At 42.3% G+C, this 576,716-nt stretch overlaps 3 protein-coding genes and 1 long non-coding RNA gene across 16 annotated transcripts; 2 read left to right on the forward strand and 2 right to left on the reverse strand.

The window, feature by feature from the left end:
* Positions 1–16,511: 16,511 nt before the first annotated feature.
* On the reverse strand, positions 16,512–21,426 carry LOC121276503. The gene is made up of 3 exons (XR_005942668.1): positions 20,902–21,426; positions 18,491–19,115; positions 16,512–17,636 (listed from the first exon to the last, which is right to left on the reverse strand). It is a non-coding gene; the product is annotated as an uncharacterized LOC121276503 (long non-coding RNA).
* A 3,146-nt stretch (positions 21,427–24,572) lies between these two features.
* On the reverse strand, positions 24,573–106,013 carry pak1ip1 (PAK1 interacting protein 1). 4 transcript variants are annotated; one of them, XM_041183866.1, is made up of 10 exons: positions 105,783–106,013; positions 99,903–100,065; positions 86,930–87,050; positions 64,896–64,970; positions 62,845–62,897; positions 60,147–60,292; positions 53,925–54,022; positions 52,251–52,350; positions 44,030–44,141; positions 24,573–25,382 (listed from the first exon to the last, which is right to left on the reverse strand). In XM_041183866.1, exons 1-10 carry the CDS (start codon positions 105,876–105,878, stop codon positions 25,210–25,212), a joined length of 1,137 nt encoding a protein of 378 aa, XP_041039800.1. In that variant the 5' UTR covers positions 105,879–106,013; the 3' UTR covers positions 24,573–25,209. The 4 variants fall into 4 exon arrangements, with proteins under 4 accessions (XP_041039800.1, XP_041039801.1, XP_041039803.1 ...); XM_041183867.1 differs by having other exon boundaries at positions 43,959–44,141; XM_041183869.1 differs by lacking the exon at positions 44,030–44,141.
* Positions 105,971–205,086, forward strand: trnau1apb (tRNA selenocysteine 1 associated protein 1b). 7 transcript variants are annotated; one of them, XM_041183872.1, is made up of 10 exons: positions 105,971–106,249; positions 116,244–116,341; positions 124,484–124,583; positions 125,139–125,191; positions 137,313–137,444; positions 137,872–137,991; positions 149,204–149,399; positions 149,514–149,565; positions 163,984–164,102; positions 178,304–178,434. In XM_041183872.1, exons 1-9 carry the CDS (start codon positions 106,181–106,183, stop codon positions 164,055–164,057), a joined length of 894 nt encoding a protein of 297 aa, XP_041039806.1. In that variant the 5' UTR covers positions 105,971–106,180; the 3' UTR covers positions 164,058–164,102; positions 178,304–178,434. The 7 variants fall into 7 exon arrangements, with proteins under 7 accessions (XP_041039806.1, XP_041039805.1, XP_041039804.1 ...); XM_041183871.1 differs by lacking the exons at positions 163,984–164,102; positions 178,304–178,434 and adding an exon at positions 204,579–205,086; XM_041183870.1 differs by lacking the exon at positions 163,984–164,102 and having other exon boundaries at positions 178,304–178,688.
* A 620-nt stretch (positions 205,087–205,706) lies between these two features.
* Positions 205,707–452,195, forward strand: tmem108 (transmembrane protein 108). 4 transcript variants are annotated; one of them, XM_041184566.1, is made up of 9 exons: positions 205,707–205,856; positions 206,302–206,400; positions 274,688–274,773; positions 361,153–361,310; positions 361,467–361,594; positions 362,502–362,641; positions 367,140–368,321; positions 399,066–399,220; positions 451,883–452,195. In XM_041184566.1, exons 6-9 carry the CDS (start codon positions 362,584–362,586, stop codon positions 452,024–452,026), a joined length of 1,539 nt encoding a protein of 512 aa, XP_041040500.1. In that variant the 5' UTR covers positions 205,707–205,856; positions 206,302–206,400; positions 274,688–274,773; positions 361,153–361,310; positions 361,467–361,594; positions 362,502–362,583; the 3' UTR covers positions 452,027–452,195. The 4 variants fall into 4 exon arrangements, with proteins under 4 accessions (XP_041040500.1, XP_041040502.1, XP_041040503.1 ...); XM_041184568.1 differs by having other exon boundaries at positions 399,069–399,220; XM_041184569.1 differs by lacking the exon at positions 451,883–452,195 and adding an exon at positions 405,253–405,874.
* Positions 452,196–576,716: the final 124,521 nt, after the last annotated feature.

A 576,716-nucleotide genomic window follows, 5' to 3' on the forward strand; every position in this document is an offset into this window, starting at 1 on the left:
GAATGTCCCTCCTGTAACTGGCTAAGCTGCCTTACACCGGGCAATGTTGTTCAAGGTAAGTTAAATTTTAAGGACACTTTTTTAAACTTCTTTTTAAAAATATAGGACAATTTAAAAAGAGTTTCCCCAAAGTCTCCCATGAGCAATGTATCTGTATGTGAATGTGCTACTTTACTCTCAGAGTGAGTGACTCAATTTGAAATAACCCAGCAGCAAAGCCTTTTTACTTAAAATGAAAAAGTTAGTTCATTTCACACTATTGCTCTGGAAGTTACCTAAGTAAAGACACAAAAGGCATAAAGATTAGTTACAGAAGAAAATAAAAACAATACTCAAGTTTAGTCTCTATTGTTTAGTGCAGGCTTGGTATTTTGAAGTTGAGGTATTGTGAGGTCTGAAGTGAAGGTTTTGAAGTTATAGGATTGTCTCTGCAGCTGCAAAGCCTTCCACTGTCAAATGGTCAGAGGTTGCTTTCACAGGTAAGCTCAGTAGATGGAATCAGGTTTACAGGGAGGAGAGAAGGTTATTTGTTTCTGGTTCTGCAGGCCACTTTTAGCTGCCTGGTTACTTTAAAGCAGACCAGTAACTGCTTTTCTGGATGTCCCTCTTTGTCTTTCCCTGTTGCAAGCAGTTTCTCTTCAAGATATTTCTCTCATGATGTTTCAAGATGGTTCTGTTTCTCTAGGCCACTTACTGCCTTGGCAAGCAAACCAAGATAGCCACTATCTCAAAATTATCAAATCATGCTCCCAAATCAAGAAACTGGTTGGCCCATGTCTGGGGCGTATCTTAGCCATTGTCTTTTTAGCTGAGGTAGGTAGTTAAGTTTTAAATTCCCCAACCATGAACTTGAATGGACCAATTCTTTTATGTTTGATGAGATAGGAAGGAGCTGTTCACACTTCCAGGGTAAGCCATTGTCTGTTTGAGGACTCATTAATTTTTTTAACAGCCTCTTCATGTGTCTGCATGTCTGTTTGTAATCCAACTGGTGCCTTGTTTCTTGTTCTAATGATGCACACAGGCCATCGACATTGTAGCTGATCTAACTTTATTGATAACACACTTTTCTAACATGAACACATTTCTGCAGCATCTGTACTCTATCAAGACAGGCTCCAACATGTGCTGTCTAACCTTCAACCCCCAGGTCAGAGTACCGTATACTATCTCTAATACCGGAATCCACAACCACAATCAGCTATTATCATGACATTTCCCTTTTTTTTAGAAAAGAGTTTTATACACTCAAGTACACAAAGTCTCTTATCTATTCTTTCTCACTCTGTTTTGTCTTTTACTCATCTCTATATCTCTATGGTTTTTTTTCACAAATCTTCGACTGGATGTTCTGAATGCTGACAGGGGTGATTTTGAAGGACAAGGGGCCTTCTCCAGCTCTGTGTCACTATCACCCCTTGGATAGTTTTCAGGACTCTCAGGCTTTGTCTGGTTATCTGTTGCTTCACTGGTGCATTCTGGTTTTTGATCTTCAGCTACACTTTCTGGTTCAGAGCAGGGTTGCATTACATTTGCTTTCCATAACAATTTCTGGATTCTCCTGCACTGTTGTCCATTTGGAGTATGTAAAACTTTGGTTCTCCTGTGATTCCTGTGACAACAGCAGGATTGTAGAATCCTTCATGCTGATTCCTAACTGTCTCTCCCATGTTCAGGTCAGACAGAGGTCAGATCAAAGCACTGTTTCTGCTTCTGCTGTATCAGTTTGAGCATGTCCTCCATGCTCACTGGCTGTGGAAATAACATTTGGAGCACAGTTGGAATCTTAGTTCCTAGTCTTCTCCCCATCAGGAGCTGTGCTGGAGATGATTCAGTGCCCTCTAATGGAGTATTTCCAGATCCAGGTAGGAACAAAAACAGAAAAAGCTGGAAAAACTCAGCAGGGCCAGCAGCATCTGTGGAGAGAGATACAGGGTTAACATTTCGAGTCCGTATGACCCTTCTTCACAGCTGAAGAGAAGGGGAAATGTGCTTAAAGGAGGTGGGGTAGGTGGCGCTGGATAAAAGGCTAGCGGTAGGTGGTGACAAAGGAGAGAATGACAAAGATGTCAAGAACTAAAGGACAAAGGGAGTGTTAATGGTAGTAGTTAGTGCTAAAAAAGGTGCTGATAGTGGCATAAAGGTAAGAAAGCAGAATGTGATAATAGCAGAACAAGGGTAGCATTGTGTGAAAGAACAACAGAACAACATCCATCTGTGGATGAGGTTTCCAAAAAAATGCAAAGTCACTTAGCCATTAGGTTGGACAGGCAGCGAATATTTAATTGTTTACTTAATGGCCTTAACAGTCCTTTTAGTTGTTGGCGGTCGCAATGCCGGCTCTGGCGTGCGCCCGCTGACCAAACTATTGCGCAACTGCACGTTCGGCCGACATCAACATGCGTCATTTCACGCTCGAGCGGGCACGCATCAGCCCACCAAGCGAAAATTTCTGCCCTGTGTGGTTCAAATGGTTCTTTTTGTTATGATTTACTGTACTTTTGACACACTGGTATTCACCATTTCCCTAATTTGTGCTCCCATTCCGGGCCAATACATTACAAGCCAAGCTCTTCTCCTGCATGTTTCTTTGCTGAGGTGACTTTCATGTATGTGCTGCTGCATTTCCTTCCTCAGTGTTGCAGGAATTATGATCTTTTCTCCCTTGAAAAGTATTCCTTTTGCTACATGAAGTTCTTCATGAAAGTTTCAGTACTCTTGTACAGCAGAATGGGCCAGACAGTTCACACATTCTGCTGCAGTTTTCTCAGGGTGGCATTGTTCTTGGTGACTTCCCTGATTTCATCCTTTGGTTACAGCCACAGGTAAACTGTCAGCATGTGAACTTGTGCTTCCGTTTCTTTATCCTCTTCCTTCTTAATGGGTAGGTATGCACGTCACAGAGTGTCTGCGATGTACATTTCCTTGCCCGGTACTTCTGCAGATGCATTGGTAATCTTTGGATTCTTGGTAGTTCAGGGGCTTTTTAAGTGTGGTTTCCAAAGTACATCTTTGCCACAGACAAATTGGTGGAGACGTTCTTGCCAAACACAGTTGTTCATTTTTCTTTCTCTGTTTGGGCATACAGCTGCTGTGGTTCAGTCATTGCCTTTGAAGTATTCCACTGGTGCCTCATTTTGCCAAAGGGCAGCTCCCAGGCCAGTCTTTGAAGTGTCCACTGAGATCTTGACCCACTGACTGACATCATGATACTTTAACACTGGTGCCTGGGTCAATGTTCTCTTCAGACTGGTCAAAGCTTCCTGGTAACTTTGTTCCCAGTGCCATTCCACATCATTTTGTAGAAGTTCTCTGAGAGGTGCTGTCAGGTCTGACATGTTCAAAATGAATTTCCCAAGATAGGTCACCACTCCCAAAAACCTCTCCAAGTCTTTCTTACATTCTGGGTGTGGCAAGTTCACGACTGTTTTGATCTTACTCGGGTCCGGCTTCAGTTCCTCACTTGTTAGCACATGTCCCAAGTACTTGATTTCATGTAGACCTATTTCGCGCTTTTCCTTCTTCAACTTGAGGTTACTTTCTCTAGCTCTGGCCAACACTTGCCTCAGTCTATGTTTGGGTTCTTCTCGTGAGTCTCCCCAGACCAGCACATTGTCAATATAGGTTTCCACGCCCTCTAACCCTTCAAACAGTTGTTTCACTGTTCTGTGGAACACCTGCGGAGCGGAATTAATACCAAAAGGTAAGTGTAAAAGCCTGTATCGCCCATATAGTAGGAGATAGGAGTTGCATTCATCCAGCTGGACCTGCCAGAAGCCTGAACTCGCAGCCAAGACTGAATAGTATTTAGCATCAGCTAGCTTACATGTGATCTCTCCTACTGTGGGCAGCTGGTAATGCTCCCTTTGTACTGCCTGGTTTAGATCTCTGGGATCCACTCAGACTCGTAGATTACTATCTGATTTTTCAACAATTACAATTGGATTAACCCACTTTTTTGGTTCGTCAATTCTCTTGATGATGTGAAGTTTTTCCATTCTGCCCAACTCTGCTTTCAGCTGATCTCTCAGCATTAATGGCATTTTCCTGGGTGGGTGTAATTGGGTGTCACAGTTTCGTCAATCTTGATGGTGTGTTCTCCTTTTAGACAGCCAATCCCCTGGAACACATCTTTATACTCGCTCAGGATCAATGGTGACAGTCATTATTCTCTTGACTAGCTTCAGATTTTCACAAGCTTTGATTCCAAGAATGGGTTTTGCATCAGTTTTCACCACTATGAGTGGAAGTGTTTGAGACTGTTTTTAATGGTTCACTTTAATTGTGCACTTACCTTCTATAGCAATGTTTTCACCTGTATAAGTATACTGCTTCACTTTTGTTTTAGCTGTTTTACTTTGCTGATCTTACGATACAGGCTTATGGGAATGAGCACCTGTGTCAAGCTTGAAATTGACCATCATGCTGGCAATCTTTAAATCAACCTTCCATTCGCCTTCTTTGGAATTTACTGCACCAATGAAAAATTCAGTTTCAGTGTCTGTGTCATCATCTGCAATTGTGTGCACTTTCGTTAATTTAAACTAAATCATTCTGCTAAGGTGTGTATCACATTTCTTACACTGCTTTCCGTAGGCTGGACAACTACGTGGTAAATGCTCCATTCCATGTCGACTGCATTTAAATGTTTTAATAACAGCTTTGTTCTTTTTACTTTCAGGCAATCTATTTGTTCTTTCCTGGAACTGTTTCTGTTTAACTGCATCAAACTGCTTGATTGTGTGTGGCTTATCAGCTTCTGTCATCTGTTTAATCTGGCATTTCATTGTCTTTGCTGCTTTACAGATATTTATTGCTTTCTCCAGCATGTGATCGACTTCTCTCAAAAGCCGTTATCTCAGAGTCATTTGCAATCCTGCAAATGATTCTATCTCAGATGAGTGATTCTTCAAGTACTCCAAATTCACACAATTTAGCTCGTCTTCTCAGCTCAGTTACGTACTGACTAACGTTGTCACCACCTTGCATGCACGTAAAAAATCGGTACATTATGTTTTTTCTTGGGCTGCAGCAGGCTTCGAATTTTTCCATTATTTCTTTCAAGTCATTTCATTTCTCATCCCCTGCTACGTGAAGAAAGATTGACAACTATACCTGAGGGTCTTTTTTATCACTGCCTGTCACTTTGAGGAACAGCTTGAATCATTGCTGGAACCTCCTCCAGTTTTTGTTGAGATTGCCCTCCAAACTGAGCTCTGTCGGTGGCATCAGAACCTCCATTGTTGCATTTAGTTTACTTCTGACACTATGGCAGGATTTTATGTCTCACAGACGGGTCTGCGCCGGACCCAAATGGTAGTGAAATAATGTGCGATGACGTCGGGGGAGTGTCCCAACGTCATCATGCACTCTCGCTATCTTTTGGTTGGTGGGCATGTGCGAGAGGTGGCAGCGTGCCTGCTGACAATTAAGAGGCCTAAGTAATTAATGAATTAAATAGCATTTTTCGCTGCCTGCTCAACTATTCAGTTGATGGGCTGGCGAATAGGCCAGGCAGTCTTTGCATTTTTAACGAAACCTCATCCACGGGAGGGATGAGGTTTCCAACAATTACTTTAAAAAAAATTTTTAACGTCCTTTTTTACATTTCCCCCTTCATGTGACTGAGTCACATGTGGGGACATGTTTATATAATATGTTAAAAATTAATTTTTCATATTCAAATCCTTCAGCTCCTTGAGGCAGCTCTGTGCCTTCAGGAGGTTGTCAGTGCGTGTTCCCCCACGCATGTGCACACTTCAGCACTCGTGCTCCTCCCGCCCCCATCTCGGCAGCCCTAAGGCTCTCAGCAAGCCTTTTATGCTGGCTGGCCATTAATTGGCCAGCCAGTGTGAAATTGCAGTTGGAGCATGATCGCGGAGGGGGGGTGGTCGGTTTCATGGCAGTTCTTGGGCCCACCTGCCATGTCCACCCGATGAAGGGAAATTCCTGCTCCATGTCTTGTTTCTTGTTTTAATGATGTACACAGGCAATTGACATTGTAGCTAACCTAACTTTATTGATAACATATTGTCCTAACATAAATACACAGCTGCAGTATCTGTACTCAAGACAAGCTCCAACACGTGCTATCTGACCTGCAATCATTCAGGTCAGGTGGCCCTGTACAGTACAGAGTACCGTATAGTATCTAATACCAAAGTCCACGACCACAATCAGCTTTTATCATGACACTTGCAGCCTTCCGGAAGTTTGACAATATTGCAGTTGTAAAGTCAGGTGATTCTCGGCAGACAATTTAAGGCCCACCATGTCTATTTTTAAAGAAGTATAGTTTTCTTTTACAAAATCTATAACTTCACCACTACACACCATGACACATTGAACAGCCTTAGTTATGGAAGGTAAACTCCCAATCCAGTTCTGATGTTGGAATGAGGTAAAAGAAATTTTAATAGCCTTTTGAAAATATTGTTTACTTTATTTACAAATTTAGTGCCCATTTAGTGCCCATATATTGTTTACTTTATTTACAGATTTCATACCCATCATTTGTACAGAAATAGAATTGAATTGGGAGTGAAAGTAGACATGCCACTTTCAATATAGTAAAGCAATTTTAAAAAGTGTACTAAAATATATACTCAGAACAGTGTGGTACTGTAGACATTATTCAAAGAATTTACAGTCAGATCATACTTGGAGTAATGTGCCCAGTTTCAGTCAACATGTTTAAAAATAAAAAGGATGTACTTACATTGGAGATAGTGTGGAAGTGGACAACAAGATTGATCTCCTAAAGAAGATGAATTATGAAGGAAAATTAGAGAACAGTCCAGGAGAAGATTAGAAACCTTACTTAAGTATGTAAAATCTTGGGTGGAATTTTCCATGCCCACTGGCTTCAGGCGTGTTTGGTGGTGTGAACGGACAATAGGGCGAGAAGGCCAAAAATCTGTTGCATGACGTTGTGATACCAATTTGCAATCATCCACTCTGCCTGTCAATGGTGGGCCACATTTCCCACAGTTGGAAGTCAGGAACCTCATTGTAATACATCGGCATGTCATTATAAGCTCAGGCTGCCGGATTCATTCTTCCATGCTGGGTCATCTGAACATGTGTGATTGCTGACGTGTTTCACAACAGCCTATATAAGGCGTGCGCTTGGTGAGCTGCACTTCAAGGGGAACTTGGAGGTGACTGCACAATAACATTGCGTAGCGCTCATGAGGGTCACCTGTTTGACTTCAAGGTTAGGGCACGTTGGTGAGGGTGGGGGGTGGGGACCACAAGGGCTGCCCTGTGGTTGAGGTGAGTTTGGGGGAGGCGCAAGGCTGCTCTGCAGTTGAGGTGAGTTTGGGGGAGGCGCAAGGGCTGCCCTGTGTTTGAGGTGAGTTGGGGGGGTGGCAAGGGCTGCACTGTGGTTGATGGGGGTGCACAAGCATGTGCAGGGTTGAGCGGTGGGAAGTGGCCATGCACTAGGGAAACCTTGTAAACTGACCAGCTGAGACAGCTCAGGCGCATCCACATTGACATGCTTGGATTTGGGCCTCTAGCTTATCTGCCCACTCAAGTAAACAGAGGCATGAAATTGCCACCAAGTTCTCCAAATTTTTTCATCCCTCGGGCACAGACTGCAAACTAATGAGCGTTTTAGAACAGTTGGACACTATCTCCTTGCGAAAGCTGGCTATGGAGCAGTCACTGGTGGAGGTGCTCACAGCCCCTTGCAAAGGGGCTGTTTGGACCAGTCCCCTCCATGATTCAAGCTAACAGTGCAGCCTGACAGTGTGGGTTAGGAGAATGCCTGCACCTAAGCTGAGAGTACAGCATGCAACTGCAAAGGGCAAAGCTGCTACCAATCGGTCAGATTGAGTGGGGCGAAGGAGGGTGGGGTTTTGGGCAGCCATATACTCTGGCCATCCAAGTGTTGTTCAGCACTCTTTGGGATGCCTTAAGGGGCCTTCAGACTTAACCAAGAGAGGTTCTCAAAACATCCAAGCTAACCCACGCATCTCCCTCTTCCATCTTGCAGGAGTACATCAGGACCATGAAGCCTGGTGACTTAGTTGTATGTCTCATGGCTTATAGAGAGCGGAGACAAAGCAGAAGAGAGCAATGGAGGACCCTGACTGGGCAGAGGGAGGACGAACACCCTCAGGAAGAAGGGGTGGCTGGGGCTCCCACACACACTGCTTAGGAGCCACAGGAAGCCATCGCTGGTCGGCATCTAACTGGACCTAGGGTCGATAGGTGCTGCCTTTCATTCCTGCAGATGACCAAGAACAAGTGTCGCCGAAGACTGCACATGTCTAGGGAACTGGTCAGACACATCTGCCACCTGCTGTAGGATTTGGTGCCACGGGGACACGGAGGGGATCCACTGCCCATGGCCATGAAAGTGACTGCGGCGCTCAATTTTTACACCAGTGGCTCCTTTCAGAGCTGCACAGATGACCTCAGTTGGATATCACAAGCCTCCACCCACAAATGAGGTCATGGATGCCATCTTCACGAGGGCCCACAACTTTGTGCATTTCACCCAGGACCAGGAAAGCCAGGATGCAAGAGCGATTGGATTTGCCCAGATCTCAGGTTCCCACAGGTGCAGGGTGCTAGTGACTGCATTACAGTAATGTTAGATCTCCATCGCAACAAGTGGGCAACTATTTCAACTGCTTCCATTTGCTGAATGTGCACCACCACAAATTCATCCTGCAGGTCTGTGCACAGTTCCCAGGAAGCTCCTACATGACTCCTACATTCTCAATCAGTCACAGATCCCTGACATCTTCCAGGGTCCACAGAGGCTGCAGGATTGCTCCTCTGTGACAAAGGCAAAGGACGTGGCTGATGACACCCATGCAGCAGCCTCAGACTGCAGCAGAGTGAAAGTATAATGAAGCTCATGCTGCAATTCACACCCTGCCAGAGGAAACCATTGGGATGCTGAAAAGAGGTTGGAAGCCAGTGTCCAGTGGCGTACCACAGTGCTCTGTGCTCGGTCCCCTGTTATTCGTCATTTATATAAATGACATAGATGACTATGTTGGGGATAGGATTAGTAAGTTTGTAGATGACACAAAGATTGGCCGGGTGGTTAACAGTGAAGTTGAGTGTCTTGGGCTACAGGAAGATATAGATGGGATGGTCAAATGGGCAGATAAATGGCAGATGGAATTTAACCCTCTGGTGTGAGGTGATACACTTTGGAAGGAGTAATTTGACAAGGAAGTATTCAATGACACTAGGAAGTTCTGAGGAACAAAGGGACCTTGGCGTTTGTGTCCATAGATCTCTGAAGGCAGAGGGGCATGTTGGTGGGGTGGTGAAAAAGGCATATAGAACACTTGCCTTTATCAATCGAGGCATAGATTACAAAAGTAGGGAGGTCATACTGGAGTTGTATACTACCTTGGTGAGGCCACAGCTGGAGTACTGTGTGCAGTTCTGGTCGCCACATTATAGGAAGGATGTGATTGCACTGGAGTGGGTGCAGAGGAGATTCACCAGGATGTTGCCTGGTATGAAACATTTAAGGTTTGAAGAGAGGTTGGACAGATTTGAGTTGTTTTTGTTGGAGCAAAGGAGACTGAAGGGCAACATGATCGAGGTGTACAAGATTATGAGGAGCATGGACAGGGTAGATAGGGAGCAGCTGTTCCCCTTAGTTGAAGGGGAAGTCACAAGTGGACATAAGTTCAAGGTGAGGGGCAGGAGGTTTAGGAGGGATGTGAGGGAAAATCTTTTTTACCCAGAGGGTGGTGACGGTCTGGGATGCGCTGCCTGGGAGGGTGGTGGAGGCGGGTTGTCTCACATCCATTAAAAAGAACCTAGATGAGCACTTGGCACATCATAGCATTCAAGGCTATGGGCCAAGTGCTGGTAAACGGGATTAGGTAGGTAGGTCAGGTGTTTCTCACGTGTCGGTGCAGACTCAATGGGCCGAAGGGCCTCTTCTGCACTGTGTGATTCTGTGAGATTCCGGTGCCTGGACTGGTCTGGTGGAGCTCTGCATTATAGTTCGCAAAGGGTGTCACGCATCATTGTCGTCTGATGCACCCTTTACAACCTGGCGCTGTAACAGGGAGACGAGCTGGCTGAGGAAGAGATGGAGGAGCTGGAGGTTTCCTTGGATGACGAGGACATCAACAGAGATGAGGGTGAGGAGGTCCTCAGTAGTGACGATGACAGGGATGAGGCTCTCGCACTGGCTAAATGAGGCAGGTGCGCTAGGAGGGCCTCATAGCTGCCAGACTTGTGGAAGATGATGGCAACATGCAGTGGGGTGTCCCCGTAGATCCTCACATCGCGGTTGTGAATGTTTGACTCCAGTCTGGCTTATGGCAGCGCCAATACCCTCTGTGAGAATGCGCCTGTCATGGAGACACAGTGGAGGCCCTAATAGTCACCCAATCGCCCAACATGCAGTGAGAACACTCCATAGATCTTCACATGGCCTCAGAATGTCTGACTTCTGTCTGGCCGAGGGCAGCTCGCTTGCGCTCCATGAACAGGGCTATTTCATAGAGACGCAGCCATGAAACATTAGATGCACCCAATGCTGTGTCCACCTTCACTACATGAGCCCTTCAGGAGCTGGTGCACAGCATCAATGGTCGCAGACATTGGTTTGATGTGGGCCAGCCCCACCTTAAATGTCCTGGGAGCACATAGAGGCTATGCGAGAACTCTGCAACACCTGCCCGCTACATTCTAGCAGCAATGACTAGCACCGCCGAGGAGCAGGCATCAGTAATGTTTCCAGGGAGTGTGTGGCCGGACCATCATTTTGGGCTGAAGGCTGCACAGAGCACAGGGAAGAGGCCCTGGACTGAGACACCTGCCTTTTATCTTGTGCAGAAAGGTATCACATCTGAGTGGCCTGAACGCTATTCATCAGAACAAGGAGCCACAGGCAAGGAGACATTCTTAGGAGTTTATTGGCATTGGTGAACATTATGTACAACAGATCAACACCCATGCCCAGGCTGTGCAACTACTTTTACCTAACTTTCCTAACCCTGCCGCTACATCTTGGTGCTCCCCAGACATCCACAGTGGAGGTGGAGACAGCCTGCTGACTGCGCCGCACTGTCTGTGATGAGTGGCTGAGACTTGGAGGGCCCCGGCCTGCTTTTGGGGTTCTGCTGTGTGGCAGTGGCACTCTCCTCTGCCTGTGGTGCTGCAGCTGCTGAGGTCGCAGGAAGAGGATATTTGGATGGGCTGAACACTCCCGGAATTACCTAGATGGATGGGCACCTGCTGATCCTCCTCCTTCTGGGTGCCCGGGGACCCCAGGCTGACTCCTTGAGGAGCAGGGGTAGCTGGAGTGCAGGGGCAGCTGGAGTGGAATCGAGCTGCCCTGCACTTCTCTTGCATACGCAATGTTGGAGGCCAACTATGGCATCAGAATGGAGTTAAGCCCACGCAGCAGTGCAGAAGTGACGTCCTGAGCCAAGGTCTCCATGGCAGCCACCATTCTGCCAGTGTTGACCTCAGTGTGTTGTAATGTCGGTGCTATCACTACAGCCTGAAGATGGAAGGACTCCTCCATCGTGCCTTGCAATCTGAGGAGTGCAGCGGACATCCCTTCCTGATGTTCCCTAGGCTTGCCTTTGAAGCTCCAGCAACTGTGACATGACCGAGTCCAGAGGTTCATCATCTGACTCGGACTCAACAGGTTTCTGGCCTCCAGCAGTCCTCTGAATGCCGAGGACCTGGGAAGTCCCTGCTGCTGCCTGCTGTGGATCAGACTGTGCACTGTGCTTACCAGTATGTGATCCTGTGCTTATTCTAGAGCTAGGTTCCACCAAGGTGTGTGTCTCTGCACTGGTGGAGAGTGTGGGTGAACACTGTGATGGAACTTCGAGGAGGGTGCCTTCAGAGGTTTATCCGGTGCTTGATTGAAAGCCCTGGGTCATGGACTCTGTCGGTTGTTTGGCAGATGTGCCTGCGAAAGCAAGGGGAGATAATTAGTGCGTGGCAGTGGCCTGTGAAACAGGACACATCACTCACAGCATGGTTGTCTGATGGATGTTGCATTGCTGGACCCTCACTTGGTAGAGCACTGCCGACCTGACCGTCAGCACAGGACATGCTTGAATAAGACAGTTGGATGGTTCTGTTTTCAAAGTCGGTGAGGATCTTGATTTTGGGCATTCCTCCAATGGTCTGCAACCTCTCTGTCTTGTCCTTCATGGATACAGATGGAGAAAGTGTAAGCAGGACACCTGCCGGGCCAGATGATAGATGTAAACAAAAACAAACACAAAAAAACTGCGGATGCTGGAAATCCAAAACAAAAACAAAATTACCTGGAAAAACTCAGCAGTTCTGTCGAAGGGTCATGAGGACTCGAAACGTCAACTCTTTTCTTCTCCACCGATGCTGCCAGACCTGCTGAGTTTTTCCAGATGATAGATGTGCCTGGCATGTGAGTGGTCCCATGGATGGGCTGAGGGCAATGAGGGTGTGTGTGAGAGAGTGAATGGTGATGTCCCTTGAACTGGCAGTGAGTGAGGGCCCTGTGAATATGTGCTGGGTTTGTGAGTGTATGAGTTGAGAGTGATGAAAAGAGTGACTTACCCTGCTGGAACAGAGGAGATCATTCACCCTTTGTGGCACTGGGTGGTATCCTCTTCTGAAGGGCGTTGGCACTGACCACTGCCTCTCAAGCTTGATTAGTCAGGTTGCTGTCCATCCTGTGACTGGAGCAAGGGTACAGGACATCCCAGCCGGCCTCCACAGCATCCAGCAATTTCTCGAGGGACCTATCATTAAACCGGGGGGCTGCGGTTATTTTTCCTTTGCTGGCCATGTTTTCCGGGCAGCAGTGGTGAGCTGGTAGCGATAAGCGCTGTGCTGTTGGCTGCCTTTTAAACATGGCAGCCGGTGTAATGCAATGGGTGGGGGGGGGGCGGTGGGTGCGCGGGGGGTGATGGCGGGAGGGCATCGTTTTACCCGACTACTACTGCACTTAGTTTTGACATGTAGGCAGCAGCTTCCTTCAGTTCCTGAATTTAAAAAATCTGAACACAGAGCTGTCTTATTCAAACATGTCCCAAAGAAACTAAAGATTTGCATTTATATAGCATTGTTAATGACCACCAGGTGTCTCAAAACACTTTATAGATAATGAAGTACTTTTTTTAGAATTGTAATGTAGGAAACACAGCAGCCAAGTTGTGCACAGCAAACTCCCACCAACAGCAATGCGATAATAACCAGATAATCTGTCTTTCATTGGGGGATAAACATTGGGGAGAACTGCCCTGTTCCTTTTCGAAATAGTGCCATGGGGGACAGACTGATTGGGTCTTAGTTAAATGTCTCATCTGATGTCTCATCACTCCCTCAGTGCAGTGGACCGTCAGCTTTAATTTTCCTGCTCAAGCCCTGGAGTGGGGCTTAAACCCAGAATCATGTGACTCAGGCAAGAGCACTAATAACTGAGCCATAGCTGACACTGACACGTGGGCAAAGAAACATAGACATGCACATTTTCCTTCGTACAATTGGCTGTTAAAATTTTGTTTAAATAATGCCTAGAAATGATTCAAATTCCTAAATTTCATTAAGGTGACAGACTGTCATTCACCCAAGTTCCCAGTTGCACCATTATCAACTCACAGTTCCAGCAATTTGCAGTGCAACATTATTTGGAGCTGAGTGCTGAGGGAAGAAGTTCAACTCAAGGCCACTGAAAACAGTATTTAAAAAAAAGCTAACGTGACTGCCTTAACTTTGAGGTGAAAAGGTCATACACCTGGATGGTAAACCTCACAGTATACTGAGAGAGATTAGACAGGACGGAGGGAAACCGCCAACTACAGTTTTTCAAAAAAATATCTGGAAAGAGGAATTTTGCCAGGCAACTGAATGGTAACAAATATTACATTCCTGTTTAGAAAAGGGGAAGGAGTTAATCTGGTTTTATCTTTTTATTTGTTGATGGGATGTGGTCATCGCTGGCAAGGATTATTGTCCATTATTAATTGCCCTTGAGAAGGTAAGCCACCTTCTTGAAATGGTGCAATTATTGTGCTGATAGGGCAGGGGTTCCAGGATTATGATCCGGCAACAATGAAGGAATGGTGATATATTTCCAAGTTAAGATGGTGTTTGCTTTGGAAGGGAACTTGCATGTGGTACAGTTCCCATGTGTTTGCTGCCCTTATTTTTCTAGATGGTAGAGGTCATGGTTTGGAAGGTACTGTTGTAGGAGCCTTGGCAAGTTGCTACTTTTGATTGTACACACTGTTGCCACTGTGCTGGTGGTGGAGGGGTTGAATGCTTAAGGTGGTGAATAGGGTGCCAATCAAACAGGCTGCTTTGTCCTGGATGGCAATGCACTTCTTGAATGTTGTTGGAGCTGCACTCATCCACTCTTGGATTGTCTTTGTAGATGGTGCCCAGATTTTGGGGAATCAGGAGCTGAGTTACTCAACACAGAATTCCCAGCCTCTGACCTGCTCTTATAGCCACAGTATTTATATAGCTTTTCCAATTAAGTTTCTGGTCAATGGAAACCCCAAGGTGTTGATGGCAGGGGATTCAGCTGGATTAATTGCCACTTATAAGCTTAAGCTATTAGCAAACTCCTAGAACTGGATTTTCTAATGTGTGTTCCTATCAGTGGAAAAGCACTTCTACCCACAAAATGATCATACTGCTGACCCTATAACCTTAAACAGTCCAGCTTATTTGCATGAATATCGTGAGGGCCTAATTTGGAAAGGAGAGGGGGCACCAGTTCACAGCAATGGAGATGAGAAGCCTAGAAAACCAGGAAGGAAAAAAAATAATGGAATAATGAATGGCACAGAAAGAGTGGCAAGTAAATAGAGAAAAATAAAATGAAGCAGACTAAAATGACATTGAAATGTATATGTATTAACGTGAGGAGTGTTACAGGTGCAAGTTGTCAAATGTAGCTATAACGGAGACATGACTTGAACATGGACTAGAATTGGGACTAATCCTTCCTGGTTTAATAGGTTGGATATAGAGCAAAAAAAGGTGTAGTGGGATAGAAATACTGATTAAGGAACAGAAATGGAATTGTTATAAACATAGAAAATTATGGAAATGCACAGCAGATCTGGCAGCATTGTGGAGAGAGAAACAGAATTAATTTCAGGTTGTGACCTTTCATCAGAAATGTTCACTATTTTATTAAAGGCCCCCAAATAGTGAAAGGGGATAAAGGGAACAAATCTGAAGGCAGGTTTGAGAGAAATTTAAAGAATAGTAGAGCAGTAATAGTAGGGGACTTCATTTATCCTAATAGAGGCTGGGAACAAAACAGTAAATGGCAAGTAGGATGACCAATTCCTAAAGTGTGTGCGAAAATGTTTTCTTAATCAGTTTCGAGATCAATGAGGAATGAGGCAGTATTGGATCTTGTTCTGGGAAATGAAGTAGGGCAAATGGAGTGCTTTTCTGTGGGACAACATCTGGATAATAGTGATCAGATTTAGCGAAATTAAAGATGAAAATACCCAAAGCAAGAAAGGATTTAGCATAGATAGACTGGAAAAACGATATTGACCATGAAAACGGTAAATAAGCACCAGGAGTCCTTCAAGGCAGAGGTAGTTCAGATACAAACCAAGAAAATTCCCATTTGCAGCAGCCTGCACCTAACCCTGTTGAAACCATAGGGGTTGTGTCATGCAATCCCTGGATGGGGTGGATGGAATGGAAGAGGAAAGCTTTGCAGTTGCACAAGAATGTATGAAAAATGTTATATTGTGATGTTTCTATTGTTTAGTTCAATCCCCTAAATATTAATCTTATGTCTTTTAAATTGTTTAGCAATGAATAGGAAGACATGAATTGACAGGAACCAGTGGTGGGGAGGCAGGGGAAATTGTGCAAGAAGTGGTCATTTGTTTCAAGGACTGCTTTGTGCCAGTGGCATGATGGGCTTGGCAAGAGTGGATGTCAATTCACTGGTACAGCTTGAGTGAAGCTTGCATTAATAAGGGTACCCTGGACAGCAGGGCGAGCATCTAGTAATGCATTGCCCTTATCAATTTCCTACTCCTAGGACAGAATTTTAACTGTAGTGTGCCATTTTTAGCTGCAGAGCAGGAATGTGCACCACTTCCACTCTCTTGCTTATTGTTGATTCCCACCTAATTCTAATTAAAATTTAAAGCGCTGGTGCTGTGCATGAGAGACACACGCGGTCCTGTGATGGGAAGCTTTTCATTGGCAAAATCCACCATCAATCAACAATGCTGCAGCTAAAGGTGGGCTACAAAAGAGCCTCCTGGACAAACAGAGAGGTTCTGCATCACAGTCACAATTTTTCTGCCCAACCCTAATGCCATCAACATAAGACTTGTTAAGAGCACAAAAGTGGCACAGGTGGTGAATGAAAATATTTATTGCTTGTAAATACTGCATAATATATTGATTTTGCCATATTCATGTGTAAATAGTTATCATTTTTGGAGACTTTTTTTACTCTGAAAGCTAAATTCAATGGCATGCTTCAAGGTTAACACACACTGATGGTTTCAGAAGAGTAAGGGACATTGCCTTTATTAGGAAGATGTTTTGTGTTTCTGTGCAATGTTTATTGAATGTAAGTTTCCAATTTTGTACCCACCAGTTTGTAGGAAATGCACAAGATCCAGACTCAGTGATTCCCCCTGCACTCTAAAGTAGATTTGTCCAGATTACTCTCAACAGGTATAACTGAGATGGTATAGGTGCATTCAAAGCACTTTAAAGATGGAGCAGGGTCATGATAGGCTGACAGTTTTTGGCACAGATGTCAGTATTCCGGGGTCGAACTTTTCTAGGTAGCCTGTTCTAGATGGCAGAGGATGCAGGTTTACAGATGGGGAGTGGAGGATGCAAGGGAGGATGAGCGGGTAGGTCTACATCACAGGAAGGCAAAAGAGTTCTCCTGATGGGAAGACGGTCATGTAGCTGCCTCACACTTGGGCGAACCATGTATAGATCAGGTTGTCCCCGGTATCCCTTGCATGTCTCTTGATGGTTCTGACATACATTATAAGGTAATTCAGATTCATGGTCTCCTCCTCAGGCTCATACAATTAATCCTCTTTGAGGAGGAGTGATGCTTCTCACACTCATCCTGTTGTGTCCACATAGAATGGCCAGGTTGAGCAGTGCACAGCAGACCACTCTCATGACACTCTCTGTGCTGCATACTGCAGAGCCCCTCTAAGTTGTTCAAGGCAGCAGAAGCACATTTTCAGTGAGCCAATGGTGTGTTTGATGATGACTCTGGTGGAGGCATGAGCTTGATTGTATCGCTGCTGCATTTTGGGGAAGCCTCACTGGTGTCATCAATCATGTCTGCAATGGATAGTCCTTGGCTTGGGGTTCCCACCAAAGCAACATGGCTGCAGGACTTGCTAAACGATCCCAGCTTCTGGGACATCCTCAGTCATTGCCTCAGATCTCTGCAGTTAGTTAATTCTTGTTCTGAGGATGCATTGACATGCTAGTATCTGCCTTTGATGCCTTCCCTGGATGGCTGCATCCTGACCAGCCTCCCCCTCTGCTGCTGCCTGCTGCAGGAATTGTGGCCTCTATGGGCTGGCAAGAGCCCTCCTTTGGTGCATTCTCTCCTACTGTTCCCAAGGTTGCAGGAATATTGGTGAATGAGACACAGCAATTGAACTGTGCTAAGAAGACAGACAGTGAGATAAGAACATGTTTGTTCATGGTTTCCATTCATCAAACTAATGAGCAGTAAGTTTCTTAAGTTCTCACATTGTCCACATCCAAATCTTCACCCACCCAACACTGGCCTCCTTGCACTTCAATCTGCAATCTTGGCATCCCCACGTGTTTAAAACGAGCCAGAAAGGATGACAAGTGTAACCTTCCAAACCCCATCCAGTATCTTCCACCCTCCACCTTCATACTTGCCTCCACCAGCCTTGGTCTATCCAACATAATCTTGCACCTTTCCTCTGTAACCCTGAACCCTATCATAATTGACCTGGACATTCCATCTCTCACCCCCTGTGCCTAAACCTGTTCCCATCGAGATGCCCACTCTGGCTCTAAACCCTCCTGTTATCAGCCTTACTGTATTTGTCCACTCTGTGAGACGTTTGACTACCCAATCATGACACTGAACCGCACACCAACACCCCCCCCACCCCTCTAGTGAACCTGACTCCTCGTTAGGACTGTGACTCTTCCCTCCACCACCCAGCAATCTCAATTTGACCTACAGGACATCAATGTTGATATTACCAACCCTGTCCTTTAGGACCCTCATTCACCTCACCTACACTAATCGCCCACCCCATTACTATCATACCAAGGATGCTAGGTCCTTCCCTTCTCCACACCTCCATGCAACCTAATCCCATTCTTTGTCCTCCCTTGCAACCCTCCATATGTCCAAACCCCAACCTTTCAAAGCCCAATGCCAATTTGCTTTTGCTGGTCCAGAGCCTGCAGCAAAACATCCTTTCCACTGTTGCCTTCCCTTATGCTGCAGAGTTCAAGAAAGAAAACCACTAACCTCAAGTACAAGTGCACAAAGCTGAATGTTGCGCTCCACCTGTAAATGATCATGAACCGTGTGCCACAAGATTCTCGTGTGCAGCTAACTTAATCTTGAAAGTAAGACATAATAAAAAAAATCAATAAAATGAGTATTCAGAGCATGTAGATTTATTACAGGCAGGAACCCCGCCACAGGACCTGTGAGGCCCACCACACCACAAACACACCACTGACTCTGCATCTCAACCCAATGTCAGGAAATTGAAATTTCAGCTCCTGCCTAACTAAGTTCACATTTCCACCACATTTCTTGTTCTTGCAGGCTCCATAAAATTCCTGCTCCCAATCTTCCTCCTCCTCAGAAACATCTGAAGTGGATTGGAGCTCATTGCATTGTCCTTACTACAGGTTCAAACCTTGCTGCTGTGTAATATGCAAAGAGCAGCACACCATCACCATCCTGGACATCTTGGCTGGTGTGTATTGGAAATCCAACTAGGCATCTGTAGCAACTTCAGAGCATGCCAATAGCTTTGTAGTCATATGTAATTTGTTGTAGTGATGTTGGGCATCATTTGTTGGGTATCTGAGTAATGTCAACAGTCAAGCTTGAAGTATCCTTTGCCTTCCCTTAAGTCTGTCTGCAGGTCCAAAGACAACAGGGAACAAGATGAAAACATCATGGTAGCTCCCCAGAAATATTGTGTTTACCAGCTGCACATTTATGGAGTGGAAGTCTTAGGGTACACGTTATCTTTACAGTGTAGGAGGCCATTCAGCCCATCGAGTCTGCACTGGCTTGCTGAAACACCTAGTCCCACTCCCCTGCCTTATCCTTATAACCTCGCACATTCTCTCCTATCAGGCAGCAATCCAATTCTCTTTTTGAATACCTGACTCAAACCTCCTCCATCACCCTTTCAGGCAATTTGTTTCAGACTCCAACCACCCCCTGGTTGAAAAACCTTTTCCTCACATCACATTTACTCCTTTTGCCAAGTATTTTGAATCTGTGCCCTCTAGTTCTTGATGCTCTCTTGAGTGGGAACAGTTTCTCACTATTTACCCTGTCCATACTCTTCAGGATCTTGAATACCTCTATCAAGTCTCCTCTCAGCCTTCTTTACTCCAAGGAAAAGAGTCCCAGCCTTTCTAATCTATCGTTATTGCTACAGTTCTTTATCCCTGGAATCATTCTTGTGAATCTCCTCTGTACTTTCTCCAATGCCTTCACAACCTTCTTCAAGTATGGCACCCAGAACTGGATGCAGTACTCCAGATGAGGCCTAACTAGTGTCTTATACAAGTTATACAAGACCTCCTTACTCTTGTACTCAATGCCCCTATTAATAGAGCCTAAGATCCTTTCTCTGCCATCTTCAATGACCTATGTAAGTATACATCAAGCTCCCTCTATTCCTGCACTTCCTTTAGAGGCTCTCTGTTTTATACTGTATCACTATATTTTTCCTGCCAAAATGAATCACCTCACACTTCTCTGCATTGAACTTCATCTGCCACCTGTCTGCCAAATCCACCAACATATCTATGTCCTTTTGAAGTTCAAGACTATCCGTATCACAGTTGACAATATTTCCAATCTTTGTATCATCTGCAAATTTTGAAATCATGCCCTGCACACCACAGTCTAGGTCATTAATATACATCAGGAAGAGCAAGGGTCCAACACTGACCCCTGGGTAACTCCACTACAAACCTTCTGCCAATCTTAAAAACAACCATTTATCACTACTTTCTGTTTCCTGTCACTCAGCCAATTTCTTATCCAAGTGCCTACTTTCCCTTTTATCCCATGACCTAGACTTTTGCTCACAAGCCTGTTGTGTGGCACTTGTATCAAATGCCTTTTGAAAATCCACATCAACAGCGTTTCCCTTATCAACCTTCTCTGCTACCTCCTCAAAAAACTCCAGCAAGTTAGTTAAACATGATTTTTCCCTTAATGAATGCATGCTGGCTTTCCCTATTTATCTGGCACTTGTCTAAGTGACTATTGATTTTATCCCCAACCTGAGCCTCCTGAAATGTTCCAACATTTCAAGGATATTCAATTTTTGCTTGTTCACAATGTCACCTCCTGCAAGCTACATTCCGCTTCTGCTTTAAACTGACTAGATTGAGTGCAAATAAGCTGACGAGATAGATTGACTGTTGCATTGTTGGAGGTGTCATCTTTAGAATGAGACGTTAAACCAATCCTCACAGGTGGATTGAAAATATTCTTGGCATGATGCAAAGAATTACTGAAGAATATTCGCTGTCCTGTTAATATTTATTCTTCAAAAGAAAACCACTAAAACTGAACATCTAGCCATTTATCCCAATGCTGTTTGTGGGACCTTGTTGTTTGAAAAAAATGACTGTCATATTCCTCTACATTACAAGAATGACTTCAAAACTACTTACTACTGTGAAATGCTTTGGGACATCCTTTCGTTGTCCTGGATTAACATGGAAGATAAACATTTGCTGAATGAAGTTCTTGTCAAACCAATGCAATATTTATAGTGTTATTTTGGGCACTTCACCATTGGTGGCCAAACCTTCGAGAACAAGAACAAAAAAATAGGAGCAGGAGTAGACCATTTGGCCTGTCAAGCCTGCTCTGCCTGTTAATATGATCATGCCCGATTTAGGGCTTCAACTCCAAATTCCTGCCTGCTCCCTTAAATCCCTTAATTCCTTGTGAGATCAGCCTTAAATATTTTCAACAATGGAGAATCCAAAGACTTCTGGAATAGAGAATTCTAAAAATTCACAACCCTTTCAGTGAAGTAATTTCTCCTTATCTCAGTCCTAAATGATTGCCCCCTTATCCTGAGACTTTGTTGCCTCGGCCCCAAGCTCTGAAATTCCCTCCCTAAACCTCTCTGCCTCTCTAACTTTGTTTCACTCTCTAAAGCATTCCTAAAACTTACCGCTTTGACCAAGCTTTTGGTCATCTAACCTAACAGATCCTTATGTAGCTGTGTCATATTTTGTTTCATAATGCGCCTGAGAAGTGCCTTAGAATGTTTTATTACATTGAAGGCGCTACATAAGTTATCAGTGACATAATGAAGTATAACTTGGTGATATTGAGATTTCAATACAAATTGGTGCATCTAGGCACCAATAGTTTAGGAAAAGAATCGGGCAACTTATTATATTACCTGGGCTTACCATATCACCCAAGAGAATTAGGATAGAGGTATCAAACTTGGGGAGAGAGACTGTGAGGTTCTTGAGCAAATTAATATAGGGAGTGACATGGTATTGGAGGTGCTGGCAGGCTTAAAAGTGGACAAAACTCCAGGTCTGGATGATTTGTGTCCCAGACTGCTGAGGGAGGCAAGGGAGGAGATCGCACAGGCTCTGACCCAAATTGTTAATTCCTCTCTGGCCACGGGGGAGGTGCCAGAGGACTGGAGAACAGCTAATGTGGTTCCGCTATTTAAGAAGGGTTGTAGAGATAAGCCAGGGAACTACAGGCCAGCAAGTCTCACGTCAGTGATAGGGAAACTATTGGAGAAAATTCTGAAGGAGACAATCTATCTCCACTTGGAGAAGCAAGGTTTGATCAGGGATAGTCAGCATGGCTTTGTTAGAGGGAGGTCATGCCTCATCAAATTTGATTGAATTTTTTGAGGAGGCATGTAGATGAAGGTAGTGCAGTTGATGTAGTTTATATGGATTTCAGCAAAGCCTTTGACAAGGTCCCATGTGGGAGACTTATAAAGGCAGCAAATGCACATGGGATACAGGATAATTTGATGAGGTGGATTCAAAATTGGCTTAGTTGTGGGATACAGAGGGTGATGACAGAAGGATGCTTTAGTGACTGGAAGCCAGTGTCCAGTGGCGTACCACAGGGATCTGTGCTGGGTCCCCTATTATTTGTCATTTATATAAACAATATAAATGACGATGTGGGGGGTAGGATTAGTAAGTTTGCAGATGACACAAAGATTGGCTGGGTGGTTAACAGTGAAGTTGAGTGTCTTGGGTTACAGGAAGATATAGACATGATGGTCAAATGGGCAGATGGAATTTAACCCTGAAAAGTGTGAGGTGATACACTTTGGAAGGAGTAATTTGACAAGGAAGTATTCAATGAATGGTATGACACTAGGAAGTCTTGACGAACAAAGGGACCTTGGCGTGTGTGTCCATAGATCTCTGAAGGCAGAGGGGTAATGTTAGTGGGGTGGTGAAAAAGGCATACGGGACACTTGCCTTTATCAATCGAGGCATAGATTACAAAAGTAGGGAGGTCATGTTGGAATTGTATAGAACCTTAGTGAGGCCACAGCTGGAGTACTGTGTACAGTTCGGGTCGCCACATTATAGGAAGGATGTGATTGCACTGGAGGGGTTGCAGAGGAGATTCACCAGGATGTTTCCTGGAATTAAACAGTTATGAAGAGGGGTTGGATAGATTTGGGTTGTTTTCGTTGGAACAGAGAAGACTGAGAGGCGACCTGATCGAGTTGTACAAGATTATGAGGGGCATGGACAGGGTGGAAGGGAACAGCTGTTCCCCTTAGTTGAAGGGTCAGTCACGAGGGACATAAGTTCAAGGTGAGGGGCAGGAGGTTTTGGGGGGATGTGAGGAAAAACTTTTTACCCAGAGAGTGATGATGGTCTAGAATGCACTGCCTGGGGTGGTGGAGGCAGGCTGTCTCACATCCTTTAAGAAGTACCTGGATGAACACTTGGCACATCATAACATTCAAGGCTATGGTCCAAGTGCTGGCAAATGGGATTAGGTAGGTAGGTCAGGTGTTTCTCATGTGTCGATGCAGACCCGATGGAGGCCGTGTGTGATTCTGTGATTACTGCTACCAGAATTCCTCGTTCTTAAAAAAGGACAAATTGCAATTATTTGATTTTGTGAAGTACTGTGATTTAGTTTATAACATAGCGTTTTGTACATTAAACTTTCATTGAATTCATATGTAAAATGTACGGTTTGAATGGACTGGTGTATATATTAAATAATTAACTACCCTTTTCTCTATGAGCAACCATGATAAATACTGTTAAAAATTTATTAAACTGATAATTGCCCATGGGAAATAATACATTAACTTTTTGTTTAATGGCAATTATATGCATAGTGCAAAATGAATAACTGATCCTATGCTCAGTGCAATCTCATTGCTAACTTTGAATGGACATAACAAGTTAGTCAATATGCTATAGCATACATGTACATAAATACATATGATTGCACTGTTGGACTGCTCACTGCTGCACCATTGCAAATGAAATAAACCCTTAACATGTTTTCTCTGAAGTTATAAATGGTACATTGTGCAATGGCAAGTTCATGAGTTATGAGGATGTTGCCACCCATTAGTATTTAGTTCATAATTTCCTTGTCAAACCGACTTATGTGATACTTATAACAAATCACATTAATAATGTTGGAAACAAATCGCGTGAAACCAGCTATCAATTTTTATGGGACCTTTTTAGTTAAGCTGATTTCTTGAAAGGGAATCCATGAGTTTGAAATCAAAACATCGTCACATCTAATTGGGCTAATTTAAGAGAAACTAATTTAAGGGCCACCTAATCATAGACATTAAGGAGGAATGTGTTAGCAATTACCGGTGTCTCTCATTGGACCTAAGTTTATATCTTTCACAATTAAAAATTGTTGGATTGAGACAGCCATTTCCCTACAGAATGCTGATTGCCCCAGCATCAATCTCCAGTATCTTAGCCTCATGACCAAACAAAACAAAAATACCTGGAAAAACTCAGCAGGTCTGGCAGCGTCTGCGGAGAGGAACACAGTTAACGTTTCGAGTCCGAATGACCCTTCAACAGAAACGCTAACTGTGTTCCTCTCCGCAGATGCTGCCAGACCTGCTGAGCTTCTCCAGGTATTTTTGTTTTTGTTTTGGATATCCAGCATCCGCAGTTTGTTGTTTTTATTTTGAAGTTCGAGATTTGTGTCAGTGCAAGAATTACAGCTTGATGACAACACAAGACTGCTTCAGTGACTTAAAACTTCTGGGAATTATTCCAGCTTTCAGAATTGTCACTAAGAATTTGAAGTAAGGATCTGGACACATTTCACATAGCTGTAAGTAGTAAAAAAAAATGTTTATTAGTCTGGAGAAATATTTTAAATAACAATCTGAAACTTAGCATACTGACTACAACAAGGCATCACAGTAGGTGCGTGAGGCACACATTGTTTGGTTAAGGCAAGAACATTTAAATGTATTTTTAGCCAAACTCTGTACAAATGCCAAACAGGTGAGTTATTCTGCTTTAAACTGAGTGGGTGTGGGTGCGGGGGAGTCCTGTGGGAGGGTTGGTGTGGGTCTGTACAATAGTTACCTAGAAGTTAGAACAGGTTTTAATTCTTCTAACGTCTTCTGGGTAACTATTGGCATAACCCAGTCGGAACTATCTGAAGTTTGCAATTTAAGTCGCACTTTCGGATGGGTCCCAGTACAGGGCAATTGCCCATGGGAAGTTTGCACTTTCAGGCAATTGCCATGCCAGCCTTACCTGGGAACTTCCGAAGAGGATTCCCCAGGGCATCCTGGGGTATTCCCCCATTTTGACACTGGGGGGCTCAGCAGTTACAGCCCAATATCTCACTGAACTCCACATGTCCACTTTACAAATATAAAACTATAAAATGGGTAACCTGATCATCCATAGACAACACCTGGCTATATATTATAGTCACACAACAGGGAAGGGTTTCTTTCAAGCAGTTTTTTTTAAAAAAAATTTCTTCCTTCTCTCTTTTGTCTCAGCAGCCATTTTTCTCTTGCATAGAATTTGCTGCCCTCTCTTCTTCGGGTGTTCATCTCCATCCAAGGGAGCCACTTTTATTTTATTTTCCTTTTCTTTACAATGTTTATTGATAGCTGCATCCTCTGCAACAGAACAAATGTAGTGAAATAATTAGAAACACTAGGCAAATAGCCTTAAAATGCCAAATAATATTCAGTTACAGTATGAGGCTAGTTCCCCACATTTGGAATGTTAATATCATTTACGGTAGGTTTTTCCTTTTAATGCTGGAATTGTAGGTTTGTTATTTTGGTGATCATATATTAATGGAAATACAGATTACAATAAACAAATTAATACTTTCAGTTTTTAAAGTAGATATTGAAACGGTCGAGGAATCGCTGAAGAGGTGTTTGCAGTTAGATAGTACCAGGAGAAATTCGAAGGACAGAACATAGATCACTATTGACCTGACCAAGGCCTTTGACAGTCAGTCATGAGGGCCTTTGGAAGGAAATGGAGAAATTTGGTTGCCCTGAGAAATTCATCACAACGGTTCGACAGTTCCATGATGGTATGCTCGCATGTCACAGAGTTATAGAGTTCTACAGCACAGAAAAAGGCCCTTCAGCCCATCGAGTCTGCACCGGTCGAATGAGTACCTAACTATTCTAATCCCATTTCCCAGCACTGGGTCCATAGCCTTGTATGCCATTGCATCGCAAGTGCACATCCATTTATATATACCACAAACAGCAAGGGGTCCAACACTGATCCCTGTGGAACCCCACTGGTCACAGGCATCCAGTCACAAAAACGCTCCTCGACCATCACCCTCTGCTTCCTGCCACTCGGCCAATTCTGGATCCAATTTGCCAAATTGCCTTGGATCTCATGGGCTCTTACCTTCATTATCAGTCTCCCATGTGGGAGTTTATCAAAAGCCTTGCTAAAGTCCAAGTAGACTATGTCAAATGCATTGCCCTCATCTACACACCTGGTTACCTCTTCGAAAAATTCAATCAAATTGGTCAGACATGACCTCCCCTGAACATGCTGACTGTCCTTGATTAATCCCTGCCTCTCCAAGTGTAGATTAATTCTGTCCCTCAGAATTGCTTCCAATAGCTTCCCCACCACTGAGGTTAGACTGACTTGGCCTGTAGTTCCCTGGTTTATCCCTTCCTCCCTTCTTGAATAACAGTAAACACTGGCTGTCCTCCAGTCCTCTGGCACCTCTCCTGCGGCCAGAGAGGTATTGAAAATTATTGCCAGTGCCCTGCCATGTCCTCCCTTGCCTTTCTCAACAGCTTGGGATACATTTCATCCGGGCCTAAAGATTCAGCCACTTAGAATCTCCTCCCTTTCCATGCTAATTTCTTTAATTATATCACAGTCCTTCTGCCTGATTTCCATACCCATGTCGTCTCTCTCACTTGTGAACACCAACGCGAAGTATTCATTTAGAACCTACCTACATCTTCCGGCTCCACACACAAATTACCACTATGGTCCTTAATGGGCCCTACTCTTTCCCACACACAAATTACCACTATGGTCCTTAATGGGCCCTACTCTTTCCCTAGTTATCCTCTTACCCTTAATGTACTTGTAAAATAACTTTGGACTTTCCTTTATTTACCTGCCAATGTTTTTGCATGCCGCCTTTTTGCTCTTCTGATTTCCTTTTTAAGTTTCCCCTACACATTCCATACTCCTCTAGGGCTTCCGCTGTTTTGAGTCCTCGGTAGCTGCCATAAGCCTCCCTTTTTCTCTTTATCCAATCCTGTATATTCCTTGACATCCAGGATTCCCTGGATTTGTTGGTCCCACTCTTTTTCTTTACTGAAACATGTTGGCCCTATAGTCTCCCTATTTCCTTCTTGAATGAGTCCCAATGCTCTGACACAGATTTACCTCAAAGTAGCTGCTCTCAGTCCACTCTGGCCAAATAATATCTGATCTTATTAAAATTGGCCTTCCCCCAATTTAGAACTCTGAATTCTGGCCCATCCTTGTCCTTTTCCATAACAACCTTGACCTTTTCCATAACAACCTTGAATCTTATGGAGTTATGATCACTATCTGCAAAATTCTCCCCCACTGAGACCTCTACCACTTGCCCGGCTTCATTCCCTAAAATTAAGTCCAGGACCTTGTGTCTCTTGTAGGACCTTCTATGTACTGGCTTAAAAAACTCTCCGGGATGTGTCCTGGATGATAATGAGTCATCTGGCCCATTCCCAGTCACTAGTGGAGTTAAATAGGGCTGTGTGCTCATGTCAACCCTCAGCATGTTTTTCTCCACCCTGCTCTCTGATGCCTCCCATGATGGTGATCCTGGCATTGATATCAGATATCACATAGATGGGAAGCTGCTCAAACTGGATGGACCACCTGGAACACTGAAAACAACATGACACACCCTGTAAAGTTTTCCTTACTAACATCTGTTCCCAGGCAATAGTAAAGCAATAGCCTGACATAGTCATACTCATAGAATCATACCTTACAGTCAATGTTCCAGAGCCTCCATCACCACCCCTGGGTATGTTCTGTCTTACTGGCGGCAGCCCAGTGGTATACAATCAGAATGGAGTTTCCCTGGAAGTGCTCAACATTGACCCCTTGAAGTCTCATAGCATCATATCAAACATGGGCAAGAAAATCGCCTGTTTACTACCTACCACCCTCCCTCAGCTGATGAGTCAGTACTCCTCCATTCCGAACTGCACTTGGAGGATGCATGAAGGGTATCAAGGGCACAGAATGTACTCCAGGTTGGGGACTTCAATGTTCATCACCAAGAGAGGCTCAGTAGACCAACTACTGAACAAGTCTGCAGAGTCCTGAAGACACATCTGCCAGACTGTGTCTGCAATAGATGGTGAGGGAACCAACAAGGGCGTAAAACCTACCTGTTGTAGATGCATCTGTCCATAATAGTATAGGTAGGAGTGACCACTGAGGAGTCCTTGCGAAGATAAGAACTGTCTGCACACTGAGCATACTATCCATTTTGTTTTAACATCGTGAGAAATGGAATAGATTCAGATCAGATCTAGCAGCTCAAAACTGGGCATCCGTGAGTCACTGTGGGCCATCAGAACTGTATTCAACAACGATCTATAAACTTGTAGCCCAGCATATTCCTCACTACATCATTACTATCCAGCTAAGGGATCAACCCTGGTTCAATGAAGAGTGGGAGGAGCATGCCAGGAGCAGCATACTGAAAAATGAGGTGGCAAGCTTGTGAAGCTACAACACAGGACCTACTTGCATGCCAAACAGCAGAAGCAGCACGCAATAGAGAGCTAAGCATTCCCAAAATGAGGATCAGGAAAGAAGGGCCCAAGAGTAATTGATTTAAAAGGTTTAATTTAAAGGGATAAGTTACGGCAGGAGAGCTCAAAGCCATGTTGTGCTCCTCGTGCTCCATGCGGGAAGCCGGGAACATTTCCAGTGCCCGGGGCCCGCAAGTGTGCAGGAAGTGTGTCCAGCTGCAGCTCCTGGCAGCTCAGGTTTCAGAGCTGGAACGGTGGCTGGGGATACTGTGGAGCATCTGCAAGTCTGAGATCACGGATAGCACGTTTAGCAAGGTGGTCACACCGCAGCTGAAGGGACTTGAGGAAGGAAGGGAGTGGATGACCACCAGGCGGTCCAAGAAAAACAGGCAGGTAGTTCAGGAGTCCCCTGGGGTCCTGCTTGCAAATCGTTATTCTATTTTGCACTCCAGGGAGTGCAGACAGAGCCAAGCTTCTGGCACCACAAGCAGCCTGTCTGTACCGGAGGGGAGGAAGAGCAGAAGTAATGGAGGATTCTATAGTCAGAGGAACAGACAGGCGCTACTGTGGCCGTCAATGTGACTCCAGAATGGTGTGTTGCTTCCCTGGTGCCAGAGTCCAGGATGTCACTGAATGGCTGCAGGGCATCCTGAAGGGGGAAGATGATAAGGCAGAGGTCATAGTACATGTTGGTACCAATGACATAGGTAGAAAGAGGGATGAGGTCTTGGATCAAGAATTCAGGGATTAAAAAGGGTTGTAATCTCTGGATTACTCCCAGTGCCACGTGCTAGCGAGCTCAGAAATAGGAGAATAGGGCAGATGAATACATGACTTAAGAGTTGGTGCAGGAGGGAGGGTTTTACATTCTTGGATCACTGGGACTATCTCTGGGGAAGGTGGGACCTGTACAAGCGGGACAATCTACATCTGAATCAGAGCAGGACTAACATCCTTGCAGGCGGGTTTGCTAGTGCTGTTGGGAGGAGTTTAAACTAATTCGGCAGGGGGAGGGGACACAGAATGTTAACAGAATAGGGACACATCATAATACAGTAAGACAATCAAGTCAGAGGGAGTACAGCTGCATTAAGTTTCAAGGGAGTAAGGCAAGGCTGGATGGCCTCTAGTTTAATGCCAGGTGTATTACAGGTAAAACGGATGAGTTAAGGGTGAAGATTGACACGTGGAATTGCGATATAGCAGCCATCACTGAGACGGGGTTGAGGGTGGGATAGGATTGGCAGCTCAACATTTCGGGATATAGAATCTTCAGGCAAGACAGGGGAGGGGGTAAAAGAGGAGGAGGCATTGTATTATTAGTTAAGGAGTCAGTTACTGCAGTAAGGAGAGATGATATCTTGGAGGGGGCATCAAATGAAGCTTTGTGGGTAGAGCTTAGGAATAAAAAAGGGGCAGCCACATTGTTAGGTGTTTATTATAAACCCCCAGATAGTCAGCGGGAAATTTAGGAGCATATATGTGCATAATTTGTGGAGGTGTATAAAAACAATAATAGGGCAAATATGTTAGGTGATTTCAACTTTCCCAACATTAATTGGGATAGACATAGTATTAAGGGGCAGGATGGAGTGGATTTCTTGAAATGTGTACAGGAGAACTTTTTAGGTCAATACGAAGAGGGTCCAACAAGGGACGGCGCAGTGCTGGACCTAATTCTGGGGAATGAAGCCGGACACGTGGCTGAGGTGATGGTGGGGCAGCATTTTAGTGATAGCGACTACAATTTAAGCTGGTTATGGACAAAGAAATAGACAAGTTGCAAAAAAATGTTTTGGATTTGGGGAGAGCAGATTTTAGTAAAATAAGGCAGGATCTGGCCAAGGTAGACTGGGAACAGCTACTTGTGGGTAAGTCTACAGAGGGACAGTGGGGGGGAGGGGGGTTCAAAAAGGAAATGGGGAGGGAAGAGGCTCAACATGTTCCCTCCAGGGTAATAGGAAGGAGTAACAAGCCCAGGGAACCATGGATGACCAGAGATATTCAGGATACGATGAGAAGGAAAAGGGAGGCTTTTAGCAGGTACAAGGGAAGCAAACCAGCGCAGGCATTAGTGGAGTACAGAAAGTGCAGGGTGGAGCTTAAGAAAGCAATTAGGAGAGCAAAGAGGGGATATGAGAAAGGGTAAAAGTAGGGAAAATCCAAAGATATTCTATAAGTATATCAATGGGAAGAGGATAACCAGGGAAAGAGTAGGGCCCATTAGGGACCAAGGAGGCAATCTATGGGTGGAGCCAGAGGGCATTGTAGTGTTGAACGAATACTTCACATCCGTCTTCACCCAAGAGAATGAGGATGAAGGTATCGAACTCGGGGAGAGACTCTGTGAGGTTCTTGAGCAAATTGATATAGGGAGTGATAAGGTGTTGGCAGGCTTAAAAGTGGACAAAACTCCAGGTCTGGATGATTTGTGTCCCAGACTGCAGAAGGAGGCAAGGGAGGAGATCGCAGGGGCTCTGACCCAAATTTTTAATTCATTGCTGGCCACGGGGGAGGTGCCAGAGGACTGGAGAACCGCTAATGTGGATCCGCTATTTGAGAAGGGTTGTAGAGATAAGCCAGGGAACTACAGGCCAGCGAGTCTCACGTCAGTGGTAGGGAAATTATTGGAGAAAATTCTGAAGGAGACAATCTATCTCCACTTGGAGAAGCAAGGTTTGATCAGGGATAGTCAGCATGGCTTTTTGTCAGAGGGTGGTCACGCCTAACAAATTTGATTGAATTTTTTGAGCAGGTGACCAGGTGTGTAGATGAGGGTAGTGCAGTTGATGTAGTTTATGTGAATTTCAGCAAAGCCTTTGACAAGGTCCCACATGGGAGGCTTATAAAGAAGGCAAATGCACATGGGATACAGGGTAATTTGATGAGGTGGATTCAAAATTGGCTTAGTTGTAGGAGACAGAGGGTGATGACAAAAGGATGCTTAAGTGACTGGAAGCCAGTGTCCAGTGGCGTACCACAGGGATCTGTGCTGGGCCCCCTATTATTCGTCATTTATATAAACGACATAGATGACTACGTGGGGGGTAGGATTAGTAAGTTTGTGGATGACACAAAGATTGGCTGGGTGGTTAACAGTGAAGTTGAGTGTCTTAGGCTACAGGAAGATTTAGACTGGATGGTCAGATGGGCAGATAAGTAGCAGATGGAATTTAACCCTGAGAAGTGTGAGGTGATACACTTTGGAAGGAGTAATTTGACAAGGAAGTATTCAATGAATGGTATGACACTAGGAAGTCTTGACGAACAAAGGGACCTTGGCGTGTGTGTCCATAGATCTCTGAAGGCGGAGGGGCATGTTAGTGGGGTGGTGAAAACGGCAAACAGGACACTTGCCTTTATCAATCGAGGCATAGATTACAAAAGTAGGGAGGTCATGTTGGAGCCTTGGTGAGGCCACAGCTGGAGTACTATGTGCAGTTCTGGTCACTACATTATAGGAAAGATGTGACTGCACTGGAGGGGGTGCAGAGGAGATTCACCAGGATGTTGCCTGGGATGAAACATTTAAGTTATGAAGAGAGGTTGGATAGACTTGGGTTGTTTTCGCTGGAACAGAGAAGATTGAGGGGCGACCTGATCGAGGCGCACAAGATTATGAGGGGCATAGACAGGGTGGATAGGGAGCAGCTGTTCCCCTTAGTTGAAGGGTCAGTCATGAGGGGACACATGTGAGGGACAGGAGGTTTAGGGGGGGTGTGAGGAAAAACTTTTTTACCCAGAGGGTGGTGCCAGTCTGGAATGCACTGCCTGAGAGGGTGATGGAGGCGGGTTGTCTCACATCCTTTAAAAAGTCCCTGGATGAGCACTTGGCACGTTACAACATTCAAAGCTATGGGCCAAGTGCTGGCAAATGAGATTAGGTAGGTAGGTCAGGTGTTTCTTACGTGTCGGTGCAGACCCGATGGGCCGAAGGGCCTCTTCTGCACTGTGGTTCTGTGATTCTGTGAAAACCATTGGATCTGATCAAAGTTCTGCAGCCTTGCCACTCCCAGTTTTGAATGGTGTTTGACAGTTAAACAACTAACAGGAGGAGTTCTACAAATAGCCCCATCCTCAATGAAAGGTACATCAGTGCAAAAGACAAGGCTGAAGCATTTTCAACTATATTCAGCCAGAAGTGCCGAGCAGATGATCCATCTCTACCTCCTCCTGCTCTCAATCATCTGCAAAGTGTCATGAATGAGTAATTATATTATAGATTTTTGTAACAAGCGGTAATCTCCTTTTAAAAAATGGGCACAAAGGAGCTTTAAAAACATGGCTCCCAAAAATCACATAACTTCTCTGGTGGATTGAACTGCAATCAGCCAGATGGAGGAAACAGACTATACTCATCTCAAAAAACTTGAAAGTCAATGAGCCTCAAATAGAACACTGGGGTTTTCTAAAGTTGTGAAAACTCATGACTCCTCTGATACTAAATGGAAATTAACTTCTTTGCTTTGTGGAACAACAACTCATCTGAATTAACATATCAGCCATTCTTGCATTTTTGAACTGTATAATAGAGGCTGTAAGAAGCCATTTTGTGTGGCAGACAATATCAGCACAGAGCTCTTAGCTGAACCAGCCATGAGCCACACGGGAGAGCTGGGGTTTCCAGCTATTGGGAGTTAGAGTAAAGTATCCAGAAAAATTATCCCATGTCTGCTGAAAATAAATCAGGCAATCTCCAAGTGTCGGTCCCTGCAGTTTCCAGTAAAGAGAGGAGCCTTTATTCTCTCCCAGCATCTGCTCTGCTTATCAAGTCCACCTACAAAGGAAAACTCTCACTATCTGACTTCACAAGCCATCACAGCTGCTAAATCAAACCTCATGTTTCAACCCCTTCACTTTGGAAAGAAGGAATTCAAGCAACAGGTCCACAATGATATCTCACAGAGACTGATTGGAAATCTCATCCTTAAGTATCTTTTTTCTTCATCTGCATTTTAATTTTTGCATTTTTATCACTTTTACTTAAGGAGTTTTGTTAAAAACCTTTATCTTGAGAGGCACACACACACACGAGGCAAGAGTGACTGCCTTTAACATCAAGCAGCATTTCACCAAGTGCGGGATCAAGAAATCCTGAAAAAACTCTCTGAATCAGGGGAAAAATTCTCTACTGGTTGGAGTCATACTTAGCACAAAAGAAGACGGTTGCAATTGTTGGAGACCAATCAACTCAGTCCCAGGACATCATAGCAGGAGTTCCTCACAGTAGTGTCTTAGGCCCAACCATTAACTTCCAGTAAAGAGAGGAGCCTTTATTCTCTCCCAGCATCTGCTCTGCTTATCGAGTCCACCTACAAAGGAAAACTCTCACTATCTGATTTCACAAGCCATCACAGCTGCTAAATCAAACCTCATGTTTCAACCCCTTCACTTTGGAGTTTTGTTAAAAACTAACCCTTATCTTGAGAGGCACACACACACGAGGCAAGGGTGACTGCCTTTAACGTCAAGCAGCATTTCACCAAGTGCGGGATCAAGAAGCCCTGGAAAAACTCTCTGAATCAGGGGAAAAATTCTCTACTGGTTGGAGTCATACTCAGCACAAAGGAAGATGGTTGCAGTTGTTGAAGACCAATCAACCCAGTCCCAGGACATCATAGCAGGAGATCCTCAAAGTAGTGTCTTAGGCCCAACCATCTACTGCTGTTTCATTAATGACCTTCCTTCCATCATAAAGTCAGAAGTGAGCTGTTCATTGATGTTTGCACAATGTTCAGCACCATTTGCAACTCCTCAGATACTGAAGCAGTCTGTGTCCATTTGCAGCAAGACCTGGGATAATAAGTGGTGAATGACATTCATGCCACCCAAGTGCCTTAACATTCATTGACATTACAATAGCTGAATTCCTGACTAACACCATCCTGGGAGTTACCTTTGCTTAGAAACTGAACTGTAGTTACATGCGGTCAGAGGCTGAGAATTCTGAGGTGAGCAACTCATTTCCTGACTCCCCAAAGCCTGTCCACCCGTTACAAGGCACAAGTCAGGACATGATTGAATACTCGGCCACTTGCCAGGATGAGTGCAGTCCAATGAGTCCAACAACACAAGAAAATTGACACCATCCAAAACAAGGTAGCCTGCTTGATCGGCTTCCCATCCACCAACCTAAACATTCACTCCCTTCAGCATCGACATGCAATGGCAGCAGCTTATACCATATACAAGATACACTGCAGCAACTCACCAAAATTCCTGCTACAGCACCTTGCAATCCAGGATCTCTACCACTTAGAAGGACAAGGGCAGCAGACGCATGAAAATATCATCTGCAAGTTCCCTTCCAAGCCCACACCATCTTGACTTGGAACTATATCACCATTCCTTCACTGTCACTGGAACTCCCTCCCTAACAGCACTGAGTGCACCTATACCACATGGACTGCAGCAGTTCAACGAGGCAGCTCACCACCAACTTCTCAGGGGCAACTAAGGATGGACAATAAATGCTGTCCTATATCCACATCCCATGAAAGAATTAAAGAAAATCCTGGCTGCATGTTCCCAAATGACAAGACACATGCAAGAATTGCCAAAGCAAGTGTAGCCTTCAGCAGACTTTGAACATCAATCTGGGAACAAAGGAGTAAGTCTGGCCTACCAAATGAAGTTTATAGAGTAATAGTCCTGACCACCTACTCTAAGCCCGTGAGGCATTTACTGTGTACCAGGGTCATAACTAAAAGCTCAATCACTTTCACTTGAGCTGCCTTTGGAAGCTTCTGAAAATCAGATGGCATGACAAAACGCAATTTCAGGCCCTTATCCTATTTTGTTTTCCTTTTCTTTGCATGATTCAGTTTTTTTCAGTTTTCTTGCACTTATATATAGTATATACATTGCTGCCACTGTACTTCGATGGTGAAGGCAGTGAATGTTTAAGCTGGTGGATGGGACACCAATCAAATGGGCTACTTTGTCTTGGATGGTGTCACTTGGACAAGAAATTGGCTGAGTGCCAGGAAACAGAGTAGTGAAAAATGGATGTTTTTCAGAATGGAGGAAGATTTGTAATGGAGTTACCCAGGGGTCACTGTTGGGACCCTTGCTCTTCCTGATATATTAATGACCTAATGTGGTGTGCAAGGTATGATTTCAAAATTTGTAGATGATACAAAGATTGGAAACGTTGTCAAATGTGACGTGGATAGTCTTGAATTTCAATGGGACATGGACATGTTGGTGGATTGGGCAGACAAGTGCCGGATGAAAGGGTGGTGGAGGCAGGTTCGATCGAAGTATTCAAAAGGGAATTGGATTGCTATCTGAAAAGAGAGAATGTGCAAGGTTACGGGGATAAGGCAGGGGAGTGGGGCTAAGTGGAATGCTCTTTCAGAAAGCCAGTGCAGACTTGATGAGTTCCTTCTGCACTGTAAAGATTCTGTGGCTTTTCCTTTCAGACACAACTACCACACCCATCCTAGGCATGTCTTTTGATTCTTTGTTCCTTTTCTTGCCCCCATCATGCTTCCCTTTGGCCCTCCTTCTGTAATTCAATTTTTCCTGCCTCCCACTTGATCATAGACCTTCATTTCAGCCTTGTCCCACCTCCCCCTCCCTCAAATCCTATTACATCTCTAACTTTTCCCGGGTCTGCCGAAAGGCCACAGATCTGAGACATTAACTTTGTTTTTCTCTCTCTACAGATGCTGCCTTTCCAGCATTTTCTGTTCCTGTTTTAGGGTTAAATTAGGCTGTGAGATAAGTTACAGTAAAGACCTAAAATATTAAGCAATGCTGTTACTTACATCAAAGTTATAGACAATTGAGTGACATTTTAAGATTTGAATACCTAATTAGTTATTAAAATACAGTAGAAACAACAGGGTAGGTGATGTGTTGCAGCTGTAGCATGAGAATTCTGGTGGATATCAGGTGTGATCCACAACAATCACATATGCACATCCTGCAGCTACAGGAGCTTCAGCTCAGGGGTGATGAGCTGGAGTCCGAAGTTTGGATCTTGTGGTGCAAAAAAGTAAGTTATCTGGACACTTTGTTCCATGAAGCAATCACACCGTCTTGGTTAGCATTCTAGATTTGTTCCACAGGCAGGGACTGGCGGGGTGTGACTATGAAGATCCAGAAAGTAGCACCAGAGGAGCCTCAGCCTTGCACTTGTACAACAGGTACGTAGCTCTTGCAACCTGTATAGACAAGATCAGGGACTACAGGCAGGATGGGAAAACTGTGGCATGGGAGCCATTCAAGCTGGAGGAGTTAAAAGGAATATAGTATAGTGTAATTAGGGGGATTAGATACTGTTTCCTGCAGCCAAGAGAATAAGTCCTAAAAGCTGTGTGGCCAGGGTTAAGAATGTCTCCTGGGGGTGGAGAGGAACTTGGAGTGGGAGGGGGAAAGATTAATTGTCGTGGTCTACGTAGACACCAACAACATAGGTCCGATTAAAAAGGTTCTGCTGAAGGCATATGAGCAATAGGGGCTTTTTAAATTAAATTAAAGACAGAACTACAAAGAAAACAATCTGTGGGTTACTACCCGAGCCATGAAGAACTTGATCAAAAAGATCAGACAATTGGAAGCATAGCTTAGAGGTTTGGGGGGGAAGGAGGAGGACGGATCACGTTGGGACTTGCAGTGGGCCTGCGTCAGGGGTAGGGGTGGATCGGATGGAAGGGGTGGAGAGGAGGGAGAGTCAGGTAGAGGGGCAGGGGAGTAGTCAGTGTGAGCAACTGTGCAAGGTCAGTTTTAAAGTTGCCCAGGCGTTAGACGGTGTTTGTCTTAACATTTCCTGGGTAACTATCCAGGTAACTGAGTCGGAACCATCTGAAATCTCCGAATCGAACTCAGAGTTGGAGATATTTTCGGAGGGTCCCAGGGAACAGGGTAATTGCCCACCATAAGTTCAAACTTTCCAGGAATTTCATTACGTTGGGGCTTCCGAAGGGTCCCATAGTGCATCTTGGGTGGTGCGCTGGCCTCTGACTAACTGGACACTGGAAGATCTGGGCCACGAGTTGATGAGGGTAATGCATTTAATGTGGTCTACATGGACTTTGGCAAGGCTTTTGATAAGGTCCCTCATGGCAGACTGGTCAAGAAAGTAAGTGCCAATGGGATCCAAGGCAAAGTGGCACATTGGATCCAAAATTGGCTGAGAGGCAGGAAGCAGAAGGTGATGGTACAGGGATGTTTCTGTGACTGGAAGTCTGTTTCCAGTGGGGTTCCGCAGGGCTTATAAGAACATAATAAACAGGAACAGGAGTAGACTATTCGGCCCCTTGAGCCTGCTCCACCATTCAATAAGATCATGGCTGATCTTCTTGTGTTTCAATTTCCACATTGCCATCTAACCCTGATATCCTTTGATTCTCTTGCCTAACAAGAATCTATCAACCTCTGCCTTAAAATTATTCAATGACCCCGCTTCCACCACCTTCTGAGACAGAGTTCCAAATTCACACAACCATCAGAAAAAATTTCTCCTCACCTCAGTCCTAAAACGGTGACCCCTAATTTTAAAACAGTGCCCGTAGTTCTGGACTCATTCACAAGAGGAAACATCCTTTCAATGTCCACCTTGTCAAGGCCATTCAGGATCTGGTATGCTTCAATCAAACCACCCCTCACTCTTCTAAACTCCAGTGGAAACAAGCCCAGTCTGTCCAACCTATCCTCATAGGACAACCCACTCATTCCAGGTATCAACTTAGTAAACCTCCTTTGAATCGCCTCCAATGCATTTACATCCTTCCTTAAATAAGGAGATCAAAACCGCGCACAGTATTCGAGGTGCGATCTCACCAATGCCCTGTATAACTGAAGCATAACATCCTTACATTTATGTCCAATCCCTCTCGTAATGAAGGATAGCATTCCATTAGCCTTCTTAATTACATGCTGTACCTGCATACTAACTTTTTGACTCATGTACTAGAACCCTCTGTGCCTCAGAATTATGCAGCCATTCTCCATTTAAGTAATACTTTGCTTTTTTGTTTTTCCTGTCAAAGTGAACAATTTCACATTTTCCGACATTGAACTCCATTTGCCAGATCTTTGCCCACTCACTCTACCTATCTATATCCATCTGCAATCTCATGTCCTCTTCACAACATACTTTCCGACCTATCTTTGTGTTATCTGCAAATTTAGCTATCATGTCTTCACTCCCCTCATCTTAGCATCAATTTACATTGATGCAAATCGTAAAAAGTTGAGGCCCCAGCACAGACGCCTGTGGGACTCCACTCATCACATCCTGCCAATCAGAAAAAGACCCATTTACGCATACTCACTGCTTTCTGCCAGCCAGCCAATCTTCTATCCGTTACCCCCTACACTATGCGCTTTTATTTTCCTTAATAACCTTTGATGTGGCACCTTATCAAATGCCTTCCAGAAATCCAATTACAGTACATCTACAGGCTTCCCTTTATCCACTGTGCATGTTACTCCTATAAAAAAACTCCAATAAATTGGTTAAACATGATTTTCCTTTCATAAAACCATGCTGACTCTTTCCGATTGCCTTGAGCCGCCTCCAATGCAATTACAACCTTTCTTAAATAAGGAGACCAAAACCACACACAGTATTCGAGGTGCAGTCTCTGGGCCCTTGCTGTCTGTAGTGTACATAAATGATTTGGACTTAAATGTAGGGGGTATGATCAAGGAGATTGTGGATGACACGGAAGTTGGTAGGGTGGTAAATAGCGAGGAGGATAGCCGTAAACTGCATCTATGTCCCCTAGTAATTGACTCTTCCACCCTGGGAAAAAGCTTCTGACTATCTACTCTGTCCATGCCACTCATAATTTTGTAAATTTCTATCAAGTCGCCCCTCAATCTCCATCGCTCTAGTGAGAACAATCTGAGTTTCTCCAACCTCTCCTCGTAGCTAATAACCTCCAGACAAGGCAGCATCCTGGTTAACCTCCTCTGCATCCTCTCCAACACTTCCATATGCTTCTGGTAATGTGGTGACCAGAATTGCACACAATATTCCAAGTGTGGCCTAACCAAGGTTCTATACAGCTGCAGCATGACTTCCCAGCTTTTATACTCAATACCTCTGCCAATGAAGGCAAGCATGCCATATGCCTTCCTGACTTCCTGAGTTGCCATTTTCAGTGACCTGTGGACTTGTACACCCAGATCCCTCTGCCCGTCGATGTACTTAAGGGTTCTGCCATTTACTGTGTAATTCCTGCCTGTATTAGACCTTCCAAAATGCATTACCTCGCATTTGTCCAGATTAAACTCCATCTGCCATTTCTCCGCCCAAGTCTCCAACCGATCTATATCCCGTTGTATCCTTTGACAATCCTCTTCACTATCTGCAACTCCTCCAACCTTGGTGTCATCTGCAAACTTACTAATTAGCCCAGTTACATTTTCCTCCAAATCATTTATGTAAACCACAAACAGCAAAGGTCCCAGCACTGATCCCTGCGGAACTCCACTAGTCACAGCTCTCCATTCAGAAAAGCACCCTTCCACTGCTACCCTCTGTCTTCTATGACCAAGCCAATTCTGTATCCATCCTGCCAGCTCACCTCTGATCCCATGCGTCTTTACCTTCTGTACCAGTCTGCCATGAGGGACCTTGTCAAAAACCTTACTGAAATCCATGTATATAACATCCACTGCCCTTCCATCGTCGATCATCTTTGTCACTTCCTCGAAAAACTCGATCAAGTTAGTGAGACATAACCTCCCCTTCACAAAACCATGCTGCCTCTCACTAATTCGTCCATTTGCTTCCAAATGGTAGTAAATCCTGTTACGAAGAATCTTCTCCAATAATTTCCCTACCACTGACGTAAGGCTCACCGGCCTGTAATTTCCTGGATTATCCCTGCTACCCTTCTTAAATGCATGTAGACCAGCAATGGACTGGTCAGGTGGGCAGAGCAGTGGCAAGCGGAATTCAATTCAGAAAAGTGTGAGGTAATGCACTTGGGGAGGGCTAACAAGGCAAGGGCTTACACTATGAATGGTAGGACCCTGGAAAGTACTGAAGATCAGAGGACCTCAGTGTGCATATCCACAGATCCCTGAAGGTAGCAGGGCAGGTAGATAAGGTGGTTAAGAAGGCATATAAGATGCTTGCCTTTATTAGACGAGGCATAGAATACAAGAGCAGGGAGGTTATGCTGGAACTGTATAAAATGCTGGCTAGGCCACAACTGGAGTACTGTGTGCAGTTCTGGTCACCACATTATAGGAAGGATGTGATTGCACTGGAGAGGGTGCAGAGGAGATTTACCGGGATGCTGCCTGGGCTGGAGGGTCTGAGCTACGAGGAAAGATTGGCTAGGCTAGTGGTGTTTTCCTTGGAACAGCAAAGGCTGAGAAGGGATCTGATAGAGGTGTAAATAGATAGGGTGGATAGGAAGGCACTTTTTTCCGTTAGTACAGGGGTCAATAACCAGGGGGCATAGATTTAAGGTAAGAGGTAGAAGGCTAAGAGGAGAGTTGAGGAGAAATTTTTTTCACCCAGAGGGTGGTGGGAGCCTGGAACTCACTGCCTGAAAGGGTGGTTGAATCAGAAACCTGTAACATTTAAGAAGTATTTAGATATTCATATGCATTGCTATAGCCTCCAGGGCTATGGGCCAAACGCTGGAAAATGGGATTAGTGTAGTCAGATCTTTGTTGACCAACATGGACACAATGAATGGCCTCCTTCTGTGCTGTAAATGTCTATATGAGTTCTAATCTCACCACAATGACTGGTGAATTTCAAGTCAGTTAACTAAATAGATCTGGAATAGAAAGCAAGTACCAGTGTTGGTGACCATGTAACTACCAGAATGTTGGCATGAACCCATCTGGATCACTAATCTGATGGGCTTCACCCTGTGTGGCTTTCATGTGACTTCATAAACTAAGCAATGTGGTTGACCACCACCTTCTCAAGAGCAACTGAAGATAGACCAGGTTCGTCCCACTTGTTCACATGGGGGGCTACATTTCAATGTTTTTCTCACTCAAGAGGCTGATGAACAAGTTTTGGAAAGCTGAGGTTTGGCACAACATTAAACATGAAATTCAAAAAAAGTTGGAGATATGAAGAAATCAAACAACTTGCTGAGCGAAAATAAAGTAAGGTAAAAGTAATAAATAGATAATTTTATAAAATGAGTAATCAATAAGGATGACATTTAGAGTGTGAGAGAGTGTGTATGTGTGTGTATGTCTGGCTTATTCCCAGTCTCAGGGTGCTCAGTCAATGCACCCTTGCCCACACTGTGTGAATGGATGTGGGTATGTGTCAGGGTGAAGGTGAGCGAAAACCTGAGACTGGGAATTAGCCAGACACGTACACACACCCACCAGCAGCCGTCCTCCTGCCCCCCCCCCCCACCCCAGCCAGCAGCCACCACCTCCCCCACCAGCTGTCACTCTCCCCCACACCTGAACCTGGCAGCTCCCACCCATGCACCCCACCCCCCTGCTGGCAGCCATCTCTCCTGCTCTTGCCCCCTGGGCCTAGCAGCCAATTTCTCCTAGTGAGCCTATGAGCAGTATATGTGGGAGAGAAACGGCCTGTGATTGGAGCAGCAGGAACAGCTTCTTGCAGAATCTTCCATTCCACTCCACTTACCAACATGTTGAACACCAGGTCCGCAGGCTACGATTTGAGAGGCTATGAGGGCCGCATGTCGGACAAGCCTGGAATAAATAATAACTGCCCACATCCCATTGTCAGGAAGATATAATAATTTTCATTATGTTATTGTAGGATAGAGTAATAGTGGGGTCTGTGTGTATGGGTCTGCAAACGTGTGTGTACATGTGTGTGGTTTTAGTTGAATTACAGACAGCTGGTCTGGGTGTTTTGTTGTATCAGATGAGAAGCTAGGTTTGAAAGTAGCATGGGTGAAGTTTTAGAATGTGAGGTGTAAAGGGAATATTTGTATTTTTAAATACACCAGAGTAGCTTGAATTCAAAAGAGGGGGTGAAACGTTACACCTAGCCAGTAGAAGTTACTAAACAGTGTGTTTATTTTTCCCAAGGATTACTAGTAAAATTAGTACTATGATAGATTTTTAATATTAGAGAGGTAAAGTCCAAAGACATAGTGAAACAATGGGAATTTGCATTTAAAGGGGAAAGTATGTATAAAGGAGAAAAGGCTGTGTGTAAGGGCAGGAATTCTAAGATCTAACAATTGTGAAAAGCCTCTAGCCTCTGTGCCCAAACTGCTGTCTGCACTGAAGTTAAGAGAACTCACTTTGAATTAAACTGTTCAGGGTATTGTGTTACTTTGCTTGGGTCTTTTAAAATCTGTGTTTTTACTGTTGCCTTAATGGAGGTGTAACTGGGTGTTAGTTAATCAGGGGAGCTAGGAGTTAGTAGTAATTTGTAGGTGTTTAAAGTTATTGCTTTTATTAATAAAGGTTTAATTTAGTTTTGTAAAAACCCTTTAAGACTCAGTGGACTTATTACTATTGAATTCACAGCATGCATCATGCAATAAGTACAAATTGCAAATAGTTGTGGCAGCTGATTCAAGTTTCCCTCTGGGATTTGGGCAGCTTGACATTTACCATCTGCCTGCCATAACACCATGAATGAATAATAAAAAATTAAACTGGGATTGATTTTTGTGAGCTGAGCAGTCTGGCAAGATAATCACAGGGTTGTTAATCACTAGGTTGTCAGCATGTCTGGGGCAATACAACCTTGGACCATTCTATATGAAGTTCAACTTGGGCATTGCCGAAACAAACATGAAAATAGCATGAATACCCAAATACAGAGCAGTTTTTATTTCAATAGTAATTCTTTATGGGGTTACGGGGAAAGAGATAGGGACTAGATGAATTGGATAGCTCTTTCAAAGCATTGGCACAAAGATGATAGGCCAAATGGCCTCCTGTGTTGTACACGATTCTATCTAAGTGAATACTGAAAATAAAAAAAAACATATTTTCTGCTTGCCTTTATCTGCATATCCCTTGAACTACCGGAAACAAGACTGGTTAACTGGCCTTTAACAGGCTGTAAACCACCACTGAAGGTTGCTTTATCAACTTTTAAAACCATGAACTCAGAAGATTGTCTTGGTTGCAATTTACAACCAGGCTAATCTTTTGATAAAGTATTCTTGCACCAAATATATGAGTCACATCGCCCCCAACAACAGCAGAATTCTAATTGCATGAGATAATTTGTCCACGGCACAGTATGTATCAAAAATAGCTTTTCCTAATTGCTAATGAAATGTTTAAAGGCTGATGATCAATTTTTCCTTGCAGCTGAGGTTCCGTGCACATGTCGAACCTTCTAAGTTACTTCTTGTACATGGCTGTGCAGGAAAATTTAAAGAGCTGCACGCTTAAACAAATCATCTGTGCACTCCAAAGATTGGAGGGAACATTGCTGATAGCTTATAAAAAAAAATCTATGACCACAGGCACATGAAGTTCACTGACCCAAGTAAAGATTCCATTTTGTACTCAAAATTTAAATGCAGTAGATTCCCCCATTCCTTTACAGTGTCTACCTTGCTCTTCAACCTCTTGTGCAATACTTGCAGGGTTTGACAGCCACACAGCCAGACAGGTCAGCCGGGCAGAAGTATTTACTTCACTTAGCAGTAAAGGACAACTTGGAACCTGAAATGTACACAACAAAAAAGGATATCAATTGCATTCATCATTCACAGAGGTAGAAGAAGTCTTCATGTATACTGCTCCATTTGTAAACATCACTTACTTAAGTTCCCTCAAATCTGCGGGAGGGGAGTGATGTGCAACTCCTAAAATTCACACCTGAAATATTGACCCTCTTCTGACAATCAGCTTTTCAACCAATATTTTTTTCTTTTATCCCAGATTTCGTTAGTTTTCCCTTTGGTTTCTGAAGTCTTCTTTTGGGAGGCTCAGAGGTTCCTGGATCTTACATTTCAACAGAAAGTTCATGATAGTAGATGCTCATCCTGAAGAGTAGGAAGAGTCAGGAAGTGCAGGAGTCTTCAGAGTGTATGCCACTCTCAACTGTTACTCAACATTGGATACTGAGAATGACAAAACCTTCAAGAGAGTGTAGTAATGAGCATGGCACCAATGGGCAAAGAACTGAACAGGAGGGAACAGCAAGCTGTTCCATAGTGAGGGAACAAACGAGGGTTTCTGGAGCTGCCATCATGAGATCCACATGGTGTGCAGCCTCCCTGCTGCCAGGGTAAATTACATCATTGTGCAGATTATTCTTCAGGAGGAAGGAAGTGGGCAAGAAGTTATGGTACATGTTGGTACTAACCACAGAGGGGTCAGACTTTCAAGAGCTAGGGAGGAAGTTAAAAGATAGGACCTTGAGGTAGTAATATCTGCACTGCTCCCAATGAAACATGAGCTGGAACAGAAATAGGAAGATAGGGAGTGTCAATACGTGGCTTGAGGCATGGTGCAGGAGGGAGGGCTTTAGATTCTTGCAGTATTGAACCAGCAGAAGGCACCTATTCAAAAAGGATGGCTGCACCTCAACATGACTGGGACCAATGTCCTAGCAGGGAGGGTCCACTAATGTGGTTGAGAGGGTTTAACCTAAATTGGCAGGAAAATGGGTACCAACATACAGGATTACATAGGATATTCTTCACAGAAACAGGCTATTCAGTCCAACCAGTCTATGCCAGCATTTGCTCCTCTCGAACCTCCTCCCATCTTTCCTCATTTAAATCTATCATCGTAACCCTCTATTCCCTTCTCCCCCCCCTTGTCTAGCTTTCCCTTAGGTGCATCTCTATTATTCGCCTCAACCACTCCCTGTGGTAGTGAGTTTTGCATTCTCACCACTCATTGGGTAAAGTAACTTCTTCTGAATACCCTATTGGATTTCTTGATGTCTATCTTATATTGATGGTCCTCTAGTTACAGAAGTAGAAAAGAGGTGAGTAAAGGAGCAAGAGTGTTGGATAGTACTAGATAAGAAAGTAGAATATTAGATAGAAGCAGGCTAAGAAGGAGCATGAAGAATACAAAGTCAGGTTTACAATGCATGCATATAAATGCAAAAAGTGTAGCGAGTTACAATCCATGTGGTAACATCAGGGCAATATCGGAAGTGTGGCTTAAAAATGGTGAGGAATCAGATCTTAATATTCATGAATAAAAATATATTCAAGAAAGACTAGGAAGGAAAAAAGGGAGGTGGGATGGCAGTACTGATTAGGATAGACAATGTAGTGCTGGAAAGCGAGGATGTCTTTGGGAGTGGGGTAGGACAGAATCCATTTGGTTAAGAGTTGAGAGCAAAAAGAGTATAATCATACTAACTGGGGTATTCTATAGGCCTTCAAATAATGAGAGTTAAAGGGGAAAATCTGTAGGGAAATCACACAGATGTGCAGAGAGCGGTGATATTGGGGGACTTCAATTACTCAAATGTCGACTGGGATAATGTTAGAGTGAAGGGAAAGAAGAGGGAGGAATTTCTTAAATGTGTTCAGAAGAACTTCCTTGACTAGCATGTCAACAAAGAAGGAGGCACTGCTGGAACTGCGGCTGGGTATGAAGTTAGTCAAGTGGACCAAGTGTCCATAGGAACGATCATCGTATCGTAATGTAAAAGTTAATAATGGAGAAGAGCAAGGAACATTCTTAAAGTAGAACTTCTAAGTTGGAAAAGGGTGAATTTCAGTGGGATATGAGAGGATCTAGCAAGGATAAAACAGAACCAAAGTTTGACAGAACAAATGGTAACAGAATAAGCAATAACCTGCTCACTGATGCCCAGTTTGGGTTCTGCCAGGGTCACTCAGCTCCTGACCTCATTCCAGCCTTGGTTCAAACATGGACAAAAGAGCTGAACTCCCAAGGTGAGGTGAGAGTGGCTGCCCTTGACATCAAGGCAGCATTTGATCGAGTGTGGCATTAAGAAGCCCTAGCAAAACTGGAGTCAATGGAAATCAGGGGGAAAACTCTCCACTGGTTGGAGTCATATCCAGCACAAAGGAAGATGGTTGTGGCTGTTGGAAGTCAGTCATCTTAGCTCCAGGACGTTACTGCAGGAGTTCCTCAGGGTAGTGTCCTTGGCCCAACCATCTTCAGCTGCTTCAACAATGACCTTCCGTTCATCATAAGGTCAGAAGTGGGAATGTTTGCTGATGATTGCACAATGTTCAGCACCATTCACGATTCCTCAGATACTGAAGCAGTCCATGTCTAAATGCAGCAAGAACTGGACAATATCCAGGCTTGGGCTGACAAGTGGCAAGACATTCGTGCCACATAAGTGCCAGGCAATGACCATCTCCAACAACAGAGAATCTAACCATCACTGAATCACCGACTATCAACATCCCGGGGGGTCCATGACAAAGCAGTTCGCTTGACTGGCACCAAATCCACAAACATCCACCACTGACACACAGTAGCAGCAGTGTGTGCCATCTACAAGATGCACTGCAGGAATTCTCCAAGGCTCCTTCAACAGCACCATCCAAACCCACGACCACTATCATCTAGAAGGACAAGGGCAGCAGAGAGATGGGAACACCGCCACCTGGAAGTTCCCATCCAAGTCACTCACCATCCTGACTTGGAAATATATCATTGTACCTTCACTGTCGCTGGGTCAAAATCCTGGAACTCCCTTCCTAACAGAACTGTGGGTGCACATGGATTGCAGCGGTTCAAGAAGGCAGCTCACCACCACCTTCTCAAGGGCAACAAGGGATGGGCAATAAATGCTGGTCCAGCTAGCGAAACCCGATCCCGTGAATGAATAAAAAAAAGAACAATGGGTGGTTTTTAAGGAAGAGATATTTTAGGTAAAGGCTAGGTACATTCCAACAAGATCAAAAGGTAGGCAAACCAAAGCCAGGGCTTGGATGGCAAAGGAAACAGAGAATATGATGAAACCAAAAAAAGATTGATGCATGTCAAGAGAATTTTTCAAGTAAGACCCAGATCAATATAATGAGTTGAGAGGGGAAGCTAAGGCGACCATAAGATTGGCAAAGAGATAATATGGGATGGAATGTCAGACAACATAAAAAGGGAATCCAAAAATCTTCTATCTATATGGGGAGCAAGAGGGCACCCACGAAGCGGGGAAGGAGGGCAGGTGGACGAGAGGGAGGGAGCAGGCATGTGTGCACGAGAGAGAGGGCAAGTTCAAGAGCGAGAACGCCTTCCAAAGTACTTGCTGTACCTGCATGCTAACTTTGTGATTCATGTGCAAGGACACCCAGATACTCTGTACTGCAGCATTCTACAGTCTCTCCATTTAAATAATATTCTACTTTTATATTCTTCCTGCTAATGACAACCTGACATTTTCCCTTCATAATACTCCATTTGCCAAATTTTTGCCCACACACTTAATCTATCTATATCCCCTTGCAAACTCTTTGTATCCTCCTCATTACTTGCTCTCCTAACTATCTTTTTATCAGCAAATTTTGTTACCGTACAGTCGATACCTTCACCCAAGTAATTAATATGTATCATAAATAGTTGAGGCCCTAGCACCCTATCCGTGGCTCTCCAAAAGTTCAGTTTGCCATCTTGAAAATGACCCATTTAATGCCGACTCTGTTTCCTTTTAGACAGCCAGCCCACTGTCCATGCTAATATATCACCCCCAACACCATGAACTCTTATCTTATGTAGTAACCTTATCTTATGTGGCACCTTATCAAAAGTTTTATGATCCTTGGCCAGACTCTAGGTTGTGGGGAAGATTCGGTTGGGGACCAATAACGTTTTGTTTGAAGCAGATAAAGTTTGAGATTCAAGACACTTACTAAGTGAATAAAGCCACAAGATTCCATTGGAATCTTTGAAGATTAGAATAAACAAAAAATAAATTTAATTATACAGATTCAGAAAGATAAAACCATTTCTCTTATTCTCTAACATTCACAGTTAACTTCATGTGACTTAACAGGCAAATTGTAGTCGAGCACACAATACACAATAAATGACAGATGCAGCCAAAAATGGATTCTAGGGATTTTTCAACAACCGACCTAGACATCAGTCACGCCTTAAGCCAATCAATCTCACTGAAACCTCGTCTTTCTCACAAGGCTTTCCAGTATTCACATTTGAAGATCTTGCCTAGGGATTCTCCCCAACGTCGCTCCCGCTCAGATGGCTTCAACAATGGTCCACCCCTCAAGGTTTTAATCTCACTTTCTGACATTCCTTTCCCCTGGATTTCAGAGTACAGTCAAGGTTCACCCTCCAAGCACAATTTCAGATCTTTGGCTGTGCCCAGAGGAACGCCACCACTCCAATGGGCTACCTTTGTCCCGACAGCCTGCAGCAGGGAGTCACCAACCTTTGGCTGCCTTCTCGAATCTTCAGGGCTTCTCTTGAGCCTACTTCGCTTAAAATCTGTTCCCTGTAGTCTTTCTTTAATTTGGAGCCTCTTTCTCTGCTCCTTTCTTTTAAATTAATTTAATGGGACCTATTCCTGTCCCCCATATTTATCCCTTACTTGGGACTTCCTTTTGGGGTCTCTCCCTGTCCCCCTCCCATGTCCTGCTCCCTGGGACATTTACTTAACAATGGCGCTCTGCACCAGGTCACCTGACCTGGGTTTTCACACCATTCTTCTTTCATCCTTCTACGCAGGCATGCAGGGCCAGTGGTTGGTCTGAAGAACGTAAAATAACCGAACTGCACACGTGCTGCCAGTTCCTGGCTGACACATGCGTGGGAGACCTGAGGTTCGTCAGAAACTGGAGTTGCCAACATTCGAATTTCAGATTAAGTTAAGGTTTCATCACAATAGTCTTTGGAAGTCCACATACACTATATCTAGTGTTTCCCCTGCTTGTTACATCTTCAAAGAACTCAAACTCATGTTTATCAAACGTGATTTCCCTTTCACAAAACCACATTGACTCTGCCTGATTGTATTTTGATTATCTAAACATTCTACTACATGCCTTTTAATAACGTACTCTAGCATTTTCCCAGAGTGTCTAAGTCAGAATTGCCTATAGTTTCCTACTTTCTGTCTTCCTCCTTTCTTAAACAGAGGTACTACATTTGCAATTTTTCAATCTGTTGGGACCTTTGAAGAACCAATGAGATTTTGGAAGATTACAACCAATTATCTCTGCAGCTACTTCTTTTTGTCCCGAGGATGCAGGCCATCAGGTCCTGAGGCCTTTATTGCAAGGGGATTGGAGTACAGGAATAAAGAAGTCCTGCTACAATTGTACAGGGCTTTGGTGAGACCATCTCTGAAATAGCATGTGGAGTTTTAGTCTTCACATTTAAGAAAGGATATACTCGCATTGGAGCTGGTGCAGCGAAGATTCACTAGATTGGTCCCTGCCATGAGGGGGTTTGGGCCTTAATTCTCTGGAGTTTAGAAGAATGAAAGGTAATCTCATTGAAACCTACAAGATTCTGAAGGGGTTCTTTGAGGTGGTGAATGCGGAGAGATTGTTCCCGCTGGTTGGGTAATATAAAACACGGGGGCACAGTCTCAGGATAAGAAGCCAATCACTTAGGACTGAGATAAGGAGAAATGACTTCACTTCAAGGGCTGCGAATCTTTGGAATTCTCTACCCCAGAGGTTGTGGATGCTCCAACATTGAATACATTTAAGGGTAGGACAGACAGATTTTTGGTTCCTTGGGGAATTGAGGGATATGGAGGGCAGGCAGGAAAGTGGACTTGAAACCCAATATCAGCCGTGATTATACTGATGGCAGAGTTGGCTCGACAGGCCATGTGGTCACACCTGCTCCTCCTTCTTGTGTTCTTGTGGGACTTGTCAGCCGTAAGTACCATTAGTATTTCCATTACTTTTTCTCCAGTCATGGTGATTGTTTTAAGACCTCTCCCATTTGCCTCTTGATTTTCCACTATTCTTGAGGTGCTTTATGTGTCTTCTACTGTGAAGACAGATACAAAATACTGTTCAAAGCTTCTGCTATTTCCCATTAATTCCCCAGTCTCATCCTTTAAGGGTCCAATCTTCACTTTAATTACTCTTTTCCTTTTTATATACTTGTAGAAGCTTTTATTGTCTGTTTTTATATTTCTTGCTCATTTTCTCTCATACCCTGACTTTTTCCTCATTTTTTGAAGTCATCCTTTGCAGGTTTTTAAAATTTTCCCAATCTTCTGGCCTACCCCTTATCTTCACAACATTATACACCTTTTCTTTAAATTTGATACCACTCTTAAATTTCCTCAGTTCGCCAAAAGGCAGGTGTTACATCTCCTGCACTTGCATGGAAAGGTGTTGTGAGAAGGGGGGATGGGATGTTGAGGGTGATAGGAGAATGACCAGGATGTTACGGAAGGGGTCCAACGCCCCAAATATTCCTTTCGGATGAAGCAGTGAATTACATGCACTTCATTCAATTTAGTGTACCGTGTGCGCTACTCAATATTATCTCCTCTATAACGGGGAGACCAAACTCAGATTGGGTGACTGCTTTGAGGAACACCTCTGCTTAGTCGCCAAGCATGACCCCAAGCTTTCCGTGGCTTGCTATTTTAATTTTCCACTTTGCTCTCACACCTCTCATGCTGACACCTCTGCCTACTGCAGTGTTCCAATGAAACTCAACAGAAGCTTCAGGAACAGCACTTCATCTTTCAATTAGATACTTCTCAGACTTCTGGACTCAGCATTGAGTTCAGCAGTTTCTGATCACAATCTCTGCAGCTGTGCCCCCTCCTTTTCTTTGCAGGTTTCAGTCTTAACCTTGTTTTTCTCATTTTTGCTTCAGATGGCAGCTGTTCATCATTCTGCCATTTACACCTCCTCTGGATCCATCTTTTATTTCGTTACTTTACCACTTTGGCTATTCCTACCAACTTGTTTATCATTTAATGTATCCCATCTTCACCCCCATAAATGATCTTCCCTTTTGTTGGTTCTCCACTGGCCCCCATTTCACTCCCTATTACGTTAAGCTATTACGTTTTTAACTTTTTCCAGTTCTGATGAAAAACAAGATCTGAAACGTTAACTGTGTTTTTCTCTCCCCAGATGTTGCCAGAACTGCTGTATATTTCCAGTATTTTTTTGTTTTTGTCTCAGATTTCCAGCATTCCAGTATTTTACTTTTGAATTACTGCTTTGTGATGTTGACTGAGGGATAAATATTGGCCAGGACACCGGAGATAACTCCTCTGCTTTTCTTCAAAATAATGTCACATGATATTTTACATTAAGGCAAGCAGGCTGATGGGCCCTCAGTTTAATGTCTCATCCAAAAGATAGCACCTCCAACAACTCGGCATTCCCGGAGATGTGCACAGGAGCTTCAGTCTTGATTTTTGGCTCAATCCCTGGAGTTGTACTTGAACCCAGACCTTGTGATGTGCTAAGAATGGTATCAACTGAGCTTTGGCTGACATAGGCTGATAATTAGGCTGGATAGCTCTTTCTTGGTCAGCACAGGTACAATGGGCCAAAATGACCCTTTTGCATCATAAACATTTATGATTTTATGATATCTGAAGATTGTTCTTTCAGTGTACAATGATCAACTTCCAGACTGAAACATCCTAGAAGTTTCTCAAACAAATGGATCACTCTGGATGAATGAGTTTAGGTGGGTCGAAAGATTGTAGCTATATTAAAACCCCTAGAATCGCATAGAACCAGATCTTTGAAAGAAAACAGTTTTAAATTAAACAGTTCTTTGATGTTTCTGGCCCAGAGCTTCTCACCCTATAGCTCCCCCATCTTATTCCAGGGTACACATTAAGCATTCATAAAAATCATGACTGCCTACCTTTTTAATGTCTATCTGCCATAGTTTAATGTAACCATCACTGGATGCTGTGGCAAGAACATAACTCTGTGCCACTTGGAAAAAATGCATCACTTTCACTCTGAAAAGGAATTAAAATAATTGAAGTTAGCAATTTGTAAGACTCATTTATAACAGTAACTAAATAGGGAATCCAGTGGAAAGAAGAGATATTTCCACGGATGTTCAGGTTTAATAGGATATTACAAATAGACTCCTTCTTTGCAAAGCTGTCAATGTTATCAAAGTCACACTATGCCTAGGAGAATGGACAGCATTGTCCTTCCAACACAGGGTATTCCCATTCTGCACAGGATTAAATCTTTTAAGTACCAGCTTTGGTCTGTAGATGACATTCTTTGACTCGAATCAGAAGGTTGCGAGTTCAGGTTTCATTCCGGGCACTAGTGTATAGTATAGGTTGATACATAAACGTAGGTGGAGGGAATGCCACATTGTCTTTCATTAAACTGAAGACCTCTCTGTTCAGGTAAATATAACATATTCTTAACAATATTTGAAGAAAAGCAGAGAATTGTCCTGGTGCTCTGGCCAATTAACACCACCAAAAAAATGCAGTTTCCTTTGATCTTGCTGTATATAAGATTGGCTGTTATGTTTGTCTAAAAAGCAACACTGACTACATTACAAAAGAATTCCATTGGCTGTGAAGCCTTCAGGATGTTCAGAGGATGTGAACTGCACTGTATTCTTTCTACTGGAAAAGATTTTGTGGCAGCAGTGCCTAAAGTTAATGCTGCAGAATCACCAGGCATCAAAGCCAAAAATGGACTAATGGCTAGTGGCATAAATTACTAGACAGATAATTAAATATAAAGTTCACTAGCTGTATATTCGCAGTATGCCAACTAGGTGTCTCCAGGCAGCATCTAACGGTGACACACTGACTTTGGATGGCACTCTTTGAAATTCAATTAAGTACCTGCAAAGTGACTAACTTTCACATGTTATAGGAAAGTAGGGGATGTGGGTTAAAGGAGGTAGTTTAACATTAAGGAGTAAGAGATTGGCCTTCCTGGAGTACAAGAATTTAGCTATGGAGAGGGAGATGTAATATTGTTTAACATGAGGGAGATGTAATATTGTTTAACATGATCCAACGAAGCCTAGTGATGAATGACCAACGCTCAGTCATGCTCAACCTGCAGATCTCAAGGTGCAGAGTTGAGAAATTGCACTAGAGGTACAATGGAGTGGGAATGGGTGTCTTGGAGGACACAGGGGAGTCAAAACTAGAGCAAGGAAGCGTTTAACAGTAGCAGCAGTCTTGGTGACTTGAGGGATTGGGGGGGGGGGGGTTGGCTGGAAAGGGGACATTTAGAGTTTTAAATGGTACTAACCAGGCAGATTTCCCCCAGGGCAGAAGATAATGGTAAAGAGATTAGAGATGGGCAGGAGACATGGAATTTGCAGGATGTGAGGAAATGATCAGAGAGGCCTTATCAATATTGGAAACCTCCTATGAGATATTGACCTTGAGCAGGTGACCATTGCTGGGGAAGTTGATGTAAAGCAAGTGGTTCACTGAGGCCCAAGATTGCAGAAAAACCAGATGATGGTCGAAAAAGTGTGCTCAATTCAAAGATAAATAAATAAGATCAATGAACTTTAATTCCAAAAGAATTTATGCTGCACCTGATGTCATGAGCCTTGAATTCAGAAAGACACATTTTTGAGTTTGTATCAAAGAGTCTTACATGTTCTTCATCTCCAGCTATAGCAATGATAGCTTCCTAAAGACAAACAAAACATATTTAATTTTAATAGCACTGAGAACAGTTAAATATATTCAAAGATGGAGTATCTGCATCCCTCTGGAATTCCTTTGAGTGAAGAAATTTCTCCTCATTTCAGTCTTAAGTGATTGTTTCCTTATCCTGAGATTGTGCCTGTGTGTTCAAGATTGTCCAGCCAGGGAAAATAGCCTCTCAATGTCTATCCTGTCCAGTCTCTTCAAAACTTGGTATTTTTCAATGAGATCACCTCTCATTCTTCTCTCAATTCCAGAGAATATAGGCCTAACCTAGCCTCTCATCACAGGGACCAATTTAGAGAACCTTTGCTGTAATACCTCCAATGCAAGTATGTCCTTCCTTAAGTGTGGTAACCAAAGTTGTGCAGAGTATTCCAGGTGTTGTCTCACCAAAGCTCTGTGCAACTGTAGCAAGACTTCTCCATTCTTGTACTCCAACCCCCTTGCAATAAAGTCCAATATGACATTTGCCTTCCTAATTGCCAATTCAGTTTGAGGAATCCTCATTGACAGGCATGCAGATTCTAAGCCAGAAAGTAAAAATTAGGTTTAAATCATGTACTCAAAGTGGAATTAAAGATGGAGGATGACAGGTAGGATTGAGAGAGAGGTAAGAGAGACATAATATTTTTTTTAAAGTCATTTTATTTTTCATTAAGTCTCCAATACTAATTAACTTCTGAAAGACTGAGATACCACACTAATAAAATTAAATTATATATAAAATGCTGGAAAAACTCAGGAGGTCTGAAGCTCTGAAAAAGGGCCATATGGACTTGAAACGTTAGCTCTGTTTCTCTCTCCACAGATACTACCAGACCTGAGTTTTTCCAGCATTTTATGTATTGTTATTTCAGGTTTCCAGTATCTGCAGATCTGCAGTATTTTGCTTTTATCTTATGTAAAATTTAATTTTCTGGTTAAAAATTCACTTATTCCTAAATGCACCAGCCCTAACTTTTTATGGTATTTTTAGTGGGGCACCAGTCAGTAAGTACCCCAAGCTAATCCCACTGCATTGTTTTCAATGCTGAATCTCTCAGCAAGGGCTATGATAGTGCAACCTATAGAGGCACAGAATTCCAGAATCTCACAATGTCTCACCACTTAAAAAGATATTCTGCTTTTCTGATTTTCCTACTGAAGTAGAAACCTTCATGCTATTCCTCATTATATTCCTTCTGCCATGTTCTTGTCCACTCATTTCACCTGTTTATATCCCATTTGCAATCTCTTTGCGTCCTCCTCACAGCTTACTTTCCCATCTAACTTTGTATTGCCAGAAAACTTGGATACTTTACACCTCATCTCAGTCAATGATACAGATTGTAAACAGCTTAGGCCCAAAGCACTGATCACTGAACTAGCGTCTGCCAAGCTGTCTATTTCTATTCTACTTAGTGCCTGTCAAGCAATCTATGCCAGTATGCAGAATCCCATGAGTTCTAATTTCACTTAATAACCCCTTGGTTGACACATTATCAAAAATTTTCTGAAAATCTCAAGCACACCCTATCCACTGGCTCCCTCTTATCTACTCTGCTAGTTACCTCAAAAACTCAAACAGATTTGTCAAACATAAGTTCCATTTCACAAATCCGTATTGGTTCTGCCCAATCAATTCAGTGCTCTGTTACCAGGACCATAATATAAACCAGTAAATCCCAGACCATGAAAACCGATGCATTCAATATCCCTGTAGCTATCACTTTTGAAACCCTAGGATGTAACCCCATCGGGTCCAGAAGATTTGCCAACCTTTAATCCCATTAATTTCTCCAGTACTACTTCATTAGCAATACTAATTTATTTAAGCAACATATTCTCACTAGATCCTTGATTCCTCACTGTTTTTGGAATGCGCTGTGTCTTCTATCATGAAGACAAGTATTTGTGTAATGTCTCTGCCACTTCCATAATTCAGATTATATTTTCCATCTCTGTCTCTAAGGGACCCACACTATCCTTCACTTTTCCTTTTTACAAACCAATAGATGCTTTTACAGTCTATTTACAATGTCTCTTGTAGCTTACATTTATGTTCTCTTTCTTCTGCCTTAATTTCTTGGTTTTGCTTTGCTGAATTTTAAAATCCTCCCAATCCTCAAACTACTTCTGACAGCATTTTAAGTCTCTCCCTTAACCTAATACTATCTTTAACTTCTTTTGTTAGCCACAGTTGGACCATTATTCTTGGGGGGATTTTATAGGAATGTATATTTGTGCAAATTACAAATCCACTGACATAACTTTTAACTTAGTTTCCCAATACCTTAGCCAATTTGCCCCCCGGACCTACTTAGTTTGCTTTGTCCATATTTAGAACTCTAGTTTTGTACTTAACTAGATCACTCTCAAACTCAATCTTCACACAATATACATTTATTATTTCTATTCACAAACAGGCTAGTAACCAAACACTAATTAGTACAAAACAGTGTATTCAAAGTAATTTATAAATCTAGTTATCCTTCACATTATACATCACAAGCAGTAAATACACTTCCCCTTGACCATCTCTCAATATACACAGAATCTTGAAAGTTATTTTCATTTATATGGTGGAATAGTGTGACAATAAATTATTTATCACTGCTAAATTTCAGTGGCCACATATCTGCCCAACTACGAGCATTGCTTATGTTTATTTTGCACGAATGATAAATATTGGCACCAAATACTTTTAGACCATACTTGACAGGTTAGGTGCCTGATCAATTAGAGTCAAATTATCAACATTCAAGATGATAAGAGAGTGAAAATAGGAGAAATGTTAATTATTAGACAGATTTTCATCCTCAGACACATTATATGCTTTAAATTAATCTATTCCCATGATTTTACTAGTGGCTTCTACTAAAAAAAGGATGCTCCTGCTTATCACTGGGGAATTTCAATCCTAAGTCACTGCAGAACGACTTTTGTAAAAGAGCAGTTTGTTCCTAGTCATTTGAACACCCAGGTTTTCAGGGTTACTTAAAGCACTCTGCATAAGTATATGACAATTGCTTGCTTTCCCTCTTTGTATGGGATCATACAGATAATGTCCCAGACACCACCATCACCATCCCTGAGTATGTCCTGTCTCATTGGCAGGGCAGGCCCAGCAAAGGTGGCAGCACAGTATACAGTCAGGAGGGAGCTGCCCTGGGAGTCCTCAACATTGACTCGGGACCCTATGAAGTCTCATTACATCAGGTCAAGTATGGGCAAGGAAACCTCCTGCTGGTTACCACTTACCGCCCCCACCCCTCAGCTGATGAATCAGTGCTCTCCCAAGTTGAATACCAGTTGGAGGAAGCACTGACGATGGCAAAGGCGCAAAATGTACTCTGGGTGGGGGACTTCAATGTCCATCACCAAGAATGGCTTGGTAGCTCTACAACTGACCGAGCCCTAAATTACATAATTGCTAGACTAGGTCTGCAGCAGGTGGTGGGGGAACCAACAAGAGGGAAAAACATACTTGGCCTCCTTCTCACCAACCTGTCTGCTGCAGATGCATCTGTCCATGACAGTATCGGTAGGAGTGACCGCTGCACAGTCCTTATGGAGACAAGTCCTGCCTTCACATTGAGGATGCCCTCCATCGTGTTATGTGGCACGACCAGTGTGCCAAATGGGATAGATTTCGAACAGATCTAGCAACTCAAGACTGGGCATTCGTGTAGTGCTGTGGGCCATCAGCAGCAGAAGAATTGTACTCGAATACAATCTGTAACCTCATGGCCCGGCATATCCCCGATTCTACCATTAGCATCAAGCCAAGGAATCAACCCTGGTTCAATGAAGGGTGCAGGAGAGCAGCACCAGGCATACCTAAAAATGAGGTGTCAACCTGCTGAAACTACACCACAGCACTACTTGCATGCTAAACAGCATAAGCAGCAAGTGATAGACAGAGTTAAGCGATCCTACAACCAACGGATCAAATCTAAGCTCTGCAGTCCTGCCACACCCAGTTGTGAATGGTGGTGGACAATTAAACAACTCACCGGAGGAGGAGACTCCACAAATATCTCCATCCTCAATGATGGGAGAAATCAGCACATCGGTGCAAAAGACACAACTGAAGCATTTGCTACAATCTTCAGCCAGAAGTTCTGAGTGGATGATCCATCTTGGCCTCCTCCAGAGGTCCCCAGCATCTCAGATGCTAGCCTTCAGCCAATTCAATTCACTCCATGTGATATCAAGAAGCAGCTGAAGGCACTGGACATTGCAAAGGCCCTGACAATATTTTGGCAATAGTCCTGAAGATTTGTGCTCCAGAACTTGCAGTGCCCCTAGCCAAACTGTTCCAGTACAGCTACAACACTGGCATCTACCCGGTTATATGGAAAATTGCTTAGGTACGTCCTGTACACAAAAAGCAAGACAAATCCAAGCTGGCCAATTACAGCCCCATCAGTCTACTCTCCATCATCAGTAAAGTAACGGAAAGGGTCATCCACAGTGCTATCAAGCGGCACTTGCTTAACAATAACCTGCTCACTGTCGCCTAGTTTGGCTTCCGCCAGGGCCACTCAGCTCCTGATTGCATTAAAGTCTCGGTTCAATCATGGACAAAAGAGCTGAACTCCCAAGGGAGGTGAGAGTGACTGCTCTTGACATCAAGGCTGTATTTGACCGAGTGTGGCGTCAAGGACCCCTAGCAAAGCTGGAGTCAATGGGAATCAAAGGGAAAACTCTCTGCTGGTTGGAGTCATACCCAGCACAAGGGAAGATGGTTGTAGTTGTTGGAAGTCAGTCATCTCAGCTCCAGGACATCACTACAGCGGTTCATCAGGAAAGCGTTCTAGGTCCAACCATCTTCAGCTGCTTCAACAATGACCTTCCTGCTATCATAAGTTCAGAATTGGGGCTGTTCGCTGATGATTGCACCATGTTCAGCACCATTCACGATTCCTCAGATACTGACACAGTCTATGTCCAAATCCAGCAAGACCTGGACAATATTCAGGCTTGGGATGACAAGTGGCAACTAGTGTCATACCAGTGCCAGGTAATGACCATCTCCAATAAGACAGAATCTAACCATGATGTTCAATGGCATTACCATCACTGAAGCCCCACTTTCAAAATCCTGGTGGTGGGGGGTTACTGCTGACCAGAAACTGAACTGGACTAGCTATGTAATTACTATGGCTACAAGAGCAGGTCAGAAGCCAGGAAGCATGCGACGAGTAACTCCGCTCCTGACTCCCCAAAGCCTGTCCACCATCTACAAGGCACAAATTAGGAGTGTGGTGGAATATTCTCCACTCACCTGGATGAGTGCAGCTCCCACAACACTCAAGAAGCTTGATACTGTCCAGGACAAAGCAGCTTGCTTGATTGGCACCCCATCCACAAACACTTCGCCACCGAAGCACAGTGGCAGCAGTGTGTACCATCTACAAGATGCACTGCAGGAATTCACCAAGGCTCCTTAGACAGCACCTTCCAAACACACAACCACTACCACCTAGAAGGACAAGGGCAGCAGATAGATGGGAACACCACCACCTGGAAGTTCCCCTCCAAGTCACTCACCATCCTGACTTGGAAATGTATCGTCGATGCTTCACTGGCACTGGATCAAAATCCTGGAACTCCCTCCCTAACATCACAGGGACTGCAGCAGTTCAAGAAGGCAGCTCGCCACCACGTTCTCAAGGGCAGCTAGAGACAGGCCATAAAAGCTGGCCCAGCCTACATCCCGTAAATGAATAGGAAAATAGGATGGATGTGCAAGAGCCAGAGAAAGAAATCACAAGATTAAAAAAAGGACAGGGGAAAAGGGAAAGTGAGTAAAGGAACAAAGCAACAAATTTCAAATTGAGAAATTAAAAGCTACAAAGAAACAAATAGAAGCTAAAAACAACAGTGGAGAGGACAGATCAAGTGAAAAAAAACCCATCATTTTCCCACCCCTTCCAAAAGTATGAATTGCAAATTCTAGGGAATGTTTATTCGCTCGTTTCTAAAAAAAAACAAAATGAAAGGAACAAGATAAAAAAAACAAAATGAGTTTGGTTCTGACACAGAAGCTTCAAATATCATACTTAAACTTCAAATATAACGCTTAAGTTATGGAAGGTTGAGCACCAATGTGAACATACTGTTATAAATTTCACTGATGTGATCTTCTTTTTGCACATGATGGTACCATTGATGGAGGCAGTCTTCAGAGCGTAAATGTCCAACTGGTTATTTGAAACCACAATATAATTGTTTCCGCTTGGGGACCACTGGACAATTTGAGCATCTAAGTACCAAAATAAAATGAAATCCATGAACTTACTGATATTTGTAACAGAAATAAATGCTACCAAAAATGCTTCGAGATATGTCAATATTGATGCCAGCGAAAAATATTTGCCATGATTGCACTTGTGTACATAATCATAACTTCAGGCAGAGGAATATGGAGGGTCAGATGGTGTAGTGTGCAAATACATCATTTCAGCTCTGAAGTGTTGGCTCGAAATGTTTCAGATTGATGGGATGGAAGTTTCTTGTTTTCCGTTCAGTCTACATATGTGTCTCTGTTCCCTTCATCGTGTTTTCTCTGTTCAATCTATGTTGGTGTATATGTCTATTATCCAGTCCAGCTATGTGGCTTCCTCCATCTTTGGTTTGTCTCTACTTCTCTCTCTCTCACTCTCTCTGCCATCTGAGTATCTTCTCTTTTGTTTGGCTGAGCATCTCTTTATGATGTGTGTCTGCCTGTCTTTTTGTTTGGTTTGTCTAAGTATCTCTTACTCCTCCTCTCCACTCCCCTATTATCATAGCAAGTCAGTGATACAAAAGGTCAAACATTTGATTTATGGTCTATGCTAAGCATGCTAATGTCAGGTGGGGAACATTAGGCACACTATTATTAACCTGAGGTTCAGAGAAATGGGAACAGTAAGAGCGCCTGATCCTCAGTGCTGCCCAGTGAGAACTGCTGGAAAGGATGTGTCACATAAAAATAATGATGCCATCCACTTCTTAGACAAACCGAAGTAAGAGCGAGCGAGAGAGAACGAAAGGGAGCGAGGGAGACGGAGGCGGGCAGAGGGAGTGAGGCTGACGGAGGTGGGCATAGGGAGTGACGCATACCAGAAGCAACACATGCGAAGAATGATATGAAGAATGACCATTTCAGGATACTGAAGGATTGCTGTTATCCTTTAAACTGTACCTTACCTTCAGGGGAGCCAAAGGGTGTTGAAAAGAGACAAAACTGCATCAGAAAATGTCTCTTTGCCTATACTCAGCACAAGGGATTCTCTATGAAATATGTAAGGGCAATCTCAACCTAGATCTGTCTGCTCTAAATTGTAATGTGGCATTTTTAGCAGTCTTACCTAAAGAGATCAGGAGGAAAAATTATAGGAAGGATGTGATTGCACTGGAGGGGGTTCAGAGAAGATTCACCAAGATGTTGCCTGCGATGAAACATTTAAGTTATGAAGAGAGGTTGGATAGACTTGGGTTGTTTTCATTGGAGCAGAGAAGAGTGAGGGGCGACCTGATCGAGGTGTACAAGATTATGAGGGGCATGGACAGGGTGGATAGGGAGCAGCTGTTCCCCTTAGTTGAAGGGTCAGTCATGAGGGGATATAAGTTCAAGGCAAGGGGCAGGAGGTTTGGGGGGGATGTGAGGAAAGACTTTTTTACCCAGAGGGTGGTGACAGTCTGGAATGCACTGCCTGGGAAGGTGGTGGAGGTAGGTTGCCTCGCATCCTTTAAAAAAAGTACCTGGATGAGCACTTGACACATCATAATATTCAAGGCTATAGGCCAAGTGCTGGTAAATGGGATTAGGTGGGTAGGTCAGGTGTTTCTCACATGTCGGTCCGGACTCGATGGGCCGAAGGGCCTCTTCTGCACTGTGTGATTCTGTGAATTGGTTTGGGTAATGCTGCTTGAAGTGTTTCTACACAAACTACATCAATTGCATGGGGGCTGACAGCGTCAGCCTATCTCTGACCTTCTATCTTGCTCCACCCCCTCTTGAACAGTATAAAATCCATCACATTTCTACTTCTGTTTAGATCTGAAGAGTCATACGGACTTGTTTCTCTCTCCACAGAGGCTGCCAGACCTGCTGAGCTTTTCCAGCATTTTGTTTTTATTTCAGATTTTCAACATCTGCAGTTTTTTTGCTTTCATCAGCGCCAGCAGGTGCTACTCGTGCAGCCTGCGAGATAGTCTTCAATATAAATATCAATTAGAAAACCCATGAGGACTGCACAGGCAGCGAACAAACTCCACTCTCTCCCAATAAGAATGACTGATATGGGAAATATTAGCCTTTCACACTGGTACAATGGTGCTCCTTCACTATTAATGATTAATAAGACCCCACCCATAGACCCTTTGTCCATGGTAATCAATTAATATAGGTTATTTTACATACAAGACAACAACAGAGTTGAGGAAAAGGCTTCAAAAGCTGCCACCGCAGGATCACCTAGTGACAAGAGTCAATAACTATGTTATGAAGGTGACATAACAGAATTGAATGGGAATTGTTAGCATAGTCATTTACACAAACAAATATTGGAACAAAAGTGCAACCAACTATTGTGACAACAGGAAGTAATGCTTGCAGACAGGAAGTGCATGCCCTGCACAAGATATAAAAGCAAAACAAAAATCAAATACAGACAGACCACTAAGCACTTTATTGGGCAGAAGTTTAAATGTTCTATGCTTGTATCACAGCTTGAACTGTACAATATTGGACATAAAACATAAGCATGCATTCCAAGTTCCTTCATCTTTATGACCATAAAAATATTTAAATAAATTGCAGCCTAAACTTACTCTGCTTTATATTTTTGATGAATGCAGGTTTTCCATCAATTAGATTCCATGTTCTGTTGAAATAAAAGAACAATTTAGATAGATTACATTTGCATTGCTAGATATACTTAATTTCTTGTCAGTGTGGGCTAAGCTTTAACACAAGTGTATAGTTATCATGCATCTTGTCAGTAAATATATAGAACTTGTAGTACTACATTGCGTGAGTGACCAGGCAGTGTCAGATTACACCTTGGCTGCTGCAACGTCAACCAAAACATCCGCAGCTGAAAAGTATTGCATTCATGTTTTTTTCAAAACAGACACAAGGTAACAATGTTAATTCTGAGGACTAATGCTTCAAAAGTTTGTCAAAGAAATTACAGAGTACAGTAACAGTAGAAACCCATACCTGAGGTCACATGCAATCTAAAACAGAAACAGCATTCACCATTTCTAAAAGCCTACCATGGGAAGAAAATATTTCCCAGTCCACTCACCCAGCCCACACCATCAAGTCCCCGCATTTCTATCCAATCAGCTGCAGCTTAGTAATAGGTTCTTGACAACATAACTTCTGAGGGCCTGAATAGGATATGTTGACTCTCATAGAAGGGAAACCCCCAAACAACCAAGGTGAAACTGTGGGGAATTGTAAGAGAACTGTACACTATTACTTTGTTAAGCAGTACATTAAGCTGTTCATGAAAAAGAGCAGAGGCCACAATATTCCCTCCAAAACGAATGGAAACGCAGAATACAATTCCCGAGAAAGCAGTGACAATATTGTTACAAATGAAAATTTAATTCAGTCACTGTAAACCAGTACCTCTGGTAACAGCTTACATTATATCGTTCATTTAAGACAGTGAAATGGCAAGCTACTTTACCCTAAAAGGGATGGGGTGATTAGTATTTGCGAATTGCAACAGAAAATAAGTCTGAAGTAATGCATGGTCTACACAACAAAACGTGGCTGTTTTTGCTGAAGACAATATAGCACCAAATGCATTGCAACTCTGTGCTTTATCAGCCCATTAGTGAATCATAATAATTTCCATTCTATGACGGATCCATTATCTGGTCCATCAGATACAACAGCGCGGTGGTTTAAACCGCCATGTCATTTCCAGCAACAATTGTTTCACAAAATAACAGGTAAATTAACAATTAAATATATAAAAGCATGGGATTTGTAACCCATGTGCAGCCCAGAATTACAAACTAGCCTGGCTCAAGTCTGAGCCAGTTCAGTGTTCCACAGTTTGTGAGCAGTTCAAAGACAATAAACCTTAAATACTCATTTAGAAAAAGGGAATAGTGGTTAATGGATGTTTTTCATGCTGGAGGAAGATTTATATCGAAGGTAGCTGAAGGTTGGTGACTCCATGCTCCGTTGGGGCAAAGGTATCCCTTTGGAGCAGTAGTGTTCCACTCGGCACAGCCAAAGAGCTAAAGCTATGCTTGTGAGTTGGTGCTTTCGGGACGAAGACATCAGAGCGGTACACTGGTGCAGACATGATGGGACAAGTGGCCTTCTATGCTGCAACAATTGTGATTAGCCAAATCAGCCAGCATACTAAAAACACTTATGTAAGAGCTATTGCTTATCACAGCCATTATGTAGATTTAAGGGCAAATTGTGCACCATCATATTTCCACTATAAAAACCTTGGTACAGAGAATGCATTTTAGGAAGTCTTACAATGCGCAGCCCATAACCATTACAAGAAAGTAAGCTCTGCATGTGCAATATCCCAATATACAAGACATGCAGACAAAAGTTCATATTGAGAATGCAGAACCAGAAAATTACCCCCTTGGTAGAACACCATCATAGCAAATTATTTATAATGAACTTCAGATCTGCTGATACAGAAAGAGGAATCTCACTATAATGTCCCAGAACTTAACTATCAGCATTTAAATTACTTTTAAAACAACTACATTTTCTTCCTGAAGATAGAGAAAAATTATTACAGGGTCTTGGTTATGCATGTGCATCATTGCGGAGAATTTGCCATTTGTGTGCTTGTAATCAAACCTGCTTTATCTTTGATGTATACACATACCTTAATGTTTTGTCTGTTCCTACTGATAAGGCCAGCTTTCCAGATGGATGTACTGAGAGTGATGACACATGGCCTCTGTTTAAACAAAGCAACCAATTTAACATTGCATAATCCCCTCAAGGCATTTCATTTTTATACCTACTAATATCCTTTACCAACAGCTCAATCACCAGCTTAAACATCCACTGCCTCCTCCACAAGCTCACTATGGATGTAATGTGTACTATCTGCTGGATGCACCGCAGCAACCCCCAATGTTGTTTTGACAGAATCTCTCAACCCCATGATCCCCACCATCTAGCTAAGGGCAGCAATTGTATGGGACGTCATCACCATTAAGTCACCAGCCATCCGGACTTGGGCATATATCGCCATTACTTCATCGTTAAAAGGTCAAAATTATGGAACTTCTTACCGAATAGCACCATAGGAGTACCTCCACCACATGAGCTGCAGTGATTCAAGACAGTGACTCTCCGCCAGCTTCTCAAGAACAGTTAAGGTTGAACACTAAAGCTGGCCTTACTAGTTACTGTTGTACCCAAGAATTAACAAAAGAAACAAAGAAGATGTCGTAAAAGTGCGTGGTTATGGATTAACAATCTGCAGAAATGTACTGTAATGGTTTTAGGTCTCATCAGAGCCGAATATATAACTTTATGCACACAATATCTGGCAATACATCTTTGTCCAGTGGTCAAACAGAACATCTTTGTTACTCTAAATACCTCACTGAATTGATAGTAGCTTTGTGTCTCTTCGCTTTTGGACAGCAGAAGAATTAATACATCCTATGATTTCCAAATTTTCCAGAAAGTAGGTTTGTGAAAAGCAAAAAAATTAGGAATAGAAAGTCAATACAGCAGATCTTCTTTGATTGAAGAAATTTTAACTGACACCTTTGCCGATGCAAAAATAATAAAAAAGTGACCATCTACCAACTGTCATATAACTAATCTGGACCAGCACCCATAATGAGCACATCCACAATATTTAGACTACCTTCAGGTGTTTTCAGGAATTCATCTCTATCTCAATGCAACCAGAAGGTATTTTTCACAACTGCTCAAACCTATTAAACTGAGGTACTACCTTCTGAAACATATTCAGATGCTACATGCAAATCCATTTGCAAACAGGAACATGGGAATTGGACCAGGGTATTCAGCCTGTCGAACTTGTTCCACCGCTATTTAATGAGTTCATGACTGATCTGCATCCTATTTCCAACGTCTACTTTTCCTCCACCTCCACTATCCTGATGTCTTCAGCTAGCAGAAATTCATAAGTAGTATGAAGTCCAGCTCGATGGGAGTACTGCTTGAACAGAATACGTAACTCAGCAGATTTGTTCACTGAGGAAAATTTGCCACAATGAGGGAAGAGATGCTATTCTGATCTTATAAAAAAAAAGGAGTGGTCTGAGTGAGGGAACAGGAGACAGGAAGAACTGGGAGCTAAAGTCTAGAGGCATTAATTAGGTGAGCAGGGAGACATATATCTATATTGCAGAGTGACCGACCTGCAGCAGCAGCTGTGGCAGATCTGGTTGGAGACTGAGCGCAGCAACGAATGAGATAAAGCCAGGAAGAGAGCCACCAGTGAAATGAAATCTCTTGACAACAAAGGCAACATGTATAAAACAGCTATAGTGACATTCCAACCAGGGTAAGAGCCAATTGGCGAATAGCTAGTAAGTGTATCTAATTAGTAGTCTAGAAAGTGAAGTTATGGTAGGACAGGGAACCTCAGCCTTATGAAATGTACATTCTGTGCCAAGTGGGAAATCCTGGATGCTTCTCATGGCATGGATGGCCATGCACAGGAAGTGTCACCAACTTGTACAGCTCGAGCTCTGAGCTTTGGAGCTTGAGTAGTGGCTTGAGTCATGACAAGGTATCTGCAAAGCTGAGATAAGACTGCTGAATACTGAACAGTGTCATGATTTCTCTGGGGAGTACAGGTAGAGCTAAGTGCACAAGCTCATTGGGGGGTGGGGGGTGGTGCAGGGTGGAAAGACAGTGGAGGAGCAATTGTGGTGGGGAACTAAATAGGAAGCAGAACATATGGGTGCTTACGCAACTGCGGATGCAACTCCGGAACAGTATTGACCCTTGTGTCAGGGTCAAGGTCGTCACTGAGCGGCTGCAGAGCACTTGGAGGGTGGTCGGGAGAACAGTTAGAGTCATGGTCCATATCAGCACCAATGACAAAGGCAGAAAGAGGGATGAGGTCTTGAAGGTAGAGTGCAGGGAAATAGGCAATAAATTTAAAAGTAGAATCTCAAAGGCAGAAATCTACATTGTGCCATGTGCTACTGACCACAGAAATAGGAAGAGATAGATGATGAATATGTGGTTGGAAAGATGGTGCAGGAAGGAGAGTTTTAGATTCTTGACTGAGGCTTTGGGACTGCTTTTGCACAAGTTTGATGGGTTGCACCATGACAGGCCAGGACCAACATACTTGTAGGAGGTTTTCTTAGTGTGGTTAAGGAGTTTTTAAAACTAGCTTGACAGAACAAAAAAAGGCGCAGGCACAATACTGGGAATGTACTATCAACCCCCTAAACAGCCAGAGGGAGAAAGAAGAGCAAATACAACAGGACAGCAATAATGGGGGAATTTCAGCTATCCTAATATTAAGTGGGATAGAATTTGTGTGAAAGGCACAGAGGGACCAGAATTCTTAAAATGCATCAGGGGAACTTTTTTTGCCAGAATGTAACAAAAAGGGGGCGGTTCTGGACTTAGTTTAAGGGAATTGGGATAGACACCGTGTTAAGGGCTTGGATGGAGTGGATTTCTTGAAATGTGTACAGGAGAAGTATTTACATCAGTATGTAGAGGGTCCAACAAGCAATGCTGGATCTAATTCTGGGGAATGAAGCCGGACAGGTGGCTGAGGTGGTGGTGGGGGAGCATTTTAGTGATAGCGGTCACAACATGGTACAATTTAAGCTTGTTACGGACAAAGAAATAGACAAGTTGCAAAAAAATGTTTTGGATTGGGGGAGAGCGGATTTTAGTAAAATAAGGAAGGATCTGGCCAAGGTAGGCTGGGAACAGCTACTTGTGGAGAAATCTACAGATGAGCAGTGGGGGGCATTCAAAAAGGAAACGGGGAAGGTACAGGCTCAACATGTTCCCTCCAGCATGATAGGAAGGAGCAACAAGCCCAGAGAACCATAGATGACAGAGATATTCAGGATACGATGAGAAGGAAACGAGAGGCTTTTGGCAGATACAAGGGAAGCAAATCAGCTGAGGCATTAGTGGAGCACAGAAAGTGCAGGGTGGAGCTTAAGAAAGCAATTAGGAGAGCAACGAGGGGATATGAGAAAGTAAGTATATCAATGGGAAGAGGATAACCAAGGAAACAGTAGGGCCCATAAGGGACCAAGGGGGCAATCTAGGGTGGAGCCAGAGGACATCGGTAGAGTGTTGAATGAATACTTCACATCCGTCTTCACCTAAGAGAATGAGGAAGGAGGTTCGGAACTCGGGGAGAGAGACTGCGAGGTTCTTGAGCAAATTGATATAGGGAATGACAAGGTATTGGGGGTATTGGCAGGCTTAAAATTGGACACATCTCCAGGTCCGGATGATTTGTGTCCCAGACTGCTGAGGGAAGTAAGGGAGGAGATCGCACGGGCTCTGACCCAAATCTTTAACTTCTCTCTGGACATGGGGGAGGTGCCAGAGGACTAGAGAACAGCTAATGTGGTTCAGCTATTTAAGAAAGGTGGTAGAGATAAGCCAGGGAACTACGGGCCAGTGAGTCTCACGTCAGTGGTAGGAAAACTATTGGGGAAAATTCTGAAGGAGAGAATCTATCTCCACTTGGAGAGGCAAGGTTTGATCAGGGATAGTCAGCATGGCTTTATCAAAGGGATGTCATGTCTAACAAATTTGATTGAATTTTTTGAGGTGATGACCAGGTGTGTAGATGAGGGTAGTTCAGTTGATGTATTTATATGGATTTCAGCAAAGCTTTTGACAAGGTCCCACATGGGAGGCTTATAAAAGCGGCAAATGCACCTGGGATACAGAGTAATTTGATAATGTGGATTCAATATTGACTTAGTTGAGGGAGACAGAGGGTGATGACAGAAGGATGCTTTAGTGATTGGAAGCCAGTGTCCAGTGGCGTACCACAGGGTCTGGGTCCCCTATGATTCGTCATTTATATAAATGACATAGATGACTATGTGGGGGGTAAGATTAGTAAGTTTGCGGACGACACAAAGATAGGCTGGGTGGTTAACAGTGAGGTTGAGTGTCCTGTAGTCTTGGGCTACAGGAAGATATAGACGGGATGTTCAAATGGGCAGATAAGTGGCAGATGGAATTTAATCCTGAAAAGTGAGAGGTGATACACTTTGGAAGGAGTAATTTGACAAGGAAGTATTCAATGAACGGCATGACACTAGGAACAAAGGGACCTTGGCGTGCGTGTCCATAGTTTTCTGAAGGCGTAGGGGCATGTTAATGGGGTGGTAAAAAAGGCACATGGGACACTTGCTTTTATCAATCGAGGCATAGATTACAAAAGTGGGGACATAATGCTGGAGTTGTATAGAACCTTGGTGATACCACAGCTGGAGTACTGTGTGCAGTTCTGGTCGCCACATTATAGGAACGATGTGATTGCACTGGAGGAGATTCACCAGGATGTTGCCTGGGGTGAAACATTTAAGTTATGAAGAGAGGTTGGATAGACTTGGGTGGTTTTCGCTGGAGCAGAGAAGACCGAGGGGCGACCTGATCGAGGTGTACAAGATTATGAGGAGCATGGACAAGCTGGATAGGGAGCAGCTGTTCCCCTTAGTTGAAGGGTCAGTCACACGTGGGGACATAAGTTCAAGGTGAGAGGCAGGAAGTTTAGGGCGGGATGTGAGGAAAATCTTTTTTACCCAGAGGGTGGTGACGGTCTGGAATACACTGCCTGGGAGGGTGGTGGAGGCGGGTTGTCTCACATCTTTTAAAAAGTACCTGGATCAGCATTTGGCACATCATAACATTCAAGGCTTTGGGCCAAGTGCTGGTAAATGGGATTAGGTAGGTACGTCAGGTGTTTCTCACATGTTGGTGCAGACCCGATGGGCCGAAGGGCCTCTTCTGCACTGTGAGATTCTGTGAATGAAGCTGGGCTGGTGGAAGGGGTATCAGATGGCGAGCACTTATGTGGAAGTGATCATAGTTCAGTTATACTTATATTATGGAAAAGCACAATGATAGACCAGGAACAGAAGTTCTCAATTAGGAACGGCTTATTTCATTAAGATAAGATTACAAAGGGAATTAGGTAAGCAAAAGTGGGGAGGGGAGGGGGAAGGCATGAAAAAATATTGACAAGTAAATCATGTAAACCCAAAGATCTTTTAAAATCTTGTTCGAGGTGAAGAATCCATGTTCATCATTTGGGGTGTTTGGTAACGTTCCAGTAGGTACATAGGTGACTGATAAATCAGTCATACCTGGAAGGCTCTGCTACAAATAGGATAGGATACTGCAGGTGGTGGAGTTCTGAGTGAGTTGCTGGTTGGGGATCTCCTCTCCTTACACTTTCTCTCTAATTCAGATGTGCACTTGCTTTCGAAGGAGGCTGCACTGTTTTTTTTATTTGGTTGCACCAGATGCAGTATCAAAGAACAAAGAAAAGTACAGCACAGGAACAGGCCCTTCGGCCCTCCAAGCCTGCGCCGATCATATCCTGGATGAGCTTCTCCCAGGACTCAAAGTTGATATCAAAACCCAGAAGTGAAGCCTTCAGGTTTTCTTTGAAGTGCTTCCTTTGACTGCCATGAAAGGCGCCCTAGACTCAGTCTCTCAACAGAAGATTCGCTTTGGTAACTGAGTGCCAGGCATTCTGGCTACATGACTAATCCAATTCAGTTATAGCTGCTTCAGTATGGTGTGGGTGGCTGACATGCCAGCTCGGGTGAGCACCTCAGGTTTGGTATTTTGTCCTGCCATCTACTCTTCAGGAGCTTCCAAATGCAGCTGAAGTGGTTGAGCTTCTTGGCATGACACTGGTACAGTCCAGGTCTCGCATACATAGAGTAGCAGGACTATTTTAGTTTGGTAGACAGACTTACTCCTCTTTGTTCCCAGACTGATGTCCAAAGTCTGCCAAAGGTTACACTTGCTTTGGCAATTCTTGAATGTGCCTCACTGTTAATATAGGCAGCTTGAGAGAGTGTGCAGCTGAAATAAAAGTGAACCTATCCACTTGCTGGCAGATTCTGCTCATGGACAGAAACCTTGGGCTCAAGATAGGAATAAAAACAGAAAATGCTGTAAAAACTCAGCAGGTCTGCCAGCATCTGTCCCATAGAACCACAGAAAAGTTACAGCACAAGAGGAGCCCATCCGGCCCATCTTGTCCATGCCAGCCTGAGGACACCCAGGTGCCCTTTCTAATATCAACTTCCTGCACCCGGCCCATAGCCCTGCAGCTTACAGCACTTAAGGTGCAGATCCAGGTACTTTTTAAAGGAGTTTAGAGTTTCTGCCTCTACCACCAACTTGGGCAGCGAATTCCAGACACCCACTACCCTCTGCATAAAAAAGTTCTTCCTCATGTCCCCCCTACACCTTCTGCCACTTATCTTGAATCTATGACCCCCGGTTCTAGAATTCTCCACCAAGGGAACCAATTTTATCCTGTCCACTCTATCTATTCCCCTCATAACTTTGTACACCTCAGTCAAATCACCTCTCAGCCTTCTTTGTTCTAAGGAAAATAACCTCAACCTATCCAATCTCTCCTTGCTGCTACACTTTTCTAACCCTGGCAACATTCTTGTAAACATCCTCTGCACTCTCTCCAGAGCTATTACATCCTTCCTGTAATGTGGTGACCAGAACTGCACACAATACTCCAGTTGTGGCCTTACCAGTGTTTTATACAATTCCAACATTATATCTTTACTTTTATATTCTATACCTCTGCCAATGAAGGACAGCATTCCATATGCCTACTTTACAACCTTGTCTACTTGAGCTGCTGCCTTCAGTGACCTGTGTACTTGTACGCCAAGATCTCTCACTTCAAGACCTCTTAGTATATCCCCATTTATTGTGTAATCCCTGTAACTGTTTGACCTTCCCAAATGTATGACCTCACGCTTCTCTATGTTAAAATCCATCTGCCACTCCACCAACCCATCTATATCGTTTTGGAGATTATGGTTATCCTCTACACTATCCACTACTTGGCCAATCTTTGTGTCACCTGCAAATTTCAATTTCCCAATCGTGCCCTCCACGTTCACATCCAAATCGTTGTTATATCACAAACAGCAAGGGTCCCAACATTGAGCACTGTGGAACACCACTTGAGACAACTTTCCATTCGCAAGGGCATCCATCGATCATTACCCTTTGTTTCCTGTTACAAAATCAGCCTCTTATCCAGTTTGCCACATAACCCTGAATCCCATGGGCTTTTACTTTTCTGACCAATCTGCCATGTGGGACCTTGTCAAATGCGTTGCTAAAATCCATGTACACAACATCCACTCCACTACCTTCATCAACCCTTCTTGTCACTTCCTCAAAGAATTCAATCAAATTTATGAGGCAAGACCTTCCTTTAACAAATCCATGCTGACCATCCCTGACTAGTCCATGCCTTTCCACATGACAGTTAATCCTATCTCTCAGGATTGATTCTACTAATTTGCTCACCACCGATGTAAGATTAACTGGCCTATAATTGTTTGGCATTTCCTTTGATCCCTTTTTAAACAATGGAAGCACGTTTGCATCTCTGCAGTCCTCCAGTACCTCCCCTGTATCTAGTGAAGATTGGAAAATCATCCTCAGAGCATCTGCTATCTCCTCCCTGACTTCCTTCAGCAGCCTCTGAAACAATCCATCTGGTCCTGGTGACCTATCAACTTTCTAGGATTTCAACCTTTTGAATACTTCCTCTCTCTTTATGACTATCCCGTCCAATATCTCATAGTGTTCCTCCTGGACTACTATATCTACATCCTCCCTTTCCTTTGAAAACACAGAGACAAAATATTCATTCAAAATCCTTCCCACAGCCTCTGCATCTACACGCAAGTTTCCATCTTCATCTCTGATAAGTCCCACTTTTTCCTTAACTAACCTTTTAGCATTAATGTATTGGTAAAATATCTTTTGGTTATCTTTAACTTTACTTGCTAATCTTTTCTCATGCCCTCTCTTTGATTTCCTTTTTTACTCCGTTCCTGCACTTCCTACATTAGTCTAGGCTATCTGCAGTGCTTAGTTCTTTGTGCCTATTGTACACTTTCTTTTTCTGTTTGATCTTCCCTTGTATTCCTCTAGATAACCAGGGGCATCTAGATTTGGCAGTACCACTCTTATTTTTGTAGGAGACATGTCTACTTTGTACAATTAGGATCCCGCTTTTTAGTGCTTCCCATTGGTTTTCCACCGTTTTATCCTCCAGCAGTGCTGTCCTGTCCACCTCAGCCAAGTCCCTTCTCATTTCTGCAAAATTTGCCTTCTCCCAGTTCAAGACTTTCACTCCTGCCTTATTTCTGTCCTTTTCCATGGTAATGCTAAATCTAACTGACTTGTGATCACTATCCCCGATATGGTCACCAACTGTCACTTCGGCCACTTGCTCTTCTTTGTTCCCCAAGACTAGGTTTAGAATTGCATCTCCTTTCGTTGGGTTTGTCACTAATTGGTTGAAAAAATTTTCCTTGACACTGCATGAATTTTTCTCCCTCAGTGCCCCTTATATTGTTTGAACCCCAGTTGATATTAGGATAGTTGAAGTCTCCTGCTATTATTGCCCTCTTGTTCTTACAAGCAGAAATTTGCCTACATATTTGTTCTTCTATCTCCCTTTCACTATTTGGGGGTCTGTAGTGTACTCCCAGTAGTGTGACTGCCCTTTTTTTATTTCTAAACTCAATCCATAAAGCCTCGTTTGTTGACCCATTTAGCACCCTTCTCACAACTGGAATTGATTCTTTAACCATTAGTGTTACCCCACCATCCTTTTTTATCTCCAACTCTATTGCGTCTGAAAACTCTACAACCAGGGATATTAAGCTGCCAGTTTTGTCCCTCCTTTAGCTAGGTCTCCATTATAGCAATGACATCCTGCTGCCATTTGTCTACCTGTGCCCGTAACTCATCTACCTTGTTTCTAATACTCCTTGCATTGAAGTATAAACAGTTTAACCTCATCAATTTCCCTTGCTGGACACTTTTTAAGCTTTGCTTCTCCTGTAACTCCATGTCTATCACAACATCCCTAGCTAATATTCTACCTCCATTTTTCTGATCTGAATCTGACCTATGTGATCCTACTCCTGGGATCCCATCCCTCTTCCACACTAGTTTAAATACTCCCCAACAGAACTAGCAAAATCCCCCGTAAGGACACTGGTCCCAGCTCTGCCTGGGTGCAGCCCGTCCGGTTGTACAGGTCCCACCTTCCCCAGAACATGTCCCAGTGCCTCAGGAATCTGAATCCCTCCCGGCTACACCACCTCTCTAGCCACGTGCTCATTTGGTCTATCCTCTTATTTCTGCTCTCGCTAGCATTTGGAACTGAGATTACTACATTTGAGGTCCTGCATTTTACAGAGAGAAACTGAGTTAAAGTTTCAAATCCCATATGACTCATCTTTGGAACTGGAGAGAGGTAGAAATGAGATGGGTTTTTATGATGTTGAGAAAGTGGGGGAGGCGGGGTGCAGGTAGAGCAAAATAGAAGGTCAGGGCTAGGTTGGAGGGCAGGGTAGATGAAATGACAAAGATGTCATGCAGCACAAGAGAAATGGAGTGGGCTCGAGATATGGCTTTCCAGGAGCAGGCTGGTATATTCGAGTTTTCTTTGTTTTTTTTTATTCATTCACGGGATGCGGGCTTCGCTGGCTGGGCCAGCATTTATTGCCCATCCCTGGCTGCCCTCAAGAAGGTGGTGGTGAGCTGCCTTCTTGGCTGCAATCCATGTGGAGTAGGGAGATGCTGTTAGGAAGGGAGTTCCAGGATTTTGACCCAGGAACAGAGAAGGAACGGCAACATATTTTCAAGTCAGGACGGTGAGTGACTTGGGAGAACTTCCAGGTGGTGGTGTTCCCATCTATCTGCCCTTGCCCTTCTAGATGGTCGTGGTCGTGGGTTGGAAGGTGCTGTCGAAGGAGTCTTGGTGAATTCCTGCAGTGCATCTTGTAGATGGCACATACTGCTGCTACTGTGCATCGGTGGTGAAGGGAGTGAATGTTTTTGGATGTAGTGCCAATCAAGTGAGCTGCTTTGTCCTGGATGGTGTCAAGCTTCTTGAATGGTGTGGGAGCTGCACAATTGCTGTGCTGATCATAAGAACTAAGTTGTCACATGCATTGGAGAACAAGTCCATGTCACATTGCATATCCAGCTCTGAACCAGCAGCTAGCGCGCAGTCATAGGAAAACAGGAAATAGAAAAGCATGTCCTCGGTCTTTGCTTGGCAACATCTCAGATTGAGCAGCTTCACATGCGATCTGTGATTTAAATGCCAGAGTCACCATCGTGGAAAGCACTGGACAGCATGACAGAGAAAAACATGCTGAAGAGGGTTGGCACTAACACATTTTTATCTCCATTAGTGAACGGAAATGGGTCAGGAGGCTCATCATCATCCAGGACACGAGTGGGCATGCCACCATGGAAACTGTTAAACCACTGATGAATTTCTCAGGGCAGTTAAGTTTCTGCATTACCTTCCAAAGACCTTAATGGGGCTGTATCAAAAGTCTTGGTCAGGTCGACGAATGTGGTATAGAGGCCCATCTGTTCTTGGCATTTCTCCTGGAGCTGTCCAATTGCAAACACCACATCAGTGATCCCTCAACCTTATCTGAAACTGCAACAGCTCTCTGGCATCAGATCCTGGTTAACTTGTCGCACTAAGCAGTTGAAGAGGATTCTGGTGAATGTTTTGCCAGTGATGGAAAGGAGCTTGATTCCGCTATGATTTGCAAATTGGCATGATCTTGTTCTCCAATGCATGCAACAACCTAGGTCTTAAGATCAACACAAAGAAAACTGAAGGAATGTGCTGCTTGCTCCTGGAAAGCCCTATCGCTCACTCCTGTTGATTTCTGTTGCATGACATATTTGTCATTTATTCTATCCTGCCCTCTAACCTATCCCTGACCTCCTATTTTGCTCCACCTGACTTCCACCTTTTCCCCCCACTTTCTCAACAGCATAAAAACCCATCTCATTTCTATATCTCTCCAGTTCCAAAGATGAGTCATATTGGAGTAAAGGTGAGTTTCTGTTTGAGCAGGTGGATAATAGTAACATTTTTGCATTCTTTCAGGAGGTTTCCTTGCTGCCACAGACTAAAAGAGATCACTAAGCTTTATCACCAGACACTGATCTCCAGCCTTCTAGGTCACAGCAGGGTTAGAGTCAGCTCCTGGAGCTTTGCCACTAGACAGGAGTTTAATTATGTATACATAAAAATGAATGAACACAATGAGCAAGAGGTTAACTAAAGAAAGGCTAGGCCTTATTAGGACCATAAGCCTTATGGCATAAAGAAACCTTATGTTGAACCTTGTGTGTGAAGGTACAGGTGTTGGTATGGTTGTTAATAAATACTTTGAGTCTTTTTTCACAAAAGAGAGGGACGATACAGATATTGCAATTAGGGAGGAGGAATGTGAAACATTAGATGAAATTAACAGAGAGATGCAAAGTACTAAGGGCATTAATGTCTTTGAAAGGCCAAGATAAAATGTATCCTAGGCTGTTAAGGGAAGCTAGAGAAGTAGTGGAGGCTCTGACCATCATTTTCCAATTTCTTTGATGACAAGTGTGGTGCCAGAGGACTAGGGGGCAATTAATTCGAGTTGTACCACTGTTTATAAAAGAAGAAAGGGATAGACTGAGTCATTACAGGCCTGTCAGCCAAACCTTAGTGCTGGGAAAATTATTGGAAAAGATTCTGAAGGACAGGATAAACTTACATTTAGAAAGAAAGCAATTAATCAAAGACGGTCAGTACAGATTTGTCATATCTGACTAACATTAATTTTTTTTATAAGGCAAAGAGGGTCAATGAGGGTAGGGCATTTGATTTAGTGCAGATGGTTTTTAACAAGGCTTTTGATAAGGTTCCACATGGCAGACTAGTCACAAACTTAAAAGCCCATACCATGCAAGGCAAAGTGGCAAATTGGATCCAAAATTCGCTCAGAGGCAGGAAGCAAAGGTAACAGTCAGCGGGTATTTTTGTGACTGGAAGACTGCTTCAGTTGAGTTCTGCAAGACTCAGTAGTAGGCCCCTCACTTCTTATGATATATATCAATGATTTGGACTTGAACGTAGGGTTTATGATTCAGAAGTTTGCAGACAATACAAAAATTAGACATGCAGTTGACAACGAAGAAGAAAACTGCAGGCTACAGGAAGATGTCAATGGGCTAGTCAGCTGGGCAGAATAGGGGCAAATGGAGCTCAATCTGAAGGAGCGCGAGGTAATGCTTTTCAGGAAGGCTAATAAGACAAGGGAATACACAATAAATGGTAGGATACTAAGAAAGGTAGAGGAACGGAGAGACTTTAGAATACACGTGCACAGGTCCTGAAGGTGACAAGATAAGGTGGTCAAGAAGGCACACAAAATACCTGCCTTTATTAGATAAGGCATAGAATATAAGAGCTGTGAGGTTACGCTGAAACTATATAATAAACACCTGTTAGGCCACCTTTGGAGTACTCTGTGCAGTTCTGGCCACCACACTATAAGAAAGATGTGACTAAACTTTTTGCCTTGCACTCATCAGGACACATCATAAGAATTCCAATAGAAGGGGAAAACAACAATTTAAACTGTATTTGAAGAGAGTGCTGAGTGGTTGGCAAGTGGCATTGCCATGGAGAATGCATTAGTGATGGTGACTGACAATTAACTGCCAAGCATTGGCAGTTGCAAGATCTCGATAGTAAGAAGTCCAGTAACACTTTTGGGATTTTAAGAATTAAAAGTAAAAGTTTTATTAACAAATATAAAAGAAAATCGAAGCACACAAGATTAAAGTTACACAATTAAGGTTACTCTTACAAAATATTCCCCAAAAACTCTCTACTCGGTCAAACCTACAAGTAAACACCTTCTCAGCAACACTCAGTTATAGATGTCTACAATAAAATCCAGTAATATTACACAAGCAAACTGCTGTAGCTTCAATAAAGGAGTACCTCTTCCACTCTGTGGTGGAATCCACTTCAGAACAAACCTGTCTGTTGTAGCCCAAGACTTTTCTGGCTTGACTGGACGGGTGATTCAAACCGCACCCTCTCCCAGCCCAGAGCTCCAGTTATAGCTCAACAGCTCCAGCTATCTCCACCTTCTTTAGCTCAACAGCTATATTCAGTTGTCCACAATAACTCTAATATACCTTTTTCCCCGTTCATCTCTGTTCCATTGTTCTCACACCTTTTTGGAACTCAGACCCTTCCAAATATAAGGCCATTTATGTTTCCATCTTGTCTTTGCTTTCGGGTCAATAAAATACAATATCCCTTCTACTAATTACCTATTGAAAACTTGCAAGATGCAGCATTTTTCTTGTCGCCTCTGACTCCCCCTTGATATTCAAACAAACTCTCAACTTACTTAAAAATGGAAATGTTAGATTTAACCTATTGTGCCTCAAACTTAACACCCCTATCCTTTTCACATTTCCTAGTCCTCCAGACAACCTGACTCCTATCAAACACTTGCCCAACTTCATTATAAATCACACACAGATACCCAGCCTCCTTTAGAGAATAACACAATATTCCTCAAAATATTAAAACATCCATTCTCACAATAAGTTACGGTTGTTTTCTTTGGAACACAGGAAGCAGATCTAATTGAAGTGGATAAAATTATGAGGAGTTGAGATAGAGTGAAAGGAAGGCCTTATTCCAGTCAATTAGGGAGAACATAAACTGTGGGTATAGATTTCGGGTAAGAGGTCAGAGATTAAGAAGAAATTTGAGAAATAAACTTTTCACCCAGAGGGTGGAGAAGATTTGGAACTCACTGCCTGAAAGGTAGTAGAGGCAGAAACCTTCATAACATTCGTAACCTGCAAGGCTATGAACCAAGAGCTGGAAAGCAGGATTAGACTGGATGGCTATTTTTCAGCTAGTGTGAACTTGATGGTCTGAATGGCCTCCTTCCATGATGCAAATTTCTTTAATTCTATGATTTCTATCTATCTCAGACTTAAAAATCATCAGTTGGGCTAGCATCTACTGCTTTCTAATGTGTGTCCAAATTATTTTGTAAAAAACATAAGAAATAGGAGTAGGCCATACTGTACCTTGAGCCTGCTCTGCCATTTAATATAATTATGACTGAACTTGGGCCTCAACATTTTTTTTTTAAAAATCAACTTATTGATGGCCTTTTTTTTGATTTCTAAAACATTACCAATCCTCAGAATTTTATTCTTTGCAATATTATAAGCCTCTCCTTTTAACCTTACATGATTGGTCAATTATTTACTAATTTAGTTAGCTAAACTCATAGCAAATTACAGTGACCAAGTAGCAAATTACAGACTCTGAATTTGGAGACAAAAGAAGAACACACAGCAGCTACTGGAGAAAAGAATAACTAGCAGCACCTCCTTTACTCTCTGCACTGGATTCACACTTGCACCAAATTCCAGAATTAGCATTCGGTTCACAAAGTACTCTGTTGTCAGATCACCCTGTGCTTCCCCACTCAGCCCATTCCCAATTGCCCTTGAAAAAGTGGTGGTGAGCCACCTTCTTGAACACTGCAGTTCATGTGGTATAGGGTATAGCACTGTGCTGTTAGGGAGAGAGTTCCAGGATTTTGACCCAGGGACAGTATAGTGCCAGGTCAGGATGGTGTGCGGATGGTGGTGTTCCCATATGTCTGCTGGTTTTGTTTGACTAGAGAGTAAGGCTCACAAGTTTGGAAGGTGATGGTGAAAGAGCCTTGGTGACTTGCTGCTGTGCATTTTGTAGATGGTACTACACTGCTGCCACTCTGCTTTGGTGGCAGAGGGAATGAATGTATATGGGCTGCCAATCAGGTATCTGCTTTGCCCTGGATGGTGTTGCTGTACTCATCCATACAAGTAGGCAGTATTCCATCACACCTCTGACTTGTACCTTGTAGATGGTGGACAGGCTTTGTGGAGTCAGGAGGTGAATTACTCACTGATGAATTCTCAGCCTCTGATCTGCTCCTGCAGCCACAGCATTTATATCACGGGTCCAGTTAAATTTCTGGTCAATGGTGTCCGCCAGGATATTGATAGTGGGGGGTTCAGTGATAGTAATGCAGATGAATGTCAAGGAGAGATGGTTTTCTCTTATTGGAGATTGTCACTGGCCGGCACATGTGTGGCACAGATGTTACTTGCCACTTACCAGCCCAAGCCTAAATGCTGTTCAAAACCATACGGACACAGGCTGTTTTAGCATCTGGTACTTCATTAAAGCCTATTAGGGAAGCATCAACTGCACTGCCCACATCCATCTGCTGTTGCAATTAATTAGTTAATTATGATTTGCTCCTGGGCTTCCCAATGTTATTCAATGCTCATGCGAATTAATTGTCTCCTGGATTATTATTTGTAAAAGCTTTTTCACCACTGGTGTTAAACTGACTGACCTGCAATTGCCAGATTTATCCTTCCTCCCTTCTAGTGTTTTGGCACTGTTCTTACATCCAAGGGGACTGGGAAATTGTGGCTAGCGCCTCACCAATTTCTATCCTTATTTCATTCAGCAACTAGGATACATACCATTTGTGCTGGGTGATCTTTCCAAATGCTGCTCACCTTCCTCTTATCTTATTTTAAAAATCTATATTAAAAATTGCATTCAGTATTCCGTCTCCCTCTTCATTTACCTTAGCTTTGCAAAGTCCCCTTCCTTGGTAATAATGATGCAAATTATTCATTTAGAATCTCAGCCATGCCTTCGCCCTCCACAAATTGGTCTGCATTTGAGCCCCTAGTTGCTTCTCTGACACTTAGAAACGTAGAAAATAGGAGGGGTAGGTTACTTGGCCATTTGAGCCTGTTCCGTCATTCAATATAATCATGGCTGACCCCCATCTCAGCACCATAGTCCTGCTCTCTCCCCATGCCCCTTGATGCCTTTCGAGGCTAGAAGTCTAGACTCCTTCTTTCCTTCTTAAATCTATTCAATGACTTGGCCGCCATAGCCTTCTGTGGTAGAGAATTCCACCGGTTCACCGCTCTCTGAGTGAAGAAGTTTCTCCTCATCTTAGTCGTAAATGGTCTACCCCGTATCCTGAGACTGTGACCCCTTGTTCTAGAACCCCAGCCAGAGCAAACATCATCCCTGTATCCAGTCTGTCCTTCCTTGTCAGAATTTTATATGTTTCAATGAGGTGCCCTCTCATTCTTCTAAACTCCAGTGAATACAGGTCTAGTCAACCCAATCTCTCCTCATACGACAATCCCAGGAATCAAAACAATCTGTCGAAGGGTCATGAGGACTCGAAACGTCAACTCTTTTCTTCTCCGCCGATGCTGCCAGACCTGCTGAGTTTTTCCAGGTAAGTCTGTTTTTGTTTTGTAATCCCAGGAATCAGCCTGGTGAACCTTTGCTGCACTCCCTTTACGGCAAGCATACCCTTTCTTAGGTAAGGAGACCAAACCTGCACACAATACTCCAGGTATGGTCTCACCAAGGCCCTGCACAGCTGCAGTAAGACATCCTTGCTCCGGTGCTCAAATCCCAATGCAATGAAGGCAAACATACCATTTGTCCTCCTAACTACTGCATGCTTGCTTTCAGTGACTGGTGTACAAGGACACCCAGGTCTCTTTGTATAACAATATTTCCCAATCTATCACTATTTAAATAATACTCTACCGTTCTATTTTTCCGACTGAAGTGGATAACTTCACACTTACCACATTATACTGCATCTGCCATGTATTTGCCCACTCAACTTGTTTAAAATCGCCTTGAAGCCTCTTAACATCTTCCTCACAACTCACATTTCCACCTACTTTTGTTCCAGCAGCAAACTTGAAAATATTACATTTGGTTCCCTCATCCAAACCATTGATATATATGGTGAATAGCTGAGGCCCAAGCCCTGTTCCCTGTGGTACTCCACTAGTCACTTACTGCCACTCTGAAAAAGACCCATTTATTTCCACTCTGCTTCCTGTCGATTAACCAATTCTCAATCTATGCCAATATATTAGCCCCAATACTTTGTGCTTTAATTTTGCACACTAACGTCTTATGTGGGGCTTTATCAAAAGTTTTCTGAAAATCAAAATATACCACATCCACTGGTTCTCCATTATCTACTCTGCTTGTTAAGTCCTCAAAAAACTCCAGTAGGTTTCGCAAACATGACTTCACTTTCATAAATCCGTGTCAACTTTGGTCGAATCCCGTTGATATTTTGAGTGTCCTTTATAACAGACTCCAGCATTTTCCTTACTACTGATGTTAGGCTAACCAGTCTGTAATTTCCTGCTTTCTCCCTCCCACCTTTTATAAATAGTGGGGTTACATTTGCTACCCACCAATCTGCCGGGACCGTTCCAGAGTCTATAGAATTCTGGAAGATGACAACCAATGCATCCAATATTTCCACAGCCACCTCTTTTAGTATCCCGGATGTAGATTATCAGGCCCTGCGATTTTATCGGCTTTCGGTCCCACTGGTTTCTCTAGCACCATTTTTTTTTTACTAACACTAATTTTCTTCAATTCCTCCTTCTCACTAGACCCTTGGTTCCCTAGCAGTTCTGGGAAGTTAATTAATTCTGTCTTCACAGAGGAAGACACAAAGTAATTGTTTAATTGCTCTGCCATTTCCTTGTTCTCTATTATAATTTCTCCTGTTTTGGACTGTAAGGCCTACATTTGCCTTCACCAATCTTTTTACATATCATCGAAGCTTTTACAGTCTGTTTTTATATTCCTTGCAAGTTTACTCTCATACTCTTATTTTTCCCCTCTTAATCAAATTCTTGGTCCTCTTTTGCTGAATTCTAAACTGTTCCCAATCCTCAGGCTTGCTACTTTTTCTAGCAACTTCATATGACTCAACTTTGGATCTAATACTATCCTGAATTTCTTTTGTTAGCCATGGTTGGGCCGCTTTTCCTGTTGTGTTTTTGCGCCAGAAAGGAAAGTTGCAATGCATACATTTGTTCCTTAAATATTAGCCATTGTCTATCCAACATCATGCCTTTTAATGAAGTCTCCCAAACTATGCACTTGGGGAGGGCTAACAAGGCAAGGGAAAGAACTGAAGATCAGAGAAGATCAGACCTTGGTGTGCATATCCACAGATCCATGAGGATAGCAGGGCAGGAAGATAAGGTGATTAAGGCAGCGTATGGTATACTTGCCTTTATTAGCCAAGGCATAGAATCCAAGAGTAGGGAGGTTATGCTGGAACTGTATAAAACGCTGGTTAAACCACAACTGGAGTACTGTGTGCAGTTCTGGTCACCATATTATAGGAAGGATGTGATTGCATTGGAGAGGGTGCAGAGTACATTTATCAAAATGCTACCTGGGCTGGCAGGTCTGAGCTATGAAGAAAGATTGGATAGGCTGGGGTTGTTTTCCTTGGAGCAGCAAAGGTTGAGAGGGGACCTGATAGAGGTGTATAAGATTATGAGGGGCATAGATAGGGTGGATAGGAAGGCACTTTTTCCATTAGTAGAGGGGTCAATAACCAGGGGGCATTGATTTAAGGTAAGAGGTAGAAGGCTAAGAGGAGAATTGAAGAGAAATCTTTTCACCCAGAAGGCGGTGGAGTTTGGAACTCACTGTCTGAAAAAGTGGTTGAATCAGAAACTCTCGTAACGTTGAAGAAGTATTTAGATATTCACTTGAGTTGCCATAGTCCCCAGGGCTATGGGCCAAGTGCTGGAAAATGGGATTAGTGTTGTCAGATCTTTGTTGACCAGTGTGGACATGATGAGCCGAATGACCTCCTTCTGTGCTGTAAACATCTATGAGTCTATCGTAGCGAACTCACCCCTCATACCTTCATAGTTTTGTTTAGATTTAGGACTCTAGTTTTGGATTGGACTACTTTACTTTCCATCCTAATGAAGAATTCTATCATGTTATGGTCACTGTTCCCTAAAGGACACTGAATAACAAGGTTATTAATTAACCCCTTCTCATTGCTCAATACTAAATCTAGGATAGCCTGTTCCCTCGTCTAACTGGTCTAAAAAAAACCCATCTAGTACACACTCCAGGAATTGATCCGCCATAATATTATTGCTAATTCGGTTTGCCCAGTCTATATGTGGATTAAAGTCACCCATGACTACTGTTAGCACCCTTGTCACATACACCTCTAATTTCCTGTTTAATGCCATCCCTGACCTTACCTTTATTGTTGAGGCCTAAACTACCACTAATGTTTTCCTCCCCTCGTTGCTTCTTAGCTCCACCCAGACTGATTCTACATCTAGATTTCTTGAATCAATATCCTCTCTCATTATTGCACTGATGTCATCCTTAACTAACAACATCACCCCACCTCCTCTTCCTTTTTGCCTGTCCTTCCTAAATATTGAATACCATTGGATATTCAGGTCCCAGCCTTGGTCAACCTGCAGTCATGTCTCTGTAATCACAATCATATTGTACCTGTTAACATCTATTTGCACTGTTAATTAGTCTACCTTATTGTGAATGCTCCGTGCATTCAGAGACAATGCCTTTAGGCTTGTCTTTTTAACACCTTCACACATTTTTTGTACTAAGGCCTTATTTGCTGCTAACCCTTGTTCCCTCCGCCTTCCACTTTTGCTTTCTACTTTTCTGCCTTTCATTTCTATCTTTGTTTCCCTCTCCTGTGCCTCCCTGCTCAGGTTCCCACCCCCTGACACTCTAGTTTAAACCCTCCCCAATGGTTCTAGTGAATACCCAAGCTAGGATATTGGTCCCAGTCCTGCTGGGGTGTAACTTGTCCAGCTTATACAGGTCCCATCTTCCCCAGAATCAGTTCGAATGCCTCAGGAATCTAAATCCCTCCCTCCTACACCATCTCTCCAGCCACTCATTTAGCTGGTCTATTCTATCCTTATTTCGCTAGCACATGGCACTGGAAGTAATCTTGAGAGGATCCCTTTGAGGTCCTGCTTTTTAATTTATTTTCTAGCTCCTTATATTCTGCTTTCAGGACCTCATCCCTCTTCTTACCTATGTCAGTGGTGCTAACATAGACATCGACCTCTTGTGGTCCACCCTTTAGAATGTCTGCAGCCGCTCAGCAACATCTTTGACCCTGGTACAGGAAGATAGCATACCACCCTGGTGTCACATCTGCTGCCACAGAAACATCTATCTGTTCCACTTACAATAGAATCCCCTCTCACTATTGCTCTCCCACTCTTTTTTTCTCCCGTCCTGTGCAGCTGAGCTACTCGTGGTGCCACAGACTTGGCTCTTGGTTTTCCATAGGAATGCAGCATCTCCCCAGCAGTATCTAAAACGGAAAACCTGTTGGAGAGGGAGATGGACCCAGGGAACTCCTGCATTACCTGTCTAGTGTTTTTACTCCGTCTGGCGGTCACCCATTTCCTTTCTGCCTGTGCACTCTTTACCTGCAGTGTGACCACCTCATTGTACATGCTATCTATGAAGATCTCAGCTTTGCGGATGCTCCACAGTGACTCCAGTTGCAGGTCCAGCTCTGAAATGCGATTGAGTAGCTATAGCTGGAGATACTTCCTGCACACGTGGTCACCCTGGATACTGGAACTGTCCCTGACTTCTCACATTGCACAGAAGGAGCATTCCACGGGCCAAGATGACCTGTCGTGACTTGCCCTTAAATTACTCCCTTACTTTTACTTCCTCAACTTTAAGGAATATTAATTGTATACAAGGGACCTTACTACTTATACTTTAAACACTACTTAATATAAACTAGAGACCAATTTTTAATTTAAAGACTGGACAGAAAGAATACTCATCAGGTCCTACTTACCAAGGCTGCTGCTCCTATTCTGTTGACTGCTGGTCCTGGTTCCCCTTGGTCTTTAAGGCTGCCGCTCCTCTTGCGTAACCAAATGCCAAAAGCAAAGGAGCATCTCTTTATCTTCCTCCCCTAACTCTCTTAATCGCCCAACTCCCAGCACTCTATTCTAAGCCACATTAAGTTGACTGGCTTTATATGCTCCAGTTACAGAGGAACCCGTTTCAGCTGCTTCTTTAATTAACTGAGCCCAGCTGTTCATCCAATAGAGACCTTGTTAAAACTCTGCTTAGGGTTGGGAACTTTAGAATTTAAGCGGTAGATTTCAATTAAATGCTAACTACAAACAAAATTATTTTTTCATAAAAATATTAAAAAAAAAATCCTTACTCACCATCCACCAGCATCCAATCCTAGCTTTTACTGTTAATGCACCGATGAAGACCTTTGGATTCTCTTTAATCACTTTTTATAATCTCTCTTTGCCCCTCTTGTCTTTTTCACTTGCCCTCTGCATTTCTTTTTTATATTGTCTAGCTCTTCCTTGTATTTATCAAGTTGACATGTGTCATATTTTACTGCTTCACCTACTCTCTAACTTTTGGTTCCCCTCTCTTTCCCCCTTGAAAAATGTACCCAGACTGCATCTGAAGTATTTCTTCTTTAAAGGTTGCCATTGCACCATCACATCTCTGCCTGCCAATCTTGCAGTCTAATTTACTGGACGGCTGATATTTCCCCCAGGCTACAAAGCAACCTGAAATTTCCAGCAAAGGCCTCTAAGTTACCTCTCGGTCTGTGGCTGTGCAAAATAATTGAAAGGGGTCATACACGTAAACAATTCCTCCTTTACTCCATAACCCTCTATCCCCACATCTCCCATTCTATTTGTACAGCACCATTTTACTGCATTATGGAAGGTTGCCCAGTATAGTATAATAGTATAGAAACTTCAACACAATTTGAAATGTGAATGATAGCCCTCTCTGTCACGTACGTAATAAAATTACCATTACTAATCTGCATGAATGATTCTTACTTATGAGCTGGAATAGACTTCAGGCACTCCCATTTTTTTGTATCCCACACACAGATGATTCCATCTTCTGCTCCACTGAGTAAGTGTGTAGTTCCATAAAATTCAAGGCAGGTTATTGTACCTTTTCAAAAGAGAGGCCTAGATTAGATCAATATTGAGGCAAATACAATACAAAGTAGAGATCAATCATCACAAATAGTAGTCAATTATCAACATATCCCCAACAGAAGTGAACGCACTTTTGGCAGCATATCATTCAAACAAGGAAGCAAACTGTGTATTGTCTGATATTTTCAAAATCTATTTATACCACACCACACAATCTTAGTTATCTTTGGTCATCTGCCCAATGTGAAACTGAATCATATAGGTGGGTAAGATCCCTGGAAACTAGTCTCAAATCTTTTCTGCATTCCCTTTAATATCGTCACATTGTTCCAAAAGTGTTGGGCACAATACTCCAGTTGAGGCTGAACCAATGTTTTATAAAAGGTTCATCATAATTTCCCTGCTTTTGTACTTCAACAATTTCCGCACGTAAATCCCAAGATCTCTCTGCTGCTGCACCACCTTTAGAATTGTATCCTTCATCTTATGTTGCCTCACTTCATTCTTCCTACCAAAATCTATTACTTCAGGCATTAAATTTAATCTATCACATGTCTACCCATTCCACTAACCTATCTATGTCCTCTTGAGGCTTTGGCTAGTGGGATGACTGAAACCATAAAGGATGATGGTAAGTCCCAACCAAATCCACCTTCTCGCTCACCCCACAATCTCTTCTAAATTACAAACTGCAGGTAGTGTCAGCATCCACATCTTGTTTTCTCCCCTTTCCCTCACCCATATGTTGTGCCTTTATCCTTTTAGATATCTAAGAACAAGGTCAACAAATGGCAAGGGAGCGGAAGTGCAGAGGTACAAGTGGCTGAAGAAGAAACACGGTCATGTGATCTCACACTTGCAACCACCAATTTAGATACTGACATTGTGCATACTTTAGAGGGTAATATGGGTCTTCAGGGTGACAGCATTCATTGATGCATCATTGTCGCTCCATCAGTGCTCCCTGCTATTGGTGTCAGTCAGCCAGCCAGCCCAGACTATAGTTGCTCATGTCAGGTGGGTGATCTAAAGTCAGGCCTCCTAGACACAAAGTTGCTCAAGGGCATTCTGCAAGACCATCCACAGTTTTTAAAAATTCATTTTTCTTAATTACCTTCAGGTATGTAAGCACCACTGATAAAACCAACATTTTGCCCTAAAGAAGGTGGTTGTGAGCTGCCTTCTTAAACCGCTACAGGCCATATGGTGCAGGTGCACCCAAAGTGCTGTTAGAGAGGAGGTTCCAGGTTTACATCCCAGTGACAGTGAAGGAATGGCAATATAGTTCCAAGTGAGGACTCCATGTGGCTTGGAGGAGAACCTGCAGGTGGTGGTATTCCAATGAGTCTGCTGCCCTTCTCCTTCTAGATTGGGCAGGTGGGGGGCAAACCTTTCAGCCAAAAGGCCCATCCCCCCACCCTTTAACCTAAGACTCATACCCTTCAAGTGCCAGAATTAGGAACAATAGTCACAGTGAGGTCAAACTATTTTATATAGGTTTAGCAAAACTTCTCGGTTTTTGTATTCTATGCCTCTATTTACAAAGCACATTAAAGCTCAGGTGCACTTTACAACTACAGCCCTGTCAGACAATTATTTGCAACTTGGTCATTCATATTATGTAACCAGCTCTGCTTCTTTGAACTTGGGCCTATGTAATATCAGAGCAGCAACATTTAAAAGACTTGAACCTCACAAGCGCCGCAAACAACAATCCTATGTATAACTGAGAATAACTTGAACTAACAGTGACATGTTCTATTGGTATATGACTCCTGGTTTCACTTCCAAGTTTAAAAATGGCAAAACCTCCCAGTAAATTAGCACCAACCAATCCGCCTGCAATAATGTGTTATTTCTTTCCACAAACATAACTTTGTTAACAGAAAAATTACACTTTTACACTGAGCAATAAATATCTTCATTTTAAATTGAAACTAGCCCCACTTAGAAATGTCCAACATGGAGCACATAGTAAGAGAGAAAAAGGTACTGCAGGTGCTAAGAACCTGAAATATAAACAGAAAATGCTGGAAATACTCAGCAAGCCAGCCAGCATTTGAGAGAGAGAAAGAGGCGATACTTCAGGTCCATGATCTACATTAGTTCTGATGAAGGGTCACTGACCCGTTTCTCTCTGCACAGATGTCAGCAGACGTGGTGAGCATTTCTAACACTTCCATTTCCTATAGAGCAAAAATGCCAGCCCTCCAAAAAGCAATCAAACTTCCCATTCCCCTTCAGCAAGAAACACAACAGCAGGTGCCTGAGATTTGGTTTGGCATAAAAATAAACATCAAATTCAACAAAAGCTAAGGCATGAAGAACACACGTTTGTTTAAATGATCAATTCACAAGCTGTGAGTAATTAATAAAAATTACTAAAAAGTGCCAAGCAGCAGAGCTAACTAATAAAATCTTTATTGTCTTTTTGATCAAGAAGCAGAGTTTGAGAAACGCAGACTCAGCCTCAAGTCTTGGTAAGCAGGGAAGGGGGCGTGGACTGGAGCCAAGTTAAGGTGCTAGGTCTAATTAAAACTGACCCCGTGTTCACCTCTGATGGTGCACACTCTGAGCTGGCCTCGGCAGAATTCATATGAAAGTGGGGATGGGAAGTAGGTTGCCTTTCAGCCCAGGTTTTCCTCCTCTCACTGCCCAGTGTGTGGATTTTTTTTTAGGGTCAGCGAAAAAGTCGAAGTCGGGCGATCCAGAGGGTAGGGGTGGGGGGGGGGGGGGGGGGGGGGGGGGGGGGGAGAGATGGGTCGGTGTGAGCAAGAAAAGAAGGGGTGTCAGGGGGAAGAGGGCAGTTGGTGAAAAACAGGTCGAAAAAGAGAGGGGGGACCCGTTGGGCAGAAGAGGAGTTGCATTGTTCGTCCTATCAGGGCAGTGATAAGCAAGTCTATTGGTTAGCCAGTCATCAGTTTTCACTTGTTCCTGACACAGTCGATTTCATTAGCTTGTAGAAAAGTATCTTTTCTTTTGTTTCATGTCCTAGTTGCCTGTTAATTAAGGTTTGATTTTTTTTTTGTTTCTACCTAAGAAGTAAAAACCTTTGTTGCTTTTTGTAACATGCCCTTCAGTTATTTCCATTGGTTATTTCATTTACGGGGATCGTATGTTGTTCAGGTTTTGCTGCACATGGACTCTGGCTGCTTGTTCCCTTGACCCAATTTCCATTAAACTGTTGATTACCCAACCTTCCCTCCAGGCTCCCATGTTAGCTCGTATTGTAAATGCTTCTCTCTCTTCAAGTGTTGCCCCTCTCTCCTTTAAATCTGCTGTCAAACACCTATCTCCTTAAAAAAAAATCAAGCCTTGACCTCACAGTCATTGCAAACTAATGCCCCATCTCCAACCTCCCTTTCCTCTTTGAAGTCTTTGAACATACTGTCACCTCAAAAATTCATTCCCATCTTTCCTGGAACTCCATGTTGGAATCCGTCCAATCAGGTCTTTTAGCCCTGCCACCGTGCCAAAATAGCTCAATGGCACAAATGACTCTGACTGTGACAAAGTTAAACTCTCGCTCTCCATCCTTCTCCACCTGTCAATAGCCTTTGACATGGTTGATCACACCATCCTCATCCAACGCCTCTCTAAAGGGCGGGACTGCTCTCATCTGGTTCTATTCTTATCTATCTAACTGTAGCTACATTTGCAATGGCTTCACCTCCTGCTCCTGTATATCTGGTACCCTCCAAAGATCGATCTTTTACTCCCTCCCATTTCTCATCTACATGCATATTGTTAGTTTTCACACACACTGATGACACCCAGTTCTACCTCACTACCATTTCTCTCAAAATGTCCACTGTTACTAAATTATCAGATTATCTGACATCCAGTACTGAATGAACGGTAATTTCCTCCAAATAATTATTGGAAAAATTTGCCTCTGTCTTCAATCCCTGCTTTAAACTCCATCCTCTTGAACTCCAACTCCATCCTTCTCTCTGGCAACAGTCTGAGATTAAGCCTTGCAGCCTTGATGTCACATTTGATCATGGCATGAGCTTCCAACGTTACCAGACTTCACCCCTGTCTCAGCTCATCTGCTACTGAACCCCTCATTCATGCCTTCATGAGCAATATAAGTGACAGCCATTCGCTGACTCATTCCTCAGGGCAATGCCTTGACCAGAGTCAAGCTGCTTTGTTTAAATTTCAACAATGCTTGGCTGTTAACTGTCAATCACCATCACTGCTGCATTCACCTTGGTAATGCCACTTGCCAATCAATCAGCACTCTCTTCATATACAGTATAAATTGTTGTTTTCCCCTTTTATTGTTATTCTTGCAAAATGCCCTGATAAGTGCATGATGAAAAGCTTAGACACGTCTCTTTTTTCGGCAATATTCATGCCTTCGTTACCTCTAGATTTGACTATTTCAACACAATTCTGGGCGGTCTCCCACATTCTACCCTCTATAAATTTGAGGTCATCCAAAACTCTGCTGTCTGGGTCTTAACCCAGAGCAAAATCCATTCTCCCACTAACCTACATTGGTTCCCAGTCAAACAATGTAGTCTCCAATTTTACTTGCTCTGCCATTGGTAGCCAATGTTTAAGACACTCTTTAAAACCTACCACTGACGACTCTCTCCTTATGTTGCTTGGCACCATACTTTGTTTTATAATGCTCCTGTGAAGCATCCTGTAATGTTTCATTACCTTAAAGGTACCAGATAAATATAAGTTGTTGTTGTAAAACTGAATAAAATTCATTTTTGCTGATGACATGACACTTGGAAGTGTGGTAAACAGCAAGGGTGATAACAATCAATGGCAACAGGACACAGACTAACAGAATGGCAGTAAAGTGGCAGATGCAATTTAATGCAGAAAACTGAGAGGTGATACATTTTGAAAGAAGGGATAAGGAGAGGCAGTACAAATTTAATGGCATCGTTATAAATAGTGTGCAAGGACAAAGAGATTCAGGGTCCATGTGCATAGATGGACATTTTGAGAAAGTAGTTAGCAAAGCATATGTGACCTCGAGCTTCATATATATACCTATTGAGTACAATGGCAGGGAAGTTTTGTGAACCTCTATAAAGCTCTGGTTAGGACAGAAGAATATTGTGTCCCGTTCTGGTCAGCAAACTAAGAAAGGTGGGAATGTCCCTGACAGGGTGCAGAAGAGGTTTACTAGAATGATTACGTGGACAGAGAGAATTTAGCTATAAGGTTAGGTTGGAGAAGTTGGGGTTGTTGCCCTTGGATCAAAGGAGATTCAGGGGTGATTAGATAGAGGTGTAAAAGATTATGATAGGTTTGGATAGGTAGATAAAAAAAAGGTGCTCCTTTGCGCCAAATGGTCTAGAACTTGTTGCTGATGAGGGTGGTGGCAGCAGAGACCATTTTCAAAAAAAAATTGGACAGGCACTGGAGGGAAATATAACTTGCCAGGGCTATGAGGACTAAATGTATTGCCCCACATGAACTAGCATGAGCTTGATGGCACAAATAGACTAATTATGGTGCAGAAGGAGGCTACTTTACAGATGTCACCTGTTTCAGCCGAGGACGATGCGGACATGAAGAAATTCATGGCTACAGTTGCTTTCACAGCTTCTGATAGTGCTGTCCTAGCCTACTTTGAGCTGCAGGTCTGGTTGCAAGAGGTGGCAGAATTCTATGAACAATTCCTTTGCAAAGGGAGAAGTCACACACACTGCTCCTGGCTTAAGTGAAGGCAAGAGAAGGGCTTCTAGAAAACACTCGATAAATAAATCTTCCAATTGAAAACCTTTCCCATCACCTTCCTCCCCATCCTGCAAGCAGCCTGTCCTCTTCTCTATATCCCTTTTATGTTGCAGGCTAGGGGAACAGCAACCATAGAACCCGTGACAGAGAGGAAGTGATCTGCCCTGACCCCTCCAGTTACAACCAAAGCCTTCTCTATGTGCACTAATGCTCCTTGCAGGCTTTGACTTCATTCAACTCTTCAAAATGTCAAGCACTTCCATGAACTCAAAGACAGGAGAGATTAATCAGCATTTAACCTTCAAGTTGTTGCAAAATGATGCTATTAAATACTTCTGGCAAAAAAAATCAATGTTGCACAATGACTGATGTGCCTGATCTGATCTGCCGCATTTGTCCGGCACATGCTCATATTGCCTTCATCAAGAAAGCATCTAGTATAGATTGAGAATGAGAGAGGCTGGTGGCTCATTTGTAAAGATATTTGTAAAGTAGGTCCATTCATTGACCTTGGTCACTTGTTGCGAGGTCATTGAACTTTTTCCAGGCATTGCATCCAGGTCCTGGGAGATAGATTGTTGAGATTGATGGTGAAAACAAGCTTCTCCCACTACCTTCACAGTGTCAGTCTGGCCCCTTGTCCTCTGAGGGAAGGGGATTTTTCTCCTCCTGCACCACGGGCGCCAGTGCTGCATTGGAGAACCTTCAGGCAAACTCTCTGGTCTGTTGCGCCATTTCCACTCTGCCTTCTGCCGATTATCACACTGCTGTTTGTGGCAGTTTGCAGTGTGCAAATTTAGCTGCTGCATATCTTCAAAAATACTTCAATGGCTGTAAAATGCTTGGAGATGTCCAGTGGTTGTGAAAAGTGCTATATAAATGTAAACTCTTCTATAGCAACTTCCACCACCCATTGCAGGCAGAATGCACCTCCCCTTTAAGAAGTTTAGGTACTGCAGGCTTGCTTTGAGTGGTGCTAGCCCTGCATGAACTTGGGCCCCCGGCTGAGACTTGCATGTTGCCTGCGTTACTTTGAATAGGCACTGATTAATCACGGACCCTGCACCTGTTTTCAGGGCAATCAAATTTTTAATCCAACTTTTTTTTTCTGGGCTTCGCTGGCTGGGCCAGCATTTATTCCCCATCCCTAGTTGCCTTTGAGAAGGCGGTGGTGAGCAGCCGCCTTGAACTGCTGCAGTCCATGTGGTTTAGGTATGCCCACAGTGCTGCTGGGAAGAGAGTTCCAGGATTTTGACCCAGCGACAATGAAGAAACGGCAATATATTTCCAAGTCAGGATGGTGAGTGACTTGGAAGGGGAACATCTAGGTGGTAGGATTCCCAGGTGCCTGCTGCCCCTACCCTCCTAGCGGTAGTGGTCATGAGCTTTCTAAGGAGGCTTGGTAGTTCCTGCAGTGCATCTTGTAGATGGTACACACTGCTGTCACTGTGCATCGATTGTGGAGGAAGTGAATGTTTGTGGATGGAGTGCCAATCAAGTGGGCTGCTTTGTCCTGGATGGTGTCAAGCTTTGAATGTTGTTGGAGCTGCAATCATCCAGGCAAGTGGAGTGTATTCGATCACACTCCTGACTTGTGCCTTGTTGATGGTGGACAGGCTTTGGGGAGTCAGGAGGAGAATTACTTGCCACATGACTCCTAGCCTCTGACCTGCTCTTGTATTTATATGGCTAGTCCAGTTCAGTTTCTGGTCAACAGTAACCCCCCAGGATGTTGATAGTGGGCGGGGGGGGGGTAATGTCATTAAATGTCATGGGGCAATGGTTGGATTCTCTCTTGCTGGAGATGGTCATTGCCTGGCACTTGTGTGTCCCTGGTGTTATTTGCCACTTGTCAGCCCAAGCCTGAATATCGTCCAGGTCCTGCTGCATTTGGACATGGGCTGCTTCAGTGTCTGGGGACTTGCAAATAGTGAACATTGTGCAATCATCAGTGAACATCCCCACTTCTGACTTTATGGTGGAAGATAAGTCATTGATGAAGCAGCTGAAGATAGTTGGGCCTAGGACACTACCCTGGGGATTGCCTGCAGTGATGTCCTGGAGCTGAGATAACTGACCTCCAACAACCACAACCATCTTTCTTTGTGCTAGGTATGACTCCAACCAGTGGAGAGTTTTCCCCCTGATTCCCATTGACTCAGTTTTGCTAGGGCTCTTTGATGCCACACTCAGTCAAATGCGGCCTTGATGTTAAGGGCAGTCACTCTCACCTCACCTCGGGAGTTCAGCTCTTTTGTCCATGTTTGAACCAAGGCTGTAATGAGGTCAGGAGCTGAGTGGCCCTGGCGGAACCCAAGCTGGGCATCTGTGAGCAGGTTATTGCTGAGCAAGTGCCTTTTGATAACACTGTTGATGACCCCCTTCCATCACTTTACTGATGATGGAGAGTAGACTGATGGGGCACTAACTGGCCGGGTTGTATTTGTCCTGCTTTTTGTGTACAGGACATAACTGGGCAATTTTCCACATAGCTGGGTAGATGCCAGTGGTGTAGCTGTATTGGAACAGCTTGGCTAGCGGCACTGCAAGTTCTGGAGCACAAGTCTTCAATATTATTGCCAAAATATTGTCAGGGCCCATAGCTTTTGCTTTTACCAGTGCCTTCAGTCATTTCTTGATATCACGTGGAGTGAATCGAATTGGCAAAGACTGGGATCTGATGATGCTGGGGACCTCTGGAGGATGCCGAGATGGATCATCCACTCGGCACTTCTGGCTGAAGTTTGTAGCAAATGCTTCAGCCTCATCATTTGCACTGATGTGCTGGGCTCCTCCATCATTGTGGATGGAGATATTTCTGGAGCCTCCTCTGCCAGTAAGTTGTTTAATTGTCCACCACCATTCATGACAGGATGTGGCAGGCCTGCAGGGCTTAGATTTGATCTATTGATTGTGGGATTGCTTAGCTCAGTCTATCACTTGCTGCTTATGCCGTTTCGTACACAGGTAGTCCTGTGTTATAGCAACACCAGGTTGACACCTCATTTTTAGGAAAACCTGGTGCTGCTCCTGGCATGCCCTCCTGCACTCTTCATTGAACCAGGGTTGATCCCCTGGCTTGATGTCAATGGTGGAGTGGAGGATATGCCAGGCCATGAGGTTACAGGTTGTGTTTAAGTCCAATTCTGCTGCTGCTGATGGCCCACAGCACCTCATGGTCTTGAGTTGCTAAATCTGTTTGAAATCTATCCCATTTGGCACAGTGGTAGTGCCACACAACATAATTTTGGAGGGGGGGGGGGTTTTGGTGGTATCCTCAATATGAAGGCAGGGCTTCGTCGATACAAGGACTGTGCAGTGGTCATTCCTACTGATACTGTCATGGACAGATGCATCTGCGACAGGCAGGTTGGTGAGGAAGAGGTCAAGTATGTTTTTCCCTCTTTTTGGTTTCCTCACCGCCTGCCGCAGACCCAGTCTAGCAGCTATGTCATTTAAGACTTGGCCAGCTTGGTTAGTAGTGGTGCTACAGAGTCACTCTTGTGACCCCCATCCAGAGTACATTCTGCGCCCTTGTTACCCTTGGTGTTTCCTCCAAGTGATGTTCAACATGGAAGAGCACTGATTCATCAGCTGAAGGAGGGCGGTACGTGGTAATCAGCAGGACGTCTCCTTGCCCATGTTTGACCTGATGCCATGAAACTCCATGGGGTCCGAAATCAATGTTGAGGATGTCCGGGGCAACTCCCTCCCAACCGTATACCACTGTGCTGCCACCTCTGTTGGGTCTATCCTACTGGTTGGATGGTGATGGTGGCATCTGGGACATTGCAAGATATGATTCTGTGAGGATGACTGTTGCTTGACTAGTCTGAGAGACAGTCCTCCCAATTTTGGCACTAGTACTCAGATGTTAGCAAGGAGGACTTTGCAAGATCGACAGCGTTGAGACTGCCGTTGTCGTTTCCGGTGCCTAGGTCAATGGCGAGAGGTCCGTTTTTTTGTGACTTGGTGGTAGTTTGATACAACTAAGTGGCTTGCTACACCATTTCAGAAGGTGTTTAAGATTCAACATTGCTGTGGGTCTGGAGTCACATGTAGGCCAGACCAGGTAAGGATGACAGCTTTCCTTCCTTAAAGGACATTAGTGAACTACATGGTTTTTTGTTTTAAAACAATCAACAATGGTTTCATGGTCATCATTAGACTTTTAATTTCAGATTTTTATTGAATTCAAATTCCACCATCTGTCGTGGCAGGATCCGAATCCGGATCCCCAGAGCATTACCCCAGGTTTCTGGATTACTAGCCCAGCGACAATACCATTACCCCATCGCCTCCCCAATTGTCACCAAGTACACAAATATGATATTTGATTGCTTTTTAAACCTTCTTGAAGGCTAATTCAATTATAGAGACCCAGGAGTTCAGCACTCATATCCATTGGGGAATGGATTGACACTGCCCAAACAGATTCAGATAGGATCCTTAAAATCATTCATGGAGATGTTCATCCCATTACCAAACTTGGATTGAAGCCATAGTTCTAGAATTGAAAGGATAATATTTAAAAATGTATTTTCACCCCAAATTAACTGAGATAAAAAGGTGATAAAATTGGTGGAAAGAGATATTAGATAAATAGGAATCTAAATTAAAATCCCTGTCAGCCTTGCATCAGTTGGAACCAGTAGAGGAATATTACAGAGATAAAAACAAAAAACTGTGGGCTTTGTTCAGCAGGCTTCATCAAGCCCCCATGTCAGATTCCTGGAAAGTCCACAGTTATGCAGATGTCTTAAAGCTGTTTTACTTCACATCAGTGTACATTTTCTATAACATTAAAGAAATATACCACGCGGTCAGTGCAAGGAAGCACCACAAAAGTTGAAAACACTAAGAACAAAATATAGTTTGTCCCAGGAACGCAAGAGGTGCTCTGACTGCACCAATATTCTGTATCAAAAGTCAGCAGCAAACACCAGTAGACAAGCTTCATGTACATGTTTTGATGAAAGGTCATCAGTCTGAAATGTTAACTCAGTTTCTCTCTGAGTTAGCCAGCTGACCATTTCCAGCATTTTACACTTTTAGTTTTATATAATACTTCTCTGGCTTGTAGAATCTCCGAATGGCATCATCATCTGGAATTCTGAATATTTCATCAAGAAATCAAGACTCAAAGATAACTATAAATTTGCTGATCCAAGATTAATGGCACAGGTATTAGCTTTCAATAGACAGTACATTTTTTTATTCATTCATGGGAAGTGGTGGTCGCTGGCTAGGCCAGCATTTATTGCCCATCCCTAAAGGTCCTTCAGAAGGTGGTGGTGAGCTGCCGCCTTGAACTGCTGCAGTCCATGTGGTGTAGGTACACCCACAGTGCTGTTAGGGAGGAAGTTCCAGGATTTTGACCCAGTGACAGTGAAGGAACGGCAATATATTTCCAAGTCAGGATAGGGTGTGGCTTGGAAGGGGAACATCTAGGTGGCGGGATTCCCACATGCCTGCTGCCCTTGCCCTCCTATCTGTAGTGGTTGTGGGTTTGGAAGGTGCTGTCTAAGGAGGCTTGGTGAGTTCCTGCAGTGCATCTTGTAGATGGTACACACTGCTGCTACTGTGCATCGGTTGTGGAGGGAGTGAATGTTTGTGGATGGAGTGCCAGTCAAGCGGGCTGCTTTGTCACAGAGGTCTACAGCACAGAAAAAGACTCTACGGCCCATCAAGTCTGTGCCGGTCAAACAACTATACCTAACTATTCTAATCCCATTTTCCAACAATAGGCCCAATAGAGTCTTGGAGTCACTGTCCGACCTCACTGGCCCCACCCTCCCCAGATTACGTACTGTCCAATCCCACTGGCTCCATCCTTCCTGGGTTACTCACTATCCGATCTCACTGGCTCCGTCCTCACCGGGTTACGCACTGTCGGACCTCTCTGGCTGCATCCTCCCCAGGTTACCCTCAGCACCGGGAAGTGTGTTTAGTTGGAATGTTTTTCTTCACAGTGAAGGCCTGCCAACTGATACTTTGGTATTCTCCAACCTTAAATGGATAATTGATATTACCTTTCCAAATCCAAACTGAGCAATCAAGCATGGGAGGTGGTGGAGTAGTAGTATTGTCACTGAACTGGTAATCCACAGACCCATATTCTAGGGACCCAGGTTCGAATCCTGCCATGGCAGATGGTGTAATTTGAATTCAATAAATATCTGGAGTTAAAAGTCTAATGATGACCATGAAAACATTGTCAATTTGTCCTGGATAGTGTCAAGCTTTGAATGTTGTTGGAGCTGCAATCATCCAGGCAAGTGGAGTATATTCGATCACACTCCTGACTTGTGCATTGTAGATGGTGGAGAGGCTTTGGGGAGTCAGGAGAATTACTTGCAGCACAGTTCCTTGGCTCTAACACGCTCTTGTCGCCACAGTATTTACATGGCTAGTTCAGTTTCTGGTCAATGGATGTTGATGGGGGGTGGGTGGGGCGGGCGCAGGGGAGAGAGATCAGCGATGGTAATGTCAATAAATGTCATGGGGCAGTGGTTAGATTCTCTATTGTTGGAAATGGTCATTGCCTGGGCACTTGCTTGTCCTGGATGTTACTGGCCACTTGTCAGGCCAAGCCTGGATATTGTTCTGTTGTAGAGTCACACGGACTCGAAATGTTAACTGTGTTCCTCTCCGCAGATGCTGTCAGACTTGCTGAGCTTTTCCAGGTATTTTTATTTTTGTTTTGGATTTCCAGCATCCGCAGATTTTTGCTTTTATCTGGATATTGTCCAGATCTTGCTGCATTTGGACATGGACTGCTTTTGTATCTGAGGAGTCCCAAATGGTGCAGACATTGTGCAATCATCAGTGAACATCCCCACCTCTCACCTTATGATGGAAGGAAGGTCATTGATGAAACAGCTGAAGATAGTTGAGCCTAGGGCACTATTCCAAGGAACATTCCAGGACTCCAGTACTATTTCTCCAGGAAGAGATACAATGGCCTGAATAATCCCTTCTGTGTCATAAACTTTCTATGTTTTCTACATTGAATTGTCAATAACCTTAATGATCAATTCTTGAGTTACCTCTGGTTTCCATGCTTTAAAAAAAATCCTGTATCAGCCATTACACCATATCAGCCTGCAAAAAGATCAATGTCATAAAGCGTGAAAGTATAATTTTAACTCACCAGCATGGTACAATAATGACCCTTCATCAATTTTCTTTTTCATGTTATACAGCTGAATAGTTTCATCTTTACTGCCTGTTGCCACATATTGATCATTTACAGCCACAGTGGTTAAGGAGGCTCCATGAGCATGATGAGTAAAGTCAGGTTCTGGGTCCCAGCTCTAAAAGGATCAGCAATTTACAAGAGTACTCATTAATTCTCAACAACAGTGGACTCTTCCAGATCAAAGTTTTTCAAGTTATTTACTATGTACATCCACATGTGTGTGGTGTAGTTGATGTTGTGCATATGGACTTTGATAAAGTTGCACATACAGGCATGTTAGCAAAATTGCAGCCCTTGGGCTAAAGGGCCAGTGGCAGCATGAAAACAAAGCTGGCTAAAGGATAGTGTAATCGGGAATGGTTGAGAGACTAGAGTGAACAGCAGAGTGATTGGTACTATAACTTCTGATAAATATTAATGGTATTCAGAATATGGGGCACAATTTGAAAGTATGCAGATGATAAAACTCGGAGCAACAGTAAACAGTGATACAGCAACAGATTTAGGACATAGTTAGACTGGCAAAATGAGCCGCGCATAGGGTGAAAATTTAACACAAGTGTGAAGTGTTGCACTTTAGCAGTGATGCATTTAACACAGCAAGTTGTAATAAATCTGGAATGCACTGCTTGAAAGGGTCAATAATAACTTTCAAAAGGAAATTAAAAGGGGAAATTTGCAGGCAATGAGGAATGAGCAGGGGTATAGGGCTAACTGGATAGCTGTTCAAAAGATCTGGCACACCACGATGGACTGAATGACCTTCTGCTGGATTGTATCATCCCATGACTGTGAAGTAAAAAGGGGTAGCTTTAAGGTAATACTTTGCAGAATAAGGCAACAAAACAAATGTAGTAATCAAATAGGTTTATAAAATACAAATCAACAACCTAGAAGAAAAAAAGAAACAGTATGAGAACAAAAAATAAGTCACTAAACTGTTACGGTTTATGATTCTGCGGCCACTTTCTTCCATGAACGTGATCCAGGCATAAGCAGTCCGAAAATGCAATTAAGTAGAGTAGAAACTTGGCTAAAAGTGGTTAGCAACCTCAGCCCAATATTGATTTATTAATTCAGTTGTAGTGGTGTTTTAAATGCAGTGCAAATAACAATGAGGCTAACAGTGCTCACCATTATTAAAGTATTAATTGGATAGCAACATACAGTTAAATATGCAAATCAGGAACCATATGTCAGAGATGCCTTGCTTCTCCAGAAGCTGCGTGATAATTGTTCTTGCCACCTTACTCCTCATTGAAATGCAGGGGATGGTGTGTAGTTGCTGCGCTTATTTGGTATATACAGTACCTGCTAAACCCACCAAAGTTAGGGTTTGTCTGATCCAAAGTACCCCTTTAACACTCTTAATCACTGCTAAACAAGCCGTCTGGCACTGGAAATAAACTAACAGATACAGATAAAGGCTGTATTGCTGATGCTGGAAATCTGAAACAAAAGAATGCTGGAAAAACTCATCAGATCTGACAGCAACTGGTCAGGGGGTATGGTGAATACACAGCAGGGACCTCTCTGATGCAGGGGCCCCTGACCTTACCCTCACAGATGCTGAACGTTCAGTGCTCAGCAAAGGACTCCGTTTCATCCCCCTTACGCCCTCACCTCAATGAATTCCAGGCTTGGCATGATGCTGAACTCTTCTTCCGCCGCCTTCATCTCTGCGCTCACTTCCTTGGGCAGGAGTCCAACAAATCCTTTCACCACCTCCAGTATTCTTCCTCCACTTGGACCCCTCCCTCTGGCCTCTTCCTTAATGTCATAGAGGTCTACAGCACAGAAAAAGGCCCTTCAGCCCAGCGAGTCTGCACCGGTCAAACAAGTACCTAACTATTCTAATCCCATTTTCCAGCAGTAGGCCTATGCTTTGTATGCCATGGCATCGCAAGTGCACATCCAAATACTTCTTAAATGTTATGAGGGTTTCTGCCTCTACCACCCTTTCTTGCAGTGAGTTCCAGATTCCCACCACCCTCTGGGGGAAAAAATTCTTCCTCACAACCCCTCTAAACCTCCTGCCCCTTACCTTAAATCTACGCCCCCTGGTTATTGATCCCTCCACCAAGGGAAAAAGTTCCTTCCTGTCTACCCTATCTATGCCCCTCATAATTTTATACACTTCAATCATGTCTCCCCTCAATCTCCTCTGCTCCAAGGAAAATAGCCCCAGTCTATCCAATCTCTCCTCATAACGCGGATTCCAGAACAGCACGCAGTACTCTAGCGGTGGCCTAACCAGCGTTTTATACAGTTCTAGCATAAGCTCCCTGTTCTTATATTCTATGCCTCGGCTAATAAAGTCAAGTATCCCATTTGCCTTCTTAACCACCTTATCTACTTATCCCGCTACCTTAAGGGACAGGTGGACATGCACACCAAGATCCCTCTGATCCTTGGTACTTTCTAGGGTCCTACCATTCATCATGTATTCCCTTGCCTTGTTTGTTCTGCCCTAGTGCATCACCTCACACTTATCCGGATTAAATTCCATTTACCACTGGTCAGCCCATCTGACCAGCCTGCCTATATCCTCCTGTAATCTCATTATTTACCACCCCCCCAATTTTCATGTCAGCCACGAACTTACTGATTAACCCTCCTACATTCAAGTCTAAATCGTTTATATATACACTACAAACAGCAAGGGACCCAACACTGATCCCTGTGGAACCCCAATGGACACAGGCATCCAGTCACAAAAACACCCCTCGACCAAGACCCTCTGCTTCCTGCCAGTCAGCCAATTCTGGATTCAATTCACCAAATTGCCTTGGATCCCATGGGCTCTTACCTTCATTATTAGTCTCCCATGCGGGAGTTTATCAAAAGCCTTGCTGAAGTCCAAGTAGATTACATCAAATGAATGGCCCTCATTTACACACCTGGTCACCTCTTTGAAAAATTCAATCAAATTGGTCAGACATGATCTCTCCTCAACAAAACCATGCTGACTGTACTTGATTAATCCCTACCTCTCCAAGTATAGATTAATTCTGTCCTTCAGAATTGCTTCCAATAGTTTCCCCACCACTGAGGTTAGACTGACCCTCGTTTACTTTCTATTTCTGGTCTGTAATTTGTGTCTTTCACTGTGAAAATAGACACTGCATAGCCATTTAGTTAAGTACTGATCTTCAACTACTTCTGAAATTAAAATATTCCTGTAGCCAGATGCCACATTATAAATTGTATACAATAAGTCCTTATTTAAAGTTGTAGTTGCATTCCTGAAAATTGTGACTTTAAGTGAAATAACTTTAAGTGAATCATAGGTGTTGCCCTTGATCTTTTCATTAAGAACTGTCAGTGTGACATCGGCTGTCTCAATTTCTCTGCTCCTCTTACCTGCTCTAACCTGTCTCCTTCTGGACTTGCCTTTCTCTCAGGTCCAACCCCGACTTTGTTATCAAACTTGCCGACAAGGGTGGTGCTGTTTGTTGTCTGGAGTACTGACCTCTGCCTCGCAGAGGCTGAGTGCCAACTCGCAGACACTTCCTCCTACCTCCCCCTGGACCATGACCCCACCACCGAACATCAGGTCATTGTTTCCAGGACTGTCACTGACCTCATCTCCTCTGGAGATCTTCCTTCCACAGCCTCCAACATCACAGTCTCCCAAATTCAGACAGCCCGCTTCTACCTCCTCCCCAAAATCCACAAACATGACTGTCCCGGTAGATGGATCGTCTCAGCTTGTTCCTGCCCCATGGAACTCATTTCTTCCTTTCTTGACTCCGTTCTCTCTCCCTTTGTCCAGTCTCTTCCTACCTACAACCGTGATTCCTCTGATGCCCCACATGATATCAACAATTTCTGGGTCTCCTGGCCCTAACCTTCTCCTTTACACCATGGACGTCCAATCCCTCTACACCTCCAACACCACCAGGAGGATCTCCGGTTCTTCCTTGAACAGAGGCCCGAACAATCCCCATCCACCACCACTTTCCTCCGCCTGACTGAACTTGTTCTCTCACTGAACAATTTCTCTTTAAACTCGTCTCACTTCCTCCAAATAAAAGGTGTGGCTATGGGTACCCGCATGGGCCCCAGTTATGCCTGTCTCTTTATGGGGAATGTGGACACCCTGGTCCACTCCTCCATCACCCCCAACACCTCAACCTCCTCCCACGGCACCTTCCCATGCAATTACAGAAGGTGCTACACTTGCCCCTTTACTTCCCCAAGGGCCCAAACACTCCTTTCAAGTGAAGCAGCATTTCACTTGCACTTCTTTCAATTTAGTCTACTGCAGTCGCTGCTCCCAATGCAGTCTCCTCTACATTGGAGAGACCAAATGCAGACTGGGTGACTGTTTTGCAGAACACCTTCGGTCTGTCCGCAAGCATGACCCAGACCTTTCTGTTGCTTGCCATTTCAACACACCACCCTGCTCTCATGCCCACATGTCTGTCCTTGGCCTGCTGCAATGTTCCAGTGAAGCTCAACACAAACTGGAGGAACAGCATCTCATCTTCCGATTAGGCACCTTCCAGCCTTCTGGACTTAACACCAAGTTGAAGACCTTCAGACTATGAACTCTCTCCTCCATCCTCTCCCCTGTTATATATATTTATTGTTATTAAAATTTATTTCAATTTTTATTTATTATTTTATCCCCACCTTTTAGCCCATTTCTATCTTTTTTCCCCACACCATCCCCTCCCCCCACCCAGGCCATCTGTCATTTGCTCATTCTGCTTTCTACTCTTAATGTCACCATTGGCACCTCCTTTAGCCAGTATCACCACCATCAACACCCCTTTGACCTTTTGTTTATGACATCTTTTGCAATCTCTCCTTTGCCTCCACCCATCACTGGCCTTGTATCCAGCTTTACCTGTCACCACCTCCCTCCTCCTTAAACAGTATATATTTCACCATATTTTTAACTTCTCAAGAAGAGTCATACAGACTCGAAACATTAACTCTGTCTTTATCGCCGCAGATGCTGTCAGACCTGCTGAGTTTTTCCAGCATTTTTTGTTTTTGTAACAGAGTCCCATTCCTTCAATTTTATTTATTAGAGATTTTTTAAAAATTGCTCGATTGAGAGAGAGATAAAGGAGACAAAAAGCTTAAAAAAAGATGTTGGATTGAGAGAGATGAGATTATTTTTTGTCTTTTTTATTTTAATCCAATCTTTCTTTCTTTTGTATCTAATTTGAAATTGAACTCAAGATTACAATCACCGACCTGAAACGTTAACTCTGTTTCTCTGTCTCCAGAGTGCTGCCAGACTTGCTGAGCATCTGGTTTTTTATTCCAACTAATACTTCTTGGTTCAGACTGCACTGCTCATTACCGCTCTTTCAAACTGATTGGTACGGGAGATAGTTGCTTGTTCACACAGGTCTCAGATGCTAATGTGCTTTTTGGTTGAAAGGAACTTGCAATGTAAAAGCCAGTATGAGGGCTCCACCGCTAACCGCAAATTCTGGCCTACAGGCCAGGTTTCCAAAGCAATGGTCCATTCGTTAACATTGCATTGCCATTCAGGAGACATTAAGCACTTCAATGGTCCCAAAATTATTTGATTGTCAATACCTTTGAAGAGAGACTATTTTAGAATCAATAAAACACCAGAAACACAGAAAGACAACGAAGGACGGGCTACAGAATTAATCTATCTTTCTACACAGACCGAGGGTTCGCTCCCTCTCGGACAACACCAAGAGGGTCCGTTTCAGAATTGGAGCCGCACAACAGATGGCCTCTCAGCTAGAACCATATGACGGGCCTCAGGTTAACGTTGTTCTGAGCCAATCTAGATATTTATCGAGTCCACTTCCTCATGAACGACGGGAGCAGCCTTACCTGTCCTGGCCTCTTTATCCGATAACCGAAAACAATCTGCTCGTAGGAACCACCGATCAATACCACTTCACAGCCCATCCCCGCCTCACGCTCCATTTCTCGCTGCTCCCGCAACCAGTGACAAAGGACCCGAGGTCCCACAGAGTTTCGTCGGTGCGGGAAAATGACGTCAGTGGCTGCCCAATCCCAGTTACTGATCCAGCTGAAAGTTTATTTGACATTTATAGGTTGGGCAACTGCTCTGTCTGCTGCCAATGTCAGGTACAGAGGGTGATAATGGAGTTACCTCTGATCCGGGCGGTCTAAGAGCGCGGAAGAGTCACACTGCGCTCCGGCGATCTCAGCGGACGGAATAACGATTCCTCCTCGGAGGGAACGCGGACGATTCTTTTGATCGGATGTGCGGCCGGATTCGGGACGCTTTGGGACAGACTGACAGGGGCATGGCCACCCTGTGGATGGGCGACGTGAGTGTCTTTTCTTACTTTAATCGGCAGATGTGGCGGGCGGAAAACAAAATGCAACGAGGGTGAAGTGTGAGGCTTATGTCACAGTACAAGGAGTCGAGTGTAAGTTGAGCAGGAGCAGTACTGGCAATAAGGCCCAAGCTTCTCTGTCCCTTGGTCCAGTGGCAGTCCTCCCGCCTCTGTCAGAAGAATGTAGTCTCCAAATTGCACTTGCTACACGTGTGCGTTTCCCACCATAATCAAGTTGACACTTGAATGCCATGTTCCTTGGAGCATTGCACGATTGGGGGGGGGGGGGGGGGGGAATCTTGCATTTTCAAAGCGCCTTTCACGACCTTATGATATCCAAAGGGCTTTCATATCCAGTGAAGTACTGTTGTAGTGTCGGACTCATCACTATTCTAAGGTTGGAAACCCTCCTCCTCCTTCAGGTTCCATGCCCCAAGACTGCATTTACGACCATGGATTGGTTCGTGATTATGCTTGGCAAAATACTGCAGTGGCTTGCAGTTGCCTTCTGCAGTATGGTGGACCAGGAAACTTTCCCACTCTTATTGTCTGCCATTAGGCATATTTGAAGGATTTACAGACCGATGATCAACCTATTTGACCACATTATGAACACACCTTCTGTGGCATCAAGTCCTGAAGTGGGCTTGAACCCAGAGCTTCTGACTCAGAGATAGGGACATTACCACTGCACCACAAGACCTATTGTAGGAAATGAAGCAACACATTTGCACACATAAACTCCCACAAACAGCAACGTGATAATGACCAGATATTCTGTTTATTTGGTAGGGTTGATTGAGGGATCAAGACAGTGTGGATACCTCCCCTGATCTTTTACACCCACTTGGGTGGCCTCATTTTAACATCTCATCTGATGGTGCAACACTTTCTCAGTACTGCGATGCAGTGTCACCCTAGATTTCTATACTCAAATCTCAGATTGCAACCTGTGCCCACAACTTTCTGACTCAGAGGTCTGAGGCCAAATGTGGTACAGCAGATACTGTTGGAAATGTTGTCTTTTGGTGAGGTCTTAAACTGGAGTTTCTAGATCTTGTGCAGAAGAATATGCATGAGCTCCCTGAGTGCATCTTGCTTTTGAATTAGTATTCTGAATACTGGTGAGGTCCTGCTGCCTTCCTGTTGCCAAGGTCAAGAATATCACAAGAATTCACAACTTTCTGAGGGGTTGGATGAACAGTCAGAGCTCATGTTCAGATCAGTACTAGCTAAACTAGCTTGGCAGGGGATTGAGAACGTTAGCATTGATTCAGAAGGAAGAGGAGCAAAACTGGAAGTGCAAGGCTGACGAAACAAAGGCTAGAAAATAGGCAGCAAAGGAGTTTGATCCTGCTTAATGATTTATATATCAAAGCAAAGAGTCTAGTGGATAAGGCAGATGAGATGAGGCCACAGACAGACACTTGAAAATATGATATCAAAAGTGTGACTAAACATGTCTTAGAGAAGAACTGAAATGTCAGGTCAATATTCCTGGTTTACACAGAAAAAAGAAACTAGGAGTAGGAGTAGGTCATTCGGCCCTTCGAGCCTGCTCTGCCGTTCAATATGATCATGGCTGTTCCTCGATCTCAATGCCTTATTCCTACTTTCTCTCCATACTCCTTGATGTCCCTAATATACAAAAAATTTTCAATTTCTTTCTTGAATATACTCAGTGACCCGGCCTCCACAGCCTTCTGTGGTAAAGAATTCCACAGGTTGACCACCCTCTGAAAAAGTTTTCCTCATCGCTGTCCTAAGTGGCCTGCCCCGTATCCTGAGACTGTGGCCCCTGGTTCTCTACTCCCCAACCAGGGGAAACATCCTCACTGTATCTAGTCTGTCCAGCCCTGTTAGAATTTTATAAGTTTCAATCAGATCCCCTCTCATGCTTCTAAACTCTAGTGAATACAGGCCCAGTTGAATCAATCTCTCCTCATACGACAGTCCTGGTATCAGCCTAGTGAACCTTCGCTGCACATATGGCAAGTATATCCTTTCTTAGATAGGGAGACCAAACTGCACGCAATACAAGATTTTCGGCGTGATAGAAGGGGGATAAAAAAGGAGGGGGAGTAGAAACAGTCATAACTGTGAGGAGAGATGCTGGAAGAATCGTCAAACGTTGCCACATGAGTTAAACCAAAGAACTAAAAGCTACTGATGTGCCCTATAGGCCCCCAGACAGTCAAAGGGAGATAGAAAAGCAAATGTGTAGGCAAATACAATGGGGCAGTATTACTGGGGATTTCAACTACCTTAATATTAACGGGATAGAATCAGTGCAAGAGGTATAGTGGGTGCAGAATTCTTCAGAATCACAGAATTTTAAAAGCAAGAAAGGAGACCATTCAGCCCATCGTGTCTGCACCGGCTCTCCAAATGAGCATTATGACCTAGTGCCATTGCCTTGCCTTTTCTCCATACCCTTGCACATTGTTTCTATTCAAACAATCATCTATAACACCCTCTTGAATGCCTTGATTGAACCTGCCTCCACCATACTGCCAAGACTGCATGCCAGACCCGAACAACTCATTGCGTGGAAAGGTTTTTTCTCGCATCACATTTGCTTCTTTTGCAAATTACTTTCAATCTGTGCCCCCTCGTTCTTGATCCTTTTATGAGCAGGAACAGCTTCTCCCTATCTAATCTGTCAGCTCCCTCATCTCTATCAAATCTCCTCTAGTCTTCTTCTCTCCAAGGAGAACAGTCCCAACCTCTCCAATCTATCCTCCTAGCTGAAGTTTCTCATGCCTGGAACCATTCTTGTAAAATGCATTCAAGAATTTTTTTTTTTTAGGCAGTACATAGCAAGCCCAACAAGAGAAGGGCCGATCCTCGACTTATTTTTAGGGTAAGAAGCTGGGCAGGTGGAAAGAGTATCAGTGGGAGAACATTTTGGTGGTAGTAATCATAATTCAGTGAGATTCAGAGTTATGGAAAAGGACAAAGATAAACCTGCACTAAAAGTTCTCAATGGGAAAAAGCCAATTTTAAAAAGCTGAGATGTGATTTGGCAAAAGTGATCTGGAATCAGGTATTTGAAGGTAAATCAATGTCAGAGCAATGGGAGGCCTTCAAGAAAGAGATGAGGGATGGGACTCAAATCTAGAGTCCCCTGGGTGTCAAGGAGCACAGAGTAGGATATGACAAAAAAGGAAAGCTTATGTTAGGTAGTGAGAGCCCAATAAACTAGAAAGTCTAGGGGAATATAGAAAGCGCAGAGGTGAAATTAAAAAGAAAATCAGGAAAGCAAAGAGAAGATATGAAAAAATATTTTCATAAAAGTCAAGACATGGGCATAGTTCTTAATGAATACTTTGCATCTGTCTTCACTAAAGAGAACACGCATACATTGTAGTTAAGAATGTGTATGAAAGGATGGGATAACCATGGTGAGAGAAAAGAAAGAAAGACGTGCATTTATATTATGCATTTTACAACCACCGGATGGCTCAATGCAGCCAATGAAGTACTTTTTGAAGTGTAACTACTGTTGCAATATAGGAAATGTAGCAGTTAACTTGCACTCAGCAAGCTCCCATGAACATCAATGTGATAACGACTAGATAATCTCTTTTTTGTGATGTTGATTGAGTGATAAATATGGGTCAGGACACTGGAGATAACTTCCCTGCTCCATTGCTTGGAAATAGTGCCATGAGATCTTTTACATCCACCTGAGCAAGCTCATGGGGTCCTCTGTTTAAGGTCTCATCTGAGAGATGGCACCTCCATCAGTGCAATGCTCCCTCAGTACTGCACTGATGTATCAGCTTTGATTTTCACGCTCTCAAGCCCTGGAATGGGTCTTGAATGCAGATCCTTGTGATTCAGTGGCAAGTGTTCTACCAATTGAGCCATAGCTGACACTAAAGAGAGAGGGGAAATATTAAGGGGTTTAGTACCTTTAAAAGCAGATAAATCACCAGGCCAAGATGAAATATATCCCACAACAAAAACAAAAAATGCTGGCAAAACTCAGCAGGTCTAAATAACAGCATCTGTGGAGAGAAAGACAGTTAACGTTTCAAGTCTGTATGACTCTTCTTCAGAGCTTCTAAACTTCTTAAGAAGAGTCATACAGACTAGAAACATTAACTCTGTCTCTCTCTCCACAGATGCTGTTAGACCTGCTGAATTTTTCCAGCATTTTCTGTTTTTGTTTCAGATTTCCAGCATCTGCAGTATTTTGATTTTATCTGAAATATATCCAAGCCTGTTAAGAGAAGCAAGCGAGAAATTGGAAAGAATGTATTAATTAATGAGTATTAATCATTTGTAGAAAAGCACAAATTAATCAGGGACAATCAGCATGGATTTGTTAAGAGAGGTTGTGTCTGACTAACGATTGAATTTTTTTGAGGAGGGAGATGATGGTGTAGTGGTAAAGTCACTGAACTAGTAATCAAGAGGCCCACACTAATGCTGTGGAAACATGGGTTCAAAGCCCACGACAGCAGCTTGTGGAATTTAAATTCAGTTAATAAAATCTGGAATATAAAGTTAGTCTCAGAAACTCTCATCGATTGTTGTGTAAACCCATCTGGTTCACAAATGTCCTTTAAGGAAGGAAATCTGCCATTCTTGCCTGGTCTGGCCTACATGTGACTCCACACCCACAGCAATCTGGTTGACTCTTTAACTGCCCTCTGAAGTGGTCTAGCAGGTTGCTCAGTTCAGGGGCAATTAGGGATGGACAACAAATGTTTGCCTTGCCAGCGAAGCCCACATCCGGTGAAAGAATTTTTAAAAAGGCAAGTTGGTGAGTGGAGCAAGTTTGATGATGTCTATTTTTAGCAGCCTCCTATTTCTCATCTAAGTACTGACCCTGCATGACACCATCCAAAAGCTTTCGCATGTACGCTGATGACACTGAACTGTACCTCACCACCAGGTCTCTTGACCCCTCTGCTATTGAATTATTAGGAAATTAGGACAGTACTGGATGAGCAAAAATTCTTGCAATTAAATATTGATAAGACTGAAGCCAATGTTTTTGGTCCCCACTCTAACTCTTGTTCTCTAGGTAGCTACTTCATCCTCTCCCTGGCAATAGTCTGATATTAACACCAGTCTATTTACAAACTTGGTAATGCATTTGACCTGAGATAAGCTACTGGCCACATATTTGTGCCTTCGCTAAGGCCTCCTATTTCCACTTCCATAACATCTCTTGACTTTGCCCCTGTCTCAGCTGATCTGCTGCTAAAACTCTCATTCGTGCTCTTGTTACCTCCAGGCTGGACTATTCCAACCCTCTCCTGGCTGGTCTCCCACATCTACCCTCTGTAAACTTGAAGTTATCTAAAACTCTGCTGCCTGTGTCTTAACTCATATCAAGTCGCCTTCCCTTAACACCCCTGTGCTTTCTGAACTACATTGGTCAATCAACATCTTGATTTTAAAATTCTGATCCTTATTTTCAAATCCTTCCATGGCCTTGCTTCTCCATGTCTCTGGAACCTCCTCCAGTCCCAACACCCTCTGAGATATCTGCGCTCCACCAATTTTGGATCTTTGCCCATCCCTGATTTTAATGGTTCCAATATAGTTGGTCGTGCCTTCAATTGCCTGGGCCCCAGGTTCTGATTTTCCTCCCTACATCTATCCACCTTGATTTCCTCCTTTAAAACATTCTTTAAAACCTACCTTTTTGATCAAGCTTTTGGTCACCTGACCTAATATCTTTTTATGTGCTCTAGCATCATATTTTGTTTTATTATGCTCCCATGAAGCATCTTTGGACGTTTCATTTCATATATAGATTCATATGAACATTAATACAAATTAGGAAGAGTAAGCCATTTGACCCCTTGAACCTGTTCCGCCACTTGATAAGATCATGGCTGACCTGATTGTGGCCTCAACTTTACTTTCCTGTCTACAGCCTTGTCAGTCAAGAATTTATCTAACTCAGCCTTAAAAATATTCAAAGATTCTGCCAGCACTGCTCACTGGGGAAAAGGATTCCACAGACTAAAGACCCCTTGAGAGAAAAAAATTCTCTTCATCTCTGTCTTAAACGGGGGACCCCTTATTTTAAACTGTTTCCCTAGTTGTAGTCTCACCCATAAGAGGAAACATCCTTTCCACATCCACCCTTCAAGTCCCTTCAGAATCTTATGTTTCAGTAAGATCGCCTCTCATTCTTTTAAACTCTTTCTCAGAAGATAACTCTTTCATCCCAGGAATTAGTCGAGTGAATCTTCTCTGAGCTGCATCTAATGCAGTTATATCCTTTTTTAAGTAAGGAGACCAAAACTGTATACAGTGCTCCAGATGTGGTCTCAGCAACTCTGTAAAGAAACTTCCCTACTTTTATATTCCCTTCTCCTTACAATAAGCAGCAACATTCCATTTGTCTTTCTGATCACTTGCTGTACCTGCATACTGAACTTTTGGGTTTCATGTATCAGGACACCTAGATCCCTCTGTACCTCAGAGTTCTGCAATCACTCTCCATTTAAAAAATATACTGCTTTTTTATTCTTCTTGCCAAAGTAGACAAGTTCACATTTTCCCATATTCTACTCCATCTGGCAAATTTTTGCCCACGCACTTAACCTATCCATGTCCCTTTACAGACTCCTTATGTTGTCTTCACAACTTACTATCTATCTTTGTGTCATCAGCAAATTGGACAACCATGTATTTGGTCCCTTCATACAAGTCATTGACATAGATTGTAAATAGTTGAGACCTGTGGCACTCCACTACTAACAGCTTGCCAACTGAAAATTATCTCTACTCTCTGCTTCCTGTTAGCTAACCAACCTCTATCCATACGAATATGTTACTGCCTACACCATGAACTTTTATTTTGTGTATTAACCTTTGATGTGATTTCTTATAAAATGTTTTTTGGAAATCTAAATACACCACATCTAGAGGTTCGACTTTAATCATGTTGCTTGCTCCTTCCTCAAAGAACTCTAATAAATTAGGCAAACATGATTTTCCTTTCACAAAACCATGTTGACTCTGCCTGATTGCATTAAGGTTTTCCTAGTGCCCTGCCACAACCTCCTTGATAATAGATTCTAGCACTTTCCCTCTCTCAGATGTTAGGCTAACTGGTCTGTAATTTCCTGTTTTCTATCTCTCTCCTTCCTTGGAAGGAAGAGTTAAATTCGCTATTTTCCAATCCGACGGGACCTTCCCAGACTCGAGGGAATTTTGGAAAATAAAAACCAATGCACCTACTATTTCAGCAGCCACTTCTTTTAAGACCCTAGGATGAAATCCATCAGGTCCTGGGGACTTGTCAGCCTTTAGTTCCCTTTCCCTCGTGATTGTCATTGTTTTACCTCTTGATTTATAAGTGTTTCTGGGACGTTATTTGTGTCTTCTACAATGAAGGCAGACACAAAATATCTGTTCAGCACTTCCACTATTTCCTTATTTTCCATTATTAATTCCCCAGCCTCTCTTTCTAGATGACCAACACTCTCTTTAGTTACTCTTTTCCTTTTCAAATAGTTGTAGAAATTCTTACTGTTTTTATATTTCTAGCTAGCTTTCTCTCATACTCTAATTTCTCCCTCATTTTTTTAGTCATTCTTTGCTTGTTTTTAAATTCTGTCCAGTCTTCTGACCTTCTACTGATTTTTGCAGAATTGTACATTTTTCTTTCAATTTGATGCAATGGTTAGTTAGTTAGCAGTGGATGGTGCATCCTTCTCCTGGAGTCTTTCTTTCTTTCTTACTGGAATATATCTTTGCTGATTTTTATGAAATGTCTCCTTAAATGAGGTGTACAAGATTATGAGGGGCATGGACAGGGTGGATAGGGAGCAGCTGTTCCCCTTAGTTGAAGGGTCAGTCAAAAGGGGGCATAAGTTCAAGGTGAGGGGCAGGAGGTTTAGGGGGGATGTGAGGAAAATCTTTTTTACCTAGAGGTCTGGAATGCACTGCCTGGGAGGGTGGTGGAGGCAGGTTGCCTCACATCCTGTAAAAAGTACCTGGATGAGCATTTGGCACATCATAACATTCAAGGCTATGGGCCAAGTGCTGGTAAATGGGATTAGGTAGGTAGGTCAGGTGTTTCTCCCATGTTGGTGCAGACTCGATGGGTCGAAGGGCCTCTTCTGCACTGTGTGATTCCGTGAAATGTCTGCCACTGCATCTTTACTAACCTACTCCTGAATCTAATTTCCAAGTTCACTTTAGACAGCTGTGTCTCCATACCCTTGTAATTGCCTTTATTTAAATTTAAAACACCAGTCTTAGACCCACTTTTCTCGATCTCAAACTGAATGTGAAATTCAATCATGTTATAATCACTGCTACCGAGTGGCTGCTTTACTATGAGGCTATTAATTAATCATATCTCATTGTGCATTACCAGGTCTATAATAGCCTGCTCTCTGGTTGGCTCTAGAATGTGCTACTCTGAAATTGTCCTGAAAACACTCTATGAACTCATCTTCTAAGTTACCTTCGCCAGTCTGATTCATCCAACCTATATGTAGATTTAAATCACAGTACTTGGTATGCATGCGAAATGCTGAAACCTGCAAGGTCATGGATCAAGAGCTTGGAAACTGGAATCTGACTGACATGGACACAAAGGGCTGAAAATTTCCTTCATTCTATGAAGCTACAATCTGTGGGGAGGTTTGGCCCGTCAGAAGTGCCATTTCTTCAGATGAAACTTGACTCCAAGGCTGCACCTGCCTTCTTGGATAGGCATGAAGTATTCAGTGGCACTATTCAAAGATCAGGAAGTTCTTAGTGTTCTGATGAACCTTTATCCAACAAACCACACCACCAAAACAGATGATGCTTTTAGGATCTTGATGCACATTTTCCTATATTGCAACTTCAAAATATTTTCTGGTTGTGAGATGCATGGGACCTCCTGAACTCATGGAAGGTGCTAAATATAAGGATTTTTTTCCATTAATGTTAGTTTTCCACAGTCCTAATTAATGTATTGTTATGCTCACCACTGTTTTCATCTTCTTCTCTTCCTGTGGTACAGTTCTCAAAACTGTGTTCTCTTAAAAAATAAGGCCAACCCTCTAGTCTTCAACAGTCTTCTTATCTCTAACTTGTCTGTGCTCCCAAAGATCCGTGAATGGGTGCTCCCCATTTGAGTATTTACTTTATTAGTCCCTCCGGTTTGTCTCAGTAAGATCATCTTGTCTCTCTTCCAGTCCACCAAAGTTTACATTTGGTCCAGATTTCTTTTGTATCTTTTTCAATGTTGCCATTTTACATCTTGAAGGGCTACTTCTATATCTAGACAATCACCTGTGCATTGTCCCAAGGTTCTATCCTAGTTACCTTCTTGACTTGATTGTTTAGTCATCTCTCAAACGAAGCACACGTTCCCATTATCACTCCATTGGCTTGCTAATCACTAGCAGATTGAATTTAAATTTCCTTATTTGAATGTTCATTTTGCTCCAATGCTTTGATAACACATAGTCTGAACAAATCTGCCTGACTGCATGTCATTTGTCATTTTGTTCTCAACCTTACCTCAACATTACTTTACATATGTCCCAGTTGTTTGTATCTCTGCATAATCAATGTGGCTGTCTATCTCTATCTTCATTCAAAATGTATTTCTTTATGTTGGATCTCTCCTTACAATTTGCTTGACATCTGGCTGTCCCTTGTAAAATGATCTAAGTGCTTCCCCTTATGTGCAGGGTTCTGTACGAATGTATGTTTTGTTGTACCAATCCGTGCAGTTTCTCACTGATTTAAGTCGTTTCCACAAACCTGAGTTTCCTCTTGTACGTAGAAGGTTTAGGTTGTCATGCATTAAAATTTGTCCAGATATCTTTTAAAGAAACTTTTCTTTCATTCAGTCATTACTGAATTCTTTCATTCAGTCATTATGCCATACATTGATTTTTGGAACTTGGTGTAATTTTGTTTTTAAAACATAACTTTAAACAACAGTTGTTGCTACTTGTGGATATTAGAAACAATTTTATCATTTTTCTTTTCTCCTTTTTAGTTGGAACAGTATATGGATGAGAGTTTTATCAAGCAAGCCTTTTCTGCTATGGGTGAGCCAACCGTTAATGTGAAAATCATTAGCAACAGAATGACTGGGTAAGAAAAAGCTATAAAATTGAGTTTAATGTATTGGAGGTCTAAAATCCAGCATTATCATTGTCTTGATGCCTTCACTTATTAAAATACAAAATGGATTGAAGAATTTTAGTTACGAGGTAAGATTAGATAGGTTAGGGTTGGTTTCTTTGGTTCAGAGGAGACTGAGGGCAGACTTACTTGAAGTGGATAAACTTATGAGGGCCTGGATAGAGTGGAGAAGAAGGCCCCTTGGTTGAGGGGCCCATAACCAGGGGGTATAGATTTTTGCTTAAGAGGTAGGAGGTTTAGAAAGTTCAAGGTGAATTTTTTTCACTTAGAGGATGGTGGGACTCTGAAACTTACTGTTTGAAAGGGTGGTAGAAGCAGAAACCCACAAAAACATTTTAAAAGCATTTGGATATCCATTTGAAGTGCTGCAAACTACAAGGCTATGGACCAAAAGTTGGAAAATGGGATAAGGCTGAATGACTTTTTATTCAGCCAGGCTGAAATGATGTGCCAAATTTCAATGATTTTATGATTTTCTATCATGATTTTTTTTTGTTGCAGAATTCAGCCTGGAGTCCTGAAGAAGCAAATTTCTTATGACAAAATGCAATTGCAGCCATTCACTCCATTAATTGCTTAAGATATTTGATAAATAAAAGTTTCAAAATACTCATAGAGAAGCTCCAATTGCTAATTCATTATTCTGTGAAGTTTACAGAAATTTCAAAGCTGATTTTCCTGATGTTTTTCCCACTCTGCTCCCCTGGTAATGTCATTACACGGCAAAGAACAGGAAAAAGGGGTTTCAATCTGTTTTACCAGATTTTAAATTATCCCAGGAATTCCAGGGTTTAAAGGGGTGGGGCGGCAGTCCCACCCCCAATATGTTAATGAGGTGGAAGGGGCTTTTCCAATATCCCATTTTTTGTTTATCTGAAGTAACATTTGTTGTTTGAGTGTTGCAACAATAGGGCACATGGTGAAGCATGATGCTATGGTATTACTCCAGACCCCTGCCAACTGTTCGGCAAGGCATGGGCATATTGGTATCTAGACGCATCTGAGGTTCCTGATTCCCAGCAGCAGCTAGAAGTTTTCCGTCTTAGAAACCTGCAGCTTTACTTAAACTTCATATCCCTGCTGCCAGATTAGACCTTGCCAGAGGTAGGCCTTGGTGTCCTGGATCAGGTTAACAAACGTGGATAGAATTACCAACATTCTTAGCCCTGGACAGGAGTAGCACAATTGGGTTCACTGCTCCTGTCCAGTTCCAGGGCAACGTTACCAGGAAGGTCTACCCTTGCATTTTCAATAACTAACATATTGGCAACTAATAGGCATGATAAATCTCTGGTACCTTACTTTTTGTTAATTTTTCTGAGTGTACTGATTATCTCCAGCAACTGAAGGCTTTGCTAAAACATAAATTTAAACAACCTACCATTTGAGTTATACATTGACTGATTCTGAGTTGTTTCTGTGCATTTCCCTACAGTTGGTTGAGGCTGGAATGATGCCCTGTTCTTATGGTTAGGGAATATTGCACTGATAAAGAAATTTAAATTCCAAAAAGGAGTTATAAATAAATCAGGAGATACTTACTTCAGCTGGGTCTCTACCAACAACATAATTCTTCAGTGCATTGTTATGCTTCATTATGCAACAGATGTTCCTGCAACATAGCTGTCATGAAACTATTAACGTATATAGTATTATTGGAAAATATCTTTCTTTTAAAATAGAGGTTTTAGTCTCTGGGCGTGACTTAATTGGATAAATGCCAGCTATTCTGGGTGCTTTGATGTGTACTAGTTGTAAGATGTAAGAGGGGTAGAGTGCACTTGCATTTTTTGAATAGAGCATTCATGAAGTGGGGTGAAATCTTGCACCTAGCTAGCGGAGACCAAGCAATATGCTTGTATTACTAATAAAATTGGTACTATGAAAGGGAATTTATTGTTAGAAGAGGCAGAGTTGAAGAGGCTAGTGATACAATGAAAATTTACATTCAATAAGATGTGCTAGGTATAAGGATAGCAGTTTTGTGTGTGCAGGGCAGAGGCACTGTAAGATCAAAGTAGCTGTAAGCCTACAATGGTCTCCATAGGAACCACAGGAACCAAAGTGAAAGGAACCTCATTTTGAATTTGTAAGGTGAAAATGCTTTGCCTGGTGTCTGGTTAAGTCTATGCGTGCTGTTGCCTTAATGGAGATTAGTTTGGGAATTTGTTAAAAGTTATGATAGTAGTAATTAGTAGCCATGTGTATATATTTAACTTGTGTAAATTAATAAAATATTTCATTTAGTTTAATATAAAACCTCTTGAGAACTGGTGGTATGATTCCTGAATTTAGAGTTGCATCTCAAACATATCACTTAAAAATATAGGTTATGATATTTTTTTTAAGTTTCCCGCTGGGATTTTTAAATAACTCAGCTTTACTAACTTCTGGGTCATAACAATTGGGGGCTTGTCCGGGATAAAAATATTTCTAATTCCTGGATTGGTTTGGAATTGATGAATCTTAGGGTTACGAGTATGAGAGGCACTTTGAATTCAGGAATTGGTGAGATATTTTAGAAGCGGTGAGACTGCAAGATGTCTTTGGCAATTGCTAAGACTTGTCTGGGAGTAGGAGAGATAACTCTGATTAGGTTGGAAAAATGACATAAAGTAAGTTAACAGAATTGGCAGATAAGTTAAAATTGGGGTTACCTGAGGGTGCTAGGAAATCAGATATAATTGAAAGTACAGCACAGCATCTATATTTGGAAGTGAAACCTGACACTAGTGAGTCACAGCTGGAGGTAGTGAGACTTTAGTTGCAAATGAAAAAGCTTGAATTAGAAGCAAAGGACAGAGAAATGCCTTTTAAAAAGGAATTAAAAATTGTGAAGATAGAGAAGGAAGAAAGAGAAAAAGAGAGAGAATTCCAACTGCAAATGTTGGCAGTTAAAAAAAATATCAGTAGGTGAGGAAGGATTTATCTCTAGAGTAGAACTTAGTGAGGAGATGTTTAAATTTGTACAAGTTCTTCCAAAGTTTGAGGAAAACGACACTGAAGCATACTTCATTTCATTTGAGAAGCTAGCTAAACAGATGAAATGGCCACAGGAAAACTAGACATTATTATTACAGTATAAGTTGTTAGGTAGGGTGCTTGAGCTATATGCTTCGCCATCAGAAGAAATGTCGATGAATTATAATGTGGTGAAAAAGGCTATTTTGAGTGCATATGAGTTAGTTTTTGAAGCATACAGGCAGAAAATTAGGAATATGAGAAAACAGCCTGGGCAAACTTATATTGAGTTTGAAAGAGTAAAACAAAGTAATTTTGACTGGTGGATGCAGGCATTAAAAATAGAAACAACCTATGCAGATCTTAGGGAAGTAATTCTTTTGGCAGAATTTAAAAATTCAATCCCTTCAGTGGTGAGAACTCGTGGAGAAACAAAGGGTTTAGTCAAAGTAGAGGGCAAACAGCAGAGATAGCTGATGATTATTAGTTGGTTCATAGGGCTAAACCTTTTTTTCGTCACCCATTCAAATTGGAAAAGGATAAAATGTGGGAAGATGAAAGGAAGGCACTACCAGGGAAGAGAAGGAGTGGCTGGAAGTCCCCAAGAAATTTTTTCTCAGAATAAAAAGGAAGGTGCTGAAGGTAGACGTGACATTCGAAAAATGAGGTGTTTTCATTGTATAAAGTGGGGCACACAAAGTGAGTGTGTTGGGGATTACAGGAAAAATCTGTGGGAAATGTTAGGGTACAGAAAAGCTCTGGAAGTAAAAGTACTGTGGGTCCTGAGGCTTAGGCACAGGAGAAAACAGTCATTTGTGTACAGGATTGAAAATAAATTGAGTGAAGTAAATGATTTAATAAATACTCCAGATAGAAGAAAGAAGCAGAGGGTGTGTCATGTAAATATGCTTTAAAAGTACTTTGACAGGGAGGAGGCACAAAAAGAGGTATTAGTGGTGGTGATTGATGAGAAAGAGGTAGAAGTGCAGGACTCTGAAATTGATTTTCCTCTAATCAAACTGGATAGTGAGGGGATGCTTGAAAATTTAAATGAAATATTGAGTTACCTTCCAAGCAAGTGTATAAGTGATTTGGAAAAGCTATTGTCACATAAACCTATTTGTGGAAATAAGTTGGGAAAGACACATTTAGCTTCATAAAGATATAATCTTCAATAAGGTAACAACCTTATAGATTAAATCCAGCAAAGTTATCACAAATACAAAAAGAAATTTATTTCATGCTTCAAAATGATATCATTGAGTCTAGCTGCAGTAATTGGAGTTTGCCAATTGTACTGGTACCAAAACCGGATGAAACACAAAGACTGTGTGTGGACTATCTAAAGGTGAATGCGGTGACAAAAGTGGATTCATAGCCCATACCACGGTCGGAAAATTGCATTGATAAAGTGGGACAATCGAATTTTATCACAAAGATTGACTTGCTAAAAGGATAAAGGCAGGTGCTGTTGTCGGAGAGAGCAAAGGAGATATCGGCTTTTGTGACGCCAAATGGACTATATCAGTTTAAAGTCATGCCATTTGATATGAAGAATGCACCTGTGATATTTCAAAGACTGACAAAGTAATTGCAGATCTAAGCATCATAAGATCTATGGCTTATATTGATGATCTAATCGTTTTTAGTCAGACATGGGAGGAGCAATTCCAGCATCTGGAATAATTATTTACTCGACTACAAGAAGCTAATTTGGTGTTGAACTTAGCTAAAAGTGAATTTACAAAAGCACAAGTTATGTATCTAGGTTATACCATTGGACATGGGAAGGTGGCTCTGAGAGATGCGAGAGTCAAGGCTATCGCAGATTTCCCAGTGCCTATAACAAAATTAGAAGTTTTGAGATTTCTGGGCATGAGCAGGTTTACTGGAAATTTGCACCAACTTTTAGCCAAGTGGTAGCTCCACTTACTGAACTATTAAAAAAGAACAAGAAGTTTCAGCAGACACTGGAGTGTCAGACGTCATTTGATAGTTTGAAAACTGTATTAACTATTACACCAGTTTTGGCAGTATCCAATTAAGCCAAGCAATTCAAATAGACCATTGATCAAGTGATATAAGCATTGGGGATGTACTGTTACAAGAAAATGACACTGGAATTGAAAAACCGATAACATTTTTCATGGAAGCTGAATGTACAATTGAGAAGATATTCAACGATTGAAAAAGAGACTGAGTTTGGTGTTAGCATTGCAGTATTTTGAAATTTATGTTGCAAACAATGCATCAGAAACACTTGTTTATACAGACCATAATCCTTTGACATTTTTGGACAAATTTCAAGACAAAAGGGCAAGGCTTTTCAGATGGAGTCTATTACAACCATCTACAGCTTATACATATTGCTGGAAGGGAAAATCTGTTCGCAAGATGCGTTATCAAGAGTCTGAAGCTTAATGGAAACTTGGACATTTTTAAAACCCTGAACACTGAATTGGAGTGATTTCTGTTGATACCAAGGACTTGTGTATATATATTGTTATTTTAATGCATGCATCTGGTAATGTAATAGCGTAATTAATATAGGAGATACAAGGTATCTCTGACAAGTATAGGAGAACAAGAGAGAATCCAACCATCACCCCTTGTTGTTCAGTGGCATCACCATCACTGAATCCCCCACTATCAACATCCTCGGCGTTACCATTGACCAGAAACTGAACTGGACTAGCCATATAAATACTGTGGCTACAATATCAGGTCAGAGGCTAGGAATTGTGCGACGTGTAACTCACCTCCAGACTCCTCAGAGCCTGTCCACCATCTACAAGGCACAATTCAGGAGTGTGATGGAATACTCCCCACTTGCCTGGATGTGTGCAGCTTCCACATCACTCAAGAAACTTGACAACCATCTAAGACAAAGCAGCCTGTGTGATTGGCACCACATCCACAAACATTCACTCCCTCCACCATTGACGCACAGTAGCAGCTGTGTGTACCATCTTGCAGGAATTCATCAAGCCTTCTTCGACTGTACCTTCCAAACCCACAACCACTACCATCTAGAAGGACAAGGGCAGCAGATAGATGGGAACACCACCACCTGGAAGTTCCCCTCCAAGCCACTTACCATCCTGACTTGGAAATATATCGCCATTCCTTCACTGTCGCTGGGTCAAAATCCTGGAACTCTCTTCCTAACAGCACTGTGGATGCATCTACACCAAATGGACTGCAGCGGTTCAAGAAGGCAGCTCACCATCACCTTCTCAAGGGCAAGTAGGGATGGGCAATTATTGCTGCCCCAGCCAGCGAAGCCCACATCCTGTGGATGAATAAAAAAAGATAGTATGAGATCGGTTATTAAGATTAAGCCATCTTTTAGAATTATGACGGTTCATTTTTCAACAGGGAGGGGGGATGTCCTGAAGCTATTAATGTATATAATATTATTGGAAAACATTTCTGTTTTAAAATAGAAGTTAAGTTTGTGGATGTGTCTTAATTAGATTAAAGCCAGCTAGTCTGGGTGCTTTGATGTGTATTAGTTTTGAAATTTAAGAGAGGTAGGGTGCATTTGCATTTTTTTGAATAGAGCATTCAAGAAGTGGGGTGAAATCTGTCACCTAGCTAGCAGAGACCAAGCAATATGCTTATTTTACTAATAAAATTGGTACTATGAAAGGTGTTTTTATTATTAGAAGGGGTGAAGTTTGAAGAGGCTAGTGATACAATGAGAATTTACATTCAATGAGATATGCTAGGTATAAGGATAGGAGTTTTGTGTGTGCAGGGCAGATGCAATGTAAGATTAAAGTAACTGTAAACCTATAATGGTCTCCACAGGAACCAAAGTGAAAGGAACCTCATTTTGAATTTGCAAGGTGAAAATGCTTTGCCTGAGGTCTGGTTAAGTCTATGCGTGCTGTTGCCTTAATGGAGATTAGTTTGGGAATTTGTTAAAAGTTATGGTAGTAGTAATTAGTAACCTTGTGTATATATTTAACTTGTGTAAATTACTAAAATATTTCATTTAGTTTAATATAAAACCTCTTGAGAACTGGTGGTATGAATCGATAGAATGGACAGGATAAAATTGTTTCCCTTGAAGGAGAATTCTAGAACCAGGGGACATAGATTCAAGATAAGTTGCAGAAGGTGTAGAGGGGACATGAGGAAGAACTTTTTTACCCAGAGGGTAGTGGGTGTCTGGAATTCGCTGCCCAAGTTGATGGTAGAGGCAGAAACTTTAAACTCTTTTAAAAAGTACCAGGATCTGCACCTAAAGTGCTGTAAGCTGCAGGGCTATGGGCCGGGTGCAGGAAGGTGGGATTAGAAAGGGCACCTGGGTGTCCTCGGGTTGGCCTGGACAAGATGGGCCAAATGGCCTCCTTCTATACTGTAACTTTTCTATGGTTCTATGATCCTGAATTTATAGTTTCATCTCAAACATATCACTTTAAACAACTGTCAAACATATATTTTTAAGTTTCCCTCTGGGATTTTTAAATAACTCTACCAACTGCTAGGTCATAACAATAGCTTAGTAGAGTCCTTGAAAGGAGAGCATCCAGTACTAAGCTATGTAGACCAGGAAATGCCACAAGGCTATGATCCCCACATGTGCTAAATAAACTGAATTAAGCTGGAAAGGGGGACAAATTTTATCAGCACTCTTGGTGTGGAATGTGGGCTCGGGATTTCATTGCTGGACAATGTGTGTGTATGCATGTCAAGTGCAGGCATGATGATCTTGGCTGAAACAAAAACAGAAAATATTGGAAATACTCAGCAAGTCAGGTAGCGTCTGTGGAGAGAAACAGAGTTAAAGTTTCAGTACAGTGATCCTGTGTTGGCATCTTAGGTTTAAGTATCCTGTCAGCACTCATGTTATGAGGAATAGCTAGGTGGCTGAGTTAGTGGACAGTGTCTTAGACTTGTAAAATGCTACCCTAGAAAAATTTTATTCACAGGAAAGACTTTGCTAAGTGCTGTTACCAAAACTACTACAGATCATAATATGAATTTTTTTTGCGCTGCTTAATTAACATTCAGCTTTGAAGCCTTTTTAAGTATTGCAGTGAAAAAGAATTGTGATTGTATTGCTCTCCATGGATCTGTAGATGTTGGTACTCTGTACATTCATGTCTGGTTTGGTTTCAGAACACTCGCAGGATATTGCTTTGTGGAGTTAGCTGACCAAACCAGCGCTGATCGTTGTCTCCATAAACTGAATGGGAAGCCTTTGCCAGGTTCAAATCCGGTAAACCACTTCATTAGACATTTATCATTGTTGTATGGAGCCATGGCTCAGTTGGTAGCACTCTTGCCTCAGAGTCAGAGGTTGTGCGTTTAACTCTCACTCCAGGACTTGAGTACAAAATCAAGACTGACACTCCAGTGTGGTACTGAGGAAGTGCTGCACTGTTGGAGGTGCCATCTTTCAGATGAGACATTAAACTGAGGACCTATCTGCCCTCTCAGGTGTACGTAAAAGATCCCATGGTATTATTTCAAAGAAGGGCAGGGGAGTTACCCCCCAGTGTCCAGATCATTATTTATCCCTCAATCAACACCACTGAAACAGTTTATTTGATCATTATAACATTATTGTTTGTGTGACCTTGCTATTTGCAAATTGGCTGGCTGCATTTCCTATATTATAACAATGACAACACTTCAGAACTTCTTCGTTGGATGTAAATGCTTTGAGATGTCCTGTAATCATGAAAGGTGCTTTATTAGTGCAGTCTTTCGTTTTACTTATTTAAAAATTGATATCTATGTAATCTTAATTTTCCTTGTTTCAAATGTACAGCCCAAGAAATTCAAGTTAAATTATGCAACCTATGGAAAAAAACCAGATGCAGGGTATGTATTTTTTTGTCCGTTTTAACTTCTTTTTTTCTCCGTATTCCATTATTTTCCATTTACACCAAGTTTCATTAGGTGCAAAAGCAGACTAGTTGGAGACCTTTAATGTGAAAAAAACTACTCTAATAATGGAAGTCAAGAAAATTCTAATCCAATTGTAAAACTACAGCCCTTTAAAATTTGCAATTGAGTTGTACCAATGACGCAGATGTTCAGCACAATAGCAAAGTTTTTTTTGTTTAAAGTAATTTTTTAAGAACTCTTTTCACGGGATGAGTGCATCACTGGCTAGGCAAGCATTTATTGCCCATCCCTAATAGTCCTTGAGAAGGTGGTGGTGAGCTGCCTTCTTGAATCGCTGCAGTTCATGTGTTGTAGGTACACCCACAGTGCTGTTAGGGAGGGAGTTCCAGGATTTTGACCCAGCGAAAGTGAAGGAGCGTTGATCTGGTTCCAAGTTAGGATGGTGTGTGGCTTGGAGGGGAGCTTGGAGGTGGTCAGGTGGTGGTGCTCCCGTGCCCTTGTTCTTATAGGTGGTAGAGGCTGTGGGTTTGGAAGGTGCTGTCGAACGAGTCTTGGTGTGTTGCTGCTGTGCTTCTTGTAGATGGTACACACTGCTGCCACTGTGGTGGAGAGAATGAATGTTGAAAGTGGTAGATGGGTGCACCAACCAAGTGGAAGGCGTTGAGCTTCTTGAGCATTGTTGGAGCTGCATTCATCCATCACACTCCTAACTTGTGCCTTGTATATGGTGGACAGGCTTTGGGGAGTCGGGAGGTGAGTTACTTGCTGCAGAATTCCCAGCCTCTGACCTGCCTTTGTACCCACAGCTGGTCCAGTTCAATTTCTGGTCAATGTTAACCCCCAGGATATTAATAGTGGAGGATTCAGCAATGGTAATGCCATTGAATGTCAAGGAGAGATGGTTGGATTCTCCCTTGGTCATTGCCTGGCACCTGTGTGGCACGAATGTAGCTTGCCACGTATCAGTCCAAGCCTGACTGTTGTGATATTATCCATTCAGTAAAAAGTACTTTCAAATAAATTAACAAGCCCTACGTACTCTAAACTATAGACCATCCCCACACAATTTAGAATCTGTAGACTAGTACTGTACTAGTACTAGTTTATTAAATTTATATACATTTGCAATGTGTTACTATGTAAACCAGCAATGCACAATATACAAGTTATAAAGTAACACTGCACATGATACAAACTATGGACAGGCATTATATCATTTTTCTGGAGGGGCTAGAACATGCCATTCCTGCTTTTTTGGCTGTCAGTGACATTGTGTTGGTATGTCCTCTAAGTATTATAGTTCTACAGGAACAAAATGAAAACTGCACCTCCCATGTGTTAATTATATAAATTAAGGTTAAGTGTAGAGAGGTGGGGGACACTCATTGGATGGTTACTTGTGCACATAAAGAGACAGATGGTTTGTGTCCCGCATGGGAGAATGGTCAAGAGGATAAGAGCCCATTGGATCCAGGGCAATCTGGCAAATTGGATCCAAAATTGCCTTAGTGGCAGGAGGCAGAGGGTGATGGTCAAAGTTTGTTTTTGTGATTGGAAGTGATGACTGGTGTACCGCAGGGATCAGTGCTGGGACCCTTGCTGTTTGTAGCATACATTAATGATTTAGACATGAATATAGGAGGTATGATCAATAAGTTCGCAGATGACATGAAAATTGGTGGTGTCGTAAATAGTGAGTAGGAAAGTATTATATTACAGGATGAAATAGATGGGCTGGTAAGATGGGCAGAGCAGTGGCAAATGGAATTTAATCCTGAGAAGTGTGATGCCTTTTAGGAGGACTAAAACGGCAAGGGAATGCGCAATGAATTGGAGGACCCTAGGATGTACAGAGGATCAGAGGGAACTTGGTGTACATGTCCATAGATCCCTGAAGGCAGCAGCTCAGGTAGATAAGGTGCTTAATGAGGCATATGGGATACTTACCATTATTAGCCGAGGCATAGAATATAAGAGCAGGGAGGTTATGTTGGAGCTGTATAAAATGCTAGTTAGGCCACAACTGGAGTAGTGTGTGCAGTTGTGGTCACCACACTATCGTAAGGATGTGATTGCACTGGAGAGGGTGCAGAGGAGATTCACAAGGATGTTGCCTGTTTCAGCTATGAAGAGAGACTGGATAGGCTAGGGTTGTTTCCCTTAGAGCAGAGAAGGCTGAGGAGGGACCTGATAGAGGAATACAAAATTATGAGGGGCATAGATAGGGTAGCTAGGAAGAAACTTTTCCCCTTGGTGGAGATGTCAATAACCAGACGGCATAGATTTAAGGTAAGGGGCAGGAAGTTTAGAGGGGACTTGAGGAAAAATGTTTTCAACCAGAGGGTGATTCGAATCTGAGGGGGTGGTAGAGGCAGGAACCCTCACAACATTTAAGAAGCATTTAGATGAGCATTTGAAATGCCATGGCATTCAGGGCTACGGGCCAAGTGCTGGAAAATGGGATTAAAATAGATAGGCTGGCATGGACACAATGGGCCGAAGGGCCTGTTTCTGTGCTGTATACCTCTATGACTCTATAACTCTATGATAGCCTGCCTCTCTTCTGTGGTTACATCCATACCTGAATGTCCCTGGAGAGGGAACAGGGTCCACCGATACGCTTGAAGCCTTCCATGACCAATGGGCACTGGATAGGGGAGCTGGAGTGCATCATCGGGCATCAGAAATAACAATTCAAAAGTTTCCTTTAAAGTTTTTGTTCTCATTACAGTTCCCCTTTCACATGGGGATTTAAAGGGTATTTGGGTGCCAAAAAGAGGTATAAAGAGACACTTATTGAGACTGGTTGTACAGTTTGGAGTTGTACGTTTGTAGTGTCTCACTTTGTGAATAAATCAAAAACTTCTTGCAGGCCTAACACAAAATAACTAATTTTTTACATTATAAAATGTTTTGTATCTGTGATACTACTGTCCCTTTTATTCCTTGAGCTCTAACTTTGCTTACAAGTCTGTTGTGTGACACTTCTCAAATGCCTTTTGGAAGTCCATGTGCATGACATCAACTGGATAGGGGAGCTGGAGTGCATCATCGGGCATCAGAAATAACAATTCAAAAGTTTCAGCCCTCATCAGCCCTCTCTGTTATCTCATCAAAACACTCAAGCAGGTTAATTAAACACGATTTTCCATTAACGAATCCCTACTGGCTTTCCTTAATTAATCCACGTTTGTCCAAGTGACTGTTAATTTTGTCCTAAACTATCATTTCTAAAAGCTTCTGCAGCACTGAGGTTAAACTGATTGACCTGTAGTTGCTGGGCATACCTTTACACCATTTCTGGCTTGGCCTAAATAGCCAAGTGGTTATGGTACTGGGTTTGTAACCCCAAGATCAAGAGTTCAAATCTCACAATGGCAAACTATGAAACAATGTAACTTCATCTGAAACAGATGGAAACGGGTTTGTACTCGAAAGAGTTACTGGGTTTGTAACCCCAAGATCAAGAGTTCAAATCTCACAATGGCAAACTATGAAACAATGTAACTTCATCTGAAACAGATGGAAACGGGTTTGTACTCGAAAGAGTTACACCATTTCTGGCTTGGCCTAAATAGCCAAGTGGTTATGGTACTGGGTTTGTAACCCCAAGATCAAGAGTTCAAATCTCACAATGGCAAATTATGAAACAATGTAACTTCATCTGAAACAGATGGAAACGGGTTTGTACTCGAAAGAGTTACTGGGTTTGTAACCCCAAGATCAAGAGTTCAAATCTCACAATGGCAAACTATGAAAAAATGTAACTTCACCTGAAACAGATGGAAACGGGTTTGTACTCGAAAGAGTTACTGGCTTTGTAACCCCAAGATCAAGAGTTCAAATCTCACAATGGCAAACTATGAAACAATGTAACTTCATCTGAAACAGATGGAAACGGGTTTGTACTCGAAAGAGTTACTGGGTTTGTAACCCCAAGATCAAGAGTTCAAATCTCACAATGGCAAACTATGAAACAATGTAACTTCATCTGAATAGGAACAGATGGAAACGGGTTTGTACTCGAAAGAGTTACACCATTTCTGGCTTGGCCTAAATAGCCAAGTGGTTATGGTACTGGGTTTGTAACCCCAAGATCAAGAGTTCAAATCTCACAATGGCAAACTATGAAAAACTGTCAGAGAACCTATTTTTGCTTGGCCTGAATAGCCAAGTGGTTATGGTACTGGGTTTGTAACCGCAAGATCAAGAGTTCAAATCTCACAATGGCAAACTATGAAACAATGTAACTTCATCTGAATAGGAACAGATGGAAATGTGTTGCTTGGCCTAAATAGCCAAGTGGTTATGGTACTGGGTTTGTAACCCCAAGATCAAGAGTTCAAATCTCACAATGGCAAACTATGAAACAATGTAACTTCATCTGAAACAGATGGAAATGGGTTTGTACTCGAAAGAGTTACACCATTTCTGGCTTGGCCTAAATAGCCAAGTGGTTATGGTACTGGGTTTGTAACCCCAAGATCAAGAGTTCAAATCTCACAATGGTAAACTATGAAACAATATAACTTCATCTGAATAGGAACAGATGGAAACGTGTTTGTACTCGAAGGAGTTACTGAATGAATACAGAATGGAAACGTGTTTGTACTTGATAGAGTTACACCCTTTCTTGAACAAAGCTATAACATTTGCAACTCTCCAGTCCTCTGGCACCACCCTTGAGTCTAAGGAAGACTGAAAAATGGTTAGTGCCTCCATAATTTCTGCTCTCACTTCCTTCAAACCCTTGGATGCTTCTCATCTGGCCCTGGTGCCTTATCAACTTCAAGTACAGATAGCCTATCCAATACATCCTCCTTATCAAGTTAAACCCTTCAAATGACTGAACTACCTCCTCTTCCACTGTGACCTGCGCAGCATCTTCTTCCTTGGGAAAAACAGATGCAAAGTATTAATTTAATATGTCAGCCATTCCCCCTGCCTCCATGCATAAAATCCCCCTTTTGGTTCCTAATCGGCCCCACTCCTCCTATTATCGCCCTTATACTATTTATGTACCTATAGAAGACTTTTAGATGTTGGCATCTTCTCAGACTCACTCTTTGTTTCTCTTATTTCCTTATTCAGTTCCACTCTGAATTTTCTATATTCAGCCTGGTTCTCAGTTGTATGATCCACCTGGCATCTGTATAAGCACAGTTTCTGTTTCATCTTAATCTGTATCCCTTTTGTCTTCCAGGAAGATGTTTGCCCTACCTTTCCCCTTTATGGAAATATATCTCGACTCTACTTGAACTATCTCTTCTTTAGTTACAGTTTTGCCTGTTAATGTTTGATTTAAATTTATCTGGATCAGATCCTCCGTTACCCCATTGAAGTTGGCTTTCCCCAAGTTAATTATTCTTACTGTGGTTTGCTCTTTGTCCTTTTCCATAGCCAAGCTAAACCTGATGATACAATGATGATTGTTCCCTAAATGTTCCCCTTCTGATACATAATCTATTTGGCCCAGCTCATTCCCAAGAATCAGGTCCAGCAATGCCTCCTTCTTCATTAGACTGGAAACATACTAGTGTGGAAGATTTTCCTGAACAAACTCAAGGAACTCTTGACCCTCTCTGGCCTTTACTCGGGCCAAAACTTCTGTTCTCTGGGGTGTTGTACCTGGGGGCTACCCCAAAGATGCGCTGGGGTACCCACCCCACACTGGAAGTCCCCATGTAAAGATTGCATGGCAATTGCCCAGGAAGTTAAACTTCTGTCAGACAATTGCCCTGCACTTGGGTTTAATTTACAAACTTCAGATGGTTCTGATTGTCTTACAGTAATAGTTATCCAGGAAAAGTTAGAAGTATTAAAACCATTACTAACTTTTGGGTATCTCTTGTACAAACCCACCCACCCCTGCCCATCTCCCCCCAACCCCCACATGGGGCTCCCTTCACCCCCCACCCCTCCAAGGAACCCCTCCCCCCCCACTCCACGGTACCCCCCACAACTACGCCCCCAACTACACCCCAAGGCTGCCCTCCCAGTGCCCCCGACTACTTTGCCCATGCCCCAACTACAACCCCACCCTCCCAACTACCCTCTAACCCACTCCTACTGCACCCCATCCTCTCCGACTGCAGTCCAAGCCCTCTGACACCACCCCCACCCACCCCTCCAACACTACCTCCACCCCTTCCGCCTACACCCCCCCCCCCCCCCCCCAAGACTACCCTCCCATCCCCCAACTATCCACCCCACCTCTCATTCCAACTACACACCGAAAACCCCGGATGCCCTCCCCAGTACGCTGGACAACCTTACCCACCCTCAATTACCCTTGAACTCCCACTGAACACTGAACCACTGACCTCCCAACGGCCCCCTCCACACTGACCACCCGACCATGCCCCCCATCCCCAACATCTACTACCCTCTTACCTTACAAACTTACCGTCTTCCTGGCTTCTGGGCCGATTAGGCCTGTATTCACTGGAATTGAGAAGGGTGAGAAGGGATCTCATTGAAACATATAAAATTCTGACAGGGATGATATCTCCTCTGGCTGGATGCAGGGATGATATCTCCTCTGGCTGGGGGAGCGTCTAGAACAAGGGGTCACAGTCTCAGGATGCGGGGTAGACCATTTAGGACTGAGATGAGGAGAAACTTCTTCACTCAGAGGGTGTGAATCTATGGAATTCTCTACCACTGAGGGTTGTGGTAAGAAGGAAATAGATTTATGTCAAGGGGTATGGAGAGAGCACAGGAGAATGGTGGAGCAGGCTCGAAGGGCAAAATGACCTGTTGCTGCTCCTATTTCCTATGTTTCTCAAATTGACTGGACCTTCAAACCTACCAGATTATGGCAGCGAGTGCTGTAATAAAAGGGGCGTGTCTTCCTCCAACTCAGCTGCACTCAACACAAGGCCTCGGGAACCTGCTGCACTTTTCTCATCCAGCCTGAGTTGGAAGGTCAGGCCTCATTTTAGGGTAAATAACTAGGAGTGGAGTGACAATCTGACTCTGATTGCCATTCTACAGAAATTATGGCCCACTAGAAAAGTCAGCAATATGCAGCATGTACAGTGGGAGGGGAGGAAAGACAAAAAGGTAAGGTTGTGACAGGATGGAAGGCATCTCTAACTTCTTCCAGTTCTACTGCAAGGTAATCAACTTGAAACGTAGGCCTGAGTTTTTGTAAAAATGAAAAGCTTCTCTGTTGTTACTAAAATGGTGGTGGAGGTCCGAATTCATAAGTTCCGCCTTGGAACATGACACCTACTATTTTCACAGCAAGTGATGGGGGCAAGTTCAAAGTTGCACATACATGGTTCACAGAGACAACTGCACATGGTAAAGTGCAGCTGCCTCAGGCTGATTTGATTTTTGCTCGTGGGATGTCCAAAACATGACTTGTGCACTTCAGACCTGGTAGGAGAAAGTCTAAAGCTGCTGGAACTCTTTGGAAAGGTAGGGAACCCTTTTGGATATGGTCCCAGTACGTCTTTGTGGGAGGTCAGGTGCCCTTTGGGATTTTTAAAAGTAGACGTGAATGTATGTAAAAAGTGCATAAACCCATTGGAACTGTCAAGCCCATTTGAGCTGTCAAAAGGAGCTTTCAAGAGAGCTTTCAAAAGAACTGTCAACAGAGCTGTCAAAAGGAGGAGACGGTGGCTTGGTGATAATGCCACTGGACTAATAATCCATTAAGGACCAGGCTGATTCTCTGGGGGATATAGATTTGAATCCCACCATGGCAGCTGGTGGAATTTAAATTCAGTAAATAAGTCTGGGATTGAAAGTTTGTCTCAGTAATGGTGACCATGAAACCATCACCAATTGTCATAAAAACCCATCTGGTTCAGTAATGTCTTTTAGGTAAGGAAATCTGCTGTCTTTATCTGGTCTATATGTGACTCCAGACTCATATCAGTGTGGTTGACTCTTAACTGCCCTCTGAAATGGCTGAGCAAGCCACTCACTTCAAGGCCAATTAGGGATGGGCAATAAATGCTGGCCTTTCCAGTGACGCCCATGAAAGAATTTTAAAGAAGAGCCAGTAAAAGGAACTGTCAACAGAACTGTAAAAGGGAGTTGTCAAGCTGTCAAGGCATTTAAAACTCCTGCCGTTTATATATTTTTAAAAAACTGTCCGCTGTGTTAAAAAATTCAGTGCTTGCTATTTCATTCCACCTCTGCCTGAGGGTTATAATTACAGGATTAGAGCTGCATAACTGATTTCACAACCTTTCATTATCACAGTGGGGTGCCTGTCAGTTCACAATTTGATTGACAGCTCCAAATGGGGCTATGAATTCCGGCGCTCTTTTTAAAAATGTATTCGTGGAATGGGGGGAGCCGTAGCTAGGCCAGCATTTATTGCCCATCTCTAATTGCCCTTGAGAAGGTGGTGGTTAGCTGTCTTCTTGAACAGCTGCATTCCATGTGGTGTAGGTACACCCACAGTGCTGTTCAGGAGGGAATTCTAGAATTTTGACCCAGCGACAGTGAAGGAACGGCGATATATTTCCAAGTCAGGAAGTTGTGTGGCTTGGAGGGGAACTTTCAGGTGGTGGTGTTCCACTGTGTCTACTGCCCACATCCTTCTAGATGGTAGTGGCCTTGGGTTTAGAAGGAGGTGTGGTAAGTTCCTGCAATGCACCTTGTAGATGCTGCCACTGTGCGTTGGTGGTGGATGGAATGAATGTTGAAAGTGGTGGATGGGGTGCCAATCAGTCAGCTACTTTGTCTTTGATGGTGTCAAACTTCTTGAGTGTTGTTGGGTGCTGCACTCATCCAGGCAAGTGGAGAGTATTCCATCACCTCCTGACTTGCGCCTTGTTGATGATGGACAGGCTTTGGGGAGTCAGGGGGTGAGTTACTTGTTGCAGGATTCCTAGCCTCTGACCTGCTCTTGTAGCCACTGTATTAATATGGTTTGTCCAGTTCAGTTTCTGGTCAATAGTAATCTCCAGGATGTTGATAGTGGGGGATTCAGTGAAGATGATGTCATTGAATGTCAAAGGACATAAGAGATTAAAGGAAAATGTAGTGAATGGGTTTTTATCACAGAGTTTTTAAAAAAAATAGCGAGTTCACGACTAGATACTTAAGAACTTAATTTAATTGCAGCATGGGTCCTGGGTGTGCCCATGGTGGATATTGGGTGTATGATAGGTGTATGGGTAAAGGATAGTGTGTAGAGGGTCATAGGTTGTCTTGGAGGATATGAGGGGCCATGCGGGATGGGAAGAGTTGCATAGGTTGGCATAGGGAGTATGTGTGTGTGAGGAGGTGAAGACTGGAGAGCTGTTTTCTGCTTTATTATTTCTTCTTATTGCTTTGATGAAGTGCTGATGCACTGAAGCAGGCCTTCCGTCTAGCCTGCCTCCACACTGTTTCTGGGGTCACCTGCAATGATGCCTATAAAACCTGGCCTGCCCGCATTGAAAATCTGTAATTCTAGGGCAATTTTTCACTTGTTGGGTTTGCTGAGCCAGGAATTGCCCCGACTCTGCACTCTGGATGCAGGAGCGAGAATTCAGGCTGCTGACTTCATTTCTTTCTCCACAGATGCTGCCTGGACTGATGAGTATTTCCAGCATTTTTCTAGCATCTACAGTATTTTGCTCTTGTAATTTTTTCCAAGTTAATATTTTCCAGAAGTTTGTAATTTTAATGTTTTACTGCAACGTAGATGTTAATTCTAATTCCATATGATGATCTAGTGGAAATAGGAAAATGTTGACGACAAACATTATCAAATTATTTGCTAAATTCGATTGGATGATTCCATGACACATACTGGTTCATGAGCTTTCAAAAAAACAATTGAGGGATTTTATTGCTTGATCTTCTGCTTTTTATTCTTTCCTCATTGCTACTTTGTGCTGTTTTTGATTTGTTTGTATTTATTCACTTGAACTGCTATCTTAACAGAAGTGTTATTTTAATTCTTTCATGGAATGTGAGTGTTACTAGCTACGCCAGCACTTGTTATTCATCCTTAATTGCCCTTGAGAAAGTGGTGGTGAGCCACATTCTTGAACTGCTTTAGTTCATCTGGTTTTGCAGGTACACCCACAATACTATTAGGGAGTTCCAGGATTTTGATCCAGTGACAGTGAAGGAACGATAATATAGTTCCGAGTCAAAATGACTCACAGGTGTTTGTTGAAGGAACCTTGGCGAGTTGCTACAGTGCATCTTGTTTATTGTACACACTACTGGCACTGTGCTTCACTGGTAGAAGAGTGAATGTTTAACATGGTGGATAGGGTGTGAATCAAATGGGCTGCTTTGTCCTTTCTTTTTTTCTTTCACGGGATGTGGACTTCTCTTTCTAGGCCAGCATTTATTGCCCATCCCTAATTGCCCTTGAGAAGGTGGTGGTGAGCCACCCTCTTGAACCATTGCAGTCCATGCATCCTAAATGGTGTTGAGCTTGAGTGTCGTTGGAGCCACATTCACCAGGCAAGTGGAGAGTATTCCATCACACTCTTTGGGACAGGCTTTGGGGAGTCAGTAGTGAGCTACTCGCTGCAGAATTCCCAGCCTCTGACCTGCTCTTGTAGCCATTGTTTTTACGTAACTCGTCCAGTTCAGTTTTGGGTCAATGATTCAGCGATGATAGTGCCTTGAATGTCAAGAGTAGATTCTTTTTTATTGGAGACTTTCATTACCTGGCACTTGTGTGCTATGAACGTTATTAGCCCAAACTTGAATGTTGTCAAGGTCTTGCTGAATATAGACATGGACTGCTTCATTAACTGAGGAGTTGTGAATGGCTCTGAACATTGAGCAATCGTTTGTGAATATCCCCACTTCTGACCTTATGATGGAGGGAAGATCATTGATGAACCGGCTAAAGACACTAGGGCACTACCTCGAGGAATGCCTGTAGTGATGTCCTGGGATTGAGATCATTTGCTTTCAACAACCACAACCATCTTCCTTTGTGTTAGGCATGATTCCAACCAGTGGTGAGTTTTCTACCTATGCCCATTGACTTCAGTTTTGCCAGGACTGCTTGATGCCACACTCAATCAAATGCGGCTTTGATATCAAGGGCAGTCACTCACACCTCCCCTCTTGCATTCAGCTTTTTTGTCCATGTTTGGACCAATGTTGTAATGAGGTCAGGAGCTGAGTGACCTGGTGGAACCCAAGCTGAGTATCAGCAAGCTGGATATTGCCACATAAGTGCTGTTTGATAGTGCTATCCACAACACCTTGCGGCACTTTGCTGATGTTTAAGAGTTAGCTGGTGGGATGATAGTTGGCCGGATTTGATTTGTCCTGCTTCTTGTGGACAAAACATGACCCAGTTCAGCATTTTTTGCTCAATGGTTATCTCATAAGGCCACAATTTGAGGTGCAATGTCATTGGAAGGTGTAATTCAATTAACATTTTAAAAACAAAGATGCTTATTTTCCACCATTCTACCAAGCACAGCTGGAGTAATGAAATAGCTTCACCTGAATTGATGTGAATTTGCATGCATTTCAGAATTCAAGTCATTCAAGCCCCTAGTGCAAGGATACCCCTGATTTGCACCTCAAATCAAAGGAGGAAATTGGACTGCTGCAGGCCTGAGAGAATGTAATGGTCACTAGTTGCAGAATCTTTTGACGACAGTCTGATAAACATCAGCTAGGTGACTTCCTGATTGATTATACAGAAGTGTAATAAAAAAAACTCCATCTGGAGGTGTTGGGCATAACTTGTAAGTTGACTTGCCAGGAGATACTCCTGAAATCAGAAGACACTCCTGAATCACTTATACTCAATTTAAATGCCCCTGATAGTTTAATATGGTAGCTGTTTGTTCAGGGCAGTGGAGACCCCGAGAAATCTACACAAGGATTTAACTTTTGCTTTATACCCCACTAATATCTGTACCAAGGTGAAAAACAGAAAACAGATAACCTCAAGCTTTTATATACATATTAGTTTGAACCTTTGCATTTAATATGAGCATATTAGTGTTTTTTTATATAATGTTTACAATTAAACTTTATAGAAACACTTTCAAAGTGCATCATCTTTCTAAGGTCAATTGTTGGAATGCAGAATTTATTGCTTCTGTCACCCTTCACTCCAGCTGCATTTTCACTGCAAATATGTCTTATTCAACAGACAGGAATATTCCATATTTGTGGGTGATCTCTCTTCTGAAGTTGATGATTTTCATCTGTATGATTACTTTGTGAAAAAATATCCATCTTGTAGAGGTGGAAAAGTGGTGACAGACACATCTGGGAACTCAAGGTACTGTAACTGCTTTGTGATATCAATACTTAAAGTTCTTGTATACTTCTACAGAGACCTTAACAGGAAAGACATCTCAGCAAACTGCAATTATCAATGTAATTTATATGTTTTGGTATTAAACACTGAAATTTAGTTGTAACTTAATGATTATTAAATGGCCATTTTGTCATGTGCTATGAAACAGCCCGTTTTTATAAACCACAATGGCTAATGAAAATCATGCCATACATTGAATAAGAACGTTCTTTTTGTCCCAGCTAGGATTAACAAGGACACCAAATACTTGGACTGATGATACCTCAGATGTAAAGTAATAACTCTAATATTATGTGGATCAAACTATTTACAATCTGTTGATTCAAGTCAGTTCATTCCATGCAATGTGATGCAATGTAACAGTTCTTTGTTCTTTTTCCTTTATTAGAGGTTTTGGGTTTGTCAGGTTTTCTGATGAAGCAGAACAGAAAAAAGCTTTGGAAGAATGTCAGAACAGCAAAGGATTAGGAGGAAAACCCATCCGAATAAGTATAGCAGTGCCAAAAAGGTAAGCTGGCATGGGAAATGGAATAACAAATCTTAATAATGACTTGGATGGAGGGACCAAATATATAGTTACTAAATTTGCTGATGGCACAAAAATAGGTAGGAAAATAAGCTGAGAAGAGGACAAAAGGAATCTGGAAATATGGCTGTTAAGTGACTCGGCAAAAATTTGGCAGGTGGAGTATAAATAGAGAGAGAATGCAGAACTCTGCAGTACAGAGGGATCAGGGTGTCCTGGTACTGTACATGAATCACAAAAAGTTATTATGCAGGTACAACAAGTGATGAGGAAGATAAATGGACTATTGTCATTTACTGCAAGGGGAATGGAACATAAAAGTAGGGATGTTTTGCTACAGTTATCAGGGCATTAGTGAGATCACATCTAGAGTACTGTGTACAGTTTTGGTCTCCTTACTTAAGAAAGGACTTAATTGCATTTCAAGAAGGTTCACTTGACTGAATCCTGGAATGAAGGGGTTATCTTATAGGGAAAGTCTGGACAGTTACGCCTGTATCCATTGAAGTTTAGAAGAATGAGAAGTGACCTTATTGAAACATGTAAGACCCTGAGAGACTTGACAGAGTAATTGCTGGAAGGATACTATCTCTTGTGGAAGAGACGAGAACTAGGGGACGCAGTCTAAAAATATGGGGCCTCCCATTTAAGACAGCAATGAGGAGAAATGTTTTCTGAGGCTCCTAAGCCTATGGAATTCTGTTTCCCAGAGAGTGGGTGGAGGCAGGATCATTAAATTTTTTTAAGGCAGAGGTAGATAGATTCTTGACTAACAAAGAAGACAAGGGTATAGGGGGAGTTGAGGCCACAATTAGATCAGCCAATTCTTATCAAATGACAGAGTAGACTTGAGTGGCCGAATGACCTACTCCTGTTCCTAATTTGTATGTTCATAAGAAAGAACTAACCAGATTTCGGTTCACAAATGGGATTCAGATTATTAAAAATGCATCAGCATCATGGGTGACCAGAATAATCTTGAGCTCTGAGCCTCAATTGATTGAAAGGTTTATTTGGAGTAAGTTTCTGACAATCAGAATTTTTAAATTTTCTCTCTTTAAAAGTGGGCAGTGGGACACTGGAGGTGAAAGGAACATAAGAAAAAAGGTATTTTTAAAAAAAGGGAAAATAAACAAAATAAGGAGCTGTTGTAGTAAAAATGTAACTAATCTCTGCTCACAAGTGTTGTACTGGAGAACTGAGAAATCACTAAGTAATACCACTGTTTGAGAAGATAGGTGAAACATGATTCTGGGAAGTAAAGGTTGATAATTAAAATTACATTTTACAGATATGTACTCCCAGAGGGTAAGGCTGTACCAAAAGTCCATGTTTGAAAATCAATACCTTAGGTGGAAGAAATGTAGGAAAATTTTACAAACTAATCAACTGTCGATCATTTAGTGTGAGCAAAGGAATAATTCCCAAACCATTTTGGTTTATGGAAGGTTGTGAAACTGATCATTTTAATGAGTAGTTATAATGAGTAAATATAATGCCAAATATAGTGGACACAATGTTATTAATGGATTTTATGGTAGCATTGTCAGTGTGCAGAACATCCAACTCAAATTCAGAATGTTGTGGGTTCAAGCCCTATTCCGATTTAGGTGCATATAATCAATGCAGTACTGAGTATTTACATTGTTGCTAGTGTTCTATTTAGAATTTCTCCTGGAGTGGCTTCTCTTCCTGCTCCTGCAACGTTACCTCTGGAGGTTCCTAAGAATCTACCCTTGACTTTCTATTTCTTATCTGCAAGGTGCCTCTGGACAGAATCATTGAAAAACATACCATCAGATTCTATATGTGTGTGGATGATATCACTTCTCTCTAACCACCACCTCTCATGACCCTTCCACTACATCTGATTTTTCTTGTCTGTCATCCAAAATTGGATGAACAGATATTTTCTCCAATTAAGTATTGGGAAGACCATTTTGTCTTCAGCCCCCATCAGAAACTCCATTCCATTACCTAATTTCACCCTGCTATCTGGCCACTCCCACTGCCTCAGATTGTTTGTAAACTTGGTGCCTATTTAACTATGTCTTCTGCACTGAACTACCAACTGGAACCTCTGTAATATCGCTGCTTCAACCCATCTTCAGTTAAAACCTTCATTCCTGCTTCAGTCTTGACTATTCCAAAGCTCTCCTGGCTGGCTGTATGATTTGCATGAAGTCCCATTTGCTCATCAACCCTATGCTTGCTGATCAACACTGACTTTCAGGCCAGCAACGATCCAAATTTAAAGTTCTTATTCAAAATAAAAACACAAATTGCTGGAAATACTCAGCAGGTGAGGCAGCACCTGGGAGAGAAAAAGAATTAACCTTAAAGTCTGAAATTTCATTGTGGCAGTTTCATTGCCATCCTTGTGTTCAAATCTCTACATGGCTTTGCCCCTCCCTACCTCTGTAACCTCCTCCAGACCTACAGTCCTTCACTGTGTTCCTCCAAACAACCTAAAACCAACAAGGGAAACTGCCATGTTAGATTTAGTAATGACCAGCAAAGATGATCCATGCCTATAGAGGAAGGTTAACGTGGAAGTCCATGGTCCCCAATGCCCTCTCAAGCCATCATACCTGAAGAGAGAGAGAGAGAATAATCAGTGAGATAGATTTAGTTAAATGGTCAACCAGTGCATGAACATTTAGCTAATAACGATCATGATATGATCCAGTTTGACATAGCATTTGAAAGGGAAAAACATACGAATGAGGAGGAGTAGGCCACTCAGCCCCTTGAGCTTACTCTGCCATTCAATACGATCATGGCTGATCTGATTGTAACATCAACTTCATGGTCCCATCTACCCCCAATAACCTTGCACACCCCGCCCCCCTCACCCCGGTTATCAAGAGTCTAGCTACTTCTGTCTTAAAAATATTCAAAGACTCTGTTTCCACCACTTTTGAGGAAGGGAGTTCCAAAGAAACATTAAACAGTTACTAAAATTCTCGGGTGAAACAGAGATTGCCCCCAGTAAACTGGCCAAATCTGTTAATCAATAAAATGACAGAAGCTCAGTAGTTGTTTGACGTAGAACATAATGTGAATCAGCCAGTTTATACTCCTAAGAGGCAAGAGCCAAACATGCCAAATAAAAACATGCAAAACTAAACATGGAAAAGCCAACATTAGACAAATAAGCTGAATGGCTTTCTTCTGTGCTGTTATGCTCTATGACTCATACAAAGTGCCAGAAGTAGCATAGATTGGGGTGAATAGGATAAGCACAAAGAACAGCAAAGAGTCACAACACAGAGAATAAGAACCAAAAAAAGGATGGATCAGAAGAAACTTACAAAGGTAAATCAACTCAAATCTTCTACAATTAAATTAGAAAAAAAATGACCTGGTCAGGAGCACTGTGGGAATGGTGATATTGTCAATGAAAATAAGGAAATAGTGGCATGCTGAATAATTACTTTACATTGGTATTGACAACAGAGAAAGAGGTCAGCAAGTGGAAATTCCAAGGAAGTTAATATTAAATCAGTGACTCACCAAAATTAATATAAACAAAATAACAGTAATGAAGCAAATAATAGCACTAACGCGTAACAAATTCCACACAAGGTTTAGAGGACGTGAGAACATTGCAGATGCCCTAACAAGTTCCCTCTATTCAGGAACTGTTCCTTTAGATTAGAAGATTATGCATGTCATGCTGTTATTTAAGAAGGATGAGAGAGGAAAACCAAGGAATTATATTATTTAGTAATTACATTTGTTGTCGGAAATTACTAGTCTATAATAAGAATAGCATTGCTAAGCATCTTGAAAATTTTCAGCTGATCAGAGAGAGGCAGTACAGATTTATAAAGGTAGGTCATATCTGATGAACCTACTTGAATTTTTTGAAGTATTGGCTTAAGTAGGACAGGGAAATATTTATGGACCTTATTTATTTGGACATCCAAAAGGCAATTTTAAAGTTTGTCATAAGTGACTGTTAGCTGAAGTTGAATTCCATGAATTTAAGGCAATAGACCTGTTTAAGAAATTGGCTGAATGACAAGAGATATAGAGTAACCACCCATTGTCCCTACTCTAGTTGGTGGGATGTAAGTAGTAATGTCCTCCATCTGTTTTGGGGCCTCAACTATTTATTAACATCTTGGGTGATGGGATAGAAAGCCACATATTCAAATTTGCCAGTGACACAAAGATAGGTAGCATTGTAAGCAGTGTAGATGGAAGCATTAAATTACAGAGATATTGATGGATTAAGTGAATGGATAAAACTGCAAATGGATTTTGGTGTAGGCAAATGTGAACTCATTCACTTTGGATCTAAGCAGGATAGAACAGAGTACTTTCCAAATAATGAAAAGCTAGGAACACTGGAGGTCAAGAGAGATTTGGAAGTCACAGAATCACACAGTGCAGAAGAAGCCCTTCAGCCCATTGAGTCTGCACCGACACGTGAGAAGTACCTGATCTACCTACCTAATCCCATATACCAGCACTTGGCCCATACCCTTGAATGTTATGACATGCCAAGTGCTTATCCAGGTACTTTTTAAAGGATGTAAAGCAACCCGCCTCCACCACCCTCCCAGGCAGCGCATTCCAGACCGTCACCACCCTCTGGGTAAAAAAGTTTTTCCTCACGTCCCCCCAAACCTCCTGCCCCTCACCTTGAACTTATGTCCCCGTGACTGACCCTTCAACTAAGGGGAACAGCTGTTCCCTATCCATCCTGTCAATGCCCCTCATAATCTTGTAAGCCTCGATCAGGTGGCCCCTCAGTCTTCTCTGCTCCAAGGTAAACAACCCAAGTCTATCCAACCTCTTTTCATAACTTAAATGTTTCATCCCAGGCAACGTCCTGGTGAATCTCCTCTGCACCCCCTCCAGTGCAATCACATCCATCCTATAATGTGGCGACCAGAACTGCACACAGTACTCCAGCTGTGGCCTCACCAAGGTTCTATACAACTCCAACATGACCTCCCTACTTTGTAATCTGTGCCTCCATTGATAAAGGCAAGTGTCCCATATAGCTTTTTCACCACCCCACTAACATGCCCCTCCGCCTTCAGAGATCTATGGACACACACACCAAGGACCCTTTGTTCCTCAGAACTTCCTAGTGTCATGCATTTCATTGAATACTTCCTTGTCAAATTGCTCCTTCCAAAGTGTATCACCTCTTACTTTTCAGGGTTAAGTTCCATCCGCCCATTTGACCATCCCTTCTATATCTTCCTGTAGCCCAAGACACTCAACCTCACTATTAACCACCCGGCCAATCTTTGTGTCATCCAGAAACTTACTAATCCTACCCCCCGACATAATCATCTATGTCATTTATATAAATGACAAATAATAGGGGACCCAGCACAGATCCCTGTGGTACACCACTGAACACTGGTTTCCAGTCACTAAATCATCCTTCTGTCATCACCCTCTGTCTCCTACAACTAAGCCAATTTTAAATCCACCTTATCAAATTAACTTGTAGCCCATGTGCATTTGCCTTCTTTATAAGTCTCCCATGTGGGACCTTGTCAAAGGCTTTGCTGAAATCCATGTAAACTACATCAACTGCACTACCCTCATCTACACATTTGGTCACCTCCTCAAAAAATTCAATCAAATTTGTTAGGCATGACCTCCCTCTGACAAAGCCATCCCTGATCAAACCTTGTCTCTCCAAGTGGAGATAGATTCTCTCCTTCAAAATTTTCTCTAATAGTTTCCCTACCACTGACGTGAGACTCACTGGCCAGTAGTTCCCTGGCTTATCTTTACAACCCTTTTTAAATATTGGAACCACATTAGCTGTTCTCCAGTCCTCTGGCACCTCCCCCGTGGCCAGAGAGGAATTAAACATTTGGGTCAGAGTCCTTGCGATCTCCTCCTTTGCCTGCCTCAGCAGTCTGGGACACAAATCATCTGGACCTGGAGATTTGTCCACTTTTAAGCCTGCCAACACCTCCAATACCTTGTCACTCCCTATATCAATTTGCTTAAGAACCTTGCAGTCTGTCTACCCCCGAGTTTGATACCTTCATCCTCATTCTCTTGGGTGAAGAAGGATGAAAAGTATTAATTCAACACTCTAGTGATGTCCTCTGGCTCCACCCAGATTGCCCTCTTGGTTCCTTATGGGCCTTACTCTTTCCCTGGTTATCCTCTTCCCATTGACACACTTATCGAATATCTTTGGATTTTCCCTAGTCCAAGTACATAGATGATTAAAATTTGCACAGGTACATAAAATAATCAGAAAGGCTAATGGAATGTTGGCCTTTAGAAGTCTACAATACAAAGGGGTATAAGTCATGCTTAAGCCAAAAATATCCTTGTTAGACCACATTTGGAGTACTGCGAGCAGCTATGGGTACCACACCTTAGGAAGGCCTTGGAGGGAGTGCAGTTTATGACTACCGGGGGCTGGTCTTTGTGGGTGGGGAGCATACTGGTTGCACCCTCCCCAAAAGAAATGTTGGACCCGAACAGACTGACGTTAAACAAGGGCCCCCCACAGCCATAACAGGCCATTGGCAGGCCTACTGTGGGATCAGGACCCCATCCGCCAGTGAGAAGCTGGCAGTTCTTTTGTTCAGCAGCGCCACCAGTGAGATGATGACTACCATAGGAAATACACCCACCCAAGGCCCAGGATCATGGGGTGATCCAGGCCAGAGGTAAGTAATGGCAAGAGGGTAGCAGGGTGGCTCCCGGCAGGCCCTTCCTGATATCGGATCCCTTATTCAGGCACTGAGTCCCTTTGAATGAGGGTCCTCCAAGGAGACCACAAGCAACCCTGCATGGATTGCTTATCATGCTCCCCACATGGCGACAGGCCCACCTACTGCTGGTATACTAGCAGCAGCAGGATGCGGCCCTAGGGTTAGGGTTAGGAAAATTTGTCGAACTCATGGGAAGTTGTTATCCGTGGCCTGCCCTCACTCTGGTCTCGGCCTCCCACTATTCTGCAGAACTGTGTTGCCTTGGTGCTGCTCACTCGATTTGCACGTTCCCGCATCTCTCACGATACCTCAACACCCGCATCATCGCTTTGATTGTTTGAAAGCACAGAACCCTTAGGTAACTGGCATTTTTCATTAAAATTATCTGCATGTAGCAGATAATAGAAATTATGTTGGACATTATATTGCCCCATTTCCCTTCATATCTTTGATTAAGAAAAATCTATCAACCTCAGTTTTGCATTTAACAGTTGATCTAGCATTAATTGCCATTTGCACAAGAGTTCCAAACTTTTACCACCATTTGTGTGAAGAAATGTTTCCTAATTTCAGCCCTGAAAGGTTTGACTCTATTTTTAGACCATGCCCCCAGTACTGGACACACAGCTAGTGGATATCTCTCTCTCTCTCTAGCCTATCTGTTTCTCCTAATATCTTGAAAATTTCAGTCAAATTACCCCATAATCTTCTAAATTCCAGAGAATACAAGCTAAATTTGTTTAATCTCCCTTCATAACCTAACCCATGAAGTTCAGGTAAATCCGTGCTTGCACTCTCTCTGAGGCCAGTCCAACCTTACAAAGGTGTAGTATGCAGAAATACTCTCAGTATTCCAGGCGTAGTTTAACCAGCGCTCTGTACAACTGAAGCATGACTTGAACCCACTTGTATTCTATTCCTCTAGATATAAAAGCCTATTTGATTATTTTCTGTGCCTACAATCTACGTAACTGGACACTCAAGTCTCTTTATACCTCCACTATTTCTAGCTTTTTCAACATATATAAAGTGCCCTTTTCTATCTTGTTTAGGTCTAAGTTGGCTGATCTCACATTTGCCTACACTGAAATCCATTTGCCAAAGTTTTGCCCATTCACATAATCTATCAAAAACAGAATTACCTGGAAAAACTCAGCAGGTCTGGCAGCATCGGCGGAGAAGAAAAGAGTTGACGTTTCGATTCCTCATGACCCTTCAACAGAACTAGGTGAATCCAAGGAAGGGGTGAAATATAAGCTGGTTTAAGGTGTGTGTGTGTGTGTGGGTGGGTGGTGGTGGGGGGGTTTGGGATAGTATCACTTCTATCACTGCTTGCTTGTCCCTACAACCACACCACCCCCCTCCACTTCTCTTCCACCACCCAACCCCCCCGCCCCCCCCCCCAAACACACACACCTTAAACCAGCTTATATTTCACCCCTTCCTTGGATTCACCTAGTTCTGTTGAAGGGTCATGAGGACTCGAAACGTCAACTCTTTTCTTCTCCGCCGATGCTACCAGACCTGCTGAGTTTTTCCAGGTAATTCTGTTTTTGTTTTGGATTTCCAGCATCCGCAGTTTTTTGTTTTTATCACTTAATCTATCAATATCTCTTTGTAATGTTACACTTCTATCGACACTGCTTATACAATGCCACCTATCCTTGGGTCATCATCAAATTTGGATATGTGGCTTTATATTGCCTTAAATTCCATGCACTCCAACCTTTGCTAACTGTCTCTTATGAGAAACATTGGCCAGAATTTTCTGGACCCTCCCCAAGATCCCACTGAAGTCAACGGACATTTGAATGGCTTGCCACATCTGCCATGGGGGAACCAGCCGCGGCAGAGCCATAAAATCCCAGCCTTTATCAGAAGCCTTTTGCAGGTCCATTTGAATAACAACCGTAGACAACCCCCCCACCTCACTGTCCACTACTTTAGTCAGATCTTCAAAAGGTTCAGTCTGATTTTTAAAGCATAAGCTACCCTTTACAAATCCATGCTGGCTTTGTCAAGGGATATGGAGCAAAGTTAGTTAAGTGGAGTTGAAGTACAGTTTGGCCATTATCCAATTAAATGGCAGAGCAGACTTGAGGTCTAATAACCTATTTCTGTTCCCAGCTTTTTATTCAGGTGGATGTTATAGATCCTAATGCACTATTAGAAGAAGAACATTTTTGTGGTATCCTAACAGACATTTATCCCTCAGCCAAACAGATTAACTGATAATTTATCTCATCACCTATTGTGGATTGCATGATCTCACACTAAAGAGCTGGTTGTACTCTCATGTCAGAAAGATCTGCAATCAAGCCCTACTTTAGGACTTGAGCACATAGTGTAGACAATCCAGTGTAATATTCAGGGAGTGCTGCATTGGTAGAGTTATTGTCTTTCTGTATTAAACTGAGGCCCTGCCTACCTGCTCAAATGCACAGGATAAATCCTATGACACTCTTCAACATAGAGCAAGGAATTCTTCTAGAGTCCAGGCCAACATTCTGCCTTCGGCTGGAACCACCAAAGCCAAATTATCTGAACATGCATTAAATTGCTGTTTTGGGGATTTAACTGCATGTAAGTTAACTGTTGTGTTTACTTAAGTAACAGTAACGATTGCTCTTCAAAGGTAGATCATTGTTTGTGAAGTGCTTTAAGATGTGCCAAACACCCACAAAATTCAAGTAATTCTTTTAAAAAACTTTTTGCACTCAATGTCTACCTCAATTCTTCTCAATGCAGGGTTAACAATGCAGAATGCAGGGTCAACTTCCTGTACTCTGCCTAAACAAATATGCCTTGTAATTCCAGTTCCAAAAGAGGCATCCCAGTCAGACAATTAAGACATTTCTGTTCCTTTCACCAAGTACTGTTTTCTGAATCAAACAAACAAGTTAACACCAATTTATACAGAAAGATGAGCAGATTTGTGTCCTGCACCCCTGAATGCTTTGAATTGAATAGAGATTTTACAGACCATTTACGAATTTAGAGAATGAAATAGATTAGTTTTATAAACGATGTACTTTAAAATTCTAGCTACTCTATTTATACTTGGTATAATAGCCTGGATTTTGCACTCAGCAGCAAAGCAAGGATACTTGCTACTGACCTTGAAGAAAATTGCCTACAAAGATCTAGCGATCGCTGTGGAGGGAATTTCTCCTTCCCCACGGCGGTTTAAATCTAGCGCCAAATAGCAGCAGTGTAGCAGCTGTGATGGAAATAAGGTAGGCAACCAGTCAAATTAAGTATCCACACACAGCAAACCAGGAAGCCAAAAACACTTAAAATTCTTCATTTGTAATTTAGCTTTTTGAGAAAGTGAAATGGTGTTTGGCTGTATTAAGATAGAACACTTTTGAATTTTTGCGCTATTCTGCTCAAGTCCGAATTGATCAGTTTCAGTGGAGTAACAAGAGCAAATGCTGAAAGTTTTACTGTCATTACCACAACAAAGTCTGGGCCCATACTGTTGTAAATTGGAAGATTTAATGAGTTACAAACCAAATAATAATTAGCATTATCTTTGTTTTGACCCATTACGCACATAAAAACTTACTGGTCAGATGTTTCTGGTGTGTAAATAATCCATCCTTGCTCTGTTGAAGAGTCAAGCTGCAGTAGCCAGTTTGTGGCTATTCAAAGCACAAATCCCCATATAAGTTGGCTTAATTGAATACAAGCTTGTTTACAAGTTAGTGTGTTTGGTAAACTTTTGTTGGAGGAGAAAGGACCACAGCAGTTTAACATTGCATTTGCCAAAATAATGTGATGCCTAGTGTAATGATTATTTGGTGTAGGTAAGGTCATTATTTGTGTTCTTGAAAAGAATTGTCAAAGATAACTTGTACTGCCTGTGATCATATGTTAATATCTAGGAATCTCTATTGATAATGGCCTTGCGCAAACTGTCCTTTTAAACAACTCTGACTATTTTTATTAGTTGATGATACTTCTCAATTTAGATTAATAATGCATTTCAAATAAATCACAGCTGCAGATGATAAAAATGGTTGTTAGTGAATTGTTGTTTAATGATTCATTAAAAGATAAGGGATCACAGCTGATCATGTCTCCCCCTGTTTAACTGGTGAGTCTGTGTTTCATTCTTCACTTTAACAGTCAAAGATGGCTTTTTGCAGTAATCAGGCAGAGTTTGTAGGAGCCTCTCACAATGTCTGCTGGTACTGGCAGAGGTAAGTTGGAATTGGAATAGTGAAAGTTAGTTTAAATATGTGAGTACCTGGTCTCTAAATAATAGTGAGGGCATGTTGTTTCTTTTCCAGATTAGTGTTCCTAGCTTTGTCCTGTTGAAGTACATGACTGAGATCCTAACCTAGTTTTTGGAAACCTGTGGTCATGTGCTGCAAAAATCAATAATATTGATTTAGAGGTGATTGTTCTTTTTGTCATTTACTGGACTATAATTAAGGAATGTGACTATTTAATTTGGGCACTTTGTGTAATTTCAGTGCAAAGACCAAACCAGAATACCAACCAACTACCACATACAATTATACGCAATACTATCAACAGTATCAACAATATTACTCTCAGTGGGGGTATGATCCCTATGCCGGCTACAGTTATGGGTACCCGCAGTATAGCACCACTGAGGCACCAGCAATAACCTCTTCCCTAATCACAGAAATGACGCAACTGTCTGAGGTAAACAATTTTTGTCTTTTCCTCCTTGTGCCCTGCTCCATTCATGCTTTTCTGTCTCTGTCTGCCTGTGCTGAGTTTTGATGCTCCTTGATTTTACTGGAAAATATTTTTCAGTTTCAGCAAAATTCCACAATTACTGAGGAAACTGACGAGGAGCCCGTGGAAGGTAAATAAAATATTAAATGTAATATTTATTTATATCATGTAGGGTCCTTACAAGGATAGAAATACTTAATCCTGTTGATAGTAAATATGTTGATTTTCTAAATGTGATATGCTGTTTGTAGCTTGAGATTTTTAAATAATTGAAGGCCATTTCCAATTTGGATCTTGTGTGTGATTTGAATCAATACAATCTTGTGGATATTGGGGACAATGCAACCATACTTCTGACTACTGCTGCTTGTGTCAGTGCACTAACTGTCACGAAAGAAAGATTGCTATTTATATAGCACAGGATACCCCAAAGCACTTTACAGCTAATGAAGTAGTTAGGAGTATTGTAGGAAGCATAGCAACCAATTTGCACACAACAAGAAACTCCCACAAATAGCAATGTGATAAGGACCAGCTAAACTATTTTGGTCATGTTGATTGAGGGATATTTGCCAGCACACCAGGGATAATATCCCTTCTTTCCGGAACAATAAATGAAGCACCCCCTTGTATCTCTTCCTATTTACAGATAGTAGTTAGTGAAGATGTGGGCTTATTAGAGGCAGAGACAAGTGAAATTATAATGGAGAATAAGGAAATGGCAGAGATATTAAAGCAATGCCTTCTGTCTTCACTAAAGAATAGACAAAAATCATTGTGGAAATAATGGGGAACCAAGGATTTAGCAAGAACTTAAAAAAATCAGTATAAGAAATGGTACTGGAGAAATTAATGGGACTAAATTGGCAACAGGTTCCCTGGACCTGACAGCCTACATCCTAAGGTTTTAAAAGAAGTAGCTGTAGAGATAGTGGATCCACTGGTTTTGATTTTCCAGACTCTAGAAAGTTTCCAAGCCTTGGAAGGGAGCAAACATAACCCTGCTATTTAAGAAAGGAAGAGGAGAGAAAATAGGATAGTTAGCCTAACATCAGGAAAAAAATCTAGAATGTATTATTAAAGACTTGATGATGAGGCATTTAGAAAATCGTGTGTTTAAACAGTCAACGTGGATTTTTGGAAGAGAAATTGGTTGACAAATTTGAGTTATTGAGAATGTAACTAGAACGATGTATATGCAATATATATATTGTAATAGCCAAGCACTTTGTTATATTGTCTTCCTCCCCTCTATTGGGGAGGTGTAGATTTGCTTACAGTGAACCCACAAGGTGAGTTTTCCTCCGTGCAATACACAACAGAAAGATGATGATGCAGATGGAATTGCATTGTCTTTTACCTTTCATTTGAGAGACTGAAGAACATTTTTTTAGGAAGTTCAATCATTTTGAAAGATTGCTATCTGCACACCATGTCCAGGTGTAGCTCAGTCAGCATAGTACCTAACAAATAGGACTCGTGTAATTAAGAATGATGGTTACATATTTGATTGAAAGCAAATAATAGATGAGGATAAAGTCACCATATATATGGGGTCAGGTGCTTTTGAGTTATTTGTCAAATCAGTGTTGCCCACAAGACCCCACTGAGGAACATGCTGAAATTAATTAAATCTGAACTCCTACGTTACAAAATATAAAACTGCACTGAGCTATGGTCCGTCAAAGGAAGTAGTTGCTAAGTTAAAACATTGCAGATTACAATGAAACTTGCACCACTGAGTATGGTATGAAATTGAAAGCAACCTGAAGAGAGATGTTTGTAGGAGGCCTAAAGGACAATAAAATCCAGGCCAAGCTTTTAAGCAAAGGCAGTAAGCTGATGAGGCCACAGCCATGGAAATGGCAGAGAGTTACAAGTGAGTTCTTTCCAGATCCAGGCTATGGCAGCTATGTTCACCATTGCAGTCAGAAATTTAGATGTTACAGTTGTCATGGTAGCCATCAACCACCTAAATGCCCCATTTCCAGCCAGTGCTAGGCCTGTGGGGAAAGTCGATCATATTCAGATGGCAGGCTGGAAACAGTGTTTCTCTAGGTTACATTAAAGCACCAAGTCACAGCCATACACCAGGTCGGGATCATGGTAGATCTAAAGTTAGTTCAAGTCTGGATGTCCTCAAATGCGCATATGATAGATATGGAAATAGAAATTGTTATCGAACTGAAAGATCAAGACTTCCACTCTGAGCAAGAGAAACAGCACTTGGAAGATGAGAATAAAAGGACTGAACGTTTATTTCAAGTGCCCACAGTAAAGTTGAAGATTCGCAACTTACTTTCTTCATTGCTGCAATGGTGTCCGTTATCTTTGAAGGAAAGTACAAGAAATTGAAGTCCCATTTGCTTGTGCAAAACTGGTGTGAAACTGACTATTACTCCAATAACAGTCCATTGTTAAGTGTTTGGATGCATCAACATATTGTACCCTATTACTTGCTATTGATCGTAGTAGTAGGAGGGAGCAAAGTCTCCTTGATAGGAAGAAATTAGCCTAAAATGAGGTTAAACTGGGCCAAGTTATCTATGTAGGGATCAGAATACATCTGACATTGTGTGTTGTGGAGCAAGGAGGATTAAAATTAGTTATCACAAGGCTGAAGTTAAGATAAAGGACCATATACAGCCAACATAAGACGTAGAAGCAGAAGTCAGCCATTCAGCCCATCGAGGCTGCTCCGCCATTCAATGATTTCATGGATGATCTGATAATCCTCAACTCCACTTTCCTGCATTTTCCCCATAGCCCTTGATTCCCTTACTGATTAAAGATCTGTCTATCTCAGCATTGAATATACTTAAAGACCCAGTCTGTACAGCCCCCTGCGATAAAGAATTCCACATATTGTTTACCCTCTAAGAGAAGAAATTCCTCCTCATCTGTTTTAAATGGGCTCTGAGATTATGCCCTCTGGTCATAGACTCTCCCACAAGGGGAAACAACCTCTCAGCATCTACCTGGTCAAACCCCCTAAGAATCTTTTATGTTTCTAAATTCCAATGAGTACAGGCCCAACCTCTACCTCTCCTCATTAGAAAATCCCTCCATACCTGGGATCAACCTAGTGACCCTTCTCTGGACTGCCTGTAATGCTAGTATATGTTTAGGTAAGGGGACCAAATTTGTTCACAGTATTCTAGGTGTGGTCTAACTAGTGCCTTGTATAGTTTTAGCAAGACTTCCCTGTTTTTATACTCCATCCCCTTTGAAATAAAAGGCCAACATTCTGTTTGCCTTCCCTATTACCTGTTGAACTTGTATGCTAGCTTTTTGGGATTCATGCATGATGATTCCCAACTCACTCTGTGCTGCAGCCTTCTGCAGTCTTTCTCCATTTAAATAATATTCAGCTCCTCTATTCTTCCTGCCAAAGTGCATAACCTCACATTTTCCCACATTATATTTCACCTACCAAGTTTTTGGCCACCCTCTTAACCTGTCTATATCCCTCTGTAGATGCCTTGTGTCATCCTCACCACTTGTCTTCCCACCTATTTTTGTCATCTGCAAACTTGGTGACAGTACATTCACTTCCCTCATCTAAATCATTTAATATGTACTGTAAATAATTAAGGTCCCAGCACAGATCCCTGTTGCACTCCACTAGTTACAGATTGCCATCCTGAAAATGCCCCCCCTTATCCCAACTCTGTCTATGCGTTAGCCAGTCCTCTATCCATGCTAATATACTACCCCCCAACACCATGGGCTCTTATTAAGTAGCCTTATATGCAGTACCTTATTGAATACATTTTAGAAATCCAAATATATTACATCTACTGGTTCTCCTTTTATATATCCTGCTTGTTACCACCTCAAAGAATTCTAATAAATTTGTTAGGCATTATTTCTCCTCCTTCATGAAGCCACACTGACTCTTGATTGGATTATTTATTTCTAAATGCTCTATTACATTCTTTATAATTGACTAACGTTTTCCCAATTACATTTTTAAGCTAATTGGCCTATCGTTACCTGTTTTTGTCTCCCTTTTTGAATAAGGGTGTTATATTGGCTGTTCTCCAATCCTCCACAACTTCTCCAGAATCTAAGGAATCTTGGAAGAGTACTACTAGTGCATCCACTATCTCTGTAGCTGCTTCCTTTAATGTCCTCAGATGTAACCCATCAGGTCCAGGGGACTTATCAGCCTTTAGCCCCATTAGTTTTCACAGTATTTTTACTCTAGTGGTAGTTATTGTATTTATTTCCTCACCTTGATTAATTAGTAATTTTGGAATGCTATTCGTATCTTCTACTGTGAAGAAGGAAAGTATTTATTCAACTCCTCTGCCATTTTCTGGTTCCCCATTATTTCCCCAGCCTCATTCTCTAAGGGGCCTATGTTCACGTTGGCCTCTCTTCCTTTTTATGCATGTAAAGAAGCTCTTGCTGTCTGTTTTTACATTACTTACTAGTTTACCCTCCACGTTTATTTTCTCCTGTGGTTATCTTTTTTGATTTTTAAAACTTTCCCAGTCCTTTGGCTTACAATGTGGCAAAGATTAAAGTGGTATGTTTTTTAATTTGATACTGTCCTTAACTACTTTGGTTAACTATGGCTGGTTTATACCCTTCCTTGAATCCTTCCTCACTGGGATATATCTTTGAGAGCCATGATCTAATTTCTTAAATGTCTGCCATTGTTTATCAACTGTCTTTTCTGCTAAACTGCATTCCCAGTCCACTCCAACTAACTCTGCCCTCATTCCATTGTAATTATCCTTTAAGTTTAGCACAGTTGTTTCCGACCCAAGTTTCTCTTAGAACCATTGAAAAGTTACAGCACAGAAGGAGGCCATTGGCCCATCTTGTCCATGCCAGCCTGAGGACACACAGGTGCCCTTTCTAATCCCACCTTCCTGCACCCGGCCCATATTCCTGCAGTTTACAGCACTTAAGGTGCAGATCCAGGTATATTTTAAAAGAGTTTAGAGTTTCTGCCTCTACCACCAACTTGGGCAGTGAATTCCAGACACCCACTGCCTCTGTGTATATAAAAAAAAAAGTTCTTCTTCATGTCTCTCTCTTCCCCCCCAACCCCACCCCCCCCCCAACCCCCAACACCTTCTGCCACTTATCTTGAATCTATGTCCCTGGTTCTAGAATTCTCCTCCAAGGGAAACAGTTTTATCCTGTCCACTCTATCTATTCCCCTCATAATTTTATACACCTCAATCAAGTCACCTTTCAGCCTTCTTTGTTCTGAGGAAAATAACCCCAATCTCTCCTCGTAGCTACACTTGAACTGAATGAATGCTAAATTTTACCATATTTTGGTCACTGTTTCCTATAGGATCCTTTATTCTGATCATTTATTAAACCTGCCTCGTTACACATTACCAGATCCAAAACCGCTTGATTGCTGGTTGGATTAACAACATATTGTTCTAAGAAACTGTCATGAATATACTCTTATGAATTCTTGCTTGTGCCTATCTCTACTAATTTGATTTTCCCAATCTACATGAAGATTAAAGTCACCTTTTTTACATGTACCTTTTTTGGCAGTTGGAAACAGTAAGTGAAAAGTTATGAAGTGTGTCTCAGAAAGAGAAACACAAGCAAACTGGGAATCCATATTGATTTCTTTGAAGTGGAAAGGAAAGAGAACCTTGTTTTGGTTGATAGCAAGTGAATAAATATTAATAAAAGCAAAATACTGTGGATGCTGGAAACCTGAAACAAAAATAGATGGAAAAACTCATGTCTGACAGCATCTGTGGAGAGGAACATAATTAACATTTCGAGTCTGTATGACTTCATCAGAACAGTTCTGATGAAGAGTCATACTGACTCAAAACGTTAACTGTCTTCTCAGCAGATGCTGTCAAACCTGCTGAATAAATATTGAGACTGCCCAATACAACAAAAAAGCTAAAACTATTGAGGCTTTGAGAAATTGGTTTGCAATTTATGATTTCCCAGAGGTGTTGCTGTTAGGTGATGGTCCAGCATTCATGTCAGCAGAATTTGAATATTTTGAGTAAAAATGGAGTCAAACATTTAGTACCACCATAGCATGCTGGGTTATATAGAAAGAAGTGCAACATTATGAAGAGATCTTCACAGAAGTATTTGCTAGGTGATGAGCTAGGCAGTAATTAGATTAAGTGCTTCGACAATTTTGTTCTCTTACAGAATGTGCCACAGGTTATACGTCTTAGTGTTTAAACACACTCCTAGGACAAGGTGAAAGTAAGCACAAAAAAAAAGCAAGACCAAGTGAGTCATGATACACCAGGCATAAAACTTTGGAGTTCAGTGCTGGTCAGAACATCTGGTGAAAAATACTAGGATTATAAGGAAAAGTATGTGATTGGAGTTCTTATAAAGAGACTAGATGCATTCACATCCAATAAAGATTGGAGTGAGACTCCGTGTCATGTAGATCATTTGCTTGAAAGAGAAATCTGACAAAAGGAACATGAGAAACCACCTGTAGTCCAAATTTCTCCTACAGTCCTGGTATTATGGAGTCCCCCTGTAGAACAAAGTGAGTCAAGGTCTTTGATTATGTCACAGTCCCAACCATGAGGTGGCTTTGGTAGTCAGTCAGGTTCGACACCGATGTTGAAAGAGCAGAGCCAAGATAATAGAAATGGATGATGATACCTAAACAGAGAATCCAGGTAGGTTAATTGAAAGATAAAAGCAAAAAACTGCAGATGCTGGAAATCCAAAACAAATACCTGGAAAAACTCAGCAGATCTGACAGCATCTGCAGAGAGGAACACAGTTAACATTTTGAGTCCATATGACTCTTCAGCAGAATCTGTTTAACACTAAAATGGGGAGTTATTGCAATTAATATAAAAACAAAAAAACTGGATGCTGGAAATCCAAAACAAAAACAGTATCTGGAAAAACTCAGCAAGTCTGGCAGCATCGGTGGAGAAGAACAAAGTTGACCTTTAGAGTCCTCATGACCTTTCAACAGAACTGAGTTATTGCAATTGCTATCTCTGCTGCCCTCTTGGTCAGGGAAGTGTAAATAAAAAAAATTGTTCAATAATGGCTGCTTACAGTGAATCCATATGGTGAGTTTTCCTCCATGCAGTACACATGTACCTAATTTTAAAAAGCACTTGATAAGATGCCACATGTGGTTCTTAAACAATTTGGATCATGGAATTGAGGGTAATATTAGCATGGATTGACAATTGCCCAATGAAGAGTAGGAATAAATGGCACATTTTCAAATTGACAAGCCGTAATTAGTGATATACTGCAAGGATCAGTATTGGTTTAGATTAGGGCACTGATACAAAGGTGGGAAATTATGTGGTCAAAGCAAAAGAGGTGCAGAGAAATGTAGACGAGTGTGTGGGCAAGATGATGATGATGATGGAAGGTTGAATAGTGTAAAGATGGAATTGTAAAGAATATTGTTTGAACGTTGAGATGGGGAAAATGAGTCAGTCATTATAGCATAAGGCAAATGAGCCTATGGTCCATGCTGGTGCTCCATGGAGGAATCCAGTCAGTTCCTTTCCCCTGCTCTATACCATAGTCCTGCAACCCTCCAGATTCTTTCCCTCTTTTTCTGCAACAAACTCCAGGTCGTTACCACTGTGTACAAGTGTTCTTCCTCATTTTCCCCCCCCCCGCCCCCCGCTGCAGCTCTTGCCTAAAACCTTAACCCTGTGCCACCTAGTCTTTGTACTGTTAGCTAATGAAGAACTTTACTTTTGCCTGCCTACCTTTTACCTAAACTTATCATCTTGTAAACTTCTACTGAATCACCCCTCAATTTCCTTTGCTCCAGTTTCTCCAACCTAACCGTGTAGCTTTAATCCATCTCTGGAACCATTCTGTTAATCTCCCCTGCACTCAAGGAACCTCGCATCCTTCAAGTTGAGATTAGAACTATACATAATATTCTAGTCTTCTAATCATGGCCTAACCAAAGGTATTTTTAATTCATTCATGGGACGTGGGCTTCGCTGGGTGGGCCAGCATTTATTGCCCATCCCTGGTTGCCCTTGAGAAAGTGGTGCTGAGCTGCCACCTTGAACCACTGCAGTCCATGGTAGGTATACTCACAGTACTGTTTGGGGAGTTCCAGGATTTTGACCCAGTGACAGTGAAGGAACAATGATATATTTCCAACTCAAGATGGTGAGTGACTTGCAGGGAAACTTCCAGACAGTGATGCCCCCACGTGCCAGCTGCCCTTGTCCTTCTTGTGCGTTTGGAAGGTACTGTCAAAGGAGCCTTGGTGAATTCCTGCAATGCATCTACAAGATGGTAACACTGCTGTTACTGTGCATCAGTGGTGGAGGGTGTGCATGTGGTGCCATTCACTATCAATCAAGCGGGCTGCTTTGCTCTGGATGGTGTCAAGCTTCATGTGTTGTGGGAGCTGCGCTCATCCAGGCAAGGCAAGTATTCCATCAAACTCCTGACTTGTGCCTTGTAAATGGTGGACAGGCTTTAGGGAGTTGGGAGGCGAGTTACTTGTTGCAGGATTCCTAGCCTCCAACCTGCTCTTATAGCCACAGTATTTATATGGCTAGTCCAGTTCCGTTTCTGGTCACTAGTAACCTTCCCCCAAGGATGTTGGTAGTGGGGGGTTCAGTGAACTGTCATTAAACATCAAGGGGTGATGGTTAGATTGTCTCTTGTTGGAGATGGTCATTGCCTGGCACTTGTGTGGCCTGAATGTTACTTGCCACTTGTCTGCCCAAGCCTGGATAGAATCCAGGTCTTGCTGCATTTGGACATGGACTGTTTCGGTATCTGAGGAGTCACGAAAGGTGTTGAACATTGTGCAATCATCAGCGAACATTCCCACTTCTGACCTTATGTTGGAAGGCAGGTCATTGATGAAGCAACTGAAGATGGTTGGGCTGAAGACACTGCCCTGAAGAACTCCTGTAGCAATGTCCTGTAACTGGGATGACTGAACTCCTACAACTATCTTCCTTTGTGCTAGATACAAATCCAACCAGTGGAGAATTTACCCCGATTCACATTTGACTCGTTTTTCTAAGGCTCCTTGATGCCACACTCGGTCAACAAGTTGAACTTGTAGTTCCCAGTTTTTTTTGTTTTTCTTTGTACTCCATACTTCCTATTTATGAATCCCAAGATTCCATATATTTTGCTAACTGCTCTCTCAATATGTTGTACCACCTTCAAAATTCTATGTGCAGGAACCCCCCAGGTCTCTTTGTCCCTGTATAATCCTTATAACTATACCGTTGCCCTTGACCTTCCTTTTCCCTATTCTTTTTGTGCTAAACTGCATCACCTTGCACTTCTCCATACTAAGATCCACCATTTTCTGCCCATTCTGCAAACCATTGGAGTAATTGGGTGTCATCCTCAGTTTGCTGCCACTCCCAAGTTTGAGAGTTTTTACACTTTCAATTCATTTGTGATGCCACTCTTTTGATGCACTCTTATCATTTTCCATGACTTAGTGTTTATGTCCTTGATCAAAACTGTTTCTAACAACTCGCCCAACCATTTGACCAGTTCATGATGTGCAGGGTGTAAAGGGACATCACTTGTGTGTTTTCCTCCTACATGGTGAAGGATTTGTTCACCATTTTGCACTTCACCTTTGCGAAGACAAATATCAATAGCAATGACATAGCCATGTGCTGCTTCAACAATGCTAGCCTACTCACCAACATATCGCTCAAGGAAGCCATGGACCTTTGCACCATGTCACTATATCATGGCAATCTATTGCGCTGCCATTATCTGAATCGATATTGATTGAACATATGAACTCTGCAATTGGTGCAGTTCAGTTTTAACAACACAATGTATGCCCAAATGTGTTGCCATGGGATTCCCTCTAGGCCCAGCTCCTAACAACATCTTTCTCAATTTTCATGAGAAGCAAATCTTTGATGGAATGACACCAAACCTCCTACCCCTTGTATGTTTCTGTTACGTTTGCTGTATTTGAATCTGTAGTTGCCTGCATGAAATGGGCTCTATCCTGTGCTCAAATTCACCTTTGAAATGGAGCAGTCTAATGAGCTCCCTTTCCTTTGTGCTAGCTGGGAAATCTGCCAACAGGCTCTCTACTGCTGTCTGCTGCAAGCCTATCTTCACTGTTCAGAATACATTCCTACAGTTCGATGCACTAAGGCCCTATTTATGAGGATGCCAATAAGGCCAGAGTCTTAAGCTCACCATGCAAGCTTGACACTGAAATGGGTACATCAAAGTCATCCTACGGGATAATGGTTACCCTGATCAGATCATGGCTTGCTGCATATCACACACAACTCATAGGCCTAAAGCTGCCACTTTCTACCCTGAAAAGTGCCCAGTCTACCTCTGATTACCCTGGAAGGGCAAGGTGTCTCAAATTTGAGCATTTCATGCTGCTACTATGCAGGATGAATAGTATTCTCAACTAATAAAATGCTGCTGTCAAGACAAAAAGATGTTCTGCCTATCACAAATGTATGGTATATGAATTTGTGCCAGTGTTATGCCAAGTATTTAGGCCATACGTTCCACCCACCAGTGGATCATATCAAACAGCATGTCCTTCGCTGTGCGCAACAGGCAAAGTATTGACCATACCAAACCTGTTTTATGCTTGCTAAACTCAAAACAAGTGTCTAACGTTGGATGTGATTCCATGATTTGGACAACACTTACTAAATAATCCTGATTGTGCTTAGAATTATACTGACAACCAATTTAAAAATATCAGTTTGGTTTGCAGTGTGGCTCATTTGCAGCTGCTAGAAGTTAAATACTCTCACAGTGGCCAGATAATAAAGGGAATAACTGCATGACAAGAGTGCTTATTGGTTGGCAACTGGACTCAAATTGGTAGAGGTGTTGCCATGGAGAATGCACCAGGCACATTGCCCAAGCTTTTGTTCCAATTCAAACTAAGCTGGTCAAGATATTGTCATGGGGAAAGAACCAGGAAATGGCTGTCCCCAAGCTTTTGTTTTGTGGGTTTTTCAACTATGTGGACCATCTACAAGATGCACTCCAAGAACTCACCAAGGCTCCTTAGTACCTTCCAAACCCATGACTGCTACCATCTAGAAGGAGAAGGGCAACAGATGCATGGGAACACCACCTGAAAGTTCCCCTCCAAGCCACACCCCATTCAGATTCTGGAATATATCGCCTCCACTGGCACTCAGTCAAAATCCTGTAACTCCCTTCCTAACAGCACTGGGTGTACCTACACCACAGGGACTGCAGCAGTTCAGCATTGCTTCAAGGGCAATTGGGGATGGGCAATAAATGCTGGCCTAGCTAGTAATACCCACATCCCATTAAATAACTTGTTTTTTATTCATTCTGTCTGCAGAAGGACAGGACCCAATGTGCATAAGTGAGCCCGACCGATCCTTTTCCATCTAAAGAAAAGCTTGAGGGACAGCCGTTCCCCATGCTAATACCTTTGTCTAATCAGTCTACCTGTCTGGTTTGAATTTGAACAAAAGTTTGGCAGTGAACTATTCCCTGGTCCCATGGCAACACCTCCACTTGCCAACCAATCAGCACTCTCTTCTCATGCAGGATAAATTGTTCCTTTTCCGATTGATATTCTTGCAAACTCTCCTGTTGAGTGCACGACTAAAAGCTTTGACAGTTTTTTAGCAATACATCACCCTATCTGTCCCTATCTCTTACTACCCACTTACTTTTAACATGATGGTAGAAGATTTTTCAGTTCCCTTTTTTACGTTGACTGTCCTACTATTCTCATACCTTCTTATTTGCCTGTTGTTTTGTCCTCTTCACCTCCCCTCAGCTTATTGTTTCTTACCTGGTTCTCACTTGAAGAATTCACCTGATATGCGTGATTTTTTTTTTTTTTGGAACCTTGTTCTTGGCTCCCTTACCATTTGCCTTTGGAATATACCTAGCCTGTACCTGAAGCATATCTTAAAATTGTTCTGATACAGATCTGTTGTCTCTGGTTCTTTTTTACCTTGGCCAGATCCCTTCTCATTGCAATTTGGAAGTTTATACTAGATTATTCATTGCTCTTCAATACTAATCTTTTTTCCCATAGACACTTGATCCACAGGGCCCAGCTCATCTCCCAGCATGAAATTCAGCAATGCCTCTTTTTTTTTCTAGCTGGGCTGAGAATATGCTGATCAAGGAAGTTCTCCGAAATGCATCAAATTCCTGATGCTGCTTACCCTTTACTGTAATATTATCCCAATCAAAGGTTGAAAGTTAATACCCTCCCTGAGAATAGTTTTGAGTGGGGGCATTTAATTGGGCAAGAGGGTGGCAGGTGGGAACCCTGCCATTTCCCTGCTTCTGCTTTAGTTCAGTCCATGGTGACAGAGCTTGCAGATGGCCTTCCACCCTACAGCCAATTGAGGCCCTTGGTGGGCATAACTGTCTAGCTAACCTACTGCCACTGATATTCACCCAGCAATGGGCAGGCAGTTGCCATGCAGAAAGCAAAGCCTTTTGGAGTTGCTTATGGGTTCTGAGGGAGGATCCCTCATTCAAGTCATTCTGCCTGATGAGGGACCTAGTTGCCCACGCCCTTACAAATGCTGAGAGCCACCTGCTGTGGCCTTCTGTTCCACCACCTCCTGCGACTCGTGCCCTGCAATTGACCTGCCCGCCATCACTCATCTGTGACCTGGGTCATCCAGCAATCCTGGGCATCAAGTGCGTTACCAACAGCAACCAATGCTTTCCTGATGGTGCTACTGAGCAGAGGCTGGCAGGTTTTGGCAATTGGGACTTTTGCCCTGGGGTTCTTGAGCCTGGGAAGGCCTGCTAGTTGAGTCTGATTGGTACTTAATGCAGCAGGCCTTCCTGAAAAGAGATAAAAGCAAAAAACTGCAGGTGCTGGAAATCCAAACCAGAAACAGAAATACCTGGGAAAAACTCAGCAGGTCTGGCAGCATCGGCGGAGGAGAGAACAGTTGATGTTTCGAGTCCTCATGACCCTTCAACAGAACTAAGTAAAAATAGGAAAGGGATGAAATATAAGCTGGTTTAAAGCGGGGAGGTTGTTGGGGCAAGCAGCCAGTAATAGGTGGAGATAACCAAAAGAAGTCACGGACAAAGAGGTGTTGAAGGTGGTGATATTATCTAAAGGAATGTGCTAATTAAGAGTGGAAAGCAGGACAGATAAGGTACAGATAGCTCTAGTGAGGGTGGGAGAATGCTAAAAGGTAGAGATAAACAATGGGTGGAAATACATTTAAAAATAATGGAAATAGGTGGGAAAAGAAAAATCTATATTAAATTTTTGGAAAAAACAAAAAGGAGGGGAAAGAAACAGAAAGGGGGTGGGGATGGAAGGGAGAGTTCAAGATCTAAAACTGTTGAACTCAATATTTAGTCCGGAAGGCTATAAAGTGCCTCATCGGAAGATGAGGTGCTGTTCCTCCAATTTACGTTGAGCTTCACTGGAGCAATGCAGCAAGCCAAGGACAGACATGTGGGCAAGAGAGCAGGGTGGAGTGTTAAAATGGCAAGCAACAGGGAGGTCTGGGTAATGCTTGTGGACAGACAGAAGGTGTTCTGCAAAGCAGTCTGTGTTTGGTCTCTCCAATGTAGAGGAAACTGCATTGGGAGCAACGAATGCAGTAGACTAAGTTGAGGGAATTGTAAGTGAAATGCTGCTTCACTTGAAATGTTCACATGGTCCATCTCTGACACTTCCCTTCCTTGACCTCTCTGTCTCAATTTCTGGTGATAGACTGTCTACCAATATCCATTACAAGCCTACCGACTCCCACAGCTACCTCGACTACAGCTCCTCACACCCTTCCAGACTGAATATTGAGTGCAACAATTTTAGATCTTGAACCCTCTCCTCCATCCCCACCCCCTTTCTGTTTCTTCCCCCTCTTTAGTTTTTTCCAATAATTTATATATTTTCTTTTCCCACCTATTTCCATTATTTTTAAATGTATTTCCACCCATTGTTTATCTCTACCTTTTAGCACTTTTAGTATTCCCCCACCACCACTAGAGCTATCTGTACCTTTATCTGTCCTGCTTTCCATTCTTAATTAGCACATTCCTTTAGATAATATCACCACCTTCAACACCTCTTTGTCCTTTTGTCTGCGACTTCTTTTGGTTATTTCCACCTATTACTGGCTGCTTGTCCCAACAACAACCACCACCCCCCCACCCCCCTTAAACCAGCTTATATTTCATCCCTTACCTATTTTTACTTAGTTCTGTTGAAGGGTCATGACTCGAAACGTCAACTGTGCTCTCCTCCGCCGATGCTGCCAGACCTGCTGAGTTTTTCCAGGTATTTGTTTCTGTTTTTGTCTTCCTAAAAAGAGCTTTTGTCGGCTCTCCAGCCGGCAGGTGAGACACCATCACCTAGATTACCCAAATATCAGGTGGCACTTAAAGTTCCCCAGTGTCACAACTATCCTTGTACAGATTGATAACTAACTTTTTTAGGAAGATATTTTAGTGTAGAAATTCAAAGCAACATTAACCAAACACTTTCAGTAGGCAACTTATACTCAACTACAGAAAAGCTTCCCTGCTTAACTTTAAAAATATATAACACTTCATTCTGCAGGAACCAATCCAAAGCCAGTCTCGGCTCCCAATGGCTTGCTTCCTTTTTTCCTTTTCCAGCTGGGAAACATCTAATTCCTGAACTGACTTTTCAGGGTGAGGGGTATCTTCCAAAGCCAGGTAAATCTTTCAGCATTTAATTTCCTTCAAACTTAGTCTGTTTGGTCAGAACATGAGTTTCCATCCACATTCTTTGATGAATAGGCTGGCTGCCTCTCTTTTGCTCTGTGCTCATGATGTCTGATTCTTGCAGATGAACTGGTTTGTGTAATCTTAAACCTTATAAGCTGATGTGGATTGCTATCAACCCTTCCTGCTCAAAGCCCATCTCCATGGCAATGTGAATGACATAGGCCTTGTATCCAGGTAGAAATGGTAACTAGCTATTCTTTAGATCCCCAACTGTTTATAAAATTTAATTCTATTAAATTTAAAACTGACATTTCTAATACCTTTGCTAGTGCTGCTGGGAGAGCTTTAAACTAACTTGGCAGGGGTGTGGAAATCAAGAAAAAAATGTTAGAGGAATACCAGGGTGCACAAAATATTGGGAGGGGCAGATACCACTGGTATAGAGAATAGTAAGCTAATAGGTAAAGTCAGGATAAGGGAGAAAGTAACAATGCAAATCAAGGTTACTATGCATGTATGTGAATGCACTGAGTATAGCAAATAAGATTGGGGAGTTACAGGCACAGATTGCCATATGGAAATATGTTGTGGTGATAAGAGACCTGGCTCAAGGAAGGGCAGAACTGGCTGTTAAATATTCCTGGGTACAAGAAGAGACAGGAAAGGAGGAGGGGTGGCAGTATTGGTTAAAGAGCATTGCAGTGCTGGAGAAAAAGGATGTCCCAGAGGGTTCAAGGACCAAATCAATTTGGCTAGAACTAAGGAACAAAAAGGGTGCAATTACATTGCTTGGTGTAGCCTATAGACCACCAACTAGTGAGAAGGACATAGAAGAACAAATCTGCAGGGAAATTGCAGAGATCTAAGCATTATGAAGTGGTTATAATGGGGGACTTTAATTACCCGTTTAGACTGGGACAGTGTAGAGAACAGGAAAGGACAAGCGTCCCTAGATTGTGTTCAGGAGAATTTTTTTACAGCAGTGTCCAATCCAACAAGAAAAGACGCACTTTTGGACTTGGTTCTTGGAAATGAGGCGGGGCAAGTAGATAGTGTCCGTAGGAAACGGTGATCATTTGTGTTGTACATTTTAGGATGATAAAGGATGATAGGCAACCCAGAGTAAAATTAATTAACTGGACAAGTGCAGACTTCAATGGTGCAGGTATGATAGTGGTGTTTAAGAGGCAGCTTGACAAATACATGAATAGGATGGGAATAGAGGGATACGCGCTCCGGAAGATCAAAACGTTTTAGTTGACAGGCAATATGATTGGCGCAGGCTTGGAAGGCCAAAGGGCCTGTTCCTGTGCTGTACTTTTCTTTGTTCTTTGAACGGTGCTGGGCCAGAGACTAGAACGAAAGATTGGCAGGTAAAGCTGTATCTGATGGGCTACCTTCAAGAAAAAGTTGGTTCAGGCACAGGAGAGGTATATTCCATCAAAAGGGAAAGGTAGGTCAAACAAATCCAGAGCTCCCTGGATGAAAAAGTGCGCTTTTGACAGGTGTCAGGTGGAAAATACAACTGAGAACTAAGAGGAATAAAGAAGGTCCAGAGGAGAAGTGAAAAAGCATATTAATGAAACAAAGGGGGATTATGAGAAAGGGGAATCCCAAAGTCTTCTATAGGCATATAAATAGTAAAAGGAATAGGGCCGATTAGGGACCTAAAAGGGAAATTACACATGGATGAAGGGGCCATGGCTGAGGTATTAAATTAATACTTTGCATATGTCTTTACCAAGGAGGTAGATGCTACCCAGGCCATGGTGACAGATGAGGAAACTCTGTCACGAGAAGGGCTCAAAATTTATAAGGAGGAAGACTGTCCATACTTAAAGTTGACAAGGCACCGGGACTGGATGAGATGCATCCAAGGATTATTGAAGGAAGTGAAGAGTAGAAATTGCAGGGGTACTGGTCATAATCTTAGTCTTCTCTAGACTCTGGGTGTGGGGTGGATGGTGCCTGAAGACTGGAGAATTGCAAACATTACACCCTTGTTCAAAAAAAGGTTGTAAGGATAAGCCCAGCATTTACAGATCAGTCAGTTTAATGTCAATGGCCACAGTGGGCAAGGTTCTAGAAACAATTATTCGGGATAGAATTAGTAGTCACATGGAAAAATATGGGTTAAGGAAGAGCCAGCATGAATTTCCAAAGGGGAAATCGTATTTAACTTGGAGTTTTTTGAAGAGGTAATGGAAAAGGTCAATTGAGGGTAATTTTTCAGCCAACTCCAGCATGATGCCATCACCAAACACACCTTCCCTTCACCCCACCCCCGGTGGCATTCCGTAGGGATCGTTCCCTCCAGGACACCCTGGTCCACTCCTCCTCCATCATCCCCTACTCCTCAACCCTCACCTATGGCACCTCCCCACACAAAAGATGCAACACCTGCCCCTTCACTTCCTCTCTCCTCACCATCCAAGGGCCCAAACACTCCTTTCAAGTGAAGCAGCATTTCACTTGCATTTCCCTCAACTTAGTCTACTGCATTCGTTGCTCCCAATGCAGTCTCCTCTACATTGGAGAGACCAAACGTAAACTGGGCAACCGCTTTGCAGAACACCTGCGGTCTGTCCGCAAGAAAGATGCAAACCTTCCTGTCGCTTGCCATTTTAACACTCCACCCTGCTCTCTTGCCCACATGTCTGTCCTTGGCTTGCTGCATTGTTCCAGTGAAGCTCAATGCAAACTGGAGGAACAGCACCTCAGCTTCCGACTAGGCACTTTACAGCTTTCCGGACTGAATATTGAATTCAACAACTTTAGATCTTGAACTCCCTCCTCCATTCCCACCCCCTTTCCATTTCTTCCCCCTTGTTTTTTCAAATTGTGCCCTGCTAGTCTTTCCACCCCACCCCCACTAGAGCTGTACCTTGAGTGCCCTGTCATCCATTCTTAATTAGCACATTTGTTTAGATAATATCACCACCTTCAACACCTCTTTGTTCTTTTGTCTGTGACATCTTTTGATTATCTGCTCCTATCACTGCTTGCTTGTCCCTACAACCACACCATTCTCTACCCCCCACCACCCCCCCCGCCAACCTTAAACCAGCTTATATTTCACCCCTCTCCTTGGATTTACTCAGTTCTGTTGAAGGGTCATGAGAACTCAAAACATCAACTCTTTTCTTCTCCACTGATGCTGCCAGACCTGAGTTTTTCAGGTAATTCTGTTTTTTGTTTTGGATTTCCAGCATTCACAGTTTTTTGTTTTTATCTTTATTACAATTGAGGGTAATGCTGTTGATGTGGTGTACATAGACTTTGAAAAGGCATTTCACACAGTGCCACATAACCAACTTGAGAAAAGTTATTGCTTGTGGAATAAAAGGGACAGTAGCAATGTGGATACAAAATTGGCTGAAAAATAGTAAACAGTAATGGTCAATGGATATTTTTCTGGCTGGAGGAAGATTTGTAGTGGAGTTCCCCAGGGGTTGGTATTGGGACCCTTGCTTTTCCTGATATATATTAATGATCTAGATCTTGGTGTGCAGGGGACAATTTCAAAGTTTGAGGATGATACAAAGCTTGAGTACTGTAAACTGCAGAGGACAGTGTAGAACTTCACCAACTTGTCTGCCCTTTTGGAGTGGGCACATAGGTGGCAGATGAAGTTCAATGTGGAGAAGTGTGAGGTGATGCATTTTGGTAGGAAGAACATGGACAGACAATATAAAATAAGGGGTGAAATTTTGAAGGGGGTGCAGGAGCAGAAAGAATTGTGTATCTGTGCATAAATCATTGAAGGTGGCAAGACAGGTGGAAAGAGCAGTTAGTAAAGCATATGGTATCCTGGGCTTTATTAATAGGGGCATGGAGCACAAGGGAAGGAATGTCTTTATATAAGACATGTGTTAGACCTCAGCTGGAATATTGTGTACTGGGCACCACACTATAGGAAAGATGTGAACACATTGGAGAGAGTGCAGAAGAGGTTTACAAGAATGGTTCCACGGATGAGAAACTTCAGCTAGGAGGATAGATTGGAGAGGTTGGGACTGTTTTCCTTGGAGAGGAGGTGGCTGAGAGGAGATTTGACAGAGATGCTCAATCATGACCATAAATAGGGAGAAGCTGTTCCCACTTATAAAAGGATCAAGAACGAGAGGGCACAGATTTAAATTGACTTGCAAAAAAAGCAAGTGTGACGTGAGAAGCTTTTTTTACACAAGTGGTTCAGATCTGGAATGCACTGTTTGGAATGTAGTGGAGACAGATTCAATCGAAGCATTCAAGAGGAAATTAGATTATTTGAATAGAAAATTAGATTATTTGAATAGAAACGATGTACAACAGTATGGGGAATAGGCAGAGCAATGGCACTACATTATAATACTTATTTGGAAAGCCGGTGCAGATATGATGGGCTGAATGGCCTCCTGTGCCGTTAAGATTGTGGCCTCCCTGAGATCTGGAGACAGAGGAGGGGACACAGTTAGCAAAATAGGGACACATCATAATACAGTAAAACAATCAAGTCAGAGGGAGTACAGCTGTAATACGTTTCAGGGGAGTAAGGCAAGGCTGGATGGCATCTACTCTAATGCCAGGATTATTACAGGTAAAACGGAGGAGTTAAGTGTGAGGATTGACATGTGGAATTGTGATATAGTAGCCATCACTGAGATGTAGTTGAGAGAGGGGCAAGATTGGCAACTCAACATTTCCAGGATATAGAATCTTCAGGTGAGACGGTAGGGGGTAAAAGAGGAGGAGGCATTGCATTATTAGTTAGGGAGTCAGTTACTGCAGTAAGGAGAGATGATATCTTGGAGGGGGCATTGAATGAAGCTTTGTGGGTAGAGCTTAGGAATAAAAAAGGGGCAGCCACATTGTTTTTATTATAGACCCCCAGATAGTGGGAAATTGAGGAGCAAATATGCGCACAATTTGCGGAGGTGTGTAAAAACAATAAGAGTAATTAGGTGATTTCAACTTTCCCAACATTAATTGGGGTTGACAGTGTTAAGGGCTTCGATGGAGTGAATTTCTTAGTGTACAGGAAAACATTTTAGGTCAATATGTAGAGGGTCCAACAAGGGACAGTGCAGTGTTGGACCTAATTCTGGGGAATGAAACCGGACAGGTGAATGAGGTGATGGTGGTGGAGCATTTTACTGATAGCGACCACAACATGGTACAATTTAAGCTTGTTACGGACAAAGAAATAGACAAGTTGCAATAAAATGTTTTGGATTTGGGGGGTGGGAGTGAATTTTAGTAAAATAAAGCAGGATCTAGCCAAGGTAGACTGGGAACAGCTACTAGTGGGGAAGTCTACAGAAGAGCAGTGGGGAGGGCATTTAAAAAGTAAATGGGGAAGGTACAGGCTCAACATGTTCTCTCTTGGGTGATAGGAAGGAGTAACAAGCCCAGAGAACCATGGATGATAGATATGCAGGATACAATGAGAAGGAAAAGAGGCTTTTAGCAGGTACAAGGGAAGCAAATCAGTGGAGTACAGAAAGTGCAGGGTGGAGCTTAAGAAAGCAATTAGGAGAGCAAAGAGGGGATATGAGAAAACTCTGGCTGGTAAAAGTAGGGGAAAATCCCAAGATATTCTATAAGTATATCAATGGAAAGAGGATAATGAGGGAAAGAGTAGGGCCCACTGGGGACCAAGGGGCCAATCTATAGATGGAGCCAGAGGACATCGGTAGAGTGTTGAACGAGTACTTCACACCTGTCTTCACCCAAGAGAGTGAGGATGAAGATATCAACCTTGGAGAGAGACTGCGAGGTTCTTGAGCAAATTGATATAGGGAGTGACATGGTATTGGAGGTGTTGGCAGGCTTAAAAGTGGACAAATCTCCAGGTCCGGATGATTTATGTCCCAGACTGCTGAGGGAGGCAAGGGAGCTCTGACCCAAATGTTTAATTCCTCTCTGACCACAGGGGAGATGCCAGAGGACTGGAGAACAGCTAATGTGGTTCCACTATTTAAGAAGGGTTGTCGAGATAAGCCAGGGGACCACAGACCAGTGAAACTCACATCAGTGGTAGGGAAACTATTGGAGAAAATTCTGAAGGAGAGAATCTATCTCCACTTGGAGAGGCAAGGTTTGATCAGGGATAGTCAGCATGGCTTTGTCAGAGGAAGGTCATGCCTCATCAAATTTGATTGAATTTTTTGAGGAGGCATGTAGATGAAGGTAGTGTAGTTGATGTAGTTTATACGGATTTCAGTAAAGCCTTTGGCAAGGTCCCACATGGGTAGACTTATAAAGAAGGCAAATGCACATGGGATACAGGGTAATTTGATAAGATGGATTCAAAATTGGCTTAGTTGTGGAATACAGAGGGTGATGACAGAAGGATGCTTCAGTGACTGGAAGTCACTGTCCAGCGGCGAACCACAGGGATCTGTGCTGGGTCCCCTATTCGTCACTTATATAAATGACATGGATGACTATGTGGGGGGTAGGATTAGGAAATTCTGAGGAACAAAGGGACCTTGGCGTGTGTCCATAGATCTCTGAAGGCGGAGGGGCATGTAAATGGGGTGGTGAAAAAGGCATATGGGACACTTGCCTTTATCAATCAAGGCATAGATTACAAAAGTAGGGAGGTCATGTTGGAAGTTGTATAGAACCTTGGTGAGGCCACAGCTGGAGTAGTGTGTGCAGTTCTGGTTGCCACATTATAGGAAGGATGTGATTTGTGCTGGAGGGGGTGCAGAGGAAATTCACCAGGATGAAACATTTATGAAGAGTGATTCGATAGACTTGGGTTGTTTTCGTTGGAGCAGAGAAGACTTGAGGGGCGACTTGATTGAGGGGCATGGACAGGGTGGATAGGGAGCAGCTGTTCCCCTTAGTTGAAGGGTCAGTCACGAGGGGACATAAGTTCAAGGTGAGGGACAGGAAGTTTAGGGGGGATATGAGGAAAAACTGTTTTACCCAGAGGGCGGTGACGGTCTGGAATGCACTGCCTGGGAGGGTAGTGGAGACGGGTTGCCTCACATCCTTTAAAAAGCACCTGGATGTGCACTTGGCACGTTATAACATTCAAGGCTGTGGGCCAAATGCTGTTAAATGGGATTAGGAAGGTAGGTCAGGTGTTTCTCACATGTTGGTGCAGACTTGATGGGCTGAAGGGCCTCTTCTGCACTGTGATTCTGTGATAAACAGTCTACCTCCAGCCAACACAGATGCTCTTGCCATTATCTACAGGTGTAAACAGTTTGCACCCTTTTACCATTTAAGAACCAAGCCAACCGTCTGGCAGAATTCCAAATAGGTCATATGACCCCTTTCAGTGCTCCATTTTAACCCAAAATTAGAACGTTTCCCAAAGTATAACTATCTTAAATTTAGTATTTGTAACAATAGTTCTTGCGCATCTGATTTCCTTAAATTTGTTCCTCTGTCTTGAATGTCTCTATAGATTACTCCAGTTAAGTGTGATCTAGCCTTTTTTTGCTTTTCAGATGTAAGCAAATAGACTGTGCTTGCCTTCCCAAGGACATCCTCTGCATTCCCTCATCAGTACCGTGACCCACTTCCCGTTCTTACAATTTATTTCTTGTATGTTAAGCACCAGTCTTCAACATTTTAAGTCACATTTCTGTCATTGCCACTATCATATTACCACAGCAATTATGTTTGTAGTTCACAATCGTTACTCTCCATACTTTTGTGCATTGTAATCCTGTCTTTGCATTCTATATAGTCTTTCTTGGTCTGCTTCTGTCTAATATGGTGTGACTACCTCTGGAACAGTCCGATAAATGCACCTTATTCCTCTTCTTCATCGATTATGTTGGTGCTCATCCCTCTGCCAATTTAAACCCTCCTCAACACCCTCGTGAATGTCCCGACAAGGACATTAAGAGGTGCAATCCATCCTTTTTTTTGAATGGGTGCCTCTGTCCCAGAACTGGTCCCAACATCTCCCTCCTGCACCATGCTTCAACAGATCATCCTGATCTTATTTTTACTCTGGCTAGCACATGGCACTGGGTGACCATAAGATGTAGGAGCAGAAGTAGGCCATTGGCCCATGGAGTCCGCTCCGCCATTCATGGCCGATCAGTTAATCCTCAACACCACTTTCCTGCCTCTTCCCCATAACCCCAATTCCCTTACTGATTAAAAATATGTCTCAGCCTTGAATATACTTAACGACCCAGCCTCTGCAGTAAAGAATTCCACAGAATGACCACCATCCAGAAGAAATTCCTCCTCATCTGTTTCCCTTACTCTGAGATTATGCCCTCTGCCCTAGATTCTCCCACAAGGGGAAACAACCTCTTGGCATTTACCCTCCAGAGATTACTCCTCAGGGTCCAAAGACCTGCCCCCCGCATGTTGTTCGTACCAACACAACACTTCTTCTGGCTATTTTACCCTGGCACCAGTATTTTTTAATGGTTAAAAACAAAAACTGCGGATGCTGGAAATCCAAAACAAAAACAGAATTACTTGGAAAAACTCAGCAGGTCTGGCAGCATCGGCGGAGAAGAAAAGAGTTGACGTTTCGAGTCCTCATGACCCTTTGACAGAACTAGGTGAATCCAAGGAGAGGGGTGAAACATAAGCTGGTTTAAGATGGGGGTGGGGGGAGAGAAGTGGAGGGGGTGGTGTGGTTGTAGGGACAAGCAAGCAGTGATAGGAGCAGATAATCAAAAGATGTCACAAAAGGACAATTCTGAGTTCATATTCTGAGATCCACATTCAGTGCCATGCGCCGCCATATGAAGACAATCGATTTCTCCCTCCAGCAGTACCGCTGTACCCTTTTTTCAAAGCTGCATGTGCCCCCAATTTCATTTTACTCTTCGTCTCATCCGACGCCTCAACAAGAAACTCTCTTTTTCTCAAGTGCTGAGGAACGCAAGCTCCAACAACTCATCGACACCAACACCCATCTAGGACCCTCCACCCCTACCTGTCCCTTCGTCCCCACCCCATCTTCCAATCCCAGTCGTGCATTCACTATACCCCCTGACCTTCCCCTCTCTGACGCTGAACATTCAGTGCTCAGCAAAGGACTTAGTTTCATACCCTTACGCCCTCATCTCAATATCAGGCTCGGCATGATGCTGAACTCTTCTTCCACCGTCTTCGTCTCCAGGCTCACTTCTTTGGGCAGGAGTCCTCTCCCCGTTCAACGGATCCTTTCACCCACCTCCAATATTCTCCCTCCACCTGGACCCCTCCCTCTGGATTCTTACCTTCTCTTGATCTTTTCATTGAGAACTGTCGGCACGACAGTCGTCTCAATTTCTCTGCTCCTCTCACCCATTCTAATCTCTCTCTCTCTCTGAACTTACTGCACTCCGTTCTCTCAGGTCCAACCCTGACATTGTCATCAAACCCGCTGACAAGGGTGGTGCTGTTGTTGTCTGGCGCACTGACCTCTACCTCACGGAGGCTGAGCGTCAACTCGCAGACACTTCCTCCTACCTCTCCCTGGACCATGACCCCACCACTGAACATCAAGCCATTGTTTCCAGGACTGTCACTGACCTCATCTCCTCTGGGGATCTTCCAACCTGATAGTCACCCAACCTCGGACGGCCCACTTCTACCTCCTACCCAAAATCCACAAACAGAACTGCCCCGGTAGACCGATCATCTCAGCTTGCTCCTGCCCCACAGAACTCATTTCTCGTTATCTTGACTCCCTTCTCTCTCCCCTTGTCCAGTCCCTTCCCACCTACATCCGTGATTCCTCTGACACCTTACGTCACATCAACAATTTCCAGTTCCCTGGCCCCAACCGCTTCCTCTTCACCATGGACGTCCAATCCCTCTACACCTCCATCCCCCACCAGGATGGTCTGAGGGCCCTTAGCTTCTTCCTCGAACAGAGGCCCGAACAATCCCCATCCATACTACTCTCCTCCGTCTGGCTGAACTTGTTCTCACGCTGAACAATTTCTCCTTCAACTCCTCTCTCTTCCTCCAAATAAAAGGTGTGGCTATGGGTACCCGCATGGGCCCCAGCTATGCCTGTCTCTTTATGGAGTATGTGGAACATTCCTTGTTCCAGTCCTACTCCAGCCCCCTTCCACAACTCTTTCTCCAGTACATCGATGATTACTTTGGTGCTGCTTCATGCTCTCGTCGGGACTTGGAAAAATTTATTAATTTTGCTTCTAATCTCCACCCCTCCATTTTCACATGGTCCATCTCTGACACTTCCCTTCCCTTCCTTGACCTCTCTGTCTCAATCTCTGGTGATAGACTGTCCACCAATATCCATTACAAGCCTACCGACTCCCACAGCTAACTCGACTACAGCTCCTCACACCCCGCTTCCTGTAAGTTCCATTCTCTCAGTTCCTTTACCTCCGTCGCATTTGTTCTGATGATGCTACCTTCAAAAACAGTTCCTCTGACATGTCTTCCTTCTTCCTTAACCAAGGTTTTCCACCCATGGTTGTTGACGGGGCCCTCAACCGTGTCCAGCCCATCTCCCGTGCATCCACCCTCACGCCTTCTCCTCATTCCCAGAAACATGATAGGGTCCCCCTTGTCCTCACTTATCACCCCACCAGCCTCCGCATTCAAAGGATCATCCTCCGCCAACTCCAGCATGATGCCACCACCAAACACATCTTCCCTTCCCCCCCCCCCCCCCCCGCCCCCCCGGCAGCATTCCGTAGGGATCGTTCCCTCCGGGACACCCTGGTCCACTCCTCCATCACCCCCTACTCCTCAACCCCCACCTATGGCACCTCCCCATGCCCATGCAATAACACCTGCCCCTTCACTTCCTCTCTCCTCACCGTCCAAGGACCCAAACACTCCTTTCAAGTGAAGCAGCATTTCACTTGCATTTCCCCCAACTTAGCCTACTGCATTCGTTGCTCCCAATGTGGTCTCCTCTACATTGGAGAGACCAAACATAAACTGGGCGACCACTTTGCAGAACACCTGCGGTCTGTCCGCAAGAATGACCCAGACCTCCCTGTCGCTTGCCATTTCAACACTCCACCCTGCTCTCTTGCCCACATGTCTGTCCTTGGCTTGCTGCATTGTTCCAATGAAGCCCAACGCAAACTGGAGGAACAGCACCTCATCTTCCGACTAGGCACTTTACAGCCTTCCAGACTGAATATTGAATTCAACAACTTCAGATCTTGAACTCCCTCCTCCATCCCCACCCCCTTTCTGTTTCTTCCCCCTTCCTTTTGTTTCCAATAATTTATATAGATTTTTCTTTTCCCACCTATTTCCATTAATTTTAAATCTTTTATGCCCCCCCACCCCCACTAGAGGTATACCTTGCGTGCCCTACCATCCATTCTTAATTAGCACATTCGTTTAGATAATATCACCAACTTCAACACCTTTGTTCTTTTGTCTGTGACATCTTTTGATTATCTGCTCCTATCACTGCTTGCTTGTCCCTACAACCACACCACCCCCCTCCACTTCTTTCCCCCCACCCTCACCTTAAACCAGCTTATATTTCACCCCTCTCCTTGGATTCACCTAGCTGTGCTGAAGGGTCATGAGGACTCGAAACGTCAACTCTTTTCTCCACCGATGCTGCCAGACCTGCTGAGTTTTTCCACTTTTTTTTAAAATGGTGTTTGTTTTAAAATGTAAGTCAAAAGCAAAATGCTGCAGAAGTCTGAAATAAAAGTGGAAAATGCTGGAAATGTTTAGGTTAGGCTGCAGTTGTGGAGAGAGAGAAAAACAGGTAACTTTCCATCGGAACTGGAAAACATTAGAAATGTAACAAGTGAAAAGGGAAGGTGGTTTTAAAAAAAAAAACCCAAAAGTTCTGTGATAGGTTAGAAGATGAAAGAATTAAGATTGGTGCTGCAAAGCCAAAGGGAGTGTTCATAGGACAAGTAAAAGACAAATGTTGAAGAGGTGGTGTGAATGGCAGAGCGTGCTGTTTCCTTTTGAGTCCTTATGACTTCAGAACAGTTCTGAAGAAGTCATAAGCACTCAACATTAACTGTCTTTTTCTTCACCGATGCTGTCAGACCTGCTGAGTTTTTCCAGCAGTCTTTGTCTCTGGATTACTAGCCCAATGACATTACCACCTGCATCAGAGTAATATTTGTACCACACAGGTGCCAGGCAATGACCATCTCCAATGAGAGAATCTTAACCATTGACATTCAATGGCATTACCATCACTGACATCCTGGGGTTACCATTGACCGGAAACTGACTGGACCAGTAACTTGCCTTTTGACTCTCCGAAGCTTGTAAACCATTTGTAAGGCACAGGTCAGGAATGTGATGGAATACTCCCCAGTTGCCTGGATGAGTGCAGCTCCAACACTTGAAGCTCTACACAATCCAGGACAAAGTGGTCCCACTTGATTGGCACTCCCTCCACCAGAGGCACTGTAGCAACATGCCAAAGCTCCTTCAATAGCACCTTCCAAATCTGTGACCTCTGCCACCTAGAAGGACAGGACAGCAGATGCATGGGAATACAGCCAACTGAAAGCTCCTCTCCAAGCCACACACCATCCTGACTTGAATGATATTGCCATTCCATCACTGTCATTGGGTGAAAATCCTGTAACTTCCACTTTAACAGCTATATGGATGCACCTATACCATATGGACTGCAGCGGTTCAAAAAGGCCACTCACACCACAGAGTAATTGGGGATAGGCAACAAATACTGGCCTAGCCAGTGACACCCACATCCTGTGAAAGAATATTTAGAAGATGAACAGCTGCCAGGCCAAAAAAAAAGTAGCAACCAAAACCTGCAAAGAAAAATGGGGGCAGAGGCTACTATCTGAAATCCTGAAGACTATAAAATGCCTGACCAAAATAGGAGTTGCTATTCTTCAAGCTTGCATTGTTTTTTTTAATGTACAAGATTTGTTTCACATTTAAATGTGGGACTTCCAAAAGCATAATTTAATGGTAGTACATTCTAATTAAACATAAATACTGCATTAACTTGGAGAAAATGATTGGCTTTCATTAGTTACCTTTTCTCAAGCAGATCTGCATTAATTTAGTGACCGAATGAGTTCATCAATGGGAGTGTTTTGTGGAGGTAGTATTCATGCATTAAACTGGTTCATTGCTTCTGTAGAACTGTTCTGCTGGTGCAAAGGATTCAGGTGCACCCTTGCCTTAAACTAGCCAGCAGCAGCCTGAGTTTATTTTGTTCACTTGACTCATTCCTGGGATGAAAGGTGGGCTTTTCTAAAGGTTGGGCCTGTATCCACTGGAGTTTAGAAAAATGAGAGGTGATCTTATCTTGAGGACTTGATAGGTTGAATATTGGGAGGATGTTTCCTCTTTGGGGAGTCTAGAACAAGGGGATACAGTTTTAAAAATAAGAGATGAGAACTTTTTTTCCTCAGGTTAACCTGAGAGATTCTCTTCCCCAGAAAGCAGTGGTGGCTGGGTCATTGAATTTGATCAAGGCTGAGTTACAGATTTTTTTGATAAGACAAGGGTGTTGAGCGTTATGGAGAGCAGACAGGTGGGAGTTGAGACCACAACCAGATCAACCTGGATCTTAAATGGTGGAGCAGACTTGAAGGGCTGAATGGCCTACTCCTCAGTCCTATTGTTTGTTTGTTCTAGGTCTGCTTGATTGAATTACATTTATGCAGTGGTCCTTTACCTATTTTTTGATTCTTATGAAACATAGGCATATAGGCCTCATTGGGGAGACTATGCAGCTGAATGACAACTTTGGATCCCTATATTGATCATTCTATACCACAGGTGCAAACAACCAGAAATGATAACTTGTTCAAATCAGTTGAGTATATTATACTAGTGGGCAATTAAGCAAGCCATAAACTTTTTTTTTTGCTGGAGATGGCTCAAGTGCCATCATATTCTTGGTTTAAATACTCCACGTGCTGAAACCCTCATCAGTACCCAAGTTGTGTAGTGCAGTCCATGTTTGCTGTTTACTAACTAGATAGTGACAAAAGTTTTGCTTTTTCTAAAGCAAGAACAGTTTTATATTATTGCATGACAAATGCATAATTAGTCAAATTTCTGTTTTATTTTGGTATTAACTTAAATAACCTGTAGATGTTTTGTTTACTGAATTTTAGTATGCTTGTTTGGCAGCAATCTGCCTCACTGCCAGACGGAAGTTGATAATTTTGGGATCCTGATTTCCTATTTTTGTGGTAAAATCCATTAGGTTGTGGAAAAAGAGTTGGAAAAATTTGTCTGAAATCCATAAAATGACTGAATCTTTTCTTCAGATCCAGACCCAAAGTTGGATATTGATGAAGTTAACAAACAATTCATGGAACAAAGTGAAGAACTGTATGACTCCTTAATGAATTGTCACTGGCAACCCTTGGATACAATCACTTCAGAGATTCCCACTGCAGTATAAAACAATTTGAAATATATTTTTGTAAATGCTAACTCTTGATGGTATCCTGTAGGGCTATTTTGTTTTCCATTGTATATCAAGCAAACTGACTTCAGAGATATCTGTAATTTGATATTTCAGTCTTAAACTAAGAACTGATTTCTTACTGTTAAATTCTTTTCAATACCCTTTGTAAATGGTTTGGTTTGGATCTTGTACTAGTCCTTTCATCTTGGTCTGCCCTGCTAAATAAAGTTATCTTCTGTGTACTTGTATTCAGTACTTTGTCCATGTAACAAAAGTAGCTGTAGGTTGAGGAGCTAAGTCTCAATGGCTTGAGAATAGTCAAGTAATAAGATACGTTATTAATGAATAAGGGAAAATTTTGGAGAAAAGTCTCAAACTGGACGTCATTACCATCTATAATACAGGACACAAACCTTGTGTTGAATCTATACTTCCTAACAATTTTATATCACACTAATACTTGTACCTGCAAAGCGAGAAATGGAACCATCCTTGTAGAAGTTAGATCCTTGGGCTTTCAGAGCTAATGGTGTGAGAGATTCTCTGCTTTTAACTGGATTGATAAACAGAATGCTGAAAATATTCAGCAAGTCTGGCAACATCTGTAGAGAGCAAAACAGAGTTAATGTTTCAGTTTGGTCACCCATTATCAGAACTGGGAGTGCTGAGATGAGTAATGTTTTTTAAGCCCATTGGGGAAATTAGGGAAAGGGTGTAAAAGATGAGCCCAGCAATTACAGGCCAGTTAGTTTGACCTCAGTGCTGGGGAATTAATCTATGGGGAAACTTCTAGAAATGATCATTTGAGGACAAAATGAATAGTCGCTTGGGCAAATGTGAGTTAAAGGAAGCCAGCACTGATTTAAGGCAAATTATATTTAGCTGTAGTTTTTATTTTGAGGTAATATAAGGTTGATGAGGGCTTTGACATAATTACAGGGGGAGAGGGATAAGCTGAGGAGAGATGTAAATTTAAGGATAAGACAATAGAGCATGATTGCAATATGGATAGGAAGGGATATAACAAAGTCAGACTGCACCAGCAGAAAAGGGAAAGAGTTTGCAAGAATGGAAAAAGACAATTAAAGGCTCTGTATCTGTGCACAATATTCTTCTACAAAATGGACAAATTAATAGCAGAAATAGAAACATGACCTTAGAGCTTTTTCAGATGTGGTTGCAAGGTGACCAAGGCTGGAACCTAAATATCCAAGCGTATTTGACATTTTGGAAAAACAGGATGGAGATGATGACAAGAACTTTATTAAAGATGACCTTCGTTCAGAAGATCAAGATATAGAATCAGTTTGGGTAGAAATAAGAAACGTAAGAACTTGGAGTAGTTTAGAGGCCCCAACAGTAGTTACAATGTAGCAGAGCACATCAGCAAAAATAATGAGGGACTGTAAGAAAGGTACTACAATAATCATAGGTGATCTTAAAGATTGGACAAATCAGATTGCAGAGGTAGCCTGGAAGTAAGTGTATTCAAGACAGTTAAAACTCTTATGCCAATTGAGAAGGGTATTTTAGATGTACAATGAGATGGGAGAAATAAAGGAGCCTTGAGGCAACAGTGATCTTTGTATGAGAAATGTGATCATACTGTTTTGAGGGTGAAGTGTGGGTCGTCTTGTAATTGCCTTTTCATTAATTTAACTTTTAACCTATTTTCCCAGTTCACTTTTTAGTTAACAGTAACAGTGCAGATACTTTAGGAGATGATTCATAATGGAATATATTTTTGCTGAAAGTCAAGGATAAATCATCCATGACTAAGCAAATTAAGGGTAGTATTAAATTGAAAGAGTGTACAATTCTGCAAAGATCAGTGATAAGTCTGATTTAGAAACCAGCAAAGAATGACCTTTTTAAAGAGACAAAGCTAGCTAGAAATAAAAACAAAGATTTTCAAGTATTTACATAGGAAAAGGGTAGCTAAAGTGAGTGATTACTTAAAGTGAGAAATTAATAATGGGAAAGATGGTAGAAATACTGAAAAATCAATAATACTTAAATCGAGGTAAAAGGGAGGGAGGAAATTGAGTCAGATTGACTCAGGAAAAAGTAATGGCAAAACTATTAGAACTACATACGAATTAGAAGCAGGAGTGGGCCAATTGACCCTTTGATCTTGCTCTGCCGTTCAACAAGATCATGGCTAATCTGATTGTGGCCTCAACTCTACTTTCTTTCCTACCCCCTTTTTGACTCCCTTGTCTATCAAGAATCTATCTAAATTCAGCCTTAAATATTCAATGACCCTGCCTCCTCCACTCTGGAGAAGAAAATTCCACAGACTCTTAACCCTTGAAGGAAAAATATTTTCCCCCTCTCCACCTTAAATGGGAGGCTCCTTGTTTTTTTAAACTGTGTCCTATAGTCTCTCTCCCAAAGGGAAACATCCTTTTGGATCCAATCTGTTGAGCCCTTCAGGACCTTAGGTACTTCAATAAGATTGTCTCATTCTTCTAAACTCCAATAGACTCCAACAGGCCCACCCTGTCCAATCCTTCTCATAGAATTTCCAGGAATCAGTTGTGACCTTTCTCAACTGCTTCTAAAGCAATTATGTCCTCTCTGAAATAAGGAGACCAAAACTATACATAGGTCATTGAGACCCATACACAGTACTCTAGATGTGGTCTCACCAATACTATAGTAAAATATCTCTACTGTTATTGCGAGGGGAATGGAATAGAAATGACGACATTCTATTTGCCCCCACCCCACCCCACCCCAATATGACACCCTGTACCTCAGAAGTTACAACCTATTACTTAAAGTTCTGCATTCACACTCCATTTAAGGTACAGAGTGATCTGGGTGTCCTGGTGCATGGATCAAAGTTAGTCTTCAGGTATAGCAAGTGATTAGGAAGGCAAATAGAATGTCGTCATTTCTATTCCATTAATTCTGGTGAAGAGTCATACAGATTCGAAACGTTAACTGTATTCCTCTCCACAGATGCTGTCAGACCTGCTGAGTTTTCCAGGTATTTTTGTTTTTGTTTCAGATTTCCAGCATCCGCAGTTTTTTGCTTTTATCTCCGCCCACCCTACCCACTTACCTTTATACATTTACTTACCTTATTTACAGCAGCTAGTGCTGTGCAAGAAAACAAGAGTCATGGCTTACTTACCCACAACTCTACAGCCTTTCAATGCTAGACCTCAGGAATGTGCTGCATTACACAGATCTTGCCCAGCCTGAGTCGGAAGGTCAGACACAATGGTATTGCCTGGATTTCCGGGTGAGAACTTTAGAGCAGAGTGGCAATTTGACTCAATTGCAACCCCATTGGAAGTTACGGCCCAATATACTGCATTTCTATTCTTCCTGACAAAGTGGACAAGCTCACATTTTCCCACATTATATTCCATCTGCCAAATTTTTGCCCACTCTTTAAAAATTACATTCATGCCTATCTGTGTTAACAGCAGATTTAGCAACCATACATTCGGTCCCATCATCCAAGCATTCAATATAGCTTATAAGTAGTTGAGGCCCAGTAATAATCCCTGCAGAACTCCACTTGTTATATCTAGCCAACCTGAAAATGATCCATTTTTGTCTACTGTTTCTTTTGGCTAAACAACCCTGTACCCATGTGAATACATTACCCCCTACATCATAAGCGCTTATTTTGTGTAATAATCCTTGATGTGGTACCTTGTAAAAAGCTGTCTCGAAATCTAAGTACACCACATCCACAAGTTCCCTTTTATCCACATTGCTTCTTCCTCAAAAAACTGCATTAAATTAGTCAAATATGACTTCCCTTTCACAAAACCATGTTGATTCTGCCTGATTGCATTGAGATTTTCTAACCTCCTTAATGACCATTGTTAAGCTAACTGGCCGGTAGTTTTCAGTTTTCTGTCTCCCTCCTATCTTGAATAGAGGAATTACATTCACTATTTTCCAATCTGATAGGACATTTCCAGAGTATAGGGAATTTTAGAAAATTAAAACCAAGGCATTTACTATCTCAGAAGCTACTTCTTTTAAGACCCTCCATCAGGATCTGGGGACTAGTCAGTTTTTCTCCAATACTCTTTTCTTGGCGATTTTAATTGTTTTCAGTTTCTCCTGCCCTTTTACCTCTTGATGCACACTGTTTCTGGGATGTTATTTGTATCCACTACACTGAAGACAGATGTAAAATATCAGGCCACCATTTCCTTATTTCCCATTATTAATTCCTTAGACACACACTGGAAAACTAACACTCACTTACTCTTTTCCTTTTTAAATACTTGTACAAACCGTTAATATGTTTTCTGTATTTCTAGATAGCTTTCTCTTATTTTAATTTTTTTTTTAGCCATTATGTGCTTTTTTATATTCTGTCCAATCTTCAAACCCACCACTAATCTTTGCAGAATTGTACACTTTTTCTTTCAATTTGATACTATCTTTAGCTTTGTTAACCACGGATGGTATGTTCTTCCCCTAGAGACTTTCTTTACAAAATATCTTCTCAAATGTCTGCCACTGCATCTCTACTGATTTATCCCTTAACCTAGTTTTCCAGTTCACTTTAGCTAGCTCTGTCTTCATACCCTCATAATTGCCCTTATTTAAAGTTCAAAACACTAGTCTTCGACCCACCCTTCTCTCCCTCAGAACTGAATGTGAAATTCAATCAGGTTATGATCACCTGGGGGCACCTTCACTTTGAGGTTATCTGCTCATTACCAGATCTAGAATAGCCTTCTCTCTGGTTGGCTTTAGTACATGCTGCTCTAAGAAACTGTCCCAAAAATACTCAATGAACTCACCTTACAGGCTAGCTTTGCCAATCTGTTTCACCCATCTATATGTAGATTAAAATCACGCATGATTTTATGACAAGCCATCATTACTTCTTCCTGTGATATACAGTGTGGTTATTGTTAGGGAGCCTATAAACTACTCTCATCAGTGATTTCGTATATTCCTTATTTCTTATCTCAACCCTAACTGATTCTACATTGTGATCTTTAGAATTAAGGTCATCCTTAATTTACAGAGCAACCCGTCCATTTTTGTGTTAGCTCCTGTCTTTCCAAAATGTCGTGTATTCTTGAATATTCAGGTTTCAGCCTTTGTCGTCTTGCAGCCATGTCTCTGTAATGGCTATCAGATCATATATATTTATTAATATTTGAGCTGTCAATTCATCTATTTTGTTATGAATGCTACATACATTCAGATACAGAGCCTTTAACTCTGTCCTTTTACCACCAACTAAAAGTTGACAAGTCTCCAGGACCTGATGACCTACATCCTAGGGTCTTAAAAGAAGTGACTGCAGAGAGATTATATGCATTGGTTGTGATTGTCCAAAGTTCCCTAAATTCTGGAAAGATCCCAGCAGATTGGAAAATCACAAATTTGACATCCTTATTCAAGAAAAGAGGAAACTATAAGTCAGTTAACCTAACGTCTATCATCGGAACAATCTAGAATACACAATTAAGGAGCAGGACGCTTAAATCATAATACTATCAGGCAGATTCAACATAGTTTTGTGAAAAGAAAACAGTGTTTAACTAATTTATTAGAATTTTTTGAGGAAGTAACATCAAGGTGGATAAAGGGAAACCTGTGGAAGTGGTCACTTGGATTTCCAAAAGGTGCCACATGAAAGGTTACTTTATAAAATAAGAGCTCATGATGTGGAGGGGTAGCATGGATAGAGGATTGGTTACCTAACATGAAGCAAAGATTGGAAAAATGGATAATTTCTGGCTTGGCAAGCTGACATTAGTGGAGTGCAGCAATTAGTGCTAGGACCTCAACTATTTATAACCTGAATGACTTGGATGAAGGGACTGAATGTATAGTAACTAAATTGCTGATGACACAGACACGTAAGAAAGTAAGTTGACAAGAGGACATAAGCTGTCTACGAAGGAATTTGGATAGGTTAAGTAACTGGTCAAAAATTTGGCAGATGAAATATAATGTGGGAAAATATGAATTTGTCCAGCTTGGCATGGAGACTAGAAAAGTAGAATATTATTTAAATGGAGAGAGACTGCAGAATTCTACGGTACAAAAGGACCTGGGTGACCTGGTACATGAATGACAATGTTGGTAATGAAGGTACAGCAAGTAATTTGGAAGGCAAATTGAATGTTATTATTTATTACAAGTGGAATCGAGTATAAAAGTAGGGAAGTGTCGCTACAGCTGTATATAGGGACTTAGTGAGACTGCATCTGAAGTACTATGTATAGTTTTCATTCCCTACTTAAAGGACAAGGTGGTCAAGAAAGCATATGGAATGCTTTCCTTTATTTGGCGAGGTATTGAATACAAAAGCAGGGATGGAACTGCATAAAACGCTGGATAGGCCACAGCTGGAATTGTGTACACAGTCTGGTCACCACATTACAGGAAAGACATCTTTGCACTCTCTCCAGAGCAATTAAGATTTATAAGAATGTTGCCAGGGCTTGAAGGTTGCATCTATGAGGAGAGATTGGTTAGGCTTGGGTTATTTTCCTTAGAACAGAGGAGGCTAGGGGGTGACCTAATTGAGGTGCACAAAATTATGAGGTGCTTAGACAGGGTAGACAGAAAAGGCTCATTTCCCCTAGCTGAGGTGCCAATTACCATGGGGTGATTGGTAGAAGGATTAGAGAGGACATGAGGAAAAATCTTTTCATCCAGAGGGTGGTGGGCTTCTGGAATTCACTGCCTATGTTGGTGGTTGAGGCTGAAACACTCAACTCATTTAAAAGGTCCTTGGATCTGCATCTGAAGTGCTGTAACCTGCAAGGCTTCAGACCAGGTGCTGGAAAGTGGGATTAAAATAAGTGGCTAGTTTCTTTTTTCTCCTTTTGGCTGAGCAGACATGATGGGCTGAATGGTCTCTTTCTGCACCGTAACTTATCTATGGTTCTAGGACATAATTGCATTAGAAGCTGTTCAGAGAAGGTTCATTCAACTGATTCCTGGGAAGAAGAGGTTAGCTTTTGAGGAAAGGTTGGACAGGTTAGATATACACCCATTGGAGTTTAGAAGAAAGAGAGGTGATCTTATTGAAGCATAAGATCCTGAGGTTAGTTGACAGGTGTTGCTGAGAGGATGTTTCTCCTAGTGAGGAAGCCTAGAACTAGTGATCACGCTTAAAAATTATGGGTCTCCCATTTAAGACTGAGTTAAGAAATATTCACTCTTGTGGCATTCTTTTCCCCTGAGAGCAGTGAAGGCTGTGTCGTTGAATATATTCAAGGCTAAATTAGATTCTTCATCAACAAGGGAGTCAGTGGTAATGGGGGGTGGGGGGCAAAGTGGAGTTGAGGCCACAATCAGATCAGCCATAATCTTATCAAATGGTGGAGCAGGCTTGAGGGGCCAAAAAGCCTACTGCTGCTCTTAATTTTTGTGTGCTCATAATGTTGTTGATGTGGTGTGCATGAACTTCCAGAAAGGATTTGATAAAGTGCCACACAACAGACTTGTGGGAAAAGTTATAGCTCATGGAATAAAAGGGATAGTAGCAACATGTATATGAAATTGGCTGAGTGACAGGAAACAGCAGTGGCTTTTCGACTGGATTGGAATGGAGATCTCCAGGGGTCACTTGCTCTTCCTGATAAAATATCAATAACCTAGACCATGGTGTGCAGACACAATTTCAAAATTTGCATATGATACAAAACTTGGAAGCATTGTAAACTGTGAGGAGGATAGTGCAGAACATAGCTTGGTGAAATGGGTGGACCAGTGGCAGATAAAATTTAACAAAAAGCGTGAAGTGATTCATTTTGGTAGGAAGAACGTGGAGAGGCAATATAAAAAAGGGCACAATTCTAAACGGGGTACAGGAGCTGAAGGACCTGGGTGTATATGTACTTAAATCATTGAAGGTGGCAGGACAGGAAAGAGCAATTTAAAAAGTATACAGCATCATAGACTTTATTAATAGGAGCACAGAATCCAAGTTTCATCTCCAAGTTACAAACCATCCTGACTTGGAACTATATCACCATTCCTCCACTGTCGCTGGGCCAAAATCCTGGAACTCCCTTCCTAACAGCACTGTGGGTATTCTGACAGCACATGGACTCCAATGGTTCAAGATGGCAACTCACCAGCACCTTCTCAAGGGCAATTAGGGATGGGCCATAGATGCTGGCCTAGCCAGCGATGCCCACATCATGTTAATGAATTTTTTAAAAATAGAGTATAAAAGTATACATATTAGATTTGTATAGATCATTGGTTCAGCCTTAACTGGAGTATGACATCCAGTTCTGGGCACCACACTTCAGGAAACACATGAAGGCTTTAGAAAGAGTGCAGAAAAGATTCACGAGAATGGTCCCAGGGATGAGGAACTTCAGTTATGTAGAAATGCTTAAGAAGTTGGGACTCTCTTCCTTGGAAATGAAAAGGTTGAAATGAACCTTGGTGAAGTATTCAAAAGTCATGAGGGGTTTGGACAGAGTAGACATGAAAAAAACAAAAAAACTGCGGATGCTGGAAATCCAAAACAAAAACAGAATTACCTGGAAAAACTCAGCAGGTCTGGCAGCATCGGCGGAGAAGAAAAGAGTTGACGTTTCGAGTCCTCATGACTGTCGAAGGGTCATGAGGACTCGAAACATCAACTCTTTTCTTCTCCGCCGATGCTGCCAGACCTGCTGAGTTTTTCCAGGTAATTCTGTTTTTGTTTTAGACATGAAAAAGCTGTTCCTATTGGTGGAAGGATCGAGAACAAAAGGACACAGATTTAAGGTAATTGGCAAAAGAAGCATGAAGACATGAGGAAAAACATTTTCATGGAACAAGTAGTTAGGCTCTGGAATGCACTGCCTGAAAAAGTGTGTTGGAGGCAGGTTCGACCAAGATATTTAAGACAGAATTGGATTGTTTTCTGAAAAGGAAGAATGTGCTGGGGTATGTGGAGAAGTCGGAGTGGCACTAGGTAAATTGAGCTTATGGAGAGCTGGCACAGACAACAGGCCAAATGGCTGCCTTCTATGCTGTAACAATTCTATGAAGATACTGAGTGGAAGAAGAGGCTTTTGAGCCACCATATTGTCTACTCTTGCTCCTAATTCTCATGCTTTTATCGGTATCTTCCCGCAATCTAAAGCTTTCTTCATTATCAACCATGCAATTAATTTTTGTCCCTTCTGCAAACTACTTCTTCATGCTGCCTATATTTTTAGCTCTAAATATATAGCATGAAAATCAAGGGACATACTGCTTAGCCCCATGGAACAGTCACAAGGAAACACGTCGGCCCTTTGCTTCTTGGCACTGTGTCAATTTTGGATCCAGTTTGGGTCCCATGAAATCTTATCAAAAGCCTGAGGTCCAAATACAGCCCTCATCGATGCTCCTGGTTACTTCCTCAAAACATTCAAGCCAGTTAGTCAGAAACCACCTTCCCATCACAAATCAATCATGCCTGTCCTTGATGAATCTGAGCTGCATAAATATCAATTAATAGAATGGAATTTTTATTCTCAAATTAGAATTCTAGAATTATTCTGGAATAGACTTTTTCTGATAAATAACCCACCATCAGGGTTAAGTTGACAAGTCTGTCATTATTCAGTCTACCTCTTTCTCCCACTTAAATATTGGTACAATGTTAGCAGTTTTCTAGTACAACACCTGTAGCAGCAGGATTGGAAAAAGATGGTTGGAGCCTTTGCTATTTCCTCCCTCATTTCTCTTAGCAGCCTGGGATACATTTCATCAGAGTCTGGTGAATTATCCACTTTCAGAAATGCTAAACCACTTAATATTTCCTCTCTCACCATGGTTATCTCATCCAATATTTCACACTCCTCCTCCTTTACTACAATGTTTACCTCATCCCCCTCTATTGTGACAAGAGATGCAAAGTATTCGTAGAGAACCATTTGCCACGAGTTTCCTTTTGGATCTCTAATTAGCCTTGCTCTTTCCTTAGTTATCCTGCAGCTCTTTGTATGAAACATCTTTGGGTTTTCACAAAATCACAGTGCAGAAGAGGCCCTTCAGCCCATCGAGTCTGCACCGACATGTGAGAAACACCTGACCTACCTACCTAATCCCATTGTCTTGAATGTTGTGACGTGCCAAGTGCTCATCCAGGTACTTTTTAAAGGATGTGAAGAAACCCGCCTCCACCACCCTCCCAGGCAGTGCATTCCAGACCATCACCAGCCTCTGGGTAAAAATGTTTTTCCTCACATCCCCCCTAAACCTCCTGCCCCTCACGTAACTGACCCTTCAACGAAGGGGAACAGCTGCTCCCTATCCACCCTGTCCATGCACCCCATAATCTTGTACACCTCAATCAGGTCGTCACTCAGCCTCTGCTCCAACAAAAACAACCCAAGTCTATCCAACCTCTCTTCATAACTTAAATGTTTCATCCCAGGCAACATCCTGATGAATCTTCTCTGCACCCTCTCCAGTGCAATCACATCCTTCCTATAATGAGGCGACCGGAACTGCACACAGTACTCCAGCTGTGGCCTCACCAAGGTTCTATACAACTCCAACATGACCTCCCTACTTTTGTAATCTATGCCTCCATTGAAAAAGGCAAGTGTCCCATATGCCTTTTTCACCATCCCACTAACATGCCCCTCTGCCTTCAGAGATCTATGGACACACACGTCAAGGTCCCTTAGTTCCTCAGAACTTCCTAGTGCCATGCCGTTCATTGAATACTTCCTTGTAAAATTACTCCTTCCAAAGTGTATCACCTCACACTTTTCAGGGTTAAATTCCATCTGCCACTTATCTACCCATTTGACCATTCCGTCTATATCTTCCTATAGCCCAAGACACTCAACCTCACTGTTAACCACCCGGCCAATCTTTGTGTCATCTACAAACTTACTAATCCTACCCCCCACATAGTCATCTATGTCATTTATATAAATGACAAATAATAGGGGACCCAGCATAGATCCCTGTGGTACGGCACTGGCTTCCGGTCACTAAAGCATCCTTCTGTCATCACTCTGTCTCCTACAACTAGGCCAATTTTGAATCCACCTTGTCAAATCACCCAGTATCCCATGTGCATTTGCCTTCTTTATAAGTCTCCCATGTGGGACCTTGCCAAAGGCTTTGCTGAAATCCATATAAACTACATCAACTACACTACCCTCATCTACACACCTGGTCACCACCTCAAAAAATTCAATCAACTTTGTTAGGCATGATCTCCCTCTGACAAAGCCATGCTGACTATCCCTGATCAAACCTTGCCTTTCCAGGTGGAGATAGATATTCTCCTTCAGAAATTTCTCCAATAGTTTCCCTACCACTGACGTGAGACTCACAGGCCTGTAGTTCCCTGACTTTTCTCTACAACCCTTCTTAAATAGCAGAACCACATTAGCTATTCTCCAGTCCTCTGACACCTCCCCCGTGGCCAGAGGGGAATTAAAAATTCGGGTCAGAGCCCCTGTGATCTCCTCCCTTGCCTCCCTCAGCAGTCTGGGACACAAATCATCTGGATCTGGAGATATGTCCACTTTTAAGTCTGCCAACACCTCCAATACCTTGTCACTCACTGTATCAATTTGTTCAAGAACCTCGCAGTCTCTCTCCCCGAGTTCGATACCTTCATCTGCATTCTCTTGGGTGAAGACAGATGTGAAGTATTCGTTCAACACTCTAGTGATGTCCTCTGGCTCCACCCACAGATTGCCCCCTTGGTCCCTTATGGACCCTACTCTTTCCCTGGTTATCCTCTTCCCATTGATATACTTGTAGAATATCTTGGGATTTTCCCTACTTTTACCAGCCAGAGCTTTCTCATATCCCCTCTTTACTCTCCTAATTGCTTTTTTAAGCTCCACCCTGCACTTTCTGTACTCCACTGATTTGCTTCCCTTGTACCTGCTAAAAGCATCTCTTTTCCTTCTCATCATATCCTGAATATATCTGGTCATTGATGTTTCTCTAGGCTTGTTACTCTTTCCTATCACCCTAGAAGGAACATGTTGAGCCTGTACCATCCCCATTTCCATTTTGAATGCTCCCCATTGCTCCTCTGTAGATTTCCCTACTAATGTATTTGCATTGAAATGGAATACGACCTTGAGCTGTTCACCTGCCACCCACCCACCACCACAAACTGCCCTGCAGGAGTGCTCTGCAGCTGCTCAGTGACATCATTGATCCTGACACCGAGGACCAACATATCATCCTGGAGACGTCTGCACTCGCCAAAAATGCCCATCTGCTCCTTGAACTATTAAATATTAATTATTAAACCCCTTTCTGACCCTGCTCCTCCCAGTACAGCTGAGCCATTGATGGCACTGTGGACTTGGTTCTGGCTTTGTGCCCCAGAGGAACCATCACCTTCACCAGTTTTCAAAAATGAAATCCAGTTCATAGCATGATGCACTTAGGGAACTCCTGCACTACCTGCCTGATCCTCCTGATCTGTCTAGTGGTTAGCCATTCCCTTGCTGCCTGAACACTATTAAGCTGTGGGGTGGCCAGCTCCATAATAGCTCTCAGCCTCATAGATGCACTACGACATCAGCTGTTCTCATGCACCATAACCAGGAGCTTGAGCTCCTCCAACAGACAACATTTCCTGCACACACAGCTGTCCAGGACATAAGAATTGCCCTGAAGATTCCAGAGGGAATAATGGGCATTCAGTGGAATTGAGGTGCCTTGTCATGACTCAGATGACCAGCTAATCTTAACAGAAGTAAATTGAAGATTTGACCCTAATTGGGACAAAAAAAAATCACCAGTTACCTTGCGATTCCTTATCCTCCAGGCTCTACATTTTAAGACTATTTTTGTTAAAGAAATTACTGTTTACTCACCCTCAGAGGTCCTCCTTTATGCTCACAGTGATGTCAATGTTGAAATCACTATCAAAATTCCAATAATCCTCTGGCGTTTGTGCCTCCCTTGTGCTGATTGGCAAATCTCTGATCTCTCACTACTGTTCCTTTTTAACTTCAGACTGACAATTCTCTCCAACTCCCATTTCTTCTTCAGCACAGTTGGCTCTGTGAGTGGTGAATCTTTGGAATTCTTTGCTCCAGCAGGCTATGGAGGCACTGTATTTGACAGAGATTAAACTTGTCAGGCTCCTTCAACAGCACCTTCCAAACCTGCAACCGCTACCACTAGAAGGACAAGGGCAGCAGATGTAAGTGTGGTGTTCCCCTCCAAGTCACACACCAGGCTAACTTAAAAATATATCGCCGTTCCTCCACTTTCGCTGGGTCAAAATCCTGGAACTCTCTTCCTAACAGCACTGTGGGTGTACACACACCATATGGACTGCAGTGGTTCAAGAAGGCAGCTCAAGGGCAATTAGGGATGGGCAATAAATGAGTTATGGGGATGATGCAGGAACATGGCGGTGGAGTGGATGATCAGCCATGATATAATTCAGTGGCAAAGCAGGCTCAAGGAGCCAAATGGCCTACTTGTGTTTCAATGCTCTGCCATCAGTGCTCCACTTTCACTGGTGATTCTACCACGTGCCAACTCCTTTTTAAACACTGTCAGCTCTTCCCTTTTGCTTCATTTTCTGATACCATCTGTTCCTCCCATCAGTGCTTTGCACAGTCTCTGTTGTGATTTCTGCTACACCAGCAACAGCAGGATGATAATATAACCCAATTTAGGAAGTCCATGCAGTTCTGGTGTATCACATTGCTCCAGTGTGATATGCTATTCCTGTGTACTGTGTTGTTCTGTGGTACTTTGATGTTCTGATGTACTGTAACATTTTTGTCTAACGTAATGTTTGTGTGCACACTTAAGATCTGATGTTCTGTGATGGTCGAGTGTGCTGTGCTGCTCTGGCATACTATGATGCATTTATCTTTAATATAACATTATGATATGATTTGATCCCTCAATGTGCTGTTACTCTAGTGTACCTTGCTGCTCTGGTGTATTGTGATGTTCCAGTTTCCTATGATGCTATCATGTACTGTGATTATTTTGTGAACCAAGTGTAGATTTATGATCCTGTAAACCCTGATGATGGCCTGGTATACTGTGTTGCATTAATGCGTCAAGCTCGCTTGGTGTGCCATAGTGTTCTGTTGTTCCAAGTTGACTGCTTCAACAGAGTACTTAACTCAGGAAATCTAAGACTCATTAGCAGCAGCAGAAGTTGCAAAGGACTTGAGCAGAAACTGAGTGCAGAGTCTGAGGAGTTAAAGTCGGGAGAGAACCTTCAGCAAATTACCAACAAAAGCGGCATCTGCAAAACAGCTATAGTGACACCCCAGCCAGCAAATGAGCTAATAGGTGAGTGTTTCTAGTTAATAGTCTAGAAAGTAAAGGAATGGAAGGAAACCTCAGCCCTGTGGCACGCACAGCCTGTGCCATGTGGGAAACCCTGAACGCTTTTCATAGCTTGGATGACCACATGTGCAGTAAGTGTCACCAGCTAGAGCAGTTCGCGCTCTGGATTTCGGAGCTTGAGTGGCAGCTTCAGTCACTACTGGGTATCTGTGAGCTTAAGATCTTGCTGGACTCTGGAAGTGGTCACCCGCAGCTTAAAAATATGCAGGTAGGGAGGGAATGGGTGACTGCAAGATGTTCAAGGAGGACCAGGCAGGCAGGGCAGTGATTCCGTGACTGTATTTCACTCTCCAACCAGTATTCAATCTTGATTACAGGCTAGAGTGATGGTTCCTCTTCTTCTGGGAGTGCAGGCAGAGCCAAGTCCACAACACAGTGGATGGTTCAGCTGCACAGGGGTTGTGGTGGTTGGTGGTGGGAGGAGGAAGAGGGGAACAGCAGTAGTGGTCAGGGAGCTCGATAGTAAGGGAAACAAGTGCTTCTGCGGACATGATTCTAGATGGTATGCTGCTTTCATGGTACCAGGGTCAAGGATGGCTGAGAGGCTACAGGACCTAATGAACAGCTAGAGGTCACTGACAACACAAGGACAAAGAGGAATAAGATTCTGAAAGGCAGAATTTAGGAAGCAAGGAGCTCAAAGGTAGTGATCTCCAGATTTCTCCCAGTGCCACAAGCCACAGAGTACAGAAGTAGGAAGACAGAGCTGATGAATGCTTGGCTAGAGAAATGGTGCAGGAGGCTTTTGTTCCTGAGCCGAGATCTCGCTCTATACTTCTATAAAATATATCTTATACCATCCTGCTAATGTATAAAATAATGTTTAAAAACTGGACACAGGCTTTAAAATGAATGAAGCCATGATTGGCCATGACAAAAAGAATTTCTGGCCTTCAGAACAGCTGCAACCTCTATCTCTAAAGAGGCGCTAATGCCCCCTGTGACTGCAGAGATCAAATCCCAAGCAATTGTACAAAGGCCATTTATATTTTTAAGGCCAAGCCCTGGTAAACACAGACATATGTCTGTAAGTTCAAATGACCCTGAAACCTCTGATGAACATATTAAAGGTTAAAACATTAACCATCTCAAGGATCCAGACATGGAATATACATCATTTGTCCAAACCAAGGTGGAGAAGTGGGAGTCATGTTAGATGAACCCCCACCCACTCCAGCTGCTAGAACCTTGTAATATTACCTTGTGGAGCTGAAAAGTCTCGGTCTGCCATTTTCCATCAGCAGGCTGCAACAGAAAAAGGCTCTGTCCAGGCTTTTGAATTATTTTCTCCCCACCTACACTGTTTTCTCTGGAACTTTTGAACTGCTGTACCAGTGCCTACACGACTAATTCATCCCTAAGGGCTCACGTCATCATGGAAGTCATCTCTACTGGAAAGGTGAATTATTCAGCACCAGTCTTCAGCTTGCTTTCTGAAAGAATACATCATTGGTCTTTGATTCTGGACTCTAGACTCACATGAAACAATAATTCTCACCTTCTCTGTGGTATTGGTCCTGAATCTCTTCCTTTCCCTTATCCCGTTTTTATTGTATGAATGTACTGGGGGCTACCCTCTCCCATATTTTGGATGTGTGTAAAATAAACTAATCCTTTTAGTTCATCCCAGCTCGAGTTTGCTGTGGGGTTATTAATAGCTGGATGACACCAAAACTGAGGAGTTGGGAAAATACACCACCACTTAAAAAGGGAGAAATCAAATCACCTTTCTGTTTATGTATGGGTGATGAGGGGAGAAATCAGGGCTGTTTAAATTAAACCCCCTCCTGTCCATAGCACTTTGTTATCCTGAGGTATTGGGATTGTTTCTGGGGAGGAGACCTGTAACCTGTACAAGGCTCAACAGAGGTTGCACCTCAATAGGGCCAGGACGAATAACTAGGGAATTCTAGGGAATAAGATAGATGAGCTGAGAACACAGCTATAATATCATACTCTCACATGTCAATATATTACAAATATGGCTGAAGAAAGACCAGGAATAACACCTCAGTATTCCTAGTTAAAAGGATTTTCAGAGGAAATAGGGAGTTATTAAAAAAAGGAGAGGAATCACAATATTGATTAAAGAAACAATTATAGCTGTGAGGGATGAATGATATGGGAGAAGGATCATCAAATGAGGTTGAACTGAAGATCAAAGAAGGGGCAATCACACCACTGGGAATGCACTATAAATACCCCAAACAGTCAGAGGAAGACAGAAGAGCAAATAAGTAAGCAAATCTCTTGTCTATTGTTCTGTTACTGTTTTTCCTGCCAATCTTGAATTCCAATTTACCCTGGCCAAATCTGTTGTCACCCCATCAAAGTTGGCCCTCTCAGAATTAATTATTTTTACCCTGGATTGCTCCTTGTCCTTTTCCATAGCCAATCTAAACCTTGTGATACCATATCACTGTACCCTTGATATTCTTATACTGGTACTTGATTCACTTGACCCACCTCATTTCCCAGAAGCAGATCTAGTAATGTCTCCTTCTTCATTGAGCTACAAACATGTTAATATAGGAAATTCTCATGAAAAGACTCTAGAAACTCTTGCCCTTCTCCACCTATTACCATCCCAGTCTACATTTGAATAATTAATGCCCCCAATTATAACTATTCTATAATCCTTGCACCCTTCTGTAATTTCCTTGCAAATTTGTTCCTCTATATCTTTCCCAGTTGTTGGTGCCCTAAAGAATACACCCAACAATGTTATGGTATGTCTATTTTTCTATAAATTCCAACTAAATAGATTCTGTCCTTGACCCCTCCAGGACACCTTCTCTCTCCAGCACTGTAATGTTCTCCTTAATCAATACTGCTTTCATAAGGGCTAGAAGGCTAGGAACAGATGAAGCCTGTGGAGAATACAAAGAAAGTAGGAAGAAACTTAAGCAAGGAGTCATGAGGGCTAAAAGGGGTCATGAAATTCACTGGCAACTAGGATTAAGGAAAATTCCAAGGCCTTTTATACATATATGAAGGAAAAGAGGGTAGCCAGGGGAAGAGTTGGCCCACTCAGGGACAAAGGTGGGAATCTGTATGTGGAGCCAGAAGAAATGGGAGAGATACTGAATGAATACTTCTCATCAGTATTCACCAAAGAGAAGGACTTAGCAGTCGATTTGTCTAGGGAAGAGTGTGTAGATAGCCTGGATCATGTTGAGATCAAAAAAGGTGTTAGGCGTCTTGAAGAATATTAAGGTGGATAAGTCCCCAGGGCCAGATGGGATCTACCCCAGAGTACTGAAGGAGGCAAGGGAGGAGATTGCTGGGGCCTTGACAGAAATCTTTGTATCCTCACTGGTTACGGGTGAGGTCCCAGAGGACTGGAGAATGGCCAATGTTGTTCCATTGTTTAAAAAGGGCAGCAGGGATAATCCAGGAAATTACAGGCTGGTGAGCCTTACGTCAGTGGTAGGGAAATTATTGGAGAAGATTCTTCGTGACAGGATTTACTACCATTTGGAAGCAAATGGGCATATTAGTGTGAGGCAGCATGGTTTTATGAATAGGAGGTCATGTCTCACTAACTTGATCGAGTTTTTCAAGGAAGTGACAAAGATGATCGATGATGGAAGGGCAGTGGATGCATGGATTTCAGTAAGGCCTTTGACAAGGTCCCTCATGGCAAACTGGTACAGAAGGTAAAGTCGCACGGGATCAGAGCTGAGCTGGCAGGATGGATACAGAATTGGCTTGGTCATAGAAGACAGAGGGTAGCAGTGGAAGGCTGCTTTTCTGAATGGAGAGTTGTGTCTAGTGGAGTTCCGCAGGGATCAGTGCTGGGGCCTTTGCTGTTTGTGGTATACATATATGATTTGGAGGAAAATGTAACTGGGCTAATTAGTAAGTTTGCAGATGACACCAAGGTTGGAGGAGTTGCAGATAGTGAAGAGGATTGTCAAAGGATACAACGGGATATAGATCGATTGGAGACTTGGGCGGAGAAATGGCAGATGGAGTTTAGCTGCACAAATGCAAGGTAATGCATTTTGGAAGGTCTAATACAGGCAGGAATTACACAGAAAATGGCAGAACCCTTAAGTGCATCGACGGGCAGAGGGATCTGGGTGTACAGGTCCACAGGTCACTGAAAGTGGCAACGCAGGTGGATAAGGTAGTCAGGAAGGCATATGGCATGCTTGCCTTCATTGGCAGGGGTATTGAGTATAAAAGCTGGGAAGTCATGCTGCAGCTGTATAGAACCTTGGTTAGGCCACACTTGGAATATTGCGTGCAATTCTGGTTGCCACATTACCAGAAAGATATGGAGGTGTTGGAGAGGGTGCAGAGGAGGTTTACCAGGATGCTCAGCAGGTCTGGCAGCATCGGCGGAGAAGAAAAGGATTGACGTTTCGAGTCCTCATGACCCTTCGACAGAACTTGAGTTCGAGTCCAAGACTTGGACTCGAACTCAACTTCTGTCGAAGGGTCATGAGGACTCGAAACGTCAACCCTTTTCTTCTCCGCCGATGCTGCCAGACCTGCTGAGTTTTTCCAGGTAATTCTGTTTTTGTTTTGGATTTCCAGCATCCGCAGTTTTTTTGTTTTTACCAGGATGCTGCCTGGTCTGGAGGTTATTAGCTATGAGGAGAGAATGGAGAACCTTGGATTGTTCTCACTAGAGCAACGGAGATTGAGGGGCAACTTGATAGAAGTTTACAAAATTATGAGTGGCATGGACAGAGTAGATAGTCAGAAGCTTTTTCCCAGTGTGGAAGAGTCAACTACTAGGGGACATAGATTTAAGATGAGAGGAGAAAACTATAAAGGTGATGTGCGGGGCAAGTTTTCTTTACACAGAGGATAGTGGGTGTCTGGAATTCGCTGCCAGAGGAGGTGGTGGAAGCAGGTATGATAGTGGTGTTTAAGAGGCAGCTTGACAAATACATGAATAGGATGGGAATAGAGGGATACGGACCCCGGAAGTGCAAAATGTTTAGTTGACGGGCAATATGATCGTCGCTGGCTTGGAGGGCCGAAGGGCCTGTTCCTGTGCTGTACTTTTCTTTGTTCTTTGCTACCCCTCCTCTATTCCTTCCTTTTCTATCTTTCTTGAACACCTTGTATCCAGGAACATTTAATATCCAGTCCTGCCCTTCTTTGAGCCAGGTCTCCATTATCGTCACAACTTATTTCCACATGGCTACGAACCTTCAGGTCATCAACCTTATTTACCAAACTCCACACATTCATAGTAAATCTAATTTACCTTTTCATTGCCCCCTACTCTAACCCCACCTAATACCTTACTACTGTCTTTCCCAATTCTTTATGCACTTGGTTTTTCTCTCCAATATTACCTACTGGTCCCACACATCTGCTAAGTTAGTTTAAACACTTCCAAATTGCACTAGAAAATTTGCATCACAAGGGCATTCATCTTAGCTCTCATCAGGTGCAACCTGTATGGCCTCTACAGGTCCCCATCTCTCTCAAGACTGGTCCTAATGTCCCAGGAATCCAAAGCCCTCTCTCCTGCACCATCTCTTCAGCCACACATTCATCTGCTCTATCCTCCTATATATATATACTCACCTGCACATGATAGTGGGAGTAATCCATAGATTATTATCTTGGAGACCCTGCTTGCTAGTTTCTTCCCTAGCTCCTAAATGCTGCCTTTCCAACTTTCTTTCTATTTCGCCTATGTCATTGGTACCAATACTGACCATGACTAGTGGGTGTTTACAGCACCCCTCCCCCACCACCACTCCCCTCAAAGTGCTGTGCAGCCACTCAGTGACATCCTTGGCCTTGGCACCAGGGAGCCAACATACTGTCTTGGATTTACATCTGAGGTCACAAACACACCTTGCTGTTCCTCTAACTTTTGAATCACCAATCATTATTGCTTTTCCAATCTTTCTCCTGTGACCCCCCATATCGCTGAGCCAACTGTGCTGCCGTGGACTAGGCTCTTGCTGCACACTCCAGCAGAACCATCACTCTCACTCGTATTCAGAATGGAATAGAATGAGATGCACTCAGAGGACTCCTGCACTACCTACCTGGTCCTTTATGACTGCCCGGTAGTCACTCATTCACTCTCTGCCTGCATACGTGGTTGGCTCAGCTGTATGGTGGGGGAGGGGGGTGGAGGTGGGGTCAGGGGAGAAACAGGAGGAAGATTGGAAAAGCAATAATGATTGGTGATTCAAAAGTTAGAGGAACAGAAGGGTGTATTTGTGACCTCAGACATGACCACATCTGAAAACATACTATCCACTGAAAATCAGAACTGGAGCACCTCTAGCTAATGACGCTTCCTGCTCACGTGGCTGTCTAGGACATGAGAAGCATTTTGGAGTTCCCACATGGAACAGGATTTGTACTCCACAAGTCCAAGCTTCCCTGCCATGCCTCTATTTATTAGATTATTAAACTTACAACTTTAATAAAACAAAGATCACCAGCTACTCACCAATCAGCTGCTTCTGTGCTGTCACTTTATAGGAAGGTAAACAGAAATGGTTTTTACTTCATTCTTAGTGTCTCAAAACCTTTGATTTTAATTTACTAATAAATTCAGACTTCATTAATTTTACTATTCCCTATTATTTAATTTTAACCTTATCCTCTCGATCTGATAGATTAATTGAGCACTACCAATGGATATTGGATTTGATTGGCTTTAGTTTCTAGTCTTTATACTGATAAAGTCTTACTTTATCGTTGATTAATTTAGATTAAATTAAAAGCTTGGCAGTGTACTCACCCCCAAGTGATTTCTTGTCCTGTCATGTCACTTACGATTACTTTTCATTTCACTCTTCTCCTGTTTAGTTCAGATCACAGCCCGATCTGCTCCCAATCTGCTTCACATCATTTCGGGTCCTTGTCTGCATCAGTTACCACTCCCCGGCTGGCTTCACCCGACCTCAAACAATTTTCGTAGATAGAAAGGTTTAATAATGCAGATGCGCTACTTATTCATTCAATTTCATTGGCTGAAAAAAACATTTGTTTACCAAAAACATTTTAAAAAAATTAACTTCAATATTTCCTGCACATTTCTCAAACTTCTTTCCTAATCCTTTAACAATTGCATACATTCCTGTTCCATCCCGATACATTGCACTTCCCCTTCTTGCAACTGTGTAGTCTCTGTGTCACTGATTATATAAATGCTGCCTCTGACTCAGACTTGAACTACATTGTGAGAAGCACATGAAGACAGGATTCAAGGCTGCACAATGCAGTGCAAAGTGACAAGGAATAATTTTCCTCAGATGCTTTAGGCACTAAAACCTTTGAGATAGCCAAGATGGGGGTCTTAACGCTGCAACATTTGTTTGGCCATATTTAGCAGAAGGCACCGTCCTGGTGATGGAGTTAAAGCACATACTAAGGACTGCCGGTGGAGGGTCATTAAGGAGCTGATTGACAATGAATTATCTACTAGTGTCCATTAAATGCACACCATTTTAGTGGATAATGCTTCATTTAATAATCTCTGCAAATACCAAACCACTAAACAGAAAAACAAGTTGTTGTTGACAATTTAGAGCCATTTTCGATCTTTCAATGTTCACTTGCTGATTGAGATCAACTGACTACACTCCATTTGGAGAGGGACCTTGAGACTCATTGGGAGACTTTCTAGGATTTCATTAATATTCTACAAACATTTTTTCCAGAAAATTGCTCAGGACCTCACCTAAAAAAAGTGCTTTGCTTTCTACCTTTATAGGAAATTCCAGAAGAAAGGGACTACTTTCTTGCAATAGGCATTCTTGCTGGGGGTCCCCTTTGCTCGGCATAAAGAATTGGTGGGGATGAGGCCATGCAAAGCACCACCACCTACTGAAGGAGATGAAGGCAGGAGGGAAAAAAGGGCTATCAGCAGAAGTCCCATCCATCTGGGTCTTCAAAATCTTTACATCACCCAACAGCAGTCCATGGGGAGGCTGTGCTTTACCAAAGAGGTTGTCACAGATGTCTGGACCATGTGAAATCCCATATTCCTGTTGAATCCTAGAGCTCTATGCCTCTGGTCTTCTCTGGCAATTGAGAATGAATTTCAGAGATATAGAGACCTCCATTAAGCAGAAGTTCAAAGAGGATTATGAAATAATGACATATCATCTGTGGCAGCTTGGAAGATTCTAGTACACCCTCTTTCTAGGTCGCTGTAACATCCTTCCACATTGGTTTCTCTCTTAGAAATGTTTCTGTCCAACATACTCCACATCATCTCTAAGCGGGTGAGTGCAGGCTACATATACAGCTCTGGAAAATTGTGTCTTAAGAGCTAAACCGGCAATATTTGTTTTCAGCACCTGCAGGCATGTTTAAATCATTATAATCATCAATTAGCCCAAAACTCTGTGCTAAATCCATACTTTCGGACAGTCACTTATTAGCACAGCACCCATTTAGTACTTGTTTCCCCACTTTGGCCAAAATAACCTCCAAACAGTTTATTGAGTTGCATGACAGCCAACTGTTTTCACATTTCCCTTAAACATGTCCTATATAGACAGAGCACCACATGTCCTTTCTGGACAAGGTCAGCCCTAAATTGAATTAACAGAATGATTAGGAGTAATTCATTCACTGCTGGTCCTTTATTTTTAGATGGTGTCCACCAGCTCCTGACTGGCCAATTCTGGGTTAAGAAATGTTTTAAATAACATGACAATCTTGTACCTAATCTGAAGTGTTTTCAAATGTTTGAAATGTATTTTTGGTAGGAAGAATGAAGTAAGGTAATAAAAGCTAATAAGTACAATTTTAAAGGAATTGAGAGACCAAGGGGTTTACAGAAATATTGAAAGGTGGCAGGGAAAGTTGAGAGCATAAAAAGGATCCTCAGTTTTAAGTGCAGGGTACAAAAGCAAAGATATACTAAACTTTAAGAAACACTGGTTAAGTCCCAGCTGGAGTACAGTATTCTATTGTAATGCCAGACAATGAGTTCCAGATCATTAACTCTTGCTCAATAAAAAAGGCCTTCTTCACTTACTCCTGTATCTCTTTCCCAAAACCTTAAATTTGTCTCCTCTCAGAATTTGTACCATCAGCTATTGCAGACAGCCTTTCTTTATCTACCTTATCTAAACCTATTCAAATTGTAATCTAGTACACCTTTATCAGATCTCCCCACAAGATCCTTTGCTCCAAGGAGTAAAACAACAGCTTTTTCAACCTAACCTTGTGACTAAATTCACTCATTCCTGGAAGCGTTTGAGTGAATCCCCTCTGCGCCCTCTCTAAACCTTCACATCCTTCAGTATGGTGGCCTGAACTGGAGACAATACTCAAGCTGTGGCTTAAACAGAGCTTTATAAAGCTTTTGCACAACTTCCCTGCTTTTGTCCTCAATAACTCTTTATGAAGCTCAAAATCCCATATACTTTGCTAACTACTCTCTCAATATGTCCTGTCTTCTTCAAAGATCTATACACATGAACCTCCAGGTTCCTCTGTCTCTGCAGGCTCTTTAAAACTGTAGCATATTCTTTAGAACTGTGGCGTTAAGTCTGTATTGCTTCTCCTTATAACTTCTGCCAAAATGCAACACCTCAATTCTCTATTAAATACCATCTATCACCTGTCTGTCCACTCTGCTAGCCTATGAATGTCCTGTTACAGTTAATTGTTATCACACTCACTATGTGCCACATCTTGAAGTTTGGTATAATTGGGAAATGTCAGAATTTTACTTTGTATTCCAATCATTTGCATATATGAAAAATGCAGAGATCCCAGCACTTATCCTTTGGAAACACCTTCTCTGTGGAAGAAATTTCCAAATAGCAAAAAATCCTCCTTCATAAATGGACCCTTTATGTGCCCCCTAGATCTAGGTTCCCAATGAGGGGAAACATTCTCACAGCATTTACCCTGTCAAGCCCCCGCCATGTTTCAATAAGATCACCTGTCATTCTTCCAAACTCCAATGACTATATGCAATCTGCTGAACCCTTCCTCATAGGACAACCCCTTCATCCCAGGAATCAGCGAAGTGTACTTCCTCTGAATTGTTTCCACTCTAAGCATATTCCTCCTTGAGTAAGCAAACCAAAACTGCACACAATACCCTAGAAGCAGTCTCACCAATGCCCTATACAGTTGTAACAAGACTTCCCTACTTTTATATTCCATTGCTTTGCAATAAAGTTCAACATTCCATTTGCCTTTTTGTTTACTTGTATATGCACGATAACATTTTGTTATTCATGCACAAGGACACCTAGATCCCTCTGTGATGCTGCATTCTGCAGTCTCCCTCCATTCAATTAATATTCTGTTTCTCTATTCTTTCTGCCAATGTGGACGATCTCAAATTTTCACACAATATTTTTTTTGCCCACTTACCTAACCCATCTATCTCCCTTTGCAGATTCCTCATATCCTCCTCAAAATTTATCTTCCTCCCTACATTTGTAAAATCAGCAAATTTGGTCACAGTACAAATTGGTTCCATTATCCAGGTCATTAATATAGGTCATAAGTAGTTGACTGATCCCTATGGCACTTCACTAGTTACAATTTGTCAACCTGATAATGACCTATTTTTCCCACTGTTTGTTTCCTGTTAGCTAGCCAATCCTCTATCCAAACATCACCCTCAGCACCATGAGCTCCTATCTTTTACAATAACCTTTTATATGAAACCTTTGCTGCATGACTGTAGCAAAACTTCCTGACTCTTATATTCCAGCCCCTTGCAATAAAAGCTGACATGTCATTTGCCACTACCACTCTCCTCCACCTAGCTGAATTTATTCTCTCACTGAACAATTTCTTCTTTAGCTTGACTCACTTCCTTCAAATAAAAGGTGTAGCTATGGGTACCCATATGGGTCCAGTAATGCCTGTATTTTTGTGGGGTATGAGTCCTACTCAGGCCCCCTCCCAAAACTCTTTTCGGTACATCGATGACTGTATTGGTGCCACTCCATGCCCATGTCTGGACCTGGAAAAATTTATCAATTTTGCTTTCAGTTTCCACTCCTCTCCACATGGTCCATCTCTGATGCTTCCCTTCCCTTCCTAGACCTTTCTGTCTCCATTTCTCGTGATAGACTGTCAACCAATATTCATTACAAGACGACTGACTCCTACTGGTACCTTGACTACAGCTCCTCACACCCTGTTTCCCATAAGGACTCCATCCCATTCTCCCAGTTCCTCTGCCTCCGTTTCAATGATCCCACCTTCCAAAAAGGTGCTTCTGACTTGTCTTCTTTTTCCCTTAACCAAGGTCTCCCCCCTACTGTGGTTCAAAGGGTCCTCAATTTGGTCCACTGTATTCACTGCTCCCAATGCGGTCAATTCTACATTGAGAGAATAAAGGCAGACTGGGTGACTGCTTTGCAGAACACATTTGGTCTGTCCGCAAGAATGACCCAGACCCTCCTGTCGCTTGCCATTTCAACACACCATCTTGTTCTCATGCTCACATGTCTGTCCTTGGCCTGCAGCAATGTTCCAGTGAAGCCCAACACAAATTTTTATCCTTTTTCCCCAATCATGTGGTCATCTATCACTTGTTTCTTTGTTGTGCTTTCATAGAGCACTGACTCTTGTTATGTTATTAACAGATTCTGCTATCTTGTCTTATGCCACTATCAGCACCTACTTTAGTCTTTAATACAACCATTAACACTCCCTTCGTCTCGTGTCCATGACATTTTTATCAATCTCTCCTGAGCTCCCACCTATCCCTGACCTTCTGTTTTGTTCCACCTGCTCCACCCCCTCTTAAAGAGTAGGAAATCCATCAAATTTCTACCTCTTTAGCTCTGAAGAAGTCATAGGGACTTGAAATTTTAACTCTGTTTCTCTCTCCACAGATGCTGCCAGACCTGCTAAGATCCTGAGGGGTCTTGACTTGAGAGGGCGTTTCTCCATATGGGAGAGACTTGAACTAAGGAAAACAGTTTCAAAATAGGGGTTTTAAGACTGAGATGAGGAGAACTGTTTTCTCTCTGGGGGTCATTAGTCTGTGGAATTCGCTTCAGCAGAGAACAGTGGAGGCAAGGTCATTGAATATTTTTAAGGCTGAGTTCGATACATTCTTGATCAACAAGGGAGTCAAAAGGTATAGTGGGTAAGTTGGAAAAGTAGAGGTGAGGCACAATCAGATCAGCCATGATCTTATGAAATGGAGGAGCAGGCTCAAGGGGCCGAATGCACCTAATTCATATGTATGTACATATTGACACAGTCATATTTGTGACTTTGATAGAATAGTTTTAGTGCTGTTGCAAGATGGAAAACTTGATTGGAAGGAGTCAAACGTTATCCATTATTTGAAACTGTTTGGATTTTAAATGCATAAACTAGTGGAGTCAAGATTGATTTTTCCAATTTTGTTTTCAAACAGCCAATCAATGTAACAATATGATGTTAGCATCTCAGTGAATGATCATTTACACTTGTAGTAGCAAGTTTGATATAAGCCATTAAACACCTATAATTGATCTATATACATATTCTTTTTTCAATGATACAACTACTTATTAATATCTTTATGACACAATATTACACAGGAGTCAAACATGCATCGAGAAGTGAAAGGACCCAACATTTTCAAACGTACCAGCTGAGTAAGTCATTTGCTGTTGCTCTGTGATTAGTCTCCCATCATTGGATTCTTGTCAATTTGACCCAGCTATAACTTTAGAAGAAAACTGGCCTTGCTGCGACAGGAAGTGCTGATTTGCATTCTGTTGTAACACATGTCTCCGAGTCCAATATCTCATCCTGTCATTCTGTGTACGTTTACACCTTGTCACTATACCAGTCTGAATCGGGCGAGCAAACAGCTGCAGTTCAAACACACCACGCCGGTTTATACCGTCAGACCAACCTTCCGACGCAAACAATCCAGTCTACTGATTCTCTTTATTCTGTCTGCCTTTAAACAAGCCAGAGCTATTTTAAAACCTTCCTCTGGAGAGTTCCACTGCGGAAAAGATTTTGGCGATTGGTCACTGCCGTCATGTGACCAAGGCTCGGCAACATGTGCCATTGGTTTGCTTGGTGCAGAATAATCTGGAGTGGCACCAGTTGTAGTCTAAAGCTTCTTTTACAGACAATTTCGAGGAAGATTGTGCACCTCCAGTGAAGTAAGTCTTTCAATGTTTCTATTAAGTAGCATCTAAGAACCATTAGACATTTCTCATTTTAAATTCTATTCCACAGTAGTGGGTTAATGGCCCCTAATCATTTATTCCCAAGAGCAGAGACGCAGTCTTTACGCCGTCTCTCTCTTTTATCAAGGTTGGTCCTGTACGGTTTTGTTATATTTCACAAAAAATGGAAATATGCTCATAAATATGTAAAGAAATAATTAACTTTTAAATGATTTTATAGGGCACGCTATTATCCCTACACTAATTCCATTTGAGTTGCGCATCTCCAGACCTGAATCTGTCATGTGTTTGAAAGATTTGTCCTTTTTTCTTCACCGGCAATGTCCATTTGTCAAGATATTTAGCGTTGGTACTGCTGGAAAACACGCTAAGCTGTGTGATGAGTCATTCTCTGTGTTTCAACTCGCATCCATTACAGTTTGCTAATGGGAAGAAAGAAAATAATACGTTGAGGTGAAAGCTGGTGACCTCTGAGGATGCAGGAACGTTTCAGGGAATCTGTGCATCCCACATCAAGGTAATATTTTGGTTTCTAATTTCCATGTTCATTAGTTATTCTTTCAAGTGTAAAGATAATAATGAATGAGATGTACATATTCAGATAACATGCGGGGTCGGGGTGGGGGTGGGGGGTTCTCCTTTGAAAATCTGCACTTTCACTATTAATAGAATTTGGCTTGGTTCTGCTTGTAACTGAATACAGTTGAAATAACCAGTTATACCACAGTGGCATTTAGACAACACTGCCATAGCAGCATAGCAGGGCACTAATAAAATTAACTGGTAGGATACATATTCCAATGTGTTGAATGAAGGAGGTCTGAAATAATTCACTTCTCTCCACAATAAATTTTCAGATTATACATTTTTGCCAGTGATATCTGATTTTATTTCCATATAGTTTAATATTACTCTTTTTATTTATTTGCTGGATGCTGAATTTAAAGGGATGATTCTGATTGTGAATTCAAATTCTGATGTGTTGAGTTAGCCAGCTGTTCTCCCTTTAAGAAACCCCACTTGTGTTTCCGAAATGGTGTCAGTTAGGATTCAAACCTTTGTCTATTAATTTCACTGCACTTTATAGCCTCTGGGGAAGAATCCTTTGGTCACTATGGGAGAATTTCACAATATGTGCTGCCGCGGAGAATCTCAGCCACGAGCAGCACAATTTTATTAAAATTAAGGGATACAGCCTCTGACCATTTTCCCATCAGCAGTTTAGACTGGTAAAATTATGTGTACTGACATTATTCATAGTGAATCTGAAAACACATTTACAATGAATAAAATAAACCTTCTCAAAATCCCTTATGAGGTTCCTATACATTGGTATAAACTTCATAATTTACCACTCCTAACACAAAGTTGCATGACCACATCATATTTTTTTTAAAAGCTCATGGTCAGTATGTGAATGTTGCTAGCAAGGCCAGCATTTATTACTTATCCATAGAATCCCTTGAGAAGGTGGTGAAGGGCTTTCTTGAACAGTGCTATCGGCACACAGTAAACACTACAGCCATGCTGCACCAGTTGTGGAGAGAGTGGGTGTTTAAGGTGGCTGATGGGGTGCGGATCAAGTGGAGTGCTTCATGAGCATTGTTACAGCAGCATCCATCCAGACCAGTAGATCACTAACATCACACTATTTACTTGTGCTTTGTCATTGGTGAAAACACTTAAGGAAGTCATGAGGTGAGCTACTCATCACAGAACACCCAGCCCCTGACATGCTTTAGTAACCATGGCATTTATGTAGCTGATCCAATTTTTGATTAATGGCAACCCATGGATGTTGATTCTGAGTCTGGGAGGGTATCAAGGGACAGAAGGGTGTTGGATTCTGTGACATAGAACATACAGCACAGGAACAGATCATTCAGTTTAACCAATTCATGTTTATTCTGTACTTGAGGTACTTGCCTTTCTACCTCGTCTAACACTATCATTATCATTCTCTTCTTTCTCATATGGTTATCTACCATCTCTTTAAATGCACCTGTACTGTTTGCCCCAACTATTCCCTGTGGTAGCGAGTTCCATGTTCTAACTACTTTCTGGCTAAAGAAGTTTCTTGGGTGAATTTCTTAACTGATTTCTTGATGGCTTCTATTTTTGTTCTTTCTCATAAGTGGAAACAATCTGTAAAGGCCTCAAATGCAGCAGTTGAAAATACTTAAGAGTATTTGGTTTTATTGGAAAAGAGGCAGGCTGACTACCATGCCTAGTATTTGCTGCCATCACCTGAAGTTCTTACATGTGTGCCAATGAGATAATTCATTCTCATCCTAGCTTGAGTTAAGAACTGATAAATGAAATCAGGTACTGTGGTGATCTCCCACCATTATGGAGTGGAAATGAACAGATATGTCAGGACAGCAAAGGAGTGCATGAGGAGAAAAACAAATTCGGCAAAATTATTAGAATAATCCCGAAGTTCTACTTGTTGCTGTGCAGGATGGTGCTGGTTTATGTAAAATGGCTACATTGTATAATGCCCGTGATAATGTGTTGGGTTCTCAGCTGCACTGACAGACATTGTTTGCAGGTTTTAAAATGCCACAGTAAGGTATACTTTAGTGAGAAACATGTTTGGTTCTCAGAGCCGCTGTGTAAGTTTGATTACATATGCAATAGAATTTGAGAATGTTAAAGCAAAGACATGTCATTTGTTCCTCAGATTTGTACTTCTGCTGATTTCTACATGAACCATCTAGTTTAATCCCATTTCCCTGTTCTTTACCATACCTTTTAAAGCAACCCTTTAAAATAATTTATGGACTTTACTTCAATAATTATTTCCAATGGCGAATTCCACATTTTAACCACTCTCTGTGCAATTACTTAACTTCTACCCTCCCCATTTAAAAGTTTTTATGTTTATGCACAATCTTTGAAGACTGTCATCAAGTCACCATTAGTGTAAAATGTCTTTATTTCTCAAGTTTTCTTCGGTATTGGTAACATTGTAGTGAATGTACACCTCACTCTTTCCATTGTTTTATACACGTCCCCACCCCAGGCAAACATAGTGAAGTATCTAAAACTATGTTTTGTAAAACATGCCTCAGCTTTGGTCTAATTACCACTTTGCTTTTGTCTTCCATGCCTCTGGATATAAGAAAAAACATTGCCTTCCACTCTTAACAGGAACAATGGCAGTTTATCACAGAATAAAATACATTTATGCACATCATGGAGGTTATGGCACTTCAAGTGCATATCCAAATGTTTTTTAAATGTGATGAGGGTTTCTGTCTCTATCAACCTTTCAGGCAGTGAGTTCCAATCCCAGCACCCTCTTGATGAAAAACTTTCTCCTCACCTCCCATCTAATTTTCTGCCAATTGCTTTAAACCTATGCTCCTGGTTATTGACCACACTACTAAGGGAAATAGTACCTTCCTATCCACTAGGCTCCTCAAATTTTTCTACATCTCAAATAAGTCTCCCCTCAGCCTTTTCTGTTCCAAAGGAAGCAACCCCAACCGATCATAAATGTTCTTTGCACTCTTTCTAGTGCAATCACATCCTTCTTAAAATATGTTAACTAAAATTGTATGCAGTTCTTTATTTGTTTCTGAAGTTCTAGCATAATCTCCCTGCGCTCATATGCTATGCCTCGGCTAATAAAAGTAAGTATCCCTTATGCCTTTTAACTACCTTACCTACCTGTCCTGCTACCTTCAGATTTCCGTAGATGGTACACTGCAAGGTCTCTCCTATCTACACTTATCATCATCTTAACATTTATTGTGTATTCCCTGGCCTTTTTTGTCTTCCCCAACTGCAATAATTTCCACTTTTCCAGATTTAGTTCTATTTGCTAATTTCCAGCTCACCTGACTAGTTCATTGATATGACCCTGCAGTCTTCAGTGTTAACCAATTTTTGTATCATCTGCAAACTTTTTCATCATACCACCTAATCATAGAATCAGAATCACAGTGCAGAAGAGGTCCTTTGGCCCATCGGCCTGCACCGACACGTGAGAAACACCTGACATACCTACCTAATCCCATTTACCAGCACTTGGCTCATAACCTTGAATGTTATGATATGCCAAGTGCTCATCCAGGTACTTTTTAAAGGATGTGAGGCAACCCGTCTCCACCACCCTCCCAGGCAGCGCATTCCAGACCATTACCACCCTTTGGGGGAAAAAAGTTTTCCTCCTCATTAGGCTCCCCCCCCCTCCCCAAACCTCCTGCCCCTCACCTTGAACTTATGTCCCCTTGTGACTGACCCTTCAACTAAGGGGAACAGCTGCTCCCTATCCACCCTGTCCATGTCCCTCATAATCTTATACACCTCGATCAGGTCGCCCCTCAGTCTTCTCTGCTCCAACAAAAACAACCCAAGTCTATCCAACCTCTCTTCATAACTTAAATGTTTCATCCCAGGCAACATCCTGGTGAATCTCCTTTGTACCCCCTCCAGTGCAATCACATCCTTCCTTAATGTGGCGACCAGAACTGCACACAGTACTCCAGCTGTGGCCTCACCAAGGTTCTATACAACTCCAACATGACCTCCCTACTTTTGTAATCTATGCCTCGATTGATAAAGCCAAGTGTCTCATATGCCTTTTTCACCATCCCACTAACATGCCTCTTTGCCTTCAGAGATCTATGGACACGCACGCCAAGGTCCCTTTGTTCCTCAGAACTTCCTAGTGTCATGCTGTTCATTGAATACTTCCTTGTCAAATTACTCCTTCCAAAGTGTATCACATCACACTTTTCAGGGTTAAGTTCCATCTGCAACCGATCTGCCAATTTGACCATCCCGTCTATATCTTCCTGTAGCCTGAGACACTAAACCTCACTGTTAACCACCAGGCCAATCTTTGTGTCATCCACAAACATACTAATCCTACCGCCACATAGTCATCTATGTCGTTTATATAAATGACAAATAATAGGGGACCGAGCACAGATCCCTGTGGTATACCACTGGACACTGGCTTCCAGTCACTAAAGCATCCTTCTGTCATCACCCTCTGTCTCCTACAACTAAGCCAATTTTGAATTCCCTTATCAAATTACCCTGTATCCCATGTGCATTTGCCTTCTTTATAAGTCTCCCATGTGGGACCTTGTCAAAGGCTTTGCTGAAATCCATATAAAGTACATCAACTACACTACCCTCATCTACACACCTGGTCACCTCCTCAAAAAATTCAACCAAATTTGTGAGGCATGATCTGACAAAGACATGCTGACTATCTCTGATCAAACCTTGCCTCTACAAGTGGAGATAGATTCTCTCCTTCAGAATTTTCTCTAATAGTTTCCCTCCCAATGACGTGAGACTCACTGGCCTATAGTTCCCTGGCTTATCTCTACAACCCTCCTTAAATAGCGGAACCACATTAGCTGTTCTGCAGTCCTCTGGCACCTCCCCCGTGGCCAGAGAGGAATTAAAAATTTGGATCATAGTCCCTGCCATCTTCTCCCTTGCCTCCCTCAGCAGTTTGGGACACAAATCATCCGGACCTGGATATGTCCACTTTTAAGCCTGCCAATATCTCCAAAACCTTGTCACTCTCTATATCGATTTGCTTAAGAACCTCGCAGTCTCTCTCCCTGAGTTTGATACCTTCATCCTCGGTCTCTTAGGTGAAGACAGATGTGAAGTATTCATTCAACACTCTAGCGTTGTCCTCTGGCTCCACCTTTCCCACTTTGTCCCTTTCCCTGGTTATCCTCTTCCCATTGATATACTTATAGAATATCTGGGATTTTCCCTACTTTTACCAGCCAGAGCTTTCTTATATCCCCTCTTTGCTCTCCTAATTGCTTTCTTTAGCTCTACCCTGTACTTTCTGTACTCCACTAATGCCTCCGCTGATTTGCTTCCCTTGTACCTGATAAAAGTCTCTCCTTCCTTCTCATCGTAACCTGAATATCTCTGTTGAGCCTGTACCCCCCCCATTTCCTTTTTGAATGCCCCCCTCCGCTCCTCTGTAGCTTTCCCCACAAGTAGCTGTTCCCAGTCTACCTTGGCCAGATCCTGCCTTATTTTACTAAAATCAACTCTCCCCCCAATCCAAAACACCTTTTTGCAACTTGTCTGTTTCTTTGTCCATAACAAACTTAAATTGTACCATGTTGTGGTGGCTATCACTAAAATGCTCGCCCACCACCACCTCAGCCATCTGTCTGGCGTCATTCCCCAGAATTAAGTCCAGCACTGTGCTGTCCCTTGTTGGACCCTCTACATATTGACCTAAAAAGTTCTCCTGTACACATTTCAAGAAATCCACTCCATCCAAGCCCTTAACACTATGTCTATCCCAATTAATGTTGGGAAAGTTGAAATCAACTAATGTAATTACCCTATTGTTAGTGTTTTTACACACCTCTGCAAATTATGCACACATTTGCTACCAATTTCCCACTGGCTATCTGGGGGTCTATAATAAACACCTAACAATGTGGCTGCCCCTGTTTTTATTCCAAAGCTCTACCCACAAAGCATCATTTGATGCCCCCTCCAAGATATCAACCCTCCTTACTGCAGTAACTGACTCCTTAACTAATAATGCAATGCCTCCTCTTTTACCCCCTCCCCTGTCTTACCTGAAGATTCTATATCCCAGAATGTTAAGCTGCCAATCCTGCCCCTTCCTCAACCACGTCTCAGTGAATGCTACTATATCACAATTCCATGTGTTAATCCTCACTCTTAACTCATCCGTTTTACTTGTACTTCTGGCATTAAAGTGGAAGCCATCCAGACATCCCTTACTACCTTGAAACTTAATGCAGCTGTACTCCCTCTGACTTGATTGTTTTACTGTATCATGATGTGTCCCTATTCTGCTAACATTCTGTGTCCCCTCCCCCTGCCGAATTAGTTTAAACTCCTCCCAACAGCACTAGCAAACTCACCCGTGAGGATGTTAGTCCCGCTCTGGTTCAGATGTAGACAGGTCCCACCTTCCCCAGAAATGGTCCTAGTGATCCAGGAATGTAAAACCCTCCATCCTGCCTCCATCTTAAGCTGCATATTAATTTGTGCTATTCTCTTATTTCTGAGCTCGCTAGCACGTGGCACTGGGAGTAATCCAGAGATTACAGTCTGGGAGGTCTTGCTTTTTAGTCTACTGCCTAACTCCCTGAATTCTTGATGCAAGACCTCATCCGTCATTCTACCTATATCTTTGGTACCAACATGTACCATGACCTCTGCCTTATCACCCTCCCATTTCAGGATGCCCTGCAGCCATTCAGGGACATCCTAGACCCTGGCACCAGGGAGGCAACATACCAACCTGGAGTCATGTTGATGGCCACAGTAGCACCTATTTGTTCTCCTGACTATAGAATCCCCTATTACAATTGCTCTTCCTTCCCTCCTGTACAGATAGGCTGCTTGTGGTGCCAGAAGCTTGGCTCTGTCTGCTCTCCCTGGAGGAACCAGCTCCCTCATCAGCCTTCAAAATGGAATACCGATTTGCGAGCGGGGCCCCAGGGGACTCCTGAACTACCTGCATGTTTCTCTTGCACTGCCTGGTGGTCACCCATTCCCTTCCTTCCTCAAGTCCCTTCAGCTGCGGTGTGACCACCTCTCTAAACATGCTATCCACGATGCTGTCTGACTTGCAGATGCTCCACAGTGTCCTCAGCCGCCATTCCAGCTCTGAAACCCAAGCTTCCAGGAGCTGCAGCTGGACACACTTCCTGCACATATGCTGGTCCCGGGCACTGGAAATGTCCCCGGTTTCCCACATGGAGCACGAGAAGCACACCACGGCTTTGGGCTCTCCTGCCATGACTTATCCCTTTAAATTAAACCTTTTAAATCAATTACTCATAAATTTAAGTCTAAATCATTGATAGATATCAGGAAAAGCAAGGGACTTAGTAGTGGCCCCTCCCCCATGCCACTGGAAACATCCTTCCTGGTGACTTTGCTTCCTGCCATTGAGCTAATTTTAGATCCAACTTGTCACTTTCCCTTGAATCCTATGGACTTTTATTTTTCTGACAATTCTGCCTGTAGGATGTTGTGAAAAGCCTTGCTAAAATTATTGTAGACTACGTAAAGGCGTTGACCTTGCTTGTTATCTCCTCAAAAACGTCAGTCATGGTTAAACAGACAGGATCTATCCTTTTTAAGCATGCTGCCCATCCTTGATTAATCCCATCACCTGCCGAGGTTAGGCAAACTGATCTGCAATAACTCAGTCTGACCCTTTCTGCAGTATAACATTAGCAGTCCTCTAATCCTCTAATGTCTCTGTAGCCAGAGAGGATTGGAAAATGATGGTTAGAGCCTCTGCTATTTCCTCCCTTGTTTCTCTTAAGAGCCGGAGATACATTTTATTTAAGCTTACTGATTTACTTACGTTCAAAGATGCTAAACCCCTGTATATTTCCTCTCTCTATGTTTATTTCATCCAATATTTCACACTTCACTACTTTAATTACAGTGTCTGCAATGTTCCCCTCTTTTTGTGAAGACAGACGTATTCACGAAAAGAGAATCGTGTCTTCGGCCTCTGCACACCTTCCCTTTTTCGTCTCTACTTGGCTTTACATTTTCTTTAATTATCCTCTTGCTCTTAATGTATTTATAAAACTTTTATATTTATAAAAGGTTTTCCTTGACTTTACTTGCCAATATTTTTTCATGTGGGGGTTTCTGGCAAGGCCAGCATTTGTTGCCCATCCCTAATTGCCCCCGAAATGACTGGCTTGCTAGGCCATTGCAGAGGGCAGTTAAGAGTCAACCACATTGGAATCACACTTAGGCCAGACCAGGTAAGGTTGGCAAGTTTCCTTCCCTAAAGGAAGAACATTAGTGAACTAGATGGGCTTTTATAACAATTAATAGCTTCATGGTCACTGTTACTGAGACTAGTTTTATATTCAAAATTTATTAATTGAATTTAATTGTACCAGCTGCTGTGGTGAGATTTGAACACATGGACCAAAGCATTAGCCTGGGCTTCTGGATTACTAGCCCAATGATATTACCACTACGTTACTGTCTCCCTATTGTGAGGACATGTTTATTTTGAACACTCATTATCTCCTCCTTGAATATCCCTGACTTCTAATACTAATTTACTTTAAAGTTGCCGTTTCCATTCCACTTTTGTGAAATCACAGATCAGCGAAATTGGTTTTTTCCCCAATGTGAACCTTTACTCGCAGTCTACCTTTTTCCAAACCTACGCTAAATTTAACTGAATTGTGATCACTACCAACAAAATGCTCTCCCACAGATGCATATGCCCAGATGCATATTCCATATGCCCAGATGCATTCCCTAAAACTAAAAGTTTGGAACTGTCCCTTCTTTAGATGGCATTGCTAATGCACTGGCTAAAAAGCTTCTCTTGGACGCTTAAGAATTCCTGTGCCATCCATGCCTCTTACACAGTTAGAAAACCTCCAATATTACTGATCTATTGTTTTTGCTCTTCTTGGGTATTTGTCTACGTATTTACCCTTCTATCTCCTACTGACTGTTTGAGGGTCTATAGTAAATTTCCAACAGTATGATTGCCACTTTTTGTTCTTCCGTTCAACTTATTTGTTGATACTTCCAGCTGCTACAGAACAGAACCCCCAGTCCCATGCGCTTTAATTTTACACACCAATCTCTCATGTGGGACTTTGTTGAAAGCCTTCTGAAAGTCCAAATAAACCACATCCCACTCATCAACTCTACTAGTTACATCCTCGAAAAATTCCAGTAGATTTGTCAAGCATGATTTCCCTTTCATAAATCCATGCTGACTCTGTCAGATTCTGCCACTGTTTTCCAAGCGCTCAGCTATTAAATCTTTTATAACAGACTCTAGAATTTTCTCCACCACCGATGTCAGGCTGACTCGTCTATAATTCCCTGTTTTCTCTCCTCCTCCCTTTTTAAATAGTGGGGTTACATTTGCTACCCTCCAATATGTAGGAACTGCTCCAGAGTCTATTGAATCTCAGAAGATGACGACCAATGCATCCATTATTTCTAGGGCCACTTCCTTAAGTACTCTGGGATGTTGATTATCAGGCCCTGGGATTTTTCGGCCGTCAATCCCATCAATTTCCCCAAACCATTTCTCTACTAATACTGATTTCTTTCAGTTCCGTCACTAAACCCTGTGTTCCCCAACATTTCTGGTATGTTATTTGTGTCCTCCTTTGTGAAGACAGAATCAAAGTATCTATTTAGTTGGTCAGTCATTTCTTTGTTCCCCATTATAAATTTCCCTGTTTCAGACTTAAGGGACCTACATTTGTCTTCACCAATCTTTTTCTCTTCACATACCTATAGAAACTTTTACAGTCGGTTTTTATGTTCCCTGCAAGCTTACTTTTGTACTCCATTTTCCCCTTCTTAATCAATCCCTTGGTCCTCCTTTGCTGAATTCTAAAGTGCTCCCAATCCTCAGGTCTGATGTCTTTTTCTGGCCAACATGTACGCCTCTTCCTTGGATCTAATACTATCTCTAATTTCCCTTGTAAGCCATGGTTTGGCCGCCTTTCTTATTTTACTTTTGCGCCAGACAGGAATAAACAATTGTTGCAGTTCACCCATGCGCTCTTTGAATGTTTGCCATTGCCTATCCACCATCATCCCTTCAAGTAACGTTTCCCAATCCATCATAGCCAACTCGTAGTTAACATATGCCATGGTAGTTTCCTTTATTAAGATGCAGGACCCTAGTCTCAGAATCAATGGCGTCACTCTCCATCTGGATGAAGAATTCTATCAGATTATGGTCGCCCATCCCCAAGGGGCCTCCCACAACTACATTGCCAATTGTTCCTTTCTCATTACACAATACCCAGTATAGGATGACCTGTTCTCTAGCTGGTTCCTCAATGTATTGGTCCAGAAAACCATCCCGTATACTCCAGGAATTCCTCCTCTACGGTATTGTTACTAATTTGATTTGCCCAATCTATGTGCAGATTAAAGTCACCCATAATTACAGATGTTCCTTTATTGCATGAGTCTCTAATTTCCTATTTAATGCTATTCCCAACATCACCACCAGAGTTTGGGGGTCTATATACAACACCCACTAACGTTTTTTGCCCCTTGTTGTTTCTCAGCTCTAACCTTACAAACTCCACATTGTTGCAGCGAATATCTTTCCTCACTATTGCGTTAATTTCCTCTTTAACTAGCAATGCAACTCCACCACCTTTTCCTTTTTGTCTGTCCTTCCTAAATACTGAATGCCCCGGATGTTCAGTTCCCATCCCTGGTCACCCTGCAGCCATGTTTCTGTAATCCCGACTATATCATAGTTGTTTACATCTAATAGCGCAGTTAATTCATCCACTTTATTGCGAATGCTCCTCGCGTTAAGGCACAAAGCCTTAAGGCTTGTCTTTTTAACATTCCCATTCCCACTATTTTTCACTGAGGCCCAGTTTGAATCTTGCCCTTGATTTTTCTGCCTATCACTTATCTTACTCTCCTTTCTGTCTTTTATTCTTAACCTTGATTCCCCTTCCTTTGACTCCTTGCATACGTTCCCATCCCCCTGCCGTTATAGTTTAAACCCCCCCCAACCACTCTAGCAAATATTCCCCCTAGGACATCAGCCCAGGTCCTGCCAGGTATGTACTGGTTCCACCTGCCCCCAGAACCGTTCCCAATGTCCCAGGAATCTGAAACCCTCCCCATCACACCATCCCTTCAGCCATATATTCATCCGATATATCCTGCTATTTCTACTTTGCCTAGCACATGGCACTGTTAGTAATCCTGAGATCACTACCTTTGAGGTCCTACTTAACTTACTCCCTAACTCCCTATATTCTGCTTTTAGGACCTCATCCTTTTTTTTACCTATGTTGTTTGTACCAATGTGTACCACGACCACTGGCTGTTCACCCTCCCCTTTCAGAATATCCTGAGGCATCCTTGACCCTAGCACCGGGGAGGCAACATATCCTGGAGTCTCATTTGTGGCCACAGAAATATCTGTCTATTCCCCTTACAATTGAACCCCTATAGCTATTGCAGTCCCACACTTTTTACTCCTCCCCAGTGCAGCAGAACCAACCATGGTGCAATGAATTTGGCTGTTGCTGCTTTCCCCTGAGCGGCCATCCCCTTCAACAGCATCCAAAGTGGTATATCTGTTTTGCAAGGGCATAGCCACAGGAGATTCTTGCACTGCCTGCCTAGTCCTCTTGCTCCGCCTGTCTGTGGACTCTTAGCTTGTGGTGTGACCAACTTTCTACACTTGCTATCCAAGATACTATCTGCCTCGCGGATGCTCCGCAGTGTCCCCAGCCACCACTACTGCTCTGAAACCCGGGCTTCCAGGAGCTGCAGCTGGAGACACCTCCTGCACACATACTGGCCCCGGGCACCGGAAATGTTTCCGACTTCTCAGATAGAGTAGGAGTAGCACACCATGGCTTTGAGCTCTCCTGTCGTGACTTAGCCCTTTAAATTAAATTAAACCTTTTTGGAAGATACTTAATATCAAATAATATCAAATACTCTAGGGCCCTTCTTCCCTGCTCCTCGTTGTTACAGAATATAGCCCTTACAAATGATGAGCCACAAAATAAGACCTTAAAAACTATAAGCGATAAAATTAGTAAAAACTTACCCAACCATACTCAAGGTACTCAAATGATCACTTCTTTCCCTCCTCACCGAACTCCCTCAGTCACCCCTACTTTCCCAGCTCCTCTCCAGTTCCCGGCTTACCTGGCGCTCCTCTCCAGTTCCCGGCTCACCCGGCGCTCCTCTCCAGTTCCCGGCTCACCCGGCGCTCCTCTCCAGTTCCCGGCTCACCCGGCGCTCCTCTCCAGTTCCCGGCTCACCCGGCGCTCCTCTCCAGTTCCCGGCTCACCCGGCGCTCCTCTCCAGTTCCCGGCTCACCTGGCGCTCCTCTCCATTTCCCGGCTCACCTGGCGCTCCTCTCCATTTCCCGGCTCACCTGGCGCTCCTCTCCATTTCCCGGCTCACCTGGCGCTCCTCTCCATTTCCCGGCTCACCTGGCGCTCCTCTCCAGTTCCCGGCTCACCTGGCGCTCCTCTCCAGTTCCCGGCTCACCTGGCGCTCCTCTCCAGTTCCCGGCTCACCTGGCGCTCCTCTCCAGTTCCCGGCTCACCTGGCGCTCCTCTCCAGTTCCCGGCTCACCTGGCGCTCCTCTCCAGTTCCCGGCTCACCTGGCGCTCCTCTCCAGTTCCCGGCTCACCTGGCGCTCCTCTCCAGTTCCCGGCTCACCTGGCGCTCCTCTCCAGCTCCCGGCTCACCTGGCGCTCCTCTCCAGCTCCCAGCTCCCCTCGCTCTCCTCTCCAGCTCCCGGCTCCCCTTGCGCTCCTCTCCGGCTCCCCTTGCACTCCTCTTCAACACCACCAGAAAAAAGAATCTTATACCACTAGTCTTCAGCCAGCTGACTTCTGCAAAATAATCCCTCACTCGACTCTGATTCTGGACTCTGGAACTCATGTGGACCAAATTCATTTTCTCTGTGGTCCTTGTACTATATAACCTCCTTTTCTATATTCTCCTCTTTACTGTATGAATGTGGAGTGAGAGGTTGTGGACACTCCTTTTCGCTATATTTTAGAATGTGTGCAATAAACCTTTGAGTTAATCCTGACTCGAGTTTTCTGTGGGGTTATTAGTAGAAATCGGATCACGTAAAAACCGAGAGGTTGGGAAATACGCCACTGCTTATTCTAAAAAAAAATTCAAAACACCTGTTTACGAACAGGTGGTAAGAGAGAAATCAGTGCTGTTTAAACTAACCCCCCACTCCTGTCCGTAACATAGCATGCATCGTTCCTCGGAGATGTAATTGCCAAGCTTGGTTAAACTCTCTCCAAAGAGCACTAGCAAAAGGCTCTGCGATGATTTTTGGTCCCAACCTTGTTGCGATGCAACCCATCTGGCTTGTACAGGTCCCACCTCCCCCCAGTAATGGTTCCAAAGTATTCCCTCTTACACTATCACACCCACCACACTATCTTCCTATTTCTTTCTGTACCCATCAGAAATGGCACCAGGAGTAATCTGAAGATTGCTACTTTTGACTTTCCGCTTAACAGTTTCTTGCCTTGCTTCCTAAAGCCTGCCTGCTGGATCTCATCCCTTTTTCTGCCTGTGCCATTGGTACTGATATGGACCACAACCTCTGGCTGTTGGCCCTCAAATCTCAGACTGTTCTGTAGATACTGTTATGATATGGCAGGTGGTAATTGCCTCTTGACTAAATCCCAAAGGGAAACTTGGCCAAGCTATCACAACAATTTGTAATTTGTATGTTTATTACCAGAAGTCAAAAATAGAGAGGCCTCTACCACTTCTGGAGATTTTAAATATTAAATTGAAACATTTATTATAAAAGAAAACTTAAACACAGAAGAGAGCACGTTAAATTTAGTCTTATAATATTCCCCAAATACACACCCTTTTCAGGCAACAGTCCAAATAGATTCTTAATCTATAAAACATCCTTACTACCAGGCACCCACTGTTGCTACATGGGAGGGATTTCACAGCTTCTCTCTCCCTCCCACTTGACAATGGAACTCCAAAGCTTTTAACAAAACCTTGCTTTGTGGAGCAAGCAAGTGCCTCTCTGGGTTGGCTAGAGGCTATTTTTTCACCGGTCTGACTTCACACTGCCCATCTTTCAAGGTCTCACATGCTCACTCCTCCATCCAGCTTTCAATCTTTCCCTAAATATAATTTTCCTCTTTTTATCGTTAAACCCATTGTTTTAAACTTTCCTTGAAACTCAAACTTTTCCAAATATAAGACCTTTCATGTCTCCATCTTGTCTTTGCTCTTGGGTCAATTAGACATGGTATCCCCACTACTTGTTTCCCTATGAACAAGATGCAAACATTTTCCTTGCCACCATCTAATTCCCCTTTGGAATTCAAACAACCTCTCAACTTACCTACAAATGCAAATGTTAGCTGATCCATTTCCATTTGAAAATGCATGCTTTTACACCTAACCCCTTTGATGATTTAAACCTTGCAGTCTGTCTTTCTTCAGTTTAAATTAGTTGCACGCACAGAAACAACACACACGCACAGCCCCCACAAGCCTGCTTCAATATCCCACAGTAATATCAGAAAAAAATGATATTTCCTTTGCAGTACTCAGTGATATGCTTAACCCTGGCACAAGGGAGTCAACATATCATTCTGCGGCTGCAGAAAAGCCTGTCTACTCTGCTAACTTCAGAACCCTATCAGTATTACTTTCCTGACCTTCCTCCTACCTATATAACTGAACCAGCCATGGTGATATGGATTTGGTTTTGGTTTTTTCCTTCTGCAGAATAGCAACAATTTATATTTATTTGGCAGCTTTAAAGTAATGATACATCACAAGGCACTTCACATGAGCATTATAAAACAAAGTATGACACCGAGCCACATAAAGAAACACTAGGTCAGTTGACCAAAAGCTTAGTCAAAGAGGTACGTTTTGTCTTAAAAGAAGAAAGTAGACAGGCAGAGAGGTCTAGGGAAAGAACTCCAGAGCTTAGGTCAACTGAAGGCATAGCCACCAATGGTGAAGCATTTTAAATTGAGAATGTATAAGCGGCTAGAATTAAATGTATGAGGTTTGTGGACCCTGAGGAGAAAGGGAATGGTGAGGCCATGGAGGGATTTGAAAACAAGGATGAGAATTTTAAAATCAAAATGTTGCTTGACCTGGAGCCAATGTAGGTAAGTGAGCATGGATGATTAGTGGAACTGGACTTCCTGCAAATTAAGACATGAGCAGCAGAGTTTTGGATGACCTCAGGTTAGTAGAATGTGGGTAACCAGCCAGAAGTGTTTTGGATTAGGAGGGGGGGGGGGTGCGGTGATACAGAAGTAGAAATAGGTGGCCTAAGTAATGGTGCACACATTTGGTCAGATGTTTATCTTGGGATCAAGTGAAACACAAGTTGCGAATCGACTTGATTGGTCGCAGACTGTTGCCAGGGAAAGGGATGAAGTCTTTAGCTAGGGAACGGAGTTTGGAGCGAGACTGAAAACATGGCTTTCAATCTTCCCAATATTTAATTGAAGGTAATTCTTACTCATCCAGTTCTGAATATTGGATAAGCAGCCAGATAATTTAGCAACATTGGAGGAGTCAAGAGAAAGCGGTGGTGAGGTAGAGCTGGGTGTCATCGACATACATGTGAAAACTAATGCTGTGTCTTCGGATGATGTCACTGAGAGGAAACATGTAAGTGAGAGATCCGAGGAGACCAAGGGTAGTTCTTTGGGGGAAACCAGAAGTAGCTGTGGGAGTAGGAAGAGAAGTCGTTGCAAGTGATTCTTGGATAAGAAGTGTTTTGGTACTGTGGCAGGACCAAAAACATGATTGGGTGGATTCAAACATGGAGTTCCAGGAAAGATGGGCATGGATTTGGAGACTAAAACACATTCAAGGACTTTGGAGAGGAAATTGAGGTTGGAGATGGGTTGGTAGTTTTCAAGGGTTGATTTTATTTTTGATGAGAGAGATGATGGCAGCAAATTAAAAGGAGGGAGGGACAACACCTGAAGAGAGAGAACCATTTACAATATTAACTAACATGGGAGTCTGGAGGGGAAGTTGGGTGATCAATTTAGTCGGCACAGGAGATGGGTCTCATGGACAAAATGAAATCTGAAAGGACATGACAGGAGAAAAGAGAGAAACTAGAGAAAGATGAGGTTTCAGGTCTAAGACACTTGGGAGCATTAAAGGAAGTTTGGCCAAGAGGGCTAGTGGAGGCAGTTGATTGGATTGTCTCAGTCTTAGTGACAAAAAGGTCCTTGAGCTTCTTGCATTTGTTGGAGGTGAGGGTGAAGGAGAGAGGGGTTTAACAAGATAGTTTGCAGTAGAGAAATGAAGCCGGGTGTTATCTTTACATTCCAGGATGATCCTGGAATAGTGAACAGTTTTGGCAGACAAGAACAGGACCCGATAGCATTTTAAATGGCCCAGTCAGATCTGTTTGTGGATTGCTAAACCAGTTGTCCGCCATATCCTTTCAAGTCTGCATCCCTTAGACTTAAGAGACCAGAGGTGATGGCTGTACCAGGAGGAATGGCCAGGGTGAGAGGGAGTAATGGGTTTATTGGTGACTAGGACATTAAAAGTAGAGATAAGAGTGTGGTTGAGTAAATCAGTAGCAGCAGAAATGTTGTGATGAATGGAGGGCCAAAGGCTAAATAGTTGGGATTTTGAAAGTGCTGTTGGAAATCAATTGGGGGATAGTTTTCCCAGGAACGGATATGGAAGGGGATAGGAAAGTGGCATAGAAGGGGGATATGGGTTCTGAGTGATGCAAGGAAGTGATCAGAGATGGCTTTATCTGTAATTGATACAACGGGACTAACAAGAGGTGGCAAAGTCAAGGCACTGGCCATGAATATGGGTTGTCGTGTTTACTTGGAGGGAAAGATGTTGGAATGATAAGAGTGCAGTGAACTCAGAAGAGAGGGACCACGATGAGTTGACATGGAAGTTGAAATCATCAAGGATGAGAAGTGGAGAATGTTATGCTCAGTGAAGGCATATCTTGTCATCGACTGTGCTTGTATGGAAGCTTCTGGAACTGTCTTTTACTTTTTAAAGTTGACACTAACCAGGTGACTAAGGGTCAGATAACTTTTGCAAATTCAACACAGACTCCATAAAATTTCTAATTGAATCAGCCTGGGTGGGGTACTCCCAGACAGCATCTCTTTTATAGAATTTATGCCTGCCATTGTTCATAGCTTTCTCCAAACTCAGAATTAGTGGGCTCCTACACTTCATTGACTGGTGGCAGGAATTGGTAACATCCCCAGGTCAGCCTGCCTGTATGTAGAGAAAGTGCCTGCAAGGACAGGATTTTCATTGCGGGTGGAGGGGGGGTGGGGGAGGTGGTAGTGGAGTGCTTTAGTGCTGGTGGTGCAGCTGTTTTAGTACTCCAATACATCATGAGGCTTGGCTGAGAGCCCAGAAATCCATTAACCTGTTGATTCGCCTGAGCCCAGGGAAAACATTGCTTGATTGACAGCACTGGCTGCCTGATCTATGCGGTCAATTGCACAATGTTTATTTATAAAAGATAAAAAGGTTCAAGTGCTTGCAGTTTCTCCTATTGCTACTTTAAAGGGTCTAGTTGATTGACTCTTTTATTGGCCTGTATCAAAAAGGAGTTTTTATTTAAGAAAGTGGAAAGTTACATCCTACACCCTGTCACCACAGGGTCATTGGTTCTATACAATGTATAGTGGGTGAGTGGACATGGAAGTGCTATGTCTTGGCATGGGGACAAGAGGAGCCATGATGGAGTGTATACCCTTTACCTTGGAATGGAGGGGGGTGTGAGCATGAGGAGGACCATTTGAATTTACGTTTCAAAGTGTTCCCTCATGCAGACTTATAGCTCATGACACCTCTGAGGTGCTGTGAACCATGACTCTGAAAAGCTGGACGGACTGCATGAACATTGTGGAGGACTAAGACATACCTATCTTCACAATGGAGTTGGTGAGGTCAGGAATGCCTGGTGGGGGCTTGCAACCTGAACCAGCCAGCACCCTTAAAAAGCCATATTGAAAATTGGAACCTCCAGGAAAGGGGTCAGGAATCCCAGAATTGGGTCCTAATTGCCATTTTTAAAGGTGCACAGAGTCTCCCTGATTTAGCTCAATGTCTCCAAGTTTACAATTCAATGAAAGGAGAACTGCAGAAAACTCATTATCCACTCATAAACCATCATCTATCTCCATTGTATAGCAATGTTTTCTAGCTTTAAGCCATTCTGGGTGGATAATAGCAATTGATCATGTGACCAAAACTGGTTTCTGACACCAAAATCCTTTATTATCCAAAGACCTAGAAAGATCTGGGCAGTCTGAAAAAAACATTGCAAAAAACAGCAGCAGCAGGAAAAAGTTGTCGTCTTTGCCTTGAAGAAACTGGAGGCAGTAAAATCTTAAGCTCCCAGCCTGATCTTGATAGGACAAGTGGTGGAAGATATAGCCTGATGGAGAGACTTCATTATTCATTGCCCCTCAGCCAGGTTTCTGTTAAGGCTATTGTTTTGATGCAATAATCCATAAGTTCATGGATGCCAGGGCCTTTGTTCACAAGTCAACGGGCATTCTGAAGGGAGTCATGTAGAGGAGTGGTGAGAAGCTGATCCATTGGCAGAGTCCACAAGGTCAGCATTGGGAGGAGTGAGTTGGAAAACTAGCCCCTAGTGGCGTACTGGGCAGGAAGGTCAACAGGAGAGTGGGATGGGGCAATTGGAGTTGCAGCTCATAATAAGGCCTTGATGAGCCCCTCAGAGGATGCCAGGAAAGGCACGAAGGGAAGGTGTATGTTTACCTAACAGACAGTAGAGAGTGGACTGGCGGCAAGAAAGTAGGAAGGATGAGGAGTACTGAAGGGTTGGGGTAGGGAGTTGAGAGGGCATAATACCTTCGAGCTGAGAAATGAAAAGAGGTATGACAATAGAAAAGAGTATAGCAAGGTGAAGAGAAAAGAAGTTAAAAAGGAACAAGCAGAAGTGGAAATGGATTGATGGATCTTGGGTTTGGAGCGATAGCCAAAATGTGCACTGGAATGGATGCAGTTACATAGGTCTAGTTACAAAAATTAGGGTACATAAAAACATAATCAAGGAAGTAGATAGTGATAAATAGGATGGAGTCCAGAGTTAAAGTTGTATGTGCCATGGTGGAATAATGATGACTTTAGGGTGGAATCTAGCATCAAAGATCTGTTGTCTAAATTTTGAGAAGTGAAGTTCAGAAGCTGAGGGTACAGCATCAGAAGATGTATTTTCATAGAAATGGAGATTCAGATGGTGTTCAGAGTCAGGTGCAAGATGAAAGTTGATGGTGAAGTTACAGAACACCACAAAATCCAAAAGCAGCAAAAATTTACTCTTCTGCACAGGTGGGTGACTTTCCCCCCCATATCGTCCTCACCAGTGTTCAAAACTGAATACCAGTCAGATAGCAAGATGCACTCATGGGATTCCTGTACTACCTGCTAGGCTGTTCATAACTATCTGGTAGTCATCCATTCCCCCTCTGCCTACACAATTAAGCCGAGGGGTGACCAACTCTTGGAAGTACTATCCACATAGTTCTTAGCCTTGCGTATGCGCTGAAACAAATTCAAGCTCTGAAACTCAGCTGCAGATGATACTTTCCATAGATGTGGTTATAAGAAATAAGAGTAAGAGTAGATCATTTGTCCTCTCGAACCTGCTCCTCCATTCAATAAGTTCACGGTAGATCTGATTGTAGCCTCAACTCCATTTTCCTGCTCACTGCACCCCCCCTCCGGCATTCCGTAGCCCTTGACTCCCTTGTAGATCAAAAATCTGACTTACTCAGCCTTGAATGTATTCAATGACGATGACATAAAAACAGAGAATGCTGGGTAAATATACTCAGATGCTGCCTAACCTGCTATGTAGAGAGACAGAGTTAACGTTCCTGCTTTGTGATCTTTTAGTTTTCCAGCATCCCAACCTTTTCGTTTGATGACCCAGCCTCCACTGTTCACTGGGGAAGAGAATTCTAAAGATTAATGACCTTCAGAGAGAAGAAAATCCTCCAGATCTCTGCTTTAAATGCGATACCCCTTATTTTGAAACTGTGCCCTCTAATTCTAGATTCCCCCACCGGGGGAAACATCCTCTCAGCATCTACCCTGATCTTGTACCTTTCATTCTTCTAAACTCCAATGAGTATAGGCCCAACCTTTCCATTCTTTCTTCACAAGACAAACCATTCATCCCAGAATTCAACCTAGTGAACCTTCTCTGAAATGCCTCCAACACAAGTATATCTCTCCTTAAATCTGGAGATCAAAATTGTTGGTAGTACTCCATGTATGGGTTTCACCAATACCCTGTACAATTGTAGCAAGATTTCCCTACTTTTATAATAAAAACAGAATTCTGGAAATATTTAGAAGATAATTGCAGCATCTGTGGAGGGAACAAGAGTTAATGTGTCAAGTCTGTGACCTTCTTATCAGAACTGGGAAAAATTAGAGATGTAATAGATTTTGAGCAAGGAGTGGGTGGGACAAGACAAAAAGGAAAATATTTGATAGGGTGAAAGTCAGGAGAGATTGAATGACAGGAGAGTTTATCTTACAGAGCCAAAAGAATAATGATGGTAGAAGAAAAAAAAACAAAGAAAGAAAAGATGTGCCTAGAGCAGGTATAATGCTGACTGAAAGGGGATAAAACAAAACAAGTAGAGAAAAGGAAACAAAATAGAGAACTGATTATGAAATTGTTGAACTCAGTCTGGAAGGCTGTAAAATGCCTAATCGAAAGATGAGGTACTGTTCCTCAAGCTTACGTTGAGCTTCACTGGAACAGTGCCCGAGGCCGAGGACAGGTGTCAGCATGAGGACAAGGCGGAGAATTAAAATGATATGCCACTGGAAGCTCAGGGTCACGCTTGCAGACTGAACAGAGATGTTCCACAAAGCGGTTATCTGGTCTGTGCTTGGTTTCTTCAACGTAGAGGAGACCACATTGTGGTCAGTGAATACAGGAGACATTTAAATTTGCAAGGACTGTTGTTTGCCTTGGACACTGAGGAGAGAGGAGGTAAAAGGACAGGTGTTATATCTCCTGTATTTGCATGGGAAGGGGACAGAGAGTTGTGGGTGGTGACTGAGGAGTGGACCATGGCTTCCTGGAGGGAACAGTCCCTTTAGAGTGCTGAAAGAAGGGGAGAGGAAGATATGTTTGGTGGTGGCACCACACTGAGGTGGTGGAAAATGGGTGGTTGAATACGGGGTAGAAGGTGAAGTCTATCAATGTTCTGGGAGGTAGGGGAAGGGGTGAGGGCAGAAGTGCGGGAAATGTGGACATAGTCGAGAGCCCTGTCAATCACTGGTGAGAGGGGGAATCCTCAGTTGAGGAGAAAAGAAGATATCTCAGAAGTGCTGTTGTGGAAGGTAGCATAATCTGAACAGATGTAATGGAAATGGAGAAACTGGGAGAATGGAATGGAACTCTTAAAGGGTGCAGGATGCAAGAAGGTGCAGTCGAGGTATCTGTAGGAGTCATTTTCACTGGATCAAAATCCTGGGACTCCCTTCCTAACACCACTGTGAGTATACACGTATGGACTTCTGCGGTTCAAGAAGGCAATTCACCACCACCTTCTCCAGGGCAATCAGGGATGGGCAATGAATGCTGCCCTAGCCAGTGACGTCCACATCCTATGAACAAATAAGAAAAAGTCAGTGGACTTATGGTGAATATTAGTTGGTAGCCTGAAATGGAGACAGCAAAGTTAAGAAAGGGAATAGTCAGAGATGAACCATGTGAAACTGAGACAAGGTTGGAAACTTGAAGCAAAGCTGAAGTTTTCCAATTCAGTTTGAGAGCAGGACACGGCACTGATACAGCCATCAATGTACCAGGTAATTGGGAAGTATTCCATCTGCTCTTGGCTTGTGTCTTGTAGATGGTGGACAGGCTTTGGGAAGTCAGGAGATGAAATACTTGCTGCAGAGTTCCTAGCTTCAAATGAGCTCTTGTAACCACATTACTTAAGTGGCTAGTCTGGTTAAGGTTCTGGTTGGTGGCAACTTTCAGGATGTTGCTGGTGGTTCAGTAATGGTCATGCTATTGAATGTCAAAGGATGGTTAGATTCTTCTTTGGAAATGGTCCTTGCCTGGTACTTACCACTTATCAGCTCAAGACTCAATGTTGTCCAGGTTTTTGCTGCATGCTGGCACAGACTGTTGCAGTATTGAGTTACAAAATGGGTGTGAACATTGTGCAATTATCAGCGAACATCCCTACTTCTTATCTTGTGTTGAAGGAAAGGTCAGAGATAGATGGATCCAGGAAACAGCCCCAAGGGACTCCTGCAGTAACCTTATGTTAACCTTAACTTTATAGGAGCTTCCTGGGCCTGACATGATTGGCCTTCAACAACCACAACCATCTATCTTCCTTTTATGCTAGGTTTGTCTCTGGCCAGTGGAAAGTTTTCCCCTATATTCCAAAAACCTCAATTTTTCTAGGTACCCTTCATGTCTTTTGTCATGTGCTCCCTTGATGTCAAGGATCATTACTTCCACCTCCCCTATGGAATTCAGCTCTTTTGTGAGCAAGGCTGTAATGAAGGCTGGAGCCAACAGCATCAGTGAAAAGGTTATTTAGTGAGTAAGTGCTGCTTGATCAATGACACCTTTCTTCATTTTGCTGATGATTGAGAGTGGACTGATGGGATGGTGATTGGATGTGACGTTTTTGTGGTTAGGACGTAGCTGGGCAATTTTATACATTGTTGCGTAAATACCAATGTTGTAGCTATATAAAACAACTTGGGTAAGGGCTCAGCTGGTTTAGTAGCACAGGTTTTCAACACTATAGCCTCGATGTTGCCAGGACCCACAGACTTTGCAGGATCCAGTGCATACAGCTATTTTTTGATATCACGTGGAGCGAATTGAATTGGCTGAAGACTGGCATCTGATGTTGGGGACCTCCGGAGGAGGCCGAGATGGATCATCCACTTGGCATTTCTGGCTGAAGATTGTTGCGAATGCTTCAGCCTTATCTTTTGTACTGCTGTGCTGGGCTCCTCCATCATTGAGGATGGGGATATTTGTGGAGCGAGCTACCTCAGGTGAGTTGTTTAATTGTCCACCACCATTCACGACTGGATGTGGCAGGACTGCAGAGCTTAGGTCTGATCAGTTGGTTGTGGGATTGCTTAGCTCTGTCTATCACTTGCTGCTTATGCAATTTGGCACACAAGTAGTCCTGTTTTATAGCTTCACCAAGTTGACACCTCATTTTTAGGTATGCCTGGCGCTGCTCCTGGCATGCCCTCTTGCACTTTTCATTGAACCAGGGTTGATTCCCTGGCTTGATGGTAATGGTAGAGTGGGGGATATGCAGGGCCATGAGGTTACAGTATGTTCGAGTACAATTCTGCTGTTGCTGTTGGCCCACAGCACCTCAAGGATGCCCGGTCTTGAGTTGCTAGATCTGTTTAGCATGGTGGTAGTGCCACACAACATGATGGAGGCTATCCTCAATGTGAAGGCAGGACTTCATCTCCACAATGACTGCGGCGGTCACTTCTACCAATACTGTCATGGACAGATGCATTCACGGCAGGCAGACTGGTGAGGATGTCTGGTCAAGTATGTTTTTCGCTCTTGTTGATTCCCTTAGTACCTGCCATGGACCCAGTCTAGCAGCTATGTCCTTTAGGACTTGGCCAGCTCGGTCAGTAGTGGTGCTACCAAGCCACTTTTGGTGATGGACATTGAAATCTCCCACTCAGAGTACATTCTGTGCCCTTGCCACCCTCAGTACTTCCTCCATGTTGAACAAGTGATGTTCAACATGGAGGAGCACTGATTCATCAGCTGAGGGAGGGTAGTATGTGGTAATCAGCAAGAGGTTTCCTGGCCCACGATTGACCTGATGCCACAAGACTTCATGGGGTCCGGAGCTAATGTTGAGGATTCCCAGGGCAACTCCCTCCTATCTGTATACCACTGTGCTGTCCCCTCTGCTGGGTTTGTCCTTCCGCGGGGGCAGGACATACCCAGGGATGGTGATGTTGGAGCCTGGGACATTGTCTGTAAGATATGATTCCATGAGGATGACTATGTCAGACTGTTGCTTGACTAGTCTGTGAGACAGCTCTCCCACTTTTGGCACTAGCCGCCAGATGTTAGTAAGGAGGACTTTGCATGGTCGACAGGGCTGCGATTGCCATTGTCATTTCCGGTGCCTAGGTTGATGCCGGGTGATCCATCTGGTTTCATTCCTTTTTTGTGTCTTTGTGGTGGTTTGATGCGAGTTACTTAGTTGTTAGGCTATTTTGGAGGGCACTTAAGAGTCAACCACATTGCTGTGGGTCTGGAGTCACATGTAGGCCAGGCCAGGTAAGGGCGACAGATTCCCTTCCCTACAGGACATTAGTGATGGGTTTTTGCAACAATTGGCAATGGTTTCATGGTCATCATTGGACTTTTAATTCCAGATTTTTATTGAATTCAAATTCCACTATCTGGTGGGATTTGAACCCAGGTCCCCAGAGCATTACCCTGGATCTCTAGATTACTAGTTCAGCGACAATACCATTACATCATCACCTCCACCTCCCCCTCCCCCTTGGGGAGGGCTAACAAGGCAAGGGATTACACTATGAATGGTAGGACTCTGGAAAGTACTTAAGATCAGAGGGACTTTGGCGAGCATATCCACAGATCCCTGAAGGTAGCAGGTAGATAAGGTGGTTAAGAAGGCATATGGGGTACTTGCCTTTATTAGCCGAGGCATAGAATACAAAAGCAGGGAGGTTATGCTGGAACTGTATAAAATGTTGGTTAGGCCACAACTGGAGTAGTGTGTGCAGTTCTGGTCAGCACATTATTGGGAGGATGTGATTGCACTAGAGACGGTGCAGAGGAGATTCACTAGGTTGCTGCCTGGGCTGGAGGATCTGAGCTATGAGGAAAGATTGGATAGACTGGTGTTGTTTTCCTTGGAGCAGCGAAAGTTGAGAGGGGACCTGATAGAGGTATATAATATTATGAGGGGCATAGATAGGGTGGATAGGAAAGCACTTTTTCCGTTAGTAGAAGGGTCAGTAACAAGGGGGCATAGATTTAAGGTAAGAGGTAGAAGGCTAAGAGGAGAGTTGAGGAGAAATTTTTTCACACTGAGGGTGGTGGGAGTCTGGAACTCACTGCTCCAAAGGGAGGTTAAGTCAGAAACTCTTGTAACATTTAAGATGTATTTAGATATTCACTTGTGTTGCCATAGCCTCCACGGCTATGGGCCAAGCAGTGGAGCATGTATTAGTGTCGTCAGGTCATCGTCGACTGGTGTGGACACAATGGACGGAATGGTCTCCTTCTGTGCTGTAAATGTCGGAGTCAGGGCAAAGAGAGAGATGAGGTTGGGTTGTGAACAGCACAGAGTGAGAGGTGAGGGTTGATTGTGAACGTGGTTGAGTTAGAAGGGAGCGTTGATTGTCAACAACACGGAGAGAAAGGCAACAAATGATTGGAAAAAGCATGGAGAGAGCTAATCGTGAGGAGCCTGGAGTGAGAGGCAAGAGTTGATTGTGAACAGCATGTAGAAAGAGGCGAGAACTCATTGTGAACAGTGCGGAGAGAGAGGTGAGACTTGATTGGGAACAGCATGGAGAGAGGTCTGAGCTCCTTGCGAAGAGCATGGAGTGAGACAGGAGAGTTGATCGTGAACAGTGCGGAGAGGCGAGAGTTCATGTTGATCAGTGCAGAGTGAGAGGCGAGAGTTGATTGTGGGGAGGTGAGAGTTGATTGGAATCAGCAGCGAGAAGAGGTGAGAGTTGATTGTTAACAGTGTGGAGAGCAAGGCGAGAGCTCATTGTGATTAGTGTGGAGAGAGAGGCAAGAGTTCATTGTGTACCTTGTGGGGAGAGAGGCGAGAATTAATTGTGAACAGCACAGAGAGCGAGGCAAGAGTTGATTGTGAACAGCATGGAGAGGGAGGCAAGTAACAGTAAGAGCTGATTGTGAAGGGCACTGAGTGAGACCTGAGAGTTGTTTGGGAACAGCATGGAGAGAGAGGCAGGAGATGATTGTGAACAGTGCAGTGAGAGGTGAGACTTGATGCCGAATAGTGCAGAGTGAGAGGGCGGTGTTTATTGTGTACAGTGCAGAGGGAGAGCCAAGAATTCATTGTGAACAGGCAGGGTGAGATTTGTTTATGAACATTGCAGACATAGAGGTGAGAGCTCATTGTGATTAGTGTGGAGAGAGAGGAAAGAGTTCATTGTGTACCCTGTGGAGAGAGAGGTGAGAGTTGATTGTGAACAGCACAGAGTGTGAGGCAAGAGTTGATTGTGAACAGGTTGGAGAGGGGCAAGTGTTAACTGTGAATAGCACGGAGAGTGAGGATTATGAACAATGCAAAGTGAAAGGCAAAAGCTTATTGTGAACAGTGCAAGCGTTCCTTGTGAACAGCACAGAGAGAAAGGCGAGCGATGATTGTGAATAGTGCATAGTGAGACGGAAGAGTTGGTTGTGTATACAGTGCAGAGGGAGAGGAAAGAGTTCATTATGAGCAGCGTTCAGAGAGTGTGAACAGCATATAGAAAGAGACGAGAGCTCTTTGTGAGCAGTGTTGGAGAGACAGGAGCTGATTGTGAATAGCGCAGAGGGAAATTTGAGAGTTGATTGTGAACAGTGCGGAGAGAGAGGTGAGCGCCTTGTCAAGAGCATGAAGTGACACAGGAGAGTTGATCATGAACATTGCGGAGAGGTGAGAGTTCCTCGTGAACAGTGCAGAGTGAGAGGCAAGACTTGATTGTGAACAGTGCAGAGAGGTGAGAGTTGATTGTGAGCAGCGCTAATGGAGAGGGGAGAGCTGATTGTGAACAGTGCAGGGAGAGAGGCAAGGTTTGATTGTGAGCAGTGCTAATGGAGAGGTGAGAGTTGATTGTGAGCAGTGCAGAGGTGAGATTTGATTATGAACAGTGCAGGCGTCGAGGCGAGAGCTCATTGTGATTAGTGCAGAGAAAGGTGAGAGATCATTGCATACCCTGCAGGGAGAGAGAGAGGTGAGAGTTGATTGTAAACAGCGCAGAGAGTGAGGTGAGAATTGATTTTGAACAGTGTGGAGGGAGAGGTGAGAGTTGTTTCTGAACAGCGCGGAAAAAGAAGTGAGAGTTGATTATTAACAGTGCGGAGAACGAGGTGGGAGCATATTGTGAACAACACAAAGCGGTACGCAAGAGCTCATTGTGAAAAGTGCAAAGTGAGATTTGATCCTGAACAGTGCAGACATAGAGGCGAGACCTCATGGTAATTAGTGCAGAGAGAGAGACGAGAGTTCATTGTGTACCCTGCAGAGAGAGTGAGGTGAGAATTGATTGTGAACTGTGTGTAGAAAGGGTTAAGAGCTCATTGTGAATAGCATGGGAGAGAGACGGGAGTTGCGTTAACCGTGCAGAGAAATTTGAGAGTTGTTTGTAAACATTGCAGAGAGAGAGGTGAGAGTTGATTCTGAGCAGCACAGACAGGTGATAGCCCATTTTATACTGCACGGAGAAAGAGGTGACACTTGATTGGGAATAGCACGGAGTGAGAGGTGCGAGCCGCTTGTGAAGAGCACAGAGTGAGAGGGGCAAGTTGATTGTGAACAGCATACAGCGAGAAACGAGAGTTCATTGTGAATAGAGTAGAATGAGAGGCAAGAGTAGATTAGGAACAACGTGGAGAGAGAAGCGAGAGTTCATTGTGAGCAGTGCAGAGTGAGAGGTGAGAGTTGATTGTATGCACTGTGGGAGAACAAGGCGAAGTTGACGGAACAGCGCGGAGAGAGGAAAGAGTTGATTGTGAACGGCACACAGCGAGAAATGAGTGTTCATTGTGAATAGTGCAGAGTGAGAGGCAAGAATTGATTGGGAACAGCGTGGAAAGAGAGGTGAAAGTTGATTATGAACCGCATGGACAGAGAGGCAACAGATGTTTGCAAACAGCATGGAGAGAAAGGAGAGAGCATTGTGAGCAGTCCAGAGTGAGGGGCGAGAGTTGATAGTGAACAGCGCAGAGAGGGAGGTGAGAGCTCATTGGGATTTGTGTTCAGAGATGGGCAACAGTTGATATTGAGCAGTACGAATTTGAGAGACAAGAGTTGTGTGAACAGTGCAGATTGAGAGGCAGGGTTGATTGCGCGCAGCATAGAGCGAGGCGAGAGTTTATTGTGAAGGGGGCAGAGTGAGAGGCGAGAGTTGATTGTGAACAGCATGAAGAGAGAAGTGAGATCTTGTTGTGAGTTGTGTACCAAGATGGGCAAGAGCTGGTATTGAGCAGTGCGGAAAGAGAGGAACGAGTTGATTGTGCACAGCTTAGAGAATGAGGTGAGAGTTGATTATGTGCAGCTTGGGAAGAGAGCCAAGAGTTCAGAGTTAACAGCGCGGAGAGAGAGGCAAGAGTTGATTGTGAACAGCATAGAGAGGCGAAAGCTGATTTTGAAATACATGGAGAAGAAGGCAAGAATTGACAGTGAGTAGTGTGAAGAGAGAGGAAAGAGTTGATTGTGAGCAGCGCAAAGATAGGCAATAGTTCATTGTGATCAATGCAGAGAGAGAGGAGAATTGATTGTGAAGAGCACAGAGCGAGAAATGAGAGTTAATAGTGAGTAGTGTGAAGAGAGAGGCAAGAGTTGATTGTGAACAGTATGGAGGTGATAGTTGATTCTGAAAAACATGAAGGAGGTGGTAAGAGTTGATAGTGAGTAGTGTGAAGAGAGAGGCAAGAGTTGATTGTGAACAGTGCAGAGAGAGAGGAGAGTGAGAAATGAGAGTTGTTTGGGAACAATGCAGAGAGAAAGGCAAGAGTTGATACTGAACAGTGAAGAGTCAGAGGTGAGAGTTGATTGTATATAGCGGAGAGAGAGAGAGAGGCCAGATCCCATTCTCAACAGTGTGGAGAGAGAGGCGTGACCTGATTGTGAACAGCGTGGAGAGAGAGAGAGACAAGACTTCAGCATGGAGAGAGAGGCGTGAGTTGACTGAGAACCGTGCAGAGGAAGTGGCTAGAATTGATTGGGAACAGCATGGAGAGAGAGGTGACAGTTGATTGTGAAGATCACAGAGAGGGAGGCAAGAGTTGATTATGAGCTGCACGGAGAGTGAGGTGAGAGTTCATTGTGAACAATGCGGAGGGAGAGGAAAGAGTTTATTGTGAATAGTGTGGTGAGAGTTGATTGTGAACAGCGCACAGAGAGAGGAAAGAGTTTGATTGTGAACAGTGCAGAGAGAGAAAAGCGAGAGTTGATTGGGAACAATGCAGAGGAAGGGGCGAGAATTGATTTTCAACAGTGCAGAGGCGACAGTTGATTGTGAACAGTGTGGAGAGAGAGACAGCACAGGGAGAAATGTGTGAGTTGATTCTGAACAGCGCAGAGTGGGAAGTGAGACTTCATTGTGAACAGTGTGTGGAAAGAGGCAAGAGCTCATTGTGAACAGCGCAGAGAGGGGAGAGTTGATTATGAACAGCGCAGAGACTGAGGCGCTAATTGATTGTGAACAGTGGAGAAAGGCGAGAGTTGATTGTGAATGAGGCAGAGTGAGAGGCAAGAGCTGATTGTGAACAGTGCAGAGGAAGAGACGAGAATTAATTTTGAACAGTGCAGAGAGGGAAAAGCGAGAGTTGATTGGGAACAATGCAGAGAGAGGTGAGAGTTCATTGTGATCAGTGCAGAGAGACAGGTGAGACTTCATTCTGCACACTGCAGAGGAAGAGGACAGAGTTGACTATGAAGAGTGCAGAATGAGAGGCGAGAGCACGTTGTGAACAGTGCAGAGTGGGGGGAATGAATTCAATGTGAACAGTACAGAGAGAGAGGCAACAGTTTGATTGTGAACAGTGCAGAGAGAGGGCTAGGTGGATTGTGAACAGTGCAGAGAAGAGGCAAGAATTGATTGTGAACAATGCAGGGAGAGAGAAGTGAGTGTTGATTGTGAGCAGCGCAGAGAGATAGGTGTAAGTTGATTGGGAACAGTGCAGAGAGATGCGAGAGTTGATTGTGAGTGGGGCAGAGTGAGAGGCGAGTGTTAATTGTGAACAGTATAGTGAGAGCAGCGAGAGGTGATTGTGAACAGTGCGGAGAAAAAGGTCACAGTTGATTGTGAACAATGCAGTGTGGAGAGAGAGGCAAGAATAGATTTTGAACAGCACAGAGAGCTAAGTGTGAGTTGATTGTGAACAATGCGGAGAGAGGGGAGAGAGTTAATTGTGAACAGTGCAGGGAGATATGCATGAGTTGATGATGAACAGCGCAGGGTGAGGGGCGAGATTTCATTGAACAGCGTGTGGTGAGAGGCGAGAGCTCATTGTGAACACGCAGGGTGAGAGGTGATTGTAAACAGCACAGGGAGAGAAGCAAAAGTTGGTTGTGATCTGTGCAGAGAGAGGGGAAAGTTGACTATGAGCAGTGCAGAGAGCGAGGTGCTAGTTGATTGTGAAAAGCGGCGAGAGTTGATTGTGAATGAGGCAGTGAGAGTCGAGGATTGATTGTGAACAGCACAGTTAATGTAATGAGAGTTGATTGTGGACAGTGCGGAGAAAAAGGTGAGAGTTTGATTGTGGACAGTGCAGAGGAAGAGGCAAGAATTGATTGTGAACAGCACAGAGAGAGAAGCGAGAGTTGATTGTGAACAGTGCAAAATGATGGGCAAGAGTTGATTGTGAACAGTGGAAAGAGAGAGAGAGGCCAGATCGCATTCTGAACAGCATGGAGAGAGGCAAGATTTGATTGTGAAGAGCAGATAGAGAGAGGTGAGAGAGGGGAACAACATGGTGAGAGATGCGAGACTTGATTGTGAACAGCCTGGAGAGAGAGAGGCGAAAGTTTATCGTGAACAGTGAGGAGAGAGCTGTGAGTATTGATTTTGAACAGCAGAGAGAGAGAGGTGAGAATCGATTGTGAATGGTGTGGAGGGACAGGCGAGTGTTCATTTTGACTATTGTAGTGAGCGTTGATTGTGAACAGCTTGGAGGGAGAGGAATGAGTTCAATGTGAACAATGCAGAGAGAGGTGAGATTTGATTGTGAATAGCACAGAGAGCAGGGTGAGGTTGGTTGTGAACAGTGTAGAGAGAGGGTCTAGGTAGATTGTGAACGGTGCAGAGGAAGAGGTGAGAAATGATTGTGAAAAGCACAGAGCGAAGCTAGAGTTGATAGTGAACAGTGTGGGGAGAGAGGCGACAGTTAGTTGTGAACAGAGCAGGGAGGGATGCGCATGTTAATCATAAACAGCGCAGAGTGAGAGATGAGATTTCATTGTGAACAGTGCAGAGTGAGAGGTGAGAGTTGACTATAAACAGCGTAGAGAGTGAGGCGGTAGTTAATTGTGAATAGCGGAGAGAGAGGCGGGAGTTGATTGCGAACAGTGCAGAGAGAGAGGAAAGAGTTGATAGTGAAGAGTGGAGAGAGCATGGCAAGAATTGATTGGGAACAGCACACAGAGGTGGGAGTTGATTGTGAACAGCGCAGAGAGAGAAGCGATAGTTGATTGTGAACAATGCAGAGAGAGAGGAATGAGTTCAAAGTGAACGGCATGGAGAGAGAGGCAAGAGTTTGATTATGAACGCTGCGGAGGGAGGGGCAAAGTGGATTATGAACATTGGAGGGAGAGAAGCGAGAGTTGATTGTGAGCAGTGCCGAGAGAGTGGTGAAAGTTAACTTTGAATGGTGCAGGGAGAGAAAAGCGAGAGTTGATTGTGAATAGCACAGTGAATGTAATGAGAGTTGATTGTGAACAGTGTGGAGAAAAAGGTGAGAGTTGATTGTGAACAGTGCAGAGAGAGGAATGAGTTCAATGTGAATGGTGTGGAGAGAGAGGCAAGAGTTTGATTGTGAACATTGCAGAGGAAGAGGCAAGAATTGATAGTGGGCAGCGCAGATGAAGATGCAAGAATTGATTGTGAACAGCGCAGAGAGAGAAGCGAGAGTTGATTGTGAACAGCGCAGAGACAGAGGCGATGCTGATTGTGAACAGTGCAGAGAGAGGCGAGGGTTCATTGTGATTAGTGTGGAGATAGAGGCGAGAGTTGATTGTGAACAGTGTAGAATGATGGGCGAGAGTTGATTGTGAACAGCGGAGAGAGAGAGAGGCCAGATCGCATTCTGAGAAGCGAGAGTTTATTTTGAATGGCACAGGAAGAGAAAAGCAAGAGTTGATTTGAACAGTGCGGAGACAGAGACGATTACTGATTGGGAACAGTGCAGAGAGAGAGGCGAGAGTTGATTGGGAACAGCATGGAGAGAGAGGCGAGAGTTCATTGTGATCAGTGTAGAGAGAGGCGAGATTTCATTCTGCACATTGCAGAGGAAGAGGATAGAGTTGATTCTGAAGAGTGCAGATTGAGAAATAAGAGTTCATTGTGAGCAGTGCAGAGAGAGGCGAGAGTTCAATTTGAACAGTGTAGGGAGAGAGAAGCGAGAGTTGATTGGGAACTGTGTGGAGAGAGCGGTGACAGTTGATTGTGAACAGCCTGGAGAGAGAAGCGAGAGTTTATTGCGAACCATGTGGAGAGAGGCAAGAATTGATTTTGAACATCACAGAGAGAGAAGGGCGAGAGTTGTTTGTGAACAGGGTGGAGGTAAGACTTGATTAGGAATTGCTTGGAGAGAGAGGCAAGAGTTGATTGAGAAGAGTGTGGACAGAGAGGAAAGACTTCATTGGGAATAGCTTGGAGGGAGTGGTGTCAGCTCTTTGTGAACAGCGCAGAAAGAGAGGCAAGAGTTGATGGTGAACAATGTAGAGAGACAGAGGTGAGAGTTCACTGTGAACACTGCAGAGAGTGGGGCTATAGAGCTGATTGGGAAGAACACGGAGGGAGAGACAACAGTTGATTGTGACCAGCGCAGGATGAGAGCTGAGAGTTGATTGGGCATCACGTAGAGAGAGAGAGAGGCGAGAGTTGAAGGTGAAAAATGTGGAGAAGGACGGAACAGTTGATATGGAACAGAGTGGAGAAAGAAACGAGAGTTGATAGTGAACAGCGCAGAGATAGAAGCATGAGTTGATTGGAAACAGTGCGTAATGAGACGCAAGATATCATTGCGATCAGTGTGGAGGGAGAAGCGAGCGGCATTCTGTACAAAGTAGAGAGAGAGGTGAGAGTTGATTGTGAACAGCGCAAAATGAAAGCTTTGAAGGGTGTGGAGAAAGAGGTAGGAGCTCATTGTGTTCGTAGAGGGACAGGTGTTGATAGTGAACAGTGCGAAGAAAGAGGCAAGAGTTGATTGTGAATAGCAGAGAGAGAGAGGCGAGAGTTAGTAGTGAATAGCGTGGAGAGAGAGTCAGAACTTGATTGTGAACAGCACGGAGAGAGAGGCAAGAATTGATTGGCAACAGCGTGGAGTGAGAGGCGAGATTTGATTGCGAACTCTCCAGAGTGAGAGGCGAGAGTTCATTGTGAATTGTGCAGACTGAGAAGCGAGAGTTCATTCTGTACAGTGTAGAGAAAGGTGAGAGTTGATTATGAACAGGGTGGAGAGAGTTACAGGAGTTGATTGTGAACGGCGCAGAGTGAGAGTCGAGATTTGATTTTGAAGAGTGCAGAGAGAGAGAGAGACGGGAGCTCATTGTGAATTGTGTTCAGAGAGGCGAGAGCTCATTGTGAGCAATGTGAAAAAAGAGGCAAGAGTTGATTGTGAACAGTGTGAGCAAGAGGTGAGTTGATTGTGAATAGCGCAGATTGAGAGGTGAGAGTTGATTGTGTAGAGTGCAGATCAAGAGGCTGTTCATTGTGAACAGTAGAGAGAGAAGTGAGAGTTGATTGTGAGCGGCGTGGAGAGACAGGCAAGAGTTTATCATGAACACTGAAGAGAGAGATGTGAGAATTGATTTGGAATCGCTTGGAAAGAGTGGCAAGTGTTGATTGTGAACAGCATGGAGAGAGACGCGGGAGTTGATATGGTACAGTATGGAGACAGAGGCAAGAGTCGATTGGGAATAGCTTGGAGAGTGAGAGGCGAGAGTTGATTGTGAACTATCCAAAGTGAGAGTTCATTCTGTACAGTGTAGAGAAAGAGGTGAGAGTTGATTATGAACAGCATGGAGAGTGTTACAGGAATTGATTGTGAACAGCGCATAGTGAGAGGTGAGAGCTGATTGTGAACAGCTTGGAGTGAGAGGTGAGAGCTGATTGTGGACAGGGAGATGAGAGTTGATTGTGAAAAATGTGGAGAGGAAAGAGTTGATTGGGAACGGTGTGGAGAAAGACTTGCAATTTGATTGTGCAAAGCATAGAGAGATAAGCAGGAATTGATTGGCAACAGCTTGGAGAGTGAGAGGCGAGAGTTGATTATGAACTCAGTGGAGTGAAAAGTGAGAGTTCATTTTGAACAGCGCAGAGTGAGAGGCGCGAGTTCATTGTGAACAGTGCGGGAGAGAGAGGCAAGATTGTTCATGAACAGTGTGGAGGGAGAGATGAGGTTTATTGTGATCAGTGCAGAGAGAAGGAGAGCAGAGGATGGATTGTGAACAGCACTGAGAGAGAGGAATGAGTTCAATGTGAATGATGTGGAGAGTGAGATGAGAGTTGGTTGTGAATAGTGCAGGGAGAGAGGCAAGAGTTGATTGCAAACAGCGCAGAGGGAGAGGCAAGACTTGATTGTGAAAAGCATGGAGAGATGAGAGTTGACTGTGAATCTGCAATCTCACCTGTATGCACTGATCACAATGAACTTTTGCCTCTCTGTCTGCACTGTTGCCAATCAAATCTCTCCTGTGCTGTTCGCAATCAACTCTTGCCTCTTTCTCCACACTGGTCACAATAAACTCTCACCTCTCTCTCTGCACTGCTCACGATGAACTCTCGTTTCTCGCTCTGCGCTCTTCATAACCAACTCTACACTCACTTTCTGCATGTACAGAATGAAGTCTCACCCATCTCTCTGTACTGATCACAAACTATCCCCTCTGCCTTTGTGCTGTTCACAATCAAGTCTCGCCTCTCTCTCTGCAGTGTTCACAATCAAACTTGCCTCTCTCTCTGTGCTGTTCCCAATGAACCCTTGCTTCTCTCTGCATTGTTGATAATCAACTCTCACCTCTCTCTCCACGTTTTTCACAATCAACTCTCATCTCTCTTTCCAGGCTGTTCACAATCAACTCTCACCTCTCTCTCTACACTGTGCACAATCAACTCTTGCCTCTCACTCTGCGCTGTTCACAATCAACTCTTTCCTCTCTCTTAGCACTGCTCACAATGAGCTCTCGCCTCTCTGAACACAACTCACAATGAGCTCCTGTCTCTCTGAATACAACTTACAATGAGCTCCTGTCTCTCTCTCCGCGCTCTTCAATATCAAGTCTCGGCTCTCACTCTGTGCTGTTCACAATCTACTCATGTAACTCTCTCCATGTTGGTCCTAACCAACACCCACCTCTCTCTCTACACTGTACAGAATGAACTCTCACTCTACATAGTTCACAATGAACTCTTGCCTCTCACTTCGGATAGTTCACAATCAACTCCTGCCTCTCTCTCTCCATGCTGTTGCCAATCAATTCTTGCCTCTTTCTGCGTGCTGTTCACAATCAACTCTTGCCTGTCTCTCTCTGTTGCTGACAAGGAGCTGACACCACTCTCTACAAGCTGTTCCCAACCAAGTGTTGCCTCTCTCTTCACGCTGTTCTCTATCAACTCTCGCCTCCCTCTCCACGCTGTTCACAATCAACCCCTGCCTCTCTCTCCAGGCGATTCCCAATCAGGTCTTGCCTCTCTCTCCATAATGTTCCATATCAACTCTTGCCTCTCTCTCTGTGCTGTTCAAAATCAATTGCAGGCTCTCTCTGGCACTATTCATGATAAAATCTCACACCTCTCTCCATGCTGTTCATAATCAACTCTTGCCTGACTGTCCACGCTGTTTAGAATGGGGTCTGGTCTCTCTCTGTCTCCACTGTTCACAATCAACTCTTGCCTCTCAATCTGCACTGTTCACAAATTAACTCTCACTTCTCCCTCTGCACTGTTCATAATCAACTCATGCCACTATCTCTGCGCTGTTCACAATTAACTCTTGCCTCTCTCTCTGTGTTGCTCACAATGAACTCTTGTTTCTTGATATGCAGTCTACAAAATCAACTCTACCCTTTCTCTCTGTGCTGTACAGAATGAAGTCTCACCTCTCTCTCCGTACTGAACACAATGAACTGTCGCCTCTGCCTTTGTGTTGTTCACAATCAACTCTTGCCTCTCTCTCCACATGACTGCAATGAACTGTATGATTCAATGAATGCTGTATGATTTCAATCATGGTGAGAGTTGATTGTGAACAGCGTAGGGTGAGAGGCGAGAGTTGATTATCATCAGTGCAGAGTGAGAGGTGAGACTTGATTGTGCACAGCATTAAGAGAGAGGTGAGAGTTAATTGTGAATGGTGTAGGGTGAGAGACAAGAGTTGATTGTGCACAGCATAGAGAGAGAGGTGAGAGTAGCTTATGAACAGTGTAGGGTGAGAAGCGAGAGTTGATTGTAAACAGTGCAGAGGGAGAGCCGAGATTTCTTTGTGAATAGCATAATGAGAGTTGATTGTGAACAGCCTGGAGAGAGAGGAATAAGTTCATTGTGAACAGAGAGATAGTGAGAGAGAGGCAAGAGTTGATTATCAACAGCAGAGCAAGACGTGACAGTTGATTGTGAGCAGTGTGTGGAGAGTGAGGCAAGAACTCATTGTGAATTGTGTCCATAAATGGTCAAGAGTTGATAGCAGTTCAAAGAGAGAGGCAAGAGTTGATTGTGAACAGCAGAGAGAGGTGAGAGTTGATAGGGAACAGTGTGGAGAGAGAGGCGAGAGTTGATTTACACAGCATAGACAGAGAGATGAGAGTTGATTTTTGGAGAGAGAAGCAAGAGATGATTGTGAATAGCGGCGATGGAGAGGTGAGAGTTGATTGTGTAGAGTGCAGAATGAGAGGGGAGAGTTCATTGTGTACAGCAGAGAGAGAGAAAGAGGCAGGATTTGATTGGCAACAGCATGGAGAGTGAGAGGCGAGAGTTGATTGGGAACAGTGCGGTGAGAGAAGCGAGACTTCATTCTGTACAGTGCAGAGGGAGAAGATAGAGATGATTATGAGGAGTGCAGAGTGATAAACAAGAGTTCATTGTGAGCAGTGCAGAGAGAGAGGCGTGAGTTTATTGTGAACAGTGCAAAGAGAGAGGAAAAAGAGATTGTGAATCTACAATCAAATCTCACCTGTCACTGATCACAATGGACTCTCGCCTTTCTATCTGCACTATTCCCAATCAACCCAGTTGCCTCTCTCTTTGCAGTGCTCACAATGAACTCTTATTTCTCACTCTGTGCTCTTCGTAATCAACTCTACCTTCTCTGCACTGTACAGAATGAAGTCTTGCCTCTCCGGACTGATCAGGATAAGCTACTGCTTCTGCCTTTGCGCTGTTCACAACCAAGTCTCGCCTCTCTCTCTGCAGTGTTCACAACTAAACTTGCCCACTCTCTGCGCTCTTGGCAATTAACTCTTGCCTCTCTCTCCACAATTTTCACAATCAACTCTCGTCTCTCTCTCCACATGATTCCAATGAATGCTGTGTGATTTCAATCATGGTGAGAGTTGATTGTGAACAATGTAGAGAAAGAGGTAAAGTTGATTGTGAACAGCATAGGGTGAGAGGAGAGAGTTGATTGTGAACAGCGCAGAGCGAGAGATGACAGTTGATTGTGAACAGCATGTGGAGAGAGAGATGAGAGTTGATAGTGAGCAGTGCAAAGAGAGAGGAAAGAGTTGATTGTGAACAGCAGAGAGAGGTGAGAGTTGATAGGGAACAGCGTGCAGAGAGAGAAGTGAGAGTTCTTCATGAACACCCAGAGCTGAGAGTTGATTGTGGACAGCACAGAGAGCAAGATGGGGTTAGTTATGAACACAGCAGAGGGAGAGGTGAGAATTGATTGTGAACAGCACAGTGTATAGCAAGATTTGTTTGTGAACTCTCTGGAGAGAGAGGCCAGAGTTAATAGTGAACAGTGGAGAGGGAGAGGCAATTGGGAACAGCGTGGAGAGAGGTGTGAGCTCATTGTGAATGGTTCGGAGAGAGAGGCGAGAGTTGATCGGGAACAGCATGGAGAGAGAGGCCAGGGTTGATTGGAATATGAGCAGTGTGAGCTCCTTGTGAACAGTGCAGAGAGAGAGGCCAGCTCCCATTGTGAACAGCGCAGACACATGCCAGATCCCATTGAGAACAGCATGGAGACCGGTGTGAGCTTCTTGTGAACAGTGCAGAGAGAGTGGCCGGATCCCATTGGGAACAGTGTGGAGAGAGAGGCTGGAGTTGATTGGGAGTAGCGTGGATAGAGAGGGGTGAGCTCCTTGTGAACAGCGCAGAGAGAGAGGAAAGAGCTCATAGTGAACAGGGCAGAGGGATAAGCAAGAATTGATTGTGAACAGCGGAGAGAGAGAGAAGAGTTGATTGTGAGCAGTACAGGGAGAGAGGGGCAAGAGTTCATTGTGAGCAGTGCAGAGAGAGGCCAGCTCCCATTGAGAACATCTTGGAGGGAAAGGCGAGAGTTGATTGTGAACAGCGTGGAGAGAGAGGCGAAAGTTGATTGGGATTAGTGTGGAAAGAGAGGTGAGATGTGTTTGGGAATAGCACAGAGAGAGGGGCAAGAGCTCCTTGTGAACAGCGCAGAGAGAGAGGCCAGCTCCCATTGAGAACATCTTGGAGAGAAAGGCGAGAGTTGATTGTGAACAGCGTGGAGAGAGAGGCAAGAGTTGATTGTGAACAGTGCGGAGAGGCGAGACTTCATTATGAACAGCATGTGAAGAGAGACAAGAACTCATTCTGAGCAGTGCGGGGAGCGAGGTGAGAGTTTATTGTAAACCCTGCAGAGACAGTGGCGAGAGTTGATTGTGTACTGTGTGGAGAGAGGCGAGAGTTGATTGTGAACAGTGTGGAGAGAGAGGCCAAGGTTGATTGTGATTAGTGTGAAGAGAGAGAGGCCATTTCCGTTTGTGAACATCATGGATAGAGAGAGATGAGGGTTGATGGTGAACAGTGTGTGGAGAGAGGCGAGAGTTGATTGTGAACAGTGTGGAGAGAGGCGAGAGTTGATTGTGAACAGTGTGGAGAGAGGTGAGAGTTGATTGTGAACAGCGCAGAGAGGGAGGCGAGGTTGGTCCTGAACACTGCGGAGAGAGAGATGAGAGCTCATTGTAAACAGCGCAGAGTAAGGCGAGAGTTGTTTGTGAACAACGGAGAGAGGCGAGAGTTGATTGTGAACAGCCCAGAGAAAGAATTGAGAATTCATTGTGAACTGTATGGAGTGGGGGCGTGGTGAGAGTTCATTGTGAACAGTGCAGAATGAGTTGGGAGAGTTCACTGAACGGTGCGGAGAGATAGAGGTGAGATTTCATTATGAACGATGGATAGGAGGGAGGGGATAGAGTTGATTGGGAACAGTTTGGAGAGATAGGCAAGACTTGATTGGGTACAGTGTGCAGTGGGAGGTGAGAGTTGATTGTGGACAGTGCGAAATGAATGGCATGGGTTCATTGTGAGCAGCGGAGAGAATGAAACGAGAGTTGGTTATGAGCAGTGGAGAGAGAGTGCTGAAACTTGGTTTGAATAGTGTTGAAAGAGGTGAGCTCCTTGTATGCTGAGTGGAGAGGGAGGCAAGAGTTGATTGTGAACAGTGCAGAGAGAGAGGCAAGAGTTGATTGTGAGCAAGTATAGTTCATTGTGATCAGTGTAGAGTAAGCAGTGAGAGTTGGTTTTGAAAGCATGGTGAGAGAAATGAGAATTGCTTTTGAACTGTGTGGAGAGAAAGGCAAGAGTTGATTGTGAACAGCGAAGTGAGACGAGAGTTGATTGTGAACAGCGAAGTGAGGCGAGAGTTTATTGTGAACAAAGCCAAGTGAGAGGTGAGATTTCATTGTGAACCCTGCGGAAAGAGAGGTGAGATTTGATTGTGAACAGTGTGGAGGGAGTTGATTGTGAAGAGCGCAGAGTGGGTGGGGAGAGTTGATTGTGAACAGCATGGAGAATGAGGTGAGAGCTGATTGTGAACAGCGCAGAGAGAGAGAGGCAAGGTTGGTTGTAAACACTGCAGAGAGGTGAGAGTTGATTATGAGCGGTGTGGAGGGAGAGAGAGAGGGAGTTGATTGTGAAGAGCGCAGAGTGGATGGGGAGAGTTGATTGTGAACAGTGTGGAGAGGTGAAGTTGATTGCAAACAGTGCAGAGAGAGGCAAGAACTGATTGTAAACAGTACACAGTGAGAAACGAAAGTTCATTGTGTGAGTGGTGGGAGTTCATTGTGAACAATATGGGAGAGAGAAGCAAGGGTGTTTGTGAACAATGTGGAGAATGAGCTGCGGTTGATTGTGAATTGTGTAGAATGAGGGGGAGAGTTGATTCTGTACAGTGCGAAGAGAGTGGCGTGAGTTGATTGTGAACAATGTGTAAGTGAAGTGAGAGTTGATTGTGAACAGTACAGAGAGAGAGAGATGAGGTTGATTGTGATCTGTGCAGAGAGAGAGGCGAATGCTCATTGTGAATGTTATGACGTGGCAGATGATGTGGGCCTTGCAGGCCAAATCCACGAGAGAAACTTAGTCATGCTATCACAATGGTTTAGAGAATTTTTATTTATTATGAGATGTGTGCACTGAATTCAGAAGTAATAAGTCCACTAAGACCTTTAGAGATTTTAAAAATTAAATTAAAGTACTTATTAACAAAATAAATGATTTCAAGCACATACACAAGACTACAATTACTACCATAATAACTCCTAAAATTCCTAATTAATCTGACTCCCAGTTTCACTCCTTTTAAGGCAATGGTCCAAAAATAGATTTTAGATTTAAAACGAACTCAGCAGGTTAACACAATACCTTGGACAGTGGAATTCCAAATGGCTTTTCTTCAGCTTCAGTTTCAGGAGGTAGCAGACTTATGCACAAATGCTGGAGGCTTCATTAAGGCTATTTCACACACTCCTGTTAGATCTTACATGATCTGCCTTCTGATGCAAATCCTTTTATTCTCCTTTATATATGTTTCTCTCTTTTTAATATGTAAATTCTATTGTTCTTTATCTTTGAAACTATATCTTTCTCATAGTCTAAAAATCTTCATGTTGCCACTATATATTGTCAGTAACCTTTAGGGAAAAATAAGCACATTCCTTATCCTTGCTTATCTGGCTAGTTGTAAACAGACTAAGATCCCTTTTGAAATCCAATATCCCTTTATTTATCTAAAAATGCAAATTCCTTTCACACCTTACATGCTAAGCCAGCATCCATGTTTACTAATTTGCATGCCAACCACCTAGCTTTTTTTGATAATTTTTAAGTTTGCAGTCTGCTTGACTACAAAATGTAGTTAAATCGCACACAAACCCAACTATACTTAACCCCCCCATCAACCTACTTCACAATAAGCAGCGTGAGGACAGAGCGAGAGGCGAGAGTTCTGGAGAGACTTGGGGCTGAAAGTGACACGAGGACAGGGTGAGAGTTCTAGGGAGACTCGGGGCTGAAAGCGGTGCAAGGGCAGCGAGAGTTCTGGGGAGACCCGGGGCTGACTGGAGAGGAGAGGCCAGTGGGAACGGTATAAAAGGGTGTGAAAAACAGAGGCCGAGACCGGAGAGGAGATGCGTACCCTCAGGACCTTCATGCGGTAGAGTTCGAATTGACGTCATGATTCAAAAAGTGATGCGATGCAGGGGAGGCAGCTGATTGGTAAGTAGGGTCAGGTAAGTACTACTACTTTTTCTATTAATTAAACTGCTTCAGTCCATTAGCTGAAACAAAATAAGGTGCGGACTTTGGACTGTAGTGGGAGTGTTTGGAGTGGAATAAGGCCCCTAGCGTAGTTAGTATTCTTTAAAGGGAGTAACTAATGAGTTTAATCTAAAGGGAAGTCATGGCAGCAGAGCTCGCACCCATGATATGCTCCTCCTGCGCTATGTGTCCCTGGCGACCAAGTGTGCAGGAAGTGTGTTCAGCTGCAGGTACTGGCAAACCGCATTTTGGAGCTGGAGTTGTGGGTGGATTCACTGTGGAGCATCCATGATGCTGAGATTATTATGGACAACACGTTCAGTGAGATGGTCACATGACAGGAAAGACTGAACAGGCAGAAAGGGGATGGGTGACCACCAGGCAGAGTAAAGGAAGGCAGGGTAGTACTGGAGTCCATTGTGGCCATCCCCCTCTCTAACAGATATACCATTTTGGATACAAAAAGGATTCCCCTTCTCAAGGGAAAGCAGCAGGGGCCAAGTCCATGACACCCTGGATGTCTCTGTTGCACAAAAGGGGAAGAAGAAGAGTGGCAGGACTATAGTGGTAGGGGATTCAATAGTAAGGAGAGCAGACAGGCATTTTTGCAGCTGCAAAAGAGACTCCAGGCTGCTATGTTGCCTTGCTGGTGCCAGGGTGAAGGATGTCTTGGAGAAGTTGCAGGGCATCCTGAAGGGGGAGGGTAAACAGCCAGTGGTCGTGGTACAAACTGGAACCAAGGACATAAGTTTAAAAAAAGGGATGAGGTCCTACAAGCTGAATATAGGGAGTTGGGATATAAATTAAAAAGTAGGACCTCAAAGGTAGTAATCCCAGGATTACTACCAGTGTCACGTGCTAGCGAGAGTAGAAATAGCAGGATATATCAGAAGAGTACATAGCTGAAGAAATGGTGTAGTGGGGAAGGATTCAGATTCCTGGGACATTGGCACTGGTTCTGGGGAAGGTGGGACCAGTACAAAGGTTGCATCTGGACAGGACTGGACCAATGTCCTTGGCAGGGGTGGGGCGGTGGTGTTCGCTAGTGCTGTCGGGGAGTGTTTAAACTAGAATGGTAGGGGGATGGGAACCTGAGCAGGTAGATAGAGGAGGGGGAAGCAAGGATAGAAACAAAAGACAGAAAAGTAAGAAGCAAAAAGTAGAAGGCAGAAAAGACAAGGGCGAGAAACAAATGGGCTCATATTGCAAAATAAAGCTAAAATGACCAATAGGGTTAAAAAGACAAGTCTAAAGGCATTATATCTTAATGCGTGGAGCATTTGCAATAAGGTAGATGAATTAACAGCGTAAATAGATATAAACGTTTATGATATAGTTGTAATTACGGAGACATGGCTGCAGGGTGACCAAGGATGGGAACTGAACATCCAGGGGTATTTAATATTTAGGAAGGACAGACAAATAGGGAAAGGAGGTGGGGGTAGCATTGTTAGTGAAGGAGAAAATCAATGCAATAGTGAGGAAGGATATTGGCTCGGAAAATCATGATGTGGAATCTGTTTGGGTGGAGATAAGAAATACCAAGGGGCAGAAAATGTTGGTGGGGGTTGTCTGTGGACCCCCAAACAGTAATGGAAATGTGAGGAAAGGTATTAAGCAGGAAATTAGAGACACATGCAATAAGGGTACAACTGTAATCATGGGTGACTTTAATCTACATATAGATTGGACAAACCAAACTAGCAATAATACTGGAGGAGGATTTCCTGGAGTGTGTACGTGATGGATTTTTAGACCAATACATTGCGGAACCAACTAGAGAGTAGGCTATCCTAAACTGGGTATTGTGCAATGAGAAAGGATTAATTGACAATCTTCTTGTGAGCATAAGATGATAGAATTGTTCATTAGGATGGAGAGTGAAGAAGTTGAATCCGAAACTAGGGTCTTGGATCTAAGTACAGGGAGCTATGAGATGTGTGTTGGCAATGATGGATTGGGGAACCTTACTAAAAAAAAGCTGACAGTGTATAGGCAATGGCTAATACTTGAGGAATATATGTATGATTTACAACAATTATTCATTCCCGTCTGGTTTAAAAATAAAACAGGAAAGGTGGCTCAACCATTGCTTACAAAGGAAATTAGGGATAGTATTACATCCAAAGAGGAGATATATAAAATTGCCAGAAAAAAACAGCAAGCCTGAGGATTGAGAGCAGTTTAGAATTCAGCAAAAATGGACAAAAAGATTGATCAAGAAGGGGAAAATGGAGTATGAGAGTAAACTTGCAATGAACATAAAAACTGACCGTAAAAGCATCTATAAATATGTGAAGAGAGAAAGATTAGTGAAGACAAATGTAGGTCCCTTACAGTCAGAAATGGGGGAAATTATAATGGGGAGCAAAGAAATGGCAGAAGAATTGAACACACATTTTGGTTCTGTCTTCACAAATAATTCCCCAGAAATGTTAGGGAACCAAGGGTCTAGTGAGAGGGAGGAATTGAAGAAACTCAGTATTAGTAAAAAAAAAAGTGGTGCTTGAGAAATTAATGAGACTAAAGGCTGAAAAATCCCTAGGGCCTGATATTCTACATCCCAGAGTACTAAAGGAAGTGGTCCTGGAAATAGTGGATGCATTAGTGGTCATCTTCCAAAATTCTATAGACTCTGGAACAGTCCTTACAGATTGGAGGGTGTCAAATGCAACCCCATTAATTAAGAAAGGAGGGAGAGAAAAAATACAGAATTACAGACCAGTTAGCCTAACATCAATAGTGGGGAAAATGATAGAGTCTATTATAAAAGATGTGGTAACAGAACACTTGGAAAGCATTAACAGGATTAGACAAAGTCAGCATGGGTTTATAAAAGGGAAATCACACTTAACTAAGCTACTGGAGTTAAAAACAAAAAACTGCGGATGCTGGAAATCCAAAACAAAAACAGAATTACCTGGAAAAACTCAGCAGGTCTGGCAGCATCGGCGGAGAAGAAAAGAGTTGACGTTTCGAGTCCTCATGACCCTTCGACAGAACTGAGTTTTTCCAGGTAATTCTGTTTTTGTTTTTTAAGCTACTGGAGTGTTTTGAGGATGTAACTAGTAGAATAGGAAAGGGAGAACCAGTGGATGTAGTGTCTTTGGATTTGAAGAAGGCTTTTGATAAGGCCCCACATAAGATGCTAGTGGGCAAAATTAAAGCACAAGGGATTGGGGCTAATATATTGGCAAGGACTGAGAATTGGTTAATAGACAGGAAACAGAGACTAGGGTCTTTTTCGGAGTGGCAGGCAGTGACTAGTGGTATACCACAGGGGTCAGTGCTTGGACCCAGCTATTCATGATATATATATAAATGACTTGGATGAAGGAACCAAATGCAAAATTTCCAGGTTTTCTGATGGGCGGGGTTGTGGTGAGGCTTCAGGGTGATGTAGACAAGTTGTGTGTGTGGGTAAACACATGGCAGATGCAGTATAAAATGGATAAATGTGAAGTTATATGCTTCAGTGTGAAAAACAGGCAGAGTGTTATTTAAATGGTGATATATTAGGAAATGTGGATGTACAAAGGGATCTGGGTGTCCTTGTACACCAGTCAATGAAAGTAATTGGGCAGGTGCAACAAGCAATTAGGAAGGCAAATTGTGTTGGCCTTCGTTGCAAGAGGATTTGAGTTCAGAAGTAGGGATGTCTTATTGCAGTTATACAGGACCTTGGTGAGACCGCACCTGGAATATTGCGTGTAGTTTTGATCTCCCTGCCGAAGAAAGGGTATACTTGCCATAGCGAGAGTGCAGTGAAAGTTCACTAAGCTCATACCAGGGATGACAGGACTGTCGTATGAGGAGAGATTGGTTCGACTAGGCCTGTATTCACTAGAGTTTAGAAGAATGAAAGGGGCTGTGATTGAAACATGTAAAATTCTAACAGGGCTAGACAGACAGGATGCAGGGAGGATGTTTCCCCTGGTTGGGGAGTCTAGAACCAGGGGGCACAGTCTCAGGATACAGGGCAAGCCATTGAGGACTGAGTTGAGGAAAAATTTCTTCACTCAGGGTGGAATTCTCTACCACAGATGGCTGTGGAGGCCAGGCCACTGAATATATTCAAGAAAGAAATTGGTAAATTTTTGGATATTAGAGACATCAAGGGGTATGGAGAGAAAGTGGGAATATGGCATTGATATAGAGGATCAGCCATGATCATATTGAATGGCGGAGCAGGGCCGAATGGCCAGCTCCTGCCCCTAGTTTCTATGTTTGTATAAACGAGAAAACTATTATGAAAAAATGTTAGTTTCATAGCAGTAAATAGCGCCAAGAGAGGCAAGAGTTGATTGTAAGCAGTGTGGCGAGAGAGGCAAGACTTCATTGTGAACAGCAGGTAGCAAGAGGCAGGAGTTCATTGTGAACAAAGAGGCTGATTGTGAACATTGCGGGACAGAGTTGAGGGTTGATTGTGAACATCGTGGAGATAATGTTAAGAATTGATAGGAAACAGCGCGGAGAGAGCGGTGGGAGCTCATTTTATACTGTGCGGAGAGAGGGGCAAAAGTTAACTTGGGAATGGCGTGGCGAGGGAGGTGACAGTTGATTGGCAATAGCATGGAGAGAGAGATGTGAGCTCCTCCTGAACAGTGCAGAGAGAGGTGAGAGTTAATTGTGAACAATTTAGAAAGAGAGTTCACTGTGGTTAGTGCGGAGAGAGAGACGAGAGTTCATTGTGATTAGTGTAGAAAGAGAGGTGTGAGTTCATTGTGATTATTGCAGCGAAAGATGTGAGAGTTGCTAACACAAAAACAAAAATACCTGGAAAAACTCAGCAGGTCTAGCAGCATCTGTGGAAGGGAGTACAGTTAACGTTTCGAGTCCGCATGATTCTTCAACAGAACTAAGGAAGAATAGAAAAGGGGTGAAAAATAAACTAGTTTAAGGTGGGGGAGGTGTTTGGGACAAGAGAGTTGGATAGAGGGCAAGTGATAGATGGAGATAACCAAAAGATGTCACAGACAAAAGGACAAAGAGGTGTTGAAGGTGGTGATATCTAAAGGAATGTGCTAATTAAGGGTAGCAAGCAGGACAAGCAAGGTGCAGATAGCCCTAGTGGGGGTGGGGTGGGGTGAAGGAATCGAGAAAGGCTAAAAGGTAGAGATAAAACAATGGATGGAAATACATTTAAAAATAATGGAAATAGGTAGGAAAAGAAAAATATAAATAAATTATTGGAAAAAACAAAAAGGAGGGGGAATAATCAGAAAGGAGGTGGGGATGATCTAAAATTGTTGAACTCAATATTCAGTCTGGAAGGCTGTAAAGTGCTGAGTCGTAAGGTGAGGTGCTGTTCCTCTAGTCTGCGTTGAGCTTCACTGGAACAATGCAGCAAGCCAAGGACGGACAGGTGGGCATGAGAGCAGGGTGGAGTGTTGAAATGGCAGGCGACAGGGAGGTCTGGGTAATGCTTGCGGACAGAACGAAGGTATTCTGCAAAGCGGTCACCCTGTCTGCGTTTGGTCTCTCCAATGTAGAGGAAACCGCATTGGGAGCAACGAATGCAGTAGACTTAAGTTGAGGGAAGTACAGGTGAAATGCTGCTTCACTTGAAATGAGTGTTTGGACCTTTGGACGGTGAGGAGAGGGGAAGTAAAGGGCCAGGTGTTGCATCTTCTGTGGTTGCATGGGAAGGTGCCATGGAAAGGGTTGAGGTGTATGGGGTGATAGAGGAGTGGACCAGGGTGTCATGGAGGAAACGATCCCTACGGAATGCCACCGGGGGGTGGTGAAGGGAAGTTGTGTTTGGTGGTGTCATCATGCTGGAGTTGGCGGAAATGGCGGAGGAAAAGTGTGAGAGTTGCTTCTGAGCAGTGCAGACAGAGGTGAGAGTTCATTTTATACAGTGTGGAGAGAGAGGCAAGAATTGATTGGGAATGGTGTGGAGAGAGAGGTGTGAGTTCCTTATGAACATCGCAGAGAGACAGGCGAGAGTTGATTGTGAACAGCACAGAGAGAGGCGAGAGTTGATGGTGAAGAGTGTAGAGTGAGAGACACAGCTGATTATGAACAGAGGAGAGGCATGAATTCATTGTGAACAGTGCGGAGAGGCGAGAGTTCATTATGAACAGCGTGGAGAGAGAAGCTAGAGTTGATTGGTAATAGCTCAGAGAGAGAGGGGAGACTTGATTCCGAACAGCGCAGAGAGATGCCAAATCCCATTGAGAACAGTGTGGAGAGAGGGTTGAGAGTTGATTGTGAACAGTGCAGTGAGAGTTGAAGCTGCAGGAGTGAGAGCAGCCCTGGGTGAAAACAACACAGAGAGAGAGTGAATAAAGAGCGGGAGGGAGAGAGATGGAGGCCCCAAACAGCGATTCAAACCAACACTGAAAAAACAGAGTTACATCACAGGAGAGTAGGCAGGTGACTGGCTGGTGAGTATTTCAGCTTTTAGATTTGTTTTAGATTTAAGTTAGCAGTTGAGTAACTGTCACTTGTTCATTATTATTAAATTAGTAATTTAAGGATGAGGAAATTAAATAAAGAATGAAGGTAAAACAACAAAATAGAGTGAGACCAGAATGGCTGTATAAAGACTGGGAGTTTACCTGTGAGGGAGTGGAGCGGCTGTATAAAGAGCGGAGCGGAGTTTACATGTGAGGGAGTTGGTCCACACCCAGACACTCGGCAGCGCTAAAATTCAAAAGCTCCTCAAAGGCAAAATGTCAGGACAAGGGAGAAAGCTGATTGGTAGGTAGTGGGTAAGTTGTTTTTTCCACTTTAAAGCAACATTACAGAGGTAAAAGTCTCAGCATTTGTTTTAAGAAAAACTAAATAGTTTTCTACTTGGCTTAAATTTAAGGAAATAACCTTTTATTAAAAACAAACAAAAAGTATGGCAAGAGAGCTCAGTCCTGTGTGTGTATTGCCTGCAGCATGTGGGAATTCTTAAACACTCCTTGCAGTCTGGATGACCACATGTACAGTAAATGCCACCGGGTTGACCAGCTTGAGCAACGGGTTTCGGAGCTTGAGCGTAAGCTGGTGCATTTGAGAGGCTGAGGTTATGTGGATAGTATGATTTAGATACGGTCACTCCCCTCTCTGACAGCACTTTCTTAAGCTGTGAACGGATGACCACCAGTCAGAAGAAGGGAGGCAGGTAGGTATTCAGGAAAGCCCCAGAGTGCATCTCATTCAAGAACTGTATTTCTATGCTGGAAAACAGTGAGGGTGAAGGTTCCTTTGGAGAGTGCAGCCAGAGCCAAGTTCATAGGACTGTGGGTGGCTCAGCTGCACAAGAGGGTAGGAGTAAGAGTGCAAGATCAATGGTGGTAGAAGACTCAATAGTGAGGGCTGCAGACAGGCACTTCTGCGGCTGTAGACATGACTCCAGGATGGTGTGTTTCCTCCCTGGTGCCAGGTTCAAGGATGTCACAAAATGGCTTCAGGGCATTCTGAAGGGGGAGGGCGAACAGACAGAGGTCATGGTTCACACTTGTACCAACAACAATGGTAGAAAGAGGGATGAGATCCTGCAACAAGAAGTTAGGGAGCTAGGTAGCAGATTAAAAAGCAGGACCTTGAAGGTTGTAATCTCTGGATTACTCCCTGTGCCAAGTGCTAGTGAGGATAGGAATAGGAGGATAGAGAGGATGAATGCATGGATGAAGAGATGATGCAGGAGGGAGGGCTTTAGTTTCCTGGGTCACTGGGTCTGTTCCCTAGGGCCTGTACAAGTCGGACCAGAATGAGACCAGCACCCTTGTGGGGAGGTTTGCTAGTGCTGTTGGGAGGGTTTTAAACTAATTTGGCAGGTGCTTGGAATACAGAGTGGAGGTACAGTAGGGAGTGATGCACAGCTAAATATAGAAGAGAAACTAAGACAGTCTGGAAGGCAGAGCAAATATAGGCCTTTTAAGGCACAAGGGAATAATGCAAGGCTGGAATGTATCTGTTTTAACGCAAGGAGTCTTACAAGTAAGGCAGATGAATTGAGGGCATTGATTAACGCATGGGAATATGATATTGTTGCTATCACAGAGACATGGTTGAGGGAAAGGTGGGACTGGCAGCTGAATATTCTAGGGTATAGAATCTTCAGGCATGACTAGGTCGGGGGGTGGGGCAGGGTGGGGGGGCGGTGTAAAAGAAGAGGTGGCATTGACTATTGATCAAGGAGTCAATTACTGCAGTAAGGAGGGATGGTATCTTAGAAGGTTCCTCAAATGAGGCCATATGGATAGAACCTAAAAACAAAAAGGGAGTGTACTATAGGCCTCCAAACAGTCAGGGGAGATAGAGAAGCAAATATGTAGGCAAATCTCAGAGGTGTAAAAATAATAGGGTAATAAAAGTAGGGGATTTCAACTTTCCCAAGATTGATGGGATAGGCTTAGTGTGAAAGGCTAGAGGGGTGGAATTCTTAAAAGTGCATCCAGGAGAGCTTTTTGAGCCAGCAAGTAGAAAGTCCTACAAGGAAAGGGGTGGTACTGGACCTAATCTTATGGAATGAAACCGGGCAAATGGTAGAAGTGCCAATGGGGGAGCATAACTCCGTAAAATTTAAGATAGTTATGGAAAAGGACAAAGATGGATCAGAAATAAAGGTCCTGAATTGGGGGAAGGCCGATTTCAATGTGACAAGGTAGGATCTGGCCAAAGTGGACTGGGAGAAGTTACTTGTAGGAAAGTCCACATCAGAGCAGTGGGAGTCATTTAAAAAGGAAATGGTGAGAGTTTAGGGCCAACGTGTTCCCATAAAGGTGAAGGGTAGGACCAACAAGACCAGGGAACACGGGATGTCAAGGGTATAGAAGATTGGATAAGGAAAAAGAAGGAGGCTTATGGCAGATACAGAGGGCTGAAAACAACAGAAGCCCTAGAGGAATATAGAAAGTATAGGGGGGGGTACGTAAAAACGTAAACAGGAGAGCGAAGAGGGGGCATGTAAAAACATTGACGGGCAAGATAAAGGAAAATCCCAAGCCATTTTATAAACATATTAAGGGCAAGAGGATAACCAGGGAAAGATTAGGCCCCATTGGGAACCAAGTGGCAACCTGTGTGTGGAGCTGGAGGATGTGGGTGAGGCTTTAAATGATTACTTTTCATCTGTGTTCACTATGTAGTAGGACAATGTAGGTGTAGAAATCAGGGAGGGGGAACTGTGATATACTTGAACAAATTAGCATTGAAAGGGAGGAGGTATTAGCAGTTTTAGTGGGCTTAAAAGTGGATAAATCCCCAGGCCCAGATGAGATGTATTCCAGGCTGCTATGTGAGGCAAGGGAGGAGATTGCAGGGGTTCTGACACAAGTGTCGGAGGACTGGAGGACAGTGAATGTGGTACCATTATTCAAGAAGGGTAGTAGGGATCAACCAGATAATTACAAGCCAATGGTAGTCTAGACTAACACTCTCTAGTCTAACATCAGTGTTGGGAAACTATTGGAAAAAATTCTGAGGGACAGGATTAATCTCCACTTGCAGAGGCAGGGATTCATCAAGGGGTGATCATGTCTACCAAATTTGATTGAATTTTTCAAACAGGCGACTAATTGTGTAGATGAGGATAGTGCTACATGGACTTCAAGGTCCCATGTAGGAGAATGATCAAGAAGGGAAGAGACCATGGGATCCAGGGCAATTTGGTAAATTGGATCCAAAATAGGCTTAGTGGCAGGAGGAAGAGGGTCACCCTCTGGGTCGAAGGTTGTTTTTGCGACTAGAAGCCTGTGATGAGTGGTGTACCGCAGGGATTAGTGCTGGGATCCTTGCTGTTTGTTGTGTACATTAATGATTTAGACGTGAATATAGGAGGTATGATCTGTAAAGTTGCAGATGACACAAAAATTGGTGGTGTCATAAATAGTGAGGAGGAAAGCTTTAGAATATAGATGAGCTGGTAAGATGGGCAGAGCAGTGGCAAGTGGAATTTAATCCTGAGAAGTGTGAGGGGATGCATTTAGGGAGGACTAACATGACAAGGGCCCTAGGAAGTACAGAGGATCAGACGGACCTTGGTGTACATGTTCATAGATCCTATGTTAGTCCTCCCAAAATGCATCACCTCACACTTCTCAGGATTAAATTCCATTTGCTATTGCTCTGCCCATCTTACCAGCCCATCCATATCGTCCTGTAACCTAAGGCCAGATAAGGTGGTTAAGATGGCATATGAGATACTTACCTTTATTAGCTGAGGCATAGAATATAAGAGCAGGGAGGTTATGTTGGAGCTGTATAAAATGCTAATTAGGCCACAGGTGGAGTACTGTGTGCAGTTTTGGTCAGCGCACTATAGGAAGGATGTAATAGCACCAGAGAGGGTGCAGAGGAGATTCACCAGGATGTTGCCTAGGTTGGAGCGTTTCAGCTATGAAGAGAGACTGGATAGGCCAAGGTTGTTTTCCATGGGGCAGAGAAGGCTGAAGGGGGAACTGATAGAGGTATACAAAATCCCGGGAATCATTCTTGTGAATCTCCTCTGTACTCTCTCCAATGCCTTCACATCCTTCCTCAAGTATTGCGCTCAGAACTGGATGCAGTACTCCAGATGAGTGCCTTATACAAGTTCAACGTGACTCCTTACTCTTGTACTCAACAGCCCTATTAATAAAGCTTAAGATACTATATGATTTATTAACTGTTCTCTCGACAGGCCCTGCCATCTTTAGTGACCTATGTACGTTTACACCGAGGTCCCTCTGTTTCTGCACCTCCTTTAGAGGCTCTCCCTTTGTTTTATACTTCCTCACCATATCTTTCCTGCCAAAACGAATCACCTCACACTTCTCTGCATTGAACTTCATCTGCCACTTGTCTGTCCAATCCACCAACATGTCTATGTCCTTTTGAAGTTCAAGACTATCCCCATCACAGTTGACAACGTTTCCAATCTTTGTATCATCTGCAAATTTTGAAGTCATGCCCTGCATCATGTTGTCAAATCGCAGAATCGCATCTAATGTTGGACACTGTGTTTTGAGTTTTGCAAACACAGGCTGGTTGGGTACAGTCTGTACCTTGCCCATGGTGAACAGTGGCTGGGACATGCCATTTGATACGATTCATCAGTCTTTGGGATGCACATCCTACAGATCTAGCGCTGAAATTCATATACCACATTATTCATTTATGTGGTAGGCAGAACGTCTTTTTGGTTTGATGGCAGCATGCTATTAGTGGTGAATACCACTCATGTTGCTACTGCATAGTAGCAGCATGAAACAGCTAGCTTAATTTGTCACTCAAATTTTTGAGGTACCTTGCCCTTCCAGGGAAATCTGGTGCACTTCTCAGGACTGAAAGTGATGTCCTTAGGCATGTTCATGAGTTTGCGTCATATACAGCACAAAATGATCTGACCAGGGTAGCAATTATCCCACAGGATACCTTTGATACACCCTATTTCAGCATCAAGCTTGCATGGTGAGCAAATAGCTCAGGCCTTATTTACAAGTTGCTGATAAGACCAATCTTTTAGCATGTGAAACTGTAAGAATCCAGTGAAGGTAGGCTTGTGGTAGACTGTGGCACAGAATGTGACTATAAGAACAAAATGTACGTCATTCTTAATGATAGGTCCAAGATCGTATCCATTGGACCTGCCGTTCAACAAAACCGGACAGCCTTGCGCAAAAGTAAGCTTAAAAAAAAATTTGCTGGACTTGTCTAAGAGCGATGAGCTACCACATGATATCTATGATGGGGTTCGTCCTGATGGCTAACAACATCCACACATGTTCCACTGCTGATGTTCCTTTACGCCCTATGTTATCTATGACCAGTTCTGCACAACATGAATTGGCCAAATGGTTGCGTGAATTGTTACGACCAATTTTGACCAAGTTTTCCACACGCATGGTGAAGAGCTTCTTCACATTTGTGAAGGCCATACAGGACTTGCATATCGAAAGCAATGCTGTGTCCATGTGCGTATTTGACATTGCTATCCTATTCATCAATGTCCCACTTAAGGAAGTCTTTGATATTTGCTGCAGCACTATATCATGGCATCTAGACCCAGCACCATTACGTGAATTGAACTATGAACTTAGCAACACACAGTTGAAATGAGTTCAACTGTTCAATTTTAATTATACCATTTATGCCCAAATAGATGGTGTTGCGATGGGATCCCCTCTAGGCCCAGCTTTCACAAACATCTTTGTTGGGTTCCATGAGAAATGTGTCTTCAATGGAATGACACCTAACCTCCTACTCCTTGCATATTTCTGATATGTGGATGATACGTTTGTTATATTTAAATCTACAGCTGTGTGTGATAATTTCCTTATATGTATTAACGGGCTCCATCCTGTGCTCAATTTACCTTTGAACAGAGCAGTCAAATGAACTCCCTTCCCTTGATGTACTAGTTGAGAAATCTGCCAGGGAGTCCTCTACCACGGTCTAATGCAAGACTACCTTCGTTGGTTAGTACACGCATTGGGATTCTTACAGTTCCACATGCTATAAGCTTGGTCTTATAAGCTCACCATGCAAGCTTGATGCTGAAATAGGGCACATCAAAGGCACCCTGCAGGACAGTTACCACCCTGATTGGATCATTTAGCGCTGTATATCACGCAAACCAATGAACAGGCCTCAGGCAGTCACTATCGGCCCTGAAAGGGCCCAGTCTACCTCAGAAGGGCAAGGTATCTCAAAAATTTGAGCAACAGTTGAGGCTAGCTGTTTCACACTGCTACTATTCAGTAGCAACATGAGTGGGATTCACCACTAACAGGATGCTGCCATCAAGCTAAAAAGACATTCTGCCTATCACACAAATGAGTGATGTGGTATATGAATTCCAGTGTCAGTGTGATGCTAGGTATGTAGGCCATATGTCCCAAAGACTTGCAGATTGTATCAAACAACATACTTACAGAATGTGGAAATTGCTAGCAATAGGGATTGTCTGTCCCTAACTGCCCTTGAGAAGGTGATGGTGAATTGTCTTCTTGAATTCCATTGAATGGTTTTGATACGAACATACTAACAAGGAGCAGGAGTAGGCCATTCGGCCCCCTGAGCCTGCTTCGCCATTTAATAAAATCATGGCTGATCTGATAGTAACCTCAAATCTGCATCCGGCCTATCCCTGAAAACCTATTGCACACCAAGAATCTATCACCTCTGCCCTAAAAATATTCAAAGATTCTGCTTCCACCACCTTTTCAGGAAGAGTCCCAAAGACTCTCAACCCCCTGAGAGAAAAATTTTCGCCTGCTCTCTGTTTTAAATGGGTGACCCCCTACTTTTAAACAGTGACCCTTAGTTCTAGATTCTCCCACAAGAGGAAACATCCTCTCCATGTCCCCCCCTGTCAAGACCAGTCAGGATCTTATATGCTTCAATCAAGTCAGCTTTTAATCTTCTAAGCTCCAGTGGATACAAGCCTGATCTGCCCAACCTTTCCTCAAAAGACAATCTGCCCATTCCAGGTATTAGTCTGGTAAACCTTCTCTGAACTGTTTCCAACACATTCACATCCTCCCTTAAATAAGGTGACCAATACTGTAAACAGTACTGTTCCATAGATGTGGTCTCATTAGTGCTCTGTATAACTGAAGCAAAACCTCCTTACTTTTGTATTTAATTCCCCTTGCAATAAATGATAACATTGTTATGATCCCAGCTGAGGTTACCCCTGGATAAGCCTGATCCCAGAGTGAATCCAGTTTGATGCATAAGAGCAAAGAACAAGGAAAAGTACAGCACAAGAACAGGCCCTTCTGCCCTCCAAGCCTACGCCGATCATATTGCCTGTCAAGCTAATACATTTTGCACTTCCGGGGTCCGTATCCCTCTATTCCCATCCTATTCATGTATTTGTCAGCTGCCTCTTAAACACCACTATCATACCTGCTTCCTCCTCTGGCAGTGAATTACCCTCTGCGTAAAAAAACTTGCCCCGCACATCTCCTCCAAAGTTTTCTCCTCTCACTTTAAATCTATGTCCCCTAGTAATTGACTCTTCCACCCTGGGAAAAAGCTTCTGACTATCTACTCTGTCCATGCCACTCATAATTTTGTAAACTTCTATCAAGTCGCCCTCAATCTCCGTCACTCTAGTGAGAACAATCTGAGTTCCTCCAACCTCTCCTCATAGCTAATAACCTCCAGACCAGGCAGCATCCTGGTAAACCTCCTCTGCACCCTCTCCAATGCCTCCATATCCTTCTGGTAATGCGGCGATCAGAATTGCACGCAATATTCCAAATGTGGCCTAACCAAGATTCTATACAGCTGCAGCATGACTTTCCAGCTTTTATACTCAATACCCCTGCCGATGAAGGCAAGCATGCCATATGACTTCCTGACTACCTTATCCACCTGCGTTGCCACTTTCAGTGACCTGCTGGACCTATACACCCAGATCCCTCTGCCCGTCGATGCACTTAAGGCTTCTGCCATCCATTTACTGTATAATTCCTGCCTGTATTAGACCCTTCAAAATGCAATACCTCACATTTGTCCGGATTACACTCCATCTGCCATTTCTCTGCCCAAGTCTCCAACTGGTCTATATCCCATTGTATCCTTTGAAAATCCTCTTCACTATCTGCAACTCCTCCAACCTTAGTGTCATCTGCAAACTTACTAATTAGCCCAGTTACATTTTCCTCCAAATCATTTATGTATAATACAAACAGCAAAGGTCCCAGAACTGATCTCTGCGGAACTCCACTGGTCATAGCTCTCCATTCAGAAAAGCAGCCTTCCACCGCTACCCTCTGTCTTCTATGACCAAGCCAATTCTGTATCCATCTTGTCAGCTCACCTCTGATCCCGTGCGAATTTACTTTCTGTACCAGACTGCCATGAGGGACCTTATCAAAGGCCTTACTGAAATCCATGTAGATAACATCCACTGCCCTTCCATCATCGATCATCTTTGTCACTTCCTTGAAAAACTCGATCAAGTTAGTGAGACATGACCTCCCCTTCACAAAACATCCTAACTTTTAATTTGTTTGTTTAGATACATGGAGAGTGGCCATTGAACAAAGTCACTGGAGTCAGCTAATGAACTTCTAACAAAAGAATAAATCGTTTAAACAAGAAAAGATGAACTGTATTACAATATTCCTTCACTCACAAGTATACTTTTACAGATGTATATAGATTGTAAGGATAATACAAGTTACAAAAGCTATTGTATACTCTAATGTTCACAGTAAGTACACAATCCATGTACCAATGGGTAACCTGTGGTCTGACACACCACATCTGACACACCACACTCTGAAACCAAGTGATGGAGGAGGTGGCAGCGTGGTGTTGTCACTGGGTTGATAATCCAGAGACCCATGGGAATGCTCTGGGGACATGGATTCGAATCCCACCACCACAGATGGTGAAATTTGAATTCAATAAAAATCTGGAATTCAAAGTCTGAAACCATTTTTGATTGTCGTTACTAATAGTGGTTCCTTTGCTCACCAATAATGGTCCCTTTAAGGAAGAAAATCTACCTTCCTTATCTGCTCTGGCCTACATGTGACTCCAGACCCACAGCAATGTGGTTGACTCTTTAAAAGTCCTTTGAACAAGGGCAATTAGGGATGGGCAATAAGTGCTGGCCTAGCCAGTGTGCCCACATCTCATGAATGAATTTTTTTAAAAAAAGCCACCTCAAACAGATGCTATGGAGCTTTCCTCAACTCCCCCCAGATGCTTGTCACACCGTGAGCCAACTAGTCTCTCTGAACTCCGTCTTTCACATAAGGGTTTCCAATCTCCACTTCTTCTGGAATCCTCTCTCAAATCAATGCTTTCTCTACTGATTGTAATTTTCCTGAGTTCCTCCCTCCCTTCCATTTCCTGATTTATAGCTGCTTTTGGGATGTTATTTGTATCCTCTGTAGTGAAAACTGATGCAAAATACCTGTTTAATTCATCTGCCATTTCCTTGTTTTCCATTATTAATTCTCCAGACTCACTTTCTATAGAACCAACATTCACTTTGTTAACTTGTTTCTTTTTAAATTATTTATAGAAACTCTTACTATCTGTTTTGTATTTCTGGCTAGCTTCCTATTGTACTCTAATTTTTCCCACCTTATCAATATTTTAGTCATCCTTTGCTGTCCCTTATATTCTGTCCAATGAAGAACATGGACAGACAATATAACACAAGGGGTGCCATTTTGAAGTGAGTGAAGGAGCAGAAATACGTGGGTGTATATATGCATAGAACATTGAAGGTGGCAGGACAGGTGGAAAGAGCTGTTAATAAAGCATATAGTACCCTGGGCTTTATTAATAGAGGCATAGAGTACAAGAGCAAGGAGGTTATGCTGAATTAATTAAGACATTCATTAGACCTCAGCTGGAGTATTATGTACAGTTCTAGGCATGACATGGAAGGATGTGAACACATTGGAGAGAATACAGAAAGAGGTTTACAAGAATGGTTCCAAGAATGAAAAACTTCAACTATGAGGATAGATTTGGAGAGATTGGGACTGTTCTCCTTGGAAAGAAAGTTAAGAACAGTTCCTTCGCCTCCGTCGCATTTGTTCCAATGATGCCACTTTCTAAAACAGTGCGTCTGACATCACAGAATCACAATGCAGAAGAGGCCCTTCGGCCCATTGAGTCTGCACCAACATGTCTTCCTTCTTCCTTAACCGAGGTTTCCCACCCACGGTGGTTGACAGGATCCTCAACTGTGTCTGTCCCATCTCCCATGCCTCTGCCCTCACACCTTCCTCTCCTTCCCAGAACCACCCAATAGGGTCACCCTTGTCTTCACTTTTCACAAGAACATTGGTCTGGGCATGGTTCAGGCGTAGACCGTCCTAATGGTATAGATTCCACGTTCCACAGTACTGCCGCCAGTGCCCCACGAACTGGAACCCACTTCTCCCACACCGGGCTTTGAGCCACACATTCATCTCCCTGATCTGATTTGTCCTATGCTAATTTGCATGTGGCTCAGATAATAGTCCAGAGATTATGCCCTTTGAGGTTCTGCTTCTTAATTTGCTGCCAAGCTGCTCATATTGACCATGCAGAACCTCCTCCTGCCTATGTCATTAGTACCAACATGGACCAAGATGACTGGGTCATCCCCCTCCCACTGTAAGTTCCTCTCCAGCCCCGAGCAGATGTCCCAAACCATGGCACTGGACAGGCACCACAGCCATCTGGACTCCTAACTCTTTGCCGCAGAGAACGGTGTCAATCGCTATGAATATGTTGTTCCGTACTACCACTACATCCCTTGTAACTCTTCGTGCTTGAATGGCTCCCTGTACCATAGTGCCGTGACCAGTTAGCTCGTCCACCCTGAGAACTCCACTTTCATCCAAACAAGTTGAAAAAACCTCAAACCTGTTGGACAGTTGCAAGGGCCAAGGCTCCTGCGCTCCTGCCCTCTGGGTCCCTTTACCTGCCTCAATTGCAGTAACACCCTGCTGTCCCTGACCACTGACCAAATCAGAAGACTCCATCCTAAGGGGTGTGACTGCTTCCTGCAACAAAGTGTCCAGGTAACTTTCCCCCTCCCTGATGAGCTGCAATGTCTGCAGCTCGACCTCAGCTCAATAGCTCAGAGCTAAAATTCCTGCAGGTGCAAACACTTACTGCAGATGTGTTTGCCCTGAATCACACCACTATCCAGAAGCTCCCACAACCTGCAATCGCAGCACATCACCTTTCCTGTCATCCCCAATATGTGTCAATTAATTAATAGCTAATTAATTAATTATAATTAATAAAGCTTACACTTCCCAATAGGTTTGGCACTGCCAGTAAACTTTACAATACTGATAAAACAATATAGTACTTATAATACTGATAAAATTAATATACCAGGTACTGGTTTACCTGCTCCTTCTGCTGCAGCAAAGTGGAAATCAAATACTGGGGACTGAAAAAGAGTAGATGGTGAATAAAGCACTTCCTCCCACCCTTCACCAAACTCTTCACTCAGCGCACTTCACTTCTTGCAAGTAAGCCTTACCTAAAGCACCTCTTTCTCCCAATGCACCTAATTTCCACTTTGAACCAAATTCCCAAATATACTCACTCAGTCCCTGTCTCAATCAGGCCAAAGTCTCCCCTCTGTGACCGTGCACATCTTACTCCATGTGCTACAACTGAATTGCTTACTAAGGTATTTCAGAGGGCAGTTAACAGTCAACTCGATTGCTGTAGGTCTGAAGTCACATATCTGACAGATTGGGTAGGGATGGTAGGTTTCCCTCCCAAAAGGACATGAGTGAATCAGTTGGACTTTTGCAACAAACTGGTATTTCCATGGTCACCTTAATTAACAAAATTTAAATTCCCCAGCTGCCGTAATGGAATTTGAACTCGTGTCTCTGAACACAACATTATGTCAACTGTTATGGTAAGCATTTTACTACCATAACCATTATTCGGTATTAAACCAATTTAGAAGCACTTTATATCTAGAGGGCTAGAATATAAAGGGGGAGAGAGTTTTATTTACACTGTGCAAGATTAGTCCATGTCTGGAGCATTGTATATAATTCTGGACACCTGATCTAAGAAAGATATATCCGTTGTGGAAGGAGTGTAGCTCAGATTCACCAGAATGCTACCAGGGCTCTTGTCGGAGATTAATCACACCAAAGGCATCATTAATACGTAGAAATCCCATTTATTACTTATGCACAAGGGAGACAGCATACAAAAGAGCTATTGTACAGTCTCGTAGCAGAATACCTGTTAAAAGACCTGTTAAAAGCATTTTTGCAGCCAATCAGTAGATTTTGCACAAACCTATCTGCTTATTTGCATAGGTTAACTGACTAAACCATATTTCAGTAAATTTTCATTCCCAGCACAATAGACATAGTGCTTACGCAAATGCTTATCACAATCCTGATTACATTGGCCTAAGAAAGAACAAAATAGAATGTCTTAGGGCTCATCTTACAACTGTGGTCAGACAAGTTGGTATTCTCAAGGCTGCAATATTTTTCTCTTAGGCCTAGGCATATAATTCAACTTCTCCATTAACCCTCTTAGCACTAAATGGGTTCCCTACAGTTGCCTAGGCCACCACACTTCCCCCTTTTTGTCCTACAAGGACAATCCACCACCCTTAGCCAAGTTCTATGTATCCTGGTCGCCGGGCTTCATCCTCAGTGGGGTCCTGATTCCTGAGGAGAGGGAGGGTATAGATAGCTGTCTTGCCACCAGGACTCTGGAGGTTCTGTAGTCAGCAGACAGAGCTCATGCGGCAGGTCTGACTGAGCTGCAACGCTCGTAGGGCCAGCAAGTCGGGGCAACTGGACTGATGTTGTAATTGCAAGGCCCAGATTCTTCAGTGCAGTAGCCATTGGAGGTTCAAGTGGAGGTGGAATTATTTGAGGTGAGATTGTATGATCGTTGGCAATCACACCCACCACGTTAAAGTATGTGAGACTATCCTCAGACCTCAGGACCTGCGAACGACACACTATCTCATTGACCTTGCATTCCCAAAAGGTGGTCTTAGGACCAGACTGGTTGTGGAACTGAAATCGGCCCTTCTGGTAGTTATAATCAGCAAGGTAGGCACAGGAACCCAATGGCAATTCACCACCCGAGTACTACCCTTAGTATAATTTCTCCTGACACATAGCCAGGCCAGCCCCTTAACAACCACAAATGTGGGCTCCCATCTCCAAATGGGCGTTCGATGAATGAGGGCCTCTGTATTACCTAGGGACCATGTGGAATCTGAGGGGAAAGCCAGAAAATGCATCTCTGAGGAGGAGGGGTTAACTGGAAAATGATTACAAATCCAATATTTAGTTCGATTAACTTGCGAGGCTACGGCCTGCATTCGTTGAACAGCAGAATTGGTAGTCCAAGGCAAGGACCACGCAGGACAGGATCCAAATCAGAGTCAGCATTCTGCCGGCTCAGTTAAAGTTCCTGCACAAGCACTTCCGTCCAAGGTCAGCATCCGCTTGACGTGCGATGCGTGGATCCACAAGGGTCATCCTTCAACTCTCACAGCAGTATGGGTGGTGAGCAGGACTTGGAAAGGTCCCTCCCATCGAAGGTCTTTACCAGGACTAGATCCCCAGGCTGGTATTGATGGCAGTCTTCAATGGTGGGCTTTTTCTGAGTTTCTACTACCTGTGTATGCAAGCTTTTGAGAGAATTAGTAAGCTCTAAACAGTATGTAATCATTTCCTCATCCATAGCATGGATGTCCATTTCCCTAGCAGACAAAGGTGGTGCCACTGGGAGGCGCATAAGACGTCCCATTACAACTTCATAAGGGGAAAGGGAAGTAATACGGTTAGGGTGAGAGCGCATAGTCATGAGTGCCAAGGGTAGAGCTTCAGGCCATTTCAAACCGGTTGCTTCACATAATTTAGCTAGTTTGTTTTTCAGAATACTGTTTTGTCTTTCCACCGCCCCAGTAGACTGGGGGTGGTATGGGCAGGAAAGGTGATGGTTGTATTGTGAGGCCTTCAGCAGTTCCTTTATCACTTTAGCGGTAAAATGAGGCCCATTATCACTCTATAAAATCTCTGATAACCTAAATCTGGGTATATATTCACGTAACAACAATTTTGCAACAATAACAGCATCATTTCGTGGGTGGGATACACCATTGTGAAAACAAACATACTATAAATAAAACATAATTATATCCCATACATTAAGGCAGTTGTATAAAGTCCATTTGTAGGTGCACAAACGGGCCCCATGGCTGGGGTCCTGTACCAGCAGTCACTGTGGGCATCTTGCCTGGGTTATGTCGTTGGCAAAGCAGACATTGTGAAGCTATTTTAGCTGCCATGGTGAAAAACCCAGGCACAAACCACATCTGTTGTGCCATTCTGTTCATCCCCCCTTTGCCCCAATATTTTCTACTCTCTATAATGTCCTGCCGGATGTTGACACAGGTATGACAGGTATTACTAATACCAAGCCTATTAGCATATTCACTATACATTCAACATTCATTCTATATATGCGTGTCAAACCTCTGAGCTGGCAACTGGTCAAGTCATGATTCTTGTATCGTGAGAGATTCAATAAATGTTCATTAGTTACCCATAAAGGAACTACCCCTTCATTAATCTGTCTTAAATTTTCTCGGGCTTGTTCCAGTGCCCAAAATCCATAGGTGCTGCATACATCATTTCTGCTCGCTTCGTCTGAAATATCTTTCCCTGTTTCATTTAATTTATTGATAGTCCCCGCATAACTTTCGAGCACAGTAGCCAGGCTTTGGATTAACTGTGTAACGTCCTGGTCCGTATCTAATTGGGTATCCTAGATCCCCTGTCCCCAATCTAGAATCTCCTTAAGCTTAAAGCTCAGGGTACAGACCTTCTGGTCAACAGTTGCCAGGTTCTGAATTAACCACTGATATCTCTATATTGAATATCGTAGCGGCATCATTCATCAGGCTGCGCTTAACGTGGTTCCCTCCCAAGTCTGATCGCATCTTGCCATTGAACTGAACTGCTTCAGTCATCAATTGGCGCGTCAGAGCTGTATAGACTGCTTGGGTATGGGTTAAACACCACTGGAGCAGGACGACACTGGACACATTCAAGACTATGGGTACCAGCTCATGATGTACATTATCATACAAAACTTCTGATTAACCAGTACCAAACCATTCGTCGGTCTTGGATGCATAATACGGACAAGATGGGTCAGTTGGTGTGGTTTGAGGGTCTTCAATTATCTCTACTCGGACTGTGGAAGTAGATGTGGAAGGTGGCTGGGTAGTGGCGGACCTCCCATGCCCAATCTGAAGGAAACCCTTACTACAATTTGAAAGCACTTGTTCTCCTACTGTTACATTTATCATTCCCCGTTGCGTATCGTATTCGGCACTGTCCGTGCTGTACCAAAGTTCCTTATGCGGTGCGGGTTGAGCAATGATGATCCCCGACCTTGTTGCCAGTACTGATACGCCCACGACCAGGATCGTAAATCTGTGGAGACATTAACATCGGCTCCCATTCTCATATCTACAAGTGCACATGTATCACCTGTCATAATTACCTCATATGGTCCATGCCTGTTCGCTCCGAGCTCACCTTGACCATCACCTTATTCCCCACTTGGTCCATTGTTGCTCTTTGGATTTGCCTGTTTCCATACCCTTAATCACCTCTTGGTCTCTGACTTTCTTCCTTAACTCATGCAATTGCTTACTTAATTCCCTTACATAGTCTGTATTTTTCCTTTCAGTGGTCCTACATCTCCTTCTCCCACTAAAATGCCTTCAGGTAATTGCATGGCCCTTCCAGTTATCAATTCAATGCGGTGAACCTGGTAGTCCTATTTTGTGTAGCCCTAAGGTGCATCAGAATGCTGGGCAATACTGTGGCCCAGCTGTTGCCTGTCCCCTGAACTGCTTAGGCTATAGATGTTTTTAAAGTTCAGTTCATCCTTTCCACCGTCCCTGGACTCTGGGGGTGGTAAGGAATATGGAATTTCTGTTTAATCTCCATAAGATTACACACTCTTTTAATGACTCTCCCTGTGAAATGAGTTCCCTGATCTGAATCCATCTGGGTAGGCACTCCCCACTCCTTCCAGTTTACACTCTTCTGCAGCTGTCTCATGTCAGATCTCAATTCCTTAAACAACTCTACAATGCACCTTCTTATCTTATCTTTCAATGGCTCAGTATCTTCACTTCCAGTGACGGTTCTTTCTGGGAACCGCTTAACTCTGCCTGTCATCAGGGTGTTAATCCTGCGGTCTTACTTTTTGTAGCTCACAGGCACATTAATATAATCAGTAATACATCTATTTAGCCTTTTTCCAGCTTTCCCTTTACCTATATCCATATTGTGGTAAATTGTTGTTAAGTATTATTTCTCCTTACATTGCAATTCCTGAACTACAGATTCCACATATTTTTACCTCTAAGTTTTTTTTCTGACCATGATCATCCTAAGATTCTCTTGAGTTCAGTTTCTCTATTGTCTTGATTGTTTAAAATGTTTCCTTACTCTTTAGGCAGTTCCAATGCCTCAGTTGATGGCCAGATTATCAAATTAATTTCCCTTAAAACAGTTTGTACATAATGTCCTCTTTCCCTAATTCATTCTCCTACTTGCCTCCTACCATTTTACACATGCAGCAGCTACCATCTTATCTTGTTCAGGTTGCCTGGAGAGACTTTAAAATAAATAAAATATTCTCATAACAGTTTTAAAAACAGAAATCAGGTATTGACATGTTTTGCTTCCTCTCAAACATTTTATTGTCTCAAAAGTAGCCCACTAAATTGTGTCTGACCCTTTTTTAGAATTATCCCAGATTCATTAACTCGGCCAAAAATTGGATTTCTGCCAAACTTTGTCAAGGTCTTGAGCTTAGCTTCATATTTTGGCAACAGATTTTACAAATACGAAAGCTTGCAGCGTTTGAATTAGTGCCAATTGTTGTCAAACGGATATATCCGTTGTGGAAGGAATGTAGCTCAGATTCACCAGAATGCTACCAGGGCTCTCAAAAGATGGTTTATAAAGAAAGATTACATAAGCTGGACTTACATTCCAGGGAATGTCGTAGGTTTATAAGATTTTGGAAGTAATTGATAGGATGGATTGGGAGAACTGTTGGGTGAGTTTGGGACAAAGAGACATAACCTTAAAATCAGAGCCAGAACATTCAGGAGAGAATCTCTTACAAAGGGTGGTAGAAATGTCAAACTCCCTCCCACAAAAAGTGGCTAAGGCTAGCTCAATTAATAATTTTAAATTTTGAAACCGATCGATCTTTTTCTAGCTAAGAATGCGTTGCCAAAACAGGAAAATGGAGTTAAAAATGGACCATCCATGATCTCAATGAATCCGAAACAGGCTCGAGAGATTTAATTACCTAATCTTGTTCCCTGATAAGGTATTGGATCATGATGAGGGTAGTAATAGGCTTTTAGGTGACATAGACATGATGGTAAAATAAGCAAAAGGATGGTGGATGGAGTTCAATGGAGAGAATTGTGAAGTGATGTGCTTTGAGAGGATTAAATAGAAAAACAATATATTATAAATGACATGGTTTGCAAAAGTCTAGATGAGCAGAAAGATGACAAAAGGTTAGGACTGTTCTCCTTGGAACAGGAAATGTTAAGAATGACATATTAGAGGTTTTCAAGGTGGTGATAAGTTTTGAATGGATTAATATCGAGAGGGGTCATGGATTCCAAATCATTGGAAAAAAATCTATTGGGGTGTTGAGGATAATAGCCTACAGCTTCTGATCTTGGGAGAACCCCCAACCTCCCTTTAATGGGTCCCCACATAAGGGTGGCATAGTAATTGCCCAGGTAGTTCAAACGTCTGCTGGGTAATTACCCTGTACTGGGAACCATCTGAAACTCCAATTTAAATTACAAACCAGAACAGTTACCCAGGAAAAGTTAGAAGAATGAAAACCACTTCTAGCTCATGGGTAACTATAATGCTGCCCCCACTCTGCCCCAACTACCCCACAGGACGTCCATGACCACCCATCTGAACCCATTGCAACCCCAGACCACCCTCCCACCCCAATGACTACCCTCCTGAGCACCCTTCCACACCCGCCCCTGCCCCTGCAAACCACTTCGCCCCGACTACCCTCCTGGAGCCTTGATTATTCTTCTGGTTAACCTCCACCTCCCCAACTACCCCACAGGTCCCCCAGCCTTACCCCAATACCCCCTCCCTCCTGACTATCCCCTAAGCCCCTGACCCCCCCATCTGTGGGACCTCCCAATTACCTCCCCACCCCACTTACTGATCACACCCCCCATGACCGCACAACCATCCCCAGTGATCACCCACCACACTAAGCATCCAACACCCACCACTGACCATCCTACCCCCTTGGCCTATCCTATTCCCCCTCCAAGTATCTCAAAGTTGCTGGACATTTTACAGCAGCCAATGCCTTAAAAATGTGGCATGTCTTCCTTCTGTCTGACTCTGCTGGACTTGACCGAAGGTCTTGTGAACCCACTGCACAACACTTTTCTCGCCCAGCCTGAATTGGAAGCTTGGGTGAGAAAGGTGCAACTATATGTTAGTGTAAGTAAATAGGAGTGGAGTGGCAATTGACTGTGACTGTCACTCCACAGAAGTTATGGCCCAGTATTTTTCACTTAGAATTGTCAGGATCTCAAGCACTCTAGCTAAAAAGATGATGAAAGCTGATTCTGTAAATTTTAAAAAAGGTTGGACAGGTATTTGAAAATCAGGGATCTACAGGTTTGTGGACAACATGCAGGAATGTAGGAGGAAGCATGAATGCTCCTTCAAAGAGGCAACACAGGCACAAAGGAGTGAAATGACCTCCTCTTATACTGAAAATTTGTATGATTCTATGTACACCCAAAATTGCTGAACTCCACTCCTGCAAACTTCAGCGGGATTTTGAAGAAGAATTGCATTTCAGTGAAGTCTTCAATATGTACTTGTCTTAAGAAACCTTATTTTTCCCAGATGTTATTGTTTTGCATTCAATGACTGCAGTGCTTTCTCAGTTGTATGTCTTTATCAATTGTAAATTGAATCAATTGAATCAGTAAAAATGTCTGCTTACGGAGAGATTCCCTCATGGCAGAGGTCATATGAATACAGCAAGCCAGATAGGACATGTTAGTGATGTTGCATTTCGAAACCCAAACAATCATGTTTTCATCACAATTTTGTGTCAACCTTTTCACATAATAAGTCCTATGTCTAGAATCAATAGAGGAAATTTGTGCCCTCTCTCATGGAGTGTTTGGAGGCGGGAATGGGATTTAATCAGATTGGAGGGTGGTGTGCTAGCATCCTGCTGTCTTCCTCCATGGAGACTCCAGGAATTTAAGGAATTCTCCAAGAATCCAGGAGAGAAGTCATCGGACATTAAAAATGATTGGGGCTTTTTGTCATTTTCTTTCAATATTTCTCCATCAGATTTAAATATGGAGAAAAATTGCTGTTTTCCTGACAGTCAAGTATTGAGTAAAGAGCTTTTGCTTTCCAATTGACATATGATAGTGGTACATCATGAGGATGGATGTGTTGGCTGATGAGTGGTTGCAGCAGGACAGCAAGTCATGTGAAGAAACCTCCAGCAATACATTTAATCATAATTTAATCACATTTAATTAGTTTGTCAAGGAGTTCCTCATGGCATCTCTACAAAAACAACTTGCGTTTATATGAGGCCTTAAGGTAGAGAGGCTATGAGTTTTAAAAAGGAAATTTCAAATCTTAGGGCCCAGGCAACTATAAGTGTGGCCACCGACATTGATGGAGCAGTGGAAATCAAGGATGCGCAGGAAGCCAGAATTGGTGGAGAGCAGGAATCTGGGAAGGATGTAGGGCTGGAAGAAATTGCATAAGTAGGAAAGGGCAAGAACATGGAGGGATTTTAACACAAGGATAATAATTAGCTTGATGGATCCCTTGTACAGAATTCAGTGAGTTTCCATTTGGATCTTTAACATTTTCTGAGTTTGTAGTCCCTAGGAGCTGAAATATTAATATTTTTACATAGGAGATTTTGGAAGTGTCTTTGAACTTGATTATGTAATTCCTACATACTGTTTAACACAAGTGTTCCATTTTAATTTCTAGAGTGAACCATGAGTAATGTGGAGGACAAACTTGAGCAGATGATACCATGAAGAAAAGCTCACAGGTCCCCTATCACCAACTACCAAGTAAGAATTATGTATAATGTCTTGTATTTATTAACTTTGCATAATGGAAATGAATTGTTTGCAATATGAATGACTTTTTTGTACCAAATCAAAATTTTGATTATTAGAGATTGGAAGCAGGTTAACAGGATAAAAAAGCCTTATTGAAAAAGAATGTGCTTAAAAAAGAGTCAAAGAGCAGAAAGGCAATCTGTTTGTGTGCTGTTATGATAAACATGTCTTCATAAAGGAATTCACAGATAAATTCAGCTGTCCTCAGTGGACTGTATCAAAATCTCAAAGTCTGACAGAATGACTATTTTCTCAAGTGAGGCTGGCAGTGACAATTTTTAATTTCAAGTTTTTCTTGGAGTGGTCATAATTTCAGGGCATCGTAATTATAAAAGAAATGGATTGCATTACAAGTTTAAATGGGAGTTAAAAAAACTTTAATCAATTGTAATAGTATTGGTACTTAAAAAAAAGACTGTCAGCATCAATCATGATTGTACCAATGTTAGATCTTCCACCAATTGACTAAACAGTTGCCATATGTTTTGTGCAACTTTGCACCTATGGTTTTGTGTATATTGTGGCTTCCTAATGGTGTCTCCATTGAGATATTATTGTTTAGTAGATCTGTTGAATAGCGATGTATTAGTATATTAATTAGTATGTATCATTGCTAAATTAAGGTCCACGTTGTCTGGTATTTTCCTATTCCAAATGGATATTGTTTGCCATTTGAATGCCAATGATCTTATGGGTGATTTTACCTTCACGTTGTTATGTGAGTCCCCTTCAGCAATGTGTGACTTAGACTTGCCTTCTGTCAACTACAACACATCTTCATAAACATGACATGTTTTTCACTTTGATCAAAAACTTAGGGCTGAGACTGTGTGGGTGAGACTAATTATGGTCTTTGGGATCTCCTGAATTATTGCTCAGAGCAATAATTGGGACATGATGAAAATATGGAACGGTGCTTGGAATTTGTTGCATTTGCCAGGTGTTAATATGTTTATTTATGTTCAATTTATTTAGAATTAAACCTTCCACATTCTCTTTTTTTTATTCTTTTATGGGATGTGGGCATCGCTGACAAAGCCAACATTTGTTAGCCATCTGTAAAAGACGTTAGTGAACTAGATGATTGTTTCATAATCGCACCATTACTGAGTCTAGTTTTCAATTCCAGATTTTTAAATTAATTGAATTTAAATTCCACAGCTGCCATGATGGAATTTGAACCAGTGTACCTAAGGCATTAGCCTGGGCCTCTGGATTACTAGTCTTGTGATCTTGTCAATACCCTATGCCACTTTCTCCCCGTTGTAGTGGTTGTGAGCGTTTCCCTCCATTTTTTTCCTGCATTTTTGCACTGTTATTTGGTGGTCTATAGCTTGTTTGCAGGTCTCTTTATCTATAGCATCACTCATCAGTGTCTAGAGTAGAATTTAGATCTGCAGAGGTTTTCTTACCTTATGACTTACAAAGCCACGGCTATCAACATAGCGGGTCATTCAAACACCGTGGCCCAGAATCTGCAATTGTTCCTGTATGCATTGGCTGAAAAATGTTTTGCCTACAAAATTGCTGGAAGTATATACTAACAATGGTGAAGTGAGGGCAAGAGGGATAAAGACTGAAAATGCTGGAGATATTCTACAGTATTGGCAGCATCTCTGGAGCAAAGAAAAAGAATTAACATTTCAGGTCAATGTCCCTTCATCAGAACTGGCAGTACTTTGAGGTGCAACAGTTTTTAAGCAAACGAGGGAAAGAAGGGAGGGGAGGAAAGAACAAAAGGGTTAAGGTGGAAGGCAGAAGACATTAAATGACAAAAGGAAGATAGTACAAGGCAAAAAGACTCAGTAATGGGACAAGAAACAAAGGATGTCTCTCAAGGAGATGTAAATATGAAAAATTTAATCATTACCAAAAACTGCCATCTGGTTACCTAGGATCTTGGCAAATGACAAGGTCAACAGTGTGTCTTAAACAAAGAGGTTAAAGATTGAGAGCTAAACATTGCGAAATAGGAGCAGAAGTAGGCCAATCGGCCCCTCGAGCCTGCTCTGCCATTTAATAAGATTATGGTTGATCTGTTTGTGTTTTGAATTCCCATCTAGCCCCAATAACCTTAGATCCTTGTTAGGCAAGGGAATCAGTCCACCTCTGCCATAAAAATATTCAAAGACCCTGTCTCCTCCACCTTTGGAAGCAGAGAGTTCCAAAGTCACACAATCCTCTGAGAGAAAAAAATTCTTCTCATCTCTGTCATAAAAGAGTAACCACTAATTTTGAAACAGTGCCTCTCCGTTCTGGACTCACCCACCAGAAGAAACATCCTTTCCATATCCACCTTGTCAATACCATTCAGGATCATATCCACTTAATTAAGTCACCCCTCACCCTTCTAAACTCCAGCAGAAACAAGCCCAATCTGTCTAGCCTTTCCTGAAAAGGCAACCCACTCATTCCAATCTAGTAAACCGCCTCTGAACTGCTTCCAACACATTTACATCCTTCCTTAAATAAGGAGACCAAAATTGCGCAGAATATTCAAGATGTGCTCTCACCAATGCCCTGTATAACTGAAGCAAAACATCCTTACTTTTATTATGAGAGGAATTGAACATAAAGGATGGCCTTCTTAATTACTTGCTATACCTGCATACTAACTTTTTGTGACTCATGTATTAAAACACCTAGACCCCTCTGCACCTTGGAATTCTGCAGCCATTCTCCATTTAAGTAATACTGTGCTTTTTTATTCCTCCTGCCAAAGTGGACAACTTCACATTTTTCCTACATTATACTCCATCTGCCAGATTTTTGCCCACTCACTCAACCTATCTATATCTGTCTGCAACCTGCTTATGTCCTCTTCATAACATACTTTCCTACCTATATTTGTGTCATCTGCAAATTTAGCTACCATGCCTTCACTCCCCTCATCTAAATCATAGCCTTGTGGGACTCCATTTGTCGCATCCTGCCAATCAGAAAAAGACCCATATATGCATACTGTTTTCTGCCAGCCAGCCAATCTTCTATCCGTGCTAATATGTTACCCCTACACCATGAGCTTTTGTTTTCCACAATAACCTTTGATGTGGCACTTATCAAATGCCTTCTGGAAATCCCAAGTACAGTACGTCTACAAGTTCTCCTTTATCCACAGTACATGTTATTCCTTCAAAGAACTCCAATAAGTTGATTAAACATGATATCCCTTTCACAAAACCAAAAACAAATATCTTTCCAATTATCTTAAGCTTCTCTAAGTGCCCAGCTATAACCACCTCAATGATTGATTCTAACACATTCCCCACAACAGATATCAAGCTAACTTGCCTATAGTTTCTTGTTTTGTGCCTCCCTCCCTTCTTGAATAGAGGGGTTATATTTGCTACTTTCCAGTCTGATGGAACCTTTCCAGAATCTAGGGAATTTTAGGAAACTAACACCAACACATTTACTACCTCATTAGCCACCTCTTTTAAGACCCACAGATGAAGTCCATCAGGACCCGGAGACTTGTCAGCCTGCAGCTCCATCATTTTGCTTAGCACTGCTTCTCAGTGATTGTAATTTCACCAAGTTCCCCTCTCCCTTCACCTCCTGATTTTGAGCTATTACTGGAATGTTTTTTGTAAACTCTATAGTGAAGACAGAAGCAAAATATTTGTTAATTCCATCTTCCTTTTCCTTATTACCTACTATTAACTCCCCACTGTCACTATTTAGAGGACCCACACTCACTTTATTTAGTTCTCCTTTTTTAGATGTCTATAGCAACTCTTGCTATCTGTTTTTACATTTCATGCTAGCTTCCCCTCATACTTTAATGTCTTTCTCCCCATAGAGTCATATAGGTCTACAGCACAGAAAAAGGCCCTTCGGCCCCTCGGGTCTGCACCAGTCAAACAAGTACCTAACTATTCTAATCCCATTTTCCGCACTAGGCCCATAGCTTTGTATGCCATGGCATCACAAGTGCACATTCAAATACTTCTTAAATGCCTCTACCACTCTTTCAGGCAGTGAGTTCCAGATTCCCACCACCCTCTGGGTGAAAAAATTTTTCCTCACATCCCCTCTAAACCTCCTGCCCCTTACCTTAAATCTATGCCCCCTGTTTATTTATCCCTCCACCAAAGGGAAAAGTTCCTTCCTGTCTACCCTATCTACACCCTCATAATATACACCTCAATCATGTCCCCCCTCAATCTCCTCTGCTCCAAGGAAAATAACCCCAGTCTATCCAATCTCTCCTCATAACTCTCCAGCCCAGGCAACATCTTGGTAAATCTCCTCTGCATTCTCTCTCTAGTGCAATCACATCCTTCCTATAATACAGATTCCAGAACTGCATGCAATACTCTAGCTGTGGCGTAATCAGCATTTTATACAGTTTCAACATAAGCTCCCTGCTCTTATATTCTATGCCTCAGCTAATAAAGACAAGTATCCCAAATACCTTATCTACCTGTCCCGCTACCTTAAGGGACCGGTGGACGTGCACACCAAGGTCCCTCAGATCCATGGTACTTCCCAGGGTCCTACCATTCATAGTGTATTCCCGTTCCTTGTTTGTCCTGCCCCAGTGGGACACTTATAACCTTACACTTATTCAGATTAATTTCCATTTGCCACTGATCAGCCCATCTGACCAGCCCATTTCTAAATCATTTTAAATATGCCACAAACAGCAAGGAACCCAACACCACTGGACACAGGCATCCGGTCACAAAAACACCCCTCGACCATCACCCTCTGCTTTCTGCCACTCAGCCAATTCTGGATCCAATTTGCCACATTGCCTTGGATCCCATGGGCTCTTACCTTTGTTTCCTTTATTTTACCTGCCAATGTTTTTTCATGCCCCTTTTTGCTCTCCTAATTTCCTTTTTAAGTTCCCTGATTAACCTTTTAGCCATTCTTTGCTGTTCTTTATATTCTGACCAATCATCTGACCAGCCTGCACTGTCTGGCACACTGATCTTTGCACTGCTATATGCTTTTTCCCTAAGTTTGATGCTTTCCTTAACTATTTTAAATAGCCTCGGATGGTGGGTCCTCCCCTTAGAATTTTTCATTGTTTTACTTATTCTGAGTATTCTGAAATAAATGTCTGCCACTGCTCCTCTATTGATCTATCCCTTTGTATCCCAGTTCATGTCAGCTAGCTCAGCTTTCATGTCCACATAGTTGCCCTTATTTAAGTTTAAAATACTAGTCTTAGACCCACTCTTCTCCCTTTCAAACTGGATGTAAAGTTCAATCATATTGTGGTCGCTGCTACCTCGGGGCGCCTTCACTCTGAGGTCATTAATTAATTCTCTCACTTTACACAAAATCAAGTCTAATATAACCTGCTGTCTGGTTGGTTGCAGAATGTACTGCACCAAAAAACTAACTGGAAAACACTCTATGAAGTCCTCATCCAGGCTACTACTGTCAATCTGATTTTTCCAGTTTATCTGTGGATTAAAATCACCCATGAATATTGCTGTCTTACTATCACAAGCATCCAATATTTCTGTATATTCAATATTTAAATATGTATGGCAAACTGACCTCTACCTCGCAGAGGCTGAGCGTCAACTCACAGACACTTCCTCCTACCTCCCCCTAGACCGTGACCCCACCACTGAACATTGTTTCCAGGACTGTCACTGACCTCATCTCCTCTGGAGATCTTCCTTCCACAGCTTCCAACCTCATAGTCTCCCAACCTCGCTTCTACCTCTTACCCAAAATCCACAAACAGGACTGCCCCGGCAGTCCGATCGTGTCAGCCTGTTCCGGCCCCATGGAACTCATTTCTTGCTATCTTATCTCTCCGTTTGTCCAGTCCCTTCCCACCTACACCTGTGATTCCTCTGATACCCTACATCATATCAACAATTTCCAGTTCCCCGGCCCCAACCGCCTCCTCTTCACCATGGGCATCCAATCCCGCTACACCTCCATCCCCCACCAGGATGGTCTGAGGGCTTTCTGCTTCTTCCTCGAACAGAGGCCTGAACAATCCCCATCCACCACTACTCTCCTCCGCAACAAAAACAGAATTATCTGGGAAAAACTCAGCAGGTCTGGCAGCATCGGCGGAGAAGAAAAGAGTTGATGTTTCGAGTCCTCATGACCCTTCGACAGAACTTGAGTTTGAGTCCAAGAAAGAGTTGAAATATAAGCTGGTTTAAGGTGTGTGTGTGTGTGTGTGTGTGTGTGTGTGTGTGTGTGTGTGTGTGTGTGGGGGGGGTGGGGGTGGGGAGAGAGAGAGCGAGAGAGAGAAGTGGAGGGGGGTGTGGTTGTAGGGACAAACAAGCAGTGATAGAAGCAGATCATCAAAAGATGTCAACAGCAAAAGAACAAAAGAACACATAGGTGTTAAAGTTGGTGATATTATCTAAACGAATGTGCTAATTAAGAATGGATGGTAGGGCACTCAAGGTATAGCTCTAGTGGGGGTGAGGAGAGCATAAAAGATTTTAAAATATTTAAAAATAATGGAAATAGGGAAAAGAAAAATCTATATAATTTATTGGAAAAAAAAAGGAAGGGGGAAACAGAAAGGGGGTGGGGATGGGGGGGGGAGCTCACGACCTAAAGTTGTTGAATTCAATATTCAGTCCGGAAGGCTGTAAAGTGCCTAGTCGGAAGATGAGGTGTTGTTCCTCCAGTTTGCGTTGGGCTTCACTGGAACAATGCAGCAAGCCAAGGACAGACATGTGGGCAAGAGAGCAGGGTGGAGTGTTAAAATGGCAAGCGACAGGGAGGTTTGGGTCATTCTTGCGGACAGACTGCAGGTGTTCTGCAAAGCGGTCGCCCAGTTTACGTTTGGTCTCTCCAATGTAGAGGAGACCACATTGGGAGCAATGAATGCAGTAGACTAAGTTGGGGGAAATGCAAGTGAAATGCTGCTTCACTTGAAAGGAGTGTTTGGGCCCTTGGACGGTGAGGAGAGAGGAAGTGAAGGGGCAGGTGTTGCATCTTTTGCGTGGGCATGGGGTGGTGCCACAGGAGGGGGTTGAGGAGTAGGGGGGTGATGGAGGAGTGGACCAGGGTGTCCCGGAGGGAGCGATCCCTACGGAATGCCGATAGGGGGGGTGAAGGGAAGATGTGTTTGGTGGTGGTATCATGCTGGAGTTGGCGGAAATGGCGGAGGATGATCCTTTGAATGTGGAGGCTGGTGGGGACGTCCTGGTGGGATGGAGTCCTTACAGGAAGCGGGGTGTGAGGAGCTGTAGTCAAGGTAGCTGTGGCAGTCGGTGGGTTTGTAATGGATATTGGTGGACAGTCTATCACCAGAGATTGAGACAGAGAGGTCAAGGAAGGGAAGTGTCAGAGATGGACCACGTGAAAATGATGGAGGGGTGGAGATTGGAAGCAAAATTAATAAATTTTTCCAAGCCCCGACGAGAGCATGAAGCGGCACCGAAGTAATCATCGATGTGAGGACAAGGGGGACCCTATCATGTTTCTGGGAGGGAGGAGAAGGCGTGAGGGCGGATGCGCGGGAGATGGGCCGGACACGGTTGAGGGCCCTGTCAACGACCGTGGGTGGAAAACCTCGGTTAAGGAAGAAGGAGGACATGTCAGAGGAACTGTTTTTGAAGGTAGCATCATCGGAACAGATGCGACGGAACTGAGAGAATGGGATGGAGTCCTTACAGGAAGCGGGGTGTGAGGAGCTGTAGTCGAGGTAGCTGTGGGAGTCGGTGGGTTTGTAATGGATATTGGTGGACAGTCTATCACCAGAGATTGAGACAGAGAGGTCAAGGAAGGGAAGTGTCAGAGATGGACCACGTGAAAATGATGGAGGGGTGGAGATTGGAAGCAAAATTAATAAATTTTTCCAAGTCCCGACGAGAGCATGAAGCGGCGCCGAAGTAATCATCGATGTACCGGAGAAAGAGTTGTGGAAGGGGGCCGGAGTAGGACTGGAACAAGGAATGTTCCACATACCCCATAAAGAGACAGGCATAGCTGGGGCCCATGCGGGTACCCATAGCCACACCTTTTATTTGGAGGAAGTGAGAGGAGTTGAAGGAGAAATTGTTCAGCGTGAGAACAAGTTCAGCCAGACGGAGAAGAGTAGTGATGGATGGGGATTGTTCGGGCCTCTGTTCGAGGAGGAAGCTAAGGGCCCTCAGACCATCCTGGTGGGGGATGGAGGTGTAGGCGGATTGGACGTCCATGGTGAAGAGGAAGCGGTTGGGGCCAGGGAACTGGAAATTGTTGATGTGACGTAAGGTGTCAGAGGAATCACGGATGTAGGTGGGAAGGGACTGGACAAGGGGAGAGAGAAGGGAGTCAAGATAACGAGAAATGAGTTCTGTGGGGCAGGAGCAAGCTGAGATGATCAGTCTACCGGGGCAGTTCTGTTTGTGGATTTTGGGTGGGAGATAGAAGCGGGCCGTCCGAGGTTGGGCAACTATCAGGTTGGAAGCTGTGGGAGGAAGATCCCCAGAGGAGATGAGGTCAGTGACAGTCCTGGAAACAATGGCTTGATGTTCAGTGGTGGGGTCATGGTCCAGGGAGAGGTAGGAGGAAGTGTCTGCGAGTTGACGCTCAGCCTCCGCGAGGTAGAGGTCAGTGTGCCAGACAACAACAGCACCACCCTTGTCAGTGGGTTTGATGACAATGTCAGGGTTGGACCTGAGAGAATGGAGTGCAGTAAGTTCAGAGAGAGACAGGTTAGAATGGCTGAGAGGAGCAGAGAACTTGAGACAACTAATGTCGCGCCAACAGTTCTCAATGAAAAGATCAAGAGAAGGTAAGAATCCAGAGGGAGGGGTCCAGGTGGAGGGAGAATATTGGAGATGGGTAAAAGGATCCGTTGAACTGGGAGAGGACTCCTGCCCAAAGAAGTGAGCCCGGAGACGAAGACGGCGGAAGAAGAGTTCAGCATCATGCCGAGCCTGAAATTCATTGAGGTAAGGGTGTAAGGGTATGAAACTAAGTCCTTTGCTGAGCACTGAACGTTCAGCATCGGAGAGGGGAAGGTCAGGGGGTGTAGTGAATACACGGCTGGGGCTGGGATTGGAAGATGGGGTGGGGACGGAGGGACGGGCAGGGGTGGAGGGTCCTAGATGGGTGTTGGTGTCGATGAGTTGTTGGAGCTTGCGTTCCTTAGCACTTGAGAGAAAGAGAAAAAGTTTCTTGTTGAGGCATCAGATGAGCCGAAGAATAAAATGAAACTGGGGGCACGCGCAGCTTTGAAAAAGAGTACCTCTCTTCTATTTTTACTTAGTTCCGTTGCAGAGTCATACAGACTCAAAACATTAACTGTGTTCCTCTCCGCAGATGCTGCCACACCTGCTGAGTTTTTCCAGGTATTTTTATTTTTGTTTTGGAGTTCCAGCATCCACAGTTTTTTGCTTTTAGCCCAATGTTTCTTCTCATATAAAGGCAAAACACTGCAGATGCTGGAAATCTGAAACAAAAAAAAAGTGCTGGAAAAACTCAGCAGGTCTGACAGCATATGAAGAAGAGTCATATGGGCTCAAAACGTTAACTCTGTCTTTCTCTCCACAGATGCTGTCAGACCTGCTGAATTTTTCCAGCACTTTTTGTTTTTGTTTACATTTGTATGCTTTGCCCTACATTGTGGTTACTGTTAAGGGGCCTGTAGACCACTCCCACCGGTGACTTCTTTCCCCTTCTATTCCTTATCTCCACCCAAACCGATTTTACATCCTGACCTCCTGAACCAAGGTCATCTCTAACTATCACACCAGTGCCATTCTTGATCAACAGTGCTACCTCTCCACCTTATACCTATCTTTCTGTTCTTCTTGAATATCATATCCCTCTCAATATTCAGGACCCAATCCTTGTCATCTTGGAGCCAGGACTCCATAATATTTATCAGATCATAATTATTTACTTCAATGTGCACTATCAATTCATTTACTTTATTGTGAATGCTATGTGCATTTAAATGCAGAGCCTTTAGATTTGCCCTTTTGTTATCTTTGTAACATTTCGTCTTGATTATTGGCGTATGCTTAGGTTTTATCTCTCTGCCCCTTCCTGCTATTCTATGACCCTCATTTCCCATATCACTATTATGGTTTCCTGCTTTGAATCTGCCCCTTGATTTGTTAGATCTACCCAAGCTTGATCCCTCATCACCCTTGTTTAGTTTAAAACTCTCTCTACTTCCCCAGTTATGCATTTTACAAAAGCACACATCCCAACATGGTTCAGGTATAGACCATCCCAATGGTATAGCCCCCACTTTCCCCAGTACTGGTGCCATTGCCCCATGAACCAGAACCCACTTCTCCTACACCAATCTTTGAGCCATGCGTTAATCTCTTTAATCTTATTTGCCCTATGCCAATTTGCACGTGGCTCAGAGATTATTACCTTTGAAGTTCTGCTTCTTAATTTTGTACCTAGCTCCTCATCCTGACTATGTAGAACCTCCTTCCTTGTCCTGCCCATGTTGTTGGTACCTAAATGGACCAGGACGACTGAATCCTCCCCCTCCCGCTGTAAGCTCATTTCCAGCCCTGAGCAGATATCCTGAACCCTGGCACTGAGCAGGCAACAGAGCCTTCTGGACTCTCTCCCTTTGCTGCAGGGAACAGTGTCAACCCCCTCACTATACTGTCCCCTACTACCAGTACATTCCTGTTTGCTCCCCCCACTTGAATGGCAGCCTGCAAGGTGGATGTAGACATCGCTTTCATCCACACAAGCTGTGAGCGCCTGAAACCTATTTGACAATTGCAAAGCCTGGCGCTCCTCCACTCCTATCTGCTCAGTCCCATTACCTGCCTCACTGATGTTCACATCCTCCTGTCCCTCACTGCTGACCAAAACAGATGACCCTATTCTAAGAGGTGTGACCATCTTCTGGAACAAAGTGTCCAGGTATTTCTCGCCATCCCTTATGCTGCATGGTGTCTGCAGTTCAGCTTCCAGATCAGTAATCCTGATCCAGAAATCCTCTAGCTGCTTACACTTCCTGCAGGCAGTTTTGTTAATAGTCGCCTTAGTGTCCGAAAGCTCCCACATTCCACAGCTGCAACATAAAGCATGTCCTGACATTGCTTATGTTATTGTTGTGGTATAAAGATGAGACCACTCAAGTCTGAGTTTCCAGTGTGCAAAGGTTATTTTCAAATATATGCTGGGAGGGCATAGCCTCGTTCTACAATGCGTCTCCCTAATAACAAGGTTGCATAGCATATTTATAACTTTTAGTTATAGTTTTAATTTACTATGCTGCCTAGTACAAACTCCCGTTATGTACTTAATGAGCAGAACTATTCAGGCTGCAGATGTCTCTGTTATCTCACTGGGAGTTTGGAAATGCCTCGGTTCTAACATCTCCCAGTCTGTGCTCTTATTGCCTTAACATTTGTTTACCCATCCTGTGAAGGTCATTAAGTTTTAGGAAGAGCTCTCATATATATTTGTGTAACCTTAAAGCTGTTAATATCAGTCTTAATATCGAATTATTTCAATTGCCCCCTTCAGTCCCTCCTTTTGGGCCCCTGGTCAGCCACTACCTGGCCCTGGAAGGACATTCCCAAGATCCTCTGCCCAACAGAAATTCTAGGGATCATACTAGAGTCTGGTGGGCTTTGGGTCTGCTACTCTACTGTTCTCTTATGACTATGCCTAAGTCCTACTGACCAAAGCAAGGCCCAGAACCATCATTTGCAAAATCCTCATAATTTTTCTTGATTTTGTATCCCCTGGAAGGGGAGTTTCAATTGCAGTGAATACCGAGATATAGCCTTTATTGGCCAGCATTACCATCTGTACTGCTTGAACTCTTGATCTTGGGGCTACAAACCCAGTACCATAACCACTTGGCTATTTAGGCCAAGCAATAGCAAGCATGTAACTCTTTCGAGTACAAACCCGTTTCCATCTGTTTCAGATGAAGTTACATTGTTTCATAGTTTGCTATTGTGAGATTTGAACTCTTGATCTTGGGGTTACAAACCCAGTACCATAACCACTTGGCTATTTAGGCCAAGCTCTGTACTGCTTGAGATGCCATCAGTCTCTGATAACAGCAAATACAGGGACTAACTATTAATTAACTATTAGGACCGCCACAGGTGCAATGGCTTATGCCACCCTCCCTACTTCCCACCAGTTATATTGCACTCTTGCCATCCTGGCCCAATTACTGGCTGAGCCCTCCAACCTCCTAGCCTTTGCAATGGCCAGATTCATCTGCACCCTTCCTCTTTTTGCTTGACTGTTTTGTACCATAAACCTCCTGGTAGTGATCAGGGCCTTTTCCAATGCCACCTGAGCCATTCGACCTGGGGTGTCATTGACGTTTAGCGTAGCATCCCCCCATGGACTGAATACATTGCAAGCAGGGCCTTCACTGGCTATGTGAAAGTCCCCCACAGAAAAAGTGTCAGTGATCTGTAAGTAGAAAGTATGATTATTGTCACACTCTAATCCTCCACATATGAATCCAGTCCAGTCCATTAGAAAGCACCACTGTGTGGGGGAGATTTGAACTGCCTGGAAGACCTCTTCAACTGACACCAATGTGGCAGAATCGTTAGTGATGGGTTTCAGGGTATTATAGGAACAGATGATGTAATGCTGCGATACAGTGCGACGTTCTCGTGTTGTCATTAGAAGGGTGCTATTCTGCCCAGGGACTGTATTACCCATGGGATTCTACCTGGTCATTCACCCATACTTTACCACTCCCAGGGATTCAAACTGATATCCACTACCCCCTCCCCGCCACTCCAATATATTCCGTTATTATGTTCCTGTGGTATACTCATCAGAAATTTTATTGCATCTCACTAGCTGTGTAACTACTAATTCCTGTCATTCTTCCTGCAAATTGATAAGATCTAATTTCTCCACAGCCTGTTATATCCTTTGAGGCGATATACCAAATCTTATCTCTTCAATATCTGACCTAACATTGTCTATCACATCCCGAGCCAACGTGCCACATGCCTTCCCGTTAGACTGTATTAATGATCTTTAACCCCTCTAGTATGCTCTCCCCCTGAACTTATTTAGCTGCATTTTTATTCAGTTCCCTGTGCTACAAATCGCTGTCCTTCTGCAGTCTCCTTTGCTACTTGGGAGGCATAAGTGCTGTAACTTTTGTTTTGCCCAGTCAGCCAATAAGGCCAAGATGAGGTTGGTCAAATTGTGGGTCACTTCCAGCATACCCTTTGTAACATCAAGTAATATCAGTTTGGGTTTCCCAAATGTAATTATCCCATCGAGGGGCGGTGACATGGTGGCTGGGCACTTAGTGGGTTTCTGATACCTGCAGGTTGACAAATTAAAGCATCTCATATCACCACAACCAAGCCAATTGCCTTTGACAATATTGTTCCTCTAATCCTGACTCCCAAACAAATGGGGCAGATTAGTCCATCCCACCATAATGTTCAGTCCGCTGTAGGACACAGATACCACGCCTGAACTGGTGTTGTACACTCCCTTTATGTCCATGTTTCCAGCTCTGTCATTAGCGTAAAAGTAAGGGCAATGTTACCTGAGTCAGATTGTCCCCTTTTGATAATATAACCTGAATAACATGATGACTACCGGTACTGACTCTATGAAAAATCCAAATGCTCGGTTTCTTTATCCTCTCTCTGCTCCCGTCTTTAGATTGCTGCACGTATTGTCCTGGATCCAGACAGGTGGCTTTATTGGTGTTCATGGTGGGCACTTCCCATGTTGCTGTTATTGTTAAGATGGTGAATGCTGCTGCTGTCCTCCAGATTGCCATTGCTGTGACAATTTGTCTGAAAGAAAATAGTTAAACGAGCTGCTGGTTGGTTTCCTGCTGACAAAAACAGACTGAGACAAAAGATTTCACCTGTAACCAATGCTTCCAAACATACACGTGTCTGTAGTCACCATTATCCAGTAAGGCCCTTGCCATCACAGGGTAGATCCTGATCATTCCAGTGCCCCCTTAACCATTATCTTTCCCCTCACTACTGGCATGTCCTGGGGGAGCCGCTCCCCCTCACTTCTTTTCTGGTCCGCTACCTCCTGTGGCTGCCTCGCCTCAGACCTCAATTCCTTCAGCTGTCTACACAACTCATCTTTCAATGGCCTAATATCTTCACTTCCAATGGTGGTTCTCTCTGGAAACCACATAGCTCTGCCTGTCATCATGCTGTTAATCTTGTGGTCCTACTTCCTGTAGCTCACAGGGACATTAATATGGTCAGTAATACATCCACTCATCCTTTTTCCAGCTCTCCCTTTATCTATATTCATCTTGTGGTAATTGTCGTTAAATATTATTTCTTCTTACCCTTCAATAGTATCAACCAAAGATTCTTTATACTTCTACTTTATTTTTTTTTCACTCCCTCTGACCATGATCATCTTAAAATTCTCTTAAAGCCAGTTTCTCTATTCCTTGATTGTTTCAAAATGTTTCCTTATTCTCTAGGCCATATTAACCATTTCATGTCAAAAAGGACCTCTGTCTCTAGATCTTCACATATCTCCCCCTGTTCCAATGTCTCAGGTAGTGGCCAGATTATCAGCTTCAGTTCGTACATTGTGTCCTCTTCTCCTAACTCTATCTCCTACTCTTAAAAATTTCCTCATACTGTTTTACACATGTAATCGTTACCATCTTATCTCATTCAAGTTATCTGGAGAGACCTTACAGTCCAATAAAGTATCCTAATAATAGTTTTAAAACAGAAATCAAACATTTCTATTTGAATCCAGACATAAACATGTTTTGCTTCTTTGTCTTCCTCCCCTAAACAGCATTTTATTTTCTCAAAAGTAACCCACTAGATTGTGTCTGACTTTTCTTTTAATTTTAAAATTGTCCCAGTTTCAAACAGCAGCTTTTCAAGTAGCAGTGGGAGTGAAGGGATCTTCACGGTTCCCATCCATAGGGGCAATTAACACAACTGAAGCTCACATTACCTCTGCCCCTTCTTGTCACTGCTTATTAACCTCCCTAGAGGTACCCCTCTTTCTCGTTTTCTCTCCCCAGAACAAAAGCTTTAGTGGCTTACGTCAATTTAATTTTTTTCAGCTTTTAAGTTATTTGCCAAAGATTCAGACAGGAACCCTTCAGGTCCCCAGTCTAAGTTTTCATCTGCCAATCTAATTATTTCCGGTTAGGAAATGGTTCTTGCCATTTTACCCTGCCGTTTGTTAGGATATGGTCCCACCTGTTTTACCCTACCAGTTAGGAAACGGTTGTTGCTCTTTTACCCTGCCAGTTCTTGTTCCCCTGGAAACAATTACAATAATCTCTTCCTTCTTGTTTACCAAAGGAACCAAACTGCGCTTGTGGCACCATGCTACCTTTAGTTAATACACTCATAGACCCATATGCTGGTTCAGAGCCTCAGACTGACCCTTTCGAATGCTGACTGCATTATCTAATGGTAGTAGATGAATGTACTCACCCGTTCTCTACTGTCAACGTTCAATCTGCTGCCAGTGTCTGATATTGCGAGGATCCTGCCGACTATGATAATTGTTGTGGTTTAAAGATGAGAGCACTTAAGTCTGAGTTTCCAGTAAGCAAAGGTTTTATTCAAGCATATGCTGGGAGGACACAGTCTGGTTCTACAGTGTCTCCCTGATACAAAGGCTACATAGCATATTTATGTCTTTTAGTTATCACATTTCACTATACTGCCTAGTAGAACCTCCAGTTACATTTCTAATGAGTAGAATTACTCAGGCTGTAGATGTCTGTTATCTCATTGGGAGGTTGGAAAATGCCTCGGTTCTATCGCCTCCCAGTCTGCAATCTTAGCGACCTACCATTTGCTTCCCCATCCTGTGAAGGTCATTAAGTTTTATGACTCGTGGTTGTTAGTTGGGTTCCCACAGTACCGTACCCATCATGCCTATGTGTTGGCTTTATTTCCCATCATGCTTAGAAAGAACTCTCATAACTACACTTGTCTACTTTGTCTACTAATATACATCTTATATTAGTCTTAATATTGAATTATTTCAATTACCCCACTTTATTAGTAATTAGTAAGTTTGCAGATGACACTAAGGTTGGAGGAGTTGCAGATAGTGAAGAGGATTGTCAAAGGATATAATGGGATATAGATCGGTTGGGGACTTGGGTGGAGAAATGGCAGATGGAGCTTAATCTGGACAAATGCGAGGTAATGCATTTTGGAAGGTCTAATACAGGTAGGAATTATACAGTAAATGGCAGAACCCTTAAATACATCGACGGGCAGAGGGATCTGGGTGTACAGGTCCACGGGTCACTGAAAGTGGCAACACAGGTGGATAAGGTAGTCAGGAAGGCATATGGCATGCTTGTCTTCATTGGCAGAGATATTGAGAATAAAAGCTGGGAAGTCATGCTGCAGCTGTATAGAACCTTGATTAGGCCACACTTGGAATATTGCATGTAATTCTGGTCGCCACATTACCAGAAGGATATGGAGGCGTTGGAGAGAGTGCAGAGGAGGTTTACCAGGATGCTGCCTGGTCTGGCGGTTATTAGCTATGAGGAGAGGTTGGAGAAACTCGGATTGTTCTCACTAGAGCGACAGAGATTGAGGGCGACTTGATAGAAGTTTACAAAATTATGAGTGGCATGGACAGAGTGGATAGTCAGAAGCTTTTTCCGAGGGTGGACGAGTCAACTACTAGGGGACATAGATGTAAGGTGAGAGGAGAAAACTTTAGAGGAGATGTGCGGGGCAAGTTTTTTACGCAGAGGGTAATGAGTATCTGGAATTCGCTGCCAGAGGAGGTGGTGAAAGTAGGAACGATCATGGTGTTTAAGAGGCAACTTGACGAATATATGAATAGGATGGGAATAGAGGGATACGGACCCCGGAAGTGCAAAATGTTTTAGTTTGACTGGCAATATGATCGGTGCAGCCTTGGAGGGCCGAAGGGCCTGTTCCTGTGCTGTACTTTTCTTTGTTCTCTTTTATTATTTAGTCAATTTAATTTAATTACTCACTTAATTAACTTAGAATAATTCCTATGTTTGCCGCACCTCTTTCCCCTGTGCACTGAATTCCCACGTGGACCTAATTCGTTACTCATTCAGTCTCTGTCTCACTCCAGCATAGTCGCCTGTCCCCTTGCGTGCCCCTTATTGGCCATGTAATTTGAAAAGTCTAGCTCTTTTATCGGCCCTCTGATGAGTCACTAGCTAGTTGAGCTTCCTGCTACAGTAATTAACGCTACTTGTACCAGCTGCTTTCTGGTGATTGACAGATGAATGCCACAGCAGGCAAATTCTCTCTTTAACAAGTTAACCTAACTTGCTTGAAGGCTCGTACTATGTCAGATCTTGATTCTTAATCTATAATCTATGAAAAGGACTTACCAGAATTTACCACGTGAACCTAATTCACTATTCATTCAGTCTCAGTCTCACTTCAGTGTAGCTGGCTGTTTCCTGTCTCCTGAGAAGAAGAATGAATTAGAAATCAAAACTTTATCCTTTTTGCTAATTTTACAATGGACTTTCTGTTGAACCAAAAAAGAGGGCTGCTACAAGTCACATAACCAAATGATTGACCCTTTTTCTGGAATTTGCCAACAGCAGTTACAAGAACAAAAGAATTCCACTGTCAACCTGTGGAATCTCACACCTTATTGTACAGACCCCCTGTAATCATGAAACTATTGGACCTGCAGATTGAAATTTGTTTTGCCTTCAGAGCTGTTAACAGACTCACCTCACACCTGGAATTGCCCAGGTCCATTTCAAAAGGGGACATTAAAGAGAACATCATTTGCATCTTGATGAGCTTACTCTTCTAGCAGAATCAGAGGGCCTGCCTAAACAATGGCTTTCCAACACAAGACCCTCAATATGCATGGTAACTCTTTTAACATTTAGTGACTGGGGAATTGTCAGTCCTGAAATCAAAGCCAGTTCCAGACATTGGATAAACATCCCTTTTGAAATCATTGTGGAAAAAGGTCACATGAATCAAGTTACTATTTTTAAAATCTCTATATTCCTTTAAGAACTGAGAAATCCTCAACTGCCATTTTAACATCAACTGGAAAGGACCCCAGCACCTTGGCTGAGCATGCAGCCGGTTACCATCTTTCAACTCCTTGAAGCCAGTTTCATTTTAAAAGTCTCTGATCAACACCTAAGCACAGAGAGCCCATCATACTGCAGTGTCCTTTGTTTCAAAGATTTTGGTATTGTTTCCTCCAGCCAGAAACTCATTGGGACTGAACCCCGACACAAAGGGAAACATTCTCTGGACTTTGACTTCTTGGACTCTGGAAATATGGTTAACTAATATTCATTTTTGTGGTTCTTGTACCATTACTATCAATAGTTGTAGAACTCTCATGCTGTAGCATACTTTAAAAATAATTCAAAACAACTTCTGCTATGGACAGTTGGTGAGGGGAAAGAAGTACACTTTGCCTGTCTCTCTCCTATCCATAACAGTGGAGTGAATGATATGCCAGGCCATGAGGTTACAGATTGTGGTCGAATACAAATTTGCTGCTGCTGATGACCCACTGCGCCTCAAGGATGCCCAGCTTTGAGCTGCTAGATCTCTTCCGAATCTATTCCATTGAGCCTGGTGGTTGTGCCTCACAACACAAGAGACATTGCCATTGTGAAGTGGGGACTTCATCTCCACAATGACTGTGTAGTGTTCACTCCTATCAACACTGTCTTTCTCCTATTTTTGGGGAAGGGATCTCTCTTCAGCTCCTCACTGGCCTAACAATACATCAAACATTCCATTATTAAACAAACTTTCACTATCCTGTTGTGAAATTTCTGACTCTGTGACAAGCCTCCCAATTCCTCCAAATGCCATTTGAGCACCAGTCATGTGAGTCCACATCATGTCCGCTGCCGTGCACTCTACACCAAACCTGAAAGTAAAATGATAATGTGAGTGCTAAGTTAAATTGCCATGGGATATCAAAAGCCCCACCTCCTGTACACCTCTCGGTTAATATCGGGACCTTATTTTGTCATTTTCCTTTTACACATCATTGCAATCTAACCAAGGCCCAGGGAGAGATATTATGGGCCCTGATGCTTCTTGTGTTTTTTTTGACCCCTTATTCCTCGCCCCTCTTAATCCTTCCCCTCAATCTTGCATGTTACGAATTTACAACTTGGTGTAGACCATTCAGCCCCTCCAGCCTTCCCTGTCATTCAATCAGATCACAGTTGATCTGATTGTGGGCTCATTCCACCTACCCCCAATAACCTTTGACTTCCTTTTTTTAGTCCGGAATCTATCTACCAATGCCTTAAAAATATTTGTTGACCCTGCCTCCACCACTCTCCGGGGAACAGAGTTCCAAAGATTCACGCCCCTCTGAGAAAAAATTCTTCTCATCTCTTTCTTAAATGGGAGACCCCTTATTTTTGAACTGTGTTCTCCTAATTCTAGTTTCTCTCACATGGGGAAACACCCTTTCAGCATCCATCCTGTCAAGTCCCCTCAGGACCTTACCTGTTTTGATAATATCACCCCTCAATCTTCTAAACTCCAATGGATACAGACCCAGCCTGTCCAAACTTTCCTTGTAAGATAACTCCACCTCTATTAGTCGAATGTACCTTGTCTGAACCGCTACTTTTAAAACCTTAAATAAGGAGACTAAAACAGTGTACAGTACTTCAGATGTGGCCTCACCACATCTGCGCCCTATACAAAAGTAGTAAAATATCCCTTTTATATTCCATTCCCCTTGCAATTTACACCAGCATTCCATTTGCCTTCCAAGTCACTCGCTGTTCCTGCATACTAACTTTCTGTGATTCATGAACCAGGAAAGCCAGATCCTTCTGTACCTCTGAGTTCTGCAATCTTTCTCCATTTAATAATGAGCTGATTTTCTATTCTTCCTGCCAATGTGGACAAGTTCACATTTTCCCATATTATACTCCAAGTGCCAATTTTTTGTCCACTCACTTAAACTATCTATGTCCCTTTGCAGACTCCTCTTCACAACTTACTTTCCAACCTACCTTTGTGTCATCAGCAAATTTCGCAAACATACATTCAGTCCCGTTATCCGAGTCATTCCTATAAATTGTAAATAATTGAGGCCCCAGCACTAGTCCCTATGGCATTCCACTCGTCACATCTTGCCAACTGAAAAGACCCATTTATCCCTATGCTATGATTCCTGTTAGCTAAACAATCCTCTATCCATGTTAATATGTTACCCCCAACACTTATTTCACATAGTAAGGTTTGATATGGCATCAACAGGTTTGCCTTTATCATTGTTGCTTGTTACTTCCTCAAAGAACTCCAATAAGTTAGTCCAAGATACTTACCTTTCACAAAACCCATGTTGACTCTGCTCGATCACGTTAAGATTTTCGAAGTACCTCGCTATAATAATAGATTCCAGCAATTTCTCTATGATAGATGTCAAGCTAAGTGGCCTGTAGTTTCCTGCTTTCTATCTCCTTCTTTTCTTGAATAGAGGAATCACATTCACTATTTTCCAATCTAGTGGGGCCTTTCCAGAATTGAGAGAATTTTGGAAGATTAAAACCAATGCATCTACTATCTCAGCAGCCACTTCTTTTAAGACCCTAGCAGTTCAAGAAGGCAGCTCACCACCACCACCTCAAGGGCAACTAGGGATGGACAATAAATGCTGGCCCAGCCAGCAAAGCCCACATTGCGTAAAATGCTCTGAAGAAGGGCCATACGGACTCGAAACGTTAACTCTGTTTCTCTCTCCATAGATGCTGTCAGACCTGCTGAATTTTTCCAGCATTTTCTGTCTTTGTGTTGAAAGTTTGAGGGAGGGAGGAGTGGATCTAAGCTGAATTTTTAAATTTAAATAAGGGCATTTGTGAGGGCATGAAGAAAGAGCTGGCTAAAGTGAACTGGGAAATTAGGTTAAGGTATAGGCCAGTAGAGATACAGTGGCAGACTTTTAAGGAGATATTTCAGAATACTCATAAAGATACATTTTAGTGAGAAGGAAACAGAAAAGAATGACTAAAATATTAATAAGGGAGAAATTAGAATACAAGAGAAAGTTAGCTAGAAATATAAAAACGGATAGCAAGAGTTTTTACAGGTATTTAAAAAGGAAAATAGTAAGTAAAGTAAGCGTTGGTCCTCTAGAGTTAGAGTCTTGGGAATTAATAATGGAAAATAAGGTAAGTGGCTGATGAATTGAACAGATATTTTTGCATCTGTCTTCATTGTAGAGAATACAAATAACATCCCAGAAATCATTATGAATCAGGAAGTGAAAGGGAGGAAGGAGCTTTTTTTTCTAAGCGATGTGGGCTTTGCTGGCTGGGCCAGCATTTATTGTCCATCCCTAGTTGCCCTTGAGAAGATGATGGTGAGCTGCCTTCTTGAACTGCTAGGGTCTTAAAAGAAGTGGCTATTGAGATAGTAGATGCATTAGTTTTAATCTTACAAAATTCTCTCGATTCTGGAAAGGCCCCACTAGATTGGAAAATAGTGAATGTGATTCCTCTATTCCATAACAATAACTTGCATTTATATATTGGGCACAAAATGTGCTTAGATGGGTGCCATTTAGGGACCAAAATGGTGTCTGATGCACCCTCATAGACTGCTGTTACAAATTGCACCAGATGTTATCTTTGTGAGGATGTTAGGGCATGCACAGCAGTATGCAGAACAGCCAGATCATGGCTTAATCAGTATGTAACTTGACTTGACACCAGGGGTGCCATTTTGGAGTACAATACTCCAGTTGACACCTCCTCATTTTGTATCAGTAGAACTCATAGTAAGCAACAAAAATGACGAGCACTATTTAAACAGCTTAGTTGTTGGTTGATTGTTTCTGGCTGTTGTTATGATTCTATAACTCTTCATAGCCTTATGTTGTTCATGTTATATATTATGTTGCAAAAATCAACAGGGAGTGGTGTGGCAGCTGGTAAAGAAATTTTTTGCCGACTTCAAGGCTTCTACACCAAGCTAGTTGCTTCCAGACATGGGTGCACTAATAGATCCTTGGAGTACAATGACTGGGAAAATGAGTAGAAGCCTTACAGAAGAGGGAGGATAACTGGGAGATGGGAGCAGGAGGCCATGTTCACCCAGGGTGCAGAGAGCAATTCCCTCATCTGAACTCCAAGAAGAAAATGCCTGAAACATCTGCAATTCATTAACGACATCCCTACTGAAATCTGTCACCTGCAGCCACAACTGCAACTCCAGAGTGGGGAAAAGATGACATTGCCAATGACTAACTGTGGGAATTAACATTTTTAATGTAGTTCCTATAGGTTGGAACTGGAGATATTTGGAATATCTTGCAATTTGCTGTCTACTGTTGCATAAGGAAAGTCATTGAACCCCTTTAATTTCAGGAGATTAAACTACATTTCATTCTTTTTCACAGACCAGCAGGCAGAGCAAGCACTTAGCACTACTAGAATTGCAGGCTTCCCCATGAAGCAGGGTGCTATAGACTGCACACAATTCATTTTGCAGGCACCTAATGTAAAGACTGCCGTATATTGCAATCAAAAAGAATTCCGCTCCCTCAAGGTGCAGATGATGTGTGACCATAGCCAGTGAATCATGCAGGCCAGTGCCTGGTGTCCTGGCAGCAGTCATGATGCATTCATTCTGTGGCAGTTTACTGTGCCACATATATTTTGAGCCACCCTGAAAAACCAATGGGCAACAAGGTCAATCTGCTGACAAGCTGAAGGCTAATGACTTCAGAGAGTAAATTGCCATCATGAAGGGATAGCTATTTCCATGGTGAGCAGCTAAGGAGCATGAGCAGGAGGTGAAAGAGGAAGGGGCAGGCAATCTAGGCAGCCCCTTTCTTGCCTGGCTGTCCATGAAGAACTAATTGAATTGGAATGCCAGTGACCCCAAATGCCCACTCAACGATATTCTCTCACCTTGCCTTTCTTTCCAGCCCTGAAGAAGAGTCATATGGACTCGAAACGTTAATTCCTTTCCTCTTTCCACAAATGCTGCTAGACCTGCTGAGTTTTTCCAGCATTTTATGTTTTTATTTCAGATTTCCAGCATCCGCAGTAATTTGATTTTTTTATATTGCCTTTCTTTCCGTCTCTCACTGACCATCACATATTGACCACAATATAAAAATAAAAGCCACCACAAAATAAGCATTCCAAACAAAGTTTATCAATGAAATTCCATCATACAACAAATGTACAATAACAACCCTTTTGCATTCCCTTAGTCTCTATCTCTGCTTGTCCCAATGCTCCTACACCAGTGGCTGCAGCATGGCTGGTGGAAGGCTGCTGACTTTCAGTGGAGGAGTCTACACATGGCCTTGGAAGACAACCTGGAGCAGCTCTGGGCCTAGAAGGCCCAGCTGCAGACTGCACACACCTACCAGTTAACTGCCAAGCATTGTTTGAAATTTAAACAAGGGGGCTTGACCTTCATTGGTCAAGGCATTGTCCTGAGGAATGAGTTAGCAAATGGCTGTCACTTATTTAGCTGAAATAGGTGTAATGTCTACACAGAACAGGGCCCTATGTGTTAATATATGTAGGTTCCCGCAATACATGCAAGTGAGCCACACCGCGAGCCCGACTGACTATCTTAAATTGGTTTTCAGCGTAACTCTTAGCACACCGAAGATTCTTTAGCAAATGCCCAATTGCAGAATCACATCTAATGTTGGGCACTGTGATTTAAGTTTTGCAAGCACGGACTGATTGGGTACAGTCCTACCCATTGTGAACAGTGGCGGGGACATGCTGTTTGATACAATTCACCAATCTTTGGGACATTCACACTGGCACTGGAATGCACATACCACATGACTCATTTGTGTGCTAGGCAGAATGTCTTTTGAGCTTGACAGCAGCATCCTATTAGTGGTGAATACCACTTGTGTTGCTACTGCATAAGAACAACATGAAACAGATAGCTTCATCTGTTGCCCAAATTTTTGAGAGATCCTTCCAGGGTAATCTGAGGTAGAGTGGGCACTTTTCAGGGCCAGAAGTGATGGCCCTAGGCCTGCTCATGAGTTTGCGTGATATACAGTGCAAAATGATCTGATCAGGGTAGCCACTATCCTGCAGGATGCCGTTGATGTGACCTATTTCAGCATCAAGCTTGCATAGTGAGCAAATAGATTGGGCCTCAGGTTGCCAATAAGATCAATATTATCGTGCGTGGAATTGTAAGAATAATAAAAAGGAGCGCGAGAGGAGCTGGGAGTTGAAGAGGAGCGCGAGAGGAGCTGGGAGTTGAAGAGGTGACTGAAGGAATTTGGTGAGGAGCCAATGAGGTGATCCTTTGAGTATTGTGAGTACGGTGGGGTAAGTATTTACTACTTTTATCGCTTATACTTTTTAAGGTCTTATCTTGTGGTTCATCGTTTGTAAGGGCTATATTCTGTAACAACAAGGAGCAGGGAAGAAGGGCCCTAGAGTAATTGATATTATTTGATATTAATTATCTTCCAAAATGTTTAATGTAATTTAAAGGGGTAAGTCATGGCAGGAGAGCTCAAAGCCGTGCTCTCCTCCTGCTCTATGTGGGAAGCCAGGAACATTTCCAGTGCCCGGGCCAGCATGTGTGTGGGAAGTGTCTCTAGCTGCAGCTCCTGGAAGCCTGGGTTTCAGAGCTGGAGCGGCGGCTGGGGACACTGTGGAGCATCCGCAAGGCGGAGAGTATTGTGGATAGCACGTATAGAGTCACAACACAGGCTAAGACTCCACAGGTAGGAAGAGAATGGGTGACTACCAGGCAGAGCAAGAGAACTAGACAGGCAGTGCAGGAATCTCCTGTGGCTATTCCCCTGCAATACAGATATACTGCTTTAGATACTGTAGAGGGGAATGGCCTCTCAGGGGAAAGCAGCAACAGCCAAATTACTCCACAGGGGTGGAGTAAAAAGTAAGGGGAATAGATAGGTGTTTCTGTGGCCGCAAACGAGACTCCAGGATAGTATGTTGCCTCCATGACGCTGGGGTCAAGGATGTCTCAGAGCAGCTACAGGACATTCTGAAGAGGGAGGGAGAGTGGTCGTGGTACACATTGGTACAAATGACATGGGTTAAAAAAAGGGGTGATATCCTAAAAGCCGAATATAGGGAGTTAGAAAGTAATTTGAAAAGTAGATCCTCAAAGGTAGTGATCTCACTAGCCACGTGCTAGTCAGAGTAGAAATAGCAGGATACACCGGATGCATACATAGCTGAAGAGATGGTGTGAGGGGGAGTGTTTCAGATTCCTGGGACATTGGGACCGGTTCTGGGGGTGGGACCAGTGCAAACTGGATGGGTTACACCTGGACAGGACCTGGACTGATGTCCTAGGGGGAATATTTGCGAGAGTGGTTGGGGAGTGTTTAAACTATAAAACGGCAGGGGGATGGGAACCATGCAAGGAGTCAGTGGAGGGGGAATCAAGGACAAAAACAAAAGATAGAAAGGGGAATAAGAGAAGTGATAGGCAGAGAAATCAAGGGCAAGAATCAAACAGAGCCTCAGTGAAAAATAGTGGGAATGGGACTACTAATGTTAAAAAGACAAGCCTTAAGGCTTTATGCCTTAACACAAGGAGCATTTGCAATAAAGTGGATGAATTAACCGCAAATAGATGTAAACAGGTATGATATAGTAGGGATTACGGAGACATGGCTGCAGGGTGACCAGGGATGGGAATTGAACATCCAGGGATATTCAGTATTTAGGAAGGACAGACAAAAAGGAAAAGGCGGTGGAGTTGGATTGCTGGTTAAAGAGGAAATTAACGCGATAGTGAGGAAAAATTTTAGCTCCGACGATGTGGAATCTGTATGGGTAGAGCTGAGAAACACTAAGAGGCAAAAAAATGTTAGTGGGGGTTGTAAATAGACCCCCAAGCTGTAGTGGTGATGTTGGGAATGGCACTAAACGGGAAATTAGAGACGCATGTAATAAGGGAACATCTGTAATTATGGGTGACTTTAATCTGCATTTAGGTTGGGCAAATCAAATTAGTAACAATACCATAGAGGAAGAATTCCTGGAGTGTATACGGGATGGTTTTCTGGATCAATATGTTGAGGAACCAACTAGAGAACAGGACATCCTAGACAGGGTATTGTGTAATGAGAAAGGAATAATTCGCAAGCTAGTTGTGCGAGGTCCTTTGGAGATGAGCGACCATAATATGATAGAATTCTTCATCAAGATGGAGATTGACGTAGTTGATTCTGAGACTAGGGTCCTGAATCTTAATAAAGGAAACTACAATAGTATATGATAACTGCGAGTTGGCTGTTATGGATTGGGAAATGTTACTTAAAGGTGGATCGGCATTGGCAAACATTCAAAAAGCGTAAGAATTGTTTATTCCTGTCTGGCGCAAAAGCAAAACAGAAAAGGTAGCCAAACCATGGCTCACAAGGGAAATTAGAGATAGTATTAGATCCAAGGAAGAGGCATACAAATTGGCCAGAAAAAACAATAGACCTGAGGATTGGGAGCACTTGAGAATTCAGCAAAGGAGGACCAAGGGATTGATTAAGAAGGGGAAAATAGAGTACGAGAGTAAGCTTTCAGGGAACATAAAAACTGACTGTAAAAGTTTTTATAGGTATGTGAAGATGGTGAATGTAGGTCACTTACAGCCAGAAATGGGGAAATTTATAATGGAGAACAAAGAAATGGCTGACCAACTAAATACATACTTTGGTTCTGTCTTCATGAAGGAGGACACAAATAACATACCAGAAATGTTGGGAAACACAGGGTTTAGTGATGGGAGGAACTGAAAGAAATCAGTATTAGTAGGGAAATGGTGTTGGGGAAATTGATGGGATTGAGGGCCGATAAGTCCCCAGGGCCTGATAAACTACATCCCAGAGTACTTAAGGAAGTGGCCCTAGAAATAGTGGATGCATTGGTGGTCATCTTCTGAGAGTCTATGGACTCTGAAACAGTTCCTACAGATTGGAGGGTAGCTATTGTAACCCCACTATTTACAAGGGGAAGTAGAGAGAAAACAGGGAATGATAGACCAGTCAGCCTGACGTCGGTAGTGTTGAAAATTCTAGAGTCAATTATAAAAGATTTCATAGTTGAACACTTGGAAAACAGTGGCAGAATCGGACAGAGTTAGCATGGATTTATGAAAGGGAAATCATACTTGACAAATTTACTGGAATTTTTCGAGGATGTAACTAGTAGAGTTGATGAGGGGGAGCCAGTGGATGTGGTTTATTTGGACTTTCAGAAGGCTTTTGACGAAGTTCCACATAAGAGATTGGCATGTAAAATTAAAGCGCATGGGGTTGGGGTTAGTGTACTGAGATGGATAGAAAACTGGTTGGCAGACGGGAAACAAAGAGTAGGAATAAATGGGACTTTTTCCAAATGGCAGGCGGTGACTAGTGAGGTACCGCAGGGATCCATGCTGGGACCCCAGCTATTCACAATGTATATTAATGACTTAGTTGAGGGAATTAAATGTAATATCCCCAAATTTGCAGATAACACCAAGCTGGGTGGGAGGGTGAGCTGTGAGGAGGACGCAGAGAATCTTCACTTTGATTTGGACAAGCTGAGTGAGTGGGCAAATGCATGGCAGATGCAGTATATTGTGGGTAAATGTGAGGTTATCCACTTTGGTAGCAAAAACAGGGAGGCAGATTATTATCTGAAAGGCTACAATTGAGGGTGGGAAATGTGCAATGAGACCTGGGTGTCCTCGTACACCAGTCACTGAAGGTAAGCATGCAAGTGCAGCAGGCAGTAAAGAAGGCAAATGGTATGTTGGCCTTCATAGCAAGAGGATTCGAGTACAAGAGCAGGGATATCTTGCTGCAATTATACAGGGCCTTGGTGAGACCACACTTGGAATATTGTGTGCAGTTTTGGTCTCTTTATCTAAGGAAGGATGCTCTTGCCATTGAGGGAGTGTAGCGAAGGTTTACCAGGCTGATTCCTGGGATGGCAGGACTGACATATGAGGAGATATTGAGTCAGTTAGGATTATATTCACTGGAGTTCAGAAGAACGAGGGAGGACATAATAGAAACCTATAAAATTCCAACAGGACTAGACAGGGTAGATGCAGGAAGGATGTTCCCGATGGTGGGGGAGTCCAGAACCAGGGATCACAGTCTGAGGATTCAGGGTAGACCATTTAGGACTGAGATGAGGAGAAATTTCTTCACTTAGTGAGTGGTGAGCCTGTGGAATTCGCTACCACAGAAAGTAGTTGAGGCCAAAACATTGTATGTTTTCAAGAAGGAGTTAGATATAGCTCTTTGGGCGAAAGGGATCAATGGATATGGGGAGAAAGCGGGAGCAGGCTATTGAGTTGGATGATCGGCCATGAAGGGCCGAATGGCCTACTCCTCCTATTTTCTATGTATGTTTCTATGTAATCCCAATGTGTATATTGACCTGTGAAGGAAGGCATGTGTTAGACCATGGTAGAGAATCCCTTGACAGATTTCTCAACTAGTACATCAAGGTGACTGAGTTCATTTGACTGCTCCATTTCAAAGGTGAATTTGAGTGCAGGGTGAAGCCCATTAAGACATGTAAGGAAATTGTTGCATGCGGATTTAAATATAGCAAACTTATCATCTGCATATTGGAAATATGCAATGGGTAGGAGGTTAGGTGTCATTCCATTGAAGACACGTTTCTCATGGAACCCAACAAAGATTTTTGCGAAAGCTGGGCCTGGAGGGGATCCCATGGCAACACCATCAATTTGGCCACACATGGTATGATTAAAATTGAACTCAACTGTGTGAGTTGCCGAATTTATAAGTTCAATGAATACTGATCCATGCAATGGTGGCAGTCTAGACCCGCAATCAGATTAGTTTGCACTGTATATCATGCAAACTCAATATTGGGCCTAAGGCCATCACTTTCGACCCTGACAAGGGCCCGGTCTACCTCAGATTACCCTGGAAGTGCAAGTTGTCTCAAAAATTTGAGCAACAGGTGAAGCTAGCTGGTGCACGCTGCGACTATGCAGTAGCAACACGAGTGATATTCGCCACTAACAGGATACTGCCATCAAGCCAAAAAGACATCCTGCCTATCACAGAAATGAATATAGAGGTATATGAATTTAAGTGCCAGTGTAATGCTAGACATGTAGGTTGTACATCCCGAAGGCTGGCAGATCGTACCAAACAGCATGTCCCAAACTGCTGTTTGCAATGAGCAAGGTACAGATCAACCAGCTTGTGCTTGCAAAATTCAAATACAGCATCCACCATTAGATGTGATTCCGCAATTGGACAACTTTGCTAAATAATCCTCAGTGTACTAAGAATTCCGTTGACAACCAATTAAAGATTGTCAGTTGGGCTCACTATGTGGTGCATGTGTGTGTGCTGGAAGCTCCATGTATTAATACACTCTGCCGTGCATTTTGCAAACAGAAAGAACATGAACATACATTGCACTCGTTTCAGCTAAACACAATAAGTGATATCCATTTGCTGACTCATTCCTCAGGGTCAAGCTGCCTGGTTTAAATTTCAAACAATGCTTGGCATGTAACTATCAGTCACCATCACTGGTGCATTCTCCATGGCAACACATCTCCCAGAGTCCACTTACCAACCAATCAGCACTCTCTTTACATACAGTATAAATTGTTGCTTTCCCCTTGTATTGGTATTCTTGCAAAGTGCCCTGATGAGTGTAAGATGAAAAGCTTTGACATGTTGCTTTTCTCAGCAATAAAAGTAAGAATACTTTGCTACATTTGTACAGGGCTTTGGTGAGACCACATCCAGAGTACTGTGTACAGTTTATTTAAGTCTCTTTATTTAAGAAAGCATATAAATGTGTTAGAAGCAATTCAGAGAAGGTTCACTCAACTGATACCTGGGATAGGGGGTATCTTATCAGAAGAGGTTGGACAGGCTGAGCCTGAATCCATTCAGTTTAAAAAATTTGAGAGGTGATCTTATTGAAACCTGTAGAATCCTGAGGGGACTTGACAGGGTTGATGCTGAAAGGATGATTCCCCTTGTGGAAGAGACTGGAACTAGGGGACACAGTTTAAAAATAAGGGGAGAAGAATTGTTTTCTCCCAGAAGGTCATGAAACTTTGCAACTCTCTTCCCTAAAGAACAGTGGAGGTAGGGTCAATGAATGGTCTTCAGGCAGAGGTAGGTAGATTCTTGACTAACAAGGGAGCCAAAAGTTATCAGGTAGGTGGAATGTGGAGTTCAGGCTACAATCAGATCCATGATCTTATTGAATGGTGGAGCAAGCTCGAGGGGCCAAATGGCCTACTTCCTGATTTGTATGTTTTTTGTATTGAAATTTATTCCATTAATCATTGAACAATTACTTTGTTATTTTCTAGCCGTTATTTTTGCTGCTATATTTGTTTACTAATTTCCTTCCTTTCTATTCCAGCTTTGTTTCTCTTCCTTCCAAATCTGTAGTCAAGGTCCCATCCCCCTGCCAAGTAATTTAAATCCTCCGAGAGCACGAGGAAACCATATCAATGCGATACTGGTCTGATTCTGCTGAGGCGCAACCCACCTGGCTTCCAAAACACTGATCTCACCCAGAATTGGTCCCAAAATCCCAGGGATCTAAAGCCCTCCCTTCTGCATCATCTCACCTGTCACACATTCATTTGCACTATCCATCCATGTCTGTACTCACCACTGCATGGCACTAGGTCTAACCCAGAGATTACTACCTTTGAGGTCTTCCTTTTTAATTTCTTTGATAGCTCTCCAAAATTTGGCTGCATGACCTTATCCATCTTTCTACTTATGTCATTAGTACAAAAATGGATCATGATCTCTGGCTGTTCATCACCACCTGCCCTGTCCACCACCTCTCCCATACGAATTCACTCCATAATCAGGGCCAGAAACGCAGCCATGAAACTTTAGATGCATCTGATGCTGTGTCTGCCTTCAGCACCTCAGCCCTTCTGATTCTGGTGTGATGGGGGCCAGCACGACCTTAAAGGTGCTGAGAGCACACGGAGAGTGTGCCTGCCCACTACATTCTGGCAGTAATGACAAGCACTGCCGAGGTGCAGGCATCAGTAATGTTTCCAGGGAGTGTGAGGCTAGACTATCACTATGGTCTGTAGGCTGCACAGGGAAGAGGCCCTGGACTGAGACATTTGCCTTTTATCTTGTGCGTAAAGGTTTCACATCTGAGTGACAAGAACACTGCTCATCAGAACAAGGAGCCACAGGCAGGGAGACAGTCTTCGGAGTTTATTGACATTTTATTGAATTTTATTGAGTTTATCTCCAGCCATGCATTCTTCTGCTCTATCCTTCTGTTCCTATACCCACTACTGCATGGCACCTGGGGTAATCTGGAGATTACTACCTTTGAAGCCCTGCTTTTCATTTTCCTCCTTAACTCCCCAAAGTCTGCTTGCAGAACCTCATTTCTCTTTCTTCCTAGGTCATCAGTCTCAACATGGACCATGACCTCTGGCTGTTCACTCTCCCCCTTCAGAATGTCCTGCAGCTGTTCTGTAACATCCTTGACCCTGGCACCCAGGAGGCGACACACCATCCTGGAGTCACATCCACAGCCACAGAAGCACCTGTCTGCTCCCCTCACCAATGAATCCCCTACCACAATCACTGTTCCACACTTCTTCCTCCTGCCCTGAGCAGCTGGATCACCCACAGTGCCATGGCCTTGGCTCTGGTTGGCCTCCACAGAGGAACCATTACTCTCACCATTTTCCGAGGGTGAAAAATGGTTTGCGAGCGAGATGCACTTGGGGGATTCCCTTATGACCTGCTTCATTTAAATGTCTTCAAAATTGAGGTTCACTATCTTGAAACCATCTAATGCCAGATTGTCTGATTGATTGTCAGTATAACAATATATTAAGTGATTACTGTAAAGGAATCACATCTTACAAGATGGCTCCCTTTGGTCCTGTTAATTTATTCAGTAGTTTAATTTGAGAATAATTGATTTTTTTTAACTAAATATCACTATCTAAGCTTACTTACATAGCCTGCCAGGCTGGAAACAGGTGGGTCTGGGTCAGATATTCATTGTACACCCCTCTCAATTTTATTCTCCATTGACATCCTTTCCTACCCAGAAGGCTAGATAGCAATTACTTCTAGTTTTTCTGTATCTATCCTTTGTCAGTTAAAGATCTAATTTATATCAGCCCTCAACCATTGCAAACCAAGAGTATGCAGCCCTTTAATCCTTTGCATCTCAGTATCATTCTGGTGAATCGGAACTGTATCTCCTCCAAGGCCAATACTTCCTGACATCTAATGCTCAAAACTGAATGCAATGTGCCAGTTGGAGTCTGACCGAGGTTCTGTATAACTGAAGCATTACTTCCTCCCTTTGGTATTGCAGCCCCCTTGAGATAAAGGCAAACATTATCACAATAATGCCTTTTGATTACATTTTAGAATCATAGAAATTTATAGCTTCGGTTCTTTGGTCCAAATGTGATCAGGAGAGACTGAAGGATTACAAATTATTGAAAGATCAGACCAAAGGCTAAGGAACAGGTTGTTGGGCCAAGAAAAAGCCATTTTGAACTTGTTATCTCAAAAAGAAAATTTACCACGTTTGAGTCTGGAAAATGAATTTAAAAATGAAGATCAGTAAGATGATCACAGTCAGGAAACTGTGCCTGAGTGAGACAGAGGCCAAGTGAGTAGCGAATTGGGTTCATGTGGGAATCTGGTGCACAGAGGAAAGAAGCGCTTTAAGTAAGGTTTATTGCAACTCGTGAAGTGTGTTAAGAATTGGTCAGATTTATCAGTACTGGTAAGGTTTATCAATAACTGCAAGGTTTATTAGATTAAGGCCAAGTAAAATAAAGTTAATATAAGTAAACCAAGGTCAAATAAAGTTAACGTAAGTAAAGCAAAGTTTAGACATGCAGGGCAGTTCAGTCACATGGAATGCGTGTCCTGTAGTATGTGGGAAGTCATGGATACTGCCTGTGACCTAGTCGATCACGTGCAGGAAGTGTGACCAGCTGCAGAAACTTGGGCTCTGGGCTTCAGAGCTCAAGCGGGAGCTGGAGTCACTGTGGGGCATCTGCAAGGCTGAGAACTACTTGAGTAGGTCGAAGTTTCAGTAGGAGAGCATTTTGGGAAAAGTGACCATAATTCAGTAAGTTTCAAGGTACTGGTGGATAAGGATAACAGGAGTCCTTGGGTTAAGGTACTTAATTGGGGGAAGGCTAATTATAACAATATTAGGCAGGAACTGAGGATTCTAGACTGGAGGCAGATGTTTGAGGGCAAATCAATAACTGACATGTGGAGGGCTTTCAAATGTCAGTTGATAAGAATTCAGGACCAGCATGTTCCTGCTAGGATGAAGGATAAGTATGGCAACCTTGGATAACAAAGGATATTGTGAGATTAGTCAAAAAGAAAAGGGAAGCATTCATAAGGGCTAGAAGGCTGGGAACAGGTGAAGCCCGTGGAGAATACAAAGAAAGTAGGAAGAAACTTAAGCAAGGAGTCAGGAGGGCTAAAAGGGGTCATGAAAAGTCACTGGCAACTAGGATTAAGGAATATCCCAAGGCCTTTTATACATATGTAAAAGGCAAGAGGGTAGCCAGGGAAAGCATAAGCCCACTCAGGGACAGAGGTGGGAACCTGTATGTGGAGCCAGAAGAAATGGGAGAGATACTAAATGAATACTTCTCATCAATATTCACCAAAGAGAAGGACTTAGCAGTTGATGTGTCTAGGGAAGAGTGTGTAGATAGCTGGATCATGTTGAGATCAAAAAAGAGGAGGTGTTAGGCGTCTTGAAGAATATTAAGGTAGATAAGTCCCCAGGGCCAGATGGGATCTACACCAGAGTACGAGAGAGGCAAGGGAGGAGATTGCTGGGGCCTTGACAGAAATCTTTGTATCCTGACTGGCTACAGGTGAGGTCCCAGAGGACTTGAGAATGGCCAATGTTGTTCCATTGTTTAAGAAGGGTAGCAGGGATAATCCAGGAAATTACAGGTCAGTGAGCCTTACATCAGTGGTAGGGAAATTATTGGAGAAGATTCTTCGTGACAGGATTTACTACAATTTGGAAGCAAATGGGCGTATTAGTGAGAGGCAACATGGTTTTGCGAAGGGGAAGTTGTGTCTCACTAACTTGATTGAGTTTTTTGAGGAAGTGACAAAGATGATCGACGATGGAAGGGCAGTGGATGTTATATATATGGATTTCAGTAAGGACTTTGACAAGGTCCCTCATGGCAGACTGGTACAGAAGGTAAAGTCACACGGGATCAGAGGTGAGCTGGCAGGATGGATACAGAATTGGCTTGGTCAGTAGAAGTGTGCTTTTCTGAATGGAGAGCTGTGACTAGTGGAGTTCCGCAGGGATCAGTGCTGGGACCTTTGCTATTTGTGGTATACATAAATGATTTGGAGAAAAATGTAAATGGGCTAATTAGTGAGTTTGCAGACGACACTAAGGTTTGAGGAGTTGCCGATAGTGAAGAGGATTGTCAAAGGATACAACGGGATATAGATCGGTTGATCGGTTGGAGACTTGGGCGGAGAAATAGCAGATGGAGTTTCATCCGGACAAATGTGAGGTAATGCATTTGGAAGGTCTAATACAGGTAGGAATTACACAGTAAATGGCAGAACCCTTAAGTTCATCGACAGGCAGAGGGATCTGAGTGTATAGGTCCACAAGTCACTGAAAATGGCAGCGCAGGTGGATAAGGTAGTCAGGAAGGTATATGGCATGCTTGCCTTCATTGGCAGGGGTATTGAGTATTAAAGCTGGGAAGTCATGCTGCAACTATATAGAACCTTGGTTAGGCCATACTTGGAATATTGCGTGCAATTCTGGTCACCACATTACCAGAAGGATTTGGAGGCTTTGGAGAGGGTGCAGAGGAGGTTTACCAGGATGCTGCCTGGTCTGGCGGTTATTAGCTATGAGGAGAGGTTGGAGAAACTCGGATTGTTCTCACTCGAGCGACGGAGATTGAGGGGCGACTTGATAGAAGTTTACAAAATTATGAGTGGCATGGACAGCATAGATAGAAGCTTTTTTCCCAGGGTGGAAGAGTCAATTACTAGGGGACATAGATTTAAGGCGAGAAGAGAAAACTATAGAGGAGATGTTCGGGGCAAGTTTTTTTACGCAGAGGGTAGTGAGTATCTGGAATTCGCTGCCAGAGGAGGTGGTGGAAGCAGGTACGATAGTAGTGTTTAAGAGGCAGCTTGACAAATACATGACTAGGATGGGAATAGAGGGATACGGACCCCAGAAGTGCAGAATGTTTTAGTTGACGGTCAATGTGATCGGCGCAGGCTTGGAGAGCCAAAGGGCCTATTCCTGTGCTGTATTTTTCTTTGTTCTTTGTTCTTTGTTCTTTAGTGCATTCAGAGAGGTGGTCACACCGCAGGCTAGGAGCATTCAGGCAGAAAGGGAATGGGGGACCGCTGGACAGTCCAAGAGAACGAGAAGAGTGCAGGTGTCCCCTGAGGTCCCATTTGCTAATTAGTTTTCAGATTTGGATACTGGTGAGGGCATCGGTTCCTTGGAGGAGTGCAGTCGGAGCCAGGTTCGTGGCACCATGAGCCGCTTAGCTGTATAGAAGGAGAGGAAGAAGAAGGAAAGAGCAGTAGTGATATGGGATTAATTAGATGGAGGAATAGAGAGGTGTTTCTGTGGTCATATATGTGACTTCAGAATGGTATGTTGCTTCCCTGGTGCCAGTGTTAAGGATGTCATGGAACGGCTGCAGGACTTTTTTCTGGGGGATGGTGAAGAGCCATAAGTCATGTTCCAGCTCAGGAAGGGGGATGAAGTCCTGAAAGCAGATTTCAGGGAGCTAGGAAGGAGATTGAAAAGCAAGACCTCTAAAGCAGTAAACTCAGGTTTACTTCCAGTTCCACGTGCTGGTGAGGATAGAAATAGTAGAATTAACTGATTAAGCACATGGCTGGAGAACTGGTGTAGGAGGGATTTCTGAGGCATTGGGACTGGTTTTGGGGCAGGTGGGACCTGTACAAGATGAACAGGCTGCACCTTCAGTAGACCAGGACTAACATCCCCACAGGGAGATTCGCTTGTGCAGTTGCGGAGGGTTTAAACTAGATTGGCAGTGGGATGGAAACCTGGAAGGGACCTCAGATTTGAGAGAAGCTAAATTGTTAGAAAGAAGTAGAAAAGTAGAAAGCAAAAATAGATGAAGCAGAGGCAAGTATCAAATAGGATCAGAATAGAGAATAAAGTTAAAAAAGCAGAATTAAAGGCATCTCAAGGTATCTGAATGCATTCGCAAATTATTTGAATGCACAAATTGAGGTAAATGGCTACGATTTAATTTACATTATGGAGATGTGGCTACAGGGTGACCAAGATCGGGAACTAAGTATCCAAGGATATTCGGCGTTCATTTAGGAGGGATAGACAAAAAGGAAAAGGAGGTGGAGAAGCACTCTTAATAAGGGACGAGATCAGTACATTGGTAAGAGAGGGTCTTAGATCGAATGATGTAGAGTGATATATCACTTTTCAGGTTGCTGTGATCTCACCCTGGCGGCTCAGTATCAGATGAAGCCTGAACATTATTCATGCATGAGGGATGGCCTTTGGAGAGATGCTGCTGCCCAGGTTTAGATTGGTCCTCAGACGGTCAAGTGATAACCAGTACTTGATGATCATCCTCCTTGAGGTGCCTTGCAGCTCTCCAGGCAGACTGCCATGAATACATTGATGTTTAAAGTGCTGTCCCTGCCTCTTGAAGGATGCCATAGGTAGTGAAATGTTGGTGCGATGCTTGAAAGGACTGTGCCATGTCTACTTGCTGTAGATTGAGTGTTGGTGAAATTCATATCCCATTACAGAACAGCCACATGCTCCATAAACTACTTTGCTTTCTGTTTGGGTTTGAAATGCAATCAGTTCTACATGTCCTATCTGGCTTGCCCTAGTCATGTGACTGAGACAGCCTCCCTGGAGGCTGCCATCTTGAGATGATTTCAACGAAGACAGGCTATGGGAAAGCACTGCAGTTTTTGAACTCAGAACAGGGTGTCAGGAAGTGAAAGTAAAATAGAGATTTAAACTCCTGGAAATCCTGCAGAGAGGTCAGAGAACCCAGGTGTACACAAATGTTAAAACCTGGTAAAAGCAGCTGAAAAGAGACAAGGAAAAGCAAACAAACCAAAGGCTGCAAGTAAGATACTGAGTAAGTTAACATGGCTGCTGTAAACATCCCCCTCCCAGCTTCCATCGAAATGCAAAGCAGAATTGACAGATTTTCCACTTTCAATGGCAAAACTACGAGCTTACAACAGAGTTAATTAACAAGCTGGAACTGATCAGAGTAGCCACACTTTTAACACTGCTGGGGAGGGACTGCTATAAGTTGTATACCACCCTCAATCTAACCAACGAGCAAAGAAAACAGACAGCGGAGATTTTGAAAGCCTTGAACAAACATTTAGAACCCCAAATGAATGTTACGTTTGATCACTATGTATTCAACACTAGAGCTCAAGATGAAACGGAACCCATGGATCAGTATGTGCCTGCAGTAACACAACTTGCAGAATCCTGTGAATTTGGACAGCTAGAAGATGATCTGATTAAAGGTAGATTACTCTTGGGTATACAAGACCCCTCAGTGAGAGAAACCCTACTGAAAGATGAGAAACTCTGCTCAAAGCAACAGATGTGTGTAGAAGTGTGGAAGTTGTAAAATGTTAGTTCAAGCACATAGACGGTGGCATGGTGGTATTGTCACTGGACTGGTAATCCAGAGACCCAGGATAATGCTCTGGAGACCCTGCTTCGAATCCCACCACAGCAGATGGTGGAATTTGAATTCAATAAATATCTGGAATTAAGAGTCTGAAACCATGAAACCATGAAACCATTGTCAATAGTCATAAAAACCCATCTGGTTCACTAATGTCCTTTAGGGAAGGAAATCTGCCATTCTGACCCGGTCTGGCCTACATGTAACTCCAAATTCACAGTAATGTGGTTCACTCTTACAAATGCCCTCTTAAAAAGGAAAATTAGGGATGGGCAATAAATGCTGGCTGAGCCAGCTGAAAAAAAATATATGGCAGAGCAGACCAGGAGGTACATTATGTCAAGAGGCATTCTAGGTCGAAAGAACAAAAAAGACAGAAGGTAAAGTCACACGGGATCAGAGGTGAGCTGGCAAGATGGATACAGAATTAGCTTGGTCATAGAAGACAAAGGCTAGCAGTGGAAGGGTGCTTTTCTGAATGGAGACCTGTGACTAGTGGAGTTCCGCAGGAATCAGTGCTGGGACCTTTGCTGTTTGTAGAATACATAAATGATTTGGAGGAAAATATAACTGGGCTAATTAGTAAGTTTGCAGACGACACTAAGGTTGGAGGAGTTGCAGATAGTGAAGAGGATTGTCAAAGGTTACAACGGGATATAGATCGGTTGGAGACTTGGGCGGAGAAATGGCAGATGGAGTTTAATCCAGACGAATGTGAGGTAATGCATTTTGGAAGGTCTAATACAGGCAGGAATTATACAGTAAATGGCAGAATCCTTAAGTGCATCGACAGGCAGAGGGATCTGGGCGTACAGGTCCACAGGTCACTGAAAGTGGCAATGCAGGTGGATAAGGTAGTCAGGAAGGCATATGGCATGACTTGCCTTCATTGGCAGGGGTATTGAGTATAAAAGCTGGGAAGTCGTGCTGCAGCTATATAGAACCTTGGTTAGGCCACACTTGGAATATTGCATGCAATTCTGGTTGCCACATTGCCAGAAGGATATTGGAGAGGATGCAGAGGAGGTTTACCAGGACGCTGCCTGGTCTGGAAGTTATTAGCTATGAGGAGAGGTTGGAGAAACTCGGATTGTTCTCACTAGAGTGACGGAGATTGAGGGGCGACTTGATAGAAGTTTACAAAATTATGAGTGGCATGGACAGAGTAGATAATCAGGAGCTTTTTTCCCAGAGTGGAAGAGTCAATTACTAGGGGACATAGATTTAAGGTGAGAGGAGAAAACTATAGAGGAGATGTGCGGGGCAAGTTTTTTACGCAGAGGGTAGTGAGTGTCTAGAATTCGCTGCCAAAGGAGCTGGTGGAAGCAGGTATGATAGTGGTGTTTAAGAGGCAGCTTGACAAATACATGAATAGGATGGGAATAGAGGGATATGGACCCTGGAAGTGCAAAATGTTTTAGTTGACGGTCAATGTGATCGGCGCAGGCTTGGAGGGCCTGTTCCTGTGCTGTACTTTTCTTTGTTCTTTGTTCAATCGTGGACAAAGGGCAGGATGCAAATACTGTGGTCGACGACATCACCAGCATGGGGAAAGCAGTGCAAGAAGCAGAATCATTTTGCTAGAAAGAAGCAAAAAAAGCTTATACAGATGAGTGCTGCAGAGATATCAGCAGAAGAGTCTGAGGAATTATACACGGTACCATCAGGTTTGTTCCATCAAGTCTATAGGTGATAAATGGTTTGTGACTGTTACTCTGCTTCTGCAGTCACCATTGCACCAAGTGAACAAGAAGTGTTAGACACTGGTGCTTCATGCAATATAATGACCTTCACAGACCTGTACGAAATAGCTCAACATGCTATCCAAAAATGAAGCTGTCAAAAGTAAGGTTGAGGCTATGTAATGGCACGATGCTCATACCGAGAGGACAAATTAGCCTGAGAGCACAATGAAATGGCAAGAAGGAAAGTTTAGAGTTCCAGATAATAGATGGGATGCAACAGCCACTGATCTCAGCTGAAGAAAGTCTAAAACCTGGACTGGTAACCCTGAATAAAGGCCCTAGAGAAAGGGCAGCAAAATAACCCAGAAGGTGGGCTACAAAAGACCTCAGACAGAGGGAGACAATGTTCAAATAAACCACAAGATGGTTGCCGACCACATCAGTGCAATGAAATGCACGAGCCGAAGGTAAATGAAGCAGTTCTACAAGAAAATGTTCACATCAGGGTTGAACTGGAAGATTTGAAGCGCAACATTCAAGCTGAGTATATACCATTGAAAACGCATGATAAACTGAAGTCTTCAATGAACCTAGCTGTGCAAGATTTGAATAAATTTCAAAGACTACACAACAGGTACCAGAAGAAAATAATGACTGTCAGTTCCAGAGTTGGTAAAACAAAGCGCGAGTTCAAAAAACTGAACCAGATGTACAGTCCGGCAAAATAGCAGCAGAAAAGGCACGCAAAGAAGCTGTGATCCTGAAAGACTCCTTAAAGAATCAATTTGTAGCCATGAAAAAACATGATGAGCTACTGACATGATCTGGAAGTTAGCTGGGACTGGCAAATAGAACAAACAGTTGTTAATGCATAGATCAGTGGGTGTACAGTGGATAACTCACAGTTACACATGATCGTGCATACAAAGTGATTTTGTTCGCTAGGAAAAGGGGGATGTTTGTATCTTTGGAATGAAAAGGGAGATGTTTGGGTTTGAAATGTAATATCTGGCTTGCCATAGTCATGTGACTACGCCATGAGGCAATCTCTCTGGAGGCTGCCATCTTGCGATGAGTTCAATAAAGACAGACTGTGAGAAAGCACTGCAGTCTTTGAACTTGAAACACGTTCCAAGGATGAGACCATCATTAGGCACGATTGTGACTACACATTGTCTGATTAATGTCCTTCATTGAGATGTTGAGGCTTACAAAGCCTCAATGTCTACCCTGTTTTGAAGGGACAGGTGAAAAGCACTCGCACGAGCTAGTCTTCTTCATTGCCTTGGAATCTTGTTGCTATAAGGGTCTCATGGGCGCGTCTGGCCCGTGCAATGGCCTCTTTCTGTGGGGTGTGATTGTCCTCATCCTCTTCAATGTCATCCCTTTTGGCATCATCCACACCCGAGGAGAGGTGCAGCTCCTCCATTTCTCCGTGTGACAGTTCATTTCCACCCCCCCCCCCCCCGCCCCCCTTAGGAGCGCCAGGTTTTGTAGAGCGCAACAAACCACGATGATGCGGGACACCCTCTCTGGAAAGTACTGGAGAGCACACATCTGAAACGCATTTTCAACATGATCGCAAAGGGCCATGTTGCACAATGAGCCACTTTATACCCCTACTCTGGAGCACATGTGGCCACTGAACAGGTGTCATTAACCATGCCTTTTGCTGTTAGCCTTTATTACTGATGAGCAACCCTGAATGTGTTAACGGCCGTTGAAGATCTGTGGCATCTCGAATAACTCAAGAGTTGTGAGCTCCCAGGCTACCTCGTACAAACCTCCATAATCTACTTTCGGTGATCACAGGTCAGCTGCACGTTGGGAGAGTGGAAGCTTTTACTATTGACAAATCTTACTGGCTGCTGCCAGGGAGCTCGTAAAACCACATGTGTGCAGTCAGTGGAACCCTACACTTGTGGGAAGCTGGAGATTGCTGCAAATCCCATTTCCCTGCAGCCTGGTTGGCTTCATCCATGGAGAACTGGATGTAATTGTGTGCCTTATTGATGAGGACATCAGTGACCTCCCTTATGCATTTGAGTGGAGGATTGTGATATTCTGCAGGGGTCGCCAGCGAAGCCCTGGAATGAGCCTCTTGCAAAAAATGTTGAATGCAGCAGTTATATTTAGAGCTATTGGCAATGGATGGCGTCCCATTCACTGTGGCATCAGATCCTCCTGAGGAATGTGGCAAATGTGAGCCGACCACGTCCCTTGACAAGCAAAGGCATCTGCAGCACTGTCTGTTGCTCATCTCCAAGTATGAGGTGTGTTCGGTACATCCTGGGTTGCACCAAATGCCTCTGTGAAATTGGTGTCTCCTCCTCAGCTTCTAGGTCTTCATGGGGCCCTGCTGGCCCATGTTCCTCAGGCGTAGCTCTTCCCTTAGCCCTCCTAAATGACGGCGGGCCCTTTTTCTCCTCCTTTGCATCAAAGCCATTTAAGAAGGCAGCATTACCCGCAGCCTGCATTCTGCACTCCTCCTTGTATCTGTGGAAAAATGTAGTAGAGACATGATTGCACCTTACTCTGCAATGATCACCTTCTATTGCTAAGCTAGTGAGTCATTGTGAAGCCTTTGGGCGGTCCTCATTCCATAAATTCTATCCCCAGGTCCTCTTTTGCAGTTGAAGCACATCCTGAAGGATCACAAGTAGCTGGACTTTCCCCACCCCCACCCCACACACACCGCGCCTCATCACTGCTCCAGCATGACCGTGTATTCACAAAGTGGATTGGTTCTGGGTGAGCACAGCCATGTGCTATTAACCTCAATCAGGAATTGACAGGCAGCCATACTTTTGAGCCCAGCCTTGCACTAATTTAATGACTGCAAGTATTGATCCCTGTAAGCCCTGAACATCCCAACTGCAATGTGTAGGGTTGTCTGGAGCATGTTGCACATGTACTGCAGATATGACAGCTCAATCGTTTGATCCTTTTGACCATTTCACATCCCTCTGTAACGGACAAGTGGTCAACCATACCAAATCAAAACTTTCACAAGCCCTAATGGATTCTTGCAAGAATGTACACCACAAGTTAAGGTGCCCAAATCCTTCAGTTGGCATTTGACTCTGCCTAATATGTCTCAGCTGAGCCTTGATTTCCATGTCCTGAACCAGTAATTATCAGGATGCCACTTCAATTGGTCCAAAGTGCAGTAGCTGATTCCTCCCACATGCCCTCAGACTCCTCCCCGGCAGTTTTTCCCAAGGTTATTTTTTTACTGCGTCATCCCATCGGGTTGTTGAGATGGTGCAGCTCTGATTCTATTTTGAGACCAGCTTCCAACCTCCTGTGATTGTCTAAGTCCCTTTATTTAGAGCTGCTAGCAATGGATGGCCACCCAGTCACCGTGCCATCAGATCCTCCTAAAGAATGTGGCAGATATGAGCCACCACATCCCATTCTCAGGATGGCAGGCTGTCACTAGTGTGGTACCACAAGGATCAGTGCATGGATCCCAGCTGTTCACAATCTATATAAATGATTTTGATGTGGGGACCAAATGTAATATTTCCAAATTTGCTGATGACACAAAACCTAGGTGGGGATGTGAGGTGTGAGCAGGATGCAAGAAGGCTTCATGGGGATTTGGACAGGCTAAGTGAATGGGCAAGTACATGGCAATGGAAAAAATGTGAATATGTATAAAGTTATCCACTTTGGTGGAAAAAATAGAAAGGCAGTGTATTTCTTAAATTGTGAGAGATTGAGAAGGGTTGAAGTGCAAAGGGTGTCCTTGTTCATGAGTCACTAAAAGCTAGCATGCAGGTGTAGCAAACAATTAGGAAGGCAAATGGTATGTTGGCCTTCATCACAAGGGTATTTGAGTACAGAAGTAAAGATATCTTGCTGCAATTGTATCGAGCCTTGGTGAGACCATATTTGGAGTATTGTGTACATCTCAGGAAGGATTTATTTGCCATAGAGGGAGTGCAATGGAGGGTCACCAGGCTAATCCCAAGGATGACAATATTGTCTTATGAGGAAAGATTGAGGAAACTGGGTCTGTATTGTCTAAAGTTTTGAAGAATGAAGGGTGATCTCATTGAAACTCACAAACTTCTTACAGAGCATGATGGGGTAGATACAGGAAGGATGTTTCCCCTAGCTGGTGAATTTAGAACCAAGGCATACAGTCTCAGAATAAAGGGGTAGGCCATTTAAGATTGAGATGAGTAGGAATTTCTTCACTGAGGGTGGTGAATCTTTGGAATTCTCTACCCCAGAGGCCTGTGGAAGCTCAATCATTGAGCATGTTCAAAACAGAAATAGATGGATTTTGGATACAAATGACATCAAGGGATATGGGGATAGTGAGGAAAGAAAATGGCACAGGAGGTATATGATCAGTTTAAATGGTGGATAAGGCTCAATGGGCTAAATGGCCTACTGCTCCTATTTCCCATGTTCCTATCCTCCTCAATGCTCACCATGAGCAAATTTCCATTCCTCTGATCACTCTCCTACCTCCCCCTTTAACCCGGGAGCCCATTGTCATTGTAGTCGATATCCCTGTCCTTCTCCCCCCCGCCCCAAACCATTTTCTATCAAGTCTAGGCATATAAGTAAACTGCCAGCATGCTTCAGACACTTGGAAATTCATTGTTTTATGTAATGTCTTATGTATTCAAACACAATATAATTTTCTTTTAATGTAATGTAAATATATTTTGATTCACTAAGGTTAAGGTTAAAAAGGGTAAATTTAGAAAAAAGGGGGATATTGTGATGGTCTTCAGGGGCACATCTTAAGCTACTGTTAATCACTATCTATCCCATGTACTCGATAGACAGAACAGAGGAGCAGTCTTACAGATTAGATGGAAAGAACTTTCCCATCCTACCTGCAACGTGTTTCGTGGTGGGCAGGTTTGGATAATCCAACAGGAGCCAAAAAATTGGAGCATGAAAACAGTTTGCAATTCTCCTGTTGGCGAATTAATGGCGGGCCAGGTCTTCCGCTGACTAGTGATGTGAATGCCATTTGCATTCATAATCATCTCATTAAACCTGCTGCTTGCCAGAATCACGTGCTGCCTTCCAATCTTGCTAATGGCAAATCACACCAGTCTGATTCACATTTGAAAAAGGGTGGCGTGCAGCGGTAGGGCCTCACTTCATTCACAACTTCGAGGTCAGTGCAACATTCATAGCCTACCAGCTTTAGCACCAGGTTGGTCTCGTTGCGATGCCAGTGGAATGCCACACTGCTGGGGGTGTAGGCTTGGTCTGCTCCTGGTTACTGCCTTTGTAATCCAGAAGGACAGCACTATGCAACAGTACTAAGGCAGGGCTGGATTTTGACTGGGATGGGGGATGAATAATGGACACATGGGGGCAAAGAGCAGAAAGGCATTCAAAGGGGCTGCGGTGGGGAGGGGGAACACACAGGAAGCAAAGGGAAGGAAAACATTCAAAGGGGTTGGGGGCGAGGGAACGATAAAAGGCAGAAGGGAGACTGAGGTGTGGGAAGCTGGAGCCCAACAAGGAAAACTGAGATGCTGACAAACAAAAGGGTGGATGGGATGCCACAGTATGAATGGGAGGAGATGCATGCAGACTCTGGAATAGGAAATGTGGGGGGGGTGTGTGTTAGTGTGGCACATGAGTGATGGGTTGCACTGAGACTCATGAAGGATGGGGGAGGGGTTGGAAGGGAGCTAAGTGTAGTGTTCAGTCATGAGGGCAATGATCAACTCATTGAAAGTCAATGTCCTTTGGTCTGGGGCCAGCAGGTCAGAGTCAGTGTTGAAACGCTCCTTGGGCTCACAGCCAAGACTGGAAGAGTAAAGACTGCCCTTGGGCTCTGTGGACCTCACAATCAAGAGTGGTGAAGAGACAGGCCTGGGGTGCAGGAAATGTAGGTTTTATTGGCTTCACATGACAGTCTTTATATTTCAACATTAACACACAAGGAATGTGAAATTTGGGAATGCAAGTAAGCGCTAAGCAGATACAGGTGCTGCATATATGGCATACCATATATGGAATGAAAGAGTTTCATGTGATTTCCAGAATTGGCATTCATAACAGGCCAAAGGGCATCCAGTCATTAATCATCAGCAACTTATTGTAATGAGTAGCGTAGATCTGAGACTGGAGCTAGGTCAGGTCGCGTATGACACTCAAACCTTCCCCAACCTCTGGGATCCACATGTTACGTCTCAGGGATGTCATCTTGGTCACTTCAATGTGTCTGTTAGAGCCTCAAGTACAAGGCTGCATCAGCAACAAGGCTAGTCGGGCAGAAGCCACGATAGATCATTACAGTTGTTTTTAGCTCAAGATTGTGAAGTTCTCTATTTTTCAAGCATTATGCATTAATCTATTCAATCCATCATTTCAGAGAGGGCAAAATAGCTTTGGATCCAGGGCTCAATGCTGCCTTTTTGACAGTTCTAATACAATGGAGGAGGAGAGGAAGAGACCAGCGTCGCCAAGTGCAGCTTCAGGAGGTGGCCCTGACTGAGATACATGGGAGCCACAAGCAAGAACATGAGGATCAGGAAGATAGATCCAGAGCACAGAGGTGACTCACTAGTCCAAGGGTATACCGAAGAAGACTCTACTATTTTCAGATGAGTGAGAGACAATGCCAAGCATGTCTGTGCTTGTCCTGATCTCTGGTGGATCACATCTGTCACATTCTTTGGGTGTACCTAACACCCCGTGGAGAGGGAGGCGATCCCCTCCAGTGGCCTTGAAGGCAACTGCCATGGTCAATTTCTTTACCTGCAGATCGTTCCAGGGATCCACAGGGGACCTGTGCGGCATCTCAGTCTGCCACACATAGATGCTTCAAGGAGGTCACAGATGCTCTCTGCAGCATTAGGTTACACTCGATAAAAACTTATTAAATCTCGCAGTCCCGCCGACTCAGGCTTCCCAAGAGTGCAGGAGGCAATAGACTGCACCCATGAGGCTTTAAGGGCAGTAACCCTTAATGTTTATCAACCGTAAAGGCTTTCATTCCATCAATGTGCAACTGGTCTGCGATTATCAGAAGCACATCATGCATGTTGTTGCCAACTGCCCTGGGAGTTACCATGTCTCTCACATCCTGAGTCGCTCCCAGGTGCCTCAGATATTCAAAGGGTCTGAACACCTGCGGGGATGGCTGCTTGGAGATAAAGGGTACCCACTGAAATGCTGGCAATGACACCCTTATGTCAGGCTCAGAGTGCTTCGGAGGAGAGATACAACAGTCACAGTTCCCACACGGTCCCTAATGGAGCAGACCACTGGCATTCTGAAGATGAGCTTCTGCTGTTTGGACCATTCAGGTAGGGCACTGCAATACACTCCAGGTAAGTGTCCCAGATCATCGCTGTTTGTTGCACCCTTCACAACTTGGCGCTGCAAAGAGGTGACTGTTTCTCAGAGAGAGAAATAGAGGAGAATGAGAGCTCATCAGAGGATGAAGAGCAGGAGGGTGAGGATCCTGAAGAGGATGGTAAAGGTCAGTTTCCACTTGATGACACCATCGAGGAAGCACAACGTGGAGACATGCCTGTGCCACTTCAATTTCTACCAGATTCCAGGAGGAGTAAAGTGAAGACAACAGGAGGTGGCCACATTTCTCCTATCCATTCCATTGAATTCCAAGAGATGCCCAACTAGTCACATGGACAGCAAGTTCAGCATTCAGACTTGAGCCTTCTAGACTCAGATCATGGCCTGGTGGTTCATAAGAAAGTCAGCAGTGCACCCTGTATGCCCATGATGCAGCTTGTAATTGAGAGCTGGGATTCATTATAAAAGCATCAGTGGAGAAGAAAAGAGTTGACATTTCGAGTTCTCACCCTTCAACAGAACTGAGTGAATTCATGAGGACTCGAAACGTCAACTCTTTTCTTCTCCGCCAATGCTGCCAGACCTGCTGAGTTTTTCCAGGTAATTCTGTTTTTGTTTTGGATTTCCAGCATCCGCAGTTTTTTGTTTTTATTCATTATAAAATGTTGGTTGTTGTAATAGAGAAAAAAATTGGAAGATTTATTTAGCTGGAAGCTAAAGGAAGAAATCCTCAGAGAAGTTGGAGTTCGGAAGTAATCAGCTTGGTTGCAGTTTGAAACCATAGCAGTAAGATATTGGAAACCAAGGATGTTTTAAGCCACTGTGTGAGAGTTGCTTGAGCTGTGGAATGCAGAGTCCAGATCTGTAAAGAAATTGGAGGGTTGCTTAGTCAAAAGATAATGGAATTACCCCATAGTGCAGTCAACTAATTGAGTGAAAACTTGGAATTTGGTGAGAGGGGAGTTTTAAGTGTTAATCTTGTTCTTATATTTTGCTCTTAAATTCTAATCTGGTCTGTAATCAGCAGTAACTAGAAAGTACTGTGTAAGCAGGCTAAGCTCTTTCTTCCTTGCAGTTTGGACAGGGTAAACTCACTCTCAGCTGTAGAAGCTGAGTAGTTAATTAGCTAACAGTTTGAATTTGGTTACTGTAGCCCCAGTTCAGTTTACTATAAATTCAGGGTTCTTTAGTGCAACCTTGGCAAACAGATTGCAGCTGAGGAAACTGAGTGAAGACTTGAAGTTTGGCGAGAGCGGAGTTGGGCAAAGGAGTTGTTCATTTCCCCTTTCTATCTTTCTCGCCCCACAGAAATTGGTTCTTGCTCAACTACAGTGAAAGGAGCTAGTTCGGTGAGTATCTGGTAAGTTCTATTCTACCACTAAGGTTTAATATAGTGCATAATTTGGTGGTAAAGTTAATAAAATGTATAAGAAAGCAACATAAATAAGTGAATAATATAATTAAGTAATTATTTAAAACACATTAAGGATGGCAGGACAGGTGATGTGTCAAGGCTGCAGCATGTTGGAGCGCCTGGATAACATTGATCCAGGGCAAACACGCCTGCAGTAAGTGTTTGCGGCTTGAGGAACTTTGGCTCAAAGTTATTGAGCTGGAGGCTGAGCTGCAGACTCTCGGACACATCAGGGAGGGGGAAAGTTACTGGGATGCTTCAAACCAGGAGGCAGTCACACCACTTAGGATAGGGTCTTCTGATTTGGTTAGTGGCCAGGGACAGAAGGGTGTGACTGCAAGTGAGGCAGGTAAGGGGACCCAGAGGGCAGAAGTGTGAGCCTCTGCAATTGTCCAACAGGTTTGAGGTTCTCTCACTTGATTTGATGAGGGTGGGGGCTGCAGGGTGGATGTGAAAACTGACCATGGCACTGTGGTACAAGAAGCCTGCCAGTGGGGGGAGCAAAAGGGAATGTAGTGGTAGTATGAGACAGTATGGTAAGGGGGATGGACAGTGCTCTCTATAGCAAAGAGCGAGAGTCCAGACAGTATTGTTGCCTGCCTGGTGCCAGGGTTTGGGACATCTGCTCAGGGCTGGAGAGGAACTTGCAGTGGGAGGGGGAGGATCCAGTGGTCGTGGTCCATCTAGGTACCAATGACGTAGACAGGATGAGGAGGGAGGCTCTGCATAATTAGTATGACCAGCTAGGCACCAAATTAAGAAGCAGAACCTCAGGTAATAACTTCAGGATTATTACCTGAGCCACGTGCAAATTGGCATAGGACAAATAAGATTAGAGAAATGAATGCATGGCTCAAAGGCTGGTGTGGGAGAAGTGGGTTCTGGTTTGTGAGGCACTGACACCAGTATTGGGGAAAGCGGGATCTGTACCATTGGAACGGTCTACACCTGAACCATCCTGGGGTGGTGTCCTTATGAGCTGCCTATTTAGGGAAGTAGAGAGGGTTTTAAACTAGATTGTGGGGGCAAGGGATCAAATTTGGGAAGATGTGAACCAAAGAGTAGAGGCAAAGCAAGAGAGACAGGTATTAATGTGGGAAATGATAAACAGATTGACAGGAAGGGACAGTTGGTACAAATCTAAGAGTAAATCAGCAGATAAGGCTAGATGCTACAAAAATAATAAAATGACAGAACTAAAGGCCCTGTATCTAAACGCACGTAGCATTTGAAACAAAATAGATGAACTGAGCGCAAATAGAAATAATTAAGTACTATCTGATAGCAATTACAGAGACGTGGCTACAGGATGATATAGATTGAGACCTGAATATTAAAGGGTATGTGACATTTAGAAAGGACAGGAAGCTCTGAAAAGGTGGAGGGGTGGCTCTGTTAATTAATTATGGTATTAGCATATTAGAGAGGGATGACCCAAGTTCAGGAAACCAGGATGTAACTCTTTCGGGTTACAACCAATTAAACTAAATTAACAAAATCAGGGACAAAGTAAAAGGCAGCCCCTTTAAAAGAAGCAATTTGGGTTGAGATGAGGAATGATAAAGGCAAGAAGTCACTTGTGGGATTGGTGTACAGGCCCCCTAATTGTAACTACACAGTAGGATAGAGTATGAAAGAAGAGATAAAGGGAGCTTGCCAGAAAGGTACAGAAATCATCATGGGGTATTTTAATCTACAGATAGACTGGAAAAATCAGATGGGCAAAGGTAGTATAGATGAGTTCTTTGAATGTTTTTGGGATAGTTTCTTAGAACAGCACATTCTGGAGCCAACCAGAGAGCAGGCTATACTAGACTTGGTACTGAGCAACAAGATAGGAATAATTGATAACCTCCTAGTGAAGGCACCCCTAGGTAGCAGTGATCATTATATGATTGAATTTTACATTCATTTAGAGGGAGAAACGAGTGCGTCCAAAACAAGTATCTTAAGCTTACATAAGGGCAATTATGTGGGCATGAAACAGAAACATAGAAAATAAGAGTAGGAGTAAGCCATTCGGCACTTCAAGCCTGCTCCCGCTTTCTCCCCATATCCTTTGATCCCTTTCGCCCAAGAGCTACATCTAACTCCTTGAGAACATACAATGTTTTGGCCTCAACTACTTTCTGTGGTAGCAAATTCCACAGGCTCACCACTCTCTGGGTAAAGAAATTTCTCCTCATCTCGGTCCTAAATGGTCTACCCCGTATCCTCAGACTGTCCCCTGCTTCTGGAACTCGGGAACATACTTCCTGCATGAAAGCAGAGCTAGCTTAAGTGAAATGGCAAATGAGGTTAAGGGATAGGTCAATCAAAGTTCAGTTGCAGACATTTAAAGGGATATTTCAGAATACATAGAATATATACATTCCAGTGTGAAATATAAATCCCAAACCATCCGTGGTTAACTAAAAAAGTTTAAGACAGTATCAAATTTAAAGAAAAAGCATATAATTACACGAAGTTGGGTGGCAGGCCGGAAGATTGGAAAGAATATAAAGAACAGCAAAGAATGACAAAAAGATTAATAAGGAGGGAAAATTAGAGTACAAAAGAAAGTTAACTAGTAATATAAAGATGGATAGTAAGAGTTTTAATAGATATTTAAATAAGAAAAGAGTTAACAAAGTGAGCATTTGTCGTATAGAGAATGTGTCTGGGGAATTGATCATGGAGGGTAGATAGATGGATGAATTTGACCTTCACTATGGAGGACACAAGTAATATCCTGGAAATAGCTGTAAATCAGGAAATGGAAGGGAGGGAGGAACTTGGGAAAATTACAACACCAGGGAAGTGGTATTGAGCAAATTGTTGGGGCTGCGGGCTGATAAATCTCCAGGTCCAGATGGACTCCACCCTAAGGTCTTGAAAGAAGTGGCCAGTGAGATAGTTGATGCACTGGTTTTGATTTTCCAAAGTTCCCTCGATTCGGGGAAGGTTCCTTAAAATTGGAAAATAGCAAATATAACTCCTTTATTCAAAAAGGGAGGGAGACAGAAAGAAGGAAACTATAGGCCAGGTAGCCTAACATCTGTCATAGGGAAAATGTTAAAAGCAATTATTAAAGATAATGTAGATAATGCAGGGCATGTAGAAAGGTTTAAGGCAATCGGGCAGAGTCAACATGGTTTTGTGAAAGGGAAATCATGTTTAACCAATTTATTGGAGTTCTTTGAAGGAGTCACATGTGCTATGGATAAAGGGGAAGTGGTGGACAGTACTGTACTTAGATTTCCCAAAGGCATTTGATAAAGGTTATTGCAGAAAATAAAAGCTCGTGGTGTAGGGGGTTACATATTGGCATGGATAGAAGATTGGCTAGCTAACAGGAAGCAGAGAGTTGGCATAAATGGATCTTTTTCTGGTTGGCAGGATGACGAGTGGTGTGCCACAGGGATCAGTGCTGGGGCCTCAACTTTTTACAATTTATATAAAATACTTGGATGAATGGACTGAAGGAATGGTTGCTAAATTTGCTCACGGCACAAAGATAGATAGGAAAGTAAATTGTGAAGATGTAAGGAGGTACAAAGTGACATAGGCTGTGAGTGGGCAAAGATCTGGCAAATGGAGTATAATGTGGGCAAATGTGAAATTGTCCATTTTTGGCAGGAAGAATAAAGAAGAAGCTTATTATTCAAATGGTGAGAGATTGAGGAGCACTGAGATTCAGTAGGGATCTGGGTGTCCTAGTGCATGAATTACAAAAGGTTAGTATGCAGGTATGGCAAGTAATTAGGAAAGCTAATAGAATGTTATCATTTATTTTGAGGGGAATTGCTTACAATTCAGTTGTACAGGGCATTGGTGAGATCACACCTGGAGTATTGTGGACAGCACTGGTTTCCTTATTTAAAGAAAGATGTAAATGTGTTAGAAGCAGTTCAGAGAACATTTACTAGACTGATTCCAGGAATGGGTGGGTTGTCTTGTGAGGAATGGCTGGACAGGTTAGGCTTGTGTCCACTGGAATTTATAAGAGTAAGAGGTGACTTAACTGAAACCTTTAAGATCCTGAGGGTTCTTGACAGGCTGGATGTGGAGAGGATGTTTCCTCTTGTGGGCGAATCTAGAACTTAGGGGTCACTTTCTAAAAATAAGGGGTCGCTCATTTAAGACAGAGATGAGGAGAAATTTTTTTCTCTGTTGTGAATCTTTGGTGCTCTCTTCCTGAAAAAGAGGTGGAAGCAGGGTCTTTGAATATTTTTAAAGCAGTACGAGAGAGATTCTTGATTAACAAGGGGGTGAAAGGTTACCGGGGATAGGCAGGAATGTGGGGTTGAGATTACATTCAGATCAGCCATGATCTTATTGAATGGCGAAGCAGGCTCGAGGGGCCCAGTGACTTATTCCTGCTCCAAATTCGTATGCACACAGTCTGTGATCTCAAAAGATTTGAGGGTATGTGTGAGAGACTGGATGGTGACATCCTTTGAGCTGGCAGTGAGTGAGATGCCAGTGAATATGTTAGAAGTTATTGTTAAAGAAATTATAGCAGGGCACTTGGATACGGTCAAGGTAATCAGGCAGAGTCAACATGGTTTTGTGAAAGGGAAATGGTGTTTAACCAACTTATTGGAGTTCTTTGAAGAAATAACATGTGCTGTGGATAAAAGGGAACTGGTGGATGTACTATACTTGGATTTCCAGAAGGCATTTGATAAGGTGCCACATCAAAGGTTATTGCGGAAAATAAAAGCTCATGGTATGGGGGTAACATATTGACATAGATAGAAGGTTGGCTGGCTAACAGGAAGCAGAGTAGGCATAAATGGGTGTTTTTCAGGTTGACATGATGTAACGAGTGGTGTGCCACAGGAATCAGTGCTGGGACCTCAACAGTTTATAATAATAGCTTGTATTAATGACTTGGATGAAGGAATGGATGGGATGGTTGCCAAATTTGCTGATGACCCAAAGATAGGTAGGAACATAAATTGTGAAGAGGACATAAGGTGGGACCTGTATAAACCGGACGGGCTGCACCCAGGCAGAGCTGGGACCAGTGTCCTTGCAGGGGCTTTTGCTAGGTCTTTTGGGGAGTATTTAAACAAGTGTGACGGGGATGGGATCCCAGGAGTAGGATCAGATAGGTCAGATTCAGATCAGAAAAATGGAGGTAGAACATTAGCTAGGGACGTTGTGATAGATATGGAGTTACAGGAGAAGCAAAGTTTAAAAAGTGTCCAGCAAGGGAAATTGGTGGGCTTAAACTGTTTATACTTCAATGCAAGGAGTATTACAAACAAGGTAGATGAGTTAAGGGCACAGGTAGACACATGGCAGCAGGATGTCATTGCTATAACGGAGACCTGGCTAAAGGAGGGTCAAAACTAGCAGCTTAATATCCCTGGTTTATAGAGTCTTCAGACACGATAGAGTAGGAGATAAAAATGGAGAGGGGGTAGCACTAATGGTTGAAGAATCATTTCCAGTTGTGAGAAGGGATGATATACTAAATGGATCAACAAACGAGGCTTTCTGGATTGAGCTTATAAATAAAAAAAGGGGCAGTCACACTACTGGGAGTACACTACAGACCCCCAAGTAGTGAAAGGGAGATAGAAGAATAAATATGTAGGCAAATTTCTGCTTGTAAGAACAAGAGGGCAATAATAGCAGGAGACTTCAACTATCCTAATATCAACTGGGATTCAAACAATATAAGGGACACTGAGAGAGAAATATTCATGCATGCGTCCAGGAAAATTTTTTCAACCAATTAGTGACAAAACCAATGAGAATAGATGCTATTCTAGACCTAGTCTTGGGAAACGAAGAAGGGCAAGTGGACGAAGTGACAGTTGGCAACCATATCGGGGACAGTGATCACAATTCAGTTAGATTTAGCATTACTATGGAAAAGGATAGAGATAAGGCAGGAGTAAAAGGTTTGAACTGGGGGAAGGCAAATTTTGCAGAAATGAGAAGGGACGTGGCTGAGGTGGACTGGACAGCACTGCTGGAGGATAAAACACTAAAAAACGTGATCCTAATTGTACAAAGTAGACATGTCCCCTACAAAAATAAGACTGCCAAATCTAGACCCCCCCTGGTTGTCTAGAGGAATACAAGGGAAGATCAAACAGGAAAAGAAAGTGTACAATAGGCACAAAGAACTAAACACTGCAGATAGCCTAGATGAATATAGGAAGTGCAGGGACGAAGTAAAAAAGGAAATAAGGAAATCAAAGAGAGGGCATGAAAAAAGATTAGCAAGTAAAGTTAAAGATAACCAAAGATGTTTTACAAATACATTAATGCTAAAAGGTTAGTTAAGGAAAAAGTGGGACCTATCAGAGACGAAGATGGAAACTTGTGTGTAGATGCAGAGGCTGTGGGAAGGGTTTTGAATGAATATTTTGTCTTTGTGTTTACAAAGGAAAGGGAGGATATAGACATAGTCCAGGAGGAACACTGTGAGATATTGGACGGGATAATCATAAAGAGGGAGGAAGTACTCGAAGGGTTGAAATCCTTGAAAGTTGATAAGTCACCAGGGCCAGATGGATTGTTTCTGAGGCTGCTGAAGGAAGTCAGGGAGGAGATAGCAGATGCTCTGAGGATGATTTTCCAATCTTCACTAGATACAGGGGAGGAACTGGAGAAATGCAAACGTAATTTCATTGTTTAAAAAAGGATCAAAGGAAATGCCAAACAATTATACTCTTCCATCGGTGGTGAGCAGATTAGTAGAATCAATCCTGAAAGATAGGATTAACTGTCATGTGGAAAGGCATGGACTAGTCAGGGATGGTCAGCATGGATTTGTTAAAGGAAGGTCTTGCCTCACAAATTTGATTGAATTCTTTGAGGAAGTGACAAGAAGGGTTGATGAAGGTAGTGCAGTGGATGTTGTGTACATGGATTTTCACAAGGCATTTGACAAGGTCCCACATGGCAGATTGGTCAGGAAAATAAAAGCATTTGAGATTCAGGGTAATGTGGCAAACTGGATAAAAGGTTGGCTTTGTAACAGGAAACAAAGGGTAATGTTTGATGGATACCCTTGCAAATGGAAAGTTGCCTCAAGTGGTGTTCCACAGGGCTCGGTGTTGGGACCCTTGCTGTTTGTGTTAATATATTAAAGATTTGGACATGAACGTGGGGGGGGCACAATTGGGAAATTTGCAGATGACACAAAGATTGGCCGAGTAGTGGATAGTGTAGAGGATAGCCAAATCTCCAAAATGATATAGATGGGTTGGTGGAGTGGGCGGTAAAGTGGCAGATGGATTTTAACATAGAGAAGCTTGAGGTCATATATTTGGGAAGGTCAAACTGTTACAGGGATTACACAATAAATGGGAATACACTAAGAGGGGTAGATGAAGTGAGAGATCTTGGCATACAAGTACACAGGTCCCTGAAGGCAGCAGTTCAAGTAGACAAGGTTGTAAAGAAGGCATATGGAATGCTCTCCTTCATTGGCAGATGTATAGAATATAAAAGTGAGGATATAATGTTGGAATTGTATAAAACACTAGTGAGGCCACAACTAGTATTGTGGAATATTGTGTGCAGTTCTGCTCACCATATTACAGGAAGGACATAATAGCTCTGGAGAGAGTGCAGAGGAGGTTTACAAGAATGTTACCAGGGTTAGAAAAGTGTAGCAACGAGGAGAGATTGGATAGGTTGGGGTTATTTTCCTTAGAACAAAGAAGGCTGAGAGGTGACTTGATTGAGGTGTACAAAATTATGAGGGGAATAGATAGAGTGGACAGGATAAAATTGTTTTCCTTGGTGGGGAATTCTAGAACCAGGGGACATAGATTCAAGATAAGTGGCAGAAGGTGTAGCGGGGGTATGAGGAAGAACTTTTTTACGCAGTGGGTAGTGGGTGTCAGGAATTCGCTGCCCAAGTTGGTGGTAGAGGCAGCAACTTTAAACTCTAAAAGTACCTGGATCTGCACCTTAAGTGCTGTAAGCTGTAGGGCTATGGGCCGAGTGCAGGAAGGTGGGATTAGAAAGGGCACCTGGGTGTCCTCAGGCTGGCATGGACAAGATAGGTCGAATGGCCTCCTGTGCTGTAACTTTTCTATGGTTGTATAAGGAGGCTACAAAAAGATGTCGATAGGTCAAGTGAGTGGGCAAAGATCTGGCAAATGGAATATAATGTGGGCAAATGTGAAATTGTCAGCTTTGGTAGGAAGAATAAAAGAGAAGCATATTATCTAAATAGTGATCTAAATAGATCTCTGAAGGTGGAGGGGCATGTTGGTGGGGTGGTGAAAAAGGCATATGGGATACTTGCTTTTATCAATCAATGCATAGATTACAAAAGTAGGGAAGATCATTTTGGAGTTGTATAGAACCTTGGTGAGGCCACAGCTGGAATACTGTGTGCAGTTCTGGTCGCCACATTATAGGAAGGATGTGATTGCACTGGAGGGGGTGCAAAGGAGATTCACCTAGATGTTGCCTGGGATGAAACATTTAAATTATGAAGAGAGGTTGGAAAGACTTGGCTTGTTTTTGGAGCAGAGAAGACTGAGGGATGACCTGATCAAGATGTACAAGATTATGAGGGACATGGACAGGGTAGACAGGGAGCAGCTGTTCCCCTTAGTTGAAGGGTCAGTCACAAGGGGACATAAGTTCAAGGTGAGGGGCAGGAGGTTTAGGGGGGATGTGAGGAAAAACTTTTTTACCCAGAGGGTGGTGACGGTCTGGAATGCGCTGCCTGAGAGGGTGGTGGAGGTGGGTTGCCTCACATCCTTTAAAAAGTACCTGGATGAGCACTTGGCACATCATAACATTCAAGGCTATGGGCCATGTGCTGGTAAATGGGATTAGGTAGGTAGGTCAGGTGTTTCTCACGTGTCGGTGCAGACTCGATGTGTTGAGGGGCCTCTTCTGCACTGTGTGATTCTGTGAGAGATTACAGAGCTCTGAGATGCAGAGGGACCTGGGTGTTCTAGTACATGAATCACAAAAGGCAGGTATAGCAAGTAATTAGGAAAGCTGATAGAATGTTATTGTTTATTGTGAGGGGAATTGAACACAAAATGCTTCAGTTATACAGAGCACTATTGAGACCACATCTGGAGTATTGTGTACAATATTGGTCATCTTAATTAAGGAAGGATATAAATGCACTGAAAGCTGTTCAGAGAAGGTTTACCAGACTAATATCTGGAATGAGCGCATTGTCTTATGGGCAAAGGTTGGACAATCTAGGCTTGTATCTGCTGGAGTTTAGAAGAATAAGAGGACCTTTAAGGTCCTGAGGGGTCTTGACAGAATGGATGTGGAGAGTATGTTTCCTCTTGTGGGAGAATCTAGAACTAGGGGTCACTGTTTTAAAATAATAGGTCCCCCATTTAAGACAGAGATGAGATGATTTTTTTTCATTCAGAAAGTGGTGAGTCTTTGGAGGTCTCTTCCTCAAAAGGCAGTGGAAGCAGAGTCTTTGAATATTTTTAAGGCAGAGGTGGATAGATTCTTGGTCAGGTTATCATGGGTAGGCGGGATGCAGATTTCAGGTTACTACCAGAACAGCCATGATCTTACTAAATGGCTGAGCAGGCTCGAGGGGCTGAATGACCCACTCCTGCTCCTTGTTCATATGTTCATTTGGTGAGATTTGGTTCCGAGTAGATGTGATTCTCACTGGTTGACCAAACAGAATCTCAGCTGCTGATGGTAGATAATCAGTATACTTAAGCACATCTCAAAGAACTCAATGATGTTGCATGGAGATGCAACAACACAACTTGGATATGTTGTCTAGTTTTCAAACACTTCTTGATCAAGAATTTGACTGCCCTGACCATATTTTCAGCCAGTCCATTTGAATGAGGATATCATGAAAATGATGTGATATGGTTGACGGACCATCATTCACACATATCCTGGAACAGTTTTTCATTGTATTCTGGGCCATTGTCAGATACTACTTCTAGGGCACCAAAAAGACTAAAAATGGTGCGAAACAATGCTGGCCACGGATACACTCAACGTGTCTCAAAGCTTCTGCATAATAGGAAATGTTGAGTGGTAGTCAGTCAGAAGCAGATAGTTTTGTCTGCCTATCAGGAACAGACCTGTTGCTATCTTGGTCCATAGTGATGATGGCATAACATGTGGTTGGAGAGGTTCTTCCTGTTGGCTAGCCTGGTGTTTCTGACAAAGATCACAAGATCTCACCACATACAGTAAAACAATCAAGTCAGAGGGAGTACAGCTGCATTAAGCTTCAAGGGAGTAAGGCAAGGCTGGATGGCCTCTACTTTAATGCCAGGAGTATTACAGGTAAAACGGATGAGTTAAGGGTGAGGATTGACACGTGGAATTGTGACATTGTAGCCATCACTGAGACGTGGTTGAGGGAAGGGCAGAATTGGCAGCTCAACATTCCAGAATATAGAACCTTCAGGTGAGACGGGAAGGGGTAAAAGAGGAGGAGGCGTTGCATTATTAGTTAAGGAGTCAGTTACTGCAGAAAGGAGAGATGATATCTTGGAGCTTCAAATGAAGCTTTGTGGGTAGAGCTTAGGAATAAAAAAGGAGAGCCACATTGGTAGGTATTTATTATAGACCCCCAGATAGTCAGCAGGAAATTGAGGAGCAAATATGTGCACAATTTGTGGAGGTGTGTTAAAAACAATAACAATAGGGTAAATATATTCCGTGATTTCAACTTTCCCAACATTAATTGGGATGGACATAGTGATAAGGGCTTGTATGGAGTGGATTTCTTGAAATGTGCACAGGAGAACTTTTTAGGTCAATATGTAGAGGGTCCAACAAGGGACGGCGCAGTGCTGGAATTAATTCTGGGGCATCAAGCTGGACAGGTGGTGGTGGGCGAGCATTTTAGCGATAACGACCACAACACGGCACAGTTTAAGTTTGTTATGGACAAAGAAACCGACAAGTTGCAAAAAAATGTTTTTGATTGGAGGAGAGTGGAATTTAGTAAAATAAGGCAGGATCTGGAAACAGTTACTTGTGGGGAAATCTACAGAGGAGCAGTGGCGGGTGTTCAAAAAGTAAATGGGGAGGGTACAGGCTCAACATGTTCCCTCTAGGTTGATAGGAAGGAGTAACAAGCCCAGAGAGCCATGGATGACCAGAGATATTCAGGTTACAATGAGAAGGAAAAGAGAAGTAAATCAACAGAGGCATTAGTGGAGTCCAGAAAGTGCAGGGTGGTGCTTAAGAAAGCAATTAGGAGAGCAAAGTGGGGATATGAGAAAGCTCTGATTGGTAAAAGTACGGAAAATCCCAAGATATTCTATAAGTATATCAATGGGAAGAGGATAACCAAGGAAAGAGTAGGGCCCATAAGGGACCAAGGGGGCAATCTATGGGTGGAGCCAGAGGACATCACTAGAGTGTTGAATGAATACTTCACATCCATCTTCGCCCAAGAGAATGAGGATGAAGGTATCAAACTCAGGGAGAGAGAATGCAACGTTCTTAAGCAAATTGATACAGGGAGTGACAAGGTATTGGAGGTGTTGGCAGTCTTAAAAGTGGACAAAACTCCAGGCTCAGATGATTTGTGCCCCAGACTGCTGAAGGAGGCAAGGGAGCAGATCGCAGGGGCTCTGACCCAAATGTTTAATTCCTCTCTGACCACAGGGGAGGTGCCAGAGGACTGGAGAACAGCTAATGTGGTTCCGCTATTTAAGAAGGGTTGTAGAGATAAGCCAGGGAACTACAGGCCAGTGAGTCTCACGTCAGTGGTAGGGAAACTATTGGAGAAAGTTCTGAAGGTGGGTATCTATCTCCACCTGGAGAGGCAAGGTTTGATCAGGATAGTCAGCATGGCTTTGGCAGAGGGAGGTCATGCCTAACAAATTTGAGTGAATTTTTTGAGGAGGTGATGAGGTATGTAGATGAAGGTAGTGCAGTTGATGTAGTTTATATGGATTTCAGCAAAGCCTTTGACAAGGTCCCAAATGGGAGACTTATAAAGAAGGCAAATGCACATGGGATACAGGGTAATTTGATAAGGTGGATTCAAAATTGGCTTAGTTGTAAGAGGCAGAGGGTGATGACAGAAGAATGCTTTAGTGACTGGAAGCCAGTGTCCAGTGGTGTACCACAGGGATCTGTACCCGGTCCACTATTATTTGTCATTTATATAAACAACATAGATGATTATGTAGGGGGTTGGATTAGTAAGTTTGCAGATGACACAAAGATTGGCCGGGTGGTTAACAGTGAGGTTGAGTGTCTTGGGCTACAGGAAGATATAGATGGGATGGTCAAATGGGCATATAAGTGGCAGATGGAATTTAACCCTGAAAAGTGTGAGGTGATACACTTTGGAAGGAGTAATTTGACAAGGAAGTATTCAATGAAAGACGTGACACTAGGAAGTTCTAAGGAACAAAGGGACCTTGGCATGTGTGTCCATAGATCTCTGAAGTCAGAGGGGCATGTTAGTGTGGTGGTGAAAAAGGCATATGGGACACTTGCCTTTATCAATCAAGGCATAGATTACAAAAGTAGGGAGATCATGTTGGAGTTGTATAGAACCTTGGTGAGGCCACAGCTGGAGTACTGTGTGCAATTCTGGTCACCACATTATAGAGGGATGTGATTACACTGGAGGAGGTGCAGAGGAGATTCACCAGGATTTTGCTTGGGATGAAACATTTAAGTTATGAAGAGAGGTTGGATAGACTTGGGTTGTTTTTGTTGGAGCAGAGAAGACTGAGGGGTGACCTGATCGAGGTATACAAGATTATGAGGGGCATGGACAAGGTGGATAGGGAGCAGCTGTTCCATTTAGCTTAAGGGTCAATCACGAGGGGACACAAGTTCAAGGTGAGGGGCAGGAGGTTTTGAGGGCATGTGAGGAAAAACTTTTTTACCCAGAGGGTGTTGATGGTCTGGAATGCACTGCCTGAGAGGGTGGTGAAGGCAGATTGCCTCACATCCTTTAAAAAGTACCTGGATGAGCACTTGGCACGTCATAACATTCAAGGTTATGGGCCAAGTGCTGGTAAATGGGATTAGGTAGGTAGGTCAGGTGTTTCTCACGTATCGGTGCAAACTCGATGGGCTGAAGGGCCTCTTCTGCACTATGAGATTCTATGATAATATGCACATTCTTCCTTTTCAGATAACAGTCTAATTCCACTTTGATATGTCTTAAAGATGTGCTTAAGTGTCAACTGTTTCCACACTGATCGTAAAAGAACTAATACGACAAGTTTTCTCGAGTTTAATAAAGAAAGAGGTTAGCTTTATGACACAAACCGATCTAAGTAAAGTAACAAAATACATTCTGCACGCATGCGGACACGCATACCCACACGTGCACACGGCAGGATTTTTGGGTCATCAGGCCGGCCCGGGAGCTGCTGGGAAACAGTCCGCCGCCCACGATCGTCCCCTGCCATGATTTCACACTGGCCAGTTAACAGCCAGCTAGCATAAAATGCATGCTGAAAGGCTCAGCACTGCCGGGTTAGGGGACGGCAGGAGGGTGTGCGCTGAAGTCTCCATAGGCGTGGGGGAGCACACAATGAAAGCTCAAGGCAGAGAGCTGCCTCAGGGAGCTGAAGAATTTTAAAATCAAATATAAAGATGTGGAAATTCGGAAAAAAAATGTCCCCACATAGTACTTTCACACATGAACATGGATGAGGTGTCCTCAAAAATGCAAAGGCCATTTGGCCGATATGCCCGTAAGGTTGGACAGGCAGCGAAAAATCTGTTTTAATTAATACTTTAATGGCCTTAAGGGGCCTCTTAATTGTTGGTGGATACACTGCTGACTCGCGCCCACCCGCCCACCAACTGAAATATTACCCGAGTGCACAATGACGTCAGGACGCTCGCCTGATGTGATCGCATGCTATTTTATGCTCGATCAGGTCGGGCATGCACCGGATGTAAAATTCTGCCCATGATGTTCACACACAGATACAGATTACAGAGTGGGGAAGGATATCTTGGCCAAATTAGAGTCCAGAAAAAGTGAAGAGAATATACAGCCTGTAGTTTAGTGAATCCATTGGCTTCAGGCTGAATTCAATGGCCTTGATGCTTCCAATTTAAAGATGTTGATGACTGAGTTGGTTGCTCTTTTGGAGGCAGTGGTGCTGGGTTGGATTCTTCTGAGAAATCTCTGCCTGCAGCAGGATGTCCCTGGATGGTCACCATCAGCAAACAGGGCTCAAAGCTTAGCAAATGGTTTGGCAACTTGTACCTCTCTAAGCTGCTTGTTATCAGTTTTGCTAAAAAAAAAATCATGTGCCTAAAACACATGGCTTATCATGTGACCTTCCTTCTCCAATTGCTGTGTGTCAAATAGTAACTTTTAATCCACCAGCTGGAAACCTGAATTGAAATTTTAAAAACAGACTTTTCAAAAACAAAGTGACTTGAACCTACAGTCCAAGGTGGCTAACCCCAATTTGAATTTGGGAGCTTATATTTCAACTCTTTCTTGGACTCGAACGCAAGTTCTGTCGAAGGGTCATGAGGACTCGAAACGTCAACTCTTTTCTTCTCCGCCGATGCTGCTGAGTTTTTCCAGGTAATTCTGTTTTTGTTTTGGATTTCCAGCATCCGCAGTTTTTTTGTTTTTATCTCTGTGTTTAATTGACTGCCACTGCTCTTCAAGAAATGCCTACCTCCTTGAAGAAGTTCTGTTCCTCTCTGCGACAAGATTTCCGTATCTCTCTGTTGTCTTGCTCACCTTCCTTGCTTTCCATTTCCCTCCTAGTGTTTGACAAGGTGTTTACTAAAACCCGCTTTCACAGCCATATCTCCTTTCTCAGTGACTGTCTCCGTCTCCGACTTACCCCACGTGGATTTCAACTGAAATTCCACCCCTCATGTTTCGAACCCACCCAGGATTACAGGTATCTCCGGGACATAAAACGTTTCTCGGACTGCTGTTCCCGTCACATTCTGAAATCCACACTCAGTGCCATGCGCCGCCATATGAACACACTCGACCTCTCCCTCCAGCAGCACCGCCGTACCCTTTTTCAAAGCTGCGCGTGCCCCCAGTTTCATTTTATCCTTCGGCTCATCCGACGCCTCAACAAGAAACTTTTTCTCTTTCTCTCAAGTGCTAAGGAACGCAAGCTGCAACAACTCATTGACACCAACACCCATCTAGGACCCTCCACCCCTGCCTGTTCCTCCGTCCCCACCCTTTCTTCCAATCCCAACCCCAGCCGTGTATTCACTATACCCCCTGACCTTCCCCTCTCCGATGCTGAACGTTCAGTGCTCAGCAAAGGACTTAGTTTCATACCCTTACGCCCTCACCTCAATGAATTTCGGGCTCGGCATGATGCTGAACTCTTCTTCCGCCGTCTTCGTCTCCGGGCTCACTTCTTTGGGCAGGAGTCCTCTCCCAGTTCAACGGATCCTTTTACCCATCTCCAATATTCTCCCTCCACCTGGACCCCTCCCTCTGGATTCTTACCTTCTCTCGATCTTTTCATTGAGAACTGTCGGCGCGACATTAGTCGTCTCAATTTCTCTGCTCCTCTCACCCATTCTAACCTGTCTCTCTCTGAACTTACTGCACTCCATTCTCTCAGGTCCAACCCTGACATTGTCATCAAACCTGCTGACAAGGGTGGTGCTGTTGTTGTCTGGCGCACTGACCTCTACCTCGCGGAGGCTGAGCGTCAACTCGCAGACACTTCCTCCTACCTCTCCCTGGACCATGACCCCACCACTGAACATCAAGCCATTGTTTCCAGGACTGTCACTGACCTCATCTCCTCTGGGGATCTCCCTCCCACAGCTTCCAACCTGATAGTCTCCCAACCTCGGACGGCCCGCTTCTATCTCCTACCCAAAATCCACAAACAGAACTGCCCCGGTAGACCGATCGTCTCAGCTTGTTCCTGCCCCACAGAACTCATTTCTCGTTATCTTGACTCCCTTCTCTCTCCCCTTGTCCAGTCCCTTCCCACCTACATCCGTGATTCCTCTGACACCTTACGTCACATCAACAATTTCCAGTTCCCTGGCCCCAACCGCTTCCTCTTCACCATGGACGTCCAATCCCTCTACACCTCCATCCCCCACCAGGATGGTCTGAGGGCCCTTAGCTTCTTCCTCGAACAGAGGCCCGAACAATCCCCATCCACCACTACTCTCCTCCGTCTGGCTGAACTTGTTCTCACACTGAACAACTTCTCCTTCAACTCCTCTCACTTCCTCCAAATAAAAGGTGTGGCTATGGGTACCTGCATGGGCCCCAGCTATGCCTGTCTCTTTATGGGGTATGTGGAACATTCCTTGTTACAGTCCTACTCCGGCCCCCTTCCACAACTCTTTCTCCGGTACATCGATGATTACTTCGGTGCCGCTTCATGCTCTCGTCAGGACTTGGAAAAATTTATTAATTTTGCTTCCAATCTCCACCCCTCCATCATTTTCACGTGGTCCATCTCTGACACTTCCCTTCCCTTCCTTGACCTCTCTGTCTCAATCTCTGGTGATAGACTGTCCACCGATATCCATTACAAACCCACCGACTCCCACAGCTATCTCGACTACAGCTCCTCACACCCCGCTTCCTGTAAGGACTCCATCCCATTCTCTCAGTTCCTTCGCCTCCGTCGCATCTGTTCCGATGATGCTACATTCAAAAACAGTTCCTCCGACATGTCCTCCTTCTTCCTTAACCAAGGTTTTCCACCCACGGTCGTTGACAGGGCCCTCAACCGTGTCCGGCCCATCTCCCGCGCATCCACCCTCACGCCTTCTCCTCCCTCCCAGAAACATGATAGGGTCCCCCTTGTCCTCACTTATCACCCCACCAGCCTCCGCATTCAAAGGATCATCCTCCGCCATTTCCGCCAACTCCAGCATGATGCCACCACCAAACACATCTTCCCTTCACCCCCCTTATCGGCATTCCGTAGGGATCGCTCCCTCCGGAACACCCTGGTCCACTCCTCCATCACCCCCTACTCCTCAACCCCCTCCTATGGCACCACCCCATGCCCACGCAAAAGATGCAACACCTGCCCCTTCACTTCCTCTCTCCTCACCGTCCAAGGACCCAAACACTCCTTTCAAGTGAAGCAGCATTTCACTTGCATTTCCCCCAACTTAGTCTACTGCATTCGTTGCTCCCAATGTGGTCTCCTCTACATTGGAGAGACCAAACGTAAACTGGGCGACCGCTTTGCAGAACACCTGCAGTCTGTCCGCAAGAATGACCCAAACCTCCCTGTCGCTTGCCATTTCAACACTCCACCCTGCTCTCTTGCCCACATGTCTGTCCTTGGCTTGCTGCATTGTTCCAGTGAAGCCCAACGCAAACTGGAGGAACAACACCTCATCTTCCGACTAGGGACTTTACAGCCTTCCGGACTGAATATTGAATTCAACAACTTTAGGTCGTAAGCTCCCTCCCCCAACCCCACCCCCTTTCTGTTTCCCCCTTCCCTTTTTTTTCCAATAAATTATAAAGATTTTCCTTTTCCCACCTATTTCCATTATATAAATAAAAAAAAAACCCCACTAGAGCTATACCTTGAGTGCCCTACCATCCATTCTTAATTAGCACATTCGTTTAGATAATACCACCAACTTTAATTTTAACACCTATGTGTTCTATTGTACTATTGTCGTTGACATCTTTTGATGATCTGCTTCTATCACTGCTTGTTTGTCCCTACAACCACACCCCCCCCCCCCACCTCTTTGTCTCTCTATCTCTCCGCCCCCCACACACACACCTTAAACCAGCTTATATTTCAACTCTTTCTTGGACTTGAACGCAAGTTCTGTCGAAGGGTCATGAGGACTCGAAACGTCAACTCTTTTCTTCTCCGCCGATGCTGCCAGACCTGCTGAGTTTTTCCAGGTAATTCTGTTTTTGTTTTGAATTTGCATTTGACATTCCAATTCATTGGAATGGAGACAGTCTGCAAAATTTGTCAGTGAAGTATGAAGGCCTCTCATTTCCTGTCCTATTAAAGGGCATTCGACTGTTGCATACGGGCCATTAAGACTAATCACTTGGACAGTTGGACCCTGGCTAAGATAGCTTTCCAGACACGAGTTAATCAATTCACCCTTGCAATCCACACATTTTGAATACCTCAATCCCTTCTCCAGGGAAATCAGTCCCAACTTCTCCAATCAATCCTCATAACTTAAGTTCCTCATCCCTGAAACCATTCATATGAATTTTTTCTGCACTCTTTCTAATGCCTACCCAGAACTGGAAAGAATACTCCAGCGGAGGCCGGGCTAGGATTGTTTGCATATTCAACATAACCTCCTTGCTCTTGTATTCTATGCTCCTTGCTCTTGTACTCTATGCTCCTATTAATAAAGCCAAGGATACTGTATGCTTTATTAACCACTCTCCCAGCCTATCCTGCCACCTTCAATGATTTATGCACAAATACACCCAGGTCACTCTGCTCCTGCATCCCCGACAGAGTTGTAACCTTTATTTTATATTGTCTGTCCATGTTCTTCCTGTCAAAATGAGTCACTTCACGTTTTTCTGCATGGAACTTCATCTATCACTTGTCTGCCCATTCCACCAACTTGTCCATGTTGTTTTTGCTTCCAAATTGCATGTCATCCACAAATTTTGAAATTGTGCATTGTAAACCAAGGTCTAGCTCATTAATATATGTCAGGAAGCCTGGAATACTGGAACTCCACTATAAATCCCTAAATAACATCCATTAACTAAAACCCTCTGTTTCTGGATGCTCAGCCAATTTTGTATCCATGTTGCTGCTGTCTCTTTTATTCCATGAGCTATAATGTTGCTCACAAGTCTATTGTGTGGCACTGTATCAAATATCAATTGGAATTCTATGTACATCACATCAACAGCATTGCCCTCATCAACCCTCTCTGTTAAATTAAAAACCTCCAGAAATTTAGTTAAACGTGATTTTCCCTTAACAAATCCATAGTGGCTTTCCGTAACTAACCCACATTTGTTCACGTGACAATTTTGTCCCAAGTTATTGTTCTTAGAAGTTGCCCCACCACTGAAGTTAAGCTCAGCAATTACAGCCTAGTCAGTTTATGTAACATTTGTAATTCTCCAATCCTCTGACACCACCCCTGAATATAAAGATAACTGGGAAATTATGGCCAGTGCTTCCACAATTTCTACTTTCACGTTCCTCTGTACTCACAGATGCATTTAATCTGGTCCTGGTGCTTTATCAACTTTACGTACAGACAGTTTATCCAATATCTCCTCCTTATCAATTTTAAATCCTTCTAGTCCATTAATTACTATCTCTTTCACCATGACCAGTTAAGAAAGCAATTGGCATGTTGGTCTTCATTGTGAGAGAACTTGAGTACAGGAGCAGGGATGTCTTACTGCAGCTACACAGGGCCTTGGTGAGACCACACCTGGAGTATTGTGTGCAATTTTGGTCTCCTTACCTAAGAAATGATAAACTCACCACAGCGGGAGTGCAGGGAAGGTTCACCAGACTGATTCTCAGGATGGCAGGATTGTCGTATGAGAAGAGATTGGAATGACTACGCCTGCATTCATGGAATTTAGAAGAGTGAGAGGGGATCTCAGTGAAATGTATAAAATTCTGACAGGGAAGGACAGACTAGATGCAGGGATGATGTTCTAGACCAGCCAGGGGAAACAAGAGGACACAGTCTCAGGATGCAGGATAGACCTTTTAGGACTGAGATGAGGAGAAACTTCTTCACTCAGAGAGTGATGAACCTGTGGAATTCTCTACCACAGGAGGCTGTGGAGGCCAAGTCACTGAATATATTTAAGAAGGAAATGGATAGATTTCTAGACTCTAAAGGCATTAAGGATTATGGGGAGAAAGTGGGAGTATGGTGTTGAGATGGAGGATTAGCCACGGTCATATTGAATGATGAAGCAAGCTCAAAGGGCTGGATGACCTATTACTCTTATTTTCTGTTTCTATGTGAATGACCAGGGTGTGGACCAGGTCGGTAGCAAGTGAGGGAGAGTCAAATAAAAAAAAAGAAAACTAACATAAAAATTGGGTCAGAGAAACTTGCAATTATAACGGATGGCGCTTTGGAAAAGGGTGTGAAAGCAGCTACAATGACACTTATCCCAGGTATTTTCAAAGAAGAAAGGTCAAAGGGATATTGTCAAAATGTGCACAAAATTCCTCAGTCTGAATTAAGATGCAGCTGGCTTACCATTCGAATTCAAAATTTTTAAACAGCATACCGAGCTACAGTTTCTTGATTCAGGTGTATCCGAACCAGATAAGCAAGCCATAAGCATTTGCCTAGCAATTGGGAATGAAGGTCTACCAAGGCCATACATGTTAGGATTAACTGCAGAGGAGCTAAAGGATCAACAGAGGATCTGGACTACATTGGAAGACCGATTCAGAATCAAGTTAAACTTCCATATTCATCAATGAGAGTGCATGTCATTTCAACAACGGCCTACATTTCTCTCCTGGTGTTTGACAAGGTGTTTACTAAAACCTGCTTTCACAGCCATATCTCCTTTCTCAGTGACTGTCTCCATCTCCGACTTACCCCATGTGGATTTCAACTGAAATTCCATCCCTCTTGTTTCGAACCCACCCAGGATTACAGGTATCTCCGGGACATAAAACCTGCTGTTCCCATCACATTCTGAGATCCACACTAAGTGTCATGCACCGCCATATGAACATACTTGACCTCTCCCTCCAGCAGCACTGCCACACCCTTTTCCAAAGCTGCGCGTGCCCCCAGTTTCATTTTATTCAGTTGAAATCCACGTGGAGTAAGTCGGAGACAGTCTCATCCGACGCCTCAACAAGAAACTTTTTCTCTTTCTCTCAAGTGCTAAGGAATGCAAACCACCGTGCCCCCCCCCCCCCCCCCCACCAACCTTAAACCAGCTTATATTTCACCCCTCTTCTAATATTCACTCAGTTCTGTTGAAGTGTCATGAGGACTCGAAACATCAACTCTTTTCTTCTCCGTCGATGCTGCCAGACCTGCTGAGTTTTTCCAGGTAATTCTGTTTTTGTTACAGAATCCATAGACCACTTGGTCAGCTGATAACAGATAAAAGGGTATGTACTGTGATTTTTCAACTGTAGAACTAGCAGACAGAATTATTGAGTTGGTGATCTCCAATTTAAATGTTCCAGAAAGATCTGCTAGACAAGCCCAAAACGTATAGCATTGAAGAGCTAACTCAAGGATGGACATTAGTATGAAGTGATCCTTGCAAGTTGACTAAGCTTACAGGTTCTAGGGACAACCCTATCTATGTTGATGCACTTATTAGAACACCTAAACCTACCAAGACATGTGGAAGGTGTGGCCTTCTGCATGCACTAAGGACATGCCCACCTTTCCAACAATTCTGCAAGCATGTAGCAGAAAGGGCCATTGGCAGCAGTAGTGCACTCGAGCAAAGGCTGATGCAGTTACAAAGAGCTGTGCACTGATCCAATAGGACCATACACAATGGGTACCTTCAAGCAATAAGCAATAATCCTGTAGATCACTGTGAGCAACTAATGACATCTCCAGACAAGGTTACTAGTTATAAGATGTGGGTGTACCAGCAGATTACTTCTGTGCTTTAGAGACTCAGAGTCTTCAGTTATATGCACTTATTTAATGATAACTAAAGATGAACATGTATTGTAAATAGTTATACTTCTCTGGAATGGGGGAAAGTTTATTTAAAAAGAAAGGGGGATGTTGTAATATGCCTTTAAGGGATTACAGCATAACAATCACTAGAAGGAAATGTGTCATGCGATCCAGTTGTAGTTTCACTTTTGCTTTTAAGTGGATGAATTAACCGCGCAAATAGATGTAAACAGGTATGATAAGTCGTGATTACGGAGACATGGCTGCAGGGTGACCAGGGATGGGAACTGAACGTCCAGGGATATTCAGTATTTAGGAAGCACAGACAAAAAGGAAAAGGTGGTGGAGTTGCATTGCTGGTTAAAGAGGAAATTAACGCAATAGTGAGGAAAGATTTTAGCTCCAACAATGTGGAATCTGTATGGGTAGAGCTGAGAAACACTAAAGGGCAAAAAATGTTAGTGGGGGTTGTATATAGACCCCCAAGCTGTAGTGGTGATGTTGGGAATGGCATTAAACAGGAAATTAGAGGTGCAGGTAATAAAGGAACATCTGTAATTATGGGTGACTTTAATATGCATGTGGATTGGGCAAATCAAATTAGTAACAATACCGTAGAGGAGGAATCCCTGGAGTGTATACGGGATGTTTTTCTGGACCAATACATTGAGGAACCAATGAGAGAACAGGCCATCCTCAACTGGGTATTGTGTAATGAGAAAGAAATAATTGGCAATCTAGTTGTGCGAGGCTCCTTGGGGATGAGTGATCATAATATGATAGAATTCTTCATCAAGATGGAAAGTGACGTCGTTGATTCTAAGACTAGGCTCCTGAATCTTAGTAAAGGAAACTACGATGGTATGAGGTGCGAGTTGGCTATGATGGATTGGGAAACGTTACTTAAAGGGATGATGATGGATCGGCAATGGCAAACATTCAAAGAGCACGTCGGTGAACTGCAACAATTGTTTATTTCTGTTTGGCGCAAAAGTAAAACAGGAAAGGTGGCCAAACCATGGCTTACAAGAGAAATTAGAGATAGTACTAGATGCAAGGAAGAGGCATACAAATTGGCTAGAAAAAAACAATAGACCTGAAGATTGGGAGCAGTTTAGAATTCAGCAAAGGAGGACCAAGGGATTGATTAAGAAGGGGAAAATAGAGTACAAGAGTAAGCTTGCGGGGAACGTAAAAACTGACTAAAAGTTTCTATAGGTATGTGAAGAGAAAAAGATTGGTGAAGACAAATGTAGGTCCCTTACAGTTGATAAATCCCAGTGGCCTGATAATCTACATCCTAAAGTACATGAGGAAGTGGCCCTAGAAATAGTGGATGAATTGGTGGTCATCTTCCAAGATTCTATAGACTCTGGAACAGTTCCTACAGATTGGAGGGTAACTAATGGAACCCCACTATTTACAGTGGGAAGTAGAGAGAAAACAGGGAATTATAGACCTGTCAGCCTGACGTCAGTAGTGGGGAAAATTCTGGAGTCCATTATAAAAGATACCGAGCACATGGAAAACAGTGGTAGAATCAGACAGAGTCAGCATGGATTTACGAAAGGGAAATCATGCTTGACAAATCTACTGGAGTTTTTCGAGGATGTAACTAGTAGAGTTGATGAGGGGGAGCCAGTGGATGTGGTTTATTTGGACTTTCAGAAGGCTTTCGACAAAGTCCCGCGTAAGAGATTGGCGTGTAAAATTAAAGCGCATGGGATTGGGGGTAGTGTATTGAGATGGATAGAAAACTGGTTGGCAGACAGGAAACAAAGAGTAGGAGTAAATGAGTCTTTTTCCAAATGGCAGGCAGTAACTAGTGGGGTACCGCAGGGATCGGTGCTGGGACCCCAGTTATTCACAATATATGTTAATGATTTAGTTGAGGGAATTAAATGTAATATCTCCAAATTTGCAGATGACACAAAGCTGGGTGGGAGGGTGAGCTGTGAGGAGGATGCAGAGATGCTTCAGTGTGATTTGGACAAGCTGAGTGAGTGGGCAAATGCATGACAGATGCAATATAATGTGGATAAATGTGAGGTTATCCATTTTGGTAGCAAAAACAGGAAGGCAGATTATTATCTGAATGGCTATAAATTGAGAGAGGGGAATGTGCAACGAGACCTGGGTGTCCTTGTACAGCAGTCGCTGAAAATAAGCATACAGGTGCAGCAGGTGGTAAAGAAGGCAAATGGTATGTTGGCCTTCGTAGCGAGAGGATTCGAGTACAGGAACAAGGATGTCTTGCTGCAATTGTACAGGGCCTTGGTGTGACCACACCTGGAATATTGTGTGCAGTTTTGGTCTCTTTATCTGAGGAGGGATGTTCTTGGAGTGCAGTGAAGGTTTACCTGACTGATTCCTGGGATGGCTGGATTGATTTATGAGGAGAGATTGAGTTGATTAGGATTATATTCGCTGGAGTTCAGAAGAATGAGGCGGGATCTCATAGAAACGTATAAAATTCTAACAGGGCTAGACAAGATAGATGCAGGAAGGATGTTCCCGATGGTGGGGGAGTACAGAACCAGGGGTCACAGTCTCAGGATATGGGATAGACCATTTAGGACTGAGATGAGGAGAAATTTCTTCACCCAGAGAGTGGTGAGCCTGTGGAATTTGTTACCACAGAAAGTAGTTGAGACCAAAACATTCTAAGTTTTCAAGAAGGAGTTAGGTATAGCTCTTGGGGTGAAACGGATCAAAGGGTATGGAGAGAAAGCGGGAGCAAGCTATTGAGTTGGGTGATCAGCCATGATTATAATGAATGGCGGAGCAGGCTCGAAGGGCCGAATGGCCTACTCCTGCTCCTAGTTTCTAGCAGAGCGCACACAAACACAGCCTCTCTGCTGATGTATCTTCAAGCTTTATACCTCTGTATATCTGTTCTCATGTGTCTAGTCTCAATAAATGAACCCATAATATGTTTACCCAATCTCTTAGGATCAATTGGTGCCTGCATACCATTATGAAGATATGACAACACGTTCCTATAGGAATCAATGTTAAAGCCAGGTTAAGGTTTCTTGGGACATTTCTTGCCTGAAAAAATGCTGTACAAGTTGAAATGCTGTACCAAACATGTGCAGCACTGTGCAATCCTAGCTGAAATGACTTGCAAAATAAAATACATCACCAAATGTAAAAGAAACGATATATAGTATCCAAAAAAAAATACGCTCACCATACAGATACCTGTACTGTACTTATATTGATCAGGCTCCATCTAATGGTCAGTGCAGTTATGAGCTGAAATCCCAAAACTACCCGCATTGACCAACATCTGCCACTAGATAGAGGTCAGGACCTCAGTGGGAGTTCATCACTGACAAAGCCAGAAGCAGAGGCGGTAGTGAAATGAGAAACCAGGAGAAGAACAGACCCTGGGGCCTAAGATAAGAGCAGAGGGCAGGAGGGAAGGCCCAATTGCAGGAGGTGAGGATGAGGAGTTAGGGGCAGAAGGCGAGAGCAGGGGCAAGGATGGGAGAGGAGGCCCAGGTGCTAGGGTGGCAGCGGATGGCACTGACAGCAAGAGCAAAGGTGCCAGGGGAGCTAGTTTGTGAACAGGTAGGCCACAGAAGAGGAAGTCTGTGGTAAACAACAGTAAAGTGAAACTGGGAATGTTAAATGGACATACTGTCACTACTTTATTAATAATGTTAAAGTGAAACAAAATCAAGTGAAGCAATGCTAATCGAGGACTTAACTGTATTTATGTCCCTATAGAAGCCTTTGGATTCCTGTTTATGCTGGATGACAGTCTCTTTTCATATTCTCTCCTTGTTTCCCTTATTTCCTTTTCGCTTCCCCTCTGAACCTTCAACATTCGACCTGTTTCTCCATTGTATTACCCTGCTGATATCTATCATAAGCACACATTTTCCTCCTCACCTTAATCTCTTATGTCCTTTGTCATTCAGGGCGCTCAGGATTTGTTTGCACTCCCTTTCCGCTTCAAGAGAATATATCTTGATTGTGCCCAAACTGTCTCCTCTTTGAGGGTAGCCAAGTTTCAGCTACCATTTTTCCTGCCAACCTTTGAATCCAGTTTATTCAGTCCAGATTCATTCTTGCCAAATTGAAGTTGGCTTTCCCCAGTTAATTATTCTTACTCTGGATGGTTCTTTGCTCTTTTCCATACTCAATCTAAACCTTACGATACAATGATCACTGACCCCTAAATGTTTTAGTGATATTTGATCCACTTGGCCCACCTCATTCTCAAGAACCAGGTCTAGCAGTGCCTCCACTTTCGTTGGACCGGACACATACTGCTGTGGAAAAATTTCTTCAAGACTCTAGGCACTCTTGCCTCTCTCTGCCCTTTACACAATGACTATCCCAGCCTATATTTGGATAATTAAAGCCCCTCATTGAAACTGCTCTGCACTTCTTGCACCTTTACAGAGAAAATAGGAGCAGGAGTAGGCCATTCGGCCCTTCGAGCCTGCTCCACCATTCATTATGATCATGGCTGATCGTCAAACTGCTCCTGCTTTCTCCCCTTATCCTTTGATCCCTTTCACTCCAAGAGCTATATCCAACAACTCCTTGAAAACATACACACATACAATGTTTTGGTCTCAATTACTTTCTGTGGTAGTGAATTCCACAGGCTCACCACTCTCTGGGTGAAGAAATTTCTCCTCATCTCAGTCCTAAATGGTCTACCCCGTATCCTCAGACTGTGACCCCTGCTTCTGGACTCCCCCACCATCGGCAACATCCTGCATCTGCCCTGTCTAGTCCTGTCAGAATTTTATGGGTTTCTATGAGATCCCCCCTCATTCTTCTGAACTCCAGTGAACATATTCCTAACCGACTCAATCTCCTCCTCAAATGTCAGTCCGGCTATCCCAGGAACAAGTCTGGTAAACCTTTGCTGCACTCCCTCTATAGCAAGGACATCCTTCCTCAGATAAGGAGACCAAAACTGCACACAGTATGCCAGATGTGGTCTCACCAAGGCCCTGTACAATTGCAGCAAGACATCCCTGTTCCTGTACTCTAATCCTCTCGCTATGAAGGCCAAAATACCATTTGCCTTCTTTACCACCTGCTGCTCCTGCATGCTTACCTTCAACGACTGGTGTAGGAGGACACCCAGGTCTCATTGCACATTCCCCGCTTTCAATTTGTAGCCATTCAGATAATCTGCCTTCCTGTTTTTGCTACCAAAGTGGATAACCTCACATTTACCCACATTATATTGCATCTGCCATGCATTTGCCCACTCACTCAGCTTGTCCAAATCACACTGAAGCATCTCTGCATCCTCCTCACAGCTCACCCTCCCACCCAGCTTTGTCATCTGCAAATCTGCAAACATTTAATTCCCTCATATAAATCAGTAATATATATTGTGAATAACTGGGGTCCCAACACTGACTCCTGCAGTACCCCACTAGTTACTGCCTGCCATTCGGAAAAAGGCCCATTTATTCCTACTCTTTGGGTAGAATTTTCCCCCATTGGGAAAATGATTGGTGGGCACATGTGGGCATGCTTCCAATTGGAGCCCCCAATCAGGGGCACGCTGCCATTTTATGTGGGCGGGCCTTAATTGGCCTGCCCAGTGTGACGTCTGCAGGGAAGTGCAATGCTTTCCCTGTGCGGGCGGAGGGAATCCCTAAAATCGAGAGTGCGTTCTTTAAAAAATCCACCCCCACTCGCTGACAGTAAAATCCTGCCCTTTGTTTCCTGTCTGCTAACCAGTTTTCTATCCGTCTTAATACACTACCCCCAACCCTATGTGCTTTAATTTTACACGCTAATCTCTTATGTGGGACTTCGTCGAAAGCCTTCTGAAAGTCCAAATAAACCACATCCACTGGATCCCCCTCATCAACTCTACTAGTTACATCCTCGAAAAATTCCAGTGGATTTGTCAAGCATGATTTCCCTTTCGTAAATCCATGCTGACTCTGTCTGATTCCAAGTGTTTTCCAAGTGCTCAACTGTTCAATCTTATATAATTGACTCTAGAATTTTCCCCACTACTGACATCTGGCTGACTGGTCTATAATTCCCTGTTTTCTCTCTACCTCCCTTTTTAAAATAGTATGGTTACATTAGTTACCCTCCAATCTGTAGGAACTGTTCCAGAGTCTATAGAATCTTGGAAGATGACCACCATTGCATCCACTATTTCTAGGGCCACTTCCTTAAATATGCTGAGATGTAGATTATCAGACCCTGGGGATTTATTGGCCTTCAATCCCATCAATTTCCCCAGCACCATTTCCCTACTAATACTGATTTCTTTCAGTTCCTCTCTCTCACTAAAACCTGTGTTCCCCAACATTTCTGGTATGTTATTTGTGTCCTCTTTTGTGAAGGCAGTTGGTCAGCAGTTGGGGTACCTTTGTACCCCATTATAAATTCCCCTGTTTCTGACTGTTTCTGACCTACATTTGTCTTCACCAATCTTTTTCTCTTTCCATAATTTCCTTGAACATTGTTCCTCCACATCCTTTCCACTAGTTGGTGGCATATAGACTACATAGAGCAATTTAATTGCACCTTTTTTGTCCTGTAGCACTACCCAAATAGATCCTGTCCTTGCCCCCTCTGGGAAATCCTCTCACTCCAACATGGCAATGCTCTCCATAATCAATACTGCCACTCACCCCCCTTTTTCTTCCCTAACTTTCTTGAACACCTTGTATCCAGGAATATTTAACACCCAGTCCTGCCCTTCTTTGAGCCAGGTCTCTGTTATAGCTGCAACATCATATTTCTCTGTCAAAATGTGCCTGTAATTCACCAATCTTATTAACCACACTTCGTACATTCACATACATGCACATCAGCCTGATTCAGACTTTATACTTTCTCCCTTAATAACTTACTATTTCCTATTCTAGTGCTATCTATCTCTCCCAGTTTTCTGTACATCCTGATATTTCCCACTGATAATTCCTCCTGGTTCCCACACCCTTGCCAAGTTAGTTTAAACCCTTTGCAATAGCACTGGCAGTCTCAACTCAGTCCTGGCTCTGATTAGGTGCAGCCCGTCTGTTCCAGAAAGTGTGGCTGAGACAATTGATGCCCTGCCACCATGGTCGATTGGAACATGGATGTATAAAAACCAGAGTCAAAGGAATGAAGGACAATAGCTGAAGAGGTTGTGGCAGTGGGGCAGGGGTAGGCGTAGGGTGGTGGTGGGTGAGGCTGTGGAGTAATTTATAAAAGGCTGAAAATATTGAATTCAGTGCATTGGGAGACATTGGAGGTCAGTGAAGACAGAAGTACAGAGGTAATGGGTGAGTTAGACCAGGGTACAAATGCCATAATTTTTGATGAAAGGCATTGGAGACATCAGGGGTAGAATTTTGCCCTGATCGGGCGGGCATGGTGGGTGGGCCTGGGAGTAGTCGCAAAGCCAGCCACCGCCCACAATCAGATCCTGACTGAGATTTCCCGCTGGCTGGCCAATTACCGATCAGCCAGCATGAAATGCATTTTGTGGCAGAATTTTGCCCTCACCGGGCAGGCTCGGTCAGGGCAAGTGGGAGTGGTCGGGAAGCCAACCGCTGCCCATGATCGGGCCACAACTGCGATTTCACGCTGGCGGGCCAACTAACCCTGGCTGCAGAACGTTCGAGAAGGGGTAGGTGGGGGCAAGGGCCTGTCAGCTGCCAGATCCAATGGTGACCTGGTGGCCAGTTCATAAACTGGCGCAGGCAGCCCCAGGGAAGCTGGCCACATTGGAGTTGCTGCAACGACATGGCTGCAAAAAAAGATGTAGCCAGCCAGGCGGGAGGTGAGGTTGACTAGGCACTTACCCATCGCACACACCCACCCCCCCACCCCTTGCCGTCCTTCTGGAGGAGGTGGCTGCTAGAAGGGTCAGCCTTGTCCCCAGAGATGACTGGAGGAGGCCACCACACCTCACAAAGAGGGCATGGGAGGAGGTGGCAGCCCGGGTGAGCAGCCACGACATGGTGCAGCCCACCTGGGTGCAGGGCCGAAAGAGGTTTAATGACCTGCTGTGCTCAGGAAGGGTGAGTACCAGGTTGGCATGGGTCAGTGTATTGAAGTGTTTTGGGCTGGCCATCTCCCTATGAAGGGGCGTTAGTGTCTGAGTGCCAAATAGCAATCACACCAGAACTGGCCAAGGGAGGGTGAGCCCTGGCTACTTTTGATTGAGTGCCTTGTGCCCCAAGGACCATGTCATGGATGTGCCCTGTGAGGTGCTCCTCAGATGGGGTTGGCCAGGCTGCAATGGGGCTGCAGGTAGAGCGTGGACTAATCAATGCTTTCAGGAGAAAACATCCCATAACAGTATTGAGAGGTCATGGATTGGTAAAGGACCTCCACACCACCTCACCCTCACCAAGTACAATCAGGATGCCTTAGAGCTGGAGAGCCAGCACGCACTTCGGTCAGTTGGTCCTGGAGAGGCTAGGGTGTCAGACAAACGTAAGAGTGCAGTGCACTGATGTGAGAGTGTCAGATGCTGCAAACAATCTTGTGCAGTCTCATCATAGATGGGAGCCTCCAGACTGGAGTCCCCATTGATCGTTGAAAGATGATGGCACCATGATGCAGATCTCCATTGTGTCATCAGGGTGCCTAGCATGCACAGTGACAGTGTAATGACTTAAACTAATCATATGTCCTCCTTCTCCCTTAGATCTGCCACCAAGCAGCCAATCTCAAGACTTTTAGGAGCTACCCCTGACACCCGAGGGCCACCATGCTCCAGAAGCACCTGCGTCACACCCACTCTTTGAACCAGGCACCAGTGCAGATATCAGCACCTCGGTGGGTATTAGTTCTACAGCTAGTATCTCGGTGTACATTGGTGAGGGCAGTTCACAGTTGCTTGGGGAGCAGGTGGAGGCAGAGAGTGCCCAGGGCACTGGTGACCGGAGGACTGCTGAAGACCAGGACAATGCTGAGTCAAAGGCAAATGATGAGCCTCTGGAGTCATCCATTAAGCGGCAGATGTTGGTAGTCCAGCAGGACGTGCGAGAGGAACTGGCAGAGATACATGAGGGCCTGCGTGCCATGGTCTCCATTGTGGAGGGGTCCATGCGGAACATGGGGCACTGCGTTGACCCTCGTGGCCGATTGCAATGCCTCCTCCATTGAGAGAGTGGTGACTTTCCTGGAGAGGCTGCTTCCGGAGCTGAATCAGGGGTTCCTGGAATTGTGCTCGGACCTGCAAGCCCTCACAGAAGGACTGAACACAGGTGGTCAATGTCTGTGTGGGAGATGGATGAGGCACCCAGATTTCCAGCTAGGTGTCTATCCATCAATGGCAAGCAGGGAGGTCCAGAGCGACCTCACGGCGCACGAGCTGCTTGTCATCTCTGCAGGCTCCTATCAGGGCACTCTGGATGATGGCAGCAGCTCCTCTGCCCCTCTGCCAGTGACCGTGGCATCTGATGAGGCTGCGGCAACTGGGGAGATGCCAGCTGTGGCACTGGCACGGGCTCCATGGGCCAGAGAACGCCTGCCAAGGTCATCAAGGCCAACAGGACAGCAGAGTCAGCAGGCTGTCTCCAATGCTGGTGCCAGTGAGGGGGGAGCACAGAGACGTAGCACCCATAAACATAAGTTTAAAGCATCTTAAGCACAAGAGGGACTGGTCACGGATGATCTTTTGTTCCCCCCATTTTTTCCTCCTTTTTTTTAATGGTGTGACCATCAACACCTGATATTGTTCTGCTCATAATCTGTGAGCGCCAACATTATATTACATTTGCTGTTGGCTTGAGTATGCTTCATTTGTTTTTTAGGTGCAGGGTACGCCAGTATGTAATGCTGAACATGGGTGACTCGAAACTTTATTGTACAGGCACTGAGTGTATCTTGGGGGAAAAGGAAAGTGTTATTTCTGTGATCCACAATGGAGGGCAGCCCTGGCATGAAGTGGTGGCATTTATTTGGCAGCTTAGCTGAAGGAGCATTGGATCAAGGTGTCCCTATCTCCCTGGAGGTTATAAAGATCTGCCTCCATGCCCTCAGTGTTCTCCTCACCGGGCTCCTCTTCTGATTCGCCAAAATCCTCTTCCTCCAGTGAGTCCCACCTTGCCAGTGCCAGATTGTGGAGAGGGTAACAAGCAACCATTATCAGTGACACCCACTCTAGTAGATATTGTAGTGCGGCCCCTGAATGGTCCAGGCATCAGAAGCGCATCTTGAGAAGACCTCCGGTTCTCTCTACCACAGCCCTTATGGAGGCATTGCTCCTATTGTACTGCTGCCTGGCCTCTGTTCTTGGGTGATGGAGAGGCATCTTGAGTAACCTTTTCAATGGACAGCCCTTGTCACCCAGCAGCCATCCATCCAGCCTGACACTGAAGATCCTCGGCACCTGGGAGTGTCTCAGGATGTAAGTGTCATGGGAGCTGCCTGGGTACCTTGCACAGACTTGCAGAATCTGCATCCCATGGTCACATACTACCTGCACTAACATGGAGTGGAATCCCTTCCTGTTGACAAAGGCACCCAGCTGACCCGCAGGTGCCTTGATGGCCATGTGTGTGCAGTCGATGGCACCCTGGACGTGGGGGAACGCAGCAATCACTGCAAAGCCTTGGGCTCACTCAGCCTGGCTGGCCAGGAAATGAGGGAAAGTCAATACGCACCTGAACAGAGCTTCTGTCACCAGTTTGACGCAACTGTGGACAACTGATTGGGAGACTCCACACAGATCAGCCACTGACCCCTGGAAAGAGCTGGGGGCATAGAAGTTGAGGGCCACTGTAACCTTTAGAGCCACTGGCATGGGGTGTCCACCCACACAGTCGGAGCTGATGTCAGGCCCCATCATCTGACAAATGGAGGTCACTGCCTCTCTTGAGAGGCGGAGCCTCCTTCGGCACTGCACATCAGATGTATTGAGGAAGCTGCATTGCCGCCCGTAAACTCTGGCAGCAGGATAGTTGTGTCTTCTGTGGCCCCTTCCACCTTGGACTTCCTGCTGGCCCTGCGCCCCTTGTGCCTGCACCTCTCCTCCCATAGGTCACTCCCCTGGAAGCTGCATTGGGATACCTAGCCTTCTCTCCCTTCTGCCCCTCTCTCCCTCCTCAGAAGAGGTGCCTCCAGTGGAGATCACAATCCCCATTACCAGGGTAAGGGCAGGCTTTCTGATACCTGAAAAGGTCCACATGGCCTGAATCCTCCGGGGACCTAGCAGACAGCAATGAATCCTGAAATGAAGCCTGGAAATGCTTAAAAAATGAAGCCCCAAACAGAGATGAAGTTGCCAAGTACCAATGAGCAACCAGTTGCAAACTATCTCCAAAACTCCTCAATGCTCACACTGGCATTGCTGCTGACCCTTTTTATCCTGCCCGAGGTTTTGCAAATTCTCGGCTGCCTGTTTTGCCCGTGCAACCAGTGAAAAATCACACGGGTGATGTTTAATCGCCATCAGTTGGGTTGTCAAAGGCCTTAACTGGCCTCTTAATGGCGGGCGTGGCTCCAACTCCAACTCGTGCCCACTGATTGAAATATCGCGTAAGCGTGTGATGATGTCAGGACACTTGCCCGACATCATCCGTGCATCATTTATGCTCATTTAGGTCGGGCGCAAGCCCCCCCCATGAGAGAAAAATTCTGCCCCAGATCTAGAAATCACAGAGGCATGGATAAAGGTTTTACGCACAGTGATTTTTGATATGTGCAGAGGTTTGTGATGTAGAAATAAACAGTGTTGGTGTTTGGTTGAATGCAGTGTTGAAAACTTAACTTGGATTAAACTGATTGTGATCATTTTGATTCAGCCTGAACAAGTAGCTGGAGAGGGCGATGAATCAAGGCAAGGTTTACACAGCAACGTTCCTTCTAAGCTGCGTTGCCTTGCGATGACCCTGAAAGTCCCTTTGCAGGATATGCCCAAGGCAACCCCTTTAAATTACTACACCTGCATGGCTTCCCAAAACAATTTAAAGCGGCTATGCAGTTTAAATAAGTCATCTGTGCACTCTTAAAAATAGATATAAAATTGATACAGAGTTAAAATTCACAGAATTGATAAATTTTCTAGGGCTTAGCATATCCACTAAGCTTTCCCAATTTCCAAGAATAATTTTAATGGAATATTCACGTAGACCTGGACAAATGTCATGAACAACTGTATATACCATTTTTCCAGAGTTTCTGCTCACCTTCCAGCAAAGTTATGGCTTGTCTTTCGAAGAATCCTCTGCAAAATGATGGCTTAAGTGTTTTGCGAATTGGCTTAGCAATGGAAAATAGATGGTGTTCATAAATGCTCCTCACATGGAATTGATCTAGGACGTCTGCTGTTCACAATGTTTGTGAATGATATGGAACAGTGTGTCTCCACTAGTAATGTTGAAATTGCTGATGATGTGTAGTTCTGGACAGGTAGCGAATATGCGGATTACCTAACTGCTCCTGCTAACTACAGTGCAGAAGACCCCAAAGGAGCTGAACAAGAGCATGCTACAAAAATGCCAGAAGGCAGCCACAGATGGCCCCATGGTTTGGTAAAACCTCCCTCCAGGCCCCCCTTCAGGTTGTAAGGGCAAGGCAAGGAGGACCTCTTCCCATGGGGCACTAAGAGGATTCCACCCTGACTGACCAAGCAAGCCCAGTCGGAGATTGAAGAGAAGATCAGGAGATGTGGGATCACCGCCCAAGCATGAGTGCAGTGCTGAAAACAGGAAAATGACCTCCATCGCTCTTCCAAGATGGGTCCTCCATACCGATTTCCTCTTTGGGACTTGCATGTGGCAATCAGGTGAGGAGAGAGTGACCACCCAGTTGCAGGCAGCGGCATTTCCTGTCAGGGGCAAGGCTGCATCTCAACTAGAGAGAAACAGAATTACCTGGAAAAACTCAGCAGGTCTGGCAGCATCGGCGGAGAAGAAAAGAGTTGACGTTTCGAGTCCTCATGACCCTTCGACAGAACTTGCGTTCGAGTCCAAGAAAGAGTTGAAATATAAGCTGGTTTAAGGTGTGTGTGTGGGGGGCGGAGAGATAGAGAGACAAAGAGGTGGAGGGCGGGGTGGGGGGGTGTGATTGTAGGGACAAACAAGCAGTGATAGCCACTGCTCTTCAAGAAATGCCTACCTCCTTGAAGACGTTCTGTTCCTCTCTGCGACAAGATTTCCGGATCTCTCTGTTGCCTTGTTCACCTTCATTGCTTTCCATTTCTCTCCTAGTGTTTGACAAGGTGTTTACTAAAACCCGCTTTCACAGCCATATCTCCTTTCTCAGTGACTGTCTCCGTCTCTGACTTACCCCACGTGGATTTCAACTGAAATTCCACCCCTCATGTTTCGAACCCACCCAGGATTACAGGTATCTCCGGGACATAAAACGTTTCTCGGACTGCTGTTCCCGTCACATTCTGAAATCCACTCTCAGTGCCATGCGCCGCCATATGAACACACTCGACCTCTCCCTCCAGCAGCACCGCCGTACCCTTTTTCAAAGCTGCGCGTGCCCCCAGTTTCATTTTATCCTTCGGCTCATCCGACGCCTCAACAAGAAACTTTTTCTCTTTCTCTCAAGTGCTAAGGAACGCAAGCTCCAACAACTCATCGACACCAACACCCATCTAGGACCCTCCACCCCTGCCTGTCCCTCCGTCCCCACCCTTTCTTCCAGTCCCAACCCCAGCAGTGTATTCACTATACCCCCTGACTTTCCCCTCTCCAATGCTGAACGTTCAGTGCTCAGCAAAGGACTTAGTTTCATACCCTTACGCCCTCACCTCAATGAATTTCGGGCTCGGCATGATACTGAACTCTTCTTCCGCCGTCTTCGTCTCCGGGCTCACTTCTTTGGGCAGGAGTCCTCTCCCAGTTCAACGGATCCTTTTACCCATCTCCAATATTCTCCCTCCACCTGGACCCCTCCCTCTGGATTCTTACCTTCTCTCGATCTTTTCATTGAGAACTGTCGGCGCGACATTAGTCGTCTCAATTTCTCTGCTCCTCTCACCCATTCTAACCTGTCTCTCTCTGAACTTACTGCACTCCATTCTCTCAGGTCCAACCCTGACATTGTCATCAAACCCGCTGACAAGGGTGGTGCTGTTGTTGTCTGGCGCACTGACCTCTACCTCGCGGAGGCTGAGCGTCAACTCGCAGACACTTCCTCCTACCTCTCCCTGGACCATGACCCCACCACTGAACATCAAGCCATTGTTTCCAGGACTGTCACTGACCTCATCTCCTCTGGGGATCTCCCTCCCACAGCTTCCAACCTGATAGTCGCCCAACCTCGGACGGCCCGCTTCTATCTCCTACCCAAAATCCACAAACAGAACTGTCCCGGTAGACCGATCGTGTCAGCTTGCTCCTGCCCCACAGAACTCATTTCTCGTTATCTTGACTCCCTTCTCTCTCCCCTTGTCCAGTCCCTTCCCACCTACATCCGTGATTCCTCTGACACCTTACGTCACATCAACAATTTCCAGTTCCCTGGCCCCTACCGCTTCCTCTTCACCATGGACGTCCAATCCCTCTACACCTCCATCCCCCACCAGGATGGTCTGAGGGCCCTTAGCTTCTTCCTCGAACAGAGGCCCGAACAATCCCCATCCACCACTACTCTCCTCCCGTCTGGCTGAACTTGTTCTCACGCTGAACAATTTCTCCTTCAACTCCTCTCACTTCCTCCAAATAAAAGGTGTGGCTATGGGTACCCACATGGGCCCCAGCTATGCCTGTCTCTTTATGGGGTATGTGGAACATTCCTTGTTGCAGTCCTACTCCGGCCCCCTTCCACAACTCTTTCTCCGGTACATCGATGATTATTTAGGTGCCGCTTCATGCTCTCGTCAGGACTTGGAAAAATTTATTAATTTTGCTTCCAATCTCCACCCCTCCATCATTTTCACGTGGTCCATCTCTGACACTTCCCTTCCCTTCCTTGACCTCTCTGTCTCAATCTCTGGTGATAGACTGTCCACCAATATCCATTACAAACCCACCGACTCCCACAGCTATCTCGACTACAGCTCCTCACACCCCACTTCCTGTAAGGACTCCATCCCATTCTCTCAGTTCCTTCACCTCCGTCGCATCTGTTCCGATGATGCTACATTCAAAAACAGTTCCTCTGACATGTCCTCCTTCTTCCTTAACCGAGGTTTTCCACCCACGGTCGTTGACAGGGCCCTCAACCATGTCCGGCCCATCTCCCGCGCATCCGCACTCACTCCTTCTCCTCCCTCCCAGAAACATGATAGGGTCCCCCTTGTCCTCACTTATCACCCCACCAGCCTCCGCATTCAAAGGATCATCCTCCGCCATTTCCGCCAACTCCAGCATGATGCCACTACCAAACACATCTTCCCTTCACCCCCCTTATCGGCATTCCGTAGGGATCGCTCCCTCCGGGACACCCTGGTCCACTCCTCCATCACCCCCTACTCCTCAACTCCCTCCTATGGCACAACCCCATGCCCACGCAAAAGATGCAACACCTGCCCCTTCACTTCCTCTCTCCTCACCGTCCAAGGACCCAAACACTCCTTTCAAGTGAAGCAGCATTTCACTTGCATTTCCCCCAACTTAGTCTACTGCATTCGTTGCTCCCAATGTGGTCTCCTCTACATTGGAGAGACCAAACGTAAACTGGGCGACCGCTTTGCAGAACACCTGCGGTCTGTCCGCAAGAATGACCCAAACCTCCCTGTCGCTTGCCATTTTAACACTCCACCCTGCTCTCTTGCCCACATGTCTGTCCTTGGCTTGCTGCATTGTTCCAGTGAAGCCCAACGCAAACTGGAGGAACAACACCTCATCTTCCGACTAGGGACTTTACAGAATTCCGGACTGAATATTGAATTCAACAACTTTAGGTCGTGAGCTCCCTCCCCCATCCCCACCCCCTTTCTGTTTCCCCCTTCTTTTTTTTTCCAATAAATTATGAAGATTTTCCTTTTCCCACCTATTTCCATTATATAAAAAAAAACCCACTAGAGCTATACCTTGAGTGCCCTACCATCCATTCTTAATTAGCACATTCGTTTAGATAATATCACCAACTTTAACTTTAACACCTATGTGTTCTATTGTACTATTGTCGTTGACATCTTTTGATGATCTGCTTCTATCACTGCTTGTTTGTCCCTACAACCACACCAACCCCCTCCACCTCTCTGTCTCTCTATCTCTCCGCCCCCACACACACACACCTTAAACCAGCTTATATTTCAGCTCTTTCCTGGACTCGAACTCAAGTTCTGTCTAAGGGTCATGAGGACTCGAAACGTCAACTCTTTTCTTCTCCGCCGATGCTGCCAGACCTGCTGAGTTTTTCCAGGTAATTCTGTTTTTGTTTAGTGATAGATCACTGCTTGTTTGTCCCTACAATCACACCCCCCACCCCCCCCTCCACCTCTTTGTCTCTCTATCTCTCCGCCCCCCACACACACTCCTTAAACCAGCTTATATTTCAACTCTTTCTTGGACTCGAACGCAAGTTCTGTCGAAGTGTCATGAGGACTCAAAACGTCAACTCTTTTCTTCTCCGCCGATGCTGCCAGACCTGCTGAGTTTTTCCAGGTAATTCTGTTTTTGTTTTGGATTTCCAGCATCCGCAGTTTTTTTGTTTTTATCTCAACTAGAGAGGTCTGCTTCTCTTCCTTGACCCCCACCAGGTCCCTTGAAGACAGATATATGCAGGGCTAAGGGGCTGCCAGCAGCATTAAGTGTTGTGCTTGTCTTCAAGGGAAAACTAACAGTGCCCCTCTTTCTGCTTGCAGGAGAAACAGACACCTATAATAAAGAGAAGGCCAAGACTGGTAGAGGATTCCCACACTAGCGTACCCTGACCCCCGACTGAGGAGGAGACTGGAACTGGCTGAGTCTCATGGTGGTCGATCAATTGCTGATGGCAAGATAGGAGTGTCATCACAGGAGAGTGAGTAAATGAGTGCAGGGGCACAAGGGTGTTTATGGCCCACATGAAGCACATAAGTCATGTCCACCACTGGACACATGGAGCTCCACACCAGGCATGTTGGGATGAGGAGTTGGGGAGCCCTTAACCCTTCAATGTTTGTGTTCTCTTGTGCAGGTCTTGGTCATCTCACAGTGGACACAGCTGCAGGGACCGGGGACCAGTCGGCCAACTTTGAGGAGGAGGGGAAGGGATTCTCAGAGGGTGCAATGTCACATCATCCATCTGCCCCTCCAAGAGCGCAGGTATTCTCATGTCAGTGGGTATGTGCCTGCAAGTAGATTCAGGGTCACAAACTGGTGAGCACATCACAGATGCACCCAGGCAGCTGATGGAACTTATGACAGCTGAGGCCACTAGCAGTTGGAGGACTGTGGGAGGCCATGTTGAATCTCAGGCTGAAAATTTGCCTCTGCACCTACTGGAGCTTCAGCGAAAGGTAAGGAAACATCTGGTGCTGATTGCAGAGGCTCCTGGAACCCATGTGCGATGATGGAGGAGTCCATCCAGGCCATGAGTTCTGTCATATCTCAGGCATATGGGTGCATGGCGTTCTTCATAGAGAAGTTGCCAACCCTCATGTATAGCCCGCTCCAGAAAGCCACTCAGTGGATGTCAGGGATGCGCGCAAACCTGCACATCATCGCCTTGTCCATGAGCTTTATGTAGTAGTGACAAGGCAAGAGGGAAATGTGGGACCTAGGCCTCCACCAAGTGTTTGTCCTTCTCAGGTCAGCAAGGAGATGCAGGTGTGCCTCGTAAGAGACAAGGACCAGCTGCCTGCTGCATCTGGGATCTCCTCTTGGCGCTTTTGATGTGGACAGCAGCTCCTCAACCCCTCTGCTAGAGATAGTATCTCCAGTAGCTGCACTGACAGGGGAGGGTCCTGCAGCTGTGTAGGAGCCCATCAGCATGCCAGTGTTCTCCAAAACTCAGCTAGTCAGAGGACGGCCGCCATGGAGCAGCCCAATCAGCATCCTGTCTCCTCTTCGTAGAGGCAGACTTAAAAGTGTTAAGAAGAGCACCTAGCTGAACTTGGGGTCCATGGGTGTTTTGATTTTGTACATGTAAAGTCTTCATTATGTTGTCCAACTTAATAAATGTTTGACCCACTGCTGCTGTTCACCCTTTCCATTCTTGCTGCCTTGTTAGATTTCATCTACAGCTTTGCTCCCTCAATGGGCTGCTTGTGTTGAAGTAGGCCACATCTGGTCAGCTCCTCAGCTTTGCCAGTATGCACCATGCACCTGGGTGCTGGGCGATGGAGTGCGAAATGAAGGAGGCAATAGCAGGTGAGTCTTTATTGCACAGATTGTGAAAGGGCATTAGGGTCACAAGAACCAGATATATATGAGATTGTGCAAAGCCTCCCTTGCACATCTCAAATCCCCTTGCCTCTGGTGCAAGGGGTTCCTCATCCTGCACTGCCTGCTCAGCAGCCTCCCCTACATCTTCCTCATCAGATGAGGAGCAGCAATTGATCGTGTGCTCTTTATGCAAGACCTCTCCCCTCTGCAATGCTAGGTTGTGCAGAGCACAGCAGACCACCACGAGATGTGAGATCTCCACAGGGATGTACTGAAGGGCTCCACCGGAACACTTTAAGCACCTGAATCTCATCTTCAGCAGCCTTATGCTCTGCTCAGTGGGTGGTTGTTTGGTTGCACCCATGGCAGATATTGTGCCTCTCTTCAGCTACAGTACTTGGGTTCTTCACAGGCATGAGGAACCATGTCTTCAGAGGAACCATATCCCTGAGAAGTCATCCATGAAGGTGGGTGGGTGGCCAGAACAGCTCTGGCAGCTGGGACTACTTGAGTATGTAGGTGTCGTGGCTGCTTCCTGAGAACCATGCACACACCTGAGGGATTCCCTTTCGATGGTCTCAGATGGAATGAAAGTCCTCTCTGTTTATGAAGACTGCTGGTTGGTCCGTGGTAGTCTTATTGGCTACATGCATGCATTAGATAATACCCCTGCACCAGGGTTGATGGACCTCTCCACTTGAACAACTGGGTTAGTGTGGTAGTGCATGTAGTTGCCGGTCTCTTGAAAAGGGCTTTGGTCACCTCCTTAATGCACCAATGAGCCTCAGCTTGTGGGATCCCACAAATGTCCTCAGTGGATCCATGAAATGATCCAGAGACATAGAACTTGATAGCCACAATGATCCTCAGAGCCATCAGCATTGGGTGTCTCCATGTGTTCATTGCTAAGCTTGGTACATAAATTGATGACTGCCTTCCCGGAGAGCCTCAGTCTGCAGTGACACTGCTGTTCGAACATTTGCAGATAGTTGTGCCTTTTGGGAATAGGCCTTTCTTCATCTAGGGGCTGTTTACATTGGATTGCATAGGATGTCCAGCCCAACACCAAGCTGGTCTTTATGCTCCACTCGAATCTCCTCCCATCTTTCCTCATCTAAACTTATCAGTGTAACCCTCCAGTTCCATCTCTCTTATGTTTTTCTGTAGCTTTCCCTTAAATGCATCTATACTATTTGTTTCAATCACTCCCTGGTCACAACTTCCACATTCTCACCACTCTTTGGGTAAAAAAGTTTCTCCTGAATTCCCCATGGGATTTTTTGGTGTGTAGTTTTATAAATGGCTTCTAGTTGTGCCCTTCTCTGCAACAGGAAACATCCTCTCTATATCCTCTCTATTAAAACCTTTCTATTAGGGGACTCTCAGGCTTCTTTTCAAGTATAAGAGACCAGCCTCTCAATCCTTTTCTGATACGTATAGCCAGCATTTCTGGTATCATCCTTATTAATCTTCTCCTTTTAATTCTATCCCTGTAGAACTAAAGCCTAGTGCTTGGTTTGCGTTCTTTTATAGCGTTGACAACCTGCAGTCCAACTTTTAGTGTTGATGTGTTTGTTGTCTGAGATCCCTTTGTTTCTCTACCTCACTTCGAGATGCATTTTCAAGTAAGAAGTGACCTCCCTATTCTCCCTACCAAAATGTACCAAACATTTATTTGTGTTGAATTTCATTGCCATTTATTTGCTCATTCTGCAAGTTTATTAATGCCCTTCTGTAATTTCTTACGATTCTCCTCAGTTATCGACGATCTCTTCAAATTTGGTCTCATCCGCAAATCTAGGAATTGTATTTTAGATTCCAAAGTCCAAGCTGTTGATGTAAATTGTGAACAGCAGTGTTCCACTGCACTGATCATTGTGGAACAATACTTCCCACCTTCTGCCACTCTGAATAACTACCCTTTATTCCCAATCTCTGCTTTGTCTTCAAACCAGCTAGCAATCCATTCTGTTACTTATCCCCCGACTCTCCATTTTCATACTTTAATCACTGGTCTATTATGGGGCACCTTGTCAAAGGCATTTTGAAACTCCAGATAAATTACATCTACTACATTACTGTTGTCTACTCTCTTTGTTACAACCTCAAAAAATGAAGTTTGGTCATGGTTTGAAAACCATGTTGACTTTTCATTGTTATATTTTTCATTTTTAGATGTTCTTCTATTCTCTCCTTTGGTTAGATTCTATTGCTTTTCCTACCACAGCTGTTAAGCTGACTGGTCTACAATTCCCTGGGCACATTCTTTCCACTCTGTTAAATATAGTTATCACATTATCTATCCTTCAGTCTTCCAGCACCACACCTTTTTCTAACAAATTATTAAATATGTTTAGTAATGCGTCTGTTATCTCTTCTATATTCTTTTTAAATATGTGGACGTGATCCTTTCTCCTTTTTGAATTTGATTAGTTTACATCCCCTTTTTTAATATAAATACACTTATCTCATTGCTCATCTCATTCTTCCATGTCATGTTTACCTGTTCTATCTCCCTGGTAATACTGAAGCAAAATAATTATTTAATACTTCTGTCATCACTGTATCATTAGCTGCCATATTATCCTGACCCTCCGATATTGGTCCTATTTCCATCATAAACTTCCTTTTCTATTGATGTGCCTGTGAAATAATTTACTTTTTTACATTTCTTGATAATTTACTTTAATTGTTCTGCTTTGCCTTTCTAAATTTTTTTTCTTTCCTAATGCCTTCTCATAATGTACTTCTCTGCTGTCTGTATTTAATGTATGCCTCTTTCCTTAACCCTCAGTTGCTCCCTTAAATCTTTATTCTTCCATGGAATCTCACCAGTGTATAGTTTGTTCTTTTAGCAAAATATGTTTCTCCTGCACTCTGTTGAACACAGTTTTAAATATTGTTGTTCGATATCATTGTTTGCCAATATTGCTGCTCATTTTAATTTCCCAAGTCATATCCTCAGCCCCTGAAAATCAGCTTCTCTCAGGCATGCCCACCTGGAGGCTGGCCATCTTGCTGCTCCTGACATTCCTGCTGTGTCTCCGCCAGTGCCTGGACCTCCCTCCCTCTGCACTGTGCCTCCACTTCAGGGTTGTGGTCACAATGACTATGTGAATTAATCCATGGCAGGTGGATTCTCTCCGGGTCCTGTGGGTTCTCTCCAACCCACCTCACCCAACACTTTGCCCTGTATAGTATTTTGAGAACAAATGTCCCTGCCCCTCTGTGACCCTTGCAGCATTCCCCCTTCATCAATATTGGCACCTTTACATGCCTTCTGTTGTCTGTCAATGCCCTCCACTCCCCACCCTCTCTTCCACCGCATGTTGGCTCTCCAGGTGACTGGCTGGCAGAGGCAGCACTGAGCTCTACCACCTTGCTGCCTCGTTTAACCAAGTGGGACTATGAAGCTCTGTTGTTTCCATGATAAAATTGTAAAAGCACAGTAAAATTCAGGTTATCTGCTATTTTTAAGTGCCTTAATTGAGGTTGTAAGAGGTTCTCTCTCCATGCCTGATGTAAAATTTGGACCTTTGGCCAAACGCCACAGAAAATGTCAAAGTTTGCCAATGACAGGAAATCCAAAGTATGGTAAACAGGAGGAGGATAGTAACAGATTTCAAGAGGATATAGCCAGACTGGTTAAATAGACAGTTTCATGGTAAATGAAATTTAACATAGACCGGTGTGAAATGATAGTTTGGTAGCAAGAAAGAGGAGAGGCAAAATGAGCTAAATGATACAGTTTAAAGGGGATGCAGGAACAGAGAGCTCTGGAGTGCATTGCACAAATCTTTGAAGGTGACAGAACAATTGAGATGGTTGTTAAAAAAGCAAATAGGATCTTTGCTGAGGCATAGAGTGCAACAGTAGGACATTATGCTAAATAAATACTGGTTAGGCCTAATCTATAAAATTGCGACCAGTTCTGGGCACCACACTGTTGGATGGATGTCAACATCACAGAGAAGTGCAGGAGAGAGGCACTAGCTGATACCAAGAATGATGGACTTCAGTTATGTGGAAGGAGGAGCTTTTCTCCTTAGAACTGGGAGGTTAAGAGGAGATTTGACCATGAATGGTTTGATAAGGAGGAAGTATTTCTAGTGGCAGAAAGGTTGATAAACAGAAGGCACATATTTAAGGTGATTAGTAAAAGAATTAGAGGAGACAAGAGGAATCTTTTTTTAACAGAGTGAGTTTTTGTGATCTGGAAAGTACTGCCTGAAGGGTAGCAAAAGCAAATGCATTGGTAACTTTTAAAAGGGAATTAGGTAAATATTTAAAGAACGCCAATCTTCAAGGCTGTTGGAATGATGCTCTCAATAGTGGGTGAGTGTGGCTAGTTTGATCGTTCAACCAATAAGCCAGTACAAGGGTGATGAGCCAAATGGTTGTATCATTCTATGATTACTTGATATGATATTGCTATGCATTGCTGTTTGATTTCAAGTAACATATTATTCTTATTTGCATTTAGTATTTCTACTGATCCTGGCATTGACAGAAGAACTAGTATCCACTGCACAAGAATTGCCTCCTAATTCAAGTTCTCAAAATCATCTAATAGAGTTAACTTCTGTAAGCACGGCACTTCCCAAACCTAGTGCTAATCCCAAGATAATGGATTATACGAACTGGCATAGGACCTCAGATACAGATGGAAATATCTTGAAATATCTTCAGATAGCCCATGACATCAAGCTAATGGATACCAGCTTAATTGAACCCACACCTACCATCATCCAGTTACCACCGTCCATCTCACCTCAGGATATTGCCCATAATTATCACAGAACAATGGAGGTCTCTGTTTCCATGCACAATCAAAGTACTTTGTATTCAGAGCCAACACCTTTAAAGGAGAGAGTGTCTCCACTTCATAAAAATGAGTTAGTGGAGCCAGTACAACTTCATGGAAATGTGATACTGCATTCTTCATTTACTACCAGAATATACCATGATTTCGAGACAATCCCTTCATCTGTTAACCATCAATCTGAGCTGGTTTCAAGAACCTCTGAAATCCATAACATCACTCTGCTGAAATTTTCAAATGTTGCAGTTACACTGCACGAGAGTGACAATCTGCACGACCTTAAGAGTCTCTGGCAAGCTGAGGGATCAAGCAATACAGAAGAAAAGATTTCACAGTCATTACTATTTCCTGCCTTGCCAACCAATCTGATAATTAGTTCCATCTCACAGGTCACATCTATTTTTGATAGCTTGTCATTAAAATCAGAGCCAGGTCTAAACCTGGATTTGTCTATCATAACAACGAGTGACTATCCCCCATATATAGATAGACTCAAGGATTTATTGAAAGTTGGTGATCAAAACCTGTCAGCCATGTTTGAATCTTACATTTCAACCTCCATGATAACATTCAGCACGATGGAAAGTGATTCTTTTTCTAATGGCATTCTGTCAACTATGTCTGCACCTGAGATCTCTTCAACCTTCTCTGAATCTGACACAACAGCAGCAGGAAGCTTCCTGAACAGAGTAGTCCCTGCAGGAACTAGGGATCCTGAAATACCCAGAAACATTTCCCATGTAGCTGAAGTAGATAAGCCTCAACAAAAAGCAACTATCTGCCTCAGCAAAATTGACATAGCCTGGATTATTCTGGCTGTCAGTGTGTCTGTTTCATCATGCTGTAAGTAAGGAATTTAATTTCACGATTATATGGGTGTAGATAGATGAATAGTTTAGATATCCAGACTACATGCGACTACAATAATGATCAGCAATTCAACAAACACCAGTGTCCAGTGAAACTGAAAAAAACTCAAAAACCTTTGTACATTGAGGAGCTTCTAGGACATCTTACACTGAAATCAGTGTAGAAAGGCTAATTTATAATGAGTTTCATACCACGTCAGTTTAATAACTGAGACCATTACTTCAGGTTTAATCTAAGCATGTCCAGAAAAAGGGCCATAATAGGGAGGATATTTTTATCTGATAAAGTCTGACTGTGATGTCTCTAATTCTGATTCAGATATGAGGGAGTGATAATGATACAGAATGGTCTGAAATTGAATAAATTCTGCATTTATCAGAGCATGATTGGGCTGAGAAAGGTATTGTCAGTGTGAAACTACATACATTGTACAAGTTGTGGTCAAAAATCATAAATTAACACATGACCACAAGCTCAAAGTATTTGCATATTGAGTATTTACTGTCCTTACTTTCACAGACACTGCAGTAAAGCAAAACATCTGATTGGTGTTCTTCAGGCAGAAATATATCCAACTAATAGGATAATGTCTGCAGGGGAGTCTTGTACCACATCTGACTCAGACAACTTCTGTAAGATTGTTTTCTGGTGTCAACGAGTGCATCGTTAAAAAAAACCTATTTTCCGGCAATGTAATTAGGATTATAGGAACAGTAACATGGGTATAGGAGTAGGACATTTAATTCCCCAAGCCTGTTTTGCCATTTCTTGAGATCATAGCTGATCTGTGTGTAACTCCATATGGGCCTTTGGCCCATACCATGTAATGCTATTGGATAACAATAATCTATGTACCTCAAATCTAAACTTTATTTGATCTAGGATCAATTGCTGTTGCAGAAGAGAGTTCTAACGTTCTATCACCCTTTCTGCTTAGAACTGTTTCTTAATTTCACTTCTGAAAAGTCTGGCTCTAATTTTTAGACTATACCTGCTAGTCCTAGCCTCTCCATCCAGCGGAAATGGTTTCTCCCTATCTGTTTCACTTAATATCTTGAAAACTTTGATCAAATCACTCCTCAACCTTCTAAATTTTAGAGAGTATACCCCTACTTTATATAATCTCTCCTGGTAATTTATCTCTTGGAGCCCAGGCATCATTCTGGTAAATCTATGCTGCACTCACTCCAAGGTGAAAATCATTGGCTATCCCTCGATTCGAGAGTGATGTCTACTGAGTGTTGCGAGTTTCTGCCATGGATTTTCATGTGATTGAACAGGCCAGCTCTGGACCCACAGATCTTTGGGCACGTGGGGCAAGGGAGTCAGATCTAACATGCAGGATTTTTTCCTTTGCTTCCTTTTTCCGCCGCTGCTGTGGCTAGTCATTAAGGTGTTTGGACTCAAAGACTGATTGATACAGATTGATGGACAAGTTGTTGCCATTATGAACGATTGGTAACAAGCTCTTCCCAGTCACTATGGTCAAAGCCGGCATGCATCAAGGAGATTCTTAGAGTACCTTTGAAGTGTTTTCTTTGTTCTCCCCTGGAACATTAGGTTAGCATCATTTGATTTGGTCAGTGGCTGGGCAGATGGTTTTTGGCCATCTGAAGAGGATTTTGTAGGAATTTTGCCTGAATTCTTGCAGCCACCTCCACAAGCAGGACACTAGCATTAGGTCGATGGCCCTCCCATTGAATCCAGAGGATGCAGCGAAGGCAGTTCTGAGTGCTGCTTGGGTTCACAGAGTGTGAAGCCAGGAGCTTGGTGAGTGAGGGGATCTTAAAAGTTAATCTCTCTCTAAAGTCTAGTTTTTCTTAACTTTTAGTTAATTTTTAAATGTAATTGTTTAACTTAAGAGGTAAGTTAAGTTTCTTCCAGTCTTAAACAGGGATATACAAGCTCTCTGAGAGCAACTGTAACTATTTAATTAGATAGCTAGCTTAAACTGGTTTCTGCGGTTTAGCAGTGCTGACTCATCATTGTTTTTCAGAGAGTATAAATAGAGGGATCTCTGCGTGTTACTTGAGTGCACAGAATGTGAAGCTGGGAGTTTGGTGAATGATGGAGTTTAGAGAAAGGGGGAACTATAAATTAATGAAGAAAAATAAATTTCATTAGCACAAAGATGGCAGGACAGGTGATGTGATGGCTGCAGCAAGTAGGAGCTCCTAGATGCTACTGTAATCCATGGCAACCACATGAGTAGTGTCTGTGGTTGAGGAGTCATTGAATTGGAGGCCAAGCTGTAGACATACAATGCACCAGGAAGGGGATAAGTTACTTGGACACTTTGTTCCAGAAGGCAGTCACACCCCTTAGGTTAGTATCATCTGATTTGGTCAGTGGCACCATGGTACAGGAAATCATTCAAGAGGGGAATTAAAGGAATGTCGTGGTAGTAGCAGCCAGTATAGCCAGGGGGATAGACATTGTTTTGTGCAGCCAAGAGCGAGAATCCAGAAGGCTGTGTTGCCTGCTTGTTGCCAGGGCTCAGGTATTTGCTCAGGGCTGGAAAGGAACTTTCAATGGGAAGGGGAGGATCCAGTTGTTGTGGCCCATTATAGGTACCAGTGACGTAGGTAAGACTAGAAAGAGGCTCTGCATAGGGAGTAAGAGGAGCTAGGCACTAAATTGAAAAACAGAATGTTCGTTGGATTATTACCTGAGCCATATGCAAATTGGCATAGGGTAAATAAGATTAGAGAGATAAATGCGTGACTCAAAGAATGGTGTGGGAGAAGTGGATTCCAATTCATGGGACACTGGCACCAGTATTGGGGAAGATGGGAGCTGTACTATTGGGATGGATTTCACCTGGACCCTGCTGGGACCAATGTTCTAATGAGTCACGTAACTAGGGAAGTAGAGAGGGCTTTAAATTAAATAGAGAGGGAAGGAATCATGCGAGGGAAGATTGAGTAAATTAAAAGGAAATGACAAGGCAATAGATCAAGGTAGCAATAAAGGTAATAATAATGGGAGGGCAGGAAGGGACTGTGGTTGAAAACTTAAGAGTGTGCCAGCAGATAGAGCCAGAGTTTACAAAAGCAGTAAAACAAAATACTAAATTAAAGGCTCTGTATCTGAATGCCCACAGCATTCTCAATAAAACAGATGAATCGTTGTCATCTGTTATGATCCCAGCTTATGTTGATATTGGACAAGTCAGCTCCCAGAATGAAACCTGGCTTAATAGGCCCTAACTTTTTTTTAAGAAACCATGGAGGGCAGTTATTGATCACGTTCACAGGAGTCTGCCAGTCTACTTTTAACATAAACAATTGTTTACTAAAGAAGAAAAATGAATTAATATTACACTAAACAGAAACATTGGAAAGATTTCAGTAAATGATTCAAATCACACTTCCTTCACCCTTTAAAGATACATACAAATTCATAAAGATTCACAATTTACAATATCTGTCATGCTCTCTAATATTCAGGGTAAGTATGCAGTACATGTGAATTAATAGGTGAACTGTGAACAGACACATCGCACCCCAAAATGAGTGACATGTGCCACCAAAACAGACTCCATGGATTTCTCATCAACCCCCCTTGTATCGTGAGCCAACCGCCAGTGGCCTTGAAACTCTGTCTTTCTCATGAAGTCTTCCAATTTCCATGCTCGAAGAACTCGCTTTGGAGTTCTCTCCCAAATGTCACTTCCAGAGTTTCACTCTCTTCTCCTGATGTTCCTTTCCCCTGGATCCCTGTGTACACTCAAGCTTCACCTTTCAACCACGCTTCCAGATATTCAGCCTTGCCAAGCAGAACACCACTCCTCCAAAAGCCTGCAAGAGTCACCAACATTTGGCCTCCTCCATGGATCTTCTAAGCTTCTTCTGAAGCAAGCCTGCTTCACTTCAAGCCTGATGAGCTGTCATTCAGAAATGAAACCTTGCACAAAATGAAGTCACGAGCCGCAGTCAAGGGCCTCTCCTCTGATGACAGTGATTATTCCGTCCCAAAGTAATAACCCATCTCAGTGATGCCTGCACCTTTGTGCTAACTGTATTTACTGCAAGAATGTCGTGCTCTAGTGTTGTTGTAGGTGTAAAGCTGAAGGGGACAGGTGATTGAGCATGCAAAAAGATCAAGTACTTTTGAAGTCCATGTTCCCACTGTATTCCAGGAAGATCTGCATAAGATGAGACTCTATAAAGAGCCTGAGTGCGATGACCTCTGCCAGACTGGTGCCTGATGCTCCCAGTTGCTATCTTGTGCTCTCAGGAGAGTACCTACTGCATCTTGCCTGCCTTGTCTAGCCAGACCAATGGCCTCATTGCCTGCATCCTGGGCTTTGAGGGCCTCACCACCGTCCTCCCCTTCCACTTCCTCCTCATTCAGCTTCTCCACCTTCTCATCATCCAGGACTCCCCCTTTTGCATTGCAGGTTGTGCAGTGCGCAACAAGCCATGATGATGCGTGACACCCTCTCGGGGTATACTGCAGTGCTCCACTAGATCTGTCAAGCACTGGAACCTCATTTTCAGGATCCCAATAGTCTGCTCACCAATGTGTTGGTAACGGTATGAGCCTCTTTGTACCTTCTCACCTGAAGTCTGAGGTCACTGCATGGGCATCGTCAGCCATGTCCTCTGTGGATAGTCCTTGTCCCTAAAGAGCCAGCCCTGCAGCTCTGTGGACCCTAGAAGATGTCACGGATCTGAGACCTGCTGAGGACGTGGATGCTCCCTGGATATTGTGCACAGACCTGCATGATCCGTTTGTTATGTTCACAGACCAGCTGAACATTGAACGAATGGAAACTCTTGCGGCTCACATATTGGACTGCTTGTTGACAGAGAGATCTTAGAGCCACGTGAGTGGAATTGATGGCACCCTGCACCTGTGGGAAACAATAAATCCCAGCACCCTTGCTTCCTGGCTCACCTGATCTTGGTTGAAATTGACAAAGTTGTGTACCCTGGCAAAGATAGCATCTGACACTCCTGGATATATTTGTAGGTGGAGGCCTGAGAGATCCCACACAAGCCACCAGTGGAGCCCTGGAAGGAGCCACTGCCATAGAAATTGAAGTGCAACTGTTACTTTCAATGCCACTGGCAGTGGATGTCTTCCAAATCCCCAAGGCGCCAAATCCTGCAGAAGGTGGCATTTGTGAGTAACCAGTTCCCTTGACAATTACAATCTTTGGCAACACTGGTTCTCGCTCATCTGCAGGTATGACAAGTGCCATCTATATATCCTGGGTCTAGCATGGCACTTGCGAATGACAGCCCTCTGCGCATCTTCCTCTACGTGCAAAGGAGGCCCTATTGCCCTTTATCTTGAGGGTTCTGCTCCTCCCTTTGCCGAGCCAGGTGCCTCCTCCACATTCTTCTCCTCCTTATAACCTGCCTATAAGCCATGAGGTAGACATCAAATCACTAGGCTCCATGTTCCTGATGGTCTTCTCACTGCAGTATCAGAGACAGTATCAATGAGAGCAGCATATGCCTCCTAAGGACATCCCCTGGTTAAGTCTTGAGCTCCGGCTCATCTGAAGGCCCCTTCCTGCATGCCAGAGAGTGCTGGCTACCACTTGGGTGGCCAGTGCTTAGTTCGCTTGATGCCTGACCAAGAGTCCACCCACCTCTGCCCCACACCACATGACTGAGTGGCGACAGCTTCGGCCACTCAGCTGCATCCTGTGCTCTCAGCTCAGGCGCAGGTATTATCTGAACCTGCACTCCAAGACTGTGCAGTTAGCTTGGACCATGAAGGTTACTGCTCAAAGCCTAAATAACTATAAAACAAGGGGTTCTGAGCATCCCCGTCAATGACTGTCCCATGCCCAACTCTAGCAAGGAATCCTCTATCTTGCCCAGGCACTCAACTGCAGCCCAATAAAACTCAGATTATTTTGCAGTCTGTGCCGGAGGGGTTAAAAGCTCAGGAACCATCAGTGACACCATCAGGCTGGTTCAGACGGTACTTTCTCCCAGCCCAAAGCTAACAGCTCCCAACTCAACAATTCAGAAAGCTCCAGCTGCTACTTCAACAGCTCAAATAGCTATCTCTCCAGCTCAACAGTAACTCTAAAATGCCTTTTTTCCACTTTCCATCTCTGGTTCCATTGTTTTCCCACCTCTGAAACTCAATCCCTTCCAAATATAAGATTTTTCATGTTTCCATCTTGTCTTTGCTTTCAGGTCAATAAAATACAATATCCCCACTACTGTTAACCTATCGAAGTCCTGCAAGATGCAAACGTGTTTCTTGATATCCTTCATTCCCCTTTGATATTCAAACTCTCAACTTATCTGAAAATGCAAATGTTAGATCTAACCTATTTACTTGTACCTCAATCTAACACTTCTATCACTTAAATAAAAACAGAAAATGCTGAGAAAACGCAGCAAGTCTGACAGCATCTGTGGAGAAAGAAACAGAGTTAATATTTCAAGTTAGCATGACTTCTTCAGACCTTATCATTTTCTTGTTTTAAACCTTCCCACACAACCTGGCTGTTATTAACCTGAAGCTTAATTACATCTCTCACTCTCTGTCACACACACACACACACACACACACACACACACACACATACACACACACACAGGCTTTTCCACAGGATAACACAATGCTGCTCCAAAACAGAAAAAACATCAATTTCTCACAGCCAGCTTGATTGATCCTAAGTATTATTTTTTGTTTAGCTACATGGAGAGTGGCTATAGAACAGTCACAGGAGTCAGCTGATGAATTTTTAACAAAAGAATACAACATTTATTAAACAAGCAAAGATGAGTTGTATTACAATACTCTTTCACCCACATCTATACTTTTACAGATTTCTAAGGATAGGACAGGTTACAAAAGATATTTTATACTCTAATGTTCACAGTAAGTACACAATCTATGTAAACCAATAGACAGCCTGTGGTAAAGCACAATGCACTCTGAAACCAAGTGACAGATGCCACCCCAAGCAGCTATGGATTCCTCATCAACTCCCCCCAGATAATTATCACACCGTGAGCCAACTGATCTCACTAAAGTCTGTCTTTCACATGAGGGTCTCCAATCTCAACTCTCAAAAAACCCGCTTTGGAATCTTCTCCTAAATGATGCTTTCTCTGACGTCTTCCGCAAGAGTCCACCTCCAGGGTTTCGAACTCTCTTTCATTCAAGCTTCCTTCTATGCACTCTCTCTCAAATGCTCAGCCATGCCAACAGAACACCACTGCTTTATATGCCCATAGTAAAGAGTTACAAACCTTCAGCTGCCTTCTTGGATCTTCTTCATTCTTGCAAGCGTATATTGCTTTAAATTTGTGTCCTGCAGCTTTTCCCTTTAAGCTTGGAGCCTTTCTCTGCTCCTCAATCTTAACTTCACTTAACAGGACCTTTTCCAGATTCCTGTTTGTTCCCTTTGACGAGAATGTCTTCTCAGGACCCCTCTTCTTCTGTTCTATGGGGAAACCTGCTTCCTGCAGCTCCGTCCTGGCCAGTTTCTCCTGGCAGCTGGTTTCAACATTAGTTTGGGAGATGCTGCCTGTCTCTCTTCCATACTGCTGCTGGCAACTCATTTCAACTTTAAAGCGCACTGGCCAGCTGAACTCAAAATGCTTTCAGTTTTCCTGTCTGTGGGGTAGAGTGGGCACACTCTCTGGATCCCTGTTGCTAGGCAACAGCATGTTTTTTTTCTACCTTGTTTGTTTTCATTCCTCTTCAAGAGTCGTAAAATCTCATTAGAATGCAGGCACCTTTTAAGTTGAAACTAAAACTTAGGTTTTCCCCTTTCTTAACACACCAATACAGAAACACCTATTGAACTTCATTCCTATCACCCACAAATATGAATATAATTTACTTAAGCTATCTCTAATTTCTAACAAGAGAAATTAATGGGAAATAAAGTAGATAAATCCCTTGGACCTGATGATCAACATCCCAGAGTGTTGAAAGAGGTGGCTGTAGAGATAGTAGATGTATTGGTGGTCATCTTTCAAAATTCTATAGACTGGTGCCTGCGGATTGGAAGGTGGCAAATATAACCCCGTTATTTCAGAAAGGAAGGATATAGGAATTTGGGAACTACAAACCTGTTAGCCTGAAAAGATGGTGGTGAGCTGCCTTCTTGAACTGCTGCAGTCCATGTGGTATAGGTACACCCACAGTGCTGTTAGGGAGAGAGTTCCAGGATTTTGACCCAGTGACAGTGAAGGAATAACGATATATTTCCAAGACAGGATGGTGAGGGCCTTGGTTGGGGAACTTCCCTTGTCCTTCTAGATGGTAGTGGTCGATGGTTTGGAAGGTGCTGCCTGAGGAGCCTTGATGAGTTCCTGCAGTATGTCTTGCATATGGTACACACTGCTGCTACTGTGCATCAGTGGTGGAGGGAGTGAATGTTTGTGGATTTGGTGCCAATCAAGCAGGCTGGTTTGTCCTGGATGGTGTCAAGTTTCTTGAATATTTTTGGAGCTGCTCTCATCCAGGTAAGTGGACAGTATTCCATCATACTTCTGACTCGTGTTTTGTAGATGGTGGGCCGGCTTTTGGGGAGTCAAGATGTGAGTTACTTGCCACAGGATTCTTAGCCTCTGACCTGCTCTTGTAGCCACAGTATTTATATGGCTAGTCCAGTTCAGTTTCTGGTCAATGATAACCTCCAGGATGTTGATAGTGGGGATACAGAAATTGTAATGCAATTTAATGTCAAGGGGCAATGGTTAGATTCTCTCTTGTTGGAGATGGTCGTTGCCCGGCACTTGTGTGGCGTGAGCTTCACTTGCCGCTTCTCAGCCCAAGCCTGAATGTTGTCTAGGCCTTGCTGCATTTGGGCATGGACTGCTTCAGAGGAGTTGCAAATGGCATGAAAGATTGTGCAATCATCAGCAAACATCCCCACTACTGACCTTATGATGGGAGGAAGGCCACTGATGAGACAGCTGAAGATGTTTGGGCTGAGAACAGTAACCTGAGGAACTCCTGCAGTGATGTCTTGGAACTGAAATGATTGACCTCCAACAACCACAGCCACCTTCCTTTGTGCTAGGTATGACTCCAACCAGTGGAGAGTTTTCCCCCTGATTCCCATTGACTGTAGTTTTGCTACGGCTCCTTGATGCCACAAGCGGTCAAATGTTGCTTTGATGTCAAGGGCAGTCACTCTCAACTCACCTTGAGAGCTCAGTTCTTTTGTCCATGTTTGAACCAAGGCTGGAATGAGGTCAGGAGCTGGGTTATCCTGGCAGAACCCAAGCTGTGCGTCGGTGAGCAAGTTATTGCTAAGCAAGTGCTGCTTGATAGCACTGTAGATGATCCCTTCCATCACTTGTTGGAGTTTTTTGAGGATGTAACTAGCAAAGTAGATAAGGGGGAACCAGTGGATGTGGTATATTTGGATTTTCAGAGAGCTTTTCATAAGGTCCCACGCAATAGGTTAGTGAGAAAAATTAGAGCACATAGGATTGGAATATACTGGCATGGATTGAGAACTGGTTAATGGATAGAAAACAGAGAGTAAGAATAAATGGGTCATTTTCAGGTTGGCAGACTGTAACTTGTGGGGTAATGCAAGGATAGCTGCAATATCAATGATTTGGGGTGGGAATAAAATTTAATATTTCTATGTTTGAAGATGACACAAAACTAGGTAGAAATGTGAGTTGTAAGGAGGATGCAAAGACACTTCAAGTGAGTGGGCAAAAAAATGGCAGATGGAATATAATCTGGAGAAATGTGAAGTTATCCACTTTGGTAGGAGAAACGGAAATACGGAGTATTTCTTAAATGGTGAGAAGCTGGGAAGTATTGAATTTCAAAGGGACTTGGGTGTCCTTGTTCATGAGTCACTGAAAGCTAACATGCAGGTACAGCAAACAATTAAAAGGGCAAATGGTATGTTGGCCTATACTACATGGGGTTTTGAGTGTAGGAGTAAAGATGACTTACTGCAATTATATAGAACCTTGGTGAGACTGCACCTGGAGTATTGTGTGCAGTTTTGGTCTCCTTACCTCAGGAAAGACATACTTGCCATAGAGAGAGTGCAACAAAGGTCCACCAAACTAATTCCTGGGATGGAGGGATTGTCCTATGAGGAAATATTAAGTAGACTGGACCTTTATTCTCAGGAGTTTGGAAGAATGAGAGGTGATCTCATTCAAACGTACAAGATTCTTACAGGGCGCGACAGGGTAGGTGCAGGAAGGATGTTTCCCCTGGCTGGGAGGTGGTCTAGAATCAGGGGACATAGTCTCAGGACTAAGGGGCAGGCTGTTTAAGACTGAGGTGAGGAGGAATTTCTTCACTCAAAGGGTGGTAAATCTTTGGAATTCTTTGGAAGGGCTGAATAGCCTACTCCTCCTATTTCTTATGTTCTTAGTATTGAATTTTTCTAGCGCTGTTTTGTATCATTAATACAGAGTCTAGGACTCGCTGCAGTACAGGAGCATGGTGACGACAACTGTTTAGTGCACTAGGTGTTTTGTTGTCTTGTAGAGGTCTTTGTTGTCAAACACTTAGTTGTAAAAAGCTGAGCTGGCTCAGCTGATGCAGTGTTGGATCTCCTTGTCACAGAATCACAGTGCAGAAGAGGCCCTTCGGCCCATCGAGTCTGCACCGACACGTGAGAAACACCTGACCTATTTACCTAATCCCATTTACCAGCACTTGGTGCATCATAACATTCAAAGCAATGGGTCAAATGCTCATCCAGGTACTTTTTAAAGGTTGTGAGGCAACCTGCCTCCACCACCCTCCCAGGCAGTGCATTCCAGACCATCACCACCCTCTAGGTAAGAATGTTTTTCCTCACATCCCCCCTGAACCTCCTGCCCCTCACCTTGAACTTATGCTCCCTTGTCACTGACCTTTCAACCAAGGGGAACAGCTGCTCCCTATCCACCCTGTCCATGCCCCTCATAATCTTGTACACCTTGATCAGGTCGCCCCTCAGTCTTCTCTGCTCCAACAAAAACAACCCAAGTCTATCCAACCTCTCTTCATAACTTAAATGTTTCATCCCAGGCAACATCCTGGTGAATCTCCTCTGCAACCCCTCCAGTGCAATCGCATCCTTCCTATAACGTGGCGACCAGAACTGCACACAGTACTCCAGCTGTGGCCTCACTAAGGTTCTATACAACTCCAACATGACCTCCCTACTTTTGTAATCTATGCCTCGATTGATGAAGGCAAGTGTCCCATATGCCTTTTTCACCACCCCACTAACATGCCCCTCTGTCTTCAGAGATCTATGGACACACACATCAAGGTCCCTTTGTTCCTCAGAACTTCCTAATGTCATTGAATCCTTCTTTGTCAAATTACTCCTTCCAAAGTGTATCACTTCACACTTTTCAGGGTTAAATTCCAACTGCCGCTTATCTGCCCATTTGACCATCCCATCTATATCTTCCTGTAGCCCAAGACACTCAACCTCACTGTTAACCACCCGACCAGTCTTTGTGTCATCCACAAACTTACTAATCCTACCCCCCACATAGTCATCTATGTTGTTTATATAAATGACGAATAATAGGGGACTGAGCAGAGATCCCTGTGGTATGCCACTGGCCACTGGCTTCCAGTCATTAAAGCATCCTTCTGTCATCACCCTCTGTCTCCTACAACTAAGCTAATATTGAATCCACCTTATCAAATTACCCTGTATCCCATGTGCATTTGCCTTCTTTATAAGTCTCCCTTGCCAAAGGCTTTGCTGAAATCCATGTAAACTACATCGACTGCACTACCCTCATCTCCATATCTGGTCATTCTCAAAAAATTCAATCAAATTTGTTAGGCATGACCTTCCTCTGACAAAGCCATGCTGACTATCCCTGATCAAACCTTGCCTCTCCAAGTGGAGATAGATTCTCTCCTTCAGAATTTTCTCCAATAGTTTCCCTACCACTGAAGTGAGACTCACTGGCCTGTTGCTTATCTCTCCAACCCTTCTTAAATAGCGGAACCACATTAGCTGTTCTCCAGTCCTCTGGCACCTCCCCCGTGGCCAGAGAGGAATTAAAAATTTGGGTCAAAGCCCCTGTGATCTCCTCCCTTGCCCCCCTCAGCAGTCTGGGACACAAATCTTCTGGACCTGGAGATTTGCCCACTTTTAAGCCTGCGAACACCTCCAGTACCTTGTCACTCCCTATATCAAGGTGACCATATGGTGATCATTTGAACTATGTGTCCGCCGAGGTATGGGAAGTGCTCTACATATTCCAGTGTCTCTGCGTCAACATGTATGGGAGGTGAAATATTTGGGGCTGACCAACTGTAGATTGATATGAGTTTTGTTTTGGCAAGATTTAAGGACAGGCCAAGTTTCTTGCATGTAGAACTGAAGCGATCAAGAGTGGTTTGCAAATCTGGTGCAGAGTAGGCAACAGCTCTACAGTCATCTGCAAACTATAGATCATGTATATTTATGATGGTCAGTTTAGTTTTGGCACAGAGGCAACTGTGGTTGAAGAGGTTTCCATTAGACAGTATTTAATACTGACACCAGAGGCATTTGATCTTTGAGGAGAATAACCACAGTCAGCAATGTTGTAAATGATATGCAGGCTATACTTGACAGTAGTCCGGATTTTGAAGGCATTTATTTCAGATCTCCCACTTGACAGCTGCAGTCATATTGCAGGATTGTGATGAAGTATCTTGGACATTCAAAGCTTTAGAGCACAATCCACAGAGCCTCCTGATTTCTGGTTCAAATGCCTTGGTGAGGTTAATGAGTGCAATGAGAAGTTCCTGGTGTTGTTCTTTGATTTGTCTGGCAACAAAGACCATGTTGGGGGTTGCCCTGGAAGGTTTAAACCTGGGAGAATCTCCTCAGCCACAGGAAGAATGCTTATCACGATTTTTCATGATTTATCTCCCTTCTTGAAGATAGTTACAGTTGTCGTATTTCAGATGTACAGTGGATTCCTCCCAAATTCATAGGATTAATGCATAAAGTCTTGATGTAAACAGAAGTCCATCAGCTTTGAAGACCTCCGCTGGTATATCGCCAGAGCTTTGTTGCTTTTCATTCTTTGATGTTGCACCTCTCCCATCAATAGTGGTTCACGAATGGCTTCTACTGTGTAACTGCAGTGTATCAACTGCCATTGTGGATTCACTGTTGAGTTGTGCTGTATTGTCTCTTTTTATATCCCCCTTCTCTTGAATATCTTAATAACTGTTAATTGGCCAGTCAGCGTGAAACCGATGTCGGTGCCTGCCCGACAAGGGCAAAATTCTGCCCACTATTTACATAAAACTTTCAACTGTAGCAAGAACAATTGGGACATGCCTCGTCAAGGTGTTGTCTACATTTGGGACCGTACTGGTCGTCGGTTGACTCTACTAGACCATGTGACAACTACACATGGGTGTGTTCTTAAACTGTCCGTCCTCTCCTGTTGAAGATTTTGTTTGAGAGAATTGTCCTCGGTTGTGAGTGTGTTGTTTGTCCTTTCATCTGCAAAATGTATGAGCATGCAAGGCGATGCTTGTGCATGGCTGGCAGACAGTTCCCTGAGATGAGATCAATTCCTCTGCATTACCACACCATTTAGTGTTGTCACCTTAATAGAATGTGGTTCTTTGCACACCTTGGACAGATCTTCTGGTATCCATATCTGCTCTTGTAGGTGTTTCTGGCCAATGTATAGTGGCGGCAATTCTGCACCCATATCCATGTCATATACGTCTTCCCCCAATAACCAGTCTGTGATCAGTGAGGTGTTAGCTTGGTAATGTGGTTCTCACCGGACAACCAAATAGAATCTCAGCAAGTGATGATAATCTAGAGTCGAATGACATTATGGAAAGATGTAATAAAGCAACTTGAATACCTTGCCCGGTTTCTGAACACATTATGATCACCAATTTGACTGCCCTGACCATACATTCAGCCATTGCACACAGATGAGGTTATTGGGGTGATGATGTCATATGTCATTCATACATATCCTGGAATGGTTTTCCTGTGTCTTGTGGACCGTTGTTGCATAGCACTTCTACCGAGGCTCAGAAAGACTAAAGATGGCATTAACAGTGCTTGGCCATTGCTGTACTCAGCACTTCTTGAAGCTTCTGCACAATAGGAAATTTGGAGTGATAGCTACTAGCAGATAATCTTCTCTGCCACAGAGAACAAATCTGTTGCTATCAAGGTCCATGGTGATGATGGTATGTCATGCTGTTGGAGAGATTTTTTCTGTTGACAAGTTTGGTGTTCTTGACATACATCGCAAGATCTCACCACCTGGTCAATGTCCTTTCTGATGCCGGGCCAGAACACTGACTCACGAGCAAGTCATCTTATCCTCTGTACTCCAAGAATGTCAGACTGAAGTGTTGCTGGAATGAGCACTTTACATCCTTTGAATATATTGCTTTTGTCCCAAACTGTCCAATACGTTCTCAGATCTATGGGGATCTCCTGGATGGTCTCCGGCTGACCCTCTAAAGATCTGGCACAGAACATGGGGTATGGGGTCTTGAGAAATCTCTCTCTGGAGTTCCTCTCTCTTGTTTTGACCAGGTCACGTGAGATCTATGTTGTAGACATCCTCAAAGCTTGTATAGACTTTTCCACTTGGAAGTCAAGTGGTACGTCTCACACCTTCCAAATTTGGACAGTCTACTTAGCGTTTCTGATAGGACCATCTGACTACTATATTTGTATCTGACATCACAGTTGTAGTCCTGAATCTTAAGAGTAACATCTGGAGTCGAAATGGTGCACTCATAAGTGGTTTTCTCTCTGCTTTCCTGAGAGGAACCAGCACCTGTTTGCAACTCCAGATGCCTCGTGCCTCTCTTGCCTTGGCTGTGCGCATCTTAGCTCAGAGACAAGGTGATGGAATACAAATCAGAAAGCATAACCAAAATCCCTTCTGAAGAGAGGGTGATCGCAGTGCTTACAGCCTGGATGAACTCCTCCACTGTCCCTGCCAGTGTGCGCAAACCCTCTGGAAGCTCTGCCATATCTCCTCGTACCTTATGCAGTACATCCAGCATCTGTCGCCTGACGGATGACCCCAGAGGCTCGTCATCAGCCTGGGGCTCAACATTCAGCACTCCTGAGTGCCAAAGGCCTACTCCATTTCAGTCTCCAACTGCTGGGCCTGTGACTGTGCTGTGCTCACGCTAATGTGCGTACCCCTTTCAGCAGACTCGTGCATACCCACTGGGTTTGTGTATCTGTGCCGATACTAGGTGCTATGTGAGAATATAGTGGTGCAACTCTGAGACTCGGTTATGACCAAACAGTTGGTAAAGCAGAGTTATTTAAAAATCCCAGAGGGAAACTTTAAACAACTGTCAGAATCTATAATTTTAAATGGTATGTTTGAGATGCAATTCTAAATTCAGGAATCTGACCACCAGTTCTCGAGAGGTTTTATTTTAAACTAAATGAAACATTTTATTAAGTTACAACACATGTACAAGGCTACAAATTACTGCTATTATAACTTTTAACAAATTCCCAAACTAATCTCCATTAAGGCAACAGCAACCCATAGACTTAACCAGACACTAAGCAAAGCATTTTCACCGTACAAATTCAAAATGGAGTTCCTGCGGAGACACTTGTAGGCGTACAGCTACTTTAATCTTACATTGCCTCCTTGCCCTGCACACACGAAAACTGCTGTCGGTTATATCCAGCACATCTCATTGAATGTAAATTCTCATTGTATCACCAGCCTCTTTGAACTCCACCTCTTCTAACAATAAAACCCCTTTCATAGTACCAATTCTATTAGGATATAAACATATCACTTGGTCTCTACTAGCTAGGTGCCAGATTTCACCCCACTTCTTGAATACTGTATTCAAAAAATGCAAATACATTGTAGAATCTCTTACATCTCAAAACTAGTACACATCAAAGCACCCAGACTTTAACCTAATTAAGACGCACCCACAGACTCAACCACTATTTTAAAAGAAAAATATTTTCCGATAATATTATACACATTAATAGCTTCATAACAGGCTCCCTACTGCTTCTCAAGGCTGGTGCCTGCAGTTAGCGAGGTTTCACCCGTGGAGAGAACAAACAGGATAATGAAGGGCTCCATCATCACTTAATCTGACTTCAGAGATGCACACTTCCTAACATGCACACTCTTGCCATGGTTTTCACCCTCACCCCTTTCCAAATTGAGGCAAACATTCCTCCCCAAATGCTGCAAGTTGCCAAAGTCAACCCCTTCAACGCTTACCCCCCCCAACCCCGGACCCTTCCCCAACTTCCCCCCAACTCCCTGTAGCACAACCTTTCCAAGAGCTATGGGCCCTTGGAATCTCACCATTTCTGGGGACATCCTCCAGCCTCTCCACAGCCAATGGTCCTGCACCATTTGTTGCTGGCCAACTCCAAATCCTCCTCCTCCAGAGGAGTCTATATTGCCAGATTTGGTGCAATTCGACTCACCCGTGACCTCTCACGAGTATTATGTGTCCTCTTCTCCTAAAAAGAAAAAGTAAGATTGTCATGAATCTTCTGGGGAAAGATCATGCTGTTGTGTGTGCCCAACATTGCTGGCATCCATCACTTTACAATGATCCTTGCAAATTAACAGGACATTCAACTTCCCTCAGAATCCCCAGTGCCATGCAGTCCTGCATGTGTGCTGTATTCCACCTTCTACACATGGCCCAAGGACTAGGCATTCCCACATTTGAGACACGTCACACCCTCACACCCTTCCATATACAAAATGATTGGACACTCACCCTTGCCGATCATAGGACAAACAGCCTTTTACGGCAATGTAGCCAAGTCCTTTGGACAATCCTACAGCTGCTGTCCTCTTCTGTGACCTCAATCCAACTTCTTTGCTCTGGTTGGAAGGTCTTCTGGTGTCATCCGTCAGCATGAGGAGCTTCTGCCAATCACTCAGCCTGGAGGAGGACTTGCAAGGAGTGATTCAATTTGGCCTGTTAACAGCAAGAGTTAATGGGGATTCGAAGCAGACACCACTAAAAATATTTAGATTGTCTTTCAGCCTTTGTGAAGACTTATAGAGTAAAATATGATTATTTCTCTGAACACTTCTGATTTAGAAGAATGGACCAGATGTGCTCAGATGTTATTTCCTCTCTGGCAAGGAGGAATGAAACATTGCTGACACAATAGTCACCAGAATGGAAAAGCATGCTCTCACCTGCTGCTGCTGCTTCACTGCTTCAGTGTCTGCTAAGAATGCTTCATTCTTCCCAGACTGACTTCAGCCACATGTGGATTCCTCCTGAAGTTTCCACCAACCTGATGGCAAGCATGATTTTAAATGGATTGCTGTGATCAACTTCTGGTTCAAGGCTTAACCCCTCTCCAGCTTCCCTCATGCCTAATTGGGCACAGAGCCCGCCTTCCCAGAATTATTTGGCCGGCCTTCTTGCTAGGAGGCCATTAATTGACCAGCTTGATTTGCCATACTGAAAAGGCGGAATGGGAACGAATGGACTACACTCTTCCTGTTCTGCCTCCTTCACCCTGACAGAAACTGTAAAATCCAGCCCCATAAGTTGCTCCAAGAGTTTGGCACAAGAGAACATAATCTTTTCCATTCTCTATGCTTTGGTTAACAAAGTTTTCCAAGCTCTTGTCAGCTTTCTGTCTATACCATATGAGTTCTAGATGGTGCACTTTAAAATTGACTTAATTCTGAGCTGATTTTCTAATGTTGCCTGAAGTGGTGTACCATGGGATTACCCATGCTTGACCAAGTGCTGGTTTAAGAAGTAAAAGTATTGGCAGTAAAAAAAAAAATATGAGTGGATGTATTTAGGAAAGTCAGGCCAGCAAGTTGATGACTGGCCTATAGGTCAGGCTATGACAAACTAAGGAATGTGACCCGCAGGGTCAGACTAAGATAAGCGGATGACTGGGCAAAGTGGTAAGTTATCAGGCTAAATATGGCATATTCATGTTTTGACTAAACTGTGGCATCATTTGTGTTAAAGGCCAGGTCATTTTATGACTATTTGTAAACTCATCTGTAATTGCAGACATACAGAGCTAGACGTTCAAGACAAGAACAATGTGAGTTTATGGTGAAGTATTGCAAGGATGGTATAAAAAGATGGAGGAAACTGTGTAACATTGAATAGCCTCTTAGAACAATCTGAGGGTGCTATCCTGTGTATGCTTACTTGTATTGAATGAACTGTTGCTTGATTGACTTACAGCTGACTCTGTGTCGAGGGTCTTTAGGTACTCAACAACAATTGGCTGAGAGGTGACTTGATTGAGGCGAGAGGAATAGATAGAGTGGACAGGATAAAGTTGTTTCCCTTGGTGGAGAATTCTAAAACCAGGGGACATAGATTCAAGATAAGTGGCAGAAGGTGTAGGGGGGACATGAGGAAGAACTTTTTTATGCAGAGGGTCAGTGGGTGTCTGGAATTCGCTGCCCAAGTTGGTGGTAGAGGCAGAAACTCTAAACTCTTTTAAAAGGTACCTGTGTCTGCACCTTAAGTGCTGTAAGCTGCAGGGCTATGGGCCGGGTGCAGGAAGGTGGGATTAGAAAGGGCTCCTGGGTGTCCTCGGGCTGGCATGGACAAGATGGGCCAAATGGCCTCCTTCTGTGCTGTAACTTTTCTATGGTTCTAATTGGTGTTGTGAACAGGGTCTCCACCAGCAACTGAGGAACGAGTCAGTTGGATGCACCAGGCAGGTGAGTACCTTTATTTTCCCACCCATAATTGGGTTGTAAGTCCGGCGATTGTGTGATACAGTTTGCTGAGAACCCAAACCTGAGAGTTAGCTGAAAGGTGAGCAAGAAGGAACTGCGCAGTTAGCCTCAAGCCACCAGTAAGCAGGTCAGAACTGTCCCTAGCCAACAGGCCAGGTAGAGCCGCACCTGGAGACAGGCAGGTCAGAACCGCTGGAGCGCAGGCCAGAGGCGAGGTATCATATAACCATATCTGGACTAGATGAGAATGAGTAGGGATCGGAAAGGTCGATAACCAAATTTATAACAGATAAATATGAGAAACTAATAGAAAAAATGATAAAGAAAGGATGGAATCTGAAAACCCCCTTGCTGAGCAGAAAGAGTGGTGGGATGCCCAGAACAAGGACAAAGAAGAAAAAGGCATGATTATGGTTATCAGTAGCTACTTAGGACTCACTAAACGTGTAAAAAATCGGATTGAGAAAAACAAATCAAAATAAGTGTGGTGCAGGTCCCAGGACTGAGACTTGCATCCCCAGACAATAATGAAGACATTGACTGGGGAGGATTGGGAAAAGAATCTACCAAATGTGGCAGACAGAGTGATAACTGGGACTGGGAGCAGCCACTGGATTATAATGCCGTGGCTCCCTCAGCTCCGCATGAGACAGAAATGAAAGGGCCAGTGGCCATGGCCCCCATTGTACACAAACAAAGGGGAACACCCAAAAGACAGTAAAGTATGTCCCTTCTACCTGGCTGAGACCATGACTAGGGACCTACTTACCCCTAGACAAACCCAGGCAAATACTGACTTCTGGAACAAGTTAGAGAAAATAATCTATATCCACTCATTCCACCCTGAGGAGATACAGGTCTAAGTAAGATCTAAAGTGCCCTGCCAGATCATCCCTGTCGTCACCGGAATGTCCCGGTGTGTAGTGGCAATTGATTGTGCTATCTGGGCTGTAAGGGTTAGCGAGCCAATAGTAATAACTGAAGAGGTCATCTTACATACCAGACATACTTTGATGAAACTGTTAAACACTGGTAGATTAAAGGCAGTCTCAGACAGCCAGAGAGCTACCTGGAAAGCAGTGTTGTTGCCAAGGGATAAGTCAGTACAGCTAGTTAAAGATATGGGTCCCAGTACAGCAGAAAGTATTATGGGCTGAGGGGAGGCACATGAGTGCAAGTAGACTATCGTCTTGGAGGACCCCAGCCTGATCCACAAGCAGCCCCTTGGAAATGTAGGCCTTACCTGTTTATGGAAGGGTCGCAGAAGTACACAGATGGAACCCCTAGGACAGGATGGGCAGTGTAGATAGTGGGGCATCACTGCAGCTGAGGGAATCCTCCTAGGAGACCTCTCTGCACAGGTTTCCAAACTCAGTGTTCATTGAAGCCCTAAAGTTAGCCGAGGACCGCACCATGAATATCTATACTGACAGCAGGTGTGCTTTTAGAGACACCCATGACCTCAGTTATACTTGGAGAAGGTGAGGGTATGTGACCTCTGGTGGGGGATATATACAGCATGAGGAAGTAGTGAAAGGGTTGGTGGAAACAGCCCGGTTACCCCAACAGGCCACTGTAATAAAAATTAAGGCATGTGAAAAGGCTCAGGACCCTATCCAGAAGGAAAATGAGTGGGCAGGTGAGGCAGTCAAGTGAGCAGCACAAGTAGAGACCCCGGAGCCAGTGGCAGCCTGTGCTATTGGCTCGGAGGAAGTAAATGTGCAGAAAATACATGATGAGGCGCCCAAAATAGAAAAGGAAGATTGGGAAAGAAGGGGTACGAGTAAAGATGAACATGGAATCCAGGGGAAGTATGGACAAGTAGTGACCCCTGAATGTATGCAACAAAATCTGTTCAAGTTTTATTATGCAAATCAACATTCTGGGAGGAATGCCATGCTTGTGTGTTTTGGAGCAGTGTTGGGTGGTGGCCAGGAGTAGGCAGGGATGTAGTGAAGCATTGTCAGCAGTGTGTCATTGGCACCCAGATTTACGCTGATAAAGCTGTAAAAATCAAAATGGCCTACCAGGGACCTTGGGAGCACATCCTAGCTGAGTCAAGACACACTGCCTAGTTGTGATACACCCAATAGGCACAATTGTTTGTGGCATGAGATTGTTCTGCTAATACTGTCACAAGAATCTTCGCTGAGGAGATTATACCCTGATGGGGAATACCACTTCATATAGACTCAGATCATTTAATGGGTAAAATAATCAAACAAGCATATACCCTGTTGGGCATTAAGCAAAATTTCCATATACCATATCACCCACAGAACGGATGTATAGGACTCTCAAAGGCCTTTGCCGAAACCGGCAAGGGCTGGGCCAATCACTACGTAGTATCTTGAGACTGAGGGCAACTCCTAAACAAGTAACCAGACTAACCCCATTTGAACTAATGACTGGATGAGCCATGAGCCCTTGTACAGGCCGTGAGGACATAGGGCCAACTTGGGAAAGGGTGAAATGATTTGTCAGAGTTGTATAAACAGTTACTTGATGTGAGGCAGGAGGTTAGGTGCTGACAGATTATCAGACTTATGGAAGTGGATGAGGCAGGGGAAAAAGAAAGGTCGCAAGAAGTAGGGCATCAGTGATGGCGGGGGTCCTAACTGCAAAGGCTTAACACCCCGCAGGCAAGGACTTTACAAGGTCCTAATGACCAGCATGTGTGGACATGAAATGAAAAGGCCGGTGGAAACACTGGACACAGATTAAGAAGTATGGGAGTGCAAAGAATAAGGAGGACTAACCGGTGACAACCGGCATCCATTACGTTCTCTTTCTGCAGGGACATGAAGACCGTATATTGCCAACATATCCGGTGACCACAATTAGCCTCATCACAGAAAGAACCGTGACACTCGGCCAAAGGACCCAGCAAGAGCTCGACTGATGCCAACTGTGAGCAGGAGTGCTTAAAAATGTCACCTTTAACAAACTAACATGCCTAAGGTGTAGCTCGGGGCAGTTGGGAATGGGAATGCACAGAGGCCCAGGGAGTATGCTTGGTGGCTCCTGAGTAAAGGGGACGGGGAAGACATGTGCTGCCTATCCTTCCATGGTGCTGCATCAAGTGCCAGGAATGAATGTTTTGACATTGTATGTATACCGAATCTAACAACTGACACCACCTCAAGTTCCCTGAGCAGCAACCAAACAGGCTGGGGAATGTGTTCCAGGAGTGGATTGGATGAAAAATGGATGGAGTATGGCAGATGGAGGGTGTGCCTAAGGGACACTTCCATGACTCCAGTAACATCAACCCCTGGAGCTATACAACCACTAGGGAGCCTTTAAGGTGCTCCCAAATCTACCCTGAACCCCAGAGTGGACTTGTGGTGTGGGACTCCAGCAGGAACTTGCTTGAGAATGTACATCAAAAGGTAGTCTCAGTTGTACTTAATATTAATCAGATGGAACTACCGGGGTTGGTGTGAGGCATAGATGAGGGCCTTCCATGATTGGTTCCTCGGTATCGTAGTCTCTGATGCCCTCCAAGCCTCCACATGCAATCAAATACATCTGGCCGTAAACAAGATCTAGTTAATCACATAGCCACCCTCTATGGCGCAGGGACGCCCACTGTGGATAGATGACAAGGTTAATCACCTGACCTCCACATTGCAGGACCTTATGTTAACAGCCAATGAGTTAGAAAGACAACAAGGACAGGTAAGAGAATGTCTGGCCAGAATCTTATTAGGATCCGTGCAGGTTCTAGAAGACCATGCCCACACTATCAACCAGGTCTCAGCATCCCTTTACCAGATCTCCACACATGTGGGCAGGGACTGTGTATGCACAGCCAACAGTGCATGGTTAGTGGGAGAAGTCTGATGCAATCCAGCCCAACTCGACAATTGACATGTGCCAAACTGAATCACAGATGACACATTGCAGACCTGGGCACCTAAAAGTGGAAATTGCTCCTTATGTATCCTGTGAGGACTGATGCAAGCATACCTGACAGCCAACCACTGTGTCACCACGAACTTGCGACTAATGGGAACGGTGCTGACTAATAGGAATGGTGCTGGCCATACTGAATTTGCAGGAAGGGGTGGCCAAACCCCTCTACGAAGTTGAGAATATCTCGATCATGAGAAATGGCAATTGGCTATAGTACTATCTTGTAACCAAATATGCAATCCAGAGGGTATCCCTCCTTACAGGAATCTCGTTGGTTGGATGTAGAAAGAAAAGAAATAATGTTTGCCCTCAGTGTAGGGATGGGGCAAGAGCCGCATGTGGATTTAACACCATCCTAAAGTGTAGCCTTGAAATTTCCAGGGCTCTCCATAAAACGACGCAGGAGGCATACCGTGGAGAAGGGGAATACTGCGTGACCACCAACGAGCCTCAATACCAGTACGGTAACATCCACTGCCCAGTGATCGACTCAAGTTTCTGCTTCCACTCCCAGGCTCCAACACCAGTCGGACATTCGGCAATAACCCATATCTGGCCTCCTTGTGAAGAGCAGGTGAATATAACTGATGATTTAAAGGAAGACTAACTGAGATAACTGATTCCCGAGAGAAAGCGAATCCCGAAGCTGCTGGAACATTGACAGGAGTTGAGGAAAGAGACCAGGGAAGCAAAGAAACATTATCACCAAATCCAACAGGAAGTCAAGCAACTGGAAGAGGATGTGAAAACCAAACTGGAGGATGCACTATATTGGTGGGCAATTTGGGACTAGCGTATTAGGGTGGACATTCACCCTGGATCAGAATTGATTCTCATGTACTGGTGTTAGTGCAACTGTTAATTGTTATTGGACTTATATTGAATGTTGTACCTGGTGCCAGCAATGCTAGGACTGAGCCATTGCTAGAGTAGTAACCAAAGCACTGTGCAAGCCTGGGGAAATGTAGTTTAGGAAAATGCAACTGTGCAAATCTGCTCCATCACTGCCTGGCCAGCAGCGATGGAGCAAGGGGCACGGGATAGTTTAGTGTTAGTTGGCCATCTTGGGGGTTAGTAGCCAAGGAGCAAAAGGGGGCACTGAAGTGGTGCACCATGGGATTACCCAGGCTTGCCCAAGTGCTGGTTTAAGATTTATAAGTATTTGCAGTAAAATAAAACACTAGAGTGGATGTAGTAAGGAAAGTGACTTTTTGAGTCAGGCCATGATAAGAGAAGGAATGTGACCTCGGGGTCAGACTAAGATAAGCGGATGACTGGACAAAATAATAAATCATCAGGTTAGATAAGGCCAATTTGTGTTTTGAATAAACTATGGCCATCGTTTGTGGTAAAGGTCAGGTCATTTTGTGACTATTTTGTAAACTCATCTGTAATTGCAGACATATTTTGGCATATAAGAACAATGTGAGTTAATGATGAAGTATTACAAGGATGGTATAAAAATATGGAGGAAACAGCAATCTGAGGGTGCTATCCCATGTATGCATGCTTGTATTAAATAAACTGCTGCTTGATTCACTTACAGCTGACTCCGTGTTGAGTGCCTTTAGATACTTCACAACACTGCCCGTAGATTTGATGGATCCTTCTGGTCAGCAGCAGACAAACCAGAGGTTTTGATTCTGTGCAGACCTTTTTCCTATTGTGATTTGAATTCTTATAGCCTGCTTTTCTACATCCACAACCTTGTGGTCTAGGAAGCATAGTTAAATCCTCTGCTTAAACAGTTTGAATTTGTCTGAAATATCAGATGTTTTCCAGTGGCTGCCATTGCCTAAACCTTTGATTCTTTTCTCGCCCTAAGGAGCAAACCTAGATTTACAAGTCCCATGTTAAACCTTTAGATACCACATTTTACTGCACCTCCCCCAAGTCTTTACTTGGATATAAACTGACATTAGTTTACTTCTAAAACAAAAGTAAAAATACCTGGAAAAACTCAGCAGGTCTGACAGCATCTGCGGAGAGGAACACAGTTAACGTTTCGAGTCCAAATGACTCTTCAACAGAACAGAGTCATACAGACTCGAAATGTTAACTGTGTTCTTCTCCGCAGATGCTGTCAGACCTGCTGAGTTTTTCCAGGTTTTTTTTTTTGGATTTCCAGCATCTGCAGTTTTTTGCTTTTATCTTATTTTACTTCCAGTTTGTTTCAAATCTTATGTTGCTACAGGTCTTGTGTACTTGACTTCAATGTTGCATCTATAAACTATTCTAATCTGAAACTACTTCATGATTAACATTACAACATTAACAGCATGCATTGACAGTGTTCTTACTACCCCATCCTCCCCCCCTTCAAGTCTTTGAAATCGGAGTTTGAAGTGGTCTGGAGGTCTTGTACCACTGCCACGACTCTCTCTGGTTGGGAGAATGGCAGAATCTAGATGTTCTTGATCTTGGCAGTGGATCGGTTGTTGTAGTTATGGCTTCATTTGTTTTTTCCATTGGCGGAATCTGCACCACTCCTGGTTTGCCTGGTTGATGTGGCGTTGATTTGTTGTAGTGAGCTATGATGGTTTCTTTCCTTGTGGACAATACTGGTATTCGTTCGGTTGTCAGTGGTGTTTTTACTCCTCCTTCCACCTTTTTGGGTGTCTAGGTGCTCTCTCTGGTTGGGGGAGAGCAGTCCTATGGATGGAAGAAAATTGTGGAGGTAGCTCACCTTTGTTGAGTTGTGTTTTTGTGAGACTGCTACCTGGTTCCAGCTGATGCTGTGGTTTTGGCATGCTGATTGGTTGGGACTGTGCTTTGGTAGTGTCTCTACCAACTACAGTGTGACCACTGGTGGAGGTAGAGGCTGCTCTGGAGGGTGTTCCGGCTTGGCATCACCTCCACTGGGGATGCTGTGCAAGGTGATCTGCCTTTTGGGTAGATTCGGGGACCTGAAATGGAGGAGAACAAACACGCTTCGCAAACAGGGAAGAGAGGTTACAAATAAAGTCAACATTTGAGTGGTGAGTTGTGGATGGAACTTTGGGAGGATGCCTTTTAGGCTGGGTGGGCACCATAGCTGCCTAGACATCATCTGCCTGTTGAAAAAGATCGAGAGCTATGCAGGCATCTCTGCTGAGTAATGAAAAGGGATGATTTCATACAACGTTCATGAGTTCTGTGAGTTTATTGCCAAACCTCAATGGCTCCTGAATCATGCCAATGACCATGAGGTGGACTCCCCTTGCACCATAGAATAGGGTATCCACTGCTTGGACCCAGCCACCGTTCCCCGTCCAGTACGACTGTCACTCTGGTGCCGGAATCTAACTTGAAGTTAGTAAGATGGCCGTTCACTGAGATGTCTGCGTTCCAGAAAGAAGAGCTACATTGTCTGATGTCCAGGAAGAAAGGCTGTGTCTCTCCTGGGTCGGTGGCCTGCACTTCGTGAATGGCTCTCAGGTTGTCTATGCAGTGCTGAGGTTGTGACTGGCACAGATTACTGAAGTGTCCCTGCCTGTGGCAGTGGAAGCAAGTGGCAGCAAGTTGGCCCTTCCTGTGAGTGCGCTTTGCACCACAGTGCTGGCATGCTTGGTCAGCCAGGTGGTTGGAGGATAGCTTACCCTAGCTCAGACTGTCCCTGTACTTGTGTGGCTTGATGTGGTAGACCAAGGTATGGCTTCTGCCCCATGAAGCGCTTTCCCCTTTGAGAATGCTCCTATGTTAATCTCACAGCTCAGGTGGCCTAACTAGGCTGTCCAGCACAGCCTTGTCAAGAGTAATGCTTTAGCTTGGAGACAGTCAGAGAGTGAATCATCCATGACACCCGCTTCAATTCTGTCTCGGATGAGTTTGGATTTTAGATCACTGTATTCTCATAAAGATGATTGATAAAAGAATTGACAGGCTCCCCAGGCTGCTGGATTCTCTTGTTAAATTTGGCTCATTCCAAGATCTTGTTAGATTCAGGTTGAAGAAAAGGTCAAAAGATTTTAAAACATTGTCAAATTTAGCAGATGATTCATCTATGGCTTGCCTGGCAATGATATCATCCGCAATCAGTGGCATAAAGTAATGTTCTGCATCCAACTTTTCACTTTTTATCCTGCAGCAGTGCTGTACCTCAGGAACCTTTTCCTCCAATAGCTCCTATTGTGAGATTGATCAGGGCCATAAGTAAAACACATTGGGGGTGGGACTGAGGAATTGTGATCCACCTTCAAAATATTTTAAAGTGTGGTTGTCTCTTTAAGAGTGAGGAGGAGTTCAAGATGGCGTTGCCCATACCAATGAAAATGGGGTTTTGTCACACTTCACAGTCCTGGTGCGAAATTCAAAAGGTGGTCCACCGGGGGAGAAAAAGCCTCAAAATGGAATGCAACTTGGGGTCCATTTAATCACAATAGCGTGCTACAGGTTGGGGCCAGGTTGGGAGGGCAGGACTCTCGCTAGCTGAGAGGCCAAAGATTTGCAAGGCACTCAGCTTTGCTTTTCAAAAAATGCTCCATTTTCAGTAGCAACACGATTGTTCATGTGCGCCCATGAGCGAGGACACTTGTCAAAGAGGATGCAGACTACAACTCATCATCCTCCTCATGAAATCTGGTGACCATGAGGACCTCACAGGCATATCTGCCTCATCTGGCCCATGCTATGGCCTCTTCCCCTGCAGTCTTGGCTTCCTCAAACCCATCACCCTTATTCCTTTCAATATCCTTCTCATTGGAGGAGAGGTACAGCTCCTCCGTGTTGGCATCTGGCAAGTCCTCTCCCCTTTGCAGCACCAAGTTGTGCGGCACGCAGCAAACCACAATGATCTGTGAGGCCCTCTGAGAAGTGGTCCACCAGATCTGCCTGGTATTGAAATCGTACCTTCAAGGTGCCAATGGTCTGCTCTGCCAGTGTTTGAGTTGCAATATGAGCATCATGCTCCAATTGTTCCCTTTATTATTTTTTAGTCATCAACTGTATGTTTCTAAAATTTTCCTAATCTTCTGGTCTGCCACTAATCTTTGCAGTATTGTACATCTTTTCTTCCAATTTGATACCATCCTTAACTTACTTAGTTAGCCACAAATGTATCCTTCTTGTAGGGTCTTCCTTTTTCAATGGAATTGGACCCCGGAAGTGCAAAATGTTTTAGTTTGACAGGTAATATGATCAGCGCAGACTTGGAGGGCCAAAGGGCCTGTTCCTGTGCTGTACTTTTCTTTGTTCTTTTGTTCTTTGAATATATTTCTGTTGAGAGTTATGAATATCTCCCCTACCGACTTATCTTTTAACCTATTTTCCCTGACAACTTTAGCCAAGTCCATCTTCATTCTCTTGTAACTGCCTTTGTTTACGTTTAAGACACCAGTTTCAGACCCAAATTTCTTACCCTAAAACTGAATTTCAAATTCAATCAGTACATGGTGATTCTTACCCCAGTTGGACCACGACAAGTGGATCCTTCCCCTTCAATTCTGGCTTCCTTCCCAGCCCTGAACAGATGTCCTTAAACTTGGCACTGGGCAGGAAACACAGGCTTTGGACTCATGCTCTCAGCTGCAGATACTGCCTTTTTACTGTCTGCTCCTACAATTACATTCCTTTTTGCTACCTCCACTTGAATGGCTCCCTGCACCACAGTGCCATGGTCAGTTTGCTTATCCTCCCTGTAGTTCCTGCTTTTGTCCAATCAAGCTGCAAGCACCTTGAATTGGTTGGATAAATGCAAGGGCTGAGGGTCCTCCATAGCTACTTTTTGGATCCCCATACATTCCTCTATTACAATCTCTCCCTCCTGTCAACCAGTAACCAAATCTGAAGTTAGGCAGTGTGATTGCCTCCTGGGATAAAGTGTCCAGGTAACTTGCCTGCTCTCCCTGATGCATTGCAATGTCTGAAGCTCAGACTCCAGTTCATCAACTGGGAGTCAAAGTTCCTCAAGCTGCAAATACTTACTGCAAGTGTGGTTGCCATGGATCACACAGACCCATATGCTATAACTCCAACACATACTGGACCTGCCATCTTGATTTCATTCCTATTTAACTAATTAGATTTAAAATTTAGAGTGTCACTCAGTTATTATCTGCAATTATATTGTGGAGTTTAACTAGCTATGTTGTCAATTAATATACTTATACCTTCCAAGTACCAGGTTAAGCCACTGGCCCAGTTTAGAGGGGGGAAAAACCTTAAAATTCACCAATTAACTACCTGCACACCTACTCAATGCCTCCGGGCTTCAGCTCTTCGGATTTGCTGCCTCTGGCTTCCTCTCTTGGACCAGTCCTTTTTTGTAAAAGACCAGAACAGCACTTCCACCCTCATTGCACCGAGTTTCCAGATTTAAGCACTTGGCCTTGCTGCACTCAGTCTCCAGCTGAACCTCCGTGCAACTTACCTTTTTTGCATGTGCTAAACCACATGTATTCTTACTAGTTCAGATTCCAATGAGATGAGTCAACCACTGCTGGCTAGGGTATCAATTCTAACTAATTACCTATTAATTATCCTGCAGGTACCTCTAGGCAGGAACCTTGTTTATCACTGACTAAGACTGAAAGAAACTACAATTCACTGTTACTGTTAAGCTAAATACAAACTAGAGCTGTCATTTACCAAATTCCTGGATTTAAGCACTCAGTCTTCAGCTGTACCTTCATGTGACTTACCTGAACTTAACAGTCACACCTGTAAACAAAGGAACAACTGGACTAATTGTGGACAAACTTTCGGCCTCCCAAGTTTTTGGACAGAAAGAGAGAGGAGACAAAAGGTGTGGTCACCAGATTGGAGAAGATGATGAGTTCTCTGTGACCTACCAAGCAAATGTGGGCTGGAGGCCAGTCTCTGGTCAAAGAGACACATCCTGTGGCACTCTAAAGATTCTGGAAGATTTGCCCTGGCAAGGCCAGGAGAAAAAATCACTGGATTGGACCTTACTGCTGTTAGTCAGTTCAGGAATTATCCAAAAACTGAGGAAAGTGCCTTTCGATGGCCATGCAACATTGTAACTCAGTGAAATAGGGAGATATGAACCCATTGGAAGCTGGGAATGACGGTGGACTGTTTTTTATAAAGCGTAATCCTTTGGAGAGTGAGCTGAAATGTATATATGTGCCATATTTAGCTATCGGTCGCATTAAAACATGAATAGGAGTTATCTTCCTGTAGCTTAGAGTATTAGTTGCCTATTTGGTAATGTTGGTCATGGTTACTTTTAGGTTGCTTCTTACAGCAAAAAGTCTTAAAACTTGAAATCTTGTCATGCAGCTCCTTTAAGTTGGTCACTGGAAATTCAAATATCTTTAAAAGTTTCCTGTGTCTCGGGGTTGTAACAAAAAAAAAACAAAATACTCAGCAGGTCAAGCAGCATCTGTAGAGAGAGAAACAACATAACATTTCACCTCCTATTAATATTGAAAAAAGAGATGTAACAAGCTATCAGCAAGTACTGAGACTGGGAAAGACAACAGAGGAGGAAGGAACAAAAAGGAAGATCTGGGATAGGTTGGAAGCCAAGAACCATTTCCAGTTATCTTTACTAGCTGCTGATTAAATTCTAAAGAATTCTAAAGAAGAGTCAGGTTTGATTCAAAATGTTGGCTAGGATTTTCCCACTGCAGCAGATGTGGTGAGCCAGCCAAATGTCCATTGACTTCAGCACCAGTAGATCCCACCAGCGGGCAGGACCGGATGATCCCACCTGTTAACTCTGTTTCTCACTGTACAGGTGCTGCCAGACTTGTTGTTAATTTCTAACACTTCCTATTTTTATTTCAGATTTCCAGCATCTGTTGTATTTTGCTTTTATTATAATGTTTCCTTTTTCTGATTCAGATTTGGAAAGATTATTGAGTATTAGTTGCAAGTGCTATGGTGACTGTTGTAAAATGATAGTATGGTTTTTGAATTATCTGCACAACAGAAGAATCAGAATCACCAGACAATGCAACACATTGTCATGCTGTTTTACTGCTATAATATGTAGTTAAGAGATATTTTCTTAAAAATTAAGCTCTTGATCAGTTGGAGCATTTGGATTTAAAGACTCCATCTACAGTGAATAACAGGACTTTTTGTCTACTTGATTCTCAATATTCTGACTGCCTGTTGCAAAATAGTATCATCATTAACACAAGGTGCTTTCTTATATAAAATTAACTCTGTTCTCTGTTGGCAGCAGTTCTACTTACAGTGTGCTGTATGCAGAAAAAGAGGAAGCCGTCAAACCCTGAAAACAATTTAAGTTATTGGAACAATACAATCACGATGGATTATTTCAACAGACATGCTGTGGAACTTCCAAGAGAAATCCAGTCTCTTGAAACATCAGAGGTAATTTTTAAAAAAAATTGAAAACACCTGTAATTATAGATTAAGTAAATAATGTGATGTGGTGGCCTAACCATATCTGACTCCCCTGCCAGATGGTCATGTATCTGTCTCTATGGACTTTAAGAAAACATTTGATAAAGTACCACATAAAAGGTTGGTTAACAAAATTGAGATTCATACAATAGGAGGGTCAATGTCCAATTGGATTTTTTAAAAAAATAGCTTAAGGACAGAAAACAGTGAGTCATGGTAAATGGTTATTTTTCAGACTAGACAGTGGCATTCCCCAAGGGTCAGTGCCAAGACCACTTTTTTTTTGTTGCTGTATTTAAATAACTTGGATCTGGAAATAATGGAGTAGAAATTCAAAATTTGCCAATGATGCCAAACTTGAAGAAGTAGCAAATGATACAAATCGTTTGCAACATGACATAGACTAGCAGACTGAGCAAACAGGTGGTAGGCAGAATTTAATATAGAAAAGTGTGAGCTGATGAATTTTGACGGCCGGGATAGGGATAAGCAATGTAGACTTGATGGCACTGTTCTAAAGAGTGTGCAGGGACAGAGGGACCTGGAGGTGCATATGTAGCGATCTTTGAAGGTGGCAAGACATATTAAGAGAGGGGTTAACAAAGCATATGGGATCTTGGGCGTCATAACCTTTATAAAGCTTTATGAACCTTTATAAAGCTCTGCTTAGGCCCCAGCAGAGTATTGTGTCTGGTTCTGAGGCCAGTTTTCGTAAGGTCAAGTTGGGAAACATCCCAACTCAGAAGACCTGTCTTATTGAAAGAGGCCCCTGCCCACTTTATTTTAATTTCAGGAAGGTGGGGGTGGGATTGAATTGGATCTGCCATCTCTGGGGGCAGACAGTTGGTAAGGCTAGCTAGAAAGCCTGCCTCCATTTATTGGGATATCAGCCCAGTTGTAAGGATGAATTTTAGGCCTCAAACCACTCCCACCCACCCCGCATATTTCCCATGTTCCCCCCCCCATAACCCTCATATCCACTCATGCCCCTCATATCCCTCATCCCCACTCCATTCCCCCCCATATCCATCATACCCACTCCATGTCCCTCTTTACTCCCCTTGTTCCCTCTATGCCGTCTCATACTCACCATGCCCCCTCACTCCCAATACTCCCACCCTCCCCAGTGTCCCCACGTATCTTCTAAAGCCGCTCATCCAGCATCCACTATGGACACATTTCAGGATGTCTTTGAAATTAAATAAATACTTCTAACAATCTAACAGAGCTATCATTCAAACACACTTAATATTTAAAAAAAACTAATATATAAAAGCCATTAAAAAGCATTTAACTCCCTTTAAGTGGTCATTCCATTGTAAAAACAAACACTTACTTATGTGCACATCACCTCTCAAATCTATCAATCAAAATGTAGACACAGCCCCTGCAGGGTCCTGTAGCTTTTGAAATTCAGCCAAGCATTCATAATAGACTTGGCTGTAATAGCAAACCCTGGTAAATATAAACAATGGAGTCTATTGAAACTGATAAACAAGATGACCACCTTTTTTTTCTAAGCACTTTCTTTTTCACCACATGAAAGCTGCTGAAAGTTTTTTCAATTTAAAATTGAAATTACGTTTAACATCAAATTACATTTAAATCATTTCAGACTAGAGATCCCAAGCACAGTTGTCTTCAGTTTTGAATGCATTGTAGCACTTTTTCAAAACCAAAAAGTACTCTACTACAATCAACCACTGCAGTTAAAAACACATTTAACTTACAATACTACATTTAAATTTTGAAACCGAAAGAACAATTTTTTATTGTATTTCAAAGCCAGTAAAAGAATTTCAGGAACAGGTAGATGATTTGATAGAAGTGTGTAAGATTGTGACATGTTTGAATAAGGTAGATTTATTGTTTGAAGATGAGGGGACACAGATTTAAGGTTTTGAGTAAGAGATGCAGGAAGAACATGAGGAAGAATGTATTTATGCAGTGAGTGTTCATGACCTGGAACTCGCTACCCTGAACAGTGGTAGAAGTAGAAACAATCAATGATTTCAAAAGGAAATTGGATGGACACTGGAAGGAAATAAACCTACAGGGATGCAAGGTAGTGGGACTGAGTGGATTGCTCTGCAGAGAGCTGGCATGATCTCAATGGGCCTAATGGCCTCTTTTGTATAATAAGTGTCTCTATGACTCTTATAGTATAGAAAGGATGCAAAAAAGGAGGGATTAAATTTAGATGGCAAACAATATAAAGCTAAAAAATGAAGGAATTTTATGGATGCTTTGTACTGTAAAATGGGCTGTAAACTGATGTAAAATGGGCACAATGAGGATCAAATTCAGGGACCTGGATCCTAAGGATGACAGAAAGACACCTTGTCATGAATTTCGGTTGGTGAATTTTACAGGCATCCCTGGTGGCCACTTAAAACCTATATTAGACCATTTACATATGGAAATAAGGAACCTAATACTTGTTTTAGGGTCCCATGGGGAGTGGTACACAAGCTGGGCCTGCTTGACTCATCTTCACCTGATGTAGTTGGCCACTATCTAAAACATGAATTTCTAAATGAGGAGATAGGAAGAGCAGGTCAAATCCATAAAAATGAGAGAAAAAGTTGATAAAGCTGCAAAAAAAAAACATTGCATCCTAAAGCAGAATAGAATATAAATATAAAAAGTTAATATTAACTTTGAACTCATACTGCGGATGCTGGAAATTTGAAATAAAAACAGAAAATGCTGGAAAATCTCAGCAGGCTTGGTAGCATCTGTGAAGAGAGAAACAGAGTTAACGTTTTGAGTCCAATATGATGATTCTTCAGAACTGAAGAGAGATAGAAATGTGATGGGTTGTATGCTGTTGACAAAGTGGGTGGGGCAGGTACAGCAAAATAGAAGGTCAGGGATAGATTAGAGGACAGGAGAGATTAAATGACAAAGATGTCATGGAACATAAGACAAAGGTAATGATAGTATTAACAATGTAAGCTTTGGTCCAGAGTAGGTATTGATAGCAGAATAAAGGTCACTGGCTGAAAGCAAAATAGCAGAATATGTTACTAGCAGAAAAAGGGTCCACGGTGTCTGAAAGCAAAAACATGAGAACAAGATGCAGACAGGCACTTGGGGGGGGAGTTCAAAATGACATCAGAGTTCATGCTCTGAAGATGTTGAACGAGTGCAGAAGTCTATAAAGTGCCTAATCAGAAGGTGAGGTTCTTTCAAGTTGTATTGGGCTTCACAAGAACATTGTAACAGGCCGAGGACAAAAATGTGAACGTGAGAGCAAGATGGTGAATTGAAATGGCAAGTGAAATGAAGATCAGAGCCTTGCTTGTGGACTGAGTGAATGTGTTCCACAAAATGGTCACCCAGTCTGCGTTTGGTCTTCCCAATGTACAGGAAACCGCATTGTGAGCAGTGAATGCAGTGGACCCAATTGAAAGAAGTGCAAGTAAATTGCTGCTTCACCTGGAAGGAGTGTATGGGGTTTTGGACAATGAAAGGAAGGGAGGTAAAGCTGCAGGTGTTACACTTCCTGCAATTGCATGGAAAGGTGCCATGGGAGGGGATTGAGGTGTTGGAGATGATAGAGGTGAGGACCATGGTGTCACGGAGGGAACAGTTCCTTTGGAATACTGACAGGGGAGGTGAGGGGAAGATGTGTTTGCGGAATCAAGTGGAAATAGCAGAGCATGATCCTTTAATATGGAGGCTGGTGGGGTGACAAATGAGGATAAAGGGGAGGAAGGGGTGAGGGTAGAAGTGCGGGAAATGGATCGTGTATGGTTGAGGGGCCTGTCAACCACAGTGGGGGTGAATCCTCGGCTGAGGAAGGTGGAGGGAGATGATAGCATTGTCACTGGACTAGTAATCCAGAGACCCAGAGTAATGCTCTGGGGACCTGGGTTTGAATCCCACCACGGCAATGGTGAAATTTGAATTCAATAAAAATATTGAATTTAAAGTCTAATGATAACCATGAAACCATTATTGTTTGTCATAAAAAACCCATCTAGTTCGCTAATATCCTTTAGGGGAGGAAATCTGCCTTTCTTACCTGGTCTGGCCTACATGTGACTCCAGACCCACAGCAATGTGGTTGACCCTGAAATGCCCTAGCAAGCCAATCGGCTCTTAAGGGAAATTAGGGATGGGCAATAAATGCTGGCCTAGCCAATGACGCCCACATCCCATGAGCGAGTAAAAAAGTGGATAGAGATGGATTACAGGAAGCAGGGCTTGAGGAGGTGTAGTCGAGGTAACTGTGGGAGTCAGAGTTACAATGCACAATGGTAGACAGTTTATCACCAGAAATGGAAATAGGGAAGTCAAGGAAGGGAAAGGCAGTATTGAAGGTGGACCGTGTGAAAGTGAGAGAGGGGTCGAAATTGGAATCAAAATTGATGAATTTTTCTAGGTCCAGATAAGAGCACATCAATGACTGTAAAAAGAGTTGTGGGATGGGGCCTGAGTAGGACTGGAAGAAGGAAGTTCCACCTACCCCACATAACTGGGCCTCATGCGGGTAGCCATAGCCACACCTTTTAATTGGAGGAATAGGAGTAATAGTGCGAAGAGAGCACAAGTTCAGTTAGGCAGAGGAGGGTGGCGGTGATGTAAGTTTGGGCCTCCGTACAAGGAAGAAGCAGAGAACTCTCAGACAGTCCTGGTGGGGGATGGAGGTGTAGAGGGATTGGATGTCCATGGTGAAGAGTTAGGGCCAGGTAACTGGCAATTGTTAAAATGACAAAGGCATCAGGGTGTTACTGAATCTACATCAATCAATGATAGGTCACAATTGTGTCCCATTTAGCACATTCTGTTTAGCAAGGGTATCAAAGACAGAGGGTAGAATTTTCCGTGCCCACTGGCGTCAGGCGTGATCAGTGGCGTGACCAGACAATATGGCACAATCGGTTTACGACGGCGGGGAACCAGTTCGCGATTGTCCGCTCAGCCCGCTGACGGCAGGCCGCATTTCCTGCCATCGGACATCGGGAATCTCAGCTTATCATTATCAGGCCCACCCGCCAGAATCGTTTCCCCCCCTCCTTTGCTGGATCGTCCATCCACATCAATGGCAAAACATGTCGGCGTGTTTCACAACAACACATAAGCGACATACACTTCGCAGCCTGCAACTTGAGGGAAACCCGGAGGTGAGTACACAGTAACATTGTGCAGCACTCACCAGGGTCACTTGTTGGACTTGTAGCTTGAGGGGCACTGGGGGGGGGGTTGGGGTTAAGGGCCGCCCTGCTGTTGAGGTGACTTGTGGGGTGGGGGGTGACGTGCAAGAGCAGCCCTGCCATTGAAGTGACTTGAGGGGGCAGGGGCAAGGGCCTGCTGTTGAATATATTCCACAAGCATTCGGTGGGGAGGGAAGTGGCCACGTGTGAGGGAAACCTGTATAAAGTGACCATTTCTCTGCAACTCGGACAGTTCCGGCGCAGCCACGTTGACATGATTGGAGTCAGGCTCGTAGCTTATCTGCCCACTCAAGCAATGCAGAGGCATCAAAGTGCCACCAACTGCTCCAGAGCTTTTCACCCTCCCACCCCCACCCTCTGCCAACTGCCCCCCACCCTGGCACAGACTGCAAACTAATGAGCATTTTAGTGGATAGCAGAATTGTTGGACGATTGTACATGTTGTACAATCTCCCAGGCCATGGAGCAGTCACTGCTGGAAGCACTCACAGCCCCTTGTAATGTCAGCATCCCGGTTTGGACCAGTCTCCTCCATGGTTCAAGCTTACAGTGCAGCCTTGCAGTGCGGGTTATGAGAATGCCTGTGCCTGAACTGAGAGCACAGTATGCAGTCCAGTGGGCAAAGCTGCTGCCAATCGGTCAGGTGGAGTGGGGTGGAGGTGGAGGGGTTTAGGGCAGCCATACAATGCACTAATCTTTTGCCATCTAAGTGGTGGCCAGCACTCTCCAGAATCATTAAGGGGCTTCACACTTCACACCAGGACAGGTTCTTAGTACACCCATGCTAACCATGTATCTCTCTCTTCCATCCTGCAGGAGGGCTATATCAGGATCATGGAGCCTGGTGAACTAGCTGTATGCCTGGTTGTATGCCTGGTGGCCTACAGAGAGAAAAGATGACAGAGGAGACAGCGACTGAGGTGCCTGGCCGCGCAGAGGCAGGAGCAGCAACCTCAGGAAGAAGTGGTGGCTGGACCTCCCGTACACTGCGCAGAAGAGCCACAGCAAGTCATCGCTAGTCGGTGCCTAGCGACACCCAAGGTCTGTAGATGCCTCCTGCTCCTGCAGATGACCGAAAACCAGTGCCGCCGAAGGCTGCCCATGTCTAGGGAAATGGTCACTCACATCTACCAACTGCAGTAGGATTTGGTGCCACAGGGACACAGAGGGCCTGAAAGTGACCACAGCGCTCAATTTCTATGCCAGTGGCTCTTTGTGAAATTTCACAAGCCTCCACCCACAAATGCATCCATGAGATCATGGGTGCCATATTTGCAAGGGCACACACTTTTTGCATTTCATCCGGGACCAGGACAGCCAGGATGCAAGAGCAATTGGTTTCCAGATCTCAGGTTTCCCACAGGTTCAGGGTGCGATTGACTGCACTTAGGTGGCACTCAGCTCTCCATTGCAGCTGTTATGAACGATGCAGTTGGTAAAGCGGAGTTATTTTAAAAATCCCAGAGGAAAACTTTAAACAACTGTCATAACCTATAATTTTAAGTGTTATATTTGAGATGTGACTTTAAATTCAGGAATCAGACCACCAGTTTCGAGGTTTTACATGTAACTAAATAAAACGTATTATTCACGCAGGTTAAAACATGGCTTCAAATTACTGCAATCGTAACTTTTAAGAAATTCCCAAACTAGTCTCCTTAAGACAACGGCAACTCATAGATTTAACCAGACAGCAGGCAAAGCATTTTCACCTTACAAATTCAAAATGAGGTTCCTTTCAGTTTGGTTCCTGTGGAGACAGTTGGAGGCTTACAGCCTCTGCCCTGCACACACAAACCTGCTGAAGTTATACCTAGCACTGCTCATTGAATGTAAATTCTCATTGTATCACAAGCCTCTTCTAACAGTAAAACCCCTTTCATAGTACCAATTTAATAGTAATATAAACATATTGCTTGGTATCTGCTAGATAGGTGTCAGTTTTCATCTCACTTCATTCATGAATGCTGTATTCAAAAATGCAAATGCGCACTATCTCTCTTACATTTCAAAACTAGTACACATCAAAGTACCCAGACTTTAATCCAATTAAGACATACCCACAGACTAAACCTCTATTTTAAAGGAAAAATATTTTCCAATAATATTAAATACATTAATAGCTTCATTGACAACAACACACGGTGAACTACATCAACCACAAGGAATTCCATTATTCGCTGAATGTGCAGTTGGTGAGCGACCACCAGAAACACATTCTGCAGGTGTGCACACGGTTTCCAGGGACTGTGCACTATGCCTACATCCTCAGTTGGCCACAGATCCCTGGAGTCTTCCAGAGTCCACAGAAGCTGCAGGGATGCCTCCTCAGGGACAAGGGCTACCCACAGAGGCCATGGCTGATGACACCTGTGTAGCGACCTCAGACTGCACCAGAGCAATGGTATAACGAGTCTCATGCTGCAACTCACAACTCACATCTTGGTGGAGCAGACCATCAGGGTGGTGAAGATGCAGTTCTGGTGCCTGGACCAGTATCTGGTGGAGCCTTGCAATATAGTCCACAGAGGGTGTCACGCATCATCATCACCTGCTGCGCTATTTACAACACAGCGCTGCAAGGGGAAGAGGAGCTGGCTGAGGAGGAAATTCAGGAGCTAAAGGTCTCCTCCAATGAGGAGGACGCCGATGAGGGTGAGAAGGTCCTCAGAGGTGCCGATGATGGGTATGAGACCCTTGCACTAGCTAGACAAGGCAGGCATGCTCAGGAGGCCATCAAAATTGCCAGATTTGTGGAGGATGATGACGACATGATGAAGTGACCCCATAGATCCTCAAATTGCATTTGTGCATGTTTGACTCCAGTCTGGCTTATGGCAGCATAATTACCCTCTGTGAGATTGTTCCTGTCGTGAAGACGCAGTGGAGGCCCTAATAGTTGCTCGATTGCAGGAGGAGGATGACGATGTGCAGTGAGGACACTCCATAAATCTTCACATAACCCCTGAGAATGTCTGACTCCTGTCTGGCCGAGGGCAGCTCGCTTGCTCTCAGTGATCAGGATCATATCATAGAAGCACAGCCATGAAACTTTAAAAGCACCTGAGCCTTGCAGGAGCACAGCATCACTGGTCGCAGGTGCTGAAGAGATGGGGCCAGCCCGACCTCAAAGGTGCTGAGAGCACAGAGAATGATAGAACTCTGTGGCACCTGCCCACTACATTCTGGCAGCAATGACAAACCACTGATGTGCAGGCATCAGTAATGTTTTCAGGGAATGTAAGGCTGGACCATCACTTTGGTCTGAAGGCTGCATAGAGCACAGAGAAGAGGCCCTGGACTGACACACCTGCCTTTATCGTGTGCAGAAAGGTTTCACATCTGAGTAAAGAGAACACTGCTCATCAGAACAAGGAGCCGCTACACATTGGTGCCCCCCAGACCTCCACAGCGGAGGTGCAGGCAGCCTGTTGACCCTGACACCCTGTCTGTGATGACATTGGGTGTCCTCTGAAGGGCCAAGATTTGAAGGGCCCCGGCCTGCTTTCAGGGTCCTGCTGTGTGGCAATGTGGAGCTGCTGAAGTCACAGGAAGAAGGAATTCGGATGGGCCGGATACTCTCAGAGTCATCTGGTTGGATGGCCCAACGGTGTACACCTGTTGATCCTCCCTATGGTTGCCCGAGGACCCCAGGTTGACTCTGTGAGGAGAAGGAGTAGCTGGAGTGAGATTGAGCTGCCCCTCACCCGTCTCATGTACACACTGTTGGAGGCCAACTATGGCCTCAGCGATGGAGTTCAGCCCACGCAGCAGTGCAGGAGTGACATCTTGGACCAAGGTCTCCAAGGCGGCTGCCTTCCTACCAGTGTTGCCCTCAGTACGTTGGCATGCTGGCGCTATCACCTCAGACTGAAGGTGGATGGACTCCTCCATTGTGCCTTCAATCTGAGGAGTACAGCAGACATCCCTTCCTGATGTTCCTGAGCTTGCCTTTGCAGCTACAGCAACTGTGACATGACTGAGTCCAGAGGCTCATCATCTGACTCGGACTCAGCAAATTTCTGGCCTTCAGCAGTGCTCCGAGTGTCGGACACCTGGGAAGACCCTGCCTCCACCTGCTGTGGACCAGGCTGTGCAATGTGCTCACCAGATTGTGATCCTGGGGCTACTGTAAAGCTAGGTCCCACCAAGGTGTGTGTCTGCACTGGTGGAGGGTGTGGGTGAGCGCTTTGACAGGACTTCAAGGAGGGTGTTTCCAGATTCCTCTTCAGAGGTTTCTTCAGGGCTTGAGTGGAAGCCCTGGGTCATGGACTCTCTTGACTGTTTCCCAGATGTGCCAGCGAAAGCAAGGAGAGATAATTAGTGCATGACAGTGGCATGTGAAACAGGACACATCACTCACAGCATGGTTGTCTGATGGATGTTGCACTACTGGACCCTCACTTAGTAGAGCACCGCTGACCTCACCATCAGCATAGGACCGGTCCAGATCATCGCCAGCCAGCTGGATGGCTGTGTTTTCAAAGGCCGTAAGGACCTTGATCTCGGGCATTCCTCCACTGGTCTGTGACTTCTCCCTCTTGTTGTGTGCCAGCTTGTCCTGCATGAATATAGGTGGAGAGAGTGTAAGCAGGACACCTGCCAGGCCAGATGATAAGTATGCCTGGTGTGTGTGGGTGGTGAGTGGTGCCTTGGATGGGATGAGGACAATGACGGTGAGTGTGAGAGAGTGAAAGGTGATGTCCCTTGAACTGGCAGAGTGAGGGCCCTGTGGATGTGTGATGGGTTTGTGAATGTGTGAGTAGAGAATGATGAGAAGAGTGACTTACTCTGGCTGAACAAAGGAGATCATTCACCCTCTTGTCGCACTGTGTGGCTGTCCTCTTCTGAAGGGTGTTGGTGCTGACCACTGCTGCCACCACCTCCCAAGCCTGGTTGGTGATGCTATGGCCCATCATGTGGCCAGAGCAGGGGTAGAGGATATACCGGCACAACTCCACTACGTCAAAAGGGGTTCCAGAGACGCGTCGCTGAAGCAGAGGGCTGCAGTCTTTTTGCCTTGTAAGGCCATCCTGTCTTCCCTGCAGCAGTTGTGGTCTGGAAGCACTGAGATGTGTGCTTGCAGCTGGACTTTAAATATGGCGTCCGGCATGAGGAAGTGGCGAGGAGATGGCGGGCGGGTGAATGAGAGCCCGCCTGACATCAAAACGGTATGTTTCCCGTGAGTACATAAATAATATGCGGGTTTGGGACGATATAGCGTAAAAACCGCCTCACAGCCAGCGGATAAAATGTCATTCTACCTGTCGCAACCGTACTTAGTACAAATCTGGGATGATCCCACCCAGAGTGTTGGTACAGAGGAAAACCATCAATTAAATTGACAAATTTAAGAGCAGGTTTTTTGGGTTGTTGGGCAAGCGGGCCTGGGAGCGCCCGGAAAACGGTCTGCTGTCCGAGTGTGATTTTACGCTGGCTGGCCAATTAACAGCTAGCCAGCATGAAACATGCACTGAAAGACTCAGCACTGCCGTGGTGGGGGCGGGAGGAGGGCGAACGCTGAAGTCTGCGCATGCATGTGGGAATGCGCAATGAAAGCTCCCTGAACGGAGAGAGCTGCGTCAGGGAGCTGCAGAATTTTAAAATCAAAAATAAAGATGTGGAAATTTGGGAAAAAAATGTCCCCACATAGGACTCACACACATGAACATATACATAATGAAAATCATGTCAAAAAATTTTAATTTTTTTAAATTAATGTCAACAACCTCATCCTGCCCATGGCTAAGGTTTCCTCAAAAATGCAAAGGCCACTTAGCCAATTCGCCCACCTGCCTAACCGTAAGGTTGGATGGGCAGCGAAAAATCTGTTTTTATTAATGCTTAATAGGTCTCTTAATTGTCGGCAGGCGCGTAGCCGACTCTTGCGCGCACCCACCGACTGAAATATTGTGTGAGTGCGCGATGACGTTGGGACACTCACCCTGCATTTACAGGTTGAATGCATGCCTGCCCACAGGACGCAAAATTCTGCCCTAAGAGTTGTTTTGTCGTGAAAGGAGTTAGAGAAATTGGCACTTAATATTCAGAAGAAGAGTGAAAGTTAAAATTAAGTGATAGAGGTGTTTAAGACTATAAAAGCTATACTTGTCAGTGAATTGGTAAGTGGAGGGTATAAATTTTAAATCATTAAAAAAAATCAAATGGAGAGGTGAACAAAAATTATTTTATGCAGATGGTTGTTAAGGTAAAATTCATAAATACTTTTAAAAGTGAAGTGGATGAATATTTAAGAACTTAAGGGAAGTGGCAAAGGCAGCTCATCGGATGGTCTCAATGTTGTGATAAGGAAATCCTTGCCTTGATATTGGAGGTGATGGTCAAGGAGTTGCAGGAATTGGTTTAAGAGAGTTGCAGTAGAGAAAATAAACTGGGTGTTATCTTTGCATTCCAGCATGACCCGTGAATAACGAACAGCTTTTGCAGACAAGAGCAGGACCCAATAGTGAATGGCTAAATCAGTTGTCCTTGATAACCGTCTGAGTATTTTAGACCTCATGGAGTAAAAGGTGAAGGACATACTAGTGCAAATGGTAGGAGAGATTAATGGCTTTAGTGGGTCAAGGACATTGATGGTGGAGATAAAAATGTGATTGAGCAGCTGCAAATACTGTTGCAATGAATGGCAGTGTAGTTGCAAGTGAATTAGGGAAGAATTTTTACAGGGGAGGAGACAAAAGGAACTAGGATTTAAAGAGGGAATCAAGATATGGGTAAAGAGTGATACAAGGAAGTAATCAGACCTATCCCCAATCTATGCTGACATATTATTCCCAATTCCATTAGTTCTAATCTTGAGTAACAACCTACTTTGAAAAGGAAACATGTAAAAGAAGATGGGGAATAAACAGATACATGAGATTAAGTTGAGAGCTGCTTCAGAGAGTCAACACAGGCATTCCGGATGAAAGGACAGTGCTGTGTTCTATAATTGGTTGGGAAATCCTTTGAGATGTTCTAAGTCTTTGTTATGGTGTTAGACAACGACACACAAAAATGTGATAGGAACATTTAAATATTCATCTTGGTTTATCTGGCTAGCCCCAGAATTCAAAAATAGAATCTATGGACTCAACTTAACAGAGCGCCGCCACGGCGAAAAAGTTGGGAGACAAACCCCCACACTCACCAGCCTGCATAGGGAAAGCAGCTGGGCTGAATGTTTGGCTTGCGCTTCTCCAACAGCGATGGTGGGATGAGACACTTAATTGGGCATTAATTGGCTACTTAAGGGCCACAATTAGCCTATGGAGGGGGGAAAGGGCACCAACATTCCCTAACATGTCCCACTCCTCACACTCACCACTGTGAAACTGCAGCGGGGCCAGGTGTGAGTAGGTAGGTGGTGGGCATGTGCCCATGGTATTTTGTGGGGCTCCCACTTGTGAACCCACCACTGTAAACTCCAGCCATGAAAGTGTAATTTTAGCTTAACCTGAAGGGTTGGAATTGAGCAGGTGCAGGTTGGCCCAACTATACCCTGAAATCAATAAGAACATAAGAACTAGAAACAGGAGTTTCATACAGCCCTTTGAGCCCACTCCACCATTCATTGAGATTATGGTTGACTTTCCACTTCAACACCATTTTCCTGCACTATCCCAATATCCCTTGATGTTTTTAATATGTAGAAATATATCAATCTCAGTCTTGAACATAATCAACAATTGAAACTGAGCAGCCTCTGGGCAGAGAATTACAGAAATTCTCACCACCCTTTGAGTAAAGAAATTCTTCCTCACCTCAGTCCTAGATGACCTGTCCCTTATTCTGAGACTGTGTCCCCTTGTTTTAGACACCCCCACTAAGCGAAACATCCTTCCCGCATCTAGCCTGTTGAGCCCTTAAAAATGTTGTACACTTGAATGAGATCACCTCTCATTCTTCTAAACTCTTGAGAATAAACTCCCAGTCTACTTAGTCTTTCTTCATAGGACAATCCCTCCATCCCAGGAATTAGTTTGGTGAACCTTTGTTGCACTCCCTCTACGGCAAGTATATCTTTCCTTAGGAAAGGAGACCACAACTGCACATACTACTCCAGGTGCGGGTTCACCAAGGTCCTATATAATTGCAGTAAGACATATTTACTCCTATATGTAAATCCTTTTGTAATAAAGGCCAACGTACCATTTGCCACCCAAGTACCTTTGAAGTTCAACACTTCCCAGCCTCTCCCCTTTTAACAAATATTCTCTATTTCTGTTCTTTCTACCTAAGTGGATAACCTCACTTTTTTTTATTCATACACGGGATTTGGGCTTCGCTGGCTGGGCCAGCATTTATTGCCCACCCCTAGTTGCCCTTCAGAAGGTGGTGGTGAGCTGCCTTCTTGAACCGCTGCAGTCCATGTGGTGTAGGTACACCCACAGTGCTGTTAGAAAGGGAGTTCCAGGATTTTGACCCAGTGACAGTGAAGGAATGGCATATTTCCAAGTCAGGATGGTGAGTGGCTTGGAGGGGAACTTCCAGGCGGTGCTGTTCCCATCTATCCGATGCCCTAGTCCTTCTAGATGGTAGTGATCATGTTTTTGGAAAGTGCTGTCGAGGGAGCCTTGGTCAATTCCCGCAGTGCATTTTGTAGATGGTACACACTGCTGCTACTGTACGTCAGTGGTGGAGGGAGTGAATGTTTGTGGTTGCAGTGCCAATCAAGTGGACTGCTTTGTCCTGAACGGTGTCAAGCTACTTGACTGCTGAGGGAGCTGCACTCATCCAGGTAAATGGGGAGTATTCCATCACACTCCTGACTAGTGCTTTGTAGATGGTGGACAGGCTTTGGGGAGTCAGGAGGTGAGTTACTCGTCACATGATTCCTAGCCTCTGATTTGTTCTTGCGGCCACATTTTTATATGGCTAGTCCAGTTCAGTTTCTTGTCAATTACTCCACAAAGCATTCCATCTGCCAAATTTTTTGCCCACTTGCTTAGCCTCTCCAAATCCCCTTGAAATGTCTTTGAATTGTCAATGGAGTACCCTTATGTTTTCTGCCCAACTGATTTAAAATTATCCCTAACATCCCTCAATTGATTTTCTCCATAACTTGCATGCCTAATTCTTTCTTATAATTACTGATATCAGCATCAACAATAATCTTTCTGAACAGGCCATTCCAAATATTCACCAAGCTCTGTGCCAGTTATCCCTTTGCCACATCTTTTCTCATGCCCTGATGTTTTGACGAACAAGACTGCCCAGATGTATGGTTCAATATCTCATAATCATTTGGTCAAAATGGCATAGAAAGAGGTCATGGCAGCTCACTGTAGAGCAATCCAGTCAGTCCCATTCTCCTATTCTATCCCCGTAGTTCTGTAACATTGTTTACTTCAACTGTCCATCCAATTTCCTTTGATCATCTCAACTTCCACCACCCCTTTAGGCTGCAAGTTTCAGCTCATTGTTTAAAAAAGTTCTTCCTCACATTCCCCTCATAGCTTTTGTCTAAAACCTTAATTCTGCTTCCCTTAGACCTTGTACCATCAGTGAATCAGCTTTTTCTTATATATCTCTACCATATCTCCCCTTAACCTCCTTTGCTCCAAGGAGAACAAACATAGCTTCTCCAACCTAACCTTGTAGCTAAAATCCATCATCACCAGAAGCATTCTGGTTAATCTTGTCTGCACCGTCTCCAGGACCTCACATCAGCCTAAAGTACAGGAGGCAATACTCTTGTTGTGGCCTAACCAAGCCTGACTAAGTACCTACTACATATGTCCTGCCACCTTCAAAAAGGTATGTGCATGAACACCAAGATACCCTGTCCCTATTCACTAGAACTGTGCCATTAAATTTATATTGCCTCCCCCAGCCCCTTCTGTCAAAATGCATCACTTTTCTCTGTATTAAATTTCATCCCTCACTTGCCTACCCATTCTGCTAGCCTATTAAATAAAGCAGTGGTCCTAGCAAAGACGCTTGGGAACAACACATTTTACCGTTCTCCAATCTGTAAAACAACCATTTAGTGGTACTCCAAGTTGACTTAAACTCACAGAAGAAATCAGCCTCTCAGCTCAAATAAACACAAAAAATGGTGGAAATACTCTGCAGATCAGGTAGCAACTGTGGAGAGAAACAGAGTTGATGTTTCAGGTTGATGACCTTTTCTTCAGTTTTGCGTTTCTTCCGCTCTGAAGTCTGAGTTTCGTTGCGGTCGTGGAAGTGGGAGAGATTCCTCCTGGGGGCAGGACAACTGAACACGTGCAATCTTGCATTGTTCAGCTCATTACTTATGCATCCAAAGAACAAAGAACAAAGAAAAGTACAGCACAGGAACAGGCCCTTCGGCCCTTCAAGCCTGTGCCGATCATATTGCCTGTCAACTAAATCATTTTGCACTTCCGGGGCCTGTATCCCTCTATTCCCATCTTATTCAAGTATTTGTCAAGCTGCCTTTTAAACACCACTATCGTACCTGCTTCCACCACCTCCTCTGGCAGTGAATTCCAGACACTCACTACCCTCTGCGTAAAAAACTTGCCCCGCACATCTCCTCTAAAGTTTTCTCCTCTCACCTTAAATCTATGTCCCCTAGTAATTGACTCTTCCACCCTGGGAAAAAGCTTCTGACTATCTACTCTGTCCATGCCATCATAATTTTGTAAACTTCTATCCGTGTGGAGTATGGTGAATCTCATGGTGGGGTTGGGCAGGAAGTCGTAGTACCTCATGAAGGTTGAAGCTTGGGGTGCAATATTTAAAGGGCACCCGGATGGCCTTCACTCACAGCAGGCCAGGAGCTTCAGCCTGGCTATCATTCAGCATTAAAGGAGAAAGTCACAGAGAAGAAAACAATATGCTGCCCCATGGTTCAGCAAAGTTTTCCTGCAGACTAAACTCCAGGTGGGAAGTGCTGTTTCTCCACGATGGCAGCAAGAGGTCCTCCCACCTGACCATGTGGCCTGGATGAAGGTTGCAGTAGAGGTTAGCACCCATGGGGTCCAGTGCAGAGAAGCCCAGCAGTGTCACAAGAAGATGAATGATCCACTGCACTCTGCCAGGGTAAGTATACCCATCTACTCTCACTGCAAATAAACACTCTCATAAGGGCACCAGGCACTGTAAGAGTGCAAAGGAACATCACACAGGAGTTTGGGTTGCAGCACTCACCACACTGAATGTGTGCCAGCCACTTCATGCTGTCAGTCTCATATCAGTTGCAAGACAATGGGCTTCTTAATCACTTACTGGAGAGGGCTCAGCAGCTGCCATAGGCTGAACTGTTCACCCAACAAATGGCATAACAATGAATCCTTCTGTCTTTCTGCAGAAGAACGCCCATAACAAGCGTGAAGTGCTCCAGACTGGAGATGGAATCCCTGCATCAGACTCCACAACCCATATGAGGAGAAGGCTGCTGAGCTCGCCAGGGAGGAGCAGGACTGTGCCTGTGTGGAAGGCAAGATAGGATCCTCCCAGGAGGATGCCTCGCATCTGCAGTTGTCAGCTGCATCCCCTGAGTGAGAGGTGCATTCAATTAAAGAGCCTACTTAGTCAATCACTAAATTTTTCTCTCCTGCATTTCAGGTACCAACAAGAAATGGGGGAGGACAGAACCCAGATCAATCCCAACCCAACCGAACCGCTGAGGAGGATGTCTCAGAATCCTTGGAGGATGCACTGTCACGGTGTTCACCTGTGCCCTCCCCCAGTGCAGATTCTCACCTTGGTGAGTCCAAATTCTAGAGTAGGCTTCGGGGGACACCTGAAGAGTACATTATTGACAGGGGGCCATAGCTGGCAGAGGAAATGACAGCTGAGGTCTCTGTCATTTGGAGGACTGCTGGAGACCAGGTTCCTGCCCAGCCCCATGCAGATGCGAGCACTTGGCTGCCACCATGGAAAGTGCATTGCCACCTGGGAGACCCAGGTCCAGTAGAACTCTAAGTAGCTGCCGAATATGTGCACAGACCTGTATTATGTCGCTCTACGCCTTGGTGCAGTGCAGCAGTGGCTAAGCAAAAGGAGAATGCTGCACTTCAACCTCCCTTCAGGTATCTCTTCTCAAGGAATCAGGGAGGAAGAGCACCAGGCAGACACTGCGGGGGCTTCATCCCAGGACACTCCAAGGGTGCCCTGCAGCTCCACCTCCCTCTGTCAGTGAGCCCATCACCTCCAGCAGATGAGGCCTAGGAAGGGAGCACCTGTATCAAAGCAGGCGACCCTTAGTTGGCCGGGGCCCTCTAGGCCTCAAGCTACCAGAGGATGACTGCCATAGTCCTCACTGTTAACAGGGCATAGCAATCAGCAGGCTGCCTCCACCTCAGCTGCGGATGTTGGGGCTGTACCACAGATGTAGCAGTAGGCAACAAAAGAGTAAGAAGTTTTAAAAGCACAAATGGGCACTGGTGCACAGCCATTGTATATTGTTTTGGCATTTGTAAATGTATGTTTACTTGCACTGTTTGGAAGTCTGCTAGACTCCATCTTGCTGTTCATTGTTTAATGACCGTGGGCATTTATGAGTTTAGAATATGGGCCACCATCAGAGTCTGATTATGAACTTCCATAGAGTCAGTTCTCCCACATTATCAACATAATGATTACTTAATAATCCCACGTGGGCACGATGAAGCACTGGCCATCAGTGGTGAGTGTGCTGCCTGGCCAAGCATCATACAGGCCATTACTTGCAGCCCACCACGTTCTGATCTCTGAAAATGTGTCATTGCATCTCCTGCTGCTGTTGCCCTGATGTCAGATGTAGATGGATGCCACGAGCACTCGAGGGGAGTCAAATCTACTGTGTGAGCGGCAAGGAACAATGTAGATGCAGTTTCAGGGCTGAGAGACTGAAGTTTTACACTCTTCTTAACAGTGGAAAACCAGAGCCTTACAGCTTTGGAGGAAGCTGTGTTGAGCACGTTCAATTATGAATGGCCTCCCTTGATGATTTGTCATTTTGAGCGAACATGCAGGTGAAAGCAGCAAGTAAGGAGGCAACAAGCACATTAGCCTTGACTGCCAGAGGAATTTGAGTGTAAGATTTAAGAGCTGTTTGTGCAGCTGACTGAAGTCTTTGTCAGACCTCATATTGGTTTGGGTGTCCACAATGACGAATCACGCTCTCGTACTAATGTTAAGGCTGTCTCTGACTGAGACTTGAAGGGGTCTCTGCAGTTGGATGGTCTGGAATGGATGTATCTCAGAAACCCATAGTGCAGGCAAGGCACTCTCAGTGAGTGGACTACAAAGTTACGTCGAAACTTCTCGGCATGATGAAGATGTCAAGGGATAAGGGGTTTACTATGAGCAAGTGGCGATTGGGGAGCAATATGGAGGAGCGATCTCAAGGGTCCAAATAGGGTTTTCATGCTGCTCCTCACTGTGCACCCATCTATCTGGTTCTGCCTGACAGAGCTGTCTGCCAGGTCAGCCCCACTGTGGGAGCAGGCGTCAGGGTGACATGAGTGCATCCCTGCTGAGGTTTGATTTGATCATGCTTCCAAGTTGCCATGTGTAAGGACTTTGTGAAGGCATGGGTGAAATCATAATTGTATTTACAGGTGCCCAACGTCATAGGAGAATGGAGTGCTGCGCAAGTTCTAATGCGTGCATTTAGTGCCAGGGCACCGCATATTAGCACAGTTTGGCATATGCAAGGGATCAAACCATCAGCAGGATAGATGTTAACTAGTACAATTTGGTTCAGTTATCATAAGTCAAGGTACATTAGAGAAAATTAATGTCTGTAACCAAAACTGTGCTGGAGCCTTCCAGCCAGCAAAGGATAGAAAACCAAGAAGTTAAACAAATGTGTCTGCAGCTTACTCTGCCTGGAATCTGGGAACTATCAAATTGACACCGGCCTGTCTGCCACATCGTATCCCTGCTATGGACTTTGAAAGTGGCTTGGTGACATCCTACCTACCCCTCGCCAGTTCCATCTCCTTCACTGCCCTCCTCGTTGGATGAAACATCTCGCCCCTCCATGTCTCCCTCAGTCAAGAGGTTGCAACAGACAATGATGATCCAGGACACATACTGGTGAGTATTGGAGAGGCCCACCTGTATGGTCCAGACACTTGAACCACATCCTTAGGAGGCCTATTATCTGCTCAATCATGGACCTGATGGAGGCAGGTGTTTCATTGTAGCTTCCTCAGCAGCGTCTGTGGACAGCAAACTGTCTTCTGGGGGTATCCCTTGTTCCCAAGGAACCAGCCCTTCAATCACCGAGGTCCTTTGAAAACCTGTGGCACCTGAGAATGGACCAGAATGTATACGTGAGAGGTCCCTGGGAACCACGCAACCATGTTTATTCAGGATTTGCCTTATGTGATCACATGTGAGCTGCACGTTCAAAGAGTGAAATTCTTTTCTGGCTGTTGCCGTGGACCCTGTTCCTCAACATTTTGACTTTCTTGAGGCCCTGCTGCCTCTCGTTGCTCAGGAAGTTGTTGCTCCTGGCCCTGTGCCAACCTGTGATGGGCCCGCCTCACCTGGATGAGGGCCATTACCAAGCAAGGTTGCCTGCAGCCTGCATCATCGCTGCCTCAGTGGATCTGTGAATGCATTGAAGTGATAAATTCAGTGAGCATGTCCTTTACAGATTTCCCTCTATCTCAAAGTGAACAGTCAGTTCTAAATCCTTTGCCTGGCCTCTGTCCAGGCATGGCATCCCCACCCCATCCTGGAGGATCAGAGATGGGTGTTTCTCCTGTTCCTACATGACTGTGCTTGGAGACATTGCTCTTTGACCAGGGTGATGAGAGTGATGTGTCAGAAGACTCCCTCTGACACTATTCCACTTTCTGCACTATCCTTGAGACTGTGTACAGAGACATTGCCTTGGCAGCATAGAAAGGCTAACCACATGAACCCTGTCAGGCATGACCATTCACCCGGGAGGATGGAGGCTTGGAGTCGCGAGTTGGCCGCTATTCACCAGCTGGCCCCTTGGAGACATCCACCTCCCTCCCTCCCTTCACCCCTGCCTCTGACTGCCACCAATAGCAAACGGCACAGAATGAATGGCAGATCCACACCATACTGGGAAATCGATGTTATCAGACCCATGAGTTGGGAAACAAACCTTCTGTCATGTGAGCTTCACCATAGAGAGAGGAACACCATCAAGGATGGTTGACATCCAGTAGCCTCAATTATTTGGGTGTCCCTTTAGTTGGCCACTTGTGCTGACCTTAAACTCCACTCACTCAATAAGACCCTCTTCTCACTTTGAGGGATTGCACTTACTGACTAAAGGTTTGCTCACGGTCAGAATAGGAAAATGGTGTGCGACATCTTTAAAGTTTGTTCTACCACATTCTACCCGCCCCCTGTCTGTCACTCATCAGCTTCCCCCCATCACCCTTGACTTAGCCAATATGAGCATTCCTCTCCCCTCTGTTACCTTTGAACTTTCCATGGTTACCCTATTACCATCAAACTCCCTTCAGAGCCAACATCTGTTACTGTCCCCATGCCCATCCTGACTGCTCCTATGTCAAAGCCACCTGTATGGTCCGTCTCCCTGACACCACCCCCAAACCCCATGAAACCTTCACCTACCCCAGGCTATCACCCTGGACCTGCCACCCTACCACATTGCACTCCCCCCTCTCACTGTGACTGTTCCCTCCTCTGACCAGTACCAGTTAAGCCCTCAAGACTCTACCATTGTCAGCACTGACCCCGCCCTCTAGGACACTCTACACCCCCTTCCCCGGGCATTTTTAAAAAATTCATTCATGGGATGTTGGCATCGCTGACTAGGCCAGCATTTATTGCCCATTCCTAACTGCCCTTGAGAAAGTGGTTTGAGCTACCTTCTTGAACCACTGCAGCCCATGTGGTGTTGGTACACCCACAGTGCTGTTAGGGAGGGAATTCCAGGATTTTGATCCAGTGAAAGGAACAGTGAAATATTTCCAAGTCAGGATATTGAGTGGCTTGGGGAAGATTTTCCAGCCGATGGTGTTCCCAAGTGTCTGCTGCCCTTGTCCTTCTAGATGGTAGTGGTCATGGGTTTGGAAAGTGCTGTCTAAGGAGCCTTCATGAGTTCCTGTAGTTCATCTTGTAGATGGTGCACACTGCTGTTACTATGCATCAGTGATGGAGAAAGTGAATGTTTGTGGAAGGGATTCCAGTGAAGCGGACTGCTTTATCCTAGATGATGTCAAGCTTCTTGAATTTTGTGGGAGCTGCACTCATCCAGGCAAGCTGAGGGTATTCCATCACATTCCTGACTTGTGCCTTTTAGATGGTGGACAGGCTTTGAGGAGTCAGGAGGTGGGTTACTTGCCGCAGGATTCCTAACCTCTGATCTGCTCTTGTAGCCACAGTATTTATATAGCTAGTCCGGTTTAGCTTCTGGTCAATGGTGACCCCCAGGCTGTTAATAGTGGGTGATTCAGTGATGGTAATGCCATTGAATGTCAAGGGGCGATGGTTAGATTCTCTCTTGTTGGTGATGGGACATCTGCACTGAATGTGTGCCACTTGTCAGCCCAAGCCTAGATATTGTCCAGGTCTTGCTGCATTTGGACATGGACTACTTCAGTATCAGAGAAGTCATGAATGGTGCTGAACATTGTGCAATCATCAGCGAACATCCCCACTTCTGACCTTATGATGGAAGGAAGGTCACTGAAGCAGCTGAAGATGGTTGGGCCTAGAGCACTACCCTGAGGAATTCCTACAGTGCCCTGGAACTGAGATGATTGACCTCCAACAACTATGTGCTAGGTATGTCTCCAACCAGAGGAGGGTTTTCCCCGTTTTCCATTGTCTCCGGTTTTGCTTGTCTTGATGCCACACTTGGTTGAATGCTGCCTCAATGTCAAGGGCATTCACTTGCGCCTCACCTCTGGAGTTCAGCATTTTTGTCCATGTTTGGAGCAAGACTGTAGTGAGGTCAGGAGAGCTGAGCGGCCCTGGCAGAACCCAAACTGTGAGCAGGGTATTGCTCAGTAAGTACCGCTTGATAGCACTGTGGATGACCCCTTTCATCACTTTGCTGATCATCAAAAGTAGGCTGATGGGCTGGTAATTGGTTAGGTTTGATCTGCTTTTTGTGGATAGGACATATCTGTGTTGTAGCTGTAACTCTTTCGAGTACAAACACGTTTCCATCTGTTTCAGATGAAGTTACATTGTTTCATAGTTTGCCATTGTGAGATTTGAACTCTTGATCTTGGGGTTACAAACCCAGTACCATAACCACTTGGCTATTTAGGCCAAACCGTGTTGTAGCTGTACTGGAACTGTTTCGTGAGGGGGCACAACTTGTTACAGAGCAAAAGTTACCATTGCCAAAATGTTGTCAGGGCCCATAGCCTTTGTAGTATCCAAACTGAGGAGCAGCTGCTCACCCTCAGAGTGTCCTGAGAGGAGCCCCCAGAAGAGGCAACCTGGTGCTCCTGCTCCCTTTCACTGCGAGATAACACCCCTCTTACCACCAGAAGGTAGATGGTGTAAGATTTTAGGGTTTTGAAGTATAAAACCCTTCTAATCAAAATCCTTAAGTTCCAAATTCTTCATTTCTAACACGGGGGGCTTCAGTTTTGCCTGACCTAACAAGGTATGGATAGCTAGTATTTATGAATCAAGTAGAATTTAGTAAGCAAATTTTTATATATACTTAACAAAAAACAGTGAAGACAGCGTGGAAGTCTCTTATCCCTTACATTCCTAGGATTCCTAGGAATAGCTTTCTCTTCTTCTGTCTCTGAAGTGACATTGAACTGTGTCCCAGAAGAATCATACCACCAAAGCCATGGTAAAACCTTGTCAACAAAACTCTGATTTTCCAACTTTTTTCCCCACTTGTCATTATTCCAGAATCCCTTATTTGGAAACAGACCACATTCACCTCTTTCATTGGCTTAGAGTGCAGGTCATCTAGTGCCACCCTACCTCTGTAACTAGAGTTGTCCATCCCTTAAATAAAAACAAAAAAACTGCGGATGCTGGAAATCCAAAACAAAAACAGAATTACCTGGAAAAACTCAGCAGGTCTGGCAGCATCGGCGGAGAAGAAAAGAGTTGACGTTTTGAGTTCTCATGACCCTTTGACAGAACTTGAGTTCGAGTCCAAGAAAGAGTTGAAATATAAGCTGGTTTAAGGTGTGTGTGTGGGGGTCGGAGAGATAGAGAGAGAGAGGTGGGGGGGGAGGTGGGTGTGGTTGTAGGGACAAACAAGCAGTGATAGAAGCAGATCATCAAAAGATGTCAACGACAATAGTACAATAGAACACATAGGTGTTAAAGTTAAAGTTGGTGATATTATCTAAACGAATGTGCTAATTAAGAATGGATGGTAGGGCACTCAAGGTATAGCTCTAGTGGGGTTTTTTTTATATAATGGAAATAGGTGGGAAAAGGAAAATCTTTATAATTTATTGGAAAAAAAAAGAAGGGGGAAACAGAAAGGGGGTGGGGATGGGGGAGGGAGCTCACGACCTAAAGTTGTTGAATTCAATATTCAGTCCGGAAGGCTGTGAAGTCCCTAGTCGGAAGATGAGGTGTTGTTCCTCCAGTTTACATTGGGCTTCACTGGAACAATGCAGCAAGCCAAGGACCATCTCTTGTTCCTTGGGCCTCCAGAGTTTACATTCCATTGTGAATAAATGACTCATTTCCTTTAGATGCAGAGCAGTTATAAACAACGTCACTTCGTCTTGTCAATGATGCACCTATCGTAAACACATTTTAACCTAATTCCCACAGATACTAAAGCCATTAACAAATGTTAATAGCACTTCCTGCCATAATGTCAAAACAGAAAGATACGTTTCCTTTGAATACAACTGTTCTACCCTACAGATGTGGTTAATCAATTAAATCACTGGCCCTCTATCCAGCTTTACCCCCCCCCCCCCACCTTAAACCAGCTTTTATTTCACCTTTTTTCTATTTTTATTTAGTTCTGTTGAAGAGTCATATGGACTCGAAACGTTAACTGTGTTCCTCTCCGCAGATGCTGCCAGACCTGCTGAGTTTTCCAGGTATTTTTATTTTTGTTTTGGATTTCCAGCATCCACAGTTTTTTGCTTTTAAATCAATGCATGGGTTTCGTTTAAAGATAGTGTCATCCTAAGTAAGTTACCTATCAGCCATTTCTTCAAAGCTGATAATTGCCCAGAATAAAATTAAGATAACATACAGCTGCTGAACCCAGACCCTTAGGCAACTTAAAGTCCTAAATCCATTAAGCATAGTTTCTCAGAAGCAGCAGCTGCCATCCTGCAAACGTTCCAACTAACAGAAATTCAAGCTGAATTATTTAAAAAGTGGTTAAAAATAAAATCCATTAAAGTTACTTCAAACCAATGACAAACCTTAAAAATCAGTAGTATTATCAAATATGTACAAGTACACAGGTCCCTGAAGGCAGCAGTTCAAGTAGACAAGGTTGTAAAGAAGGCATAATGATGTCCTTCATTGGCAGAGGTATAGAATATAAAAGTAAGGATATATTGTTGGAATTGTATAAAACCCTGGTGAGGCCACAACTGGAGTATTGTGTGCAGTTCTGGTCATCACATTACAGGAAGAATGTAATAGCTCTGGAGAAAGTGCAGAAGAGGTTTACAAGAATGTTGCCAGGGTTAGAAAAGTATAGCTACGAGGAGAGTTCCAGGGAGCATAGTTGGAGGGCGGAGTTTCAGAGCAGTGAATATAAAAACCTTACCTCGGTGATTCGCAGCCTAGTTCCAGGGAGCAGAGTCGTAGGGTGGACCTTGGATCTTAAAAAAAAAAATTAAAAGTGGCGTCACGGTAAATCTGTGACCTGATTGGCTGGTAGGGAATCTACACTGAAATTGAAACTAAAACATTGTTAAACTGATTAAACTAAATAAATTAATCACTTAATTTACTGTTCTTAGAATCTAGCATTTATAGTAGAAATCTAGCCCTGGGGAACGTATAATTAATAAGGAGTCAATAAGCAGTTATTAGATTTAAAGTAATGTATTAAATAGTTCTAGAAATAGCAGTTGCTGGGGTGAAATGCTTCATCTGTGGGATGTGGGAAATCTATGACACTTCAAGTGTCCCGGCAATTACATCTGCAGGAAGTGTACCCAATTGCAGCTTCTCACAGACCGCATGGATTGGTTGGAGCAGCAGTTGGATGCACTTAGAAGCAATCAGGTGGCGGAAAGCATCATAGACAGGAGTTTTGCAGACATGGTCACACCCAAGGTACAGACAGATAGATGGGTGACCGCTAGAAGGGGCAGGCAGTCAGTGCAGAAATCCCCTGTGGCTGTCCCCCTCTCTAACAGGTGTACCATTTTGGATACTGTTGGGGGGGGGTGGCCTATCAGGGGAAAACAACAGCAGTAGCCAGAGCAGTGGCACCATGGCTGGCTCTGTTGTTCAGCAGGAGGGTCAAAGCACAGAAGAGGGGACTCTATAGTCAGGGGCTCAGATAGGCACTTCTGTGGTCATGAAAGAGATACCAGGATGGTATGTTGCCTCCCTGGTGCCAGGGTCCAGGATGTTTCTGATCGGGTATGGGACATTCTGAAGGGGGGAAGGAGAACAGTCAGGAGTCGTGGTACACATTGGTACTAATGACATAGACAGGAAGAGTGACGAGGTCCTGCAGCGGGAGTTCACGGAGTTAGGCAGAAAGTTTAAAAAACAGGACCTCCACAGTTGTAATCTCAGGATTACTCCCTGTGCCATGTGCCAGTGAGGCTAGAAATAGGAAGATGGTGCAGCTAAACACGTGGCCGAACAGATGGTGTAGGAGGGAGGGTTTCCGATATTTGGATCATTGGGATCTCTTCCGGGGCAGGTGGGACCTGTACAAGAAGGATGGGTTGCATCTAAACTGGAGGGGCACCAATATCTTGGCTGCGGGGCTTGCTAGTGTCACTAGGGTGGGTTTAAACTAGTGGGGTAGGGGAATAGGAACCAGAGCAATAGGTCAGCAGGTGAAATAAGTGACTGGGAACTAGTGAATATGGCCATTAGGACTAAGAGGAAGAGCAGGCAGGGAGAAATTACTGAACACAGTGGGACTGGGGGTCTGAAATGCATTTATTTCAATGCGAGAAGTATAACAGGCAAGGCAGATGAACTTAGAGCTTGGATTAGTACTCGGGACTATGATGTTATTGGTTGAAGGATGGACAGGATTGGCAGATAAACGTTCCAGGATTTAGATGTTTCAGGCAGGATAGAGAGGGATGTAGAAACGGTGGGGGAGTTGCATTGCTGGTTAAGGAGAATATCACAGCTGTACGACAGGAGGACACCTCGGAGGGCTCATGCAGCGAAGCAGTATGGGTAGAGCTCCAGAACAGGATGGGTACAGTCACAATGTTGGGGCTTTACTTTAGGCCTCCCAATTGCTGGCAGGAGATTGAGGAACAGTTATGTAGGCAGATTTTGGAAAGATGTAAAAGCAATAGGGTTGTTGTGGTGGGTGATTTTAACTTTCCCTATATTGACTAGAAATCACTTAGTGCTAGAGGTTTAGATGGTGCAGAATTTGTAAGGTGCACCCAGGAGGGAAGGGGCAATACTGGACCTGGTATTAGGGAATGAACCCAGCCAGGTTGTCGAAGTTTCAGTAGGGGAGCATTTTCGGAAAAGTGACCATAATTCAGTAAGTTTCAAGGTACTGGTGGATAAGGATAACAGGAGTCCTCAGGTAAAGGTGCTTAACTGGGGGAAGGCTAATTATAACAATATTAGGCAGGAACTGAGGAATCTAGACTGGAGGCGGATGTTTGAGGGCAAATCAACAACTGACGTGGGGGGCTTTTAAACGTCAGTTGATAAGAATTCAGGGCGTGCATGTTCCTGCTGGGATGAAGGATAAGTATGGCAAGTTTCAGGAACCTTGGATAACGAAGGATATTGTGAGATTAGTCAAAAAGAAAAGGGAAGCATTTGTGAGGGCTAGAAGGCTGGGAACAGATGAAGCCTGTGGAGAAAATAAAGAAGGTCAATAGAAACTTAAGCACGGACTCAGGAGGGCTAAAAGGGGTCATGAAAAGTCACTGGCAACCAGGATTAAGGAAAATCCCAAGGCCTTTTATACATATGTAAAAAGCAAGAGGGAAGCCAGAGGGAAAGGGCAGGCCCACTCAGGGACAGAGGTGGGAATCTGTGTGTGGAACCAGAAGAAATGGGAGAGATACTAAATGAGTACTTCTCATCAGTATTCACCAAAGAGAAGGACTTAGCAGTCAGTTTGTCTAGGGAAGAGTGTATAGCTAGCCTGGATCATGTTAAGATCAAAAAAGAGGTGTTAGGCGTACTGAGGGAGGCAAGGGAGGAGATTGCTGGGGCCTTGACAGAAATCTTTGTATCTTCACTGGCTACGGATGAGGTCCCAGAGGACTGAAGAATGGCCAATGTTGTTCCATTGTTTAAGAAGGGTAGCAGGGATAATCCAGGAAATTACAGACTGGTGAACCTTACATCAGTGGTAGGGAAATTATTGGAGAAGATTCTTTGTGACAGGATCTACTACCATTTGGAAGCAAATGGGCATATTAGTGAGAGGCAGCATGGTTTTGTGAAGGGGAGGTCGTGTCTCACTAAGTTCATTGAGTTTTTCAAGGAAGTGACAAAGATGATCAACGATGGAAAGCCAGTAGATGTTATATACATGGATTGCAGTAAGCCCTTTGACAAGGTTCCTCATGGCAGATTGGTACAGAAGGTAAAGTCACATGGGATCAGAGGTGAGCTGGCAAGATGAATACAGAATTGGCTTGGTCATAGAAGACAGAGGGTAACAGTGGAAGGGTGTTTTTCTAAATGGACAGCTGTGACTAGTGGTGTTCCACAGGGATCAGTGCTGTTTGTAATATACGTAAATGATTTGGAGGAAAATGTAACTGGGCTAATTAGTAAGTTTGCAGACAACACTAAGATTGGAGGAATTGCAGATAGTGAAGAGGATTGTCAAAGGATACAACGGGATATAGAGATAAAAACAAAAAACTGCGGATGCTGGAAATCCAAAACAAAAACAGAATTACCTGGAAAAAATCAGCAGGTCTGGCAGCATCAGCGGTGAAGAGCAAAATTGATGTTTCGAATCCTCATGACCCTTCTACAGAACTGAGTAAAATTAGGAGAGGGGTGAAATATAAGCTGGTTTAAGTTGGGGTTGGGGGAGAGAAGTGGTGGAGGGGGTGGTGGTTGTAGGGACAAGCAAGCAGTGATAGGAGCAGATAATCAAAAGATGTCACAGACAAAAGAACAAAGAGGTGTTGAAGGTGGTGATATTATCTAAGAGAATGTGCTAATTAAGAATGGATGGCAGGACACACAAGGTACAGCTCTGGTGGGGGTGGGGTAAAATAAGACTAACGGGCATAAGAGGTATGGATTTAAAAATAATGGAAATAGGTGGGAAAAGAAATGTCGCTTGCCATTTTAACACTCCATCCTGCTCTCTTGCCCACATGTCTGTCCTTGGCTTGCTGCATTGTTCCAGTGAAGCTCAGTGCAAACTGGAGGAACAACACCTCATCTTCCGACTAGGGACTTTACAGCCTTGTGGACTGAATATTGAATTCAACAACTTTGGATCTTGAACTCCCTCCTCTATCCCCACCCCCTTTCCATTTCTTCCCCCTCCCTTTTGTTTTTTCCAATAATTTATATAATCTATTTTTCTTTTCCCACCTATTTCCATTATTTTTAAATCTATACCTCTTATGCCCTGTTAGTCTTATTTCACCCCACCCCCACTAGAACTGTACCTTGTGTGTCCTGCCATCCATTCTTAATTAGCACATTCTCTTAGAAAATATCACCACCTTCAACACCTCTTTGTTCTTTTGTCTGTGACATCTTTTGATTATCTGCTCCCATCAACCACCCCCCGACCCCCCCACCCCCCACCTTAAACCAGCTTATATTTCACCCCTCTCCTAATTTTACTCAGTTCTGTTGAAGGGTCATGAGGACTTGAAACGTCAACTTTGCTCTTCTCCGCCGATGCTGCCAGACCTGCTGAGTTTTTCCAGGCAATTCTGTTTTTGTTCTACAATGGGATGTAGATCGGTTGGAGACTTGGGTAGAGAAATGGCAGATGGAGTTTAATTTGGACAAATGTGAGGTAATGCATTTTGGAAGGTCTAATACAAGTAGGAATTGTACAGTAAATGGCAGAACCCTTAAGTGCATCGATGGGCAGAGGGATCTGGGTGTACAGGTCCACAGGTCACTGAACGTGGCAATGCAGGTGGATAAGGTAGTCAGGATGTCATATGGCAAGCTTGCCTTCATCGGCAGGGGTATTGAGTATAAAAGCTGGAAAGTCACGCTGCAGCTGTATAGAACCTTGGTTAGGCCACACTTGGAATATTGCATGCAATTCTGGTCGCCACATTACCAGAAGGATATGGAAGCTTTGGAGAGGGTGCAGAGGAGGTTTACCAAGATGCTGCCTGGTCTGGAGGTTATTAGCTATGAGGGGAGGTTGGAGAAACTCGGATTGTTCTCACTAGAGCGACGGAGATTGAGGGGCGACTTGATAGAAGTTTACAAAATTATGAGTGGCATAGACAATGTAGATAGTCAGAAGCTTTTTCCCAGTGTGGAAGAGTCAATTACTAGGGGACATAGATTTAAGGTGAGAAGAGAAAACTGTAGAGAAGATGTGCGGGACAAGTTTTTTACACAGAGGGTAGTGAGTGTCTGGAATTCGCTGCCAGAGGAGCTGGTGGAAGCAGGTATGATAGTGGTGTTTAAGAGGCAGTTTGACAAATAGGATGGGAATAGAGGGATACAGACCCCGGAAGTGCAAAATGTTTTAGTTGACAGGCAATATGATCAGCGCAGGCTTGGAGGGCCGAAGGGCCTGTTCCTGTGCTGTATTTTTCTTTATTCTTTGTTCTTGAGAGATTGGATAGGTTGGGGTTGTTTTCCTTAGAACAAAGAAGGCTGCGAGGTGGTTGATTGAGGTGTACAAAATTATGAGGGGAATAGAGAATGGACAGGATAAAATTGTTTCCCTTGGCAGAGAATTCTAGAACCAGGGGACATAGATTCAAGATAAGTGGCAGAAGGTGTAGGGGAGACATGAGGAAGCACTTTTTTACGCAGAGGGTAGTGGGTGTCTGGAATTTGTTGCCAAAGTTGGTGGTAGAGGCAGAAACTCTAAACTCTTTTAAAAGGTACCTGGATGTGCACCTTAAGTGCTGTAAGCTGCAGGGCTATGCGCCGGGTGCAGGAAGGTGGGATTAGAAAGCCACCTGGGTGTCCTCAGGCTAGCATGGACAAGATGGGCTGAATGGCCTCCTGTGCTGTAACTTTTCTACAGTTCTTACAGTGGGCGCCTGGAGAGGTCCAGGTGCCTTGCCCGCCATCGTCCACAATTGTGTACAAAATGGCTCCTGGATGATCTTCTGACTGTCATTGCAACTGCAGTAACCAGAGGCCTGAGGCTCAAGCATGGGCCTGGCCTCCAACTAGCAGGACCATTGGCTGTTACAATCTCCATCTGGCTTATCCGATTGTGAACCCAACTCTAGCAGTGATTGCATTCCTACCAAGGTGAATGTGTGGAAGGTGCAGGGGAAAGTTGTACCCTCTGAGGATTTGATGCCTTCTTCCTCAGAAGTGGTCTTGCAGGGTCCCAGATGATGTAATGTGAGGACCTTTATTAGAGAACAGAATGAATTAGGTTCATATTATTCACTATCCCTCTTTTCATCCCTCTGTGATGTGCGTCTCCTTTCAGTCAATTGGTTGGAACCAGGCATGAGGCCTCCTCTCTCTCTTCTCTCCACAGCCCTGTTTCACCATCTAGGATTGCCCAGCCACTGTCTCTCTTATATGAGTGATATAATGTCGGGCACTCCTACACCTGCCTTTGCTTGTTCTTTGGCATAATGTGCCATTTTCTCCTGCAGGCAGACAGGGAGAAAGCATTTCAGCACATTTGGCACCTAAATCCTCTTATCAGCATGCATGCATCTGACAGATAATGGGGCTCTTAGGTAACTCATCCACACTCCCACTCACACAATACTTGAATTATGATATGATGGAAGTATAAGCCCGAAGGTTCGAGCCAAGCTCTATCCAGGGCTTAAGATGCATCAGCTGCTGTGCTTTACACTTCATTTGCCTGCCTGCCCACATCCACCCCTCACTGACATCCATTGCTTGGTGCCCCTATGAGAGCCAGATTGATCTAACGCTACTGTTGTGATAATTGTTAACTCTCTTCGCACATTGGACCCATGAACACCTGCAAATTCCATGGCAGCTAACCTCCACTATGACCTTTGTCCAGGTTTCCATGGTAAGGCGGGAGGGTCTCCTGATGTCATCATTGGGGAAGAGTACCTCCCATCATGCCCAGGCAGCCTAGAGGAGAGCCTACATAGGAACATCGCTGAACTGTGACCCCACACGTGGTCTGCCATGTGCCACCGAAGTGAAGGTGGTAGCCCTGTGGTCCTGTGACACAGAGAGAGGCTGAGTCTGGAGGTGAAAATGATGATCCTGGTGTCTGTCACACACTCTGCGAAACAGATGCTGTTGCCTCGGAGGCACTGAATACATGTCTGTGTGCCACTTAAAAATGGCACCTGAATGTCTGACCCCATCAGCTGATGGTGGGTTCAGCTTCTTCCCACTTAATGGGCTGGGCCCCTTGCCTCTACTATGGTTATCGACTTGCAATGGCCCACTTGCAATTGCGGACAGCAAGTTATTCCTGCTGCGAGCAGAAGTTCTGCCCACTTCCTGGTCTGCCTGGAACCCGCGCCAGGATACTAAATTTTGCCCAAAGTTTTACAGGAAAATCTTTAACAGAATAGTGATCTTTGAGGAAGAGATGTTTCGGGTACATCCCAACAACAGGGAAAAGTATGGCAACAGGGAAAAGTCCAGGTTCCTTGGATTACAAGTGTGATGGAAGGAAAAAAGAGGGTGTAGAATGTATGTCACGTGATTCCTTCAAGAAATAACAAGGCTAAACGCAATAAGTTGAAAAGGGAAATTTTGAGAAAAAGTTGAGTGGCAAAGGAAGGATGGAATGACAGTTAACATAAGAGGAACCCAGAAAGCTTCCACCAGCAAGTGGGTAATAAGAGATTGTAGTAAGAGGTGGTAAGTGGAGTCAATTAGAGTATTTTGTAAGAGGATGCTGACAAAATAACAGTAGAAGTGGAGATGGGGTGAAAAATGATAGGCAGGATGTACTGGGAATGTTGGCAGTCACCTGTCCAGATGGTTTGCATCCCAGGTTGCCAAAGAAAGTGGGAGCGGCGATAGGAAATAGTCTTCAAATCTTCCCTAGATTCCTTAGGAGATGCCAGAAGATTAGATAGTGGCAAATGTGACATGGGCATACGACATTCCTGGTAACTACAGGCTGGTGAGTAAGGTTTTAGCAACAGTAATAGGGAAAAACAGGCCCTCGGAGAGGTTTGAGTTAATTAAGGAGTGCCAGCATAGCATATCGTGTTTGATTAATTTAATTTTTTGATGAAGTAATGAACGTAGATGAGGAAATCCAATATATATATATATATATATATATTTTTTAAGTATTTGAAAAAATACTACATAAAAGACTGGTTAACAAAGTTGACGTTCATGGAACAGGAAGGCCAATCTCAGCTTGGATAAAAATTACCTTTAGGACAGAAATGGTGAGCCATGATAAATGATTAGATTGTTTTTCAGATTGGAGTATGGTAGACAGTGATGTTCCCCTAGGGACGACTGCTTTTTTTGATATATATAAATAGGTTGGACATTGGAATGCAGAACACAATTTCAAAATTTGCTGACAATACCAAACTTGGAAGTGTGACAAACAGTAAAGGTGATGCCAATTGACTGTTGCAGGATAGACTGAGCAGGTGGGGAGAGAAGTGACAGATACATTTCTCCATTAAATTCTAAGAGTTTGCATTGTGGAAAAGGTGAGAGAGAGGCAATATAGACTTAATATTCTAAAGATGGTACAGAGACAGAGGGAGCTGGGTGTTCATGTGTATAGATCTGTGAAGGTGGCAAAAGCTTCAGAGAATAGTTAGCAAAGCATATTCCATATATTGCATATTTCTTGGGCTTCGTAAATACAGGTATTGAGTACAAAAGCAAGGAAATAATACTGAACCTTTGCAAAGCCCTGGTTAGGCTGCAACTAGAGTATTGCACCCATTCTGGACACCACACTTTAGTAAGGATGGAACAACCCTTGAGCGGATGCAGAGAAGATTTACCAGAATGGTTCCAGAGATGAAGGAATTTAGCTATAAGGTTAGGTTAGAGAAGCTGGGTTAGTTGTCCATGGAGAGAAGATTTTACAAAACTGCACAAGATTATATCAGGTTAGGTAAGGTAGACAAAGGAAGCTGTTCACATTAGCTGACGGACTCAGGTCAAGAGGACACAGATGTAAGGTCTTGGGCAAGAGACGCATGAGCAAAATCAGTATTTTATGTAGCAAGTGGTAATGACCTGGAACTCGCTGTCAACAACAATGTGGAAGTGGGTCTAAATGTGGCCACCCATGTGCTGAGGCCAACTGGCCAACACAGAAAGCTGCACTAAAGGCCACTGAAGCAGGCAGGGACATCAGGTTTGAGGGCAAACCCAAGGCCTATTCATGGACAGGGCTATGCCCTTTCATCCCCATGGACCCATCACTGGAGCATGTAACCTGAAGCTCAGGTGGAGAACTGCCTATGCTGGAAGCCAGAAGGAGTTGGTGGCCACAACACATGTTGGGGAGGGGCTACCGCTCCAATGTCAGTAAAATAGCGGAGATTGCTCAAAAAATGGGAATTTATTTACACTAACTGGCTAACTACCTCTGTGGAATGGACAGTTGTCCTGGTTCCCAGGCTGCCCCGGAAAAATCTTGACAAGGTGAGAATGGCTGAGGAGCAATCCTGACACCGTTTTTGCTGTTTTCTTGGTCTCTCGCCTCCAACTCCATCTCCACAGGACTGGGAATATCCAGCCTGATGATTCCTCAGTTAGCTAAACACTTTTATGAAATAAAATCCAAACTCTCAAGAAGGACTCAAATTAAAGCAGTAATAAATGACAAAAAAAGCCTTAACATGCTGAAATGATACCTTTATCCACAAAATTAAAACTTGATTTCAAAAGATCAAAAATGATTTGGACTTTCATGAAAGGTGTCTAAAACATTTGAGCAACAGGTGAAGCTAGCTATTGCACTCTGTTACATGTGGTATCCTCCACTAACAAAAAAAAGTGACTATCATACAAATGAGTAAGGTGGTACATGAATTTCAGTGCCAGTGCACAAGCCGAACATCCCAACAAACTGGCAGATCATATCCCTTCGGCTGTTTGCATCAGGAAAAGTACTGACTGCACTCAATCAACCTGTGCTTCCAAACTCAAAACATAGGGCAGAATTTTCTGTGCCCACTAGCAGAGGGCATGGTAGAGTGGTGGACATGGACAATATGGTGCAATCTGGTTAACGACGGCAGGAAGGCAAGTCATGATTGTCCACACAGCCTGCCGACGGCCGGCCATATTTCTCTCCAGCGGTCGGTAGGGAGCTCATTGTAATACATCAGAATCTCATTAAAAGGCTATACTGCCAGGCTCTGGATCGTCCATCAATGTCAGAGGGAAAGCACGTTGACGTGTTTCACAACAGCACACAGGCGACGTGCACTTGGCGACCTTCACTTTGGGGCAGCTGGGGGTGAGTGAATAGCATCGTTTTCCACAACTCGCCAGGGTCACCTGTTGCTCTGCAGGCTTCGGAGCACCAAGATTAAGTGCCACCCGGGCCCAGAGGTGATTGTAGTTGGGGTGGTGTCCAGGGGCAACTGCTGCCTGGCCCCAGAAGCGACTGTACTCGGGGTGGGGGTGTCCGGGGGCAATTGCTGCCCTGGCGTTGGATCCCGTGCACAAGCAATCGAGGTGGGAGGCAGGGTAAGTGAGGGAAGTGGCCACGATAAACTGACCATCCCTCTGCAAATGAGACAGTTCAGGTACAGTGACAGTGATATGATTGGAGTCAGGCACCCAGACTGCCAGCCCATGCAAGCAATGCACCAATGTGCCACCAAGCCCCCCAGATATTACCCTCCACCACCCCAGCACAGATTGCGAGTCTGCAACCAGTTTACTGGACCGTACAGCAGTTGGAATAAACACGGTGTACAATCTCCTCGCCACGCTGGCCATGGAGCAGTCACTGCTGGAGGCGCTCACAGCCCCTTGCAATCTCAGCATCCTGGTTTGGACCAGTGTCCCTCATCTTGCAGATTGACAGGGCAGCCATGCAGCGCACTCATCTCTGGCCATCCAAGGGGTGGCCAGCACTTCCTGGAAAGCATTAAGGGGTGGTCACACAGGGCCAGGAAAGGTGCTAAGTATAGCCATGCTATCCACATGTCTTGGTCTTTCATGCTGCAGGAGGACCGTTTCAGGATCATGGATCCTGGTGACCTATCTGTATGCCTGGTGGCCTACAGAGAGCAAGGAAGACAGAGGAGAAAGTGATTGAAGCTCCTGGCTGTGCAAAGTCAGGAGCAGCAACCTCAGGAAGAACAGGCTGCTGGGGCTCCAGCACACACTGCCCAGGAGCAATAGCAAGCCATGGCTGGTCAGTGCCTAGCAACAACCAGGGTCTATAGATGCCGCCTGTCATTCCTGCAGATGACCGAGAACCAGTGTGTTCAATGACTGTGCATGTCTAGGGACCTGGTCACTCATAACTGCCACTTACTGCAGGGCTTGGTACCAAGGGGGCATCCACTGCCAGTGGCTGTGAAAATGATTGGCGCTCAATTTCAATGCTAGTGGCTCCTTTCAGGGTTTCTGAAGTGACCTCTGTGGAATCTCACAAGCTGCCACCCACAAATGCATCCATGAGGTCATGGATGCCATCTTCTCCATGGCACACAACTTTGTGCATTTCACCCGGGACTGCCAGGATGCAAGGGCCATTGGGTTTGCTCAGATCTCAGGATTTCCACAGGTGCAGGGTGAGATCAACTGCACCCATGTGGCGCTCAGGTCTCCGTCGTTACACACGGTGGACTACATCAACTGCAAGCACTTCCACTCACCGAACATGCAGCTGGAATGCAACCACCGGAAGCACATGCTGTAGGCGTGCACATGGTTACCAGGGAGTTTTCAGGATGCTTGTTACCGTCACCACCAAGGACCTCCTCACCGTCATCCCCACTGCCGTCCTCCTCATTCGAGGAGACCTCCAGCTGCTCCATCTTCTCCTCAGCTCATCTCCCTGTTGTAAAGGGCGCAGTAGATGATGATGATTTGTGACAGCTTCAGTGGACTTTGCAGGGCTCCACCAGACCGTCCAGGTACCAGAACCACATCTTTAGCATCCCGAGGGTCTGCTCTACAAAGTTGTGAGCTACAGCTTGGGCTTCATTATGTTGTCACTCTGCTGCAGTCTGAGGCATGGTCAGTTGCTCACAGATCTCTGCAGTCTTCCAGGGTCCACAGAAGCTGCAGCGTTGGCTCCTTGGGGACAAGGGCTACCCGCAGAGGCCGTGGCTGATGACACCTGTGCGGTGGCCTCAGACTGCAGCAGAGTGATGCTATAATGAGGCTCATGCTGCAGCTCACAAGTTGGTGGAGCAGACCATCAGGAGGCTGAAGATGAGATTCCGATACCTGGACTGCTCTGGTGGAGCCCTGTAATACAGTCCACAGAGGGTGTCACACATTATCGTCGTCTGCTATGCCCATTACAACCTGGTGCTCCAACGGGGAGATGAGCTGGCTGAGGAGGAGATGGAGGAGCTGCAAGTCTCCTCTGTTGAGGAGATTGCAGTGGGATGAGGGTGAGGAGGTCCTCGGTGGTGACGATGATGGGGATAAGGCTCTCGCACTGGCTAGATGAGGCAGGTGCGCTCGGGAGGCCCTCATAGCTGCCAGACTTGTGAAGGATGATGATATACGGTGAGGTGTCCCCATAGATCCTCATATTGCATTTGTGAACGTTGACTCCAGTTTGGCTTATGGCAGCACCAGTACCCTCTGTGAGAACGCTCATGTCATGGAGACACAGTGGAGGCCCTAATAGTCGCTCGATTCAAAGAGGATGATGACAACATGCAGTGAGAACACTCCATAGATCTTCACATGGCCTCAGAATGTCTGACTCCTGTCTGACCGAGGGCAGCTCACTTGCACTCCATAATCAGGGCCATCCCATAGAGATGCAGCCTCGAAACTTTAGACGCATCCAATGCTGTGTCTGCCTTCACCACCTGAGCCCTTGAAGAGCTGGTGCACAGCATCAATGGTCGCAGACACTGGTGCATTGGCGGCCAGCCCCACCTTAAAAGTGCTGAGAGCACACAGAGAGTATGGGAACGCTCTGTGACGCCTGCCCATTACATTCTGGCAGCAACGACCAACAATGACCAAGGTGCAGGCATCAGTAATGTTTCCGGGAATGTGGGCCAGACCATCACTGTGGTCTGAAGGCTGCACAAAGCACAGGGAAGAGACCCTAGATTGAGATACCTGCCTTTTATCTTGTGCAGAAAGGTTTCACATCTGAGTGACAAGAACACTACTCATCAGAACAAGGAGCCATAGGCAGGGAGACATTCTCAGGAGTTAATTTACAATGGGGACATTATGTACAAATGATCAACACCTGTGCCCAGGCTGTGCAACTACTTCCCCTTAACGAGCTTGGCCTAAATAGCCAAGTGGTTATGGAACTGGGCTTGTAACCCCAAGATCAAGAGTTCAAATCTCACAATGGCAAACTATGAAACAATGTAACTTCATCTGAAACAGATGGAAACAGGTTTACTCAAAAGAGTATCAAGAGTTCAAATCTCACAATAGCAAACTATGAAACAATGTAACTTCATCTGGGTGGCATTGGTGTCTTGGAATTTTGCTTGGCCTAAATAGCCAAGTGGTTATGGTACTGGGTTTGTAACCCCAAGATCAAGAGTTCAAATCTCACAATGGCAAACTATGAAACAATGTAACTTCATCTGAAACAGATGGAAACAGGTTTACTCAAAAGAGTATCAAGAGTTCAAATCTCACAATGGCAAACTATGAAATAATGTAACTTCATCTGAAACAGATGGAAACGGGTTTGTACTCGAAAGAGTTACTTCCCCTTAACTGCCTTAACCCTGGTGCTCCCCGGACCTCCACAGCAGAGGTGGAGGCAGCCTGCTTGTCTGTGATGATTTTGGCGGGTGCCCTTTGGAGGGCAGAGACTTGGAGGGCCCTGGCCTGCTTTTGGGGTCCTGTTGTGTGGCAGTGGCATCCTCCTCAGCCTGTGGAACTGGAGCTAAGGTCACAGGTAGAGGGGATTTGGATGGGCCAGACACTCCTGGAGTCACCTGGCCAGATGACCTTGGGGTGTGCACATGCTGATCCTCCTGCCCGAGGGCCCCTGGCTGACTCCATGAGGGGAAGGGGTAGCTGGAGTGAGATTGAACTGCCCAGCACCCCTCTCACGTACACACTGGTACTAGTAGGTTTAGTGGCCTTAAAAGTGGATAAATCTGCAGGCCCGGATGAGATGTACCCCAGGCTGTTCAGGGAGGCAAGGGAAGAGATATCAGGGGCCCTGGCAGTAATTTTCAAATCCTCTCTGGCCACAGGTGCCAGAGGACTGGAGGACTGCTAACGTTGTCCCACTATTAAAAAAGGGAGGAAGGGATAGACCAGGAAATTACAGGCCAGTCGGTGGTGGGGAAGTTACTAGAAAGAATTCTGAGGGACAGAATACATCTGCACTTGGAGAGACATGTATTAATCAGGGATAGTTAGTATGGATTTGTCAAAGGAAGATCTTGTTTGACAAATTTGATCGAATTTTTTGAGGAAGTAACCAGGAGTGTTGATGTGGGTAATGCATTTGATGTGGTCTACATGGTCTTTAGCAAGGCTTTTGATAAGTCCCTCATGGCAGACTGGTCAAGAAAGTAAGAGCCCATGGGATCCAAGGCAAAATGACACGTTGGATCCAAAATTGGCTGAGAGGCAGGAAGCAGAGCGTGATGGTAGAGGGATGTTTCTGTGACTGGAAGTCTGTTTCCAGTGGGGTTCCACAGGGCGCAGTGCTGGGGCCCTTGTTGTTTGTGGTGTACATAGATGATTTGGACTTAAATGTTGGGGGTATGATCAAGAAGTTTGTGGATGACACGAAAATTGATAGGGTGACTCCAGTGAGGAGGATAGCCGTAAACTACAGGAGGATATCAGTGGACTGATCAGGTGGGCAGAGCAGTGGCAAATGGAATTCAACCCAGAAAAATGTGAGGTAATGCACTTGGGGGTGGGCTAACAAGGCAAGGGATTACACTGAAAGGTAGGACCCTGGAAAGTACTGAAGATCAGAGGGACCTTGGTGTGCATATCCATAGGTCCCTGAAGGTAGCAGGGCAGGTAGATAAGGTGGTTAAGAAGGCATATGGGATACTTGGATAAAAGCAAAATGCTGGAAATCTGAAACAAAAACAGAAAATGCTGGAAAAACTCAGCAGATCTAACAGCATCTGTCGAGAGAAAGACAGAGTCCATACGACTCTTTGGAGCTAAAGAGAAGTAAAAATGTGATGACATTTATACTGTTTAAGTGGGTGTGGAACAGGTGAAGGCCAGCGATAGGTGGAAGCAAATGAGAGATTGACAAAGATGTCATGGACGAAAGGACAAAGGGTGGTAAATGGTAGTGGTACTGGCTGAAGGAGGTGCTGATGCTGGCATTAACGTCAGAAAGCAGAATGTGGTAATAGCAGGACAAGCGTAAGCACTCTGGAAAGAACGACATCTTGGGTTGAAAGGTTATGGGGATAGGGTGGGAAATTGGAATTGAGGCAGAAATGAGATCAGCCATGATCGTAATGAATGGCAGGGCAGGCTCGAGGGGCTGAATTGCCTACTCCTGCTCCTAGTTCTTATGTTCTTATGTAATATTAACAAGTGACAGATGGCCCTTGTGGTGGTGGAGTGGGGGGAAAAGAAGGTAGAAAATAGTTTAAAAAATGGGGTTAAAACAATGAATACAAATAAGTGTATAAAAAATAAAAAAATAAAAATGAATATTGAAAAAAGGAGATAAAAAAGGGGTAAGGATGGAGGAGGGAGCTCGGTCTGAAGTTGTTCTGCTCAATGTTAAGTCAAGAAAGCTGTAAAGTGCCTAATTGGAAGTTTGCGTTGAGCTTCACTTGAACATTGCAGCAGGCCGAGGACAAACGTGGGCATGAGAGCAGGATGGTGTGTTGAAATGGCAAGCGACAGGGAGGTCTGGGTCATGCTTGCGGACAGACCAAATGTGTTCTGCAAAGCGGTCACCCAGTCTGCATTTGGTCTCTCCAACGTAGAGGAGACCACGTTGGGAGCAGCGAATGGAGTAGACTAAATTGAGGGATGTGCAAGTGAAATGCTGCTTCACTTGAAAGGAGTGTTTGGGCCCTTGGAAGGTGAGGAGGGAGGAGGTAAAGGGGCAGGTGTTGCATGTTCTGCGATTGCATGGATGGTGCCGTGGGAGGGGGATGAGGTGTTGGGTGTGATGAAGGAGTGGACCAGGATGTCCCGGAGGGAACGATCCCTGTGGAATGCCGATGGGGGGGGTGAAGGGAAGATGTGTTTGGTGGTGGCATCATGCTGGAGTTGGCGGAAATGGCGGAGGATGATCCTTTGAATGTGGAGGCTGGTGGGGTGAAGAGTGAAGACAAGGGGGACCCTATTGTGGTTCTGGGAGAGAGAGGAATGTGTGAGGACAGAGGCGCTGCAGATGGGTTGGACACGGTTGAGGGTCCTGTCAACCATAGTCGATGGGAAACCTCGGTTAAAGAAGAAGGAAGGCATGTCAGAAGTGCCATTTTGGAAAGTGGCATCATCGGAACAGATGCGATGGAGGCAAAGGAATTGAGAGAATGGGATGGAGCCCTTCCAGGAAGCAGGGCGTGAGGAGCTGTAGTTGAGGTAGCTGTGGGAGTTCGTGGGCTTGTAATGAATATTGGTGGACAGTCTATCACCAAAAATTGAGACAGAGAGGTCAAGTAAGGGAAGGACCATGTGAAAGTGACAGAGGGGTGGAAATTGGAAGGAAAATTGATAAATTTTTCCAGGTCCAGACAAGAGCATGAAGCAGGACCGAAACAGCCATCGATGTATTGAGAAAAGGGTTGTGGGAAGGGGCCTGAGTAGGACTGGAACATTACCCTGTAAAGAGACAGGCATAACTGGGGCCCATGTGGCACACCTTTTATTTTGAGGAAGCGAGACAAGTTTAAGGAAAAATTGTTCAGTGAGAGAAAAAGGCCTGCTGAGTTTTTCCAGAATTTCCTGTTTTTGTTTCAGATTTCCAGCATCTGCATTATTTTGCTTTTATTTTTGTGTTTACTTCACTGCCACTTCTTTTCCAGGAATGCCTACTTTGAAGAAGTATTGCTCTTCTCTCTGACAGGATTTCTGCTTGTCTCTTTTGCCTTATTCATTTCCTGCTTTCCATTTCCCTCCTGGCGTTTGACAAGGTGTTTACTAAAACTCAGTTTCACAGCCATATTTCCTTCCTCAGTGACTGTCTCCACCTCTGACTACCCCACATGCATTCCAACTGAAGTTCCATCCTCCATGTTTCAAATCCACCCAGGATTACAGGTATCTCCGGGACAAACAACGCTCCTCAGACTGCTGTTCTCGTCACATCCTGAGATCCACACTCAGTGACGTGCACCACCACTCGATCTCTTCCTCCAGCAGCACCGAATCACCCTATCTCTAAGCTGTCCTTACCCCCAGTTTCATTTTATTCTCTGTCTCATCTGATTCCTTAACAAGAAATTTTGTCGCTTCCTCTCTGGTGTTAAGGAACACAACTCATTGATACCAATGCCCATCCAGGACCCTCCACCCCTTCCTGCCCCTCTGACCCCATTCTGTCTTCTAATCCCAGCCCTTTCCATGTATTCACCATACCCCCTGACCTTCCCCGCTGATGTTGAACGTTCTATACTCAGCAAAGGATTTGGTTTCATACCCTTATGCCCTCACCTCAATGAATTCTGGGCTTGGCACGATGCTGAACTCTCCTTCCACCACCTTCATCTCCGTGCTCACTTCTTTGGAGGAGTCCTCCCCCCTGTTCAACAGATTCTTTCACCAACGTCCAGTATTCTCCCTCCACCTGGACCCCTCCCTCTGGCCTCTTACCTGCCCTTGATCCTTTCATTGAGAACTGTTGGCGTGACTTCAGTCGTCTCAATTTCTCTGCTCCTTTCACTCATTCTAACCTGTCTCCTTCTGAACTTGCCGCACTCCGTTCTCTCAGATTCAACCCTGACTTTGTTATCAAACCTGCCAACAAGGGTGGTACTGGTGTTGTCTGGAGTACTGACCTCTACCTCACAGAGGCTGAACGCCAACTCACAGACACTTCCTCCTACCTCCCCCTGGGCTAAGACCCCACCACCAAACATCAAGCCATTGTTTCCAGAACTGTCACTGACCTCATCTCCCCTGGAGATCTTCCCTCCACAGCTTCCAACATCATAGTCTCTCAACCTCGGACTCCTCCCCAAAATTCACAAACAGGACTGTCCCGGTAGACTGATCATGTCAGCCTGTTCCTGCTCCATGGAACACATTTCTTGCTATTTTGACTCCATTCTCTCTCCCTTGTCCAGTCTCTTCATCCACAATTTCTCTGATGCTCCACGTCATATCAAAAATTTCCAGTTCTCTGGCTCTAAGCGCCTCCTCTTCACCATGGACGTCCAATCACTCTACACCTGCAACCCCACCAGGATGGTCTGAGGGCTCCCTGCTTCTTCCTTGAACAGAGGCCTGAACAATCTTCATCCATCACCACTCTTCCATCTGGCTGAACTTGTTCTCTCACTGAACAATTTCTCCTTAAACTCGTCTCACTTCCTCCAAATAAAAGGTGCAGCTATGGGTACCCGCATGGGTCCCAGTTATGCCCGTCTCTTTATGGAACATTCCTTGTTCTATAGTCCTACTCAGGCCCCTTCCCACAACTCTTTCTCCAGTATATCAATGACTGTTTCAGTGCCGCTTTATGCTCTCGTCTGGATCTGGAAAAATGTATCAATTTTGCTTCCAATTTCCACCCCTTCATCACCTTCACATGGTCCATCTCCAACACTTCCCTTCCCTTCCTTGACCTCTCTGTCTCGATTTCTGGTGATAGACTGTCCACCAATATTCATTACAAGCCCACCGACTCCCACAGCTACCTCAACTACAGCTCCTCACTCCCTGCTTCCCATAAGGACTCCATCTCATTCTTTCAGTTCCTTCGCCTCCGTCACATCTGTGCCAATGATGCCACTTTCCAAAACAGCACTTCTGACAAGTCTTCCTTCTTCCTTAACCAAGGTTTCCCACCCACTGTGGTTGACAGGACCCTCAACCGTGTCCGACCCATCTCCAGTGCCTCTGCCCTCACACCTTCCTCTCCCCCCCCCCAGACCCACAATGGGTCCACCACACCAGTCTCCGCCATTTCTGCCAACCCCAGATAATGCCACCACCAAACACATCTTCCCTTCACCCACCCCCCCTTTGGAATTCCTTAGGGACCGTTCCCTCCGGGACACCCTCCACCACCCCAACACCTCATCCCCCTCCCACAGCACCTTCCCATGCAATCACAGAAGGTGCAACCCTTTACCACCTCCTTCCTCACCATCCAAGGGCCCAAACAGTTCTTTCAAGTGAAGCAGCACTTCACTTGCACTTCCCTCAATTTAGTCTACTGCATTCGCTGCCCCCAATGCAGCCTCTGCTACATTGGAGAGACCAAATGCTGACTGGGTGACCGGTTTGTAGAACACCTTTGATCTGTCTGCAAGCATGACCCAGACCTTCCTGTTGCTTGCCATTTCAACACACCATCCTGCTCTCATGCCCACATGTCCGTCCTTAGCCTGCTGCAATGTTCCAGTGAAGCCCAACGCAAACTGGAGGAACAACACTTCATCTTCCGATTAGGCACTTTACAGCCTTCCAGACTTAACATTGAGTTCAACCACTTCAGACCATGAACTCTCTCCTCCATCCCCACCCCTTTTTATCCCCTTTATTCAATATTCATTTTTATTTTTTATCCACTTATTTTTATTTTTATTCATTTTTATTCATTGTTTATCCCCACCTTTTATCCTATTTTCTATCATCTTTCCCCACCACTGTCCCCTCCCCTCACCGCACACCCACTAGGGTGTTTATGACATTTTTGTCAATCTCTCCTTTGCCTCCACCTATCACTGGCCTTCTATCCAGCTTCACCTGCTCCACAACCCCTTAAACAGTATAAATCTCATCACATTTTTACTTCTCCTTAGCTCTGAAGAAACGTTAACTCTGTCTTTCTCTCCACAGATGCTGTCAGACCTGCTGAGTTTTTCCAGCATTTTCTGTTACATGGGATACTTGCCTTTATTAGCCGTGACACTGAATACAAGAGCAGGGAGATTATGCTGGAACTGTATAAAATGCTGGTTAGGCCACAACTGGAGTACTGCATGCAGTTCTGGTCACCACATTAAAGCAAGGATGTGCTTGCAGTGGAGAGGGTGCAGAGGAGATTTACCAGGATGTGCCTGGGCTGGAGGGTCTCAGCTGTGAGGAAAGATTCGATAGGCTGGGGTTATTTTCCTTGGAGCAATGAAGATTGAGAGGGGAACTGATAGAGGTGTATAAGATTATGAGGGACATAAATGAGGTGCATGGGGAGGTACTTTTTCCATCTATTAATAGAGGGGTCAATAACCAGGGGGCATAGATTTAAGGTAAGAGGTAGAAGGCTAAGAGGGGGAGTTGAGGAGAAATTTTTTCACCCAGAGGGTGGTGGGAGTCTGGAAGTCACTGCCCCAAAGGGAGGTTGAGTCAGAAACTCTCGTAACATTTAAGAAGTATTTAGATGTTCACTTGCATTGCCATAGCTTCCAGGGCTATAGGCCAAGCGCTGGAAAATGGGATTAGTGCAGTCAGATCTTTGTTGACTGACATGGACATGATGGGCTGAATGGCTTCCTTCTGTGCTGTAAATGTCTAAGTTATTTTACCCACACATTACTGCAATTAGTGCCAGCCCTTAGTTTCTAACATTAGATGTGATTCCTTGAATGGACAACACTTGCTAAACAATCCTAATTGTGCTAAGAATTACACTGAAGCCCAATTTAAGGTCAGGCTCACATGCTAGACAAAATATACTCTAAATGACAGGTCCAAATTCATATCCATTATGCCGCTCAACAAGCCTTACTCGAAAGTAAGCAAAGAAAATGCATGCTGGGCTTGTGTAAGAGCGATGAGCTACCTATATATGACAGGGCTTGTTCTTACTGCATCCACACATTTATAGATTGCCCAAAACACACACAAGCGATATACTTAAATGCCCTATCTTATCTATGACCAGTTCTGCACAAAATGAATTGGCCAAATGGTTGTGTGAATTGTTACAACCAGTTTTGACCAAGTTTTCCACATACACAGTGAAGGATTCCTTCACATTTGTGAAGGCCACACAGGACTTGCATATCAATAGCACTGCTGTGTCCATGTGCTCATTTGACATTGCTAGCCCATTCACCAATGATCCACTTCAGGAAGCCATAGATATTTGCACTGCAGCACTATATCATTGCGTGAATCAGTATTTATTCAACTTATTAACTCAGCAACATGCGCAGTTGAGTTCAGTTTTAATTACACCATATATGCCCAAATAGATGGTTTTGCCATAGGATCCCCTGTAGGCCCAGCTCTCACAAACTTCTTTGTTGGGTTCCATGAGAAGCTTTTCTTCAATGGAATGACACCTGACTTCCTACCACTTGCATATTTCCAATATGTGTATGATATATTTGCTATACTTAATCCGCATCTGCATGTAATAATTTCCTTAATAGGCTCCATCCTGCTCTCAAATTCACCTATGAAATGGAGCAGTCAAATGAACTCCCCTTCCTTGAAGTACTAGTTGAGAAATCTGCCAGGAGGTTCTCTATCATGGTCTACTTTCTACTCTATCATGCAAGCCTACTTTCACTGGTCAATATACACGTTGGAATTCTTACAGTTCCACACGCTATAAGATTGGTCTTTTCAGCAATCTTGTAAATAGGGCCCAAGCCATTTGCTCACTGTGCAAACTTGATGCTGAAATAGGGCACATCAAGGGCATCCTACAGGATAATGGCTGCCCTGATCAGATCATTTTGTGCTGTATATGACACAAACTCATGAGCGGGCAGTTACTTTCAGTGCCTGGTCTACCTCAGATTACCCTGGAAGGGCAAGGTATCTCAAAAATTTGAGCAACAGGCGAAGCTAGCTGTTTCACGCTGCTACTCTGCAATAGCAACATGAATGGCATTCGCCACTAACAGGATGCTGCCATCAAGTCAGAAAGGTGTTCTGCCTATCACACAAATGAGTAATGTGGTATATGAATTTCAGTGCCAGTGTGATGCTGAATGAGTATGTAGGCCGCATGTCCCAAAGACTGATGGATCGTATCAAACAGCACGTCCCAGCCACTGTGCACAATGGGCAGGGTACAGACTGTACCCAACCAGCCCATGCTTGCAAAATTCAAAACACAGTGTCCAACATTAGATGTGATTCTGCAGTTGGACAACATTTGCTAAAGAATCCATGGTGTGCCAAGAATTACGCTGACAACCAATTTAAGATTTCCATTGGGCTTATAATGTGGTGCATTTGCATGTACTGGGAGCTAACTGTATTAATTCACAGGTCCCTGTAGAACATATACATGTTTCAGCTAAACAAAATAAGTGACAACCATTCACTGACTCATTCCTCAGGGCAATGCCTTGACCAATCAGGGTCAAGCTGCCTGGTTTAAATTTCAAACAGTGCTTTCCAGTTAATTGTCAATCAACATTCTCCATGGCAATGCCACTTGCCAACCAATCAGCACCCTCTTCACATACATTATAAATTGTTGTTTTCCCCCTTATATTGGTATTCTGGCGAGTGTCCTGATGAGTGCAAGACAAAAAGCCTAGACATGTCTTTTTTTAAATAATACCCAAGTTCTATAATACCAAACGACTATTTGAATTTTCCATCTTATCATCAAGCTAACCTGCATCCAACGACTGCTCTGAAAACTCTGCTCACACTTTAACAGCTGCGATAAATTCCACCACAGGATTGCCTAATCCACAACATTCTAAAACAATCAACAATATTCTAAATAAAACAACCCACAACATTCTAAAAAAACGTCAATGTACCTTATCCCCCAATGTTAATGGATCCTTTAAAAAAAATCCAAGATGTGCTTCTGGATCTACATCTTCAGCAAAAACTAATCAGTCCTTCTGGCCGAACCCTATCTGAGTATCTTTGTTGAAATTCATCCATTTGTTTTTGAGACATATTGTTTGAAGATAATTAGACTAATGGACTAACAAATGGGTGAAAACATTACCTTCTCCCACCTTCATGGGAATGAAGGATTAAATGGGAAGGGATTAAAAAAAAGGAAAGTATGATGATAGTAGGAATAGTAAATTATCAACAGATTAAAATCACAGGCAGCAACAGTGAAATGGCAAAAACTTTAGTGAATTACTTTTCTTCAGTATTTACCTGGAAGATATATCAGGTGCACATACATCAGAAGATGAGATTAGAAATTATATAAGTACATTTAAAATAAAATGAGAAGAAATATTAGATAAAGTAGCCAAATTCAAAGCGAATAAACTTCTGTACCAGGGTCCAGGTGAATTGCAACATCTCCCCCCTGCCCCACCCAGCCCCACCCTGCGCCTGCATCTCTGTTGCTGAGGACTGTAAAATTCTGCCCAAAAGGCCACACAAAGCACTAGAGTTTATGGACGGATAGAATTGAAAGGTGTGTAAGTTATGTTAAACTTATATTGAACCTTAGTTAAACCACATTTGATCATCCCATTAACTTATTATAAAACTGATATAGAGGCACTGGAGAATGTACGAAAAACTTACAAGGATGCTAGAAGATTTATGAGGTTCTACCTATCAGGATGATATGAATAGGTGGGTCTTTTCTTTTGAGATGAGAAGGCTAAATGTCTTTGTAGGAAGCATTTTAGTAGAGTAGACACAGAAAGTATTTCCTCCTGTTGCAGAAGAGCAAAACTAGAGGCCATCAGTGTAAGTTGATCATTAAGAAATTTGAAAAGGAATTCAAAAGAAATTTCTTTATCCAGAATGATGAGAATGTGCAACTTTGCTATATTTCTCCCAAACACAGGGGGCTGGATTATGCCCTTGTTGGCCGTGCGCTGTGGGTGGGCCCAGGAGTGGCTGTGAAACCAACCGCTGCCTGTGATCGGGTCCTGACTGTGATTTCACGCTGGCTGGCCAATTTAGGCCCGGCCAGCTTGAAAAGCGGCTCGTCACTGGCCAGGAAGGGCCGAGCGGGGTCGGGGCCATGTTTGCCATGGAGTCCAATGGCGACCCTGCAGCCAGTATAAAGAAGGCCCAGGCAGGCCCAGAAAGGCTGCCAGGGAAGGACATCTGGCTGCTGATTTGACGATGCACTCAAGTGCAGCTACAAATGCCAATTGGGAGGGCAGGTCGAGTGGGCACTTGCTTTTCTGAGGAGTGCCTAGTGGTCCTGCTGGAGGAAATGGCTGTCAGCAGGGTCATCCTTGTCCCCAGAGATCGGAAGAGGAGGCCACCACACCTCACCAAGAGGTGAGCAGCCATGATGTGGTGCGACGCACCTGGGTGCAGTGCTGGAAGCACTTCAATGACCTGCTGCACTCAGGAAGGGTGAATACCATGTTGGCATGGGTCAGTGTGCAGAATTGTTAAAAGTGTGGCCGTCCCCCCACATGGCTCTCAGCGGTGTTAGGGTCTGAGTGCCAACTGCCAATGGCGCCAGGGCTGGCCAAGGGGGTTAACCCTGGCTGCTTGGACTGAGTGCCTTGTGGCTCATGGGCCACAACTCACGTGTGCCCTGCGAGGTGCTGCTCAGCTGGGATTGGCTAGGCTGCAATGGCGCTGCAGGTAGAGAGTGGACTAATGAATGTTCTTCTGTCCTTTTAGGAGAAGACAAGCCATAACCAAGCACGTACAGTCGGAGGCCTATCCAACCCGCTGCAGCTCTTCTGCAAGATGCCCTGGAGCTGGAGAGACGGCACGGTCTCCGGGTGTGGAGAAGCTAGCTTGCCAGGTGAATGTAAGAGTGCAGCGCACAGAGGTGAGGCATGCGGATTGTGCAACCATTCTAGTGTAGTCCCCTCACTGAAGTGAGCCTCAAACCTGGAGACCCCTTTGATCATTGAAAGTCAATGGCACTGTGATGCAGATCTCCATTGTCTCATCGCAGTGAGAGTGTGATGACTTTAACTAATGACATGTCCTTGTTCTCCCTTTTAGGTTTGCCAGCAGGCATCCGATCTGCAGACCCCAAAAATCCATCCCTGACACCAGAGGACCGCTGGGCATCCTAGTTACCTGCGTCACACCCGCTCTCTGAAGCAGGCACCTGCGCAGATATCACTGCCTCAGTGGGCATTAGATCAATGGCTAGTATTTCGGCGCACATTGGTGAGGGCACTTCACACTCGTCTGAGGTGCAGGTGGAGTGCCCAACATGCCAGCAGTTGGAGGACTGCTGAAGATCAGGACCATGCTCAGTCAAAGGTTGATGATGAGCCTCTGAAGTCATCCATTAGGCGGCAGATGCTGGATGTCCAGTGAGATGTGTGGGAGATCTATGTATGCCATGGCCCCCGTGATGGAAGAGTCCATGCAGAGCGTGACCACTGCGTTGACCAGCATAGGCTCCATGGGCCAGAGGACGACTGCCAAGGTCATAAGACAGCGGATCAGAAATTAGGCCATTCGGCCCATCGAGTCTGCTCTGCCATTCAATCATGGCTGATAAGTTTCTCAACGCCATTCTCCCGCCTGCGCCCCATAACCTTTGATCCCCTTACCAATCAAGAACCTATCTATCTCGGTCTTAAGTACACTTAATGACCTGGCCTCCACAGCCTTCTGTGGCAATGAATTCCATAGATTCAAAGGCCAACAGGATAGCAGGGTCAGCAGGCTGTCTCCAATGCTGGTGCCAGCAAGGGGGGAGCACCTAGATGGAGCTCTCACAAGCATAGGTTAAAGGCACTATGAGCACAAGAGGGACAGGCCATGAGCAATTTTATGTTCATTTATGTTCAATTAATGTATACTGGTCTGGGACTTAAGATCAGAGAAGTTGATGTAAATAGTCTGTATTTGCCAAAATGATATAAATTTTGTTTTTGTCATCATGGCCTGAATATGCTTCAACTTTTTATTTTATTGGTGAAGGGTACGCCAGTATGTAATGCTTTACATACGTTGCACAGGTACTGAGTGTTCTTTGTGTTTAAATGAAAGCGTCCTTTCAGACATCTGGGATGGAGGAGGAGGTACTAGCATGCGCTTGAAGATGATCGTTGGTAACCTAGCTGAAAGAGCGTTGGATCAAGGTGTCCCTGGTGTCCCTGCCACCCTGTAGGTTACCGAGGTCAGCCTCCATGCCCTCAGCATTCTCCTCACCGGGCTCCTCTTCTGACCCACTACTGGACTCATCCTCTGTGGCCTGTGCAGCTGTGTCAAGATCCACTTCCTCCCTTGGATCCCCCCTTGCCAGTGCCAGTGTGGAAAGCGGAGCATGCAACCACTATTAGTGACTCCAGCTCTGGGGGGTATGGTAGTAAAAATAATGGCCTAGGCATCGGAAGTGCATCTTGAGAAGACCCATGGTCCTCTCTACCACTGCCCTTGTGGAGGCATGACCCATATTGTAACACTTCTCTACCTCTGTTCTTGGGTGGTGGAGAGGCGTCATGAGCCATCTCTTCAATGGATAGCCCTTGTCACCCGGCAGCCATCCATCCAGTCGGGCTGGAACACTGAAGAGCTAGGAGAGTCTGAGGATGTACGCGTTGTGGGAGCTGCCAGGGTACTTTGCACAGGCTTGTAAAATCTGCATCCTGTGGTCACACGCTATCATGGAGTCGAATCTCTTCCTGTTGACGAAGGCACCCAGCTGACCCGCTGGTGCCTTGATGGCCACATGTGTGCAGTTGATTACACCCTGGATGTGGAGGAACCCAGCAATCAATACAAACCCTCTGGTTCACTCAGCCTGGCTGGCCTTGTCCATTCAGTGAAGAATAAAGGTCAGGACCCACCTGAATAGAACTCCTGTTTGATGCAACTGTGGACAGCTGATTGGGAGACTCCACACAGATCCTCCACTGAGCCCTGGAAAGAGCTGGAGACATAGAAGTTGAGGGCCACTGTGACCTTCAGAGCCCCTGGCATGGGGTGTCCGCCCGCACAGTCAGAGTTGATCATCTGACAGATGGAGGTTACTGTCTCCCTTGAGAGGCGGAGCCTCCTTTGGCATTGCACCTCAGACATATTGAGGTAGCTGCATCGCCACCTGTAAACCCTGGCAGCAGGATAGTGGCATCTTCTGTGGCCCCTTCCACCTTGGACTTCCTGCTGGCCCTCTGCCCTTTGTGCCTGCTCCTCTCCTCCTATAAGTCGCTCCCCTGGAAGCTGCATTGGGACACCTGGCCTCCTCTCCCTTCTGCCCCTCTCTTCCTCCTCAGAGGAAGTACCTCCAGCAGAGAGCACAATCCCCATTACCAGAGTAAAGGAAGGCTGTCTGATACCTGGAAGGGTCTACATGGCCTGAATCCTCTGGGGGCCTGGCAGACACCAATTAGTCCTGAACTGAAGCTTGGAAATGCTAAGAATCAAGCCCTGAATAGAGATGAAGCTGCCAAGTACCAATAAGCAACTAGCTGCAAACTGACCATTTTAATCCTGCCCTTGGATGAGGTTTGAGGTTTTGGCTGGCTGCCTGCCTGTTTTACCTGTGCGTTGAGCAAAAAATTGCATGGGCAATGAAAAATCTCAGACAATTGAATTGTTAAGGGTCTGGAGTGGCCTGTTAATTAATGATGGGTGCCGCTCCGGCACCCGCGCACGCCCCCAACTGAAAGTTCGCAGGAGCGTGTGATGATGTTGGGATGCTCTGCCAACATCATCGTGCACAATTTTACTCTTGTTTTGGTTGGGCACACACCTGCCCGCGGGACAAAAAATTCTGCCCAGGAAGTTGTTGAGGTGAGTAGTGTTTAAGGAGAGGCTATAAAGGACTGGGGAATAGTGGTTTATGCTGATTAAGTTAGATGAAGAAGGATGGAAGGGGATTCAAGTGCAGCATTAACACCAGCATGGACTGGTTGGGCTAAATGGCCCATTTCCAAACTTTATAAAATGTAATTGTATGAATTATTGAGGAGGTCATGGAATTTATCAGAAATATAATTCTTGTCTGTGTAGAATGGGGAAAGTTGTTATGCAGACAACCAAGTATTACAATATTTAAAGGCTGGCATAGTTTGGAATAACGCATAGGGAAATCCTTGTTCTTATTTTTCAGGACCATCTATCTGAACCTCAATCCCCTCTGAATGGCAATTATGTAGACACTGGAATGGTTCTTGTCAATCCTTTTTGCCAAGAAACAGTCTTCTCAGCGAACACAGATTTTCTGAGTTGTAGTCATATGAAAAAAAAAACCTGAGTAAATCTATGTTTACCAATGGTAGCTGTATAAAGTACCTCAATGTTAATCTTACGAGAGCAAGCTGACTCAGATAACTGACTTATTTTCCAAAACTTCACAGATCATTTTTATATGTGAAGAAGACTTTACAAGACTGTTTTAACAAATAAAAGCATTTGTCAACAGACAACTTCTGGCCTATTGGTCTACTTTTTGTGATTTTTCTGGTTTTCACATGTATGTTTTCTCACTGATGTAATATTTTATGTTTACTTGTAATTTTAATTGTAATTTTAAGAAAACCTGAAATTAAAATTGGTGCGTTAGTCCAGAACAATAAATGTTTTTATACACAGCTGTAGTAACCCGAAGTTAAAATTACTGAACAAAATAAACATTTTCAGTGATTCACTGGAGGAGGAGGCTCCACAAATATCCCCATCCTCAATCATGGGAGAGCCCAGCACATCAGTACAAAAGATGAGGCTGAGGCATTTGTCACACTCTTCAGCCAGAGGTGCCGAGTGGATGATCTTGGCCTCCTCTGGAGTTCCCCAGCATCACAGATGCCAGTCTTCAGCAATTCAATTCACTTGACGTCATATCAAGAAATGGCTGAAGGCACTGGATAGTACAAAGGCTATGGGCCCTAATAATATTCCGGTAATAGTACTGAAGACTTGTGCTGCAGAATTTGCCGCGCCCCTAGCCAAGCTGTTCCAGTATAGCTACAACACCGGCACCTACCCAGCTTTGTGGAAAATTACCCAGGTATGTCCTGTCCATAATGAAAAGGACAAATCCAACCCAGCCATTAACCGACCCATTAGTCTACTCTTCATCATCAGTAAAGTAATGGAAGGAACATTGCTATCAAGTAGCGCACATGCTTAGCAATAACCTGCTCACACATGCCCAGTTTGGATTCCGCCAGGGCCACTCAGCTCCTGACTTCATTACAACCTTGGTTTAAACATGGACAAAAGAGCTGAACTCCCGAGGTGAGGTGAGAGTGACTGTCCTTAACATCAAGGCAGCATTTGACAGTGTGGCATCAAGGAGCCCTAGCAAAACTGGAGTCAGTGGGAATCGGGAGGAAATCTCTCCATTGATTGGAGTCATACCTAGCACAAAGGAAGATGGTTGTGGTTGTTGGATGTCAGTCACCTCAGCTCCAGGACATCACTGCAGGAGTTCCTCAGGGTAGTGTCCTCGGCCCAACCATCTTCAGCTGCTTCAATTACTTTCTTTCCATCATAAGGTCAGAAGTGAGGATGTTTGCTGATGATTGCACAATGTACAGCACCATTCGCAACAAGCAGTCCATGTCCGAATGCAGCAAGACGTGGACAATATCCAGTCTTGGGCTGACATGTGGCAAGAAACATTTGCGCCACACAAGTGTCAAGAAATGACCATCTCCAACAAGAGAGAATCCAACCATCGCTCCTTGACATTCAACGGCATTACCATCACTGAATCCCCCACTATCAACATTCTGGGGTTACCAGTGACCAGAAGCTGAACTGGACTAGCTGTATAAATACTGTGGCTACAAGAGCAAGTCAGAGGTTAGGAACTGTGTGATGAATAACTTACCACCTGACTCTTGCAAAGCCTGTCCACCATCTACAAGGCACAAGTCAGGAGTGTGATGGAATATTCCCCACTTGCCTGGCTCCCAGAACACTCAAGAAGCTTGACACCACCCAAGACAAAACAACCTGCTTGATTGGCACCATATTCATAAACATTCACTCCCTCCACCACTGACGCACAGTAGCAGCAGTGTGTACCATTGACAAGATGCACTGCAGGAAATCATCAAGGCTCCTTAGCACCTTCCAAACCTACGACCACTACCACCTAGAAGTTCCCCTCCAAGACCCTCACCATCCTGACTTGGAAATATATCGCCGTTCCTTCACTGCTGCTGGGTCAAAATCCTGGAACTCCCTTCCTAACAGCACTGTGGGTATACCTACACCACATAGACTACAGCAGTTCAGGAAGGCAACTCGCCACAACCTCCTCAATGGCAACTAGTGATGGGCAATAAAAATGCTGGCGTGGCCAGCAAAGCCCACATCCCGTGAATGAATTTTTAAAAATTGATTGAATCACAGTGATATGTACATGCACTTTATATGCCACTTTACAGCAGTCCAGCAGGTATAAAGCACATAGTATTAAGCAAAATATAGTCTTAAAGGACAGTCTCTTTCCTGTAAAACAAGTCCATTAAAATTGCAATGTTGTGTTCATGTTATCTTTGATAACCTACTTATTCAGAAAAGTAAAAAAAGTGTGAAGGTAATTTCCTTCCTGTGGATTATTACTGGCGCTGATTACAATGTAGCAGGGCATCAAATGGTATCTGACATTAATTAGATTTCCCCTTGCACAATTACACATTTTTCCATACGTTAGGAAAAGTATGAGGAGACAACTTTACAGCAAGAGGCATATGTGTGAACAGTTTATCTCCTTACTCAGATTGAAATATTGTAAAATTAACAGTGCAAGGTCACAAGGGCTGAGAAGGAAATGTAATTTAGAGTGGATGAATTCAATGCCAACTGAATTATAGCAAGAGAAATAAGGGAAGGAAATCGATTAAGAAAAAGAAAAAAGGCAAGGGAAAAATAAAAACATTAAAGAGTAAACATGACAATTTAAAATCTCCAACATTCTTTTACTATAAAGAAACAGGACTCCACATTTGTAGTTCATTGTCAGAGCCAGAGATAGCAGTTAAATTATCATGTCCTTTAAAGATTACTTACACTTGAAGTGACAAGACTTAACTTTCCATGGTGCATTTAGTTCGCAGTTACGTCATGTTTACAGCATCTGCCATTCAGTGAGTTTGCCAGTGAGTTTGTACGAATGCACATGTGAGAGATTGTGAGGGCGAGTGAGTGAGAGATTGTGTGGGCGGGTGAGAGATTGTGAGGGCGAGTGAGTGAGAAATTGTGAGGGCGGGTGAGCGAGTGAGAGATTGTGAGGGTGAGTGATTGAGTGAGAGATTGTGAGGGCGGGCGAGTGAGTGAGAGATTGTGAGGGCGGGTGAGTGAGAGAGATTGTGAGGGTGGGTGAGTGAGTGAGAGATTGTGAGGGCGGGTGAGTGAGAGATTGTGAGGGCGGGTGAGTGAGAGATTGTGAGGGTGGTTGAGTGAGTGAGAGATTGTGAGGGCGGGTGAGGGAGTGAGAGATTGTGAGGGCGGGTGAGTGAGAGATTGTGAGGGTGGGTGAGTGAATGAGAGATTGTGAGGGCGGGCGAGCGAGTGAGAGATTGTGAGGGCGGGCGAGCGAGTGAGAGCGGGCGAGCGAGTGAGAGATTGTGAGGGCGGGCGAGCGAGTGAGAGATTGTGAGGGCGGGCGAGCGAGTGAGAGATTGTGAGGGCGGGCGAGCGAGTGAGAGATTGTGAGGGCGGGCGAGCGAGTGAGAGATTGTGAGGGCGGGCGAGCGAGTGAGAGATTGTGAGGGCGGGCGAGCGAGTGAGAGATTGTGAGGGCGGGTGAGCGAGTGAGAGATTGTGAGGGCGGGCGAGCGAGTGAGAGATTGTGAGGGCGGGCGAGCGAGTGAGAGATTGTGAGGGTGAGTGATTGAGTGAGAGATTGTGAGGGCGGGCGAGCGAGTGAGAGATTGTGAGGGCGGGTGAGAGAGAGATTGTGAAGGTGGGTGAGTGAGTGAGAGATTGTGAGGGTGGGTGAGTGAGTGAGAGATTGTGAGGGCGGGTGAGTGAGAGATTGTGAGGGCGGGTGAGTGAGAGATTGTGAGGGTGGTTGAGTGAGTGAGAGATTGTGAGGGCGGGTGAGTGAGAGATTGTGAGGGTGGTTGAGTGAGTGAGAGATTGTGAGGGCGGGTGAGTGAGTGAGAGATTGTGAGGGCGGGTGAGTGAGAGATTGTGAGGGCGGGTGAGTGAATGAGAGATTGTGAGGGCGGGCGAGCGAGTGAGAGATTGTGAGGGCGGGCGAGCGAGTGAGAGATTGTGAGGGCGGGCGAGCGAGTGAGAGATTGTGAGGGCGGGCGAGCGAGTGAGAGATTGTGAAGGCGGGCGAGCGAGTGAGAGATTGTGAGGGCGGGCGAGCGAGTGAGAGATTGAGAGGGCGGGCGAGCGAGTGAGAGATTGTGAGGGCGGGCGAGCGAGAGAGATTGTGAGGGCGGGCGAGCGAGTGAGAGATTGTGAGGGCGGGCGAGCGAGAGAGATTGTGAGGGCGGGCGAGCGAGTGAGAGATTGTGAGGGCGGGCGAGCGAGTGAGAGATTGTGAGGGCGGGCGAGCGAGTGAGAGATTGTGAGGGCGGGCGAGCGAGTGAGAGATTGTGAGGGCGGGCGAGCGAGTGAGAGATTGTGAGGGCGGGCGAGCGAGTGAGAGATTGTGAGGGCGGGCGAGCGAGTGAGAGATTGTGAGTGTGACTGTATTGGTCAGATTGTGAGGGCGGGTGAGTGCGTGCGAGATTGTGATGGCGGGTGAGTGAGTGAGATTGTGAGGGCGGGTGTGAGCATGGATAAGGGAGTGAGTATGTGCGAGGATTAGTGCGTGAATGAGGCAGTGTGTGACCATGGGTGAATCAATTAGTGTGTGAGAATACATGAATGATTCAGAGTGGGCAAGTGATTGAGTGTGTGAGAGAGTCATAGAGTCATACAGGTCTGCAGCACTGAAAAAGGCCCTTTGGCCCATCAAATCTGCACCGGTCAAACAAGTACCTAATCCCATTTTCCAGCACTGGGCCTTGTATGCCATGGCATCGCAAGTACACATCCAAATACTTCTTAAATGTTATGAAGGTTTCTGCCTCTACCACCCTTTCAGGCAGTGAGCTCCAGATTCCCACCACCCTCTCGGTGAAAAAAATCTTCCGCACATTCCTGCCCCTGACCTTAAATCTATGCCCCCTGGTTACTGATCCCTCCACCAAGGGGAAAAGTTCCTTCCTGTCTAGCCTATCTATGTCCCTCATGATTTTATACACCTCAATCATGTCCCCCTTCAATCGCCTCTGCTCCAGGGAAAATAACCCCAGTCTATCCAATCTCTCCTCATAATTAAAACTCTCCAGCCCAGGCAACATCCTGATAAATTTCCTCTGCACTCTCTCTCTAGTGCAATCACATCCTTCCTATAATGCAGATTCCAGAACTGCACACAATACTCCAGCTGTGGCCTAACCAGCATTTTATATAGTTCCAGCGTAACCTCCCTGCTCTTATATTCTATGCCTCAACTAATAAAGGTAAGTATCCCAAATGCCTTCTTAACCATCTTATCTACCTGTCCCACTACCTCAAGGGACTGGTGGACATGCAACCAAGGTCCCTGTGACCCTTGATACTTCCCAGGGTCCTACCAGAGTGTTGAAAGAGTTGGTGATTGTGTGACAGTGTCTGAGGGTGCATGAGTGAGTAAGATGTGAAGGTGTTTGAAAGAGTGAGTTTGTGAGGATAGATGAGTGAGAGTGTGCATGAGCATGAGTGAGTGAGTGTGTTAGAGCATGTTTGAGAAAGTAAGAGTGTTAATGAGTGCGTGTGAGTGAGTGAGTACCGTCGAGTCAGTGCGAGTGTGTGAGTGTGTGTGAGCATAGGTGAATGTCTGAGGATGGGTGAATGAGTGAGGCTGGGTGAGACTGTGTGACAGTGGGTGAGTGAGTGTGGGTGCTTGAGTGAGAGTGTCTGAGGGTGGGGGAGAGAATATGTGAGAGTGTGGCTGAATGAGTGACCGTGTGTGAGCATGGGTGAGTGACTGTGGGTAGGCGAATCGGTGTGTGAGTGTAGGTGAGTGAGTGAATGGGTGCATGAGGGTGTGTGAGTGTGAGGGTGCGTGAGTGAGTGCATGTGTGTCAGGGTGGGTGAATGTGAGGGTGAGTGAGTGTGGTGAGTGCATTAATGTTTGAGGATAGGTGAGTGATTGTGTGAGGGTGGGTGAGTGAATGTGGGTGTGAGTGTGTGTGAGGATAGATGAGTGAGTAAGTGTGTGCGGTTGTGGGTGATTAAGTGCGTGTGGGTGAATGAGTGAATGTGTGCAACAATGGGTGAAGGAATGTGTGAGCATGGGGAGTGAGTGAGTGTGCAGGAGTGTGGGTGAGTAAGACATTTGTGAGAGTGAGTAAGTGTGTGTGCGTGAGTGAGTGTGTGTGAGAGTGGGTGAGTGAGAGAATATGCAAGGGTAATTAAGCGCATGTGGGTGTGTGAGCGAATGTCTGCAACAGTGGGTGAGGGAGTGTGGGCCAGAGAGAGTGTGTGAGAATACATGAGTGAGTCAGTGTGGATGAATGAGTGAGTGTGTGTGAGGATGAGAAGTGTGTGTGAGGATCAGTGAGTGAGTGTGCAGGAGTGCGGGTGAATGACTGAGAGAGTGAGGGTGGGTAAGTGAGGGTGCGTGAGTGTGTCTGTGAGGGTGCGTGAGTGAGGGTGCATGAGTAAGTGTGTGTGAGTGAGTGTGTATGAGGGTGCGCAAGTGTGTGTTTGAGTGAAGGTACATGAGTGAGTGCATGTGTGCAAGGGTGCGTGAGTGAGTGAATGTGTGTGTGGGTGCAGGAGAGAGTGTGTGTGAGGGTGCGTGAGTCTGTGTGTGAGAGAGTGACTGTATGTGAGGGTGCGTTAGTGTGTGTGTGAGGGTGAATGAGTGAGAGTGTGTGAGGGTGAGTGAGTGTATGTGATGGTGCATGAGTGAATGTGTGTGAGGGTGCATGAGTGGGTGTGTGTGAGAGTGAGTGAGTGTGTGTGAAGGTGCGTGAGTGAGGGTGCATGAGTGTGAGAGGGTGAGAAGTGAGTGTGAGGATCAGTGAGTGAGTGAACATGCAGGCTTGTGGGTGAATGAGTGAGAGTGTAAGGGTGGGTGAGTGAGTATGCATGAGGTGGGTGGGTGAGTGAGTATGCATGAGGTGGTTGGGTGAGTGAGTGTAGATGAGGGTGGGTGGGTCAGTGAGTGTTTGAGGGTGAGTGTGTGTGTGAGGGTGGGTGAGTGAGTGTGCATGTGTGTGAGTGAGTGTATGTGAGGGTAGGTGAGTAAGTGTGTGTGGGCATGGGTGATTAAGTGTGTGTGGGTGAGTGAGTCAGTGTAAGTGAGTGTGACTGAGGGTGCATGAGTGTGTGTGAGGGTGCGCAAGTGTGTGTGTGAGGATGAGTGAGTGTGAGTGAGGGTACATGAGTGAGTGCATGTGTGCAAGGGTGTGTGAGTGAGTGAATGTGTGTGTGGGTGCAGGAGAGAGTGTGTGTGAGGGTGCGTGAGTCTGTGTGTGAGAGAGTGAGTGTATGTGAGGGTGCGTTAGTGTGTGTGTGAGGGTGAATGAGTGAGAGTGTGTGAGAGTGGGTGAGTGAGAGAATATGCGAGGGTGATTAAGCGCATGTGGTTGTGTGAGCAAATGTATGCAACAGTGCGTGAGGGAGTGTGGGTGAGAAGGGGTGTGTGAGAATACGTGAGTGAGTCAGTGTGGGTGAATGAGTGACTGTGTGTGAGGATGAGAAGTGAGTGTGTGTGAGGATCAGTGAGTTTGTGAGTGTGCAGGAGTGTGGGTGAATGAGTGAGAGTGTGAGGGTGGGTATGTGAGTGTGAGGGTGGGTGAGGGAGTGTGGGTCAGAGAGAGAGAGAATGTATGAGAATACTTGAGTGAGTCAGTGTGGATGAATGAGTGAGTGTGTGTGAGGATGAGAAGTGACTGTGTGTGAGGATCAGTGAGTGAGTGAGTGAGTGTGCAGGAGTGTGGGTGAATGAGAGAGTGTGAGCATGGATACATCTATTTCCAGCTATCCACACATACCCAAATGATTATTGTTCAACTCGGCCTTCGTTTACTGCATTTCTCTCCTTTTCAACAAATCTGCTTCTCTCTATCCAACAAGAACTCAGTTTCTTGCAGTTACTCTGCATATGCGGAATAGCTGGAAATGGGCCTTTTGTTTGATATGGAGGCATTTATGTGGATTGGCAGTAGAAATTAATAGTGAAAGCGAGATGAAAAAAAAATGGAGTGATCACTCCATATACTCTGCATATTTCCAGCTTCTCTGCTTTCACTGAACCTTCAATTTCTCCATCTGCTTCAACTGATGCAAACCTGACTCTTTTGCATATAGCATTATATCAATTTCAAACAATTGATCAAATTCCAGCATTTTGCCTATCTACAGATATATCTCATTCCCCACATTTGCAAAATCTGCCATTTCCATGAAATTCACTGCTTGTAGCTTCTGTGCTTTCACTGACAGCACTAGGTCCTGCGTTTCAATGAATTTCTCTCTCTCCAGTAATATCGATCTCCATTAATATCTCTATTTCTAAGAATCCACACATTTCTAAATATTCATTGTGCTCCATTTCTCTCTTTTCAACAAAGCTGTTTACTGTATCCAACAAGTACTCAGTTTCTTGCAAGTAATCAAATTCTGCACATTTCCAGATTCTCTGCACTGAGCACTTCATCAATTTCTCCAGATCCTTCAATTTGAGGGATCCTGGCTCTTTTGTATTTAGGATAATATCAATTTCTAGTAATTGATCAGATTCTTGCATGTTCTCTATCTGCTGATATTTCTCATTCCCATATTTGTAAAATCTTCCATTTCCGTGAAATTCGTTGCTTGTAGCATCTGCTCTTTCTCTGAATGTAGACATCCCTCCATTTTCTTTTCATCTCGCTTTCACTATTAATTTCTACTGCCAATCCACATAAATGCCTCCATATCAAACAAAAGGCTCATTTCCAGCTACACTGCATTAAGCTGAAACTCTTATTTCTCCATTTCCCCGTTTATCAGCAAAACAATTCTCTTTATTAATCAAATTCTCAATACCCTGCAATTTGTTAGATTCAAAACATTTGCAGGTTTACCGCAAAGTTCAATTTCTCCATATCCTTCAATTTAGGTAAACCTGGCTCTCTGCATCTTTCAAACTGTGGATTTCTAGCAATTGAACAACTTCAAGCACTTTCTCTATAATAAGGTAAATCTCATTCCCAATATTTGTAAAATCTCACACAATCTCACTTACGCACCCTGACACACACTCATGCATTCTGACACACAATCATGCACCCTCACACACATTCACTCACACACACTCACTCATGCACCCTCACACACACTCATGCACCCTCACGCACTCCCTCGCGCGCACACTCACGTGCCCTCACACACTCACTCACGCACCCACTCACACACCCTCACGTACACACATGCCCTCACACACGCACTCACGCGCCCTCACACACACTCACTCACCCACCCTCACACTCTCACTCATTCACCCACAATCCTGCACACTCACTCACTGATCCTCACACACTCACTTACCCTCACACACACACTCACTTATGCACCCTTACACACACTCACTCATGCACCCTCACACACAATCACTCATGCACCATCACACACAATCACTCATGCACCCTGACGCGCACACGCCCTCACACACACTCACTCATTCACTCTCACACACACTCACACACCCTCACATACACTCACTCTCTCACACACACACTCATACCCACTCGCTCCCTCGCACACACTCACTCTCACACACACTCACTCATGCACCCTCACACACACTCACTCATGCACCCTCACACACACACCCTCACACCCACTCACGCACCCTCACACACAATCACTCACGCACCCTCACACACAATCACTCACGCACCCTCACACTCACTTACCCACCCTCACACTCACTTACCCACCCTCACACTCTCACTCATTCACTCACACTCCTGCACACTCACTCATTCACTGATCCTCACACACACTCACTTCTCATCCTCACACACTCATCATTTACCCACACATGTATTCTCACACACTCTCTCTGACCCACACTCACCCACTGTTGCAGACATTCGCTCACACACCCACATGCGCTTAATCATCCTCGCATATTCTCTCACTCACCCACTCTCACACACACACACTCACTCACCCACCCACCCTCACACACTTACTCACTCTCACAATGTCTTACTCACCCACACTCCTGCACACTCACTCACTCCCAATGCTCACACATTCCTTCACCCATTGTTGCACACATTCCCTCACTCGCCCACATGCACTTAATCACCCACAACCGCACACACTTACTCACTCATCTATCCTCACACACACTCAGTCATCCATGCTCACATGCTCTCACTGACTCACTGGCACTCACTCACTCACACACACTCACTCACCCATCCTCACACGTTAACTCACTTGTCACACTCATTCACCCACCCTCACACTCACCCACCCTCACACACATGCACTCACTCGCACGCACCCTCACACTCACGCACTCTCACTCTCACGCACCCACTCAGTCACTCACCTACACTTACACACTGACTCGCCTACCCACAGTCACTCACCCATGCTCACACACACATTCAACCACACTCACACACTTGCTCACTCACCATGCTCACACACTGTCACTCATTCAGCCACACTCTCACACTGTCACTCACTCACCCTCACATATTCTCTCCCCCACCCTCAGACACTCTCACGCAGGCACCCACTCTCACACACACTCACTCAGACACCCTTGCACAATCCCACTCACTCGCCCACTGTCACACACTCTCACCCAGCCTCACTCATTCACCCACCCTCAGACTTTGTCACTAACTCAGTCACCCTCAGTCACTCTTACTCACTAAGTCAAACTCAGACACACTCACTCACTTAGCCACCCTCAGGCATAGTCACTCACTCACCCACCCTCATGCACTCACCCACTCACTGCATACAGTGAGACACTCTCACTCAGTCACACACCTGCACACACACTAATTCACTCTGACACTCTCATTCACTCACCAACATTCCCTAACCATGCTAACACATTCACTCACTCACCTGTACTCAAGCACATTCACTTCCTTATTCACGCTCACACACACTAACCTGCTCACTCACACTCACTCACTCACGCTTACACACTCATTCACTCACCCATCTTCACACACTCATCCACCCTCACACACTCTCACTCACCCCTCACATTCTCTCCTTCACATACTCTCTCTCACATACCCTCAGTCAGTCACGCATCCACACTCACTTACACTGACTCACTCACCCACACACACTTAATCACCCATGCCCACCCACACTTACTCACCTAGCCTCTCACACACTCACTCACCCACCCTCACACTCACTCATTCACCCACACTCCTGCACACTCACTCACTGATCCTCACACACACTTACTTCTCACCCTCACACACACTCACTCATGCACCCTCACACTAACTCATGCACCCTCACAGGCACTCACTCACTCACCCTCACAAACACTCACTCAATCACCCTCACACACACTCACTCACTCACCCTCACACACCCTCACATACACTCACTCGCACACACACACACTCATGGACCCTCACACACTCACTCACTCATGCACCTATACACACATTCACTCACTCACACACCCTTGCAAACATTCACTCATGCACCCTCACACACTCACTCATGCACCCTCACACACTCGCTCATGCACCATCACACACACTCAATTGCGCAACCTCACACACTCACGCACCCTCACACACACTCACTCTCACATACACTCACTCATGCACCCTTACACACACTCATGCACCCTCACACACACTCTCATGCACCTTCACACACACACTCAGGCACCCTCACACACACTGACTTACACACACTTACACAAACTCACTCACCCTCACACATAATCACTCACACACCCTCACACTCTTACCCACCCTCACACTCACTTACTTATTGGCAATGAGATTTACCTTCAAATGGAGAAAGTGCTTGAATTTGTTCAATTGCTAGAAATCCACAGTTTGAAAGATGCAGAGAGCCAGGATTGCGTAAATTGAAGGATATGGAGAAACTGAACTGTGCGGTAAACCTGCAAATGTGCTGAATCTAACAAATTGCAGGATATTGAGAATTTAATTAATACACAGAACTAGTTTTGCTGATAAAGGGAGAAATAAGAGTTTCAGCTTAATGCGGAGTAGCTGGAAATGAGCCTTTTGTTTGATATAGAGACAGATATGTGGACTGGCAGTAGAAATTAATAGTGAAAGGGAGATTTGAAAATGGAGAGATGTCTACATGCAAAGAAAGAACAGGTGCTTCAAGAAACGAATTTCATGGAAATGGAAGATTTAACAAATATGGGAATAAGAAATATCAGCAGATAGAGGACATGCAAGAATCTGATCAATTACTATAAATTGTCATTATCCTAAATACAAAATAGCCAGGTTCCCTCAAAATGAAGGATCTGTAGAAATTGATGCACAGAATCTGGAAATGTGCAGAATTTGATTACTTGCAAGAAACTGAGTACTTGTCGGATAATGTAAACAGATTTGTTGAAAAGAGAAAAATGGAACACAATGAAAATTTAGAAATGTGTGGATTCTTAGAAATAGAGATATTAATGCAGATCAACATTACTGGAGAGGGAGAACTTCATTGAAATGCATATACTTGTGCTGTCAGTGAAAGCTCAGAAGCCACAAGCAGTGAATTTCATGGAAATGGCAGATTTTACAAATGTGGGAAATGAGATATATCTGTAGATAGGCAAAATGCTGGAATTTGATCAATTGTTAGAAATTGACATAATGCTATATGCAAAAGAGTCAGGCTTGCATCAGTTGAAGCAGATGGAGAAATTGAAGGTTCAGTGAATGCAAAGAAGCTGGAAATGTGCATAGATCAAATAACTGCAAGAAACTGAGTTCTTGTTGGATAGAGAGAAGCAGATTTGTTGAAAAGGAGAGAAATGCAGTAAATGAAGGCCGAATTGAACAATGAACATTTGGATATGTGTGGATAGCTGGAAATAGATGTATTAATGTAGAGCAAAGGTAGTAATTACTGCCGATGGAGAAATTGATTGAGAAGCAGAAACCTGTCCAATCAGTGAAAGGCTAGATGATACAAACAACGAATTTCTTGGAAATGTGAGATTTTGAAAATGTTGGGAATGAGATTTACCTTCAGATGGAGACAGGGCTTGAATTTGTTCAATTGCTAGAAATCCACAGTTTGAAAATGCAGAGAGCCAGGTTTATCTAAATTGAAGGATATGGAGAAATTGAACTTCGCGGCACACCTGCAAATGTGCTGAATCTAACAAATTGCAGGATATTAAGAATTTGATTAATACAGAGAACTAGTTTTGCTGACAAAGGAAGAAATTGAGAAATAGAAGTTTCAGCTTAATGCGGAGTAGCTGGAAATGCTCCTTTTGTTTGATATGGAGACATTTATGTGGATTGGCAGTAGAAATTAATAGTGAAAGGGAGATTTGAAAATGGAGGGATGTCTACATTCAGAGAAAGAGCAGATGCTACAAGCAACGAATTTGATGGAAATGGAATATTTTACAAATATGGGAATGAGTAATATCAGCAGATAGAGGACATGCAAGAATCTGATGAATTACAAGATATTGGTATTATCCTAAATACAAAAGAGCCAGGTTCCCTCATATTGAAGGATCTGGAGAAACTGATGCAGAGAATCTGGAAATGTGCAGAATTTGATTACTTGCAAGAAACTGAGTACATGTCAGATAATGTAAACAGATTTGTTGAAAAGAGAAAAATGGAACACAATGAAAATTTAGAAATGTTTGGATTCTTAGAAATAGAGATATTAATGTAGGTCGACATTACTGGAGATGGAGAACTTCATTGAAATGCAGAAACTTGTGCAGTCAGTGAAAGCGCAGAAGCTACAAGCAGTGAATTTCATGGAAATCGGAGATTTTACAAATGTGGGGAATGAGATATATCTGTAGATAGGCAAAATGCTGGAATTTGATCAATTGTTTGAAACTGATATAATGCTATTTGCAAAAGAATCAGCTTTGCATCAATTGAAGCAGATGGAGAAATTGAAAGTTCAGCAAAAGCAAGGAAACCGGAAATGTGCAGTGTTTAAATAACTGCAAGAAACTGAGTTCTTGTTGGACAGAGCGAAGGAGATTTGTTGAAAAGGAGTGAAATGCAGTAAATGACGGCCAAGTTGAACAATAGACATTTGGATATGTGTGGATAGCTGGAAATAGATGAATTAATGTAGATCGAAGGTAAGTATTGCTGCAGATGGAGCAATTGATTGAGAAACAGAAGGTTGTCCAGTCAGTGAAAGGCTACATGATACAAACAACGAATTTCTTCGAAATGTGAAATTTTACAAATATTGGGAATGAGATTTACCTTTAGATGGAGAAAGTGTTTGAATTTGTTCAAAAGCTAAAATCCAGAGTTTGAGAGATGCAGAGAGCCAGATTTGTCTAAGTTGAAGGATATGGAGAAATTGAACTTCGTGGTAAACCTGCAAATGTACTGAATCTAACAAATTGCAGGATGTTGAGAATTTGATTGATACAGAGAACTAGTTTTGCTGATAAAGGTAGAAATTGAGAAATAAGAGTTTTAGCTTAATGCGAAGTAGCTCGAATTCAGCCTTTTCTTTGATATGCAGACATTTATGTGCATTGGCTGTAGAAATTAATGGTGAAAGTGAGATTTGAAAATGGAGGGATGTCTTCATTCACTAAAAGAGCAAATGCTAAAAGCAACGAATTTGATGGAAATGGAAGATTTTACAAGTATGGAGATGAGAAATATCAGTAGATAGAGGACATGCAAGAATCTGATGAGTTACTAGAAATTATTATCCTAAATACAAAAGAGCCACATTCCCTGAAATTGAAGGTTCTGGAGAAATAGATGCAGAGAATCTGGAAATGTGCAGAAATGAATTACATGCAAGAGACGGAATTCTTGTTGGATCATGTAAACAGGTTTGTTGAATAGAGAGAAATGGAACACAATGAACATTTAGAAATTTGTGAAATCCTAGAAATAGAGAATTGTAATGTCGATCGACATTACTGCAGATGGAGAACTTCATTGAAATGCAGAAACTTGTGCTGTCCGTGAAATCGCAGAAGCTACAAGCAGCGAATTTCATGGAAGTGGGAGATTTTACACATGGAGGGAATGAGATATATCTGCAGGAAGGCAAAATGCTGGAATTTGATCAAATGTTTGAAATTAATATAATGCGATATGCAAAAGATTCAGGTTTGCATCAGTTGAAGCAGATGGAGAAATTCAAGGTTCAGCAAAAGCAGAGAAAGTGGAAATGTGCAGTGTTTAAATAACTGCAAGAAACTGAGTTCTTGTTGGATAGTGAGAAGCAGATTTTTTGAAAAGGAGAGAAATGCAGTAAATGAAGGCCAAGTTGAACATTTGGATATGTGTGGATAGCTGGATATAGAGAGATTAATGTAGATCAAAATAAGTAATTGCTGCAGATGGAGCAAGTGATTGAGAAGCAGAAAGCTGTCCAGTCAGTGAAAGGCTACATGATACAAACAACGAATTTCTTCGAAATGTGAGATTTTACAAATATTGGGAATGAGATTTACCTTTAGATGGAGAAAGTGTTTGAATTTGTTCAATTGCTAAAATCCAAAGTTTGAAAGATGCAGTGCGCCAGGTGTGTCTAAATTGAAGAATATGCAGAAATTGAACTTGGTGGTAAACCTGCAAATGTGCTGAATCTAAGAAATTGCAGGTTGTTGAGAATTTGATTAATACAGAGAGCTAGTTTTGCTGATAAAGGGAGAAATTGAGAAATAAGAGTTTTAGCTTAAAGCGAAGTAGCTCGAATTCAGCCTATTCTTTGATATGCAGACATTTATGTGGATTGGCTGTAGAAATTAATGGTGAAAGTGAGATTTGAAAATGGAGGGATGTCTTCATTCACAGAAAGAGCAAATGCTAAAAGCAAGGAATTTGATGGAAATGGAAGATGTTACAAATATAGGGATAAGAAATATCAGCAGATAGAGGACATGCAAGAATCTGATGAATTACTAGAAATTGTTATTATCCTAAATACTAAAGAGCCACATTCCCTCAAATTGAAGGTTCTGGAGAAATTGATGCAGAGAATCTGGAAATGTGCAGAAATGAATTACTTGCAAGAAACTGAGTACTTTTTGGCTTATGTAAACAGGTTAGTTGAATGGAGAGAAATGGAACATTTAGAAATTTGTGGATTCCTAGAAATAGAGAATAGTAATGTCGATCGACATTACTGCAGATGGAGAACTTCATTGAAATGCAGAAACTTGTGCTGTCCATGAAAGCGCAGAAGCTACAAGCAGCGAATTTCATGGAAATGGGAGATTTTACACATGGAGGGAATGAGATATATCTGCAGATAGGCAAAATGCTGGAATTTGATCAAATGTTTGAAATTAATATAATGCTATATGCAAAAGAATCAGGTTTGCATCAGTTGAAGCAGATGGAGAAATTGAAGGTTCAGCAAAAGCAGAGAAACTGGAAATGTGCAGTGTTTAACTAACTGCAAGAAACTGAGTTCTTGTTGGATAGTGAGAAGCAGGTTTTTTGAAAAGGAGAGAAATGCAGTAAATGAAGGCCAAGTTGAACATTTGGATGTGAACATGTGGATAGCTGGATATAGAGAGATTAATGTAGATCGAAATAAGTAATTGCTGCAGATGGAGCAATTGATTGAGAAGCAGAAAGCTGTCCAGTCAGTGAAAGGCTACATGATACAAACAACGAATTTCTTCGAAATGTGAGATTTTACAAATATTGGGAATGAGATTTACCTTTAGATGGAGAAAGTGTTTGAATTTGTTCAATTGCTAAAATCCAAAGTTTGAAAGATGCAGTGCGCCAGGTGTGTCTAAATTGAAGGATATGCAGAAATTGAACTTGGTGGTAAACCTGCAAATGTGCTGAATCTAACAAATTGCAGGTTGTTGAGAATTTGATTAATACAGAGAACTAGTTTTGCTGATAAAGGGAGAAATTGAGAAATAAGAGTTTTAGCTTAAAGCAAAGTAGCTCGAATTCAGCCTATTCTTTGATATGCAGACATTTATGTGGATTGGCTGTAGAAATTAACGGTGAAAGTGAGATTTGAAAATGGAGGGATGTCTTCATTCACAGAAAGAGCAAATGCTCAAAGCAAGGAATTTGATGGAAATGGAAGATTTTACACATATAGGGATAAGAAATATCAGCAGATAGTGGACATGCAAAAATCTGATGAATTACTAGAAATTGTTATTATCCTAAATACTAAAGACTAAATACAGAAATGAATTACTTGCAAGAAACTGAGTACTTTTTGGCTTATGTAAACAGGTTTGTTGAATAGAGAGAAATGGAACACAATGAACATTTAGAAATTTGTGGATTCCTAGAAATAGAGAATAGTAATGTCGATCTGCAGATGGAGAACTTCATTAAAATGCAGAAAATTGTGCTGTCCGTGAAAGCGCAGAAGCTACAAGCAGCGAATTTCATGGAAATGGGAGATTTTACAAATGTAGGGAATGAGATTTATCTGCAGATAGGCAAATTGTTGGAATTTGAACAATTATTTGAAATTGATATAATGCTATATGCAAAAGAATCAGGTTTGCATCACGTGAAGCAGATGGAGAAATTGAAGGTTCAGCAAAAGCAGAGAAACTGGAAATGTGCAGTGTTTAAATAACTGCAAGAAACTGAGTTCTTGTTGGATAGTGAGAAGCAGATTATTTGAAAAGGAGAGAATTGCAGTAAATGAAGGCCAAGTTGAACATTTGGACATGTGTGGATAGCTGGATATAGAGAGATTAATGCAGATCGAAATAAGTAATTGCTGCAGATGGAGCAATTGATTGAGAAGCAGAAAGCTGTCCAGTCAGTGAAAGGCTACATGATACAAACAACGAATTTCTTCGAAATGTGAGATTTTACAAATATTGGGAATGAGATTTACCTTTAGATGGAGAAAGTGTTTGAATTTGTTCAATTGCTAAAATCCAAAGTTTGAAAGATGCATTGCGCCAGGTGTGTCTAAATTGAAGGATATGCAGAAATTGAACTTGGTGGTAAACCTGCAAATGTGCTGAATCTAACAAATTGCAGGTTGTTGAGAATTTGATTAATACAGAGAACTAGTTTTGCTGATAAAGGGAGAAATTGAGAAATAAGAGTTTTAGCTTAAAGCGAAGTAGCTCGAATTCAGCCTATTCTTTGATATGCAGACATTTATGTGGATTGGCTGTAGAAATTAATGGTGAATGTGAGATTTGAAAATGGAGGGATGTCTTCATTCACAGAAAGAGCAAATGCTAAAAGCAAGGAATTTGATGGAAATGGAAGATTTTACAAATATAGGGATAAGAAATATCAGCAGATAGAGGACATGCAAGAATCTGATGAATTACTAGAAATTATTATTATCCTAAATACTAAAGAGCCACATTCCCTCAAATTGAAGGTTCTGGAGAAATTGATGCAGAGCATCTGGAAATGTGCAGAAATGAATTACTTGCAAGAAACTGAGTACTTTTTGGCTTATGTAAACAGGTTTGTTGAATAGAGAGAAATGGAACACAATGAACATTTAGAAATTTGTGGATTCCTAGAAATAGAGAATAGTAATGTCGATCGACATTACTGCAGATGGAGAACTTCATTGAAATGCAGAAACCTGTGCTGTCCGTGAAAGCGCAGATGCTACAAGCAGCGAATTTCATGGAAATGGGAGATTTTACACATGGAGGGAATGAGATATATCTGCAGATAGGCAAAATGCTGGAATTTGATCAAATGTTTGAAATTAATATAATGCTATATGCAAAAGAATCAGGTTTGCATCAGTTGAAGCAGATGGAGAAATTGAAGGTTCAGCAAAAGCAGAGAAACTGGAAATGTGCAGTGTTTAAATAACTGCAAGAAACTGAGTTCTTGTTGGATAGTGAGAAGCAGGTTTTTTGAAAAGGAGAGAAATGCAGTAAATGAAGGCCAAGTTGAACATTTGGATATGTGTGGATAGCTGGATATAGAGAGATTAATGTAGATCGAAATAAGTAATTGCTGCAGATGGAGCAATTGATTGAGAAGCAGAAAGCTGTCCAGTCAGTGAAAGGCTACATGATACAAACAATGAATTTCTTCGAAATGTGAGATTTTACAAATATTGGGAATGAGATTTACCTTTAGATGGAGAAAGTGTTTGAATTTGTTCAATTGCTAAAATCCAAAGTTTGAAAGATGCAGTGCGCCAGGTGTGTCTAAATTGAAGGATATGCAGAAATTGAACTTGGTGGTAAACCTGCAAATGTGCTGAATCTAACAAATTGCAGGTTGTTGAGAATTTGATTAATACAGAGAATTGGTTTTGCTGATAAAGGGAGAAATTAAGAAATAAGAGTTTTAGCTTAAAGCGAAGTAGCTCGAATTCAGCCTATTCTTTGATATGCAGACATTTATGTGGATTGGCTGTAGAAATTAATGGTGAAAGTGAGATTTGAAAATGGAGGGATGTCTTCATTCACAGAAAGAGCAAATGCTAAAAGCAAGGAATTTGATGGAAATGGACGATTTTACAAATATAGGGATAAGAAATATCAGCAGATAGAGGACATGCAAGAATCTGATGAATTACTAGAAATTGTTATTATCCTAAATACCAAAGAGCCACATTCCCTCAAATTGAAGGTTCTGGAGAAATTGATGCAGAGAATCTGGAAATGTGCAGAAATGAATTACTTGCAAGAAACTGAGTACTTTTTGGCTTATGTAAACAGGTTAGTTGAATAGAGAGAAATGGAACACAATGAACAGTTAGAAATTTGTGGAATCCGCGAAATAGAGAATAGTAATGTCGATCGACATTACTGCAGATGGAGAACTTCATTGAAATGCAGAAACTTGAGCTGTCCGTTAAAGCGCAGAAGCTACAAGCAGCGAATTTCATGGAAATGGGAGATTTTACAAATGTAGGGAATGAGATTTATCTGCAGATAGGCAAATTGCTGGAATTTGAACAATTATTTGAAATTGATATAATGCTATATGCAAAAGAATCAGGTTTGCATCACGTGAAGCAGATGGAGAAATTGAAGGATCAGCAAAAGCAGAGAAACTGGAAATGTGCAGTGTTTAAATAACTGCAAGAAACTGAGTTCTTGTTGGATAGTGAGAAGCAGATTATTTGAAAAGGAGAGAAATGCAGTAAATGAAGGCCAAGTTGGACATTTGGATATGTGTGGATAGCTGGATATAGAGAGATTAATGTAGATCGAAATAAGTAATTGCTGCAGATGGAGCAATTGATTGAGAAGCAGAAAGCTGTCCAGTCAGTGAAAGGCTACATGATACAAACAATGAATTTCTTCGAAATGTGAGATTTTACAAATATTGGGAATGAGATTTACCTTTAGATGGAGAAAGTGTTTGAATTTGTTCAATTGCTAAAATCCAAAGTTTGAAAGATGCAGTGCGCCAGGTGTGTCTAAATTGAAGGATATGCAGAAATTGAACTTGGTGGTAAACCTGCAAATGTGCTGAATCTAACAAATTGCAGGTTGTTGAGAATTTGATTAATACAGAGAACTAGTTTTGCTGATAAAGGGAGAAATTGAGAAATAAGAGTTTTAGCTTAAAGCGAAGTAGCTCGAATTCAGCCTATTCTTTGATATGCAGACATTTATGTGGATTGGCTGTAGAAATTAATGGTGAAAGTGAGATTTGAAAATGGAGGGATGTCTTCATTCACAGAAAGAGCAAATGCTAAAAGCAAGGAATTTGATGGAAATGGAAGATTTTACAAATATAGGGATAAGAAATATCAGCAGATAGAGGACATGCAAGAATCTGATGAATTACTAGAAATTGTTATTATCCTAAATACTAAAGAGCCACATTCCCTCAAATTGAAGGTTCTGGAGAAATTGATGCAGAGAATCTGGAAATGTGCAGAAATGAATTACTTGCAAGAAACTGAGTACTTTTTGGCTTATGTAAACAGGTTAGTTGAATAGAGAGAAATGGAACACAATGAACAGTTAGAAATTTGTGGAATCCTCGAAATAGAGAATAGTAATGTCGATCGACATTACTGCAGATGGAGAACTTCATTGAAATGCAGAAACTTGAGCTGTCCGTTAAAGCGCAGAAGCTACAAGCAGCGAATTTCATGGAAATGGGAGATTTTACAAATATAGGGAATGAGATTTATCTGCAGATAGGCAAATTGCTGGAATTTGAACAATTATTTGAAATTGATATAATGCTATATGCAAAAGAATCAGGTTTGCATCACGTGAAGCAGATGGAGAAATTGAAGGTTCAGCAAAAGCAGAGAAACTGGAAATGTGCAGTGTTTAAATAACTGCAAGAAACTGAGTTCTTGTTGGATAGTGAGAAGCAGATTATTTGAAAAGGAGAGAAATGCAGTAAATGAAGGCCAAGTTGAACATTTGGATATGTGTGGATAGCTGGATATAGAGAGATTAATGTAGATCGAAATAAGTAATTGCTGCAGATGGAGCAATTGATTGAGAAGCAGAAAGCTGTCCAGTCAGTGAAAGGCTACATGATACAAACAACGAATTTCTTCGAAATGTGAGATTTTACAAATATTGAGAATGAGATTTACCTTTAGATGGAGAAAGTGTTTGAATTTGTTCAATTGCTAAAATCCAAAGTTTGAAAGATGCAGTGCGCCAGGTGTGTCTAAATTGAAGGATATGCAGAAATTGAACTTGGTGGTAAACCTGCAAATGTGCTGAATCTAACAAATTGCATGTTGTTGAGAATTTGATTAATACAGAGAACTAGTTTTGCTGATAAAGGGAGAAATTGAGAAATAAGAGTTTTAGCTTAAAGCGAAGTAGCTCGAATTCAGCCTATTCTTTGATATGCAGACATTTATGTGGATTGGCTGTAGAAATTAATGGTGAAAGTGAGATTTGAAAATGGAGGGATGTCTTCATTCACAGAAAGAGCAAATGCTAAAAGCAAGGAATTTGATGGAAATGGAAGATTTTACAAATATAGGGATAAGAAATATCAGCAGATAGAGGACATGCAAGAATCTGATGAATTACTAGAAATTGTTATTATCCTAAATACTAAAGAGCCACATTCCCTCAAATTGAAGGTTCTGGAGAAATTGATGCAGAGAATCTGGAAATGTGCAGAAATGAATTACTTGCAAGAAACTGAGTACTTTTTGGCTTATGTAAACAGGTTAGTTGAATAGAGAGAAATGGAACACAATGAACATTTAGAAATTTGTGGATTCCTAGAAATAGAGAATAGTAATGTCGATCTGCAGATGGAGAACTTCATTAAAATGCAGAAACTTGAGCTGTCCGTTAAAGCGCAGAAGCTACAAGCAGCGAATTTCATGGAAATGGGAGATTTTACAAATGTAGGGAATGAGATTTATCTGCAGATAGGCAAATTGCTGGAATTTGAACAATTATTTGAAATTGATATAATGCTATATGCAAAAGAATCAGGTTTGCATCACGTGAAGCAGATGGAGAAATTGAAGGTTCAGCAAAAGCAGAGAAACTGGAAATGTGCAGTGTTTAAATAACTGCAAGAAACTGAGTTCTTGTTGGATAGTGAGAAGCAGATTTTTTGAAAAGGAGAGAAATGCAGTAAATGAAGGCCAAGTTGAACATTTGGATATGTGTGGATAGCTGGATATAGAGAGATTAATGTAGATCGAAATAAGTAATTGCTGCAGATGGAGCAATTGATTGAGAAGCAGAAAGCTGTCCAGTCAGTGAAAGGCTACATGATACAAACAACGAATTTCTTCGAAATGTGAGATTTTACAAATATTGAGAATGAGATTTACCTTTAGATGGAGAAAGTGTTTGAATTTGTTCAATTGCTAAAATCCAAAGTTTGAAAGATGCAGTGCGCCAGGTGTGTCTAAATTGAAGGATATGCAGAAATTGAACTTGGTGGTAAACCTGCAAATGTGCTGAATCCAGCAAATTGCAGGTTGTTGAGAATTTGATTAATACAGAGAACTAGTTTTGCTGATAAAGGGAGAAATTGAGAAATAAGAGTTTTAGCTTAAAGCGAAGTAGCTCGAATTCAGCCTATTCTTTGATATGCAGACATTTATGTGGATTGGCTGTAGAAATTAATGGTGAAAGTGAGATTTGAAAATGGAGGGATGTCTTCATTCACAGAAAGAGCAAATGCTAAAAGCAAGGAATTTGATGGAAATGGAAGATTTTACAAATATAGGGATAAGAAATATCAGCAGATAGAGGACATGCAAGAATCTGATGAATTACTAGAAATTGTTATTATCCTAAATACTAAAGAGCCACATTCCCTCAAATTGAAGGTTCTGGAGAAATTGATGCAGAGAATCTGGAAATGTGCAGAAATGAATTACTTGCAAGAAACTGAGTACTTTTTGGCTTATGTAAACAGGTTAGTTGAATAGAGAGAAATGGAACACAATGAACATTTAGAAATTTGTGGATTCCTAGAAATAGAGAATAGTAATGTCGATCGACATTACTGCAGATGGAGAACTTCATTGAAATGCAGAAACTTGAGCTGTCCGTTAAAGCGCAGAAGCTACAAGCAGCGAATTTCATGGAAATGGGAGATTTTACAAATGTAGGGAATGAGATTTATCTGCAGATAGGCAAATTGCTGGAATTTGAACAATTATTTGAAATTGATATAATGCTATATGCAAAAGAATCAGGTTTGCATCACGTGAAGCAGATGGAGAAATTGAAGGTTCAGCAAAAGCAGAGAAACTGGAAATGTGCAGTGTTTAAATAACTGCAAGAAACTGAGTTCTTGTTGGATAGTGAGAAGCAGATTATTTGAAAAGGAGAGAAATGCAGTAAATGAAGGCCAAGTTGAACATTTGGATATGTGTGGATAGCTGGATATAGAGAGATTAATGTAGATCGAAATAAGTAATTGCTGCAGATGGAGCAATTGATTGAGAAGCAGAAAGCTGTCCAGTCAGTGTAAGGCTACATGATACAAACAACGAATTTCTTCGAAATGTGAGATTTTACAAATATTGAGAATGAGATTTACCTTTAGATGGAGAAAGTGTTTGAATTTGTTCAATTGCTAAAATCCAAAGTTTGAAAGATGCAGTGCGCCAGGTGTGTCTAAATTGAAGGATATGCAGAAATTGAACTTGGTGGTAAACCTGCAAATGTGCTGAATCTAACAAATTGCAGGTTGTTGAGAATTTGATTAATACAGAGAACTAGTTTTGCTGATAAAGGGAGAAATTGAGAAATAAGAGTTTTAGCTTAAAGCGAAGTAGCTCGAATTCAGCCTATTCTTTGATATGCAGACATTTATGTGGATTGGCTGTAGAAATTAATGGTGAAAGTGAGATTTGAAAATGGAGGGATGTCTTCATTCACAGAAAGAGCAAATGCTAAAAGCAAGGAATTTGATGGAAATGGAAGATTTTACAAATATAGGGATAAGAAATATCAGCAGATAGAGGACATGCAAGAATCTGATGAATTACTAGAAATTGTTATTATCCTAAATACTAAAGAGCCACATTCCCTCAAATTGAAGGTTCTGGAGAAATTGATGCAGAGAATCTGGAAATGTGCAGAAATGAATTACTTGCAATAAACTGAGTACTTTTTGGCTTATGTAAACAGGTTAGTTGAATGGACAGAAATGGAACACAATGAACATTTAGAAATTTGTGGATTCCTAGAAATAGAGAAAAGTAATGTCGATCGACATTACTGCAGATGGAGAACTTCATTGAAATGCAGAAACTTGTGCTGTCCGTGAAAGCGCAGAAGCTACAAGCAGCGAATTTCATGGAAATGGGAGATTTTACACATGGAGGGAATGAGATTATCTGCAGATAGGCAAATTGCTGGAATTTGAACAATTATTTGAAATTGATATAATGCTATATGCAAAAGAATCAGGTTTGCATCACGTGAAGCAGATGGAGAAATTGAAGGTTCAGCAAAAGCAGAGAAACTGGAAATGTGCAGTGTTTAAATAACTGCAAGAAACTGAGTTCTTGTTGGATAGTGAGAAGCAGATTTTTTGAAAAGGAGAGAAATGCAGTAAATGAAGGCCAAGTTGAACATTTGGATATGTGTGGATAGCTGGATATAGAGAGATTAATGTAGATCGAAATAAGTAATTGCTGCAGATGGAGCAATTGATTGAGAAGCAGAAAGCTGTCCAGTCAGTGAAAGGCTACATGATACAAACAACGAATTTCTTCGAAATGTGAGATTTTACAAATATTGGGAATGAGATTTACCTTTAGATGGAGAAAGTGTTTGAATTTGTTCAATTGCTAAAATCCAAAGTTTGAAAGATGCAGTGCGCCAGGTGTGTCTAAATTGAAGGATATGCAGAAATTGAACTTGGTGGTAAACCTGCAAATGTGCTGAATCTAAGAAATTGCAGGTTGTTGAGAATTTGATTAATACAGAGAACTAGTTTTGCTGATAAAGGGAGAAATTAAGAAATAAGAGTTTTAGCTTAAAGCGAAGTAGCTCGAATTCAGCCTATTCTTTGATATGCAGACATTTATGTGGATTGGCTGTAGAAATTAATGGTGAAAGTGAGATTTGAAAATGGAGGGATGTCTTCATTCACAGAAAGAGCAAATGCTAAAAGCAAGGAATTTGATGGAAATGGAAGATTTTACAAATATAGGGATAAGAAATTTCAGCAGATAGAGGACATGCAAGAATCTGATGAATTACTAGAAATTGTTATTATCCTAAATACCAAAGAGCCACATTCCCTCATATTGAAGGTTCTGGAGAAATTGATGCAGAGAATCTGGAAATGTGCAGAAATGAATTACTTGCAAGAAACTGAGTACTTTTTGGCTTATGTAAACAGGTTAGTTGAATAGAGAGAAATGGAACACAATGAACATTTAGAAATTTGTGGATTCCTAGAAATAGAGAATAGTAATGTCGATCGACATTACTGCAGATGGAGAACTTCATTGAAATGCAGAAACTTGAGCTGTCCGTTAAAGCGCAGAAGCTACAAGCAGCGAATTTCATGGAAATGGGAGATTTTACAAATGTAGGGAATGAGATTTATCTGCAGATAGGCAAATTGCTGGAATTTGAACAATTATTTGAAATTGATATAATGCTATATGCAAAAGAATCAGGTTTGCATCACGTGAAGCAGATGGAGAAATTGAAGGTTCAGCAAAAGCAGAGAAACTGGAAATGTGCAGTGTTTAAATAACTGCAAGAAACTGAGTTCTTGTTGGATAGTGAGAAGCAGATTATTTGAAAAGGAGAGAAATGCAGTAAATGAAGGCCAAGTTGAACATTTGGATATGTGTGGATAGCTGGATATAGAGAGATTAATGTAGATCGAAATAAGTAATTGCTGCAGATGGAGCAATTGATTGAGAAGCAGAAAGCTGTCCAGTCAGTGAAAGGCTACATGATACAAACAACGAATTTCTTCGAAATGTGAGATTTTACAAATATTGAGAATGAGATTTACCTTTAGATGGAGAAAGTGTTTGAATTTGTTCAATTGCTAAAATCCAAAGTTTGAAAGATGCAGTGCGCCAGGTGTGTCTAAATTGAAGGATATGCAGAAATTGAACTTGGTGGTAAACCTGCAAATGTGCTGAATCTAACAAATTGCAGGTTGTTGAGAATTTGATTAATACAGAGAACTAGTTTTGCTGATAAAGGGAGAAATTGAGAAATAAGAGTTTTAGCTTAAAGCGAAGTAGCTCGAATTCAGCCTATTCTTTGATATGCAGACATTTATGTGGATTGGCTGTAGAAATTAATGGTGAAAGTGAGATTTGAAAATGGAGGGATGTCTTCATTCACAGAAAGAGCAAATGCTAAAAGCAAGGAATTTGATGGAAATGGAAGATGTTACAAATATAGGGATAAGAAATATCAGCAGATAGAGGACATGCAAGAATCTGATGAATTACTAGAAATTGTTATTATCCTAAATACTAAAGAGCCACATTCCCTCAAATTGAAGGTTCTGGAGAAATTGATGCAGAGAATCTGGAAATGTGCAGAAATGAATTACTTGCAAGAAACTGAGTACTTTTTGGCTTATGTAAACAGGTTAGTTGAATAGAGAGAAATGGAACACAATGAACATTTAGAAATTTGTGGATTCCTAGAAATAGAGAATAGTAATGTCGATCTGCAGATGGAGAACTTCATTAAAATGCAGAAACTTGTGCTGTCCGTGAAAGCGCAGAAGCTACAAGCAGCGAATTTCATGGAAATGGGAGATTTTACAAATGTAGGGAATGAGATTTATCTGCAGATAGGCAAATTGCTGGAATTTGAACAATTATTTGAAATTGATATAATGCTATATGCAAAAGAATCAGGTTTGCATCACGTGAAGCAGATGGAGAAATTGAAGGTTCAGCAAAAGCAGAGAAACTGGAAATGTGCAGTGTTTAAATAACTGCAAGAAACTGAGTTCTTGTTGGATAGTGAGAAGCAGGTTTTTTGAAAAGGAGAGAAATGCAGTAAATGAAGGCCAAGTTGAACATTTGGATATGTGTGGATAGCTGGATATAGAGAGATTAATGCAGATCGAAATAAGTAATTGCTGCAGATGGAGCAAATGATTGAGAAGCAGAAAGCTGTCCAGTCAGTGAAAGGCTACATGATACAAACAACGAATTTCTTCGAAATGTGAGATTTTACAAATATTGGGAATGAGATTTACCTTTAGATGGAGAAAGTGTTTGAATTTGTTCAATTGCTAAAATCCAAAGTTTGAAAGATGCAGTGCGCCAGGTGTGTCTAAATTGAAGGATATGCAGAAATTGAACTTGGTGGTAAACCTGCAAATGTGCTGAATCTAACAAATTGCAGGTTGTTGAGAATTTGATTAATACAGAGAACTAGTTTTGCTGATAAAGGGAGAAATTGAGAAATAAGAGTTTTAGCTTAAAGCGAAGTAGCTCGAATTCAGCCTATTCTTTGATATGCAGACATTTATGTGGATTGGCTGTAGAAATTAATGGTGAAAGTGAGATTTGAAAATGGAGGGATGTCTTCATTCACAGAAAGAGCAAATGCTAAAAGCAAGGAATTTGATGGAAATGGAAGATTTTACAAATATAGGGATAAGAAATATCAGCAGATAGAGGACATGCAAGAATCTGATGAATTACTAGAAATTGTTATTATCCTAAATACTAAAGAGCCACATTCCCTCAAATTGAAGGTTCTGGAGAAATTGATGCAGAGAATCTGGAAATGTGCAGAAATGAATTACTTGCAAGAAACTGAGTACTTTTTGGCTTATGTAAACAGGTTTGTTGAATAGAGAGAAATGGAACACAATGAACATTTAGAAATTTGTGGATTCCTAGAAATAGAGAATAGTAATGTCGATCTGCAGATGGAGAACTTCATTAAAATGCAGAAACTTGTGCTGTCCGTGAAAGCGCAGAAGCTACAAGCAGCGAATTTCATGGAAATGGGAGATTTTACAAATGTAGGGAATGAGATTTATCTGCAGATAGGCAAATTGCTGGAATTTGAACAATTATTTGAAATTGATATAATGCTATATGCAAAAGAATCAGGTTTGCATCACGTGAAGCAGATGGAGAAATTGAAGGTTCAGCAAAAGCAGAGAAACTGGAAATGTGCAGTGTTTAAATAACTGCAAGAAACTGAGTTCTTGTTGGATAGTGAGAAGCAGGTTTTTTGAAAAGGAGAGAAATGCAGTAAATGAAGGCCAAGTTGAACATTTGGATATGTGTGGATAGCTGGATATAGAGAGATTAATGCAGATCGAAATAAGTAATTGCTGCAGATGGAGCAAATGATTGAGAAGCAGAAAGCTGTCCAGTCAGTGAAAGGCTACATGATACAAACAACGAATTTCTTCGAAATGTGAGATTTTACAAATATTGGGAATGAGATTTACCTTTAGATGGAGAAAGTGTTTGAATTTGTTCAATTGCTAAAATCCAAAGTTTGAAAGATGCAGTGCGCCAGGTGTGTCTAAATTGAAGGATATGCAGAAATTGAACTTGGTGGTAAACCTGCAAATGTGCTGAATCTAACAAATTGCAGGTTGTTGAGAATTTGATTAATACAGAGAACTAGTTTTGCTGATAAAGGGAGAAATTGAGAAATAAGAGTTTTAGCTTAAAGCGAAGTAGCTCGAATTCAGCCTATTCTTTGATATGCAGACATTTATGTGGATTGGCTGTAGAAATTAATGGTGAAAGTGAGATTTGAAAATGGAGGGATGTCTTCATTCACAGAAAGAGCAAATGCTAAAAGCAAGGAATTTGATGGAAATGGAAGATTTTACAAATATAGGGATAAGAAATATCAGCAGATAGAGGACATGCAAGAATCTGATGAATTACTAGAAATTGTTATTATCCTAAATACTAAAGAGCCACATTCCCTCAAATTGAAGGTTCTGGAGAAATTGATGCAGAGAATCTGGAAATGTGCAGAAATGAATTACTTGCAAGAAACTGAGTACTTTTTGGCTTATGTAAACAGGTTAGTTGAATAGAGAGAAATGGAACACAATGAACATTTAGAAATTTGTGGATTCCTAGAAATAGAGAATAGTAATGTCGATCTGCAGATGGAGAACTTCATTAAAATGCAGAAACTTGAGCTGTCCGTTAAAGCGCAGAAGCTACAAGCAGCGAATTTCATGGAAATGGGAGATTTTACAAATGTAGGGAATGAGATTTATCTGCAGATAGGCAAATTGCTGGAATTTGAACAATTATTTGAAATTGATATAATGCTATATGCAAAAGAATCAGGTTTGCATCACGTGAAGCAGATGGAGAAATTGAAGGTTCAGCAAAAGCAGAGAAACTGGAAATGTGCAGTGTTTAAATAACTGCAAGAAACTGAGTTCTTGTTGGATAGTGAGAAGCAGATTTTTTGAAAAGGAGAGAAATGCAGTAAATGAAGGCCAAGTTGAACATTTGGATATGTGTGGATAGCTGGATATAGAGAGATTAATGTAGATCGAAATAAGTAATTGCTGCAGATGGAGCAATTGATTGAGAAGCAGAAAGCTGTCCAGTCAGTGAAAGGCTACATGATACAAACAACGAATTTCTTCGAAATGTGAGATTTTACAAATATTGAGAATGAGATTTACCTTTAGATGGAGAAAGTGTTTGAATTTGTTCAATTGCTAAAATCCAAAGTTTGAAAGATGCAGTGCGCCAGGTGTGTCTAAATTGAAGGATATGCAGAAATTGAACTTGGTGGTAAACCTGCAAATGTGCTGAATCTAACAAATTGCAGGTTGTTGAGAATTTGATTAATACAGAGAACTAGTTTTGCTGATAAAGGGAGAAATTGAGAAATAAGAGTTTTAGCTTAAAGCGAAGTAGCTCGAATTCAGCCTATTCTTTGATATGCAGACATTTATGTGGATTGGCTGTAGAAATTAATGGTGAAAGTGAGATTTGAAAATGGAGGGATGTCTTCATTCACAGAAAGAGCAAATGCTAAAAGCAAGGAATTTGATGGAAATGGAAGATGTTACAAATATAGGGATAAGAAATATCAGCAGATAGAGGACATGCAAGAATCTGATGAATTACTAGAAATTGTTATTATCCTAAATACTAAAGAGCCACATTCCCTCAAATTGAAGGTTCTGGAGAAATTGATGCAGAGAATCTGGAAATGTGCAGAAATGAATTACTTGCAAGAAACTGAGTACTTTTTGGCTTATGTAAACAGGTTAGTTGAATAGAGAGAAATGGAACACAATGAACATTTAGAAATTTGTGGATTCCTAGAAATAGAGAATAGTAATGTCGATCTGCAGATGGAGAACTTCATTAAAATGCAGAAACTTGAGCTGTCCGTTAAAGCGCAGAAGCTACAAGCAGCGAATTTCATGGAAATGGGAGATTTTACAAATGTAGGGAATGAGATTTATCTGCAGATAGGCAAATTGCTGGATTTGAACAATTATTTGAAATTGATATAATGCTATATGCAAAAGAATCAGGTTTGCATCACGTGAAGCAGATGGAGAAATTGAAGGTTCAGCAAAAGCAGAGAAACTGGAAATGTGCAGTGTTTAAATAACTGCAAGAAACTGAGTTCTTGTTGGATAGTGAGAAGCAGATTTTTTGAAAAGGAGAGAAATGCAGTAAATGAAGGCCAAGTTGAACATTTGGATATGTGTGGATAGCTGGATATAGAGAGATTAATGTAGATCGAAATAAGTAATTGCTGCAGATGGAGCAATTGATTGAGAAGCAGAAAGCTGTCCAGTCAGTGAAAGGCTACATGATACAAACAACGAATTTCTTCGAAATGTGAGATTTTACAAATATTGGGAATGAGATTTACCTTTAGATGGAGAAAGTGTTTGAATTTGTTCAATTGCTAAAATCCAAAGTTTGAAAGATGCAGTGCGCCAGGTGTGTCTAAATTGAAGGATATGCAGAAATTGAACTTGGTGGTAAACCTGCAAATGTGCTGAATCTAACAAATTGCAGGTTGTTGAGAATTTGATTAATACAGAGAACTAGTTTTGCTGATAAAGGGAGAAATTGAGAAATAAGAGTTTTAGCTTAAAGCGAAGTAGCTCGAATTCAGCCTATTCTTTGATATGCAGACATTTATGTGGATTGGCTGTAGAAATTAATGGTGAAAGTGAGATTTGAAAATGGAGGGATGTCTTCATTCACAGAAAGAGCAAATGCTAAAAGCAAGGAATTTGATGGAAATGGAAGATTTTACAAATATAGGGATAAGAAATATCAGCAGATAGAGGACATGCAAGAATCTGATGAATTACTAGAAATTGTTATTATCCTAAATACTAAAGAGCCACATTCCCTCAAATTGAAGGTTCTGGAGAAATTGATGCAGAGAATCTGGAAATGTGCAGAAATGAATTACTTGCAAGAAACTGAGTACTTTTTGGCTTATGTAAACAGGTTAGTGGAATAGAGAGAAATGGAACACAATGAACATTTAGAAATTTGTGGATTCCTAGAAATAGAGAATAGTAAGTCGATCTGCAGATGGAGAACTTCATTAAAATGCAGAAACTTGAGCTGTCCGTTAAAGCGCAGAAGCTACAAGCAGCGAATTTCATGGAAATGGGAGATTTTACAAATGTAGGGAATGAGATTTATCTGCAGATAGGCAAATTGCTGGATTTGAACAATTATTTGAAATTGATATAATGCTATATGCAAAAGAATCAGGTTTGCATCACGTGAAGCAGATGGAGAAATTGAAGGTTCAGCAAAAGCAGAGAAACTGGAAATGTGCAGTGTTTAAATAACTGCAAGAAACTGAGTTCTTGTTGGATAGTGAGAAGCAGATTTTTTGAAAAGGAGAGAAATGCAGTAAATGAAGGCCAAGTTGAACATTTGGATATGTGTGGATAGCTGGATATAGAGAGATTAATGTAGATCGAAATAAGTAATTGCTGCAGATGGAGCAATTGATTGAGAAGCAGAAAGCTGTCCAGTCAGTGAAAGGCTACATGATACAAACAACGAATTTCTTCGAAATGTGAGATTTTACAAATATTGGGAATGAGATTTACCTTTAGATGGAGAAAGTGTTTGAATTTGTTCAATTGCTAAAATCCAAAGTTTGAAAGATGCAGTGCGCCAGGTGTGTCTAAATTGAAGGATATGCAGAAATTGAACTTGGTGGTAAACCTGCAAATGTGCTGAATCTAACAAATTGCAGGTTGTTGAGAATTTGATTAATACAGAGAACTAGTTTTGCTGATAAAGGGAGAAATTGAGAAATAAGAGTTTTAGCTTAAAGTGAAGTAGCTCGAATTCAGCCTATTCTTTGATATGCAGACATTTATGTGGATTGGCTGTAGAAATTAATGGTGAAAGTGAGATTTGAAAATGGAGGGATGTCTTCATTCACAGAAAGAGCAAATGCTAAAAGCAAGGAATTTGATGGAAATGGAAGATGTTACAAATATAGGGATAAGAAATATCAGCAGATAGAGGACATGCAAGAATCTGATGAATTACTAGAAATTGTTATTATCCTAAATACTAAAGAGCCACATTCCCTCAAATTGAAGGTTCTGGAGAAATTGATGCAGAGAATCTGGAAATGTGCAGAAATGAATTACTTGCAAGAAACTGAGTACTTTTTGGGTAATGTAAACAGGTTAGTGGAATAGAGAGAAATGGAACACATTGAACATTTAGAAATTTGTGGATTCCTACAAATAGAGAATAGTAAGTCGATCTGCAGATGGAGAACTTCATTAAAATGCAGAAACTTGAGCTGTCCGTTAAAGCGCAGAAGCTACAAGCAGCGAATTTCATGGAAATGGGAGATTTTACAAATGTAGGGAATGAGATTATCTGCAGATAGGCAAATTGCTGGATTTGAACAATTATTTGAAATTGATATAATGCTATATGCAAAAGAATCAGGTTTGCATCACGTGAAGCAGATGGAGAAATTGAAGGTTCAGCAAAAGCAGAGAAACTGGAAATGTGCAGTGTTTAAATAACTGCAAGAAACTGAGTTCTTGTTGGATAGTGAGAAGCAGATTTTTTGAAAAGGAGAGAAATGCAGTAAATGAAGGCCAAGTTGAACATTTGGATATGTGTGGATAGCTGGATATAGAGAGATTAATGTAGATCGAAATAAGTAATTGCTGCAGATGGAGCAATTGATTGAGAAGCAGAAAGCTGTCCAGTCAGTGAAAGGCTACATGATACAAACAACGAATTTCTTCGAAATGTGAGATTTTACAAATATTGGGAATGAGATTTACCTTTAGATGGAGAAAGTGTTTGAATTTGTTCAATTGCTAAAATCCAAAGTTTGAAAGATGCAGTGCGCCAGGTGTGTCTAAATTGAAGGATATGCAGAAATTGAACTTGGTGGTAAAGCCTGCAAATGTGCTGAATCTAACAAATTGCAGGTTGTTGAGAATTTGATTAATACAGAGAACTAGTTTTGCTGATAAAGGGAGAAATTGAGAAATAAGAGTTTTAGCTTAAAGCGAAGTAGCTCGAATTCAGCCTATTCTTTGATATGCAGACATTTATGTGGATTGGCTGTAGAAATTAATGGTGAAAGTGAGATTTGAAAATGGAGGGATGTCTTCATTCACAGAAAGAGCAAATGCTAAAAGCAAGGAATTTGATGGAAATGGAAGATGTTACAAATATAGGGATAAGAAATATCAGCAGATAGAGGACATGCAAGAATCTGATGAATTACTAGAAATTGTTATTATCCTAAATACTAAAGAGCCACATTCCCTCAAATTGAAGGTTCTGGAGAAATTGATGCAGAGAATCTGGAAATGTGCAGAAATGAATTACTTGCAAGAAACTGAGTACTTTTTGGCTTATGTAAACAGGTTAGTTGAATAGAGAGAAATGGAACACAATGAACATTTAGAAATTTGTGGATTCCTAGAAATAGAGAATAGTAATGTCGATCTGCAGATGGAGAACTTCATTAAAATGCAGAAACTTGAGCTGTCCGTTAAAGCGCAGAAGCTACAAGCAGCGAATTTCATGGAAATGGGAGATTTTACAAATGTAGGGAATGAGATTTATCTGCAGATAGGCAAATTGCTGGATTTGAACAATTATTTGAAATTGATATAATGCTATATGCAAAAGAATCAGGTTTGCATCACGTGAAGCAGATGGAGAAATTGAAGGTTCAGCAAAAGCAGAGAAACTGGAAATGTGCAGTGTTTAAATAACTGCAAGAAACTGAGTTCTTGTTGGATAGTGAGAAGCAGATTTTTTGAAAAGGAGAGAAATGCAGTAAATGAAGGCCAAGTTGAACATTTGGATATGTGTGGATAGCTGGATATAGAGAGATTAATGTAGATCGAAATAAGTAATTGCTGCAGATGGAGCAATTGATTGAGAAGCAGAAAGCTGTCCAGTCAGTGAAAGGCTACATGATACAAACAACGAATTTCTTCGAAATGTGAGATTTTACAAATATTGGGAATGAGATTTACCTTTAGATGGAGAAAGTGTTTGAATTTGTTCAATTGCTAAAATCCAAAGTTTGAAAGATGCAGTGCGCCAGGTGTGTCTAAATTGAAGGATATGCAGAAATTGAACTTGGTGGTAAAGCTGCAAATGTGCTGAATCTAACAAATTGCAGGTTGTTGAGAATTTGATTAATACAGAGAACTAGTTTTGCTGATAAAGGGAGAAATTGAGAAATAAGAGTTTTAGCTTAAAGCGAAGTAGCTCGAATTCAGCCTATTCTTTGATATGCAGACATTTATGTGGATTGGCTGTAGAAATTAATGGTGAAAGTGAGATTTGAAAATGGAGGGATGTCTTCATTCACAGAAAGAGCAAATGCTAAAAGCAAGGAATTTGATGGAAATGGAAGATGTTACAAATATAGGGATAAGAAATATCAGCAGATAGAGGACATGCAAGAATCTGATGAATTACTAGAAATTGTTATTATCCTAAATACTAAAGAGCCACATTCCCTCAAATTGAAGGTTCTGGAGAAATTGATGCAGAGAATCTGGAAATGTGCAGAAATGAATTACTTGCAAGAAACTGAGTACTTTTTGGCTTATGTAAACAGGTTAGTGGAATAGAGAGAAATGGAACACAATGAACATTTAGAAATTTGTGGATTCCTAGAAATAGAGAATAGTAAGTCGATCTGCAGATGGAGAACTTCATTAAAATGCAGAAACTTGAGCTGTCCGTTAAAGCGCAGAAGCTTCAAGCAGCGAATTTCATGGAAATGGGAGATTTTACAAATGTAGGGAATGAGATCTATCTGCAGATAGGCAAATTGCTGGATTTGAACAATTATTTGAAATTGATATAATGCTACATGCAAAAGAATCAGGTTTGCATCACGTGAAGCAGATGGAGAAATTGAGGGTTCAGCAAAAGCAGAGAAACTGGAAATGTGCAGTGTTTAAATAACTGCAAGAAACTGAGTTCTTGTTGGATAGTGAGAAGCAGATTTTTTGCAAAGGAGAGAAATGCAGTAAATGAAGGCCAAGTTGAACATTTGGATATGTGTGGATAGCTGGATATAGAGAGATTAATGTAGATCGAAATAAGTTATTGCTGCAGATGGAGCAATTGATTGAGAAGCAGAAAGCTGTCCAGTCAGTGAAAGGCTACATGATACAAACAACGAATTTCTTCGAAATGTGAGATTTTACAAATATTGGGAATGAGATTTACCTTTAGATGGAGAAAGTGTTTGAATTTGTTCAATTGCTAAAATCCAAAGTTTGAAAGATGCAGTGCGCCAGGTGTGTCTAAATTGAAGGATATGCAGAAATTGAACTTGGTGGTAAAGCCTGCAAATGTGCTGAATCTAACAAATTGCAGGTTGTTGAGAATTTGATCAATACAGAGAAAAAGTTTTGCTGATAAAGGGAGAAATTGAGAAATAAGAGTTTTAGCTTAAAGCGAAGTAGCTCTAATTCAGCCTATTCTTTGATATGCAGACATTTATGTGGATTGGCTGTAGAAATTAATGGTGAAAGTGAGATTTGAAAATGGAGGGATGTCTTCATTCACAGAAAGAGCAAATGCTAAAAGCAAGGAATTTGATGGAAATGGAAGATGTTACAAATATAGGGATAAGAAATATCAGCAGATAGAGGACATGCAAGAATCTGATGAATTACTAGAAATTGTTATTATCCTAAATACTAAAGAGCCACATTCCCTCAAATTGAAGGTTCTGGAGAAATTGATGCAGAGAATCTGGAAATGTGCAGAAATGAATTACTTGCAAGAAACTGAGTACTTTTTGGCTTATGTAAACAGGTTAGTGGAATAGAGAGAAATGGAACACAATGAACATTTAGAAATTTGTGGATTCCTAGAAATAGAGAATAGTAAGTCGATCTGCAGATGGAGAACTTCATTAAAATGCAGAAACTTGAGCTGTCCGTTAAAGCGCAGAAGCTACAAGCAGCGAATTTCATGGAAATGGGAGATTTTACAAATGTAGGGAATGAGATTTATCTGCAGATAGGCAAATTGCTGGATTTGAACAATTATTTGAAATTGATATAATGCTATATGCAAAAGAATCAGGTTTGCATCACGTGAAGCAGATGGAGAAATTTAAGGTTCAGCAAAAGCAGAGAAACTGGAAATGTGCAGTGTTTAAATAACTGCAAGAAACTGAGTTCTTGTTGGATAGTGAGAAGCAGATTTTTTGAAAAGGAGAGAAATGCAGTAAATGAAGGCCAAGTTGAACATTTGGATATGTGTGGATAGCTGGATATAGAGAGATTAATGTAGATCGAAATAAGTAATTGCTGCAGATGGAGCAATTGATTGAGAAGCAGAAAGCTGTCCAGTCAGTGAAAGGCTACATGATACAAACAACGAATTTCTTCGAAATGTGAGATTTTACAAATATTGGGAATGAGATTTACCTTTAGATGGAGAAAGTGTTTGAATTTGTTCAATTGCTAAAATCCAAAGTTTGAAAGATGCAGTGCGCCAGGTGTGTCTAAGTTGAAGGATATGCAGAAATTGAAATTGCTGGTAAAGCTGCAAATGTGCTGAATCTAACAAATTGCAGGTTGTTGAGAATTTGATTAATACAGAGAACTAGTTTTGCTGATAAAGGGAGAAATTGAGAAATAAGAGTTTTAGCTTAAAGCGAAGTAGCTCGAATTCAGCCTATTCTTTGATATGCAGACATTTATGTGGATTGGCTGTAGAAATTAATGGTGAAAGTGAGATTTGAAAATGGAGGGATGTCTTCATTCACAGAAAGAGCAAATGCTAAAAGCAAGGAATTTGATGGAAATGGAAGATGTTACAAATATAGGGATAAGAATATCAGCAGATAGAGGACATGCAAGAATCTGATGAATTACTAGAAATTGTTATTATCCTAAATACTAAAGAGCCACATTCCGTCAAATTGAAGGTTCTGGAGAAATTGATGCAGAGAATCTGGAAATGTGCAGAAATGAATTACTTGCAAGAAACTGAGTACTTTTTGGCTTATGTAAACAGGTTAGTGGAATAGAGAGAAATGGAACACAATGAACATTTAGAAATTTGTGGATTCCTAGAAATAGAGAATAGTAATGTCGATCTGCAGATTGAGAACTTCATTAAAATGCAGAAACTTGAGCTGTCCGTTAAAGCGCAGAAGCTACAAGCAGCGAATTTCATGGAAATGGGAGATTTTACAAATGTAGGGAATGAGATTTATCTGCAGATAGGCAAATTGCTGGATTTGAACAATTATTTGAAATTGATATAATGCTATATGCAAAAGAATCAGGTTTGCATCACGTGAAGCAGATGGAGAAATTGAAGGTTCAGCAAAAGCAGAGAAACTGGAAATGTGCAGTGTTTAAATAACTGCAAGAAACTGAGTTCTTGTTGGATAGTGAGAAGCAGATTTTTTGCAAAGGAGAGAAATGCAGTAAATGAAGGCCAAGTTGAACATTTGGATATGTGTGGATAGCTGGATATAGAGAGATTAATGTAGATCGAAATAAGTAATTGCTGCAGATGGAGAAATTGATTGAGAAGCAGAAAGCTGTCCAGTCAGTGAAAGGCTACATGATACAAACAACGAATTTCTTCGAAATGTGAGATTTTACAAATATTGGGAATGAGATTTACCTTTAGATGGAGAAAGTGTTTGAATTTGTTCAATTGCTAAAATCCAAAGTTTGAAAGATGCAGTGCGCCAGGTGTGTCTAAATTGAAGGATATGCAGAAATTGAACTTGGTGGTAAAGCTGCAAATGTGCTGAATCTAACAAATTGCAGGTTGTTGAGAATTTGATTAATACAGAGAACTAGTTTTGCTGATAAAGGGAGAAATTGAGAAATAAGAGTTTTAGCTTAAAGCGAAGTAGCTCGAATTCAGCCTATTCTTTGATATGCAGACATTTATGTGGATTGGCTGTAGAAATTAATGGTGAAAGTGAGATTTGAAAATGGAGGGATGTCTTCATTCACAGAAAGAGCAAATGCTAAAAGCAAGGAATTTGATGGAAATGGAAGATGTTACAAATATAGGGATAAGAAATATCAGCAGATAGAGGACATGCAAGAATCTGATGAATTACTAGAAATTGTTATTATCCTAAATACTAAAGAGCCACATTCCCTCAAATTGAAGGTTCTGGAGAAATTGATGCAGAGAATCTGGAAATGTGCAGAAATGAATTACTTGCAAGAAACTGAGTACTTTTTGGCTTATGTAAACAGGTTAGTGGAATAGAGAGAAATGGAACACAATGAACATTTAGAAATTTGTGGATTCCTAGAAATAGAGAATAGTAATGTCGATCTGCAGATGGAGAACTTCATTAAAATGCAGAAACTTGAGCTGTCCGTTAAAGCGCAGAAGCTACAAGCAGCGAATTTCATGGAAATGGGAGATTTTACAAATGTAGGGAATGAGATTTATCTGCAGATAGGCAAATTGCTGGAATTTGAACAATTATTTGAAATTGATATAATGCTATATGCAAAAGAATCAGGTTTGCATCACGTGAAGCAGATGGAGAAATTGAAGGTTCAGCAAAAGCAGAGAAACTGGAAATGTGCAGTGTTTAAATAACTGCAAGAAACTGAGTTCTTGTTGGATAGTGAGAAGCAGATTTTTTGAAAAGGAGAGAACTGCAGTAAATGAAGGCCAAGTTGAACATTTGGATATGTGTGGATAGCTGGATATAGAGAGATTAATGTAGATCGAAATAAGTAATTGCTGCAGATGGAGCAATTGATTGAGAAGCAGAAAGCTGTCCAGTCAGTGAAAGGCTACATGATACAAACAACGAATTTCTTCGAAATGTGAGATTTTACAAATATTGGGAATGAGATTTACCTTTAGATGGAGAAAGTGTTTGAATTTGTTCAATTGCTAAAATCCAAAGTTTGAAAGATGCAGTGCGCCAGGTGTGTCTAAATTGAAGGATATGCAGAAATTGAACTTGGTGGTAAGCCTGCAAATGTGCTGAATCTAACAAATTGCAGGTTGTTGAGAATTTGATTAATACACAGAACTAGTTTTGCTGCTAAAGGGAGAAATTGAGAAATAAGAGTTTTAGCTTAAAGCGAAGTAGCTCTAATTCAGCCTATTCTTTGATATGCAGACATTTATGTGGATTGGCTGTAGAAATTAATGGTGAAAGTGAGATTTGAAAATGGAGGGATGTCTTCATTCACAGAAAGAGCAAATGCTAAAAGCAAGGAATTTGATGGAAATGGAAGATTTTACAAATATAGGGATAAGAAATATCAGCAGATAGAGGACATGCAAGAATCTGATGAATTACTAGAAATTGTTATTATCCTAAATACTAAAGAGCCACATTCCCTCAAATTGAAGGTTCTGGAGAAATTGATGCAGAGAATCTGGAAATGTGCAGAAATGAATTACTTGCAAGAAACTGAGTACTTTTTGGCTTATGTAAACAGGTTAGTGGAATAGAGAGAAATGGAACACAATGAACATTTAGAAATTTGTGGATTCCTAGAAATAGAGAATAGTAAGTCGATCTGCAGATGGAGAACTTCATTAAAATGCAGAAACTTGAGCTGTCCGTTAAAGCGCAGAAGCTACAAGCAGCGAATTTCATGGAAATGGGAGATTTTACAAATGTAGGGAATGAGATTTATCTGCAGATAGGCAAATTGCTGGATTTGAACAATTATTTGAAATTGATATAATGCTATATGCAAAAGAATCAGGTTTGCATCACGTGAAGCAGATGGAGAAATTGAAGGTTCAGCAAAAGCAGAGAAACTGGAAATGTGCAGTGTTTAAATAACTGCAAGAAACTGAGTTCTTGTTGGATAGTGAGAAGCAGATTTTTTGAAAAGGAGAGAAATGCAGTAAATGAAGGCCAAGTTGAACATTTGGATATGTGTGGATAGCTGGATATAGAGAGATTAATGTAGATCGAAATAAGTAATTGCTGCAGATGGAGCAATTGATTGAGAAGCAGAAAGCTGTCCAGTCAGTGAAAGGCTACATGATACAAACAACGAATTTCTTCGAAATGTGAGATTTTACAAATATTGGGAATGAGATTTACCTTTAGATGGAGAAAGTGTTTGAATTTGTTCAATTGCTAAAATCCAAAGTTTGAAAGATGCAGTGCGCCAGGTGTGTCTAAATTGAAGGATATGCAGAAATTGAACTTGGTGGTAAAGCTTCAAATGTGCTGAATCTAACAAATTGCAGGTTGTTGAGAATTTGATTAATACACAGAACTAGTTTTGCTGCTAAAGGGAGAAATTGAGAAATAAGAGTTTTAGCTTAAAGCGAAGTAGCTCGAATTCAGCCTATTCTTTGATATGCAGACATTTATGTGGATTGGCTGTAGAAATTAATGGTGAAAGTGAGATTTGAAAATGGAGGGATGTCTTCATTCACAGAAAGAGCAAATGCTAAAAGCAAGGAATTTGATGGAAATGGAAGATGTTACAAATATAGGGATAAGAAATATCAGCAGATAGAGGACATGCAAGAATCTGATGAATTACTAGAAATTGTTATTATCCTAAATACTAAAGAGCCACATTCCCTCAAATTGAAGGTTCTGGAGAAATTGATGCAGAGAATCTGGAAATGTGCAGAAATGAATTACTTGCAAGAAACTGAGTACTTTTTGGCTTATGTAAACAGGTTAGTGGAATAGAGAGAAATGGAACACAATGAACATTTAGAAATTTGTGGATTCCTAGAAATAGAGAATAGTAAGTCGATCTGCAGATGGAGAACTTCATTAAAATGCAGAAACTTGAGCTGTCCGTTAAAGCGCAGAAGCTTCAAGCAGCGAATTTCATGGAAATGGGAGATTTTACAAATGTAGGGAATGAGATCTATCTGCAGATAGGCAAATTGCTGGATTTGAACAATTATTTGAAATTGATATAATGCTATATGCAAAAGAATCAGGTTTGCATCACGTGAAGCAGATGGAGAAATTGAAGGTTCAGCAAAAGCAGAGAAACTGGAAATGTGCAGTGTTTAAATAACTGCAAGAAACTGAGTTCTTGTTGGACAGTGAGAAGCAGATTTTTTGCAAAGGAGAGAAATGCAGTAAATGAAGGCCAAGTTGAACATTTGGATATGTGTGGATAGCTGGATATAGAGAGATTAATGTAGATCGAAATAAGTAATTGCTGCAGATGGAGCAATTGATTGAGAAGCAGAAAGCTGTCCAGTCAGTGAAAGGCTACATGATACAAACAACGAATTTCTTCGAAATGTGAGATTTTACAAATATTGGGAATGAGATTTACCTTTAGATGGAGAAAGTGTTTGAATTTGTTCAATTGCTAAAATCCAAAGTTTGAAAGATGCAGTGCGCCAGGTGTGTCTAAATTGAAGGATATGCAGAAATTGAACTTGGTGGTAAAGCTGCAAATGTGCTGAATCTAACAAATTGCAGGTTGTTGAGAATTTGATTAATACACAGAACTAGTTTTGCTGATAAAGGGAGAAATTGAGAAATAAGAGTTTTAGCTTAAAGCGAAGTAGCTCGAATTCAGCCTATTCTTTGATATGCAGACATTTATGTGGATTGGCTGTAGAAAGTAATGGTGAAAGTGAGATTTGAAAATGGAGTGATGTCTTCATTCACAGAAGAAGCAAATGCTAAAAGCAAGGAATTTGATGGAAATGGAAGATTTTACAAATATAGGGATAAGAAATAGCAGATAGAGGACATGCAAGAATCTGATGAATTACTAGAAATTGTTATTACCCTAAATACTAAAGAGCCAGATTCCGTCAAATTGAAGGTTCTGGAGAAATTGATGCAGAGAATCTGGAAATGTGCAGAAATGAATTACTTGCAAGAAACTGAGTACTTTTTGGCTTATGTAAACAGGTTAGTGGAATAGAGAGAAATGGAACACAATGAACATTTAGAAATTTGTGGATTCCTTGAAATAGAGAATAGTAATGTCGATCTGCAGATGGAGAACTTCATTAAAATGCAGAAACTTGAGCTGTCCGTTAAAGCGCAGAAGCTACAAGCAGCGAATTTCATGGAAATGGGAGATTTTACAAATGTAGGGAATGAGATCTATCTGCAGATAGGCAAATTGCTGGATTTGAACAATTATTTGAAATTGATATAATGCTACATGCAAAAGCATCAGGTTTGCATCACGTGAAGCAGATGGAGAAATTGAAGGTTCAGCAAAAGCAGAGAAACTGGAAATGTGCAGTGTTTAAATAACTGCAAGAAACTGAGTTCTTGTTGGACAGTGAGAAGCAGATTTTTTGCAAAGGAGAGAAATGCAGTAAATGAAGGCCAAGTTGAACATTTGGATATGTGTGGATAGCTGGATATAGAGAGATTAATGTAGATCGAAATAAGTAATTGCTGCAGATGGAGCAATTGATTGAGAAGCAGAAAGCTGTCCAGTCAGTGAAAGGCTACATGATACAAACAACGAATTTCTTCGAAATGTGAGATTTTACAAATATTGGGAATGAGATTTACCTTTAGATGGAGAAAGTGTTTGAATTTGTTCAATTGCTAAAATCCAAAGTTTGAAAGATGCAGTGCGCCAGGTGTGTCTAAATTGAAGGATATGCAGAAATTGAACTTGGTGGTAAAGCTGCAAATGTGCTGAATCTAACAAATTGCAGGTTGTTGAGAATTTGATTAATACACAGAACTAGTTTTGCTGATAAAGGGAGAAATTGAGAAATAAGAGTTTTAGCTTAAAGCGAAGTAGCTCGAATTCAGCCTATTCTTTGATATGCAGACATTTATGTGGATTGGCTGTAGAAATTAATGGTGAAAGTGAGATTTGAAAATGGAGGGATGTCTTCATTCACAGAAAGAGCAAATGCTAAAAGCAAGGAATTTGATGGAAATGGAAGATGTTACAAATATAGGGATAAGAAATATCAGCAGATAGAGGACATGCAAGAATATGATGAATTACTAGAAATTGTTATTATCCTAAATACTAAAGAGCCACATTCCCTCAAATTGAAGGTTCTGGAGAAATTGATGCAGAGAATCTGGAAATGTGCAGAAATGAATTACTTGCAAGAAACTGAGTACTTTTTGGCTTATGTAAACAGGTTAGTGGAATAGAGAGAAATGGAACACAATGAACATTTAGAAATTTGTGGATTCCTAGAAATAGAGAATAGTAATGTCGATCTGCAGATGGAGAACTTCATTAAAATGCAGAAACTTGAGCTGTCCGTTAAAGCGCAGAAGCTACAAGCAGCGAATTTCATGGAAATGGGAGATTTTACAAATGTAGGGAATGAGATTTATCTGCAGATAGGCAAATTGCTGGATTTGAACAATTATTTGAAACTGATATAATGCTATATGCAAAAGAATCAGGTTTGCATCACGTGAAGCAGATGGAGAAATTGAAGGTTCAGCAAAAGCAGAGAAACTGGAAATGTGCAGTGTTTAAATAACTGCAAGAAACTGAGTTCTTGTTGGATAGTGAGAAGCAGATTTTTTGAAAAGGAGAGAAATGCAGTAAATGAAGGCCAAGTTGAACATTTGGATATGTGTGGATAGCTGGATATAGAGAGATTAATGTAGATCGAAATAAGTAATTGCTGCAGATGGAGCAATTGATTGAGAAGCAGAAAGCTGTCCAGTCAGTGAAAGGCTACATGATACAAACAACGAATTTCTTCGAAATGTGAGATTTTACAAATATTGGGAATGAGATTTACCTTTAGATGGAGAAAGTGTTTGAATTTGTTCAATTGCTAAAATCCAAAGTTTGAAAGATGCAGTGCGCCAGGTGTGTCTAAATTGAAGGATATGCAGAAATTGAACTTGGTGGTAAAGCTGCAAATGTGCTGAATCTAACAAATTGCAGGTTGTTGAGAATTTGATTAATACACAGAACTAGTTTTGCTGCTAAAGGGAGAAATTGAGAAATAAGAGTTTTAGCTTAAAGCGAAGTAGCTCTAATTCAGCCTATTCTTTGATATGCAGACATTTATGTGGATTGGCTGTAGAAATTAATGGTGAAAGTGAGATTTGAAAATGGAGGGATGTCTTCATTCACAGAAAGAGCAAATGCTAAAAGCAAGGAATTTGATGGAAATGGAAGATGTTACAAATATAGGGATAAGAAATATCAGCAGATAGAGGACATGCAAGAATCTGATGAATTACTAGAAATTGTTATTATCCTAAATACTAAAGAGCCACATTCCCTCAAATTGAAGGTTCTGGAGAAATTGATGCAGAGAATCTGGAAATGTGCAGAAATGAATTACTTGCAAGAAACTGAGTACTTTTTGGCTTATGTAAACAGGTTAGTGGAATAGAGAGAAATGGAACACAATGAACATTTAGAAATTTGTGGATTCCTAGAAATAGAGAATAGTAAGTCGATCTGCAGATGGAGAACTTCATTAAAATGCAGAAACTTGAGCTGTCCGTTAAAGCGCAGAAGCTACAAGCAGCGAATTTCATGGAAATGGGAGATTTTACAAATGTAGGGAATGAGATTTATCTGCAGATAGGCAAATTGCTGGATTTGAACAATTATTTGAAATTGATATAATGCTATATGCAAAAGAATCAGGTTTGCATCACGTGAAGCAGATGGAGAAATTGAAGGTTCAGCAAAAGCAGAGAAACTGGAAATGTGCAGTGTTTAAATAACTGCAAGAAACTGAGTTCTTGTTGGATAGTGAGAAGCAGATTTTTTGAAAAGGAGAGAAATGCAGTAAATGAAGGCCAAGTTGAACATTTGGATATGTGTGGATAGCTGGATATAGAGAGATTAATGTAGATCGAAATAAGTAATTGCTGCAGATGGAGCAATTGATTGAGAAGCAGAAAGCTGTCCAGTCAGTGAAAGGCTACATGATACAAACAACGAATTTCTTCGAAATGTGAGATTTTACAAATATTGGGAATGAGATTTACCTTTAGATGGAGAAAGTGTTTGAATTTGTTCAATTGCTAAAATCCAAAGTTTGAAAGATGCAGTGCGCCAGGTGTGTCTAAATTGAAGGATATGCAGAAATTGAACTTGGTGGTAAAGCTTCAAATGTGCTGAATCTAACAAATTGCAGGTTGTTGAGAATTTGATTAATACACAGAACTAGTTTTGCTGCTAAAGGGAGAAATTGAGAAATAAGAGTTTTAGCTTAAAGCGAAGTAGCTCTAATTCAGCCTATTCTTTGATATGCAGACATTTATGTGGATTGGCTGTAGAAATTAATGGTGAAAGTGAGATTTGAAAATGGAGGGATGTCTTCATTCACAGAAAGAGCAAATGCTAAAAGCAAGGAATTTGATGGAAATGGAAGATGTTACAAATATAGGGATAAGAAATATCAGCAGATAGAGGACATGCAAGAATCTGATGAATTACTAGAAATTGTTATTATCCTAAATACTAAAGAGCCACATTCCCTCAAATTGAAGGTTCTGGAGAAATTGATGCAGAGAATCTGGAAATGTGCAGAAATGAATTACTTGCAAGAAACTGAGTACTTTTTGGCTTATGTAAACAGGTTAGTGGAATAGAGAGAAATGGAACACAATGAACATTTAGAAATTTGTGGATTCCTAGAAATAGAGAATAGTAAGTCGATCTGCAGATGGAGAACTTCATTAAAATGCAGAAACTTGAGCTGTCCGTTAAAGCGCAGAAGCTTCAAGCATCGAATTTCATGGAAATGGGAGATTTTACAAATGTAGGGAATGAGATCTATCTGCAGATAGGCAAATTGCTGGATTTGAACAATTATTTGAAATTGATATAATGCTACATGCAAAAGCTTCAGGTTTGCATCACGTGAAGCAGATGGAGAAATTGAAGGTTCAGCAAAAGCAGAGAAACTGGAAATGTGCAGTGTTTAAATAACTGCAAGAAACTGAGTTCTTGTTGGACAGTGAGAAGCAGATTTTTTGCAAAGGAGAGAAATGCAGTAAATGAAGGCCAAGTTGAACATTTGGATATGTGTGGATAGCTGGATATAGAGAGATTAATGTAGATCGAAATAAGTAATTGCTGCAGATGGAGCAATTGATTGAGAAGCAGAAAGCTGTCCAGTCAGTGAAAGGCTACATGATACAAACAACGAATTTCTTCGAAATGTGAGATTTTACAAATATTGGGAATGAGATTTACCTTTAGATGGAGAAAGTGTTTGAATTTGTTCAATTGCTAAAATCCAAAGTTTGAAAGATGCAGTGCGCCAGGTGTGTCTAAATTGAAGGATATGCAGAAATTGAACTTGGTGGTAAAGCTGCAAATGTGCTGAATCTAACAAATTGCAGGTTGTTGAGAATTTGATTAATACACAGAACTAGTTTTGCTGATAAAGGGAGAAATTGAGAAATAAGAGTTTTAGCTTAAAGCGAAGTAGCTCGAATTCAGCCTATTCTTTGATATGCAGACATTTATGTGGATTGGCTGTAGAAATTAATGGTGAAAGTGAGATTTGAAAATGGAGGGATGTCTTCATTCACAGAAAGAGCAAATGCTAAAAGCAAGGAATTTGATGGAAATGGAAGATGTTACAAATATAGGGATAAGAAATATCAGCAGATAGAGGACATGCAAGAATCTGATGAATTACTAGAAATTGTTATTATCCTAAATACTAAAGAGCCACATTCCCTCAAATTGAAGGTTCTGGAGAAATTGATGCAGAGAATCTGGAAATGTGCAGAAATGAATTACTTGCAAGAAACTGAGTACTTTTTGGCTTATGTAAACAGGTTAGTGGAATAGAGAGAAATGGAACACAATGAACATTTAGAAATTTGTGGATTCCTAGAAATAGAGAATAGTAATGTCGATCTGCAGATGGAGAACTTCATTAAAATGCAGAAACTTGAGCTGTCCGTTAAAGCGCAGAAGCTACAAGCAGCGAATTTCATGGAAATGGGAGATTTTACAAATGTAGGGAATGAGATTTATCTGCAGATAGGCAAATTGCTGGAATTTGAACAATTATTTGAAATTGATATAATGCTATATGCAAAAGAATCAGGTTTGCATCACGTGAAGCAGATGGAGAAATTGAAGGTTCAGCAAAAGCAGAGAAACTGGAAATGTGCAGTGTTTAAATAACTGCAAGAAACTGAGTTCTTGTTGGATAGTGAGAAGCAGATTTTTTGAAAAGGAGAGAACTGCAGTAAATGAAGGCCAAGTTGAACATTTGGATATGTGTGGATAGCTGGATATAGAGAGATTAATGTAGATCGAAATAAGTAATTGCTGCAGATGGAGCAATTGATTGAGAAGCAGAAAGCTGTCCAGTCAGTGAAAGGCTACATGATACAAACAACGAATTTCTTCGAAATGTGAGATTTTACAAATATTGGGAATGAGATTTACCTTTAGATGGAGAAAGTGTTTGAATTTGTTCAATTGCTAAAATCCAAAGTTTGAAAGATGCAGTGCGCCAGGTGTGTCTAAATTGAAGGATATGCAGAAATTGAACTTGGTGGTAAAGCTGCAAATGTGCTGAATCTAACAAATTGCAGGTTGTTGAGAATTTGATTAATACACAGAACTAGTTTTGCTGCTAAAGGGAGAAATTGAGAAATAAGAGTTTTAGCTTAAAGCGAAGTAGCTCTAATTCAGCCTATTCTTTGATATGCAGACATTTATGTGGATTGGCTGTAGAAATTAATGGTGAAAGTGAGATTTGAAAATGGAGGGATGTCTTCATTCACAGAAAGAGCAAATGCTAAAAGCAAGGAATTTGATGGAAATGGAAGATGTTACAAATATAGGGATAAGAAATATCAGCAGATAGAGGACATGCAAGAATCTGATGAATTACTAGAAATTGTTATTATCCTAAATACTAAAGAGCCACATTCCCTCAAATTGAAGGTTCTGGAGAAATTGATGCAGAGAATCTGGAAATGTGCAGAAATGAATTACTTGCAAGAAACTGAGTACTTTTTGGCTTATGTAAACAGGTTAGTGGAATAGAGAGAAATGGAACACAATGAACATTTAGAAATTTGTGGATTCCTAGAAATAGAGAATAGTAAGTCGATCTGCAGATGGAGAACTTCATTAAAATGCAGAAACTTGAGCTGTCCGTTAAAGCGCAGAAGCTTCAAGCAGCGAATTTCATGGAAATGGGAGATTTTACAAATGTAGGGAATGAGATCTATCTGCAGATAGGCAAATTGCTGGATTTGAACAATTATTTGAAATTGATATAATGCTATATGCAAAAGAATCAGGTTTGCATCACGTGAAGCAGATGGAGAAATTGAAGGTTCAGCAAAAGCAGAGAAACTGGAAATGTGCAGTGTTTAAATAACTGCAAGAAACTGAGTTCTTGTTGGACAGTGAGAAGCAGATTTTTTGCAAAGGAGAGAAATGCAGTAAATGAAGGCCAAGTTGAACATTTGGATATGTGTGGATAGCTGGATATAGAGAGATTAATGTAGATCGAAATAAGTAATTGCTGCAGATGGAGCAATTGATTGAGAAGCAGAAAGCTGTCCAGTCAGTGAAAGGCTACATGATACAAACAACGAATTTCTTCGAAATGTGAGATTTTACAAATATTGGGAATGAGATTTACCTTTAGATGGAGAAAGTGTTTGAATTTGTTCAATTGCTAAAATCCAAAGTTTGAAAGATGCAGTGCGCCAGGTGTGTCTAAATTGAAGGATATGCAGAAATTGAACTTGGTGGTAAAGCTTCAAATGTGCTGAATCTAACAAATTGCAGGTTGTTGAGAATTTGATTAATACACAGAACTAGTTTTGCTGCTAAAGGGAGAAATTGAGAAATAAGAGTTTTAGCTTAAAGCGAAGTAGCTCTAATTCAGCCTATTCTTTGATATGCAGACATTTATGTGGATTGGCTGTAGAAATTAATGGTGAAAGTGAGATTTGAAAATGGAGGGATGTCTTCATTCACAGAAAGAGCAAATGCTAAAAGCAAGGAATTTGATGGAAATGGAAGATGTTACAAATATAGGGATAAGAAATATCAGCAGATAGAGGACATGCAAGAATCTGATGAATTACTAGAAATTGTTATTATCCTAAATACTAAAGAGCCACATTCCGTCAAATTGAAGGTTCTGGAGAAATTGATGCAGAGAATCTGGAAATGTGCAGAAATGAATTACTTGCAAGAAACTGAGTACTTTTTGGCTTATGTAAACAGGTTAGTGGAATAGAGAGAAATGGAACACAATGAACATTTAGAAATTTGTGGATTCCTAGAAATAGAGAATAGTAAGTCGATCTGCAGATGGAGAACTTCATTAAAATGCAGATACTTGAGCTGTCTATTAAAGCGCAGAAGCTTCAAGCAGCGAATTTCATGGAAATGGGAGATTTTACAAATGTAGGGAATGAGATCTATCTGCAGATAGGCAAATTGCTGGATTTGAACAATTATTTGAAATTGATATAATGCTACATGCAAAAGCATCAGGTTTGCATCACGTGAAGCAGATGGAGAAATTGAAGGTTCAGCAAAAGCAGAGAAACTGGAAATGTGCAGTGTTTAAATAACTGCAAGAAACTGAGTTCTTGTTGGACAGTGAGAAGCAGATTTTTTGCAAAGGAGAGAAATGCAGTAAATGAAGGCCAAGTTGAACATTTGGATATGTGTGGATAGCTGGATATAGAGAGATTAATGTAGATCGAAATAAGTAATTGCTGCAGATGGAGCAATTGATTGAGAAGCAGAAAGCTGTCCAGTCAGTGAAAGGCTACATGATACAAACAACGAATTTCTTCGAAATGTGAGATTTTACAAATATTGGGAATGAGATTTACCTTTAGATGGAGAAAGTGTTTGAATTTGTTCAATTGCTAAAATCCAAAGTTTGAAAGATGCAGTGCGCCAGGTGTGTCTAAATTGAAGGATATGCAGAAATTGAACTTGGTGGTAAAGCTGCAAATGTGCTGAATCTAACAAATTGCAGGTTGTTGAGAATTTGATTAATACACAGAACTAGTTTTGCTGATAAAGGGAGAAATTGAGAAATAAGAGTTTTAGCTTAAAGCGAAGTAGCTCTAATTCAGCCTATTCTTTGATATGCAGACATTTATGTGGATTGGCTGTAGAAATTAATGGTGAAAGTGAGATTTGAAAATGGAGGGATGTCTTCATTCACAGAAAGAGCAAATGCTAAAAGCAAGGAATTTGATGGAAATGGAAGATGTTACAAATATAGGGATAAGAAATATCAGCAGATAGAGGACATGCAAGAATCTGATGAATTACTAGAAATTGTTATTATCCTAAATACTAAAGAGCCACATTCCCTCAAATTGAAGGTTCTGGAGAAATTGATGCAGAGAATCTGGAAATGTGCAGAAATGAATTACTTGCAAGAAACTGAGTACTTTCTGGCTTATGTAAACAGGTTAGTGGAATAGAGAGAAATGGAACACAATGAACATTTAGAAATTTGTGGATTCCTAGAAATAGAGAATAGTAAGTCGATCTGCAGATGGAGAACTTCATTAAAATGCAGAAACTTGAGCTGTCCGTTAAAGCGCAGAAGCTTCAAGCAGCGAATTTCATGGAAATGGGAGATTTTACAAATGTAGGGAATGAGATTTATCTGCAGATAGGCAAATTGCTGGAATTTGAACAATTATTTGAAATTGATATAATGCTATATGCAAAAGAATCAGGTTTGCATCACGTGAAGCAGATGGAGAAATTGAAGGTTCAGCAAAAGCAGAGAAACTGGAAATGTGCAGTGTTTAAATAACTGCAAGAAACTGAGTTCTTGTTGGATAGTGAGAAGCAGATTTTTTGAAAAGGAGAGAAATGCAGTAAATGAAGGCCAAGTTGAACATTTGGATATGTGTGGATAGCTGGATATAGAGAGATTAATGTAGATCGAAATAAGTAATTGCTGCAGATGGAGCAATTGATTGAGAAGCAGAAAGCTGTCCAGTCAGTGAAAGGCTACATGATACAAACAACGAATTTCTTCGAAATGTGAGATTTTACAAATATTGGGAATGAGATTTACCTTTAGATGGAGAAAGTGTTTGAATTTGTTCAATTGCTAAAATCCAAAGTTTGAAAGATGCAGTGCGCCAGGTGTGTCTAAATTGAAGGATATGCAGAAATTGAACTTGGTGGTAAAGCTGCAAATGTGCTGAATCTAACAAATTGCAGGTTGTTGAGAATTTGATTAATACACAGAACTAGTTTTGCTGCTAAAGGGAGAAATTGAGAAATAAGAGTTTTAGCTTAAAGCGAAGTAGCTCTAATTCAGCCTATTCTTTGATATGCAGACATTTATGTGGATTGGCTGTAGAAATTAATGGTGAAAGTGAGATTTGAAAATGGAGGGATGTCTTCATTCACAGAAAGAGCAAATGCTAAAAACAAGGAATTTGATGGAAATGTAAGATTTTACAAATATAGGGATAAGAAATAGCAGATAGAGGACATGCAAGAATCTGATGAATTACTAGAAATTGTTATTATCCTAAATACTAAAGAGCCAGATTCCGTCAAATTGAAGGTTCTGGAGAAATTGATGCAGAGAATCTGGAAATGTGCAGAAATGAATTACTTGCAAGAAACTGAGTACTTTTTGGCTTATGTAAACAGGTTAGTGGAATAGAGAGAAATGGAACACAATGAACATTTAGAAATTTGTGGATTCCTAGAAATAGAGAATAGTAAGTCGATCTGCAGATGGAGAACTTCATTAAAATGCAGATACTTGAGCTGTCTGTTAAAGCGCAGAAGCTTCAAGCAGCGAATTTCATGGAAATGGGAGATTTTACAAATGTAGGGAATGAGATCTATCTGCAGATAGGCAAATTGCTGGATTTGAACAATTATTTGAAATTGATATAATGCTACATGCAAAAGCATCAGGTTTGCATCACGTGAAGCAGATGGAGAAATTGAAGGTTCAGCAAAAGCAGAGAAACTGGAAATGTGCAGTGTTTAAATAACTGCAAGAAACTGAGTTCTTGTTGGACAGTGAGAAGCAGATTTTTTGCAAAGGAGAGAAATGCAGTAAATGAAGGCCAAGTTGAACATTTGGATATGTGTGGATAGCTGGATATAGAGAGATTAATGTAGATCGAAATAAGTAATTGCTGCAGATGGAGCAATTGATTGAGAAGCAGAAAGCTGTCCAGTCAGTGAAAGGCTACATGATACAAACAACGAATTTCTTCGAAATGTGAGATTTTACAAATATTGGGAATGAGATTTACCTTTAGATGGAGAAAGTGTTTGAATTTGTTCAATTGCTAAAATCCAAAGTTTGAAAGATGCAGTGCGCCAGGTGTGTCTAAATTGAAGGATATGCAGAAATTGAACTTGGTGGTAAACCTGCAAATGTGCTGAATCTAACAAATTGCAGGTTGTTGAGAATTTGATTAATACAGAGAACTAGTTTTGCTGATAAAGGGAGAAATTGAGAAATAAGAGTTTTAGCTTAAAGCGAAGTAGCTCGAATTCAGCCTATTCTTTGATATGCAGACATTTATGTGGATTGGCTGTAGAAATTAATGGTGAAAGTGAGATTTGAAAATGGAGTGATGTCTTCATTCACAGAAAGAGCAAATGCTAAAAGCAAGGAATTTGATGGAAATGGAAGATGTTACAAATATAGGGATAAGAAATATCAGCAGATAGAGGACATGCAAGAATCTGATGAATTACTAGAAATTGTTATTATCCTAAATACTAAAGAGCCAGATTCCGTCAAATTGAAGGTTCTGGAGAAATTGATGCAGAGAATCTGGAAATGTGCAGAAATGAATTACTTGCAAGAAACTGAGTACTTTTTGGCTTATGTAAACAGGTTAGTGGAATAGAGAGAAATGGAACACAATGAACATTTAGAAATTTGTGGATTCCTAGAAATAGAGAATAGTAATGTCGATCTGCAGATGGAGAACTTCATTAAAATGCAGAAACCTGAGCTGTCCGTTATAGCGCAGAAGCTACAAGCAGCGAATTTCATGGAAATGGGAGATTTTACAAATGTAGGGAATGAGATTTATCTGCAGATAGGCAAATTGCTGGATTTGAACAATTATTTGAAATTGATATAATGCTATATGCAAAAGAATCAGGTTTGCATCACGTGAAGCAGATGGAGAAATTGAAGGTTCAGCAAAAGCAGAGAAACTGGAAATGTGCAGTGTTTAAATAACTGCAAGAAACTGAGTTCTTGTTGGATAGTGAGAAGCAGATTTTTTGAAAAGGAGAGAACTGCAGTAAATGAAGGCCAAGTTGAACATTTGGATATGTGTGGATAGCTGGATATAGAGAGATTAATGCAGATCGAAATAAGTAATTGCTGCAGATGGAGCAATGATTGAGAAGCAGAAAGCTGTCCAGTCAGTGAAAGGCTACATGATACAAACAACGAATTTCTTCGAAATGTGAGATTTTACAAATATTGAGAATGAGATTTACCTTTAGATGGAGAAAGTGTTTGAATTTGTTCAATTGCTAAAATCCAAAGTTTGAAAGATGCAGTGCGCCAGGTGTGTCTAAATTGAAGGATATGCAGAAATTGAACTTGGTGGTAAACCTGCAAATGTGCTGAATCTAACAAATTGCAGGTTGTTGAGAATTTGATTAATACAGAGAACTAGTTATGCTGATAAAGGGAGAAATTGAGAAATATGAGTTTTAGCTTAAAGCGAAGTAGCTCGAATTCAGCCTATTCTTTGATATGCAGACATTTATGTGGATTGGCTGTAGAAATTAATGGTGAAAGTGAGATTTGAAAATGGAGGGATGTCTTCATTCACAGAAAGCAAATGCTAAAAACAAGGAATTTGATGGAAATGTAAGATTTTACAAATATAGGGATAAGAAATAGCAGATAGAGGACATGCAAGAATCTGATGAATTACTAGAAATTGTTATTATCCTAAATACTAAAGAGCCAGATTCCGTCAAATTGAAGGTTCTGGAGAAATTGATGCAGAGAATCTGGAAATGTGCAGAAATGAATTACTTGCAAGAAACTGTGTACTTTTTGGTTTGTTGAATAGAGAGAAATGGAACACAATGAACATTTAGAAATTTGTGGATTCCTAGAAATAGAGAATAGTAAGTCGATCTGCAGATGGAGAACTTCATTAAAATGCAGAAACTTGAGCAGTCCGTTAAAGCGCAGAACCTTCAATTTCTCCATCTGCTTCACGTGATGCAAACCTGATGCTTTTGCATGTAGCATTATATCAATTTCAAATAATTGTTCAAATCCAGCAATTTGCCTATCTGCAGATAGATCTCATTCCCTACATTTGTAAAATCTCCCATTTCCATGAAATTCGCTGCTTGAAGCTTCTGCGCTTTAACAGACAGCTCAAGTATCTGCATTTTAATGAAGTTCTCCATCTGCAGATCGACTTACTATTCTCTATTTCTAGGAATCCACAAATTTCTAAATGTTCATTGTGTTCCATTTCTCTCTATTCCACTAACCTGTTTACATAAGCCAAAAAGTACTCAGTTTCTTGCAAGTAATTCATTTCTGCACATTTCCAGATTCTCTGCATCAATTTCTCCAGAACCTTCAATTTGACGGAATCTGGCTCTTTAGTATTTAGGATAATAACAATTTCTAGTAATTCATCAGATTCTTGCATGTCCTCTATCTGCTATTTCTTATCCCTATATTTGTAAAATCTTACATTTCCATCAAATTCCTTGTTTTTAGCATTTGCTCTTTCTGTGAATGAAGACATCCCTCCATTTTCAAATCTCACTTTCACCATTAATTTCTACAGCCAATCCACATAAATGTCTGCATATCAAAGAATAGGCTGAATTCGAGCTACTACGCTTTACGCTAAAACTCTTATTTCTCAATTTCTCCCTTTATCAGCAAAACTAGTTCTCTGTATTAATCAAATTCTCAACAACCTGCAATTTGTTAGATTCAGCACATTTGCAGGTTTACCACCAAGTTCAATTTCTGCATATCCTTCAATTTAGACACACCTGGCGCACTGCATCTTTCAAACTTTGGATTTTAGCAATTGAACAAATTCAAACACTTTCTCCATCTAAAGGTAAATCTCATTCCCAATATTTGTAAAATCTCACATTTCGAAGAAATTCGTTGTTTGTATCATGTAGCCTTTCACTGACTGGACAGCTTTCTGCTTCTCAATCAATTGCTCCATCTGCAGCAATTACTTATTTCGATCTACATTAATCTCTCTATATCCAGCTATCCACACATATCCAAATGTTCAACTTGGCCTTCATTTACTGCAGTTCTCTCCTTTGCAAAAAATCTGCTTCTCACTGTCCAACAAGAACTCAGTTTCTTGCAGTTATTTAAACACTGCACATTTCCAGTTTCTCTGCTTTTGCTGAACCTTCAATTTCTCCATCTGCTTCACGTGATGCAAACCTGATGCTTTTGCATGTAGCATTATATCAATTTCAAATAATTGTTCAAATCCAGCAATTTGCCTATCTGCAGATAAATCTCATTCCCTACATTTGTAAAATCTCCCATTTCCATGAAATTCGCTGCTTGAAGCTTCTGCGCTTTAACAGACAGCTCAAGTTTCTGCATTTTAATGAAGTTCTCCATCTGCAGATCGACTTACTATTCTCTATTTCTAGGAATCCACAAATTTCTAAATGTTCATTGTGTTCCATTTCTCTCTATTCCACTAACCTGTTTACATAAGCCAAAAAGTACTCAGTTTCTTGCAAGTAATTCATTTCTGCACATTTCCAGATTCTCTGCATCAATTTCTCCAGAACCTTCAATTTGAGGGAATGTGGCTCTTTAGTATTTAGGATAATAACAATTTCTAGTAATTCATCAGATTCTTGCATTTCCTCTATCTGCTGATATTTCTTATCCCTATATTTGTAACATCTTCCATTTCCATCAAATTCCTTGCTTTTAGCATTTGCTTTTTCTGTGAATGAAGACATCCCTCCATTTTCAAATCTCACTTTCACCATTAATTTCTACAGCCAATCCACATAAATGTCTGCATATCAAAGAATAGGCTGAATTCGAGCTACTTCGCTTTAAGCTAAAACTCATATTTCTCAATTTCTCCCTTTATCAGCAAAACTAGTTCTCTGTATTAATCAAATTCTCAACAACCTGCAATTTGTTAGATTCAGCACATTTGCAGGTTTACCACCAAGTTCAATTTCTGCATATCCTTCAATTTAGACACACCTGGCGCACTGCATCTTTCAAACTTTGGATTTTAGCAATTGAACAAATTCAAACACTTTCTCCATCTAAAGGTAAATCTCATTCCCAATATTTGTAAAATCTCACATTTCGAAGAAATTCGTTGTTTGTATCATGTAGCCTTTCACTGACTGGACAGCTTTCTGCTTCTCAATCAATTGCTCCATCTGCAGCAATTACTTATTTCGATCTACATTAATCTCTCTATATCCAGCTATCCACACATATCCAAATGTTCAACTTGGCCTTCATTTATTGCATTTCTCTCCTTTGCAAAAAATCTGCTTCTCACTGTCCAACAAGAACTCAGTTTCTTGCAGTTATTTAAACACTGCACATTTCCAGTTTCTCTGCTTTTGCTGAACCTTCAATTTCTCCATCTGCTTCACGTGATGCAAACCTGATGCTTTTGCATATAGCATTATATCAATTTCAAATAATTGTTCAAATCCAGCAATTTGCCTATCTGCAGATAAATCTCATTCCCTACATTTGTAAAATCTCCCATTTCCATGAAATTCGCTGCTTGTAGCTTCTGCGCTATAACGGACAGCTCAGGTTTCTGCATTTTAATGAAGTTCTCCATCTGCAGATCGACATGACTATTCTCTATTTCTAGGAATCCACAGATTTCTAAATGTTCATTGTGTTCCATTTCTCTCTATTCAACTAACCTGTTTACATAAGCCAAAAAGTACTCAGCTTCTTGCAAGTAATTCATTTCTGCACATTTCCAGATTCTCTGCATCAATTTCTCCAGAACCTTCAATTTGAGGGAATGTGGCTCTTTAGTAGTTAGGATAATAACAATTTCTAGTAATTCATCAGATTCTTGCATTTCCGCAGCTGCTGATATTTCTTATCCCTATATTTGTAACATCTTCCATTTCCATCAAATTCCTTGCTTTTAGCATTTGCTCTTTCTGTGAATGAAGACATCCCTCCATTTTCAAATCTCACTTTCACCATTAATTTCTACAGCCAATCCACATAAATGTCTGCATATCAAAGAATAGGCTGAATTCGAGCTACTTCGCTTTAAGCTAAAACTCTTATTTCTCAATTTCTCCCTTTAGCAGCAAAACTAGTTCTGTGTATTAATCAAATTCTCAACAACCTGCAATTTGTTAGATTCAGCACATTTGCAGCTTTACCACCAAGTTCAATTTCTGCATATCCTTCAATTTAGACACACCTGGCGCACTGCATCTTTCAAACTTTGGATTTTAGCAATTGAACAAATTCAAACACTTTCTCCATCTAAAGGTAAATCTCATTCTCAATATTTGTAAAATCTCACATTTCGAAGAAATTCGTTGTTTGTATCATGTAGCCTTTCACTGACTGGACAGCTTTCTGCTTCTCAATCAATTGCTCCATCTGCAGCAATTACTTATTTCGATCTACATTAATCTCTCTATATCCAGCTATCCACACATATCCAAATGTTCAACTTGGCCTTCATTTACTGCATTTCTCTCCTTTGCAAAAAATCTGCTTCTCACTGTCCAACAAGAACTCAGTTTCTTGCAGTTATTTAAACACTGCACATTTCCAGTTTCTCTGCTTTTGCTGAACCTTCAATTTCTCCATCTGCTTCAAGTGATGCAAACCTGATTCTTTTGCATATAGCATTATATCAATTTCAAATAATTGTTCAAATCCAGCAATTTGCCTATCTGCAGATAAATCTCATTCCCTACATTTGTAAAATCTCCCATTTCCATGAAATTCGCTGCTTGAAGCTTCTGCGCTTTAACGGACAGCTCAAGTTTCTGCATTTTAATGAAGTTCTCCATCTGCAGATCGACATTACTATTCTCTATTTCTAGGAATCCACAAATTTCTAAATGTTCATTGTGTTCCATTTCTCTCTATTCCACTAACCTGTTTACATAAGCCAAAAAGTACTCAGTTTCTTGCAAGTAATTCATTTCTGCACATTTCCAGATTCTCTGCATCAATTTCTCCAGAATCTTCAATTTGAGGGAATGTGTCTCTTTAGTATTTAGGATAATAACAATTTCTAGTAATTCATCAGATTCTTGCATGTCCTCTATCTGCTGATATTTCTTATCCCTATATTTGTAACATCTTCCATTTCCATCAAATTCCTTGCTTTTAGCATTTGCTCTTTCTGTGAATGAAGACATCCCTCTATTTCCAAATCTCACTTTCACCATTAATTTCTACAGCCAATCCACTTAAATGTCTGCATATCAAAGAATAGGCTGAATTCGAGCTACTTCGCATTAAGATAAAACTCTTATTTCTCAATTTCTCCCTTTATCAGCAAAACTAGTTCTCTGTATTAATCAAATTCTCAACAACCTGCAATTTGTTAGATTCAGCACATTTGCAGCTTTACCACCAAGTTCAATTTCTGCATATCCTTCAATTTAGACACACCTGGCGCACTGCATCTTTCAAACTTTGGATTTTAGCAATTGAACAAATTCAAACACTTTCTCCATCTAAAGGTAAATCTCATTCTCAATATTTGTAAAATCTCACATTTCGAAGAAATTCGTTGTTTGTATCATGTAGCCTTTCACTGACTGGACAGCTTTCTGCTTCTCAATCAATTGCTCCATCTGCAGCAATTACTTATTTCGATCTACATTAATCTCTCTATATCCAGCTATCCACACATATCCAAATGTTCAACTTGGCCTTCATTTACTGCATTTCTCTCCTTTGCAAAAAATCTGCTTCTCACTGTCCAACAAGAACTCAGTTTCTTGCAGTTATTTAAACACTGCACATTTCCAGTTTCTCTGCTTTTGCTGAACCTTCAATTTCTCCATCTGCTTCACGTGATGCAAACCTGATTCTTTTGCATATAGCATTATATCAATTTCAAATAATTGTTCAAATCCAGCAATTTGCCTATCTGCAGATAAATCTCATTCCCTACATTTGTAAAATCTCCCATTTCCATGAAATTCGCTGCTTGTAGCTTCTGCGCTTTAACGGACAGCTCAAGTTTCTGCATTTTAATGAAGTTCTCCATCTGCAGATCGACATTACTATTCTCTATTTCTAGGAATCCACAAATTTCTAAATGTTCATTGTGTTCCATTTCTCTCTATTCAACTAACCTGTTTACATAAGCCAAAAAGTACTCAGTTTCTTGCAAGTAATTCATTTCTGCACATTTCCAGATTCTCTGCATCAATTTCTCCAGAACCTTCAATTTGAGGGAATGTGGCTCTTTAGTATTTAGGATAATAACAATTTCTAGTAATTCATCAGATTCTTGCATGTCCTCTATCTGCTGATATTTCTTATCCCTATATTTGTAACATCTTCCATTTCCATCAAATTCCTTGCTTTTAGCATTTGCTCTTTCTGTGAATGAAGACATCCCTCCATTTTCAAATCTCACTTTCACCATTAATTTCTACAGCCAATCCACATAAATGTCTGCATATCAAAGAATAGGCTGAATTCGAGCTACTTCGCATTAAGATAAAACTCTTATTTCTCAATTTCTCCCTTTATCAGCAAAACTAGTTCTCTGTATTAATCAAATTCTCAACAACCTGCAATTTGTTAGATTCAGCACATTTGCAGGTTTACCACCAAGTTCAATTTCTGCATATCCTTCAATTTAGACACACCTGGCGCACTGCATCTTTCAAACTTTGGATTTTAGCAATTGAACAAATTCAAACACTTTCTCCATCTAAAGGTAAATCTCATTCTCAATATTTGTAAAATCTCACATTTCGAAGAAATTCGTTGTTTGTATCATGTAGCCTTTCACTGACTGGACAGCTTTCTGCTTCTCAATCAATTGCTCCATCTGCAGCAATTACTTATTTCGATCTACATTAATCTCTCTATATCCAGCTATCCACACATATCCAAATGTTCAACTTGGCCTTCATTTACTGCATTTCTCTCCTTTGCAAAAAATCTGCTTCTCACTGTCCAACAAGAACTCAGTTTCTTGCAGTTATTTAAACAATGCACATTTCCAGTTTCTCTGCTTTTGCTGAACCTTCAATTTCTCCATCTGCTTCACGTGATGCAAACCTGATGCTTTTGCATATAGCATTATATCAATTTCAAATAATTGTTCAAATCCAGCAATTTGCCTATCTGCAGATAGATCTCATTCCCTACATTTGTAAAATCTCCCATTTCCATGAAATTCGCTGCTTGAAGCTTCTGCGCTTTAACGGACAGCCCAAGTTTCTGCATTTTAATGAAGTTCTCCATCTGCAGATCGACATTACTATTCTCTATTTCTAGGAATCCACAAATTTCTAAATGTTCATTGTGTTCCATTTCTCTCTATTCCACTAACCTGTTTACATAAGCCAAAAAGTACTCAGTTTCTTGCAAGTAATTCATTTCTGCACATTTCCAGATTCTCTGCATCAATTTCTCCAGAACCTTCAATTTGAGGGAATGTGGCTCTTTAGTATTTAGGATAATAACAATTTCTAGTAATTCATCAGATTCTTGCATGTCCTCTATCTGCTGATATTTCTTATCCCTATATTTGTAACATCTTCCATTTCCATCAAATTCCTTGCTTTTAGCATTTGCTCTTTCTATGAATGAAGACATCCCTCTATTTCAAAATCTCACTTTCACCATTAATTTCTACAGCCAATCCACATAAATGTCTGCATATCAAAGAATAGGCTGAATTCGAGCTACTTCGCATAAAGATAAAACTCTTATTTCTCAATTTCTCCCTTTATCAGCAAAACTAGTTCTGTGTATTAATCAAATTCTCAACAACCTGCAATTTGTTAGATTCAGCACATTTGCAGCTTTACCACCAAGTTCAATTTCTGCATATCCTTCAATTTAGACACACCTGGCGCACTGCATCTTTCAAACTTTGGATTTTAGCAATTGAACAAATTCAAACACTTTCTCCATCTAAAGGTAAATCTCATTCCCAATATTTGTAAAATCTCACATTTCGAAGAAATTCGTTGTTTGTATCATGTAGCCTTTCACTGACTGGACAGCTTTCTGCTTCTCAATCAATTGCTCCATCTGCAGCAATTACTTATTTCGATCTACATTAATCTCTCTATATCCAGCTATCCACACATATCCAAATGTTCAACTTGGCCTTCATTTACTGCATTTCTCTCCTTTTCAAAAAATCTGCTTCTCACTATCCAACAAGAACTCAGTTTCTTGCAGTTATTTAAACACTGCACATTTCCAGTTTCTCTGCTTTTGCTGAACCTTCAATTTCTCCATCTGCTTCACGTGATGCAAACCTGATTCTTTTGCATATAGCATTATATCAATTTCAAATAATTGTTCAAATCCAGCAATTTGCCTATCTGCAGATAAATCTCATTCCCTACATTTGTAAAATCTCCCATTTCCATGAAATTCGCTGCTTGTAGCTTCTGCGCTTTAACGGACAGCTCAAGTTTCTGCATTTTAATGAAGTTCTCCATCTGCAGATCGACATTACTATTCTCTATTTCTAGGAATCCACAAATTTCTAAATGTTCATTGTGTTCCATTTCTCTCTATTCCACTAACCTGTTTACATAAGCCAAAAAGTACTCAGTTTCTTGCAAGTAATTCATTTCTGCACATTTCCAGATTCTCTGCATCAATTTCTCCAGAACCTTCAATTTGAGGGAATGTGGCTCTTTAGTATTTAGGATAATAACAATTTCTAGTAATTCATCAGATTCTTGCATGTCCTCTATCTGCTGATATTTCTTATCCCTATATTTGTAACATCTTCCATTTCCATCAAATTCCTTGCTTTTAGCATTTGCTCTTTCTGTGAATGAAGACATCCCTCCATTTTCAAATCTCACTTTCACCATTAATTTCTACAGCCAATCCACATAAATGTCTGCATATCAAAGAATAGGCTGAATTCGAGCTACTTCGCATTAAGATAAAACTCTTATTTCTCAATTTCTCCCTTTATCAGCAAAACTAGTTCTCTGTATTAATCAAATTCTCAACAACCTGCAATTTGTTAGATTCAGCACATTTGCAGCTTTACCACCAAGTTCAATTTCTGCATATCCTTCAATTTAGACACACCTGGCGCACTGCATCTTTCAAACTTTGGATTTTAGCAATTGAACAAATTCAAACACTTTCTCCATCTAAAGGTAAATCTCATTCTCAATATTTGTAAAATCTCACATTTCGAAGAAATTCGTTGTTTGTATCATGTAGCCTTTCACTGACTGGACAGCTTTCTGCTTCTCAATCAATTGCTCCATCTGCAGCAATTACTTATTTCGATCTACATTAATCTCTCTATATCCAGCTATCCACACATATCCAAATGTTCAACTTGGCCTTCATTTACTGCATTTCTCTCCTTTTCAAAAAATCTGCTTCTCACTATCCAACAAGAACTCAGTTTCTTGCAGTTATTTAAACACTGCACATTTCCAGTTTCTCTGCTTTTGCTGAACCTTCAATTTCTCCATCTGCTTCACGTGATGCAAACCTGATTCTTTTGCATATAGCATTATATCAATTTCAAATAATTGTTCAAATCCAGCAATTTGCCTATCTGCAGATAAATCTCATTCCCTACATTTGTAAAATCTCCCATTTCCATGAAATTCGCTGCTTGTAGCTTCTGCGCTTTAACGGACAGCTCAAGTTTCTGCATTTTAATGAAGTTCTCCATCTGCAGATCGACATTACTATTCTCTATTTCTAGGAATCCACAAATTTCTAAATGTTCATTGTGTTCCATTTCTCTCTATTCCACTAACCTGTTTACATAAGCCAAAAAGTACTCAGTTTCTTGCAAGTAATTCATTTCTGCACATTTCCAGATTCTCTGCATCAATTTCTCCAGAACCTTCAATTTGAGGGAATGTGGCTCTTTAGTATTTAGGATAATAACAATTTCTAGTAATTCATCAGATTCTTGCATGTCCTCTATCTGCTGATATTTCTTATCCCTATATTTGTAACATCTTCCATTTCCATCAAATTCCTTGCTTTTAGCATTTGCTCTTTCTGTGAATGAAGACATCCCTCCATTTTCAAATCTCACTTTCACCATTAATTTCTACAGCCAATCCACATAAATGTCTGCATATCAAAGAATAGGCTGAATTCGAGCTACTTCGCTTTAAGCTAAAACTCTTATTTCTCAATTTCTCCCTTTATCAGCAAAACTAGTTCTCTGTATTAATCAAATTCTCAACAACCTGCAATTTGTTAGATTCAGCACATTTGCAGCTTTACCACCAAGTTCAATTTCTGCATATCCTTCAATTTAGACACACCTGGCGCACTGCATCTTTCAAACTTTGGATTTTAGCAATTGAACAAATTCAAACACTTTCTCCATCTAAAGGTAAATCTCATTCCCAATATTTGTAAAATCTCACATTTCGAAGAAATTCGTTGTTTGTATCATGTAGCCTTTCACTGACTGGACAGCTTTCTGCTTCTCAATCAATTGCTCCATCTGCAGCAATTACTTATTTCGATCTACATTAATCTCTCTATATCCAGCTATCCACACATATCCAAATGTTCAACTTGGCCTTCATTTACTGCATTTCTCTCCTTTTCAAAAAATCTGCTTCTCACTATCCAACAAGAACTCAGTTTCTTGCAGTTATTTAAACACTGCACATTTCCAGTTTCTCTGCTTTTGCTGAACCTTCAATTTCTCCATCTGCTTCACGTGATGCAAACCTGATGCTTTTGCATATAGCATTATATCAATTTCAAATAATTGTTCAAATCCAGCAATTTGCCTATCTGCAGATAGATCTCATTCCCTACATTTGTAAAATCTCCCATTTCCATGAAATTCGCTGCTTGAAGCTTCTGCGCTTTAACGGACAGCTCAAGTTTCTGCATTTTAATGAAGTTCTCCATCTGCAGATCGACTTACTATTCTCTATTTCTAGGAATCCACAAATTTCTAAATGTTCATTGTGTTCCATTTCTCTCTATTCCACTAACCTGTTTACATAAGCCAAAAAGTACTCAGTTTCTTGCAAGTAATTCATTTCTGCACATTTCCAGATTCTCTGCATCAATTTCTCCAGAACCTTCAATTTGAGGGAATGTGGCTCTTTAGTATTTAGGATAATAACAATTTCTAGTAATTCATCAGATTCTTGCATGTCCTCTATCTGCTGATATTCTTATCCCTATATTTGTAACATCTTCCATTTCCATCAAATTCCTTGCTTTTAGCATTTGCTCTTTCTGTGAATGAAGACATCCCTCTATTTCCAAATCTCACTTTCACCATTAATTTCTACAGCCAATCCACTTAAATGTCTGCATATCAAAGAATAGGCTGAATTCGAGCTACTTCGCTTTAAGCTAAAACTCTTATTTCTCAATTTCTCCCTTTATCAGCAAAACTAGTTCTCTGTATTAATCAAATTCTCAACAACCTGCAATTTGTTAGATTCAGCACATTTGCAGGTTTACCACCAAGTTCAATTTCTGCATATCCTTCAATTTAGACACACCTGGCGCACTGCATCTTTCAAACTTTGGATTTTAGCAATTGAACAAATTCAAACACTTTCTCCATCTAAAGGTAAATCTCATTCCCAATATTTGTAAAATCTCACATTTCGAAGAAATTCGTTGTTTGTATCATGTAGCCTTTCACTGACTGGACAGCTTTCTGCTTCTCAATCAATTGCTCCATCTGCAGCAATTACTTATTTCGATCTACATTAATCTCTCTATATCCAGCTATCCACACATATCCAAATGTTCAACTTGGCCTTCATTTACTGCATTTCTCTCCTTTGCAAAAAATCTGCTTCTCACTATCCAACAAGAACTCAGTTTCTTGCAGTTATTTAAACACTGCACATTTCCAGTTTCTCTGCTTTTGCTGAACCTTCAATTTCTCCATCTGCTTCACGTGATGCAAACCTGATTCTTTTGCATATAGCATTATATCAATTTCAAATAATTGTTCAAATCCAGCAATTTGCCTATCTGCAGATAAATCTCATTCCCTACATTTGTAAAATCTCCCATTTCCATGAAATTCGCTGCTTGAAGCTTCTGCGCTTTAACGGACAGCTCAAGTTTCTGCATTTTAATGAAGTTCTCCATCTGCAGATCGACTTACTATTCTCTATTTCTAGGAATCCACAAATTTCTAAATGTTCATTGTGTTCCATTTCTCTCTATTCCACTAACCTGTTTACATAAGCCAAAAAGTACTCAGTTTCTTGCAAGTAATTCATTTCTGCACATTTCCAGATTCTCTGCATCAATTTCTCCAGAACCTTCAATTTGAGGGAATGTGGCTCTTTAGTATTTAGGATAATAACAATTTCTAGTAATTCATCAGATTCTTGCATGTCCTCTATCTGCTGATATTTCTTATCCCTATATTTGTAACATCTTCCATTTCCATCAAATTCCTTGCTTTCAGCATTCGCTCTTTCTGTGAATGAAGACATCCCTCCATTTTCAAATCTCACTTTCACCATTAATTTCTACAGCCAATCCACATAAATGTCTGCATATCAAAGAATAGGCTGAATTCGAGCTACTTCGCTTTAAGCTAAAACTCTTATTTCTCAATTTCTCCCTTTATCAGCAAAACTAGTTCTGTGTATTAATCAAATTCTCAACAACCTGCAATTTGTTAGATTCAGCACATTTGCAGGTTTACCACCAAGTTCAATTGCTGCATATCCTTCAATTTAGACACACCTGGCGCACTGCATCTTTCAAACTTTGGATTTTAGCAATTGAACAAATTCAAACACTTTCTCCATCTAAAGGTAAATCTCATTCTCAATATTTGTAAAATCTCACATTTCGAAGAAATTCGTTGTTTGTATCATGTAGCCTTTCACTGACTGGACAGCTTTCTGCTTCTCAATCAATTGCTCCATCTGCAGCAATTACTTATTTCGATCTACATTAATCTCTCTATATCCAGCTATCCACACATATCCAAATGTTCAACTTGGCCTTCATTTACTGCATTTCTCTCCTTTTCAAAAAATCTGCTTCTCACTATCCAACAAGAACTCAGTTTCTTGCAGTTATTTAAACACTGCACATTTCCAGTTTCTCTGCTTTTGCTGAACCTTCAATTTCTCCATCTGCTTCACGTGATGCAAACCTGATTCTTTTGCATATAGCATTATATCAATTTCAAATAATTGTTCAAATCCAGCAATTTGCCTATCTGCAGATAAATCTCATTCCCTACATTTGTAAAATCTCCCATTTCCATGAAATTCGCTGCTTGTAGCTTCTGCGCTTTAACGGACAGCTCAAGTTTCTGCATTTTAATGAAGTTCTCCATCTGCAGATCGACATTACTATTCTCTATTTCTAGGAATCCACAAATTTCTAAATGTTCATTGTGTTCCATTTCTCTCTATTCCACTAACCTGTTTACATAAGCCAAAAAGTACTCAGTTTCTTGCAAGTAATTCATTTCTGCACATTTCCAGATTCTCTGCATCAATTTCTCCAGAACCTTCAATTTGAGGGAATGTGGCTCTTTAGTATTTAGGATAATAACAATTTCTAGTAATTCATCAGATTCTTGCATGTCCTCTATCTGCTGATATTTCTTATCCCTATATTTGTAACATCTTCCATTTCCATCAAATTCCTTGCTTTTAGCATTTGCTCTTTCTGTGAATGAAGACATCCCTCCATTTTCAAATCTCACTTTCACCATTAATTTCTACAGCCAATCCACATAAATGTCTGCATATCAAAGAATAGGCTGAATTCGAGCTACTTCGCTTTAAGCTAAAACTCTTATTTCTCAATTTCTCCCTTTATCAGCAAAACTAGTTCTCTGTATTAATCAAATTCTCAACAACCTGCAATTTGTTAGATTCAGCACATTTGCAGCTTTACCACCAAGTTCAATTTCTGCATATCCTTCAATTTAGACACACCTGGCGCACTGCATCTTTCAAACTTTGGATTTTAGCAATTGAACAAATTCAAACACTTTCTCCATCTAAAGGTAAATCTCATTCCCAATATTTGTAAAATCTCACATTTCGAAGAAATTCGTTGTTTGTATCATGTAGCCTTTCACTGACTGGACAGCTTTCTGCTTCTCAATCAATTGCTCCATCTGCAGCAATTACTTATTTCGATCTACATTAATCTCTCTATATCCAGCTATCCACACATATCCAAATGTTCAACTTGGCCTTCATTTACTGCATTTCTCTCCTTTGCAAAAAATCTGCTTCTCACTATCCAACAAGAACTCAGTTTCTTGCAGTTATTTAAACACTGCACATTTCCAGTTTCTCTGCTTTTGCTGAACCTTCAATTTCTCCATCTGCTTCACGTGATGCAAACCTGATTCTTTTGCATATAGCATTATATCAATTTCAAATAATTGTTCAAATCCAGCAATTTGCCTATCTGCAGATAAATCTCATTCCCTACATTTGTAAAATCTCCCATTTCCATGAAATTCGCTGCTTGTAGCTTCTGCGCTTTAACGGACAGCTCAAGTTTCTGCATTTTAATGAAGTTCTCCATCTGCAGATCGACATTACTATTCTCTATTTCTAGGAATCCACAAATTTCTAAATGTTCATTGTGTTCCATTTCTCTCTATTCAACTAACCTGTTTACATAAGCCAAAAAGTACTCAGTTTCTTGCAAGTAATTCATTTCTGCACATTTCCAGATTCTCTGCATCAATTTCTCCAGAACCTTCAATTTGAGGGAATGTGGCTCTTTAGTATTTAGGATAATAACAATTTCTAGTAATTCATCAGATTCTTGCATGTCCTCTATCTGCTGATATTTCTTATCCCTATATTTGTAACATCTTCCATTTCCATCAAATTCCTTGCTTTTAGCATTTGCTCTTTCTGTGAATGAAGACATCCCTCCATTTTCAAATCTCACTTTCACCATTAATTTCTACAGCCAATCCACATAAATGTCTGCATATCAAAGAATAGGCTGAATTCGAGCGACTTCGCATTAAGCTAAAACTCTTATTTCTCAATTTCTCCCTTTATCAGCAAAACTTGTTCTCTGTATTAATCAAATTCTCAACAACCTGCAATTTGTTAGATTCAGCACATTTGCAGGTTTACCAAGAAGTTCAATTTCTGCATATCCTTCAATTTAGACACACCTGGCGCACTGCATCTTTCAAACTTTGGATTTTAGCAATTGAACAAATTCAAACACTTTCTCCATCTAAAGGTAAATCTCATTCTCAATATTTGTAAAATCTCACATTTCGAAGAAATTCGTTGTTTGTATCAGGTAACCTTTCACTGACTGGACAGCTTTCTGCTTCTCAATCAATTTCTCCATCTGCAGCAAATACTTATTTCGATCTACATTAATCTCTCTATATCCAGCTATCCACACATATCCAAATGTTCAACTTGGCCTTCATTTACTGCATTTCTCTCCTTTGCAAAAAATCTGCTTCTCACTATCCAACAAGAACTCAGTTTCTTGCAGGTATTTAAACACTGCACATTTCCAAGTTTCTCTGCTTTTGCTGAACCTTCCATTTCTCCATCTGCTTCACGTGATGCAAACCTGATGCTTTTGCATATAGCATTATATCAATTTCAAATAATTGTTCAAATCCAGCAATTTGCCTATCTGCAGATAGATCTCATTCCCTACATTTGTAAAATCTCCCATTTCCATGAAATTCGCTGCTTGTAGCTTCTGCACTTTAACGGACAGTTCAAGTTTCTGCATTTTAATGAAGTTCTCCATCTGCAGATCGACTTACTATTCTCTATTTCTAGGAATCCACAAATTTCTAAATGTTCATTGTGTTCCAGTTCTCTCTATTCCACTAACCTGTTTACATAAGCCAAAAAGTACTCAGTTTCTTGCAAGTAATTCATTTCTGCACATTTCCAGATTCTCTGCATCAATTTCTCCAGAACCTTCAATTTGAGGGAATGTGGCTCTTTAGTATTTAGGATAATAACAATTTCTAGTAATTCATCAGATTCTTGCATGTCCTCTATCTGCTGATATTTCTTATCCCTATATTTGTAACATCTTCCATTTCCATCAAATTCCTTGCTTTTAGCATTTGCTCTTTCTGTGAATGAAGACATCCCTCCATTTTCAAATCTCACTTTCACCATTAATTTCTACAGCCAATCCACATAAATGTCTGCATATCAAAGAATAGGCTGAATTCGAGCTACTTCGCATTAAGCTAAAACTCTTATTTCTCAATTTCTCCCTTTATCAGCAAAACTAGTTCTGTGTATTAATCAAATTCTCAACAACCTGCAATTTGTTAGATTCAGCACATTTGCAGCTTTACCACCAAGTTCAATTTCTGCATATCCTTCAATTTAGACACACCTGGCGCACTGCATCTTTCAAACTTTGGATTTTAGCAATTGAACAAATTCAAACACTTTCTCCATCTAAAGGTAAATCTCATTCCCAATATTTGTAAAATCTCACATTTCGAAGAAATTCGTTGTTTGTATCATGTCGCCTTTCACTGACTGGACAGCTTTCTGCTTCTCAATCATTTGCTCCATCTGCAGCAATTACTTATTTCGATCTACATTAATCTCTCTATATCCAGCTATCCACACATATCCAAATGTTCAACTTGGCCTTCATTTACTGCATTTCTCTCCTTTTCAAATAATCTGCTTCTCACTATCCAACAAGAACTCAGTTTCTTGCAGTTATTTAAACACTGCACATTTCCAGTTTCTCTGCTTTTGCTGAACCTTCAATTTCTCCATCTGCTTCACGTGATGCAAACCTGATTCTTTTGCATATAGCATTATATCAATTTCAAATAATTGTTCAAATCCAGCAATTTGCCTATCTGCAGATAAATTTCATTCCCTACATTTGTAAAATCTCCCATTTCCATGAAATTCGCTGCTTGTAGCTTCTGCGCTTTAACGGACAGCTCAAGTTTCTGCATTTTAATGAAGTTCTCCATCTGCAGATCGACATTACTATTCTCTATTTCTAGGAATCCACAAATTTCTAAATGTTCATTGTGTTCCATTTCTCTCTATTCCACTAACCTGTTTACATAAGCCAAAAAGTACTCAGTTTCTTGCAAGTAATTCATTTCTGCACATTTCCAGATTCTCTGCATCAATTTCTCCAGAACCTTCAATTTGAGGGAATGTGGCTCTTTAGTATTTAGGATAATAACAATTTCTAGTAATTCATCAGATTCTTGCATGTCCTCTATCTGCTGATATTTCTTATCCCTATATTTGTAACATCTTCCATTTCCATCAAATTCCTTGCTTTTAGCATTTGCTCTTTCTGTGAATGAAGACATCCCTCCATTTTCAAATCTCACTTTCACCATTAATTTCTACAGCCAATCCACATAAATGTCTGCATATCAAAGAATAGGCTGAATTCGAGCTACTTCGCATTAAGCTAAAACTCTTATTTCTCAATTTCTCCCTTTATCAGCAAAACTAGTTCTCTGTATTAATCAAATTCTCAACAACCTGCAATTTGTTAGATTCAGCACATTTGCAGCTTTACCACCAAGTTCAATTTCTGCATATCCTTCAATTTAGACACACCTGGCGCACTGCATCTTTCAAACTTTGGATTTTAGCAATTGAACAAATTCAAACACTTTCTCCATCTAAAGGTAAATCTCATTCTCAATATTTGTAAAATCTCACATTTCGAAGAAATTCGTTGTTTGTATCATGTAGCCTTTCACTGACTGGACAGCTTTCTGCTTCTCAATCAATTGCTCCATCTGCAGCAATTACTTATTTCGATCTACATTAATCTCTCTATATCCAGCTATCCACACATATCCAAATGTTCAACTTGGCCTTCATTTACTGCATTTCTCTCCTTTTCAAAAAATCTGCTTCTCACTATCCAACAAGAACTCAGTTTCTTGCAGTTATTTAAACACTGCACATTTCCAGTTTCTCTGCTTTTGCTGAACCTTCAATTTCTCCATCTGCTTCACGTGATGCAAACCTGATTCTTTTGCATATAGCATTATATCAATTTCAAATAATTGTTCAAATCCAGCAATTTGCCTATCTGCAGATAAATCTCATTCCCTACATTTGTAAAATCTCCCATTTCCATGAAATTCGCTGCTTGTAGCTTCTGCGCTTTAACGGACAGCTCAAGTTTCTGCATTTTAATGAAGTTCTCCATCTGCAGATCGACATTACTATTCTCTATTTCTAGGAATCCACAAATTTCTAAATGTTCATTGTGTTCCATTTCTCTCTATTCCACTAACCTGTTTACATAAGCCAAAAAGTACTCAGTTTCTTGCAAGTAATTCATTTCTGCACATTTCCAGATTCTCTGCATCAATTTCTCCAGAACCTTCAATTTGAGGGAATGTGGCTCTTTAGTATTTAGGATAATAACAATTTCTAGTAATTCATCAGATTCTTGCATGTCCTCTATCTGCTGATATTTCTTATCCCTATATTTGTAACATCTTCCATTTCCATCAAATTCCTTGCTTTTAGCATTTGCTCTTTCTGTGAATGAAGACATCCCTCCATTTTCAAATCTCACTTTCACCATTAATTTCTACAGCCAATCCACATAAATGTCTGCATATCAAAGAATAGGCTGAATTCGAGCTACTTCGCTTTAAGCTAAAACTCTTATTTCTCAATTTCTCCCTTTATCAGCAAAACTAGTTCTGTGTATTAATCAAATTCTCAACAACCTGCAATTTGTTAGATTCAGCACATTTGCAGCTTTACCACCAAGTTCAATTTCTGCATATCCTTCAATTTAGACACACCTGGCGCACTGCATCTTTCAAACTTTGGATTTTAGCAATTGAACAAATTCAAACACTTTCTCCATCTAAAGGTAAATCTCATTCCCAATATTTGTAAAATCTCACATTTCGAAGAAATTCGTTGTTTGTATCATGTAGCCTTTCACTGACTGGACAGCTTTCTGCTTCTCAATCAATTGCTCCATCTGCAGCAATTACTTATTTCGATCTACATTAATCTCTCTATATCCAGCTATCCACACATATCCAAATGTTCAACTTGGCCTTCATTTACTGCATTTCTCTCCTTTTCAAAAAATCTGCTTCTCACTATCCAACAAGAACTCAGTTTCTTGCAGTTATTTAAACACTGCACATTTCCAGTTTCTCTGCTTTTGCTGAACCTTCAATTTCTCCATCTGCTTCACGTGATGCAAACCTGATTCTTTTGCATATAGCATTATATCAATTTCAAATAATTGTTCAAATCCAGCAATATGCCTATCTGCAGATAAATCTCATTCCCTACATTTGTAAAATCTCCCATTTCCATGAAATTCGCTGCTTGAAGCTTCTGCGCTTTAACGGACAGCTCAAGTTTCTGCATTTTAATGAAGTTCTCCATCTGCAGATCGACATTACTATTCTCTATTTCTAGGAATCCACAAATTTCTAAATGTTCATTGTGTTCCATTTCTCTCTATTCCACTAACCTGTTTACATAAGCCAAAAAGTACTCAGTTTCTTGCAAGTAATTCATTTCTGCACATTTCCAGATTCTCTGCATCAATTTCTCCAGAACCTTCAATTTGAGGGAATGTGGCTCTTTAGTATTTAGGATAATAACAATTTCTAGTAATTCATCAGATTCTTGCATGTCCTCTATCTGCTGATATTTCTTATCCCTATATTTGTAACATCTTCCATTTCCATCAAATTCCTTGCTTTTAGCATTTGCTCTTTCTGTGAATGAAGACATCCCTCCATTTTCAAATCTCACTTTCACCATTAATTTCTACAGCCAATCCACTTAAATGTCTGCATATCAAAGAATAGGCTGAATTCGAACTACTTCGCATTAAGCTAAAACTCTTATTTCTCAATTTCTCCCTTTATCAGCAAAACCAGTTCTGTGTATTAATCAAATTCTCAACAACCTGCAATTTGTTAGATTCAGCACATTTGCAGCTTTACCACCAAGTTCAATTTCTGCATATCCTTCAATTTAGACACACCTGGCGCACTGCATCTTTCAAACTTTGGATTTTAGCAATTGAACAAATTCAAACACTTTCTCCATCTAAAGGTAAATCTCATTCTCAATATTTGTAAAATCTCACATTTCGAAGAAATTCGTTGTTTGTATCATGTAGCCTTTCACTGACTGGACAGCTTTCTGCTTCTCAATCAATTGCTCCATCTGCAGCAATTACTTATTTCGATCTACATTAATCTCTCTATATCCAGCTATCCACACATATCCAAATGTTCAACTTGGCCTTCATTTACTGCATTTCTCTCCTTTTCAAAAAATCTGCTTCTCACTATCCAACAAGAACTCAGTTTCTTGCAGTTATTTAAACACTGCACATTTCCAGTTTCTCTGCTTTTGCTGAACCTTCAATTTCTCCATCTGCTTCACGTGATGCAAACCTGATTCTTTTGCATATAGCATTATATCAATTTCAAATAATTGTTCAAATCCAGCAATTTGCCTATCTGCAGATAAATCTCATTCCCTACATTTGTAAAATCTCCCATTTCCATGAAATTCGCTGCTTGTAGCTTCTGCGCTTTAACGGACAGCTCAAGTTTCTGCATTTTAATGAAGTTCTCCATCTGCAGATCGACATTACTATTCTCTATTTCTAGGAATCCACAAATTTCTAAATGTTCATTGTGTTCCATTTCTCTCTATTCCACTAACCTGTTTACATAAGCCAAAAAGTACTCAGTTTCTTGCAAGTAATTCATTTCTGCACATTTCCAGATTCTCTGCATCAATTTCTCCAGAACCTTCAATTTGAGGGAATGTGGCTCTTTAGTATTTAGGATAATAACAATTTCTAGTAATTCATCAGATTCTTGCATGTCCTCTATCTGCTGATATTTCTTATCCCTATATTTGTAACATCTTCCATTTCCATCAAATTCCTTGCTTTTAGCATTTGCTCTTTCTGTGAATGAAGACATCCCTCCATTTTCAAATCTCACTTTCACCATTAATTTCTACAGCCAATCCACATAAATGTCTGCATATCAAAGAATAGGCTGAATTCGAGCTACTTCGCTTTAAGCTAAAACTCTTATTTCTCAATTTCTCCCTTTATCAGCAAAACTAGTTCTCTGTATTAATCAAATTCTCAACAACCTGCAATTTGTTAGATTCAGCACATTTGCAGCTTTACCACCAAGTTCAATTTCTGCATATCCTTCAATTTAGACACACCTGGCGCACTGCATCTTTCAAACTTTGGATTTTAGCAATTGAACAAATTCAAACACTTTCTCCATCTAAAGGTAAATCTCATTCTCAATATTTGTAAAATCTCACATTTCGAAGAAATTCGTTGTTTGTATCATGTAGCCTTTCACTGACTGGACAGCTTTCTGCTTCTCAATCAATTGCTCCATCTGCAGCAATTACTTATTTCGATCTACATTAATCTCTCTATATCCAGCTATCCACACATATCCAAATGTTCAACTTGGCCTTCATTTACTGCATTTCTCTCCTTTTCAAAAAATCTGCTTCTCACTATCCAACAAGAACTCAGTTTCTTGCAGTTATTTAAACACTGCACATTTCCAGTTTCTCTGCTTTTGCTGAACCTTCAATTTCTCCATCTGCTTCACGTGATGCAAACCTGATTCTTTTGCATATAGCATTATATCAATTTCAAATAATTGTTCAAATCCAGCAATTTGCCTATCTGCAGATAAATCTCATTCCCTACATTTGTAAAATCTCCCATTTCCATGAAATTCGCTGCTTGTAGCTTCTGCGCTTTAACGGACAGCTCAAGTTTCTGCATTTTAATGAAGTTCTCCATCTGCAGATCGACATTACTATTCTCTATTTCTAGGAATCCACAAATTTCTAAATGTTCATTGTGTTCCATTTCTCTCTATTCAACTAACCTGTTTACATAAGCCAAAAAGTACTCAGTTTCTTGCAAGTAATTCATTTCTGCACATTTCCAGATTCTCTGCATCAATTTCTCCAGAACCTTCAATTTGAGGGAATGTGGCTCTTTAGTATTTAGGATAATAACAATTTCTAGTAATTCATCAGATTCTTGCATGTCCTCTATCTGCTGATATTTCTTATCCCTATATTTGTAACATCTTCCATTTCCATCAAATTCCTTGCTTTTAGCATTTGCTCTTTCTGTGAATGAAGACATCCCTCCATTTTCAAATCTCACTTTCACCATTAATTTCTACAGCCAATCCACATAAATGTCTGCATATCAAAGAATAGGCTGAATTCGAGCTACTTCGCATTAAGCTAAAACTCTTATTTCTCAATTTCTCCCTTTATCAGCAAAACTAGTTCTCTGTATTAATCAAATTCTCAACAACCTGCAATTTGTTAGATTCAGCACATTTGCAGGTTTACCACCAAGTTCAATTTCTGCATATCCTTCAATTTAGACACACCTGGCGCACTGCATCTTTCAAACTTTGGATTTTAGCAATTGAACAAATTCAAACACTTTCTCCATCTAAAGGTAAATCTCATTCTCAATATTTGTAAAATCTCACATTTCGAAGAAATTCGTTGTTTGTATCATGTAGCCTTTCACTGACTGGACAGCTTTCTGCTTCTCAATCAATTGCTCCATCTGCAGCAATTACTTATTTCGATCTACATTAATCTCTCTATATCCAGCTATCCACACATATCCAAATGTTCAACTTGGCCTTCATTTACTGCATTTCTCTCCTTTTCAAAAAATCTGCTTCTCACTATCCAACAAGAACTCAGTTTCTTGCAGTTATTTAAACACTGCACATTTCCAGTTTCTCTGCTTTTGCTGAACCTTCAATTTCTCCATCTGCTTCACGTGATGCAAACCTGATTCTTTTGCATATAGCATTATATCAATTTCAAATAATTGTTCAAATCCAGCAATTTGCCTATCTGCAGATAAATCTCATTCCCTACATTTGTAAAATCTCCCATTTCCATGAAATTCGCTGCTTGTAGCTTCTGCGCTTTAACGGACAGCTCAAGTTTCTGCATTTTAATGAAGTTCTCCATCTGCAGATCGACATTACTATTCTCTATTTCTAGGAATCCACAAATTTCTAAATGTTCATTGTGTTCCATTTCTCTCTATTCAACTAACCTGTTTACATAAGCCAAAAAGTACTCAGTTTCTTGCAAGTAATTCATTTCTGCACATTTCCAGATTCTCTGCATCAATTTCTCCAGAACCTTCAATTTGAGGGAATGTGGCTCTTTAGTATTTAGGATAATAACAATTTCTAGTAATTCATCAGATTCTTGCATGTCCTCTATCTGCTGATATTTCTTATCCCTATATTTGTAACATCTTCCATTTCCATCAAATTCCTTGCTTTTAGCATTTGCTCTTTCTGTGAATGAAGACATCCCTCCATTTTCAAATCTCACTTTCACCATTAATTTCTACAGCCAATCCACATAAATGTCTGCATATCAAAGAATAGGCTGAATTCGAGCTACTTCGCTTTAAGCTAAAACTCTTATTTCTCAATTTCTCCCTTTATCAGCAAAACTAGTTCTCTGTATTAATCAAATTCTCAACAACCTGCAATTTGTTAGATTCAGCACATTTGCAGCTTTACCACCAAGTTCAATTTCTGCATATCCTTCAATTTAGACACACCTGGCGCACTGCATCTTTCAAACTTTGGATTTTAGCAATTGAACAAATTCAAACACTTTCTCCATCTAAAGGTAAATCTCATTCTCAATATTTGTAAAATCTCACATTTCGAAGAAATTCGTTGTTTGTATCATGTAGCCTTTCACTGACTGGACAGCTTTCTGCTTCTCAATCAATTGCTCCATCTGCAGCAATTACTTATTTCGATCTACATTAATCTCTCTATATCCAGCTATCCACACATATCCAAATGTTCAACTTGGCCTTCATTTACTGCATTTCTCTCCTTTTCAAAAAATCTGCTTCTCACTATCCAACAAGAACTCAGTTTCTTGCAGTTATTTAAACACTGCACATTTCCAGTTTCTCTGCTTTTGCTGAACCTTCAATTTCTCCATCTGCTTCACGTGATGCAAACCTGATTCTTTTGCATATAGCATTATATCAATTTCAAATAATTGTTCAAATCCAGCAATTTGCCTATCTGCAGATAAATCTCATTCCCTACATTTGTAAAATCTCCCATTTCCATGAAATTCGCTGCTTGTAGCTTCTGCGCTTTAACGGACAGCTCAAGTTTCTGCATTTTAATGAAGTTCTCCATCTGCAGATCGACTTACTATTCTCTATTTCTAGGAATCCACAAATTTCTAAATGTTCATTGTGTTCCATTTCTCTCTATTCCACTAACCTGTTTACATAAGCCAAAAAGTACTCAGTTTCTTGCAAGTAATTCATTTCTGCACATTTCCAGATTCTCTGCATCAATTTCTCCAGAACCTTCAATTTGAGGGAATGTGGCTCTTTAGTATTTAGGATAATAACAATTTCTAGTAATTCATCAGATTCTTGCATGTCCTCTATCTGCTGATATTTCTTATCCCTATATTTGTAACATCTTCCATTTCCATCAAATTCCTTGCTTTTAGCATTTGCTCTTTCTGTGAATGAAGACATCCCTCTATTTCCAAATCTCACTTTCACCATTAATTTCTACAGCCAATCCACTTAAATGTCTGCATATCAAAGAATAGGCTGAATTCGAACTACTTCGCATTAAGCTAAAACTCTTATTTCTCAATTTCTCCCTTTATCAGCAAAACCAGTTCTGTGTATTAATCAAATTCTCAACAACCTGCAATTTGTTAGATTCAGCACATTTGCAGGTTTACCACCAAGTTCAATTTCTGCATATCCTTCAATTTAGACACACCTGGCGCACTGCATCTTTCAAACTTTGGATTTTAGCAATTGAACAAATTCAAACACTTTCTCCATCTAAAGGTAAATCTCATTCTCAATATTTGTAAAATCTCACATTTCGAAGAAATTCGTTGTTTGTATCATGTAGCCTTTCACTGACTGGACAGCTTTCTGCTTCTCAATCAATTGCTCCATCTGCAGCAATTACTTATTTCGATCTACATTAATCTCTCTATATCCAGCTATCCACACATATCCAAATGTTCAACTTGGCCTTCATTTACTGCATTTCTCTCCTTTTCAAAAAATCTGCTTCTCACTATCCAACAAGAACTCAGTTTCTTGCAGTTATTTAAACACTGCACATTTCCAGTTTCTCTGCTTTTGCTGAACCTTCAATTTCTCCATCTGCTTCACGTGATGCAAACCTGATTCTTTTGCATATAGCATTATATCAATTTCAAATAATTGTTCAAATCCAGCAATTTGCCTATCTGCAGATAAATCTCATTCCCTACATTTGTAAAATCTCCCATTTCCATGAAATTCGCTGCTTGTAGCTTCTGCGCTTTAACGGACAGCTCAAGTTTCTGCATTTTAATGAAGTTCTCCATCTGCAGATCGACATTACTATTCTCTATTTCTAGGAATCCACAAATTTCTAAATGTTCATTGTGTTCCATTTCTCTCTATTCCACTAACCTGTTTACATAAGCCAAAAAGTACTCAGTTTCTTGCAAGTAATTCATTTCTGCACATTTCCAGATTCTCTGCATCAATTTCTCCAGAACCTTCAATTTGAGGGAATGTGGCTCTTTAGTATTTAGGATAATAACAATTTCTAGTAATTCATCAGATTCTTGCATGTCCTCTATCTGCTGATATTTCTTATCCCTATATTTGTAACATCTTCCATTTCCATCAAATTCCTTGCTTTTAGCATTTGCTCTTTCTGTGAATGAAGACATCCCTCCATTTTCAAATCTCACTTTCACCATTAATTTCTACAGCCAATCCACATAAATGTCTGCATATCAAAGAATAGGCTGAATTCGAGCTACTTCGCATTAAGCTAAAACTCTTATTTCTCAATTTCTCCCTTTATCAGCAAAACTAGTTCTCTGTATTAATCAAATTCTCAACAACCTGCAATTTGTTAGATTCAGCACACTTGCAGCTTTACCACCAAGTTCAATTTCTGCATATCCTTCAATTTAGACACACCTGGCGCACTGCATCTTTCAAACTTTGGATTTTAGCAATTGAACAAATTCAAACACTTTCTCCATCTAAAGGTAAATCTCATTCTCAATATTTGTAAAATCTCACATTTCGAAGAAATTCGTTGTTTGTATCATGTAGCCTTTCACTGACTGGACAGCTTTCTGCTTCTCAATCAATTGCTCCATCTGCAGCAATTACTTATTTCGATCTACATTAATCTCTCTATATCCAGCTATCCACACATATCCAAATGTTCAACTTGGCCTTCATTTACTGCATTTCTCTCCTTTTCAAAAAATCTGCTTCTCACTATCCAACAAGAACTCAGTTTCTTGCAGTTATTTAAACACTGCACATTTCCAGTTTCTCTGCTTTTGCTGAACCTTCAATTTCTCCATCTGCTTCACGTGATGCAAACCTGATTCTTTTGCATATAGCATTATATCAATTTCAAATAATTGTTCAAATCCAGCAATTTGCCTATCTGCAGATAAATCTCATTCCCTACATTTGTAAAATCTCCCATTTCCATGAAATTCGCTACTTGTAGCTTCTGCGCTTTAACGGACAGCTCAAGTTTCTGCATTTTAATGAAGTTCTCCATCTGCAGATCGACATGACTATTCTCTATTTCTAGGAATCCACAGATTTCTAAATGTTCATTGTGTTCCATTTCTCTCTATTCAACTAACCTGTTTACATAAGCCAAAAAGTACTCAGTTTCTTGCAAGTAATTCATTTCTGCACATTTCCAGATTCTCTGCATCAATTTCTCCAGAACCTTCAATTTGAGGGAATGTGGCTCTTTAGTATTTAGGATAATAACAATTTCTAGTAATTCATCAGATTCTTGCATGTCCTCTATCTGCTGATATTTCTTATCCCTATATTTGTAACATCTTCCATTTCCATCAAATTCCTTGCTTTTAGCATTTGCTCTTTCTGTGAATGAAGACATCCCTCCATTTTCAAATCTCACTTTCACCATTAATTTCTACAGCCAATCCACATAAATGTCTGCATATCAAAGAATAGGCTGAATTCGAGCTACTTCGCTTTAAGCTAAAACTCTTATTTCTCAATTTCTCCCTTTATCAGCAAAACTAGTTCTCTGTATTAATCAAATTCTCAACAACCTGCAATTTGTTAGATTCAGCACATTTGCAGGTTTACCACCAAGTTCAATTTCTGCATATCCTTCAATTTAGACACACCTGGCGCACTGCATCTTTCAAACTTTGGATTTTAGCAATTGAACAAATTCAAACACTTTCTCCATCTAAAGGTAAATCTCATTCTCAATATTTGTAAAATCTCACATTTCGAAGAAATTCGTTGTTTGTATCATGTAGCCTTTCACTGACTGGACAGCTTTCTGCTTCTCAATCAATTGCTCCATCTGCAGCAATTACTTATTTCGATCTACATTAATCTCTCTATATCCAGCTATCCACACATATCCAAATGTTCAACTTGGCCTTCATTTACTGCATTTCTCTCCTTTTCAAAAAATCTGCTTCTCACTATCCAACAAGAACTCAGTTTCTTGCAGTTATTTAAACACTGCACATTTCCAGTTTCTCTGCTTTTGCTGAACCTTCAATTTCTCCATCTGCTTCACGTGATGCAAACCTGATTCTTTTGCATATAGCATTATATCAATTTCAAATAATTGTTCAAATCCAGCAATTTGCCTATCTGCAGATAAATCTCATTCCCTACATTTGTAAAATCTCCCATTTCCATGAAATTCGCTGCTTGTAGCTTCTGCGCTTTAACGGACAGCTCAAGTTTCTGCATTTTAATGAAGTTCTCCATCTGCAGATCGACATTACTATTCTCTATTTCTAGGAATCCACAAATTTCTAAATGTTCATTGTGTTCCATTTCTCTCTATTCCACTAACCTGTTTACATAAGCCAAAAAGTACTCAGTTTCTTGCAAGTAATTCATTTCTGCACATTTCCAGATTCTCTGCATCAATTTCTCCAGAACCTTCAATTTGAGGGAATGTGGCTCTTTAGTATTTAGGATAATAACAATTTCTAGTAATTCATCAGATTCTTGCATGTCCTCTATCTGCTGATATTTCTTATCCCTATATTTGTAACATCTTCCATTTCCATCAAATTCCTTGCTTTTAGCATTTGCTCTTTCTGTGAATGAAGACATCCCTCCATTTTCAAATCTCACTTTCACCATTAATTTCTACAGCCAATCCACATAAATGTCTGCATATCAAAGAATAGGCTGAATTCGAGCTACTTCGCTTTAAGCTAAAACTCTTATTTCTCAATTTCTCCCTTTATCAGCAAAACTAGTTCTCTGTATTAATCAAATTCTCAACAACCTGCAATTTGTTAGATTCAGCACATTTGCAGGTTTACCACCAAGTTCAATTTCTGCATATCCTTCAATTTAGACACACCTGGCGCACTGCATCTTTCAAACTTTGGATTTTAGCAATTGAACAAATTCAAACACTTTCTCCATCTAAAGGTAAATCTCATTCTCAATATTTGTAAAATCTCACATTTCGAAGAAATTCGTTGTTTGTATCATGTAGCCTTTCACTGACTGGACAGCTTTCTGCTTCTCAATCAATTGCTCCATCTGCAGCAATTACTTATTTCGATCTACATTAATCTCTCTATATCCAGCTATCCACACATATCCAAATGTTCAACTTGGCCTTCATTTACTGCATTTCTCTCCTTTTCAAAAAATCTGCTTCTCACTATCCAACAAGAACTCAGTTTCTTGCAGTTATTTAAACACTGCACATTTCCAGTTTCTCTGCTTTTGCTGAACCTTCAATTTCTCCATCTGCTTCACGTGATGCAAACCTGATTCTTTTGCATATAGCATTATATCAATTTCAAATAATTGTTCAAATCCAGCAATTTGCCTATCTGCAGATAAATCTCATTCCCTACATTTGTAAAATCTCCCATTTCCATGAAATTCGCTGCTTGTAGCTTCTGCGCTTTAACGGACAGCTCAAGTTTCTGCATTTTAATGAAGTTCTCCATCTGCAGATCGACATTACTATTCTCTATTTCTAGGAATCCACAAATTTCTAAATGTTCATTGTGTTCCATTTCTCTCTATTCCACTAACCTGTTTACATAAGCCAAAAAGTACTCAGTTTCTTGCAAGTAATTCATTTCTGCACATTTCCAGATTCTCTGCATCAATTTCTCCAGAACCTTCAATTTGAGGGAATGTGGCTCTTTAGTATTTAGGATAATAACAATTTCTAGTAATTCATCAGATTCTTGCATGTCCTCTATCTGCTGATATTTCTTATCCCTATATTTGTAACATCTTCCATTTCCATCAAATTCCTTGCTTTTAGCATTTGCTCTTTCTGTGAATGAAGACATCCCTCCATTTTCAAATCTCACTTTCACCATTAATTTCTACAGCCAATCCACATAAATGTCTGCATATCAAAGAATAGGCTGAATTCGAGCTACTTCGCTTTAAGCTAAAACTCTTATTTCTCAATTTCTCCCTTTATCAGCAAAACTAGTTCTCTGTATTAATCAAATTCTCAACAACCTGCAATTTGTTAGATTCAGCACATTTGCAGGTTTACCACCAAGTTCAATTTCTGCATATCCTTCAATTTAGACACACCTGGCGCACTGCATCTTTCAAACTTTGGATTTTAGCAATTGAACAAATTCAAACACTTTCTCCATCTAAAGGTAAATCTCATTCTCAATATTTGTAAAATCTCACATTTCGAAGAAATTCGTTGTTTGTATCATGTAGCCTTTCACTGACTGGACAGCTTTCTGCTTCTCAATCAATTGCTCCATCTGCAGCAATTACTTATTTCGATCTACATTAATCTCTCTATATCCAGCTATCCACACATATCCAAATGTTCAACTTGGCCTTCATTTACTGCATTTCTCTCCTTTTCAAAAAATCTGCTTCTCACTATCCAACAAGAACTCAGTTTCTTGCAGTTATTTAAACACTGCACATTTCCAGTTTCTCTGCTTTTGCTGAACCTTCAATTTCTCCATCTGCTTCACGTGATGCAAACCTGATTCTTTTGCATATAGCATTATATCAATTTCAAATAATTGTTCAAATCCAGCAATTTGCCTATCTGCAGATAAATCTCATTCCCTACATTTGTAAAATCTCCCATTTCCATGAAATTCGCTGCTTGTAGCTTCTGCGCTTTAACGGACAGCTCAAGTTTCTGCATTTTAATGAAGTTCTCCATCTGCAGATCGACATTACTATTCTCTATTTCTAGGAATCCACAAATTTCTAAATGTTCATTGTGTTCCATTTCTCTCTATTCCACTAACCTGTTTACATAAGCCAAAAAGTACTCAGTTTCTTGCAAGTAATTCATTTCTGCACATTTCCAGATTCTCTGCATCAATTTCTCCAGAACCTTCAATTTGAGGGAATGTGGCTCTTTAGTATTTAGGATAATAACAATTTCTAGTAATTCATCAGATTCTTGCATGTCCTCTATCTGCTGATATTTCTTATCCCTATATTTGTAACATCTTCCATTTCCATCAAATTCCTTGCTTTTAGCATTTGCTCTTTCTATGAATGAAGACATCCCTCTATTTCCAAATCTCACTTTCACCATTAATTTCTACAGCCAATCCACATAAATGTCTGCATATCAAAGAATAGGCTGAATTCGAGCTACTTCGCATTAAGATAAAACTCTTATTTCTCAATTTCTCCCTTTATCAGCAAAACTAGTTCTCTGTATTAATCAAATTCTCAACAACCTGCAATTTGTTAGATTCAGCACATTTTCAGCTTTACCAGCAAGTTCAATTTCTGCATATCCTTCAACTTAGACACACCTGGCGCACTGCATCTTTCAAACTTTGGATTTTAGCAATTGAACAAATTCAAACACTTTCTCCATCTAAAGGTAAATCTCATTCTCAATATTTGTAAAATCTCACATTTCGAAGAAATTCGTTGTTTGTATCATGTAGCCTTTCACTGACTGGACAGCTTTCTGCTTCTCAATCAATTGCTCCATCTGCAGCAATTACTTATTTCGATCTACATTAATCTCTCTATATCCAGCTATCCACACATATCCAAATGTTCAACTTGGCCTTCATTTACTGCATTTCTCTCCTTTGCAAAAAATCTGCTTCTCACTGTCCAACAAGAACTCAGTTTCTTGCAGTTATTTAAACACTGCACATTTCCAGTTTCTCTGCTTTTGCTGAACCTTCAATTTCTCCATCTGCTTCACGTGATGCAAACCTGATGCTTTTGCATATAGCATTATATCAATTTCAAATAATTGTTCAAATCCAGAAATTTCCCTATCTGCAGATAGATCTCATTCCCTACATTTGTAAAATCTCCCATTTCCATGAAATTCGCTGCTTGAAGCTTCTGCGCTTTAACGGACAGCTCAAGTTTCTGCATTTTAATGAAGTTCTCCATCTGCAGATCGACATTACTATTCTCTATTTCTAGGAATCCACAAATTTCTAAATGTTCATTGTGTTCCATTTCTCTCTATTCCACTAACCTGTTTACATAAGCCAAAAAGTACTCAGTTTCTTGCAAGTAATTCATTTCTGCACATTTCCAGATTCTCTGCATCAATTTCTCCAGAACCTTCAATTTGAGGGAATGTGGCTCTTTAGTATTTAGGATAATAACAATTTCTAGTAATTCATCAGATTCTTGCATGTCCTCTATCTGCTGATATTTCTTATCCCTATATTTGTAACATCTTCCATTTCCATCAAATTCCTTGCTTTTAGCATTTGCTCTTTCTGTGAATGAAGACATCCCTCTATTTCCAAATCTCACTTTCACCATTAATTTCTACAGCCAATCCACATAAATGTCTGCATATCAAAGAATAGGCTGAATTCGAACTACTTCGCATTAAGCTAAAACTCTTATTTCTCAATTTCTCCCTTTATCAGCAAAACCAGTTCTGTGTATTAATCAAATTCTCAACAACCTGCAATTTGTTAGATTCAGCACATTTGCAGGTTTACCACCAAGTTCAATTTCTGCATATCCTTCAATTTAGACACACCTGGCGCACTGCATCTTTCAAACTTTGGATTTTAGCAATTGAACAAATTCAAACACTTTCTCCATCTAAAGGTAAATCTCATTCTCAATATTTGTAAAATTTCACATTTCGAAGAAATTCGTTGTTTGTATCATGTAGCCTTTCACTGACTGCACAGCTTTCTGCTTCTCAATCAATTGCTCCAACTGCAGCAAATACTTATTTCGATCTACATTAATCTCTCTATATCCAGCTATCCACACATATCCAAATGTTCAACTTGGCCTTCATTTACTGCATTTCTCTCCTTTTCAAAAAATCTGCTTCTCACTATCCAACAAGAACTCAGTTTCTTGCAGTTATTTAAACACTGCACATTTCCAGTTTCTCTGCTTTTGCTGAACCTTCAATTTCTCCATCTGCTTCACGTGATGCAAACCTGATTCTTTTGCATATAGCATTATATCAATTTCAAATAATTGTTCAAATCCAGCAATTTGCCTATCTGCAGATAAATCTCATTCCCTACATTTGTAAAATCTCCCATTTCCATGAAATTCGCTGCTTGTAGCTTCTGCGCTTTAACGGACAGCTCAAGTTTCTGCATTTTAATGAAGTTCTCCATCTGCAGATCGACATTACTATTCTCTATTTCTAGGAATCCACAAATTTCTAAATGTTCATTGTGTTCCATTTCTCTCTATTCAACTAACCTGTTTACATAAGCCAAAAAGTACTCAGTTTCTTGCAAGTAATTCATTTCTGCACATTTCCAGATTCTCTGCATCAATTTCTCCAGAACCTTCAATTTGAGGGAATGTGGCTCTTTAGTATTTAGGATAATAACAATTTCTAGTAATTCATCAGATTCTTGCATGTCCTCTATCTGCTGATATTTCTTATCCCTATATTTGTAACATCTTCCATTTCCATCAAATTCCTTGCTTTTAGCATTTGCTCTTTCTGTGAATGAAGACATCCCTCCATTTTCAAATCTCACTTTCACCATTAATTTCTACAGCCAATCCACATAAATGTCTGCATATCAAAGAATAGGCTGAATTCGAGCTACTTCGCATTAAGCTAAAACTCTTATTTCTCAATTTCTCCCTTTATCAGCAAAACTAGTTCTCTGTATTAATCAAATTCTCAACAACCTGCAATTTGTTAGATTCAGCACATTTGCAGGTTTACCACCAAGTTCAATTTCTGCATATCCTTCAATTTAGACACACCTGGCGCACTGCATCTTTCAAACTTTGGATTTTAGCAATTGAACAAATTCAAACACTTTCTCCATCTAAAGGTAAATCTCATTCTCAATATTTGTAAAATCTCACATTTCGAAGAAATTCGTTGTTTGTATCATGTAGCCTTTCACTGACTGGACAGCTTTCTGCTTCTCAATCAATTGCTCCATCTGCAGCAATTACTTATTTCGATCTACATTAATCTCTCTATATCCAGCTATCCACACATATCCAAATGTTCAACTTGGCCTTCATTTACTGCATTTCTCTCCTTTGCAAAAAATCTGCTTCTCACTATCCAACAAGAACTCAGTTTCTTGCAGTTATTTAAACACTGCACATTTCCAGTTTCTCTGCTTTTGCTGAACCTTCAATTTCTCCATCTGCTTCACGTGATGCAAACCTGATTCTTTTGCATATAGCATTATATCAATTTCAAATAATTGTTCAAATCCAGCAATTTGCCTATCTGCAGATAAATCTCATTCCCTACATTTGTAAAATCTCCCATTTCCATGAAATTCGCTGCTTGTAGCTTCTGCGCTTTAACGGACAGCTCAAGTTTCTGCATTTTAATGAAGTTCTCCATCTGCAGATCGACATTACTATTCTCTATTTCTAGGAATCCACAAATTTCTAAATGTTCATTGTGTTCCATTTCTCTCTATTCCACTAACCTGTTTACATAAGCCAAAAAGTACTCAGTTTCTTGCAAGTAATTCATTTCTGCACATTTCCAGATTCTCTGCATCAATTTCTCCAGAACCTTCAATTTGAGGGAATGTGGCTCTTTAGTATTTAGGATAATAACAATTTCTAGTAATTCATCAGATTCTTGCATGTCCTCTATCTGCTGATATTTCTTATCCCTATATTTGTAACATCTTCCATTTCCATCAAATTCCTTGCTTTTAGCATTTGCTCTTTCTGTGAATGAAGACATCCCTCCATTTTCAAATCTCACTTTCACCATTAATTTCTACAGCCAATCCACATAAATGTCTGCATATCAAAGAATAGGCTGAATTCGAGCTACTTCGCATTAAGCTAAAACTCTTATTTCTCAATTTCTCCCTTTATCAGCAAAACTAGTTCTCTGTATTAATCAAATTCTCAACAACCTGCAATTTGTTAGATTCAGCACATTTGCAGGCTTTACCACCAAGTTCAATTTCTGCATATCCTTCAATTTAGACACACCTGGCGCACTGCATCTTTCAAACTTTGGATTTTAGCAATTGAACAAATTCAAACACTTTCTCCATCTAAAGGTAAATCTCATTCTCAATATTTGTAAAATCTCACATTTCGAAGAAATTCGTTGTTTGTATCATGTAGCCTTTCACTGACTGGACAGCTTTCTGCTTCTCAATCAATTGCTCCATCTGCAGCAATTACTTATTTCGATCTACATTAATCTCTCTATATCCAGCTATCCACACATATCCAAATGTTCAACTTGGCCTTCATTTACTGCATTTCTCTCCTTTGCAAAAAATCTGCTTCTCACTATCCAACAAGAACTCAGTTTCTTGCAGTTATTTAAACACTGCACATTTCCAGTTTCTCTGCTTTTGCTGAACCTTCAATTTCTCCATCTGCTTCACGTGATGCAAACCTGATTCTTTTGCATATAGCATTATATCAATTTCAAATAATTGTTCAAATCCAGCAATTTGCCTATCTGCAGATAAATCTCATTCCCTACATTTGTAAAATCTCCCATTTCCATGAAATTCGCTGCTTGTAGCTTCTGCGCTTTAACGGACAGCTCAAGTTTCTGCATTTTAATGAAGTTCTCCATCTGCAGATCGACATGACTATTCTCTATTTCTAGGAATCCACAAATTTCTAAATGTTCATTGTGTTCCATTTCTCTCTATTCCACTAACCTGTTTACATAAGCCAAAAAGTACTCAGTTTCTTGCAAGTAATTCATTTCTGCACATTTCCAGATTCTCTGCATCAATTTCTCCAGAACCTTCAATTTGAGGGAATGTGGCTCTTTAGTATTTAGGATAATAACAATTTCTAGTAATTCATCAGATTCTTGCATGTCCTCTATCTGCTGATATTTCTTATCCCTATATTTGTAACATCTTCCATTTCCATCAAATTCCTTGCTTTTAGCATTTGCTCTTTCTGTGAATGAAGACATCCCTCCATTTTCAAATCTCACTTTCACCATTAATTTCTACAGCCAATCCACATAAATGTCTGCATATCAAAGAATTGGCTGAATTCGAGCTACTTCGCATTAAGCTAAAACTCTTATTTCTCAATTTCTCCCTTTATCAGCAAAACCTGTTCTCTGTATTAATCAAATTCTCAACAACCTGCAATTTGTTAGATTCAGCACATTTGCAGGTTTACCACGAAGTTCAATTTCTGCATATCCTTCAATTTAGACACACCTGGCGCACTGCATCTTTCAAACTTTGGATTTTAGCAATTGAACAAATTCAAACACTTTCTCCATCTAAAGGTAAATCTCATTCTCAATATTTGTAAAATCTCACATTTCGAAGAAATTCGTTGTTTGTATCATGTAGCCTTTCACTGACTGGACAGCTTTCTGCTTCTCAATCAATTGCTCCATCTGCAGCAATTACTTATTTCGATCTACATTAATCTCTCTATATCCAGCTATCCACACATATCCAAATGTTCAACTTGGCCTTCATTTACTGCATTTCTCTCCTTTTCAAAAAATCTGCTTCTCACTATCCAACAAGAACTCAGTTTCTTGCAGTTATTTAAACACTGCACATTTCCAGTTTCTCTGCTTTTGCTGAACCTTCAATTTCTCCATCTGCTTCACGTGATGCAAACCTGATTCTTTTGCATATAGCATTATATCAATTTCAAATAATTGTTCAAATCCAGCAATTTCCCTATCTGCAGATAGATCTCATTCCCTACATTTGTAAAATCTCCCATTTCCATGAAATTCGCTGCTTGAAGCTTCTGCGCTTTAACGGACAGCCCAAGTTTCTGCATTTTAATGAAGTTCTCCATCTGCAGATCGACATTACTATTCTCTATTTCTAGGAATCCACAAATTTCTAAATGTTCATTGTGTTCCATTTCTCTCTATTCCACTAACCTGTTTACATAAGCCAAAAAGTACTCAGTTTCTTGCAAGTAATTCATTTCTGCACATTTCCAGATTCTCTGCATCAATTTCTCCAGAACCTTCAATTTGAGGGAATGTGGCTCTTTAGTATTTAGGATAATAACAATTTCTAGTAATTCATCAGATTCTTGCATGTCCTCTATCTGCTGATATTTCTTATCCCTATATTTGTAACATCTTCCATTTCCATCAAATTCCTTGCTTTTAGCATTTGCTCTTTCTATGAATGAAGACATCCCTCATTTTCAAATCTCACTTTCACCATTAATTTCTACAGCCAATCCACATAAATGTCTGCATATCAAAGAATAGGCTGAATTCGAGCTACTTCGCATTAAGATAAAACTCTTATTTCTCAATTTCTCCCTTTATCAGCAAAACTAGTTCTCTGTATTAATCAAATTCTCAACAACCTGCAATTTGTTAGATTCAGCACACTTGCAGCTTTACCACCAAGTTCAATTTCTGCATATCCTTCAATTTAGACACACCTGGCGCACTGCATCTTTCAAACTTTGGATTTTAGCAATTGAACAAATTCAAACACTTTCTCCATCTAAAGGTAAATCTCATTCTCAATATTTGTAAAATCTCACATTTCGAAGAAATTCGTTGTTTGTATCATGTAGCCTTTCACTGACTGGACAGCTTTCTGCTTCTCAATCAATTGCTCCATCTGCAGCAATTACTTATTTCGATCTACATTAATCTCTCTATATCCAGCTATCCACACATATCCAAATGTTCAACTTGGCCTTCATTTACTGCATTTCTCTCCTTTTCAAAAAATCTGCTTCTCACTATCCAACAAGAACTCAGTTTCTTGCAGTTATTTAAACACTGCACATTTCCAGTTTCTCTGCTTTTGCTGAACCTTCAATTTCTCCATCTGCTTCACGTGATGCAAACCTGATTCTTTTGCATATAGCATTATATCAATTTCAAATAATTGTTCAAATCCAGCAATTTGCCTATCTGCAGATAAATCTCATTCCCTACATTTGTAAAATCTCCCATTTCCATGAAATTCGCTGCTTGAAGCTTCTGCGCTTTAACGGACAGCTCAGGTTTCTGCATTTTAATGAAGTTCTCCATCTGCAGATCGACATTACTATTCTCTATTTCTAGGAATCCACAAATTTCTAAATGTTCATTGTGTTCCATTTCTCTCTATTCCACTAACCTGTTTACATAAGCCAAAAAGTACTCAGTTTCTTGCAAGTAATTCATTTCTGCACATTTCCAGATTCTCTGCATCAATTTCTCCAGAACCTTCAATTTGAGGGAATGTGGCTCTTTAGTATTTAGGATAATAACAATTTCTAGTAATTCATCAGATTCTTGCATGTCCTCTATCTGCTGATATTTCTTATCCCTATATTTGTAACATCTTCCATTTCCATCAAATTCCTTGCTTTTAGCATTTGCTCTTTCTGTGAATGAAGACATCCCTCCATTTTCAAATCTCACTTTCACCATTAATTTCTACAGCCAATCCACATAAATGTCTGCATATCAAAGAATAGGCTGAATTCGAGCTACTTCGCATTAAGCTAAAACTCTTATTTCTCAATTTCTCCCTTTATCAGCAAAACTAGTTCTCTGTATTAATCAAATTCTCAACAACCTGCAATTTGTTAGATTCAGCACATTTGCAGGTTTACCACCAAGTTCAATTTCTGCATATCCTTCAATTTAGACACACCTGGCGCACTGCATCTTTCAAACTTTGGATTTTAGCAATTGAACAAATTCAAACACTTTCTCCATCTAAAGGTAAATCTCATTCTCAATATTTGTAAAATCTCACATTTCGAAGAAATTCGTTGTTTGTATCATGTAGCCTTTCACTGACTGGACAGCTTTCTGCTTCTCAATCAATTGCTCCATCTGCAGCAATTACTTATTTCGATCTACATTAATCTCTCTATATCCAGCTATCCACACATATCCAAATGTTCAACTTGGCCTTCATTTACTGCATTTCTCTCCTTTGCAAAAAATCTGCTTCTCACTATCCAACAAGAACTCAGTTTCTTGCAGTTATTTAAACACTGCACATTTCCAGTTTCTCTGCTTTTGCTGAACCTTCAATTTCTCCATCTGCTTCACGTGATGCAAACCTGATTCTTTTGCATATAGCATTATATCAATTTCAAATAATTGTTCAAATCCAGCAATTTGCCTATCTGCAGATAAATCTCATTCCCTACATTTGTAAAATCTCCCATTTCCATGAAATTCGCTGCTTGTAGCTTCTGCGCTTTAACGGACAGCTCAAGTTTCTGCATTTTAATGAAGTTCTCCATCTGCAGATCGACATTACTATTCTCTATTTCTAGGAATCCACAAATTTCTAAATGTTCATTGTGTTCCATTTCTCTCTATTCCACTAACCTGTTTACATAAGCCAAAAAGTACTCAGTTTCTTGCAAGTAATTCATTTCTGCACATTTCCAGATTCTCTGCATCAATTTCTCCAGAACCTTCAATTTGAGGGAATGTGGCTCTTTAGTATTTAGGATAATAACAATTTCTAGTAATTCATCAGATTCTTGCATGTCCTCTATCTGCTGATATTTCTTATCCCTATATTTGTAACATCTTCCATTTCCATCAAATTCCTTGCTTTTAGCATTTGCTCTTTCTGTGAATGAAGACATCCCTCCATTTTCAAATCTCACTTTCACCATTAATTTCTACAGCCAATCCACATAAATGTCTGCATATCAAAGAATAGGCTGAATTCGAGCTACTTCGCATTAAGCTAAAACTCTTATTTCTCAATTTCTCCCTTTATCAGCAAAACTAGTTCTCTGTATTAATCAAATTCTCAACAACCTGCAATTTGTTAGATTCAGCACATTTGCAGGTTTACCACCAAGTTCAATTTCTGCATATCCTTCAATTTAGACACACCTGGCGCACTGCATCTTTCAAACTTTGGATTTTAGCAATTGAACAAATTCAAACACTTTCTCCATCTAAAGGTAAATCTCATTCTCAATATTTGTAAAATCTCACATTTCGAAGAAATTCGTTGTTTGTATCATGTAGCCTTTCACTGACTGGACAGCTTTCTGCTTCTCAATCAATTGCTCCATCTGCAGCAATTACTTATTTCGATCTACATTAATCTCTCTATATCCAGCTATCCACACATATCCAAATGTTCAACTTGGCCTTCATTTACTGCATTTCTCTCCTTTGCAAAAAATCTGCTTCTCACTATCCAACAAGAACTCAGTTTCTTGCAGTTATTTAAACACTGCACATTTCCAGTTTCTCTGCTTTTGCTGAACCTTCAATTTCTCCATCTGCTTCACGTGATGCAAACCTGATTCTTTTGCATATAGCATTATATCAATTTCAAATAATTGTTCAAATCCAGCAATTTGCCTATCTGCAGATAAATCTCATTCCCTACATTTGTAAAATCTCCCATTTCCATGAAATTCGCTGCTTGTAGCTTCTGCGCTTTAACGGACAGCTCAAGTTTCTGCATTTTAATGAAGTTCTCCATCTGCAGATCGACATTACTATTCTCTATTTCTAGGAATCCACAAATTTCTAAATGTTCATTGTGTTCCATTTCTCTCTATTCAACTAACCTGTTTACATAAGCCAAAAAGTACTCAGTTTCTTGCAAGTAATTCATTTCTGCACATTTCCAGATTCTCTGCATCAATTTCTCCAGAACCTTCAATTTGAGGGAATGTGGCTCTTTAGTATTTAGGATAATAACAATTTCTAGTAATTCATCAGATTCTTGCATGTCCTCTATCTGCTGATATTTCTTATCCCTATATTTGTAACATCTTCCATTTCCATCAAATTCCTTGCATTCAGCATTCGCTCTTTCTGTGAATGAAGACATCCCTCCATTTTCAAATCTCACTTTCACCATTAATTTCTAGAGCCAATCCACATAAATGTCTGCATATCAAAGAATAGGCTGAATTTGAGCTACTTCGCTTTAAGCTAAAACTCTTATTTCTCAATTTCTCCCTTTATCAGCAAAACTAGTTCTCTGTATTAATCAAATTCTCAACAACCTGCAATTTGTTAGATTCAGCACATTTGCAGGTTTACCACCACTTTCAATTTCTGCATATCCTTCAATTTAGACACACCTGGCGCACTGCATCTTTCAAACTTTGGATTTTAGCAATTGAACAAATTCAAACACTTTCTCCATCTAAAGGTAAATCTCATTCTCAATATTTGTTAAATCTCACATTTCGAAGAAATTCGTTGCTTGTATCATGTAGCATTTCACTGACTGGACAGCTTTCTGCTTCTCAATCAATTGCTCCATCTGCAGCAATTACTTATTTCGATCTACATTAATCTCTCTATATCCAGCTATCCACACATATCCAAATGTTCAACTTGGCCTTCATTTACTGCATTTCTCTCCTTTTCAAAAAATCTGCTTCTCACTATCCAACAAGAACTCAGTTTCTTGCAGTTATTTAAACAATGCACATTTCCAGTTTCTCTGCTTTTGCTGAACCTTCAATTTCTCCATCTGCTTCACGTGATGCAAACCTGATTCTTTTGCATATAGCATTATATCAATTTCAAATAATTGTTCAAATCCAGCAATTTGCCTTTCTGCAGATAAATCTCATTCCCTACATTTGTAAAATCTCCCATTTCCATGAAATTCGCTGCTTGAAGCTTCTGCGCTTTAACGGACAGCCCAAGTTTCTGCATTTTAATGAAGTTCTCCATCTGCAGATCGACATTACTATTCTCTATTTCTAGGAATCCACAAATTTCTAAATGTTCATTGTGTTCCATTTCTCTCTATTCCACTAACCTGTTTACATAAGCCAAAAAGTACTCAGTTTCTTGCAAGTAATTCATTTCTGCACATTTCCAGATTCTCTGCATCAATTTCTCCAGAACCTTCAATTTGAGGGAATGTGGCTCTTTAGTATTTAGGATAATAACAATTTCTAGTAATTCATCAGATTCTTGCATGTCCTCTATCTGCTGATATTTCTTATCCCTATATTTGTAACATCTTCCATTTCCATCAAATTCCTTGCTTTTAGCATTTGCTCTTTCTGTGAATGAAGACATCCCTCCATTTTCAAATCTCACTTTCACCATTAATTTCTACAGCCAATCCACATAAATGTCTGCATATCAAAGAATAGGCTGAATTCGAGCTACTTCGCATTAAGATAAAACTCTTATTTCTCAATTTCTCCCTTTATCAGCAAAACTAGTTCTCTGTATTAATCAAATTCTCAACAACCTGCAATTTGTTAGATTCAGCACATTTGCAGGTTTACCACCAAGTTCAATTTCTGCATATCCTTCAATTTAGACACACCTGGCGCACTGCATCTTTCAAACTTTGGATTTTAGCAATTGAACAAATTCAAACACTTTCTCCATCTAAAGGTAAATCTCATTCTCAATATTTGTAAAATCTCACATTTCGAAGAAATTCGTTGTTTGTATCATGTAGCCTTTCACTGACTGGACAGCTTTCTGCTTCTCAATCAATTGCTCCATCTGCAGCAATTACTTATTTCGATCTACATTAATCTCTCTATATCCAGCTATCCACACATATCCAAATGTTCAACTTGGCCTTCATTTACTGCATTTCTCTCCTTTGCAAAAAATCTGCTTCTCACTATCCAACAAGAACTCAGTTTCTTGCAGTTATTTAAACACTGCACATTTCCAGTTTCTCTGCTTTTGCTGAACCTTCAATTTCTCCATGTGCTTCACGTGATGCAAACCTGATGCTTTTGCATATAGCATTATATCAATTTCAAATAATTGTTCAAATCCAGCAATTTGCCTATCTGCAGATAGATCTCATTCCCTACATTTGTAAAATCTCCCATTTCCATGAAATTCGCTGCTTGAAGATTCTGCGCTTTAACGGACAGCTCAAGTTTCTGCATTTTAATGAAGTTCTCCATCTGCAGATCGACATTACTATTCTCTATTTCAAGGAATCCACAAATTTCTAAATGTTCATTGTGTTCCATTTCTCTCTATTCCACTAACCTGTTTACATAAGCCAAAAAGTACTCAGTTTCTTGCAAGTAATTCATTTCTGCACATTTCCAGATTCTCTGCATCAATTTCTCCAGAACCTTCAATTTGAGGGAATGTGGCTCTTTAGTATTTAGGATAATAACAATTTCTAGTAATTCATCAGATTCTTGCATGTCCTCTATCTGCTGATATTTCTTATCCCTATATTTGTAACATCTTCCATTTCCATCAAATTCCTTGCTTTTAGCATTTGCTCTTTCTGTGAATGAAGACATCCCTCCATTTTCAAATCTCACTTTCACCATTAATTTCTACAGCCAATCCACATAAATGTCTGCATATCAAAGAATAGGCTGAATTCGAGCTACTTCGCATTAAGCTAAAACTCTTATTTCTCAATTTCTCCCTTTATCAGCAAAACTAGTTCTCTGTATTAATCAAATTCTCAACAACCTGCAATTTGTTAGATTCAGCACATTTGCAGGTTTACCACCAAGTTCAATTTCTGCATATCCTTCAATTTAGACACACCTGGCGCACTGCATCTTTCAAACTTTGGATTTTAGCAATTGAACAAATTCAAACACTTTCTCCATCTAAAGGTAAATCTCATTCTCAATATTTGTAAAATCTCACATTTCGAAGAAATTCGTTGTTTGTATCATGTAGCCTTTCACTGACTGGACAGCTTTCTGCTTCTCAATCAATTGCTCCATCTGCAGCAATTACTTATTTCGATCTACATTAATCTCTCTATATCCAGCTATCCACACATATCCAAATGTTCAACTTGGCCTTCATTTACTGCATTTCTCTCCTTTTCAAAAAATCTGCTTCTCACTATCCAACAAGAACTCAGTTTCTTGCAGTTATTTAAACACTGCACATTTCCAGTTTCTCTGCTTTTGCTGAACCTTCAATTTCTCCATCTGCTTCACGTGATGCAAACCTGATTCTTTTGCATATAGCATTATATCAATTTCAAATAATTGTTCAAATCCAGCAATTTGCCTATCTGCAGATAAATCTCATTCCCTACATTTGTAAAATCTCCCATTTCCATGAAATTCGCTGCTTGTAGCTTCTGCGCTTTAACGGACAGCTCAAGTTTCTGCATTTTAATGAAGTTCTCCATCTGCAGATCGACATTACTATTCTCTATTTCTAGGAATCCACAAATTTCTAAATGTTCATTGTGTTCCATTTCTCTCTATTCAACTAACCTGTTTACATAAGCCAAAAAGTACTCAGTTTCTTGCAAGTAATTCATTTCTGCACATTTCCAGATTCTCTGCATCAATTTCTCCAGAACCTTCAATTTGAGGGAATGTGGCTCTTTAGTATTTAGGATAATAACAATTTCTAGTAATTCATCAGATTCTTGCATGTCCGCTAGCTGCTGATATTTCTTATCCCTATATTTGTAACATCTTCCATTTCCATCAAATTCCTTGCTTTTAGCATTTGCTCTTTCTGTGAATGAAGACATCCCTCCATTTTCAAATCTCACTTTCACCATTAATTTCTACAGCCAATCCACATAAATGTCTGCATATCAAAGAATAGGCTGAATTCGAGCTACTTCGCTTTAAGCTAAAACTCTTATTTCTCAATTTCTCCCTTTATCAGCAAAACTAGTTCTCTGTATTAATCAAATTCTCAACAACCTGCAATTTGTTAGATTCAGCACATTTGCAGGTTTACCACCAAGTTCAATTTCTGCATATCCTTCAATTTAGACACACCTGGCGCACTGCATCTTTCAAACTTTGGATTTTAGCAATTGAACAAATTCAAACACTTTCTCCATCTAAAGGTAAATCTCATTCTCAATATTTGTAAAATCTCACATTTCGAAGAAATTCGTTGTTTGTATCATGTAGCCTTTCACTGACTGGACAGCTTTCTGCTTCTCAATCAATTGCTCCATCTGCAGCAATTACTTATTTCGATCTACATTAATCTCTCTATATCCAGCTATCCACACATATCCAAATGTTCAACTTGGCCTTCATTTACTGCATTTCTCTCCTTTTCAAAAAATCTGCTTCTCACTATCCAACAAGAACTCAGTTTCTTGCAGTTATTTAAACACTGCACATTTCCAGTTTCTCTGCTTTTGCTGAACCTTCAATTTCTCCATCTGCTTCACGTGATGCAAACCTGATTCTTTTGCATATAGCATTATATCAATTTCAAATAATTGTTCAAATCCAGCAATTTGCCTATCTGCAGATAAATCTCATTCCCTACATTTGTAAAATCTCCCATTTCCATGAAATTCGCTGCTTGTAGCTTCTGCGCTTTAACGGACAGCTCAAGTTTCTGCATTTTAATGAAGTTCTCCATCTGCAGATCGACATTACTATTCTCTATTTCTAGGAATCCACAAATTTCTAAATGTTCATTGTGTTCCATTTCTCTCTATTCAACTAACCTGTTTACATAAGCCAAAAAGTACTCAGTTTCTTGCAAGTAATTCATTTCTGCACATTTCCAGATTCTCTGCATCAATTTCTCCAGAACCTTCAATTTGAGGGAATGTGGCTCTTTAGTATTTAGGATAATAACAATTTCTAGTAATTCATCAGATTCTTGCATGTCCTCTATCTGCTGATATTTCTTATCCCTATATTTGTAACATCTTCCATTTCCATCAAATTCCTTGCTTTTAGCATTTGCTCTTTCTGTGAATGAAGACATCCCTCCATTTTCAAATCTCACTTTCACCATTAATTTCTACAGCCAATCCACATAAATGTCTGCATATCAAAGAATAGGCTGAATTCGAGCTACTTCGCATTAAGATAAAACTCTTATTTCTCAATTTCTCCCTTTATCAGCAAAACTAGTTCTCTGTATTAATCAAATTCTCAACAACCTGCAATTTGTTAGATTCAGCACATTTGCAGGTTTACCACCAAGTTCAATTTCTGCATATCCTTCAATTTAGACACACCTGGCGCACTGCATCTTTCAAACTTTGGATTTTAGCAATTGAACAAATTCAAACACTTTCTCCATCTAAAGGTAAATCTCATTCTCAATATTTGTAAAATCTCACATTTCGAAGAAATTCGTTGTTTGTATCATGTAGCCTTTCACTGACTGGACAGCTTTCTGCTTCTCAATCAATTGCTCCATCTGCAGCAATTACTTATTTCGATCTACATTAATCTCTCTATATCCAGCTATCCACACATATCCAAATGTTCAACTTGGCCTTCATTTACTGCATTTCTCTCCTTTTCAAAAAATCTGCTTCTCACTATCCAACAAGAACTCAGTTTCTTGCAGTTATTTAAACACTGCACATTTCCAGTTTCTCTGCTTTTGCTGAACCTTCAATTTCTCCATCTGCTTCACGTGATGCAAACCTGATTCTTTTGCATATAGCATTATATCAATTTCAAATAATTGTTCAAATCCAGCAATTTGCCTATCTGCAGATAAATCTCATTCCCTACATTTGTAAAATCTCCCATTTCCATGAAATTCGCTGCTTGTAGCTTCTGCGCTTTAACGGACAGCTCAAGTTTCTGCATTTTAATGAAGTTCTCCATCTGCAGATCGACATTACTATTCTCTATTTCTAGGAATCCACAAATTTCTAAATGTTCATTGTGTTCCATTTCTCTCTATTCAACTAACCTGTTTACATAAGCCAAAAAGTACTCAGTTTCTTGCAAGTAATTCATTTCTGCACATTTCCAGATTCTCTGCATCAATTTCTCCAGAACCTTCAATTTGAGGGAATGTGGCTCTTTAGTATTTAGGATAATAACAATTTCTAGTAATTCATCAGATTCTTGCATGTCCTCTATCTGCTGATATTTCTTATCCCTATATTTGTAACATCTTCCATTTCCATCAAATTCCTTGCTTTTAGCATTTGCTCTTTCTGTGAATGAAGACATCCCTCCATTTTCAAATCTCACTTTCACCATTAATTTCTACAGCCAATCCACATAAATGTCTGCATATCAAAGAATAGGCTGAATTCGAGCTACTTCGCATTAAGCTAAAACTCTTATTTCTCAATTTCTCCCTTTATCAGCAAAACTAGTTCTCTGTATTAATCAAATTCTCAACAACCTGCAATTTGTTAGATTCAGCACATTTGCAGGTTTACCACCAAGTTCAATTTCTGCATATCCTTCAATTTAGACACACCTGGCGCACTGCATCTTTCAAACTTTGGATTTTAGCAATTGAACAAATTCAAACACTTTCTCCATCTAAAGGTAAATCTCATTCTCAATATTTGTAAAATCTCACATTTCGAAGAAATTCGTTGTTTGTATCATGTAGCCTTTCACTGACTGGACAGCTTTCTGCTTCTCAATCAATTGCTCCATCTGCAGCAATTACTTATTTCGATCTACATTAATCTCTCTATATCCAGCTATCCACACATATCCAAATGTTCAACTTGGCCTTCATTTACTGCATTTCTCTCCTTTGCAAAAAATCTGCTTCTCACTATCCAACAAGAACTCAGTTTCTTGCAGTTATTTAAACACTGCACATTTCCAGTTTCTCTGCTTTTGCTGAACCTTCAATTTCTCCATCTGCTTCACGTGATGCAAACCTGATTCTTTTGCATATAGCATTATATCAATTTCAAATAATTGTTCAAATCCAGCAATTTGCCTATCTGCAGATAAATCTCATTCCCTACATTTGTAAAATCTCCCATTTCCATGAAATTCGCTGCTTGTAGCTTCTGCGCTTTAACGGACAGCTCAAGTTTCTGCATTTTAATGAAGTTCTCCATCTGCAGATCGACATTACTATTCTCTATTTCTAGGAATCCACAAATTTCTAAATGTTCATTGTGTTCCATTTCTCTCTATTCAACTAACCTGTTTACATAAGCCAAAAAGTACTCAGTTTCTTGCAAGTAATTCATTTCTGCACATTTCCAGATTCTCTGCATCAATTTCTCCAGAACCTTCAATTTGAGGGAATGTGGCTCTTTAGTATTTAGGATAATAACAATTTCTAGTAATTCATCAGATTCTTGCATTTCCTCTATCTGCTGATATTTCTTATCCCTATATTTGTAACATCTTCCATTTCCATCAAATTCCTTGCTTTTAGCATTTGCTCTTTCTGTGAATGAAGACATCCCTCCATTTTCAAATCTCACTTTCACCATTAATTTCTACAGCCAATCCACATAAATGTCTGCATATCAAAGAATAGGCTGAATTCGAGCTACTTCGCATTAAGATAAAACTCTTATTTCTCAATTTCTCCCTTTATCAGCAAAACTAGTTCTCTGTATTAATCAAATTCTCAACAACCTGCAATTTGTTAGATTCAGCACATTTGCAGGTTTACCACCAAGTTCAATTTCTGCATATCCTTCAATTTAGACACACCTGGCGCACTGCATCTTTCAAACTTTGGATTTTAGCAATTGAACAAATTCAAACACTTTCTCCATCTAAAGGTAAATCTCATTCTCAATATTTGTAAAATCTCACATTTCGAAGAAATTCGTTGTTTGTATCATGTAGCCTTTCACTGACTGGACAGCTTTCTGCTTCTCAATCAATTGCTCCATCTGCAGCAATTACTTATTTCGATCTACATTAATCTCTCTATATCCAGCTATCCACACATATCCAAATGTTCAACTTGGCCTTCATTTACTGCATTTCTCTCCTTTTCAAAAAATCTGCTTCTCACTATCCAACAAGAACTCAGTTTCTTGCAGTTATTTAAACACTGCACATTTCCAGTTTCTCTGCTTTTGCTGAACCTTCAATTTCTCCATCTGCTTCACGTGATGCAAACCTGATTCTTTTGCATATAGCATTATATCAATTTCAAATAATTGTTCAAATCCAGCAATTTGCCTATCTGCAGATAAATCTCATTCCCTACATTTGTAAAATCTCCCATTTCCATGAAATTCGCTGCTTGTAGCTTCTGCGCTTTAACGGACAGCTCAAGTTTCTGCATTTTAATGAAGTTCTCCATCTGCAGATCGACATTACTATTCTCTATTTCTAGGAATCCACAAATTTCTAAATGTTCATTGTGTTCCATTTCTCTCTATTCAACTAACCTGTTTACATAAGCCAAAAAGTACTCAGTTTCTTGCAAGTAATTCATTTCTGCACATTTCCAGATTCTCTGCATCAATTTCTCCAGAACCTTCAATTTGAGGGAATGTGGCTCTTTAGTAGTTAGGATAATAACAATTTCTAGTAATTCATCAGATTCTTGCATTTCCGCAGCTGCTGATATTTCTTATCCCTATATTTGTAACATCTTCCATTTCCATCAAATTCCTTGCTTTTAGCATTTGCTCTTTCTGTGAATGAAGACATCCCTCCATTTTCAAATCTCACTTTCACCATTAATTTCTACAGCCAATCCACATAAATGTCTGCATATCAAAGAATAGGCTGAATTCGAGCTACTTCGCATTAAGCTAAAACTCTTATTTCTCAATTTCTCCCTTTATCAGCAAAACTAGTTCTCTGTATTAATCAAATTCTCAACAACCTGCAATTTGTTAGATTCAGCACATTTGCAGGTTTACCACCAAGTTCAATTTCTGCATATCCTTCAATTTAGACACACCTGGCGCACTGCATCTTTCAAACTTTGGATTTTAGCAATTGAACAAATTCAAACACTTTCTCCATCTAAAGGTAAATCTCATTCTCAATATTTGTAAAATCTCACATTTCGAAGAAATTCGTTGTTTGTATCATGTAGCCTTTCACTGACTGGACAGCTTTCTGCTTCTCAATCAATTGCTCCATCTGCAGCAATTACTTATTTCGATCTACATTAATCTCTCTATATCCAGCTATCCACACATATCCAAATGTTCAACTTGGCCTTCATTTACTGCATTTCTCTCCTTTTCAAAAAATCTGCTTCTCACTATCCAACAAGAACTCAGTTTCTTGCAGTTATTTAAACACTGCACATTTCCAGTTTCTCTGCTTTTGCTGAACCTTCAATTTCTCCATCTGCTTCACGTGATGCAAACCTGATTCTTTTGCATATAGCATTATATCAATTTCAAATAATTGTTCAAATCCAGCAATTTGCCTATCTGCAGATAAATCTCATTCCCTACATTTGTAAAATCTCCCATTTCCATGAAATTCGCTGCTTGTAGCTTCTGCGCTTTAACGGACAGCTCAAGTTTCTGCATTTTAATGAAGTTCTCCATCTGCAGATCGACATTACTATTCTCTATTTCTAGGAATCCACAAATTTCTAAATGTTCATTGTGTTCCATTTCTCTCTATTCCACTAACCTGTTTACATAAGCCAAAAAGTACTCAGTTTCTTGCAAGTAATTCATTTCTGCACATTTCCAGATTCTCTGCATCAATTTCTCCAGAACCTTCAATTTGAGGGAATGTGGCTCTTTAGTATTTAGGATAATAACAATTTCTAGTAATTCATCAGATTCTTGCATTTCCTCTATCTGCTGATATTTCTTATCCCTATATTTGTAACATCTTCCATTTCCATCAAATTCCTTGCTTTTAGCATTTGCTCTTTCTGTGAATGAAGACATCCCTCCATTTTCAAATCTCACTTTCACCATTAATTTCTACAGCCAATCCACATAAATGTCTGCATATCAAAGAATAGGCTGAATTCGAGCTACTTCGCATTAAGCTAAAACTCTTATTTCTCAATTTCTCCCTTTATCAGCAAAACTAGTTCTCTGTATTAATCAAATTCTCAACAACCTGCAATTTGTTAGATTCAGCACATTTGCAGGTTTACCACCAAGTTCAATTTCTGCATATCCTTCAATTTAGACACACCTGGCGCACTGCATCTTTCAAACTTTGGATTTTAGCAATTGAACAAATTCAAACACTTTCTCCATCTAAAGGTAAATCTCATTCTCAATATTTGTAAAATCTCACATTTCGAAGAAATTCGTTGTTTGTATCATGTAGCCTTTCACTGACTGGACAGCTTTCTGCTTCTCAATCAATTGCTCCATCTGCAGCAATTACTTATTTCGATCTACATTAATCTCTCTATATCCAGCTATCCACACATATCCAAATGTTCAACTTGGCCTTCATTTACTGCATTTCTCTCCTTTGCAAAAAATCTGCTTCTCACTATCCAACAAGAACTCAGTTTCTTGCAGTTATTTAAACACTGCACATTTCCAGTTTCTCTGCTTTTGCTGAACCTTCAATTTCTCCATCTGCTTCACGTGATGCAAACCTGATTCTTTTGCATATAGCATTATATCAATTTCAAATAATTGTTCAAATCCAGCAATTTGCCTATCTGCAGATAAATCTCATTCCCTACATTTGTAAAATCTCCCATTTCCATGAAATTCGCTGCTTGTAGCTTCTGCGCTTTAACGGACAGCTCAAGTTTCTGCATTTTAATGAAGTTCTCCATCTGCAGATCGACATGACTATTCTCTATTTCTAGGAATCCACAAATTTCTAAATGTTCATTGTGTTCCATTTCTCTCTATTCAACTAACCTGTTTACATAAGCCAAAAAGTACTCAGTTTCTTGCAAGTAATTCATTTCTGCACATTTCCAGATTCTCTGCATCAATTTCTCCAGAACCTTCAATTTGAGGGAATGTGGCTCTTTAGTATTTAGGATAATAACAATTTCTAGTAATTCATCAGATTCTTGCATTTCCGCAGCTGCTGATATTTCTTATCCCTATATTTGTAACATCTTCCATTTCCATCAAATTCCTTGCTTTTAGCATTTGCTCTTTCTGTGAATGAAGACATCCCTCCATTTTCAAATCTCACTTTCACCATTAATTTCTACAGCCAATCCACATAAATGTCTGCATATCAAAGAATAGGCTGAATTCGAGCTACTTCGCATTAAGATAAAACTCTTATTTCTCAATTTCTCCCTTTATCAGCAAAACTAGTTCTCTGTATTAATCAAATTCTCAACAACCTGCAATTTGTTAGATTCAGCACATTTGCAGGTTTACCACCAAGTTCAATTTCTGCATATCCTTCAATTTAGACACACCTGGCGCACTGCATCTTTCAAACTTTGGATTTTAGCAATTGAACAAATTCAAACACTTTCTCCATCTAAAGGTAAATCTCATTCTCAATATTTGTAAAATCTCACATTTCGAAGAAATTCGTTGTTTGTATCATGTAGCCTTTCACTGACTGGACAGCTTTCTGCTTCTCAATCAATTGCTCCATCTGCAGCAATTACTTATTTCGATCTACATTAATCTCTCTATATCCAGCTATCCACACATATCCAAATGTTCAACTTGGCCTTCATTTACTGCATTTCTCTCCTTTTCAAAAAATCTGCTTCTCACTATCCAACAAGAACTCAGTTTCTTGCAGTTATTTAAACACTGCATATTTCCAGTTTCTCTGCTTTTGCAGAACCTTCAATTTCTCCATCTGCTTCACGTGATGCAAACCTGATTCTTTTGCATATAGCATTATATCAATTTCAAATAATTGTTCAAATCCAGCAATTTGCCTATCTGCAGATAAATCTCATTCCCTACATTTGTAAAATCTCCCATTTCCATGAAATTCGCTGCTTGTAGCTTCTGCGCTTTAACGGACAGCTCAAGTTTCTGCATTTTAATGAAGTTCTCCATCTGCAGATCGACATTACTATTCTCTATTTCTAGGAATCCACAAATTTCTAAATGTTCATTGTGTTCCATTTCTCTCTATTCAACTAACCTGTTTACATAAGCCAAAAAGTACTCAGTTTCTTGCAAGTAATTCATTTCTGCACATTTCCAGATTCTCTGCATCAATTTCTCCAGAACCTTCAATTTGAGGGAATGTGGCTCTTTAGTATTTAGGATAATAACAATTTCTAGTAATTCATCAGATTCTTGCATGTCCTCTAGCTGCTGATATTTCTTATCCCTATATTTGTAACATCTTCCATTTCCATCAAATTCCTTGCTTTTAGCATTCGCTCTTTCTGTGAATGAAGACATCCCTCCATTTTCAAATCTCACTTTCACCATTAATTTCTACAGCCAATCCACATAAATGTCTGCATATCAAAGAATAGGCTGAATTCGAGCTACTTCACTTTAAGCTAAAACTCTTATTTCTCAATTTCTCCCTTTATCAGCAAAACTAGTTCTCTGTATTAATCAAATTCTCAACAACCTGCAATTTGCTGGATTCAGCACATTTGCAGGTTTACCACCAAGTTCAATTTCTGCATATCCTTCAATTTAGACACACCTGGCGCACTGCATCTTTCAAACTTTGGATTTTAGCAATTGAACAAATTCAAACACTTTCTCCATCTAAAGGTAAATCTCATTCTCAATATTTGTAAAATCTCACATTTCGAAGAAATTCGTTGTTTGTATCATGTAGCCTTTCACTGACTGGACAGCTTTCTGCTTCTCAATCAATTGCTCCATCTGCAGCAATTACTTATTTCGATCTACATTAATCTCTCTATATCCAGCTATCCACACATATCCAAATGTTCAACTTGGCCTTCATTTACTGCATTTCTCTCCTTTTCAAAAAATCTGCTTCTCACTATCCAACAAGAACTCAGTTTCTTGCAGTTATTTAAACACTGCACATTTCCAGTTTCTCTGCTTTTGCTGAACCTTCAATTTCTCCATCTGCTTCACGTGATGCAAACCTGATTCTTTTGCATATAGCATTATATCAATTTCAAATAATTGTTCAAATCCAGCAATTTGCCTATCTGCAGATAAATCTCATTCCCTACATTTGTAAAATCTCCCATTTCCATGAAATTCGCTGCTTGTAGCTTCTGCGCTTTAACGGACAGCTCAAGTTTCTGCATTTTAATGAAGTTCTCCATCTGCAGATCGACATTACTATTCTCTATTTCTAGGAATCCACAAATTTCTAAATGTTCATTGTGTTCCATTTCTCTCTATTCAACTAACCTGTTTACATAAGCCAAAAAGTACTCAGTTTCTTGCAAGTAATTCATTTCTGCACATTTCCAGATTCTCTGCATCAATTTCTCCAGAACCTTCAATTTGAGGGAATGTGGCTCTTTAGTAGTTAGGATAATAACAATTTCTAGTAATTCATCAGATTCTTGCATTTCCGCAGCTGCTGATATTTCTTATCCCTATATTTGTAACATCTTCCATTTCCATCAAATTCCTTGCTTTTAGCATTTGCTCTTTCTGTGAATGAAGACATCCCTCCATTTTCAAATCTCACTTTCACCATTAATTTCTACAGCCAATCCACATAAATGTCTGCATATGAAAGAATTGGCTGAATTCGAGCTACTTCGCATTAAGCTAAAACTCTTATTTCTCAATTTCTCCCTTTATCAGCAAAACTTGTTCTCTGTATTAATCAAATTCTCAACAACCTGCAATTTGTTAGATTCAGCACATTTGCAGGTTTACCACGAAGTTCAATTTCTGCATATCCTTCAATTTAGACACACCTGGCGCACTGCATCTTTCAAACTTTGGATTTTAGCAATTGAACAAATTCAAACACTTTCTCCATCTAAAGGTAAATCTCATTCTCAATATTTGTAAAATCTCACATTTCGAAGAAATTCGTTGTTTGTATCATGTAGCCTTTCACTGACTGGACAGCTTTCTGCTTCTCAATCAATTGCTCCATCTGCAGCAAATACTTATTTCGATCTACATTAATCTCTCTATATCCAGCTATCCACACATATCCAAATGTTCAACTTGGCCTTCATTTACTGCATTTCTCTCCTTTGCAAAAAATCTGCTTCTCACTATCCAACAAGAACTCAGTTTCTTGCAGTTATTTAAACACTGCACATTTCCAGTTTCTCTGCTTTTGCTGAACCTTCAATTTCTCCATCTGCTTCACGTGATGCAAACCTGATTCTTTTGCATATAGCATTATATCAATTTCAAATAATTGTTCAAATCCAGCAATTTGCCTATCTGCAGATAAATCTCATTCCCTACATTTGTAAAATCTCCCATTTCCATGAAATTCGCTGCTTGAAGCTTCTGCGCTTTAACGGACAGCCCAAGTTTCTGCATTTTAATGAAGTTCTCCATCTGCAGATCGACATTACTATTCTCTATTTCTAGGAATCCACAAATTTCTAAATGTTCATTGTGTTCCATTTCTCTCTATTCCACTAACCTGTTTACATAAGCCAAAAAGTACTCAGTTTCTTGCAAGTAATTCATTTCTGCACATTTCCAGATTCTCTGCATCAATTTCTCCAGAACCTTCAATTTGAGGGAATGTGTCTCTTTAGTATTTAGGATAATAACAATTTCTAGTAATTCATCAGATTCTTGCATTTCCGCAGCTGCTGATATTTCTTATCCCTATATTTGTAACATCTTCCATTTCCATCAAATTCCTTGCTTTTAGCATTTGCTCTTTCTGTGAATGAAGACATCCCTCCATTTTCAAATCTCACTTTCACCATTAATTTCTACAGCCAATCCACATAAATGTCTGCATATGAAAGAATTGGCTGAATTCGAGCTACTTCGCATTAAGCTAAAACTCTTATTTCTCAATTTCTCCCTTTATCAGCAAAACTAGTTCTCTGTATTAATCAAATTCTCAACAACCTGCAATTTGTTAGATTCAGCACATTTGCAGGTTTACCACCAAGTTCAATTTCTGCATATCCTTCAATTTAGACACACCTGGCGCACTGCATCTTTCAAACTTTGGATTTTAGCAATTGAACAAATTCAAACACTTTCTCCATCTAAAGGTAAATCTCATTCTCAATATTTGTAAAATCTCACATTTCGAAGAAATTCGTTGTTTGTATCATGTAGCCTTTCACTGACTGGACAGCTTTCTGCTTCTCAATCAATTGCTCCATCTGCAGCAATTACTTATTTCGATCTACATTAATCTCTCTATATCCAGCTATCCACACATATCCAAATGTTCAACTTGGCCTTCATTTACTGCATTTCTCTCCTTTTCAAAAAATCTGCTTCTCACTATCCAACAAGAACTCAGTTTCTTGCAGTTATTTAAACACTGCACATTTCCAGTTTCTCTGCTTTTGCTGAACCTTCAATTTCTCCATCTGCTTCACGTGATGCAAACCTGATTCTTTTGCATATAGCATTATATCAATTTCAAATAATTGTTCAAATCCAGCAATTTGCCTATCTGCAGATAAATCTCATTCCCTACATTTGTAAAATCTCCCATTTCCATGAAATTCGCTGCTTGTAGCTTCTGCGCTTTAACGGACAGCTCAAGTTTCTGCATTTTAATGAAGTTCTCCATCTGCAGATCGACATGACTATTCTCTATTTCTAGGAATCCACAGATTTCTAAATGTTCATTGTGTTCCATTTCTCTCTATTCAACTAACCTGTTTACATAAGCCAAAAAGTACTCAGCTTCTTGCAAGTAATTCATTTCTGCACATTTCCAGATTCTCTGCATCAATTTCTCCAGAACCTTCAATTTGAGGGAATGTGGCTCTTTAGTAGTTAGGATAATAACAATTTCTAGTAATTCATCAGATTCTTGCATTTCCGCAGCTGCTGATATTTCTTATCCCTATATTTGTAACATCTTCCATTTCCATCAAATTCCTTGCTTTTAGCATTTGCTCTTTCTGTGAATGAAGACATCCCTCCATTTTCAAATCTCACTTTCACCATTAATTTCTACAGCCAATCCACATAAATGTCTGCATATCAAAGAATAGGCTGAATTCGAGCTACTTCGCATTAAGATAAAACTCTTATTTCTCAATTTCTCCCTTTATCAGCAAAACTAGTTCTCTGTATTAATCAAATTCTCAACAACCTGCAATTTGTTAGATTCAGCACATTTGCAGGTTTACCACCAAGTTCAATTTCTGCATATCCTTCAATTTAGACACACCTGGCGCACTGCATCTTTCAAACTTTGGATTTTAGCAATTGAACAAATTCAAACACTTTCTCCATCTAAAGGTAAATCTCATTCTCAATATTTGTAAAATCTCACATTTCGAAGAAATTCGTTGTTTGTATCATGTAGCCTTTCACTGACTGGACAGCTTTCTGCTTCTCAATCAATTGCTCCATCTGCAGCAATTACTTATTTCGATCTACATTAATCTCTCTATATCCAGCTATCCACACATATCCAAATGTTCAACTTGGCCTTCATTTACTGCATTTCTCTCCTTTTCAAAAAATCTGCTTCTCACTATCCAACAAGAACTCAGTTTCTTGCAGTTATTTAAACACTGCACATTTCCAGTTTCTCTGCTTTTGCTGAACCTTCAATTTCTCCATCTGCTTCACGTGATGCAAACCTGATTCTTTTGCATATAGCATTATATCAATTTCAAATAATTGTTCAAATCCAGCAATTTGCCTATCTGCAGATAAATCTCATTCCCTACATTTGTAAAATCTCCCATTTCCATGAAATTCGCTGCTTGTAGCTTCTGCGCTTTAACGGACAGCTCAAGTTTCTGCATTTTAATGAAGTTCTCCATCTGCAGATCGACATTACTATTCTCTATTTCTAGGAATCCACATATTTCTAAATGTTCATTGTGTTCCATTTCTCTCTATTCAACTAACCTGTTTACATAAGCCAAAAAGTACTCAGTTTCTTGCAAGTAATTCATTTCTGCACATTTCCAGATTCTCTGCATCAATTTCTCCAGAACCTTCAATTTGAGGGAATGTGGCTCTTTAGTAGTTAGGATAATAACAATTTCTAGTAATTCATCAGATTCTTGCATTTCCGCAGCTGCTGATATTTCTTATCCCTATATTTGTAACATCTTCCATTTCCATCAAATTCCTTGCTTTTAGCATTTGCTCTTTCTGTGAATGAAGACATCCCTCCATTTTCAAATCTCACTTTCACCATTAATTTCTACAGCCAATCCACATAAATGTCTGCATATCAAAGAATAGGCTGAATTCGAGCTACTTCGCATTAAGATAAAACTCTTATTTCTCAATTTCTCCCTTTATCAGCAAAACTAGTTCTCTGTATTAATCAAATTCTCAACAACCTGCAATTTGTTAGATTCAGCACATTTGCAGGTTTACCACCAAGTTCAATTTCTGCATATCCTTCAATTTAGACACACCTGGCGCACTGCATCTTTCAAACTTTGGATTTTAGCAATTGAACAAATTCAAACACTTTCTCCATCTAAAGGTAAATCTCATTCTCAATATTTGTAAAATCTCACATTTCGAAGAAATTCGTTGTTTGTATCATGTAGCCTTTCACTGACTGGACAGCTTTCTGCTTCTCAATCAATTGCTCCATCTGCAGCAATTACTTATTTCGATCTACATTAATCTCTCTATATCCAGCTATCCACACATATCCAAATGTTCAACTTGGCCTTCATTTACTGCATTTCTCTCCTTTTCAAAAAATCTGCTTCTCACTATCCAACAAGAACTCAGTTTCTTGCAGTTATTTAAACACTGCACATTTCCAGTTTCTCTGCTTTTGCTGAACCTTCAATTTCTCCATCTGCTTCACGTGATGCAAACCTGATTCTTTTGCATATAGCATTATATCAATTTCAAATAATTGTTCAAATCCAGCAATTTGCCTATCTGCAGATAAATCTCATTCCCTACATTTGTAAAATCTCCCATTTCCATGAAATTCGCTGCTTGTAGCTTCTGCGCTTTAACGGACAGCTCAAGTTTCTGCATTTTAATGAAGTTCTCCATCTGCAGATCGACATTACTATTCTCTATTTCTAGGAATCCACAAATTTCTAAATGTTCATTGTGTTCCATTTCTCTCTATTCAACTAACCTGTTTACATAAGCCAAAAAGTACTCAGTTTCTTGCAAGTAATTCATTTCTGCACATTTCCAGATTCTCTGCATCAATTTCTCCAGAACCTTCAATTTGAGGGAATGTGGCTCTTTAGTATTTAGGATAATAACAATTTCTAGTAATTCATCAGATTCTTGCATTTCCGCAGCTGCTGATATTTCTTATCCCTATATTTGTAACATCTTCCATTTCCATCAAATTCCTTGCTTTTAGCATTTGCTCTTTCTGTGAATGAAGACATCCCTCCATTTTCAAATCTCACTTTCACCATTAATTTCTACAGCCAATCCACATAAATGTCTGCATATCAAAGAATAGGCTGAATTCGAGCTACTTCGCATTAAGCTAAAACTCTTATTTCTCAATTTCTCCCTTTATCAGCAAAACTAGTTCTCTGTATTAATCAAATTCTCAACAACCTGCAATTTGTTAGATTCAGCACATTTGCAGGTTTACCACCAAGTTCAATTTCTGCATATCCTTCAATTTAGACACACCTGGCGCACTGCATCTTTCAAACTTTGGATTTTAGCAATTGAACAAATTCAAACACTTTCTCCATCTAAAGGTAAATCTCATTCTCAATATTTGTAAAATCTCACATTTCGAAGAAATTCGTTGTTTGTATCATGTAGCCTTTCACTGACTGGACAGCTTTCTGCTTCTCAATCAATTGCTCCATCTGCAGCAATTACTTATTTCGATCTACATTAATCTCTCTATATCCAGCTATCCACACATATCCAAATGTTCAACTTGGCCTTCATTTACTGCATTTCTCTCCTTTTCAAAAAATCTGCTTCTCACTATCCAACAAGAACTCAGTTTCTTGCAGTTATTTAAACACTGCACATTTCCAGTTTCTCTGCTTTTGCTGAACCTTCAATTTCTCCATCTGCTTCACGTGATGCAAACCTGATTCTTTTGCATATAGCATTATATCAATTTCAAATAATTGTTCAAATCCAGCAATTTGCCTATCTGCAGATAAATCTCATTCCCTACATTTGTAAAATCTCCCATTTCCATGAAATTCGCTGCTTGTAGCTTCTGCGCTTTAACGGACAGCTCAAGTTTCTGCATTTTAATGAAGTTCTCCATCTGCAGATCGACATTACTATTCTCTATTTCTAGGAATCCACAAATTTCTAAATGTTCATTGTGTTCCATTTCTCTCTATTCAACTAACCTGTTTACATAAGCCAAAAAGTACTCAGTTTCTTGCAAGTAATTCATTTCTGCACATTTCCAGATTCTCTGCATCAATTTCTCCAGAACCTTCAATTTGAGGGAATGTGGCTCTTTAGTAGTTAGGATAATAACAATTTCTAGTAATTCATCAGATTCTTGCATTTCCGCAGCTGCTGATATTTCTTATCCCTATATTTGTAACATCTTCCATTTCCATCAAATTCCTTGCTTTTAGCATTTGCTCTTTCTGTGAATGAAGACATCCCTCCATTTTCAAATCTCACTTTCACCATTAATTTCTACAGCCAATCCACATAAATGTCTGCATATCAAAGAATAGGCTGAATTCGAGCTACTTCGCATTAAGATAAAACTCTTATTTCTCAATTTCTCCCTTTATCAGCAAAACTAGTTCTCTGTATTAATCAAATTCTCAACAACCTGCAATTTGTTAGATTCAGCACATTTGCAGGTTTACCACCAAGTTCAATTTCTGCATATCCTTCAATTTAGACACACCTGGCGCACTGCATCTTTCAAACTTTGGATTTTAGCAATTGAACAAATTCAAACACTTTCTCCATCTAAAGGTAAATCTCATTCTCAATATTTGTAAAATCTCACATTTCGAAGAAATTCGTTGTTTGTATCATGTAGCCTTTCACTGACTGGACAGCTTTCTGCTTCTCAATCAATTGCTCCATCTGCAGCAATTACTTATTTCGATCTACATTAATCTCTCTATATCCAGCTATCCACACATATCCAAATGTTCAACTTGGCCTTCATTTACTGCATTTCTCTCCTTTTCAAAAAATCTGCTTCTCACTATCCAACAAGAACTCAGTTTCTTGCAGTTATTTAAACACTGCACATTTCCAGTTTCTCTGCTTTTGCTGAACCTTCAATTTCTCCATCTGCTTCACGTGATGCAAACCTGATTCTTTTGCATATAGCATTATATCAATTTCAAATAATTGTTCAAATCCAGCAATTTGCCTATCTGCAGATAAATCTCATTCCCTACATTTGTAAAATCTCCCATTTCCATGAAATTCGCTGCTTGTAGCTTCTGCGCTTTAACGGACAGCTCAAGTTTCTGCATTTTAATGAAGTTCTCCATCTGCAGATCGACATTACTATTCTCTATTTCTAGGAATCCACATATTTCTAAATGTTCATTGTGTTCCATTTCTCTCTATTCAACTAAACTGTTTACATAAGCCAAAAAGTACTCAGTTTCTTGCAAGTAATTCATTTCTGCACATTTCCAGATTCTCTGCATCAATTTCTCCAGAACCTTCAATTTGAGGGAATGTGGCTCTTTAGTAGTTAGGATAATAACAATTTCTAGTAATTCATCAGATTCTTGCATTTCCGCAGCTGCTGATATTTCTTATCCCTATATTTGTAACATCTTCCATTTCCATCAAATTCCTTGCTTTTAGCATTTGCTCTTTCTGTGAATGAAGACATCCCTCCATTTTCAAATCTCACTTTCACCATTAATTTCTACAGCCAATCCACATAAATGTCTGCATATCAAAGAATAGGCTGAATTCGAGCTACTTCGCATTAAGCTAAAACTCTTATTTCTCAATTTCTCCCTTTATCAGCAAAACTAGTTCTCTGTATTAATCAAATTCTCAACAACCTGCAATTTGTTAGATTCAGCACATTTGCAGGTTTACCACGAAGTTCAATTTCTGCATATCCTTCAATTTAGACACACCTGGCGCACTGCATCTTTCAAACTTTGGATTTTAGCAATTGAACAAATTCAAACACTTTCTCCATCTAAAGGTAAATCTCATTCTCAATATTTGTAAAATCTCACATTTCGAAGAAATTCGTTGTTTGTATCATGTAGCCTTTCACTGACTGGACAGCTTTCTGCTTCTCAATCAATTGCTCCATCTGCAGCAATTACTTATTTCGATCTACATTAATCTCTCTATATCCAGCTATCCACACATATCCAAATGTTCAACTTGGCCTTCATTTACTGCATTTCTCTCCTTTGCAAAAAATCTGCTTCTCACTATCCAACAAGAACTCAGTTTCTTGCAGTTATTTAAACACTGCACATTTCCAGTTTCTCTGCTTTTGCTGAACCTTCAATTTCTCCATCTGCTTCACGTGATGCAAACCTGATTCTTTTGCATATAGCATTATATCAATTTCAAATAATTGTTCAAATCCAGCAATTTGCCTATCTGCAGATAAATCTCATTCCCTACATTTGTAAAATCTCCCATTTCCATGAAATTCGCTGCTTGTAGCTTCTGCGCTTTAACGGACAGCTCAAGTTTCTGCATTTTAATGAAGTTCTCCATCTGCAGATCGACATTACTATTCTCTATTTCTAGGAATCCACAAATTTCTAAATGTTCATTGTGTTCCATTTCTCTCTATTCAACTAACCTGTTTACATAAGCCAAAAAGTACTCAGTTTCTTGCAAGTAATTCATTTCTGCACATTTCCAGATTCTCTGCATCAATTTCTCCAGAACCTTCAATTTGAGGGAATGTGGCTCTTTAGTATTTAGGATAATAACAATTTCTAGTAATTCATCAGATTCTTGCATTTCCGCAGCTGCTGATATTTCTTATCCCTATATTTGTAACATCTTCCATTTCCATCAAATTCCTTGCTTTTAGCATTTGCTCTTTCTGTGAATGAAGACATCCCTCCATTTTCAAATCTCACTTTCACCATTAATTTCTACAGCCAATCCACATAAATGTCTGCATATCAAAGAATAGGCTGAATTCGAGCTACTTCGCATTAAGCTAAAACTCTTATTTCTCAATTTCTCCCTTTATCAGCAAAACTAGTTCTCTGTATTAATCAAATTCTCAACAACCTGCAATTTGTTAGATTCAGCACATTTGCAGGTTTACCACCAAGTTCAATTTCTGCATATCCTTCAATTTAGACACACCTGGCGCACTGCATCTTTCAAACTTTGGATTTTAGCAATTGAACAAATTCAAACACTTTCTCCATCTAAAGGTAAATCTCATTCTCAATATTTGTAAAATCTCACATTTCGAAGAAATTCGTTGTTTGTATCATGTAGCCTTTCACTGACTGGACAGCTTTCTGCTTCTCAATCAATTGCTCCATCTGCAGCAATTACTTATTTCGATCTACATTAATCTCTCTATATCCAGCTATCCACACATATCCAAATGTTCAACTTGGCCTTCATTTACTGCATTTCTCTCCTTTGCAAAAAATCTGCTTCTCACTATCCAACAAGAACTCAGTTTCTTGCAGTTATTTAAACACTGCACATTTCCAGTTTCTCTGCTTTTGCTGAACCTTCAATTTCTCCATCTGCTTCACGTGATGCAAACCTGATTCTTTTGCATATAGCATTATATCAATTTCAAATAATTGTTCAAATCCAGCAATTTGCCTATCTGCAGATAAATCTCATTCCCTACATTTGTAAAATCTCCCATTTCCATGAAATTCGCTGCTTGTAGCTTCTGCGCTTTAACGGACAGCTCAAGTTTCTGCATTTTAATGAAGTTCTCCATCTGCAGATCGACATTACTATTCTCTATTTCTAGGAATCCACAATTTCTAAATGTTCATTGTGTTCCATTTCTCTCTATTCAACTAACCTGTTTACATAAGCCAAAAAGTACTCAGTTTCTTGCAAGTAATTCATTTCTGCACATTTCCAGATTCTCTGCATCAATTTCTCCAGAACCTTCAATTTGAGGGAATGTGGCTCTTTAGTATTTAGGATAATAACAATTTCTAGTAATTCATCAGATTCTTGCATTTCCGCAGCTGCTGATATTTCTTATCCCTATATTTGTAACATCTTCCATTTCCATCAAATTCCTTGCTTTTAGCATTTGCTCTTTCTGTGAATGAAGACATCCCTCCATTTTCAAATCTCACTTTCACCATTAATTTCTACAGCCAATCCACATAAATGTCTGCATATCAAAGAATAGGCTGAATTCGAGCTACTTCGCATTAAGCTAAAACTCTTATTTCTCAATTTCTCCCTTTATCAGCAAAACTAGTTCTCTGTATTAATCAAATTCTCAACAACCTGCAATTTGTTAGATTCAGCACATTTGCAGGTTTACCACCAAGTTCAATTTCTGCATATCCTTCAATTTAGACACACCTGGCGCACTGCATCTTTCAAACTTTGGATTTTAGCAATTGAACAAATTCAAACACTTTCTCCATCTAAAGGTAAATCTCATTCTCAATATTTGTAAAATCTCACATTTCGAAGAAATTCGTTGTTTGTATCATGTAGCCTTTCACTGACTGGACAGCTTTCTGCTTCTCAATCAATTGCTCCATCTGCAGCAATTACTTATTTCGATCTACATTAATCTCTCTATATCCAGCTATCCACACATATCCAAATGTTCAACTTGGCCTTCATTTACTGCATTTCTCTCCTTTGCAAAAAATCTGCTTCTCACTATCCAACAAGAACTCAGTTTCTTGCAGTTATTTAAACACTGCACATTTCCAGTTTCTCTGCTTTTGCTGAACCTTCAATTTCTCCATCTGCTTCACGTGATGCAAACCTGATTCTTTTGCATATAGCATTATATCAATTTCAAATAATTGTTCAAATCCAGCAATTTGCCTATCTGCAGATAAATCTCATTCCCTACATTTGTAAAATCTCCCATTTCCATGAAATTCGCTGCTTGTAGCTTCTGCGCTATAACGGACAGCTCAAGTTTCTGCATTTTAATGAAGATGTCCATCTGCAGATCGACATTACTATTCTCTATTTCTAGGAATCCACAAATTTCTAACTGTTCATTGTGTTCCATTTCTCTCTATTCAACTAAATTGTTTACATAAGCCAAAAAGTACTGTTTCTTGCAAGTAATTCATTTCTGCACATTTCCAGATTCTCTGCATCAATTTCTCCAGAACCTTCAATTTGAGGGAATGTGGCTCTTTAGTAGTTAGGATAATAACAATTTCTAGTAATTCATCAGATTCTTGCATTTCCGCAGCTGCTGATATTTCTTATCCCTATATTTGTAACATCTTCCATTTCCATCAAATTCCTTGCTTTTAGCATTTGCTCTTTCTGTGAATGAAGACATCCCTCCATTTTCAAATCTCACTTTCACCATTAATTTCTACAGCCAATCCACATAAATGTCTGCATATCAAAGAATAGGCTGAATTCGAGCTACTTCGCATTAAGATAAAACTCTTATTTCTCAATTTCTCCCTTTATCAGCAAAACTAGTTCTCTGTATTAATCAAATTCTCAACAACCTGCAATTTGTTAGATTCAGCACATTTGCAGGTTTACCACGAAGTTCAATTTCTGCATATCCTTCAATTTAGACACACCTGGCGCACTGCATCTTTCAAACTTTGGATTTTAGCAATTGAACAAATTCAAACACTTTCTCCATCTAAAGGTAAATCTCATTCTCAATATTTGTAAAATCTCACATTTCGAAGAAATTCGTTGTTTGTATCATGTAGCCTTTCACTGACTGGACAGCTTTCTGCTTCTCAATCAATTGCTCCATCTGCAGCAATTACTTATTTCGATCTACATTAATCTCTCTATATCCAGCTATCCACACATATCCAAATGTTCAACTTGGCCTTCATTTACTGCATTTCTCTCCTTTGCAAAAAATCTGCTTCTCACTTCCCAACAAGAACTCAGTTTCTTGCAGTTATTTAAACACTGCACATTTCCAGTTTCTCTGCTTTTGCTGAACCTTCAATTTCTCCATCTGCTTCACGTGATGCAAACCTGATTCTTTTGCATATAGCATTATATCAATTTCAAATAATTGTTCAAATCCAGCAATTTGCCTATCTGCAGATAAATCTCATTCCCTACATTTGTAAAATCTCCCATTTCCATGAAATTCGCTGCTTGTAGCTTCTGCGCTTTAACGGACAGCTCAAGTTTCTGCATTTTAATGAAGTTCTCCATCTGCAGATCGACATTACTATTCTCTATTTCTAGGAATCCACAGATTTCTAAATGTTCATTGTGTTCCATTTCTCTCTATTCAACTAACCTGTTTACATAAGCCAAAAAGTACTCAGTTTCTTGCAAGTAATTCATTTCTGCACATTTCCAGATTCTCTGCATCAATTTCTCCAGAACCTTCAATTTGAGGGAATGTGGCTCTTTAGTAGTTAGGATAATAACAATTTCTAGTAATTCATCAGATTCTTGCATTTCCCCAGCTGCTGATATTTCTTATCCCTATATTTGTAACATCTTCCATTTCCATCAAATTCCTTGCTTTTAGCATTTGCTCTTTCTGTGAATGAAGACATCCCTCCATTTTCAAATCTCACTTTCACCATTAATTTCTACAGCCAATCCACATAAATGTCTGCATATCAAAGAATAGGCTGAATTCGAGCTACTTCGCTTTAAGCTAAAACTCATATTTCTCAATTTCTCCCTTTATCAGCAAAACTAGTTCTCTGTATTAATCAAATTCTCAACAACCTGCAATTTGTTAGATTCAGTACATTTGCAGGTTTACCACCAAGTTCAATTTCTGCATATCCTTCAATTTAGACACACCTGGCGCACTGCATCTTTCAAACTTTGGATTTTAGCAATTGAACAAATTCAAACACTTTCTCCATCTAAAGGTAAATCTCATTCTCAATATTTGTAAAATCTCACATTTCGAAGAAATTCGTTGTTTGTATCATGTAGCCTTTCACTGACTGGACAGCTTTCTGCTTCTCAATCAATTGCTCCATCTGCAGCAATTACTTATTTCGATCTACATTAATCTCTCTATATCCAGCTATCCACACATATCCAAATGTTCAACTTGGCCTTCATTTACTGCATTTCTCTCCTTTGCAAAAAATCTGCTTCTCACTATCCAACAAGAACTCAGTTTCTTGCAGTTATTTAAACACTGCACATTTCCAGTTTCTCTGCTTTTGCTGAACCTTCAATTTCTCCATCTGCTTCACGTGATGCAAACCTGATTCTTTTGCATATAGCATTATATCAATTTCAAATAATTGTTCAAATCCAGCAATTTGCCTATCTGCAGATAAATCTCATTCCCTACATTTGTAAAATCTCCCATTTCCATGAAATTCGCTGCTTGTAGCTTCTGCGCTTTAACGGACAGCTCAAGTTTCTGCATTTTAATGAAGTTCTCCATCTGCAGATCGACATTACTATTCTCTATTTCTAGGAATCCACAAATTTCTAAATGTTCATTGTGTTCCATTTCTCTCTATTCAACTAACCTGTTTACATAAGCCAAAAAGTACTCAGTTTCTTGCAAGTAATTCATTTCTGCACATTTCCAGATTCTCTGCATCAATTTCTCCAGAACCTTCAATTTGAGGGAATGTGGCTCTTTAGTATTTAGGATAATAACAATTTCTAGTAATTCATCAGATTCTTGCATTTCCGCAGCTGCTGATATTTCTTATCCCTATATTTGTAACATCTTCCATTTCCATCAAATTCCTTGCTTTTAGCATTTGCTCTTTCTGTGAATGAAGACATCCCTCCATTTTCAAATCTCACTTTCACCATTAATTTCTACAGCCAATCCACATAAATGTCTGCATATCAAAGAATAGGCTGAATTCGAGCTACTTCGCATTAAGATAAAACTCTTATTTCTCAATTTCTCCCTTTATCAGCAAAACTAGTTCTCTGTATTAATCAAATTCTCAACAACCTGCAATTTGTTAGATTCAGCACATTTGCAGGTTTACCACCAAGTTCAATTTCTGCATATCCTTCAATTTAGACACACCTGGCGCACTGCATCTTTCAAACTTTGGATTTTAGCAATTGAACAAATTCAAACACTTTCTCCATCTAAAGGTAAATCTCATTCTCAATATTTGTAAAATCTCACATTTCGAAGAAATTCGTTGTTTGTATCATGTAGCCTTTCACTGACTGGACAGCTTTCTGCTTCTCAATCAATTGCTCCATCTGCAGCAATTACTTATTTCGATCTACATTAATCTCTCTATATCCAGCTATCCACACATATCCAAATGTTCAACTTGGCCTTCATTTACTGCATTTCTCTCCTTTTCAAAAAATCTGCTTCTCACTATCCAACAAGAACTCAGTTTCTTGCAGTTATTTAAACACTGCACATTTCCAGTTTCTCTGCTTTTGCTGAACCTTCAATTTCTCCATCTGCTTCACGTGATGCAAACCTGATTCTTTTGCATATAGCATTATATCAATTTCAAATAATTGTTCAAATCCAGCAATTTGCCTATCTGCAGATAAATCTCATTCCCTACATTTGTAAAATCTCCCATTTCCATGAAATTCGCTACTTGTAGCTTCTGCGCTTTAACGGACAGCTCAAGTTTCTGCATTTTAATGAAGTTCTCCATCTGCAGATCGACATGACTATTCTCTATTTCTAGGAATCCACAGATTTCTAAACGTTCATTGTGTTCCATTTCTCTCTATTCAACTAACCTGTTTACATAAGCCAAAAAGTACTCAGCTTCGTGCAAGTAATTCATTTCTGCACATTTCCAGATTCTCTGCATCAATTTCTCCAGAACCTTCAATTTGAGGGAATGTGGCTCTTTAGTAGTTAGGATAATAACAATTTCTAGTAATTCATCAGATTCTTGCATTTCCGCAGCTGCTGATATTTCTTATCCCTATATTTGTAACATCTTCCATTTCCATCAAATTCCTTGCTTTTAGCATTTGCTCTTTCTGTGAATGAAGACATCCCTCTATTTTCAAATCTCACTTTCACCATTAATTTCTACAGCCAATCCACATAAATGTCTGCATATCAAAGAATAGGCTGAATTCGAGCTACTTCGCATTAAGCTAAAACTCTTATTTCTCAATTTCTCCCTTTATCAGCAAAACCTGTTCTCTGTATTAATCAAATTCTCAACAACCTGCAATTTGTTAGATTCAGCACATTTGCAGGTTTACCACCAAGTTCAATTTCTGCATATCCTTCAATTTAGACACACCTGGCGCACTGCATCTTTCAAACTTTGGATTTTAGCAATTGAACAAATTCAAACACTTTCTCCATCTAAAGGTAAATCTCATTCTCAATATTTGTAAAATCTCACATTTCGAAGAAATTCGTTGTTTGTATCATGTAGCCTTTCACTGACTGGACAGCTTTCTGCTTCTCAATCAATTGCTCCATCTGCAGCAATTACTTATTTCGATCTACATTAATCTCTCTATATCCAGCTATCCACACATATCCAAATGTTCAACTTGGCCTTCATTTACTGCATTTCTCTCCTTTGCAAAAAATCTGCTTCTCACTGTCCAACAAGAACTCAGTTTCTTGCAGTTATTTAAACACTGCACATTTCCAGTTTCTCTGCTTTTGCTGAACCTTCAATTTCTCCATCTGCTTCACGTGATGCAAACCTGATTCTTTTGCATATAGCATTATATCAATTTCAAATAATTGTTCAAATCCAGCAATTTGCCTATCTGCAGATAAATCTCATTCCCTACATTTGTAAAATCTCCCATTTCCATGAAATTCGCTGCTTGTAGCTTCTGCGCTTTAACGGACAGCTCAAGTTTCTGCATTTTAATGAAGTTCTCCATCTGCAGATCGACATGACTATTCTCTATTTCTAGGAATCCACAGATTTCTAAATGTTCATTGTGTTCCATTTCTCTCTATTCAACTAACCTGTTTACATAAGCCAAAAAGTACTCAGCTTCTTGCAAGTAATTCATTTCTGCACATTTCCAGATTCTCTGCATCAATTTCTCCAGAACCTTCAATTTGAGGGAATGTGGCTCTTTAGTAGTTAGGATAATAACAATTTCTAGTAATTCATCAGATTCTTGCATTTCCGCAGCTGCTGATATTTCTTATCCCTATATTTGTAACATCTTCCATTTCCATCAAATTCCTTGCTTTTAGCATTTGCTCTTTCTGTGAATGAAGACATCCCTCCATTTTCAAATCTCACTTTCACCATTAATTTCTACAGCCAATCCACATAAATGTCTGCATATCAAAGAATAGGCTGAATTCGAGCTACTTCGCATTAAGATAAAACTCTTATTTCTCAATTTCTCCCTTTATCAGCAAAACTAGTTCTCTGTATTAATCAAATTCTCAACAACCTGCAATTTGTTAGATTCAGCACATTTGCAGGTTTACCACCAAGTTCAATTTCTGCATATCCTTCAATTTAGACACACCTGGCGCACTGCATCTTTCAAACTTTGGATTTTAGCAATTGAACAAATTCAAACACTTTCTCCATCTAAAGGTAAATCTCATTCTCAATATTTGTAAAATCTCACATTTCGAAGAAATTCGTTGTTTGTATCATGTAGCCTTTCACTGACTGGACAGCTTTCTGCTTCTCAATCAATTGCTCCATCTGCAGCAATTACTTATTTCGATCTACATTAATCTCTCTATATCCAGCTATCCACACATATCCAAATGTTCAACTTGGCCTTCATTTACTGCATTTCTCTCCTTTGCAAAAAATCTGCTTCTCACTATCCAACAAGAACTCAGTTTCTTGCAGTTATTTAAACACTGCACATTTCCAGTTTCTCTGCTTTTGCTGAACCTTCAATTTCTCCATCTGCTTCACGTGATGCAAACCTGATTCTTTTGCATATAGCATTATATCAATTTCAAATAATTGTTCAAATCCAGCAATTTGCCTATCTGCAGATAAATCTCATTCCCTACATTTGTAAAATCTCCCATTTCCATGAAATTCGCTGCTTGTAGCTTCTGCGCTTTAACGGACAGCTCAAGTTTCTGCATTTTAATGAAGTTCTCCATCTGCAGATCGACATTACTATTCTCTATTTCTAGGAATCCACAAATTTCTAAATGTTCATTGTGTTCCATTTCTCTCTATTCAACTAACCTGTTTACATAAGCCAAAAAGTACTCAGCTTCTTGCAAGTAATTCATTTCTGCACATTTCCAGATTCTCTGCATCAATTTCTCCAGAACCTTCAATTTGAGGGAATGTGGCTCTTTAGTAGTTAGGATAATAACAATTTCTAGTAATTCATCAGATTCTTGCATTTCCCTAGCTGCTGATATTTCTTATCCCTATATTTGTAACATCTTCCATTTCCATCAAATTCCTT

Source organism: Carcharodon carcharias, chromosome 3, assembly GCF_017639515.1.
Source record: "Carcharodon carcharias isolate sCarCar2 chromosome 3, sCarCar2.pri, whole genome shotgun sequence".
Lineage (NCBI taxonomy): Eukaryota > Metazoa > Chordata > Chondrichthyes > Lamniformes > Lamnidae > Carcharodon > Carcharodon carcharias.

Coding starts and splice junctions, on each gene's coding strand:
- pak1ip1 (XM_041183866.1), bottom strand. CDS start 105,878: ATGGAGCGTGAGGCGGGGATGGGCTGTGAAGTGGTATTGATCGGTGGT. Junction 64,971..86,929: donor AAGTCTATTCCAGCTCATAA/GTAAGAATCATT, acceptor TTGTTTAAACAG/AGGCCATGTGTCATCACTCT. Junction 62,898..64,895: donor GGAACAGACAAAACATTAAG/GTATGTGTATAC, acceptor TTATTTCAACAG/AACATGGAATCTAATTGATG.
- trnau1apb (XM_041183870.1), top strand. CDS start 106,181: ATGTGCGGCCGGATTCGGGACGCTTTGGGACAGACTGACAGGGGCATG. Junction 125,192..137,312: donor GGAAAAAAACCAGATGCAGG/GTATGTATTTTT, acceptor CTTATTCAACAG/ACAGGAATATTCCATATTTG. Junction 137,445..137,871: donor GACACATCTGGGAACTCAAG/GTACTGTAACTG, acceptor TTCCTTTATTAG/AGGTTTTGGGTTTGTCAGGT.
- tmem108 (XM_041184566.1), top strand. CDS start 362,584: ATGCACCATGCACCTGGGTGCTGGGCGATGGAGTGCGAAATGAAGGAG. Junction 362,642..367,139: donor AATGAAGGAGGCAATAGCAG/GTGAGTCTTTAT, acceptor ATTTGCATTTAG/TATTTCTACTGATCCTGGCA. Junction 368,322..399,065: donor TGTGTCTGTTTCATCATGCT/GTAAGTAAGGAA, acceptor CTCTGTTGGCAG/CAGTTCTACTTACAGTGTGC.